At 45.2% G+C, this 562,219-nt stretch overlaps 4 protein-coding genes and 1 non-coding gene across 8 annotated transcripts; 3 read left to right on the top strand and 2 right to left on the bottom strand.

Moving 5' to 3' along the window:
* Window positions 1-42,257: 42,257 nt before the first annotated feature.
* On the top strand, window positions 42,258-381,147 carry ABCA3 (ATP binding cassette subfamily A member 3). 3 transcript variants are annotated; one of them, XM_030211949.1, is made up of 31 exons: window positions 42,258-42,385; window positions 60,962-61,078; window positions 81,906-82,158; window positions 89,611-89,738; window positions 90,003-90,168; window positions 97,609-97,868; window positions 119,609-119,725; window positions 119,869-119,989; window positions 138,258-138,431; window positions 141,532-141,713; window positions 159,230-159,376; window positions 160,721-160,850; window positions 171,618-171,772; window positions 200,924-201,079; window positions 203,388-203,598; window positions 208,470-208,620; window positions 209,082-209,180; window positions 237,195-237,387; window positions 261,123-261,429; window positions 262,063-262,336; window positions 280,501-280,705; window positions 281,091-281,310; window positions 284,656-284,814; window positions 285,583-285,755; window positions 294,935-295,069; window positions 318,917-319,111; window positions 352,376-352,563; window positions 366,351-366,521; window positions 367,251-367,441; window positions 375,663-375,736; window positions 379,989-381,147. In XM_030211949.1, the coding sequence occupies exons 2-31, from the start codon at window positions 61,025-61,027 to the stop codon at window positions 380,118-380,120; spliced, it is 5,121 nt and encodes a 1,706-aa protein (XP_030067809.1). In that variant the 5' UTR covers window positions 42,258-42,385; window positions 60,962-61,024; the 3' UTR covers window positions 380,121-381,147. The 3 variants fall into 3 exon arrangements, with proteins under 3 accessions (XP_030067809.1, XP_030067811.1, XP_030067810.1); XM_030211951.1 differs by lacking the exon at window positions 42,258-42,385 and adding an exon at window positions 57,527-57,548; XM_030211950.1 differs by lacking the exon at window positions 42,258-42,385 and adding an exon at window positions 59,072-59,159.
* Window positions 381,148-422,050: 40,903 nt separating this feature from the next.
* Window positions 422,051-451,158, bottom strand: MCRIP2 (MAPK regulated corepressor interacting protein 2). 2 transcript variants are annotated; one of them, XM_030212292.1, is made up of 5 exons: window positions 450,849-451,158; window positions 450,346-450,436; window positions 429,555-429,682; window positions 428,736-428,837; window positions 422,051-425,909 (listed from the first exon to the last, which is right to left on the bottom strand). In XM_030212292.1, the coding sequence occupies exons 1-5, from the start codon at window positions 450,901-450,903 to the stop codon at window positions 425,839-425,841; spliced, it is 447 nt and encodes a 148-aa protein (XP_030068152.1). In that variant the 5' UTR covers window positions 450,904-451,158; the 3' UTR covers window positions 422,051-425,838. The 2 variants fall into 2 exon arrangements, with proteins under 2 accessions (XP_030068152.1, XP_030068151.1); XM_030212291.1 differs by having other exon boundaries at window positions 429,555-429,685.
* A 14,633-nt stretch (window positions 451,159-465,791) lies between these two features.
* Window positions 465,792-465,862, top strand: TRNAG-CCC. Its single transcript has one exon. It is a non-coding gene; the product is annotated as a tRNA-Gly (tRNA).
* Window positions 465,863-466,215: 353 nt separating this feature from the next.
* On the top strand, window positions 466,216-499,768 carry METTL26 (methyltransferase like 26). The gene is made up of 7 exons (XM_030211208.1): window positions 466,216-466,561; window positions 469,439-469,601; window positions 469,977-470,036; window positions 472,618-472,685; window positions 473,003-473,081; window positions 481,083-481,585; window positions 499,758-499,768. Exons 1-6 carry the CDS (start codon window positions 466,365-466,367, stop codon window positions 481,125-481,127), a joined length of 612 nt encoding a protein of 203 aa, XP_030067068.1. The 5' UTR covers window positions 466,216-466,364; the 3' UTR covers window positions 481,128-481,585; window positions 499,758-499,768.
* WFIKKN1 (WAP, follistatin/kazal, immunoglobulin, kunitz and netrin domain containing 1) lies at window positions 496,829-513,416 on the bottom strand. Its single transcript, XM_030211207.1, has 2 exons — window positions 512,753-513,416; window positions 496,829-499,278 (listed from the first exon to the last, which is right to left on the bottom strand). The coding sequence occupies exons 1-2, from the start codon at window positions 512,942-512,944 to the stop codon at window positions 497,794-497,796; spliced, it is 1,677 nt and encodes a 558-aa protein (XP_030067067.1). The 5' UTR covers window positions 512,945-513,416; the 3' UTR covers window positions 496,829-497,793.
* Window positions 513,417-562,219: the final 48,803 nt, after the last annotated feature.

Genomic DNA, 562,219 nt, shown 5'->3' on the forward strand with positions numbered 1-562,219 from the left:
TCCAAGGAATGAAGAAACAGACATATTTCAAAACAAGTCCATGAAGGGGCCCTTTTACTGAGCTGTGGTAAAAAGTGGCCTGCATTAGTTTTGGCATGTGAAATAGGTACAGGCTGGGCCACTTTTTACCATGCACGTGGCTATTTACTGCCTGAGCCCTTACCGCCACCTATATAGAAGGTAGTAAAGGCTTACACTAGAGAGTTGCACGGGGACAGAAATCCTACCCATCCCCGCCCGTCCCTGCTGGAATCTTACCCATCCCCACCCATCCCCGCTGGAATCTTACCCGTCCCCACCCATCCCCGCAAAAATTAAAACCATCCCAACCCGTCCCCACCCGTCCCCGCAAGAATTTAACCCATCCCCACCCATCCCCGTAAGAATTTAATAGTACATAAAAGAGAGTTCCAGTCAGCTCCCTTTCTGGATTTGAGCCACAGCACTGTAGGCAAGGAAGGAATGGAAGTTGGAACTTGGAACACTCTGGTGCGCACATGTAAGATTTGTCTCTGATTCACTGGCAGTGTGTGCTGAGAGGCCGCCACATGCACGCGCCAGTAGGTCAGGTGACATCTGATTCTCGTGCCTGTGTCAGAGCTGAGGTCTGTGCACCAGCCTGGGAGCAAAGAGGATTAACAGTAACATAGTAAGTGACAGCAAATAGACCTGAACGGTCCATCCACTCTGCCCAATAGTCACACTCATGATCAATTCATCATTAAATCAACGAGTGTGATATTATATACTTGATTATGGTCTTTCTTTTGTGTTTCTGGAACAAAGACCACAGGAGTCTATCTGGCCCCATCCTTATGTTCCAACTGCTGGAGTTGCCATCGAAGCCCACTCCAGCCTATTCATGTTCTCATTTGTGGGACACAGACCGTAAAAGTCTGTCCAGCACTGTCCTTATGTTCCAGCCACTAAAGTTGCTGTCTAAGCCCTTTCCAGTCCATCCTACACCAGATTGCCATGTATGAGACACAGACCATACAAGTCTGCCAGGTATCAGCTCTAGTTCATCACAGCCAGAGTCGCCATCTAAGTGTCACTTGACATATCCACACACTTGCAGCCATTTAAGGTTAGCTTTATATAACTTCCATTTTCTAATTAGAGATCCTCTGTGTTCATCCCACGCCTTTTTGAATTCCGTCATCATTTGTGACTCTACCACCTCCTTAATGGAAGACTTTCCACATTTATGCTGTTAAAGCAAGGAAGAAGAGGAGGAGGAGACAGCACTCAAATCAATTGGTATTCGGTAGATGAGAGGCTGGTGCAGGTGCAGGTGCAGCTTACACTTCCACGGGAAGCCCACAGAACTGATTCCATCCCCGCGGGAACCCCGCAGGAACTGCCTCCGTCCCCGCGGGAACCCCGCAGAACTGCTTCCATCCCCGCGGGAACCCCGCAGGAACTGCCTCCGTCCCTGCGGGAATCCCGCGGGTTCCGCGGTATTCCCGCGGGGACGGAAGCCGTGCAGCTCTCTAGCTTACACACTTAACCCCGCAGTAATTGGGCAGCATGCAGCAATGTGGATGTGCTGCCGATTACCACCGGGAACATCCCCCGTGGTAGAAAATTACTATGCACCAAATTCGAAACTACTGCTGAGCTCCCACACTACCTTGGTGAGATTTGGCGCATGCTACCTGTGCAGTAGCCCTACCCCGCCTTTGTAAAAGGGCCTCAAAATGCATTAATGGGGCCTCAAGCACTACTTTTCTATACTTAAGTAGGTGGTTTTACAAGGGTTGCTATTTAACAATTTGTTTTGCAGCTCTGATATCACACAAATACATATTAAGACACTTTACTAATATAATTCACTTACCAGTATTCACTGAAACGTTTTTCTTATAGCAAAACAGGCATCAATATATATATATATATATATATATATATTACATTTAATGTGAAATATATTTTTAAATTCTGGTTGTCAGACATAGTATCGTTATCATTATCGTGTGTAAAATCTTCTTATATGTATTAGAATAGATACTTGTAACAGTTTCCGAAGGCAAAAAGTAGGCCTAGTGGTTAGAACACCAGCCTGGCATCTAGCAAAGTCTGGTTCAAATGCCACTGCAACTCCTTCTGATTGTGGGTAAGTCACTTAACCCTCCATTGCTTCAGGTACAAACTTAGGGGGTCCTTTTACCAAGCCGTGCTAAAAAGTGGTTGGAGCTGGTGTCAGCATGTGAGTTTTCAATGCACTGCTGCCACTTTAGCCTGGTGGTAAAATTGCCCCCCTCACCATATATTTTTCTAAATGGCCATTGTTGCAGTACATGCTGAGGTTTCCAGTTCAATTTTTGTCTACATATTCTTATTTTTAATTTGTGATCCTTAGGTGTATTTGGTAAGAGTCCGTCAGTGTGACTGTAATGGCAGATGGGGAGGGCAGAGAGGAGAGGGCTTCTTTAATTTCTGCCCTGGGCCCCAGCATGGCTAACAGCAGCCCTGACCCTTGCTGTAGCTCTTGGGAATCCCCAAGCCCTGCTAGCTCAGGACCTCCTCTGAAGGTGGCCAGAACTCCCTTCAAATAGGGGCAGCATCCTTGAGCCACTGACAACTAAGCATGCATGGGGTGCCGGTAACAGAGTTTTATTTATTTTTTATTTATTTATTGCATTTGTACCCCACATTATACCACCTTTTTGCAGGCTCAATGTGGCTTACAGAGTAAGGTTATGATAAAGTCAGTACATGATTTAAATACAGTTGATCATAAGCTGAGGTAAGAGAGGTGATAGATGGGCTGATGTTGGGTAGGTTGTATGAGAAATGTTTTAGGTGTGTTTGGGTGATTTCGGGGATGAATTGTATCATTGAGGGTGGTTATTGTAAGCTTTGTTAAAGAGGTGTGTTTTCAGAGCTTTGCGGAAGCTGGTTAGATTGTTCATGGTTTTCAGGGTTTTGGGTAGCGCATTCCAAAACTGTGTACTTTTGTATGCAAAGGTCGTAGCATAAGCTTGTTTGTACTTCACTCCTTTGCAGCTGGGGAAATTCAGGTTTAGGAATTTGCGGGCCAATCTTTTGGCGTTTCTGGGCGGTAGGTCCACTAGGGTTAGCATATAGAGTGGGGCATCTGCGTGAATGATTTTGTGCACGGTTGTGCAAATCTTGAATTCAATTTGTTCCTTGAGCGGAAGCCAATGCAGTTTCTCTCTTAGGGGCTTCGCGCTTTCATATTTAGGTTTTCCAAAGATGAGCCTGGCTGCCGTGTTTTGGGTTGTCTGGAGTTTTTTAATGGTCTGTTCTTTACAGCCTGCGTACAAGGCGTTGCAGTAGTCCAAGTGGTTTATAGCTAGTGACTGCACTAGGGTGCGAAAGATATTTCTTGGGAAATAAGGTTTAATTCTTTTGAGTTTCCACATCGATTGGAACATTTTTTTCGTTGTGTTCTTCACGTGGGTATCGAGTGTGAGGTTTCGATCAATGGTGACTCCAAGAATTTTCAGGTTTTCTGATATAGGCAGTGTGCAGTAAGGTGTGGTAATAGTGGAGTCATTGTTTTGCATTGTTGCTACTGTCTGCCAAGCTTGGTAAAAGCAAATTCTGGCCATCTTTGATGGAAGTCTTTCGGTGATGGAGCCTTGGGGGTCCTCATCAGCTAAAGTATTTATATTTCTGTGTTGGGAAGTGCCCACCCACTTTAGGCTCAGGCCCACCCAAAATTGTCTGCCTGGCTATGCCACTGATCCCATGTATTTCTGAATTCCCTGACTCCAGCACCTCTTATGGAAGGGTGGTCCAGGATTCTACTATACTCTCTATGAAAAAGTATTTCTTGACATTCCTCCTAAGTCTACCACTCTGCAATATCAATTCATTTCTGCTAGTTCTACATCTCTGGAAGAGGTTTGTATGTATCTTATTGATCTTGGGGAAAATGTACTTGTATCAATAGAAATTCTCTCCGAATGAGTATATATCAGTAATTTTTGTACTTATTAAATTTTTATACTTAAAAAACATTTTTTAGTTATTTAATTGCTTCAATTTCATACATTAAAAGGGGAAGGAAAAGCCTGAACTGACTCCATTAAGGCTAAAAGCCACATATATATTTTGGTCTGGCGTCTTCTAAAATAAAGCTGATAAATGTTGGTTAGCTAATCAAGTTCCTCCAGTTTTGCCATTTCAGGTGCTTTTTTTCATATGGTGTCTCTATTTTGGTGTATGCTGTATCAAATACTGAATATGCTTCAATAGAAAGTGCCTTGCGCTATGGACAAGCAGGGGGCATTACCTCCACAAGATAGGGTGATTTTATACTTGGTGGTGTCCTGTAAAGTGATAGCAACTTTCTGAACATGTGAAGAATTCCCTTATTAGGGCTCTGCTATGGCAGTTCATTATTTTCACTATGCTACCCTAAAGGCACTTGGGATTCTCCCTTAATAAAGAGGTAGGAAATGAAAGCTGACAAAGATACTAAAACTCCTGTCCCATTGGGTATGGAAGTTTAACAAAAAAACAAAAAGATAGGCGTAGTGCCCAAGGGTGCACGGAGCCACAGATAACATGGCGCCGTGCCCCAAGGGGCATGCACGCCGGGGCCGGCAGGGTGCTAGCAGGGGGCGGGCACGTTCCCGCCATCCAAAGGCACCCCGCCGATAGGGGAGGAGAGTAGAAGGGGTTAAAAACCCCTGGGCGAAGCCCAGACGACCTCTTCAGGTGTCCGGGTTTTATGCAAATTGTACCTGTATGTTGTTGTTGCAGCTTTGGCGGGGTACCCAAGCCTGATGGTATAAGCTAAGCAGCTGGGGTAGCTGCGCTTATGGTTGAGCTCCCTTGCTGTGCGGCGGGGAGCTCGGTTTACGATTGGCCAGTCTTGCTATGACGGCGGACTGGGTTTGGATAATGAGCCAGAGGCTGGATCGGCTTGGGTATACCCAGGGTTATGATGTTGTGTATATAAATAAAGCTGCGGCCGAGTTGTGCCATGTTAAATAAATACCATGTGTCGTGTCATTATTGTACGATTATTGTTATATCAAACAACCTATAGGCCCGAGGGGTCTTGGCTGCCTATGTTAAACAATCGGACTCTCCCAGTGAGTGTACAAAAGGTGCCCATTACAGCAGCTGACTACTGACAAGCATGCTGGACACTCTTGCCTCAAGGCAGCACTGAGGTCCCCACCCATAGCAGCAGCATTTTTGTGTTCAGGGAGCTCTCACTTTAGATGAGAAGGATATTACCAGCTCCACAGCTACCTCCTGCTCCTGATGGTACCTCCTCCTTTCATCTCATGCCATCCTTCCAACAGCATAAGAAAACCATTGCCCATAGAACCAGCAAGTATGTGTCACACTTGGGATTCCACAAGAAAGCTTGTTCCAAACTAAACATCTTAAAGAGAGAGACCAACCTTTTCTAATTCTAACTGCTAAGGGACAAAAAAGATCTAGGTAAGGCGAGCAACTGTCTAACCTTCAACCAGCTAGACAGCTTTCACAAGGTTCTAGCTGCCAGCATCTAGCCATCAGAGATCTGTCTACCCTACCATAACTGGGAGGTCATGGCCCTGTTTACTAAGTTGTGCTGTAAGCATGCTAATGCTAGAGACCATACATTCCTGTGGGTGTCTCTAGCATTAGCACAAGCTTTAAAAAAAAGCTAGCGCACCTTAGTAAACATGGCCCTATGTCTTTTATTACACAGTTCAGTTATGCCTATTCAGCAGAGCCAGTGCTACCTCCTTCATAGCAGTCCAGGTCAAGCTGAACCCAATCTTGGATGCCTATGATTGGGAATCCCTCCTAAGTGATCTAATAAAAAACCCTTGCTTAAAAGGCCCTTTATGAGAATAAAATTCATCTTATGTGGCAGCCTTGACTGTGCCTTATGTTCTGGCTAGGTTGCTCGAACATATAGACTGCCCCAATCTGCCTGACCTATCAGATTGACTGTACATTTGTCTCTTAGATTGTAAGCTCCTTGAGCAGGGACTGTCCTTCCATGTTAAATTGTACAGCGCTGCATAACCCTAGTAGCGCTTTAGAAATGTTTAGTAGTAGTATTTTCTAATCATAGGTTAGTAATACCTACTCCTACTAAGGCTAGATTATAATCTGCTTGTGAAAGTACATTCTTTTGGTTAGTTCCAGCACTTTGAAATAAGTTTCCAGTACCATACCATGAAGAATTATCTTATAACTAGTAAAATAAGGCCCATTTCTTTTTTAAAGGAAACGGGCGCTAGCAAGGTTTTCCTCGGAGTGTGTATGTTTCAGAGAGAGTGTGTGTGAGAGTGATTGTGTGAGAGAGTGAATGTGTGAGTGTGTGTGACAGAGTGAGACTGTGTGCGAGTGTGTTTGTGACAGAGATTGAGACTGGGTGCTTGTGTATCTGTGAGTGAGTGTGTGTGTTTCAGAATGACTGTGTGCGAGTGCGTATGTTGGACACAGTGAGTGAGAGACAGAGATTTCCCAGAGATAGTGTGTTTGACAGAGTGAGAGTCTGGTTCCCCCCTTCTCCCTTCCCCCCCCATCCTACTTTTCCCTTCCGTTGGCCCCCCTCCTTTTCCTCCCTCTTCCCCCCTCTCCTGCCTTCCCCCTCCCCCCTCTGGCCCCTACCCTCTCGCAGGGCCCCCACCCCACTTCTCTGGTGTGAGGACCCCCTCCCCACCTCCTTTTCTCTCTGTTAAGCGGTTCTGTCTTCCTTCCTTGACTTCTTCCTCCTCCATGCCTGTGCTATTGAAAGAGATCGGGCAGGCTTTCCCCGTTTACCCCCTTGCTGGGAGGGTAGGTTGTGTTCGGTGATGTCGCTTACCGAGGGGGGCACCGGGATCTCCCTTTAAGTTCTCTATTGGCGCTGCTCTCTGTACCGCCCCGCCCTCGACATCCTAGCGTTTTGAAGTGAGGGCAGAGCTATACTTCCCTCTCGTTTTTTGTTTGGCCTCGCCGCTACTCTGCCATGGCACCCAAAATACCTAGGGGGACTCCAGGATCTCCCTCCAAGTCCTCTATTGGCGCCACTCTCTGTACCGCCCCACCCTCGACGTCATTGCGTTGTGACACGAGGGCTGAGCTACACTTTCCTCTCCGTTTTTTCTTTTTGGACTCGTCGCTACTCCTCCGTCGAGAGTTCAGACCTGTGGTGGCGCTGAGTGCACTTCTGTCTTCCTTCCCTGACTTCTTCCCCCTCCATGCCTGCATTGTTCAAAGAGATCTGGCGCTGTTTGCTGGGGGGGGGGAGGTTCTGAGTATGGACTGGAAATACCGAGGGGGGCACCGGGATCTCCCTCCAAGTCCTCGATCGGCTCCAGGAGGAGCAGCTCCAGTGGGCAGCAGCCATGAGCAGCAGCGCTTCTTCCTCTCCGTTGGCAGCAGTGTGGAGCGATTCCTAGGCAGGTGGAGGAGTAGGGAAACATGCTCCGCGTGTTTCCCTACTCCTGCCCTTGCCTGGGTCACTGTTTGCTGCTGGCTGGGTCGCGGTTTGCCTGGGTCGCTGTTTCATGCTGGCTGGGTCGCGGTTTGTTGGTGGGCATCAGGCTGGAGGCGCAGCCAATCAGTGGCACTTAATGAATGACGTCACTTATCTACTCCACTTTCCTGAGCACCTCTGGCTGGAAACCACGGTTCCAGGCAGCCTCAGAATGTTGGAGGTGAGAATTATTATATAGGAAATGTTTAGAACAGAGGCATAGCTAGGTGGGGTGCAAGGGGGTAGCCGCTCCCTCAAACAGATTTTGAATGAAATGGTGCCTAAGCAGATCAGCCCTTCAGCCTTCCACCAGAGCCTATTTTACAAATCGTCTGTTCACCCTGACATCAAAACCTGGCTATGCTTCTGGTTTAGAATACTTTTAAAGGCTCATCGTTTTACTTGTGCCTTTGGAAACCAGTCTCTGTAATTTCCCCGAGACCAATGGGATCTGCCTACTTGCTATGTCTGTTTTGGTGTTTATGTTCTGAGAAAAGGCAGGATGTTCACTCTATTTGCAGTAGGGTTACCATACGTCCGGATTTCCCCGGACATGTCCTCTTTTTGAGGGCATGTCCGGGGCGTCCGGCGGATTTTGCCCCCGCCCACGTTTGTCCGGATTTCTGGACAAACGTGGGCGCGGGTGCGGGCAGGCGCGTGCGTGCGGTGGGCGTGTGGGTGGGCGATCGGCGCGTGGTCTCCCGTCCCCTCCCCTCCCCTTCCTTACCATGTTCCCTGGTGGTCTAGTGACGTCTTCGGGGCAGGAAAGAGCCCCCTCTTTCCTGCCCGGAGCGCTGCCTCCCCTGTCTATCATCCTTCTTGGTCTGGCTGGGGATTCAAAATGGCCGCCGAGAGTTGAACTCTCGCGAGGCCGCTTCAACTCTCGGTGGCCATTTTGAATCCCCAGCCATACCGAGGAGGATGCAGCAGGCAAGGGCAGGCAGCGCTCCGGGCAGGAAAGAGGGGGCTAGACAGTAAGTGAGGGGGGGGGGGGATGTGATGGGGGGAGGGGACTATGTGACGGGGGGGGGAATAGGGGCGGAACCCGGACCTGAAGGGGGCGTGGCAGGGGCGGGGCATGAGGCGGGGCGGGGTAGGGGGGCGTGACATGTGTCCTCTTTTTCAGAGGACACAAAATGGTAACCCTAATTTGCAGGAATGTACAGTTTGCTCTACTTCAGTGGTTTTCATTAATTTTTAAGTTGGGGCCACTTAGGAGTCTAACGAGCTGAAGTAGAACCACAAAATATCTTCCCATGTGGGGCCACAACACTGCTGATTGGTGTGTGTCAATGACATCCATCTCCACAGCCCACCTTCAAACTTCACTGGGCGGTATCCTCTAGGTTGTGAGCATTTCCAAATGCATTATCTTTTGTCTATTGAGATATGCTTTGTACTTCAAGTATGTGGCTCTTCCTCCCATCCACTTTCCCATTTCTGTCCTGAACCTGGGTAGAGAGCAGAATAGCAGGAAAACAACCCCCCACAAAAAACAATGTGGGGGCACCATTGGCCCCCAGGTCTTGCATTGAAAAACATTGCTTTATTTACTTGAGTTTTCCATATGTTTGAATAAATAATTTGCTTTCTTGTCTCAAACATTTTTTATGCTTTTTGTAAGATACTGTTGTCGTTCTTGCCAGTTTTATATTGTCATTTCACCCATTTTTATGCGGTCGTGCCTACTCATTATGCCATGATTTCCTTTTCAATGTTTACATACCTACATTATGATATACAAAGATTTCTTTTTCAATCTTGTCTATGGCTCATTCTGCAGTTATAATTAAAAATTTGTAATGCTATATTTTGCCACAAGATGTTTTCCTGTCTTTTGTTATGATTTGTACATTTTTATGCCTAGTTCAGACAAGCTTTATAAATATAATGTACTTTTTTTCTTTTAGGATGCTTTATTTCTTATCATGTGACCACTGGATTTATTATTGAAGAATCTGATGATAAAAAAAAAATAAAAAAAGGTGTAAGCATAGTTCTTTTATGTTTCAAAATGTCTTTTTCTATGTTTAAATGTTCTTTGTTGTGTATGTTTTTTATTTTATTATTTTTTAAATATATTTATAGACCCCAGATGAAGGCTTCTTTGTTGAAACTTGACTAAGTCACGTCCTTCTTCAATAAAAGTTTTTAACTGGGGGATCACGTGACTTTATGCTCGGAGGAAGACGCTAGTGAGAGTCTCTCCGAGCCCCTAAACAATTCCCAAATCTTTGCAAAGACTTAATAACAACACCTACCCCAGATTTTAGCAGGGAGCGAGAGCTGAACAGTTGGTGCAGCTGGCGAGTGCTTCGGCGGAGAGATCATCGCGGTGCGAGCAGCGAATAAAGACAAAACGAGAAACAAGGTGGCGGAGGACAAAATGGCGGTGCCTCCAAGCCCAGTGACACCCACGGTTTCTTCCGCATGGATTACGGATATTACCGCGGAGATGTCTACAATAATGGAGAAGATGTTGGAGAGACGCTTGGCCCCGCTAGACTCTAAATTAGAGCGCCTGCACACCCGAATGGAGGACTTTTCAAAAGAATGGGCGGCTTTACAAACCCGAACGGCAGAAGTGGAAGACAGGGTAGCTGTAGTGGAAAACGACCAGAGCACACAAAAAAATAAAATGGTGGAACTGGAGGACCTGGAAAACAGGTCCAGAAGAAACAACCTGAGACTAGTGGGCATGCCGGAGTCGCTGCCGGACAGGAATCTACAGGCCTTTTTGGAAAAATGGCTAGCTAAGAAGCTGTAGATTCCAGAGAGAAAATGCCCCCTGTGCATCGAAAGAGCACACAGGATAGGACTGAGGGCACAGGCACCACAAAGACCAAGAGTGATTATCTTGAGGATTCTCCACTTTGCTCAAAAACAGGATACACTACAAGCAATTAGAGCGGGAAAGACACTTATGAAAATAAAAAAAATATTATGTTTTCAAGACTAATCTGCAGGAGTGGCAGCGCAACGCAGAGCCTTTTCCCCTATTTGCTCAAAACTGTTTGCCCTTAAGATCAAGTTTGCCTTGGTGTACCCGGCTACTCTCAAGGTAACACATGGGGGTTCGACTATATCATATACAGTTGTGGAGAAGGCTCGCAAATTTATGGCACGAGTAGAAGAGGATGAAGGAGAAAGACCAAGGAAGACTTGAGAGACTGATTAGTGGATTCCATAAGGTCAGCGGAGTTGAACTGAGGCTAAGAGAGAGACTTACAGCAAACTTCTTGCTAAGGAGAGAACAGAAAGGGATGATGGCATATAAAAAAAGGACACCGAACAGGTGGAAAACCTTTCAAGAACTCAGGTGATGTAATGGAATTGCAAGTAAAACCCCTTAAGTGGGGAGCAAAGGGATCAAGATGCTGTAGTTTGAAGGGTGCTTGATAAGGTCATGAGTATATAAATATGACTGAAGAAATCGAGGAACTGGAATGGAGGGGGGGGGGGAGTAAGTGATTAAGGTGCTGCGTAACCCTGGTAGTGCTCTAGAAATGTTTAGTAGTAGTGGTAAGGTGTATGCATGTGGGGGTGGTTGAAAGTGTCTAGTAAATTCGGGGTTGTTGGGGGAGCATTTGATGTGATTGTTCCCATGCGGGGAATAGGAAGTTAGGGGAATTTGGGGGTAATGGGGAAGGGAGGATTAGTGACAAGGGGGGGGGGAGGGTAAGGGATGATTGGTATCGAAGACTATCTGGTACTACAAGGTTAATGAGAGTGGTGTTGGCAGGGAGAGAAGTGGGAGCTAGGCTGGACCGGAGGATGGCCGGGACAGAGGCTGGGATGTCCCTTGCCACTACAGATTCAAAAAGCAGAAAAAATGAAGCTGATATATGTTTGGGTGCTATGGTAAATTTAATAACTTGGAATGTGGGGGGGATATCTTTGCCAATTAAAAGATCAAAAATTCTACAGCACATGAATAGGCACAAAGTGGAAGTGGCTATGCTGCAGGAAACACATCTTAATGCAACTGAGCACGCTAAATTAAAAACCTGGTCGGTGGGAGAATGCATCGCCGCAGATGCCCAGGGGAAGAAAGGGGGAGTGGCGATTTTGTTTAAGAAAGGGGTGGCCGAAGAGATAAAGATCATAAAGGCAGATCCTGGGGGGCGATTTATTTTGGTAAAAGCGGTCATTAATAAGCAAACATTCTATATATGTAATATATATGCCTCAAACCAATATGACAAGAAATTTTATAGTAGGCTGATTAGAGCTTGGACATCTGAGGATTATGGACCCTTGGTGGTAGGGGGGGATTTTAATGCAGTGTGGGATCCTGGGATTGACAAATCTATTTCGGGGCCACAGGTTGGATATTATGCTAATAAGGGATTACTTCAGTTAGTCAAGTTGTTAGATCTTGTGGATGCTTGGAGAGAATTACATCCAACAGATAGGGACTATACCCACTTATCACGTGCACACAACATGCAAGCCCGAATAGATTACTTGTTGATAAATAGAAGGGAGTTTAGTAAGGTGCGAAAATCTAATATAGGTCCCTACGCTATATCGGATCATGCCTGGGTGTGGATGGATTGGAAGGTGGGGCAAGCTAGGGAATCAGGTGGACGGTGGCAATTTCCTATTGAGCTGTATAAAGACCCCAGGTTCAGGGAAAGGTTGTTGACTTGTTGGGATTCATATAAGACCATGAATGTAGAGCATGAGAAGAATCCCGTACTGTATTGGGATGCAGCTAAAGCGGTCTTGCGGGGAGAAATAGCGAATGCTACATACCTGTAGAAGGTATTCTCCGAGGACAGCAGGCTGATTGTTCTGACTGATGGGTGACGTCCACGGCACCCCCTCCAATCGGAATCTTCACTAGCAAAGATGTTTGCTAGCCCTCGTGCGCCCATGCGCACCGCGCATGCGCAACCGTCTTCCCGCCCGAACCGGCTCGTGTTCGTCAGTCCCGTATGTAGCAAGACAAAGACAAGGGAAGACACAACTCCAAAGGGGAAGCGGGCGGGTTTGTGAGAACAATCAGCCTGCTGTCCTCAGAGAATACCTTCTACAGGTATGTAGCATTCGCTTTCTCCGAGGACAAGCAGACTGCTTGTTCTCACGACTGGGGTATCCCTAGCCTCCAGGCTCACTCAAAACAACAAACATGGTCAATAGGGCCTCGCAACGGCGAGGACAGAACTGAGATTGACCTAACAACTTACCCAACTAACTGAGAGTGTAGCCTGGAACAGAATAAAAAATGGGCCTAGGGGGGTGGAGTTGGATTCTAAACCCCAAACAGATTCTGAAGCACCGACTGCCCGAACCGACTGTCGCTCGGGTATCCTGCTGCAGGCAGTAATGAGATGTGAATGTGTGGACAGATGACCACGTCGCAGCCTTGCAGATCTCTTCAATAGTGGCTGACTTCAAGTGGGCCACTGACACTGCCATGGCTCTAACATTATGAGCCGTGACATGACCCTCAAGAGCCAGCACAGCCTGGGCATAAGTGAAGGAAATGCAGTCTGCTAGCCAATTTGATAAGATGCGTTTCCCCATAGCCACTCCCCTCCTGTTGGGATCAAAAGAAACAAACATTTGGGCGGACTGTCTGTTGGGCTGTGTCCGCTCCAGATAGAAGGCCAATGCTCTTTTGCAGTCCAATGTGTGCAGCTGATGTTCAGCCGGGCAGGAATGTGGACGGGGAAAGAATGTTGGCAAGACAATTGACTGGTTCAGATGGAACTCCGACACCACCTTCGGCAAGAACTTAGGGTGAGTGCGGAGGACTACTCTATTATGATGAAATTTGGTGTAAGGAGCATGGGCTACCAGGGCCTGAAGCTCACTGACTCTACGAGCTGAAGTTACTGCCACCAAGAAAATGACCTTCCAGGTCAAGTACTTCAGATGGCATGAATTCAGTGGCTCAAAAGGAGGTTTCATCAGCTGGGTGAGAACGACATTGAGATCCCATGACACTGTAGGAGGTTTGATGGGGGGCTTTGACAAAAGCAAACCTCTCATAAAGTGAACAACTAAAGGCTGTCCCAAGATCGGCTTACCTTCCACATGGTAATGGTATGCACTGATTGCGCTAAGGTGAACCCTTACAGAGTTGGTCTTGAGACCAGACTCAGACAAGTGTAGAAGGTAGTCAAGCAGGGTCTGTGTAGGACAAGAGCGAGGATCTAAGGCCTTGCTGTCACACCAGATGGCAAACCTCCTCCATAAAAAGAAGTAACTCCTCTTAGTGGAATCTTTCCTGGAAGCAAGCAAGACACGGGAGACACCCTCCGACAGACCCAAAGAAGCAAAGTCTACGCTCTCAACATCCAGGCCGTGAGAGCCAGAGACTGGAGGTTGGGATGCAGAAGCGCCCCTTCGTTCTGGGCGATGAGACTCGGAAAACACTATAATAATTCGGAATGAGTAGGATCTATAATCAATAATATTTTCGCTATCCTACCTATTATGCAACGTGTTTGAGGGACACTCTGGTAAACAACACAAGAAAGTGGAGAAAAAAAGACCTCAGGTCATTCGGCTACTCCTCATTCTTAAAGGACAAGCCTTTTGTATAATGAGGAGGCCTTATCAGTCATAGGTCTTCAAAAAAAACTCCACTAACTAAATTTCTCAAATATAACCACGTCCCAACAAGCAGATGCATAGGAGACACAATTTTCATATATATTAAAGCTTGGCAAGAGTACTTATCTCAATGTATGAATTCTTGAAAAGTCCAGCCTTATTCAATATGCTCTTGACATTCAAAAGATCCCAACAGGGAAGCCCTGTTTCGCTAAATAATATAGCTGCTTCAGGGGAGTCTTTCAAAATAACCGCAATCCCAAGCCTGTAAAATATCTCCGTCTCCAATCTCACTGGAACAGAAAATGGTCGGAAAACACTCCAATCTCCACGGTTCTTCGGAGGACAACTCCAGAAGAAGAGGGAACCAAATCTGACACGGCCAAAAAGGAGCAATCAGAATCATGGTGCCTCGGTCTTGCTTGAGTTTCAACAAAGTCTTCCCCACCAGAGGTATGGGAGGATAAGCATATAGCAGGCCTTCCCCCCAATCCAGGAGGAAGGCATCCGATGCCAGTCGGCCGTGAGCCTGAAGTCTGGAACAGAACTGAGGGACCTTGTGGTTGGCTCGAGATGCGAAGAGATCTACCAAGGGGGTGCCCCACACCTGGAAGATCCGGCGCACTACTCTGGAGTTGAGCGACCACTCGTGAGGTTGCATAATCCTGCTCAACCTGTCGGCCAGACTGTTGTTTACGCCTGCCAGATATGTGGCTTGGAGAAACATGCCATAATGGCGAGCCCACAGCCACATGCTGACGGCTTCCTGACACAGGGGGCGAGATCCGGTGCCCCCCTGCTTGTTGATGTAATACATGGCAACCTGGTTGTCTGTCTGAATTTGGATAATTTGGTGGGACAGCCGATCTCTGAAAGCCTTCAGAGCGTTCCAGACCACTCGTAACTCCAGGAGATTGATCTGTAGACCTTGTTCCTGGAGGGACCAGCTTCCCTGGGTGTGAAGCCCATTGACATGAGCTCCCCACCCCAGGAGAGACGCATCCGTAGTCAGCACTTTTTGCGGCTGAGGAATTTGGAAAGGGCGTCCCAGAGTCAAATTGGACCAAATCGTCCACAAGTGCAGGGATTCGAGAAAACTCGTGGACAGGTGGATCACGTCCTCTAGATCCCCAGCAGCCTGAAACCACTGGGAAGCTAGGGTCCATTGAGCAGATCGCATGCGAAGACTAGCCATGGCAGTCACGTGGACTGTGGAGGCCATCTGGCTGAGCATTCTCAACATCTGCCGAGCTGTGATCTGCTGGGACGCTCGCACCCGGGAGACGAGGGACAACAGATTGTTGGCCCTTGTCTCCGGAAGATAGGCACGAGCCGTCCGAGAATCCAGCAGAGCTCCTATGAATTCGAGTCTCTGTACTGGGAGAAGATGGGACTTTGGATAATTTATCACAAACCCCAGTAGCTCCAGGAGTCGAATAGTTATCTGCATGGATAAGGGAACACGTGCACTCCAAGCCTGCAGAGCACTGCTGCTACCACAGCCAGGCACTTTGTGAACACCCTGGGTGCGGAGGCGAGCCTAAATGGTAGCACACAGTACTGGAAGTGACGTGTTCCCAGACGGAATCGGAGATACTGTCTGTGAGCTGGCAGTATCGGAATATGCGTGTAAGCATCCTTTAAGTCCAGAGAGCATAGCCAATCTTTTTCCTGAATCATGGGAAGAAGGGTGCCCAGGGAAAGCATCCTGAACTTTTCCTTGACCAGATATTTGTTCAGGGACCTTAGGTCTAGGATGGGACGCATCCCCCCTGTTTTCTTTTCCACAAGGAAGTACCTGGAATAGAATCCCAGCCCCTCTTGCCCCGGTGGCACGGGCTCGACCGCATTGGCGCTGAGAAGGGCGGAGAGTTCCTCTGCAAGTACCTGCTTGTGCTGGAAGCTGAAAGACTGAGCTCCTGGTGGGCAATTTGGAGGCATGGAGGCCAAATTGAGGGCATATCCTTGCCGGACTATTTGAAGAACCCAACGGTCGGAGGTTATAAGAGGCCACCTTTGGTGAAAAACTTTCAACCTCCCCCCGACCGGTAGATCGTCCGGCACGGACACTGTGATATCGGCTATGTTCTGCTGGAGCCAGTCAAAAGCTCGCCCCCTGCTTTTGCTGGGGAGCTGTGGGTCCTTGCTGAGGCGCACGCTGCTGAAGAGAGCGAGCGCGCTGGGGCTTAGCCTGGGCCGCAGGCTGTCGAGAGGGAGGATTGTACCTACCCTTACCAGAAGAGTAGGGAACAGCCCTCTTTCCCCCATAAAAACATCTACCTGATGAGGTAGATGCTGAAGGCTGCAGGTGGAAGAATTTGTCGAAAGCGTTATCCCGCTGGTGGAGCTGTTCTACCACCTGTTCGACTTTTTCCCCAAAAATGTTATCCGCTCGGCAAGGGGAGTCCGCAATCCGCTGCTGGATCCTATTCTCCAGGTCGGAGGCACGCAGCCATGAGAGTCTGTGCATCACCACACCTTGAGCAGCGGCCCTGGACGCAACATCGAAGGTATCAAATACCCCTCTGGCCAGGAATTTCCTACATGCCTTCAGCTGCCTGACCACCTCCTGAAACGGCTTGGCTTGCTCAGAAGGGAGCTTGTCCACTAAGTCCGCCAGCTTCCGCACATTGTTCCCCATATGGATGCTCGTGTAGAGCTGGTATGATTGAATCTTGGCCACGAGCACGGAAGAATGATAGGCCTTCCTCCCAAAGGAGTCTAAGGTTCCGGGGTCTTTGCCCGGGGGCGCCGAAGCATGCTCCCTAGAACTCTTAGCCTTCTTCAGGGCCAGATCCACCACACCAGAGTTGTGAGACAACTGAGTGCGCATCAGCTCTGGGTCCCCATGGATCCGATACTGGGATTCTATCTTCTTGAGAATGTGGGGATTAGTTAGTGGCTTGGTCCAGTTCGCCAGCAATGTCTTTTTTTAGGACATGATGCATGGGTACTGTGGACGCTTCCTTAGGTGGAGAAGGATAGTCCAAGAGTTCAAACATCTCAGCCCTTGGCTCATCCTCCACGACCACTGGGAAGGGGATGGCCGTAGACATCTCCCGGACAAAGGCCGAGAAAGACAGACTCTCGTGAGGAGAAAGCTGCCTTTCAGGGGAGGGAGTGGGGTCAGAAGGAAGGCCATCAGCCTCCTCGTCAGTGAAATATCTGATGTCCTCCTCCGCCTCCCACGAGGCCTCATCATCGGTATCGGACACAAGTTCACGAACCTGTGTCTGAAGCCGCGCCCGTTCCGACTCCGTGGAAACACGGCCACGGTGGGAGCGTTGAGAGGTGGACTCCCTGGCCGGCAGCGGCGAAGCTCCCTCCCCCAACGTCGTCGGGGAGTCCACCTGGGAGGCAGCCGAAGCCAGTGCCGCAAGCGGTAGCGGTACCGGGGACCTCACCCCGGGCAAAGGGCCAGCTGTCGCCTCACTCGACGGCAGCGGTGGCGCAGGCACCCCTGGTACCGGAGGAGAAGGGCGCAACGGCCCAGAGACTCTCGTGCAGAGCGGCTATGGAGAAAGACTGAGAAGCCGGTGCAGGCGTCGAGGTCAGAATCTGTTTTGGGCACGGAGGCGGTACCGGGCTGTCCCGGGTAGAGCGCACCGACACCTCCTGGATGGAGGGTGAGCGGTCCTCCCGGTGCCGATGCCTGCTGGGTGCCGACTCCCTCAGTCACCCAGAGCTCCCGGTACCAAGCGGGAAGGTGACCGGTGACGATGCTTCTTCGACTTCTTCGAGCGAAGCATGTCGCCGGAGCTCCCCAGTACCGATGAGAAGGACGTTGAATCCAGACGTCGCTTCCTCGGGGCCGGGGCCGAAGATGGTCGATCCCGGGGGGGCTGTACCGCAGGAGCCCTCAGGGCAGGAGGAGACCTACCGAAAGGCTCAACGCCTCCAGCAGGGGAATGGACAGCCCTCACCTGCACTCCAGACGAAGCACCACCGTCCGACGACATCAGCACCAGCGGGGGACCCGGTACCACCGACGCCGACGCAATCTTCCGAAGTCTCAGTACAGTCGATGCAGGAGGAATACGCCTCGATGCCGTTGACGCCGATGCACTCCCCGAAGACTTCGGTGCTGCCGACGCCGATGCACTCGACGAATCCCAAGATGCTGTTGCCGTCAAAGCACCGGAGAACAGAACGTTCCACTGGGCTAATCTCGCTACCCGAGTCCTCATCTCCAAAAGAGCACAGAGACTACAGGCCTGCGGGCGGTGCCCAGCCCCCAGACACTGAAGACACGAAGCGTGCCTATCAGTGAGCGAGATTACCCAGGCACACTGGGTGCACTTCTTGAAGCCGCTGGAAGGCTTCGATTACATGGGCGGAAAAATCGCGCCGGCGAAATCAAAATTCGCGATGATGACAATAGGCACCGAAAAAAAAGGGAGAAAAATCCGTACGGGCGGCCAACAAGACCGCTCCCGAAAGCGAAAGGACACTTACGCTAGGGAAAAGCTAGAAATACGGGAAAAAAGGGGAATCCTCTTTTTTTTTTTTTTTTTTTTTTAAACAAACACACAGAAAAAACGTGAAAGATGCGCAAGGTTTTCTGAGGGGCACGAAACAGCGGCAAAACATGACCATCCCGAGCGCGGACAAAAGAAGACTGACGAACATGAGCCGGTTCGGGCAGGAAGACGGTCGCGCATGCGCGGTGCGCATGGGCGCGCGAGGGCTAGCAAACGTCTTTGCTAGTGAAGAAAAGAAAATAAGATGATAATTTTTTGATTAGCTGTCAAAGATAACCTGTTTTGTTTTATGTCTATGTATTATCTTTAAAAGTGGACTAACACGGCTACCACACCACTTTACTTTTTTTTTATTATAAAAGCTCCCATGTCCTGTTATCAGATTTGGTAGTATAGCAGATTGAAACAAATGATAAATGACCAGTGGCATATCTTATCAAATTCACTCTGTAAAGAAGAGACTACACATTTATCCAGTTACAATCTGTAATCTGATTCAGATTACTGCAGTACCATGGATTAAGAAACACTGCCGTAGGTTTTACATTTCTGCAGCCAGAATATTATGTGTTCTGGATCACAACCACACAAATTAAAAAGAGCAGAATGAGACAGGGCCTGCTACCTTTTAATAGGGCTGGTAAGTTTTCAAGAATAGCAATTCCAGTTTGATCTCTACAAAATATGGCCCTTTCCCTGATCACCATAAATTCAGCAACTACGAAGGTATCCCTGGGGTCTAGTCAGGAAGGAGGCACAGGAGCAATTTCCAGTCTCTCCGCCCCGATTGCTCTATTTTCAAAAAAGACATTCCAGACCTTTAAAGTATAGTCATGATGAAGCGCATATGGAAGTCATAAGTACATAAGTATTGCCATACTGGGAAAGACCAAAGTCCATCGAGCCCAGCATCCTGTTTCCAACAGTGGCCAATCCAGGTCACAAATACCCGGCAAGATCCCCAAAATGTACAAAACATTTTATACTGCTTATCCCAGAAATAGTGGATTTTCCCCAAGTCCATTTAATAACGGTCTATGGACTTTTCCTTTAGGAAGCCGGGCAAACCTTTTTTAAACTCCGCTAACCTAACCGCCTTTACCACATTCTCTGGAAACGAATTCCAGAGTTTAATTACACGTTGAGTGAAGAAACATTTTCTCCAATTCGTTTTAAATTTACTACATTGTAGCTTCATCGCATGCCCCCTAGTCCTAGTATTTTTGGAAAGTGTGAACAGATGCTTCACATCTATCTGTTCAACTCCACTCATTATTTTATAGACCTCTATCATATCTCCCCTCAGCCGCCTTTTCTCCAAGCTGAAAAGCCCTAGCCGCTTTAGCCTTTCCTCATAGGGAAGTCGTCCCATCCCCTTTATTATTTTTGTAGCCCTTCTCTGCACCTTTTCTAATTCCTCTATATCTTTTTTGAGATGCGGCAACCAGAATTGAACACAATATTCGAGGTGCGGTCGCAGCATGGAGTGATACAAAGGCATTATAACATCCTCATTTTTGTTTTCCATTCCTTTCCTAATAATACCTAACATTCTATTTGCTTTTGTAGCCGCAGCAGCACACTGAGCAGAAGGTTTCAACGTATCATCAACGACGACACCTAGATCCCTTTCTTGGCCTGTGACTCCTAACGTGGAACCTTGCATGATGTAGCTATGCCTGAATCTGTTCCTGTCCAGGAGCAGCAGCATAGAATCCGGAAGGAGCACAGTATGTTTACCAAATGATGTTGCAATGTAAATATTTTAATCAGCACCTCAGTCCTTGATGCACACGTGATTATGTTTATGCACTGATACCAGCTAAGTGAGATTATATCACAGAGTTTTAGCACACTTTATGGGCAGGAGTGTACTCTAAGAAATGTGCCTGTTTTTTTTTTTTCTTTCCTTAGGTTTAGCAGTAATACAGCGTTTATGTCACTATGGCGAACTTAACTTAAGCGATATGAGAGTTGTAGTATAATTTATGGGCAGGATCAAAGAACCAGGCAAACAAAAAAGAACCAGGCAAACTTCCAATATATTTTGCATCCAAAAAATACTTAAGACTGGAACTTACTTAATTTTTTCGACGCAAAATATATTAGAAGTTTGCCCGATTCTTTTTTCTGGTTTAGCAGCAGCACAGAGTTACAGCAGGAGCAATGCGATCAAATGTCTGTAGGAGATTCCTCTGCAGAATGGTGTTTAAAATATTATAACGACCTTTTATGTACTTGTAATAATAGGAGTGCTAGTCTACTGTTTTATGGAATGTCTATTTTTAGCAGGGTCCATTTCAATAAAGATTGTACCATTGTTCCAGTTTTGGAGGCCCTTTTCTGCTTTTTCTTGCTGATATATTTGTTGCAGTCAGTAACTCCCAGGGAGTTGAACACTGAGAGAGAGTGGGTGTCTTTATTGTGACCGAGTTATGTGATTGGTAGGAAAGATCAGCTGATTTAGTTATAATGATATTGGAGAGATACCTGTGCCATCTTTGCTGAGAAATAAGAGTCAGCAGGAGGTGTCTGCCTAATTGCGAGGTATGAAAGCTTCAGAAAATTGAGGGGAGAGTGGCTTTCTTATAGTCAGAGTGAAGTTTAGAAGGGTTGTTTAAACATGTGTTTATGATTTTGTGCGGTGTTCGCCCTTGAAACAGCGGTTGCGAAACATGAGTCACATCGGACAACATACCCCTGAGCCGACTACTAAGATAAGTGTATAAGAATTTCATTTTACTTTATAAGAAAACATAAATACCAGTGACAACATCGGTGCAGAAGTCTTGATGATATAAAATTCTTTCATTTAGCGGCACATCTGAGGTCTTTATATCTAACACAATAAATGTTTCTGGGAGCTTGACTGTACTTTTGAACAGTGATCTTTAATACAAAGTTTGAGCAAATACAAGTGGCCATTTGAAGCAAGCTTTGGGAACTGTGCATCTCTAGTATCTTGCATTTTAGTTTCTATCTCTGTAATTTAGCTGTACATATAGAGTCTGACTTCTTGAGGTTTATAGTTCTGTTTTTCTAAATTTATTAATTTAAATGTCAGCTTTGGGAAATGTGCATCTCTGATATCTTGTATTTCAGTTTCTATTTCTGTAGTATTGCTGTACATGCAGAGTTTGACTTCTTGAGGTTTCAAGTTCTGCTTTTTTGTTATATCTTTCTGTGGCCCCTTGTTTCATGTTTTTTTTTAGGTATCTGTGTTTTTCACATGTGACCAAGGTGCAGTATTCTGCTAGCACATGGTCTTCAAGGTCCACAACCCAGTTGGATTTTCAAGATTTCCACTATTGGAGATGCCAAGTTACCCAGTTCCAGACTGCAGATTTTGGAATAGTCCTGGTGTTGAACTTATACCCTAAGCAGTGTAGGATTTGTAGTGCCTGATGCTGTCCATTTAAATCAGTGCTGCAGGTCCGGTAATGCACCAGGATGTTGTGGTCAGAAATCCAGGACTGTCCTACAATCTCCTGGAATTGGGCAACTTTGCATCTCTGCACTACACAAGCAAAACAAATTTATAAGTCAGAAGAGCTTAGCTTTCTCTGCTGCAGATCATACATAGGTTCACAAAGCTTGCTCTCCAAAGGGAACTTTAAAACAATACAGGAATGTAAGACCTTTGAAGTCAGGATGATTAAATATTTTGACACCCACCTGACAGGACTTAACAAAGATCTGGGTTTTCTAGCCCATTATAAACCATGGAATTTCACTGCTTTGTCGCCCTCTGATCACCATGCATATCTCCCTGTCCCCCATCCTCTCAGCCCTCTCTGTTTCTCACCTAGCCCACCCCTCCCTCATCCTTTCAGACTGTCACTGAAATACTTTGATGTTTCACTTATATATGCTGTTACTTATCAAAATTTGCTTATTTCTGATCTGACGAAGAAGGGCTACCTTCGAAAGCTAATCAAAAAAATGTATTGTTAGTCCAATAAAAAAGGTATCATCTTATTTTCTTTTGTATGTTTTATTTTATTTTATTCTATTTCTATTGACTGGCTAATGAAAGATATAAAATAGGATAACTTAGCCTGCTTAACCTTACATTTATAATAGTTTACTGCTGTCCTCCATTGCAATCTGTTTTCCTCTAAGCCGTTGTCCATTTTCTTTCAAGTTTCCTACAAAATCATAATTTTCAAAAGCTCTTCATTAAACCAATTTTGCCTCACTTTACCAGGTCACTTCCTCTTAACCAGTGGTGCTATTTCAGCTAAGATTTTTCTGCTGAAATCATTCCAGTTTAGTAATAACAAATCAACGAAACCAAAGAACATAATGGACATAACTTAACTCTTCCTCTATATGATTCCTTAATATATTTGTTTGTTCCACATGAACCCTATTCTACCATAGCATCACTGGGTAACTGTTTATACCGGCATTGGCGAACGCCTCTACGGTACTATTGTAAGCCACATTGAGCCTGTAAATAGGTGGGAAAATGTGGAATACAAATGTAACAAATAAATAAACTTCTTGTTCTAAACCATAAACTATCCTACTCCAGAAAGTATTATCAACTTTACATCTTGTAGTGTAATATATTAGTTGACATGTTGAAAATGTTTTCATTATTTCCATCCATCCTATATAATAAAAAAACACCTCCAACGTTCTGAAGCTGACTCCGTGGCACTGAAACCTTGAAGCATTCGTGCTCTCTCTAACTCCATCTCCTGAAATGACGTCACGCACTTCCGGGTGCGTTACCAGCAGCAGTGCCCAATCACACCTCCAACGGACTAAAAAAACAGCCAAACCCGCGTGCCCGAACTTCAATCAACGAAAGACAACCGGCGTCAACACTGCTGGTAACGCCGGGGTTCTCTCCCTCGCCCATCCCGAGTCGCCACAGGACACCGTCACCTGCCCACAGCCCCCCTCACCCACCCTCCTCCCCAAAGCAGACTCCCGCCTACCTCCCTCTCCTCTCCGACTTCGGACCACCGCCCTCCCCCTCCTCCCTCCCGAGTCGCTGTTAAAGCCCCCCATACTCTCCCCCTCCCATCAAGAATTGCTTCTGGACGTAGAGGACCCCACCCTCTCCCCATGAGTTCCAGGGTCATTGTCCCTCCGTTCATCGCTCCATCCCTTCAAGTTCCAGGCACCCTCCCACCGAATAAAAAAACACATCTTCACTTACATCGTCGGTGTTATGGCGGCCGTCAGCAGCTGAACAAACCGTGCAGGCTTGACCCTTCTCTCTCTCTCTCAACTCTAGTCACACCCTTGTGGAAACAGGACATGAGAGAGAAAAGGGCCCTATTTGGTCCACTGCTGCCGGCTGCCGTAACTCCCCCCCCCCCATCCACACATGCTGACCCCCCCTCCAAGCCCACTGCTACACCCTCTCAGTTCACCACCACCCTCAAAGCCACCCACCACTTCCTCCAACTTTGCTAGCAATGGACATCCCCCAACCACCCCCCCAAAAAACCCAAACCAATTAAAAAACCACACTACAGCACCACACTACAGGCAAAACCCACTCCCCCACCCCCAAAAAACGCTGACCCCCCTCCAAGCCCCCTGCCACAACCTCTCACTTCACCCCCACACCGCACCCCTCGTCATTGTGACACACACACACACAATATCATAAAACCACACACATCCGCCACCAAACGCCCAGTGCACCCACCCCTCTCTCACTTACACCCACACACAAAATCTCTCTGTGAGACACACAGACACACTCTCTCACACACACAAACTAGCACAGTGACACACATGATCTTTCACTCTCACACACAGACACACAACCACCGCCCCCCTCCACCCCAAAACCATGCAAAAAAAAAAAACTCTCACACACATACACTGATGCGGAACATGCAGAGATGCACACTCACTCTCTCTCTCTCTCTCTCTCTCTCTCTCTATATATATATATATGTATCACCCCTGCAACAATAACCACCCTCAAAGCCCCCCCCCGCCACTTCCTCCAACTTTGCCAGCACGAGACAGCCCCCCAAACCCCCTCCCCCTCTTATACCAAAACCCTCTCAGTTCACTAACCACCCCCCCTTTCATTGTGAGACACACACACAGTATCACAAAATCAAAGACACTCGCCCCCATGCTCCCAGTCCACCCACCCTCTCTCACTTACACACACACACAAACTCACTCTGTGACACACACACAAACACTCTCTCACACACAAAATACCTGTGACACACATGAACTTTCACACTCACACACAGACACACAACCACAGCCCCTCCCCCCCAAAACACCGCAAAAAACACTCACACACACATACACTGATGCGGAACAAGGAGACATGTACACTCACTCTCTCCCCCTCTCTCTCTCTCTCTCTCTATATATATATATATATATCACCCCTGCAACAATAACCACCCTCAAAACCAAACCCCCCATCCTCCCACTTTGCCAGCACGGGACATCCCCAAAACACCCCCCCCCCTTAAACCACAACCCTCTCAGTTCTCCACCCGGCCCCCCCCTTTCATTGTGAGACACACACACAATAACACAAAAACACAGACACTCGCCCCCAACCTCCCAGTGCACCCCACCCTCTCTCACTTACACACACACACACTCTCTCTCTCTCTCTCTCTCTCTGTTACACACACACACACAAACTCTCTCTGTTACACACAGACACACTCTCTCTCACACACACAATATAGCTCTGTGACACACATGATCTTTCACTAACATACACAGACACACTACCACCGCTCGCCCCAACCCCCCCCCCCCCAAAAAAAAAAACACATTCACTGATGCGGAACATGGATAGATGCACACTCCAAACCACAACCCTCACAGTTCACCACCCCCGCCCCACCCCCCTTTCATTGTGAGACACACACACAATATCACAAAACCAGACACTCGCCCCCAACCTCCCAGTACACCCCACCCTCTCTCACTTACACACACACAAACTCTCTGTTACACACACAGACACACTCTCTCACACACACAATATAGCTCTGTGACACACATGACCTTTCACTAACACAGACACACAACTACCGCCCCCCCCCCCCCACACAAAAAAACACTCACAAACACATACACTGATGTGGAACATGGATAGTTGCACAGTCCATCTCTCTCTCTATATATATATCATCCCAGCAACAATAACCACCCTCAAAGCTACACAACACTTCATCCCACTTTGCCAGCATGGGACATCCCCCAACCCCCCCCCCTCCCCCACAGAAACAAAAATAAATATTACAAATTTAAACAGCAATTAGGTTATGAATAAAACTGTGCCACAAACTACTTTGTCACTCCCTTTTACTAAATCATTCAAATACAATAACATAACAACCAACACAACAACAACAAAAACAAATTAAAAAATAATAATAATAATACTACACACAACACAAAAATGTAAATTAATCATTACCATGACAACACAATTATCCTAAATATCCCTTTCATAACATTAACTGCAGAAAGCAAATACCTTACTAGCGCCTGTTTCATTGGTCTCAGAAACGGGCCTTTTTTACTAGTTAACATAAAATATAGTATATAATGATCCGACCAACTGACTAAGTCCCAATGTTGTCCTGATACCAAAAAATTATGGAGAGTTAGCTTTAAATGCAAAGAGATCTAACTGATGACCCTTTGAATGTATGACAGTGGATGGGGGTTAATATATTTAATGAGTTCAGAAAGGAATTTACTCTCTTGAACTCAGGATCAGCACTTTGTTCTAAATGTAGATTCAAGTCCCCTAGTATGATAATATTGGCATATTCCATATTAACTGCAGATATAAAAATCCATCAATTTCTCATGAGCAATTTTCCACTTTCCAGCCCGACAAAATAAGATACAGCACAGTGAATCCTCTGAACAGTTATCCTGAATAATACAGGGTAACATCTCTAATATAGATGACATAAAAGCGAGCTTCCTATGAACACTGAGGAATAACTATAGATTAATGCTATGCCCCCTCCTTTCTTTATTTCCCTGGGTTGGTGAATCATCTTATATCCAGGATCATCAGGATCATCAGAAAGTTGTAGCCAGGCCTGGTTTGTCTTCCACTGTCCAGTTCTTAATTGTACTTGCTTTGTTTACTACAGATCTGGCGTTAATATAATAAATCATAAACCGGTATAGGCACTTAAGTTGAACTAACCCCTTATATATGCCCTACTCTGGTCAACTGGCATGTAAAAGAGGCAAGTTTGTAAATCTGTCGTTTTGATTTTTCTGTGTCATTTGGTGATATTACTTCTATTAATTTGGCATAACCAACTGACAGTCAAGTAAAGCATTATGACTGAGATACATGATGTATATTTGGCTGTCGTGAGGTTTAAAATGGTCAGTATCTGCCAACCAAGACCGTAGAAGATATTGCTGTTTTCCAGAAGTAAGATAAACAGAAAACATGCCAACTATCTCAGCTTCGCGGCCATGATAAAGTCACAGAATTATCTCACCACAATAAAAACTTAAAATAAAAGGAACCTACCAGTCTGCAAACCTCAGTCAAGTGCCCACAATAAAATATCTGGTAATATGGTCTTACATAACATTACTAAAACATATTCCAAAAAGAAAATCAGACTTAAAAATTGCACACAAAGTTGCATTTGGAAGCAGTTTCTAGAGTTGGATAGCGAGGCTTCTTTTATCAGGAAAGATTCTTTCAACCAATTTGTTCCAATAAGTGACTCGGTTTCTGAAAAATGCCACCACCTCACAAAGCTACCCCCAAAGTGGCAGGTAGGAAGCGATGGCACAGAGTGGGTGAGTCCAAGCCACGCCGCCGGAGCTGCTGCCGCGCATGGTGAAAGATGGTCAGATAATAGCACTGCTGAAATAAGATGTTACCAACAATCAGGATGAAAAGCACAGTTCAGAGGGATAGTAGACAGTAAAAAGCCTTCCTCAGTCTTGGCACGCTTTACATCCTGAACAAGCAGGAAGTGATGACAGAGTGGGTGGGCCAAGCCACACCACTGGAGAGGTTGCTGTGCACAGTGAAAGATGGTAAGATAATAGCACTGTTTTCTTGAGATGTCTGACACCAGTTACTCCTGGGAACTGGTTTTCATAGTGCAAACACCACAAAGCTCTGAAAAGCACAGAAAAAATTAGGTGCAGACGCCAGAGTCTGCCTCATACGTGACTTTGGTTAAAGAAAAGAGGCGTTCTGAACAAAAAAGAACCAAGTCAGCAATTAACAAACTTAAAAGTACCATGTCCTCTCAGGCAGGTAGGTGCTCTGTCCCAATCCAGCTGGCTACATGTAGCCTGTGTCGGTTACATCAAACTGAGGCTAACTACAAAAGCTTCCTACAAGCTGGTAAAGCTGCATGGTGAGTGGCCATAGCTGGAGAGCCAGCGTGTCCTTGATCAGTCTCCTTACTGTAGTGGTGACAGATGTACCATGTGAACCTGTAACTTGGTAGGAGATTTTCTACAAGTAAGGTTAAACATCCTTTAAACTTCTGTCAAATGTAAAGTCAAATATGGTTCTGTGAAATATATTTCAAACCTCCAATTACCTTTATTAACAGTAAGAAGAAACTTCGAGTGTAGATTTTGCTTAAGATTTGTGTCTGTTGTAAATCTAAATGGTCTTGGAACATAGTACTTTTTATTTGTTTTATTGCCGACATTTCTTTCTTCTCAATTTTCTGTCCTGATCGTCCTCTTAGTGTGGGCTTGATAGATGCTAATTTTTTATTAGATGTATTTCATTTATAATAGTTTGTATCTTTAGCAGTTTCTGTACAAACGTATGCTGTAATATGTAAATTGCATTTAAAAATTAAAAAAACGTTGTCCACCTCTGACTGCGTTGGTATCTGTGGCAGGTATTCATGCACGTTCATCACTTCTTCCCCACCTTTTGCCGGCATATCTGCTGTTCTTGCTCATTGGTCAAGTTCACATTGACCATGAGGGTATCCCTTGAGTGGCGTGGGCCATCATCTACGAGAGGCCAACAATTTTTTTTTTATTGTAGAACTCCAGGGATATCATCTGTCCTAGTCCATCACTTCCATCTTCTACAGTGCATCCTAGTAAAAGAAATGAAGATGAATATTAAATTCAGACAGCAAAAATATAATAGAAATATATCATCAATAAATAGTACTTATAAGCTGCTAATTTTTCTAAAAGGGTTCATTGTGGTGTACAAAACCCCCCCCCCAAAACAAAAACAATTTATCATTCATTACATAGCCATAATATAAAACTTTCAACAGTCATGTGATGCAATGAGCGGTTGAGGACGTGTCCTGGGTCAGTTCTGAGGGTCCCCGCTATTAAATTTCAACTTAACAGAGATTAACTGGGTCCTCTGCTTTCTGCAAAGTCATAAGTTGTCACGATGGTGACTATTTTCCTTGGCTGTGCTCACCTCACCTTCTGGTGGCCAGAACCGGTGGCTGCCATAGACTGTCTTGCTGTCTCCCTACACATTCCAGACTTTCATTCTAGTCCGGTCCAGATATTCTAGCCCTCCAGACTTGGTTGGAAGTCTGGCAGTTAGCCTCACCCTTAGCTGCCTTGAGATTCCTGCAGCTGAGCCTCAGCTGCTGATTGCCTTTATTAGGCACCTGGCCCTTTCAGCAGGGCCTTTGTATTGCCAAGGGTCTCGAGGTAACCGGTGTGCAGTTGCACTCTTGCCTTGTTCTATTCTGTGCTTATTTCTTGGTGCCTGTGTGTACTCTGTTTATTTGTCTGCTAGGTTCTGCTTTCAGGCTAGCTTTATTGCTTGTATGTATGTCTTTCTTAGTGGCTGCTTGGCAGCTTTCAGTCATTGCCCTAGTTCTTGTCTGTCTAGCCTAGCTTTGTGTCCTGTCTAGTCTGTCTTGTTTGGTTCCCTCTTCACCTTGGACTTCTGCCCTACCCTGGTTAGTCAAGCTTGTCTTAAAGTCCTTTACCCTGTATAGTATCCGTTCTTCCTCTGTGGCTGGTTGTCTTCAGCTTCAGTTCCCATCCTGCTTGTGTTTGCCCTGCTTGCTTTCAGTTTCCTTCCAGCCAAACCTGTTTGGAAATCCTGAATCCTGATTCCTATCTTGAACCCTGTTGTGGCCAAGATTGTTTAAGAATCTTTTCTAGTGTGAGTTTCTTGGTGTTCCAGCCTGCTTGCTCCAGTACCAGCTTTCCTCTAAGTCCCAAAACAGTACATTTTATGCTGCTTATCCTAGAAATAAGAAGGATTTTTCCCAAGTCATTTTAATAATGCCTTACAGACTTTTCTTTTAGGAAGCTATCCAAACCTTTTTTAAACCCCACTAATCTAACTGCTTTTACTACATTCTCTGGCAACAAATTCCAGAGTTTAATTACACGTTGAGTGAAGAAACATTTTTTCCAATTTCTAATTCCACTGTCGGGCTTATTTTTGAAAGGGAAGGACGCCCATCTTCCGACACAAATCGGGAGATGGGCATCCTTCTCTGAGTCGCCCAAATCAGCATAATCGAAAGCCGATTTTGGGAGTCCTCAACTGCTTTCCGTCACGGGGACGACCAAAGTTCCCGGGGGCGTGTCAGCAGTGTACCGAAGGCGGGATGGGGCGTGGTTAAGAGATGGGCGTCCTCGGCCGATAATGGAAAAAAGAAGGGCGTCCCTCACAAGCATTTGGTCGACTTTACTTGGTCCCTTTTTTTTCACAACCAAGTCTCAAAAAGGTGCCCGAACTGACCAGATGACCACCGGAGGGAATCGGGGATGACCTCCCCTTACTCCCCCAGTGGTCACCAACCTCCTCCCACCCAAAAAAATAATATGAATAAACATTTTTTCCAGCCTCTATGCCAGACTCAAATGTCATACCCAGCTCCATCACAGCAGTATGCAGGTCCCTGGAGCAGTTTTTAGTGGGTGCAGTACACTTCAGGTGACGGACCCAGGCCCATCCCCCCCCCACACCTGTTACACTTGTGGTGGTAAATGTGAGCCCTCCAAAACCCACCCGAAACCCACATGTAGGTGCTCCCCTTCATCCCTAAGGGCTATGGTAGTGGTGTACAGTTGTGGGGAGTGGGTTTTAGGGGGGGTTTGGGGAGCTCAGCACCCAAGATAAGAGAGCTATGCACCTGGCAGCAATTTGTGAAGTCCGCTACAGTGCCCCCTAGGGTGCCCGGTTGGTGTCCTGGCATGTGAAGGGGACCAGTGCACTACGAATGCTGGCTCCTCCCATGATCAAATGCCTTGGATTTGGTCGTTTTTGAGATGGGTGTCCTCGGTTTCCATTATCGCCAAAAACCGGGAACAACCATCTCTAAGGTCGACCATCTCAACATTTAGGTCGATCATCTCTAAGGTTGACCTAAATGTTGAGAATTGGGTGTCCCCGACCGTATTATCGAAACGAAAGATGGACGTTTATCTTGTTTCGATAATATGGGTTTCCCGCCCCTTCGGCGGAACATCCTTAGGGATGGACGCCCCCGTTCGATTATGCCCCTCTATATCTTTTTTGAGATGCGGTGACCAGAATTGAACACAATATTTGAGGTGTGGTTGCACCATGGAGTGATACACAGGCATTATCCATTCCTTTCCTAATAATACTTAACATTCTATTTGCTTTCTTAGTCGCTGCCGCCGCCACTGCACACTGAGCAGAGGGTTTCAACGTATCATCAATGATTATACCTAAATCCCTTTCCTGGTCGGTGACTCTTAATGTGGAACCTCTAATGAGGGTACATACCTATTTTATAAAATACAATATACAGGTATACAACAGCTCCACCCAAATGCAGACCTCAGAACACCTACAGGCAAACCTCTTAAAAGTATACATGCTCCTGCTGGCATGTGTACCAATGTTCCCTCTAAGGAAAGAGTTGACATGAGCAAAACTTTTTCTTCACAAGCAAAACACTGAAGTTGACGTAAACAAACATTTCCGTTACATTACTTTGTGAGCACTTCTTACAGATACACACACAGATGCGCACACACTCATACATGGACACTCACAGGGAAGTTGAAAGCTTGCAGAGCACGGCTCACAAAATTCTTTCCTCTACTTGTTTGCCTACAGTTTAACTGTGTTTTACTCAGCTACTGGTTGTTTAGCACAGCTTAAAGGGGCATCACTCAAAAAAAAAAAAAAAAACCCAACCAAACAAAAGGACAGTAGCAGCACTTTTGAACACAGCAGGGAAGGACCCCTTCACTGACTACCGGCTGCTTCCCCAGTACCTTTATTACTCATGGCATTATACGCGCTATAGGCATTCCAGGGAATTCTGTCCCCCCCCCCCCCCAAAAAAAAAAAAAAAAAATCAAAACAATGCACAGCAAAATACAACATGTTACACACTTGGCTCTCAGTCAGCACTAGCTCCCCAGTCTAGCATCTTCCTGTCGGCCATGTGAACAGTGATTTTCAGCAGCATTGTAACAAAAATCCTGAGGTCACTGGCATCCATAAAATAAGCCTATGTATAAAAGGGGAACAAATCTTGTACACAGAGTGCTATATCTTATATACCCAATAAAGCTGCACTCTGAAAACTCAAACAATATTCTTAATTTATTGTTACAAAACACCTGTCACCACAGCTTTATTGGATCCATAAAATAAGAACACATTGAGAAAGATGAGGCCATGATACCTATCAGTGTTTTTGTTAGGTTGCCAAGGGCCACTAGGTTTCAGCTCCCTTAGCCTTCAGTTTGCTGTTGTTACCAAACATTAGGTACAGCTAATATGTACCTAATGGTTAGAGCAGCAGGCTGAGAACCAGGGAAACCAGTATTCAAACCCCACTGCTGCTCCTTGAGATCTTTGACAAGTCACTTAGGGGGTCTTTTACAAAGGCACGCTAGCATGATTAGCACACACCAGTGGCGTAGCTACGTGGGGCCTGAGCCCCCGTAGATTTCGTCCTGGACCACCCCTCCCGACAACCCGTCGGCTGGCGGGGATTGGGGTCCCCCGCCAGCAAAAGCGAAGGTAGGTGGCGGCGGGGGAGGGTTCGCGGCAGGAGGGGGGGTCGAGAGGGCAGGAGGTTGTGAAAGGTGGTGGCGGGTCGGCAATGGCGGGGGGGGGGGGGTCAGCAGCGCCGGGGGGGGGGGGGCTAAAATGTGCCCCCTCACCTCGGGCTCTGGACCCCCCTCCCACCGAAGTCTGGCTACGCCTCTGGCACACACTGAATGCTAGAGACGCCCATAGGAATATATGGGTGTCTCTAGCATTTAGCACACCCTTATTTTTAGCGTGCACTAAAAACGCTAATGCACCTTTGTAAAAGGGGCCCTTAATCCTCTATTGCCTCGAGTACAAAACTTAAATTGTAAGCCCTCCAGGGGATAGGAAAATACCTACTGTACCTAAATGTAACTTGCTCTAAGCTATTACTGAGAACGGTGTGAGCTAAATCTAAATCCAAAATCTAGTACTAGGCATAATGTGAAGAAAACAAGTGGGAAAACTGTCTGCAAAATCCAAAGTGGACAGCAAAACAGCAGATTGATGAGATCAAAATCTAACTTTATTCCCCACATAAAAATCATAAATAAATATTTAAAAGCCTGAAGGCCCCCCTCTTTCCAGCATCTGTCCCCTCTCTCCCTTTCCTTCCAGCACCTGTCCCTTCTCTCTGACCTTTCCTTCCAGCGTCTGAGCTCATCCTCACCACTGCTCCTGCTCCAGACCAGCAGAAGCAAAACAAAAACAGACACTGTGAGGCTGCACTGTGCAGATTTGTGGCTACCAGCTCTGCCCTGGAGCAGGAAGAGATGTGGGAGGGACAGGGATGGCAGCCCTGAATATGTACAGTGCAGCCCTGTGGTGACTGTCCTTTGTTTGGGAGGTGGAGCAGGTTCCAGTGCAACTGCTGTGTAGCAGGTGTATAGTTATTTCACAGGTCAGGACTAGAACATGGATTCTACAGAGGTGTGCGACTGCACAGCTTAGAGAAAACATTGATGTGTACTTACACACACACACATACATATATCTATATATATCTATATATCTATATCTATATCTATATCTATATATATATATATATATATATATATATATATATACAGCCATACATTTTTTTTATAAAAGCCATTTCCACATGTAGACTCTGACACACACAGAAAATGCTTTAAGAAATTACATTCAAATTAGTTACAAGGGAAAATCCCATTTTCAAAATTGCAGTAACAGTAAGGAGAAATGTGTTACCTGCTAATTTGATTTCCTTTGATGGGTTGTGCACACCTTCCGGCAGGTGGAGACACAGAACTCTGACTCTAGAGACAGCCAATAAGAGTCCCCGCAAGCTACAGACAGATTCAGAATTATCGTAACAAAGCAGAAAAAGCCCCCTCCGAGGGACACCACCTTGCAGTGGTGGAGGGGCTTCTGTGTTTCAGTGACTCAGAGGGCTATGCTGAAGGGTTACCCATATCAGACCGGCCTCTGAGGAGAAACCAGACAAAGAGTGTCCCAAACTAGGGAGAGTGGAAAGATGGTGACCTGAAGCTCGTACGCTCTGAAGTTCTGTCTCTGTTTACTTGAAATTTCCTCTCTGCAACTGCAGTTACCTTAACTGAGAGGAAGGGGACAATCGGGGGTCAGCCACCAATGGCCAGAGTTTTGTCCCCTGTGCAGCCAGTGTGAGACCGCTGCGTGACAAGCTGCCCACAGATGACTGGGTTGGTGAGTCCTTTGATTAGTGCTGGCGAAGGAGCGTCGATGCTCTTGGACCTGGAAACAACTTCATCGCTCCCGAATCATTTAACCACCATGTCCAAAGGAGTGGAGGAGTGAGTTAGGAGTCCTTGCTGAAACTGAAGTCATTTACAGCTGAACCCGTGCTGGCGGTGCCACTCCTAAACCCGTAAGAGCTATCAGCTTGGAGTTTTTGGCTCCCGTGGAGGTTACATTGAATATTATCTGGAAGGCGCTCCAGGACCTAACGGTGGTAGTAAATAACTTTGCTTCAGGTATAATCTTATTAGTGAGTTATTTATTTATTTATTGCATTTGTATCCCACATTTCCCACCTTTTTGCGGGTTCAGTGTGGCTTACAATTTGATATGAATGATGGAAATACAATTTGTTATAACTTAGTTATGGATTACATTTTGAAGAGTTATGCGAGACAATCAATGTGTTGTTAAGGAATATAAACACTGGAACAAAACCTTGAAACATTGGAAGGAGACAGCGGGAAGCTAGGAGGGCATTATGTATGGTATACATATTTCTGTGAGTAAAGGTATGAGTGAGGTGAGTTACATGGATAACCTAATCGAACCATTTGAGAGAGAAAAATTGATACAGCAAATGAAGTTCTACAGGAGTGGGAAACGGTTAAGATTTTGAAAGTGATAACAGAAATTTGAACAAAATGAATACTATTACAGATGATTAATATTGAGATTGTTGTTTTCCCAGAGTTCCGGGTATGACTCCTAAAGATTTCCTCAGAAACATTTCCTGAAAATTTTGTTATTTTCCTTTGTAATGATTCCTCTTAGTAATATAAATTATTACTTAGTAATATTAATTCAAAAGGAGTGAAGCCTGTGAAACTGGGATTACCTTAATCAGTGGGAATTGGATTAGAGACTCAAGTGTTTGCATTGTTAAATAATTTCTGGTTTTAAAAGAGAAAAAATGAAATTAGGTGTATTATTTCTACTAATATTGGACAATAAGTATGTTTCCAACAAAATAGATTGAATATACACTGTTTTGGGTTTGAAGAAGGCAACCAGACGATCAATGTGGAATAATGATTCTGATAAATAATAACTGGGGATAATCAGGTTAATACCACGTTTTTTCTGTTTACTGTTGTTTAATTGATCTCCTTGTCTTGTTTCACTCTCCCTATTTTGTGGTCTAAGGAAGAGTACAGAATTACCTGATTGAAATAATTCTTGTGTATTACTTTCTCTGTATTTCTGGCAAGTTATTTTATTGTTTGTAAATTCTTATAAATAAAAACAAAAAAAAAAACAAAGCAGAAGAAGAAAAGAGAAAAGGAAGTACATTTTGTGCATCCGTGAACCTGAGCAGCCACCGGCACACACTAACAAAGAAGAGCTTGTCTCTTATAATTAAAGTGCCTTCTGAAAAACAAACATAAGTACTGTACATTTTGTTTTTTTTTTAAACAAGAACAATGCAACAGCAAACATAGAACGCAGCTGAAAACGAAAACCAAACTTTCACATAATGAACCAGCAGATAAGATAAACCACTCGCTCCCAGACCCCGCTGCTGACACACTGCACAGCAGCGGAGTTTCTCTGCCATGGTGGCTAGAGGCACCGGTGCGGCTTTTTTTTTTTTAAACTCCTCGACGCCGGAGCCAGCAAAGATAAAGGACTGGCAAAACTGTTAGGAAAGAAGGAAAGGGAGCTGCCTTGCTCGCTTGCCCTTGCAACAAACATCTGATTGGGGATTATTTTTTTAAGCGGCTGCCTCTCCCTGCCTTTACAGCTCTTCCCCTGAAGAGACTTGAGGCAACAGCAATAATAGTAAGCAGCTCAGATCACTAGAATAAGGAGGATTTGGGGGGGAGGGACCCGGCCACCTGAGTGTGACACCCCCGAGGCTGACAGAGACCCCCAAGGCCTCAGCCTCTACAGTCAGGTAAAGACCCCGGATGCACAGAAAATACCCTTAATGATTAGATACTATACCAGAAAAACTTTGCTTTTTAAAGAAACATCAGATATTAACCATAGAATAAGAAAACAGGAAAACCTACAAATAAAGAGACTGAAGGGATCACCACCTTCCACCTGCTGGAGATTGAGAATACTGAATCTGTCTCTAGCTGGCATTGGCTCTCTCTAGAGTCAGAGTTCTCAGTCTCCACCTGCTGGAAGGTGTACACATTCTCAGCTGGTCCGGAGGGATGCTAAGGAAAATAAATCTACAGGGAATAGAAAGGTCATGTATTTAGCAGTAAGTGTGAGAATGTACCATGCTGCATGTGCAAGTCCATGCATAAACAAGTGCAATACAGGAGTCTAGGAGATGCCCTTTACTGGACACACACAAGGCCTGCGCTAAGGAAGAATCTAGAGCTCTCTCCTTAGAGATTTTCAAGTACAGGTCCTGCGCCTTTCCTCCAGGGAGTTCCCAGACAACCCCAATACAGGGATTCAAAGAAATTAAAGCTGGTGCGGGGCTATGCTCAAAACTAATGGCAGCATTAAAAAGCAGTTAGCGCCTGATTTTCACACACATTGCGTGCAAAATGCTCAAAGGGCTCGAGCACAAGTGTTAACATGTACACTAAACATCACTGCAAATGCATTTAAATGTATGCAAATGAGGTCAATTAGTATTCCTTCCCAATGCACCAAAGGAAATAATGGCCAATAATGCTGAAAATTTACTACCAGGTCAGGGGCAGTGTAGAAGGTCTTGTCAATTTTGCTGCTTCTTTCCCATGAAAGTTTGAGCACTGCTAATGAGAGCCAAGCATGTGCACAAGCCTGGCCAAAACCAAAAGTGAAAGCACATACTGGTGCCTGTTTTTCTGCGCTTAAATATGACCCTTTCAAAAATGTAAAGTGTAAACAATTTTTGAAAGACTCATTTAAAAGCGCAGACAAACAGCGCCAACGTGTGCTTACACTTACAGGTTTGTCTAGGTATGCGCATAAGAGCCACACTTACTGCAAGCCCTTTGTTTGCATGTGCTAGGCACAATCCTCTCCTTGCTTTTGGTTTGTTACTGCCAATTAACCGCACATGTCATTTGCAAAAGATTTACCTTGAGCATCGCTTAGCTATTTTTCTACGCTGTTGCACTATGGCCTTTTGCATTGCAGGCTTTAGCACCAAGCTTTAAGCCTCGGCCTGCTAGTGCAGCAAAAGCCAAACTGGAAGCAGACACTCAACAGCTCACACGCCATACCCTCTCCCTCCGTCTCCATTTGGTATCTTCTCTCCCTATCTCAAACCCAAATCCCTAGCCTCAATACAGCATCTCTCCCTCATTCTCAAACTCCCCATCTCCATATCCCACCTTCCAAATAGAGAGCTGTGCAGGGATACAAATTTCACCCATCCCTGCCTGTCCCCATAAGTAATCTCCTCCATCCCCACCTGTACCCATAACCTTCAGAAGTAGTTATTTCATTTAACTATGTTACTGAAATATATTAGAGGCTCTGGGAGAGACCCATTTACGAAGTAAGCATTTTTCCCAATTAATATTTCCAAATAAACAAAAACCCTTTATTAATTTAGAAATATTAATTGGGAAGAATATGTACTTTGTAAATGGGTCTCTGCCAGAGTCTCTAATGTGTTCTGTAAATGTAAGAGGTCAACCTAATTCGCCCTGAAGAATAATGTTTGCATTACTTTGTTTGAACCACATATTGAATTTGTGTTCACTCTGACTGCATTTTTCACCACATCAAAATATAGGTCTTCATGCAAACAAGGCAGATCATATTTAAAAAGAAAGAAAATTTAAACGAGAAAAGTGGAATAAAAATTAAGTCACTGCATTGTACAACTGCTCAAAGAGAACATACCTGTACCAGAATGAACCACCAAAATTCTAAGGGGGAAATGCATCAAAAAGTATTATAGCCTTAACGCACATTAAGGGAATTAACGCATGACTTATGGGCTTTTAGAATACGTTAAGGCCATAACGCTGCAGTTAGCATGCGCTCCTGCCATCAGGCTAGAACTACAATCTGAGCAGGAACAATAGCTACCGCCAACAGAACCTGACACTGTCTTTGCCTTTATAAATTAATTTTACTATTACTATTTTATAAGTTATTTCTTTCTGTACCACTTTATGTTCATATTCCGAGGTTCCATCCATTTAAATAGCTACACCCATATATTGATAAAGTGGTGAGACTGCCTGTTAGGTTTATTTTAAAGAATGGAAACAGATGTTAAAAAAAATAAAAACAAAAAGAATAAAGTAATACTTTTTTTTGTTTTTAATTGAACTAACAACTCATATAAGTAACAAAAGGTAGACCTTTTATTTAGTTATCTTAAGTTACAGTGGTGGAAATAAGTATTTGATCCCTTGCTGATTTTGTAAGTTTGCCCACTGACAAAGACATGAGCAGCCCATAATTGAAGGGTAGGTTATTGGTAACAGTGAGAGATAGCACATCACAAATTAAATCCGGAAAATCACATTGTGGAAAGTATATGAATTTATTTGCATTCTGCAGAGGGAAATAAGTATTTGATCCCCCACCAACCAGTAAGAGATCTGGCCCCTACAGACCAGGTAGATGCTCCAAATCAACTCGTTACCTGCATGACAGACAGCTGTCGGCAATGGTCACCTGTATGAAAGACACCTGTCCACAGACTCAGTGAATCAGTCAGACTCTAACCTCTACAAAATGGCCAAGAGCAAGGAGCTGTCTAAGGATGTCAGGGACAAGATCATACACCTGCACAAGGCTGGAATGGGCTACAAAACCATCAGTAAGACGCTGGGCGAGAAGGAGACAACTGTTGGTGCCATAGTAAGAAAATGGAAGAAGTACAAAATGACTGTCAATCGACAAAGATCTGGGGCTCCACGCAAAATCTCACCTCGTGGGGTATCCTTGATCATGAGGAAGGTTAGAAATCAGCCTACAACTACAAGGGGGGAACTTGTCAATGATCTCAAGGCAGCTGGGACCACTGTCACCACGAAAACCATTGGTAACACATTACGACATAACGGATTGCAATCCTGCAGTGCCCGCAAGGTCCCCCTGCTCCGGAAGGCACATGTGACGGCCCGTCTGAAGTTTGCCAGTGAACACCTGGATGATGCCGAGAGTGATTGGGAGAAGGTGCTGTGGTCAGATGAGACAAAAATTGAGCTCTTTGGCATGAACTCAACTCGCCGTGTTTGGAGGAAGAGAAATGCTGCCTATGACCCAAAGAACACCGTCCCCACTGTCAAGCATGGAGGTGGAAATGTTATGTTTTGGGGGTGTTTCTCTGCTAAGGGCACAGGACTACTTCACCGCATCAATGGGAGAATGGATGGGGCCATGTACCGTACACTTCTGAGTGACAACCTCCTTCCCTCCGCCAGGGCCTTAAAAATGGGTCGTGGCTGGGTCTTCCAGCACGACAATGACCCAAAACATACAGCCAAGGCAACAAAGGAGTGGCTCAGGAAGAAGCACATTAGGGTCATGGAGTGGCCTAGCCAGTCACCAGACCTTAATCCCATTGAAAACTTATGGAGGGAGCTGAAGCTGCGAGTTGCCAAGCGACAGCCCAGAACTCTTAATGATTTAGAGATGATCTGCAAAGAGGAGTGGACCAAAATTCCTCCTGACATGTGTGCAAACCTCATCATCAACTACAGAAGACGTCTGACCGCTGTGCTTGCCAACAAGGGTTTTGCCACCAAGTATTAGGTCTTGTTTGCCAGAGGGATTAAATACTTATTTCCCTCTGCAGAATGCAAATAAATTCATATACTTTCCACAATGTGATTTTCCGGATTTAATTTGTGATGTGCTATCTCTCACTGTTACCAATAACCTACCCTTCAATTATGGGCTGCTCATGTCTTTGTCAGTGGGCAAACTTACAAAATCAGCAAGGGATCAAATACTTATTTCCACCACTGTATATTCAAAGCAGCTTAATTTCATGCTCTATAACCTATGCTGGGCCCTAGTCTGCCCTTAACTACCCAACCAGCGTGAATTAAAAAAAAAAAAAAAAAAAGAATAAAATAACTCCCGGTACATTATTTAACTCTTACAGCTTTGGTGGTAAACAACACTGTGCAACAACAAGTTCTACCAATCCTCGCTTCAATAATTCAGCCCAGCCGCATTTGCACTCTCTGCCCAAGGACTAACAACCGGTGCGAGGGTCTGACAGCCTCAAGGAGGTTTAATAAACAGGAGTGGAAGTGAGCCTATCTAGTTCACTGTAAGCAAGGAAGACAATTAGGACAGTTTAAGTTTCTCCTTCCCAGCGCAGCCGTCAACCCGTTCACTCAAAACAAAGAAAGCAAACCTATGAGCTGCTGTATCCACATTGTCGGGCTTTCTTTTTTATTGTTGGTCCATCTGTAACAAGTCTAAAACTGTTTCAATTGGATAGGCACAAAGGTGGAGGACAAAAGTTTTTTGTTTTTTTACTTATTGGGCAGCTTTTTAATTTATTTAAAGCTTCCCATATGTAAATATAAATATCATGAAATAACAATTGAATATCACTAACTTAAAAAAAATGATTATAGCTGGTAGAAACAGCACTTTTAAACTCTATTTTGTGCTCAATTTTCTCCACTAAAAACTATACTGTATACAACACAGATGGCCAAATTTCAGTGAGGATACCCTGTTTCCTGATGTGTTCATCTTAAATGTTGTTGTAATCTGCCTTGGGAAGTCTGGTGTTATAAAGATGATGGAATATATTGAAATTAAACGGAAGTAGAATTAAACTCTCGTGTCATTGGGGCACATGGAATTACATCTTCATCTGCTTGTAGAAGTTTACCTTTTAGATACACAAATGGATTATTCTGTTGTTTGAGCATGTTTCAGGGACAAGTGGTTTATAAGTCAAGATTGTCAAACAGATCTCTCATTTGTTGAAACATAACTAAATGGGCTATAAGCCCCTAATGAAGTCCATTGGTTTTCTTATATTTTGTTCTTGTGATGGCTTATACTGTGCCAAAACTGGAAATACAGTGAGACAGAATAATAGAATTCAGTAACATCCAAAACTTATTTTTTATGTTTTAATCATCTTTATTAAAAACAAAACATGTTGGTTGACAAGCTTCATACAGAACAAGAAAAAAAGCCCATCTGTTTCCACTCCCCAAAATAACACAACAGATGTACAGATCAATAGGACTCAAAGCATTTCATAACAAGCATTGCCTCCACTGTATGCATAAGTACATAAGCACCATCATACTGGGAAAAGACCAAGGGTCCATCAAGTCCAGCAATCCTGTCTCTGACAGTGGCCAATCCAGGCTTCAAGAACCTGGCAACCCCCCCCCCCCCCCCCAAAAAAAAAAAAAATAATAATAATGTTCAATGGACTTTTCCCTCAGGAATCTGTCCAAACCCCCTTTAAATTCCGTAAGGCCAGGTTTGTCAATATCCTGACAAACCTGACTACCTCGGGTAACTCCAGGACCAGGTTATCCTGACTACCATAAGAGGCAGACATGGTCATATAATTAACATTATAATTTTGTTTGTATTTGGGTAATAACTGAGAAAATGCTATTAAAAATTATATTACAAAACATGAAGTTGACTTGGTTAACTTTTGCTGTATATCAACCAATAGTAAATAATGGTAATATAAAATGCACTTGATATTGTTTATCACTGCATTCTTCAAAACAGAAGGAGCAAGTTCCCACAAACCATCTTTCTCTTTTGTTCTAGGCACAGGAAAAAAAAAGCCTTCAAATGCTCTCTGGTTTCAAACTAATACATCTCAGTTCCTTCTTTCTCTACGGAAGTGGCATCTGCCTCAACCAGTCACAAAACGTACTTTGTCGAAATAGCGGCTTGTATCTTTTTCTACTATGAAAATGCAGATTCCTCAAGACGCGGCTCATCGTTTTCGGACTATGGCTAGTCCAAAAGCGCATCTTCACAGAGCGTCCCCCATAGATATTTATAAAGCAGTTACACGGGGATTCTTGTTTGTTCTTACGGAGCACAACTACTTTGATGCTGCCTGCCTCGTCAATCGACTCCAGTCCAGTTTCAGATCGGGCATGTGCCGCGCATCCTCTGACGCAACTTCCTGTTTCCGATAAGCGAAGTGGGAGAGGAGAGAGAGTAGTTGTGTGTATAACAACAGAGGACGGGGCAGCGCGCATTATTAGTGGGCGACCTCAGGTATGAGTTTGACTGGGGGGAGGAAAGGAGGATGATTATTATTATTATTGAGGGAGAGGTGCTGTATCGTGGACAAGGTGTGAGTGGAAGCTAGCGGGAGGGAGGGGACACCGGTCTCCGAATGCGTGCGTGTTAGGAGGGGATGCTCGGTGTGTGACTGTGAGTACAGCCGAATGCGTGTGACTTGGTATCTTTGTTACTAGTTGTGCTGTCCTACCATGTTAACGAAAGCTGCTTTTCAAGATCATTTTGCAAGCAGTTGTGATTGTAGTAAGCCAGCCTAACCCAGCAAAGAAATTCGAGACCCTTTCACCTTGCAGATAAAAATCTAGACTAGAGATGAAGTGCTGAAATGATGGGAAGACGCTGTCAGGGAGGGTATAATCGTTATCAAATTCTAAAGTATGAAATAGGGCAGGATATGTAGAAGTAGATGTGCTACTTGAGAGTGGAGGAGTAGCCTAGTGGTTAGTGCAGTGGACTTTGATCCTGGGGAACTGAGTTCGAATTATGAATAAAATTATGCTTTAAAAAATTTATAACAGTATTTGACATTGTCCTAGGCCCTTTTTTGTCTTTAGCCCGGCATCATATCAAAAGTATAGTGTTGAGGACTTTTGACATTTGTGGTAGATGTAGTGCTTGAAATCTTTCGTAGGTTCTCACATTGTTTCCTGTGCTGTTGGATGAGTGTTCAACTTTGTGATAGTGCGCTAACTTATAGAGAAATCTGCTGCTTGGGGTGTTTCCATTACTTTTTAACAAACCTATGAAGAATGCAGGTGCTCATTTTGGTATCTGCAAGACAAAAATATCCTGTGAACAAAGTGGAGGGTGCAGACTTGGAGTGCTTCACTTTTAAAATCTAAAATAAATGCATTCATCTTCAGAGTATGTAGCACTGTAACTCAACGTGTTTTCTTGTCCTGAAAGAGGAAATCTGAATTCTAATCAGGAAGAAATTCATATTCTTATTTTTGATGCAGCAGACAGTGATTTGAGTGGAAAGAGTTGTCTTTGCATTTTACAACATATTCTACACTGAACTTCAGAGTTATAGAATGGTAAATTTATGGATCTGTTGGTGAGCATTCTGTGAATTCAACTGTTTTAGTATAATCACTGCAAAAAAGCATATTAATGAGTATGAACTTGGTATATGAATGTGTGTACCTATATATTATATGATCAAAGTTAGTCCATAATATCAACAGTCATGGCTAAACAAAGCTTTTAATGCTCTTACATAGGTAAACTTGATGAAGTTACAATCCATGTTTTGTGTTCTTGCTTTCAATGCAATAGATCCCTTCCTTTTTGTATATATTCTACATTGGTGGTTCCTAAGCCTGTCGTGGAGGAACCCCAGCCAGTCAAGTTTTCAGGCAATCACAATAAATATACATGAGAGATTTGCATACCAAGGTGGCAGTGTATGTAAATTGATCTCATGAATATTCATTGTGAATAGCCTGAAAACCTGACTGGCTGGGGTTACCCCAAGACAGGTTTGGGAAATTCTGAATATTATCATTGTGAATATTAATATTGATTTTTCTTTTATCTGATATTGACATTTCTTTTCGTTATCATTGTCTTTTTATTTAAAGAAACTGGCCAGTGAATAGATACATTGTTTAGTATATGTGGATTTGTATTGATCTTTGTAGCACAGTTATTTTAACTTTGTCTTACAAACATGTTTTGCATCTGTTTTTACATTCATGCTGTTTTATTTGTTTATTTATTTATGCTTTCTTGTATCCTACTATTATCCAAAAACAAGTTTTGGTTCAAAGTGGCTTACAGTTTACATTTTGGTGGAGTTACAGTAGTGTTGTGCAATGTGGATAGGGCGTCCGTGTGGTTATTCATAGAGTTTTTGAAGAGATAGATTTGAAGAGGAAATGGTAGTGTTAGCTTTTGTGTTCAGTTGTAGAGTTTTGGTGATGTTTATTCATAGTTTTTGAAGAGGTAGATTTGAAAGGAAGGCGAAGATATCTTTGTGATTAGCTGTAGAATTTTTTTGGATAGGTAGGTTTTTATTTCTTTTCTGAATTGGAGGAGATTTGTGATGTGTCTTGTGATTTTTCGGTATTGAGTTCCACTATTTCAAACCTAGGTAGCTAAATCCTGCTGAGTAGATAGTTTTGTAGATGGTGTTTCTGCAGTTGGGTAGATGTAGGAGTGGGTAGTCTTTTGTTTTCTGGGCTGGCATTTCTCGAGGATAGTTCAATCATGTTAAGCATATATCGGGTGCCATTCCGAATAGTATCTTGAAGATTAGGGTACTCGCTTTGAAAAATACTCTTGCCTTGACTGGTAGTCAATGTAGTGTTTCAAGCAGTGGGCTTGCCATGTTTTGGACTGTTTACAGCGATTTTAGTGTGTTTTCCTTGCACCCTATGTATGCTGCATTGCAGTCATCTGGTTGTGGTATATCGTTGATTAGACCAGTATCCGAAAAGATTGTCTAGGAAAATAGTCTCTTATTCTCAGTTTCCATAGTGTTCTGAAGCATTTTTATGTTACTGCTGATATTTGATTTTTATTACATAAGCTGATTCTGTTTTGAATCAGTAGTAACTAAGAGGTATTATGCCATGTCATTTTATAAAACATACAGATTGACAATATTGTAATTGTGGTGTCATTTTTATGGTTTTAGACTCCTGATGCAGGCGCTCGTGTTGAGTCAAGTGAAGATTTTTAATAAAGATTTTGTTGCCTTCTGTCATCTCAGCTGCACTAACCACTAGGCTACTCCTCCACTCCAGTGACTGATTGGATTAGAAACTGATTAACTGGAAGGAGACAGAGGATAGTGGTAAATGCTACTACTACTTAACATTTCTAAAGTGCTACTAGGGTTACGCAGCGCTTTACAATTTAACATAAAAAGGACAGTCCCTGCTCAAAGAGCTTACAATCTAAAGGACAAATGTAGAGTCAGTCAAGTAGGGGCAGTCAAATTGGGGCAGTCTAGATTTCCTGAAAGGTATAAAGGTTAGGTGCTGAAAGCAACATTGAAGAGGTGGGGTTTGAGCAAGGATTTAAAGATGGGTAGGGAGGGGGCTTGGCGTAAGGGCTCAGGAAGCTTATTCCAAGCATAGGGTGAGGCAAGGCAGAATGGGCGGAGCTTGGAGTTGGCGATGGTGGAGAAGGGTACTGAGAGGAGGGATTTGTCCTGTGAGCGGAGGTTTCGGGCGGGAACGTAAGGGGAGATGAGGGTAGAGAGGTAATGAGGGGCTGCAGACTGAGTACATTTGTAGGTGAGAAGGAGAAGCTTGAACTGAATGCGGTATCTGATTGGAAGCCAGTGAAGTGACCTGAGAAGAGGGGTGATATGAGTATATCGGTTCAGGCGGAATATAAGACGTGCAGCAGAGTTCTGAACGGGTTGAAGGGGGGATAGATGGTTAAGTGGGAGGCCAGTGAGGAGTAGGTTGCAATAGTCAAGGTGAGAGGTAATGAGAGCGTGGATGAGAGTTCGGGTGGTGTGCTCAGAGAGGAAAGGGCGAATTTTGCTGATGTTAAAGAGGAAGAAGCGGCAGGTCTTGGCTGTCTGCTGGATATGCACAGAGAAGGAGAGGGAGGAATTGAAGATGATTCCGAGGTTGCGGGCGGATGAGACGGGGAGGATGAGGGTGTTATCAACTGAGATCGAGAGAGGAGGAACAGGAGAAGTGGGTTTTGGTGGAAAGACGATAAGCTCGGTCTTGGCCATGTTCAGTTTCAGGTGGCGGTTGGACATCCATGCAGCAATGTCGGATAAGCAGGCCGATACCTTGGTCTGGGTCTCTGCGGTGATGTCTGGTGTGGAGAGATACAGCTGGGTGTCATCATGTGGTCACATCGAGGAAAAGAATGTTATCAGTGGTGTGCCGCACGTATCAGACCTTGGGCTGGCCCTGTTTAGGGCTGTCTGGTAAGATTTGCCTCTTTGCAGATGATACCAAACTCTGTAATAGGGTAGACACCCCTGATGATCTAGCAAAAGTTGAAGAATGGTCTAGAAATTGACCACTAAGATTCAATGCTAAAAAATGCTGGGTTATGCTCTTGGGCTGCAAAAATTCAATGGAGCAGTATGGCATAGGGAATGAAGTACTTTTAGTGTACGAAAGAAGAACGGGTCTTAAGGGTGATCGTATCTGACAATCTTAAGGTGGCCAAACAGGTAGAAAAGGTGATGGTCAAAGCAAGAAGGATGCTTCGTACATAGGGAGAGGAATGGCTAGCAGGAAAAAGGAGGGGAGCGTGCCTTTGTGTAAGTCCTCTAATGAAGCCCCATTTAGGATACTGTGTGCACTTCTGGAGACCACACCTTCAAAAAGATACAAACAGAATGGAGTCGGTCTGGAAGGTGGCAACTAAATTGGTCAATATATGTACAGTGAAACCTCTGTTTTTGTTGACTTCGGATTTCGTCGGTTTCGGTTGTCTATTTTTTTTTTGTGAAAATTTTGTCTCGGTTTTCGTCAGCTAATCTTGCGTTCTCATGTGTCGTTCTTCTGGGGCGTTGTTTCCGGTTGTGGGATCGCACTGCTGCTGTTTTCGGACCCAAATTTTGTTGTTTTGCCACAATACTGCTGCTGCTGGTTGAGTGCCTGTATCAAAATCCCTGCAGGTATTAGGACCCAAATTTCGTCGTTTTGCCACAATACTGCTGCAAGACCTTCAACTAGAAGTGCAACAGACGGCAGATGAAGTTGCTTCGTATAATGAGGAAGAAACAGTAGAGAATGTGCCTTCTTCAGAGATTAAGGACATCCTCTCCATGTGGAGTAAAGTACAGGTGTTTGTGGAGAAAAATCACCCAGACAAAGCTGTTGCCAGCCGTGTCTGCAACTTGTTTAATGATAATGTCTTGCCCCATTTTAGGCAAATCTTAAAGAGGCGACAGAAACAAACCTCTTTGGACAGGTTTCTTGTGCAGCATGGGTCCACAGACTCTGAAGCTGGTCCTAGTGCCAAAAGAACAAGAAGGGAAGTGACCCCCCCCCCCCCCAGAAGCTGGTCCTAGTGCCAAAAGAACAAGAAGGGAAGTGACCCTTCCAAACAAGGATCCCCCTTCCAAACAATAATCTCTGCTCCTCGCTCTCCATCTTCCATGCACCTAGAAGAGTCTTCAGAAAGGTAAATGCCATGTTAAATGTTCATTTATTGTATACATTAGTCTTTTTTATTTATTTAAAAGAAAAATTGCTTGTTGCCTCGGTTTTTGTCGGTTTCGGTTTTCGTCGATAGTTTTCGGACGAATTATCGACGAAAACCGAGGTTTCACTGTACTATATAATAAGTACATAAGCACCGCCATACCGGGAAAAGACCAAAGGTCCATCAAGCCCAGCATCCTGTCTTCGACAATGACCAATCCAGGCTTCAAGAACCCGGCAACCCCCCCCCCCCCCCCCCAAAAAAAAAAAAAAAAAAAAAAAAACTTAATTCTTAATAATGTTCAATGGACTTTTCCCTTAGGAATCTGTCCAAACCCCCTTAATAATGGTTCAATGGACTTTTCCCTCAGGAATCTGTCCAAACCCCCTTTAAATTCCGTAAGGCCAGCTGCTGTCACTACATTTTCCAGCAACGAGTTCCAGAGTCTAACTACACGATGAGTAAAGAAAAACTTTCTCCTATTTGTTTTAAATCTACCATATTCTAGCTTCATCTTGTCCCCTGGTTTTGTTGTTGTTTGAAAGTGTAAACAAATGCTTCACATCTGTACGCTCTATTCCGCTCATTATCTTGTAGACTTCTATTATATCACCCCTCAGCCGCCTTTTCTCCAAGCTGACGAGCCCTAACTTTCTCAACCTTTCCTCATAGGGAAGTTGTTCCATTCCTTTTATCATTTTTGTCGCCCTTCTCTGCACCTTCTCTAATTCCTTTGTATCTTTTTTGAGATGCGGCGACCAGAATTGGACACAATATTCTAGGTGCGGTCACACCATGGAGCGATACAACGGCATTATAACATCCTCGTGTTTGTTTTCCATCCCTTTCCTAATAATACTCAACATTCTGTGTGCTTTCTTAGCAGCCGCAGCACGCTGAGCAGACGTTTTTAATACCTTATCAACAATGACTTCCAGATCCCTTTCTAGGTCTGGGACTCCTAACACGGAACCTTGCATGACGTAGCTGTAATTCGGGTTCCTTTTACCCACATGCATCAGTTTGCACTTGTCAACATTGAACTTTTTATTTAAATCTATTTTATTGATGGAATAACATCAAATACATCAATTAAATCACAGTGAAACATTTCTTAAACATGTAGTTCCATACATTTTCTCCCCCCCCCCTTCTCTTCCCTCCCCCCAACCCTTCCCTTCCCTATACCCCAACCCCATTCCAATCCCAACGTTATGCAAAAACTCCAACAAGTGCTTACCAATATTAAATCTCTAACCCACTTAATCCTTTATGTAACATAGGTCACCCACATAACAAACACCGCTATGTCATCAAAAAGCTTCCAACAGTGCCCCACTCCTTTGATGTCTTGCTAACGAAGATGCGCAAGGGGCTTTGGCTCTTATAGCCCCCCGTCGCAGTAGGTCACCACTGTGGAGTACATGTTCATTGAACCCTTGTTAATATTTGCCATTAGGATTTACACATATTATGACATTATATACTTGCAACAAATCAAACTCAAAACTTGAACATACCTTTTGACAACACTCCCAATGCCAATTAAACATTATCCCGTACCAGTCAACCTTTTCTTCCCCCCTACCCCTCCCCCCAACTCCCTCCCTCTTACCTATCCCCTTTCCTCTTCACTATAGCACCACTTAATAGCAAGTGAACATGTGATAGACACAGAACATACCCCCCTACAACAACTTGATATCCCAATCTTCTCATGTGGGTACTGTAGCGAACATGACAGTAAGAGTTGAGGCTTCCAACCTCCTCTTCCACTCATCGCACCTTTAACTTCCAGCAATGACAGCTTACCACAAATTCTCAACACATTCGTTCCTATCACATCTCTTCCATGCACCCGATCTAACCTAAAACATTCAATACTTGACTCCGTGCTCTTGGGGATATTTTTTGCAAATAGGCCCCCCAGACTTTCATGAACCGCTGCCGCCTCTTTGGTGAGCTACGAGCGTCCTGCATTTCCCATAACATCAGCTCATGAAGCTTGTTCCTCCAGTACCAATAAGAGGGGCCTTTGTCCATGATCCAATGGTTGAGAATACATTTTTTCCCCAAAATGCAAACTTTGCTAAGAAAAATCTTTTCCTCTAGGGAACCTCTATTCCAAACCCTCACTGAACTGAATAAAACCCGCTCAAAGGACAGGTCCACCTGATATCCAAGGACCCAACTTAGGAACCGGGAGAGAGCCGACCAGAACCCCTGTATCACCCTGCACTGCCACACACCGTGGAGAAACGATGCATTGTCCACTGCACACTTGGGGCATTCACTGGTTTCCACCACACCCGCATACCACGCCTGTTTAGCTGAAAAATATGCCCTATGGATAGTTCTAAAGTGGCATTCCTGTAACTCAGAACTATGCACCACCCTTATACCTCCCTGAAGCGCGGCTAATATAATCCCCTCTATTATTCTACTTCCCGCCTCCTGGCTCCATTTCTCAGCTAATGGTTTAACATCTCTTTTAGATTGTTTCCCTATCAGCACCTTGTGAAACCAGGACACTGATATTTGTCCTGCTGCATCCCCGGCCAGGAGCTCCCTGATACTCATCCCAAACTCTGGTAGTAGGTCTGCGGCAGGAAGGCTATATATATAATGTGATAATTGGTAGTAAGCTAGTTTTGCTAATATTCCTCCAGCACAGAGCCTCTCAAATTCTAAATAAGTCATGACTTTCCCATCTCTCTGTAGGAAATACTCTAAAAGTATCACTCCCTTCTTCTCCAGGTCTCGAAAGACCTTATTTTCCCTCCCAGGCAAAAAATCCCCATTACCCATAATGGGCAGCAGTACACTCTGCTCCGGATTATGCCCTAAAAGTCCCGCTACCTCTCTCCACAAATATCGCAAAGGTTGCAAAAGGCAGCTACGTTTTACCCCTTGCGGGAGATTATTAGATTTTGTGTGCAAGAGGTAATTAAGGTGCCAGGGGCTAAAGTACAGGCGCTCCAATTGTGTATCAGTGTATGTAGCCGTGCCCAAAACCCAATCTCCCAGATGGCGCAGCAGACATGCTTGGTTATATGTGCGCATATCAGGAATCCCCAGTCCCCCACTCACCTGGGTCCCGCCAAGACTATTCCACCTGAGTTTTGGTTTCCGCCCCGCCCAACAAAAACGATTTACCTGTCTCTGGTGGGCTTTTAAATCTTTTTTCCATAACTGTATTGGCAATGTTTGCAACATGTATAGCCACTTCGGGAACACCAGCATACGATACAAATGTATCCTTCCCATCAGTGACAACGGCAAGGAGGTCCACTTGACCAACTGTACCTTTGTGTTCTGCAATAACTGAGGAACATTACAGGCGTACAGCCTTGCTGGATCTATTGTTAATTGGATACCCAGATACGTAAAGGATCCAGTCACCCAGCGCAGCGGGAACTGTTCCCAGTCCGCCCTCCTGACCTCCGGACTCGCCAGAGCCTCAGATTTCATATAATTTAAGTGTAACCCCGAAAATTCTCCATATTCCTTTATGCTTTCCATAAGATATCCCAAGGAACTCTTTGGATTTGTAATTAACACCAACAAATCATCGGCGAATGCCGCAATTTTAAATACCCTATCTCGAATATGTACTCCTTGTATATCTGTATTAGTCCCAATCTCTCGTATCAATGGGTCAAGTGTTAACACGAAAAGGAGTGGAGAGAGAGGGCATCCCTGACGCGTTCCCCGGCCTATAGGAAACCACTCCGACCCTAGACCATTGACCAGGACTCGCGCCCGAGGGTCAGTATATAGTGCCCTAACAGCCTGTAGAAAGAATCCATTCATCTCATACGCCTTAAGTGTTTCGAAAAGGAACCCCCAGTCCACCCTGTCGAAAGCCTTTTCGGCGTCAAAACTAATTAACATTGCTGGTGTTCCTTCCCTCTGCACTTTTTCCAAAGCTAGAATTATTCTTCGCATGTTCTTTGCTATTTTCCTTCCCCTTATAAATCCCACCTGCGGTTCCTCCACCAAAGCAGGGAGATACCTGGCCAACCTATTGGCTAACAATTTAGCCAGAAATTTAGCCTCTGAATTCAAAAGTGATATCGGTCGGTATGATTCTGGGCGATTGGCAGGCTTACCCGGCTTTAATAGCACTGTTATGTGAGCCTGATTCATATGTAATGGCATGGATCCCCGCTGAACTGTTAAATTAAAGACCTCAGTTAGAATCGGGCAAACTTCAGTCTGCAATAGCTTATAAAATTCGTTCCGCATTCCGTCCGGGCCTGGTGTCTTCCCCAAGGGGCTCTGCTTAACTACCCACATCACCTCCTCCACCGTAAAATCTGCATTTAATACCCGGAGTTCTTCATCTTCTAATCTAGGCAGATCTATACCAGTCAGATAAGTCTCGCTAGGCGTGACTAAGTTATCTTGCGGCTGATACAGTTGCTCAAAACATTTCTTGAATACTCCTGAGATTTCACTATCCTGATGTACCATGGCTCCTTGTTCATTTGCCAGCGTGAGCACCTTACGGTAGCCTGCCTTCCTGCCCATCACCCGGGCCAAAAACTTCCCTCCCTTGTTAGCAAACTTATACAGCCGATACTTATAATAGGCCAGGGACCTCTGAACTATACGATGCACTAGCTCATTAAGACTCTGTTGTGCCTCTAACAGCTGAACCCGGAGTCTTTGCGAATGTCCCTCACTATATTGTCACCTCAGCATAGTTACTCTCTTCTCTAATCTAAGTATCTCTTGTTTTCTCACTTTCTGTTTAAAACTTGTGTATGCTATAGTCTCTCCCCTGAGAACCGCCTTAGCAGTCTCCCAGTAGAGCATTGGATCCTCCCTATGATTCTCATTGGTCTTACTGAAGTCTTTCCAACATTGAACCAAGTGGGGAAGAAACTGCCCATCCCGATATAACCAGCTTGGAAATTGCCACACCTTGTCGCCTCTCCTCCCCACATCTAACTGTAATCTCACCATTACCCAGGCATGATCAGAGACCACAACTGGACCGATCCTAGCGGTATCCACCTGTGTGAACAAGTCCTCTGTGACAAATATATAGTCAATTCGAGACCAAGTGGAGTGAGCCCTCGATAGATGGGTATAGTCCCTCTCAAGAGGGTTAAGTGTTCTCCACACGTCCACCACAGCAAATGCCTCTTCTAGCGCCGCTATTCCCCTCCGAGGTCCGGCCAGCTCTCTCCCCGTTGGTTTAGACCTGTCCAGTGCTGGATCTGCTGCCTCATTAAAATCTCCCCCCATTATAATGGGTATCCCTCCCAAACCCTGCAATGTACAAATAAGCTGCGTATAAAATTGTTTTTCGAATGTGTTTGGTGCATAGATATTACAAAGTATAACCGGTTGTCTATCCAACACTACAGATGCCAGCACATATCTCCCTTTGTCATCTCTCACTACCTTGCCAACCTCCACATGTATTCCTTTTCTTACCAATGTGAGCACTCCTCCCTTCCCTCCCACTGCTGGTGACTCAAAAATTTCGCCTACCCACCAACGTTTCAATTTAGTATGTTCTGCCTGTGTTAAGTGTGTCTCCTGCAGAAATGCAATTGACGCCTTTTGATCGTTCAGAGTTTTTAAAATTTTTTGCCTCTTAACTGGTGAATGTATACCCCCCACATTCCAAGTTAAAACCTGTAGTGGAGCCATGTAGTCTCTACATTTCTGTCAATGCCTCCATATAATATTCCTATAATCTCAACGGCGAGGTGTCCCAGCCACCACCTCCCCGGTGCGTCCTTCCATTCTATCACAACTATTTCGTCACACCACTCATCCTTCACATCCTCACAGCGTGCATATTTGTGATCTGTACCCCCCTAATCCCTACCCCCTCTATTTCCCCCTGTATCCAGTCCCCCCCCTCCCCCCCCACCCCCCCTCCCCTCCCCTCCCCCCTATAACTCTTCAGAGTCTTCTTCTTGTCTCGGACTTCTCTCACTCCTGGAAGCCCCTGGCCCATCAGCACCTACTTATTTTTCGGACCCCACCCCTCAGAACGCCACCCAACTCATGGTCAGGTGGCCCTCACAAATCCCAAATCCCCCACAGCCACTGAAACCTCTCTGTGTTCTTACCATCGTAACTGTCCTACCAAGAAAACATTAACAATTAACTTACAACCACAACTTTCAAGTAACCCCCACATTATTCATCACTTCTGGGTCCGTGTCCCCCACCCACAGAGAAACGTAGGAGGGGGCCACCCGACTGTCCAGCAAAGTTCATACCCAGTACTATCTCATGTGTCGGGCTCCTTCATGTCCTTATCTAGGAACTGCTGGGCCTCCTGTGTGGTCTGGAAAGAACGCCACTGGTTCAGATGGTGGATCTTCAAAATGGCTGGATAGAGCAGCATGAATCTGGTCTTCTTAGCAGCCAATGCAGAACAAATGGGGTGAAAACGGCGTCTCTGCTCCTGTACTCCTGCCGAATAGTCTTGAAAGATCTTTACCTGGGATCCCTCATATGTAAGGGAATCTCGCTTCAATCGGTAACCCCGCATGATTTCTTCCTTATGCAGGTAATTGAGCACTTTAATGATAACGATTCTCGGTCTCTGCAGGTTTTGTTGCCAGCGCCCCAACCTGTGGGCTCGTTCAATACACAGCTCTCCGTAACTGTCAGAGAGAGCCAATTCTTTTTTCAACCACTGTTCCAGTAGATGTCCCAGCGATTTTTCCGGAATCTTTTCAGGGATTCCCACGAGTCTCAGGTTACATCTCCGTGCACGGTTTTCCATGTCTTCTATTTTTTCCTGTTGCAGCTTAAGCTGATTCTGGAGTCTGGCAATCTCCTGTGTATTGTGTGAACAACAGTCCTCCGTTGCGGCTATTCGATTTTCCGCCTCTCCCACCCTCCTCTCCGTGTCTGCTGCAGATGATTCCAAATTTTTTAATTGCCCCGCCAGCAGATCAAGTCTTGGGCTGAGGGCCGCACTCACCGCTGCTGTTATTTGTGCCAGCTGTTTATCAGTAAACTCTACCTCCACTGTACTTTTCAAGTCCTCCATTTTATGGTTGGGCCTAAGAGGTGTGGGCTTTTCTTTATCAAACTTCGTCCCCTTGCGAGTAGTCCCAGGCGACATGTGTTTCAAATATTGCTCCATACACAAAGCTCACCAGTTCACATGCGTCCTCCGCACAACTTGCCTCCCGAATTTACTGGACTTTAGTTGTCTAACTTCTGTGGGGACTTAGCTCCTGCTTGTATTCTCAGCGGCCTCGGGGCACTCCGGAGTTCTTCTGGCACTCAGCCCGTACCTTCCGCGGCCTCTCAGGTCTGGAAATGGGGTGGTAGAAACGTTATACCACTCAAGGCTACCGTCTGAAACCTTCACCCCCAGACCGGGGGGGGGGGGGGAGGGGGCAATCAGGAAGTATATACAGCACTATCCTGCCCGAAGCTTGTGCCCACAATATGCCTCAGAGAAGAAGAAAAAAAAAAAAAAAACTTGTGCCTCCCCCAGATTTTCTGCTGCTCTCTATCACTTGCCTGCTCAAGCCCGTCTGAGCCTCGCTTCTACTCCGGGGTTCGCGTTGCGTCTGAGGGGTCTGCTGTGCCTGCTTCTGATCTTCACTTCTCTGCCTCTAGTTTTTAATAGTTCTGACTTCTCCCCTCGCGTACGTCCTTTCTCCCCTGATCACCGCTGGCCTCTGGGTTTCACAGGTTCCGTTTCTCTTCTGCCGCCGCCATCTTGGAAATGCGGGTCGTGAGAAACTCTGCTCGGAGGCTGCCAGCTTCTATGGTGGGGCCGTTCTTAGGTGCTTCCTGGTCTCCGCTACCCTCCGATGTCCCTTAGAGCCATCGGAAGCGGTGCCTGTGCCGTTGGTTTCGGGGCTTCGCTCGAGCGATACGGAGCTCACAGCTCGACGTCCATCTTGCCGCTCGGCTCCACCGGAACGTCAACATTGAACTTTATCTGCCACTTGCACACCCAATCTCCCAGTCTCGCGAGGTCCTCCTGTAATCTTTCACACTCCTCCTGCGACTTGACGACCCTGAATAATTTTGTGTCGTCTGTGAATTTAATTACCTCACTAGTTACTCCCATCTCTGTCATTTATAAAAATGTTAAAAAGCAGCGATCCCAGCACAGACCCCCGCAGGACCCCACTAACTACCCTTCTCCACTGAGAGTACTGACCATTCAGTCCTACTCTCTGCTTCCTCTTTCAACCAGTTCTTAATCCATAGTAGTACCCTACCTCCGATCTCAAGACTCTTCAGTTTCCTCTGGAGTCTTTCATGAGGCACGTTGTCAAACGCCTTTTGAAAATCCAGATACACAATATCCACCGGCTCCCCATTGTTCACATGTTTGTTCACCCCCTCAAAAAAATGCAGTAGATTGGGAGAGAGGAGATATGATGGAGACATTTAAATTATCTCAATGGCATAAATGCAGAGGAGGTGAGTCTATTTCAATTAAAAAAAAAAAACTCTGGCATGAGAGGGCATAAGATGAAGTTATAAGGTTTTAGACTCGGGAGTAATCTAAGGGAATACTTTTTTACGAAAAGAGTGGTGGATGTGTGGAATGACCTTCCAATGGTTGGTGGAGATGAAGACTGTATCTGAATTCAAGAAAACATGGGACAAGCATGTGGAATCTCTTAGGAGTTGAAGAGAGGGTAGATTGTATGGATGCCATCGTGATTCTGTGTTTCTTGAGGAGCAAAAGCTGAATCCAGAAATTGAACTTGAATCTCTCTCATGAGACCCATCACCCAGCCCAATGAACAAAAATATTTTTTAAATATAATTTTGGTCTCCTTCCCACCCTCCCATTAATCCTTAAGACAGTGTTTGGAATTATTAGAAAAAAATAACTTACCCAAGATCACATGGCTTGTTGATGAGGGGCAGAGTTTAAATTGAACCCTGTTTTCCCTGGTTCTCAGCCCATTTTTTTTTCAACTGCTAGGCCACTTCACTCCATCTTTGCCTTAGTTGGATTGCAATCTTGTATAATACTGTAGGCTATATATTCCTTTTACACCTTTCTTCTTTCTGTTTAAACAATATTTAAGTAGAATAACATAAAACACTGTACTTTGCTTTTCTGAGCTGCTTTTGAATCTGCATGTGATCATCAGATGTGGACTTAAGTGACTGATGTTTCTGATACACCCCTCCTCCTGCTTGCTCTGTATGCATCTTAATGTCTGTGTTGGAGGCTTGTGTGCTCAGTCTTATTTTAGTGGAAGAGTGAAAACATTTCAGTAAGGGAATAGATAGTCCTCATGGAAGGATTTTTGTAGTGGGTGCCGAAGTTAGAAAAAATCTTTGGAAAGATTGTGAGTGAGTTGTGAAAGCCCAAAGTGTTGTTCAAGATGGGGTCAGAATGAGAGCACACATAGCTACGAAGGGTGCAGCACACTTGAAGGGTCCTGCTTCTTGGTCCACGCTGAAACAATCCATTTGAAAGGATGTCCACATTTCTTTCCTTGTGAAAGATTCATTGTTTAATGTCAAGCATCTCTTATGAAGTAAATTGCTTAAAGTTTAAGCAGTCTGGCAACGAGTAAAATGTCAATTTTAAAAGGATATTATATATACTCTGTATATGTGGGTAGGTTATAGTGCCGAAGACAATGGGGTGGTTCATGGGGAAAGAATGCTGAGACTCTGTAACATTAAAGTAGTAGAAACATGTGAAACATGCCAGTCAAGGTAATATAATAAACATCTCCAAATCAGCATGTCACTTTCTTAAATGGATCTCTTATGAAGCAGAATGCCTGATGAAGATTACCACCGAAGGAACTGAAACATTGAAGGTTTATGTTTCTTTTTCTCTAGTGGAGTGCCTGGATTATTTCAAATATAGCCTTAAAATGAACAGTTTAAAAAAAAAAAGTTTTAGCATTCATTTGCTCATTAAACAAACTTGATTCTTTGTCAGTCTTTTACTTTTTTGTTTTTCTCCTCCTTAGCTAAGTCATCTGTTGTAATTCAGATAAATAATGGGGCTGCCATGAAGGTGAGAGCCATTTTAAGGTGGTGTTTTGAAACATGTCTGCCTGCATTTATTCTTTGTTTAGTATTGCTGTAAACGTACCATTTTCTCTTACCAGATCTCTCCCCTAGGCTATTGTTCCTTATGAGAACAGGTGATCGGCTTGGAATGTAGATATGTTTATGGTTATAACAGTAATATTTTTGTTATTTTTGTAAAATGATTAGCACCCCCCTTCCCTTCTAAGAACATGATGTAGGTCCCTCATGGGCATATAATGGGTTATCTGATTCTTACATTTCTTTCTTTGATTAGATATAATACTAAACTGGAATTTAGCAGTCCAGGCTCTAGTGTCATAGTTTTTCACTCTGTTTTTCCTTCTCTCACTTTTTTTTTGTTCTTCCTTCTTTTGTTTTCACTTCATCCTTTCTCAGCCTCTTTTGTGCCCATAAGAGAGGCCTAGTGCTTACAGCTGTGGGCTGAGAACTGGGGATCCAGGGTTTGAGTCCTGCTGATGTCACTTCACTCTGCATTGCTTTAAGTACAAACTTGGGGCCCGGTTTACTAAGGCACGCTAGTGTTTTTGTGTGAGGTAAAATTTAGCGTGCACCAAGGCTAGAGACACCCATATATTCCTATGGGTGTCTTAGCGCATGCTAAAAATGCTAGCACACCTATAGCACAGCTCAGTAAACAGGGCCCTTGGACTGTAAGCTCTCTGGGGCAGGAAATACTTATTGTACTGAAAAATAATTTGTTTTGAATTTGGAGTTTGGAAAGGCAAATAATTTAAATCAAAAATCCGAATCCTTACTCTGTCATTTCTCTTTGTTGCTAGTTGCTTTTGTCTCATTTTTCTCTGACCCCAGTCTTTCAAGAGGAAAGAGGAAACCAACTGAATGGACACTCCCACCTCATGAAATACAAAAACAGCTGGAATTCCAAAATCCTCCTGGCTGACCAAATCACCATCAGAAATGTTGTTTTTAATGAAAGGTCGTTAACCCCTCCTTCAGAGTGTTTGAAGTCTGTTTGTGGATCTGCCTTCTGCTCCTTACATTCTTTAAGCTCTGGTTGCCTAAGGGATGTGAAAACTTGTATTTTTTTTTTGAAGGGGGAGAGTAAACAACTTGTGATCAGTACCCACACAAACTCCAGTGCAGCAAGGGAGGAATTTGAGAAATAAGACTTAACTGTGATCTTTGGTTTTCTTGAGGATCTCTTAGTAGAAGTCTAATATTTATAAAGGCATATTGGGAATCCAGGGTGACCTATAGGATCTGTGTGGTTGCAAAAAGCACTCATAGAATGTCTTCAGTTAATTCTTTTGTTGGTTATTAAACAGAATTGCAGTCTGAACAGAAGCCAGTTTTCTTCAGCCTTCTAGAGTTAGGCAATTATGATACTTTAAAAAGTCATGTTTTTGTAAATTGAAGAAAGAATAAGAAACCTGGTATTTGCCCAGTACTACAGGTTTGGGCGGAGCTCTAGAGGAGGTTTCTGAGGATCATTTATTCAGTTTCACAGCACAGAATTAGAGCTCTAGAGCTGAGTGTGTTTACAGCACAGCAAGAAGCAGATTATACCCAGAGGGCAAGTGAGAGAGAACAAAGGAAGATTAACCCGTTTTTGGTCAGTGTTCTAAAATTGTCTAAAAAAATCTAGGTTGAAAAAACATTGAGTAAAATGGGTTAAAGAATGTGGAGAGAGAGAGACTGAATGTAGAGAGGGTAAATGACTTGTTTGAATTCTTGGAGATGGCAGTGTCTTGACTAAGGGCTAGATGCACTAAAATAAACGAGCCAGTTACGTGAGTTTTAAACTGGTTCTAGCCAGTTTAACGTGCAAGTAGTAAACCAGGACATGCACAAAAGGGCCTTGTCCTGTCATGGTAGCAGCTAATGAAAACGGAATGCAGATGAGCAAATTAGTATTATAATGTGTATAATTCGTATTACAATGAGATGCACTACCGTTTTCCGATCCCCTTACCGTGGAAAACCTAACAGGAGGTCTGCACCTCTTGTTGGGGCTGCTGTGAGGGAATCGGAAATGGGGGGAAAAAAAAACATCCAAGTGCTCGTCAGGGACGTCCTAAAGTGCCTAACATGGTCGTTCTTCACTCAAAAACAAAAAAGGACGTCCCTGATGAGCACTTGGACGTTTTTTCCCCCCAGATTTATTTGTGATGGGTGTCCTCAGTGCCCGAAATGACCACCGCCGGAGAGAATCGGGACGTGCGAGGACGTTCAAAACTTCAAATCAAAAAAACTATTTGGATGTCCCTTTCGATTATGCCCCGCCTCCAGGTCTCTCTCGGCCAATCACAGCACGTTTAGCTGTCACAGGTGACAGCCAAACACGCTGTGATTGGCTGAGAGAGACCTGGAGGCGGGGCATAATTGAAAGGGACGTCCAAATAGTGTTTTTGATTTGGACGTCCTCGCACGTCCCGAAGCCGGCGGTGGTCATTTGGGGCACCTCCCAGGAGGGGGGGACAGCAGCACTAGCAGCTCTAAGGTTTGTGGGGGTCAGTGGCACCAGAAGCTCTGGTTAGCAGCAGTAGTGGCAGCAGCGCCCGAAGGAGAGCTCCGCTGAGCCGTCCCGCCTCTCCATGCATCCTGGTGGCAGATCCGCGGCTCGCCACGCTGCACAGGGCTCTCCTGGCCCTTGGTAAATTGTGCTCCAAGACGAAGGTTCTCGACTCCTAACATCCAGTTCTGTTGTTCCTCTCTTCCTTTTTATTCTCTTTGCCCTTTGGCTTTTGAAGTTGCTTTCAGCAGTCCCTCAGCTCAGCAAGGTAGCTCCTAGCAAGCTGCACAGGGCAGGGATGTACAGTAGGATTGGCACAAGTTACTCTCTCCTGCTCCTGTCCCAACTTTAGCTGGGAGGGGAGAGAGACTCTGGGGATCATAGGAGGAAGATCCCTGCACAAGTGTCTGGGGAGTGTGAACAACTTATTCCCTGACATTAACGATAATTTTGGCCTCACAGCTGCTGAGCACCGGGCCCTTCACCACGGCCGCACAGGACCCCATCCCCGCCGCTGCCACCCGAATCTGCCGCTGCCACAACTGTTTTTGGGCTAGTTTTACTGAGCTAAAGGACGTCCTTGGCATGCGCAGAGCAGCCAGCTTATTTGCATGCGATTTCCTTGATGCATGCTCATTTCTTACAGATTCGCTAAGGAATCGATAAGGGAAGGGCTTTAATGATTTTTTTAGTGCATCTACCCCTAAGTCTCTCTCCGCAGCTCTGTGTTCTCACCACTGGCCTGTACTCATAGGCGGAGGGGCTTCCTGTCAGAGGATAGCGTGGAGCTACCTGACTTGCTTGCTACCAGTGAGCTCCAGTGTGAGAACTTGCTAAGTTGAGGAAAAGCATTGTACACTTGTAGCCATGCACTTCACATGTTCTCTGCTCTTTCCTTGCAGTACCTGGAGATGAAGAGATATAGAGTTGCAGCAGTGTGAGAGTGCCCTCTGACCTGTGGAAGGATGGCAGTGTTCAGGCAGTTTGGGCTTCTGCTTTGGAAAAACTACATTTTGCAGGTGTGTGGGTGGCAAAAGAAGATGGAGCAGGGGAGAGAGTATGGTTGGGGTAACACTCTCCAGTCCTTGAGGCATTAACAAGCCTTAACTTAAAGGGATACCAATATATGCAAATCAGTCATAGTATTTAATCATTATAGATAGGGCTACATTTCAAAGCCATTTATATGTATAATTTATGGTTTTATGTACAGAAATGGTCTGTTTAAAAAAATTGCAACATAAAAATAAATGCTCAGTAGTCAAAAAAGTAGAAATAATTCAGTTATCTTCAAGTGAAGGAAGGAAAAAGCCTTAGAGAATCTATGTTCATGTTTGTTTGTTAGCTACATAAGTTGTTTTATTGTTTATTGAGAGTGTTAACTATTTTTAATACTTAATCCATAAATCCATATGCATAAGGGTTTTTTTTTTCTAAGCCAATGATAACGTATGTGACGATTTTAATACAGTGAGATTCTTTGAAATCTTTCCTATTTCTTTTGATTGTTAATGGAGTATTTACTTTTATGTTTGAGTTGAAACTTCACTAGCCGCCTCTTTTTGGTGACTTCAAGGGTGTAATTTTGATAATTGATTTGCGAGTATAGAACATCTCTTTTATGCTAAAGTAGTTGCTTATAAAATTGTTCTGGCATGTTTATTTATTTATTTAACACGGGATGGGCAACCACGGTCCTCAAGGGCCACAGCCCAGTTTTCAAGATTTCCACAATGAATATGCATGAGATCTAGTTGCATACAAAGCAGTATATGCGCATCAATCTCATGCATATTCATTGTGGTAATCTTCAGGGTTGCAGGCTATTGAAGTGATGTACATTCAGAAACAGTATGTATGAAGTGGAGTTTGGATTTATGTGTATACTTTTGGTTTTTCGTGGGGTCTTTTTACCCACGAAAATGGACCTTTTCCCCACATGTAAAGTCTGGCTTACCTGCAGAAAATGGCTCTTATAAAAATTGTGCAGGGGTATATACATGTGAAAGGTAGGCACTCTGCAACCTAGTGTCTGTTTTTACATGATCTAGCTAGCTATATACATATATATATATATTTTTTTTTCCTGAGGGTCACATTTTGGGCAGAACTGAGACAATTTAAATATAACACGAGCAGGTAGAAGCCACTATGTGATGTCAACAAGAACAAAGCAATAGTAGAGCATGCCACAAACCAAAATCAGGGCCCCTTTTACTAAGTGGCGGTAAGCCTAATGCGAGCTTACTGCTCGCTAAACAGGAAGTACCGCCTGGCGGTACTTCCCACCCCTAGCTGTACTGCCGGGTTAGCACGGGAGCTCTTACCGCCACTTCAGTGGGTGGCGGTAAGGGCTCCCCCCCCACCAAAATGGCCGTGTGCCAAGTGCTTTATTTGCCGCACGGCCATTTCCTGCAGGAAAGAGTGCCTTCCCTTTTACCTGCTGCAGTAAAAGGGGTCCTCGGCACGCATGGAAAACACGCACTGATGCCAGCGCAGATCCCTTTTTGCTGCAGCTTGCTAAAAGGGGCTCTCAGCCAAAGGAGTAAGGTAAAAGTCTTTAATGAAAATCACCAAGGACTCGACACAGTGTGTTTGGGCAGAGAGCCGCCTACTTCAGGGGGTCATAATAAAACTACATAAATAAATTGGTCACAATTTAGTATTCAAATACATATTCTTAAAATACAAAAGAACATAACTATAAAGCCATAAATTTAAAAAAGAGTGATATAACAAATAGTGCACTATAAAAAAGGGGTTCAAATGGCTAAAACTAGTATATAAATAAGAATTACATAAAGAACTTGTAAAACATTTAAAAAGACCAAATAAAGGGATCAAATGGCAGTCAATATAAATGCATAAATATAGCTGATTTTGCTTTGTGGCACCCTCTACTATTGCTTTGTTCTTGGTACAGTTTTAATGTATGCATATACTTCATAAAATATGCATACAGTACATCCATATTTATTTGTAATGATACCCAAATGGTCATAACCAATCGAATACATACAGTACCTCCTATCTAATGCAAATATACCATAGACCTCAGCGGTGCCACTTACTGAATATGAATATAAGATCTGAACTTGTAAGATTTATGCATCCACCTCCTTAGGTGTAATTTTTTTTTTTTCCTTTTTACACTGTTCAATTTTGTTAAACTTTTTTTGTTCAATGGTGTCAAACTCTTTAACGATTATATTAATGTTAACTTAGAATACTCATCTCAAGATGAAGCCAATATTAGTCAGTCGGGGGATTATCCAACATAGATTATGTTTCACCCTGGAGCTGTTTCAAGGAACAACCCCTGATTTAAATGGTGCTGGCATTTCTCAGCCCCTCATGCATGTAATTGCTACTTATAATATCTACTTTGCATTTTGTTTCCTGTGTCTCCTCTGATTCTATACCATCAATAACATATGACACCATCCCTCACCCAATCTGGTATGCTTTGTCATTTTGATATAATTTCTATCCTAGTAGCATCCTCTTCCAATGATTGATCACCTTCCACCAGGTTTCATGCCTGATATGTGTAACTCTTCATTTACCGATGGTAATTGGTAGTGCTCTCTATCCTTTTCTAGCATTCATTTTTTCCTCCCCTGGTTTCTTCTGATTCATTCTTTCCTTTCCTATCTTGAATTGTAGTTCCTTTCAAATTATTCTACTATTTTTTAGTTTGTGCACTATTTTGATTACTGTTCTGAAAGAGGGTACAACAAGGGCTTAACAAACATGAGCATATGTTCTAACCCTCCCATCTTATTTTTTAGAATTTTGGCATTTGCATACGGACAGTTTTAAAGAGTATTTTTATTTGTATTTACAACCTGTGTAGCAGTTCATGAAATAATTTAGATTCCATATCATCATGCTGATCAATCCATAGACTGGTGGTTGTGTCCATTTACCAGCAGGTGGAGATAGAGAGCAATCCTTTTGCCTCCCTAAATGTGGTCATGTGCTGCCGGAAACTCCTCAGTATGTTCTCTATCTCAGCAGGTGGTGGTCACACACAGCAGCAGCTCTGGCTAGGTCTCCAAGCCTAATTCTTAGGTTTTGTTGAGTACCTGGGGCTGAGGGCTCTTCTTGAGCAAGTGCAAACCTGGTGGTGCCAGGTCCCTCCTTTTCTCCCTCCTCCCGCTGGCTCCGTTAAAAAAAAAAAAAAAATTTGAACGTCCTTTAAGGGCGTTTATTTCAACGTTTATATCAGCGTTTATGGCAGCTGCTCACTGGGACACCAGTTCGTTACAGCTTGGAGCGAGAAGCAGGTAATTTTTACCTTTTGTAGCGGTCTCCTCGTGGCTTATGGCGTCGGAGGGCGAGGGCACGAAGAATCGCTCCCCGGACTGTGTGTGCGCGTCTAGCGGGGATGCGGGGGTTTCAAAGCCTGAATCGCCTTTTTTGGGCGTCAGTTTGGAGTCCGGTCAGTGTCCCGGTTCTTCCTCCGGTGCGGCGGTTTTTCCCGCCATAAACGCCCATCCCCCGCTGCTGGCCCCCCCCCCCCCCCCCCCCCATTTTGGCCAGCCACTCTGCTCGGACGGCTTCTTCTTGGGCCGCCCTCGAGGTGGGAGACGTTAATGCTATGGTCGCCCTTGATTTGGGCGACGGCAAGAAAGCAGCAAAAGTTAAGTGCCGTTTTTCCCGCGCGGCTCCTTCTCGGAGTTTCGCACCGGACGCCATTTTGGATGCGCAGCATGTTTCTCCCCCGGTCTTGCGAGTTCCGGTTGAGGGTGCGTCTAGGGCTGTGGCCCAGGCTGCAGAAGTGCACAGTCTGGGGGGGGGTTTCTCCCCTGAGTTCATTTTGCTGCTGCATCAGGCTTTTCTTATGGAAAACGCTACCCCTGCACCCCTGTCTGATAAAGGGGTTGAGGCCTCCGGAAGCAAACGCCCTCGGGTGGATTTCCAGGCCCTAGAGGACTCTGTCTCCTCTGATGTAGATGAGGGCAGCGTATCTGAGTTCTCCCAACGGTCCTTTGGGGATTCCTTGGAGGAGACGGATTCCCGCTCGGATGGAGCGGATGACCCCTCTGCAGCGCGGATCTTTTGCTCAGAGGACTTGCCCAACCTGTTAGTGCAGGCCATGAGCATTTTGAAGATTTCCTCTCCGGAGGACGTCTCTTCCTCAGCCTCTGCTGGCTCTGCCATTATGCTGGGGATGAAGCGCCCGCCTAGAACCTTCCACGTGCATTAAGCCATGCAAACCCTGATTTCGGCTCAATGGGATGTCCATGGAATTGGGCTTGGCCTACTTGGCAGACTTGCTGTATGATGTCTTGAGAGCCTCGGCTAAAGGCATGGCTCAGACAGTCTCTGCACGGTGCTGGCTTTGGCTGAAGCATTGGTCTGCTGACCACGCCTCTAAGTCTCGCCTGGCTAAGTTGCCTTTTAAAGGCAAGCTGCTCTTTGGGGTTGAGCTGGACAAGATTGTGACCGATCTCGGCACGTCTAAGGGCAAGAGGTTACCGGAGGTCAGGGCTCGGGCCAGTGGTGCCCGCCCTGGTTCCTCCAAAGGACGGTTTCAGGAAGCCCGTTGGTATCGCCCGGGCAAGTCGGGCTCCTCTGCCCCCTCTTCCTTTAAAAGGAACTTCTCCCCCAAGCAGCATTCCTTTCGCAGAGACCGCCGTCACGGAGGTGCGTCCTCCGGTCCTTCCCCAGGGTCTCGTACCCAATGACGGGGCCCTGGTCCATGGCCCAGAGCAGATTGAGGGACGTCTATCCTCGTTTCTGGGCGAGTGGACCAGGGTAACTTCAGACGCTTGGGTGCTGGAAGTCATCAGAGACAGCTACAAGCTAGAGTTCTGCCGACCCTTAAGAGACGGATTTGTGCACTCTCCCTGCAAGTCTCCGGTCAAAGCTGTGGCAGTGCAGCAGTCTTTGGACAATCTGATCCGCCTGGGTGTGGTCGTTCCGGTGCCAGAAGATCAGCTTGGCAAGGGACGTTACTCCATTTACTTTGTGGTACCAAAGAAAGGAGGTTCTGTACGGCCTATCCTCGACCTCAAAGGGGTCAATCGGGCCTTGAAAGTTCGGCACTTCCGAATGGAGACTCTCCGCTCTGTTATAGCGGCAGTGAAGGCAGGGGAGTTCCTGGCATCCTTGGACATCAAGGAAGCTTACTTGCATATTCCCATCTGGCCTCCTCATCAACGCTTTCTGTGTTTTGCAGTCCTGGGCCGACACTTCCAGTTCAGAGCCCTCCCGTTCGGGTTGGCTACTGCTCCGTGGACCTTCTCCAAAGTAATGGTGGTCATCGCGGCCTTCCTACGCAAGGAAGGAGTACAAGTCCATCCTTATCTGGACGACTGGTTGATCTGAGCCCCCTCTTATGCAGAGTGCGGAAGAGCTTCAGACCGGGTGATTGCTCTTTTGAGCTCCCTGGGGTGGATCATCAACTGGGAGAAAAGCCAGCTGCACCCGACTCAGTCCCTGGAGTATCTGGGAGTTCGTTTCGACACCCAAGTGGGCAGAAAGTTCCTGCCAGACAATCGGATTGTCAAGCTTCAGGCTCAGGTGGACCAGTTCCTAGTAGCCTCTCCTCTTCGGGCTTGGGACTATGTGCAGCTGTTGGGCTCTGACGGCCACGATGGAAGTAGTGCCCTGGGCCAGGGCCCATATGAGACCTCTACAGCACTCTCTGCTGCAGCGATGGACTCCAGTGTCGGAGGATTACGCTGTGCGCCTTCCCTTGGATCCAGCGGTGCGCAAGGCACTGAGCTGTTGGCTGAGGCCAGACAAGCTGTCCGCAGGAATGCCTCTTTTGCCCCCGGAGTGGGTTGTCATCACGACGGACGCCTCTTTGACGGGCTGGGGAGCCCACTGCTTGGGAAGGACAGCGCAGGGGCTCTGGTCTCCTGCAGAGGCAAAGTGGTCTATCAACCTCCTGGAACTCAGAGCCATTCGGTTGGCGCTTTTGGAGTTTCTCCCGGTACTGGCGGCGAAGCCGGTACGGGTCCTGTCGGACAATGCCACGGCTTTGGCCTATGTCAATCGCCAGGGAGGTACCAAGAGCACCCCTCTAGCCAAGGAGGCCATGAATCTATGCCAGTGGGCGGAAGCGAACCTGGAACAGCTGCCGGCGGCCCACATTGCGGGAGTCATGAATGTCAAGGCGGACTTTCTCAGTCGCCATACCTTGGATCCCGGAGAGTGGCAGCTATCTGCTCAGGCGTTCTTGGACATCACGAAGCGCTGGGGCCAGCCGAGCCTAGATCTGATGGCATCATCGGCCAATTGCCGCGCTTTTTCAGCAGAGGACGGGACCCTCGATCTCTGGGAGTAGATGCTCTTCTCCAACAGTGGCCGACACAGGAGCTCCTCTATTTGTTCCCGCCCTGGCCCATGTTGGGCAGGGTGCTAGGCCGGGTGGCAAAGCATCCGGGCCGGGTAATCCTGGTGGGTCCGGACTGGCCCAGACGTCCCTGGTATGCGGGCTTGATCAGGCTCTTAGTGGACGGCCCTCTGCGGCGGGGCCTGATGATGGAGGATCCCTCCCCCTTTGGTCTTACGGCCTGGCTATTGAGCGGCAGCGTCTGAGGAAGAAGGGCTTCTCAGACAAGGTCATCGCCACTATGCTGAGAGCGAGGAAGCGCTCTACTTCTACTGCTTACGCCAGGGTTTGGCGTACCTAGGCATCGTGGTGTGAGGCAGGCTCTCTTTCTCCCTTCACTGCTCCAATTTCTTCAGTGTTGGCGTTCCTGCAAGAAGGTCTGGAGAAAGGCCTGTCGCTCAGTTCCCTCAAAGTCCAGGTGGCGGCTCTGGCTTGCTTCAGGGGTCGCCTGAAGGGTGCTTCCCTGGCCTCGCAGCCTGATGTGGTGCGCTTTCTCAAGGGAGTTAATCACCTACGCCCTCCTCTGTGCTCGGTGGTACCTGTGTGGAATCTCAATCTAGTGCTAAGAGCCTTGCAGAAGCCGCCTTTTGAGCCCTTGTCGAGGGCATCTCTGAAAGACCTGACGTTGAAAGCAGTCTTTTTGGTGGCTATCACTTCAGCCAGACGAGTTTCCGAGCTCCAGGCGCTATCATGTCGGGAGCCCTTCCTGCAGTTCACTGAGGCAGGAGTGTCTTTTCGCACGGTGCCTTCCTTCCTGCCCAAGATTGTTTCTCGTTTCCATGTGAATCAGCAGCTCTGCCTACCCTCCTTTCGTAGGGAGGACTACCCAGAGGAGTACTCTGCTCTCAAATTTCTGGATGTGAGACGAGTCATCATCAGATACTTGGAAGTGACCAATGATTTCTGGAAGTCGGATCATCTGTTTGTGCTGTTCGCAGGTCCTCGTAAGGGTCTGCAGGCATCCAAGCCTACAGTGGCACGATGGGTCAAGGAAAGCCCGTCCATGCCAGAGAACATGGAAGAAGACTGGGTAGGATCACAATCTTTGAAAGTTCCTTCAAAAACATTATCTGAATTGAAAACGATCCTTAATACCCCCACTCCTGTGTTGCCATCCGGGTTAATTAATAGACCTGCCGTAGTGACATATGAGTCACTTTGGGACTTGACTTTTAATTTACATTCTTCTCTACAAACATTAACAGTTCAACATTCTAAGGAGATTAAGGTCCTAACTGAGGCAGTGCTATGGCAGGAGTTAATAAGTACAAAGCAGGTTTCTGAGGTGGAACAAATTGGAGAAAATCTAAAGAAACTTGAATCTTTAAATCAAATTTCCATTAAAGAAAGAAATTATACTCTACGAAGAATAGAATATTTAAAGAATCAATCCAGGAGATTGAATTTACGATTCACTAATTTTCCTAGGTCTCCAATAATTACACCGGTGGAAATGGTTAAAAAATATTTAATTGAGGTTTTGGGAATGTCAAATGACTTACTACCTCCCATAGTGCGAGTACAATATTTTCAAAATAGCATTGATAGGGTTACAATTGCTCAAACACATAGGGGAGAAGGTATGAACTTGACTTCCTTTATTGAATCCTTATTGGAAGTTATCACTCAAAGAACAACAGCATTAGTATCCTTTGCCTTAGAAATGGATCGTAATACAGTCTTGAGACTTTTCTTCAGATATTTAGATTCACTGCTTTTAGGATCCAAGATAAGAATATATCCAGATCTTGCTAGAGAAACACAGAAGAGGCGCAAAGCTTTTTTAGCATTGCGTCAAAGGACTTTGGGTATTGGAGCTAATTTTATGCTCAAATTTCCATGTATATGTCAAATTTTGTTGCAATCAAAAAAATTATCAATTCGTTGAACCTAAACAGAAGATTTCCTGATTTCTAAAGAAGAAGAAAATGTGAATGTGATAGTCAAGTAACAGAACGAACACTGCATAAGATAGCTAGGAGGAAGATAATGGGTCAGCAACACTTCCAGTTTGATTTAATATTTGTTTTGAAGTAATTTTCTTATTTTCTTGGATCGATATTTCTGTAATGTTTAGGACGAAAATGATAAAAGTATATTTCAATTCTTGTTAAAGAATTTTGATTACTGTAAAGTTTATTACAAATTGCAATATTATATTGTTTTGTGCTGTATAATATAATAAAGAAATTAAAAAAAAAAAAAAAGCTTTGGGATTTCCCTGCACTGCAGGGGACTTGCAAACCTTTCTTGGCTTTAGCTTTTCCTCCCCTGTCACACTTTGTGTACTCAGTGAAGCCAGGAATAGCGGGCCCTAATGACCGCCCACTCCTTTTTTCAAGACTAAGGGCAGCATCATTGTACAGCTGAGATCAACCGCTTTGCGCGTCCTGGCTCACCTACCCGTCTCGGGTAGGTCTTCAGGTACAACACTGGCTGTAGACACATTGTATGGTATTCTGCCTCTCATTGGGGGTTTTGGCTCGCAGCTTGCATTGGCAAGCTCGAGGCCGGTACCTCTCTACTTCCTGAGGCTGGGGACAGTTCACAGCATCATTCTGATGTGTCTTTGGTGAATCCACCCTTTCTTTTGATTCTGTTTCCTGAGTGCCAGGTGTTATAGGGTTCGGTTTGACCCTGGTTTTCAGTTTGGTCCTCTCAGTTTGCTCATCAGAGAACTCCTCTGTCAAGCTATGCTTTTCGCTGTTACCACGTCCTCAGGTACCGATTCCGGGGGTATGCCTTTCCTTGCTGGTACTGTTAACTTGAGTTTCTTTCCTTGCATTTACTTTCTGCAACTTGAACTCCGGGGTCTCGCTAGCGGAGTGGGTACCTCGGCGCTTACATTGGAGGGTGTGAAGAAACTATGTTTTAAGCCTGTAAAATGTATTGGATATTTTCCTGCCTTAATTATGTCCTGAAGTGTATTTCTCCTATTTGGCCAGCAGGTGGTGTTTCTTTACTGTAAAGCTGTTACAGGGAACACAAGTAGGAAGCAAGCAGCAGTATACTTTTATAAATCTTGTTGATGGGGCTCTGATTGGCCCAGGAGCTCATTTCCTTTAGAGTGTACTGATTTTGCCTCCAGTCTTAGCCAGGAAGAAAAGAGCGCTTTGCTAAGGCAGAGTAAACTAACAGTTATATATTCTGATCTTCCCAGGTACTTTTCAGAAAGTAAGCAGATATTTAGTGTTATAATTGATCCTTCCTTGTCACTTGCAGCAGATGAATCCAGGAACTAGTGGGTTAAGTCCGCCTACTAGCAGGTGGAAATAGAGATAAACAAACTAAAGGCAGTGATGTCAGACGGCCAGCGCCTTCCTCAGTTAGTATGTCTCTATCTCAGTAGGTGGTGGGCGGCTTTTTCTCCAGCTCCTGGGCCCAAGGCCTCTGAGGGTGTTCCTGGGCTGGTGGCCAGTTTGAGCCGGGGGTGGTGGACTGGTGGTGTCCCCTTTGGCAGCATACGCAGTTGCTGGGCCCCTGCTGCACCTCAAATTCCCTCTGAACAGGCTTTTGCTGTTCCTTTCTTTCCCTGTTTGTTTCTGCCTCCTCAGTAAAAAAAAAAAAAAAAAAAAAGAGAAGCACAGGGAAGTGTGCTTTTGCTGAGAGTAGGTTTGTGTTACTGCTGTCCGAGTCCTGTTTTCTGTTGCCTGCTTGTCTGAGCCTGCCTCGAAGTGGAGTCGGTGAGTTTTTTTTTTCTTCGGCTGAGCTGTCTGTTCCCACGGTTTCCTGGTCCAGGGTAAGTCCTGCTGGGCTCCTGTTCGGGGACGGGCGATGGCAGCGGAGGAGGTAAAACGCTGTTCCCGATGTGGGAAACGGTGTTCGGTGGCAGGCCTTTGTAGCGCGGGGTGCGCTGATTTGGCGGGACTCGCGGAGCGGTGGCCTCCCCCCCCCCCCCCAAGAGCATGCTTTCCCGCCCAGAGCCTGCCGATTCTCGCGCCATTTTGCGATCGGTCGCGGAGCCAGCTCCGGCAGCAGTTTTGGGCAAAGCTTCTTCTCCGCTGGTAGGGGAGTCGGGGGGGGGGGGGGGCATCAGGCACTGTGGGCGATGGTGCAGGTGTGCCATGGCTGCGACCTCCTCCGTTGCGGGGGAGGGGTTTTCGCCAAAGTTTATTTTGCTACTCCATCAGGCGTTTGATTCTCTCAGGGGGTCTGGGGGTAACCAAGAGGTTTTGGGTTTTTTCCCCAGAGGATTTCTCCTCCCTTAAAAAGCCTAGGCTTTCTTTAGAGTCTGAGGAGGGGTCCTGCATACGTTCGCCTGCAGTTTCTTCCGTGGTGGCTCTCTCAGAGCAGACGGGGGTAGAGGACGTGGAGGACCAACTGGAGGACTCTTCCGCCGTGAGGATTTTCCATAAGGAGGAGTTGTCCTCCTTTATTTCTCAGGCGTTGGAAGCCCTGTATATAGAGGACCCTGAGGTTGTGGCTTCTCAGGCGATCAACCCCAAGATGGCTAGTAACAGACGACCTTCTAAGGCCTTTCCAGTACATGAAGCTATTGAAGAGTTGATTTCAGCCCAGTGGGCGGATCCGGATGGGGGGCTGAATGTAGCCAGGGCTATGGCCCGGCTGTATCCGGTTTCAGCGGACCATTTAGAGCAGTTTGCTCTACCTAAGGTGGATGCCCTGGTGATGACGGTCACTAAGAAGACTACTCTACCAGTGGAAGGTGGTGTGGCACTTAAGGATATGCAAGACAGTCGGCTAAAGGCCTTTTTAAAACTTGCCTTTGAGGTGGCCGCTTTGACACTTCAAGCTTCTGTTTGTAGTTCTTATGTGGCTAGAGCTTGTGTCAGTTGGCTACATTCTGTCATGGATTCGATTTCGGAGTCTGATATGCCGGGAACTCCTCAGATGTCACTGATGGATATTGGGCTGGCGTACTTGGCGGATGCCTTGTATGATTTGGTCCGTGCTTCGGCCAAACTCATGGCCTTGACCGTTTCCTCTAGACGTCTTCTGTGGCTCCGTCATTGGGCTGCAGATATGGCCTCTAAGCAACGGCTCATTAAATTGCCTTTCCAAGGGAAATAGCTTTTTGGGGAAGACCTAGAAAAGATTGTTAAAGATTTGGGGGATTCCAAATCTCAGCGTCTTCCAGAGGATAGACCCAAGTCTACTTCCAGGCAGGGAGCCTCGAGGTCGCGTTTCAGAGAGAAGCGACGGTATCGCCTGGGGCGGTCCAACACAGCCTTTCAGCGTCCTCGTTTTGGGCAGCGTTCTTCCTTTCGCAACGAGAAGCATCCGGCTGGACCCCCCTCATCAGGGAGCTCCTTCTCCGGCCTCCTAATGATGGGGCGCAGGTCCACTCGGTAGGAGAGCAGATCGGTGGTTGGCTTTCTCTGTTTCTTCCAGAGTGGGCCAGAATTACTTTGGAACAGTGGGTCCTCGATGTGGTGCTAGAATTGTTCTCCCCTGTCACAGACTTTTTTTCTGGAGTCCCGCTGTGTATTGTGGGCCAAGAGGACAGCGGTTCTGCAGTGTTTGCGAGACCTGCTAAGGATAGGGGCTATCGTGCCTGTTCCTCCTCTCGAAAGGCGCACAGGTCGGTACTCCATCTTCTGTGTGGTTCCAAAGAAGGGAGGGTCTTTTTGGCCTATTCTTGATCTCAGAAAAGTAAACCAGTTTTTTGCGGGTTCGTCACTTCCGCAAGGAGACATTAAGGGCAGTTATTGCTGCTGTTCAACCAGGCGAGTTTATGATGGCTCTCGATTTGAGGGAAGCTTATCTGCACATTCCCATTTGGCAGCCCCATCAGAGATTTCTCAGATTTGCGGTGCTGGGTCAGCACTTCCAGTTTCGGGCCCTTCCTTTCGGAATGGCCACTGCCCCACGCACTTTTTCCATGGTGATGGTGGTGGCATTCCTGTGGAAGGAGGGAATTCGAGTGCATCCATATCTCGAAGACTGACTGATTCGGGCGGCGACGACAGCAGAGGAGAGTCGAGTGGTCACCGACCGAGTGATTGCGGTGTTGCAATCCTTAGGTTGGGTGGTCAATATGGACAAGAGTCATCTGGTTCCTATTCAGTCTGGAGTATCTTGGAGTGCAGTTCGATACGAAGCGGGGGAAGGTGTTTCTCCCTGAGGGGCGAAGGATCAAATTGCTTTCTCAGGTACGGACCTTATTGAGTCATCGTGCTCCCCGAGTGTGGGACTATGTTTAGCTTCTTGGTTCCATGACGGCGACCTTGGAGGTCATTCCATGGGCAAGGGCTCACATGCGGCCTCTTCAGAATTTCCTTTTGAGCAGATGGTCGCCGACGTCGCTGGATTATCAACGACGCCTTCCTTGGTCGAGTCGGGCCAGGGACAGTCTCGCGTGGTGGCTCCGGTCAGCCAACTTGCAGAAGGGTGTTTTCTCTGGCGTCTCCCAGTTGGGTGGTAGTCGTGACGGATGCCAGCCTTGCGGGCTGGGGAGCCCATTGTATTCATCGAGTAGCCCAGGGATCATGGACCCCCCTCTCAAAGCGACTTGGCCGATAAATCGTCTGGAGTTGCGAGCAGTCATGAATGGACTGCGGAGTTTTCAGGACCTTCTGCAGGGGCAGGCGGTTCATGTATTCTCGGACAACACCATGCTGATGGCCTACATCAATCGGCAGGGGGGCACTCACAATCTTCCCTTGGTAATGGAAGTGTCTCGTCTTCTAGTATGGGCGGAAACGCATGTTCAGAGTCTGTCAGCAGCGCACATTGCGGGTCAAGACAGTGTTCAAGCGGATTTTCTCAGCCGGACTCTTTTGGACGTAGCGGAATGGATGCTGTCCTGTCAACATTGGGGAAGACCAGTAATGGATCTCATGGTCATGGCTTGCAATGCGAAAGTTCCCCAGTTCTTCAGCCACAAACGGCAGCCAGGATCCGCAGGATTGGACGCTGTTCTCCAGCCATGGCTGGAACAACAGCTACTGTATGTTTTTCCTCAGTGGCCTCTGATAGGGAGAGTTCTTTGCCGCATAGGGCGGCATCGGGCGCCGGTCGTCCTAGTGGCCCCAGACTGGCCCCGACGGCCGTGCTATGCAGATCTCGTTCGAGCACTCTCAGAGCCACCATTGTGATTTCTGGTGACTCCCGATCTGCTGCATCAAGGGCCAGTTCAGATGGAAAATCCCTCCCACTTTGGTCTTACGGCCTGGCTATTGAGAGGTGGCAGCTGAGGAAGAAGGGATTTTCAGGACCAGTCATTGCCACTCTTTTGGGGGCACGGAAGCAGTCTACTTCAGCAGCGTACGTGCGAGTGTGGAAAGGTTTCTCAGCGTGGTGTGCTTTGCGTGCTAAATCGCCTTTTCGTGTGCACATTCCGGTTATTCTGGAGTTCCTTCAGGATGGACTTCAAAAGGGATTGGCATATAATTCCCTTCGAGTGCAGGTGGCCGCGCTAGCTTGTTTTAGGGGCAAACTGGACGGTTCCTGTTTAGCAGCTCACTCTGCTGTGGTCCGTTTCCTACGCGGGGCTCTTCGGCTTCGGCCTCCTCTGCGGCAGCTGTGCCCAGCGTGGCATTTGAATGTGGTACTGCGAGCCCTCCAGGCCCCACCGTTTGAGCTGTTGAATAGGGTTTCTGAGAAGGATCTAACGCTTAAGACAATGTTTTTGGTGTCCATTGCTTCAGCTAGGAGGATTTCTGAAATTCAGGCTTTGTCTTCCAGAGATCTTTTTTTGCAGTTTTCTGAAGCAGGGGTGTTGATCTGGATGGTGCCGTCGTTTCTACCTAAAGTGGTTTCGGCTTTCCATGTCAATCAGGTGGTTTATCTTCCGTCTTATCGAAGAGAGGATTATCCGGGGGAGTTTGCCTCACTCCGTTTCCTGGACTTGCAGAGAGCCTTGTTTCGGTACTTGCAGATCTCTAATGAGTTTCGACGCTCAGATCATCTCTTTGTGCTCTTGTCGGGATCGAAAAGAGGTTAGGCGGCTTCTAAGGCTTCCATTGCTTGCTGGATTAGGGAAGCCATTGGAGCAGCGTATCTGCTACAAGGGCGGGCGTATTCTACTCGGGCACAGGCGGCTTCTTGGGCGGAGGCCTTATCTCTGGAAGAGATTTGTCGGGCGGCTACTTGGGCGTCCCATCATACTTTTGCGAAGCATTGCAGGCTAGACGTGTCTGCTTTGGAGGATGCGAGTTTTGGGATGGGAGTGTTGTCACGGGGAGCGTCGGCTTTTCCACCCTACTTAAGGAATGCTTTGGTACATTCCACTAGTTCCTGGATTCATCTGCTGCAAGTGACAAGGAAGGTAAAATTATGTCTTACCTGATAATTTTCTTTCCTTTAACGCAGCAGATGAATCCAGGATCCCTCCCTAGTTCAGCCAACGTTTTTTTCATTTTCCGTTCAGTGTGGCTATTTTTTCCTTCCGGGTTCTCTTTTTGCAGAGTACAGACAGATATGGGAACACGAAAAGGATTCTGATTTCTGGATCAAGTTGCAGTTATTTCGAAGTTCTTATTTGGTTCTCTGTTTTTCATAGTGAGGATGGTTTCTGGTTGTTATTGGTTACATATTTTTGACCTTGGCAAATGCTTATGAATGACATACTAACTGAGGAAGGAGCTGGCCGTCTGGCATCACTGCTTTTAGTTTGTTTATCTCTGTCTCCACCTGCTGGTAGGCGGACTTATCTTACTAGTTCCTGGATTCATCTGCTGCATTAAAGGAAAGAAAATTATCAGTAAGACATAATTTTACCATATTTCAGTTACCTGTTATTGTTTGCTGATTTCACTTCTTTTGCTTTATTGTTCAATTTTTAAAGACAATAAACATTCCTTTTCAGTTTATTGCCTCTGCCCTCTCTGGACTGATAAAGAATCCTGGTAGTTTGTGTGTTGGGGGTCTGTGAGTGGTTCCTGGGAACTGTGGGACCACTGGGAATGTGGCTCCAGTAACTGAGAAATCACTGGGGATTTGAGAGCAGGAGAGTTGCCCAGAGGCTGTCGTGACCCAGTCGATAGGAGGAGGGTGCTAGTGTAGAGCTTGAGCAGCAGGTGCAGGCTGACCTGAGCTGTGCTAGGGATAGACCTTCTAAGGGGCCATGGGGTAACCCCAGGCGGGTGGCTAGGCATTTTGTGACAAGGGGATTGGTTCCATGTGTAAGGTTCTGCTGTGTTCAGTGGAATAGTTCTTGGGTGGCTGGTCTTCTCCTGCTGGCCTCAGGTTCTTGGGTGGTTAAGCTCCTTCTTGGCAGCTGTTGAATTAAGCTGTTTTGTACCAGAAAGGGGGCATCCTGTGGGATGTAAGAGCTCGGTATCACCTCCGAGAATCCTTGGCCTCTGTGGCCCAGTCGCCTGTCTTCTATAATGACCATTCCAGGTCCCAGTTGGCGGCAACATGTCGTCCTACTTTTCTTTGGACAGGCAGTGAAGACAGATTTTTTTCTAACAGCTAGGACAGCTAGTAGTCCATTTCTGTGCTTACATTCTTTTTCTTGGTTTTCTCCCATCAGCTGGGCTTACTGGTATAGTACCCTGGCACTTTTGCTGTGTGGCTTCTCTTGCACCTAGCATTTCTTACAGAGCTTTAAGGTTGCAGAATAACTTTTGATCATAGTCGGCTAGGAGTGGGCTTAAATTCAGTGGATGCTGGTTTATGACCAAAACTGCTGGTTCAGGTTCCACCGTGGCTTGTCTTCCTTAGTGCTGTATGATGCATACGCTTTCTGGCTCTTGGCTACACTGGTTTTCTCCTATACGTAGATCTGTCAGCCAGTTCTAGGGCCAAGCCTCACCGTCTTTTCACACTCTCTCAAAGCAGATAGCTCGGGCTTTGCAGCCAGTTCTGATGTCCAATGCCCATGTCAAGTTTGGCACACTCTTTGGGTTAGGGTTTTTTTTGTTGTTTTTTTTTTGTTGTGGATGGATCCAGACCAGTTGATGCCAGGCCTGGAGAATGCAAGTCTCAGAGGCTGAGTAAGACCAAACCTCTCGCTGCCTTTAAATTCCCTCTCTCTCCTCTTTTGTGTCAGGCGGCCTCATGCTCGGGCCTGACACATTCAACGTTCAGGGGTCTCCCATCTCCTGGTGCTCCGCTGTTCTCCCTGTCAGGAAGGATTATTAAGCTTCCAGTATCTTCCATGTCTCCTGGTGATGGAGCTTGGTTTGCTCCTTGGATCTCATGGCGGGACACCTTTCCAGGTTCCTGGAGGGGTTGGACAACATTTTCGTGGCCCGATGGTTTTTGGTCAGCTAAGCAGCAGGAGTTCTCCCATTCCACTGAACATTTCTCTTGGAATCTCCAGGTTTAATTCATCCCCATTTCTGGCTGTTCTAGCCGCTTTGCAAATTCTATTTTAGAGGCTGTCCCGGGTGCAGCTGGGACACAGGAGGTTTTTTCCTATTCATTTGTTATTTCTATGGAAGAAAACTTCTTTACGCCTGGCATTGCTTTTGCACAAGTCGATTGGGTGTTAATAGTTTTCCTTTTCATCAGGGGAACTGTACTTCAGTATAGCAGGAGCTTCTCTACTATTCTTGGATCTTGAGGAACAGGCATTCCTATTCTTCTCTTTTCCATCAGATGATTGCAGGGATTGTGTTCATTGAAGCCGTTCTGAATTGTTGGTAAGGTCTTAGCGTTTTCCCTTTTCTGTGGCCCTGTTTCCAGGTCACGGTAGTGGTAGCAGCCTTCCTTCGCAGAGCTACAGCGCAGGCTGTTGCATACCTGCTGTTAGGCTGATTTGCAACTCCTGTAGTCATGAGAGTCGGCCTGATTCTTCCTAGAGGTAGCTTGTTGCCAAACAATGGTGCATCCAAATCAACACCACAGTCGGCATCAAGGACTCTCAACACCAGTGAGTTGTCCTCCATGTTGTCTATGACGGAGTTCGGTGTTGTCTGCGCAACTTTAAAGAGCCTAGGCTTGGTTCCTTAGCCTGAGGGAATCCTTTTCTTCCTGTTTCTCTTCTCCAAAGCATTGGCATTGGACCTTTTCTACTAGGACCTGGAGTCTGAAGATATGTTACAGTCCTGGGGACACTGGCCTCCTTCTCGGACATTCTTCCTTGGGCCAGATTCCTCATCGGGTCACTTCTGTGGTTCCTTCTCAGCTGTTGGTCAGTATCTCTTGTGGACTCCAGTTAAACTCATCCACAGCTGGTGGTTTTGCCACTGCCTTCCTTGGCCAACTCAGTGGTTCTCCTTTGTCTTTGCAGGTGTCTAGCTGTGCCTAGACAGCTAGAGCATGCCGTTGTAGCAGGCAACAGTTTTTAGACTTCTTCCAGAGCTCCGCCAGTCGTCTCTTCCTGCATTGCCAGACCTGGAATCAAGGGCTGGCACTTTTAGTGTGGTACTTGTATGTCTTGCCTCATGCTTGACTCAGCAGATGTTTTTGGCTGTCCCAGCCAGTCATTTGTTTTACTTTTGCCTCTTGGCAGCCGTTGCGCCATAGCACAGTTGTGGGTTAAGCTCCCTTTTCTGGGAAAGCTGTTTGTGGAGGTCTGGGCAAGTTGGTGGAAGATCTTGGTCACTCAGACTTTTGCTGTCTTTTTTTCGGGATAGATCTGAAGGTCCGCTCCGTTGGGTTCAAGCTAGCCCTCCTTTTATCTATGCCAGGTGTTATTGTCCAGGGCACTTTATTTTTTGTCGCAGATCTGAGTATCTGAGCACGGTTGAGGAAATCCAACATATGGAGTTTATCCTGCTAGGGTGACGGTATGTTCAGGCCCTGCTTTCCACCTCAGATGCTTTCAGCCTTTCGTCGCCATTTTCCTTTGATTCTTTCTGCTGCCTAGTCTCTAGCCATGGGCTTCTACTCTTTTGGAAGTCAATTAGTGCCGTTGATCAGACTTGTAGCTCTCCCTGACCCATGACAGCCAGATGTAACGAGGCTTTTTCAATCAAACCTAACTTGCTTGTGGATAATTCTTCCAGCTGGAGACCGAACTCCGGTTGAGCTGTAGAATTTTTTTTCTGGGTAGTAGCCTATTGGGTTTTCCAGGTGGAAATGGGGCAGGCGGTGACCTGGTCCTCTTGGCTTATCTTCTTCAGACTCTGTCTTTGATTAGCTCTGCTCGATTGGATGCATCTTGTGGTGTTTCGTGCTGTCCTTGGAAGTTTTCAGTTCCCACCCTACTTCAGGACTGCTTTGCTACATCCCACAAATCTCTGGATTCATCTGCTGCTGATGCTAAGGAACAAAAAATTGTCTGTCTTGATCATTTTTTTTTTCCTTTAGTCGCAGCAGATGAATCCAGCTCTAGTCCAACCCTGTTTTTTTGTTGCAGTTTCTGAAGGTTATTTCTGTCATTTGAACTGTGTTATTCATTTTTTTCACTTTCAGATGGACTGTTGTAATTGGTCTACAGGTTTGAAGTTCTTGGATTATCCCATTTTCCTGTGTGGGAAGGAGAAATGTTCTAATTAATTTCCTTCTGCTTTGTAATGAGAAATACTGATCACCAAGGAACATTCCATCCTATAAGACAGTGTTGAATTGCACTATCTCCACCTGCTGGTAGATGGACATAACCCACAAGTCTCTGGATTCATCTGCTGCGACCAAAGAAAAGAAAATTATCAGGTAAGACATAATTTTTCGTTCAGCACAGCTGACTCAAAGTGAAACAGACTCCTCACCGACCATATTCAACCTAATGATGATACCCTTGGCCAAACTACTATCAAATCAAAACCTCAACCCATACATATATGCTGATGATGTAACGATCTACATCCCATTCAAACAAGACCTAAAAGAAATTTCCAATGAAATCAACCAAAGTCTACATACCATGTACTCCTGGGCAGATGCATTTAAGTTGAAACTTAATGCAGAAAAAACCCAATGCCTAATACTCACCTCTCAACACAATACGAACAAATTTACCATCATCAACACACCAAAACTAAATCTACCAATTTCGGAAACCCTAAAAATTCTTGGCGTTACCATTGATCGGCACCTAACACTTGAGAATCGCGCGAAAAACACAACCAAAAAGATGTTCCACTCAATGTGGAAATTAAAAAGAGTAAGACCATTCTTCCCAAGGACCGTCTTCCGTAATCTGGCACAGTCATTAGTACTCAGTCATCTAGACTACTGCAACTCTCTCTATGCTGGCTGCAAAGAGCAAATACTCAAAAAAACTCCAAACAGCCCAGAACACGGCAGCCAGACTCATATTCGGAAAATCAAAATACGAAAGTGCCAAACCCCTATGAGAGAAGCTACACTGGCTCCCACTCAAAGAACGCATCACGTTCAAAGTATGTACCCTAGTTCACAAAATCATCCACGGCGAAGCCCCAGTCTACATGTCAGACCTGATAGACCTACCACCCAGGAATGCTAAAAAATCATCTTGCACATTCCTTAATCTTCATTTCCCCAACTGCAAAGGTCTAAAATACAAATTAATGCACGCATCAACCTTTTCCTATATGAGCACGCAATTCTGGAACGCGCTGCCATGCAACATAAAAGCGATCAATGAAATGAACAACTTCCGCAAACTACTGAAGACCCATCTCTTTGACAAGATATACCACAAAGATCAACACATGTGAAACTCCCCACATATATCCAGAAATATTTAATAATGCCTTCTGTCATATTACTATCATGTATTCCATTACCATGTAACCCAAAATCCTTCTGTAATACCAAATGTCTATTCTCTTCTTATTTCCACTATCCATGATGTATTGTAAGCCGCATTGAGCCTGCAAAGAGGTGGGAAAATGTGGGATACAAATGCAATAAATAAAATAAATACATAAAATAAAATATAACTATGGTATATTTTGCCAATATTTCTTGCCTAGGAATTTCCTTCTGTAGTTTTAGACTTGGATTAGGTTTGGTCGAAGTGGGACTCTTAACATGCTGTGAACTACATGGGATTCCCTTTCCCCTCCCCTCAAATCTTCCAGTTTTAAAGCTTTTTTTTTTTTTTTTTTTTCTATGTAGCTCGGCCATTGCAGTGAATAATCCATTGGCTAGCATCATAAAATATAGCTCCCCCAACCAAACTCCCTCAACAAACACATCTCATATCTGACCATTGGATATTGCCACTGTGCAGTGGCTGGGATTTCTCCCTATCTCCACCCCAGTGGTGTGAACACCACCTTCATAGTATTCCCAACTAGGCCAAAAAAGCTGAACATGGGATTAGGAATTGAACCTTGATGTTCTGAGCCAACAATAATGGCCCTACCATTATTGCTCAAAACTGGAATGTACGTTCAGTTCAAAGAAAAAAAAAAGTGCCAGCAAGAAGCATGAAAAGAATTTAGAAAATGCTATGTACAATGTTTTTGAAAGAGGCTACTCAGCTTGCACAGGCCTGCTGCTCCCTACTATATTAATATGTTAGCCTGCACCAAAAATGTGTAAACTTGAATACAGCACTGGACTTTGTCCAAATGAAATTAGCATAAACACTATCCGTGGATTTATAAAGGTTCTGTACCATAGGCTTCCATTTCAGTAGTACAGTTAGCCTTCACATAGGGGTATACTATACTAGAAAGTGTAATGGATCTTCTTTCTTTCTTCTATAGAAACGACAAATCCTAGTCACCATCATTGAGGTATCCCTGCCTCTGCTGTTTGCAGCCATTCTTATTGCATTGCGTGACAAAGTGCAAGGTGTCGTCCATCCCAATGCCACATATTTCCATACACTGTCTGTCAAGGAGCTGCCTTGGTTTTTCCATTCCTTTCAGTGGGAACTGGCGTATGTACCCTCCAACAGCATAGCAGTAAAGGACATTGCAGAAGCAGTGGAGAAAGCTGTACATGTCAACATAAGAGGTCAGTGTTAGGGTTTTAACTGGCTTTTGGAATACACAGGGAAAAGTGATTTCCAACATGTGGATCTTGGAATTGGGAGCTGGAGGGATCACAAAGCACATTTTGAGTTCTAGTTGCTCTTGTGCCACGTTTGTATGACCCAGGAAAGTCACTTCACTGCCATGTTTATCTCCTCAGCTGTAACTTGTAGACAACATTGGTCTTCCATAGCGTCCCACAGATTAATCCAGAGACTTGTGGGTTATGTCCCTCTATCAGCAGGTGGAGATAGAGAGAGAACTTCAGAGGTTTACTATATATATGTGGTCATGTGCAGTCACCTTAACTTCAGTATTCTCTCTATCTAGCAGGTGGATGATCATATCTGTGCAGCTCTGGATTGATTGGCTCCTGGCCTGGTCCCCTGGGTCTAGTTGAGCTTCTGGGGTCTGAGGTGTCCAGGTCCTGGGACTTGGGTGCACACCTGGTGGTGCCAGGTCCCTCCCTCCCTCCCCCTTCAACCCCTCTTCTCTGCCTGACTGGGTTTGTGGTTCTCACTCTCCTGACTTTAAAAGGAGTTTGAGGTTTCTTTTGCTCCGGCGTCCTCTCCTGCCTTAAAAAAAAAAATAAATAAAAACCATTTGAGCACTGTTAAAAAAAAAAAAAAATCTGTCCGAGATTTGTCCAGCACGGCAAGCTCATGGCGGATTGCAGTACCGGCTGAATGGTGTGAGGACCGACTTGGCATGTGACAGCGATTCCCGAAAGGGTGAGTAGTCATTATCCTATCTGCGCCAGTGGGCAGAGCAAAAGCGGCTCCCAGTGTGGGAGCCACTGGGCTGCTGCAGTTTCCCGTGCTGGAGTTCCACTGTACAGCCCAACTCCGTGGAGCAGTATGCTCCTTTCTTCCCAGCTCATTTTGGTGGGCGCAGGGCACTAGTTTTCTTGGGTGTGCATGCGCGCTTGATGGCTCCATCTTTCTTGCCACTCCACATGGCAATGCTGAAGCCCCAGCGCTCCCCTGGGGCCTGATCTGCTTGCGATTCAGGCAGTTTTATATGTAGGCTTTTCAGAAATGTGACTGGGGAACTGGTGTGGATCACTCCCTGTTTCTTCATATTGGTTATTTAAGGGCTTCTAGGAAAGGAGGCCTGGAGAGGTTTGCAGACTCCTGTGGGAGTCCTCGGGTCTCCCACAGCTTTCCAGGGGCGAGGTCGGAGACCCATTAGTCCCCTGCAGCTGTTCTATGACAGCGAGAGCCTTAAGCTGCAGCTTGGAAAGTACTGACTATCTGAAAGTCTTCTGGTAGAGATGCCTGTGCTTCACTTGGTGATTTTCACTAAGAATATTTCTGGACCCTCATTAATGGAAGGGAGAAAGAGATCAGGATTAGGGATCCTACTGTAGGTTTTTCACTCTTTCCCTCTTCCCCTTTCTCATAGCATGGCAGTACAGTTTGTTTAGTAGTCAGGCTTAGGGCTGTTGACTCCATGTTTATGTGAGAAATGTTACATTTTCAGGCTAGTGCAGGCCAGTGTTGCCAGTTACCCGATCCCCAAACCCGCCCAAAAAGTTCACACCCCGCCCCCACTGTCATCAGCTCCCCCTCGCTGTCATCAACCCCGCCTCCTCTGTTATCAGCCCCGCCTAATACATCATCAAGCCCGCCCAAAATGTCATCAAACCCCGCCCAAAACGTCATTAGCCCCGCCCCCGCGGCCTGAAAAACCGCACAAAAATAGTGGGAAAACCCAAAAAATAGCCCAAAAAACCGTGACCCTCAGCGGACAAAAATTTCCTGCAGCGGGTCGCGGAAAACCGCCCAATTGGGCGGGAAAATCGCCCACCTGGCAACCGTGGTGCAGGCCTCTCAGGTTTCTCTCTGTTTCCATGGTAATCCTGCACCCTCTGTGCTGCCCTGGTGGCGTTTGTTGTGTGTGTACTGTTTACATCAAACTATTGAGGAGGGTGGCTGGCCTTTCAGCCTGAAGGTTACAGGTTTAAGGCTGGTTTTATCCACTGTGGGCTCAGCTAGATTTCCAGTGGGGCATATTTTATTTCATTCTCTCTTATTGCTTGCCTGGCCAAGTAGTTCTTGCATGACTGGAACAGTTATCAGAACTCTACAGTACTAAAGATTGCCCTTCTCTCTCTCTCTTTGCACACTGATACTGGCTACACCTTTGCATACTAGCCTCAGCTCCCCCGGTATCTGCAGCGTACCCGGTACCTCTAATTGCTTCTATGGTATTTTTGGCATCTTTTCATGGTATGGGGTACCTAAATTTCATGAGGAGTGGTCCAGGAGCTACTTCAGGGTAGAGGTAGCTTAATAGTTGTTGCAATCAGCTGAGAGTAAGCACAGAGCTCTAGGGGTACTGCTTCACGACCCACTGCAGCTTGCTGTCTGTAGTGCGCAATGGTGCAACAGCCATATTCTGCTACACCATCTGTCTCTGGTTCTCAGCCGCACTTGTTAGCTCCAATGCGCAGCAGTTATAGTGTACAGTCACACCAGCCAATTCTCGTCTCTATCTGTAAGAAATTAGCGCTGGCTTAGGCATCAGACCACTGATGTGGCTTCCAAGTCACATTTGGCAACCTGCCTTTTGGAAGTAATCTTGGGACTGGAGAAGATCTAGGGCAGTTGGGTAAAGACCTGAGGGACTTCCAAATCTCGGAGATTGCCAGGGGACGAGTTTAAGGATTATTTTTAATCTGCTTGGTTTTGTCGTAGGTTTTGTGGGGCCAGGAAAACCACTTTCAGGGTTTCCACTTCCACTAGAACAAGCCACCTGGCTGCTGGTAGAATGAGCTCTGTTTCAACTCCAGGTCAACCTATGCCTGCTGCATCTTCCAATGATGGAGTCTCAGTTCACTCCTCAGGCAGGACTCCTGCACTGGTTTCAGGAGGAGTGGACCAAGATTACCTCAGCTCAGATGTCTTAGTTTTTCTATTGCACAGTTACAACCTGGACTTCACTACAGATTTTTCTTGGAGTCTACATGCAAGCTCAAACGCTGTCAGGCAGTTCTTGCCACCTTGCCAATGTTTCTTCCTTTAGGCACAGTCGAGTCTGTCCCCAGTTGCAATTGGGGAATGGGAAGTTGTTCCCTTTGCTTTGTAGTTCTAACCAGGGAGCTTCCTTCCAGCTTTGGACATCATAAGCGTCTAGGGTGTTTACGGTTCAGCTTTTCACAATGGGAACCTTGCAGTGTATAATAGTTCTGTCTGGTGGGGAGAGTTTCTAGCCTCCCTGAACCTCAAGGAAACTTACTTTCATATTCCCAGTGCTGCTAGCTGCAGAAGGATAGAAGGATCTTAGCGATTTATGACCATGTCATTCAGCCTTTCCATGTTGCCGAGGACATTTTTGCAAGGTCATGGTGTCAGCTTTCCTTCGTGAGGATGGATTGCAGGTTCAGCCATACCTCGTGACTGCCTGATTTGCGGCTCTCTCTATCAAGAGACTCTGCAAACTTCATCCAAGATACCTACTCGTCTTCAGTCCGTAGGATTGGTAATGTGTCACCAAGAGTCAGTTGTTTCCCTTACAAATCTTGGCTTATCTTGGAGTGCTGTTCCATATAGGCTTGGGAAGTCCTTTCTTTCTTTTGCTCCTCAGCAACAGGTGCCAACCCAAGTCAGGTTTTACTTTCTGTACCAAGTACAGGATATGGGAATAGGTTCAAGTTATGGGCTCAAGGTTCTCTTTTTTGGGCATTCCCCCATGGGCCTGAGTTGTATCAGACCACTTCAGGGGTTCCTTCTCTGCTTTGGTCCCCATTTCTATGGTTCCCTTCAAGCCAACTTAGTCTCAATGGGTGCTTTCAACACAGCTTTCTGCTGATATTTCAGTTCTGTCTTCCTGAAGGTGGCTATCTGCAGCTTGTAGGCTGCTAGGCTGTGCCGTAGCTGGCGGCAACAGATTTCAGATCCCTTCCAGATGGCAGACAGTCAACTGCCTCCTCACTTGCCAGATGTAGTCAAGGCAGGCTTATTTGCTAGTTTTCTTCTATGATTTGTTTTGGGTGTCAAATAAACAGACATTTGTGGCAGTCACAGCCTGCCATTTAATGTGGTTGCGCTGCTGGGTGGTGAATGCAGCTTCTAATGATGGCTTGTTCAGCTCATTTTTCAGGGCAACTATTGTTTGAGGACTCCATGAAGTTGGTGGAAGACCTGGGTGACTTTTAGACTCAGCATCTTCCTGAGGACATGTCTACAAGTTCTTTTCGGTTGGGTCAGGCTCGCCCTTATCTTTACGACACCAGGGCTATCGTCCTGGGCAGCCTAGTTTTCTTTAGCAATCCAGTCCAGGCAGGTTCTCGGAACTCCTGACTTCATCCATTTGAGATCCTCTGGATTTCTACTAGTGACAGGGGCACAGTGCTGTCTTTTCTGCATACGGTGGTTTCTGCCTTCCATCCCTTTCCACCTTTTTCTCTTCCTGCTTCTTCAATGTTTACCATATACTTCTATACTATTTGGAAGTGACCAGCGAGTTCCGTTGGTCAACTCTTTGCTTCTTGCTTTGCTCGGGACCATAGGAAGGTACCATAAGAAGGCTCACCATTTTTAGATTGGCAGATGTGGGCATAGTGGTTTTGATGTCAGGAGGAGCAGACTTTTTGTAGAATAGGCGTCAGTGTGAAGCTGAAGAGCTGTTTCGCATAAGTGACATTTTATTCAAAATCCTTTTAGGGGAGCAGCTGCTCCCCTTGCACCCCACCTAGCTATGTCTCTGCATAGTGGGGCAGTTCCTGGGATGACCCACTGAGCAGAAGTGACTTTCTACATAGCCTTATGCACTGCTAAAGACTGTAGCGGTCTTCTAGTGCTCACCATTTTAAGATTAGCAGATGTAGTGGTGGCAGGATCAGAAGCAGACATATTCAGAACCTGGAGAGCCTTAGGTTTATAGGAAGGTGGCGACTCCTTATGAAACACCCACACTGCAGTAGGATCATCAGATTCCTGACCTGCTGAGCAGAATTGCCTCCCAGCATACCCTCATGTTGTCGTCTGGCTGGTCTCAAGAAAGGGAATCTGGTTTCAAGTGCTGCAGAGGCTGTTGGGTGAGTGAGGCAATTTCTTCAGCTGGCCTCTGTATGGGACAATCTCTTCTGTTGTGGGTGGCAGAGCTTTTTTCCAGAGCGCAGTTGACTTCCTTTTCCGTGTCCTGTCTGGCTTTCGTGGCTGCAGTTTGGCCACTTGGTCCACTGTCCTTCCATTGCCAGCAGTGGCGTAGCTATGTGGGGCCTGAGGGGGCCTGGGTCCCCGTAGATTTGGCCCTGGCCCCCTGCCGACGATTCCCTTGAACCCCCCTCCCGCCACCAACCCTCCCCCGCCGTCGCCGCCCGCCCCGCCGCCGCATCAGATACCTTGTTTGCTGGTGGGGGTCTCCAAATCCCGCCAACCGAAGAGAGTCTTCTTCAGCGCCGGAGTAGCGCCTTCATTCAACGAAGTTCCTGGTGCGATCAGCTGTTTCTGATGCCTTACGTCCTGCACCGTGCATGTAGCCCCGTGCAGGACGTAAGGCATCAGAAACAGCTGATCACACCAGGAACCCTTGTTGAACGAAGGTGCTACTCCGGTGCTGAAGAAGACTCTGTTCGGCTGACGGGGTTCGGGGACCACCGCCAGCAAACAAGGTATCTGATGTGGCGGCGGGGCAGACGGCGATGGCGAGGGAGGGTTGGTGGCGGGAGCGGGGGTTCAAGGGGGCCGTCGGCAGGGGGGGTCCAATGTGGGGGGGGGGGGCGGCTAAACAGTGCCCCCCCCCCACCTCGGGCTCTGGCTTCCCCCTCCCGGCGAGGTCTGGCTACGCCCCTGCTTGCCAAGCTTTGCAGGCTTGGCGTGGCAGTGCTAGGCATTCCAGATTAGACGTGGCAGCGCATGTAACCGCAGCCTGTGGATTATTGCTCCAGTCTGCTGAGGTTGTAGTACCCTGCCCCACTTGAGGACTGCTTTGGTACATCCCACAAGTCTCTGGATTGATCTGTGGGATGCTATGGAAAGTAAAATTAGTTCTTACCTGATAATTTTCTTTCCATTAGTCCCAACAGAGGCCCGCCCTTTGTTGTTCTGGGTTGAGTGTTTTCTTCTAGTTGCCTCAGTTTCATCAGATTCCTTCATTTGATTTTTGGCTACAAAAAAAAAAAAGCAAAACAAATCAAAACATAAAGGAAACCTTCTGTTACCCTCCCACAGGAGCGGTTGAGGAGCTTACATGGGCTTTATGCAGGCAGGAGAGGACTTCTTTTTCCTTCTTCCACTGCTTTGGTATCGACAATACTGAAGTTAAGGTGACTGCACATGACCACATATAGTAAACCTCTGAAGCTCTCTCTATCTCCGCCTGCTGGTAGAGGGACACAACCCACAAGTCTCTGGATTGATCTCTTGGGACTAATGGAAAAAAAATTATCAGCTAAAGCACTAATTTTACCTTCCTTTTGCTGTCACTGCTTTCAGTTGGAAATAACATGTTAAATTTTCCTATTGTACTCTTCTGTACCCAAGACTCCAGCTGGAAGGAAGGGGCTTTAGTATTTGGCTCATTCCCCTTTCCAAACATTCTCCAGGAAGGGAAAATCATGCCTCTAAAGATCAATACATTTCTTATTTGAAATGTTAAAAATCAGCAAGTATCACGGTGCCAGCCTATCACTAATGTCTACGCAGCCTATCAAATCACAGGTTCCCAGTGGAAATATGTATTTCCATAGGGAGGAATCCTCTTGCTCTTCTATTATGTCCCTGGTCACCTTCATGAAATGTCTTACTGTCTTTCAGAACTAATGATCAGGCATAGTAGTGTAGTAACCTAGGTCTTTCAGTTCACACATGATTTTTTTCAATGATTAATAACTTAAATCATATCTGTTTGCTGATGCATTTGGATGTTAAGTATTCCTTTTAGGTAAGGTGAATAATTTTGGCAACTTGGCTCAAAACTAGAGAGCAATTTTCTGTGCTTATTTTGTCCTGTACTCCTTGCTATAGTTGAAGTGTAACTTTTTTGCCTTTCCTTCCACCACTATAGATGTTATTGTAAACCACCATGAAGGCACAGCCATTGGCAATTAATTAAATGTGAATAAACTTGAATTAATGGCTCCCATGCTTTTAGAAGCCTGTGTTGATAGCTTGCTACATTCCTCAGTGTCTTGAAAAATATCACCAGGGCAATCTGGCTCAACAAACTGCTAAAATTTTGTCTTCTTTTTTGTGAGATATCTGTTGCTGCTCTCTGAGAATCTAGTCAGTGGTGTTTTGTCTCACTCCGGTTCTCATCATGTTGTGATCTGAATGTCGTGAAACATCTGGACAGCCTGGCCCATGACGGGATCTTCAGCAGCATTTTTTTGTTATTGATATGCTAAACTTGTGTCTAAAGAGATGACTTTGTTAAACCCTAATTGCGCTGTCACTCTGAGATACTATTGTCTGTGTGTGTTCTTTTGTAGCACGAGGCTTTGCCACGGAAAAGGATTTTGACAATTATATAAAATTCAATAACAATTCAGGCAATGTACTTGCTGCCCTGATTTTCGATCACCAGTTTGGCCACAGCAAAGAGCCCTTACCGCTGCAGGTAAGGAAGTGATCAGATAGCTTTGTAATCTCAGGCAGGCTTATTCAGGGCTTTTGATGGAGTCTAAACCTCTTGCTTGAATGTTCCATCCCATTTCCACAGACACAGAGATTACCATTGTTTTTACAGTCTCCTTGCTGTCCCCTACACATTATATTTGGGTCTCACAACTTTACTCCCCCCACCACCCACATTTATTTCCTCTTCCACCTTCATGCACAGATTACATTTGTTGTGATTCCTTTTTAACTTTTCTTTCCTTAGGTTAAGTACCATCTGCGGTTTAAATATAGTCCTCGAAATTCCCCACAAAGTGAGCAGACAGAACTGAATCTAAACCAGGACCGAGACTGGCACACGCGATTCCTCTTTCCGCTTTTCCAGTTACCAGGTCCCCGTGAGGCTACATTCCCTGATGGAGGAACACCAGGTAAGTAATACTTAGTTACATAGATCTATCTGATGACTTTCTACATAGTGATAACAGGATCAGATAAAGAAAGCTATGCGTATAGTAATGAAGGAATATAATATCCTGTCATCATACAAGGTGTTTATCAGATTCTGTGTTGGGCAGGGTCTAGTTTTTATCCCTCCACCCCATAAGGTGATACCCAAATGCTAGAGGAAGTACAAATACCAATACAATACTTGTATACTGCTAATACAATTGAATTAACGAACAACCAAATATCAATTGATACTGATATTTGGTGGTTTGTTAATTCAGTTGTATAAACATCAAAAGAAAAATTAAACGATCAAATAAAAATGTTTTAATTTTTCTCAGAGGACACGCAGACTTGCATATTCTTACACATGGGTAGACGCTGTTCCGCATTGCCCGGTCCAGCATTTGTAAGTACATAAGTATTGCCACACTGGGACAGACCAAAGGTCCATCAAGCCCAGCATCCTCTTTCCAACAGTGGCCAATCCAGGTCACAAATACCTGGCAAAATCCCAAAAAAGTACAAAACATTTTACGCTGCTTATCCCAGAAATAAGCAGTGGATTTTCCCCAATTCAGTTTAATAATGGTCTATGGACTTTTCCTTTAGGAAGCAGTCAAGACCTTTTATTTAATCCCGCTAAGCTAACCGCCTTTACCACATTCTATTGCAACGAATTCCAGAGTTTAATTACACGTTGAGTGAAGAAAAAATTTCTCTGATTTGTATTCAGATTACTACTTTGTAGCTTCATCGTATGCCTCCTAGTCCTAGTATTTTTGGAAAGAGTAAACAAATGATTCATGTCTACCTGTTCCACGCCACTCATTATTTTATAGACCTCTATCGTATCTCCCCTCAGCCGTCTTTTCTCCAAGCTGAAGAGCTCTAGATGCTTCAGCCTTTCCTCATAGGGAAGTTGTCCCATCCCCTTTATTGTTTTTGTTGCCCTTCTCTGTACCTTTCCTAATTCCACTATCTTTTTTTGAGATGCGGCGACCAGAATTGAACTTGGTATTCAAGGTGCAGTCGCACCATGGACTGATACAAAGGCATTATAACATCCTCATATTTGTTTTCCATTCCTTTCCTAATAATACCTAACATTCTATTTGCTTTCTTAGCCGTCGCAGTAAAAAGAGCTTTGTGAAGTACGAGCCGCGTTCCACTGCTCATGCTCGAGTGCCTTCCTTCCCGCTGTGAGAACATGGTCCTCTCAGATTTGTTTTTTCCACGTGAAGAGAAGCTGATCTTTTTGGTCTCTCTTCACATGCCCGGTAAAAGAACTATTTTTGAGTGCCTTCGGCCTTTCATTTCTCTTTTATTTCAGATTTGTTAAAAAAAAAACAAACCCAAGCCTTATTTTATTAGTATTTTTTTGCCCACATTTAAGTTTCCTTTATTTTCAATGTAGGCTACTTTTAGGCCCTGACTCTGGTCGGATACTCCGCTTTTCATTCCTTCACCCCTTTTTCAGGCACCATCGAGTCATTTGATTTGACCGGCGAGGTCTTCCCCCATCCCTGTCCACAAAGACTTCCAGTGGCATCAAGCGTTGTACCCAGTTCAACTGGACCATCTTGGGAAATGACACCCATTCTTGGTGTCTTCAGTGTCTTGGGCCCAACCATAACCCTGCTAACTGTGTTCTCTGTCTTCATGTGAAGAAGACGACTCAGGTTTCCGGGAAGGCTCAACATTTTTGGAGCCAGGTCCGGTTCCTCGACATGGATGTTGAGTGTCTCATTGGTAAGCATGACTGCTTCAAGACCTCATGACACTGGGAGCAATGAGGCATCGAGTGGGTCTCCACCTGTCTCAAGGCCTTAAGCTGTGCAGGCCCCCTGGAACCGTCCATCATCTGACCCAACCCCGAGGTGACATGAGGATTTGACGTTGTCCTTTTCGTCACAGAGGAGCATGGGTGATGTGTTTCGGGTGAAGGCCAAGAAGCACCATCATTGATCACCCTCGATACGCTGTGCCGGAACAAAGGATTCGGCACCTGATCCTGCTCCTGTATTGGTCCCAGCGGTTCTGCAACTTGTGTCTCAGCCGACGCCCCAGCTTTTCCCGATTTCTGCCCTTAATGAGCGCTCATGCAGTGCTGTGCTTCGGTATCAGGGGGTGCTTGCGTCTGCCACACCTTCCGCTGTGGCTCCGCCTGGCCCTCAGTCTGATGCAGCCTCCGGTGCCACTTGTGGCCCTGGTGTCGACTGGCACCCAGGGCAGTACCCCCTCGATGTCGGTGGAGTAAGCGTTACTGGAGTCGAGGCAGGAGCCAGTCTCTTGATGCTACTCTCGAGGATATGGCTCCTCTGTTTCGAGGCAGGCTAGGTCTTGGACATCCCATAGGGAGATTCTATCCGACACTGAAAGGAGACAATCTCCGCCATAGAGTCTTTCTTTCCCATCTTTTCCCATCTTTCGTGAAGGAAATGGCTGATGCCATTCCATTTCCTTTAGAGGTGGAGGATGAGCCCAGGACCATGATGCCCGAGGTCCTGGACTATACATCTCCTAAAGAGGTTAAGACTCCTTTCCACAAGGTATTCGAGGCAGCCCTCGTCTGGAACTGGGCATCCCCTCTGTCGGGCCCTGTTGTCCCCAAGAAGGTTGACACCCAGTATCAGATCCATGGTGAGCCTGGGTTTGTAAGGCCTCAGTTGCCTCACAACTCCATGGTGGTGGAATCCGCTCTCAAAAGAGCCTGGAGTACTAGGGACTATGCCTTGACTTCCCCAGACAGAGAAATTAGGACCCTGTATTCTTTTGGGAGAAAGATGTGTGAGGCTTCAATGCTGATCTCCCATATTCAGTCATTCTACTACTACTACTACTACTTATCATTTCTGTAGCGCTACTAGACGTACGCAGCGCTGTACACTTGAACATGAAGAGACAGTCCGTGCTCGACAGAGCTTACAATCTAATTAGGACAGACAAACAGGACAAACAAGAGATAAGGGAATATTAAAGTGAGGATGATAAAATAAGAGTTCTGAACAAGTGAACAAGGGTTAGGAGTTAAATGCAGCATCAAAAAGGTGGGATTTTAGCTTAGATTTGAAGACGGTCAGAGATGGAGCTCTTCACAAGCATTTACTTGTGAAACTCGGTACGACAGCTGTCAGACTTAGTTGATGCGCTCCCTCCTGAGCAGGCCGAGCCTTTTCGCCAGTTGGTCAAGCAGCAGAAGGCATGTCCGCAAGTTCTTGGGCAGGGGCACTTAAACGCTTTTGATGTGGCATCCAGGATTTCTGCTCAAAGTATAGCAATGCGCAGACTCTCGTGGCTGCGTTTCTGACTTGGAACGTTCTGTTCAGCAGAGGTTGGCGGATGCCCCTTGCTGGGGGGGTATAATCAAGAAGCACACTGATACTATTTCTCCTCTCTCCTGCCGGATGCCTTCTGCATCCACCTCCTCATCTAGGATGTTTTTTTGGCAGGTCAAGGTGCGCTCCCTACTACTACTCTAGGCGTAGGAACACTCCTTCGGCTCGTCATCCTGCTTAGATTCAACTCCAGTGCGCTTGTTCTCATCAACAGCATGCGCCTAAGGTCCCTGCTGCTTCCCAGTCAGAGCAAGGGATGAGTTTTTGACTGGCTCCAGCAGACCATAGCCGCAGTAAAAGGGTCCATCCCGGACGACTTGCTGGTCTGGGGGAGGTTGAAATTTTTTCACCAAAGGTGGCGTCTCATAACCTTCGACCAGTGGGTTCTTCAAATAGTCTCTGATACACCCTCAGTTGGCTTTCCAAACCCCCAAATTGCCCATCGAGAGCTCATTCATTCAGCTCTCAGCACAGGCAGGTACTTGCAGAGGAACTCTCCACCCTTCTCAAGGCCCATGCGGTCGAACCCGTTCCACCAGGGGAAGAAGGGCAAAGATTCTATTCCAGGTATTTCCTTGTGCAGAAAAAGACAGGGGGATGCGTCCCATCCTAGATCTTAGGGCCCTGAACAAACTTATAGTCCGAGAAAAGTTCAGGATGGTATACCTGGGCACCCTTCTCCCAATGATTCAGAAAAATGATTGGCTATGCTCTCTGGACTTAGAGGATGCATATACTCATATTCCGATACTTCCTGCCCACTGATAATATCTTCGATTTTGACTGGGAACACATCACTTTCAGTACTGTGTGTTGCCTTTTGGCCTTGCTTCACCTCCCAGGGTCTTCACTAAGTGTTTAGCTGTAGTTGCAGCATCGCTAAGCAGACTGGGAGTCCATGTGTTCTCATATCGCGACGACTGGCTGGTAAAGAGCACCTCAGAGGACAGTGCTCAGGCGTTCATGCAGATGACTATTCGGGTGCTGGAACTACTATGGTTTGTTTTAAACTACCCCAAGTCCCATCAACACCCTGTCCAGCAGTTGGAGTTCATAGGAGCCCTGCTCAATACACAGAAGGTTTGAGCTTACCTCCTGGAAGCCAGAGCAGACAATCTTGTTTTGCTGGCATCCAAGGTTCGAGCCTCTCAGCAGGTTACAGCTTGGCAGATGTTGAGATTGCTAGGCCACGTGGCTTCCACAGTATACATTACACCCATGACACGTCTTCACATGAGACCAGCTCAATGGACCCTGGCTTCTCAGTGGTATCAAGCCATGGGAAATGTGGAGGATCTCATCCAAGTGTCCCCAGAGCTTGATCACTCCCTTCAGTGGTAGACAATTTGATCCAATTTGACTCTGGAACTTCCATTCCAAATTCCTCAGCCACAAAAGGTGCTGACGACAGATGCCTCTTTTGTTGGATTAGTGCTTATCATCAACGTGTAGAAGCTAAACCTATCTCTGGACAGCCTTTAGTTATTTGCTTCATGAGAGGTTTGCTTTTGTGAAAGCCCTTTCAAACCTCCACCAATGTCATGGGATCTCAACGGGGGGGGGGGGGGGGGGGGGGGGGGGGGTGCGCCTCGAAACGTTGCTTGGACATGAAGGATGCCATGAATAGAAAAAGTTTTGGAACCACTGAATTAGACTATCAGAATGGTCCAGCCAAAGTAACTTTTATTTTCTTTATTTAGCCTGGTAACACTTGTAGCAACTGTTACTCCTTCCTGAATTTGCGCAGAATTCCGCAGCCGCCAAGAATTCAAACTTTTTGCACAGAATCTGCACTCTGAGGAAAATTGCCTCCTCAAGCCTCAGTGGGGCCCTCCCCAGCCCTCAGTAAAGGCTGGCTAGCTGGCTCCCCCACCACCCCTGAGCCTCAGTGGACCCTCCCCTTGGTACCTGAGCATACACAGGTGGTCTAGTGGCTCTGAACATGAGTTCTAAGCCTAATAAAAAGGGGAGCAGTGAAGTCGGAAATTCATCTATGGATGGACGCATCGCATAGAAAGACCGCTCCTGGTCACCAGACTCTGCCATCGCTGAAAAAGAGGCTTCTCTCAGCTGATGTAAAAAGCCTGGTTGATGTAATGACCAGTGATGTATGTATAGTTTCTTTTCCTGGTCTAGAAACTCCAAGCTTTGCTTGGATGTAGTGACCAGTGATATGATGATTGTTTCTTTTTAACTATAGATAGGTATTGTTTCTTTTCAGTTATATAGCTTAATCATTGTATATCTTAGACAATAATAAACCTCTAATAAAAGTCTCATTTACCTAATATGAATTCTAAAGAATCCACAAAAATTGAGTAGTCTGTGTCAGTGGGTCAGGCTGTAAATCCAGTCAGAACACTAGGTTAATCTTGTCATCTGAAACAAGCTAAGAAGGCAGACCCAAGGCTATGAAAAGACCTGAAGTCGAATTGTAATGGTCCAAGGCAGCAGTGATGATCTAAGTCAGCTGACTGGCCACAATGGCTTCTGGTATTTTTGACAGGAGCAGAATACTAGCCACTGGTCTAAAGTAGGCCCATAAATTAATCTGGCTGAAGTGTTCTGAATTAGTTGAAGTTTTTAAAATAATTTAACAGACATACCTGAATATAGCACATTACAGTAATCAAGAGATGGCAGTATTAACATCTGGACTTAGCATAACTGGTTGATCAAAGTAGGACCTGATCAATCTTAACTGTCGCAATTTAAAGAGGGGACAGCGAGCAAAACCTGTCACTTTTTTCTTGTTTGCTTGAGGTAGGTGTAGAATCTTTGGGAACATATACAACTCCTTTCCTCTTTCTGCTTCCCAGGGGTCTCAGGACTTTTGTTTGCTAGTTGGGAGCATCCTGTCTGCTTTATATTCTAGTGCTGTAAGTACTCTGAGGCAGCCTCCTTTCTGGATAGTTTCTTCATGCCATGAGTCTTGCTGATACCTGCCCAGCCTGAGGAGGATGCATCCTGTACTGCTTTTCATGCTGTCAAGGACAAGGTCTGTCACAAAACGCCTAGCCACCCACCTGGGGTTATCCCATGGCCCCTTAGAGGGTCTATTCTCAACACAGGTCAGGTCCACCTGCACCTGCCGCTTGTGCTCTACACTACCACCCTACTCTCACCAACTAGGTCACAGCCTCCTCTGGACGAGTCTCCCACTCTCAAATTATCCCCCGTGATTTCTAGGTTACTGGGTCCACACTCCCAGTGGTCTCTCAGTTCCCAGAAAGCACTCACAGACCCAACACACAAACCACCAGGATTCCTTATCAGTCCAGACAGGCAGAGTCAATAAACATTTATTGCCTTAAAAATGAACAAAATAGTGCAATTAGCAAGCAATAACAGGTAACTGAAATGTGGATCAATTATAACACTAACTAAACATTTGCATACTTCCTAGAAAAGTACCTGGAAAGATCAGAATATATAACTGTTTGTTTACTGATCCTCAGCAAAGAGATTCTGCTCTCTCTTTTCTCCCGAGCTAAGACTGAAAGCAAAATCAGTATCCTCTAAAGGAAATGAGCTCCTGGGCCATTCAGAGCCCAGCCAACAAGATTTAAAAGTATATTGCTGCTTGCTTCCTGCTTTTGTTAATGAAAAAGAACATTCAGTTCCCTATAACAGCTTTACAGCATAAAAAAAAAAAAAAAAAAAAACACCACCTGCTGGCCAAATAGGATAAATACACTTCAGGACATAATCAAAGCAAGAAAATATCCTTTACATTTTATAGGCTTAAAACACAGTTTTTTCCACACATGCTATTTATGTTTTTGAATTCAGAGTGATCCTGCCTGTATAGTCGGATCCTTCCAGGGCTCTTAGTACTGCAAGGGAAAATAGGATTATGTTGGAGAGAAATTCTAGGGAATTTCATGCACTGAGGACTCCAGAAAACCGTAGATCTTTTTGAAACGCTCATGCTGGAGCAAGTCTGAGATGTTTTATGGAGGATAGTGGTTAAATGATTGAGCCAACTTCCTGAACAACTCTAGATCTGTCATATACTGGCTGTTATTAACTGGCTGCATTCCTGTAATACTTTTGTCCCTCTCCTTCTCTGTTCTACTGCAGGTTATTTCCGAGAAGGTTTCCTTGCAGTGCAACATGCGGTAGATAGAGCCATCATGGAATACCACGCCAACACCTCCACATCAGTACTACTTTCCCAGGTTACTGTGGTCATTCGACGCTTCTCCTACCCAGCGTATGTCGAAGACCTCTTTCTGTTTGCCATCCAGAACCAGCTTCCCCTGCTACTCATATTAAGCTTCACCTATACCTCACTCAATATCGCGCGGGCTGTGGTGCATGAGAAGGAGAAGAAGCTGAAGGTACCATTGCAGAAATGCTGCAAAACTTGGATTTTGAATGTCATGTGTGTGTTTGAATATCTTGGCTTGGACTTATAGAGGACAATTCCATAACAGTGCATCTGGTAGGAGCCTATTCTATAAAGGAATATAGGCGCCTACTTTTCTTTACAGTATACTAGCCTAACGGGTATATATGTGCTAGTATTTAAGATGATGATTTTTTTTGCCATTCACAGAGCTGTTATGTATGTTGGCACCTTAAGTGCTGCAGATATCTAGATAACTTTCAGAATTCTCTGTTATACATGTAAGTTTGAGCTTCATCCATGTGTACATCTGCCTCGTAGTTACGCGCTATATAAGTTATATGGTTATTTACAGTCTAGTGCTTGGTCAAAATTTTGGCAGTCATGTATGTACACATGTACATGTAAATGCCATTCCTTGTCAACAGAGCAAAATAATCCATAAACTTATGGGTTATGCATCTACCAGCAGGTGGAGACAGAGAACAGAAACTGAACTGTGATATAGGACAGAATGCATTTTGGTCAGTCAGTATTCTCTATCTCCAGCAAGTGGTGGACGATCTCCCATCAAGTTTTTTTTTTTTTTTTGGTTACATTTGTACCCCGCACTTTCCCACTCATGGCAGGCTCAATGCGGCTTACATATTGTATACAGGTAATAATTTGTACCTGGGGCAATGGAGGGTTTAAGTGACTTGCCCAGAGTCACAAGGAGCTGCCTGTGCCTGAAGTGGGAATCAAACTCAGTTCCTCAGGACCAATGTCCACCACCCTAACCACTAGGCCACTCCTCCTGGTCTCTTCTTAGAAATTTGGCTCTTGTTCTATTTTGGGGGGATAAGGCTGCTGCTGGTGCCTCCTGGAGTACAATTGGAGGTGTCAGACCCCCCTCCCCTTCCCCACTTCTGCTGCAAGCTTCTCCTTCCTCATTAAACAAAAAAAAAGCGAGAAAGCAAATTCCAGACTCCACAGAGTTTATCTGCTGTGGACAGCTAAACTGTGTAGGAGTTTGAGAAGCACTTAAATCCACTGCTGTGAGAATGTTCCACAGAGAAGTGCTTACCTCCTTTATAGCAAGGCTTTGGAGATGCTAAATATTTCTTCTCTGTGTTCTCAACCTGCCTGTGTCCCTAATTCAATGATGGCTAGTACAAAGAATCCTCCTCAATCATTCCCAGTTCATGAAGCTATGGTTGTATAGGGGACATAATTTCCACCTCTTCTGTGTATGCTTGTATCTGGAGGTTATTTGACTCGTGTTGTTCAGAGAGGGCTACTACTCCCTTTCATTCATCATTGCTTCAGATTTTGGCCTTCCTTCAGGATGGATTTAAGAAAGGCCTAGCCTATAACTTGCTCAGAGTATAAGTGGCTGCGCTATCCAGTTATCGAGGATGTCTAATCAAAACTTAATTGATGGCTCATTCGTGTGATTAAACTTTACATAAGTATTGCCATACTGGGAAAGACCAAAGGTCCATCGAGCCCAGCATCCTGTTTCCAACAGTGGCCAATCCAGGTCACAAATACCCGGCAAGATCCCAAAACTGTACAAAACATTTTATACTGCTTATCCCAGAAATAGTGGATTTTCCCCAAGTTTATTTAATAACGGTCTATGGACTTTTCCTTTAGGAAGCCATCCAAACCTTTTTTAAACTCCGCTAAGCTAGCCACCTTTACCACATTCTCTGGCAACGAATTCCAGAGTTTGTTTCAACATTTTTATTAGGATCAAGCAGACACAGTGCAAACAATGACATCAAATAATAGATATACGTACATAAGCTTATATTTAGTTCGCACCCTCCAATATAAATCATCATCTCAGTAACATTTCTGTATAGTATTCCCCACCCCCCTAAACTCTCCACCCCCCCCCCCCCACCAATCATCTATCCCCCCCCCCCCAAGCCTAATAACTGAACATCTCCATAATAGGGTGCTAAGCACCCCTATTGAACATACGAGAAAAAATATATATATAATTCTCTTTTTCTTTTCCCCTTTTCCCTTCCTTATAGATCGAATTCCAGAGTTTAATTACACGTTGAGTGAAGAAACCTTTTCTCCGATTTGTTTTAAATTTAGTACATTGTAGTTTCATCGCATTCCCCCCTAGTCCTAGTATTTTTGGAAAGCTTCACATCTACCCGTTCAACTCCACTCATTATTTTATAGACCTCTATCATATCTCCCCTCAGCCGCCTTTTCTTCAAGCTGAAGGGCCCTAGCCGCTTTAGCCTTTCCTCATAGGGAAGTCGTCCCATTCCCTTTATCATTTTCGTCGCCCTTCTCTGTATCTTTTCTAATTCCACTATATCTTTTTTGAGATGCGGCGACCAGAATTGAACACAATATTCGAGGTGCGGTCGCACCATGGAGCGATACAAAGGCATTATAACATCCTCTTTTTTTGTTTTCCATTCCTTTCCTAATAATACCTAACATTCTATTTGCTTTCTTAGCCGCAGCAGCAGCACACTGAGCAGAAGGTTTCAACGCATCATCAATGACGACACCTAGATCCCTTTCTTGGTCGGTGACTCCTAACGTGGAACCTTGCATGACGTAGCTATAATTCGGATTCCTCTTTCCCACTTGCCTCACTTTGCACTTACATTAAACGTCATCTGCCATTTAGACGCCCAGTCTCCCAGTCTTGTAAGGTGCTCTTGTAATTTTTCACAATCCTCCCGCGATTTAACGACTTTGAATAACTTTGTGTCATCAGCAAATTTAATTACCTCACTAGTTACTCCCATCTCTAGGTCATTTATATGTTAAAAAGCAGCGGTCCCAGCACAGAGCCCTGGGGAACCCCACTAACTACCCTTCTCTATTGAGAATACTGACCATTTAACCCTACTCTCTGTTTTTTTTAACCAGTTTTTAATCCACAGTAGAACACTACCTCCTATCCCATGACTCTCCAATTTCCTCTGGAGTCTTTCATGAGGTACTTTGTCAAACGCCTTCTGAAAATCCAGATACACAATAGTAGGTGGGAAAACGTGGGATACAAATGCAACAAATAAATAAAAATATCAACCGGCTCCCGTTTAGCCACATGTTTGTTCACCCCTTCAAAGAAATGTAGTAGATTGGTGAGGCAAGATTTCCCTTCACTAAATTCATGTTGACTTTGTCTCATTAATCCATGCTTTTGAATATGCTCTATAATTTTGTTCTTACTAATAGTCTCTACCATTTTGCCTGGCACCGACGTCAGACTCACCGGTCTATAATTTCCAGGATCGCCTCTGGAAAATTTTTTTAAAAATCGGCGTTACATTGGCCACCCTCCAATCTTCCGGTACCACACTCAATTTTAAGGATAAATTACATATTTCTAACAATAGCTCCGCAAGCTCATTTTTCAGTTCTGTCAGTACTCTGGGATGAATACCATCTGGTCCAGGAGATTTGCTACTCTTCAGTTTGTAGAACTGCCCCATTACATGCTCCAGGTTTACAGAGAATTCATTAAGTTTCTCCGACTCAGCTTCAAATACCATTTCCGGCACCGGTATCCCACCCAAATCTTCCTTGGTGAAGACTGAAACAAAGAATTCATTTAATCTCTCTGCTATGGCTTTGTCTTCCCTGATCGCCCCTTTTACTCCTCGGTCATCTAGCGGTCCAACTGATTCTTTTGCCGGCTTCCTATTTTTAATATACCTAAAAAATGTTTTACTATGTGTTTTTGCCTCCAACGCAATCTTTTTTTCAAAGTCCCTCTTAGCTTTCCTTATCGGCGCTTTGCATTTGACTTGACATTCCTTATGCCGTTTCTTATTATTTTCAGTCGGTTCCTTCTTCCATTTTCTGAAGGATTTTCTTTTAGCTCTAATAGCTTCCTTCACCTCACTATGGTTATCAATAGAAATCAAACAAAATAAAACATGGAAAAGAAAATAAGATGATACCTTTTTTATTGGACATAACTTAATACATTTCTTGATTAGCTTTCGAAGGTTGCCCTTCTTCCTCAGATCGGAAATAAGCAAATGTGCTAGCTGACAGTGTATATAAGTGAAAACATTCAAGCATTACTATGACAGTCTGACAGGGTGGGAAGGAAGTATGCATGGGGACATCAAAGCATATCATTGATATTCTAACAGGATGGGTGTGGATAGGTGAGGGGAGGGTGATCAACAGAGACATACAGCTTTATGGTTTATAATGGGCTAGGAACCCCAGATCCTTGTTAAGTCCTTTCTGTTGGGTGTTAAAATATTCAGTCATTCTGACTTCAAAGGTCTTACGTTCTTGTATGGTTTTAAAGTTACCTTTCAGGATTCTCACTGTGAAGTCACTGGTACAGTGTCCTGGTCCTGTAAAATGCTGACCAACAGGCGTGGGAGCCCTACTGGCACCAGTATTGTTCATGTGATGTCTATGTAAATTGAATCTTGTCTTAAGCATCTGGCCTGTTTCTCCAATATAGCATCCTTAGTTACATTTTTTACACTGAATGATATATACCACATTGGAAGATGAGCAAGTGAAAGATCCCTTTATGTTGAATATCTTTCCTTTGTGGATGACTGTGGGGTCCTGTGAAATATTTTGGCATAGTTTGCAACTGGATAAATTACAGGGAAGTGTGCCCTTCTGTTCCTTTTCAGTCTGTGATGTATCAACTTGGATAAATTGGAGGCGCTGCCCTCCTCACAGCAGGTCAGGAGACTGTGGAACACTGACTTCCCAATAAGATAGGCGGTTAACTCGTTTAAATATCTGGGGATTAGGTTGACAATGGACGTGAGTACCTTATATCACAGCAATATTACGCGTCTCGTGGAAGATACTAGAGGACAGCTGGAAGGCTGGAGAGCTCTGCCACTCTCGTTGACAGGGAGGATAAATCTGATGCAGATGGTTCAGTTTCCCTGATGGTTATATGTACTTCAGAGCCTTTCGGTGTGTATGTTAAAAAAAGACCTACGCATAGTAAACAGAATGTGGAGTAGATTCTGTTGAGCAGGGAGAAAGCCCAAAATTCGTTTGGTGGATATGATGGGATCTTGGAAAAAGGGGGGTTTAGGGTTACCAGATTTAAAAACATACAATCAGGCGTGCCTATTGAGACACTTGAGCGACTGGCGGACCTGGTCGACAAGCTCCCTCCGGAGCAGTCCAGGCCTTTTCAGGAGGTGGTCAGGCAGCTGAAGGCGTGCAGAAAGTTCCTGTCCAGGGGTATCTATGACACCTGTGATGTGGCATCCCGAGCTGCGGCCCAAGGTATAGTGATGCGCAGACTCTCCTGGCTGCGTGCCTCTGACCTGGACAACCGCACCCAGCAACGACTGGCGGATGTCCCTTGCCAGGGGGATAACATTTTCGGCGAGAAGGTCGAGCAGTTAGTGGACCAACTACACCAGCGGGAAACCGCTCTCGACAAGCTCTCCCACCGGGCGCCTTCAGCATCCACCTCTGCAGGTGGACGTTTTTTCCGGGCCTGGCAGGCTGCTCCCTACGCCTACAACAAACGTAGGTACACCCAGCTGGCCCGAAGGCCTCCTCAGGCACAGGGACATTCCCAGCGTGCTCGTTCCCGTCAACAGCATGCGCCTAAGCAGCCCCCTGTGCCTCCACAGCAAAAGCCGGGGACGGGCTTTTGACTGGATCCATGGGAACATAGCCGCCATCAAAGTGTCCGTGCCGGACGGCCTGCCGGTCGGAGGGAGGTTGAAAGTTTTTCACCAAAGGTGGCCACTCGTAACCTCCGACCAGTGGGTTCTCCAAATAGTGCGGTGCAGATACACCCTGAATTTGGCCTCCACTCCACCAAATTGCCCTCCGGGAGCTCAATCCTTCAGCTCCCATCACAGGCAGGTACTTGCAGAGGAACTCTCCGCCCTTCTCAGCGCCAATGCGGTCGAGCCCGTGCCACCCGGGCAGGAAGGGCAGGGATTCTATTCCAGGTACTTCCTTGTGGAAAAGAAAACAGGGGGGATGCGCCCCATCCTAGACCTGAGAGGCCTGAACAAATACCTGGTCAAAGAGAAGTTCAGGATGCTTTCCTTGGGCACCCTTTTACCCATGATTCAGAAAGACGATTGGCTATGTTCCCTGGATTTAAAGGACGCTTACACTCACATCCCGACACTGCCAGCTCACAGACAGTATCTCAGATTCCGTCTGGGGACACGGCACTTTCAGTATTGTGTGCTGCCCTTTGGGCTCGCCTCTGCACCACGCGTGTTCACAAAGTATCTCGTGGTGGTGGTGGCATACCTACGCAAGCTGGGAGTGCACGTGTTCCCTTACCTCGACGATTGGCTGGTCAAGAGCACCTCAGAGGCAGGAGCTCTTCGGTCCATGCAGTGCACTATCCACCTTCTGGAGCTGCTGGGGTTTGTGCTAAATTACCCGAAGTCCCATCTCCAGCCAGTCCAATCTCTGGAATTCATAGGAGCGCTGCTGAATTCTCAGATGGCTCAGGCCTTTCTCCCCAAAGCAAGGGCGCAGAACCTTCTATCCCTTGCCTCTCGGACCAGAGCGTCTCAGCAGGTCACAGCTCGGCAGATGTTGAGACTCCTGGGTCATATGGCCTCCACGGTTCATGTGACTCCCATGGCTCGCCGTCACATGAGACCTGCTCAATGGACCCTAGCTTCCCAGTGGTGTCAAGCTACCGGGAATCTAGAAGATGTCATCCGCCTGTCTATCAGTTGCCGCAATTCGCTGCACTGGTGGACCATTCGGACCAATTTGACCCTGGGACGGCCATTCCAAATTCCGCAGCCTATGAAAGTGCTGACGACGGATGCATCTCACCTGGGGTGGGGGGCTCATGTCGATGGACTCCACACCCAGGGGCTGTGGTCCCCTCAGGAACAAGATCTCCAGATCAACCACCTGGAGCTCCGAGCGGTCTGGAACACGCTGAAGGCCTTCAGAGATCGGCTGTCCTACCAAATCATCCAAATTCGGACAGACAATCAGGTTGCAATGTATTACATCAACAAGCAGGGGGGCACCGGATCTCGCCCCCTGTGTCAGGAAGCCGTCGGAATGTGGCGTTGGGCTTGCCAGTTTGGCATGCTTCTCCAAGCCACATACCTGGCAGGCGTAAACAACAGTCTGGCCGACAGACTGAGCAGAGTCATGCAACCGCACGAGTGGTCGCTCCATTCTAGAGTGGTACGCAAGATCTTCCGAGAGTGGGGCACTCCCTCATTGGACCTTTTCGCCTCTCAGACCAACCAGAAGCTGCCTCTGTTCTGTTCCAGACTACAGGCACACGGCAGACTGACGTCGGATGCCTTTCTCCTCCATTGGGGGACCGGCCTCCTGTATGCTTATCCTCCCATACCTTTGGTGGGGAAGACCTTACTGAAGCTCAAGCAAGACCACGGCGCCATGATTCTGATAGCGCCTTTTTGGCCCCGTCAGATCTGGTTCCCTCTACTTCTGGAATTGTCCTCTAAAGAACCGTGGAGATTGGAGTGTTTTCCGACTCTCATTTCGCAGAACGACGGAGCGCTTCTGCACCCCAACCTTCAGTCTCTGGCTCTCACGGCCTGGATGTTGAGGGCGTAGATTTTGCTTCGTTGGGTTTGTCTGAGGGTGTCTCCCGTGTCTTGCTTGCCTCTAGAAAGGATTCCACTAAAAAGAGTTACTTTTTCAAGTGGAGGAGGTTTGTCGTCTGGTGTGAGAGCAAGGCCCTAGAACCTCGTTCTTGTCCTGCACAGAACCTGCTTGAATACCTTCTGCACTTATCAGAGTCTGGTCTCAAGACCAACTCAGTAAGGAATCGCCTTAGTGCGATTAGTGCTTACCATCACCGTGTAGAGGGTAAAGCCATCTCTGGAGAGCCTTTAGTCGTTCGATTCATGAGAGGCTTGCTTTTGTCAAGGCCCCAGTCAAGCCTCCTGCAGTGTCATGGGATCTCAACGTCGTCCTCACCCAGCTGATGAAACCTCCTTTTGAGCCACTAAATTCATGCCATCTGAAGTACTTGACTTGGAAGGTCATTTTCTTGGTGGCAGTTACTTCAGCTCGTAGAGTCCGTGAGCTTCAAGCCCTGGTAGCTGATGCTCCTTATACCAAATTTCATCATAACAGGGTAGTACGCCGCACTCACCCCAAGTTTCTGCCAAAGGTGGTTTCGGAGTTCCATCTTAACCAGTCAATTGTCTTGCCAACATTCTTTCCCAGACCACATACCCGCCCTGCTGAACGTCAGTTGCACACATTGGACTGCAAGCGAGCGTTGGCCTTCTACCTGGAGCAGACACAGCCCCACAGACAGTCCGCCCAATTGTTTATTTCTTTCGACCCCAATAGGAAAGGGGTCGCTGTCGGGAAACGCACCATCTCCAATTGGCTACCAGATTGCATTTCCTTCACATACGCCCAGGCTGGGCTGACTCTTGAGGGTCATGTCATGGCTCATAGTGTTAGAGCCATGGTAGCGTCAGTGGCCCACTTGAAGTCAGCCACTATTGAAGAGATTTGCAAGGCTGCGACGTGGTCATCAGTCCACACATTCACATCACATTACTGCCTCCAGCAGGATACCCGACGCGACAGTCTGTTCGGGCAGTCGGTGCTGCAGAATCTGTTTGGGGTTTGAATCCAACTCCACCCTCCAGGACCCGATTTTATTCTGTTCAGGCTGCACTCTCAGTTAGTTGTTCTTCGTAGGTCAATTTCTGTTATGCCCTCACCGTTGCGAGGTTCAATTGACCTGGGTTCTTGTTTTGAGTGAGCCTGAGAGCTAGGGATACCCCAGTCGTGAGAACAAGCAGCCTGCTTGTCCTCGGAGAAAGCGAATGATACATACCTGTAGCAGGTGTTTTTGAGGACAGCAGGCTGATTGTTCTCACCTACCCTCCCTCCTCCCCTTTGGAGTTGCGTTTTTCCTCATTCCTTTGCTTGTCATTCAACTGAGCGGGAACGGTCGCGCACGGGCGGGAAGACGGCCGCGCATGCTCGGTGGGCATGCCCTGCATGCGGGACCGCCTGCAAAGTTTTCTTCCGGTTGGTGGGGGCTGCCGTGGACGTCAATCCAGTCGTGAGAACAATCAGCCTGCTGTCCTCGGAGAACACCTGCTACAGGTATGTATCACTCGCTTTCTGTGGTGTGTTGAGATCTAAAGTCATGTTGCATTTTATGTAGGATGTTGTGTTATCTTTCTCCACCTGCTGGTAGATGGGCTTAAAGCCCTAAGTTTCTGGATTTATATGCTATGGCTAAAGGAAGGAAAAATGTCTCTGAGGACATGCAGGCTGAAATATTCTCACACATGGGTCTGTGGTCCGCATACAAATGTAGCAAAAACAAAAAGATTTGTCAGAGCCTTCTGGCGCGTGTGCAGCGACACACCACGAATGCGCGGACTGAGTTCCCGCCCGCCTTAGCACATACCTCAGTTTTCTGCGTGAGGAGCGACAGCATTTTCTGTGGCTCCTCTCTTTGCCTGGGAAAGAGCCTTCTCAGTTTAAGTTTCCTTTCTTTTCGATAGTGGCCGTCTTTTAGGCTGCGTGGTCGGGTCTCTCCCTTTTTGTGCCTTTTTTCTCGGCACAGTCGAGCAATTTGATTTCGCCGGTGCATTTTTTCCTTCCATGTCATCGAAGACTCCCAGCAGCTTCAAACATTGTACTCTGTGCAACCGGACCATCTCGGACACAGATACCCATTCCTGATGTATCCAGTGCCTTGGTCCTGACCATAGTCGAGCTCGTTGTGTCCTTTGTCTTCGTTTGAAGAAAAGGACTCAATTGGCTCGAAGCCCAGAGAGAGAAACCTTTTGGGGCTCGGTCCGGTCCTTTGATATTGGCATTGGAACCGAGGTCGGCGGCATCGACATCAAGGGACGCATCGACGTTGGGAGTGGAGGTAGGCATGGCTGCTGAGAGGCCACAGCACGCTGGGAATAGTGAGGCATCGAGCAGATCTTTGCCTCCCTCAAGGTCTCCTGCTGTACAGACCCCTCGGGACTGTCCATCATCAGACCTGATCCTGAGGCGACGTGGGAATTCGACGTCGTCCTTTTCGGCACCGGGGAGCCTCGGTGAGGTGCATCGAACGAAGTCTAAGAAGCACCAACACCTTTTCCCCTCGACACATGGTGCTGAGAGCTCCGGGGTGTCGAGGGATTCGTCACCCGAGAAGTGTCGGCGCTGGGGGGACTGCTCTCCCTCCATACAGGAGGTGCCGACGCGTCAACCTCTCAGCAGTCCAGTTCCTGCTCCTGCGCCTCAGCAGACTCTGCCACAGACTGCTCCACTGGCCCCTCAGCCTTCTCCGATGGCGGCTCTCGACGAGCGCATCTGGGCCCTGCTTCCAGAGCTTCTGGAAGGACTGCTGCCTCAGTCTGCTTCAGTATCTGGGGTGCTTGTGCCTGTCATGTTGTCTGCTGTAGCGGCGCCTGGCCCTCCACCTGTGGTGAGGTCCTCGAGTTCAGTGGCACCGGTATCAACTGCCACCCAGGTCATTTCCCCATCGACTTCGGTGGAGGAAGCGTCACTGCAGTTCATGCAGGCGTCTGCTCCTCAACATCACCATTGGGACCATAGGTCCTCGGCGTTGAGACAGGCTCAGTTTCAGAGGTCCCTGAGGGAAATGCTTTCCGATACTGAGGAGGAGCGCTCGTGGGAGTCAGTGGAAGATCCCAGATACATTTCCTCTGATGAGTCCCGTGGGATTCCCTCTGAACCTTCCCCTCCACCTGAAAGGAGACTGTCTCCTCCTGAGAGTATCTCCTTTTTATCGTTTGTAAGGGAAATGGCTAACGCCATTCCATTCCCTGCAGAAGTGGAGGATGAGCCCAGGACTGAGATGCTCAAGGGCCTGGACTACACCTCTCCACCTAAGGAGGCAGTAATGGCTCCTTATAGAAGAAAGACAGTCCCTGCTCAAAGAGCTTATAATCATAATCATAAGGTAGTCCAGGAAGTCCTTATGCAAAACTGTTCATTCCCTCTGGTCTCATGATGCCCAAGAAGACTGATTCCCAGTATCAGATCCATGGTGAACATGGGTTGATGAGGTCTCAGTTACCCCTTGTGGTGGACTCCGCCCTCAAGAGAGCCAAGAGTACTAGAAAGTATGCCTCGGTGCCCCCAGGCAGAGAGGCTAGGACCTTGGATTCTTTTGGGAGGAAGACGTATCAGGCCGCTATGCTCACTGCCCGTATTTAATCTTAACAGCTCTTCATGAGCATTCACTTGTGGAACTCGGTGAGACAGCTGTCTAGTTTGGTCGATGCCCTCCCTCCGGAGGAGGCCGAACCTTTTCGCCAGGTGGTCAGGTAGCAGAAGGCGTGTTATAAATTCCTGGCCAGTTTGCTTATGACACTTTTGATGTAGTATGTAGAATCTCTGCTCAAGGTATAGTGATGCGCAGACTCTCATGTCTGCGTATCTGTGACCTAGACCATTCGGTCCAGCAGAGGATGGCGGATGTACCTTGCCGGGGGATAACCTTTTTTCGGAGAGAAGGTAAAAGAAAACCCTTGGAGCTGACGCTAGGCCAAATGGCAATACGCGGTACTGAAAGTGCTGCGTTCCCAGCCGAAATCGAAAATACTTCCTGTAAGCCTCTTTCAAGTCCAGAGAGCATAGCCAATCGTTTTTCTGAATCATGAGAAAAAGGGTGCCCAGGGAAACCATCCTGAACTTTTCTCTGACTAGGAATTTGTTCAGGGCCCTAGTTTTAGGTTCATTTCTGTTATGTCCTCGCCGTTACGAGGTCCAATTGATCAATGTTTATTGTTTTGGGTGAGCCTGGATGCTAGGGATACCCCATGTGTGAGAATATTTCAGCCTGCTTGTCCTTGGAGAAAGCGAAGATACTTACCTGTAGCAGGTATTCTCAGAGGACTGCAGACTGATTGTTCTCACAATCCCACCCACCTCCCCTTGGAGTTGTTTATTTGTTTATGCTTTTGGACTTAACTGAGGTATGTGCTTGCGCGGCAGGCGGGAAGTCAGTCCGCACATGAGTGGTATGTCGCACGCCAGAAAGCTCTGGCAAATCTTATTGTTTTTGCTATATTTTTATGCTGATTCCTGGGCCGGCGCGGATCACCGACCCATGTGTGAAAATAATCAGCCTGCTGTCCTCAGAGAATACCTGCTACAGATAAGTATCTTCACTATCAGGTAAGATGTAATTTTTCCTTATTGTAAACATTTATGCAAATAACCCAATTGCTGGTACTTGCCCCTGAGAATTACTGCTATATAATATAGGCAAGAAGGAATATGAGTGCAATTACTTAAGGAGGAAAGACTTCAGAAACTCTGTATTCACTGTATGTAACCGCGAATTACAGACCATCATCAATCTCAAAACCCCGATCAGCTCCCTGAAGGGCAAAATTTGGCGTTGAGGGCAGAGCTCCCGATGAAGCGTTTGGGAAACAGAAGCTTTCTGTCGAGCACACCCTCCAGTCCACGCTATAGCCCAGATAGGTGTTTTTGGTATTTGATAAAAAATAGAATACCATTCTTATTTTTTTTTTTTTTGTTACATTTGTACCCTGCGCTTTCCCACTCATGGCAGGCTCAATGCGGCTTACATGGGGCAATGGAGGGTTAAGTGACTTGCCCAGAGTCACAAGGAGCTGCCTGTGCCTGAAGTGGGAATCGAACTCAGTTCCTCAGTTCCCCAAGACCAGAGTCCACCACCCTAACCACTAGGCCACTCCTCCACTCAAAGTATTGATTCAGTAGCGGAGGTTTTGACTAATGAGGAACCTGTATCATGATCTCTATAGTGAAATGTGCTTGAGATTGATGCCGGTCTGTAATTCACGGTTATATACAGTGAATACAGAGTTTCTGAAGTCTTTCCTCCTTAAGTAATTGCACTCATTATATTCCTTCTTGCCTATATTATATAGCAAACATTTATGCATGTAATCAACACCTATGTTATAGATTTATCCCATAGGGTATTTCATATATGTGGCCTGTTATAAAATTTTGACTGGTATAAAAGTAAGCTTCCATATCATCATGCTGATCAATCCATATACTGGTGGGTTGTGTCCATCTATCAGCAGGTGGAGATAGAGAGCAATTCTTTTGCCTCCCTATATGTGGTCATGTGCTGCCGGAAACTCCTCAATATGTTCTCTATCTCAGCAGGTAGTGGTCACACACAGCAGCAGCTCTGGCTAGGTCTCCAAGCCTAATCTTTAGGTTTTGTTGAGTACCTGGGGTTGAGGGCTCTTCTTGAGCAAGTGCAAATCTGGTGGTGCCAGGTCCCTCCTTTTCTCCCCCCTCCCGCTGGCTCCGTTTAAAAAAAAAAAAAAAAAATTGACGTCCTTTATTTCAACGTTTATATCAGCGTTTATTGTAGCTGCTCACTGGGACACCAGTTCGTTACAGCTCGGAGCGAGAGGCAGGTAATTTTACCTTTTTATAGCGGGCAGGGGGTTCCCCGTTCAGTCTCCACGTGGCTTATGGTGTCGGAGGGCGAGGGCGCGAAGATTCGCTCCCCGGACCGCGTGTGTGCATCTAGCGGGGATGCGGGGGTTTTCAAAGCCTGAATCGCCTTTCTTGGACATCAGTTTGGAGTCCGGTCAGTGTCCCGGTTCTTCCTCCGGTGCGGCGGTTTTTCCCGCCATAAGCGCCCATCCCTCGCTGCTCGCCCACTCCATGTTGGCCGGCCACTCTGCTCGGACGGCTTCTTCTTGGGCCGCCCTCGAGCTGGGAGACGTTAATGCTATGGTCGCCCTTGATTCGGGCGACGGCAAGAAAGCGGCGAAAGTTAAGCGCCATTCTTCCCACGCGGTTCCTCGGAGTTTCGCGCCGGACGCCATTTTGGATGCGCAGCATGTTTCTCCCCCGCTCTTGCGAGCGCCGGTTGAGGGTGCGTCTAGGGCCGTGGCCCAGGCGACAGAAGTGCACAGTCTAGGGGGTTTCTCCCCTGAGTTCTTTTTGCTGCTGCATCAGGCTTTTCTTATGATAAATGCTGCCCTGGCTCCCCCCTCTGATCAAGGGGCTGAGGCCTCCGGAAGCATACGCCCTCGGGTGGACTTCCAGGCCCTAGAGGACTCGGTCTCCTCTGATGTAGATGAGGGCAGCGTATCTGAGTTCTCCCAACGGTCCTTTGGGGATTCCTTGGAGGAGACGGATTCCCGCTCGGATGGAGCGGATGAACCCTCTGCAGCACGGATCTTTCGCTCAGAGGATTTGCCCAACCTGTTAGTGCAGGCCATGAGCATTTTGAAGAGTTCCTCTCCGGAGGACGTCTCTCCCTCAGCCTCTGCCATTATGCGGGGGACTAAGCGCCTGCCTAGAACCTTCCACGTGCATGATTGCACACCTTGATTTCGGCTCAGTGGGATTTCCCAGAAGCGAGCCTTAAAGTGGCTAGGGCTATGTCCCGCCTCTATCCTCTGCCTGAAGGTGAACGGGAGGCCTTTCTTGGGCCTACCGTAGATTCTTTAATCACTGCGGTGACTAAGAAAACGGCGTTGCCAGTGGAAGGTGGCACGGCCCTAAAGGACGCCCAAGACAGGAGTTTGGAGGCGGCTTTAAAGTTGTTCTTCGAGGCGGCTGCTTTAAGTTTACAGGCCTCAATTTGTGACTCCTATGTGGCCAGGGCGTGCCGGACGCTTGCGCAGTGGGCTTCCCCCTCGGATCCTTCCTTGAGGGCTGACTGGCCAGCCCTGGAATCGGGCTTGGCCTACTTGGCAGGGTGGCTGTATGATGTCTTGAGAGCCTCGGCTAAAGGTATGGCTTAGACAGTCTCTGCACGGCGGTGGCTTTGGCTGAAGCATTGGTCTGCTGACCACGCCTCTAAGTCTCGCCTGGCTAAGTTGCCTTTTAAAGGCAAGCTGCTCTTTGGGGTCGAGCTGGACAAAATTGTGACCGATCTCGGCACGTCTAAGGGCAAGAGGTTACCGGAGGTCAGGGCTCGGGCCAATGGTGCCCGCCCCGGTTCCTCCAAAGGACGGTTTCAGGAAGCCCGTCGGTATTGCCCGGGCAAGTCGAGCTCCTCTGCCCTCTCTTCCATCAAAAGGAATTTCTCCCCCAAGCAGCATTCCTTTCTCGTACCCAATGACGGGGCGCTGGTCCATGGCCCAGAGCAGATTGGAGGACGCCTATCCTCGTTTCTGGGCGAGTGGACCAGGGTAACTTCGGATGCTTGAGTGCTGGAAGTCATCGGAGACGGCTACAAGCTAGAGTTCTGCCGACCCTTAAGAATCGGGTTTGTGCACTCTCCCTGCAAGTCTCCGGTCAAGCTGTGGCAGTGCAGCAGACTTTGGACAATCTGATCCGCCTGGATGCGGTCGTTCCAGTGCCAGAAGATCCTCTGGCAAGGGACGTTACTCCATTTCTTTGTGGTACCTAAGAAAGGAGGTTTTGTCCGGCCTATCCTCGACCTCAAGGGGTCAATCGGGCTTTGGAAGTTCGGCACTTCCGAATTGAGACTCTCCGCTCTGTTATAGCGGCAGTACAGGCAGGGAAGTTCCTGGCATCCTTTGACATCAAGGAAGCTTACTTGCATATTCCCATCTAGCCTCCTCATCAACGCTTTCCGCGTTTTGCAGTTCTGAGGACACTCCCAGTTCAGAGCCCTCCCTTTTGGGTTGGCTACTGCTCCGCTTCTCCAAGTTATGGTGGTCATCGCGGCCTTCCTACACAAGAAAGGAGTACAAGTCCATCCTTATCTGGACGACTGGTTGATTCGAGCCCCCTCTTATGCAGAGTGCGGCAGAACTTCAGACCGAGTGATTGCTCTTTTGAGCTCCCTGAGGTGGATCATCAACTGGGAGAAAAGCCAGCTGCGCCCGACTCAGTCCCTGGAGTATCTGGGAGTTCGATTCGACCCCCAAGTGGGCAGAGTGTTCCTGCCAGACAATCGGATTGTCAAGCTTTAGGCTCAGGTGGACAAGTTCCTAGCAGCCTCTTCTCTTCGGGCTCGGGACTATGGGCAGCTGTTGGGCTCTATGACGGCCACGATGGAAGTAGTGCCCTGGGTCAGGGCCCATATGAGACCTATACAGCTCTCTCTGCTGCAGCGATGGACTCCAGCTTCGGAGGTTTACGCTGTGCGCCTTCCCTTGGATCCAGCGGTGCGCAAGGCGCTGAGCTGGTGGCTGAGGCCAGACAAGCCGTCCGCAGGAATGCCTCTTGTGACCCCGGAGTGGGTTTTTCGTCACGGCGGACGCCTCTTTGTGGGGCTGGGGAGCCCACTGCTTGGGAAGGACAGCGCAGGGGCTCTGGTCCCCTGCAGAGACGGAGTGGTCTATCAACCTCCCAGAACTCAGAGCCATTCGGTTGGCGCCTTTGAAATTTCTCCCGGGCCTGGCGCTGAAGCCAGTACGGGTCCTGTCGGACTATGCCACGGCTGTGGCCTATGTCAATCACCGGGGAGGTACCAGGAGTGCCCCTCTAGCCAAGGAGGCCATGTAGCTATGCCTGTGGGCGGAAGCAAACCTGGAACAGCTGTCGGCGGCCCACATTGCGGGAGTCATGAATATTGCTCAGGCGTTCTTGGACATCACGAAGCACTGGGGCCAGCCGAGCCTAGATTTGATGGCATCTTCAGCCAATTGCCAAGTGCCGCGCTTTTTCAGCAGAGGACGGGACCCTCGATCTCTGGGAGTAGATGTTCTTCTCCCACAGTGGCCGACTCAGGAGCTCCTCTTTGTGTTCCTGCCTTGGCCCATGTTGGGCAGGGTGCTAGGCCGGGTGGCAAAGCATCCGGGCCCATAATCCTGGTGAGTCCGGATTGGCCCAGACGTCCCTGGTATGCGGACTTGATCAGGCTCTCAGTGGACGGACCTCTGCAGATGCCAGCGGAGCGGAGCCTGTTGCATCAGGGTCCCGTGGTGATGGAGGATCCCTCCCCCTTTGGTCGTACGGCCTGGCTATTGAGCGGCAGCGTCGGAGCAAGCAGAGCTTCTCAGACAAGGTCATCGCCACTATGCTCAGAGCGAGGAAGCGCTCTACTTCTACTGATTATGCCAGGGTTTGGCTTACCTTTGCATCGTGGTGTGAGGCAGGCTCACTTTCTCCCTTCACTGCTCCAATTTCATCAGTGTTGGCGTTCCTGCAAGAAGGTCTGGAAAAAGGCCTGTCGCTCAGTTCCCTTAAGGTCCAGGTAGCGGCTCTTGCCTGAAGGGTGTTTCCCTGGCATTGCAGCCAGTTGTGGTGCGCTTTCTCAAGAGAGTTATTCACCTGCGCCCTCCTCTGCACGCAGTGGTACCTGCGTGGAATCTCAATCTGGTGCTAAGAGCCTTGCAGAAGCCACCTTGTGAACCCTTGTCGAGGGCATCTCTGAAAGAATTGACGTTGAAAGCAGTCTTTTTGGTGGCTATCGCTTCAGCCAGAAGAGTTTCCGAGCTCCAGGCGCTATCATGTCGAGAGCCCTTTCTGCAGTTCACTGAGGCAGGAGTGTCTATTCGCACAGTGCCTTCCTTCCTGCCCAAGATTGGTCCTCGCTTCCATGTGAATCAGCAGCTCTGTCTACCCTCCTTTCGTAGGGAGGACTACCCAGAGGAGTACTCTGCTCTCAAATATTTAGATGTGAGACGAGTCATCATCAGATACTTGGAAGTGACCAATGATTCCGGAAGTCGGATCATCTGTTTGTGCTGTTCGCAGGTCCTCGTAAGGGTTTGCAGGCTGCCAAGCCTACAGTGGCACGATGGGTCAAGGAACCCATTGCAGCGGCTTATGTGGCCGCAGGGAAGATGCCGCCTATCCAGCTGAAGGCTCACTCCACTAGAAGGCGGCCTCGATGGCAGAGACCGAGTCCGTCTCCTTGGAAGAGATTTGTAGGGCGGCAACTTGGGCATCGGCTCATACCTTCTGCAGACATTACCGCTTGACTGTGGCTACTCGGGCGGAGGCCCGGTTTGGAGCTTCAGTGTTGCGGTCAGGGATTTCTGTGTCCCGCCCTGAGTGAGTACTGCTTCGGTACATCCCACCAGTCTATGGATTGATCAGCATGATGATATGGAAGGTAAAATTATGTATCATACCTGATAATTTTCTTTCCATTAATCATAGGTGATCAATCCATAGCCCCTCCCAGATATCTGTACTGTTTATATTCTGGTTGCATTTCAGGTGCAAGTTTAGTCTTCGGTTCCTGTTCAGGAGGACTTTGTGTTCAAGTTTTTTCAATTGGATTCTTCAGGAGTTGAGACGATTTTGTGTTACAGTGAGCTGCTGCATTCCTCTCCACCCCGTTTTACGGGGCTGGATTGATACCTAAATTCTGCCGGCGCTCCCTCCCGCTTCGTGCGGCTGTAGGGCAGCTTTGTACCCCTCCCGCTTCGGCGTGTTAGGGTCAGTCAGCTCCTCCCGCGGTTGCGGTTGCAGGATAAGCCAGATCTCCCCGCATTGGCGGGTGTGGTGTCCCTCCCCCGCTCCGCGGGGATGAGCTGGACGGATTCCCCTCCCCCACTTGTGTGGGGATGAGCTGGGTTAATTCCCCTCCCCCGTTTCGGCGGTGTTGAGCTGGGCAGAGTGTCCCTTTGTGGGTGTAATTCTCTAAGTGCTGAGTCCTGCGGATGGAGCTTTGATATCGACATACTGAGGAGTTTCCGGCAGCACATGACCACATATAGGGAGGCAAAAGGATTGCTCTCTATCTCCACCTGCTGGTAGATGGACACAACCCACCAGTCTATGGATTGATCAGCTATGATTAATGGAAAGAAAATTATCAGGTATGATACATAATTTTACCATGTTGATACGATGTTGCGTAGCCATGTACAGGAGTGGAGTTTGGGTGACGTGAGCAGAGTTCGCAAGTATTCTTGTAGCTTATAAAATATGTTAATTTATATGTACACTTGAATCTAAGTGCAGACATTTTTGCTAGTATTCTGTAAAGATACATAAGTGCCCATGTGTCTTTATAAAATAGCACCAAAATAGGCACCTGCCTTCCCTCTTGAGCTAGGCACCCCCTTATAAAATTACTCTAATGGGGGTAATTTTATAAACTTTTTTAATGCATAAAAGGGTAACTTGCATAAAAGTATGCATGTTGACAAGAAGGTGATACTTCTATGCAGTCTGTGTGCAGGTGTGTTGTGGAGCGAAGTTTGAATGAAGTTGCAATTTGTATGCAGGTGTCAATATTGGCAAGCCCGGTTGAGTTACAATTTCTGCCAGTTTTGTGTTCTTCTTTGTCTCTTATAGGCACCAGGTAAGAAATTACCAAGGGCTTTTTTTTTCACTTTATGCAAATTTATATAATAATACAAAACAAACATCTTGAGCAGAAATTTTCCAAAACATAGGTACAAATTCAGGAAATCACAACTTCCAAAAAGGAAAACTTAAACCAAAGCAAGTGGGAATCGAAGAAATCCAGGTCCCAGAGAGACAAATTTTGTTAATACGAAAAAGGAACAAACTGCATTTACCAGACAATATATCGATCATCCAAATATTATAATCACTCAACGTGTGATTAAACTCTGGAATTCATTGCCATAGAATGTGGTAAAGGTGATTAGCTTAGCAGAGTTTAAAAAAGATTTGGACAGCTTCCTAAAGGAAAAGTCCATAGACCATTATGAAATTGGACTTGGGGAAAATCCACTATTTCTTGGATAAGCAGTATAAAATGTTTTGTACTTTTTTGGATCTTGCCAGGTATTTGTGACCTGGATTGGCCACGGTTGGAAACAGGATGCTGGGCTTGATGGACCTTTGGTCTGTCCCAGTGTGGCAATACTTATGTACTTATGCACATAAGACTTAGTGGCTGTAACTTATCACTGTTCTGGATTGAATAAAGACACGTAATTGTGATCTTTCAAAGAAGACAAGGGCCTCCCTATTCTAAATTATGCATTTACATGGAGATCGTGTAAAATAAAAACAAAAAACTAGGCCTTTAAGGAGGATACTTCTTGCCTCAAAGCAAGAAATTGTTTCCTCCTTTCTTGGGTCTTTCTAGAAACATCAGGATATATACGCAACTTTCTACCAAGAAATTTTAAAAATAAAACTAAAAATGCATTACCTAGTTTTACCCTAGACAAACCCAAAGGAAACTACCAACGTCAGTCTTTTAGTAACTAGCTCTCAAAAAGATTCTAAGAGACCAGTTTTATCGGGAGAAATTCCAGACAGATCTCCAGGTATTCTTTCTTGCTTAGATGATGAAACATAGTAAATATTGTTCAGAGGAGGGCATAGGAAATTTCAAAGTTTCCCTCAAATATCTAAAAAATAGATCCTTTGGGGTCATAGCCAGGACAGTTTAATAAGAGGGTGCCTAGGTGAACAGTCCAAAATAGTGCCTATTTTAATCACATTTTATAAAGGCAGTATGTGCCTTTTATGAAATAGGTACTCAGAACAAGCACTACTAGCGTGCAAATTACAAAGCTCACATTTACATCTTCTCCAAAGATGCTGTAAATTTGTGCCTGTATAATATGTGTCCAAAGTATTTTATAAAATTCATGCGTACATCACAACTCCTTCTCTAGTCTACACTTATGCATGGTCCATGTAAAAGTATGTGCAGTATTTCAGCAGGCATATGCCTCTTTCTGCTTGTAAAACAGGCTTTACACACAAACAATGCTATATAAAATGACCCCCCCCCCCCCCCAAACAATGTTTGTTTTAAATAAAAAAAAAATCTAGCAGAGTAAGTGTTCTGGAGAAATTGATGCTCTGTTTCGAGGTCAGCAGGAGCCAAGGAGAGCTTGGCATCCAGCTGAGATGCAGCAGCAGATAAGGACAACTTTGGTGTTTTATCTTGGAGTAAGTAATAAGAAAGCTAATTAAGCATTCTAGTTAGATTCAGTGGTGGGCAAGGGAAGCTTAATGCCCTGTACATTATCAGGCTTTGGGTCCTTTTCAGAATCATTGCGAGTACACTTTAAATTACTGAAGGGTTTTATGTAACATTATTTGATTCGCTGTCATCAGTGATAGCTCCCTACATGTCCTCTCTATTAAAATTAAGATCTGCGCCTGAAGGGCCCAGTGGTTGCTGATGTGAAACTTTCCCTTACCTGGGAATGGATGCTAGTGAGCAAAGCTCCACAATTTTATATAATTTGTTTCTGTAATTAATTCAATTCAAACTTTCTTTCATTTTAAAAGAAATTGAAAAGCTTTTTTTTTGTATCAATAAATTTTTATTGAATAATTTTATAAAGAGAAGATACAATAACCTTGTAACATAATGAAGAAAACATGACCTCAACAAAACATCCCCCCCCCCCCAACCACCAACTAGAAAAAACAGGGACGGTCAAGGTTGATTCTTCAATGACCATTGAAAAGAACCATTAAACTCCCTTTGGAAAGCTTTCTTTTCAGTTAAATTACCCTTGACAAAATGATGGCTCAAAATCTATTTTAGTTGAAGAAGCCTGCTTTCCTGTGGTTTAAGGTGTTGAAGTTTTCAGGAATATTTGTGCTTATTCACTAAGGGGCCTTTTTTCTAAAGCTCAGCGTGTTTTAATGGACATTAGCATGCACCAAGTACCACATGGCTCATAGTTAGTTATAGGACACAACATTTAGTGTGTATTAATATCTGTTAGTGCATGCTAAACTTTAGTGAAAGGTTCCCTAAGTTTAATATTGAGAGTTGGGTAAGGGTGGATTTGGATATTTGCTAAATAAGGGTGAGGTTGAAATGGACATTCAAGTCATTATACCATTGCGCAGTAAAAGTAGTAATATAAGAACAGATTTTAAATTAAATTATTAGTTATGAATGTTTCCAGTTTAATCATTTCTTTGGGTCTCTTCCAGGAATATATGCGCATGATGGGGCTCAGCAACTGGTTGCACTGGAGTGCATGGTTCCTAATGTTCTTCCTTTACCTGCTCGTGTCAGTCTTCTTTGTTACCTTGCTATTCTGTGTGCAGGTTGGTACCAACAAGATTGCCATTTTCATCAAAACAGTTTGAGCTTTGACAGAATCTAGAATATATGTTAACAGAGGTAATAAAACTAGAGGCCCAGTGAATTCATACAAATAGCCCTAAACAAACCTGTCTTTGTTTTAAAGATGAGTAAGCAGGGGGCAGTCCTCGCCAACAGTGACCCCTCCCTGGTTTTCGTGTTTCTAACAGTCTTCTCCATCTCCACTATCTTCTTCAGCTTCATGATCAGCACGTTCTTCTCCAGAGGTAAGGCAAAGCACCCCTACACTGTTCCCCCCACAGCACTACCTGCTTCAGATGTTTTCAGAATTCATGGTGGGGGATATTTAGTTTCAATTTGTATCACATCTGTCTTGAGTAAACCTTTGCTCAACATGTTACAGTACATAATTAAACATAATGTATATTTTTAAATCTTACATATAAAAGTAATATCCGGAAAGTCATATTACCCCAACCAGTGCTGAGTAGGATTGAAGTATTGGCAACATGTTGGACTTAAGCTGCATCAGTTTGCACTATGCTTAACACTAAAAGCCCCAAATGTAGGCATAGGTTACAGCATCTGGTACCAAATTATGATGGGTTCTGGAGCGCCGTTGCTACCATGCCACCATCCAGGCCTGTCACTCCTGCCTCCTTTACAGACCAGCTGCAGCAGTAGTAGCAACAGAAACTTATACAAAGCTCATCTCATTTTCAGGACACCTGCAGCAGTAGTAGCAACAGAAACTTATACAAAGCTCTTCTCATTTTCAGACCACCTGCAGCAGTAGTAGCAACAGAAACTTATACAGAGCTCAGCTGAGGGCTGGTGAGCCAACATGCAGTCACTGGCCCTACAGTAACTTGTCCCCCTTTCTACTGTGTTTTCCTATTACCACAGAAACCTGTGCTAGGGCCAGGGTTTCCAGAGCCTCTGACTGTGGTGGCTCACTAGTTCCTGTGCAGATTACTTCTTAGACTGACAAGTGATTTCATTTCTATACTGCCTTTTCCCTCTCTCCTCTGCCCCCCCCCCCCCCCCCCCCCAATATCTGCCAGTGATTTCTGGGACCAGAATCATTCCCTTCTCCCACTGCACCTGCTGATGATGTCTGATATGGACTCCTACCTTCCTAGTACCTATGAGCACACATTTTAAATCTTGCCAAGGGCACTAGACCAACACTTCTTCAGTGCAGTCATCACTTTCATAGGACATGCACATTTTTAGGAGGCATGGAGTGCTTCCAGACTAGGAATTGAAGAAGATGTTCTGGCCTCACTCCCTCTTCCAGAGATGGACTTTTATTTTTGTTATTGTATTATCATTATAGCAACCGTGTAATCACGCTTGTACAGAACCATTCAGTGACATTAATACAAGAAGAAAACACACACTACCAACATAAAGATCTGAAAATCAGGGGGGGAAAGAAAGGGAAAAGCACAACAATCCTTTCAACAAAAGAGAGAGCATGCTGCTTTGCGCTAACATAATTGAGTCTGATGTGAGCGATTTGGAACAGAGCAGCATGGGTCATTAATGACCTGAGAGCATGACAGGGGTTCTTTTCCTCTTCGCTTTTCCCCTTTCTTGCTCATCTTCTTTTCCATCTTTCTGAGAATTGTATGACAGGAAAGGGGAAACAATATGTAGAGTGGAGGGGATGTGTGAATTGAGTGCTAGCAGGGGGCTATAGTGAACTTCTTTAGGAAGGGCCTACAGAGGTGAAGAATGGTGGGCACTGTGTTGATTGGGGTGGGGGGAACAGCATGATGGGGGTGAGACGGGTTTGGGGGAGCAGTTGGAGAAAAAAGGATTGGGAAGGGGGAAACATAGGAGTTTGAAATTTTGTTTGTATTTTTTTTTTTTGTTACATTTGTACCCTGCGCTTTCCCACTCATGGCAGGCTCAATGCGGCTTACATGGGGCAATGGAAGGTTAAGTGACTTGCCCAGAGTCACAAGGAGCTGCCTGTGCCTGAAGTGGGAATCGAACTCAGTTCCTCAGTTCCCCAGGACCAAAGTCCACCACCCTAACCACTAGGCCACTCCTCCACTCCAAGATCATGTCTAGTATGACTGCTAGCTGTTAAATTGTACCTGCTGTACACCACCTTGGATGAATCTCTTTGTAATGATGCAGGAATTACCACTATTGTTAGCAGAATCTGTGGTACTTCAGGAATCAAACACCACACACCAGGATGAGAAAGAAGTCTTCTTTATTTGCCAGCAAACAAAGTAGGACATCCGCGCTAGCCCTCTCTGTGTCCTGTCCTTCTGTGTCTTAGCTCTCGGTGTCCTGTCTTCTCCCGTCTCTAACGTAAGCTGCTTCTGTTCTCATTTATATATTGTCCTAAACCCCTCTAGCCCCCCTTTCTCACCAGATGGTAAAGAATAGATTGATTACCCTGTCTTGAACTAATTATCTCTACACATTTACTCAAAATATCAGTTACATAGGTTTCAGATATTTCCTAAACTGACCTATGACCTGGGGTCTCTCAAACTAGACAATGTGGCATCTATCTCCTGCATTTTATTATTATTAAATTCTCAGATTCCCAGCTAACTTCATACTAACTGGGCTCTGGCATTCATTAAGGGGCCAATCTTGCTTAATGGCACACAGATATGGTTTGTTATTACTTTCAGGAGACCAGTCCTACACTTAGTTATAATCAATCAAGGAGAAGAGTTGACTTTTCCTGACCTCTTTCACCTAGCTAGGACTGCGGATAATTCAAACCAGATGATGACCTCTTAAACTGCAGACAAATCTCACTTGAAAAGTCAGACAATGTAAACACTGAATTGAAAAGATATTCTACATAGAGAAATAGAACTTATTAAGTAAACAGAATAAAACATATTTTAAAATAAGCAGAAATCAGAATTCCTTATAAGACAGAATCTAAATTATCAAGAAATTATTTAAATCTAAACTATCTCCTATTCTCTCTAAACAGCATTCAGCCTAATCTTTTAAAACTGCCTGCTTGCTGATCCCCTCGAGACTGTCCAGTATGCCTTGCTTAGAATGGCATCCAGATGTGGTTTTATTATTATGCCTATGAACTAGCATTAACAATCCATCACTCAAAAAGGGACAAAGAACGTTTTATTTCTCACTGACCTTTCTAACCTCTAGTCTAGCAAAAGCTAGACATTTGAGTAATTAAAACCAGATGGCATTCTACCACTTTACAGGACTGAACCAAAGTTAAACAGAATTAACAAATTAATATGATTTCTCTGTCCAGGCTGCCTCATTCCCCCCTTTGAGACTAAAATCAGCTTATGCAGAGATAAGTCTCACAACTCAAACTCTGGGGACTATAGTGATCCCAACTCCATACATTCCAACAGTCTGTGCTAGTCACAGATTACTCTAATATAATGTTCTCAGTCTTTGAGTTCTTATACCAGTTGGGATAGAACCTCAACTGACAAGGATCAAGCTCTCGAATTCCAGGAAAGCCAGAATCAGGGCAAGAAAGAGTCTCAGTATGAAGCCGAATTCCAGCAGCTCCTGCGGTATGCAGTTGACCCTTCTTTTCAGCTAGTAGATTCTCTGGTTCGGGTCAAGCGCAGCTTCAATGGCTCCGCGGGATCACTTTCTGCTCTCCACTGTTTAGGCTCCGTCTGATCCGTGCTGGGCTCAGTCTGGTCAGCAGACTTGATTCGAGACCAATGGACCCATGGAGTTATCCCTGCGACCTTCACAGCTGTAGGGATAGAAAGCAAAACAGTAAAAGGTCCTTTCCACCGGGGCCCCAAGGGCTGGAGCCTCCAGTCTTTCACCCATACTCTATCCCCTGGCAGGAAGGAATGTACCTGAGCCTGAAAGGGGACAGGGTTTATTTCTCTCACATAAGACTGAAGCTCAGCAATTATCCGGCCCAAGAGGGCTACCTGCTCCTGCACCTGGGCAGACCCTAAAGTCCCTATGTCTCCCTTAATTCCCTGCAAAATGGCTGGAGGCTTCCCATACACAATTTCAAATGGAGAGAGGGCCGTTCCTTTAGTTGGGGTGCATCGGAGGCGGAAGAGGGCTAGTGGCAGTGCCTGTGGCCATTTCAGTTGGGTTTCCTGACAAATCTTTGCTAGGCTATTTTTCAAGGTTCTGTTTGCTCGCTCAACCTGCCCTGAACTCTGGGGACGGTAAGCACAATGCAATTTCCAGGTAATGCGCAATGCGCGGGACAGGGCCTGAAGTGTGGCTTCAACAAAGGCGGGACCATTATCTGAGCCTATGGCAAGGGGCAGTCCATACCTGGGGATGACATCCCTAAGGAGGGCTCGAGCTACTTCTGTGGCTTTCTCAGTGACTGTAGGGTATGCTTCCACCCACCCAGAGTGCAGACCATGACCATGACCAAGAGGTATCGGAGCCTACCGCTCCTGGGCATTTCTGTGAAGTCTATGACTAGGGACTCAAAGGGTGTTAGTCCTCTGGACTGAACTCCTGGTGGAATACGGGGTCCCTGACGAGCATTATTCTGGGCACAGAGAGTACATCGGGCAGAGGCAGTGGCAACCAGACTATCCAATCCTTCCAGGACCACTACTCGACTGAGTAGGCGGGCTAGTGCTGTTTTCCCTAAGTGTGACAGGTCATGAGCTTGAGACACTACAGGCCAAGCTAGGTGGCGTGGCACCAGAACTCTGGTATCAGGGAGATGTAACCAACCATCAGGTCTCCTTACTGCCCCTTCTTGAGCCCATTTCTCTTCCGTTTGGGTGTACATAGGCGTCCATTCTTGCAGTCGAATTTGGAACAGGGGGGTCACAGTACCTGCTGGGGGTCCTCGAGCAGCTTCCTTGGCCACCCGATCAGCATGGCGGTTCCCTCGGGCCACTGGAGTATCTGTCCTTTGGTGTCCCCGGCAGTGAATGACAGCTACCTTTTTAGGGGCCCATACGGCCTCTAGCAACTGAAGTATTTCGGGTCCATACTTAACAGGTTGGCCTGCGGCATTTATGAGTCCCTTTTCCTTATACAAAGCTCCATGAGCGTGTAGAGTTGTGAAGGCATACTTGGAATCAGTATAAATGTTGGTCACCAGTCCTGCTGCTAGCTCCAGAGCTCGTATGAGGGCCACAAGTTCTGCTTTCTGGGCTGAAGTTCCTTGGGGCAGGGCCCTTGCTTCTATCACCTTGTCCACTGTCACCACAGCATAGCCTGCCAATCGCTTGGAGTTCTCCACGTAACTGCTTCCATCTGTGAAATAAATTACATCTGGGTCCCTCCAAGGAACATCTTTAAGATCTGGTCAACTGGAGTACACTTCATCCATGGTTTGGATACAGTCATGATCCGGTGGTCCCTCAGATGCTGGCAAAAGAGTGGCGGGATTGAATGTAGCCACTGTTTCCAGGTGTATCCGTGGATTCTCACATAAGCTGGCTTGGTACTTAACCATGCGGCTATTTGTAAACCAGTGGTTGCCCTTGTACTCCATGAGGGTGAGAACTGCGTGGGGGACTTTGACAACCAGTTCTTGCCCCAAGGTCAACTTGTCAGCTTCCTGGACCAGTAAGGCTGTTGCTGCAATGGCCCTCAGGCAGGCTGGCCATCCTTTAGCCACTCCATCCAGCTGTTTAGACAGGTATGCAACAGGCCTCTGCCAGGATCCCATCATCTGGGTCAGCACACCCAGAGCAACCCCCTGTCGCTCGTGGACATACAGTGAGAAAGGTTTCTCCACATCAGGAAGGCCTAACGCAGGGGCTTGGAGTAGGGCTTTCTTTATAGCGATGAAGGATTGTTGAGCAGTAGGTCCCCATTCAAATGGTTCCTTTTCACCCCCCTTTGTGGCCTGGTAAAGGGGTTTCGCCATCAGTGCAAAATTCGGAATCCAAATTCTGCAGAATCCGGCTGCTCCCAGAAATTCCCTAACTTCCCTTCTGGACTTGGGTTGGGGAATTGCAGCAACCGCTTGCTTCCTACTGACATCCAGTCTCCGACTTCCCTGGGAAATGCAGAAGCCCAGATACTTCACTTCTGACTGACAGAGTTGGGCCTTCGAGCGTGAGACCTTATAGCCCGCATCCAAGAGTAACTCCAGCAATTCTCTGGTAGCCTCGACACACTCTTCCTGGGTCACTGCTGCAATCAGGAGGTCATCTACATACTGGAGTAAAACTCGCCTGGAAGGCTCAGATTTAAAAGTCTTAAGGTCTTGTCCTAGGGCAGTCCCAAAAATGGTGGGGGAGTTCTTGAACCCCTGTGGCAGGCGGGTCCATGTATACTGAAGCTTCCGTCCTGTTACTGGGTTTTCCCATTGAAAGGCGAAAAGCAGTTGACTGGCGGGGGCCACCCGAATACAAAAGAAGGCATCTTTTAGGTCCAGTGTCGTGAAATGGGTAGCTCCAGAAGGTATCAATCCAAGCAGGACATATGGATTAGGCACTACAGGGTGTAATGAAATAGTGGATTTGTTGACCACTCGTAAGTCTTGGACTTGCCGATAGTCCTCAGTCCCTGGCTTCTGGACTGGCAACAGTGGCGTATTCCATGGAGACTGGCAAGGTCGAATAATTCCATGGGATAACAGACGATTCAGATGTGCTTGAATCCCTTCCAGAGCCTTTCGGGGAATTGGGTATTGACGAAGACGGATTGGCCGGGCACTTGGAAGTAAGTCTACATGGACAGGGGGAATATTTCTGGCCAACCCTGGGGGATTAATATCTTCTGCCCATACCCCAGTGACCTGGAAGCTGTCGGCCAGGGGTAGGTCAACTTGGCCATGCGACTGATGCAGCCGCCATTCTTCTTCAAGGGGGCAGCAGAAACTCAATATGCCCTTAGGGCTGGATGTCGGGGGCCGAAAGGAGACCGAAGTCTGGCCATCAGAGTCAAAGGAAATTTGGGCCCTAAGCTTGGACAGCAGGTCCCGACCTCACAAAGGGATTGGACAGTCTGGCATATACAGGAATTCATGAGTGACTGTGTGTGAGCCTAATTGGCATCTACGGGTCGTCAGGAAGGGCCTCCGGTTCTGCACCCCCGTGGCTCCCACCACTCGGACAGTTTTTCCAGACACAGGCGCTAATCGCTCCGTCACAACAGAGTGTTCAGCTCCTGTATCAATCATGAATGGAATTGAGCGGCTCCCTATGGTTAGCTTGACCATGGGTTCCTGGGAGCCCAGTTTGTAGGAACCCGGTCTGGCCTATTCATCCCATTCTGCCGTCTCGGCTATCCCAATGACGTCAGATTCAGAAGGCTCATACCTTCCCTCTCGAACTCGGCCTCGGCTTCCTCGATCTCCTGATCCCCTTCTCGGTCCCTGGCGCTTCTGGGGGCATTCATCTTTCCAGTGCCCTCTTTCCTTGCAGTAGGCGCACTGATCCCTCTCCAATCATGGTCAGGGATTCTCCCCTCGTGGCCGGGATTGATTGAAGAAATCTCGAGGCCGGGCTGGCGGTCTGGGGTCCCACTTCAGCTTCCCATTGGCTGGAGGTCGACCTCGGTTAAGGGTGGAATTAGTGATGGCTGCCGCCAAGAGGTCGGCCTTCTTCTGCATCTTCCGGTCAGCCTCTTGGCGCATCTCCTGATCCCTATTAACGAAAACCTTTGTTGCAATCTCAATTAGCTGGGTGGTATTCATCCCTGCGAATCTCTCCTGACGCTGCAGCTTCTTCCGGATATCTGGCATACTCTGGGCCACCAATGCACTATTCACCATTCTCTGGTTTTCTAGTGCCTCAGGGTCGAATGGGGTGTATGTTCTGTAGGCTTCAATTAGTCGCTCTAAAAAGGCCCCAGGGGATTCAGTTGCCCCTTGGAGAATTTCAGAGACCTTTGCCAGATTAATGGGCCTCTTTATGCCGTTCTTCATACCTTCCAGCAAGTCCCGGCAATAGCCGGACAACAGTTCATAGTGCTGCCCGTTATTTGAATCCCAAGCTGGAGCTGCGCGAGGGAACCGAGCTTTAACCCATTCCTCTGGGTCCTGTGTCCCCTCGGGGACACGCGCTCGCGTGATGGCCTCAGCATTTTGTAAAATCTTCCGCCTCTCCTCAGTTGTGAAGAGGGTCAGGAGGAGCTGTTGACAATCAGTCCAAGTTGGGTTATGGGTGGCCATAATACTAGCCACTAGGTCCACCACTGCCTGAGGCTTTTCAGTATAAGAGGGGTAATGCGTCTTCCAATTCAGGAGCTCGGTGGTTGTGAAGGGTACATACTGGTAGGCCTGTGCCTGTATAACCTGATCCTGATTATTAGGATCTGGTCGAGTGGTGGTTACCTGACGGAGGGGCAGAGCTCTCGAGGAGGTGGGAATGCAACCTGAGGTAGAGCTAGGAGCTACCCCCTTATCATGCTCAAAGGTGATTGCAGCGGGTCTAACCCATTCAGGGGAGGTGTGTTGAACCCCTGAGGGATGGGGAGGGGTACTCATAGGCTGAGAGGTGATCACAGGTGATTCAGTCCATTGAAAGGGATGCTGGGCCCCTGATGAGTGGGAAGGGGTACTATAGGGAGAGGCTGGGCTGTCGGGAGTTGAGGAGTCAGGGAGTGGGGCCCAAAACGGGTCATGGGAGGTTAACATGGAAGGATGTGGCAGAGGAGGGTAGATGCTGGCTGAAAAATCCAACCTAGGATGTGGCGGGGTTTGCACAGAAGGGGAGGAACTATCCGGAGAAGCCTGTGCTGGAGAGGCTTGGGCTGGACGCCGTGGATCTCTGGGGGTGGAGCGGAACCCCAACAATGGGCCATAAGGTGGTGGCTCAAGATCTGAGGGGTCATCAGAGAGTATGGGTTTCTCGGACAGGGTAGGGGCGGAAGCCACCGATTGGATGGTGGGCTTCCTGGGACTCTTTCCCTCCTCCAGTTTAGATTTTCTAATAATCTTTCTTTGAACGCGGCCCAACATGAACTTTACCGGGGATCCCATATAGGTTTTTAACCAAGAGGGAGGGTCAGTGACAAGGCTGTCCCAGGAATCTATATAAGGGAGCTGTTCAAGATATCCTGGTTCTCCTACAACTATGCTGTAAATCTTCCGGATTACTTCAATATCCAAGCTGCCACCAGGGGGCCACCCCACTCCCATAGATGGCCACTCAACTTCACACAAAGTTCTTAGAGTACTTAAGCTTAAAGTCTGTCCATAATCATTAACTAAAAATCCTTTCTTAAAATTCTTAAGCATACAATCTAGGGGAGTACCAGTTTGACTAGACGATGTCCCCCCCATAATGCTTACAGTTACAACACACAGAAAGGAAGGGAAATTTTTTGGAAGTGTGGTAAGCGGTCCACACGTCCCGAGACACAAGGTAGACAAACAACAATCGCTTCCTTCCGTCGCTGGCCAGTTGAACTCAAGTTAACTGGAACCGCAGCTATAAGAAGTCCACACTCATTTAACATTCATGCATCACACACACACTGTACAAAAAATCCCACCCAACAATTTCAGATTGTTCAGATACAGATAAGCTCTGACGGTTTCCCTGCTAGTCCCCACTAGACTAGAAGGTACTAAGGCCTTCGCTGAGAGTTGATCAGACTCCCCTTCCCTCAACTTTTGAGGGGCTGGTTTACAGTTTCCTAGGATTACAATACAGAATACAGAATACATACCCGGTCAGTGTTCCTCAGTCAGTTGGGTGCCAGAAATTGATGCAGGGTCCGGGATCCCACTTCTGACACCAGGAATTGATGCAGGAATTACCACTATTGTTAGCAGAATCTGTGGTACTTCAGGAATCAAACACCACACACCAGGATGAGAAAGAAGTCTTCTTTATTTGCCAGCAAACAAAGTAGGACATCAGCGCTAGCCCTCTCTGTGTCCTGTCCTTCTGTATCTTAGCTCTCGGTGTCCTGTCTTCTCCCGTCTCTAACGTAAGCTGCTTCTGTTCTCATTTATATATTGTCCTAAACCCCTCTAGCCAACCTTTCTCACCAGATGGTAAAGAATAGATTGATTACCCTGTCTTGAACTAATTATCTCTACACATTTACTCAAAATATCAGTTACATAGGTTTCAGATATTTCCTAAACTGACCTATGACCTGGGGCCTCTCAAACTAGACAATGTGGCACCTATCTCCTGCATTTTATTATTATTAAATTCTCAGATTCCCAGCTAACTTCATACTAACTGGGCTCTGGCATTCATTAAGGGGCCAATCTTGCTTAATGGCACACAGACATGGTTTGTTATTACTTTCAGGAGACCAGTCCTACACTTAGTTATAATCAATCAAGGAGAAGAGTTGACTTTTCCTGACCTCTTTCACCTAGCTAGGACTGCGGATAATTCAAACCAGATGATGACCTCTTAAACTGCAGACAAATCTCACTTGAAAAGTCAGACAATGTAAACACTGAATTGAAAAGATATTCTACATGGAGAAATAGAACTTATTAAGTAAACAGAATAAAACATATTTTAAAATAAGCAGAAATCAGAATTCCTTATAAGACAGAATCTAAATTATCAAGAAATTATTTAAATCTAAACTATCTCCTATTCTCTCTAAACAGCATTCAGCCTAATCTTTTAAAACTGCCTGCTTGCTGATCCCCTCGAGACTGTCCAGTATGCCTTGCTTAGAATGGCATCCAGATGTGGTTTTATTATTATGCCTATGAACTAGCATTAACAATCCATCACTCAAAAAGGGACAAAGAAAGTTTTATTTCTCACTGACCTTTCTAACCTCTAGTCTAGCAAAAGCTAGACATTTGAGTAATTAAAACCAGATGGCATTCTACCACTTTACAGGACTGAACCAAAGTTAAACAGAATTAACAAATTAATATGATTTCTCTGTCCAGGCTGCCTCAGTAAAGGCTGTTAATAAATCCCAATCCCATGGTGCTTTCCTTTAATGGAAAATGTCTTAGCTTACCCTTTAAGAGGCAGTCCTTAGGAAAAGAATCACAACATAGGTTCCGCAGCACTATGCTTGGTTCAAGAGACCCATCTATTTCGCTAAATGAGCATCTTCTGTGCTTACATGAATATTCATTGTGTTATTTTGTCTCTGTTGGAAAAGGGCTGGGTGGCAATTATTTTCTGTTTCTCCTAAACCCTTCAAATGATGTTTCATGAGATAATTAGAGTTCCGTTATACAGCCTACCACTATTCCAGAACCTGTGGGATAGTTGTGTCCATCAACCAGCAGGTGGAGAGAACTGAAAACTGAGCTGAAACATATCTCTCGGCATCTAGTCCAGCTCCTCAGTAGTTTCTATTTCCAGCAGGTATATGGACACGCTTTTCAGCCTCTGGTAAAGCATTCTACTCCTGGTCCAGATGATAAGTTAATCCCCAGTTGAGCTTTGTGGGTTGTTTGATTCTGCAGAGTCATATCTGGAAGTCTCTGGTGTCCCGCAAATTTACTCCTTCCCTCTCAAGGGAAAGGAAATTGATATACCTCCTTTCTGTGGTTTTTGCAACTACATTCAAAGTGGTTTACATAGTATATACAGGTACTTATTTGTACCTGGGGCAATGGCAGGTTAAGTGACTTGCCCAGAGTCATAAGGAACTGCAGTGGGAATTGAACTCAGTTCCCCAGGATCAAAGTCCGCTGCACTAGGCTATTCCTCTTTAGCTCTTCCCTTTTTCCAGCATAACAACCTTAAATAAAAATAAAAGGAAATAGGTTTACTGGAGAGCATTGGACAGAATATTAGTCCTGATTCTTTCTCATCTGGGGTAAGACTTCTGGAGACTGTGAGCTTACGGGAAGCAGCCGGCAGTGATAAGTTCAACTAAAATTTGATTCAGAATGGCTTGGAGGGCTGCATGGTAGGGATCCTGATTCACTGCTTGGGGCACGTTGTGCTGCGCATGTGACAGGGTGAATGGCAACTCCCATGGAGGCAGTAAAGTGGTGTTACTGCTGTGGGACCCACCGGCTGGCATCGGGGTGTTGCGGTACGTGCAAGCCAGGAATTCCATGGGATGTGGAGGAAACAGTCGGCAGCACATCTTTGGATTTGGTGCAGCATCTGAATATTACAGGGTCTGCGGGCTCTGCAGCTGGGCCGGAGTGTAGTTTGATGCAGGAAAGCGTGGGAATGGGTGCCATTTTGTGTGATCACGCATGGGTCGCCATTTTACAGCCTTAGGGCCCGACAGCTGCATTGGGATCTTTTTTTTTTTTTCACTGGAGTTTATATTGCTCTTATACCAGGCCTATTTACTGAAGCAGGGACAGTGAGAGTTGCTGCAAAGTACTTCAGTTTCTCACTCAGCTGCCCCTCCAGCTCAAGTTAGCCTCATCTGTCCACTCCTGGAGATCTAATCTCTAGTTCTCCCTCCTTATCTGTTGTGGCCTTGGTCTATTCGGAGGAGCCATCGTTGAAGGAGCCGTTATAGGAGTGAGTGTTCTCTTCTGAGGAGGGGCATAATCTGAAAGCACTGAGGTGGTTTAATAAAGACTAGCTCAGTACTCTTATTTGTGAGGCACTGGCAGTGCTCTCCATTGAGGAGCCTTCTGTTTTGGCATCAGGAGTTCCATCTTTGTCGATCATGAGGGGGCTTAGAGGTCCTTCTAAGGCCTTCCCAATGCATCCAGACATTCAGGACCTGATTACAGCAGAATGGGTCTCACTGGATGTGGGGCTGAGAGTAGGAAGAGCTATGCCTCACCTCTATCTGTTAGTTCCGAGGTGAAAGATAAATTGCAGCTTCCCAGGGTGCACTCCCTGATTACAGTGGTGACTCAGAAAACCACTTTGCTGTTGGAAGGAGGCATTGCCATAAAAGATCTACAGGATAGGAAGCTTGAAGGCTAGCTGAAACAAGCCTTTGAAGTGGCCTCTTTGGGTCTTCAAGCAACAGTGTGCAGCTTGTTCATGGCAAGAGCATGCCTGAAGTGGCATCAGAAGTTGACAACAAAAGATGGACGCCATAACGCCCAGCTGGAAGTGGGGTTGGCCTACTTGGCGGATGATATTTATGACATGGGTTATGGCCTGCAGTATGTCTTTGGCTGTCAAAGCATGTCGGCAACTTTGGTTATGGCTTTGGGCAGCAGATGCAGCACCAGTGTCACATCTAGTTAAACTTCTCTTTCGGGGCAAGTGGCTATTAAGATAAGATCTCAGTAACTTGGTAAAAGAACTGGAGGAAACTAAGCCACAGTGGTTGCTGGAGATTAAACTGAAAGCCTCTGATCATCTGTTTTCAGGGAGCTCTCGATTTCGAGACAGCAGACAGTACCAGCCTGGTCGTCTGCAATATGGTCAGAAGTCCTGTTTTCAGGCGCGCCAATCTTCCTTTAATGCAGACAAGAACCCATTCAGTCAGCTAGAGTTCCCAATGTCACCAGAGCTTTGCAGTGATGAGATGCTGGTTCACTCTTCTCTTCTTCCGGAGAAGTTTGTCAGAAGTTTGAGGAGGAATGGGCCAAAATCACATCGGAACAGTGGGTTCTGGATATTCTTGCAGAAGGTTACAAGTTGGAGTTCTCCTGCCCGGTCACTCCTCTTTTCTTGCAATCTCCTTGTTGAAAGATAACCAAGGCCACTGTAGATTCGTTGCTGGCGCTCTGGGCCATTGTTCCCATTCCCCAGGCTGAACAGGGACAAAGCAGATATCTACTTCATTGTCCCAAAGAAAGAAGGCACCTTTCGTCTGGTCTTAAATCTCAAAAGTCTAAACCTGCTGTCGCTCGAGTTTCCCACTTTCACACAGAGATGCTAAGAGCAGTTGTAGCCTCGTTTCAAGTGGGAGAATTTCTCACTACCCTTGATCTTAAGGAGGCTGCATCGGAGGTTTCTACATTTTGCGGTGCTGGGCCATTGCTTCCAGTTCAGGGCTTTGTCCTTCAGTCTCACTGTGGCTGCAGGAACAGGTTATGGTGATGGTGGTGTCCTTTTGGTTCCAAGGAATCAGAGTTCATCTGTATCTCAACGACTCATTCATTCGTCATCCTATTCAGATAGCATGGTGGCAGTGCAAAGAGTTATCCATCTTCTGCAGTCATTGGGTTGGTAATCAGTTTCAAGAAGAGCAGACTACCATCATAGCAGATGCTGGAGTAGGATCTTCCTCATGGAACACAGGAGGTCAAAGCTGGTTCAACAGATTCTACCTCTCAGTCAAGGCATGGTCAGGGACTACATCCAGGCTCTGGGGTCAGTGATAGAAGTGGTGCCATGGGTAACTGCTCATATATGGCAATTACAGAAATCTCTTCTCAGTTGCTGGTCTGCAGTGTCACAGAAGTATGACCTTCATCTTCTTTAGATGCTGGCTGCCATACAGAGTATGCAGTGGTGGTTGTCGCCCAGGAATATGATAGTCTCAGCTCCCTTTCCAATATCACAATGGGAGATGGTGACAGAGGATGCCAGCAAGTCAGGTTGGGGAGCTCATTACAGGTTCCATCTGGTACAGGGGTCTCAGTGGTTGATAAATCACTTGGAGCTCAGGGCAGTGCAGAATGCCTGACATGATTTTGCTCTTTTTCTGGTGCGGGCCTCTGTCCGACTTTCTCCAAGAATGCGATGGCGGTGGCTTACATCAACAAGCAAGCCAGGACCCGTAGTTTTCTGGTGATGGAGGTGGCCTCCTTCATGATTTGGGCTTAGAAAAAAAATCATCTCTGCTTGTCAGCAGCTTACATTACAAGGTCCTTGAACGTGGAGGCGGATTTTCTCAGCAGGCACTCCTTGGAACTGTCCAGCTAGGGATTTCAGCTAATAGTGGACCAATGGCGTTCTCTTCTTCTGAACGATGGCGACGAAAAGGAATACCAAAATGCCCAAGTTCTTCAGCTGTCAGAAAGAACCAGTATCGATGGGGATTGATTCCCTGCAGCCCTGGCTGGAGACACTCTACTGTATATCTACCCTCCTTGGCCCATAGTAGGCCACGTGTTGGCTGCAGAGGCCATGGTACACGGACCTGATTCGACTGCTGAACAGGGGGGTCCTCTCCATCTTCCGCAGGTACATGGCCTACTAAAGCAAGGTCTGGTGCTCATGGAAGATCCATGTCCTTTTGTCTTAAGGCTTGGACGTTGAAAGAGCTCAGTTGAGACAAAAAGGTTATTCTGATTCGGTCATTGCTACCTTGCTTCAGACTCTGAATCGTTCTATTTTCATGATGTATGCAAGGGTGTGGAGGACGTTTGAGGGCTGATGTTCTGAGCACGAACTTTCTCCCTTCGCGTACATCCTAGCATTTCTCCAGGCAGGTCTTCAGAAAGGATTGGTGTTGGGTTCTCTAAAAGTTGAGGTTGCAGCTCAAGGGCCAACTACAGAAGACATCTCTTGTGGATATCAATCGATTTCTTGCAGGGAGCAGGCTACTTGCGGTCTCCCTTTTGCATGCTTGTCCAGAGTGGAGCCTTAATTTAGTCCTTCTGGCTCTTCTGAAGCCTCCTTCTGAGCCACTCTGAAAGGCCTCCTTGAAAGATCTTACACTAAAAGATAGCGTTCTTGGTGGCTGTTGCATCGGCACTTAGGGTTTTGGACCTTCAGGTTATCTCTTGTCGGGATCCCTTTTGTTTGCTTTTCGGAGGTGGGGGTCTACCTGTGCATGGTTCCTTCCTTTCTTCCAAAAGTGGTATCGGCATTTCATCTCAACCAATCTGTGGAGTGTCCGTCTGTTCGCAGAGAGAACGAAGAGGTTCAATATTCTTTCTTGAAGCTTCTCGATGTGTAGAAGTCACAAATGAGTTTTGGAAATGGGACAGACTGTTAGTGCTTTTTGGTAAACAGAGGCTTGGCCTTTTGGCTTCCAAGTTCACAATTGTTAGATGGCTGAAGGATACTATTGCGTCAGCTTATTTGCTTGGGAGGAAGCAGGCTCCTCAGGCCTTGCATGGTTATTTTACGAGGTGTACGAGGAGACTACTTTACTGTCTCTGGCAGATATTTGCAAGGCGGTGGCCCATGCCACTGCATACCTTTGACAAGCACTACAGGGTGGACATTGCAGCACACTCCAAAGCCGGTTTGGGGCTTCGGTCCTAAGGATGGTGGCGCCAGGATCCCACCCACTCTAGGGATTGGTTTTGAGCACCCCACAGGTTCTGGAATAGTGAGAAGCTACATAGTGGAAGAAGAAATTCAGGTTTTACCTGATAATTTTATTTCCATTAGTCCTTCTCTCTGTTCCAGAGGCCTGCCTGAGGTTTCTGAGATGTTTAGTCAGTGCAAAATAATGGGTCAAGTAACGACTGTCACCTTGCATGGTGCTTCCTGTATATCTCTTGTTCTCTACAAGTTGTCCACAGATGAGAGAAGTCCAGACATATTTGCTGATCTGGTTAATGTTAGGTTAGCAAGTTGTTTAAGATTGTTGCGTTTATTCTAAGTTATTCTGAGTTTTCTTTATCTCTACCTGCTGGTTGATGGACACAACTATATCCCATAGATTTTGAAATAGTGGGAAAGACTAATGGAAAGAAAATTATCAGCTAAGATCTGATTTTTCCATCCTGGGGGGGGGGGGGGGGGAGGATATTTTTAGTCCTATAGCTAGCCTTTGGCTCAGAGATTCTCAATATGGTCTCAATGTACCCCCTATTGTCAATCAAGAGGCTTTTTTTTTTTTTTTAAGATTTGGAGGAAAAGCTTCTGCTTATGGGAGAGAGTAGATATAAATTATTTATGGTGGTGATGGGGATTTTAACATGATGCTAGTGCTGAATATTGACAACTCAGGACACAGGGTATATTGCAGGGCAGATAGGCTTCATCATTTTCTACAATCCTGGGCATGGTGAATTTTGGGAGATTTATGAACCCAACAGCTAGAAAATTGTTCTTTCTACCTCAGTGATAACATTCTGCTGGACCATAAATTAACCATGCAATTTACAGAGGCATTTATAGGGGATTAAGTATGGTTCAGTCACAGCCCAGTTTTGGGTGTTTTGGGATTGGGAATATATTAAGGAAGGGCTACATTTCTGGAAATTGAATGAAACAGTGTTAGATGATAAGTAGGTTCTGAAGAAGCTGGGTTTTACCATTAGAGAATACTTTTGAGTTCAGTGCTCAGGAGGAAGCTCATCCTGGGATCCTAAAGGACAGTTTTAAGGCTATCCTCCAAGATTACCTGGTCCAGCTTGATAGACAAAAAGAGGACTGAGGAGTTAGAGTGTACTGTTTTGGGATCTTTCCTGGTACTTGTGACCTGGATTGGCCACTGTTGTAAACAGGATGCTGGGCTTGATGGACCTTTGGTCTGTCCCAGTATGGCAATACTTATGTAGCTTACACAGGCAGTATTGGATCTAGAAAGGCAAATAGAGACTGTCCCACTTAGGAGAAGCAGTGAGGTTTAGTAACTTAGCAAGGGAAGTTGTGGGCTTTATGGGCAGAAAAGATTAATTTGATCTGAATGTGGCCCCAGTTTATTTCAAAGAGGCTAATCAGGAAGTAGGTTATTGGCTTATCATAAAAAGCAGCAAATCCAAAATACGACCCTACAGATTAGGAGTGCCAGTGAACAAATAACTGCAGATCTACATTAGGTCAGAGAATATGTTTTTTTGGAGTACTCTGTGTTATTTGGGTAGTGTATGCATTTAATATTTATTTTTTTCTTACAGAATTTTAAGCTAAAAAAAATAGACACATCAGTCATGAAAATCATAGTTGCTTTCCCATTTTTTTCTGGAATAAGATGCATGAACTGATTTCTAGGCACATGTATTTGTGTGCATTCTGTTCATTAGTGCAGCTTAAAAATTTTTAGGGGGTCTTTTACTAAAGTGTAGCTTGAGTTATCTGCAGCAGGACCCATTTTATTCCTGTGGGCCCTACTGCAGATAACTCGAGCTAACCTTAGTGTGTGCTACATTGATTTAAAGCACACTAATCATCTTAGTGATTCTTACCTCATAGATGGTGCATGTTAAATAAATGTAGTGCACACTAAAAATTCTCTATTAAAACAAGTGTATGAAACTAACTCAAAAATTTAAGTCCAAAAATCAGGAAATATTTGTGAAAAAATTAAACTTAACCAGATTTTTCTTGTTTATGTACATCCCTATTGACTTCTGTTCCAGAAGCTTCTCAAGGTCAAATGTCAGCAAATGATTCTTTTTTTTTCTTTTAAATCCAATTCATTCTTTAATTTTTTTTGGAGACTGAGGGCAAAATGTTGTGTGTAAAAGTAAATTTATAAATGCAAGCACTGACATGTTGCAGTGGCTGTGGTTATGAGCACAAGAATTTTTTTCTTGAACAGTGACACTGTCAAATCAGCAATCACACAAACCGTCCAAATTTAAAATATTTGTGAAGAGTGCTCAGAAATAACACAGTGCTTCAAAGTGTATATTAAAAACACATATAGCACCCTTATCTTATTGTGATTGCGTTATATGTTGTCAAATATATTTATTTGATGATTTGTAGCTTCCAATTATATTTAGTATTTACTGTCATTCAGCACCAGAAAGTAATTTATCATTGTATATACAGCAGCTAGTGCTGTGAGAGTTTGGAGAATGAATGAGCATAATGTTGTTTTCACACACAGTAAATTGATTTTCTCTCTTTCTCTGGCCTCCCCAACCAGCAAATGTGGCAGCTGCAGCTAGTGGCTTCCTCTACTTTTTCTCCTACATCCCATACTTTTTCATCTCTCCACGCTATGACCTGATGTCACACAGCCAGAAGCTGGCGTCTTGCCTGATCTCAAATGTTGCCATGGCGATGGGGGCACAGCTGATAGGCATGTTTGAGGGTAAAGGTGAGAGAACAGGATGCTGCATTCCACAAAAATACCGAAAGGGTTTTGCTGTGTGGTGGCGCATTATCTGTGAAATGCTGACCTAAATTGCTCTGTTTGGTTTGGGAGATCACTTTTGTAAGATTAGAAGTAGTTTAGTGGCAGGCTAGTAAAATGGCACCAAGCCAGCCACACTTACTTTTTATAATAATCTTCAGTAAAGATAAAGTATCTGAGGACAAAGGGATATAATATGAATTTGAAAACAGGGAGGCTGAAGTGATATAATAGGAAGATATGTTTTTTTATAGAGAAATCTAATAACTTTTAGTGTATGTAACAATTCTTCCTCTTATTTTATTATGAACCGCTTTGATATACATTTGATAAAGCGGTATGTCAAATATGGTATGGTGTGGATGTTTACAGACAACATGTTTGTTGGCAAAGGAATGGAAGGGAAAAAGGAAAGGTCTCTGCAGAAATTCAGACTAAGAAAAAGAAGTGAGGATGACCAAGAGGAGGAATGATGAAAAAACTCAAGCGTTCACCAGAGTTCAAAGATTAATTTTATTGTCTGAAAATACCAGTAAAGAATTCAGGCACTCGCAATGAACTGACGTGGTCGTGTTTCTGTGAATGTTTCTGCATCTTGGGACCAAATATCTTGAAGAGGAGATATAATGAGTGGAATTTTATAAAGGACGTCCAACTTGGAATTATGGATGTCCAAGTCTGTGTACGTCAGATATGGATGTCCATTTCTCATGTATTTTAGGTGGAGAAACAAAGACACTACAATGACAGATCACAAGTGAAAAATGCAAAGTAGGGTATTAGATGGCACTTAAACCACAGGCAAAGAGACAAAAAGTTTCACGTGTAATACAAGGTTTATTGTAGTCAAAAACACTTGTAAGATTCAACATGGTACTATGCATACTTTCTTGTTGTTTGGTTTCATGTTTATCCTTTGTGGTTTGTTCTTGTATGTTTTTACGTACATTCATTCATCTTGTACTCCGAAAGGCTGTATAAAAAGCCAAGTCTTAAGTTGCGATTTAAAGTTTGGGAAGGAGAGATTGCCACAAAGGAAAAGGGGAAGATTGTTCCAGACATGAGGTGAAAGAAAGAAAAATGTGCAATGCCTAGTTGATTCTAAATATGCAAATTTGGGACTTGATCATTAATGGAGCAGAGAACTCTTGCTGGAGAATAAGGAATAGTGAGACAGGAAATTCATCCAACAGTATTCATAATTCATCCAGTGTCAATGAAAAGCGCTGAAACTGTTAACACTTCTTATGGCTGTATAAGATCATTGTCAGTGTCTGAATTCTTTATTTGTATTTTTGGTCAGTCCAATAAACCTTTGAGTCACTGGACTCCTGAGTTGTCGTTCCTCCCTTTGGTCATAACTGCTGCTTTTCCTATGTTGGCAAAGGTTATGGTGATGTGAAAAAAGTTTCTCCCCCATTCTGATTTCCCTTAACATTGCATATATGTCACTCATTTTGTTTCAAGATCAGAAACCATTCAGTAATATTAGACAAAGGGAACCCAAAAAGACATATAAGACAGTTTGTTCCTTAAATAAAGTTATAATTTAAAAAGTTATCCAATACCCATATCACCCATGTGTCAGGCTAGCCACACACCCCCTAAGCTTTAGTACTGAATCAACCAGTTGACCAAATTTAATGGATAATTAGATTCAGCTGATTGAACGTAGCCAAGTTTGTTTGCAGCCAGCCCTGTTGAGTCTAAACCTCACTATATATTGAACCTTACCATAAGAGTTAAGTACTCACCACAAAGTTTCTACAAGAACACTATGCTACAATCAAAGGAAATTCCAGAAGCAATGAGGGAAAAAATGTTGTTGACATATATCAGTCTAGAAAGGGTTACAAAGCTATTTCTGAAGCTCTGTCAGTCCACCAAACCACATTAAGAGCCATTGAGGCATATTTTCAAAGCACTTAGCCTTCCAAAGTTCCATAGGTTTCTATGGAACTTTGGAAGGCTAAGTGCTTTGAAAATATGCCTCTATATCTCCAAATGGAGGAGAGAGTGACTGGCCTACCAAAATTGTGCCAAAGCATAGCAACAGCTCATTTGGGAAGTCACAAAACATACCAGAAGAACATCCAAATAACTTCTAGCCTCAGCTAAGGTCAGTGTTCATGACTCCATAATGAGAAAAAGACTGGTAAAAAATAGGATTCATTGGAGAGTAGCAAGGTAGAAACTGTTTCAATCCAAGAGTAACATAAATGCTCATCTCATACTTGCAAAAAGGTGTCCAAGGTTTATTTAAAACTTTATATCCCAATCATCTAAATGATCCCAAGCCTTTAAAGGTAATGATCTATGAAAACATGAGTCAAAAGTGAACTTTTTGGACAACGTAGGTCCCATTATGTCTGGTGCAAAGCAAATACATCATACTACAGTATGAGCATCATACCAGCAATTAAACATGCTGGTGATAGTGGTGGGGGATGCTTTGCTGCCTTAGGACCCAGAAAACTTGCCATTAAGGAGCCACAAATTCTGCATTGTACCAGAAAATTCTTAAGGAGAACGTCTAGTCATTTGCCCGTAAACTGAAGCTTAATCTTGTTATGCAGTAGGACAGTGATCAAAAACACAAAAGCAAATCTACATCTGGCTGAGATAACGCAAAATTAAAGTTTTGGATGGACCTAGTCACTCTTGACAATAGAGATGCTGTGGGAGGACCTGAAAAAATCAGTTTATACATGAAAACTTATGAATGTATCTGAATTAAAGCAGTTCTACAAAGAAAAGTGGGTTAAGATTCCTTAACAGCAATGTGAGAGACAGATATGAATTGCTGTTAAAGTTGGTGCAACCAGCTATTAAGTTTAGGGGGCAGTTAATTTTTCACATAAGTGATATGGATGTTTGATAACTTTGTGCTTTTAAATAAATGAAGTTATAATTTAAAATCTAACGTATTTACTCAGGTTCATTTTGTCTTATAATACATTTTGTATAAAGATCAGAAACCATTCAGTGAGGCATACATGCAATAATAGGGGACATCAGGTACAAAGTAGATTTCTGCTAATGTCCTCTTGGGTGTTTGTTTCAGGGACTGGTGTACAGTGGGCAGACCTGATGAAGCCTCTGAGTGTGGATGATAACTTCACCATGGCTCACGTTCTTGGAATGCTGCTGCTAGACTCGGTCTTGTATGGCTTGGTGGCATGGTATGTGGAGGCCGTCTTCCCTGGAGAGTACGGAGTGCCACAGCCCTGGTACTTCTTCCTGACGGTGAGTTCGGCTGTCGGACTGTTACACATAATTGAAGTCTTTCTGATTTTTCCAGTACATCCTGATTGCTTCTTCTGATTCTGTACTACTCATCAGTTCTGATACTGCTAAGAATTAGAATTTAGGTGTAAACCTAAATGCTTCCCTGTCTTTCTGAATGAACATCTCATACTCTCCTGTTCCATTTTCTTCCAGCTGTATAATAGCTTCTCCCTGGGGGGGGGGGGGGGGGTATTCTGCACAGTGTAGAATTTCTCTGGTTCAAAATTTACTGGTCTCTGCAGAATTTGTGAAAATAAAAATTGGCTGTTTGAGGAAATGGCAGTGTAGCTGTCTCTTTATGAAGAGCTGGCTTCACAAGTGATAGAGGAAAAGCCATCCAGGTTGGTGCTGTTTTTCTGCACAATGCAACTTAAAGGTTTTTTTGTTTTAGTTTTTTTGTTTAATTTTGAAAGTCATTTGTGCAGGAAGAAGACAGCTGTTCTGAGTGATGAATAGGAAAAATAAAGACAAGGGAACCAGCTGTTGTAGACTGTCAGAATAGAGAGACTGGAAGGATTGGGTTGGACAGGAAGTGACTGCATGTTGTTTGGGGAGAAGGTGCAGGAAGGGATGATGCAGCAGCTGCGGAGCACAAGGTGAGAGGATGTACATAGGAGAGATAAGCTGGAGGGACAAGGGGAGAGAGTGGGTGGGTGCAGATGAACTAAAGGAGGAAAGAGTATAGAGGAAGATGAGCTGGAGGAGGGAGAGCCCCTCCTATCTCATGCTTAGGGCTTCTGGATATTGGGGCCCACGAGGTGCTGCTGACATTTTATAACGAAAACAACAAAGTGGTATGTGGCATGTATTAATAGTTGCAAGAACACTTGTAGCTCATAGCACCTCCCAAAGCTACATGAGTTGCTAAGGTAAAATCATTGAAACCCAGAATCCCTAGTTATGTTGCACTATTGCTTTTTCTTCTGCACCAAAAATCTTCAGAAGTTTGCATCATTCAGTTAATATTTTTTTTAAATTATTTAAATTGCTACTGAAAGACCATGAATATATTGTATCTTTTTATAAATATAGTATGCCAAATTTTAGAGACATTTAACATATGATGCTTGCAAGTTATTTTTATGTTTTATTTATTTATTTATTTTTGCATATAATTCTCATGGGAGTAAATACCTATGAAATTAGGTTCTTGCTTTCCCTTGTTACCATCTCCTTATGTAACAGGAAATCTTTATTAAAGATTGCACAGTACATACAGTCTCAAGGAACTAGACATTATACAAATACTGCAAGAAAATATAACAGAAAATACTTCTTTATTTATAAATGTTTTACCATATTCCAAATTGAAATCCAGCAGAATCCTAGGAAGGGGACTGTTCAGTGCTCAAATCCATTTCTGGAGTTGCATACTACCCATGATGGCAAGAGAGACCATTGTCAGTTACAAAAAGTCCATGTTCCTCAAAGCACCCCCAAATCTGCTTCCAACAAGATTTGTTTTCCTACAAGTGTTAGTCAAGTTCTCCATCTTGTAGCCATCATGGAATTTTACCCTCCAGAGGTTGAAAGAAGGAACACCTGAATTCTTCCAGCACACTGCAAGTGTCAGCTTAGCTGCTTTGAGAAAATATTCAACCAAAATATGTCAATTGGTAAATCCAGGGATATCCTTGTTGAACAGGAAAATGCCAAGATCCCAAGGGACCCCCCAGTCCAGTATACCCAAAATCTGAAATTGAATAGACTTCCTAAAAGAGCATGCCTTAGGGCATGACCACTATATATCTCAAGCTCCTTTTCTGTCCTACTTGGACAGTTGCAACTCTTTACTAGCTGGGTTTTCAGTTTCTTTGCATTTCCACCACCTCTTCCAGAACTGAAACGCCAAGCTGCTTAATCCCCAAAGTGAGATCATCTTTTTCGTTTCTAGCCTTCCTTCAAGGGCTGACAGCTGTCACTGTCTTCAGCTTCAAACTACTGATAGTCCCCTTGAGGTATATTAATGATTTAGCAGTTCCATAACTCTTTGGTCGTCATTTTATTTTCAGTTACAAAACACACAAACTGTAAGAAATTATTGTTTACAATTAAAAAAAAAAAAAAAAAAAAAGTATACAATGAGCCAGTTGTACAAGATACGCAATCTATCTAAACCATACAGATAAAGAAAAAGGGCATGATTGATAATGTTCCCTTAACTTCAGGATTCATTTTTTATTATGTAGAAGGCTCGTTAAGGCTTTCTATATTCAATCTGTTACTTTTTTTTTCTTTTCCTATATTGATTTACCTTTTTCTTGGCCCTTCTGTTGTGGACTAATATTTGATACTCTCTTGATCTATATCAAAAGAGAGAAAAAATATCTAATATAAAACGCACCGTGAACGTTCTAATGAGGACAACGTTCTGAAGTCACTCAAACATTTCTTAGAGTTCGTGGATTCGTGGTGTGAAGCCAGCCAGGCTGCCAGCCGTCTCTGCCCCGCCCTCGCGTCAAACATCATGACGTCCAGGGCAAACGTCATGACGTCGACGGCGCAAAAAAAACAAAAAACAAACGCAGCGTCAGGGAAGGAGGCGGCGCTCCCGACGTCTCTAGCCTTCCCTTCGCTGTGTTCCGCCTTCTTCTGACGTCAGAAGAAGGCGGAACACAACGAAGGGAAGGCTAGAGACGTCGGGAGCGCCACCTCCTTCCCTGACGCTGCGCTGCTGGAACCGCCGCCACGGAGGTAAATTAAAAAAAAAAAAAAAGGGATGTAGGGGGAAGAGAAGAGGGTGGGCAGTTGAACAATGGGAGCAGGAGGGCAGAGGAGAAACGACAGCAAGGATGCGAAGGGGGGGGGAGGGAAGAAGGGGGGGGACATGCTGGGACATGGGAGACAGAAGAGCATGGATGCGAGGGGGGGTCATGGAAGGGAGAGAGGGGAATTGCTGTAAAAAAGGATGAATGGAGGGGGCAGGGGACAGAGAAGCATGGATGGGCATGGATTGAGATGGCAGGGCTCAGGGAGAGAGGGGAATTGCTGGAAAATGATGAATGGAGGGGCCAGGTGACAGAGGAGCATGGATGGGCATGGATTGGAAGGGCAGGACTCAGGGAGAGGGGAATTGCTGGATAGGGATGAATGGAGGGGACAGATGGGCATGGATGGATATGGATTGCAGGGCAGGCCTCAGGGAGAGAGGGCAATTGCTGGATAGGGAAAAATGGAGGGGCCAGGTGACAGAGGAGCATGGATGGGCATGGATTGGAAGGGCAGGACTCAGGGAGAGGGGAATTGCTGGATAGGGATGAATGGAGGGGACAGATGGGCATGGATGGATATGGATTGCAGGGCAGGCCTCAGGGAGAGAGGGCAATTGCTGGATAGGGAAAAATGGAGGGGCCAGGTGACAGAGGAGCATGGATGGGCATGGATTGGAAGGGCAGGACTCAGGGAGAGGGGAATTGCTGGATAGGGATGAATGGAGGGGACAGATGGGCATGGATGGATATGGATTGCAGGGCAGGCCTCAGGCAGAGAGGGGAAATGCTGGATAGGGAAAAATGGAGGGGCCAGGTGACAGAGGAGCATGGATGGGCATGGATTGGAAGGGCAGGACTCAGGGAGAGGGGAATTGCTGGATAGGGATGAATGGAGGGGACAGATGGGCATGGATGGATATGGATTGCAGGGCAGGCCTCAGGCAGAGAGGGGAAATGCTGGATAGGGATGAATGGAGTGGGCAGGTGACAGAGAAACATGGATGGCCATGGATTGGGAGGGCAGGGCTCAGGGAGAGAGGGGAATTGCTGGAAAAGGATGAATGGAGGGGGCAGGGGACAGATGGCCATGGATTGGGAGGGCACGGCTCACACTCTCTCTCTCATATACAGTGTCTTTCTGACTCTCACTCTCACACACTCTGTCTCACACTGTATCACATTCACTCTCTATGTGCCACACAGTCACTCACACACTCGCTTGGTCTCATACACTCACTCTCACAGAGAATCTGTGTCACACACACTCTCTCTCTCGCCTACACACACACACTCTCTCTCACACTGTGTCTCACATACACACTTGCACACACTCTCATTCTCACACACACACTCTCTCACAAACACACTCACACCCAGACTCACTCTCTCTCTCACACACTCACATTTTCACTCTGACTCTCAAAAAGTCACTCTCACATACACTCTCCCAAACATACACACTCCGAGGAAAACCTTGCTAGCGCCCGTTTCATTTGAGTCAGAAACGGGCCTTTTTTACTAGTTTATATATATTTCCTGTTTATTTTAATTATATTTCTGTCATACAAACCACACTGTCCAATAGTTCTCAAATCTACAATAGAAGTATCTAAAAAATAGGAGGAAAAGCCTAATTCTGAAATGTTAGGATGGCTGCTGTAACAGGAAAAATATGTTGCAGCTGAGTGTTTATTGAGCTTATTTTAAAGGATATAGCTGGCTTTCTGTGATAAAAAGATATTTGTTCTGCTTGGGAAACAGGGTGCTCTTCTGCTGTTACTCAGTTTAAGATTCTTCTACGTATTGCCACATTTACTTGGGCAAAAAGTTGGAAAACGGTTTGTAAATGTAACTCTCCTGGAATTTTAGTATGTACATAATGACTGAGTTGAGCAATAGCCTTATTGATGGTCTTAAGGAGTTTCTGAAGCACTACTATATTCAGTTCTCACTGTGAGTCATATTTTGAACTGCACTACAGCTGCAGCCTTTGTGATTCAGAAGACTCCATTGATATTAAGTGGCTGACCAGAGATCTTGGTCTGTCCAGAAACAAATTAGGAGAACCTGCAGTTGCTCTGGAAGATCAAAATCAGGTGAGGCCATACAGTGAGATCTGAGATAGAGGTGGTTTCTCACTGATGATTTTTCTACCATTTCTCCTACCACAGGTTCTCAGGTGTTCATCGAAGACATAACCACTAAAGAGTTTTTTTTTTTTTTTTAAAGTGATTGAATAAGGGCAGAGTTGAATAAGAGTAGACCCACTGTGAAGCTTTTTTGTTTTATGTATGGGGGACTCTTTACTGATAACCAAAAGAGAGTTGTTAATTAGGAAGTGCCAATAGTGATAGACATTTGTGGAATTAAGTTGTACATCTCGTATGGACAGATACTGTAACAGAGTACAGTACTCAGCTGTGGAATATACATTCTCTGAGGACAAGCAGGCTGCTTGTTCTCACTGATGGGTGACGTCCACGGCAGCCCCTCCAATCGGAACTTCTGTAGCAAAGGCCTTTGCTAGTCCTCGCGCGCCGATGCGCACCGCGCATGCGCGGCCGTCTTCCCGCCCGAACCGGCTCGTGTTCGTCAATCTTCTTTTGTCCGCGCTTGGGACGGTCGTGTTTTTGCGCCGGTCGCGCCCCTTAAGTTGACCCTTGCGCGTCTTTTGACTTTTCGCTATTGAAAAAAAAAAAAAAAAAGGGAATTTGGAGAGAGACCTTTTCGGTCTTTTTTTCCCTTCCCGTATTTCCAGTTTTTTGCCCCGTTAAGTTTACTTTCGTTTTCCGGGTAGGCCCCTTTGACGCCTCGGTTCGAGTTTTTTTCTCTCCCTCTTTTTGGTGCCTTTACCGCAATTACGAGTTTTGATTTCGCCGGCGTGATTTTTCCGCCCATGTCATCGAAGTCTCCCAGCGGCTTCAAGAAGTGCGCCCGGGTAATCTCGCTCACTGATAGGCACGCGTCGTGTCTTCAGTGTCTGGGGGCTGGGCACCGCCCGCAGGCCTGTAGTCTTTGCGCCCTTTTACAGAAAAAGGACTCAGGTAGCGAGATTGGCCCAGTGGAACGTGTTGTTCTCGGGCTCTTCGTCAGCAACAGCACTGGGGGTATCGAGTGCATCGACGTCGACAGCGTCAAGACCTCCGACCTCGGCATCGGCGGTATCGGCTGCATCGAGGCATCGACCCTCTGCATTGTCGGTACCGAGACATCGGAAGGCTGCGTTGGCGTCGGTGGTACCGGGACCTCCACTAGTGCTGATGTCGTCGGACGGTGGTGCTTCGACCGGAGTGCAGGTGAGGGCTGTCCATTCCCCTGCTGGTGGCGGTGAGCCTTCGGGTGGGTCTCCCCCTACCCTGAGGGCTCCTGCGGTACAGCCCCCCCGAGACCGACCTTCTTCGGCCTTGTCCCGAGGAAGCGACGGTTGGATTCTACGTCCTCCTCGTCGGTACCAGGAAGTTCCGGTGACATGCTTCGTTTGAAAAAGTCAAAGAAGCATCGACACCAGTCTCCTTCCCGCATCGGTGCCGAGAGCTCTGGGTCGCCGAGGGAGTCGGCACCCAGTAGGCATCGGCACCGGGAGGACCGCTCACCCTCTGTTCAGGAGGTGTCGATGCGCTCCACCTTGGACAGCCCGGAACAGCCTCCGCGCCCGGAACAGACTCTGACTTCGACACCTGCATCGGCTTCTATGTCTTTCTCCACAGCCGCCCTGCACGAGAGTCTCCGGGCCGTCCTTCCAGAGATCCTGGGAGAGCTATTGCGCCCTTTCCCTCCAGTACCGGGGGTGCTTGCGCCACCGGTACCGTCGAGTGAGGCGCCGGCTGGCCCCTTGCCCGGGGTGAGGTCTCCAGCATCGGTGCCGCTTGCGGTACCGACCGAGGTCGCCTCCCAGGAAGGCTCCCCGACGACGTCGGCGGAGGGAGCTTCGCCGGTGCTGGCGAGGGAGTCTATCTCTCGACGCTCACACCGTGGCCGTGTTTCCACGGAGTCGAGTCAGGCACGGCTTCAGACACAGGTTCATGAACTTGTGTCTGATACCGATGGTGAGGCCTCGTGGGAGGAGGAGGAGGACATCAGATATTTCTCTGACGAGGAGTCTGATGGCCTTCCTTCCGATCCCACTCCCTCCCCTGAAAGGCAGCTTTCTCCTCCCGAGAGTCTGTCTTTTGCGGCCTTTGTCCGGGAGATGTCTACGGCCATCCCCTTCCCGGTGGTTGTGGAGGACGAGCCCAGGGCTGAAATGTTTGAGCTCCTGGACTATCCTTCTCCACCTAAGGAAGCATCCACAGTACCCATGCATCATGTCCTCAAAAAGACATTGCTGGCGAACTGGACCAAGCCTCTATCTAATCCCCACATTCCCAAGAAGATCGAGTCCCAGTACCGGATCCATGGGGACCCAGAGCTGATGCGCACTCAGTTGCCTCACGACTCTGGAGTTGTGGATTTGGCCCTAAAGAAGGCTAAGAGTTGTAGGGAGCATGCTTCGGCGCCCCTGGGCAAGGACTCTAGAACCTTAGACTCCTTTGGGAGGAAGGCCTACCATTCTTCTATGCTCGTGGCCAAAATCCAGTCTTACCAGCTCTACACGAGCATACACATGGGGAACAATGTGCGGCAGTTGGCGGGCTTGGTGGACAAGCTCCCTCCTGAGCAAGCCAAGCCATTTCAGGAGGTGGTCAGGCAGCTGAAGGCGTGCAGAAAATTCCTGGCCAGAGGGGTGTATGACACCTTTGATGTTGCGTCCAGGGCCGCTGCTCAAGGTGTGGTGATGCGCAGACTCTCATGGCTGCGTGCCTCCGACCTGGAGAATAGGATCCAGCAGCGGATTGCGGACTCGCCTTGCCGAGCGGACAATATTTTTGGAGAGAAGGTCGAACAGGTGGTAGAGCAGCTCCACCAGTGGGATACCGCTTTCGACAAGTTCTCCCACCGGCAGCCTTCAGCTTCTACCTCCACAGGTAGACGTTTTTATGGGGGAAGGAAGACTGTTCCCTACTCTTCTGGTAAGCGTAGGTACAATCCTCCTTCCCGACAGCCTGCGGCCCAGGCTAAGCCCCAGCGCGCTCGCTCTCGTCAGCAGCGTGCGCCTCAGCAAGGCCCCTTGGCTCCCCAGCAAAAGCAAGGGACGAGCTTTTGACTGGCTCCAGCAGAGCATAGCCGACATCAATGTGTCAGTGCCGGGCGATCTGCCGGTCGGGGGGAGGTTGAAAGTTTTTCACCGGGGGTATGTCAAGATGGTGCCGAGAGCGGAGGTTTGGTGAGCAGCTCCAGCCTAGCCTCGGAAACTTTTTCTTTTTTCCTCATCGAAAATGTCTCACTCGAAGCGGAAAGGGGTCGTCCGGATAGTTCCCACACCTACCGGTACGTCCATGCCGACGAGGCCATGTTTGGAACGCTTTTTCCCTGCTCTCTCTCAAGGAATTAGCGGGCTGGAGTCCATTGCGGGAGGAGCCGGTGAAGCGGCTACCTCGCTGGAAACGGAAACATCTTTATCCCCCCCGCCGAACTCTATGATTCCTCCGTGCCCTGCGCACACAGCGCGTCGAGAGGGAAACCCAACGTATGCCGGAAAGGCTGACGCTGGAGGACCTTGTGGGGCACTGTGGAACTAATAGCTGCAGCGGGGAAAGAACCGGAGGTCAGCCTAGGTCAGATTTGGCTGAAGTTGTTGGACATGGACAAAACCTTGCAGCAGTCCTGTACAGAGGTAAAACCTTTGAATGTTACTGTACAAGAATTGAAGGACTCCATAGAAGTAGTAAAACAAGATTTTTCCTCTAAGATAGAGACTTTACAGAAAGAGATGATTCAAAATACTGAATTTAAAATGGCTGCAATAAAAGATAATATGGAATTAAGAAGAAAAATAGAGCAAATGGAGAACTTTAATAGAAGACTAAATCTTCGTCTACTTAATTTTCCTAAGTTAGTGGGGATTTCCCCATTAGAAATCTTTTCAAGATTTTTGAGAGAAAATTTAAATTTTCCACATGAGGCAATCCCGCCATTAAATAAAATAGATTATATACCTAATAAAAAAGTAGAAGGAGAGAAATCAGTGGATTTAAACAATATTACAGCCATTTTGGAACAATCTTTAGAAGAAGCAACCGAAAGAGCAACTTTGATTGTTTCTTTTGTCTTCCAGCAAGATTGGAACTCAGTAATGAGACTTTATTTCAAAACTACAAATCGTATATTTGGAGGACATAAAATCTGGATTTATCCAGATGTAACAAAGAGTACTCAACAAAAAAGAAAATTGTTTCTCTCTATGAGGTCTAAAATAGCAGAAATAGGAGGTTCCTTCCTTCTTGCATATCCATGTAAATGTGTTGTAAGGTTAAATCAAACAAAATATGTGTTCTTTAATCCTGATCAGCTTAAATCTTTCCTAGACTCAAAACAACAATAGAGACTTTGAAGGAGTAAAATGAGAATGTACGCGGCATCAATTTCTTATTTACAGATCAATGTAATGTAAACTTCACAAATTCCTACCCCCCTTCTTAAATTGAGGTCTAATGAAGCTGAATGACATGTTACTATTGAGGAAAGTAAATTCCTATATATTTAATTTGTTTCTAAAGCTGTATTTCACTTAACAGTTTTTGTATGTCTGTTTAAGTTGTAAAAATTTAATAAATAATTAAAAAAAAAAAAAGCTTGTCACCAAAGGTGGCCTCTCATAACCTCCGACCAGTGGGTTCTCCAAATAGTCCGGCAAGGATACACCCTCAATTTGGTTTCCAAACCTCCAAATTGCCCCCCGGGAGCTCAATCCTACAGCTTCCAGCACAAGCAGGTACTTACAGAGGAACTCTCCGCCCTTCTCAGCGCCAATGCGATCGAGCCCGTGCCATCCGGGCAAGAAGGGCTGGGATTCTATTCCAGGTACTTCCTTGTGGAAAAGAAAACAGGGGGGATGCGTCCCATCCTAGACCTAAGGGCCCTGAACAAATATCTGGTCAAGGAAAAGTTCAGGATGCTTTCCCTGGGCACCCTTCTTCCCATGATTCAGGAAAACGACTGGCTATGCTCTCTGGACTTGAAGGACGCCTACACGCACATCCTGATACTGCCAGCTCACAGACAGTATCTGCGATTTCAGCTGGGCACACGTCACTTCCAGTACTGTGTGCTACCCTTTGGGCTCGCCTCTGCGCCCAGAGTGTTCACGAAGTGCTTGGCTGTAGTAGCAGCGGCGCTTCGCAGGCTGGGAGTGCACGTGTTCCCCTATCTCGACGATTGGCTGGTGAAGAACACATCCGAGGCAGGAGCTCTACAGTCCATGCAGATGACTATTCGCCTCCTGGAGCTACTGGGGTTTGTGATAAATTATCCAAAGTCCCACCTTCTCCCAGTACAGAGACTCGAATTCATAGGAGCTCTGCTGGATTCTCGGACAGCTCGTGCCTATCTCCCAGAGACGAGAGCCAACAACTTGTCCCTCGTCTCGCGGGTGCGAGCGTCCGAGCAGATCACAGCTCGGCAGATGTTGAGATTGCTGGGCCACATGGCCTCCACAGTTCATGTGATTCCCATGGCCCGCCTTCACATGTGATCTGCTCAATGGACCCTAGCTTCCCAGTGGTTTCAGGCTGCTGGGGATCTGGAAGACGTGATCCACCTGTCCACAAGCTTTCTCAAATCCCTGTATTGGTGGACGATTTGGTCCAATTTGACCCTGGGACGTCCGTTCCAAATTCCTGAGCCACAAAAAGTGCTGACTACGGATGCGTCTCTCCTGGGGTGGGGAGCTTATGTCGATGGGCTTCACACCCAAGGAAGCTGGTCCCTCCAGGAACGCGATCTGCAGATCAATCTCCTGGAGTTACGAGTGGTCTGGAACGCTCTGAAGGCTTTCAGAGATCGGTTGTCCCACCAAATTATCCAAATTCAGACAGACAACCAGGTTGCCATGTATTACATCAACAAGCAGGGGGGCACCGGATCTCGCCCCCTGTGTCAGGAAGCCGTCAGCATGTGGCTTTAGGCTCGCCGTCAGGGCATGGTGCTCCAAGCCATATACCTGGCAGCCGTAAACAACAGTCTGGCCGACAGACTGAGCAGGATTATGCAACCTCACGAGTGGTCGCTCAGCTCCCGAGTAGTGCGACAGATCTTCCAGGTGTGGGGCACCCCCTTGGTAGATCTCTTTGCATCTCGAGCCAACCACAAGGTCCCTCAGTTCTGTTCCAGGCTTCAGGCCAACGGCAGACTGGCATCGGATGCCTTCCTCCTGGACTGGGGGGAAGGTCTGCTGTATGCTTATCCTCCCATACCTCTGGTGGGGAAGACTTTGTTGAAACTCAAGCAAGACCGAGGCACCATGATTCTGATTGCTCCCTTTTGGCCGCGTCAGATCTGGTTCCCTCTTCTTCTAGAGTTGTCCTCCGAAGAACCGTGGAGATTGGAGTGTTTTCCGACCCTCATCACACAGGACGAAGGGGCGCTTCTGCATCCCAACCTCCAGTCTCTGGCTCTCACGGCCTGGATGTTGAGAGCGTAGACTTTGCCTCTTTGGGTCTGTCAGAGGGTGTCTCCCGCATCTTGCTTGCTTCCAGGAAAGATTCCACTAAGAGGAGTTACTTCTTTCTATGGAGGAGGTTTGCCGTCTGGTGTGACAGCAAGGCCCTAGATCCTCGCTCTTGTCCTACACAGACCCTGCTTGAATACCTTCTGCCTTTGTCTGAGTCTGGTCTCAAGACCAACTCTGTAAGGGTTCACCTTAGTGCAATCAGTGCATACCATTACCGTGTGGAAGGTAAGCCGATCTCAGGACAGCCTTTAGTTGTTCGCTTCATGAGAGGTTTGCTTTTGTCAAAGCCCCCTGTCAAACCTCCTACAGTGTCATGGGATCTCAATGTCGTTCTCACCCAGCTGATGAAACCTCCTTTTGAGCCACTGAACTCCTGCCATCTGAAGTACTTGACCTGGAAGGTCATTTTCTTGGTGGCAGTTACTTCAGCTCGTAGAGTCAGTGAGCTTCAGGCCCTGGTAGCCCAGGCCCCTTACACCAAATTTCATCATAACAGAGTAGTCCTCCGCACTCACCCTAAGTTCTTGCCAAAGGTTGTGTCGGAGTTCCATCTGAACCAGTCAATTGTCTTGCCAACATTCTTTCCCCATCCTCATTCCTGCCCTGCTGAACGTCAGCTGCACACATTGGACTGCAAAAGAGCATTGGCCTTCTATCTGGAGCGGACACAGCCCAACAGACAGTCTGCCCAATTGTTTGTTTCTTTTGATCCCAACAGGAGGGGAGTGGCTGTGGGGAAACGCACCATATCCAATTGGCTAGCAGATTGCATTTCCTTCACTTACGCCCAGGCTGGGCTGGCTCTTGAGGGTCATGTCACGGCTCATAATGTCAGAGCCATGGCTGCGTCAGTGGCCCACTTGAAGTCAGCCACTATTGAAGAGATCTGCAAAGCTGCGACGTGGTCATCTGTCCACACATTCACATCTCATTACTGCCTGCAGCAGGATACCCGACGCGACAGTCGGTTCGGGCAGTCAGTGCTTCAGAATCTGTTCGGGGTTTAGAATCCAACTCCACCCCCCTAGGCCCATGTTTATTCTGTTCCAGGCAACACTCTGTTAGTTGGATAAATTGTTAGGTCAATCTTAGTTATGTCAATTGACCATGTTTGTTGTTTTGAGTGAGCCTGGGGGCTAGGGATACCCCATCAGTGAGAACAAGCAGCCTGCTTGTCCTCGGAGAAAGCGAATGCTACATACCTGTAGAAGGTATTCTCCGAGGACAGCAGGCTGATTGTTCTCACAAACCCGCCCGCCTCCCCTTTGGAGTTGTGTCTTCCCTGTCTTTGTCTTGCTACATATGGGACTGATGAACACGAGCCGGTTCGGGCGGGAAGACGGCCGCGCGTGCGCGGCGCGCATGGGCATGCGAGGACTTGCAAAGGCCTTTGCTAGAGAAGTTCCGATTGGAGGGGCTGCCGTGGACGTCACCCATCAGTGAGAACAATCAGCCTGCTGTCCTCGGAGAAAACCTTCTACAGGTATGTAGCATTCGCTGTGTCAAGTTGTCCTTAAAGTCGCCCAGTAAAATGATTCCCAACTGTGAGTTCCGTTTTAATTGCTTCTTCAAGCTGAAAACTTGAGAGCAAAAAGTCTTGATAGCTTTTCATTCTAAGATATAATGCATAAGAACATAAGAATAGCCATGGTGGGTCAGACCAATGGTCCATCTAGCCCAGTATCCTGCTTCCAGCAGTGGCCAGTACAGGTCACAAGTACCTGGCAGAAACCCAGTTAGTAGCACCATTCCATGCTACCAACCCCAGGGCAAACAGTGGCTTCCTCCATGTCCATCTCAATAACAGACTATATGAACTTTTCCTCCAGTAACTTGTCCAAACCTTTTTTAAAGCCAGATACACTAACTGCCATTACCACATCCTTCGGCAGTGATTTCCAGAGCTCAACTATTCTGAGTGAAAAAATGTTTCCTCCTATTTATTTTAAAAGAATTCCCATTCAATTTCATTGTGTCTCCTGGGCTTTGTACTTTTTGAAAGAGTGAAAAATTGATTCATCTCCACCCGATCCACACCACTCTGGTGGTGGAATCGGTGCTCAAAAGAGCCAGGCGTTCTAGGGACTATGCTTTGGCACTCCCAGGCAGGGAAGCTTGAACCCTGGATTCTTTTGGGTGGAAGATGTATCGGGCCTCTATGCTAATTTCCTGCATACATTACCAGCTCTGTATGAGCCTTTTCTTGTGGAACTTGGCAACAGATGGCGTGTTGTAAGTTTTTGGCCCATAAGTTTTTGACCCGGGACGCTTATGATACTTTTCATGTCACCTCCAGGATCTCTGCTCAGAGTATAAGGATGTGCAGACTCTCATGGCTGCGTGTCTCTGACTTGGGTCCCACAGTCAAGCAGATATTGGCAGATGCCACATGCCGGGGGATAACTTTTTTTTGGAGAGAAGGTGGAGGAAGTCGCTGACTTCATCAGAAAATATACTGATACCATCGATACTTTCTCCCGCCAGACGCCTTCTGCGCCGTTTTCAACTAGGAGGTTTTCAGGCAAGACGAAACAGGCTCCCTACTACTCTCTCGGGCATAAGTAAACTCCTTCTTGCTAGCCTCAGCAGGCTCCAACCCAGTGTGTTTGTTCTCATGAACAGCATGCATCTGTGGTCCTACTGGCTCCCCAGTCAAAGCAGAGGACAAGTTTTTGACTGGCTTCAGCAGAGTATAGCCTCCATAAAAGGGACTTGTACCGGGCACCCTACGGGTAGGGGCGAGGCTGAGTTTTTTCCAAGAAAAGTGGCCCCTTTTAACCTCCGCCTGATGGGTTCTTCAAATAGTCCGCCTCGGTTATGCCCTGCATTGGCATCAAAGACCACCAAATTTCCCACCGAGAGCATCTCATTACAGCTCTCAGCACAAGCGTGTACTTGCAGAGGAATATTTTGCCCTTCTACAGACCCATGCGGTCAAGCCCATTCCACCAGGGGAAGAGGGGAAGGGATTCTATTCCAGGTACTTCCTTGTGCCAAAGAAAGCAGGGGGGATGTGTCCCATCCTAGACCTAAGGACCCTGAACAAATTCTGGTCAAAGAAAAGTTCAGGATGGTTTTCCTGGGCACCCTTCTCCCACTGATTGAGGCCCAAGATTGGCTATGCTCTCTGGACTTAAAAGGTCGCCTACACTCATATCCTGATGCTTCCAGGCCACAGGAAGTATCTCAGATTTTGTGTGGGGATATGTCACTGCGTGTTGCTGTTTAGCCTTATGTCAGTTCCCAGGGTTTTCACCAAATGTCTAGCAGTAGTCACAACGTTGCTGTGCAGACTGGGCCATGTGTTTCCCTATTTGGATGATTGCTTGGTGAAGAGCGCGTTGAGGGATGTTGCTTAGGAGTCCACATGGAGAACTATTTGGGTGCTAGAGCTCCTAGGGTTCATTTTAAACTACCCCATCTGCTCCCGGTTCAGCAGTTGGAGTTCATTGGATCCCTGCTACATACACAGCAGGCACGGGCTTTTCTACCTGTGCAGAGGATGGATGCTGTAGTTTCACTTGCCACTCAGGCTCGTGCCAGCCAACAGATCACGACTCGGCAGATTTTGAGGGTGTTGGGCTTCCACTTGTATGTCACACCCATGGCGCATCTTCACATTCTTGCCGCCCAGTGGACCCTCACTTCCCAGTGGTCTCGGGCCTCAGGGAACCTGGCGGATGCCATCCAGGTGACACCAGAGTTGGTTCAGTCCCTTCTCTGGTGATCAATTTGATCAAATTTGACCATGGGACTTCCATTCCAAATTCCTCAGCCCCGGAAGTGCCGACAATGGATGCATCCCACTTGGGGTGAAGAAATCACTTGAATGGCTTCACACTGAGGTTGCTTGGTTGGCTCAGGAGACAGAGCTTCACATCAGCCCTCTGGAGCTACAGGTAATCTGGAACACTCTTAAAGGCTTTCAGAGATTTCCTTGTCCAATCAAATTGTACACATTCAAATTGACATCTGAGTTGCAATGTATTACACCAACAAGCAGTGGGCTACCGGATCATACCCTCTGTGTGAGGAGGTCATCCGGATGTGACAATGGACTGTCCGGAACAGGATAGTTCTCACTGCCACATACCTGGCTAGCAAATTCAACAGCCTGGCTAACAGACTGAGCAGGGTTATGCAACCGCATGAGTGGTCCCTCAGCATGGGCATTGCCTTTGAGATCTTCCGAGTGCGGAGCATCTCCTCAGTGGATCTCTTTGCCACACCACTTAATCACAAAGTCCTTCAGTACTGTTTCAGGTTCAGGGCATACAGACTAGCCTCGGATGCTTTCTTCCTCCATTGGGGTAGCGGCCTTCTGTATGCATATCCTTCCATTCCTTTCATGGGGAAGACTTTGCAGGAACTCAAGCAAGACCACGGAACCATGATCCTAATCACTCCTTATTGTCCCAGGCAGATTTGGTTCCCTCGTCTACTGGAGTTATCCTCTGAAGAACCTTGGAAATTGGAGTGTTTTCTGATCCTCATAACACAGAACAAGGGATCTCTTTTACATCCCAACCTCAAGTCCCTGGCCCTCACAGCCTGAATGTTGAGAGCTTAGAATTTGCTTCCTTGAATCTTCCAGGGATGTCCCAAGCTCCTTTCTGGCTTCTAGGAAAGATTCCACTAAGAGGTTATTCTTTCATTTGGAGGGGGTTTGCTGTGTGGTGTGAGGGCAAGGCCTTAGATCCTCTTTCTTGCCTTACACAGACCCTGCTTGAATACCTTCTGCACCTCTCTTGAGTCTGGTCTTAAAACCAACTCTGTAAGGGTCCACCTCAGTACGATTAGTACTTACCATCATCGTGTGGAAGGCAAGCCCATCTCTGGACAACCTCTAGTTGTTCGATTTATACAAAGTTTGATCTTGTCAAAGCCCTCTGTCAAACCTCTGCCTGTGTCATGGGACCTCCAGTGTCGTCCACACCCAGCTGATGAAAGCTCCTTTTGAGACACTTGTTTTTGGTGGGTGTTACTTCAGCTCGCAGGGTGCATGAGCTCCAGGCCTTTAGTAGCGGATCTACCTTATACCAAATTTCATCATAACAGAGTAGTTCTCTGCATGTACCCTAAGTTCCTATGGTTGAGTCAGAGTTTCATCTAAACCAGTCAATCGTTCTTCCAGCATTCTTTCCCAAACCTCATGCCCATCCTGGCGAAAGCGCACTGCACACCTTGGAATTTAAGCGAGCATTTGCCTTTTACTTGGAACTGACTAGGCCCTACAGTCAGTCCACCCAGCTTTTTGTTTCTTATGATCCCAACAGGATTGGAGTCTCCATCATCGGGAAGTGCACAATCTTGGCTGGTGGTTGTATTTCTTTCACTTACGCCCAGGCTGAGCTGACTCTTGAGGATCTACTACCTTGAGTAGGATACCTGACGTAATAGTCTGTTTGAACAGACAGTTCTGCAGAATTTGTTTGGGGTCAAAAATCCAACTCCATCCTCCTTGGCTCTTTTTGTTCTGTTCCAGGCTGCACTCTCACACAATTTCTATATAGTTTCAGGTTAATTCTTGTTTTGACCTCACCGTTGTGAGTTCCAGTTGAACTCTGGTTGTTGTTTTCTGTGCTTTTCAGTGAGCCTGGTACCTAGGAATTCCCACATGTAAGAATATGGCCTGCTTGTACTCTGAGAAAGCAATGATACCCTTCCTCCTCCCCTTGGAGTTGTTTTCCATGCTATTGTACTATACTGTTGGTCCTGCACTCTTGCAGCAGGTGGGTAGGCACTTAGGCGTGGTCGGTGGGGACACTGCGCGTACTTTTAAAGATATTAGCTTTAAAGCACTCCACACTGGGCGAAGTGGATGGCATCACCCACATGTAAAAATGAATGGCCTGCTTTCCTCAGAGAATACCTACTACAGGTAAGTATCTTTGCTTTAAGGAGCCTTTCATTGTCATTCTAAAAGTCAGTCATTTTATTTACTGAAGCTTAAAGTCCATGTTACCCAACTGTAGCACAAGATGGATTAACAAACATAAAATACCAAGTAATTAAAATTGCATAAATACATGTCATACAAGTGTTTAGTAAAAAGCTAAATAGATAAGATGTGGATTCCCCCCTCTTTTTCCCCTAATGCGCATGCCATTGCTTCCTGTATGCATACTGGAGCATTTTCCCAAAGCATAAATATCACTATGCTGAGGAAGAATAGCAGCTATGGATATTGTGACTGTTGCTTTATTCCCCTTCAGCCTTTGTACTGGTGTGGTACCCCGAGAACTGTCTTAGGGAGAGAGAAAGAGGAAGCAGAGGATCCAGAGAAGGCTTTGAAGAGAGAGTTCTTTGAGGAAGAGCCCACAGACCTCGTATCTGGGGTGAAAATCAAGCATCTGTCCAAGGTAAGCATGTCAGATGCACGTTGCTGAAGGCCATCAGCATGTGAAGTTGTTTATAATTTGCTGCACTGTTCTGTCCAGCATACAGATGTAAAATAATGGTGCAGCCCCCCCCCCCCCCCCCCCCAAGGAAACTGTTAGAAGTTGTATTTTAGCATTAAACATGCACACTGTGACTTTGAGTCTCCTCTTTGACATACCAACTGCATTTGCTTGTTTTTTTTTTTTTGGTTGGTTTTAAATCTCACCTTGCTTCATGGCATACATCGCTTCAATAATCGTACCGTATTTCCTCCACATGGGTCCACATTTGTTGACAGTCCACACGAACAATGTGAAGTAATGAGGGGGAAGGATGCCAGTCTAGGACCCTGAATCTGGGTATCTTTTCTATCCAAATGGAATTCTTTTCAAATATTATGTAGAGTAATATTTGATTATGTAAACATTCAGTTTTCTTGATGAACGGTATAACAAATAAATAAATGTGAAACTTGTTTTACATTTGATCTGGAGGGTATGTGACCTGGTAAAATAAGATGCTTTAAAAAATTACCCGTACAGTTTCTTTTGAAACCATGGAGTGGAGTATGAGTGGAGGATTTTCTGAGTGATGAACACTTTAATAGTTCTTGTTAATGTCACAATCAACTGAACTGTCCTTTTAAAGCAAACAAATTGAAAGAATTGCACATTCAGTCCAAGTTAGTCGTATACTTGATCAGCTTAAAAAAAGGTGGTCTTAGAGCAGGCTAAGGTGAAACTGGTTTGTCTGCAGATCTCCCTATGAGCAGTACATAAAAACATCTTTAATGCTCACAGAAAAGCTTTTTAAACATTCCACAAAATATTGTCAAGAACTGTCAATAGGGAACTCACAACTTCATCAGCTATATAGAAATGATTTGTAGTAGTAGTAGTAATTCTGTTATGAGTGTTGTGCAAAAAGCCTTTAAAAACATAGATGTTTTGATGTACTAAGTGAAAAAGACTTACAAGATTTGAAACAGCTGTTTCTGTATTTGTACAGATTTTTTTTTAGGTTAAAAGGATGCATTGTCCCTCTCCCCCCCCACTCCCCCTCGCTCCCCATGCTCCTTTTGAATTGACACCTGAGGATAGAAAAGGGAAAGTTGAGGAGGAGGGAATGGGCCGGGCATCAGTTGCTTTATTGATATTAATTTAATGGCTTTGGACAAAATTGTTCTGGCGAGTCTATAGTTTGTGTTATTAAATTCCTGCTGACATCATGCCAGTCTGCAACTGCTATTACTTCAGCGTACAGAGACAGACTTCAGCGTACAAAACAAACTTCTTTTTCCTTAAATTCCTCTCTTTCACCTGCAGGTATTCAAGATGGGAAAGAAAAGCAAGGAAGCAGTGAGGGACCTGACCCTGAACATGTATGAGGGGCAGATCACAGTGCTTTTAGGGCACAATGGGGCAGGCAAGAGTACCACATTGTCCATGCTTACAGGTATGGGGTGAGTCTGACCACCAGGGCTTAATTTGTGCCGGAGTGGGGTGGAACAGCGTTGTGGCACTTTTTTGTGGCTGGAAGTGACATCACCACCTCATTCTCTATTCCCATCCCACGATCCGATTTTTCCCCCTCCTGTCCCCTCCCCAGCCGGCATCCTGGCATCTTTCCTTGCCTCTTAAAAGGTACTTTTTGTTGCTAGAGGCATCCAGTAGTTAACAGTGATTCAGACACGCTGTTCACGCTGACCGTGGAGCCTTCTATCTGACACAATTCCTGTTTTTGCGGAGCTGGGAATTATCAGAGAGAAGGCTCTGTGGTGGGTATGAACAGCGCGTCTGAATTGCTGTTCGCTGCTGGCTGCTTCTAGCAACAAAGACCATCTTTAAAAGATACACAGGGGAGGGCTGAGAAGCAAGAGGAGATGCCGGATGCCTGCAGGAGAGGGAGAAAGAAATATTGCTGGTCCATGGAGTTAGAGGGAGGAGAAAAAGCTGGACCATGAAGAGTGGGCAGAGAAAAAAATGCTGATCCGGGGGGGAGAGGGAAGAAAAAAAAATGCTGGTCCATGGAGTTGGGGGAGGGGAGAAGGAGAAATGTGGGACCATTGAGGGAGAAAGAGGTAGGAGAAATACTGGGCCATGTATGGGAGAGAAGGAGAATGCTAAACAGGGGAAAGGAAATGCTAGGCTGTGTTATTGCAAGGTTCCGCTTTAGGAGTTACGGACCAAGAAAGGGAATCTGGTAGTCATTGAGCTGAAGATTTCAACGTCCTATCCACAATGTGCTGCGCATAGGCGGTCGGTGGCCCAACTGTTTGGGGAGGCTAAAGGGTGCAGGGTTAGGGGTGGGGCCAGGGGTGGAGCTTAAATCCATAATTGTCTGATAACACGCAGAAAAAATAAATAAATAAAAATAAGTCAAAATTAATACCTTTTATTAAATTTAGATATTAGATATGTATCATATGTCAAAGAATAAAGTGGTTGCTCAAAGCATATTCTAACCACAATTGCTCAACTGCAAAACACGATGCACAACTTTGTGCAAAAACACTCAGAACCTTACTGTACCATAAATATTACACTGAGCAGACCTAATACACCAATATACCACCCATATGGAAAATGCAGATTGTCAACAATATGAAACAAGGGATCATGTCATCACAGTTCTCATGTAGTGCCACAAAACACCCTAATTCATGTTTAATGTGAGATAAAATGCCATAAATAAGTAAATAAATATAAACTTTTAATGTTGAGCACCTGATTCTCAAAGTGGACATATTCCAAACACTATAATGAAAATAAAATGATCTTTTCTACCTTTGTTGTCCGGTGACTTTTTCTGATCATGCTGGCCCAGTATCCGTTCTGCTGCTATCTGTCCTCAGTGCAGGTCAGGAAGTCATCCTCGTTAAATATCTCTATGGCAACCCAGGACACCTCCAGCCAAACCCAGCAGTTCCCAGCAGTAAGGTAAACAAAACCATAAACCAATTTCTACAACTGCTAGAGGGCTTTCACTGCAGCTCCTGCTGTGAGGATGGAGGTAAATCAACAATTTAATCCCCTCAGAGCAGCTGGACTCCACAGCTGATCCATTCTGCTGCAGCAGGGGGGAGGCTTAGCCTCTCCAAGCCTCTTATACCGGGCGCCTATGGTGCTGCGGCGGCTAAGAAGGCGAACAGAATGTTGAGTATTATTAGAAAAGGGATGGAAAACAAAAATGAGGATGTTATAATGCTGTTATATCGCTCCATGGTGCAACTGCACCTGGAGTATTGTGTTCAGTTCTGGTCGCCTCATCTCAAAAAAGATATAAATGAATTGGAGAAGGTGCAGAGAAGGGCGACAAAAATGATAAAAGGGATGGGACGACTACCCTATGAGAAGAGGTTAAGACGGCTAGCACTCTTTAGCCTGGAGAAAAGGCGGCTGAGGGGTGATATGATAGAGGTTTACAAGATAATGAGTGGGGTAGAGCGGACAGATGTGTGAAGCGTTTGTTTACACTTTCTAACAATAATAGAACCAGGGGACACAAGATGAAATTAGAATGTGGTAGGTTTAAAACGAATCGGAGAAAGTTTTTCTTTACTCAGCGCGTAGTTAGATTCTGGAACTCATTGCCGGAGAAGGCAGTGACGGCAGCTGGCCTTGCTGAGTTTAAAGGGGGTCTGGATAGATTCCTGAAGGAAAAGTCCATTGATCATTATTAAATTTTGGGTTTTTGCCAGGTTCTTGGGGCCTGGATTGGTCGCTTTCGGAGACAGAGTGCTGGGCTTGAGGGACTTTTGGTCTTTTCCCAGCGTGGTGGTGCTTATGTGCTAGGCTACAAATGGGGGGAGGGGGTGAGAGAGGGAAGTGGTTTTTTTTAGTGGAGTCTGTTCTTACATGGCCCCCTCTGACAACCTAGTATCAGTGAGGGCTGCAATTATGTGGGAATTATTTCTCTGATATATCTACTTACCATAAGAAATATACAATTTGGAAATATGGGACAAATAGAGTTTCTACCTCCTTACACCCACCCCAGATACAATGGACCAGCCACCTCCGAGATATGAGGTGACAGCAAAGACAGAGGCTGTTTTCCTTCCAAAGGGATAGTCTTTATTCCAATATAGATGATAATAAAGCAATTAGATAAGACAATTAGACTAAACTAATTAGGCAATAAAACAACTAGGCAATAGAACAATTAGACAAAGTAATTGGACAGGGTGATCAGGCAAAGTAATTAGAGTAATTAGGTAAAGTAATTAGGGAATTAGGTAGGGAATTAGGTAAAGCACAACAAATAGAAATATTTGTTGTGAGAGGAGGAGATATCACTGTGATGAAAATGCACTCACTGTGGATGGTCTCTCAGCCTCTGACTAGATACAGCATGACAGTGCCTTATATACAGTGAGTTGAGCATCGATCCCCCTCCCATCCAGTCTACAACTTGCAATGTCAATTACTTTCTGTCCCACCCCACTGTTTACATAGAATGAAACACAGTATCTGGATGTTCTGGAACACAGAACACGATATCTGAATGTTTACAAAACCCAGCATCTTAAAATAAGTCCAAGGTTCTTTTACTGAAGATTGCAGTGCCATTTCGTTACAAGAATTTGCCTAGGGACCCGGGTCTGATCACTGTGCTGACTCAGCACGTCTTCGTTCCCAAACTGTAAATATATTCCCTATCTGAGCCGGCACCAATTCTGCCAGGGGAGGGGGAAGAGCACTCCTTGCTGGGTCAGCATGACCTTGCAACTCTCAGCAGAAAGTCGGCTTTTCAGAAAATACAGTTCTGAGGCATTTTGAGTCTTTTTAGCCATGCAGTTCATGTGGTCAGAAAAGTGCACATCAATTCAGAAGGTGTTTGGCTACAAGAGCAAGGGAGTGAAGAGAGAGGGAAGATGTTAAGCTATAAGGGTGGGGTAGGGTGGAGATAGGGAGCTGAAATGCTGGGCAGTGGAGAGAAGGATAAAGACGAGATGCTGAGCTATTAAAGTGGAGGAAGGGGAGATGCTGACATGATGGAACTATGTGGGAGAAGCCATAGGGGGTTGTCAAGATTAGGATGAGAGAGCTAAAGGCTGAGGCTCAGATGCAGAAAACCTAATGAGCCAGCAACATAGTTTTTATACCAGTTTTAGCCGATTTAGCGAGCAAGGAGTAAAACGAGACATGCACAAACGGGTTCTTTGAGCTCTTTTTGTATCTCGGTAGCAGCTAACAAAAACGGAATGCAATGCTATTATAATAACTACTACTACTACTACTTAGCATTTCTATAGCGCTGCCAGGGTTACGCAGCGCTGTACAAGTTTAAACACGGGGAGGGACAGTCCCTGCTCAAGAGAGCTTACAATCTAACGGTAACAAACTACGTAGTCAGTGTAGGTAACAGGAATGGGGAAGGTGGTTAGGCGCCAAAAGCAAGGGAGAAGAGATGGGCCTTGAGTAAGGACTTGAAGATGGGCAGGGAGGGCGCATGGCGTATGGGCTCAGGAAGTCTGTTCCAGGCATAAGGTGCTGCGAGGCAGAAGGGGCGGAGTCTGGAGTTAGCGGTGGTGGAGAAGGGTACAGATAGGAGTGATTTGTCCTGAGAGCGGAGGTTACGGTGGGAACATACGGGGAGAGGAGGGTAAGCTACTTACTATACAAATGTGCATTCAAGGAGATGCACAGCCGTTTTCTGACCCAATGCACAGACGCAGCCCATAGCTTTACCATGGAAAAGTTAACGGGAGGTCTGAAGCTTTCGATCCTGACAGCACCAGACCGCCCGTTAAATTTGAGTGAGCTTCACACAACAAAATATCAGGGCAGAGGAAAAAGTGTGACAAAAATCCAACTTGAAAGGCTGTAGGGAGCTGGTGAGTCCCTGCGATGGGAGGAAAGGATCCTGCTTCAGCTGTCCAGGGCCAGGCAGAGATGAGGGAGAGCCGCAAGAGGAGTTCCTCTGCTGCCACTGCCCTGTCCTGCCCCCTGTCAGGAAGCAGGGGCAGCAGAGGCGAGAAGAATACCCCGAAGCCCATGAGCGAGAACCCGGGGGCTGGGGGGGGGGCCTGCTGTTCCTGAGGGCTGCAGGTGTTTCAGTTGTCTCCTTCCTCCCGCCTTTTGCGCTGGAAACAGCGGCAGATTGCTTACTCCAGGCTCCCAGCATTAGAGAGAGAGATTCCGTTTATAAATAACAAACTTGTTTTAGTACTATGCAGTATTCCTCTATCCCTGCTCCAGCTAGGCCATCAGGCTGCCAAAACTTTCTAGGGAGAACACTGTTTTATCAAATGTGTAAATGTTTTGAAAAACACTGAGCAGTCCTAGATTTTGTTCATAATCTTACACATTTCTATTACTATTGGTGATATTCTTTAAAATAGTGTTATTAAATGTATGAATTTTCCAAGTATATGTTCATACCAGCTTTCTTTCTTTCTTTTTTTTTTTTTTTAATGATTTAACGATTTTTATTCAGGATCAAACAAATCCAACATCTAACAACTAAACAACAGAGCTAGATAAAAGCAACAAACGGTTACAAAACAGCAATCAAACAGAACAGAGTAATAAGCAAAAACATCATACAGCAAAAAGCTGGATCACGCATGATCCCAGTTTTGTTTTGTGATAAGACTTCCAACCCCTCCTCCCTCATTACCCTAGTTTCCTTCAAATTTAACAGTGTTTGCAAGATCCCCTCCCCCCACAACCCTACTTTAACCCATATCTTAGACACTGAGATGACTCGGTGTCTGGTCTCTTATGACACCAGGCCATCGTTGAAAAGGCTACCTCCAGTATTCCCATTCCGCCCTCCCCTACCCAAGTAGAGAACCCAAAAACAACCCCTAATATAACAGTACTAACTTAATAAATCCTCTGAAACCTGTTCAATACTGCACTTCTTGCTTTGTGGAAGATAGTTTGCAAGTAACAATTCCAGATAGACATGAAAGCCCTCCTTCCCTTTGGGGAGGGAGAAGAGAAAGCAAAGCTCATGTAAATCTGATACAGAAACCTGATCAAAGACATCTCCTTGCAAAAAATCTTGAGTTTTCTGACCCAGCCTCGTATGTATAGCCCTGTGGTCTAAGCTAGTATGATAGTGGTGTATCTGCCGATAAGCAAAATAATCTGTGTGAATTAGAGAGAGAGAGCCTCTGCTGTAAATCCTGAAAAGAATAAAAAAAACCTTCTTCATTGAGAAAATGCTCGATCAAAACAATGCCCATGTCCAACCATATCAGAAACTGTAGGTATTCTAGCCCCTGTAAAAAAATCGGCGTTACCCCTACATGGCAATAAATCACTTACATTCGAGTTCTAATTCCAACCATTTCAAAAGAACCCGCCAAATGCCTCTCAAAGGCTGCAGCAATACATTTGTACAACATGAGCGAGGCAAATTTTTGGTCTGGGCATGCAAAAGGAATTTTAAATGCCAATGTGTAAACAATTCCTTTTCCCATTGCGTAGGAGTAAACTGCTCAGTACCAATCAATCAATCCCTAAGGTATCTCAGAAGACAAGCCTTGTTATAGCACCTAAGTCAAGGTAAACCTAAACCTCCCTGCAGCCAGGAATCGTAAAGATAATCTAGATGAATTTTCGTTTTCTTACCCCCCCACACACACACATTTCCTACGCATCCTATTTAACTGCTGGAGATCTTTCCGCAAAAGGCACAATGGTAAAACTTGCAATACATAGAGACCGCGAGGAAAAACAATCATTTTAAAGAGATTTATCGCGCCCATTAAAGATAAAGGTAAATGACTCCATTTCTCAAACTGAAGCTTGGTATCTTTCAATAGCCTATCAATGTTCAAACAATATATTCACGAAGTTTCCATAGCCAACAGCACCCCTATTTCAGTGGATAACATCTCCGCCAAACCCCACCCTGATCCCCTATCCTTTTTAGCACCTCTGATTTGTTGAGATTTAACTTAAAGCCTGAAAAATCCCCAGGCCCAGCCACTTTTTCTCCAGGCCCACCCAGCCTCTTCTGCTCGCTCTCCCCGTCCGCGTGGTCTGCTCACTTTTACTGCCCTGAAGCACCATTCTCCTTCCAGCACTGGCGATTCCCATAGCCAGCCTTCTGCCAGCGCGCATCGTCGGGGCCTCTTCTCAGATGCTTCCCGCCTACTCTGCAACTTCCTGTGTCCCACCTTTGCGGAAAACAGGAAGTTGCAGAGTAGGCGGGACACACCTGAGAAGAGGCTCCGATGACGCATGCTGGCAGAAGGCTGGCTATGGGAATCGCCGGTGTTGGAAGGAGAACGATGCTTCAGGTCAGTAAAAATGACCAGAACTGACCATTTGCAGGGGGCTGTCGCGGGGGGGGGGGGGGGGGGGGGGGTAGCGAGTGGAGAGGAAATGCAGTGGTGGCGGGCGGATGGAGAGAAAATGCGGTGGTGGTGGCGGGCGGGGGGGGGTGGGGGGTGGTAGCGGGTGGAGAGGAAATGCGAGGCCTGTGTCCACCCAGTCCACCTCCAGGCCCATCTAAAAATTAAACTCTGGCTACTCTACTGTCGACCAGGCTTCGGCAACACGACAATCTGAGCTAGCCGCAGGGACTCAGGCAATCGTCCCTCTCCTATTATAGTATTAAACATGGAAGTCAGTGTGGGTATAACCTCCTCTCACAGCACCTTATAGAATTCTCCTCTATAGCCATCAGGTCCAGGAGCCTTATCAAAAGGTCCCCTTTGTTTAGACCAAGATACCTCCTCCACCACAAAGGGAGCATTTAGTATAACTAAACTGTCTGGATCAACTGTGGAAGATCCAAACCAGAAAGATTCATAGAGCTTTCCATCAGAGGAAGATCAGGGGATGAATACAGTTGGGGATAGTAATCTCTCATAATGCGGTTGATTTTGAACATCCTTATTTTCCTAAACCCCGGTAGAGGAGTATAGAGCATCAGTCTTAAATGGACTCTGATGGGGATGAGCCAAATAGGCTAGCAGTCTACCACTCTTATTTGCATGCTTGTATAGTTGATACTGAAAATAACTGTGTGACTTCTGGATATTATGATGTATTCATTTAGGGTATGTTGCAACTCTAAGAGCTGAGTTTTAACTTGCACATTATGATAGATCCCATAAAGACGTCTCAAGTGTGTAACCTCTCTTTCCAAATGGAGTAGCTCCCTATCTCTAACCTTCTTTTGATGACTGACATAAGCCATAATCTCTTTCCCTTAAGCACTTTCTTGGCAGTATCCCAGTATAGGATAAGATTATCCACATGAGCCGCATTCGTTTCCTTAAATATCTGATATTTCAGTGAGATAAAATCTAGAATTCCATCCCTGTAGAGATAAACAGGAAACTTCCACTGATGGTGCCGTGAAAATGCCCCAGGGAACTAGTCCCTTTCTACTGAGTGCAAAGTGCACCAAACATCCACCAAATCCAGGACCTCACACAGCATTGGAATACCTCGGGATTCATGGCAGGAACCTCCCCCTGTCCCATGAGATCTATCTAATCTTGGATCCCCCACTTCATTGAAATCCCCTTCTACCAGAAAAGGTACCCCATCAAAGCTATGGAAATGATTAAGCTGCTTATAGAAAGTTTTACTGTACATATTTGGTGCATAAACGTTACAAAGAAGCAGTGGTTGGCATTCAGTAGTTACATGTACCAACAAAAATCACCCAACATCGTCATGAATAATTTTATGAGTAACCAGCTGCATCCCTTTCCAAACTAATATAATAACACAGGCCTTTTTGGCCTGAGCCGGGGATTCAAAATAAGAGCCAACCCACCAGTGGCACAGCTTTTGATGCTCCTTAGCATCTAAATGGGTTTCTTGAAGGAAGACGATGGACACCTTCTGTTGGTTTAACACTTGAAGTATTTTCTGACCCTTAATCGGGGAAGAGATACCTCCCACATTCCAGGTCACTATTTTGAAGGGCATTACGTGATAGCATTATTCAAATGATACAAAGAGTTGATATCCATTCTTGAAGGGCGATAGGGGCATCCCAGCCAGTACCCCCACCACCCCATCCATACCATATTGCGGTGCATATACTCCCATTCAACAATCCAGAGTTCCCTGCTTCTAAACTCCCACCCCTCCCAATCCAGACCCCATCTACCCCAACCCTTCCTCCCCTCCCCCCTCCCTCTACCACTCCCCTCTCCTAAAGGGCACCATAAGGTGCACGACGTCCATACCCCTGACTGCAGACCCATTTAAAAAAAAAATAAGATTGAAAAAAAAACTGTCTCCTATTCTCCCCTCCCACCCCCCCCAGCTGAATAGACAACATGAGCAGCAAAGATTCAACCTGCGAGTCTTAAAAAAACAAAAAAACCCATAGAAGCTACATTGAATATGCTCCAAGCCTCAAATCCACAACATGAAGAGTCCCAGACTTGATACTGAAAGTCTCAAAAGTCATTTGGTTGTGCTCAGTCTATCTCGTTCCAGCTGATCCACATAAGTTTGTGCCGCTTCAACAGTATCATCATAATGGAAAGTGCCATTATGATGGATCCACAGCTTAGCCAGATACAGCAAAGTAAAACGTACTTGCAACTTGTTTAAGCGGCCACAAAGCGGGGAGAACTGTTTACACTGAAGAGAGACTTTGGAAGAATAGTCTTGAAAACACAATTTTATGAGTAACCAGCTGGATCCCTATGTCCTTCATTATCTAGGGTTTTGCCACTTCAGAGAGCAGACAATATCTCCATTTTGTGATGATAATGAAGCAATCTAATAATGACTGTCCTGGGGTGTTCCATAACTGATCTTTTGGGGCCCAGCCGATGTGCTTGTTCTGTATGCAGTGGGCCAGTCGTGCTTTGATATTGCAAAAATCTCGGGAATAATGCTCCAATACCGATTCTAGCAATCCAACAAGTCTCAGATTGTTCCTGCGAGATCGGTTTTCCAAGTCATCAACCTTCTCTTCCAAAGAAGCAACCTTTTCTTGAAGGCTCTTGATTAACAATGAAGATTCGTTTCCACCTCTCCAACTCTCTGTCGAATCTCCTGAAGATCTTTAGTGATAGTAGCAAATCGGTGCTCCATGCTATCCAATTTATCAATGATTTGATACAACTGTGTACCCATGGCCTGTTCCACGGTCTGGTGGACCTCTGGAACTATTTCCGACACCCAGGCAATGGAGGGGTCCTTCTGTCCGCCATCTTTGATTCTCCTCCATGATTCCACATGCAGCCATGCGGAACCACTGCTTCCTAAGCAATGCTGATACATCGGCATCACTCCACAATGAGTGTAGCTAATCAGCGCCACCAGGAGGCAGAGAGAGAGGGAAGAAAAAAAAAAGGCTCTCAGCACTGCTCATGGACCATGTTAATATCAGCCCAAGAAGCAGCCCTTGATTATATTCATGTCCAGGCCTGGGGAGCAGCAGTCTGCAGGATATCAGCCAAATATCGTTGCCGATCACTCCCTTGCACTGCCCAAATCATGCCCCAGGGCCCAGCTCAGGATCCGTGCCACTCCTCTCCTTCCCCCCCCCCCCCCCCCACTGCTCTGACACCGCAGCTGCTGCTCTTCCACAGCACCAATTGCTATTGAGCTGTCTCCACACTGCTGCCTCTCTTTGATTCACACCAGTCACCGCTCCTCACCGTTCTCCACCAGCGGATTCCCTGTCTGTTCCACTGCAACTGCTCCAGCGGGAAAAGGCAGGCACACACCACGAAGTACTCCACACGGCACTCTGCAGCTGCATGCAGGTGCGCCCACAATCCCCTCCAACAGAACCGAGCTGAGGAAGATGAGGAGACCCAAAGGAGACTGCGGGAAGGAGCTCTGGGAGACAAATTTGGGGGCCCACGATCAGGGTCGCAGGATCTCATCTTATAGTGGCCATCTTGGCCAGGAACTCCACCGGAAGCACCAGCTTCCTTTTTATCCACAAGTATGAGTACTGTGTGCATAGGAGTAAGTTCACTTCTGGCCTTGGTCCTGGTCCCACCCCCACCCCCAGTCCTCTTCCTTTTTGTCCACAAATTAAGCCCTACTGACCACTATACTTTTCTATGATGAGTATGTAAGGATCCATTTACTGCAACATAGGAAAAGGTGAGAGGTGTTATAAAATGTGCAAAAATTTACTTTTTCCTTAAAGTTTAAAAAATGTAAGCATCAGAATTCATTGCTTTGTAAAATCTAATGTAAGTCTTTCTAGGACTCCATGGATTTATAGAATGATTGATAATTTTTCCTGGTATGATTTTCCCCTCAGGACTATACCCTCCCACAAGTGGGGAGGCATACATCAATGGATACGAGATTGCACGGGAAATGGCGCTAATCCGAAAAAGCTTGGGTTTATGTCCCCAGCACGATGTTCTTTTTGATAACTTGACTGTTGAGGAGCATCTTTCCTTCTTCTCTGTGGTAAGATAAATACCATACATATATCTCATATATGCAGTTTATAGAAAGAAACATATCTGTATGCCCCTTTTCTTTTATTCTGTGGTAAAGACTTTGCTTCCAGTCTGTACTTTGGATAAAATAGGTTGACTTCTCCGAGGACAAGCAGGCTTATCTTTTCTCACAAGAGGGTGACGCCGACCCGGGTTGTCAGGACCAGAACTTATAACTAGTATAAGTAGAGCTTTGTGGCGTGCGAGACATGCTCCACTACACATGCGCGTGTTCCTTCCCGCCCGCCACGAGAACATGGTCTCCTCAGTTCTTTTTGTATCATGGCGAGGAGAGGGCATTTTTCTGCTGTCTCCTCACAACACTCTGTCCTAAAGAGCTTTTTTGTGCCTTTCGGCAATTTTTTTTTTTTTTTTGTCCAGATTGTGTTCCCATTTGTGGAACCCATTTGTTGTCTTTCCCATATATTTTTAGTTTGTTTTGCTTTTTTTTTTTTACAGGCACCATCGCTCATCGCTTTGTTTAATTTAGCCGAGGAAGTTTTTCCTTCCATGTCCACGAAGGTTCCCAGTCGGACGATCTCTGGGAAGGACACCCATTCTTGGTGTTTTTTGTGCCTTGGGTCTAACCATAGCCCCACTAATTGTGTTCTCTGTCTTCACATGAAGAAGAGGACCCAGGTTTTCAGAGAGGTTCAACGAGAGAGTTTTTGGAGCCAAGTTGGTTCCTCGACATCGGCTTTGAGGTCGAATGTCGCAGTTGCATCGAGAATGTCGATAAGAATGGCTGCTGCTGCTAGACCCTTAAATACTGGCAGTGATGAAGCATCGAGTGGGTTTCCACCTGCCTTGAGACCTCCTGCTGTGCAGGGCCCCCAGGACCATCCGTCATCTGACCAAACCTCAAGGTGAGGTATAGATACAATGTTGTCCTCGTCGGCATCGAGAAGCCTTGGTGACTCACTTCAGGTGAAGGCCAAGAAGCATCGTCATCTATCATCCTCTACACATGGTGCCAGTAGCTCTGGGACGTTGAAGCGTCGACGCCGGGACGACCACTCCCTCTCCATACAGGAGGTCCTGATTTGTCGGTCTCCCAGCTGCCTAGACCCAGCTCCAGCATCAAACCCGGCAGTTCTGCAACATGCGCCTCAACCGACACCCCTTCTTTTCCTGGTGTCTGCCCTCAAGGAGCGCATCTGGGCCTTGCTCCCTCAGCTGCTGGATGGCCTAATGCAACAGTGTGCATCGACATCGGGAGTGCTTGCGCCTACCCTGCCTACCGTTGCGGCCCCACTTGGCCCTCGGCCTGCAGTGTGGCCTCCAACACCAATGCCGCAAGCAACTCTAGTGTCAACTGCCACCCAAGCCAGCACTCCCTCGACATTGGTGGAGGAACCTTCGCCAGAGTCGAGGCAAGAATCGACTTCTCGACACCGTTCTCATGGATATGGTTCCTCCACGTCAAAGCAGGTTTGGTCTCGACACTTCCTTCAGGAGGTATTGTCTGACACTGAAGAGGAGTTCTCATGGGATTCAGAGGAAGATCCAAGGTACTTTTCCTCGGATGAGTCCAATAGAATTGCCTCTGAACCCTCCCCTCCACCTGAAAGGAGAAAGTCTCCGGAGAGCCTTTTGCTCCCTTCTTTAGTTAAGGAAATGGCTGATGCTATTCCCTTTCGTTTGGAAGTGGAAGATGAGCCCAGGGCCAAGATCCTCAAGGTCCTAGATTACATGCCTCCTCCTAGGGAGGCTGTGACTGTCCCTTTCCACGAGGTACTCCAGAAAGTCCTCGCTAGGAACTGGGGGTCCCCTTTGTCGGTCCTGCTCATGCCCAAGAAGGTCGATACCCAGTATTGGATCCATTGTGCACCTGGTTTTGATAAGCCTTTGTTTCCTCACAATTCCATGTTGATGGAATCCACTCTCAAAAGAGCCAGGAGTTCCAGGGACTATTCCTTGGCACCCCCGGGGAGACAAGCTAGGACCCTGGATTCTTATGAGAGAAAGATGTACCAGGCTTCAATGCTCATCTCCCAAATACAGTCATACCAGCTGTTCACGAGCATTCACTTGTGAAACTCGGTGCGCAAGTTGTTGGACCTGGCTGAGACGCTCCCTCTGGGGCAAGCCAAGTCACTTCGCCAGTTGGTCAAGCAGCAGAAGGCGTATCGAAAGTTCTTGGCCAGGGGCACTTATGACACTTTTGATATGGCATCTAGGATCTCTGCTTAAAGTATAGCAATGTGCAGACTGTCATGTGCTGTGGAAACGTTTCTTAATGCTTGTGCTACTATCTCATTGGTTAGCTGGGCAAAGGCTGTCCATGTCCTGTCTGCTGAGGATTCCTCTGGGGCATAGTCAAGTTTCTGTGAAGATTTCAAGGGTGTTTTCTTCCCGTGGTAGGCTTTTCATAGTTAGATTATTTTTTCTTCGAAGTATCTGGCCAGTTCATTTGCTGGTGGAGGATCATCATTTGTTGTAGTCAGTGATTCGATGTTTAGTAGGCTGTTTACAAGCATATATAATTTCTGCATGTGTTTAAAATCTGGGTCTACTTGTGCTTTGTAGTACTTCCTTTCTACATGTCTTCTTTAGATTTTGTACCTTTTTAGTGCTTCCCTCCATGCAGTTGTGTTGGGATCATTTTTGGTTTTCTTCCATGCTCATTCTCGTGTTTGGCAGTGAACTTCTAACTGTTTCAGTTCCTCATCGTACCATGGAACAGTTGTGCGTTTTTGTGTGGTTTTGATTTGCAGCGGAGCTATTTCATCTAGTAGAGTAGTGCATATATTCCATTCTGACTGGAATTCTGTAGAGTCTTTTGGTGGTGACCACTGATTTTCATGTATAGAAGACCAGAAGTTATTTGCATCAACCTTGCCTTGTGTTTTGTACGAGGTTTGTGTTTGTGTTGGCCGGGTCCCCTGTTCTTTCCAGTAAAGGGTCATGTAGCGTCTGAAGTGTTCAGACCAAGGGGCTTTTGTCCATCTATAGTTCTGTACTCTGAAGTTTTAGTTTGTAAAGAATCTGTATGGTAGCAGGTGTAGTGCATGACCTTTTACGTGGGTTGTATTCACTGGTGGTTAGTGGAAGTCCCATAGTTGAAGAAATTTGTTGCGTTCTCTGGTGCTGTCTGTGTGCAGATCTTCTAAATGCAGATTAATGTCTCCTATTATCAGCATGTTTGAGTTTGCTACACAAGTGTTTGAAATAAAGTCCATAAAGGTTTCCTGGGGATCTGTAGAAGAGGATGCAGCATAGGTGGTTTTGTAATGATTTGTCTTTTATTCGGAACAAGGCAATTTCCTTTTGTGGTGTTACGGATTAGTACATAAGTACATAAGTAGTGCCATACTGGGAAAGACCAAAGGTCCATCTAGCCCAGCATCCTGTCACCGACAGTGGTCAATCCAGGTCAAGGGCACCTGGCACGCTCCCCAAACGTAAAAACATTCCAGACAAGTTATACCTAAAAATGCGGAATTTTTCCAAGTCCATTTAATAGCGGTCTATGGACTTGTCCTTTAGGAATCTATCTAACCCCTTTTTAAACTCCGTCAAGCTAACCGCCCGTACCACGTTCTCCGGCAACGAATTCCAGAGTCTAATTACACGTTGAGTGAAGAAACATTTTCTCCGATTCGTTTTAAATTTACCACACTGTAGCTTCAACTCATGCCCTCTAGTCCTAGTATTTTTGGATAGCGTGAACAGTCGCTTCACATCCACCCGATCCATTCCACTCATTATTTTATACACTTCTATCATATCTCCCCTCAGCCGTCTCTTCTCCAAGCTGAAAAGCCCTAGCCTTCTCAGCCTCTCTTCATAGGAAAGTCGTCCCATCCCCACTATCATTTTCGTCGCCCTTCGCTGTACCTTTTCCAATTCTACTATATCTTTTTTGAGATACGGAGACCAGTACTGAACACAATACTCCAGGTGCGGTCGCACCATGGAGCGATACAACGGCTATGGTTGTATGCTATGGTTTCTGCTGCAAAAAAGGATCTGTAGATTAAAATAATGCCCCATCCCTTTTTCCTGTTTCTGGTCCAATGCATAATTTTGTAACCTAGAGGGCAGAGATCTGCGATTATATGTATCCATGTTTCATTGAGGAACACTAGTCCGAGATCTTCATCTAGTATCCAGTCTTTTATTATTTCGGTTTTGTTTACTGCTGATCTGGCGTTTGATGTATCCCACTGGTATTGGTAGGTAGGTGTCCTCTGTAAGTGACACTTTGGGAATTTTCTTTAGTTGACATTCATTTAGCTTTCTGGATTTGTTTATTATTTTTGTTGTCTGCTGTGTTTGAGTCGTTGAGTCTCTTTGGTTGCTTGATCAAACTCTGTATGGAAGGTGGCATGCCTAATTGGGTGACTTAGATTGCACAGTATTGGCATTATGTTGTTGTCTTCTTGTGTTACGTCTCTTGTGATGGTTAGAAGTGTAAGGATTGATAGTCATAGAATTGTCATGATAAGCTTTCTGGTATGTGAGGAGGTTGTAGTGATAGCTAGGCCTTGTCAGTTAGGGATACTATGAGTCTGTTGCTGTTGTGTAATTGTCTTTTGTATTGTGGGGACAGCTTGATATATAATGATTGTGAGCTTCTTTTGTTTTAGTGGCATGGTTTTATTTATAGTTGTCGTATGCTTGTCCATTTTGCTTGAAGGAGCAAAAGGGGGACTCGTGGAGGACAAGGCCGTAGCGGAGAGATTGAATTACCTTTTGCTTCAGTCTTTATGGAAGAAGATGTAACAGATCTACCTGTACCAGAAATTGTTTTCAAGGGTAATGATGTGGAGGAACTGAAAGAAATCTCAGTGAACCTGGAAGATGTACTGAACCAAGTTGACAAGTTAGCGTGATAAATCACCTGGACCGGATGGTATACACCCCAGGGTACTGAAAGAACTCAAACATGAAATTTCTAATCTGCTCTTAGTGATCTGTAACCTGTCATTAAAATCGTTTGTGGTACCTGAAGATTAGAGGGGGCCAACATAATGCCAATTTTTTTTTTTTTCAAATGTGTGTTTTATTGGAACAAGAAGCAATATGAACACAAGTTATCGACAACAACTGCATATTGTCAAAAGAAAACATTTCCACCCCAAGTATCCCCCCTAATCACAGTACTGTATGATGAATTAGCCGTTCAATATTTGGCTCCTAGCCAGTGGCATCAATCCCAGAAGGGAGTCCATAATCAGAGATAATTATCACCCTGAGCAGTCCCCAGTGTCTTTGCATTCAAGTGCACTCAGAGTAATTATGGATGCTCTCCAATGCTGGACTGTCGGAGGGGTCGGAGAAAGCCACACTTTTAGGATTGTCTTCTTCCCCACAATGACTGCCCGCTTGAGAAAGTCTTTCATCCCAGCCAGCACTCTTCCTTGCAAATGGAATGAGTCAAATAATAGGAGAGGCTTAGGGGACCAATTTAGGTGCCAAAACTGTGACACATGTCCACAAAGCTGTCTCTAAAATCGGTGCACTGTTGGGCATAGCCAGAACATGGTGCCCAGGTGTGCGCCTGGACCTGTATATTTGGGACAATCATCTACCAGTCTCAATTTTGCACAAAATGCTCTATAAGGCGAGATGTACAGTTGCATGATAAATTTAAATTGCAGTTCCTAATCATCTACACAAATTGTGAATTTATATACGTTTAATAAGCAAGTTTTCAATTGAGTGCCCTGCAGCAAGAGAGCGAAGTCTTGTGACAACTTTGCTGCTATTTTCTCATAATCCAAACAGGGCAGGCTTTCCTTAAGGTGGTCATGATAATATCTGAGAGATATAATCGACTGTGGTTTGGGAGACTTTAGTGGAGACTCTTGGTCTGGATGCCCAGTGGTCAAAGAGGCTCTCAGGAGAGTCGCCATATAATGTTTAAGCTGTAAATAGACAAATTGATCTATTGAAGAAAGCCCGTAGTCAGCTTGCAGTTCAGCAAAAGGATGCAATGCACCACTGTCCTCCACTACATGAAAAATATAGGTAAGGCTAAGGTGCCTCCATCGAAGAAAGGATGGAGAAGTACTTCCCACTGGGAAGGTTAGATTATTATTACTATTATTATTATTACTACATTTGTACCCCGCGCTTTCCTACATAATGCAGGCTCAATGTGGCTTACATAGTAATTTGAAATACAAAGTTAATAGAATTTTAATAAAACAGTAGTAAAACAATGTAAAGTTGGGCTTAGTAGTGTATGATAAGTTGAGCTAGATAATATATTACTAGGATAAAAGAGGGTAGACAGGATAGGATAGTGAAAAGGTTTGTCTTTTTTGATTAGTTGAATAATGTGTAAAGGGCTGGAAAGCAGCAAAAAGGGAGAAACAGATGGGATTTAGGTGAAAACATTTGCTCAGCTATCGCTATACACATCTAAGTGGATCTAAAATAGGGGCAAAAGTAGGTGTTGTGTTTATTAAAGAGGGTGCATGGAGCCAAAAACTAAAATGATGGGGTTCCAAGAGACTCCACTCTGGAGCTGTACTTGAAAAAAATGTAGTGCCCCTAAATCAATCAGTAATGTGTCTCAGGTAGCTAGCCACAGAGAAGAGCTTAACATCCAGGACTCCCAGACCACCCTGAGGATTATATTACGTGTTTGTATCACTAGTGAATCAAATGGTAGTACACATGTCAATCTATCATCTTTATCTTTTTCCTGTGCTGAATACATTAACCAAGACCTATGCGTATTGCTGGCTCTTTTAAAAGCTCTGTTGATAATTTTTATTGGATATCCCCTATGTTGAAACCCTATGTTGTAATGTAGTAGAGTATTACTGTCATTGGGTTTTCTGTATGCTTGTGTGTTGAATTTACCACTTCCATAGGTGATATGTATATCTAGGAACTGTGCTTCTCGACCTCCCACTTTAATTGTAAAGGAGTTGTTCTCATCTACATGGTTTAAATATTCTATAAATTCTTCCAACTTTATCAAGTCCCCCTTCCATATCAATAGAACATCATCTATGTAGCGTTTCCAAACAATAATGAACTGAGTATAACAACTATTATTCACAAAACGCTCCTCAAAAGAGGCCATATAATCAACAAATATTGGCCAATATTGGGAGTTCATCCAGGATTGGTGGCTAATCCTCGTTTTGCATATACCAGGGGCCAAAATATAGGGGAAAGATTAATAAGGAAGCAAACCAGGAGTCTTCAGATAGGGGGTCATAGAAAAAGCAACAAGTGAACTTGCTGTCAATATGCTTTAGAAAGACCTAGGGTAGATATACCTAATCAAACTAAGCAGAAGAAATTTATTTTGAGAGCTAATACAGATTGCAACACAGAGATGGTGATTTATGGAATTTGTTGTCCTTGTGGATTATAATACATTGGGCAAACAAAAAAAAAAAAAATACAGACTGGCCCAGCACCTTAGTAACATTCGCTTATCTAAAGTTGACACCCCTCTAGTAGCACACTGGTTATCTCATAATCATTCATTGGCAGAACTGTGATACATAGTTTTAATTAAGTTTGAGGGAACAGAAGGTGGGAACGTGTTACAGAAAATGCTTAGGAAAGAACAACGAATGATCTATGGATGGCTTACGGTACAGCCCACGGGCCTCAATAAGGAAGTGGACTGGACAGGTATTAGTGCGTATGCAAGTTAGCTATGATGTCATCAGAAAGTGGATAAAAAGCAGTGCGCATGCTCTGGTGTTTAAAGGTTTTCAGCGCCATTGATTCGGACACCTGGTGGAGTCCCACCCTGTTTAAGCAGTTGATACTATGTTATAAGGTATGTAATTTAAAAGTTTGAGAAAAGGTCACTTGATGCCTTGCTGAGAGCGCAGGTGTTAGTGAGAAGAGCTCCCAAAACTCGATCCTCAAAACTTGCCTCCAACCAGTTTTTTTTTTTTTTTGCTAAAACCATTGAAGAACTGGAGGAGCTAAGGAGTCGAGTGTCACAAAATTGGACAAGGCTGATTTTTATGCTCATTGATGGCTTCTAAAGCGCAATGATGTGAGAGAGAAAAACTATAGCACAGCGAATCAAAGATGGCGACCGGGGGAGAGACAGGATCTTCTTCCGTTAGCTCCGCATGTGTGGCAGAGATAGTCACAGAAGTGAAACGAGCTATTGAAACATTGCTGGATAAGAACCTGCAAGCAGTTACGGACAAATTGGATATTGTTGACGGAAGGCTGGAGGCACTGCGAGGTGAATTCTCTACATATTGCCAATGCGTCTAAGACTGGGTACAGTCTGGGATTGGGTACAGTTAACTGCAACAAATTCAAATCTACGGAATAAACTGAAGACACTGGAGGACAAGATCAATGACATTGAGAACCGCTCCAGGAGAGGGAACTTACGACTAGTGGGCCTACCTGAGACCATCATCGAGTCAGAGTTGCGAAGGTTCCTGGAGTCTTGGTTGGCTTCCGAAATGCAGCTGCAATTTCAACGGCGGATCCTGTGCAAGTTGAGAGGCCCACAGGTTAGGACCAAAGAGGGCGGAAGAGTCCAGACCGCGTGTGGTTATCTTTAAAATTCTGAACTATGCCCATAAGGCAGAAATCCCGAGGGCCATTAGAGCTAAAGGCCAGCTAAAATATGAGAACAAATCGGTTTTATACTTCCAAGATTTTTCTGCCAGTGTCAAATCTGAGGCATACATATTCTCCTGTGGGTGCAGAGCTCCATAAACGCCATGTACAATTTGCTTTATTATACTCAGCAGAGCTCCATAAACGCCATGTACAATTTGCTTTATTATACTCAGCAAAGCTCAAAGTCTTTACAGATGGTAAACCACAACTTTTTGAGACACCAGAAGCTGCACAAAGTTTTATGAAGGGCATGAGCTGGGTTGATGAGGCGTTGGAGAGAACAGCAGAGCCCAGGTCCTGAGAGAAAAGAACGTGTAACATGGCGGGAGACATACAGGTCTTGTTCTACGGGCTATTTGCTAGGAGCGAATCTGAATATAATGACTGATAAGTGACTCCTGGTCCCACATTATAAGAATCTGATAGTAAGTTGCTTAATGGTGCCGCATGTGGTTTTTTTTTTTTTTTTGTGTGGATGGGCATGGGGGGTGTGAAAGAACGAATGACGTGTGCTGGGGCTGGACAGATTTGGAGAGCAATGTATATTAATTTCTGGTATTCTCCCTATGTGAAAGTTTCTTAGTGTTTTTCAATGGGTGAATGGAATGGGCGGGATTTGTCCTGTGTACATGATTGCCTTTTGGATCTTAGTTATGTGTATAAGGGCAATCCAGAGGGTTGGGTGAACTGAATGGGTGGGATTTGTCATGTTTTCATGCTTGCCTTTTGGATCTTTGTTATGCGTATAAGGGTGATCTAGAGGGTTGAGGGGGGACACAGGAAGGGAGGGGGGTTCCCAGGAGGGGTGGAATAGTGTGCTTGGAGGATTTGTATAATGAAGCTGTATTTTAAAACATACATGTGTAGGTATCGCTAAGCGATGTCATTGCTGACTTGTAACTGAATACGAAGGATTTTTTTCTTTCATCATTTGGCCTGCTAAGAGTTCTGGTTCAGCGTATTGATGATAATGGAGGAGGAGTTAGGGGTTCGAGAGGAGGGAGGATTCTCACACTGACTTCTCAGGGGCATAGCCAGACCTTGCCAGGTGGGGGGGCACTGTTTAGCCGCCCCCCCCCCCACTTCAACGAAGTTCCGGCGATCAGCTGTTTCGACGCTGGCAGCGTCGCCGGCGTCAAAACAGCTGATCACCGGAACTTCGTTGAAGAAAGGCGCTACTCGAGCGCGGAAGGAAGTCTCTCTTCAAAAAAGGTATCATTTGCGGCGATGGGGCGGGCAGCGACGGCGGGGGAGAGTTGGTGGCGGGAGGGGGGTTGAAGGGGATCGTGGGGCAGGGGGCCAGGGCCAAATCTACGGGGGCCCGGGCCCCCTTAGGCCCCACGTAGCTACGCCACTGGTCCAACTGTTGCTGGACGTAATGGGAGGTTAGGGTTTTTTTGTTTGGGAGAGGGGAATTTTTTTGTAACCGGGAGGGAGGGGGGGCATATTTTTGGAGTGATCTGGTTAATGGAAAGATTTTGGTTCAGGGGGTGTTGGGGTGTGAGGTTTCGGTTGGAGGAGGTTTTCTTTTTTTGATGATGTGGAGGTGCATGCGGTGAGAGCCTTATTAAAAGTAGGTGATTGGGGGACTGCTGGCTGGGACAGCCCTCTGATCGGAATATGCTATTATCTTGGGTTTTTTAATATTTTTTTCTCATTCACTTAGTGATGGTGCTTAAATTGGTCTCTTGGAATGTAAATGGGGTGTCATCACCCATTAAGTGGCAAAAGATTCTACAGGCTTTGAACCGTCAAAGGGAGGACACTGTATTTTCACAAGAGACCCATGTATCCACGGTGTAACACATGAAGTTTCAACGCTGGTGGATGGGTCAAGTAATTGATTCTCTGGCAGTTCACCGTAAGGCCGGTCTCCTGGTCCTTGTTCGGAGGGGGTTGGATGTGACATTTCAACAATCTTGGAAGGATCTGAAGGGCAGATTTTTACTGATTAAGGTTTTGATTAACAAAAAATCTATACTACTTTGTAGTAATTATGGTCCCAATGTATATGAACATAGGGGGGGGTATGAACTATCATTCAGAAAATGGCTAAATTGGCTGATATGCCTATTATTATGGGAGGAGATTTCAACATAGTTAATGACCCCGCATTGGATAAATCTAGAGGCACACTGCAAGATAGAGGAAATCCTTCTAAGGGTATGCCGTTACTTTGCTCCAGTCTGGAGCTTTTGGATGTCTGGCGAACACTATATCCCATGGATCGGGATTATACGCATTTATCAAGAGCACATGGTTCTCAGTCAAGAATTGATTAATGGTTTTTCTCGAAAGAGCTTTTTTCTTCTGTGATAGACGCGAGCATAGGATCATATAGCGTGTCTGATCACACTTCAGTATGGTGTTTCCTGGACTTTGGGGGATCAGGAAGTAAACAATATCAATGATAGTATTGATGAAACCAGGGAGGGACCCAGAGAAACCGTCCTCTTATAGGCCTGTATCACTGTTGAATGTAGAGACCAAATTGTTTGCAAAGATTTTGGCTAATTGTATGGCCCAGATACTTCCTACGTTGATAGCGGAGCCCCAGGTAGGGTTTGTTCGTGGCCGAACAATTACACATAATTTACGTAAGTTATTTATCTCCATGGACTACGTTGAAAAAAATAGCTAACCTTCTCTGCTGGTAAGTTTCATTGCAGAGAAGGCATTCGATTGTGTTCATTGGGGGTTCCTTTTTGCCACTGTGCGACACTATGGGTTTAGGGGCTTTTTCTTGGATGGTGTTAGCGCACTTTACTCAGCTCCAAAAGCACAATACAAGCGAATAAGGTGACATCTTCAACATTTTTTATTTATTTTATTTTATTTATTTATTTTGATTTTGCTCACACCTTTTTCAGTAGTAGCTCAAGGTGAGTTACATTTAGGTACTCTGGATATTTCTCTGTCCCGGGAGGGCTCACAATCTAAGTTTGTACCTGAGGCAATGGAGGGTTAAGTGACTTGCCCAAGATCACAAGGAGTAGCAGTGGGATTTGAACTGGCCACCTCTGGATTGCAAGACCGGTGCTCTAACCACTAGGCTACTCCTCCAGGCCTCGAGGCACCAGACAGGGCTGTCTGCTTTCTCCGCTGCTTTTTGTTTTGTCGTTAGACCCATTGGTTTGGGAAATTTCCACTCAATGTGGAAATTAAAAAGAGTAAGACCATTTTTCCCAAGAACCGTCTTCTGTAATCTGGTACAATCATTAGTACTCAGTCATCTAGACTACTGCAACTCTCTCTACGCTGGCTGCAAGGAGCAAATACTCAAAAAAAACTCCAAACAGCCCAGGACACGGCGGCTAGACTCATATTTGGAAAATCAAAATATGAAAGTGCAAAACCCCTATGAGAGAAACTACACTGGCTCCCACTCAAAGAACGTATCACGTTCAAAATATGTACCCTAGTACATAAAATCATCCATGGCGATGCCCCAGCCTACATGTCAGGCTTGATAGACCTACCACCCAGGAATGCTAAAAAAAATCATCTCGCACATTCCTCAATCTTCATTTCCCCAACTGTAAAGGTCTAAAATACAAATTAATGCATGCATTAACCTTTTCCTATATGAGCACACAATTCTGGAACGCACTGCCACGCAACCTAAAAGCGACCTATGAACTGACCAACTTCTGTAAACTACTAAAGACCCATCTCTTCGACAAGATATACCACAAAGATCAAATCATGTGAAACTCATACATATACCCAGAAATGTTATTAATGCATTCTATTATATTACTCAAAAGACACAAAATTATAAGCTCCAGTATAGGACATACAAAACTTATATCAAATATATTCACACTATCTTCAAGCCACAAAATTTTTTTGAAACTTTATATCTTTCAATGGTCTCATAAGGACTTCCCCAGAACCTCAGTGGTGATGGTCGCTATTAATTTCAATCTATAGCGACCTAAACAACATCAACCTCTTCATTGGTTCTTTTATCAATAACGATCTCTTTTACAGTTATTTTAAACTTATCTTATTTGATCTTGCTTTATTGTCGGACCCAGGGGGATAGCTGCCCGACATGCACGTTTCGCACCAGCATGGGCTGTTTCAAGGACATCCCCCCATAGTCTTAATAGCGTCAGCTCAGCAAAAGTTATTACTATCATGTATTCCATCACCAATCAATCCAACATCCTTCTGTAACACCAAATGTATATTTTCTCATTTCCATTATCCATGATGTTTTGTAAGCCACATTGCACCTGCAAAGAGGTGGGAAAATGTGGGCTACAAGTGCAATAAATAAATAATAGGGAGATCCAGGGGGTCCGAATAGGTACTCATCAGTTTAAACTTTCGGCGTTCGCGGATGATTTACTGGTGCATATCATTGAGCCCCAGGTGTCTCTACCGGCACTGATGGAGAGCTTTGAGGAGTATGGGGATTTCTCGGGGTTTAGGCTGAATCTAGAAAAATCATTAACGCTAACTACGATGAAGTCCGTTTGAGAGACCTGGAGTGGCCCTTTTCACCTGAAGTGGGAATCTAATTCCTTCCAGTACCTAGGGATTCAGTTACACATCAAAACATCTTTGCTTTATAATGCAAACATACCATTATTAGTAGAATATACTAGATCAAGTTTAGCCAAATATGCATTTCCCATTGTCGATCCAGGGGAGAATCCATCTTTTCAATATGGTTTTATTCCCCAAATGGTTGTATACTCTCCCATTGTTATCTGTTAGTGTTGAAACGGGACTTGAATGCATTGCGGAAGCTCTTATCTTGTTTTTGTTGGGCAGAGAGGAAGCCGAAGATGTTTTTTAAGCACCTGATTGGATCACTGAAGTATGGGGGACTGGGTCTTCCCGATCTTAGCCTATATAACTGTGCTTGTCTACTCTGTCATCTTGGGGATTGGGTACTTGGAGAGCGGCATTACACACCCAGGGAATATGAGTCGGCATATTCCTCACCGTGGCATATTAATTCCCTTTTACATTGTGCAGCGGGGGAAGTGCCGCCTAGTTCTTGCTGGAGTGTGATCCTCTGCTCGATGGTATGCTTTTGGACAGGCATCCAGGGGTCTCTGATCAACTCCCTGTTAGGGGAAATTTATGTTTCTCGCCGGGGCAAGATGGGACTAGTTTTCAACGTTGGGCATTGAAAGGGATCATATTGATAAAACATATTATAGATGACAGGGGGAGGATGCTTTCCTGGGATTTGCTACAGCAAAGAGGAATTGTGGAGTCTAAAGATTTTCTGGCATACCGCTAATTACATTATATTGGTTCTTTGGATAGAACCATGTTAGCACCGTTGGTGGGAAGTTCATTGGAGGATTTTTTTGATAAACTCAGAGATGGTGGATTGACGGTTTCTGCCCTCCATAGGGCCTTGCAAAAGGTCATCCCGAAGAGGTCGTTTGAGGATCTTACTCAAAGATGGAGCAGCGATTTGGGGATAACGACGGCCTCTCTTGATTTTCATAAATTGATTAAACATATTTCGGAAATCTCGGTGAGTGTTGAGATTCTAGTGTGTCAATTTCGCACATTACATAGGGCTTACTTTACACAAGAGCAAAAGTTCAAAGCAGGGGGCATAGACACACCTGTGTGTCAAAAATGCCGACAAGATGTTAATTCATTTTCTCCGAGGACAAGCAGGCTGCTTGTTCTCACTGATGGGTGACGTCCACGGCAGCCCCTCCAATCGGAAACTTCACTAGCAAAGTCCTTTGCTAGCCCTCGCGCGCCCGCGCGCACCGCGCATGCGCGGCCGTCTTCCCGCCCGAAACCGGCTCGAGCCGGCCAGTCTTCTTTTGTCCGCACTCGGTACGGTCGTGTTTTCGCCGTGTCGAGCCCCGGAAAGTCGACCTCGCGCGTCCAATTTGTTTTGAACGTGTTTTTTTCCTTCGGGAAAGCTTTGTCCTAGTCGGGAAGTGCTCCGGAAACCCCCCGCCGGGTTTCGTGTAAATCCTCCCCGTACTTCCAGCTTTTTTGCCCCGGTAAGTTTTCTTTCGTCGTCGGGGTAGGCCTCTTTTCGGCCTCGGTCGAGATTTTTTCTCCCTCTAAATTTGGTGCTTCAAATTTCGCCATTTCGGCTTTTGATTTCGCCGGCGTGATTTTTCCGCCCATGACATCGAAGCCTTCCAGCGGCTTCAAGAAGTGCACCCAGTGCGCCCGGGTTATCTCGCTCACTGATCGACACTCGTCGTGTCTTCAGTGTCTGGGGGCCGAGCACCGCCCTCAGAACTGCAGTCTGTGTTCCCTGCTTCAAAGGCGGACTCAGGTAGCGAGACTAGCCCAGTGGAACGTGTTGTTCTCGGGCTCTTCGTCGGCATCGGCACCGGGATCTTCGAGTGCATCGACGTCGTCAGCGTCCAGACCATCTTCCTCGGCCGCCCCTGCATCGAGTGCATCGAGGCATCGGGCCTCTGCATCGGCGCCGAGACATCGGATAGCTGCATCGACGTCGGTGGTACCAGGACCTCGTCTGCTGATGTCGTCGGACGGTGGTGCATCGGGTGGAGTGCAGGTGAGGGCTGTCCATTCCCCTGCTGGTGGCGGTGAGCCCTCGGGTGGGTCTCCGCCTACCCTGAGGGCTCCTGCGGTACAGCCCCCCCGAGATCGACCTTCTTCAGTCTCGGCCCCGAGGAAGCGACGGATGGATTCGACGTCCTCCTCGTCGGTGCCGGGGAGCTCCGGTGACATGCTTCGGAAGAAATCGAAGAAGCATCGACACCGGTCTCCTCCCCATGTCGGCACCGAGAGCTCTGGGTCGCCGAGGGATTCGGCACCCAGCAGGCATCGGCACCGAGAGGACCGCTCACCCTCTGTTCAGGAGGTGTCGATGCGCTCCGCTCTGGACAGCCCGGAACAGCCTCCACGCCCGGAACAGGTACTGACGTCGACGCCTGCATCGACCTCTCAGCCTTTCTCTGCAGCCGCTCTAAACGAGAGCCTCCGGGCCGTTCTCCCAGAGATTCTGGGAGAGCTGTTGCGCCCTACCCCTCCGGTACCGGCGGTGCTTGCGCCACCGGTACCGTCGAGCGTGGCGCCGGCTGGCCCATCGCCCAGGTTGAGGTCCCCGACGTCGGTACCGCGTGCGGTACCGACCGCGGCCACCTCCCAGGAAGGCTCCCCGACTACGTCGGCGGAGGGAGCTTCGCCGATGCGGGCGAGGGAGTCTACCTCTCGACGCCCCCATCGTGGACGGGGTTCCACGGAGTCGAGCAGGGCGAGGTTGCAGACACAGGTCCGTGAACTTGTGTCTGACACCGAGGGTGAGGCCTCGTGGGAGGAAGAGGAAGATCCCAGATATTTCTCTGACGAGGAGTCTGGGGGTCTTCCGTCTGATCCCACTCCCTCTCCTGAGAGACAGCTTTCTCCTCCCGAGAGTCTGTCTTTTGCCTCCTTTGTCCGGGAGATGTCTACGGCCATCCCCTTCCCGGTGGTTGTGGAGGACGAGCCCAGGGCTGAAATGTTTGAGCTCCTGGACTATCCTTCTCCACCTAAGGAAGCGTCCACTGTTCCCTTGCACCATGTCCTGAAGAAGACATTGCTTGCGAACTGGACCAAGCCATTAACTAATCCCCACATTCCCAAGAAGATCGAGTCCCAGTACCGGATCCATGGGGACCCAGAGCTGATGCGCACTCAGTTGCCTCATGACTCTGGAGTTGTGGATTTGGCCCTAAAGAAGGCTAAGAGTTCTAGGGAACATGCTTCGGCGCCCCCGGGCAAGGACGCTAGAACCTTAGACTCCTTTGGGAGGAAGGCCTACCATTCCTCTATGCTCGTGTCCAAGATCCAGTCTTACCAGCTCTACACGAGCATACACATGCGGAATAATGTGCGGCAGTTGGCGGGCTTGGTTGATGCTCTTCCCCCTGAGCAAGCCAAGCCTTTTCAGGAGGTGGTCAGGCAGCTGAAGGCGTGCAGAAAATTCCTGGCCAGAGGAGTTTATGACACTTTTGATGTTGCGTCCAGGGCCGCTGCTCAAGGTGTGGTGATGCGCAGGCTCTCATGGCTGCGTGCCGCCGACCTGGAGAATAGAATCCAGCAGCGGATTACGGACTTGCCTTGCCGTGCGGATAACATTTTTGGCGAAAAAGTCGAGCAGGTGGTAGAGTCTCTCCACCAGCGGGACACCGCATTCGACAAGTTCGCCCGCCGGCAGCCTTCAGCTTCTACCTCTACAGGTAGACGATTTTTCGGGGGAAGGAAGACTGTTCCCTATACTTCTGGCAAGCGTAGGTACAATCCTCCTTCCCGACAGCCTGCGGCCCAGGCTAAGCCCCAGCGCGCTCGCTCTCGTCAGCAGCGTGCGAATCAGCAAGGCCCCGCGGCTCCCCAGCAAAAGCAAGGGGCGAGCTTTTGACTGGCTCCAGCAGAGCATAGCCGACATCCAAGTGTCAGTGCCGGGCGACCTGCCTGTCGGAGGGAGGTTGAAAGCTTTTCACCAAAGGTGGCCTCTTATAACCTCCGATCAGTGGGTTCTCCAAATAGTCCGGCAAGGATACACCCTCAATTTGGCCTCTCAACCTCCAAATTGTCCACCGGGAGCTCAGTCCTACAGCTTCCAGCACAAGCAGGTACTTGCAGAGGAACTCTCCGCCCTTCTCAGCGCCAATGCGGTCGAGCCCGTGCCATCCGGGCAAGAAGGGCTGGGGTTCTATTCCAGGTACTTCCTTGTGGAAAAGAAAACAGGGGGGATGCGTCCCATCCTAGACCTAAGGGCCCTGAACAAATATCTCGTAAAAGAAAAGTTCAGGATGCTTTCCCTGGGCACCCTTCTCCCCATGATTCAGCAAAACGATTGGCTATGCTCTCTGGACTTGAAGGATGCCTACACACACATCCCGATACTGCCAGCTCACAGACAGTATCTGCGATTTCAGCTGGGCGCACGCCACTTCCAGTACTGTGTGCTACCCTTTGGGCTCGCCTCTGCGCCCAGGGTGTTCACAAAGTGCCTAGCTGTGGTAGCAGCGGCGCTTCGCAGGCTGGGGGTGCACGTGTTCCCATATCTCGACGATTGGCTGGTGAAGAACACATCCGAGGCAGGAGCCCTGCAGTCCATGCAGATGACTATTCGCCTCCTGGAGCTACTGGGGTTTGTGATAAATTACCCAAAGTCCCATCTTCTCCCAGTGCAGAAACTCGAATTCATCGGAGCCCTGCTGGATTCTCGGACGGCTCGCGCCTATCTCCCAGAGGCGAGGGCCAACAACTTGTTGTCCCTCGTCTCGCGGGTGCGAGCGTCCCAGCAGATCACAGCTCGGCAGATGTTGAGATTGCTGGGCCACATGGCTTCCACAGTTCATGTGACTCCCATGGCCCGCCTTCACATGAGATCTGCTCAATGGACCCTAGCCTCCCAGTGGTATCAGGCCGCCGGGGGTCTAGAGGACGTGATCCACCTGTCCACGAGTTTTCTCGAATCCCTGTATTGGTGGACGATTTGCTCCAATTTGACTCTGGGACGTCCCTTCCAAATTCCTCAGCCTCAAAAAGTGCTGACCACGGATGCGTCTCTCCTGGGATGGGGAGCTCATGTCGATGGGCTTCACACCCAAGGAAGGTGGTCCCTCCAAGAAAGCGATCTACAGATCAATCTTCTGGAGTTGCGAGCGATCTGGAACGCTCTGAAGGCTTTCAGAGATCGGCTGTCCCACCAAATTATCCAAATTCAGACAGACAATCAGGTTGCCATGTACTATGTCAACAAGCAGGGGGGCACCGGATCTCGCCCCCTGTGTCAGGAAGCCGTCAGCATGTGGCTCTGGGCTCGCCGTCAAGGCATGGTGCTCCAAGCCACATATCTGGCAGGCGTAAACAACAGTCTGGCCGACAGGTTGAGCAGGATTATGCAACCTCACGAGTGGTCGCTCAATTCCCGTGTGGTGCGACAGATCTTCCAGGCGTGGGGCACCCCCCTGGTGGATCTCTTCGCATCTCAAGTGAACCACAAGGTCCCTCAGTTCTGTTCCAGGCTTCAGGCCCACGGCAGACTGGCGCCGGATGCCTTCCTCCTGGATTGGGGGGAAGGTCTGCTGTATGCTTATCCTCCCATTCCTCTGGTGGGGAAGACTTTGTTGAAACTCAAGCAAGACCGAGGCACCATGATTCTGATTGCTCCCTTTTGGCCGCGTCAGATCTGGTTCCCTCTTCTTCTGGAGTTATCCTCCGAAGAACCGTGGAGATTGGAGTGTTTTCCGACCCTCATCACGCAGGACGAAGGGGCTCTGCTGCATCCCAACCTCCAGTCCCTGGCTCTCACGGCCTGGATGTTGAGGGCGTAGACTTTGCCTCTTTGGGTCTGCCAGAGGGTGTCTCCCGCATCTTGCTTGCTTCCAGGAAAGACTCCACTAAGAGAAGTTACTTCTTTCATTGGAGGAGGTTTGCCGTCTGGTGTGACAGCAAGGCCCTAGATCCTCGCTCTTGTCCTACACAGACCCTGCTTGAATACCTTCTCCACTTGTCTGAGTCTGGTCTGAAGACCAACTCCGTAAGGGTTCACCTTAGTGCAATCAGTGCATACCATTACCAAGTGGAAGGTAAGCCGATCTCAGGACAGCCTTTAGTTGTTCGCTTCATGAGAGGTTTGCTTTTGTCAAAGCCCCCTGTCAAGCCTCCTACAGTGTCATGGGATCTCAATGTCGTTCTCACCCAGCTGATGAAACCTCCTTTTGAGCCACTGAATTCCTGCCATCTGAAGTACTTGACCTGGAAGGTCATTTTCTTGGTGGCAGTTACTTCAGCTCGTAGAGTCAGTGAGCTTCAGGCCCTGGTAGCCCAGGCCCCTTACACCAAATTTCATCACAACAGAGTAGTCCTCCGCACTCACCCTAAGTTTCTGCCAAAGGTTGTGTCGGAGTTCCATCTGAACCAGTCAATTGTCTTGCCAACATTCTTTCCCCGTCCTCATTCCTGCCCTGCTGAACGTCAGCTGCACACATTGGACTGCAAGAGAGCATTGGCCTTCTATCTGGAGCGGACACAGCCCCACAGACAGTCCGCCCAATTGTTTGTTTCTTTTGATCCCAACAAGAGGGGAGTGGCTGTAGGGAAACGCACCATATCCAATTGGCTAGCAGATTGCATTTCCTTCACTTACGCCCAGGCTGGGCTGGCTCTTGAGGGTCATGTCACGGCTCATAATGTTAGAGCCATGGCAGCGTCGGTAGCCCACTTGAAGTCAGCCACCATGGAGGAAATTTGCAAAGCTGCGACGTGGTCATCTGTCCACACATTCACATCTCATTACTGCCTGCAGCAGGATACCCGACGTGACAGTCGGTTCGGGCAGTCAGTTCTTCAGAACCTGTTTGGGCTTTAGGATCCAACTCCACCCCCCGAGGGCCCTGTTTGTTCTGTTCCAGGCTACACTCTCAGTTAGTTGGTAAATTTTTTAGGTCAATCTCAGTTATGTCCTCGCCGTTGCGAGGCCCAATTGACCAATGTTGTTGTTTTGAGTGAGCCTGGGGGCTAGGGATACCCCATCAGTGAGAACAAGCAGCCTGCTTGTCCTCGGAGAAAGCGAATGCTACATACCTGTAGAAGGTATTCTCCGAGGACAGCAGGCTGATTGTTCTCACAAACCCGCCCGCCTCCCCTTTGGAGTTGTGTCTTCCCTTGAAGTGTATTGTCTTGCTACATACTGGACTGGCCGGCTCGAGCCGGTTTCGGGCGGGAAGACGGCCGCGCATGCGCGGTGCGCGCATGCGCGGTGCGCGCGAGGGCTAGCAAAGGACTTTGCTAGTGAAGTTTCCGATTGGAGGGGCTGCCGTGGACGTCACCCATCAGTGAGAACAATCAGCCTGCTGTCCTCGGAGAATACCTTCTACAGGTATGTAGCATTCGCTTTTTCATGCCTTTTGGAGCTGCCCAAAAATAGCACAATTCTGGAGAGACATATCAAATTACTAGGGGAAGTTGCTAGATCACGAACTGCCATTTTCTCCGGCAGGCTGGCTGATTGATGAGTTTTTTTCATATTTCCAACCAAACTCAGGTCTTATTAATTCACAAAGCAGGAGCCATGGGCAATTGGGTCATTGTGTGTGCCTGGGTGGGAGAGTAGGCCCCCTCTTATTTGGCTTGGCGAAACCGCATGCACGCATTGATGCTTTTGGAAAGAAGACATGCTGGCTGCTCCCCCAAGCATAAGAAACTATTTTTGTCAGTGTGCACTAAACAAAGAAAAAACACACTCATCCTCTCATCCCTACACAGCGTGGATAACCCCACAATTATCAACACCCCAGATTACACCCTCCCTATCTCAGACAGCCTGAAAATCCTCAGCATTACAGTGGACCGCAACTTAACACTAGAGAGCCAAGTGACATCCACAACAAAGAAAATGTTCCACTCAATGTGGCAACTCAAACGTGTGAAACAGTTCTTCCTGAGGGGAACATTTTGTAACCTGATACAATCAATGGTACTAAGCCATGTAGACTACTGCAATAGAATTTATGCGGGATGCAAAGAACAAACCTTAAAGAAACTTCAGACCGCTCAAAACACGGCAACTAGGCTTATCTTCGGAAAAGTGAGATTTGAAAGCGCAAAACCCCTTCGCGAAAAACTACACTGTCTCCCAATCAAAGAACGCATTGCTTTCAAAATCTGCACTCTGGTTCACAGAATTATCTACGGTGAAGCTCTGGGATACATGACAGACTTGAATGACCTACCAGCTAGAAACACATCCGAATTAACACGAATGTACCTAAATCTGCACTACCCAAGCTGCAAAGAACTCAAATACAAATCAACTTACGTGTCCAGTTTTTCTTACATAAGCACACAACTGTGGAACGCATTACCAAAAGCCTTGAAAACTACGAATGACCACCTAAACTTCTGGAAAACACTAAAAATTAACCTGTTTAAAAAGGCATACCCTACTGATCCAACATAAATGCCTGATCTCTGCAACACAACAAAACTAAAGAACATAATGGACATAACACAACTCTTTCGTTGTACAATCGTGTGCCACATGAACTTCATCTTACCACAACATCACTTTGTATTTGTTTACACCGGAATCTGTAACGCCTCTCCGGTATTATGTAAGCCACATTGAGCCTACAAATAGGTGGGAAAATGTGTGATATAAATGTAACAAATAAATAAATTACATTCAGTCCCTTCCGCACAGGGCCAGGAGCATGATCTTGAACTCTGTTTGAGGGTTCATCCCCTATTCTGTTTTTTCTTTTTTCTTTTGGTGAACTGCTGGACTGCCTCAATCTGGCCGTGTCTTGGTGAATGCAGGGTTGGTTTACGGTCTCGAGCCACATGTGCCTCAACTCTAGATTTATATTTGGTCCTCCATGTATGGGTTTTTTTTGTTTACCTTGGGGGGGGGGGGGGGATCTGATGTTAAATGTGGAAAACTGGATGATGGATTTCCTTTCATACTGTTTTGAAGATATTATATGTACTGTGTTATATTGCTTAGTTCTGTAATGACTGTTGTGGTATTATGTAAATACATCATCAATAAAAATTGTCCCACCCTGTTTAAGCAGTTGATACTATGTTATAAGGTGTGTAATTTAAAAGTTTGAAAAGGGTTTAAGTAGTTAAGAGAGAAAAGAGTAGGTTTTCGTATATTCTAATTGCATATTTTTGTTTAGTTGAGCCCCTGAAGATGCCACGAACGAAACGCATTAGAATGCGTAGGGTTTAACTTGGATTGAACAAGGGAACACCACAGTTTGTTCAATACGCGATGGAAGGAAAGGAGAGTCTACAGCTTGCTTGAGGATATTAAAAATACAGGACTCTTATGAGGAATACAGAGAAATACCACAGAGGAATTAGGACAGAAATATATCATGAAGTTGCTTTAAGACAAGTGGTTTATGGATCAGCGATGATCAGTAATGAACTAATAGAGTTTAATATAAGCACGTGGTTTCAACATGGGGTAGAGACTGAACTTTTCGTAAAAGACGAACTGTTTATCTATGTGTTGTGGATCCATAAAGAGATGAGTAGAGGAGTGGCCTAGTGGTTAGGGTGGTGGACTTTGGTCCTGAGGAACTGAGTTTGATTCCCACTTCAGGCACAGGCAGCTCCTTGTGACCCTGGGCAAGTCACTTAACCCACCATTGCCCCATGTAAGCCACATTGAGCCTACCATGAGTGGGAAAGCGCGGGGTACAAATGTAACAAAAAAAAAAGGCATAAGCTTTACTTGACCCAGAGAAGGGGAAACAATTTTGTTTAGTATTCTAAAGTGGAGAATATCTCTGTATCGTATTACAAATGTTAAGCTGTGACAGGGTGTATAGTAAGAATGGGAATGTATGAATGATGCGATAATAGGATAATAGGAAAACTGAGTAAAATGCAATAGAGCATTTATGTTTATCTGTGATTATGGTGGTTGACTTAGTGGACTTTAAAAAAGAGTTGGACAGCTTCCCGGAGGAAAAGGCCATAGAATGTTATTAAATGGACGTGGGAATAATTCACTATTTCTGGGATGGGCGGGATAAATTGTTTGTTCTTTTGGCGCTGTCAGAGACAGGGTGCTGGGCTCAATGGACCCTTGGTCTGTCCCGGCATGGCGATGCTTATTTACTTATGTACATTTAGAAAACAGTGTTTGGGAGGGGCGTGTAAAGATGGCGGTGTGACCAGACGGTTTGTGAGATGCTGCTACTTGGCTGGAATTAAAGAGTAATCCTTTACTTCTTAAAACTATGCCTCATACCAAACGGAAAGGGACGGTGAGGTTAGTGCTCCCGCCTCATACAGTTCCTCAGCGTTTTCCAGAGCTTTCTGGCTCATTCCGTACTTTGGGGTCCTTTATTGCCCCAGTTTGGTTAGCACGCTTTACTCCTGGCTGGCCTTGCTGTCTTTCAGGGGGCTTCTCTCTCCACCCTCTCCTCTCTCAGGGTGTCCCTTTCGGCTGGGGCTCTCCTTTTTTCTGCTTTTCTGTGCCCTCTCTCTCTCTCTGGTTACAGGAGACCTCCAACCCCTTCCTTCCAGGCCATGCCTTTCTTTGATGGACAGCTAGGGGCTTAAGAAGCCTGTAGACTCCTGGTTTCCTACAGGGTCCATGTGCCAGCATGCTCTACAGCTCCCAGGTACTGGTGCAGGATAAGGCCCCCCCCCCCCCCCCCCCCCCCCACACACACACACACTTTGACAGGATTCCATTCTGGGTTTCCCTCCCCATCCAGAGCTCTAAATCCTTCCTGAAGCTCCTTATCTAAAACTGAACCAAAGGAGGGCCACTCCTAGAGCTGCACGGTCACTTATACACCACAATATATGCATTCAATACATGTACTTTGGAAGAAAATTTGGAAAAGGGAAATTCAGTAGAGACATTTAAATACCTCTGTGGTATAAATGCACAAGAGGTGGGCCTCTTTCAGTTGAAAGGAAGCTCTGGGATGAAGGGTAATAGGTGAAAGGGGATAGACTCAGGAGTAATATCTAAGGAAATATTTCTTTTTTTTTAATTTTATTTATTCATTTTATATTACATTTATGTCCAATACATAAATGGGAAAGAAAAGAGAAAATATCAATTAAAACAAACATTAAGGAAAAATATCAGCTTTGTTAGTCCACATTATTATCCACAATTGGGGGAGGAAATATTTCTTTATGTGAAGGGTGGTGAATGGATGGAATGGAATGGCATCCCAGTGGTTGCACTGGAGACAAGAACTGTGCATGGATGATCTCCGAGAGGGGAAGGGATTGTAGAGTTTAGCAGTTGTTATGAATAGTACATAAGTACATAAGTAATGCCACACTGGGAAAAGACCAAGGGTCCATCGAGCCCAGCATCCTGTCCACGACACCTGGCAAGCTTCCCAAATGTACAAACATTCTATTCATGTTATTCTCGGAATTGTGGATTTTTCCCAAGTCCATTTAGTAGCGGTTTATGGACTTGTCCTTTAGGAAACCGTCTAACCCCCTTTTAAACTCTGCCAAGCTAACCACCTTCACCACGTTCTCCGGCAACGAATTCCAGAGTTTAATAGGCAGACTGGATAGGCTACATGGACTTTATCTGATGTCATTGTGTAATGTGTTTTGTGTGTATTTTTAAAATATGCCTGACAGTTATTGCAGCACTAAACTGGGGGTATATTTGTGCCCTGTTTGGATTATTTGTATAAGTTGCCCAAAGTTGAAACATCAGTTAGGCTTTGTGGTGGCTCTGTTGAAAAGATTACAGGCTTGGTGCCTATGATGCAAAGAACTTTTCAGAGTCAGCAAACATCTGCCTGATACATGTTGAGAATGTTGCTCATAATTTGTTAACATTTCTTATTACTTTCCACATCATATCTTTGTATGAGAGAAGCCCAATAAGGCCCAGCAGAACCGAACCACTGAAAGTGTGCACCATTGTAGTTGATTAGCTCAGAGACTTCCTGTCTTGATGGCTCTCCCATACTAATCTGTCCATTGAATACCCTGCTAAATTATGTTGATAACAGAATACTTCAGCCTGGATTTCACACCTTAGGACCTTGAGTAGTTTCAGGATAATGTTTCCCATCAGTTCCCTAGAATTGTGGACTATACTACATTCTGCAAAGGCTTTCAGAAACTGTTTTGATATAGATAGATAGTCATAGTCTATCTGAATAAATGGGGAGCAACAAATTCTTTCTCCCTGTTTATGTAAATTGTAAAGCTGAAGAATTAGACTGTTCAAACAGGAAGGCATTGCAAGCTCCATACTTGGCAGGAAAAGAGAACAGATTCAGTTGGATCCTAGATCCCCCATGGGTGATTCCTAGATCAGGATGTGGCTAACAATATATTTTTTGAATAGGCAAGACCCAAGAGAGATCTATTTATGACCTTACTAAACAAGATGGTTCCCATTTTCTACTCCAGAAGATCAGAGAGCAGACTAACACTAAACACCTCCTCCCTGCATTTATAAGCAGGTTTCCTTTGTGTTTGAAAGAGACCAAGGGGCTATGATTCTCTTAGCTGCTCTTGGCAAAGACTGATTTTGGTTTTCATTCTTTCAGGAACTGTCCGTAAGAAAACCAATCAGGTAGGGTGTTTCTCTAAATCCTGCTCAAGTAGAACTGAGAAACATCTGTCATATCCTCAACCTCTCTCTCTCCACTGCAACTGTCCCTGGCACCTTCAAGCATGCTGTAGTAACACCACTCCTCAAAAAAACCATCACTTTGACCCTACCTGTCTCTCCAACTACCGCCCAATTTTCCTCCTACACTTCTTCTCCAAGATACTTGAACGCGCCTTGCCAAATCCAAAGGCCACTACTCCATCCTCATCCTCCTAGACCTATCCACCGCTTTTGACACTGTCAATCACAATTTACTTCTTGACACACTGGCCTCATTTGGGTTCCAGGGCTCTGTCCTCTCCTGGTTCTCCTCTTATCTCTCCCACCGTACCTTCAGAGTACATTCTCATGGTTCTTCCTCCACCCCCATCCTGCTCTCTGTTGGAGTTCCTCAGGGATCTGTCCTTGGTCCCCTTCTTTTTTTTCATTCTACACCTCTTCCCTGGGCTCCCTGATCTCATCTCACGGTTTTCAATATCATCTTTAAGCCGACGACACCTAGCTTTATCTCTCCACACCAGACATCACTGCGGAAACCCAGGCCAAGGTATCGGCCTGTTTATCCGATATTGCTGCCTGGATGTCCAACCGCCACCTGAAACTGAACATGGCCAAGACCGAGCTTATTGTCTTCCCACCCAAACCCACTTCTCCTCTCCCTCCACTCTCTATCTCAGTTGATAACACCCTCATCCTCCCCGTCTCATCTGCCCGCAACCTCGGAGTCATCTTCGACTCCTCCCTCTCCTTCTCTGTGCATATCCAGCAGATAGCCAAGACCTGTCGCTTCTTCCTCTATAACATTAGCAAAATTCGCCCTTTCCTCTCCGAGCACACCACCCGAAATCTCATCCACGCTCTCATTACCTCTCACCTTGACTATTGCAACCTACTCCTCACTGGCCTCCCACTTAGCCATCTATCACCCCTTCAGTCCGTTCAGAATTCTGCTGCACGTCTTATCTTCCGCCTGGACCGATATACTCATATCACCCCTCTCCTCAAGTCACTGCACTGGCTTCCGATTAGGTACCGCATGCAGTTCAAGCTTCTCCTACTAACCTACAAATGCACTTGATCTGCAGCCCCTCCCTACCTCTCTAACCTCATCTCCCCCTACGTTCCTACCCGTAACCTCCGCTCTCAAGACAAATCCCTCCTCTCAGTACCCTTCTCCACCACCGCCAACTCCAGGCTCCGCCCTTTCTGCCTCGTCTCACCCCATGCTTGGAATAAACTCCCTGAGCCCATTCGCCAGGCCCCCTCCCTGCCCATCTTCAAATCCTTGCTCAAAGCCCACCTCTTCAATGTCGCCTTCAGCACCTAACCACCATACCTCTATTCAGGAAATCTAGACTGCTCTAACTTGACATTTCGTCCTTTAGATTGTAAGCTCCATTGAGCATGGACTGTCCTTCTTTGTTAAACTGTACAGCACTGCGTAACCCTAGTAGCGCTCTAGAAATGTTAAGTAGTAGTGGTAGTAGTACTTCATTGGATTCTCTTGGGAAGTTTCTCGGATCATTTTGACTTTTGTTTTAACTTTCATAATTCTTAGCGTTTATTTGGTAGCAATTATAATAATTCTTCAGTTATCAATATTTTGGATGTTGTGTATTTCTGTCCCTTAGCCCCCACAGAGAGAGAAAGCACTACAGCCCCAACAGCTGGATTAGGCGCAGCCAGTAAATTACCTTTATTAGCATCTCACAGAGCCAAAAATACAAACAATAGTTCTCTTCCCTGGAGCAGGTTGTCAGTCAGTAATGCGCATCCTGAAAGACAAGGGACTGCTCTGCTAACACCTCCCGGACATCACATATATACTGTTGCAAATTACATTTCTCATAAATCATGTGATTTCCCATAAACTAGAACCATTAGGTAGCCTTATACCATATATGGATTGTTCCTGTATTCTATCAGTCTCTCCTTATGAGAGTTCATGTGCAAAGTCGGTAGCCATTGGCTAGTCGGTTATCTGTTCTGCGTGCACAGTCAAAACAATACCCTTGTGTCCTCTCTCTGTCTCTCTCCACAAATGCAACATACTGGTAGGCTTCACTGTGTCCTCAGTCTCTTAGCAACTGCCAAGGTTACATCCACCTTATATGAAAAACATACTCAGCTGCAAACAAATGTTATGAAGTGTCAGTTCTCAGCTCCTGAGAAAGCAATGATTGTTACACAAGATGCTGAGTTAGTAGGCTAACATGTGAGAACCAAACTGACAGTACAGGCCTTAGGCCTAGCCCTTAGTAACAGGCCAAGCATAGGAAGGCATATACAATATGTCAGCAAGATATACAGCAAAGGATATGATGTCTCTTCTGAATTTGAGCTTTTGGGCATATATTATGAATGACAGTTATTTGAATTGCACTTACAGTGATGTGAAAAAGTCCTCACACTCTTGATTTACCCTATTACTGCGTATATGTCACACAGAATGGTTTCTGATCTTTAAACAAAATGTAATACTATATTATACAAAGGGAACCTGAGTTAACACGTAACAGGTTTAATTTTTTATTTATTTAAAATCCGTGCCATTGAAGGCACAAAGTTATCTAACACCCATATCACCCAAGTGAAAAAGTAACTTCTTCTTTAGGGTTCCTTTTACAAATCCACGGTAGTGAGTACCATCTACCAAATGTGATGAAGCCCAAAGGAATTAAGTGGGCTTTTTCGTATTTGGCGTGCCGCTGATCGCTAGCATGGCTTTATAAAAGGAGCCCTTAGTTAATTAACTGATTGACCAAATTTAGTTGATAACTAGATTCAGATAATGGAACACAGCCAGACTTGATTACAACCAGTAATGTTGATCTCCCATAGGTAATTGTGACTGATGATAATACTGACAGCAGAATAATGCATGTTAAATACAACCAAGGTGTCACTGTGCAGTGTGTGTTCAGAGCTTGTGTAGTATCAACACCTCAACTTCAGGGACAGCACATCTTCCAAGGATTGTAGCATTTGCCAAAATAATTTGTTTCTGAGCAGAAAGTTCCTTACTAGATCGCAGGCCTTTTATTTATTTATTTATTTATGTATGTATGTATTTATTTATTACATTTGAATCCCGCATTTTCCCACCTATTGGTAGGTTCAATGTGGCTTACATAGAACACTGGGCAGGGTATGAGTGGAGCTAACAATTCGAGAGATACAGTAAGTCAGTAGAGGTCTCTGGCGGAGGAGTGGGTTAGTCAGAGACCTTAGGAGATTACAGTTCTGCTTGTCATATCTGAAAAGTTTCTATTGAGTTTTCTGCTGGGCCTTAAGGATGTGGAGGCTGTCATCCCCTGGAACTATGTGCTATGTGTGTGTGTATATATATATATATATATATATATATATATATATATATATATATATAATATTCACCGCCTCCCTTTGTTTTGTATTTGTTTTTTTTACCTTCTCTGTTTCTGTCTCTAGCTGAAAGGTCTCCCACCGTGGAAGTGCCCGGAGGAGATAGAGCGAATCCTACAGATCTTGGATTTGCAGGACAAGTGCTACTCGCTTTCAAAGACATTGTCTGGAGGCATGAAACGCAAGCTCTCCATAGGCATCGCTCTCATTGGAAACTCCAAGGCAAGTGTTTTTTGCACAGTCGGAACATAACCTGTATCTTTTCTGTATAAAGGAGGCAGTGGGTTGTGCAGTTTAAAATCTTCTCTCACCTTAAGTATTCACACAGAACAAACTTAAGTATATGTGACCATCATTGGGAAATGGTGACTAATGTAACTAGAAACAAAAAATGAGGTTTTGAATTTTATTATAGCAAGCAATTTGTAATACAGCTGTTATAGAAGTTCAAACATGTAACGCTTGCAGACTTCTTATGCACCCATGACATGAATAATCGGCCACTCAATGTTTTAGATCTGCTACTTTAGTCACAGGGTCACATAGTAGTGTGTCAGGAAGTTTACATTACTGCAGTTAGTGCTGAACTGTTCTGTGGTGGAGCATTGTATTTGTATTTTGCACTGATGTCCCTCATACTGTATCTGTTTGTTTTGAGTATTGAAGTGAATGACATTTACGTTACTATGCTTCCCTTTCCCCTACGCTACCTGACTTACACTGGAACAGTACAAGTGTGCCCTGCTTCTGTCTGTGCTGCGGTCACAAAGCAGGCCCATCAGTTTTGAGGGATCCTGAGCCCAAAGTGTTAGGGGGGGGCGGGGGACAAAAGTTTGCCCTCACTTGTTCTCCTTGCTCCCCCTCTGCTGCGACCAAATACCTGAGGCTGCTGGGGGGACCCACTCGCAGCTTGGTAGTCAGCAGCACTTTCTATGGGCTGCCACCACTGCACCCCCTCCACACACACGCACGCGCGCTCAGTTTTGTGAAAAGAGAGCAGTGTGGCGGCCCATAAGAAGAGCTGCTGACTCCCCCTTTGGCTGGTGGCGCTTAGGTATCCTCACCAGCCATAACAGCAGACACCTGATTCTGCAATTTTAGGGGTCTTAAACCTAAAGTGGTGGGGGCCCAGCCCTCCCTTCTCTCTGTGGCTATGCCACTGCTGTGCTGTATCTGTTATGTAGGAGAGTACAATCTTTGTAGGTTGGGATACATTTTTATTGCTGAATTAAAATTATTGCAATCCAATAGCTTTTAATACCTAAAGAAGAGACTTATGGGGGATGGAAACCCAGAATCTTCACTTTTTGCCATGGCCAACATGGCTACTAGAAATCTGCTCCTTAATGAACTATAGAACTTCATTTTATTCAGCCCTTTTTTGCTTTTAGCAGTCCTAATTGTCAGATTTTTTTGTTCAGAAGGTGTGAACAATTATTGTTGTTTTGCAGTGGCATTCTTGGGGGGGGGGGGGGGCTGGCACCTGGGGCGGATCGCCGATGCGCCCCCCCCCCCCCCCCGCTGGGTGCACGCCGCTGGGGGGGGGGGGGTTCCGCGCATGCACGCGCGCCTGCCCTCCGTTGTTCCATGCTTCTTCTCTGCCCCGGAACAGGAAGTAACCTGTTCCGGGGCAGAGAAGAAGCATGGAACAACGGAGGACAGGTGCGCGCGGCACCCCCACAGCGGCGTGCACCCGGGGCGGACCACACCCACCGCCCCCCCTAGGAACGCCACTGTTGTTTTGTAATCATGTTATAAACACAAAGTAAATATGAGACAGAAATGCTCTGCTCTCATGAACTTTGTGTTTTGTTAATAATTTTAATCCTCTTAATGAAATCAGTGATTTAGAAAAGTGATTGAATTACAACAAATGGCTTTTGTGTGTGAGAGAATAAAGAAGGAAGAATTCCTTCTTCAAAGGACCCATCCTATTTTAGGTAATTCATTACCAATATTTAGCACACTTTTTTTTTCCAGTTTTAGCCCAGTTTTCTCCTCTTTTCTTGTGTCTGGATGATTGCCAAGCACTTGGTCGATCCTTTCAGCGGCATCACTTGGCAAATAGGAATGGGGCTCCGAAGTCTGTAACAGGCTGTTAATACCCAGGGTCCTAAAAGCTTTATGCTCTAAAACTGGCACGTAACCCTATGTTAATGCTCAATTTGTTTTTCAGTGTGTTTATACAACCACATATAACAATTACAATGGCTTCATCCTGAACAAACAAGATGTATAGAAGCATAATCATAGACAAAAACAGTACACAGTAGTTTTACAGTTTAATTATAATTAATTTTTATCAAATTAATGGAAAATTTTAACATAGATTAGCACACAGACCCCCCCCCCCTAAATTTGAACACTGAGGGAGAGGGTAATAACTACCTGTTCAGTGATGAGTAAAGCTAGGGCTGAAATGTGGAGTTCAGGATTCACACAACAGCTCTAAACGTGAGCTTTGAAGCCCCTGATGACTTCCTGGTATCGATATGGTGCTGTTGGGTGATGCTGTTTTCTATGCCCTCAGGTGGTGATGTTAGATGAGCCAACATCAGGAATGGACCCAGCATCCCGAAGAGCTACATGGGATCTCCTTCAGCAGCAGAAGAGGGGTCGAACCATCCTGCTGACCACTCATTTTATGGATGAGGCTGACCTGCTGGGGGATCGCATTGCCATTATGGCAAAGGGTGAACTACAGTGCTGTGGCTCATCCCTCTTTCTGAAACACAAATATGGTAAGGGTACTTTTTTTTTTTTAATGTTTAAAGAAGTTTATTGCACATAGAACACAACTGACATAAGGTACAGAATGTCAAGCAATGAGTACAACTAAGAGTAACATGGTTTAAACAGGAATAGTTTTAGTGTCAATGAGTATAACAAAATACCAAATATTGTAACGTGATTTTCTTTTGTATATCCCTCTCCCCCTTAAGGTGGGGGTGCACTTTTTAAATTTAAAGAAATAACTGATTTCCTAGTAAATTTAGCGGTCATGAACCATGCTGGATTGATAACATTGGAAGCCAAAGTTTTACATTAAATTATAGAAAAGATACTAATTGGTTAGTGGCAGTATAAAGTTGTTTTACCAATATGCCTCAGCCCTGCATTGGAGGGACCACATCTATACCTCAGAGGATGAATCACTATTCATGTTTCTGCAGCATTGGCCTCCTTGCTAAGAGTGTGAACAAGGATGCCAATTGCTGATTGGTGTTTTTTTTTCTGTGGACAGTAGTGACACTGATGGAGCCAGGAACAGACTTGATCTCCTAAAGCTCAGAAAAAAAAAAACTTTAAAAAGGTTCCTTCTGTGTGCCAACAGCCTCCCATCACAAGCCAGCTTACATCCTTCCTCACCTTGTCTGCCTTACCCAAAGAACGGATTCTCCTGCTGTCCCTCAACTATCAAAAAAGAAGAAACACTCAACAAAAGACCCTTCATTAAGACTCCCAAAAACGTTACTTCCTTCCTTCCTCACCTTATCTGCCTTGCCCAATGGATGGATTTTCCTGCTGTCCCTCAACTACCAACAAAGTAGACAAACTCAACAGAAGACCCGTCATTAAGACTCCTAAAGGCAGTTGATAAGCTTGCATGGTTTCCAGGATGTTGGAGCCAAAGCCAGGTTTTAAACACTGCCCTGGCTTGGGGATAGGGGATGAATGCCACCAGCACCCACAAGATTTATGTCAAGTGCCTTAATCCTGCTCAGCTAAGAGATGCCTGCCCACTCTGCAAAAAGATATCCGTGTGGACCTGTAAGCATCGCAAGCAAACTATAAAAGGATTTGTGGCCGAATAGCCTGCTTAGATTCTGGGGGCCTTAGTTCATCTCCCTCCTCCTGCATTTTTTTTGTTTGTTTTTAAATAATGCGATCATCTATGCCCAAGCAACCTGCCCCAACTCAGCTGGAGACCTCAGCTTGCTCCTGTCTTCCAGCATCCTCTGTACTCTCCTCCCACCTCACTCTTGAGCTCTTCAACCTTAGCACTGCTCCAGTTTGTCAGGGCTTGTACCTTCCTCTCACTGCCAGTCTCCATGATGCCACAGCAGATGAGCAAACTGTGCAACCAACCACAGCACAGGTCAACCCTGCTTAAAGCACCACTGCACATGGGAAATCCCTACTCTGCACAGCCATGCAGACTCTTCAGCCCCAGGCCTCACAGACACCATCATGTCAAAGAAGCTGCAGCATCCAGGAGCTCACAAAGGCATTCCCACAGAAGCAAGCACTCCAGTAGTTCCTCTTATTCAGACCAACCCAGGAAACACAGATCTACATTTTCCAGGCACCACTCCCTTTCCCCAGAGCAAGCCAGAAAATGCAGATCTACATCTTCAAGGCTCCGCTTCTCTTCTTCTTCTAAAAGACAGAGGAGAGTCAGCAGCTACCTGCCTTCCAGTCATCACAGACCAGATGCCCATAGAGAGATGAGATACCTGTGTCTGTTCAAAAGCCTACTGTGAGAGTCTCACAACTCCTTCACCCCTAGATCTCCTAGCTCTCTGGGCATTCCATCTGATTCTACACCTTAGACATCTCTTCCTGTCTCACCAGTTCCTTCAGAAACTAGACACCCAACTATTGTTATCACCCACTGGCATGTCTGACCCACGTAACAAGGTCTTCAGCATCCTCAAGTGTCTGAGCATCCCTGTCTGTGGTAGCAGTGCCCATGTACTAGATATTCAGTGATCATAATGACAGAATCTAGCAAACACCTTTCAAGAATGTCCAGCAGAAAAACTTGAAGTAAAATACCAGGTGCATCCTATCCCCAAGTTGAATTGGTCCTGAAGAGGTCTTAGAGCTCTCACTCTTATTCCAGTGCTCCCCCCCAGAAAAGAACATAAGATCTTAGAGCCATGGAAAAAAATCTTACAAGGTTCCATGCTGAATTCCAGAATAGCTATGCACCAAGTCCAGTTCATTCTATATTATGACTTGCTATTGGAGAAGGCCAAAAGCACTTAGACATCCCTCCCTCTAGAAGCAATAATTTTGTGTCTACCATCTTCCATGACATGTCTACCATCCTCCATCGCAGGTAGACATGTGGCATGTCTGAGGGTCTCGGGACTGTGACGATATCCATGAACACCTAGCCAGCGCTTCCTGCTTAGGTAAGAAACTCTTTGGTCACAAAGTCAAAAAGACTGTCGGTGTTATTAAAGACCGTTGCACCACCCTGCAAACCCTCTTCACTGGTGGCTTAGATCAGTATGAAGACAACAGGCTTCTCAATATCACATCACTTAACACCTGGATTTGAATAGGACCAAACACAGAGTATGATGGAGATGGTGCAGAGCAGCTATGCTTTTGCAGAACTGAACCCCTTCTTGGACCTCATCCCACCGCTTTTCAGATACCTACTCAACCTGTTGGACTCGGGCCATAAGATATCCTCTGAGTTTATGTGAGAACAAACCCATATGTGCTTACCCTATTCATGAGAGAATTCATGAGCCTCCACCTTCTACTTCTGGAGTCCTTTCCCAGCCTGGGACTTCAATGTCATCCTTTGTCAGCTCATGCTACCCTCTTTGAGCTGCTGGGGAGCGCACATATCAAGTTTGTTGCCTTGAAGACCCTCTTCCTTGACACCATAATCTCTGCCAATGTATCATCAAGCTGCAAGCTCCACTATGACTGCACCATCCTTAGGACTTGCTCCAGACCTTTGGCTCAAGGTTGTTTCTGCCTTCCACAGCAATTCCACATGCTACCCCAGAATTACAGTACCCTGTATATTTAGGACTGCACTCGCTCCCTGCACACCTACATTCATAGGACAAAGACTTCCCAGAAGTCCTCTCAGTTCATCATCTCATGCAAGCCCAACAGGCCTGGAGCCCTAATTGCCAAATGCACTCTCACTTTGGAGTTTTTTGATTGCATCCCTTTCTATTACAAACAGATGGGCCTAGAACTGACAGACAAGGTCCATGCGCACCAGCTCCGAGCCATGGCCACCACCTTGGCCAGCCTCCATTCTTCCCCTTTGGACAACACATGCAGTGATGCAACTTTGGTCATTAGATCACACTTTTACCAAGCATGAGTTCCTCAACCACCCTTTGCAGACCACAGACTACTTTGGGCACTGAATCCTGCGGATGATACTCCTTTGGTACCCAACCAGCCCATGTACCTAGTCCCTAGATCGTACAGACAACCACTTACCCCAGTGACTTGTCAATGGCCTTGCTGTAACTCTGTTATCAGGAGATACACTATTCCATTCACCAGTCCTTGCTGTGACCCAAAGAAGCTCTACTGCTAACTCCTATTTAATATTTGTGTCACTATTCTAGTCCCAGTGTTTGCCACGAGTAACATAGAAACATGATGGCAGATAAATGCCAAATGGCCTGTCCAGTCTGCCTATCCTCAGCAACTACTATCTCCTTTCCCTAAGAGATCCTGCATGCCTATCCCATGCTTTTTTAGATTCACACACAGTCCTTGTCTCCACAACCTCCTCCAGGAGGCTATTCTGTGTCCACCACCCTTTCTGTGAAAAAGTATTTTCTTAGATTACTCCTTAGCCTATGACGTCTTAACTTCAACCTATTCCCTCTCATACCAGAGTTTTCCTTCATTTGAAAAAGGCTCACCTCCTGTATCTTAATGCCACAGAGGTATTTAAACATCTCTATCATATCCCCTCTCTCCTGCCTTTCTTCCAGAGTACACATATTGAGGTCTATAAGTCTGTCCCCATATGCTTAATGACAGAGACCACTGACCAGTTTTGTAGCCACCCTCTGGACCGATTCCATCCTGTTTGTTGTTGATTGTACTATTTCATTTACCATATTTCATTAGTGGAAAAGTTTGCTGCTATTCCTCGCATAACCTCAACTCTCTTGAGCCAAATAAAGCTCCCACAGTGTTCTCACAGTACATCTGCCAGTCCTCATTCCTTCTCGTGTTCTTCGTTCATCAGTCTCCCATTCTTTTGCAGCTTTATCCTACCACAAAACTACAGCGTACTGTAAAGAGGGCCTTCACTCACACCAGTGACTCCATACTCCACCCCTTAGCTGGAGAGTCACCTTTGTGTTGTTGACTCGTTCTGTTTATCCATGCAGAGCAGGATACCTCAGCCACACAGACCCACCCACCATCCCTTCTGGAATGAACTGAGCAAGGCTGGGAAATCACTAGTGATGAGGTTGCTAAGCGCATGCATAGAAGGAACTACTTTTTTTTTTTTTTTTAATTCTCAGCTTTGTGAGAGCAAATCCTTTCCTATCTGCATCTGATGCATCGTCATTGTATGGCTGACTTACCATGCTATCTGTGGAGAAGTCCCATTACAGGTAGGTAACCTCACTTTATGCTCACCAAGAACTCCATGCATTGACTAGGCTTCCTTCTGTTCACTAACCACACCTTGTGAATATGCTGCTGACCTACATTGCAGTGTCTCTTAAATAATATATGAGTTCTCCTGTGCGGTTAGGATAATAAGACCTGAAAAGGAAGCAGAGCATACTTAACTGTCCTTTGTAGAGCTGTCTGAAGTAACTCTATTATTTCATTCCTTGTTTCCACTTATGTAAAAAGCAATTTCTGTGTTGCTCAGGGGCTGGCTATCACATGGTAATGGTTAAGAAGCCACACTGCAATGTGGGGGAGATCTCCCAGCTGATTTGCCGCTATGTGCCAAATGCTACTCTGGAGAGCAATGCAGGGGCAGAACTGTCTTTCATACTGCCAAAGGAAAGCACACACAGGTAACTTCTGGAGGATGGAACGTAAACACATGGCTATCTGTTCACAGGCTTTAGAAGATAACTATTTCCTTTAGAGCTACTTTTAGTGCTGCTTTTTGGCCAACCACTAGGTGTGACTTCTGTATTTTGTTGGCCCTCTCCCTATGTCTATGAGTGCTACATCAGTGGCTGTACCACTCACTGAGGTACAACAGTTGGAGCTGGTAAGGAATTGCAGGATTCTCATTGGTTAACAAGGAGCAGCGATCACTTGCTGTAAAATACCTGCTGAGTGACTGCTTTGGTTTATGTTCTCCAGTGGAACTATGACACTATGCTGTAAACTAGAATAGTGCCTGCAGTCAGTCTGTTCCCCAGCAGAGCAGCCCTATTCAGCTATATGTAATAGGGAAACATATTTGAGTCAGCAGCAAAGGAGAGGTTAGTCATTATCATATTTCTTTCTGCCTCATCACTTACAGGTTTGAAGCTCTATTCACAGAACTGGAACAGAAGCAAAAGGAACTGGGCATCTCTAGCTATGGAGCTTCTGTAACCACCATGGAGGAGGTCTTTCTCAGGTCAGTGCTCCCAAATATTTCTCCCCTAAACAGCTTATGCAACAATCCTGTAATTACCATTTTTTAAATATTACATTGTGATGCAATTCCTTTGTATAAAACTCCTTTTTGTTTTTTTTGTTTATAATCATTTAAATTTTTGCAAGTGATAAAACAACTTGCCAGAAATACAGAGAAAGTAATGTATAGGAATTATTTCAGTCAGGTAATTCTATTCTCTTCCTTAGACCACTAAACTCCTTTTTGTTTTTAACATAAAACTAAATACAATTCTTATAGCAGTTAGAATCTCTTGTACAAAGTGTTGTTGCCTGTGTTTTGACTAAATTTAATCAGTGTAGATTTGCTTCTGTGTATTGTAGGCAGCAGAGGGATCGGGCATTTCATCCTCTGACATAGCATTACACGTATGAAGAGATCTACCCTTCTAGTTGTTCTGCCTGTTTGCCTGTCCTATTTAGATTGTAAGCTCTTTGAGCAGGGATTGTCTTTCCATGTATGGTGTACAGCGCTGCGTATGCCTTGTAGCGCTATAAAAGTGATAGTAGTAGTAGTAGTAATCTACAGTTGAAGTTAATGATCCTGTGTCACAAATTGCTTTACATATACACATTATTTCAGCTAAAAGGGTCTACAGGGGATAATTTCAAAGGCATTTACTCCAGGTAGTGTCATCTGACAGAGAATTGCCCTTATACCTAGCTAAGCCTTATGTACATCGTAAAATCTGCAGGTATTTTTGGCCACGAAGAAGAGAAGTGTTCTTTTAAGTGTTTTTGGGTTAAGGGAGTAAAACAATATGAGTAACTTAGAGCATCAGGCTGAGAACCAAGGAAACCAGAGTTCAAATCCCATTAATGCTTCTTGTAATCTTGCTGTTTATATGGCAGCAAACATTAAATAGCATAAAATATGCCTAATAACCTTAAAGGGACTGTATATTAGTTTTTATATAGTCCCTTAGTAACTTTAAAATAATCAACTGAGTAACAGTAGGTCCAGCAACGAGATGGGGACTGTCAAGTCTTTTGCACCAAGTGATACAAGTATGATTATCTGCCGTGGATTGTATTTATAGGTTATATGTGTGCACTCGGTGCTAAGAGCTCTTGGCTTTCAGAGCACAAGCCTGGTCTCTGCAAGCAATGTTTGCAGACTTTGAAGAACTGAGACAGAGGAGGAGGCTTTCAGAGATAGAGTAAAGAAGTCCCCCTTCAGTCTGGTCTATATGCTGCTATGGAGAAGAAAGGTCATCTGAAAGCAGAGCATCATCTTGGTGTGGCAGGAAGTGATCCTGTAGCTAGGACCTGCTCTCTGAGTGATACAGTATCCTCTTACTTTGAGGGACCTGCATCACCATGTGACCAGGAGGATAGAGTTAGGCTAGCCATTGTTGTTAGCAATCAAATCATTAGGCATGTAGATAACTTAAAGGCTGGTGGATATGAGTATGATAAAAGTGATAGAACATCCTCCATTTGAAGAAAAGCTAAAGATGTTAAGGCTGTTCAGCATGGAAGAGGCAGATGAGAGGAAATATGATGGTCAATAAAATCCTGAGTAGAGAGGAATGGGTAGACATGAATTGATAACTCTTTCAAAAAGTATGAAGACAAGGGGACATGCAATGAAGTTACAAAGCAGTACATTAAAAACACATAGGAGAGTCTGGCTCTGCAGACAGATTTTCACTACTACCTTTGGTAGGCATTTGAGATTTGGACTCATTTCTGAGTAGATCTCACTTAGGAGCCTGGACTAAGTGGGGGTGGAGTAACACAGACAGCTGACATTATCAGAAAGGAGGACCTTTGTAAATCGTTTGAACTGTGAAAGGTAGAACTGGGGTTACCTGACAACAAATGGTATAATTTTCTCTGAATGCAGCATTACCTTAGGGTTTTGATCCTTCAGGACTTGACAGGTGATTCCTGGGATGCCGTACAGGAAACTATTTTGTTCCATAGAACAACTAGGGGCCAGTCTCACAGTTTATCAAAAAGTGGTGCAGAGCTTTTTTTTGAACTGGAACCCAGACCAGGTTGCTGACGGACCACTGAACTGATAGATAAGCCACATACTTATGAAGCTGATCTTGGTAAATTGATGAAAATATTAAAAAAGGTTATCAAGATCAGCTGCTCTTCAGGAGCAGCAATACAAGTTTTTGCTGAGGCTATTTGTTTCCCCTCAGCAGGCATTTCTGGGAAAATTCTCAGTAAGGTGAGCATGCCTAAATATAATAAAGTATCTTATATAGAACTAGGACTCCCTCTGTGAACATAAACCGAGGCTAATAGCTAATGCTCCAGACAAAATACTTTATAGTATAAACATTTATTGCAACTGTTACTCAATAGTGAAAGAGTGCCCTCAGAAACAACCACTTATTTAAAGGCAATATAATTTCTTTTGCCCAGGTGGCATAGCACCTCTTTCATCGGGCCACTCTTGTGCATAAATATATATGTATTATGTCCTCAATTATTAGTGCTATAACGAAACATTGTGCTATATCAAAAAAAGTGTACTTATCTTAAAACGTTTTTCAGAATTTTTTAAAGTCCAATCAGTCACTCATTTCAGACTGAATAAAAGGCTTCCCCTGAAAACGCCCGACTCCGCAGGTTTCAAGAATCTTTCTTCAGGGACTCGGGTTAAAGCCGTAAGATGCTTAAATCGCAGCCATTGTCTCACGGCTGCATGTGTAGCGACTTCTGTTAGATGCACTGACACAGTTTATATGGCGCCGTTAATGTGACTCACACCAGACGTAACTCAATTGACATCACTGCAAAATTGAAAATAAACTTCTTAATTGAAATGACCTGCAAGATGGTAATCATGCGCATTCAGATCTGATTAACTTCTAAAATATTCCTAGTGATTGAAGTACATAAACAGCGATGCTTTACTTCAAAAGATGGTAGTATTAAAGTATTAACCACAGGTTCTTTTATTTTATATATATATATATATATATATATGAATATGAATATACATATATATACATATACCTCCGACAGTTCTCAACAGACACTTCGTCTCATATCATAGTGTTCCACTCTATGGTTTCATTTAGTCCTTGAGGACTGATAGTCTTTAACCTATATATCCATTGTTGTTCTCGACGAGTCAACATTGAAACTCTGTCTCCTCCTGCTGATGTCACTGGTATCTGGTCAATGATAAACCATTGTAATTCGGTGAACACGTGATTGAATTGCAAACAGTAGGAAACAAGTGGTGCTGTGAGATGTTTTGTATTCAAGCAGCTCTTGTGTTCCACTAAGCGGGTCTTCATTTTTCTGATGGTATGACCCACATAATGCAGTGAACACAGACACTGAATTATGTAAACAACAAAAGATGATTGACATGTTGTTATATGATCCAAACTATAGGTTTGCTGAGTGCCAGTATGTGTCCATCGATTTATAACCCTCATCTGGGGGCAAAACTGGCACTTGCCACAAGGTTCAAGTCTGCCCTGTGTAATATGCCTACCATTCTGGTCAAGAGTGGTGTGAACCAACTTGTCTTTAAGATTACGGTCACGTGTATACGCTTTACACGGGTGTTGAGCAAATATTGGATGAAAAGACAGTACTTGCCAATGTTTATGGAGCATACTGGCTATTTTTGGAGCCAGAGTAGAAAAGCTAAGAACACATACCATTCTTTCCATTTCTTCTTTAGGTTTGTCTAACAGAAGTAAAGGGCGTTGCACATACCACGCTCTCCAGTATGCTTGACGTATACAAACGTCTGAGTAATCTCTTTCTTTCAGTTTGGATGTTAGAACCATTGCCTGGGATTTAAATTGTTCGTCTATTGTGCATATTCTACGCAGACGTAAAAACTGCCCCACTGGGAGGGACCATTTTAATCTGTGTGGATGGTGACTACTAAAAGATAATAATGTATTACGGCCGGTAGGTTTGTGATAAACCGTAACCTGTAGTTGTCCTTGTGCCTTATACAACCATGTGTCCAAAAAAGAGATGCTTATATTACTTTTATTCATAGTAAATTTCAAATTGGTGTCAATGCCGTTTAGCCATCTCAAGAACAAGTCCAATGCTGCTCTGTAGAGTGCCACATGAAAAATATGTCATCGATAAAGCGATGCCAGTGAGAGATCTTATTGAACCAATTGTTATTGTATAGGTGGCACTCCTCAAAATGGCTAACGTATAGATTCGCTACACTGGGGGCTGCTGCTGAACCCATGACCACGCCCCTAGTCTGAAGGTAGAACTGACGATCAAACATAAAATAGTTGTGTTTTAGAACTAGATGAGCCAAGGATAGTAATAAAGTGGTGGAAATTCTCTCACCCTCCAATCTTGTACTCAAGGTACGTTCCACAATAGACAAGGCTGCCTCTTGGGGGATATTAGAATATAAGGATTCAGTATCCAATGTTACAAGTATCACTTCGGTGGTGGTTATATTCTCAATGTCCATGAGGCATCTCAAAAAGTGGGCCGTGTCTTGTATGTATGATTTTGATTTTTTCACATAAGGTTGTAAAACGTAATCCAAAAATTTGGATAAAGGCTCCAGAATTGTACCTGCCAACGACACTATGGGACGTCCTGGTGGATTGGAGAGGTGCTTGTGAATCTTGGACACTGTATAAAACACTGGCATGCGAGGATGTAGTGATTTCAAAAATCGGGATTCAGCTTTTGTGAGTGCACCCTTGGTTACTGCATCATCCACAATATCTGCGATTAAAACTTGTAGTTGTTGCTTAGGATTTTCAAGTAATAATCGATAATATTGAGTGTCCATAAGTTGACGTCGGACCTCTCCAATGTAACCTTGTTTATCTTGTATAACGATGGAACCACCCTTATCTGCTAGACGTATAATGATATCAGAATCATTGGAAAGTTCTTGTATGGCCAGACGTTCTCTGTTTGAAAAATTAAAGAACCGTTTTTTTCTAGACCATTTCGTTGATTCTGTAACTTCTAACTGTTTCAAATCTCTAAGAACCAAAGCCTTGAAAATGGCTATATGTGTGTCCATAGGACCCGAGGGGATGAAAAATAGATTTGTCCCATGTATTGTTACTGTGTTGGGAAAAACAATTTTCACCTGCAAATTCCGAATGATCCAAGCCAAATCTATGCGGTTGTGAAACGAACTGTGTCTTACTGTGGGTACAAAAGATAAACCATGTTCCAGCGCTCGTAATTGTATAGATGTTAATTGTTTCTTTGAGATGTTGATTACATTTGATTGCACAATTCGCTGGATCTGGTTACTGGACCTGTCCCGCCTAAACAAATCAGGACAGATGGAGTGGTGGAGCATCGGAGGATTCATCAATGCAGGTTGAAAAGTAGTATGAGGAACTGTTCCTGATTGAACGGTAGCAAATGATGGCATTGGCCCCTGCATATTGGTTGTAGACTGTACAACAGAAGTGGGAGCCTGGAATGGCTGCATAGTACTCATTCCTGGCGTGTACCACTGTTGTTGATAAGGGCCATGTTGTTGTTGGTAATATTGTGGACTTTCCCGACTGGCTCTTCTCCTACCGCCACGTTTGCGCGGGCGTCCACCTCTTTCTCTACTTTGTGCTTGAAACTTTTGTCCTCCATCTGAATTATCATCAGAACTAGTAAAACCTTCTGGTATCGTTCTTACTGAGGCACTACAGTACAATGGGCTTATATTCTGTGTCTTACCAAAAAGGTTTAGTTCGATTTACAATTAAAAAAAAAAATTAAGGAAAAGTTCATTCCCAATGAAACCATATTAAAAATGACTATGTATCTTCAAAAACTTCTTAAATAGAAATACCTTCAGTTTTGGGACTGTGAGGGAATAAAAGGGGGAAGGGGATGGTGACATCCCACTCAAAATTTTATACTGTCAGATGGTAGTAAAGGTTAACTTTCTTCTTTTTGTTAAGGATGAAGGTCATCTTTTTTTGAGTAAAGGGAAAGGACACTATGTATGAAAGCTTGCTTGTTGGCAAAGAAATGTATCTTAAAAAATTGGTTGTTATTTGAGCCACCCCAGTTTGACACAATAGAAAAATGAAATGCATCATCTATTGAATCTTGAAAGACTAGATGTTAAGAATTCCATACCTAAAATGTGGTGATTACTCCTAACAGACATGGTCACCTGTTTGAGAAACACTTTCTCACAGGTCACATAGTACACCATTGAATATATAAACAAAGAATTCAGTTCCACAGAAAGGAATGGCATCAGAAAGGGGTGGAAAGTTATGGTAGTGGGATGAGCAGAGAAGAATAAGTACATAAGTATTGCCATACTGGGACAGACCAAAGGGCCGTGAAGCCTAGCATCCTGTTTCCAACAGTGGCCAATCCAGGTCACAAATACCTGGCAAGATCCCAAAAAAGTACAAAACATTTTATACTGCTTATCCCAAAAATAGTGGATTTTCCCCAAGTCCATTTAATAATGGTCTATGGACTTTTCCTTTAGGAAGCCATCCAAACCTTTTTAAACTCCGCTAAGCTAACCGCCTTTACCACATTCTCTGGCAACAAATTCCAGAGTTTAATTACATGTTGAGTGAAGAAAAATTTTCTTCAATTCGTTTTAAATTTACTACATTGTAGCTTCATCGTATGCCCTCTAGTCCTAGTATTTTTGGAAATCGTAAACAGACGCTTTATGTCTACCCGTTCCACTCCACTCATTATTTTATAGACCTCTATCATATGTCCCCTCGGCCACCTTTTCTGCAAGCTGAAGAACCCTAGCCACTTTAGCCTTTCCTCATAGGGAAGTCGTCCTATCCCCTTTATCATTTTCGTCGCCCTTCTCTGTACCTTTTCTAAATCCACTATATCTTTTTCGAGATGCGGCGACCAGAATTGAACACAATATTTGAGGTGCGGTCGCAACATGGAGTGATACAAAGGCATTATAACGTCTTCATTTTTGTTTTCCATTCTTTTCCTAATAATACCTAACATTCTATTTGCTTTCTTAGCCGCAGCAGCACATTAAGCAGAAGGTTTCAACGTATCATCAACGACGACACCTAGATTCCTTTCTTGGTCTGTGACTCCTAACGTGGAACCTTATATGACGTAGCTGTTCCTCTTTCCCACATGCATCACTTTGCACTTGCTCACATTAAACGTCATCTGTCATTTAGACGCCCAGTCTCCCAGTCTTGTAAGGTCCTCTTGTAATTTTTCACAATCTTCCCGCGATTTAACGACTTTGAATAACTTTGTGTCATCAGCAAATTTAATTACCTCACTAGTTACTCCCATCTCTAGGTCATTTATAAATATGTTAAAAAGCAGCGGTCCTAGCACAGACTCCTGTGGAACCCCACTAACTACCCTTCTCCATTGAGAATACTGACCATTGAACCCTACTCTCTGTTTTCTATCTTTTAACCAGTTTTTAATCCACAATAGAACACTACCTCATATCCCATTACTCTCCAATTTCCTCTGGAGTCTTTCACGAAGTACTTTGTCAAACGCCTTTTGAAAATCCAGATGCACCATATCAACCAGCTCACCTTTATCCACATGTTTGTTCACCCCCTTCAAAGAAATGTAGTAGATTGGTGAGGCAAGGTTTCCCTTCACTAAATCTACTTTCCTTGTCATCAAGCAGATGAAGCCATTACGTATGGGTTGTGTCCATCAACCAGCAGGGGGAGATAGAGAGCACTAAATTTTTCACAGTGCCTCATGGCCAGCTGGCTCCACTGCCTCTTCAGTATTTTCTATCTCCCCAAGCAGGGTGGCTGCAGCTTCTTCGAGCTTCATCAAAAATCTACCTGGGGGTGACTCCTGGCTTGCCAGTTGTTAGCCGGGGTGTTAGAGGCTATAGCAGCTTCACTTTGAAGGCACATAGGTCAGCCCTTTCCCTGCCTTACCCATGCCCCTGTGGATGTGGACATATTAGCTTGCTTTTCCCTGTCCTTTCCCACTCAGTGGATGCAGGCACATTGGTTCGCCTTTCCCTGCCTTTTCCACTTATCTGAGCCTCCGGAGTGTTTTTATTTACCTCTTTTTGCCTCTGCTTTCCTCACAGCGTTAAAAAATTAAATAAATAAATAAAGTTGCGTCGCGCTTTAGTGCAGCGATCTTGGAAAAGAGGTTTTTTTTCTTGAGATTCTTCTGCAGGACCGGAGCTGTGATACTTGGTCTAGTGAGGTAAGAGTGTTTTCTGACTCCTCTGGGGTGGGCCCGCGATCGGGACGTTTTTGGCGCGAACCGCCATTTTTGAATTTTACCGCCGTTTTCGGTGATGGCTGCGGAGACTGTAAAGCACTGTTCTAAATGTGGCAAGCGCATATCAGCAGCGGGGCTCTGTAATTCGTGCTGTACAGACAGTAGAGCCGGCCCGAGCATGGCGAGTGGCGATCTTTTGCGCTCTGAGCTGGCAGCGGATGCCACATGGATTTTCCACATGGCGCGGCCTCCGTTGCGACGGAGAGCCCTGAATCCGGGGGGGGGGGGGGGTCCTCTGAGTGAGGCTAATAATAGAGCTGATAGCCCTGGGCAGGATCCGGGCGGTCAGGGAGCGGTTTTCTCCCCTGATTTTGTTTTAATGCTGCAGAGGGCGTACATGCTTAAAAGAGCTTTTCCACAGGGTTCTTTGGACCCTCTGCCTGCCCCCCTGGTGGATCCTGGCCTTTTGGAGTTGGCTTTGCCTGTTTCTTATCCTCCTGATAAACGCAGAAGGGCTAATACCCCTTCTGAGTGTGCCCCCCCCCCCCCCCCCCCCCCCGTGGTCGGGCTATGAGGATTCTGAGGGGTCTGGCAGAACTTCTTGGGTTGAGGAGCCAGAGTTGGGTGCAGAATTGCCACAGGAGCTTGATGATCCGTCTGCGGTGAGGATTTTCCACCGCAAGGAGCTGCCAGCGCTTATTTCAGATGCCTTACATCTGAAGATCCTGGGAGTGGCATAGCCTCCTCTGTTAATCCAAGGATGGCTAGTACCAGAAAGCCTGCTCGAGCCTTTCCTTTGCATGACTCCATCCAAGAGCTTATTTCGTCTCAATGGGCTGACCCTGAGGGACCTTTGAAGGTTGCCAGGGCTATGGGGCAATTATACCCTCTGAGTGAGGAACATTTGGCTCGCTTTGCAATGCCTAAAGTGGATGGAGAACTACCTTCCCTGTCGAAGGAGGTGTTGCCCTGAAGGATATTCAAGACCGCAGGCTTGATTCAGCTCTGAAGCGGTCTTTTGATTTGGCAGGTCTCACTGTTCGGGCGTCTGCATGCAGTTGTTATGCTGCTAGAGCCTGCCTGGCTTGGTTACAGCAGGCAGTGGAACAGCCCGGTGATGGAGCGGAGACCTTATCTGAAGTGGCTCCGCGGATGGAGTCGGCCTTGTCCTTTTTGGCTGACGCCCTTTATGATATGGTCAGAGCTTCGGCTAAACAAATGGCTGTAGCAGTGGCGGCTTGCCGCACTCTTTGGCTACGACATTGGGCGGCGGACATGGCCTCTAAGCAAAGGTTGGTGAAGTTGCCCTTTCAAGGCCTTCTCCTGTTTGGTGAGGAGCTGGAAAACATTGTTAAAGGCCTGGGGGATTCCAAACCTCAGCGCTTGCCCGAAGATAGGCCGAAGCCTTCCTCTAAGGGTCAGGCGGTCCGCTCCTCTTACAGACCTCGCTTCCGTGAAGCTAGAAGGTACCACCCGGGGTGTGCTGCTGGGTTCACTTCGCGTTCCCGCTTTCAGCAGAGAAACTCCTTTTGCTCGGACAAACGTTCCACAGCTGCCGGTTCAAGGCCTGGAGTTCAGGGGCGACCCTCTCAATGATGGTGCGCCGGCCCCCTCCTCGTTTCCTGTCATCGGAGGAAGACTTTCCCTCTTTTTCGAGGAGTGGGCCAAAATCTCCGCAGATCAGTGGGTCTTGGACCTGATAGAGACAGATACTGAATAGAATTCGATGCCCCGGTGAGAGACTTGTTTGTGGAGTCCCGATGCGGTTCTGCCGCCAAACGGGCGGCGGTTGAGGAGACTTTGCACAGTCTGTGCCAGATAGGGGCTGTGACCCCGGTGCCTCTCGCCGAACAAGGTCTAGGCTGCTACTCCATTTACTTTGTGGTGCCACGAAAAGGCAGGTCTTTTTGCCCGATCCTGGACTTAAAAGAGCTAAACAAGTCCTTAAGAGTGTGGCATTTTCACATGGAAACCCTGCGCTCCGTCATTGTGGCGGTACAGCCGGAAGAGTTTCTCACGTCTCTAGACCTGAAAGAAGCTTACTTGCACATACCAATTTGGCTCCCGCACCAGAAGTTTCTGCGGTTTGCGGTGTTGGGAAAACATTTCCAGTTTCGGGCCTTGCCTTTTGGCCTCGCCACAGCTCCAAGGTAATGGTGGTAGTAGCTGCCTTTCTCAGGCGAGAGGGTATCCGGGTTCCCCCGTACCTAGACGACTGGCTCATCAGAGCAGACTCAGAAAAAGAGAGTCATCTCGCTACAGCCAGAGTGGTTTCAGTCCTTCAATCTCTGGGCTGGGTCGTCAATATGGCCAAAAGTTACCTGACCCCCTTGCAATCTCTAGAATATTTGGGGGCCAGGTTCGACACAGCCTCGGGCTATGTGTTTCTTCCCGAGCAAAGGCGGTGCAAGCGTCAGAATCAGGTCCGTCTGCTTCTGAGGATGCCCCGCCCGCGAGCTTGGGACATTGTCCAGCTGTTGGGATTGATGACAGCTACCTTGGAAGTGGTGCCATGGGCGAGAGCGCACCTGAGACCTCTACAGTATTCTCTACTTCAATGATGGTTTCCAGTATCTCAGGATTATCAGTGCAGACTTTCTTGGCTCCCTGCGGCCTGCCTCAGTATGGAGTGGTGGCACTCGGACAGCATGTTGCAGCGGGGAATGCCGCTGGTGCTCCCCGATTGGTGCCTAGTGGTGACAGATGCCAGCCTGAAGGGCTGGGGCGCACATTGCCAGGGGAAGCATGCCCAGGGTCTGTGGACGCCCGACGAGTCGGAGTGGTCTATCAACCGCCTGGAGTTGAAAGCGGTGTTTCTGGCTCTTCTGGCCTTTCAAGTGACCCTGGAAGGATTGGCTGTCCGAGTGATGTCGGACAACACGACAGTAGTGGCCTACATAAATCGACAAGGCGGCACTCAGTGCAGAGCTCTAGCCGCGCAGGCCGAACAAATTTGCCACTGGGCTGAGCTGCATCTACAGTCCCTGTCAGCAGCTCACATTGCAGGTCAGAGCAACGTGCAAGCCGACTATCTAAGCAGGCATCAGATCGATCCAGCGGAGTGGGAACTAGCAGACGATGTATTCCTGCAGATATGTGCCAAATGGGGCAAGCCAGTGATGGATCTTATGGCGACCAGTTCCAATGCCAAAGTCCCGTGCTTCTTCAGCAGACGGAGGGATCCTCGCTCTGCCGGGTTGGATGCCTTGGCTCAACCCTGGCCCCTGGGCTTGCTGTATGTCTTCCCTCCGTGGCCCTTGATAGGGCGAGTGGTCCTGCGGATTCGGCTGCATCCAGGAGAAGTGGTGCTCATCGCCCCAGACTGGCCCAGGAGGCCTTGGTATGCGGACCTCCGACAGATGCTGTTGGAGGCTCCTTTTCCGTTACCTCTGGTTCCGCACCTGTTGTCACAGGGTACGGTGGCCATGGAGGACGCCTGCCACTTTGGTCTTATGGCATGGCGATTGAGAGGGCGCAATTGAGAGATAAAGGCTACTCAAATAAGGTAATTTCCACTCTCCTGCAGGCCCGTAAGCGCTCCACTTCCGTGGCTTATACCAGGATTTGGTGCCAGTTTGAAGTCTGGTGTGTTTCAAGAGCGTTTTCTCCGTTGCGGGCTCCTGTCTCGCCGATTCTGGACTTTTTGCAGGATGGTGTACACAAAGGCTTGGCCTATAATTCCCTGCGGGTGCGAGTGGCAGCATTGGCCTCCCTGCGTGGCAAGGTTGAAGGCGTGTCATTAGCTGCTCATCCAGATGTGGCACGGTTTCTTAGAGGGGTGCTTCGGCTCCGTCCTCCCGTCCGGGCACCTTGTCCAGCTTGGAACCTGGGGTTAGTATTGAAGGCCCTTCAGGGGGCTCCCTTTGAACTACTTCGGTGTGCTTCAGAGAAAGATTTGACACTGAAGGTCGTCTTTTTAGTGGCCATTACCTCGACGAGACGGGTGTTAGAGCTCCAGGCGCTGTCCTGTAGAGACCCTTTTCTGCAATTCTCAGAGTCAGGGGTCACGGTTCGGACCGTGCCTTCCTTCATGCCTAAGGTGGTTTCAGCGTTTCACCTAAACCAGCCTGTTTTTCTTCCCTCCTTTGTTGAGGAGGAGTTTCCAGATTCATTTGAGCAGTTGCACCTTTTGGATGTGCGCAGGACTCTGTTGCAGTATCTGCGAATTACAAATTCTTTCAGGACCTCTGATCATCTTTTTGTGCTGTTTGCAGGTCCTCGCAGAGGGTCTTCAGCGTCTGAAGCCACTATTGCCCGTTGCCTCAAAGAAGCTATCTTTTCAGCATATCTGCTGTCTGGCCGGGCTCCGCCTGAAGCCTTTAAGGCACATTCCACAAGAGCGATTTCCTCTTCCTGGGCAGAAACTGGAGCACTATCTTTTCATGAGATTTGCAGTGCTGCAACATGGGCTTCTAAGCTCTCTTTCGCCCGACATTACAGGCTGGATGTGGCTGCCAGGAGGGATGCGCGTTTTGGAGCACAGGTGCTAGCGCGTGGTATGGCTTATTCCCACCCTATTTAGGGATTGCTTTGTTACATCCCATACGTAATGGCTTCATCTGCTTGATGACAAGGAAGGGAAAATTAGGTTCTTACCATGATAATTTTCTTTCCTTTAGTCATAGCAGATGAAGCCATGAGCCCTCCCTGTATGATTGTCTGTATTGCAGTGATTCTGATTTTAGGTGCTGTTCTTGTTTCCTGAAGTTATATTCCTTCCTTGGGTAGTTGGAAAATAGTTTTCAGGATTCTTGTTACAGTTATAGGAGGATGAGTTCATTCCCTCTAGTTCAGGTTTTGGGAGGATGAGTTTGTTCCCTCCAGGAGGATGCAAGTATTCCCTCCATTTATACAAAGTGGAGGACGAGTTTATTCCCTCCAGGAGGATGAGTTCATTCCCTCCTTTTTTTTAGAGTTTATGCCCTTGTTAAGGGGCCATCGTTCGCTGTGAGGAAAGTTCATGTTATTCCCATTGCGGTTTGCCATACTGCTTTGGAAGCTTCAAATACTGAAGAGGCAGTGGAGCTAGCTGGCCATGAGGCACTGTGAAAAGTTGAGTGCTCTCTATCTCCCCCTGCTGGTTGATGGACACAACCCATACGTAATGGCTTCATCTGCTATGACTAAAGGAAAGAAAATTATCATGGTAAGAACCTAATTTTCCCATTTATCATTTCTATAGCACTACAAGGCATACGCAGGGCTGTACACCAAACAGAAAAAGACAGTCCCTGCTCAAAGAGCTTACAATCTAGATAAGACAGGTAAACAGAACAATTAAGGGTAAGGGAATAATAGGTGAGGTTAAGGACAGGGCAAGTGAGAAGTGGTTAGGAGTCAGAAGACAGGTAAACAGAACAATTAAGGGTAAGGGAATATTAGGTGAGGTTAAGGACAGGGCAAGGGAGACGTGGTTAGGAGTCAAAAGCAGTGGTAAAGAGGTGGACTTTAAGTTTGGACTTGAAAACGGCCAAAGACGGGGCCAGACGCACAGGCTCGGGAAGTCTATTCCAGGGGTGGGGTGCAGCAAGACAAAAGGAACGGAGTCTAGAATTAGCAGTAGAGGAGAAGGGGACGGATAGGAGAGATTTATCTACAGAACGGAGTACACGAGGGAGGCATAGGGAGAGACGAGAGTGGAGAGAGTTCCCGGGGAGCAGCAGAGTGAATACACTTATAGGTCAATAAGAGAAGCTTGAACTGAATACGGAAACAGATAGGGAGCCAGTGAAGTGACTTAAGGAGGGGGCTAACGTGAGCATAGCGACTTTGGCAGAAAATGAGTCACGCAGCAGAGTTTTGGACTGATTGAAGAGGAGAGAGATGGCTAAGAGGGAGGCCGGTGAGAAGCAGGTTACAATAATCAAGACAAGAGGTGATGAGTGTGGATAAGGGTTCTGGTAGAGTGCTCAGAGATGAAGGGATGGATTTTGCTAATGTTATAGAGAAAGAAACGACAGGTTTTGGCAATCTGTTGAATATGAGCAGAAAAGGAGAGAGAGGGAGTCCAAGATTGACCCCAAGGTTACGAACTGATGAGATGGGGAAAATGAGACTGCCATCCACAGGAATAGAGAAAGGGGGGGAGAGGAGAGGTAGGCTTAAGGGGAAAGATGAGAAGCTCAGTTTTGGCCATGTTAAGTTTTAGATGACGTTGGGACATCCAGGCAGCTATGTCAGATAGGCAGGCTGAAACCTTGGACTGGGTGTTGGTTGAGATTTCAGGGGTAGAGAGGTAAATTTGGGAGTTGACTTTGTCTCATTAATCCATGCTTTTGAATGTGCTCTGTAATTTTGTTCTTTATAATAGTCTCTACCATTCTGGCCGGCACCGACATCAGACTCACCGGTCTATAATTTCCCGGATCTCCTCCAGAACCTTTTTTTTTTTTTTAAATCGGCGTTACATTGGCCACCTTTAGGAAGTAATCCCATGTCAGAAAGTCAGCTGACGAGTCAACTGTATCAAACTGGCTATTTTCTCAGGTTACAACAAAAGTGTGTGTGTGTGGGGGGGGGGGTCATGAAATGCCTAGCACCTGCCTGGGGTTATCCTGCAGCCAGCTGAAGGGTCTTTCCAGCACTGCCCAGCCTCGCCTGCACTTGGTCTCGTGCTCTATACTAGCACCCTCCACCCACCTACTGGGTCCCATTTTCCTCTGGGCTAGTCTACCACTCTCAGGTTGTTCCCTGCTGATTTCTAGGACACTGGGGCCACACACCAGGGGTCCTACAGTTCTCAGAAAGCACCCATAGGCCCAAAAACACAAACCAGGGTTCTTAGTCCAGGACAGCAGAGTCCATAAACTAAATAAGGTTTATTGTCATAGAACTTGAACAATGAACAGAAAAAGGTGAAGTCAGCAAGCAATAACAGGTAACTGAATATAGATCAATTATAAAACTATCTAAACATTTGTTTACTATCTGGGTAGTACCTGGGGAGTTCAGGAAATATAGCTGCTCACAGGGCCTTAGTAAAGAGATCTTTGTCTCTCTGCTCCCTGGCTGAGACAGGGAAAATCTAGTACCTTCAGGCTAGCTTTGAAATCCAGGGCCATTCAGAACCCAGGGCATCAATTTTGAAAGTAGCTGCCCAACGGTACTGCAGATTGCCTTTCTATAAGCTGAAACTTGAAGAGAGAGAGTCTTTTTCTGCAACAGCTTTAAAACTCAAAACAAGTGTCATCTGCTGGCCAATTAGGAGAAATACACTTCATGAAATAATACAGTTTTCAGGCTCACAAACCCACTATTTCGTCACGGGGGGGGGGGGGGGGGGGGGGAAGAATAGGAAACTAACAGAATGAACTATCTTAAGTTCATGTTACGATTGATACTAAGACTGAGTTATCTCTTGGCATTGTGATGCAGTTTATTGATTTTTGTTTTTGTTGATGAATGTGAATTAAAAAAAAAACATAGGAGAAAAAGATTTTTCACTCTTAGTACATGGTTATGCTCTGGAATTTAGTGTCAACAGATGAGAAAACAGTTAATATAACTTAAAAAAAGTTTCAACAAGTATCTGGAGGAAAAGTCCTTAAACTACTATTATAATAGACTTGTGGAAAGTCATTGCTTATCCCTGGGAATAAGTAGTTTGGAATCTTGCTATTTTTTGGTATTGTGCCAAGTACTTGTAACCTGGCTTGGCCACTGTTGGAAATAATGTACTGGGCTTGATGGAAATTTGGTCTGACCCAATGTGACAATGCTTCAATATGTAAATACTTATATTCAAGTCACTTAACCCTCCCTTGTCTCAGGTGGACTGTAAGCCGTCTTAGGGTGGGGAAAGTACCTGACATGCCTTGAACCATGGGTAAAAAGACATGAGATAAATCCAATATATATATATATATATATATATATATATATATATATAGTTTTTTTTTAATGTTTATGATTATTTTTCACTACCTCAGTGCCCATACAGCGTGCAAGTGCCCGCATAGGTATAACTACTCAAGACAGTGATTAGGGAGAACCAGTTTAGAATTTAAAAGCCACCTCAAAAAGGTGGATTTTCAGGAATAATCTAAATGGACCATTGTGATGAAAGTGTTTTAAGCCTGTAAAATGTATTGGATATTTTTCTTGTATTGATTATGTCTGGTGTATTTCTCTTGTTTGGCCAGTAGATGGTGCATGTTTGTTCTTAAAACTGTTAAAGAGGACTGACCTCTCATTCTTTTATTTGGTACACACATAGGCGCGCGGTATAAGAGGCTTGGACAGGCTAAGCCTCCCCTGCTGTGCTCTGAGAGGTTTAAATTGTTGATTTACCTCCATCCTCACAGCAGGAGCTGCAGTGAAAGCCCTCTAGCCTTGTGTAACCAGTTGTAGAAATTGGTTTATGTTTTGTTTATCTTACTGCTGGGAGAGCAGGGGGAGGGGGGGGGGGGTTGGCTGGGTTGCCAGGGAGATATTTAAGGAGGATGACTTCCTGACCTGCACTGAGAACAGATAGCAGCAGAATCAGACAACCAGACAACAAAGGTAGAAAAGATCATTTTATTTTCATTATAGTGTTTGGAATATGTCCACTTTGAGAATCAGGTGCTCAACATTAAAAGTTTATATTTATTTACTTATTTATGGCATTTTATCCCACATTAAACATGAATTAGGGTGTTTTGTGGCTCCTCATGAGAATTGTGATGATATGATCCCTTGTTTCATATTGTTGATGGTCTGCATTTACGTATGGGTGGTATATTGGTGTATTAGGTTCTGCCCAGTGTAATATTTATGGTACTGTAAGGTTCTGAGTGTGTTTTTGCACAAAGTTGTGCATAATGTTTTGTAGTTGATCGATTGTGCTTAGAATATGCTTTGAGCAACCACTTTATTCTTTGACATATGATACATATCTAATATCTAAATTTAATAAAAGGTATTGTGACTTTTACTTTTATTTTTTTCTGTGTGTTATCAGACAATTATAGATTTAAGCTCCACCCCTGGCCCCACCCCTAACCCTTTCCCCTTTAGCCTCCCCAAACAGTTGGGCCACCGACCGCCTATGGGCACACAGATAATAGGAAGTGCCTGTAGTGATGTAACCAGTTTTTATTTGAAACTTGACTGTTCTGGACTCTGATTGACCTGGAGTTTTGAAATTACCCAGCAGATGCTGACTATTGTTTCATTTTCAGCCAGGGAGGAAAGAGAGACAGATTTCTTTGCTGAGGCTCAGTGAATTATATGTCCTGATCTTCCCAGGTACCTTTCAGAAAGTATACATATGTTTAGGTAGTGTTATAATTGATCAATATTTCAGTTACCTAGACTACGAGCATTTGTGCTCATTGCTTTTCATATGCATAGTGAGTTTAGGTGGTTTTCTATATTTAGATGACCTTTCCCTCAGAATAAACATAATGGCAGAGGGAAGAGTCATCTAAAATATAGAAAACCACCTAAACTCACTATTCACATGGAAAGCAATGAGCACAAATGCTTGTAGTCCAGGTAAAAAGATTCAAGACTTGCAAGCCTTGATGTTTGAATAAAAGTTGGATATTGTTGCTATTACGGAGACGTGGTTCAATGATTCCCATGAATGGGATGTGACTATACCCGGCTATAATCTTTTTAGGAAGGATAGAGAGGGGTGGAGGAGTGGTACTGTATGTGAGAGACAATATCAGAGCTGCTGAAATGTGGGGAACCTGGGGAAAGAAAGAAGCTTTATGGATCAACCTGGAAAGAGAAGATGAAACCTGTATCCACACGGGGGTTATCTACAGACCTGCACAAACAGAGAAGCTAGACAAGGATTTGATAGAAGATATTCAAAAGATTGGTATGAAAGTGGCGGTGCTACTGTTGGGAGATTTCAACCTGTCTGATGCGGATTGAAACGTTCCGTCTGCAGAATCAGAAAGAAGTAGGGAGATTATGGACGCCTGTCAAAGTGCCTTGCTCAGACAAATGGTGATGGAACCCATGAGGGAAGGGTCGATGCCAGATCTAGTGCTCACGAATGGACGAAGTGTTTCCAATATCCGGGTGGGTGCCCACCTATGTAATAGTGATCATCACACAATATGGTTTGATATAAGAGCAAAGGCGGAGTATGAACGCACAAAACTCAACGTACTGGATTTCAGACGTACTGATTTTGATAAAATGGGGGAATACCTGAAGAAGTAACTGTTGGCATGGGAAGACATAGGAGAAGTGGAAAGTCGGTGGTCAAAGCTAAAGGCTGCTATAAATAAGGCAACTGATCTTTACACAAGGAAAGTAAAGAAAAACAAGGGAAACAGGAAGCTTATATGGTTCTCCTAACAAGTAGCTGAAAAAATAGGAGAAAAGAGGCTTTGTTCAAGAAATGCAAAAGAATGCAACGAGAGGATCACTGAAAAGTCTATCGCATTAAACTCAAAGAAGCGAAGAGGGAAATATGGCTAGCGGAAGAAAAAATGGCTAAAGATGTAGAGAGGTGACAAGACCTTTTTCAGATATATTGGAGAAAGGAGAAAAGATGGAATGGAATTGCAAGACTGAAAGATAATGAGTGGCTATGTGGAGAGTGAGGAGGATAAAGCAAATGTGAAATTACATCTCTTCGGTGTTCACGGAGGAAAATCCTGGTGAAGGACCGCAGTTGGCTGCCGAGGGAATATCTGGAAATTGAGTGGATGCTGCGCTGTTTACGGAAGAAAGAGTTTATAAACAGCTAGATAATCTGAAGGTGGACAAAGCTGTGGGGCCGGATGGGATTCTTCCAAGGATATACTGAGGGAGCTCAGGGAGGTCTTAGTGGGACCTCTTAAAGATTTATTTAATAGATCTGTAGAGATGGGAGAGGTTCCGCGAGATTAGAGACGAGCAGATGTGGTCCCTGTTCACAAAAGTGGAGACAGGGAAGGAGTGAGAAACTACAGACCGGTAAGTCACATCAATGGTAGGAAAAATAATGGAGTCACTGTTGAAAGAAAGAATAGTTAACTTTCTAGAAGCCAACGGGTTAGAAGACCCAAGGCAACAAGGCTTTACCAAAGGAAAATCCTACCAAACGAATCTAATTGACTTCTTTGACTGGGTGAGCTACTTGGATTTCAGCAAAGCCTTCGATATGGTCCCCCACAGAAGACTTGTGAATAAGCTGAAAGGGTTGAACTCAGGACCGAAAGTGGTGAACTGGATAGGAAACTGGTTGACTGACAAGTGGCAGAGGGTGGTGGTAAATGGAATCCGCTCGGAGGAAAGGAAGTTGAGCAGTGGAGTTCCTCAGGGGTTGTGCTGGGGCCTATTCTGTTTAATATATTTGTGGGAGATATTGCTGAAGGGTTGGAAGGAAAGGTTTGCCTTTCTGCGGATGCCACAAAGATAGCCAATAGAGTGGATGCCTTGGAGGGAGTAGAAACAATGAGAAGGGATTTCGAAAAGTTAGAAGAATGTTCGAGGGTCTGCTGGCAGTTAAAATTAATGCCAAGAAGTGCAGAAACCCAAAAGAGAGATACCGAATAGGAGAGGAGAGATTAGTAAGCTCGACTCAGGAGAGAGACCTTGGGGTGTTGGTGTCTGATTATCTAAAGGTGAAGAAACAATGCAATGGCCATGGCCAGAAGGATGCTAGGCTGCATAGAGAAGAAAGGAGGTGTTGATGCCCCTCTATAAGTCGTCGGTGAGGCCCCACTTGGAGTATTGTGTTCAGTTTTGGAGGCCTTATCTTGCTAAAGATGTAAAAAGACTGGAAGCGATGCAAAGAAAAGCTACAAAAATGGTATGGGATTTGCGTTGCAAACTGTAAGAGGAGAGACTTGCCAACCTGAACATCTACACCTTGGGGGAAAGGAGAAACGGGTGACATGATACAGACGTTCAAATATTTGAAAGGTATTAGTCTGCAAATGAACCTTTTCTGGAGATGGGAATGTGGTAGAACTAAAGGACATGAATTGAGGTTGAAGACTCAGGAATAATGTCAGGAAGTATTTTTTCATGGAAAGGGTGACCTCCCATGAGAGGAGGTGGAGATGAAAACGGTAATGGAATTCAAACATGCGTGGAATAAACACAAAGAAATCCTCTTTAGAAAGAATGGATCTACGGAATCTTAGTGGCGATTGGGTGGTGATGCTAGTAATTGGGAAGCTAAACCGGTGCTGGGCAGACTTCTACGGTCTATTACCTGATCATAACTGAATAGCTATGGATGGGCTGAAGTGTAAATTTTAAGGGGCTTCGACGTTAGCTTCAGAACTTTTAATACAAGAACAGTGCTGGGCAGACTTCAACTGTCTGTGCCCTGAGAATAGCAAGGACAAATCAAACTCGGGTATATGTTGGGCTGACTGGATAGACCGTTCAGGTCTTTCTCCGAGGACAAGTAGGCTGCTTGTTCTCACTGATGGGTGACGTCCACGGCAGCCCCTCCAATCGGAACACTTTCTAGCAAAGTCCTTTGCTAGTCCTCGCGCGCCGATGCGCACCGCGCATGCGCGGCCGTCTTCCCGCCCGAACCGGCTCGTGCCGGCCAGTCTTCTTTTGTCCGCGCTCGGTACGGTCGTGTTTCGCCGTTCGCGCCCCAAAGTTGACCTCGCGCGTCGTTCTACGACTTTGTTCTTTAAAAAAAAAAAAAAAAGAAGAAAAAAGGTGTCGGGAGGAGGCCTTTTGGTTTTCTCCCTTCCCGTACTTCGAGTTTTTTGCCCCGGTAAGTTTTCTTTCGTCGTCGGGGTAGGCCCTATTTAGGCCTCGGTCGAAGTTTTTCTTCCCCCTATTTTTGTGGTGCCATTTTCGCCATTTCGAGTTTTGATCTCGCTGGCGCGATTTTTCCGCCCATGACATCGAAGTCTTCCAGCGGCTTCAAGAAGTGCACCCAGTGCACCCGGGTAATCTCGCTCACAGACAGGCACGCGTCGTGTCTTCAGTGTCTGGGGGCTGGGCACCGCCCTCAGGCCTGTAGTCTGTGTTCCCTCTTACAAAAGTGGACTCAGGTAGCGAGGTTAGCCCAGTGGAACATTTTGTTCTCGGGCTCTTCGTCGGCATCGGCACCGGGAGTATCGACTGCCTCGACGTCGTCGGCGCCAGGACCTTCATCCTCGCCCCCGATTGCATCGAGGCATCGGCCCTCTGCATCGGGGCGACATCGGAGGGCTGCGTCGGTGTTGGTGGTATCGAGACCTCCTCGTCTGCTGATGTCATCGGACGGTGGTGCTTCGTCTGGAGTGCAGGTGAGGGCTGTCCATTCCCCTGCTGGTGGCGGTGAGCCTTCGGGTGGGTCTCCCCCTACCCTGAGGGCTCCTGCGGTACAGCCCCCCCGAGACCGACCCTCTTCGGCCTCGGCCCCGAGGAAGAGACGGCTGGATTCTACGTCCTCCTCGTCGGTGCCGGGAAGCTCCGGTGACGTGCTTCGTTCCAAAAAATCGAAGAAGCATCGTCACCGGTCCCCTTCCCGTGTTGGCACCGAGAGCTCTGGGTCGCCGAGGGAGTCGGCACCCAGTAAGCATCGGCACCGAGAGGACCGCTCGCCCTCTGTTCAAGAGGTGTCGATGCGCTCCCCTTTGGACAGCCTGGAACAGCCTCCACGCCCGGAACAGGTTCTGACATCGACTCCTGCATCGGCTTCTATGTCTTTTTCCACAGCCGCTCTGCACGAGAGCCTCCGGGCCGTTCTCCCAGAGATCCTGGGAGAGCTGTTGCGCCCTTCCCCTCCGGTACCGGGGGTGCTTGCGCCACCGGTACCGTCGAGCGAGGCGCCGGCCCATTGTCCGGGGTGAGGTCTCCGACATCGGTGCCGCTTGCGGTACCGACTGCGGTAGCCTCCCAGGAAGGCTTCCCGACTACGTCGGCGGAGGGAGCTTTGCCGGTGCGGGCGAGGGAGTCTACCTCTCAACGCTCCCACCGTGGCCGTGGTTCCACGGAGTCGAGCCGGGCACGGTTGCAGACACAGGTCCGTGAACTTGTGTCTGACACCGATGGTGAGGCCTCGTGGGAAGAGGAAGAAGACATCAGATATTTCTCTGACGAGGAGTCTGAGGGTCTTCCTTCCGATCCCACTCCCTCTCCTGAAAGACAGCTTTCTCCTCCTGAGAGCCTGTCTTTCGTTTCCTTTGTCCGGGAGATGTCTACGGCCATCCCCTTCCCGGTGGTTGTGGAGGACGAGCCCAGGGCTGAAATGTTTGAGCTCCTGGACTATCCTTCTCCACCTAAGGAAGCGTCCACAGTACCCATGCATCATGTCCTCAAAAAGACATTGCTGGCGAACTGGACCAAGCCATTAACTAATCCCCACATTCCCAAGAAGATCGAGTCCCAGTACCGGATCCATGGGGACCCAGAGCTGATGCGCACAGTTGCCTCACGACTCTGGAGTTGTGGATTTGGCCCTAAAGAAGGCCAAGAGTTCTAGAGAACATGCTTCGGCGCCCCCGGGCAAGGACTGTAGAACCTTGGACTCCTTTGGGAGGAAGGCCTACCATTCTTCTATGCTCGTGGCCAAGATTCAGTCCTACCAGCTCTACACGAGCATACACATGCGGAACAATGTGCGGCAGTTGGCGGGCTTGGTGGACACGCTCCCTCCTGAGCAAGCCAAGCCATTTCAGGAGGTGGTCAGGCAGCTGAAGGCGTGCAGAAAATTCCTGGCCAGAGGGGTGTATGACACCTTTGATGTTGCGTCCAGGGCCGCTGCTCAAGGTGTGGTGATGCGCAGACTCTCATGGCTGCGTGCCTCCGACCTGGAGAATAGAATCCAGCAGCGGATTGCGGACTCGCCTTGCTGTGCGGATAATATTTTTGGAGAAAAAGTCGAGCAGGTGGTAGAGCACCTCCACCAGCGGGACACCGCATTCGACAAGTTCTCCCGCCGGCAGCCTTCAGCCTCTACCTCTACAGGTAGAAGATTTTTCGGGGGAAGGAAGACTGTTCCCTACTCTTCTGGCAAGCGTAGGTACAATCCTCCTTCTCGACAGCCTGCGGCCCAGGCTAAGCCCCAGCGCGCTCGCTCTCGTCAGCAGCGTACGCCTCAGCAATGCCCCTCGGCTCCCCAGCAAAAGCAAGGGACGAGCTTTTGACTGGCTCCAGCAGAGCATAGCCGCCATCCAAGTGTCAGTGCCGGGCGACCTGCCAGTCGGAGGGAGGTTGAAAGCTTTTCACCAAAGGTGGCCTCTCATAACCTCCGATCAGTGGGTTCTCCAAATAGTCCGGCAAGGATACACCCTCAATTTGGCCTCAAAACCTCCAAATTGTCCACCGGGAGCTCAGTCTTACAGCTTCCAGCACAAGCAGGTACTTGCAGAGGAACTCTCCGCCCTTCTCAGCGCCAATGCGGTCGAGCCCGTGCCATCCGGGCAAGAAGGGCTGGGACTCTATTCCAGGTACTTCCTTGTGGAAAAGAAAACAGGGGGGATGCGTCCCATCCTAGACCTAAGGGCCCTGAACAAATATCTGGTCAAAGAAAAGTTCAGGATGCTTTCCCTGGGCACCCTTCTCCCCATGATTCAGCAAAACGATTGGCTATGCTCTCTGGACTTGAAGGACGCCTACACGCACATCCCGATACTGCCAGCTCACAGACAGTATCTGCGATTTCAGCTGGGCACACGTCACTTCCAGTACTGTGTGCTACCCTTTGGGCTCGCCTCTGCGCTCAGAGTGTTCACCAAGTGCTTGGCTGTAGTAGCAGCGGCACTTCGCAGACTGGGGGTACACGTGTTCCCATATCTCGACGATTGGCTGGTGAAGAACACATCCGAGGCAGGAGCCCTGCAGTCCATGCAGATGACTATTCGCCTCCTGGAGCTACTGGGGTTTGTGATAAATTACCCAAAGTCCCACCTTCTCCCAGTGCATAAACTCGAATTCATAGGAGCTCTGCTGGATTCTCGGACGGCTCGCACCTATCTCCCAGAGACGAGAGCCAACAACTTGTTGTCCCTCGTCTCGCGGGTACGAGCGTCCCAGCAGATCACAGCTCGGCAGATGTTGAGATTGATGGGCCACATGGCCTCCACAGTTCATGTGACTCCCATGGCCCGCCTTCACATGAGATCTGCTCAATGGACCCTAGCTTCCCAGTGGTTTCAGGCTGCTGGGGATCTAGAAGATGTGATCCACCTGTCCACGAGTTTTCTCGAATCCCTGTATTGGTGGACAATTTGGTCCAATTTGACTCTGGGACGTCCTTTCCAAATTCCTCAGCCACAAAAAGTGCTGACCACGAATGCGTCTCTCCTGGGATGGGGAGCTCATGTCGATGGGCTTCACACCCAAGGAAGCTGGTCCCTCCAGGAACGCGATCTGCAGATCAATCTTCTGGAGTTACGAGCAATCTGGAACGCTCTGAAGGCTTTCAGAGATCGGCTGTCCCATCAAATTATCCAAATTCAGACAGACAACCAGGTTGCCATGTATTACATCAACAAGCAGGGGGGCACCGGATCTCGCCCCCTGTGTCAGGAAGCCGTCAGCATGTGGCTCTGGGCTCGCCGTCACGGCATGGTGCTACAAGCCACATATCTGGCAGGCGTAAACAACAGTCTGGCCGACAGGTTGAGCAGGGTTATGCAACCTCACGAGTGGTCGCTCAATTCCCGTGTAGTGCGACAGATCTTCCAGGTGTGGGGCACCCCCTTGGTAGATCTCTTTGCATCTCGAGCCAACCACAAAGTCCCTCAGTTCTGTTCCAGGCTTCAGGCCCACGGCAGACTGGCATCAGATGCCTTCCTCCTGGACTGGGGGGAGGGTCTGCTGTATGCTTATCCTCCCATACCTCTGGTGGGGAAGACTTTGTTGAAACTCAAGCAAGACCGAGGCACCATGATTCTGATTGCTCCTTTTTGGCCGCGTCAGATCTGGTTCCCTCTTCTTCTGGAGTTGTCCTCCGAAGAACCGTGGAGATTGGAGTGTTTTCCGACCCTCATCACGCAGGATGAAGGGGCGCTTCTGCATCCCAACCTCCGGTCCCTGGCTCTCATGGCCTGGATGTTGAGAGCGTAGACTTTGCCTCTTTGGGTCTGTCAGAGGATGTCTCCCGCATCTTGCTTGCTTCCAGGAAAGATTCCACTAAGAGGAGTTACTTCTTTCTGTGGAGGAGGTTTGCCGTCTGGTGTGACAGCAAGGCCCTAGATCCTCGCTCCTGTCCTACACAGACCCTGCTTGAATACCTTCTGCACTTGTCTGAGTCTGGTCTCAAGACCAACTCTGTAAGGGTTCACCTTAGTGCAATCAGTGCATACCATTACCGTGTGGAAGGTAAGCCGATCTCAGGACAGCCTTTAGTTGTTCGCTTCATGAGAGGTTTGCTTTTGTCAAAGCCCCCTGTCAAGCCTCCTACAGTGTCATGGGATCTCAATGTCGTTCTCACCCAGCTGATGAAACCTCCTTTTGAGCCACTGAATTCCTGCCATCTGAAGTACTTGACCTGGAAGGTCATTTTCTTGGTGGCAGTTACTTCAGCTCGTAGAGTCAGTGAGCTTCAGGCCCTGGTAGCCCAGGCCCCTTACACCAAATTTCATCATAACAGAGTAGTCCTCCGCACTCACCCTAAGTTCCTGCCAAAGGTTGTGTCGGAGTTCCATCTGAACCAGTCAATTGTCTTGCCAACATTCTTTCCCCGTCCTCATTCCTGCCCTGCTGAACGTCAGCTGCACACATTGGACTGCAAGAGAGCATTGGCCTTCTATCTGGAGCGGACACAGCCCAACAGACAGTCCGCCCAATTGTTTGTTTCTTTTGATCCCAACAGGAGGGGAGTGGCTGTGGGAAAACGCACCATATCCAATTGGCTAGCAGATTGCATTTCCTTCACTTACGCCCAGGCTGGGCTGGCTCTTGAGGGTCATGTCACGGCTCACAATGTCAGAGCCATGGCAGCGTCGGTGGCCCACTTGAAGTCAGCCACTATTGAAGAGATTTGCAAAGCTGCGACGTGGTCATCTGTCCACACATTCACATCTCATTACTACCTGCAGCAGGATACCCGACGCGACAGTCGGTTCGGGCAGTCAGTGCTTCAGAATCTGTTCGGGGTTTAGAATCCAACTCCACCCCCCTAGGCCCATGTTTGTTCTGTTCCAGGCTGCACTCTCAGTTAGTTGGTAAATTGTTTAGGTCAATCTCAGTTATGTCCTCGCCGTTGCGAGGCCCAATTGACCATGGTTATTGTTTTGAGTGAGCCTGGGGGCTAGGGATACCCCATCAGTGAGAACAAGCAGCCTGCTTGTCCTCGGAGAAAGCGAATGCTACATACCTGTAGAAGGTATTCTCCGAGGACAGCAGGCTGATTGTTCTCACAAACCCGCCCGCCTCCCCTTTGGAGTTGTGTCTTCCCTTCTCTTTGTCTTGCTACGTATGAGACTGGCCGGCACGAGCCGGTTCGGGCGGGAAGACGGCCGCGCATGCACGGTGCACATCGGCGCGCGAGGACTAGCAAAGGACTTTGCTAGAAAGTGTTCCGATTGGAGGGGCTGCCGTGGACGTCACCCATCAGTGAGAACAATCAGCCTGCTGTCCTCGGAGAATACCTTCTACAGGTATGTAGCATTCGCTTTATCTGTCGTCATCTACTATGCTACCTGCTATTGTTTGCTGATTGCACTTTGTTCCACTGTTCAATTTTTAAGACAATAAACAATATTTAGTTTATTGCCTCTCTGACTGGACTGATAAAGAATCCTGGTGGTTTGTGTGTTGGGTCTGTGAGTGCTTTCTGAGAACTGTGGGACCACTGGGAGTGTGGCTGCAGTAACCTAGAAATCACTGGGGATAATTTGAGAGCGTGAGACTCGCTTGGAGGTGGTTGTGATCCAGTCGGTGGGAGGAGGGTGCTAGTGTAGAGCACAAGCAGCAGGTGCAGGCTGATCTGAGGTGTGCCGGGGATAGTCCCTGTAAGTGGCCATGGGGTAACCCCAGGTGGGTGGCTAAGCGTTTCGTGACAGCCATTTTAACTGAGTCACAAGTTTGAGCCTGCTGAATGTCTGCATGAGGAAACAGGCAGTGGGACTAAGAAGGTATGAGCATTTCAGAAGTTGCATTAGTTATGCTATGAGCTAAGCTACAAATATAAACAAAACCTATAGGCCACCGTGGTCAAAAAGCAATGTATCCCTTCCTAATCTTGAACAGGTAATTGAATTCAGAGTTTGATTTAAATCTTATACCTGTATTTATTGAACAACAATCTCAAATATATGTTTATAGATCAGTTATCAGTTGGGTAGAGCTGAAAAATATTAAGCCTCTTCCCTGGATAGCAATCTGTGTAAGAAAAGCAGGAAATAGGATAGGAGGGCCTCCCACTATGATAGTCTTCCCTCCTTCCTTCATAGACTAATAGAGACAAATGTTAAAGCCAAAGCTAGAATAATTAAATCATACAACATCAACATAACAATTAGAAATTAGTCATTCTAATCTAATAATGAGAGTTGCTATTTCCCTAATCATATATAAGCTAGTTTTAAAGAAGATAACATCAAACAATTAATCAATAGACAAAGCCTAATAGATGAATAATTAGCTCCTTCCCACTAAGACAATGTTTCTTCCTTGATGATATCAAAGATTCCCTCACTTTATTTTGGGATTTCTTTGATTTCTAAAGAACGGATAAAAAGGTAGACCATGGTTTTCCAGAAATTGCTGGTTTGACTTCTACATTTAATTAATAAGTAGTCAGAGGACCACAACGATTGACTACTCTACAGAAGTTGCCATGTGTAAGAAAAGCCTGTTTAATTTTGTTTTTAACTCCTGCTTCACTCATCTGTGCTGGAAGAAGGGTAAGGTAGGAGCATCAGCTTGAACAAAAGGTGTCTGATGTGACCTGTTGTGGCTGCTTTCTTTTTATTTACAGAGTCGGAAAGCTAGTGGACACCAGCATGGACCTGCAGGCAATCCAGCTGCCTGCACTACAATACCAACATGAGCGCAGGTCCAATGACTGGGCAGCTGACGACTGCAGCAGTGTGAGCGCTATCACTGACATGACAGATGATAGTGGGGCACTCATCACAGAGGACTGTTCTAACATCAAGCTCAACGTGGGGGTAAGCATGAACATGACCTGCTGAGCCACATAGAGCAAGGAGATACACACTCCCACAGCCAAGAAATATATCTGCAAGTTGTTGATCAGTCACCCTGCCACATTGTGCGACATGTACTTTGGTATTCCAGAGACCAAACTGAGGGGCCCTTTTATTAAGCTGTGGTAAAAAGTGGCCTGCGCTAGTTTGGAGACATGAAATTAGAGCGTGTTGGGCCATTTTTTACTGCAGCAGGTAAAAAGGCGTTTTTTAAAATGGGGCAGTAAATGGCCGTGCGCTATTTACTTCTTGAGCCCTTGTCGCCACCTATTTACATGGCGGTAAGAACTGACATGCTACTCGTACGGTAATCAGGAAGCACAAGGCAATGTTTATTTTCTACTGCAGGAAACATCATACACCAACTTCAAAATTACTGCTGGGTGCCCGCTCTACCCCGTCGGTTGTGTCGATTTGGCACTTGCTATCCACACGGTAGCTCTACCACAGCTTAGTAAAAGGGCCCCCCAAAGGGGATAAACTAATTACTTAATTGGTGACATTGTGTTACAGCAAGAAAACTACCACATATGGAAAGTATGAGACAGTGTGTTCTTAGTTGGGGGACTGGAGATTGGGAAGTTGTTTTTTTATTACTAGTTTCCCAAATAAAATTGTGATTGCCCTTCCAAAATACAGCCAACCCCTCCACCCTCCTCATTCTAGCTGAGAAACTGTTTTGATACAGGTTTAGAAGGAAGGGTGTCCATTTTCTGATGGTCTAGAGTTATTGTTTGCTTATAGTCACTTCAGAGACTGCAGATCTGACCAGAGGCTCATTAAATTGTCCTGTTGGTCTTTTTACATCTGTAGTTGAGATCACAAAAATGAGAAAAATATTTTTAAACTAGTATAGAAAATATTAAGATTTGAGTTTTAATTGGAAACTCTTTCAAAGATGGGACATAAGCCATGAGAAGTTTTGTTTCCTAGTCCTGGTCTCTTTTGCTTGGGACAGTTAGGTCTGGCAATGCTGTAGAAGTGTCAAAAGTGGATATATGTCTGTACTGATAAAGCCACTATTATCAACATCACACTGCTATTCTAATACAAATAAGGGGAAAGGCCTCAGAGATCCATGGATAATACAGCACCCTTTAAACCAGTCTGTGGTATTTTGATTAAAGCAACACTCATCGGACCTCAATCTATCTTCGGCCAGAAAAAACCCTAAAAAATCACTATTTAACCTTTAATTTTAACAATATTTTTGTTCTATATTTTTGTAAAAATAATTCAGTCCTAATTCAGTCCACCAATTAGCAATCAATCACACCGCATCTATCAAAGGCACAAACCAGATTAATAGATGTTGACAACAGGTCGGGAAAAAAACTGCCCATTCCACTGTGGTGTTTAAACCATCGGGCTGTAGAGTTTTTAATCTATGAAACCAGCATTGTTCTTTTCTAAGTACAGTTTTACAACTCGCCTCATCGTTTGTGGGGCAATAGTTTTTCAATCACCCAACATTTCAAACCATCAAAAACATGCTTGTGATACATATAATGTGCTAGTAAAGGTGCAGACATTCGTTGATGCAGCATACAAGAACAATGTTTACTTAGATGTTTGTTTAGATTCCTAATAGATTTTCCTATATATAACTTCTCACTAGGACATTATAAAGCAAATATCACAAAATCAGAATGAGAAGTTGTGTTTTGTTTGAGTTGAAAACGTTCCCCATTCTGACTGCACTTTGAATATTGTGTTCAAGTCTGGTCACCGCATCTCAAAAAAGATATAGTGGAATTAGAAAAGGTACAGAGAAGGACGACAAACATGATAAAGGGAATGGGACGACTTCCCTATGAGGAAAGGCTAAAGCGGCTAGGGCTCTTCAGCTTGGAGAGAAGATGGCTGAAGGGAAATTTGATAGAGGTCTATAAAATAATGAGTGGAGTGGAACGGGTAGACGTGAATCATTAGTTTACTCTTTCCAAAAATACTAGGACTAAGGGGCATGCAATGAAGCTACAAAGCAGTAAATTTAATACGTATTGGAGAAACCTTTCTTCGCTCAACGTGTAATTAAACTCTGGAATTCATTGCCAGAGATTGTGGTAAAGGCGGTTAGCTTAGCGGGGTTTAAAAAAGGTCTGGACAGCTTCCTAAAGGAAAAGCCCATAGACCATTATTAAATTGACTTGGGGAAAATTCACTGCTTATTTCTGGGATAAGCAGCATAAAATGTACTGAACGTTTTTGGGATCTTGCCAGGTATTTGTGACCTGGATTGGCCACTGTTGGAAACTTTGGTGTGTCCCGGTGTGGCAATACTTACGTAATTATAAAAGCCTGACGTTCCACCATGAGACTACAAACTTTACATGTGCCACATTTCTGATGACCCAATTCTGCTACTGGCACGATGTGCTGCCTTGGAGATACATAGTAACATAGTAAATGACGGCAGATAAAGACCTGTACAGTCCATCCAGTCTTCCCAACAAGATAAACTCATTTTACATGGTATGTGATACTTTATATGTATACCCGAGTAATTCCGTCCCTGCAAAAAATGGTATATCGGATTTACTACACAGAAGATCAAACAACGTATAGCGGAGCATGTCAGCAATTTGCATCTTTTAAAGAAAGAAGCCCCACTAGTAGAGCATTGGATTGCCCAACAACACATGATCTCAGATTTAAAATACCTTGTGTTAAAACAAATAATTACTCCACATGGAGGAGATGTAGCCAAAGTATTGAAACGCAGAGAACAAAGATTCATATTTCATTGGGACACGGTTGCCCCTAAAGGCCTGAACCGTGAAATTGAATGGATACATGCATGATGAAATCTATACGTCACTTCCAATAATAGATTTAAATTGCACGCAAGCACTGGCGTTTTTTCAGTCAGCCCGGGAAGAGCAGGACGGCGCACTCATTTGGTAAGCCTCTAAATTTTGACAAGACATGCTAGAGATTTGATGATTTAAAAGCATATGAATATGTAGTTTTCAAGCACGGTCTTACAATTGTAGGATTACAGCATACTGATGATATAACATCTATCTTTACATCTAGATATCACAATGCAAGCAAGCATTGTCAGTAGTCCTTGCCTAAGTTCCTCTGATGACGCGATGGTGAAACACATGATGTGTTGAGAACGAGAGCGAGAAAATTAGAATGAGAAAATGAGAAGTAATGAACTGCATATTTATAATGATATCTTATAAAAGTCTAATGAAGAAAGCAAGTTTTTAGACACAAGCACGGATCACTGGAGATAGAACGGAGGCACTACAGAAGAGCACCCAACGGGTTCTAGCCACAGACCATACAGCCCCAAGCTTCCCAATTTGCTACTTTTTAGCACGCGACTATTGAAGAAATTGTAAAGTATCAATCAGGTGGTAGGTAAGGCTAAGGTGTGATGATGTTTGGGTTTACATGTTGCTTTTCAGTAGTCCAGCCTCATTAGCAGCACATGTTTTACTGAGTACTTATATATCATTAGACAGATGCTGTCACCTTGTTTCACTGGTTACTCACAGCATATAAAAAAAAGAAAAAAAAGATTATATTAGTATTCAACAACGGTTTCCATTGTATTTATATAAAAGTATAACGCTGAAACCAGGACGTTTTGTTACCCCAGAATTGCTTTAGTAATAAAATTTTAACTGCCAGAGCCTCGACCATTCTTCTAAGGTTTGGAGATCCCTTCTCATCATTTCTACTCCCTCCAAGGTATTCACTCTATTGGCTATTTTCACGTCATCCGCAAAAAGGCAAACCTTTCCTTCCAACCCTTCAGCAATATCTCCCACAAATATGTTAAACAGAATAGGCCCCAGCACCGACCCCTCAGGAACTCCACTGCTCACCTTCCTTTCCTCTGAGCAGATTCCATTTACCACCACCCTCTGCCACCTGTCGGTCAACCAGTTTCTTATCCAGTTCACCACTTTTGGTCCTAAGTTCAACCCTTTCAGCTTATTCACGAGTCTTCTGTGGGGAACCATATCAAAGGCTTTGCTGAAGTCCATTACATCTAGAGCACGTCCCTCATCCAGTTCTTTGGTCACCCAGTCAAAGAAGTCAATAAGATTCGTTTGGCAGGATTTTCCTTTGGTAAAGCCATGTTGCCTCAGGTCTTGTAACCCGTTGGCTTCTAGAAAGTTAACTATCCTTTCTTTTAGCAGTGACTCCATTATTTTTCCTACCACTGATGTGAGACTTACCGGCCTGTAGTTTCCCACTTCTTCCCTGTCTCCACTTTTGTGAAGAGGGACCTCATCCGCTCATCTCCAATCTCGTGGAACCTTTCCCATCTCTAAAGATCTATTAAATAAATCTTTAAGGGGTCCCGCCAGGACCTCTCTGAGCTCCTTCAGTTATCCTGGGATGTATCCCATCTGGCCTCATAGCTTTGTTCACTTTTAGATTCTCCAGCTGTTTATAAACTTTCTTCCGTAAACAGTGCAGTGTCTGCTCCATTCCCAGACACTCCCTCGGCAGCTGACTGCGGTCCTCCAGGATTTTCCTCCGTGAGCACCGAGCACCGAAGAGAAATAATTGTTTAGCACATTCGCTTTATCTTCATCACTCTCCACATAGCCATTCTCATTATCTTTCAGTCTCGCAATTCCATTCCTATCTCTTCTCCTTTCTCCAGTATATCTGAAAAAGGTCTTGTCACCTCTCTCTACATTTTTAGCCATTTTTTTTTTCTTCTCGCGCTTTCGCTAGCCTTATTTCCCTCTTCACTTCTTTGAGTTTAATCCAATATATATGCCCCTCAAAAACGCTATCCTCAAATTTTGTTTTTCAAACACAGGATGGGTTTGAACCACATCCCCAGGGCCGTGCCAATGCAGTAAGCCAGGTAAGCAAGGCAGGGGGGGCGCCTGCCTTCGAGGGGCGCTGCTGCCCTGCGGTCCCTGCCTTCCACTCACTTGCAAAATCTTTTACCTGAAGTTGCGATCGCCCCTGCCCTCCTCCTTTTCATGGCAACCTGGAAGTGAAAGCAACAGCAGTATTCACTGAGGCAGGCAGGCTCTTCAAGTTATTTTAAAGAATGCAACCAAATTGCTATATATGCTGTGGTTTGGGGCTAACTCCTCACTCAGGGTGAGCTTCAGAGCTTGACCAGCATTCAAATTAAAGAGAACCTGAAATTTTAAAAGTGCTAAAAATAAGTTTTAAAAGTATTTGTATTAAATCTAATTGCAGAATTCAGGTGCTGGGAGTCTGTACTTGGTTGTCATATGCTCAGATTTGTTTAAATCATATGCAAATTAGTCCGTTTTGGGAGGTTCTCATTTGCATATTTATGAATAAAAAATTATGGAAGTGTTTACAGCCTTAATGTTAGGGCATGGCTCTGATCAAAAGTGTGAAGTTTGGTCCAAAAACGAAGGGTTTATCTAGTGTTTTTCACTAAAAATTCCCATTACAGTGTCTATATGTTAATCTGCATTCAAATAGAGCTCTCTGATTGGATGATCAGCTTCTGTTAGAAATCTGCCGGGAAGGGAACAGAGTGAGACAGCAACTGACTGTCGGTTTGGCCAAGAGAGACCTGCAGCTGTGAGTTCCTGTGTTTGTTGACTGAAATTATAAAAGACTGCCAGATTATGTGGTAAATGAGAAAATATGAATGAAAAGATTGAAGTGGAGATTGAAGTTTGAGGTTTCTCTAGTGAAAAAGGATCTGAATATTTCAGGATTACTTGAAGTTTATGAAGAATAGAAAAGGGTGAATTTCAGTTTAAGAGTGTTTAAATCCTATAAGCTATATAAAGGCTAGGTAGATTTAAGTGACTGTAAGCAAGGAAACCTTAATATTTGATCTGAAATAAATATTTGATCTGAGATAGTTGATCAGAGACAAATGTTTGATCTGAATTATATCCTTTGGTGCAAAGGAGATTAGAAAAAGAATCTTTGGAAACTAAGAAGACTTTGCTCACATTTTGAATTAGCATTCCTATTTTGAGTTGGAAATCTTTGAAGTGTTATGAAAATACATTTTGCTTTAATGAAATTGCTAAACTTTAGAGTCACAGACTTATCAATGAGGGATACATACAGTACTATTTTTTTCCTGAGGTCCGGCTTACTTGCCTGCTCCTTTCTGTTCCAGCTCTGCTAGACGGAGGGGGGGGGGGGGGGCGCCAACTGATAGTCTGCAGGGGGGCACCAGAGACCCTAGGCACGGCCCTGCACATCCCAGTTTCTCCGCAAAATATTGGCCACTGCCTTCCCCCGCTACAAAATTTTAGAACACAAGTTTCCACATCAGCATCATTGCTTCTTTGATTATTTTCCATTAGCAACAAATGCCTGTGGTTAAACTTTACTCTTGTGTAGGCCTGTTTTACCACTGATCTCGGATAGCCATGCTTGCATAATGTTTCAGCATAACTTTTTGCTTGTTTATAATCTTCAATTTCTGTACAGATTCGTCTAAATCTCAAAAACTGTGAAAACGGTAAACTGTTTTTGAATTTCTGTGGATGACAACTTTCATATTTTAACATGATATTTCTGTCAGTCCGTTTTTATGTACCTTCATAACAAATTTTCCATTATGAATTTTTACTTCAACATCTAAAAAATGGATAAGTTCTTTGAAGTGTTTGTATGTGGGGAAAAATGGCTTTGTTGCATGTATTTAACCATAAGATGAAGTTTTATAAATCTTTGATGTTACTATTCCATAATAGGAAAACATCCTCAATAAATCGTCTCCACATTGCAATATTACTTGCAAAAGGTGAACTACCTAACCATTGTTTTTCAAAATCAATCATAAATAGATTGGCTACTATGGGAGCACAAGTGGCCGCCATCGCCACTCCTGAAACTTGTAAATAATATAAGTCTTCCCCAAACAAAAAATAATTTCCCTTGAATACCAATATGGCTAAAGATGTCAAAAAATCTGTGGGTACTTCTACAGGACAAGCTCTTTCTTCCAAGGTTTCAATAATCACCCGCAATGCTTGATCCTGAGGAACTGACGTGTACAAGGGCCTAATATCAAGGGTAACCATCAGGCATTGCTTGATAAGGTTAGTGTCTACTTTACACAAAAGTTGCAGAAAATGTTTTATATGTTTTAGATATGACTTAGACTGAAATACTTAATTTTTCAAAAAATAAAATCTATAAAAGATAATGGTTCCAAAAGAGACCCCCTACAGGACAATATTGGGCGTTCCTGAGGATGTTGAGTATTTTTTTTTGTATTTTCGGAAGGAGATAGAGGGCTGGTATCACAGTATGCATCAAATTCAAAAAACTCGATTCCAAACCTTGAGAAGTTAGATCTTTTATCAAAATTTGTAATCTGACAGTGGGATCTTCCATCAAGTTTACATATATGTCGGGGGGGGGGGGGGGGGGGGGGGGGGGGGTCACGTGATGGCAGGGACCTGAGCGGACGACTCGAGGCTGCTCTCCTCAGGCTTGATAAAACAGCTTTTTACAGCGGCACTAGCGAATTTAGACCCGCGATAACTGAAGAATAATAAAGAGCAGTACTTACTGACCCGACGTGGAGCAGGAGGAGATCCCCTGGGTGTGGACGCACCGGCATGCCGTCGAAGACTCCGCGGTCACAAAAAAGAAGCGGAGCGAACACTGTGGACAAGATGGCGTCCGGGAAAGAGCAGGCTGCAGATTTCAGTAGTCAAACCCCGCCAGTGATCGCGTTGCAGGAGGTGGCGATCAAGGAGATTATGAAGCACATGGCAGCGGTATTAGATGACAAGCTCTCTACCCTGCATGCCTTTATGGACGAACTCAAAGAGAATCTGGCAATGCAGGGGAACCGCATACAACAGGCAGAGAAACGGATCTCTCAGCAGGAGGACCTCACGACTGGAATGTCTACCCAGCTAATTGCATTGGACAAAAGATGCAAAGTGCTGGAAGACAGAGTTTAAGATCAAGAAAATAGGAGCAGACGCAATAACATCAGGTTGGTGGGGGTTCCAGAAAATGTAAAAGAAAAAGATTTATGGGACTTGGTTGAAACATGGCTACCTAAAAAGCTGGGCCTTGTGGTGGAGGGGCAGCGCCTAAAGGCAGAAAGAGTGCACCGCGTGGGAGTGCTGAAAGAACAACATAGCAGGCCACGCCCGGTAATTGCACGCATTTTTAACTATGCGGACAAGGCCCAGCTGATGGAGAAATATCGCCAGCGCAGGAGTTTGGTCTATAATGGAACCAGCTTACTGATGTTTCAAGATTTTTCCCCTAGAGTGTCGGAGCTCTACCGGCGTCTGTCTCCTTATTGCTCTCAGCTCTTTAATAAGGGAATCAAGTTTTCACTGCAATACCCAGCCCGGGTAAGTGCTGCATGAGGGTCGCGTTTTATTCATGGAAAAACCTGAGGAGCTCCAATCATTCATGGAGCAATTGAAGTGAGGGGCAACTTAAGAAAGCAGTACCACAGTGGACGACCAGTGGGGGATGCAGACCTGGATTACTTGAGAGCTTATTCATGGACATTGAACGTTTGGCCAGAAGGAGGTACTTTCCAGTAGGGAACACTGGCTGCTTGTCGACTGACTACAGCAGTGGAGCGTTGGTGAGAGGAATGCTTACCTTTGGCGCCAGAATCAAGTAGGACTAGTGGACCTTATTGGGAGACTCGAGAACAAGCCCCAGTGATATGTCCGCTTGAAAGGAACAACGTAGTTTGGCCAGCAGATGTTTGGATGCTGTGTACAGCCACTCCTCTTGCAGATCAGACATGTCTTTTAATCTCTCTTCAGTGGCGGACATACGGGACTCCTTCGCAACTGTTCATTGCAATAGTTAAAGGGGCAGCGAACAATCAGTCTATACAGGCCTGTATAAAACACAAGGGGGAGGGGGGGTGTTATGAAGGCTGTGGTGGATGTTTCTGCTAAGGGGGGGATTGAAGTTGTTATAGTTAGCCTGTTTTATGTTAACCTTAGAAGTTGGTGCCTTATATGGGGTGCATCGGGGAGAGGAGCAGCTTTCTTGAACAAGGGTTGTAGCACTGGTTGTTCTAGGGGGGAGGAGGGGGGATAGCGGGGAGGGAGTTGTAAGGAAATGGAAGGGGAGGGAAGGGGAACTTAGGGGGTGCGTTGTTTTGGATCTGAATGTGGGAAGTGAGCAGCCTGATGAGAGTGGTTGTGGGGAAGCAATGCTGTGGGATAGGGCTGGAGGAGGGGAGGGGGAGGGAGGGGAAGATGGGAAGGGAGGGGGTGGGGGGATGCTCCTGGAGAACCGGGAACCCAACCGAAAAAAAAATCCTGGATTTGGCAGAGTGCATTCCATGGGAATAGGAGGGGGGTGGTGAGTTGGGACATCACCCCAAGATACTGTAAGGGCTGCTTGAACCCTAGAGTGATGTTGACTAATGAGTAAACTAAGATTTGGGTCTTTGAATGTTGATGGGATTCATTCATCCGTCAAACGTTCCAAGATTCTGTCTTACTGCGCTAAGATGCACATTGATGTTTTATTTCTGCAGGAGACTCATCTCTCTCAGATTGAACACCAAAAGTTGAAACGGGGATGGGTAGGGGAGGTGGTCTCGTCCTCATACAATAGTAGACAAAGGGGCGTGTTATATTATTCCATAAAAAACTCCATGTAAGCATGCATAAGTTAGTTCAAGACCCGGAGGGCCGCTGTATTTTGTGGCTGGGGGAGGTAGCGGGACAGAAGGTCGCCCTTTGCTCTGTGTATGCACCCAATGTGTATTCTCACTCCTTCTTCTCCAACCTGTTGGCGCAGTTGGTCTCTATCGCTGGATATCAGCTGATATTGGGCGGAGATTTTAATATCACGGCGGACCCCTCGATTGACTGCAAGCCAGCAAAAACTAGAGCATCTGCTTGGGAAGGCAGGGGGGTGCAATTTTTGATGCATGAATTAGGGCTGTTAGATATTTGGAGGGTATTACACCCGGAATCCTATGAATACACTTTTTTCTCACAGGTCCACGGAGTCTACTCCAGACTGGATTACTTGCTTCTGGACCCATCATTTTTATCGAGTGAGAGAAGCAGATATCGTAGATGGAGCTGTCTCGGATCACTGTCTGGTATGGGTTGAGATACACTGGTGTCAGGGGGAGGAGGTGCGACAGTGGCGCATGAACCCAACCCTTTATTTAGATCTTGACTTTAGAGCGTTCCTGTTGCAAAAGTGGGATAACTACCTAAAAGAGAACGACCCTGAGTCGGTGGGCCCCATAACATATTGGGAAGCCGGGAAAGCAGTGATGCGGGGTCATATTCTGGCCTACACAGTGAAAATAAATAGGGAGAGGAATAGACAATTGATCACATTAACTAATCAATTGCAGCAGCTGAGAGGGCAGCATATCCGTACCAGGGAGGAGGGAGTAAGGCGGGAATACTGGGCGGTGAGGAGGCAGATAAATGATATTTTAAATGCCAGGGCAGCTCACGACATTAATATATATAAATATAATCTTTTCCGCTGGGGAAATAAGGCAGGGAAGTTGTTGGCTGCGTTGGTGCGGCAGCGAGGGGCGAAGAAGATTATAAGCAAGATTAGATCGGCCGACCAGAGAGTGGTGACATCGATAGAGGACATACAGGAGGAATTTGTCAAATTTTATAAAGCATTATACAACAAAGGAGAGATAGATAGAGAGCAGAGGGAGTCCTTTTTCCAGGATCTTGCCCTCCCTCAGTTGACGCAGGCACAGCGAGATGTACTAAATGCCCCGGTGGTTGGAACGGAGGTTTGCCAGGCAATTAAGAGATTGAAGCTGGCAAAGGCCCCTGGGCCCGATGGGTTAAGTCCAGAGTGGTACAAAATTTTGGGAGAAAGGTTGTGCCCTCCATTTCAGGAGTTGTGCCATCACTTGTGCACTGCGGGAGGGGATGGTGGTGGAGGACTGACTCATGCACTTATCGTGGTGCTCCCGAAGCTGGGAAGAGACATGGAATTGTTGGGATCGTATCGCCCGATTTCACTCCTGAATCAGGACATAAAGCTCTTTGCGAATATCATGGCGCATAGGCTAGGAGCAGTCTTACGGCATTATTACATACGGATCAAGCAGGCTTTGTGCCGGGGTGATACGCGTCATCCAACGTTCTTAGAGCCTTGTCGGTATTGCAGAAATGGGGGGCCATGCCGGGAGATGCCATTATCACCAGTTTAGACGCGGAGAAAGCCTTTGACAAGATACTGTGGGATTACTTGTTCTGGGTGCTTCCTCAATTTGGCATCATGGGAGAGTTTCTAGGGGGCATACGAGCGTTGTATAGTAACCTTACTGCCCAGATCTTAATTAATAGCACGTTGTCCCAGTCCTTCTCTCTGGAAAGGGGCACAAGGCAGGGGTGCCCGTTGTCGCCAATGCTGTTTGTGCTCTCGCTTGAACCCTTTGCTATTAAAATTCGGCAGTCCAAGGAGATTATAGGAATCAAGATGGGTGTCCAGGAATTTAAAATAAATATGTTTGCGTACGACATGCTCATATATTTGGATAACGCCACCGAGACTGTACCCAGACTAATAATGTTGCTTTTGCAGTTTGGCTCCTTTTCTGGGCTGCGTATAAATTTTGACAAGTCAGAGGCCCTACCGGTATCATCGCCCTGTAAGTGCCAGCAGTTGCATCCTTTTCCCCTTGCATGGTCCACGGGCACTCTGAAATATCTAGGAGTGTACCTACACAGAGACTTGAGAGTGATATACCGCAAAAATGTCCAGGACAAATTGGATAGTCTACGGAAGTTGTGTCATCGGTGGCGCGACCTCCCTCTTTCTTTACTAGGAAGGGCAGCATTGGTTAAAATGGTCATGCTGCCAAAGATATTGTACGCTATACAGATGTTACCTTTATGGATCACGAGGAAGGATGAATCCTACTACAAAGGGTTCATTGGAACCTTTCTATGGGCAGGGCGACGGGCGCGGATAGGTTTTGCCAAACTAACACTGGATAGGGCAAGGGGAGGGATAAATTTGCCAGATTTGCGCTTATACAACGTGGCGGCAATGCTGCGCTGGATTCATGAATTGCATTCGGGGAATTCCAAATTTGCACCGCAGGCTATATGGCAGGATGAGCAGCTTCAGCAGTCGGCATTCAATCTTTTGCAAGGGGGGAGGAGCATGAAAGGGGGTATTGGGTTTTTGCTCCACCCTTTGAGTCGGGCATGGGCTTGGTGGAGAAGGGTATTGAGGGGAGCGATGGGCGCGTCACCCTTCCTTGCAGCAGTTGACAACCCTCAATTTCTGGCAGGACAAGGAGGGTCGCGTTTCAAAATCTGGGCCTGAAATGGATGCCAATATGTGGGGGATTTTACAGCACTGGGGGGCGGGCTTTTCCCTACATTCGAGCAGGCAAGGGTACGATGGAATTTGTCCCAAGCAGATGTTCTGCCCTTTTTACAATGGAGGCATTACTGTGCGTCCCTAACTCCGGTACGGTCCCAAGGGCCGACCTTCTCCCGGTTAGACAAGATATTCTGTCAATTGCCAGAAACGGCCAATAAACTGGCAGTGTGGTATGCGGTGGGGAGGGAACAGAAGGCAGCGCCTTTTTTTGCTGGCTTAGCACGATGGTGGAGTGAACAATTGAGGGAGGAAATTACTATGGGAATGCTGTCCAACTGCTTTCAGGGGGCGTTCAGAATGACCTCCAGTGCAAATCTACAAGAAATGAAGTTTAGGCTGCTTCATGGTGTTTTTATAACGAGGGAGAAGGCTAAACGAATGGGATTATGGGAAGACGACACATGTGCGGTGCAAACATAAAGCGGGGTCCCTTGTTCACACCTTCTTGGAGTGCTCGAAGTTGGGCATCTTCTGGACGGGGGTGCTGGAGACACTGGGGCGCTTGCTGGCAACGCAGGTGGAGTGGTACCATAGGGTGGTGCTGCTGGGAGATGACGGCACTTTGAGAGAGCAGGGGCTATCCCCATCACAAGTACGCTTTGCCTGTGTGGCGCTAATACTGGCGAACTGGGTAATTGAAGCACCCCCAACTGTACAGCAGTGGAGAAGTAAGATGACGCAGATGGCGCACTGGGAGGAGGAACGCACTAAATCCTCCGGCCAGAGGGGTCAAGCATATAGATATAAGTGGCAGCTTTACATGGTTACGAATCCAGGTTCACAAAGTTCTCCGGGATCGGGCGGGGGGTTTGGAGGGGGGACGGGAGTAGCGGGGAAGGGTTGTTACTGTGGGGTGGAGGGGGATAATGATAAAACCGGGTGAATGGAACACTGACTGACTGATTATTGGCACATGCAGGGGCAGCTTAATGGAGAAGTAGGTAACAGCATTTTAAACTGCTTTATGCACACAAAAAAAAACTTTTTGCTAGTATGGTTACCCTTGCTTATTTGCGTTGTAATGTAATGCTGTTGATGTTCTGGAACCTTAATAAAAATTATTTTCAAAAAAAAAAAAGTTTACATATATGTCACGTCTGTGGCCGTGACCACCCTCAGCCTTATCTTCTTTCTGGGGGTCAGCAGCTCTGCTGGCTTCTGTCTGTGTTTGTGTTTGTCTTGTCTCTAGCCTCTGGGCTGATTGCTTCACTAGACCTCACCTGTGTGGGCTATGCCTCTCTAGGGAGCCAGCATCTAAGATGGCTGCCACCGGCTCTGTGCCAGCTTCCAAGATGGCTCCTGCTTGTCTTTCCTGTGGGCTCACTTCCTATGTGTGTCAAGCCTCTCTTTGGGGTCTGTGTACTTCCTGCTTCTGCCCTACTGCTGGTGACTCATCAGTGAGAGCCTTCATAAGGAAGTGCTGTGCTTGCAGTCCTGGCCTTTGCATAAGTGTTATAAGTACATAAGTAATGCCACACTGGGAAAAGACCAAGGGTCCATCGAGCCCAGCATCCTATCCACGACAGCGGCCAATCCAGGCCAAGGGCACCTGGCAAGCTTTCCCTGTGGAAACATTAATAGCAGGAACTCATTACATTCCTAGCGCCCGTTTCATTGCGTTAAGAAACGGGCCTTTTTTTACTAGTATGTATATAATGTGAAAGGCCTTATGTAAACTTACAAAACCCCCGTGAGAGGCATAGCGTAAAGTTACCCCCCCCCCTTATTCTCCGGCAAAACAAACTAAGCAGTTACAGAGATAAGCAAAGAGAAAAGTAGCCCCAAGGTCCTTAGTAGCCTTTTTTCAATGCCAAAAAAGCTTCCCTTCTCTCCTGCTTACTCTTATGTACATCTGGTTAAACCGAAATGCGCTGCCCACAAAACAAATCATCCATATTTCTAAATTATAATCTAATGACCGCATTTAGGTCTTGTTCAAATACAAATGATGCCAATAGAGTAGCTCTTTCAGTTATTTTAGATATGGAATCCTCCAGAATAGTTGAGATGTCGTTAAGATCAGTCTTCTCCACTCGTGGTTGACCCCTTGTAAGTCACCAAATATTGTTTTCAAATCCGGTAGAAAGTAAGCTTTGTTTAAAGGAGGAATAACTTCAGAAGATAGCTTCAAAATTTCCACAGCATACTTTTGAAACACATCCACAGGGTTCATTTGGAAAATTCAGAAAGCGAAGATTTTAATCTTCTATTATAATTTTTAAATTGTTCAAGCTTATTTTGTTCAGAACATTACTTTAACCAAAGAGGCTCTTAGGTCAGGTCAGGTTAGTAAGTGTCTGCTGCACTACTGCTTAGCCTCTCTCTCTGGGTTCCAGCCCAGTTTCTTTCTGTGTCTATGTCTCTGTTGTCCTTCCGTGGGGGGTCTTCCCTGCCACTGTCTGTCTGTGGACTGCGGGTCCTTCCTGGCTTACCCTGTGTTTGGGTTGAAGCCTCTGTTCCTGGCTTACCCTGTGTTTGGGGTGAAGCCTCTGTTCCTGGCTTTCCCTGTGTTTGGGGTGAAGCCTCTGCTCCAGGCTTACCCTGGGTTGGGGTGAAGCCTTTGTCCGGGTTTGTTCTCTGTCTGTATGCGAAGCCTCAGCCTTTGTGGGTTCCCCAGTCAGTGTGTGGAATGGCTGTGGCTTCAGACCCTTGGCCTGTTCTTCCTGGTTACTCTGTTTGCTGTGCTGCCTGCCCAAGACCCTTGGCCTGTTATTCCTGGTTTGCTCTCTTTACCCTGAACCCTGCCTTGCCTAGCCTGTGTGCCTACCCTGCTTGTATATCCTGAGGGTATATCCTGAATCCTGTATCTGTCTGGCTAGTGTGTTTTCCTGGGTGATTATTCCTGTATCCTGTCTCTTCCTAGCTAGAGGGTTTACCCTGTGGATATTCCCGGATCCCCGTTTAATCTAGTGTGTTGCTGCCCTAGTCCTTGCTCCTGCTAGCTTCTGTACGCCTTGTGTTCCTTGGTCTGTCTTCCGGGTCTTGCTAGTGGCTGTGCAGCAGCACACTGTCTGAGTCTAGTTCCGTGCCCTGTCGCCCTCTTGTATCCCAGACCCAGGGTGGGTCCTCTGGATCTTCAGTTCCTGCCTTATCCTGCAAGTCCTGCTGGCCACCTGCACTTCGGAGCTCAACTCCGGAGGAACGGTGGCTAAGTGCAGGTGAAGCTGTTCCTGTTTCGTCTGTTCTAGTTGCCTGCCTTGTACTACTCCAGTTCAGAGTTCCAGTACTGCTCTTCGGGGTATCCAGTTCCAAGGTGGTCTTGCCTGCCGCTCCTCGGCAGTGGCCCAAGGGCTCACGAACTCCAATCCTGCCTCGAGGACATGACAGAATGCCAAGGCCCTCGAGAACGCAACAATATACTTCTGGATCTCCCAATTGTATATCTGCTTCTTGAAGGTAATCACTTTGATTTTATACAATAACTGCTCTCCTTTATCTGCTTTCTTAATAATGATATCTTCATTACCCTGAAGACGTTTCAAAGAATTGCATTCTTCATTGGTCAAATTATCTCTGAAACGTAAATGTGCTTGCTTGACATCTCTGAGAACCAATTTTTTGAAAACTTTAATGATCGGATCCAAAGGACCTGAAGGCATCCAGGTCAACTTGGGCCTAAATCTAGAATAGTCAGAAACACTGTCTTGTTTTCTGAAAAAAATCTTCAATTGTAAGGTTCTGATGAGCCTTTCCATGTCAATGTTGAATTGAAATTCACTAAATCCAAAAGCAGGAACAAATGATAACCCCTTAGCTAACAACGTCATATCAGAACTGGATAAAGCTTGGTTGGATAAATTAATTACCACTGATTTATCATCTGCTGGGACCGTATTTGCGGCCGAGTCCATATGTTGCTGTTCATCCTGCCCCTCCGAGAGTATCAGTACAGACATATATCCATTTTGTTTGACAGTTTTTCTGAGATTATATGTGGATATGAATTCAATTTGGTGAAAAGAATGCTGTAGAAGTAGTATTCACGGGCCCTGCAGGGAGGGAGCTCCAGCCATCACATGCCTACTGATTGGCTATGGCCAGTCTTGTCGGGCTCCAGAAAGAACCACAGTCAATATTTCTTAGCCAGAGTACTGTCACTTCAGTGACTGACCTAAACAAGAAGGGTTAAAAATGGAGAGAAAATTCTTGGTAGTTATGAATTGTGGCGAAACAGGGAATTTGCCTGCTTGTAAATTGTATAGCTATTGTTTGTGATGTGCATTTCCTTTGTTTGGCCAGCAGATGGTGACTGTCATTTGTTTGTAAAGTTGTTACAGAACTGTCAGTTTCTTCTTTCCGCCAAAAGCTGTGAGGTATTTTGTTTTTAGTCGCAGATGAGGGAGTCAGTGGAAAGAGAAGGTTAGACTTCATAACCTGTGAGCAGCTATATTTTGTTTCTGAACTTCCCAGGTACTATTTAGGTAGTAGATAAATGTTTAGATAGTTTTATATTTGATCCATATTCAGTTATCTGTTATTGCCTGTTCTTTTCAACCTGTTTATGTGGTTCACTGTTCTACTCTGACAGTAAACCTGATTAATCTATTGACTGTGCTGCCCTAGACTGACTAAGAATCCTGGTGGTTTATGTTTTGGTCTGTGTGTGCTTTCTGGGAACTGGGGGACCCCTGAGAATGTGGTCCCAGTAACCTAGAAATCACCAAGGAATGACCTGGGGGTGGGAGACTTACCCAGAGGCAGGTGGGACTCAGTCAGTGGGGTAGAGGGTGCCAGTGTAGAGCACAAGCGGTAGGTGCAGGCTGACCTGAGCTGCGCTGGGGACAGACCCTCCAGGTGGCTGCAGGGTTGGCCCCAGGCAGGAGGCTAGGCATTTCGTCACATGAGTGAAGACTTATAGGGGTTAGTTCTATAAGGAACCATTTAGTTTTAGGTGGCAGGAATGTTTGGAAATGGCATTCATGTAACGCACGCAAATGACATCTTCCTTAGTGTCCTCAACTGACCAGTCCAGAACTTTAGGGTTATGCCAATCTACCAGCAGGTGGAGATAGAATTGAAATTTGCCCTGAAGAGCAATGTGCAGCTGCTCCAAATCAGTATTTCTCCTTCTCCAGCAGTTGGAAGATGTTTCCTTGTGTGACTTTTGGATTGTTGACACTTTGCTCCTGGTCCAATATCCCTGGTTTTCATTTGAGGTAGAGGAAAGGCCTCTAAATGATGGTTTTTTATAGGGGATATACCTAATGGTGCTTGATCCCCTCCTTCCCCCAGTCCTCCTTTTGATGGCTTTTTCATCCTGGAAAAAAAGAGAAAGCTTATACACCTTTAAAGAGAAGTGTTTCAAGCTTGAGTCTCTCTTATTAGAAAAGCTTCCTCGGCTGAACCTTGTCTCTATCATGGTACTGCACAAAGGTGGGTTGGAGGTGCCTCCATGCCAGTGAGTATTTAATTAAGTGTTTTGTCTGCTCCAGTCCTGCCTTCAGGTTTTAAGTGGCTTTCTTTATTTTAACCCCTGCTTATTTTTAGACTCTCCTTTGATGGCAGTGCTGCCTAAAGCTGTAAAGCACTGCCTTGTTCAATTTTTCTGTGCAGTAACAACTTCTTTCACAATGGTTGCAGTAAGTTTTTGTAAAGATTTAGCATCCTCCTGAACCACCGTCATCTTGTCCTTTCCAAAGCCTTGGAAAGGTTGTCTGTAGTACTTATGAGAGTAGTAATTTCCTGAGTTGACTTAAAGGCATATTTTCAAAGTACTTAGACTTACAAAGTTATATAGTAACCTTGTAAGTCTTAGAAAATGAGCCTCTTAGCCACTGGAGAGCTTTCCAAATGCTCTCCATTGTCACCATCTCTGGTCTCATCTGCGGAGCAAGAGTCTCAGCAGGAACACTAGTGATCTTCAAGCCTGCTCCTTGAATAGGGATATCTTCCTCAGCCTCCATTTCCTGAGTAGGCCCCTGCTGCATCGCTGATCCATGCAGGTGGAGTGGAGTGTTGGGAGCTGGCAGGCTCTCCTACATCCGTCAAAACAGCAGGACCCCCACCAGCCTCAAATGCGGGGTTCTGGCAGCAAACCACTCAATGGAGTGCTGAATCAGAGAGGAAGTCTTCGCCATCGAGGAATCTGCTTTAACAATCCCCTTATGCTTAGTATTCAGCATAACAATAAAGAAGACAAGTATAACAAAACGGCAGTCAACAGAAAGAATAGACCGAAACCAGGTATATGTCACCATCTTGACACGCCCTGAGTTTCTGAGTTGGTGGAGAGATTTAATGGGACATCAAAGCTTATGCTGAAGACTTGTGGAGTTGGGAGACAGAGAGACATATTTTCAAAGCACTTAGCCTTCCAAAGTTCCATACAAACCTATGGAACTTTGGAAGGCTAAGTGCTTTGAAAATATGCCTAAGAGACTGAGAAAGGTACGTGGCCTACCTACTGTTTGCATATAGAAAAGTACCCCAGGATACTACTGGATTCTCTCTATTCAAGCTGCTTTATGACCGGAGGGTGAGAGGGGCCCTTGACCTAATAAGAGAACATTGGGAAGGGAAGTTTGACACCTCTGACACTCCTGTAATTGAATATGTGGTCAATATGCGGCAGCCTTTAGAAGACCTCATTGGTTTTGTTAGAGATAAATTGCAGGCAGCCCACACTAAACAAAAGACCTGGTATGATTGTAAAGCCCGAAACAGAGTTTTATGAGGGCCAGCAGGTACTTGTTTTAGTCCCTGTTTGTCAGAATAAACTTCAGGTTAACTGAGTGGTACCTTACAAGGTCATACGGCTCCTACATGACAAACTATGTAATCTGTATGGACTCTGAAGACAGAAAGCAGCATACCATTTATGTAAACATGTTAAAGACCTATGCAGATCGCACAGCTGTATGTATCCCCCTCTACTAGGAGATCAGGTATGGCTTCACTATCCTGACACTCCTGTGTCTGGATGTTGAACCCATACCTAATCTCCTAGCAGAGGGGAATATACACAACAAGTTGTAGTGGGAAAGCAATTAACCCCCACCCCAAAACAGCAACTGGAAGCAGTACTGCACACGTATGCTGATGTATTTTCTGCTAAGCCAGAAATGACTCATTTGGTTATTCACAATATAGACACTGGTGACCATAAACCACTGAAGTAAAATGCTTATCAAATATCTGTTATGGTCGAGAAGCAAATGAAGCAGGAGATTGATGAAATGCTAGGCTTGTGTTATAAAAATGTTTCATAGTCCCAGGGTTTCCCCTGTAGTTCTTGTCCCTAAGAAAGTTGGCACAACCCGCTTCTATGTGGATTACAGGAAGCTTTATTAATATACTGTATCTGACACCTATCCAGTGCCCCAGATGGACGAGTTAGACACTTAGCTAGGGCCCAATACCTGACCAAGGTGGACCTTAGAGCGGAGGAGTAGCCTAGTGGTTAGTGCAGTCGACTTTGATCCTGGGGAACTAGGTTCAATTCCCACTGCAGCTCCTTGTGACTCTGGGCAAATCACTTAACCCTCCATTGCCCCAGGTACAAATAAGTACCCGTATATACTATGTAAACCACTTTGAATGTAGTTGCAAAAACCACAGAAAGGTGGTATATCAAGTCCCATTTCCCCTTTCTCTTAGTTGATGGTACTGGCAGATTCCCCTAACAGCTTCTGCTGCTCTGGAGCGATCAGCATTTATTACCCTATTTGACCTTTATGAATTTACTATAATGCTGTTTGGGATGAAAAATGCCCTTGGTACATTCTAGTTCTTGGTCAGTCGTTCTCAGGTGGACTCCAGGAGCATACTAGGGCCTATCTTGATGACATTGCTGTGTACAGTCACACCTAGGATGACCATCTGATCCATTTAAATGATGTGTTGGACCAGATCCAGGAAGCCTGCTTGACCATCAAACCCAGCAAATGTCAGATGGAAATAGCAAAAGTCCAGTATTTAGGACACAGAATGGAAGGTGGACAGTTAAAGAAGCCTGAGCCCACTAAGGTAGAAGCTATACAAAACTGCCCCCCCCCCCAAACCAGAAAGCAAGTACTGGCCTTCCTCAGGACAGCAGGGTATTACAGAAAGTTTGTGCTTCATTATAGCACCATAGCCAAGCCCCTTGACTGACCTGACTAAAAAGAGACTGCCCTGAATCATTTCCTGGCTGTCAGAGTGTGAAACGTCTTTCCAGACGTTAAAGACTGCATTACCTATCGCCCCAGTATTAGCTGCGCTGGACTGCCATCAAAGATTTGTGGTACAGACTTGATGCCTCAACATATGGCATTGGGGCTGTTCTCAGGTGAATAGCAAAAGGAAAGAGTACCCCATTGTGTATCTGAGCCGCAAGCTTCTGGTCAGAGTGATTACACATACCAGTGTTGATAGAGAATGCTTGGCCTTAGTGTAGGCCCTTAAGAAACTACAACCGTATCTGTATGGGTGAGCTTTACTGTCATCACAGATCACAATCCATTGGTCTGGCTTAAGAATCTCAGAAGAGAACAGGAAGCTACTTCGGTGGAGCCTATCCCTACAGATGTATAACTTTACCATACAACACCGGAAGGGCAGTGAGCATGGCAATGCCAATGGACTCTCCAGGAACGAAGAGCCAGGACTGTCCTGACACTAGACTGTTGAGACCCGACCAGCGGTCTGAACAGGCCGCAATCCGGGGTCTCTCTTGAAGGGGGGGGGGGTGGCAAACTGGGAACTTTCATGCTTTGTGATTTGTAATGCTGCCATATGACACTTTTCTTCCCTTCAGTGTATTTCCCTTGATTGGCCAAAAAGTGGTGTCTGACCTCTGCATTATAGCTATAGCAGAGGTCTGTTTTCCTTGTAGCTTACCTTCCCCAAAGAAAAGAGGAAAACCCCTGAGGAGAAAAGTAACCTACAGTGTCATTGACCAAATGTCCCCAGTGCTAATGCTCTGTTCTCTGATTGACCCTGAAGCCAAAAACCTAACCCAGAATGTGCTAGAACTCCCCAGTCTCAGTTGGGAGTGTGGAGAGAGTAGACCTCTGCACTGAGACCCTGTTCAGTTCCTATGAGCAGTTTCTTTTCCTGACCTCCCCAGGTACTACTTGGTAGTAAAGTGTTCAGTTAGATTTAACATTAAATCCTTGCTATTTTACCTGTTCCTGTTTGCTGTTTAAACTTTTACTGTTCACTGTTCTACGTTTTTAAATAATAAACTGTCACAGAATGCCTAGCCACTCACCTGGGGCTAACCCTGAGGCCACTTAGAGGGTATGTACCCAGCATAGCTCAGGTCTGCCTGCACCTGGGCATGTGCTCTACACTAGGGCCCTCCTCCTACCAACTGGGTCCATCTGCCTCTGGGTGAGTCTCCTGCAAGTTATTCCTGGTGATTTCTGTTACTGGGTCCACACTCCCAGTGGTCCCACAGTTCCTAGAAAGCACTCACAGACCCAACATACAAACCACCAGGATTCTTAGTCAATCCAGACAAGCAGAGTCAATAAACTAAAAAAAAAGTTTTATTGTTATAAAAAAATATTGAATAGTGAACTATAAAATCAGATGGAAAATAATAGGTAACTGAATAAGGATCAATTATAAAACTAAACATTTTCTCACTACCTGGATAGTGCCTGGGAAGTACAGGAAATATAGCTTCTCACAGCTTACAGAATATAACTGCTCACAGGGTCTCAGTAAAGAGGTCTTTCTCTCTCTACTTCCAAACTGAAACTGGAGAAAAACTCAGTATTTCCAGACTGCATTTGAGCAACTGGGCCAATCAGAGATCAGAACAACATTTTTTAAAACAATGGAGTAACACAGTCAACAGACCTCTTCTAGAAAAAACATGTGGGCGATGATACTGTAAATTCAAGTTTTATTGCATAAAAGGACTCGACACGGCACCGTGTTTCGACTAGTGTGCCTGCATCAGGAGTCTCATGCACTTGTAGGTAATTGTGAAGTAGCTTGTAAATCTGAACATGAGCTTCTCTAAGGCAGTCTTTAAAAAGACTCTAGAATTTAAAGACAGAGTTCTTTGATACGGAAGGCAGGAAAGCTTTCCTTCCTGCTTTCAGGATACACAAGCTCCTGTCTCAAATTTGTCTCCCGTTATGGCTTCAGAGCCCTGGAACATGGGACTGTGTATGCAAGCTTTGGGGCCAGTGGCCCTAGATGTAGTACCTTCGGTGGGAGCACGTATGAGACCACGCAACTATCTCTGCTGAGCTGTTGGTTTCTCATCTCTCAGGAGTACAATTGTCACCTTCCCTGAACTTCTGAAGTGAAAGGCAACATGAACTGGTGGCTCCAGATTGGCCAAGGAGATTGTGGTATGTGGATCTGTTATGTCTTTAGTTAGATCAACCTCTGTGTCTTCCTCTCTACCCAGTCCAGATGGAAAATCCATGTCCCTTTGGTCTTACAGCTTGGTTCTTGAAAGGTCAAAGTTGAGGAGGAAAGGATATAGTGAGAATGTTGTGATCTTGCTTCAGGCTGCTGCTGCTACTTATTTCTGTAGTTCTACTAGATGTATTCAGCACTGTACACATAAGCAGGTACTTTCTCTGTCCCTAGTGGGCTTGTAATCTAATCTTTTTTTGTACCTAGGGCAGTGGAGGGTTAAGTGACTTGTCCAGGGTCACAAGGATCTATGGTGGGAATTGAACCCGGTTCCCAAGGATTTCAGCTCACAGCAGTAACCATTAGGCTACTCCTCCAGTAGGAAGTGTTCTACTTTGGTGGCATACACTAGGTTTTGGAGAGTTTTTGCAGTGTGGTGTTCTGAAAGGGTTATTTCTCGTTTTCAGTCTTTTTTTTCACTCATACTGATTTGGAGCAGCTACAGAGCCTCTTTAGGGCAGAGCTATGTACTCTGTCTCCATCTCCTGATAGATGAGTATAATATGCATGTTCTGAACTGGTCTATTGGGACTAAAGAAAAGAAAATGAGCATGCAAGTCCTAATTTCTCCTTATAGAAAACCAACTAGAGGCAAAGTATGCGCCTCATTTGATGACACGCATTTTGCCGGTGGGCATACACATGGCAGAGTTTAGACAGAGAGCACAGTATTGTGTAAATTATAAAATACTGAAATTTCCATTCATTCTGGCTGACCATTAGGTTGAAGCTTTACACCAGCTATAGGATTGGAGTTAGTGATCATGACTTAAATATAAGCATGTTTCTGCCACTTCTGCCAGTATTCTTTATAGAATTGATTTCAAATAAGTGCCATAAACCACACCACTAATAGGCGCCTTGTTAAAGATTAACCTTCATTATACTTTTGCCTCAGAAAGGCCCCATTATGGTTGAGTTGGAAGCAAAAGGGAGCAAGAGAAAAGTTACCTTTTTTTTCTTTTTAAATGTTATGTTTTCTGATTCTCCTTATTCTCTCTTTCCAGCTCACTCTTTTTTGCCAACAGTTCTATGCCATGTTTATGAAGCGAGCTGTGTACAGCTGGCGGAACTGGAAGATGATGGTTGCACAGTTCTTGGTGCCACTTATCTTCACAGCGTTTGCACTGATTGTAGCCAAGACATTCCCTGGGCCACAGGATTCTCCAGCACTTCGGCTTAGCTTGGAACCTTATGGCCATACTGTGGTACCCTATTCACTCATGCCCAACACATCTTTACTAGCACAGAGGCTGGCCCAATATTATGTGGACTCGCTTGCGTCACAGAAGGGTACTGAGCAGGAAGTACTGGGTAAGCAGAGAGGTGATGGAGAGCGGCATTTGGAATGTCTGTATAAAATTCAGGGCCGCCACAAGTGGGGGCAGAGGGGGCAAGGTTTCCCGGCCCAGACTTCAAGGGGGGCTCAGCACCGGCATTGCTTACAGAAGCAGGCAGAAGGTTCTGCTCCCTTGTTTTCTCTCTCTCCCTCTCCTGCTCCTCTATGTCAGGACCCAGGTGATTGTGTTAATGTGATAACCTGGGTTCTGTTACACAGGAGCAGGAGAGTGACAGACAGAGGGAGGAGCAGACACAGGAAGGTAAGGGAGTGGAGACAGCGGCCTGAGTGGAGGGGGTGGTGGCCCAGGCCAGGCTCTGTCTCTCGGCGGCCCTGATAAAATGTGTATGCTGCTTTGTGTTAAGTCAGGTAAGACTAGAAAAGATATTGCATGGTTTCATGCACATTTAATTCAAAAAGCAAAACATAAACATTTTGGATTTTTATACTCTAGTTTGCTATACCCGCAGTTCATGGCTTGAGCCACAACAGGAGGCCAGTTTTTTGAGGGGTTTAAAATTTAACACTTAAAAGCATTTTCTTGTAGTTTGCTATTCTAAGAGATTGTCTTGGGGTTTTTTTTTGTTTGTTTGTTTTTTGTTTTTCAGGTGATCTGGAGAACTATTTGATAATGCAGGCCTCTGAGGAGGGAGGAGCCTTTAATGAACACTGTGTTGTTGCTGCATCCTTTGAGGAAATGCAGAACAAAACTATAATCACTGCCCTGTTCAACAATCAAGCATTTCATTCCTCCGCCACTGCGCTCATGCTGGCTGATAATGCCCTTTTCAAACTTGTGGCTGGGCCTAATGCCTCCATCTCTGCCACTAACTACCCTCAGCCACGCAACATGAAAGAGATGGCCAAGGATCAGCTTCTGAAGTAGGTATTTTCTTCATCTCTCTTGCTCTCTCTCTCTCTCTCTTGGCATGTCTACTTTTGTATCTTTCAATACCCAGAGGATGTAAGAGCTCCTGTAAACTTTCTGCTGCCTGCAGTGCCACTCCAGAGCATAAAACTGACACCTGTCACAGGTAGGTCTGCACAAACCTTTATAGCAGTTGTGAGCAGGGCATCTAATTGTTCAAGGGCTCTCAGGAGAACATGTGGTAAGGGTACGTTGCATATAGGTATCAGATCCAGAAAGTAAAACAGAAGATGCCAGAAAATCTGTGGTTAATTCGGTGTTGCTGGCTCTGTTATAGTATTACAAACTTCAGTACTTTTGAAATTATTTTTGTTGTACTCATTAGTTTCAATAGGGACTCGCATAGACCACTCAGGTCTTATAGTATCCACTCGTTTCTAATCATCGCACATTTTTTTCATTATTTATTTATGTATTTAAATATTAAAAGTCCATATGCTTTAGTATTTAAATGGCCACTTAGCTTAGAAATTTCTGGGTCCCGACATGGACCATGTTTCGCTAGGTAGCTGTTTCAAGAGACCCAACTATAACATTTCTTCAATTGTGAGAGGTCCCTGAAAATCAAAAAAATCACAACAAATTCAAATGTTTTTGACAACAAAAATAATTTTATAAGCACTGAAGTTGACAATTCATTTAAGCATTCAGTTAGATGGTATTTGTATGTTGTTATTCTGGTATCCCATGAGCACATTATTGTTCCCCTTGTATGGTAATGGTTTAATCTCTTACAGTATTTACAGTTGGTGGTACAACCATTTGACCCTCCTCATTTCTCTAAAAGGGTCTATTCATAACTGTCACAGGAATTATTCTTTTAAATTATGTAGTGTGTGTGTTTTAAATGTTATGTAGCAATTGTGCCAGGATTCTACGAGTCATTCACCGTAGCTGAAATTTGCAGAGCTGTGCCTCAGCTTTTCCAAATCTAAGTTTAGAGCAACTTAAAATCATGTATACGAGTAATTTCCCTGGCCAAGTGGACTTACAATCTAAAAATCAAACCGCCCAAAACACTGAAGCTTGTCTCATATGTAGATCACCTCATTTCAGCAAAGCAGCACCTCTTATATGATCTACATTGGTTACCCATACAAGATAGAATATCTTTCAAGCTATGTATTTCACTCACCAAATTTTTTTTTTAATTTTTAGAAGTCTTTATTGAACATTATTAATTCTGAACATAGTGTAACTAACACATTCGCAATACAAGTTTGCACATAGCAATGTGCCAGATACATAACAAAGAATACACAGTTAAGTTTGCCATGCATAATCAAATACAGAATATACTTCAACTTTTTAATTGTGTTTTATAGATGACCTCCCATTTCCTACCTATCGACCTCCCCCCCCTCCAGATCCACCTCCCCTAAACCCTCCCCCCCTCCCCCCTTCCCCCAGTGCTGTCTCTGGTCCTTCACACTCGTAAACTACATTCTCTCTTTTTTTTTTTTTTCCTAGTTAACTGCATTTACAAAGAACTGCCATGTTGAGTGCCACTGACTTGTCCGGTGTTTTCGTGCGGCTATGAGCCTTTCCATTTCACACACATACTTTAATTTGTTTTGCCATCTTGTAATTGGGGGGACTGTTTTTTGTTTCCAATGCAACGCTATTGTCACTCTGGCTACTGCTGTCACCTGTCTCAGCAACTGCTGTTTACAAGATGTCAGTCCTCTCACCGGTGCAGAGAAAAGAAACACCTCAGGGACCCAAGGTATCCTACATCCCAGCCAACTCTGGAGCCTATCTTGCACTGCCTTCCAGAATGCCTTAACTTTAAGGCAACGCCACCATATGTGCCCCATGGTTCCCCTTAGGCCGCATCCCCTCCAGCACAGTCCCGTTGTCATCGGGTATATTCGCTGAAGTCGATCCGGGGTAAGATACCACCTATATAAGACCTTTACTGCATTTTCTTTGAGCGGTACACTCACCAAATTTTATATGGCAATGTCACCATGATATATGAATGACCTTATAGAACTACCAATGCATAATATTGCCATATCATCTAGGGAATAACTCACCTTACATTTCCCAGCTTGTAAGAATATAATTTACAAGATGATTTATAGTGCCAGTTTTTCTTATCAAAGCACTAAAACCTGGAACTGTTTACCTAAACCAATCAAACACATTTATGATTACCTATCATTTCGTAGGCATCTGAAAACCCATTTCTTCAATTTAACCTTGCAAAGAACTGATTCCAAATCAAAATAGCTTCAGACCTTATTATCCCCTATAATTATCCTTCTCAGCTAAGTTCCTATTAAAACTTCACCTATCAAAGACCCTTGCCTATCTAATTAAACAACCATTCCTCGTCTAATCTAAATGTTTGTTATTCCTTCCTTACTCCTTCAGTTCCCTATTATGTACATTAATTTTGCCATACTGGGACAGACCAAAGGTCCATCAAGCCCAGCATCCTGTTTCCAACAGTGGCCAATCCAGGTCACAAATACCTGGCAAGATCCGAAAAAAGTACAAATCAATTTATGCTGCTTATCCCAGTAATAAGCAGTGGATTTTCCCCAAGTCCATTTTAATAATGGTCTATGGACTTTCCCTTTAGGAAGCTGTCCAACCCCTTTTTTTTAAACCCTGCTAAGCTAACCGCCTTTACCCCATTCTCTGGCAACGAGTTCCAGGGCTTAATTACACATTGAGTGAAGAACGATTTTCTCCAATTCGTTTTAAATTTACCACTTTGTAGCTTGATTAAATGCCCCCTAGTCCTAGTATTTTTGGAAAGAGTACGCTTCACATCTATCCTTTGCACTCCACTTATTATTTTATAGATCTGTATTATATCTCCCCTCAGCTGTCTTTTCTACAAGCAGAAGAGCCCTAGCCGCTTCATCCTTTCCTGATAGGGAAGTTGTCCCATCCCCTTTATCATTTTTGTCATCGTCCTTTACACCTTTTCTGATTCCACTATATCTTTTTTGAGATGCGGTGACCAGAATTGAACACAATATTCGAGGTGCCCTCGCACCATGGACCAATACAAAGGTATTATAACGTCCTCATTTTTGTTTTCCTTTCCTAATAATACCTAACATTCTATTTGCTTTCATAGCCGCCGCAGCACAAGGAGCAGAAGGTTTCAAAATATCAACAGTGACACCTAGATCCTTTTCTTGGTCGGTGACTCCTAATGAGGAACCTTGCATTACGTAACTATAGTTCGGGTTCCTCTTTCCCATAGGCATCACTTTGCACTTGCTCACATTAAACGTCATCTGCCATTTAGACACCCAGTCTCGTAATGTCCTCTTGTAATGGCAGAAAAACACCTGCACGGTCCATCCAGTCTGCCCAACAAGACAAACATATGTGTATACCTTACCTTGATTTGTACCTGTCTTATTCAGGGCACAAACCGTACAAGTCTGCCCAGCAGTACTTCCCGCCTCCCAACCACCAGTCCCACCTCCCATCACCGGCTCTGGCACAGACCGAATAAGTCTGCCCTCCACTATCCTCGCCTCCCAACCACCAACCCCTCTTCCCCCCACCTGCTCCGCCACCCAATTTCGGTTAAGCTTCTGAAGATCCATTCCTTCTGCACAGGATTCCTTTATGCCTATCCCACGCATGTTTGAATTCCGTTACCGTTTTCCTCTCCACCACCTCCCGCAGGAGGGCATTCCAAGCATCCACCACCCTCTCTGTGAAAAAATACTTCCTGACATCTTTCCTGAGGCTGCCCCCCTTCAACCTCATTTCATGTCCTCTCGTTCTACCACCTTCCCATCTCCGGAAAAGATTTGTTTGCGGATTAATACCTTTCAAATATTTGAACGTCTGTATCATATCACCCCTGTTCCTCCTTTCCTCCAGGGTATACATGTTCAGGTCAGCAAGTCTCTCTTCATACGTCTTGGAACGCAAATCCCGTACCATTCTCGTAGCTTTTCTTTGCACCGCTTCCATTTTTTAAACATCCTTCGCAAGGTACGGCCTCCAAAACTGAACACAATACTCCAGGTGGGGCCTGACCAACGACTTGTACAGGGGCATCAACACTTCCTTTCTTCTGCTGATCACACCTCTCTCTATACAGCCTAGCAACCTTCTCGCTCCGGCCACCGCCTTGTCACACTGTTTCGTCGCCTTCACAATCTTCTCGTGATTTAACAACTTTGAATAACTTTGTGTCGTTAGCAAATTTAATTACCTCACTAGTTACTTCCATCTCTAGATCATTTATAAATATGTTAAAAAGCAGCGATCCCAGCACAGACCCCTGGGGAATCCCACTAACTACCCTTCTCCATTGAGAATACTGACCATTTAACCCTACTCTCTGTTTTCTATCCTTTAACCAGTTTTTAATCCACAATAGGACACTACCTCCTATCCCATGACTCTCCAATTTCCTCTTGAGTCTTTCATGAGGTACTTTGTCAAATGCCTTTTGAAAATCCAGATACACAATATCAACCTGCTCACCTTTATCCACATGTTTGTTCGCCCCTTCAAAGAAATGTAGTAGATAGATGAGGCATGATTTCCCTTCACTAAATCCATGTTGGCTTTGTCTCATAAATCCGTGCTTTTGAATATGCTCTGTAATTTTGTTCTTTATAATAGTCTCTAGCATTTTGGCCGGTACCGAAGTCAGGCTTACCAGTCTATAATTTCCCAGATCTCCTCTGGAACCTTTTTTAAAAATCAGCGTTACATTGGCCACCCTCCAATCTTCCGGGACCACACTTGATTTTAAAGATAAATTACATATTACTAACAATAACAATTCATAACATCACGTTGAAATGAAGTATCTCCTCTGGAACCTTTTTTAAAAATCGGTGTTACTTTGGCCACCCTCCAATCTTCCGGGACCACGCTCGATTTTAAAGATAAATTACATATTCTCCGAGGACAAGCAGGCTGCTTGTTCTCACGACTGGGTGACGTCCGCGGCAGCCCCCACCAACCGGAAGAAGCTTTGCGGGCGATCCGCACGCAGGGCACGCCCACCGCGCATGCGCGGCCGTCTTCCCGCCCGTGCGTGACCGTTCCCGCCAGTCCTTTCTTTTCCGCGCCTGGAGAGAGTCGTGCTACTGCCGCTCTCTCTTCGTCAACCCCGGAAAACCGTCGCGTTTACGCGAATTTTGTTTATTTTTCATTTAGTTTTGATTGCCGCGCGCTCCGAATTTCTTTTCTAAAAAAAAAAAAAAGAGAGAGAGAGCACGCGCTCTATTTTTCCCTCGTTTTCGAGCGGGGGCGTCGCGCTGCGGCCTTGTGGCCACGCGGTCGATTACTTTTTCGAGGTGTGATTACCGCCACCATCGACAACTAACTTCGCCGACGCGATTTTTCTGTCGATGTCCTCGAAGGTCCCGAGTGGATTTAAGAAGTGTGGTCGATGCGGCCGGCCGATCTCGCAGACCGACACCCACGCTTGGTGCCTCCAGTGCCTCGGGCCGGAGCACAATATCAAGTCGTGTTCTCTGTGTCTTGGTCTCCGGAAACGGACTCAGGTTGCGAGGCAAGTTCTGCGGGACCGTCTTTTTGGAACTTGCGCCGGCCCCTCGACGTCGACAGCATCGGTATCGAAGGCCAGTTCTTCGGTACCGGTATCGATGCCCGAGAAATCGACACCGATGGCATCGACCCCAGGAGCACAGGTCCTGTCGGCCCGCCGGTCCTCCGGCGAGGGTAGGGGTGAGAGGCCGCGTGGGCAATCGGCCCCGGTCACTCCCTCGGCCCATGGCCCTCGGGACCGAACCCTGTCTGACCCGGTTCCTCGGGACCGAGGGGGATCGACCTCCTCCTCCTCCATGCCACCTGGCACAGATGACGGGCACCGCAAGAAATCCAAAAAGCACCGTCATCGGTCGCCTTCCATGCATCCGGCTCTCGGTACCGGAGAGGAGTCGACGCCGAAACGTCTGCGTCGAGAGGAAAGGTTCCCCTCGGTAGTGGAGGTACCGACACGTCAGGGTCCCAGCACTTCGGTGCAGTCTCCTGGACCCAAGCAGCTTCCGGCACCGACGCCTCTACCGGCCCCCCCCCCCCCCCCCCGTCTTTCCCGGCAGCAGGCCTGGACGAGTGTCTCCGAGCCATCCTTCCGGGGATCCTGGAAGGGCTGATGCGCCAGGCTGTGCCGGCACCGGGGGTGCTTGCGCCCTCGGCGCCGTTGACTGTGGCGCCGGCGAGCTCTAGCCCGGTGCCGAGGTCGTCGACACCGCCGCCGCTTGCGGCGCCGGTCTCGACCGCCACGTAGGTGGAGTCCCCGTCGACGTCGATAGAGGGAGCTTCGTCCCCGCCGGCGCGGGAGTCCATCGCTCGACGACACCGAGGCCTCGGTGCCTCGACGTCGAGCCGGGCCCGGTTAAGGACTCAGCTACATGAGCTCATGTCCGATACCGAGGAAGAGGCCTCGTGGGGGGAAGAGGAGGACCCCAGATATTTCTCCTCAGAGGAGTCTGTGGGTCTTCCCTCGGACCCCACGCCTTCACCAGAGAGGAAGCTCTCGCCCCCTGAGAGCCTCTCCTTTGCCTCCTTTGTAAGGGACATGTCTATTTGCATTCCCTTCCCCGTGGTCTCTGTGGATGAGCCGAGGGCTGAGATGCTCGAGGTCCTCGACTATCCATCACCACCTAGAGAGTCCTCCATGGTGTCGTTGCACAATGTCCTCAAGGAGACACTGCTTCGGAACTGGATGAGACCACTATCTAATCCCATCATTCCCAAGAAAGCAGAGTCCCATTACAGAATCCACTCGGACCCAGAGTTAATGCGGCCCCAATTGCCCCATGACTCGGCGGTCGTGGATTCTGCTCTCAAGAGGGCATGGAGTTCGAGGGATACCGCCTCGGCGCCCCCGGGGCGGGAGTCTCGCACTCTGGACTCGTTTGGGAGGAAGGCCTACCAATCCTCCATGCTCGTGACCCGTATCCAGTCATACCAGCTCTATACGAGCATCCACATGCGGAACAATTTGAAGCAACTGGCGGACCTGGTCGATAAGCTCCCGCCGGAGCAGTCCAGGCCTTATCAGGAGGTGGTCAGGCAGCTGAAGGCGTGCAGAAAGTTCCTGTCCAGGGGTATCTATGACACCTGTGACGTGGCATCTCGTGCTGCGGCCCAAGGTATAGTGATGCGCAGGCTCTCATGGCTGCGTGCCTCTGACCTGGACAACCGCACCCAGCAGAGACTGGCCGACGTCCCTTGCCGGGGGGATAATATTTTTGGTGAGAAGGTCGAGCAGCTGGTGGACCAACTGCATCAGCGGGAAACCGCCCTCGACAAGCTCTCCCACCGGGCACCTTCAGCATCCACCTCAGCAGGTGGACATTTTTCCCGGGCCCGGCAGGCTGTGCCCTATTCTTTTGCAAAGCGTAGGTACACCCAGCCGGCCCGAAGGCCTCGTCAGGCACAGGGACAGCCCCAGCGCGCTCGTTCTCGTCAACAGCGTGCGCCTAAGCAGCCCCCTGCGCCTCCACAGCAAAAGCCGGGGACGGGCTTTTGACTGGATCCACGGGAACATAGCCGCCCTCAAAGTGTCCGTACCGGACGGTCTGCCGGTCGGGGGGAGGTTAAAATTTTTTCACCAAAGGTGGCCTCTCATAACCTCCAACCAGTGGGTTCTCCAAATAGTGCGGTGCGGATACACCCTGAATTTGGCCTCCCTGCCACCAAATTGTCCTCCGGGAGCTCAATCCTTCAGCTCCCATCACAAGCAGGTACTTGCAGAGGAACTCTCCGCCCTTCTCAGCGCCAATGCGGTCGAGCCCGTACCACCCGGGCAGGAAGGGCAGGGATTCTATTCCAGGTACTTCCTTGTGGAAAAGAAAACAGGGGGGATGCGTCCCATCCTAGACCTGAGAGGCCTGAACAAATTCCTGGTCAAAGAAAAGTTCAGGATGCTTTCCTTGGGCACCCTTCTGCCAATGATTCAGAAAAACGATTGGCTATGTTCCTTGGATTTAAAGGACGCATACACTCACATCCCGATACTGCCAGCTCACAGACAGTATCTCAGATTCCGCCTGGGCGCACGGCACTTTCAGTATTGTGTGCTGCCATTTGGGCTCGCCTCCGCCCCACGAGTGTTTACAAAGTGTCTCGTGGTGGTAGCGGCGTACCTATGCAAGCTGGGAGTGCACGTGTTCCCATATCTCGACGATTGGCTGGTCAAGAGCACCTCGGAGGCAGGAGCCCTCCGGTCTATGCAGTGCACTATTCAACTTCTGGAGCTGCTGGGGTTTGTGATAAATTACCCAAAGTCCCATCTCCAGCCAACCCAGTCTCTGGAATTCATAGGAGCTCTGCTGAATACCCAGACGGCTCAGGCCTTCCTTCCCGAAGCGAGGGCCAACAACCTCCTGTCCCTGGCTTCGCAGACCAGAGCATCTCAGCAGGTCACAGCTCGGCAGATGTTGAGACTTCTGGGTCATATGGCCTCCACAGTTCATGTGACTCCCATGGCTCGTCTTCACATGAGATCTGCTCAATGGACCCTAGCTTCCCAGTGGTTTCAGGCCACCGGGAATCTAGAAGATGTCATCCGCCTCTCCACCAGTTGCCGCACTTCACTGCTCTGGTGGACCATCCGGACCAATTTGACCCTGGGACGTCCATTCCAAATTCCGCAGCCCACGAAAGTGCTGACGACGGATGCATCTCGCCTGGGGTGGGGAGCTCATGTCGATGGGCTTCACACCCAGGGTCTGTGGTCCCTCCAGGAAAAGGATCTGCAGATCAACCTCCTGGAGCTCCGAGCGATCTGGAACGCACTGAAGGCTTTCAGAGATCGGCTGTCCTACCAAATTGTTCAAATTCGGACAGACAATCAGGTTGCAATGTATTACACCAACAAGCAGGGGGGCACCGGATCTCGCCCCTTGTGTCAGGAAGCCGTCGACATGTGGCGTTGGGCTTGCCAGTTCGGCATGCTCCTCCAAGCCACATACCTGGCAGGTGTAAACATAAGTACATAAGTAATGCCATACTGGGAAAAGACCAAGGGTCCATCGAGCCCAGCATCCTGTCCACGACAGCGGCCAATCCAGGCCAAGGGCACCTGGCAAGCTTCCCAAACGTACAAACATACATGTTATTCCTGGAATTTTGGATTTTTCCAAGTCCGTTTAGTAGCGGTTTATGGACTTGTCCTTTAGGAAACCGTCCAACCCCTTTTTAAACTCTGCTAAGCTAACCGCCTTCACCACTTTCTCCGGCAACGAATTCCAGAGTTTAATTACATGTTGGCTGAAGAAAAGTTTTCTCCGATTTGTTTTAAATTTACTACACTGTAGTTTCATCGCATGCCCCCTAGTCCTAGTATTTTTGGAAAGCGTGAACAGACGCTTCACATCCACCTGTTCCACTCCACTCATTAATTTATATACCTCTATCATGTCTCCCCTCAGCCGTCTCTTCTCCAAGCTGTATAGCCCTAGCCTCCTTAGTCTTTCTTCATAGGGAAGTCGTCCCATCCCCGCTATCATTTTAGTCGCCCTTCGCTGCACCTTTTCCAATTCTACTATATCTTTCTTGAGATGCGGCGACCAGAATTGAACACAATACTCAAGGTGCGGTCGCACCATGGAGCGATACAACGGCATTATAACATCCTCACACCTGTTTTCCATACCTTTCCTAATAATACCCAACATTCTATTCGCTTTCTTAGCCGCAGCAGCACACTGAGCAGAAGGTTTCAGTGTGTTATCGACAACGACACCCAGATCCCTTTCTTGGTCCGTAACTCCTAACGTGGAACCTTGCATGACGTAGCTATAATTCGGGTTCTTTTTTCCCACATGCATCACCTTGCACTTTGCTCACATTAAACATCATCTGCCATTTAGCCGCCCAGTCTCCCAGTCTCGTAAGGTCCTCTTGTAATTTTTCACAATCCTGTCGCGATTTAACGACTTTGAATAACTTTGTGTCATCAGCAAATTTAATTACCTCGCTAGTTACTCCCATCTCTAAATCATTTATAAATATATTAAAAAGCAGCGGTCCTAGCACGGACCCCTGAGGAACCCCACTAACTACCCTTCTCTATTGTGAATACTGCCCATTTAACCCCACTCTCTGTTTCCTATCCTTCAACCAGTTTTTAATCCACAATAGGACATTTCCTCCTATCCCATGACCTTCCAATTTCCTCTGTAGCCTTTCATGAGGTACCTTGTCAAACGCCTTTTGAAAATCCAGATACACAATATCAACCGACTCCCCTTTGTCCACATGTTTGTTCACTCCTTCAAAGAATTGAAGTAAATTGGTCAGGCAAGATTTCCCCACACAAAGCCATGCTGACTTGGTCTCAGTAATCCATGTCCTCGGATGTGCTCTGTAATTTTGTTTTTAATAATAGCCTCTACCATTTTCCCAGGCACCGACGTCAGACTCACCGGTCTATAATTTCCCGGATCTCCCCTGGAGCCTTTTTTAAAAATGGGCGTTACATTGGCCACCCTCCAATCTTCCGGTACCACGCTCGATTTTAAGGATAAGTTGCATATCACTAGCAGTAGCTCCGCAAGCTCGTTATTCAGTTCTATCAGTACTCTAGGATGAATACCATCCGGTCCAGGAGATTTGCTACTCTTCAGTTTGCCGAACTGCCCCATTACGTCCTCCAGGTTTACCGTGAAGTCAGTAAGTTTCTCCGACTCGTCCTCTTGAAATACCATTTCTGACACCGGTATCCCACCCAAATCTTCCTCGGTGAAGACCGAAGCAAAGAATTCATTCAGTCTCTCCGCTACGTCTTTGTCTTCCTTGATCGCCCCTTTTACCCCTCGGTCATCCAGCGGCCCAACCGATTCTTTTGCCGGCTTCCTGCTTTTAATATACCAAAAAAAATTTTTACTATGTTTTTTTGCCTCTAATGCTATCTTTTTTTCATACTCCCTCTTGGCCTTCTTAATCTGCGCCTTGCATTTGTTTTGACACTCCTTATGCTGTTTCTTGTTATTTTCAGACGGTTCCTTCTTCCATTTTCTGAAGGCGTTTCTTTTAGCCCTAATAGCTTCCTTCACCTCACTTTTCAACCAGGCCGGGTGTCTTTTGGACTTCCGTCTTTCTTTTCTAATTTGCGGAATATGTATGGCCTGGGCCTCCAGGATGGTATTTTTGAACAGCGTCCAAGCCTGTTGTACAGTTTTTACTCTCTCAGTTGCCCCCCTAAGTTTTTTTTTTACCGTTCTTCTCATTTTAACAACAGTCTGGGCGACAGACTGAGCAGAGTCATGCAACCGCACGAGTGGTCGCTTCATTCCAGAGTGGTACGCAAGATCTTCCGAGAGTGGGGCACCCCCTCGGTGGACCTTTTCGCCTCTCAGACCAACCACAAGCTGCCTCTGTTCTGTTCCAGACTACAGGCACACGGCAGGCTAGCGTCGGATGCCTTTCTCCTCCATTGGGGGACCGGCCTCCTGTATGCTTATCCTCCCATACCTTTGGTGGGGAAGACCTTACTGAAGCTCAAGCAAGACCACGGCACCATGATTCTGATAGCGCCCTTTTGGCCCCGTCAGATCTGGTTCCCTCTTCTTCTGGAGTTGTCCTCAGAAGAACCGTGGAGATTGGAGTGTTTTCCGACTCTCATCTCGCAGAACGACGGAGCGTTGCTGCACCCCAACCTTCAGTCCCTGGCTCTCACGGCCTGGATGTTGAGGGCGTAGACTTCACTGCGTTGGGTCTGTCTGAGGGTGTCTCCCGTGTCTTGCTTGCCTCTAGGAAGGATTCCACTAAAAAGAGTTACTTTTTCAAGTGGAGGAGGTTTGTCGTTTGGTGTGAGAGCAAGGCCCTAGATCCTCGTTCTTGCCCTGCACAGAACCTGCTTGAATACCTTCTGCACTTATCAGAGTCTGGCCTCAAGACCAACTCAGTAAGGAATCACCTTAGTGCAATTAGTGCTTACCATTATCGTGTGGAAGGTAAAGCCATCTCTGGAGAGCCTTTAGTCGTTCGATTCATGAGAGGCTTGCTTTTGTCAAAGCCCCCTATCAAGCCTCCTACAGTGTCATGGGATCTCAACGTCGTCCTCACCCAGCTGATGAAACCTCCTTTTGAGCCACTGAATACCTGCCATCTGAAGTACTTGACCTGGAAGGTCATTTTCTTGGTGGCAGTTACTTCAGCTCGTAGGGTCAGTGAGCTTCAAGCCCTAGTAGCTCATGCTCCATATACCAAATTTCATCACAACAGAGTAGTGCTCCACACCCACCCAAAGTTCCTGCCGAAGGTGGTGTCGGAGTTCCATCTTAACCAGTCAATTGTCTTGCCAACATTCTTCCCCAGGCCGCATACCCGCCCTGCTGAACGTCAGTTGCACACATTGGACTGCAAGAGAGCATTGGCCTTCTACTTGGAGCGGACACAGCCCCACAGACAGTCCGCCCAATTGTTTGTTTCTTTCTACCCTAACAGGCTAGGGGTCGCTGTCGGGAAACGCACCATCTCCAATTGGCTAGCAGATTGCATTTCCTTCACTTACGCCCAGGCTGGGCTGGCTCTTGAGGGTCATATCACGGCTCATAGTGCTAGAGCCATGGCAGCGTCAGTGGCCCACTTGAAGTCAGCCACTATTGAAGAGATTTGCAAGGCTGCGACGTGGTCATCTGTCCACACATTCACATCACATTACTGCCTCCAGCAGGATACCCGACGCGACAGTCGGTTCGGGCAGTCGGTGCTGCAGAATCTGTTTGGGGTGTAAATCCAACTCCACCCTCCAGGACCCGCTTTTATTCTGGTCAGGCTGCACTCTCAGTTAGTTGTTCTTCGTAGGTCAATTTCTGTTGTATTCTCGCCGTTGTGAGGCTCAATTGACCTGGGTTCTTGTTTTGAGTGAGCCTGAGAGCTAGGGATACCCCAGTCGTGAGAACAAGCAGCCTGCTTGTCCTCGGAGAAAGTGAATTATACATACCTGTAGCAGGTGTTCTCCGAGGACAGCAGGCTGATTGTTCTCACCTACCCTCCCTCCTCCCCTTTGGAGTTGCGTTTTTAATTTTTTGCTTGTCATTCAACTGGCGGGAACGGTCACGCACGGGCGGGAAGACGGCCGCGCATGCGCGGTGGGCATGCCCTGCGTGCGGACCGCCCGCAAAGCTTTTTCCGGTTGGTGGGGGCTGCCGCGGACGTCACCCAGTCGTGAGAACAATCAGCCTGCTGTCCTCGGAGAACACCTGCTACAGGTATGTATCATTCACTTTACTAACAATAACAATTCATAATATCACGTTGAAATGAAGTATCTCTTCAAATCATACCTGTTTAAACTAAGAAATCATCACATGATGTACTAAACACCCTGTTATACAGCTTGTTATACAACCTGTTATACTTCAGTTTCGTATAATTATTAATGTTTTTGTGTAAGCCACATTGAATCTGTTACTCTATTTTGGACTAATGTGGGCTAAAAATGTCATAAATAAAATTGTGCTTAAGAAAATAGAGTGATGTGACTTGCCCAAAGTTATAAGGAACATCAGTGGAAGAAGCAGAATTTACTTGTGGGCTGATATAGAAAAGCTTGTGTTGGAAGCACATACAAAGTTTTGCTTCTCGATGTAGTAAGATAATCATATGCAAATTTGATGTGCACAGATTTTGTGCACTACTTAGGGAGAGCACACCAGACACATGCTGAAAAGGTTCTGCTCTAAAGGCAGCTAGTACTGTGCATATGCCCAGCTTAAAAAAAAAAAAGTATCAGCACATATCTGCGTGTAAATATTGGTATCAAAACTTTTGTGCATAAATTTTTACAGTGCTGATACTTATGTACAGAATAACATTCTAGCACATGTGCAGATGCAATTTTTTTCTCCTACCTGTGTGCAGAATCGTCACCTTCCTGATTCTGTCTTAAAAAGTTGTGGTACTATTATGCTTGCAGCGAAAATAGGCATTCAGTCCTCACAGACACTGTTGTAGAAGAATGAGCTAACCCTTTACGCTTCCTCAGACTTGGCGTTTCAAGTTCTGTGTTATGTTGACCTCAGTCTTCTGCACACTAATAGCCTTATTACCACGATTTTAATAGGTTGTGTGCTAGTGTCTAATTCAAGATATTGTGCAGGGTTAGCTTCTGTGCAAAAGTTTATTCAGCATTGTGTGCCCAGAAAATTGTATGCAGATGTCACACTAATCACACACTTCCATCTGTACTAGCTTTCTGTGTCGGCCTTCTGGTTTGCAGCCTGCTGTCTTAACTACTAGCTGCTATGCCACTTTGAATAGTTATCAGCATCAATCTTTGTCTTGATAAGATCTGCATTTGCAGTGTAGGTGGTGGTAGGGCTGGGTAGGAAAACCCCACTAGAACTCTTGGATCAGCAGGAGAATCTAGACACTGTGTTCTCATCATTAAAATTCTCCTCCTTATGGAGAGAAATATATTGTTTGCCTTCATGGGACCAACACTTTGAGGTCTGTTGGAAACTACTTTCTGAAAAGACTTTATTCTTTAAGTTGGCCTTTTGAGAAGGTTTTTTTTTTTTTTTTTTTTTTTAATCTGATGTGATTTTATTTAGCTTTGAGGTGCCCTGTTTTTGATTGAGGCTTCATTTTCACACCTGTTCATGTTTTCAGATCTATTTGTGTTTTCACCATGTGGGTCAGTTTCATTTGAGTGGGAATCAGTTTTTCCTACTTTGGAATTTTATTATTTTGTAGTGTTTATATCCGTAATTCCCATACCTGACCTGGGGGGATTCCAGCCATTCAGGGTTTCAGGATATCCACAATGAATGTGCATGAGATCAATTTGCATACACTTTGTGTTTGGTATGCAGATCCGTCTGATGCATATTCATTATGGATATACTGAAAACCTTAGATAAAAAAGTGGGAAATGGACCAATGACATCAGGACGTTGAGATTGTGTTGGTATATAAACGAGTAAACTTTCTTTACCAACACAGTGTCAACATCCTGAAGTCATTGGTCCACTTCCCACTTTTTTATCTGGACTTTTATCTCGTAGGATTTTGTGTTCATCCACTTCCGTGGAGAGCTCATCCTGACTATACTGAAAACCTGACTGACTGAGGTTCCCCCAGGATGGGTTTGGGAGGTTTATATGTTTTACATTATGCTTTACCATCTTATTTTCAGTAATATTTATGTTTATGATCATTACATTGCATTACAGTATTTTATTCCGCCAGTTCAAGGTGGATTGCAATTTTAAGAGGCTAGAACCAATTTGTCTAGGAATGCCAGTTCTATGAAATCAATAATCGAAAGGTATTAAAACATTGCTTGATCCCCTCCGAAGGGACACCACCTTGTAAGTGGTGGAGGGGCTATCGTGTTTCAATGACTCAGAGGGCTACGCTGAAGGGTTACCCATATTAGACAGGCCTCTGAGAAGAAACCAAAGAGTGTCCCAAACTGGAGGATCCAAGATGGTGTCGAGGGAGGATGTACATTAGTTGAGTTCCCGTTTTACACCAGAATACCTGAAGAAGTAGGCGCACTCCCCAGAGAATGGGGAAGAAGAAAGGCAAAGCCGTGGTGTTGTCCTCCTCGAACACGGCTGGGGTTCCCACCACTTCTCAGTCTACTTTGGAGGGATTCGGGGTCATAACGTTGTGGATATCGGTTCCTGCTTCGGGGAACAGCAAAGCTTTATTGCCGAATCTCAGTGGAGAGGGAGTGACTTTGAGTCCCCCTGTTGGCATGACCTCTCCAAGACCCGGAAACAGTAGCACTTCGCTATGGAGGTCGACAGTGGAAACGCCCGAAGTGGGTTAGGATTTTCACGCGATCCGAGGAGGTCCTGGCGCAGCATTGACTCCGGATAATAAACCAACTGGGGGATTGGAGAGTGAACTCTTCCCCCCGAAGATATCTGGAGCAGTTTCTGTGGAGAAATTGGACCTGGTGAAGCCAAACAATGTCACAATGGACGCACTATGGGAAATGCTGCAGAGTGTGAATAACTCTCTTCTTCAGATGTCAAAACTTTTTTAGGAATAAATATGTGATTATATCTTTGATTTTGGAAATGGTTTCTCTACGAAAATCAGTTAATCTGGTAATCAGTGGTGTAGGAAGGGGGGGGGTGGGGGGCGGTCCGCCCCAGGTGCACGCCGCTGGGGGGTGTCGGCTCCGTGCTGGTGCACTGCCCTCTCTGCCCCGGAACAGGTTACTTCCTGTTCCGGGACAAAGAGAGCAGTGAACCAGCGCGGAGCCGACACACCCCAGCAACGTGCAGTCGGGGCGGATCGGCCCTCCCGCCCATCCCTCGCCGCAGGTAGTCGCTCCGGGGGGGGGGTGCGCAGCGGCGACCCACCCCGGGTGTCAGCTCCCCTCGCTACGGCTCTGCTGGTAATGAAGGACAGTTATGTTTCTTGTAAAAAATTGGAACTTCTGGAGACCCAATTAAGGAAAAATAACTTGAGAAAGATAAATTTTCCTAAAATACCCTATATATAGAGTTATATTATTAGTGACTTCTGCCTTTGATTTAGATAGGAACAATGTTTTGAAATTGCATTTCCGACATATGGCTGATAGGTTTTTTTTTGGGTTCAAATATATTTCCTGACATATCAAGGGAATCGCAGACTAGGAGGTGTGAACTCTTGGCTTTTAAGCCAAGAATCATTGCCCTAGGTGGGACCTTCCTAGAGCGATTCCCTTGTAAGTGTTTTATTTCCTGATTACTTATTTGTTGAACCCAGAAAATTATAAGAGTTTGTGGAGTTAAAAGAACAGATGAAGAACCCTCTGCAGCAACTTCCTTTAAGTTACCACTGTAGTGGCTGCAATTACCGATTAACCTTCCTCCCTCAGAAAATATGAATTGTAAGATTAACCATTCTGTGTTTTTCTTATTTTCTTTGAGATTGTTTTCCTGATCTTGGATCCCCCAATTGTGGACTAACAAAGATGATATTTTTCCTTAATGTTTGTTTTAATTGATATTTTCTCTTTTCTTTCCCATTTATGTATTGGACATAAATGTAATATAAAATGAATAAATAAAATAGTTTAAAAAAAACAAACATTGCTTGATAAACCAGATTTACAGAGCAAATAGGTTTTTAGCTTTTTCCAGAAACCCCAACTCTGAGAGAGCATTTTAGGATTTATAGAAATATAAATTGTCAAATAGTTCATACATTTTTATTTATTATGTTTATTACCTGGATGTGTTCTTTGCTAATCGGTTAGTGCATCGGCATTGTTGCGTGCTAACAAATTAGTGCAGGTTTAGTGTGTGACCCTACTGCCTACAAAATAGGTGGCGGTAGGGGCTTATGTGCTAATTGGAAAATTATCACTTGGCCATTAATAAGAAAAATAGGAAAATCATCCATATAGCCCATCAGTAAAAATGGCCTTAGTGTGCGGAGTGACCCACGTAAAGCTGCACTAAGGCCATTTTTTACTGCTGTTTGGTAACAGGACCCCATAATCATGATAAATACCATTTCCTATATTGTGGAGAATGCTTTGAAAAGTGTATACTAATGTATTTTTTTCATTTCTTAAAATCTGAAAGAAATTGCCATTTCTTTTTTACTATATGATGCGATTCATTTCTGTGTAAAATGGTCCTTTAAAAAAATATTGAGTGTTAATATGCCATTTCTCAGTGTCCTCACCAGCCTAGTCCAGAAACCTGTAGATTATTTCCATCAACCTGCAGATGGATACAGAACAAGTGCTATAAGCTGAACTCTATAAAGGCACCATGCAGCCTTAGCTCCTCAGTATTTCTCTGTCTCCAGCAAATGATGATGGGTGGACTGTGCAGCATCTGGACTGGTATCTGAGGACAGTTCTGGGCCAGTTGGAAAACTAAGCCTTAGCTGAGCAAGAAGTGTTTTGCTTAAGGATTTTAGCTCCAAGTGAAAGAAAAAAAAAAAAGACAAATTCTAGAGTGGAGTATGGTTGGGTGGGAGGGAATTTCTTTGATGGTGCTAGAATGTATAGTTCCATAGGGTCAGTGAAAAATTAGATTTCTAATTTAGTTTAATGAGTTGAGATCTTCAGCATTGTTGTATGTTCTCGTTCAAGGCTTGCCTCACTATTATTGTTCTGTTCTTTTCTATTCTGCTCATGCCCTCTGTCCCTTACAACTCTTCCACATTTCTTTTGCAGGGGTGAAACTGGCTTTGCTATTGCTATTAACCTGCTCTATGGAATGGCATCTTTGGCCAGCACTTTTGCTCTCCTGCTGGTCAGTGAGAGAACCATCAAGTCCAAACATGTGCAGTTCATCAGTGGCGTCTATATCTTCAACTTCTGGTTCTCTACTCTGCTGTGGGATCTCATCAACTTTCTCATCCCCTGTGTTCTGATGCTGGTGAGATGTGGAGATTCTGACAGCATTCCAAGAATAGAATGGGTGGGTGGGGGAGGTGGTAAGCACAAAATGTGTGCTTCTCTGAAGATTAAAGTCAGCATGCAGCATAACCATTTCTAACACAGAGGAAATCAGTAGGGCTATGTGGCACACCTGTGGTACAGGGAAACTGTGGTAAACTCTTTTGCGCTCTCACTTTAATTAAAGTTTAGTTGCTATTGATAATTGCTCACTAAGTGGGATATTCATTGCTGTAGACATCATTAAAGCAATGCCATCCAGTACATAAGTAGCCACCACTGGGATGGAAATGAAGCAAACATTTCCTACACATGCCTACCCTACCTGTATGCTCTCTTTTTCTCTTGGCATTCCTCCTTTCCAGGCAGTATTCCAAGCCTTTGATGTGAAAGCCTTTACCCAGGACAACCACCTCGTAGATGTGATTCTGATCTTCGTAATATATGGTTGGGCCATCATCCCCCTTATGTACCTGCTCAGCTACTTCTTTTCTGTGGCAGCCACAGCGTACACCAGACTCACTATGTTCAACATCCTCTCAGGCACTCTCACCTTCCTGGGTGTCACAATCATGAGCATTCCAGGTGAGAATATACCTTTCTCTTCTCTCCAACATCATAAATCCTGTTGTAGTTCATGAGGCTGTTGAGGTCAAAATTTCAACACAGGCTAGATGAGAGACGGTGAAAAATGACAGAATCCACTTCCCTTCCCAAAATGGATATTGTGAATGAAAGCTCTTGTACTGCTGTGGGGCAGGTTTCAATTTAATTGGAATCCCCCAAAAAGTAAAAGAAATTGCAGGCCCACAACAATATCCATGAAGCCATCATTTACACCACACAAACTAGGAAGAATTATATCACACTAGCAGCAAAGCATTTGGGGTGAAGTGATTTGTGTTCTGAGACTCCTTTTCATCCACCTTCTTTTTCTTCTTCCCCAACCTGACCCCTTGACTCTCCCCAGGTTGACACCAGCACTCAGCGTGGAAACATAGTCTAATGATTAGAACAGCAGTCTGAGAACCAGGAAAGTCAGGATTCAGATTCTGTTAATCTTGCTGACACTCCTTGTGAACTTGGGCAAGTCATTTAGCCCTCCATTGCCTCAGATTTAAAAAAAACAAAACACCTTAGATTGTAAGCCTTCTGGGGCAAGGAATACCCTCCCATACCTCAGGTTTGGCAAGTTGAACAATCAAATCCAGTCTTTCCATTTCATGACCTGCCTGACCTTGAAGTCCTCACTCCCTTTTCCCCAATCTGATCCAAGCATTCCCTTTTCCAGACCAATGTCCGCATTGTCCTTTTCCAACCTCTACTGCTGCATTCCTGCTCTGACCCACTCAGGCAGCTGGTGGTTATTCCCATGTCTGGAAAGCCAGTGGAAACCTCCTTTTCCAGGCTGCAAAGTAGCATCTTCTGTACTAATGAGCCATGGCCTTCAGCCTGCACTGCTGAGACCTTCAGCTGCCCTGGCTGATGTCTAGGCCTCTTTTTGGACATAGATGGAGAACCACTACACAGAAGCCAAGCATTATATGTAAAAATCTCTATTACCAGTAGCATACTATGTTTTAGCAACTAAAATCATGTGTTCCTTATATTTCAGACACCCGTTCTTGACTCTGTTGTTAGGGGTCACTGTCGGCTGCAGATTTTGGAGGCTGCAATTTCCAGATAGCCTCTAGAACCTTCAAAGAGGTGTTCAGTATTGTTCATCTAAAGCAGGATGATCATATCCGGTCTCCTTTCTGGTTTCCATTCCTTTTGAAGTTTTTAATTACTCTTCTTAGTTAGCTGCACCCACCCTTATAGATTTGAATATAGCAACCCTATTCAATTTGTTTGACGTACTGCAGATATTACTAAAAATCTAAGCAGTCTGCAAAATTGAGAAAAAAAATGAGGGAGGGAACAGCGAGTAACACTTCAGGACATACCCAATATATTCACATAATATAAACACAAAAGGGTAGTGGGAGCGGAGGAGATTGCAATTGTGATCAAGGTTAAACAAGGGAGAGGGAAATACAAAAAGGAGGGTGCACAATAAGCTGCCTCTATTCATCATGATCCTCCATATTCTCTGTTCATGGGGAAGAGGGATTTTATCATTTTTTTTGTTTATTTTGACACAATAGTTTTTCCCGTAACACTGAACTTCCAATTCAATTTTAACCAGCCTCTGTAGAGTTAAGGTGCCACTAACCTTCATTTACAACACTCGGGGGATTTTATTTTCCCCCTTATTTTATATCCCTTCAACTTGTCCAGTCATTGCAGTGACAGTCGTCCATCAGGGTTATTTATATACCAGGATACACAAACTCCTAGTATCTCATAGTCATGGACCTTAAATCTGGCCACTGAATACTGTTGTTGTGCAATGACTGCCCCCCCCCCCCCCCCCCCCCCCCCCCCGCTCCCCTCTTTCTCTGTTTCTCTCTAGGGCTGTGAATGCTGTATTTGTAGCACACTAAGCCCTGGCCATCCTGGGGAGCTGAAACCTGACTTAGGACCACTGCACTGTCCCACCCAGTGCGTGTCAGTGAAAATGAGCAGTGCTATAACAGTTTTCGTCCTGCAAGGAGAATAATGAATAAGATCAATAGAGGCAGGATATAACCAAGAAACTGAAAGCTGATATAAGGAGTATGTTGTTTTCTGTAGAAATGACCAGTGGCTATGTTCTGCCATGTCATCAGCCTAAAATCTTTTTTCCCCCCCCCCATTGCTGCTAATGCAGAAGGTGGAATCCCCCTCCCCCCACCCCCATCTCTAACTTCGTACCCTTTATGTTTTATTAGAAAATACCACTACCAGAAATGACAGCTCTGGCTGTGCTCAAAGGTCTGGCAGTACCTCCTTGGTGAATCTATATCTCAGTCCTCCTTTAGTGGTTACTTTTCTCTTTAAAATAATGGGGGGGGGGGGGGGGGGAGCATGTTCTACTGTGTTTGTTTGTTTTTTAACTGTCCAATATACTGATTCTGGTGGTGGTGACAGATTTCTTTGGTGCTTGCTAGAAGAACAGTGATACGCAGGCCAGCATCAGCCCCTTACCACAGATTTCACTGGAGTTTCTGAAAAGTTTGAGTAAAAGTTGTACTTTTAGAGGATAATTTTATAACAGGGTGCCTAGATTAATAGGGCAGGAAGGTGCCTATTTTTTTACCTATGAAGGCACATAAGCCCTTGTGTGTCTTTACAGAAGACTAGCTTAAATTCTGCAGAAAAATCCCTCAGATTGAGAGGACTGAAATTTATGCTTGCTTGTGAGCAGGCCTAAATATTAGTGCATATGTTCATACTTTATAAAATGTGTGTAGCACACTCCTCCCCTGAGTATGCCTATTGTACAAGTACACACTTGCTTTTACCGCATGTACTTGTAGGCATAATGTAATCTTATAAGAAGTCTTTTATGCTCAAAAAAGGTTTATAAAATTACCCTCTCAAAACTTTTCCCTGCCACCTTCTTCTTGTTTTAAGGGAAACAGAGAATCTGGGGGGGGGGGGGGGGACGACTGATTACTTCTGAACTTGACTTTGAAGCTTGTGAAGACCTCTTTCATGTGAACGTTGGATGTTAACCAGCAACAAGCAAAATTTGCAGACATTTTCCCCAAACTCTTTACATAAAAAGTCCGCAGTGGCCACGTTCTGCTTCCTGATATATGACCTGCACCCTTATGTTTCAAAGTTTGTCACAAGAGCATCTAATCTCTTTTTATGGATGGAATGCCAGCACTGTTCATATGTAAAATTAGTGTTCACCTGACTGAAGGGCAGACTCCTTTGAGGTAGAATGTAATTTTTATTCTATGCAACAGATTCTTTCTGCTGTTTGTGAAGTGTTCTTTTCCCTTCTAGAAGCAGGAGAAATTTGTAACTGTCAATGTGTGTCTCATGTCTATTCCACAGAACTGGGTCTTGTGAAACTCGCCCAAACTCTGGATAAAGCCTTCATTCTTCTTCCAAATTACTGCCTGGGCCAATCCTTCAGTTTGTTCTACCAGAACTTTGAATTCATTCAGTTCTGCACTTCCTCCTTTGAGGCGACCTTCATCTGCAAAGCATTCAGTGAGTGCATATGCTTCATCTTTGCTGCTTTCAAGCCAGTGGTGTTGAGGTGGGACACTTCGGTAACTGGTGACTGTCTAACAGACCTCAGTAAGAGCCTCTCAGATACTGTGCTTACTTGATCTGTATATTCTAGATTTGAAGCTCTGCTACTCTGTCAAAATATTTGCAATACACATGACAGTCCATCTCTATATGTCAGATCTGTCGGTCACAGAACTACCTTTCTTCCCCAAGCTTCATGGACTCCCTACATACTGGGGGGATGCAGCCTTTACCCCATAACACTGTATCCAAAGGTTTTGTTGAAAAGGAGTTTTAAGATCTCCAGTTAAGTCTTTTAGTCTTGCCATATAGTACATTTTCTCTTTTGTGAACAGACTTGTTGGCATATTTACTGCTGTATATTAGTGACAGAGAGAACTTGGGTGTATTTTAACCAAACTGACTTTTTGATTGACTAGTTTGAAATTCCTCTTCAGAATCTTACCAAGAAGACTACTGCAGATTCTTAGAGGATTTTGCTGGGTAACAAAAACCTAATTTTTACCATACTAATCTAATTTCGTCTTTTGAGCTCACACATTTACCAATAGAAGGAATATCTGGTAGTATTGCCTGTCAGGAAGCTTGCGGGGTGTTATGAGCCAGGTATCTGCTTTTGTTTTCTCCTGAGCTCAAATTTAACTGTATCCTTTCAAAAATCTCAGCAAACCAAAAATGCAGAATTCTAGTTTCAGTGGTTCATTTTCTCCCCTCTATCCTAAGATATTACTTACCAGCTGAATTACTTTTCCTGGGACTCTCCGGGGATCGGGCAGTACGTCACTTCCATGGCTGTCCAGGGCTTCGTCTTGCTCAAACTACTACTCATCATTGAGAGCAACATTCCTCACAGGCTCCGGAATCTGTGCAGTGGCCTCTGCAGGAGACAGAAACTGGTAAGCCAGAAACATCCTTCTCTAGAGAGAGAGTCAGAAGCCCCTAAGGCAGTGATCTTCACAAATTTTTAAGCTAGGGCCACTTTAAATCTAAATGAGATGGAGAGTCACGATACTGCTGGCCAACATATGTCAATGATGTCCCTCCCATCTAGCCCACCTTCAAACCTTTCATGCCTTGTCTTTCATGCATGTGGCTCTTCCCCCCACCCCACCCCCTTCCACTTCACTCTTTCCTGAGTTTAAAGAGGCAGAGTAGCAGAAGAAACAGAAAGGTAATGGGGCCACCCGTTGCCCTCAGTCCTTGCACTGAAGAACACTGCCCTTAGGAAAAGCTGCCATGGACTTTGTCCTCAGTCACGTGAAGACAAGTAATCTATTAATGTAGAAACAAAGTTTCATAAGCAAAACAACTCTCTCTGTATTAGCTTGCTTTCATGCTAATGATGTCACTGGTGATACGTTATGTCCAGTGGTGTGCTGGTAAATGTTTAACAGGCTCTCTCCCTGGTCCCCCTCTGCTCCCCCCCCAAAAAAATTGCAGAGCTGGCTATGGCCGGGGAGAGAGCCTTGGGGGGGGGGGGGGGCAATGCATTCCTCCAGGAAAAAAAATTAAATGATCCCAGGTTCCAATCTAATTCATGTTTAACGTGCGATAAAATGCCGTAAATAAATATAAACTTTTAATGTTGAGCACCTGATTCTCAAAGTGAACATATTCCAAACACTATAATGAAAATAAAATGATTTTTTTTTCTACCTTTCTTGTCTGGTGACTGTTTTTCTGATCATGCTGGCCCAGTATCCGATTCTGCTGCTATCTGCCCTCTTAACGCCGTTTCCAGGGCTTCCTTTCCATTTCTTTCCTTTCCTCCTTTCTTCTTCATTTCTGGTCCTCAGCTTCTGCCTATTTTCTTCATCCATGTGCAGTTTTTCTCCTCTCTTCCTTTTCCCTCATCTCATCTCCTTCCTCACTCTTCTCTCCCCTCCATCCATGTCCAGCATTTCTTCTCTCTCCCCTCCTCTGCCCTGCCCTGCATGCACCCATGTCCAGCAGTGACCCTCCTCTCCCCTGCCTTGCATGCACCCATGTCCAGCAGTGACCCACCTCTCCCCTGCCCTGCATGCACCCATGTCCAGCAGTGACCCTCCTTTCCCCTGTCCTCCAGGCTCCATCCACCCATGTCCAGCAGTGACCCTCCTCTCCCCTGCCCTATATGCACCCATGTCCAGCAGTGACCCTCCTTTCCCCTGTCCTCCAGGCTCCATCCACCCGTGTCCAGCAGTGACCCTCCTTTCCCCTGTCCTCCAGGCTCCATCCACCCATGTCCAGCAGTGACCTTTCTCTCCCCTGCCCTGCATGCACCCATGTCCAGCAGTGACCCTCCTCTCCCCTGCCCTGCATGCACCCATGTCCAGCAGTGACTCTCCTCTCCCCTGCATGCACCCTTACCCAGCGACCCCCTCCATCCACCCATGCCCAGCAGTGACTCCCTTTTCCCCCGCCACCCCATCCCGAGTTGTTTGGCGAATTCTCCTCCCTCCCTCCCGATCCGGTCCCTCACCGACCGCTTGTTCTTTGAATTCTTCGGGGCAGGCAGTCTTGCCTGCCCGCTTCCAGCGCTGACTGTCCCCCGCTGCTGATTCGCACTTCAAAATGGCCGCCGAGACTCTCGCGAGGCCGCCTCTGGAAGTCTCGGCGGCCATTTTTAAAGCGCGAACCGGCAGCGGGGGACAGTCAGCGCTGGAAGCGGGCAGGCAAGACTGCCTGCCCCGAAAAATTCAAAGAACAAGTGGTCGGTGAGGCGGATCCGGAGGGAGGGAGGAGAGCCAGAGCCGGCTCACTATTTTCAACAACTGGCTCGCAAGCCGGAAGAAAATTTAACAACCGGCTCTTGCGAGCCGGTGCGAGCCCGTTTCATTTTTACTAGTAACTAATAACTGATAACTAATAGCCTGCTCTGGTGACAACTGATTTACCCTCCAATTTAAATCTATCCTCCCCTACCTTAGACACCCTCTCTCTTCCATACACTCCTCAGCCATTTTCCTATCCTACTCTTCTTACACTTAAATTCTCAAATCTATTGTCTGCTAATCATTATGTATTACCTCCTACACATTTGCTCCTTCTACAGCAAACTGCTGTAACACTATTATATTACTACTCTCCAGTTGCCCCTCTACAGTTTACCACAAAATCCTGCCTTCACTAACCAATCAAAATGATTTTCCTAAAATTACTTATAGTCATTCATTCTCTAACTCTTATTCATGCAACCTCTAAAGCCCTACCGTCGGAAATTAATATCGTACCAGTTCTTCATTACCATAGGAGACCAAACAAGCCAATCATTCCTTCAAGAATGGGCCACAATCAGCAAAAACCTTCATTTCCTAACCAACCATCACAAAAAACAACTGCAGTTTCATCTAAAGCAGAAGACAACTATACCACGCATAAAGTAACCAAAATTAAATATCAAAATACTAGACAAATTATAAATATCCAACCATCCTCCCATACTACAGATTCTTACTTACCAGTCTGAATAGGATACATCAATGCCAGATCAGCAGTTATCAAAGCTGAAATCATTACTGACTGGATTAAGTCTGCCAATTTAGACCTACTCTTCATTACAGAAACTTGGATCCGTGATTCTAAAGAGCCCATCATACTTGACCTTTGCCCTCTTAAATACAAGATATCACACTGGCCTAGAAAGGAGAAATCTGGAGGAGGTATAGCACTTATCTTCAGATCCAACTTCATTCTTGAACCCATCTCAGAAAGCCTTACTCCACAACTTGAAATCGCCTCAATAAAACTCCACAACCCTACTCTCTCTGATCACATTACCTGTATTTTATTCTACAGACCCCCTTGTTACTGGACCCATAGCCAATCAACCTTCATGGACTTCATATCCAACTCATGCATTAACAACCCTAATGTAATAGTACTAGGTGACTTAAACCTACATTTGGAGGACTCCAAGTTAACACATACCCAAGATTGTTGGACCTCTTTGACACGTGTGACCTTATTCTACCTCCTCCACAACCCACTCATATCAAGGGTCACTCACTTAATGTTATTTCTTATAAATTCTCTAGTGATCAAAATTTAATTATGTCCAATATTAACTGGTCTCCTACACCCTGGTCCAATCATTACGAAGCATTCCTAACATTACAATGGCATAAAAAGGGCCAACCTAAATTACAAAACCACAAAACAATTCTTACCAGAGGAAGGATTGATAATGATACTTTTTGGAAACTTATCTATGTCAATAATTGGTTAACGCAACCCAATTCTGATCTCTTCCTCACAATATGGGATGAAAGATGCAAAATGATCTTAGATTAAATCGCACCACTACGTCCCAAAAACTTACGCATATGCAACCCTTCACCGTGGTTCAACGATTTATTGAAAAATTTGAAGTCACAAACCAGAAAACTTGAAAAGGCATGGAGCAAATCGAAGGATCACCATAACTTCAATGCATGGAAATAATCACAAAGAAATTACAAATACGCCATCAAACGTGCCAAAAGAGACTATTATTTATTTATTTATTATTTATTTATTTATTGCACTTGTATCCCACATTTTCCCACCTATTTGCAGGTTCAATGTGGCTTACAAAGACCTGTTATGGTATCGCCATACCAGGGTACAGAATTTATTTATTTATTTATTGCATTTGTACCCCACATTATCCCACCTTTTTGCAGGCTCAATGTGGCTTACAGAGTAAGGTTATGATAAAGTCAGTACATGATTTAAATACAGTTGATCATAAGCTGAGGTAAGAGAGGTGATAGATGGGCTGATGTTGGGTAGGTTGTATGAGAAATGTTTTAGGTGTGTTTGGGTGATTTGGGGGATGAATTGTATCATTGAGGGTGGTTATTGTAAGCTTTGTTAAAGAGGTGTGTTTTCAGAGCTTTGGGGAAGCTGGTTAGATTGTTCATGGTTTTCAGGGTTTTGGGTAGCGCATTCCAAAACTGTGTACTTTTGTATGCAAAGGTCGTAGCATAAGCTTGTTTGTACTTCACTCCTTTGCAGCTGGGGAAATTCAGGTTTAGGAATTTGCAGGCCGATCTTTTGGCATTTCTGGGCGGTAGGTCCACTAGGGTTACCATATAGAGTGGGGCATCTGCGTGAATGATTTTGTGCACGGTTGTGCAAATCTTGAATTCAATTCGTTCCTTGAGCGGAAGCCAATGCAGTTTCTCTCTTAGGGGCTTCGCGCTTTCATATTTAGGTTTTCCAAGATGAGCCTGGCTGCCGTGTTTTGGGTTGTCTGGAGTTTTTTAATGGTCTGTTCTTTACAGCCTGTGTACAAGGCGTTGCAGTAGTCCAAGTGGCTTATAACTAGTGACTGCACTAGGGTGCGAGAGATATTTCTTGGGAAATAAGGTTTAATTCTTTTGAGTTTCCACATCGATTGGTGTTAGAAAGAGTCAAGGAAAAACAGGAGAATTTGGTCAAGCAGTAATAGAAGGGTACATTCTGAATAAAGGTGGATAGGTGTTGTATTATAGTTGGTTATGGGTTTTCTTGGTAGGCTTTGTTAAAGAGAGAGGTTTTCAGAGATTTGCGGACGTTACTTCGTTGATCGATTTCAAGTGAGATGGAAGTGTATTCCACAGCTGTGTACTCATATAAGAAAAGCTGGTCGCGTGTGTTAGTTTGTATTTTAGACCTTTACAACTGGGGAAGTGTAGGTTAAGAAAGGTGCGGGAAGATCTTTTAGCATTTCTGGGTGGTAGGTCCATGAGGTCTAGCATGTAGGTCGGAGCATCACCGTGAATGATTCTGTGAACACTAAAAAAAATTACAGTGACTGGTGCAGATATAAAAAAAACAATTTCAAATTATAAAAACTCTCCTAAATACTGATCCAGTAACTTCATCACCTACAAACCGTCCTTCTGCTGACCAATTAGCTAAGTATTTCAACAACAAAATCATTAATCTTCGCAAGTCGATCTCCCAAGTTACTTCTACTGTAGACACCTTTCTTGATGAACTGGACCCTAGCTCAACTGAAGTACCAGCTGACCAGTATTGGACCAACTTCACCCTCCTTACCAATGAAGAAGTCTCCAAAACCATCTCTAAACTCTCCAGGTCTTATTGCCAACTTTTACCCTTGTCCCAACTACCTTCTAAAACGTTCTCCAATGTGTTTCATTGCAGATCTCACCACTCACTTAAATTTCCTACTCCAACGAGGATCCTTCCCACTAGTCATGGTAATATTTTACTAACACCAATATCAAAGAACTCCAAGAAGCCTGCTAACGATATTACCCAATTACCGTCCAATTGCCTCCATCACCCTGATTACAAAACTGATGGAAAGCAGAGTGACTTCGCAGCTTAATGATTATATTCCAAAGTTTTCCATCATACATGAATCATAATCGGTCTTCCATTCGGCCCACAGCACAGAAATGGTCCTTATTACCTAAATATCCAAATTCAAACAGGAAATTGCAATTGGTAACCATATCCTCCTTATGCAATTCGACTTGTCCAGCGCCTTTGACATGGTTGATCATACCATCCTAACTAAACTTTTGGGATAGGTGGCAACATCATTAACTAGATAAAAAGCTCCATCACTACAAGATCCTACCAAGTCAAACATGTCATCTCCATTGCTATCAGAATGCGGAGTGCCACAGGGATCTCCACTTTCTCCGATACTGTTTAACCTTATGATGATCCCTCTGGCCAGATCACTAGCCAAATATGGCCTTAATCCCTTCATTTACGCTGACGATGTCACCATATACATCCCTTTTAAATCCAACATATCTGAAATCTCCGATAAAATAAACACAGGTATGTCCACTCTAACCTCTTGGGCCGATGCTTTCAAGATGAAACTAAATAAAGAGAAAACGCAGTGTTTAGTCCTCTCTTCTTAACACTTTGCTCCTCCCAACTACTCTTAGCACCCCAGAGGTCAAACTCCCCATATCAGACAACTTGAAAATTCTTGGAGTAACAATTGATAGCCATTTATCATTTGAAAACTATGCTAAATTCATCAATAAAAAGATGTTCAACATAATGTAGACTTTGAAACGAGTGAAATCATATTTTCCTTTGAACACCTTCCGGAACCTAGTATAGTCCACTGTACTCACGCAGATTACTGCAACAGTGTTTTTTTAGGTTGTAAATCCCTAATATTGAAGAAACTCCAGACTACCCAGAACATGGCAGCCAGACTTATTTTCGGCAGGTCAAGATTCGATAGCGCAACATCTCTCCGAGAGAAGCTTCGCTGGCTGCCCATCAGAGAAAGAATTAATTTTAAAATCCACACAGTGATTTACAAGATATTACACGGCGAAGCCCTCACCTACATGAATAACCTCATCGACCTCCCAACCAGAAACAGTCTGACGTCTTCCCATACTTACCTCAATCTACACCTTTCCAACTGCAAGGGTATTAAGTACAAATCCTTCTACGCATCCAATTTTTCCTTTCTGGGTAGCCAGCTTTGGAATGCACTACCAAGATCAATCCGAACAATCAACGGCCTTTTGCCCTTCGGAAAAGCATTGAAGACCCATCTCTTCAAGAAAACCCACCCTAATGATTCAACATAACTAAAGACTGCCCACATGATTTTTTCCGACTACTGTTTATACACTGACCATGTTTCCCATTATCCTTATTGCTATCCCATATCTATTTCCTCTCCATTTTCCTTATGCCTACCTACTTATGCTTATTTCCTTTATGACTTTGTAATTCTTCATATTGTTACTATGTAAGCTGCATTGAGCCTGCCATGTGTGGGAAAGCGCAGGGTACAAATGTAATAAAATAAATAAATGAACTTCAACATGCCCAGGCCAAAATTCTTGAAAAATAAGCTATTCGGCATAATGTCATCAGTCTATGTTGAAGTGCAAAAAGTGTTCAATTTATCTTTATAATAATTTTATCTCTTTTCATTAAGAACATTAATTATTGTAAAGATAAATTGAACACTTTTTGCACTTCGGTATGGACTAATGATGACATTATGCCAAATGGTCTATTTGTCAAGTATTTTAGCCTGGACATGTTGAAGTTCGTTCATTTACTATTTATAAAAGGTCTTTATAACTGTAAGAATGTTCCAGTCACCGTAAACGCATTGTGTTTAAAATCTCAGTGCAGAATATAACATCTTGAGAAGATTTGCAGGTTATCTGTTGAAATGACACATGGAGAGCAGTTTTCAGCCATAGTGAATCTGCTTAAAGATAGGTGGATAACTTATCTGTATACCTTCTGTGTATACTTTCAAAGAGATTTGTATATCTTGTCACTGAAAATACATTTATGGATAAGTTACAGCATATTTTTTTATATAACTTTATACTAGCTATTCCTACAGCCAAAATATACAGATAACTTTTATCTGTATAACGGAATATCACCACTACACAGATATGGGCCTGGCCCTTGCATCAAATAGATGGATAACTTTTATCCATATATTCATTTATACAGATACCAGCCAATATTCATCTGACAGGGGTCAGTGGTTTTTTAAATACTAACGCTAACTGTCATCAGCTAAATTAGCCCAGTATTTTCAGGGCAAGACATGTCTGGGCATCAGCACTGAATATCTGGGGCAAATTATGGATGTCCTGGCCGCAGAGCTTATGCGGGTCCCAGCCAATATGTGGGTCCTGACTGAATATTGGTCGGGACCCACATAAATAAATTAAAAAAAAAAAAATAATAACCCAGGTTAGGTGGCTCCTCCCCATTCTAATCTCCCTTTCCTCCCCCCCCCCCCCCACAGGAAATAGAGGGCTGCCCCAGCTCCCACTCCCCTCTGTAGCTCCCCCCCCCCCCCTCTTTTCGGGCCTACTTGGAGACAACCCTGGTGTTCTAGGGGGAAATCGGGCAGGTGCGATGCCCACTTGCTCCTTCCCGGCGCCGGCTGAAGTCCAAAATGGCTACCTCTAGAGGTTGCAGCAGCCATTTTGGACTTCAGGCAGGCGCGAGTGGGTATCGCTTCTGTACGATTTCCCCTAAACCATCAGGGACTTCTTCAATTAGGCCTGGGGGTCATTTATATTTTCTTTGAGGGGTGGGAGGGGGGAATGCAAGGGGGAGCCTGCCAGACACTATTTTAGTTTAACTGGGCACTGGCCAACATTCAGGATGGCACCCAGTTGAACTTGGCGCATTAAGTTAGGACAGCTTTTTTCCCTCTCCTAACTTTATGCACTTAACCTAGCCAGTTAGGAGTCTGAGCTTCGCTGTTAACTGCCTAGGGCAATGCTCCTCCCACTCTGCTCTGGACCCGCCTCTATCCTCACCAGTTAGGGGTTGGCCGTATAGCGCAGTATTCAGCGGCACTGTCTGGTTATATGCTGTTGAATGTTGCCAGTTAGCCCCGACCAAGCAATTTAAATGACCAGGAGCCTCTCCTTGCTGTTTACATCGTTTTGAATATTGGGCTTCTAAATTTTATCCGTCTAAAGACTTTGCATGAGCGGTTTTTGATAATTGACTCTGGTGTTTGTCCCCTGAAAATTACTTTTTTATTGTAACTGTTTGACATATTTGTGTCAACTGCGAAATATGTTGCCTGAAAATGAAATATATAAAATATTTAACATGTATAAGGTTCAGCTAAGAATCACAGTAAACTCTCTGAACAGGACATTTGCTGCCTGATGAGCCTCTAACTATGATTGGGAATTTTAGTGCATTTAAAACATCTATGCATGGTCTGAAGCAAGAAAGTGGACTTAATACTTTATGGCACTGCTCACATTTACTGTTTGGCTTTTGTTTTTCTCTGTGTTACTTGGGATTCACCAGCTCATATGCACTAGCTCCAAGGAAGCTGCGGCTGCATCTTCCTTTAGTTTGCATACTTTTGCTGCTTTACCATAGTTACAAACAAATGTCAGTAATTCTCATTTCACCAGCACTGATGGTATCCCTTTGGTTTCTTTTCCTGAGGGTACTTCTTGCAATAATTTAGAATTGAATATCAACAAGTAAAATTTGAACTAAGCCAATACTTTTAGTGCTGCTATGTAGAAGTGCCTCTTTAATGTGAAATTGAATCATGGTAGTCTTCTAGATTTTCTTTCTAATGACCTAATGGTGGTTCTCCCAGATGCTGGTAAAGAATAGGGAAGTGGTGTTACCAGAGGATCTGGATGTAGCTGACGAGAGAAAGAAAGTTCTAGAGTCTCCTCCAGAGCTGCTGACCTCTTTGAATAGCCCACTGGTCATTAAAGAGCTCACTAAGGTAAGATAACCTTGAATTTTTTAAAATCATTTTTATCTCCAGCCATGTTAGTTCCTCTATTTCAAAAAGCTGGAGTCTCTGATCTCAAGACCCATTATATAAATGATATTCAGGGAAAAGAGAGACAGTGAACACATGGCATAGCACTATTATGCAGTTAAAGAGCTTTCAAAAGAAGTGACTGCATAATCAAAGGGAGAGCAGCTATATTAATGGGTAACCAGGATGATAGGGAGAGCAAATGTATATCTAAAAAACTTGGTGGGGAGTAGGTGGGGCTGGCAGTGGGGAGAATGGCTGTATAGGTAGATAGGGAGTGGGAGGCTGGTGATGGGGAGTTCAGTTCTATAGGAGGAAGTACCAAAATGGCATATTGAGGCTCAAGGGTGAAGGGTAGAAATATGTAGAAGCTGAGAAGGATAAAGCTGAACTACTTAACAATTATTTCTGTTCTGTGTTCACAGAGGAAAGGCTGGGGGCAGGGCCACAGGAAACAATTGCTAATGGGAATGGCTAGCTATTAGACCAGGACAGATTTTCAGTAGACTGTTTGAGAAGAGCTAGCTAAATTAAAAATAGGCAAGGCAGTGGGGACTGATGGGATACATCTGAGGGTGCTCAAAAAACTTGGGGAAGTTTTGGCGGCTCCGTTGTCTGACCTTTTTAATGCTTCCTTAGAGTCTGGAAAGTGGTCCTGGAGGACTGGAGAAGGGCGAATGTGGTCCTTCTGCACAAGAGCAGAAGTAAGGAGGAGGTTGGGAATTATAGACCTGTTAGTCTGACCTCGGTGGTGAGTAAACTAATGGAAATGCTTCTAAAGCGGAGGATTGTGAAGTTTCTAGAATCTAATGGACTGCAGGACCTGAGGCAGCATGGTTTCACTAGAGACATGTCTTGTCAGAAAAATCTGATTGATTTTCTTTGACTGAGTGAGCAAATAGTTGGATATGGGAGGGAAGCTAGATGTGGTGTACTTGGATTTTAGCAAAGCCTTTGACACGGTTCCGCACAAGTGACTGATAAATAAGCTGAGTGCCCTTGGTATGGGTGCTAAAGTGACTGACTGGGTTAAAAGCTGGTTAAGTGGAAGGAAACAGAGGGAAGTGGTAAATGAAGCTTGCTCTGAGGAAAAGGATGTTGTCAGTGGTGTACCTCAGGAATCGGTGCTTGGGCCTGCTCTTTTTAACATCTTTGTGAGTGATATTGCAGAAGGGCTGTCTGGTAAGATTTGTCTCTTTGCAGATGATACCAATTTTGTAATAGGGTGGATACCCTGGAGGGATCTGGTGAAGCTTGAAGAATGGTCCAGTAGTTGGCAACTCAGATTTAATGCTGAAAAATGCAGGATCATACACTTAGGATGCAAAAATCCAAGTGTACGAAAGAAGAGCGAGACTTGGTGGTGATTGTGTCTGATGATCTCAAGGTGGCCAAACAGGTAGAAAAGGCAATAGTCAAAGCCAGAAGAATACTCGGGTGGATTGGAAGAGGAATGGCCAGCAGGAAAAAAGAGGTGATAGTGCCCTTATGTAAGTCTCTGATGAGGCCCCATTTAGAATATTGTGTTCAATTCTGGAGACCGTACTATGAAAAGATATAAACAGGATGGAGTTCCAGAGGGCAGCTACAAAATTGGTCAGTGGTCTCTTTCATAAACCTTATTCGGACAGACTTAAGACTCTCAATATGTATACTTTGAAAGAAAGGCAAGAGAGAGGGGCTGTAGTGTTCATTGAGCCTACAACTAGTGGGAAAATGTGGGGTATAAATGTATTAAATAAATAAATAAATATGATAAGAGACATTTCAAAACCTTTTTGGCATTTTTGTACAGGAGGTGAGCCTCTTTCAAATGAAGGAAAACTTTGGAATGAGAGCAAAGGATGAACTTAAGAGGTTAGGCTCAGGAGTAATCTAAGGAAATACTTTTTCCTGGAAAGGGTGGTGGACGGGGGTGGGGGGGGGGGCAAGATGGCGGCTTTGACAATGCTCCACGAGTAGCTCCGGAGACCTGAGCGGTTCAACCCTTCTCTTCAAGGTTTTTTCTCTTCTGGAAACATTTCTTCTGTGAAATTAGTATGCCGCATACGAAGAGGAAGGGTTTGGTTAGAGCCAAGACCCAACCGGCACTAACTTCGACACCGAACCAGCCAACTCTGGAGACCTACCTCATGCGCTCCTCACTTACAGCGGCAGGAGGTCCCGCTGAATTGCCGGACCAGGAAGAGTCCGAACTCTTGGGACAGGATGTTTCATTGTCCCCTCCACCGCATTACCCTCCGCCACAGCCAGCAGAACCCGACAGCGGGGGTGCTTCTAATTCTCGCAAGAGCGAAGGAAGAAACACACGAGTGGGGCCTGCAGTCGGGGCTCCTGCTGAGGTCCCTTTTTCCCCTGGGACTTTTCATTTAACAATGCAGAACCCATGTAAGGGTTCCACTGCGTTGGTTACCCTTGAGGCGATTTGGGAGATGCTACAGACTGTCCAGGCATCGATGGGCAAGATTGAAGGTTTGGTGAGCAATGTTCAAGATTTAACTGTTTCATTTGCATCAATGAAAGGTGAATTAACTGATAAGATTAACCACCTAACAGCAGAAAATGCAAAATTGAAAGAAATTTCTACTAAGCTGATAAAAGATACAAATGCCATAAACAACAAATTGGAGTACTTTGAGAATTATAACAGGAGGTTAAACCTTCGCTTATTAAATTTTCCCTGTACACCAGTGTACTCTCCATTGGAGATATTTAAGAAATATTTGGTGGAAAATTTGAAATTTTCTTCTGATAATATACCTCCTGTGAACAAAATGTATTACCTACCTACAAAAAAGAATAGTGACATTCAACCACAAGGAGATTTGAATGTTACAGACTTACTAGAATCTTCTATTACATCTACAACGGAGAGAAAATCTTTATTGGTATCTTTCATATTTCAACAAGATTTGGACTTAGTGAGAAAGATGGCCTTAAGAAACTTACAGACTCCTTTCCATGGAGGGAAAATCTGGGTATTCCCAGACGTAACAAAACAAACTCAGGCCAGAAGAAAGGACTTTCTTGCACTGGAACTGATGTCTTGGCATTAGGCGCTGTCTTTAATTTAAACTATCCATGCAAATGTAATATAAAATACTAGTAAAAAAGCCCCGTTTCTGATGCAAATGAAACGGGGGCTAGCAATGTTTTCTTCTGTGTGCATGTGGGAGTGTGTGTGTCCCCTGCCCTGTGGCCTCTCTCCCCTCCCCCCTCTGAGTCCTTCACTGTTACAGAGCCAGCGATTTGATTTCGTGCTCTGCTGTTTTCCTTCACTGACTGTGTTACAGAGAGGGCGGGGCAGACACTCATAGGGAAACCGAATATCTCGCCCCCTTCACACTTCCGGCTGGAGGCTTCATAGAACGTTGGTGTTGCTTTTTATATAGAGAGATTTGGGTGTAAAATATGTTTTCTTTTTTCCCGAGCATTTAAAACAATTTATAGACCATAAAAAGATATTGTAATGCCGGTTTGTGTCATACAGACTGAGCACTTCCGAATGGGTAATTTATAGAATAGGCAAGTATGGAGTATAATTAGCTAAGTCTTTCTTTAAATAATATGTAAAAATCTTATCTTCCAAGTTAATAACGGCTCATGTCCCCCTAATTTGGTGGTCTAATTTAAGTCATTTGTCTTACTTCAAACTATGTTACCTTAAGAATTTCTGACTGTTTTTTTTCTTATTCAAGTAGTAATTGCTTGTAAATTTTTGAAAATTGATAAATAAAAAAAAAATAAAAAAAGGAAAGGGTGGTGGACGCTTGGAGTCGATTCCTGGTGGAGTTGGTGGAGATGAGGACTGTGTCTGAATTTAAGAAAGCATGGGATAGACACATGGGATCTCTTAGGGAAAGGAGAAGATAGTGCTTGCTGTGGATGGGCCATTTGGCCCTTATCTGCTGTCATGTTTCTATGTTTCTTTATAGGGAGCCAGGAAGCCTTTACTCTTTGTTATAGATGGGCAGTGGGGAGAGAAGATAATATACAAGGGAGGAGGAAGTGACGTCAGCGCTGTCGAATGGCTGCCTAACAAGAGAGCTCTGAAGAGCCAGAAGTAAAAGGAGCCTCCAATTCCCCGAAAACGCGGCGAAAATCCCCACCAAGCAGGAATCTAAACACCAGAAGTAATGGCAGCTCGGAAGAAACTAGCTAAATTCAAGTACGCCGCCGAAAACCCTGGAATAGGGAAAAGCGCGGGCGCGAAAGTAGCGTCGCGAAATTTCAAAATGGCGGACGGAGTTTCCGAATCTGACCCGGAGCACGAGGAAATGGTAGATGAAAACTCGGAGACAGATAAAATGGATGTTTCACGCTGGTTCCAAGAGCTTAAAGCGGAAATGGTGAATACAAGAAAAGGGATACAGGCGGCAATAGGAGAGCTGCGGGAGGAATTGAGAGATATGGGGAAACGAGTGGCGGAGACTGAGGAGAGAGTGGACGGTGCAGAGGAGGAGATAAAAGAACTGCAGCAAGCAATAAAAAAAGAAAATCAATGCAGAGAAGCCCTGGAAATGCAACTAGAAGACCTGGAAAACAGGTCTAGACGATGCAATCTGAGATTCAAAGGGGTACCAGAGGTAGAGTCATACAAAGACGCATCCAAAATAATAAGAGCAATCTGTGCAGCTATTATGGATCTGGAGAGTGAAAGTGAGGACTCAACTAATCCGGACAAATATAGAATTGACAGAGCACACCGGACATTAGGGCCACAGAGGGCTGAGGGGCCTAGAGATATAATAGCATGCTTCCATGACTATAACACCAAAGAGGCAGTGTGGCGCAAGGCTCGGGCCATGAAAGAGATTACATGGGAAAATAATAAAATACAAATCTTCCAGGATTTGGCAAAAAAAACCCTGCAAGCACGGAGAGAACTTAAGGACATCACAATGTATTTGCAAAAAGCAGGACTGAGATACCGGTGGCTGTACCCAAGAGGAATTCTGGTAACAGTGGGCACCAAGTCGAGGCGAATCCAGACGGTGGAAGGCGCATGGAAAAGCCTGAGAGACATGGGCTGCACGGACATTCCACAAGATAAAGAAGGAGAACAAAGACGACAACAAAGACAACAGACCCCGGAAAATCAAAGATGGCAGAAAATTGGAAGAGATAAGAAAAACAGATCCCCGGACAAAGCCAGATTTGAGGGAGAAATAAGAGGAAAAGACTGAGAAATTAACCAGAGGTCAACTAAATGGAACTGTGGTAATATACTCTGTGAGAACTATGGTGCTGGTTAATTGTTGCAATATGCTTGGTGTGGGGGAATAGGGAAATGTAAATGGGGGAGGGGGAGGGAACTGATGATGTAAATATATGGGGGCAGCCGTCTGGCACAGATGCACTTCCTCCAGGGTAGCACTGGCCAGAAGAGTCCAGGGCCAAAAACAGGAGCCCACTGGGGGGGCAGGGAAAAGAGGGGGGGAGGGAAGGGAAAGGGGAGGGAGGGGAATTAAGGTAGGATCTTGGAACGTTAACGGTTTGAATAATCCCGGGAAAAGAAGCATAGTTCTTAAAGAACTGAAAAGATTAAAATGGGATGTGATAATGCTTCAGGAAACCCATATACAAAGACGAGATGAGCACTTGATTAGCTATCAAACATTGGGGCAGGGAACTAAGCTGGCGGATCCCAAGGGAGGGAAGACGGGGGGATTGGCAATTTACATTAATGAACAGTTAAGATTTGTACAAGAAGATATATACAAAGGGGAAGATGGGAGAAGCTTAGCAATTAAAGGAAGGGTAGGGAATCACTTGATCACATTTATCAATGTATATGCACCAAATGAGGGACAGGGAACATTTTTCACAAAACTAGGCTTAGGCCTAAGTAAATTTGTAAGGGGACAGATAATTATGGGAGGGGACTACAACATGACTGCCTCTAGACTGGACCATTCACAGGGGAAAGGAGGAGGACCGAGAACACATAGGGGGAAATTTCTTAAATTAATGAAGGATTTAGATCTGGTAGATATATGGAGGATACAACACCCAGGTCAAAAAACATATTCTTTTTATTCTCATGCCCAAAAATCATACTCAAGGATAGATGCGATTTGGGGGAGCAGATCAATATGGGGGGACATGAAAGACTCAGACATAGAAAATATACAGACATCAGACCACGCACCAGTATGGGTACTGGTGGGGAAAATAGAGATAGAGAGAAAGGAAACGATGTGGAGACTAAATGAATCCCTGATAGCTGCGGAGAAAGATTGTCAAGATATACGAATGAAGATAATAGAATACCTCCAAAATAATGACAGGGGAGATGTATCGGAAGGTACCTTATGGGATGCACTAAAAGCTGTAATTAGAGGGCATCTGATAGCAAAAGGCACCTACAAAAAAAAAAAAAGAGAAGCAACAGAATTGACAATTAGGCTAAAATTAACACAATTAGAATCACAACACCAACTACAGGGAGATGCAAAAACGCTCAGAGACCTAATACAATGCAGAGGGGAACTCCGGAAAATACAGATGAGTACGATGGAATTCCATAGAACCCTGATGAAACAAAAATTTTTTGAATTTAGTAACAAAGCGGGGACCATGCTGGCACGCAGTTTAAGACAAAAACAGACAAGGAGCTTAATCACTAAACTAAAAACACAAGGGGACAGATTGGTATATCAAGATAAAGATATTAGGAAAGCCTTTGTGCAATATTACTCTAAATTATACGCGCCAGGGGAAAAAATCCCCAAAGAAGACATACAAAGTCAATTAAGAGATCTAGGACTCCACAAGGTAACGGAGGCTCAGAAATTAGAGCTAGAGAAGTCCATAAAGTTGCAGGAAGTACTAGAGGTAATCAAGGGGCTAAAAGGAGGCAAGGCACCGGGTTTGGATGGATACACGGGGAAATTTTATAAAGTATTTGGAAGGGAATTAGCCCCAATATTGGTGAGAGTTGGAAATGCAAACTTTGGAGGAAATGGGCTACCTAATAGCATGAAAATAGCGGGTATAACAGTATTACCTAAACCAGGAAGGGACCCAACATGTTGTGGATCATATAGACCTATATCATTATTAAATATAGATGTTAAGATACTTGCAAAGGTCATGGCCGACCGCCTAGCCCGTATAATGCCACAACTTATACACCCAGATCAATCTGGTTTTATATTAAATAGAAAGGTTGCTGATAACATCAGACGGACATTGAATATTATTTGGGGGGCGCAAAGAAGAGGAGACTCGCTGACGCTGTTAGCAATAGACGCCGAGAAAGCGTTCGATAGAGTGGAGTGGGAATATCTATGGGAGGTAATGAGGGTAATGGGAATGGGAATACCATTTATAGAATGGATAAAAGGGCTATATGCATCACCGACTGCAAGATTAAAGATTAATGGGGGATACTCTGAAATTTTCCATATCCAGAGGGGTACACGTCAGGGATGCCCGCTATCGCCCCTATTGTTCGCGTTGTCTATTGAACCCCTGGCACAGAGAATTCGAACCATGAAGGAGGTGAGGGGAATAAAACTAGGTGGAAAGGAACATAAAATAGCGTTATTCGCTGATGACATTCTATTTTACGTGGGCCAACCGATGCACACTCTACCTGTCATAGTTAAGGAACTTGAAGTATATGGGAGACAAGCAGGATTTAAAGTAAATTACGACAAATCTGAAATAATGGGAATTACAATAACAGAGGCAGAGTGTAATTATCTGAAGGAAAGGTGCAATTTTAAAATAACGGAACTGGGTTTCCGGTATCTAGGAATAAAAATTCCCAAAGATTTACAGAATCTATATGCTTGGAATTATGAACCCCTGCTTAGTTCAGTGAGGAGGGATTTGAATAGATGGGGGTCAGGATTGCTGTCGTGGTGGGGACGAATAGCAGTAATAAAAATGAATATCCTGCCAAGACTTCTATTTTTGTTTCAGACATTACCCATCCCAGTACCGACCAGAGAGTTGACAAGATTACAATCAGAATTAGGGAAATTTACCTGGGGGAGAAAGCCGGCCAGGTTACCCAAGAGGATAATGTGGGGAAGAGTACAGGAAGGAGGAAGAGAAATGCCAAACATGCAATGGTACTACTGGGCAGGACAAATCACACAAATAGCAGAATGGTGTAAGGTAGACTTGTCACATATAACCACATTAGAACAAGTGTTTGTCAGAGAGGGATATTTGGAGGGTCTTCTGTGGGCCTCCCTTCCTGAACAAAGTTATGGGAAACTGACTCTAAACCCGTTTATAACACATCTACTAACACTTTGGGGTACCTTAAAAAAGAAATTAAGGGGGACACAACAGAGATCCTCATATGCGTGGATCACACAGGAGGAGGGATTCCCAGCGGGGAAAGAATCAAGGGTCTTCTCCACATGGTTTCAGAAGGGTCTGATCAGATTTCGTGACTTAATGGACGGAGGTCGCATAAGGGCATTTGAAGAACTCCAAGAGAAATATGAATTACAAGAGACAGATAAATACGCATACATGCAAGTCCAACACTTTATTATAACAGAAAAATGGATAAAACACCCACCAGTAGATCATGAGAAATTCGAAAATCTATGGGGAGAAATTGATGTGTCAGGCAGGGGAATCTCCAAGGTATATGGGCACCTTCGGGGCCAAATTTTTAGAAAACATGCTTTTATGGAAGCATGGGAAAAAGACATGGGACAGACATTAAGTGAGACCGAATGGAGGAGGGTGTGTACCGAAGTTAAGAAAACATCAGTTTGTGTGCTGATCAAAGAAAATGCATACAAGATACTAAGTAGATGGTACTATACACCAGAAAAAATTAATAAAATATACCCAGGAGCCTCTGCGGAATGCTGGAGGTGTGGGAAAGAGAAAGGTACATTCTACCATATATGGTGGGAATGTAGCCAGATACAAGAGTATTGGAAGGACATTGTGAACGAATTATCAATGGTCTTGGAGATTCCCTTTCCTCATGAACCTAAATGGTGCTTACTAGGGTGGGGAAACCACAGAGGGCAAAAATGGCAACAAAGAGTTAAACGGATAGGGCTAGCAGCAGCGAAAACGGATATAGCACGCCATTGGAAAAGTAAATTGGGGCCCACAAAGACTGATTGGAAAGTTAAATTAAGGGAGCTCATAGAGTTGGATAAATTAACAGACAAAAGAATAGGGAGATACAATTCTGAAGCAAAAGAATGGACACAATTACAAGTACTCTTGAAAGATACGGAATAAGAAGAAGTTGATATAATATCCTGAGGATTAAAAGAAGGGGGGGGGGGAGGGGGAGGTGAGGGAGGGAGAGGGAGGAGGGAGGGGAGGGAGAAAATGTATAAAATATAGAGAAGCATTGTTATATTATTATGAGAAATGGAGTGTTACGTTATGATATAACGCAGTTGTGATATTGTGTTTTCAATAAAATATATAAATTACAAAAAAAAAATATATATACAAGGGAACCCTCACTATGGTAGAGATACATAGATCAGGAACTAAAGTGGAATGGTAATAGTAAATGGAGCAGCTATATAAATGGAGAACAAGGGGAGGAAGCAGATGTACCACCAGCATTGAGGGATAGTGAAGGGAAAAATAGTCCTGGGAAGGTCAGAAGAAAGTATTGAGGAGGAGGAGGGAGAGATGGCATCTTTCTGGTCTTGTGTAATTTTAGAATTGTAGAATAGCTTATGATTGTTCTTGAGAAGTTTAATTCATCCTTTGCCTTGAGCCAGAGGCTACATGTATAAAAGAGCTGATAAAATTCGTGAACCTAATAGGATAGTTTGTACTTTAGCACAGCTTATGCCCAAAACTGAATTAGATCCTAATTTAAACCCTGATAAGAGAGAAAGACAATAGCATTGAATAAAAACTCAGAGAAATGGATAATTTGACTATTCAACAAAAAAACTTCAACAATAAGTATTCTTGTGTGAAAAGTATTGTTCGAGCTCATCTGCAGTTGGCGGTGTTTCGTTTGATTGTTCAGTAGATTGTTCATGAGTTCATATTTTTTTTGTGGTGTTCTGTTCAGGGTTCACATATGTGCTCTAGTGTTCTGCTTAACTTTCTTTATATTGTGTTTGTACATTCTTAGGGTTTTTCTCCATATATTTTTGCTCATTTCTGATTTGTTTTTGGATCATTTTCTTTCTAGTGTTCTACAAAGCTTTTTCATTTCTAGTAACTTGTCATTGAACCAGGAACGTCGTCGTTTGTTGCTTCTTGTTCTCTTTTTGAGTGGTGCTATTTTGTTCAGTGTGTTTTCACATAGTTCATCCCAGTTTCTCATGAAATGGTTGTTATTGGGTGGTATGTTTGTTTGCTCATTCAGTGCTATTGTCCAGAATTTGTGGTTATCCACCTTTCCTCTTGTTGTAGAAGTGTATGATGATTGTGGTTACCGCTCTCTTTCCATTGTAGTGTAAATGTGAGTTTTCTGTGATCTGACCTTAGTACCTTTCCCCAGTTGTGATTTTCTATTATATGGTTGTTATTTGCTGAAAATTTGTGGGCCAGTATTTATTTATTTATTGAGAACATTTATATTCCACATATTCGCAACATAGCAGGCTCTATGTGGCTAACAATATTTAAAGAAATAACATCATTCTAGTGCAAGGTCGGGACAGAGAATAAGGATCAACTTGGGGAGGGGGGGGGAAAAACAACAGGGGAAACAATGAGGGACAGCAGGAAGTTAAGTTACTGTGGAGTAAGTTTTATCACAGAGATAAATCTTGAGGAATTTCTTAAAGTGTGGTAGGTAGTCTCTTTTAATGATGATGGTAGAGCATTCCAGTAACGAGGACTCACAAAGTAAAAACAGGAGGCGAAGAGAAATTTGTATCTTAGATTCCTGCAGTTAGGATAGTGGAGATTGAGATAAGAGCGAGACGGCTTTATGGAATTTCTTGGAGGAAGATCAATCAGGCTGAACATATAAACTGGAGCAACCCCATAAATGATCTTGTGGGTGAGAGCACAGACTTTGAATTGGATACGCTCTTTTATCGGGAGCCAGTGGAGCTTCTCTCTTAGAGGTTTAGCTGCTTCAAACCGAGATTTACCAAATAGTAATCTCACCGCCATGTTTTGCGCCGTCTGGAGTTTCTTAAGGGTGTGTTCTTTGCATCCGGTGTAAATCCCATTGCAGTAGTCAAAATGGCTCAACACTAGAGAGTGGAGTAGAGTCCGGAAAAGGTCAAACAGAAGGAACTGCTTGATACGTTTTAGTGAGCGCATGAAGAGGAACATTCTTTTCGTAATAGCTGATACCTGAAGGTCAAAGGACAGGTGGGAATCCAAAATGACACCATGGAGCTTCAAACTTTCTGCGATAGGGATGGAGAAGTCAAGCGCAGAAATTGTGCCTGGGATAGATTTATTGAACTGGGAGGAGAGAATGATGCATTGGGTTTTTTCCTTATTAATCTTGAACTTGAATGCGCTCACCCAACTGGCCATGATGGCAAAACTGCTCTTTATTGCATCCGAGATTTCAGTTAAAGAAAATCGGAAGGGAATATAGATAGTTACATCATCTGCATATATGAACAGGTGCAGGCCATGGTTGTATAGGGCCGTATCAAGTGGTGACATCATAATGTTAAATAGGGTTGGTGACAGGGGGGAGCCCTGAGGAACTCCACAGTGGGATCTCCAAGGTGGTGAAATAGAGGAATGGACTTTGATCTGATAGGATCGATATGATAGAAATTCTCTAAACCATTCTAAGACATAACTTCCAACACCGAATTCAGATAGTAAGGTAAAAAGGAGGTTGTGGTCCACCATGTCAAATGCGCTGGACATATCAAATTGTAGAAGTAAGATGTTTTTCCCAATTGAAATTTCCTTCCTAAAGTTGGGAAGGAGAGTGACCAGTATTGTCTCGGTACTATGGTGAGACCGGAACCCTGATTGGAAGGCATGGAGAATAGAGAATTTATCCAGATATTCAGTGAGCTGTGAATTGACCAAGCTCTCCATAGACTTGACTAGTAGCAGGATAGTTGCAACAGAAATTATGCCAGGCTTGGTCTTCGAGTCCTTAGGGATTGGCGTAAGGAGAATGCTACCGTGATCGATGGGGAAGCGCCCTTGCTGGAGCATGAAGTTCAGATAGGAGGCATAGTCAGCAATAAAACACTCAGGTGCTGATTGGAGCAGGTAGTTTGGACAGATGTCCAGTTTGCAGTGCGTTTTAGAGAATTTGCAAATGGGTAGGGAGACTTTCTCAGTTGAGACCATGTCAGAGGTAGTCCAAAAGCGGTCAGCTGGACTTTGGCCATATGGAGGAGCGAGGTCAGTGAGAAAGTCATCTATACTAGAGGCGCACAAGGGGAGTGAGTTGCGAAGTGATAGGATTTTTTCCCTAAAATAGTTTGCCAGCTGAATCGCTGACGGCATGCCTGCATTTGGTGAAGTAATCGGGGAAGTGTCAAGGAGAGAGTTCAGTTGCTGGTAGAGCTTTCTAGCATCCTTTATAACTGTTAGAATTCGTTTCTGAAAGAAAGTTCTTTTGACTTGTTTGATTGTGTGTTGGTACTTGCGGTGAGCTTGCTTACAAGCCGTTAATGTGTGGTTACTTTTTGACTTTAACCAAGCTCTTTCCAGCCTTCTAGTTTGGAGTTTAAGTGTTTTCAGGTCTTGAGTGAACCAAGCTTTAGATTTGCGATGGTGCGAAGATTTAAGTTGCAAAGGAGCCAGGTCATCCAAGATGCAGAGACATCTGTTATCCCAATGCGTAAGGAAATCAAAGGAGTCTGCGTTTACTTGCCAGTCGCACATATAAATTTGTTCCCAAAAAGATGCCAGGTCGACTTCCCCTCGTGTATAGTAAGAGGTAGGTTCATCAGGGAGTGGCTGGCTAGTCTTCTGCGAATTGATCGTAAAGCTCAGCTTGTAGTGGTCCATCCAAGGAGCGGCAGACCATTTAGTATTAGCCAGACAAAGGATAATATCATTGAGAAACTTGTAAGTAAGGAGATCAAGGGTGTGGCCCTTTATGTGCGTCGGATGCATATCAGGATATTGAAGATCCAGTAGTTGGAGGAAACTCAGGCACTGACAAGCATTAAGTGATAGTTGATTTTCTAAATGAAGGTTCAGGTTACCCAGGATGAGGACGTTGGAGAAATTGGTGCAGGAGTTGGAGAGAAAGTCCATGAAATGTGTTTGACAGCCCAATTCTTCGGGGCCCTGTAGAACAGAATACAACATAGAGAATCATGAAGAGCTCTGCTGTGAACCTTGACTGAAGCAATTTCCAGCTGGGGCGATATAGATTCAGCTATAGAGTCAACTCTGAGGCCCGAGTGATAAATCAAGGCTAGCCCCCCACCTCTTTTCCTTTGTCTAGGCCAGTGCACAATTTTGAAACCAGGGGGGCAGAGGTCTAGGAGAATTGGGTCTTTAGGGTCATGTATCCACGTTTCAGTGATGAAAAGAAGGTCAAGCTTGTCATTTGTGAGCCAGTCTGAGATAGTTTCAGTCTTGTTGACCACAGACCTAGCATTAGTGTAGCCCACCTTAACGATTTGATATAGGTCCGGTTGGCTCTTGGAGCAGAAGATGTATTTAAGGTAATGATGCTTGGGGGTACTGCTGCGTTGAGAAGTGTGCCGATGAAGAGCACTTGATTGGAGGCCAGGGAGTGTATCTGCAGGGCTACGATTGGAGAGGCTAGATAATTTCCAATTGGATATTAGTACAGGAATGGAACTGCAGTCAGACAGGACTGCAGAGAGTGAGGAACGGATGAGTGTTACAAAATAGAGAATAGAGAGGATATTAGAGGTGAACATGGTAAGGACTGCAGCAGAACAATCCAGAATCCAAAGCTGAGCAAGCGTGACTTGGAGCATGGTGGCAGTGCTATCCTTCAAAGGTGGCATTAACCATTCTATCAGCAATCCGGCCTATGCAGGGCAACAGTCATTTGTCATGCCTTGTATCGAGAGATTACGGATGACGGCAGGAAGGAGAAACTAAGACCAGACAATTAGGGGGAAGGCTTATTGGTGCAGGACTGAACGCTCCTCCTCTTCAAGCCGCAGCTAGCTGGGCCCTCCAACACAGGCACGGCTGACACTGTTCAACAAAAGGCAGGAGAAACTAAGAGGAATAATTTGTTATAGAGAACAGGCTGCTGCATCCAATCAGAAGTGTTTAGCTGATGGGCTGGTCTTGATCCTGCTGAAGCAGAGTGACTGGTGCAGATCCAATCGCCCCTCCCTACTACTACTACTACTACTTAACATTTCTAAAGCGCTACTAGGGTTACGCAGCGCTATACAATTTAACATGGAAGGACAGTCCCTGCTCAAGGAGCTTACAATCTAAAAGACAGGTGTACAATCTAAAGACAATCTAAACAATCTAAAGACAAGTGTAGAGTCCGTCTGATAGGGCATACTATATTTCTCAAAAGGTTAGGTGCTGAAAGCAGCATTGAAGAGGTGAGTTTTAAGCAGAGATTTGAAGATGGGTAGGGAGGGGGCTTGGCGTAGGGGTTGAGGAAGATTGTTCCAGGCATAGGGTGAGGCAAGGCAGAATGAGCGGAGTCTGGAGTTAGCAGTGGTGGAGAAGGGTACAGAAAGGAGGGATTTGTCCTGTGAGCGGAGGTTACGGGTGGGAACATAGGGGGAGATGAGGGTAGTGAGGAGCCTCAGACCGGGTGCATTTGTAGGTAAGGAGGAGAAGCTTGAATTGTATGTGGTAACTGATCGGAAGCCAGTGAAGTGACTTGAGGAGAGGGGTGATATTATATCGGTTCTGGCGGAATATAAGACGTGCGGCAGCGTTCTGAACAGATTGAAGGGGGGATAGATGGCTAAGAGGGAGGCCAGCGAGGAGTAAGTTGCAGTAGTCAAGGCGAGAGGTAATGAGAGCGTGGACGAGAGTTCGTGTGGTGTGCTCAGAAAGGAAAGGGCGAAGTTTGCTGATGTTGAAGAGGAAGAAGCGACAGGTTTTGGCAGTCTGTTGGATATGCGCAGAGAAGGAGGAGTCGAAGATGACTCCGAGGTTGCGGGCAGATGAGACGGGGAGGATGAGGGTGTTGTCAACTGAGATAGAGAGTGGAGGAAGAGGAGAAGTGGGTTTAGGTGGAAAGACGAGGAGCTCGGTTTTGGACATGTTCAGCTTCAGGTGGCGGTTGGACATCCAGGTAGCAATGTCAGATAAGCAGGCCGATACCTTGGCCTGGGTCTCCGCGTTGATGTCTGGTGTAGAGAGATATAGCTGGGTGTCATCAGCATAAAGATGATACTGAAAACCATGAGATGAGATCAGTGAGCCTAGGGAAGAGGTGTAGATTGAGAAGAGAAGGAGTCCAAGGACAGATCCCTGGGGAACAACAGATAGTGGGATGGGAGTGGAGGAAGATCCATGAGAGTGAACCCTGAAGGTGCGGTGGAAGAGATAAGAGGAGAACCAGGAGAGGACAGAACCTTGGAACCCAAAAGAGGACAGTGTGGCAAGAAGTAAATCATGATTGACAGTGTCAAACGCCGCGGATAGATCGAGGAGGATGAGGATGGAATAGTGGCCTCTGGATTTGGCAAGGAGCAGGTCGTTGCAGACTTTAGAGAGTGCTGTTTCTGTCGAGTGTAGAGGGCGAAAACCGGATTGAAGTGGATCGAGGATGGCATGAGAGGAGAGAAAATCAAGGCAGCGACTGTGAACGACGCGCTCAAGTATTTTGGAGAGGAAGGGTAGGAGAGAGATGGGGCGGTAGTTGGAGGGGCAGGTAGGGTCAAGTGATGGTTTTTTTAGGAGAAGTGTGACTACGGCGTGCTTGAAGGTGTCAGGGACAGTTGCAGTGGAGAGAGAGAGGTTAAGGATGCGACAGATGGGAGGGGGTGACAGTTTAGGAGATGGTGTTAAGTAAGTTGGTGGGGATGGGATCGGAGGAACAGGTGGTGCATTTCGAGGAGGAAAGAAGGCAGGAGGTTTCATCCTCGGTGATCTCAGGAAAGGAGGAGAAAGAGGCCATGGTTGGTTGGTTGTTGGATGGGGCTACAGGCTGAAGGAGGAGGTGGTGGCTTGGTAGTGAACTCAAGGTTGATCTTTTGCACCTTGTCGCGGAAGTAATCAGCCAGTGATTGAGGAGAGAGTGAAGGGGGAGTGGGAGCGGGGGGCACTTTGAGGAGGGAGTTAAGGGTGGTGAAGAGACGACGAGGGTTGGAGCTGACCCCCCCCCCCTCTTCAAGATTCAACTGGCCAGGCCTCCTAACCCAGGAACAGCTGACTCCACTCAATATGGGGTCGACGGTCAGCCAGGCACGGATCAGGGCGAGCAGGGCAAACGGCCACCAACAGTCCAAATCCCGGGCTGCAGCGGACCTACATGTCCCTCCACGCTGAAGGAGAAGCCCGCTTCCACAACAGGGCCTCCACGACGTACCCAGGCGTGCAGGGCAATGGTTGCCGCCAGTCCCTCAGGCCCGTCAGGAGCCACCCAACCAAGCGCCGGCAGACAATCCCCATGCTGCAATCCAGCAGATGGAGCCAAGGCACCCCCGACACAACAAACGGGCAGAGCCAGGCAGAAAATCGGCGAAGGTGGTAAGCAAGAATTTGGAAATAAGGACTAACAGTCTGGAGGAACTCTGAGTGCGGCTTGTTAACTCGGCGCCATTTGTATGTCTAATAGGTGGCCTTTTTCATGAGATGAAGTGGCTTGTGCTGTTTTAAAGTCCCATTGGTTCAGGAAGTGTTTGTGTCATGACGTTTTTCTAGGCGTAGGTTAATATCTCCTAGTAGACAGACTTCAGGGAAGTTTGTGCAGATGTTTGATATGAAATCCATTAAGTCGTCTTGAGCGTTAGGCCAACTTCCTGGGGGGGCAGTAGAAAGTATGCACCATAGTTTTCCAGTTAGTGTTGTATCTGTGATTTTTTTTTCTGTCTTTTAACCAGTTTATTTATTTATTGCATTTGTATCCCACATTATCCCACCTATTTGCAGGTGCAATGTGGCTTACATAGTTTTGTTAACATTGTCATTGCAAGGTGACATATACATTTAATGTTGTGCAGAGGTTAGATGAGGGTAAAAGAAGAAGGAGAGGAGTGATTTAGGTAGCTATAGTAGATGAGTTATCTTAATTGAGTGGATTGTCGGGTGGATTATTGTGGCTATTAGTTCTCATTGTATGCCTTGCTGAAGAGATATGTCTTAAGAGATTTGCGAAAGATAGTTGTTTTGCCGATTGTTCTCAGGTCTGTAGGCAGTGCATTCCACACTTGCGTGCCCAAGTACGAGAATGTAGTTGCATGCATCTGCTTGTACTTTAGTCCTTTAAAACTGGGGAAGTGCCGTCGAGAAATTTGCGGGATGATCTTGTGGCGTTTCTTGGAGGCAAGTCTACAAGGTTTAGCATGTAGATTGGGGCGTCTGTGTGAATGATTTTGTGTATAATCATGCAGATCTTGAACGTAATGCGTTCTTTAAGTGGGAGCCAGTGAAGCTTCTCTCTCAAGGGTTTTGCACTTTCATATTTGGTTTTTCCAAATATGAGTCTGGCGGCTGTATTCTGGGCAGTTTGTAGTTTTTTGATAGCCTGTTCTTTGCAGCCCGCGTATAGTGCGTTGCAGTAGTCCAGATGACTTATTACCATGGACTGTACGAGGGTCCGGAAGATGTATCTCGGGAAGAAAGGTTTTACTCTTTTAAGTTTCCACATGGAGTAGAACATCTTTTTCATCGTGTTTTTCACGTGGTCATCGAGAGTGAGGTTTCGATCAATGGTGACTCCAAGAATTTTCAGGTTTTTTGAGACCGGGAGAGAACAGTATGGTGGTGTTATGGTAGAGAAATGTTTTGTGTTATGTTGTGATGTGAGTACAAGGCATTGTGTTTTTTCTGCATTTAGTTTTAGTTGGAATGCATCTGCCCAGGTGTGCATTATTTGGAGGCTTTGGTTGATCTCGTTGGTGATTTCACTTAGATCATGTTTGAACGGGATGTAGATTGTGATGTCATCTGCATATATGTGGGGGTGTAGGTTTTGATTGGCTAGAAGTTTGGCTAAAGGTATCATCATCAGGTTGAATAAGGTTGGCGAGAGGGGGGATCCTTGGGGAACTCCACATTCAAGTGTCCATGGGGGTGATCTATCCGCATTCGTTGTTACTTGGTATGATCTTGTGGTCAGGACTCCTTTGAACCATTTGAGAATTGTGCCTCCTATTCCGAAGTATTCTAGTATATGTAATAGTATTTCATGATTGACCATGTCAAAGGCACTGGACATGTCGAATTGTAGGAGGAGTATGTTGTTACCAGTTGCAATTGTTTGTTTAAATGAGTTCATTTCGGATACTAAAACAGTTTCGGTGCTGTGATTTGATCGAAATCGTGATTGAGAGTCGTGCAAAATTGAGTGTTTATTTAGGTACTCAGTGAGTTGTTTCGTCACTATGCCTTCCATGAGTTTAGTTGTAAGTGGGATAGATGCTACTGGGCGGTAGTTGGTTAGGTCCATTGTGTTTTTCTTAGCATCTTTTGGTAACGGAGTAAGTAGGATGTTTCCCTTATCCGTTGGGAAGAGTCCATTCTGAAGTCTGTAGTTTACGTGGTTCGTGAGGTCTGTTTTGAAATATTTGGGTGCAGATTTTGTTAGATTATTAGGGCAGATGTCTAGTTTGCATTGCGATTTGGCGTATTTACTGAGCCAATGTGAGAGTTCATTTGATGAAATCGTGTCAGAGTTGGTCCATGATCGATCTGCTGGGTATTCCTCGGATTTGGGGTCTAGACATTCAAGGATATTTGCGTAGTCCATTGCATTAGTAGGTATCATGAGTCGGAGCTTTATGATTTTTTTCTTTGAAGTATTTTGCAAGGTCGGTTGCTGCTGGGGTATCTGTGTTGTTGGATGTAGCCATGGTGGTGTTTAGGAGATTATTTACGAGTGTGAAGAGTTGTGTGTATCCTTGTAATTTGGTCCTATTTTGGTTTTGTAATATGTTCTTTTAGTTTGTCTGCTTGTATTTTCTTTGTAGTTGTTTCCAGTTTTTAAGTGTGTTTTCATCTTTTTTTTTTTTTTCTTGCTCCGTGCTCTTTCTAGTCTTCTGACCTGTGTTTTTAGTTCTTTCAGTTCTTCGTTAAACCATGGTAGTGAGTTCCCAAGCCACAACAGAACATAGCCTGCTATCACATGGCTTTTAAATTTTCTCAAGAGTCTCTGATGAGGGACTTTGTCAAAGCTTTCTGAAAATCTAGATACACTTGCTCACTTTTATCCACCTGATTATTCTTGCTTATCTATCTGGAAATTGTTTTACAAGACCATTTCTAAACATTTCATGCTCTTTCTATCCACTGTCAAAGAGACAGTAGAAAAAGTTGAAAACTAAAGTGACTTTATCCAGGAGTAGTCATCCTGCCAAGATAATGCCAACTAGAAAATCTGCAAAGTAAAAAAGAACCCCAACTAAAATCTAAAGGTCCACAGGCTTCACTTTCTGCAGTTGATGTGAGGGTTCATGTTTAGCTGTCAGGAAAAAAAACAATGGGAGTGGTGTTCTTGGAATTAATAGGAATGAATTGCTGCTTTCTAAAAAGATCATTGCTGCTTGCCTAGCTTTCACCAAAGAGCATCTGAAAGACCCCAGTAACATCTGAACAAACGTGTCAGAAACTTAACTTTCAGCCCTACTAATAATGTTTTGTTATACGAAAACCTAAAGCTACCTTTCAAAGTAAGAACCTCATCCTGACTGAGCATGGTGGTATGGGGCTACATCAGGACCTGGATGGCTTACTGTCGTTGATGGAACCATGAATTCTTCTTTGCATCAAAAGATTGTAGAGGAATGTCAGGCCATCTTTCTGTGAGCTGATGCTGAGCCAAAAGTGGGTCATGCAGCAGGACAGCGATCCTAAACGTTCAAAGAAATCTATTACAGATTTGCTGAAGAAGATATTTTATGTTTCAAATTAGCCACATTAGAATCTTGGTCTGAACCCTGTTAAAATGAGCCAACATTCCTCAATACTATTGTGGGAAACTGATCAGCTGTTAAAGGGTATGTTGAAGTTATTTCTGCTGAAGGAGGTGTCACTGATTAACGAAAGGTTTACATACTTTTTCACACAAGGATACTTATTTTTGAATTTTTTTGTTAAATAATAATCAGATTTCCTTTTTCTCCGAGGTATTTGTTTAGTGGAATAACGTTTCTCAGGGTTTAAATTAGTATCTAATCATGTCTAAGAATAAATTGTGCTAAAATAGAGACTCTCCTAGGGGGTTCACAGACTTTTTCTCTCTCTTAAGATCCACAAGTGGCTACCCTTGCATTTAGAAAGTTTTTCCTCATGTTTCCATTATTGTAATTTAAACTGTTTGCTGCTCATCTTTTCACCAGTGGAGATGGAAAATAATTTGTCACCACTTCACTATAACTAACCCTCTGTAGTTGAATGTACTTAGGAAAGTACAGATAATCACAGAACTAGTAATATTCTACCAGAAACAGAAATTCACCTAGCCTTGCAATTCACTGGACCCATGTGTGTAGTGAATGGTCCTACAGAACGCCAAACAGAATTTGTTTCCCACTGGTATTATCCAATGAAGAAATATGCCAATATTGTTATACAGAGAGGCTCAATACTTAGAAAGCACAGAGAGACAGTCTGTCTCTCCAGAGCTGTCGGCTATGTGTCCGCTGTGGTCGCACGCCAAACTCCTTTGTTGTTCTTCAAGTCCGATACCAGACTTCTGTTCATTGTCCTCAGGTGACTGTTTTGGCCCTATCAGATCATGCATTCTTTCCATCCAGCAGACAAAATGCAGGCCTGGAGAACAATGATGTCCATAATTGATTCAGACGCACTCCCTGTTAGTTCTGGCACCGACCAAGGGGCCCACAAGCCTTATCTTATACTTGTCTTGTTACCAACTTCACCCCCAAAGATGAAGTGCAAATGTTCTCAGGAATGCCAGTGTGTCCTTGCTGGTATACAGTGTAGAGATGCAGAAAACATTCAGCCAACCATGACAGTATTGTCCTAAAAAGATGGGTCTGGCCTAGTTACAGTTTGGTTCTATTTGAAGTCTTCCAGATTAAGCAAACTTGCTTCTTTAGCCACTTTTCCTTGAATATATTATCTAGGCCTCTCTTTGTGCCTTCATCTGGACTTTCTTCAGTTGCTGTAAACTCTTCCTCAGTTGTGAGGCCCAGGACAGGTCTTGGTATGCCACCAACAGGCTTATGTATTTAGAATAGTGTATAAGAGTTACTTCCTCTGTCTTACATGTAATGCTCCCATTAAGACACCCCAAGCTTTCATAATATTTCTTTATTGGTCATTGCCTCATTATCCCCCTATACCAGTCCAGATTTGTGGGTGTATGCTCTTTTGCCAACAGATGAAGTCTGAGAATCAATGATGTCCTCATAGAAGCATCCTTTGCAGCCTGTAACAAGTCAGTATTTCTCAGTCCCCAGCAGATGGTAGGTGAGGCATCCTGTGCAGTCTGGGATATGCTCTGGTAGGCCTTGTCTGGGAGAGTTAGTTTGTTGGTAATTGGATCTCTCCTCTTTGGCTTTCAACGAGAGAGAGAGAGACAAAAGGATTTGGAGGTTTGGACTGGCTGGACTGCTCCATATAGCCTGGGGGTGCCAATCCTGGCTGGTCTGAGTCCTCCTTCTTTTCCCCTTCCATTGAAGCTTCTTAGGGGGCTCATGACACTGGACTTTTTATGTCTGAAAGGACCTAGTGACAGGAACTGCAAATGCACTTCTCACACTAAGAATGGCCCATCAGGGGCTAAGAATCCTTGATTTTCATTGTATGATGATTGGGAAGGAATCAACCTCATGGGTGGATCTAGGCGCCCTCTGGGACCCGAATGTCTTCCAGGAAGAGTTGCTAAAGGAAGAGGATGTGCCTGCAGGTGAGAACATTAGTTGTACAAATTTGTCTTAGAGATGAGTTCTCATTAATCACTCAGGTTCTCTAAGTATTGAGGATTTTGGAAGGGATTAAGAAACCATCCAGAGCTTTTCTTATTCATAGGGCAATTAAGGAAATGATAGCAGTGGAGTGGGACACCCATATGGGGGGGCTCAAAGTCACCAGTTCAGTGACTAGGTTGTATCTGATTCTTGTGAAAGAAAAGGAGGTCCTGTATTTCTTGTGCATTGGTGTCCACAGTACCCAAGAAAACAATGATTCCATCCTCATAAGACCATTAAATGGAGGCACTGGTGAACAGGCTTTTGAGGTGGCCTGCTGCAGGCAGCAGTGAGGGCTATGTGGTCTAGGCTTCTGATGGAGCAGTCACTTGAGGATACACAAGACAGCATGGTGGTGGCTGGTGGTTGTCCATCAAAGGGAGTTTCCCACATCACTGACCTTGACAGAGGCCTATCTGCATATTCTCATTCAGGTAGATCACCAGCATTATCTGAGGTTTGCAGGTTGGATGTATAATCTTGTCAGGATGTGGCCTTTGGGGCTAGCATATCAGTGGGTACTGCTTCTGGATTGGTCTAGAGGGATAATGAGAGCCTAGAAATTAGATCTCACCTTCTAATTTTCTTTCCTTTAGTCCCTCCAGTCCAGTCGAGAACTCACCCAGAATTATTGTAAGAAAGCTAGGCATTGAAAAATATCCTTGGTGACTCTACGGGTGCTAGCCACATAATCTCGGTCTTCTGTAGTCTGCAGTAAAATATACATAATTGGAATGTTATTCTTAAATCTAGTCACGTTAGATACTACAACATCAGTGTCTTAGATGGTTTGGGCACCTACAAAGAATGGATGTACAGTGCATCTAAAGGGAAGCCAAGAACTGGAAACCAGAAGGGAAAAGAGGTCCAGGAAGCCCAAGACAGATGTTCTGTCAAAACAATTGAAAAGGACCTCACTGAGCTGGATATCAGCTGGTCAGAAGTAGTTGATGAAAAACAGGACCAGCAAGTGTGGAAGATATATCTCTCAGCTGGCTCAAGAAGATGACATAATTCTTAAATTTCAATTCTTTGTTGTCTGATTCTGTGGGAATTATGTTTATATTTTTTTTTCTTTGCTGTTAAAATACTGACTGGTTAAAGGCTGCATGGGATACTGATGAGGTGATATCATTGGTTCGCAGTCGCTATCTGTGGACAGGAGAGCACATAACATGTTTGGAATGGTCTGGAGGGAGTCAAAGGTAAGAAAATTAGCAGGTAAGATCTAATTTTGTGCATTTTCATGTTGGGGAAGTACTGATAATTTTAAATGCTTACTGTTTGGCATAGGCCTGTCTGGACAGATGGAATTACTGAGATATAATTGTATCGGGCCTGTTATTGACTGTATATGCATATTGATTATGTATATGTATCTGTAACCCACCTTGTTAAAAGTGGGATATACATTCTAAATAAATAATTTCCCCTTGCTGACTCCAATCCGCTTAGGTCTACTGTATAACCTCCTGTGGGTGATGCTATTCCAAAAGGCAAAAGGTTCACAACTTGTTCATCATTAGGAAGGAGTATTGCTGTTACTGAAGAGCAGGGGCCACAAACCAGTGTGGTTTTCATACTAACAAGTATGTATGAGATTCATTTGCATGTAATGGTGTCCATACATGTAAATATATTTCATGCATATTTATGAGGATCTTCTTAACACCAAACAGATTAGTTTGTAGTCCTTCAGGATTTCAGTTTCACATTCCTGATACAAAGCAGTATAATGAGATTCTTTGGTACTTGAGTTAGAGAATCTGTTGCCCTCGGCAAATGCTGTCATATTCTATGTACCTATGTAAAAGAACTTGTTTGTCTTCTTCAGATGTTCAACAGCCGCGAGTCTCTGCTAGCCGTGGATAGGATCTCGCTAGCTGTGAACAAAGGAGAGTGTTTTGGACTTCTTGGCTTCAATGGGGCTGGAAAGACCACCACATTTAAAATGCTGACAGGCGACGAGACCATCACTGCAGGAGATGCTTATGTGGAGGGGCATAGTATTCTCACCAATATCAAAAAGGTATCAAGCGGGCTGTAGCAGATGATTGCACAGGTGTTTGCAGGAGTTGGCAGAAGGAATTGTTGGGGTGGTGAATTGTGCAGACCTTCAGTGTTCATAACTGACCTTTTGACTGCTTTGTTTCAATCTAGTAGGGCACTTAGGCATATCAGAAGCAACCTCCTCCTCCTCCTCCTGGAGGAAAGGGGAGTGCTAGCTACACTGCTACCTCAACTTCTTCCTCTATAAGTTAATATGTATAGTTGTGCCTTTTTATTATATGAAAGTATCACTGTGTGAAACAGTTACAGTCCTACATCCATAAATGGCAAAAAAAAAAAACCCTGTCATACTGTAAATCGAAATTGCTGTATACAAGATGAATTGGCATATGGAGGATAATTTTATATAACAGGTCACCGAGAGGCCAAATGGGTACCTATTTTAAGCCTGTTGCCTAAAGGCACATAGAAATTAAAAAGAAGCACCAAGGACCATTAAAGTATGGGATAGTCAAGAGTCCTTTATTGATAGAACTGACTGGCCGTGTTTTGGCATCAAGAAATGTGCAGGGTTTGAGAGAACACAACTACCAATCATTCCCTAGTGGTGGAATCCGTTTTACAGTGCATTCGCAGTGCCAGATCTCATGTGCTTCTCCTCCAGGCAGAGAAGTGAGAACATTAGATTCTTTTGGCAGAAAATCTTTTCACGCCTCAATGCTAACCAATCGCATCTTGGTTTATCAACTTTTATTGTATTTTTTTTTATATATCTTTTATGTTCTGTTTTTAAGGGTTGCCGATCATATGGGCTTTTAGCTAACTATTTCAAATAGACCGATTCCTACGGGCAAGATGTATGGTTATTAAGTAATTTAGAAGTGTTTTATGCAATTTGTTATATCATCACCTTTGCACTATGTCACATCACTGATTGATCAAATACCATATTTTAGTAATTTATGCACATTATGTTCCCATTTACTTTGCATGTGTCCTTTTGAGTTTTACTTGTTTTTATATTAAGGATTAATCTTTTCTTTCAACTTTTTAAAATTTATATTGTACTTAGAACTTTTATTTATAAACGGTTTTTATTGAACGGCATCATATTAAACAAATCAAGAAAGAACATATTGTTTTCATAAACCATACCAAACAGCCCCTCCTGATCCCCTGTCCCCTACAACGCCCCCCGAATTGTGAAAAAAATTCTCGAAGGGCATGGATTCTTACGACCCTTCAAGACATACTCTAAAAAGTACAGTCATGAAGTACCCCCCACTTTGCAGTAAAGTAGACTGGGCTACAGAAGCAAATGTGGACATCATGATTATCAATCATAATGTATTAGGCCCCAGGGACCCAAAATCTTTAAATATGGGTTCCAAATCAAGATGAAATGTTTCTTACCTTTAGGGGATCCCTGTGCTTCCCTATCCTCCCAAGTCACCAAGAGGTGTTCCTCCAGTGCTAATAAGCCGGTGGCTTAGGTGACGTTCAATATTGTAAGATGCATTTACATGCTACCAAACATAATTTGCAACACATTACTTTTGTGAAAGCCGCAAAAGGCTCTCAGCTTATCAAGTAAGAATTGTGCCATTGTACTGTGCACTCCATCCCCCAAACATCAAACTCGTAAACCACCTGATCGATGCCCAAAAAGTTTGCATTCTAGAACAGTTCCAAAAAAAGAGTGGTAAAAGAGTTGGAAGATTGACCACATTTAGAGCACAGAGGATCTTGAATGCCGCCCATATGGGATAGCTGTAGTTGAGCCATATAGGCCCTATGGACTACCCAATAATAGCATTCTCTCAGTCTTGCATCTGTTGTGAGAGCTGGAATGCTTTTTAGGTTGGACAAAACATCCCATCCACTAAAGGGGCTCCCAAATCAGTTTCCCATCTATGTTTCAATACAGCGAAATCTTTTTGGGGTTACTCTTGGTAAGGGATTTATGAAGCCCCGAAACCGTGACTTCATCGTCCAATGTCTCTTGAAGAAAACCACGGACCCGGTCACCCATGTGCTGGCCTAATAGATCGTTATCCAGGGAGGCAATATAATGTTTCATTTGAGAATAAGCAAACAGATTCCCCCAAGTAACCTCCACTCATGTCTGCAGCTCTTCAAATGGAATTAAATCACCCTCCCCATTTAACAGGTGCTCCAAGAAAAATATACGTTTCTGTTCCCACAGAATAAAAATTGGATTATCTAATCCTGGCTCGAAGTCTACATTACATCTAATGGAGAGCAGATCAGTGATTAGCGGGTTCTCCTTAGATGTCTAACAAGTGCACTCCACACTTCCCTCAGTGGGTGAAGCAAGATGCTCCCTTTAAAATGGCAGGGTAGCTGGTTAGTTTTGTGGTGTAGCAGAGAATAAAAATTGTGTGTGGCATAAAAAGTGTTTTCCAACTTCAGTGGTGTGCGTATCTTGAGTGTGATGAAGCCAGTCCCCTAAGTGATGCAGCAAACACGCCTGGTTGTATACCACTACTACTTACCATTTCTATAGCGCTACTAGATGTACGCAGCGCTGTACACTTGAACATGAAGAGACAGTCCCTGCTCCACAGAGCTTACAATATATAATTTCAGATTGGGAAGTCCTATTCCCCCTTGACCCCAGCCCCCCCCCCCCCCCCCCCAACAAAAAGGATAATTGAATCTTCGGTAAACGATAGGCATCTTTGAGGTCCTTCTGTAAATAAAAATCAGTGGCAAGGTTTGTAAAACATAAAGCCATCTCGGAAAATCACCATTTTCACCAAGCTCACCCTTCCAAGTAACGTCAAAGGAAGATCCTTCCATCTTTCTAGTTGTCGCCTAGTGGCCTCCACAAGAACCAAAACATTGAGATGGTATAATAACAAGACATCTATAGCCAAGTGAATGCCCAGATATTTAAAAGACCAGTCTACCCAACATAAGAGAAAGCTAGAGCCCCAAGTTATTTGTAACTGGACAGATGACAAAGCTTCTGAATTGGCGAGATTTAAACGAAATCCAGCATAATCCCTGTATTCCCAAAATGTTCCTAGTAACGCTGGGAGTGATTCCCACAGGTTTGGAAGGTGTACTAAAAGGTCATCTGAGAATGCCGCCACCTTAACCCTGTGAGGGCCTATTGACACTCCCTGAATAGTAGTGTTGGTCATGATGTCTTAGAGAAGAGGGTCCAATGTCAATACAAAAAGTAGTGGTGAAAAAGGGCAACCCTGTCTCTTCCCAAGCAAAATTAGAAAGTCTGAGGATTCCATACCAATGACCAACATCTTAGCGCGGGGTGCTGATTATAGCGCTTTGACCGACGAGAAGTGTCCTGTAAAACAATATTTGTCTAAAGAGGCAAAGAGAAAATTCCAGTTGACTCAGTCAAAAGCCTTCTCTGTGGTGAAACTGATATACAACGATTATAGGTCTCTCTGCTTATGATATTTTAATGTGGTCAAAATTTTTCTGAGTCTCGATTTTGCCTCATAATTCAAGAGCGAGATAGAGCGATAGGAATCTGGAGCAGCAGGATCTCTCCCAGGTTTAGGAAGCATGATAATTTGTGCGATATTGAGCGATGGGGAAAAGATCACTCAATGTGTAATTAAACTCTGGAATTCTTTGCCAGAGAATGTGGTAAAAACAGTTAACTTAGCGGGGTTTAAAAAAGGTTTGGATAACTTCCTAAAAGAAAAGTCCATAAGCCGTTATTAAGATGGACTTGGGGAAAATCCACTGCTTATTTCTAGGATAAGCAGCATAAAATGTACGGTTTTGGGATCTTGTCAGGTACTTGAAACCTGGATTGGCCACTGTTGGAAACAGGATGCTGGGCTTGACGGACCTTCAGTTTGTTCCAGTATGGCAACGCTTATATTCTTATGTAAGATACAGCGTCTACTATTGCATTAAATAGGTTGGTGAGTGGTGGTATCATTTCATCACCCATGAATTTGTAAAACTCTGCACGAAAGCCATCTGTACCGGGGGTCTTCAGCAGAGAACTTTGTCCAATAGCCAGCATTACTTCATCAATGTTTATGGGCAAGTTTAGAAAGTCCCTATCTGTCTGACAAAGAGAAGGCAAGGTCTAAGTTGTCTAAGTACAAGCTCTTTGTAAGTTCTTCATCTGGTGGGTCATCATAGAGCCGTCGATAGTAAGCATGTAAAATGTGGCAGATAGCTTCATCCATATTAACACTAGCACCCCTATCATCACGCAGAGTCAGAATCTTATGACGACCCCCTTTAACCATAAGTAAGCAATATAATAGCCAACCCATCTTATTGCCATGGCAGTATAACATGCCTGGGACTTAGGAGCTCATTAGTGTAGAAGTGTATTCAACACCACTTGAAGGTCCAACACTCGTTGTTTATGCACTTCCGCATGGGTGTGACCAAAGTGCTGACGCACTATCTAGAGTTGGTAACCCAGCTGCAAAATCTTCCGATCTCGATCACTCTTAACAAAATAAGAGTAACTAAGAATTTCCCTCCATGATACAGCCTTCATCTCCTCCTAGTACACTACAGGATCAGTTGCATGGTCCACATTGAGGACTTATACTCCTTCCAACAATGTAGAAGCTGATTATAAAAAAAACAGGGTCTTTATACAAGTCTAAAGGAAATATCCAACGCCTACCCTGATTACCAGTGGGCCCTGTAGTCCATTCCATCCACACTCATGCGTGATCAGAAATAACATATGGCCCAGTTTCTGCTTTGACTACTGTCCTAAATAGCCACCTAGAAATCAATATGTAATTTATACAGCCCTGTATGAAATGCGTTCAAGACAGATGAGTATAATCCCCTCTCTTGAGGATGGAGCACCAGCCAGACATCTATTAAATCCAATATCTGACCTATGTTGGGCAATCCCTTACTATTATGATAAATGGTGGAAGCCGCAGGAAGGTATTTGTCAAGTTAGGTCCCAGACTGCGTTAAAGTCACCGCCCACTACTAAAGGTATATTATGATGAGGTAAAAGAAGATTAGTCACTTTGTAGTAAAACTTGCAGTTATAATGATTGGGGGGATAAAGGTTACAGATAATAAGTTTCTGATGGCTTGCTCCTGCCTCACTAAGAAAGGTTGATGGAGATAGGCCAAATTTACTCTGCAACCCCTTTCCAAAATAAAATAGCCGCTCCTCCTTTCTTCCCCTGGACCACAGCTGCCACACAGTCTCCCACCCACCAAGTTTTGAGTTTAGGCTGTTCTAGGGCATGAGATGTATCTCTTGTAAAAGATCAATATCGATTTTATGGCGCTGTAAATGTAAAATATTTGTCCATTTAATGGGCAGATTGATCCCCCCACATTCCACGATACTATTTTCACTGTTCTGTTGTATCAGAGAAAGTGTTTGTATAAACAAATCCAGTGTCCATGTCCCAGGAGGATTGTCCCAGCCAGTGACCCCCCCCCCCCCCCCCCCAAGGAGAGACCACGCTAACAAACACATACTCCCAATAAAATTCCACTCATCCACCAATTATCTCCCCTTAACTAAAAACAGTTACATGACGAAGTGAGTCCAGTCCACAAGTCCAAATGTCTTATCCTTCCCATGTCCCAGGTCCCCAGCCCTCCCACCAACCCAAAATCCTGAGTTCCCAGCTTAGGAACCATCACATAAAACATCCCCCCTCATTATTGTTCCCTCTTTGTTGAGGACCAAGCAGAAAAAAAGTAATCAAACCTCTCTACTATACAGCACCTTAAAAAAAGGGAGGCAGGGTGTACTTTTTAAGTAGTCGAACTACCTGCCAAGTACCCCCCCCCCCCCCCCCCAACCAGGCTATATAAATACAGTATGTCATCATTCTGTTTAGTGACTAGACAAGCAAAGAGCTGTTGCCAATAACCACTGTACTTAGGCAATAGGGCATCCAAAATTCCCAAAGAAAAGCACTTCTCAGTATCTCTTAAAGGAAAAGCTGCCAAGGATAGAATCATAAGCCATCCTCTAAGCCCAGGGATTGACCATGCTGTCCACTGAAAAAAGTCCAGCAACAACCGGTGATAAGTCAGTCAGCAGCACATCCCCCAAGTCAAGCAGCCCAACTACAAAGATTGAAAAGGGCCATTTCTGCTCACAAACACAGGTGGTCATATCAAAGTAAAACCGCTCTCCAAAAAAAAAAAAAAAAAGTGTTATATCTACATTCCAAACTTAGCCATCAACAGCTACATACAGTGGTGGAAATAAGTATTTGATCCCTTGCTGATTTTGTAAGTTTGCCCACTGACAAAGACATGAGCAGCCCATAATTGAAGGGTAGGTTATTGGTAACAGTGAGAGATAGCACATCACAAATTAAATCCGGAAAATCACATTGTGGAAAGTATATGAATTTATTTGCATTCTGCAGAGGGAAATAAGTATTTAATCCCTCTGGCAAACAAGACCTAATACTTGGTGGCAAAACCCTTGTTGGCAAGCACAGCGGTCAGACGTCTTCTGTAGTTGATGATGAGGTTTGCACACATGTCAGGAGGAATTTTGGTCCACTCCTCTTTGCAGATCATCTCTAAATCATTAAGAGTTCTGGGCTGTCGCTTGGCAACTCGCAGCTTCAGCTCCCTCCATAAGTTTTCAATGGGATTAAGGTCTGGTGACTGGCTAGGCCACTCCATGACCCTAATGTGCTTCTTCCTGAGCCACTCCTTTGTTGCCTTGGCTGTATGTTTTGGGTCATTGTCGTGCTGGAAGACCCAACCACGACCCATTTTTAAGGCCCTGGCGGAGGGAAGGAGGTTGTCACTCAGAATTGTACGGTACATGGCCCCATCCATTTTCCCATTGATGCGGTGAAGTAGTCCTGTGCCCTTAGCAGAGAAACACCCCCAAAACATAACATTTCCACCTCCATGCTTGACAGTGGGGACGGTGTTCTTTGGGTCATAGGCAGCATTTCTCTTCCTCCAAACACGGCGAGTTGAGTTCATGCCAAAGAGCTCAATTTTTGTCTCATCTGACCACAGCACCTTCTCCCAATCACTCTCGGCATCATCCAGGTGTTCACTGGCAAACTTCAGACGGGCCGTCACATGTGCCTTCCGGAGCAGGGGGACCTTGCGGGCACTGCAGGATTGCAATCCGTTATGTCGTAATGTGTTACCAATGGTTTTCGTGGTGACAGTGGTCCCAGCTGCCTTGAGATCATTGACAAGTTCCCCCCTTGTAGTTGTAGGCTGATTTCTAACCTTCCTCATGATCAAGGATACCCCACGAGGTGAGATTTTGCGTGGAGCCCCAGATCTTTGTCGATTGACAGTCATTTTGTACTTCTTCCATTTTCTTACTATGGCACCAACAGTTGTCTCCTTCTCGCCCAGCGTCTTACTGATGGTTTTGTAGCCCATTCCAGCCTTGTGCAGGTGTATGATCTTGTCCCTGACATCCTTAGACAGCTCCTTGCTCTTGGCCATTTTGTAGAGGTTAGAGTCTGACTGATTCACTGAGTCTGTGGACAGGTGTCTTTCATACAGGTGACCATTGCCGACAGCTGTCTGTCATGCAGGTAACGAGTTGATTTGGAGCATCTACCTGGTCTGTAGGGGCCAGATCTCTTACTGGTTGGTGGGGGATCAAATACTTATTTCCCTCTGCAGAATGCAAATAAATTCATATACTTTCCACAATGTGATTTTCCGGATTTAATTTGTGATGTGCTATCTCTCACTGTTACCAATAACCTACCCTTCAATTATGGGCTGCTCATGTCTTTGTCAGTGGGCAAACTTACAAAATCAGCAAGGGATCAAATACTTATTTCCACCACTGTACCAGTTAAAATGGTGCAAAGTTGAACAAAGAGTGAGTAGACACCACCACATTATTCAGGTTGATGAGGATGTAGACGCTGCCTCTGATCCCTCAATCTGGGTCAGATATTCGCGAGCCTCCTCCACAGTCAAGCACACTGTGTAGCCCCATTATAAATGACCCACAATGTGGCGAGATAACGTGACTGCAAAGTGGACCTTGAGAGAAACAATTTGGAACAAATAGGGGCAAAGGCCTTACGCTGTGCTGCAACTCCAGGAGAGTAATCTTGGAAACATAAAATGTACTTGTTATCATGGATCAGTGTTCTGCCAGATGGCACCATCTGCATAATGGCATGTTTGTGGGCGAAGTTCAGTACCTTCAAAATGACCACTTGGGACCTGGTAGATGTAAGTTTGTTAGGCCCCACTCTGTGAGCACGCTCCACTCTTAAGGAACCATAGCACTCTGGGAGATGAAGTTCTCTGGACAGCCACAATTCCAAAAAGCCAATAAGTTCCTTATCTGCTATAGTTTCAGGGAGACCCATCAGATGAAGGTTGTTTCACCTTGAACATTTCTCAAAAGTCCTTCACCTTACTTTCCAGAGCGGTCACTTATTTCTGAAGCAGGTCCTGGGAGGTCGCCACTGAGGTGACCCGGTCTTCCACCTCGCCCGTTTGAGTTTGAAATCCCATACAATATCTGGTCAGCTTCTCCAGTTGAGTTGGTATATGTTCCAATTTGGAGTCAGTTGAGCTCAGGAGTCTGTCCAACAACTCCGCCAGTACTGAGGTAATTTTTCTTGTTATTTCTGTGACCCATGCTGGAAGACACTGTGGGCCCAGCCGGGCTCGGAGGTGCTAATGTTTTGTCCTTTGCCGCTTTACTGCGGGCTCTCTCCTTATTCTGTGATCATGCCGCCATCTCCAGACATCAAGCAGGTATGTGTGATGCAGGTATTTCTCACCTTCCATTTGAGCTGCTAAAAGGGAGTTCTAGAGGTTCAATTTACTACAAATAAATTGGGAAAATCAAAGGGGGTGGCTGGAGCAGCTCTCGTTAATGGCTTCCTGCAGTAATGGCGTCACGTGATCCCTGTACTTAGAATTTTTAAATTTGTTTATATTGTTGCATTGTGATGAACCAGTGGTTTTTGTGTATTTATGTTCTAGACCCCTGACACAGGCGCTTGATGCCAAAAAAAGGCCCGTGTCGATTCTGTCAATAAAGGACACTTGACTATCCCATGCTGGAATGACCCTTGGTGTTTTTTTGTATTTCTTTTGTTATGTGTACTCTGATCCTCTCTTCTGCTGTTGCCTAAAGACACATAGGCACCAAACCTGCTAAAATGCAGCTGTGTACATTAACACCTGCTCAGGAGCAGAAGTAAATGTACACAGCTGCGGTAGGTGAGTTTTTTATAAACTACATATATACTTCTTGACTCTGATGACATCCCGCCGAAACCCTCCTGGCCATTTAAAGAACGCTCTGTGTCCCAACCACTGATATTCAGTGGTATTTAACTGGGCAGTGCTGTTGAATATTGACACAAAAAATGATAATTTTTCAGCCAGTCCACACAGAGGTTTTATGAGAGCGGAGTTAGGGAGGAAGCAGCAGTTATACAGCTGCTGGCAATATTGCAGTGTTGGTACCACATAACTAAACAGGAGAATTTAGTACTGAATATGGGCCAGAACCCGTATAAAAGTTTCAGCAGCCTTTTCAGTTTCACTTAGCACCGGATATTCAGTGCCAGTGTCCGGATATGGCCCGGCACTGAATATCCTGGGCTAATTTAGCCAGCGACTGTCAGTGTTTAAAAAAAAAAAATACTGAACACCACCAGCTGAATATTGGTAGGAATAGCTTTAAACATCAACTTTCTGACAGTCTTTCTTGAATGTAGTATTTGGTTGTGGACACAAAGCCATTTTGAGAGAGTTATAAGAGAATTCTTAAATGCCTGTATGAGCAGCTAGTTTATATATCACTGAAATGAAACATAGGGGTAATTCAAATCCACATTGCTTTCACCTGTACGTTACCTTTTCATGACTGATGTTGTGATAACCTAGGACATCCTTTGCATTCTTTACGACTTGAGGAAGGAGCCACAGCCTATAAGCAGGTTGGGTTGGGAGTACTTCACAGCAACACTGAAGAAAGCCCATAGCCCTGTGCAAAGGAGGGAGGAAAAGAAAAACAAGCAGACCTGAAAGAGAACAGGGAAAGGAAGGGAGGAATGGTGGTGGTAGGGAAGAAGAGGCAGAAAGAAAGAAAATCAAGGCAAGAGAGGAAATGAAATCTTGGCATTCTTTTTATACATAGAATTTCTGACACTGGAGTTGCTAATGTGTTATCTGTGTAGATAAGTGTCAGCTACAAGGTTAATATCTTGATGTTTCCTTCTTATATATTTGCTGGCACTTGCCTACTGAAAGAGCCTCTGCTCTCCACCTTAGTAACATTAATTCTCTGAGGACAAGCAGTCTTCTACCTTCTCACAAGTGGGTGACGCCGTTCTGCATAGCCCAGTCCGGAATTTTGCCAAAGCTAAAAAGAGAGCTTTGTGAAGCACAAGCGCGAGTACCTTCCCGCACGCTGCGCGAATGCTGTCTCCTCAATTCTCTTTTTTTCCGCATGAGGAGAAGGTGCTGCTGTTTTGTCCTTTCCTCACTCGTCTGGTCTGAGCTATTTTGTGCCATATGGCTGTGTTTTAATTGTTTTCTTTCTGGCTCCTTTTATAGGGCCCCTTTTTACCCTTCATTTAATTTCTTTAAAATCATTTTGCCTGGTTTTAAAGGGGTTTTTTGTTGTTGTTTTTGGGTTTTTTTGTCGTCATTGGGCCATTTGTAGGCCCTGACTTCATTCGGGACTCTTACTTTGTTTTTCTCCATCCCTTGCCCTTTTTTCAGGCACCATCGAGTCATTTGATTTAGCCAGCACAGTTTTCCCGTCCATGTCCACGAAGATTCCCAGTGGCAATCGGACTATCTCGGGAAAAGGCACCAGTTCCTGGTGTCTGCAGTGGCTTGGGCCCAACCATAGGCCTGGTAACTGTATTCTCTGTCTTCGCATGAAGAAGAAGACCCATGTTTCCCGAGAGACTCAACTAGAAAGGTGTTTTGGAGCCAAGTCCGGTCCCTCAACATCACATCAAGGTTGGAGGCGTCTGAATCGATGTTGAGTATCGCACCGGGAGCGTTGGTAAGTATGACTGCTTCAAAACCCTTAAACACTGGGCGCAGTGAGGCGTCAAGTGGGTCTCCACCTGTCTTGAGGCCTCCTGCAGTGCAGGCCCACCGGGACCGTCCCATCGTTGGACCCGACCTCGAGGCAATGTGAGGATTCGATGTTGTCCTCGTTGGCACCAAGGAGCCTTGGTGACATGCTTCGAGTGAAGGCCAAGAAACATTATCATCTGTCACACTCAACTCATGGTGCCGGCAGCTTCGGGGCATCGAATGATTTGGCACCCGAGAACCGTTGGCACCAGGAGGATCATTCCCCCTCCATACAGGAGGTACTGATGCGCCTTTCTCCAAGCAGCCGAGATCCTGCTCTTGCGTCAACCCCAGCGGTTCTGCAACCTGCGCCTCAACCGGCACCCCAGCTTTTCCCGGTGTCTGCCCTCTGAGCGCATCTGGGCCTTGCTCCCAGAGCTGCTGGATGGCCTTATGCAACGGTATGCATCAGTATCGGGGGTGCTTGCACCTACCTTACCTTCCGTTGCGGTCCCAGTATTAGTGTCAATGGCCACCCGTCAGCACTCCCTTGACTTCAGTGGAGGAAGCTTCGCCCAAGTCAAGGCAGGAGTAGACTTCTTGATGCCACTCTCAAGGACATGATTCCTCAGCATCGAGGCAGGTTCAGTATCTGCAATCCCGTAAGGAGATACTGTCCAACATCGAGGAAGAGCGCTTATGGGATTCAGAAGATGTCCCCAGATACTTTTCGTGAGACGAGTCTTATGGGATTCCCTCTGAACCCTCTCCTCCACCTGAAAGGAAACAGTCTCCCCCGGAAAGCCTAACATTTCTATCTTTTGTAAAAGAAATGACTGATGCCATTCCATTTCCTTTAGAAGTGGAGGATGAGCCCAGGGCCAAGATGCTCGAGGTCCTGGACAACACATCTCCTAAGGAGGCTGTGACTGCACCTCTCCACAAGATACTTGATGTCCTCATCAGGAACTGGGAGTCCCCTCTGTCGGTCCCGGTCATGCCCAAGAAGATTGACTCCCAGTATGGGATGCATCTCTCCTGGGATGGGGAGCTCATGTAGATGGGCTTCACACTCAAGGTGCTTGGTCCTCCCAGGAAGCGAATCTTCAGATCAATCTCATGGAACCTCAGGCGATCTGGAGCGCTCAAGGCTTTCAGAGATTGGTTATCTCATCAAGTTGTTCTCATTCAAATAGACGATCAGGTTGCAGTGTATTACACCAACAAGCAAGGGGGCACCACGTCACGCCCTCTGTGTCAGGAGGCCATCCAGGTGTGGCAATGGACTTGCCAACACAGCATGTTCCTTTGAGCCACTTATCTGGCGGGCACAAACAATACCCTGGCCGACAGGCTGAGTAGGGAAATTTATTTATTTATTTGTTACATTTGTATCCCACATTTTCCCATCTATTTGCAGGCTCAATGTGGCTTACATAGTACCGGAGAGGCCTTTGCAGGCTCCGGTGTGAACAAATACAGGCTGATGTGGTCTCTAAATATGGGCATAGCTGGAAAGGTCTTCCAAGCTTGGGGCACCCCCTCAGTGGATCTTTTTGCCACTCAGATCAACCACAAGGTCCCTCAGTTCTGTTCCAGGCTTCATGAGAGATTTGCTTTTGACAAAGCCCCCTGTCCACCAGTGTCATTGGATCTCAACGTCGTTCTCACCCAGCTGATGAAAACTGTTTTTCAGCCACTAAATTCCTGCCATCTGAAGTACTTGACCTGGAAGTTCATTTTCTTTGGTGGCTGTTACTTCAGCTCATAGGGTTAGTGAGCTTCAGACCTTTGTAGTGGATGCACCTTGTACTACGTTTCATCACTACAGATTAGTCCTCCGCACACACCCTAAGTTCCTGCCGATGGTGATGTCAGAGTTCCATCTGAACCAGTCCGATTGTCATGCCAACATTCTTCCCCAACCTCATGCCCTTCCTGGTGAAAACAACTTGCACACCTTGGATTGCAAGAGAGCGTTAGCCTACTACATGAAGTGAGCAAGGTCACACAGACAATCCGCCTAGCTTTTTCTTTTCTTGTGATCCCAACAGGATGAGGGTCGCCATCGTGAAACGCACCATTTCAATTTGGCTAGCAGATTGCATTTCCTTCACATGCCCAGGCGGGGCTGGCCTTGGAGGGTCACGTCACGGCTTATAATGTCAGAGCCATGGCTGGTTTGGTAGCCCACGAGGTCAGCCTCCATTGAAGAAATTTGCATAGTCTTCTGTCCACACATCCACATCTCACTGCTGCCTTGAGCAGGATACCCGATGCAACAGTGGGTTTGGGCAGTCAGTGTTGCTGAATCTGTTTGGGGTCCAGAATCCAACTCCACCCTCTTAAGCCTGTTTTATTCAGTTCCTAGCTACACTCACATTCAGATTGTATATAGTTTCAGGTTAATCTGTGTTGTCCTTGCCGTTGCGAGGCCCAGTTGACCAATGTTTTTGGTGAGTCTGGTGGAATCCATTTGGACTGACATTTTACCATATTTGTTGTTCCTATTTTCAAAAAGAAATGCATGATTTTAAGCTTCCTTTCAAACTTAGAGATCAATCCTTGTCTGTAGTGGATCATAATACTGGTAGGTACAAATTTTAAACCTCTTCAGAGTATGGAGACTTCCGTTTCTGATAACTCTTTATTTGAAAGATTAACTACTGGAATGTTGACTTCCTGTATGATTTGTGGCATTGGTATCCTGTGTTTCAAGTTCTCCCTCTGCCGCATCCTCTCCCCCTTCCTTTGAATTCCATCCTGTGGTACTGATTGTGATCCCTCTCCATTCTGTCCTCTCCATTACATGGTGGGTTGTTGTTCGTTAAGGGTCATAGGTCTTAAAACATAGAAGGAAGATTTAACAACAGCGGAAATATGCTATTTAAAAGAAAGATGGGTATCAAGTGTAACCCCAATATAGCAGCGGAAGGAGTCGACAAGTTGGCTGGGGGAGCGAACAAGGTGACACAAGGGTGATCAGAAGAGGAGGAAAGAGCCATTCATCTAGTGCTTCACGCATTCCCACTAGTGCAAAACAAGGTGGTTTGGATTTTATTAGACAGTTCAACAGCAGTGGCCTTCATCAGTAGCAGTGACACATCAGGAGTCAGCATGCATCTTGAGAGGGCTAAGTTGAGGAAGTGAGGATATTTCAATTGTGTAATAGCAAATCTATAAAGGTCTAGAAAGAAGTCAACTCTGGCAGGTTTTTGAGGTATGGTGATGGGACTGTCATGTTATTCTATTGTAATCATCTTAGCCAAATATTTTGGATATTCTCCAGGATGGCCTAGACAAAGAGCTTGACCCTGGCTTCTGTACAAGTGCACACCGCAGTCATTGCATATTACAAATGTAACCCGAGAGGTTAATAAAATAAATAAAATTACCTGAGTCCCAGAGTTCCATTGTGGCCAGCAGCATAGGTCCTTAGAATTTGCTGAGACCTGAGCTTCTGTTGGCTTGGTAACAGCAGCTGGCAGTTGAGAGAGAGTGAGTTTGGGTCTCAGAGGGAGAGGAAGCGCTGCATTGGTTGTGTGTGAGTGAGAGAGGAGTAATTTGTGTGGAAAAAGAAAGGAAAAATTATTTTAAAGGTAGTTGGGATAATTGAAGGTGGGGAGAAAACTAGGAGAAGTGTCTGTTTTAAGAGGGAAGTGTTTTTGCTGCAATTTATGTGTTTGGTGGGGTTAGTGTGTAAAAGGTATGTGTAAGAGCTTAGTGAAAATTTAATGAATGTGAGAGAGGTTAAGTAGGGGGGCTGAGTAGGTTTAATACATTTTTGGGGGAAATTATACATTGTAAGGGGAAAAGAATTTTTAAAAAAACTGTGTATGTAAGGTGAGAACAGTGAGAGGAATGTTCAGAGCTATGCTGCTGGTGGAATGTTGAAACTGTGCTGCACCACTGAGAGAGACCAAACGCACTGATTAAGAGTAGGGAAGAGAAATCAATAGCATAGGCGCTGGAAAGTAAGGGCCATTTATTTATTTTGATTTTACTTAAATAGAGCCCACAGTTCCGCTGTTGATAGCACTCCTTGTTAAAGATTATTAAAAGAAGAAAGTAGGAAGAGTAAGGTTTTCCTTCCAATTATTTTAATTAAGAGAGAGGTGAAGGAGGAAGACCATAGAAAAAGTGAAGAAAACCGGACAACTCACGAGCGCCAACGCAAGCAAGGCCGGGAAGAGAAAGAAAGAAAATTTCTACAGCTAAGTAACTATATACACTGAACAAGAAACATAATAGGAAAGAAATATACACAAAAATACTTGAAAGAAAATAAAAAAAAGATACTTACCCAAAGTCCATGGCAAAGAAAATTGGCTGAAAACCTGAAAAGAGAGAAAAGCAAAAGCAAAAAATCAAATTCTTGTCAAACTATACTCACGTGAATGATACACAATAACATTTACATCTCCCAAGGAAAAGGTTAAAGAAAGAGACACTTATCTGACAGTGCGCTGAATACAAGTAGATGTTTGATTTATCTGTAGGAAGATAAAAAAGTTATTTTAATAATAAAAAAAAGTATTATATGTTTGGTTATAGAGTTTCAAGCAAAGTTTGATTAACTGTACAAGAGAGTTGAGTTTATGTTCGTTTTAAATGCTTAAGTTATTAAATTAAAACTGTTTAAAACAACATGGGAAACTAAGTTTGTTCTCCTTTATCAGAAAAATCCTGAACTTTAGTTTTAATTCCTCTTCCGTCCTTTGAGGGCGGAAGACGAGGATAGTATCCTGCACTAGTCCCCTAATCCTGAGTGTGTTTTCTGACAGCAGCCACGACTATAACATTGCTGTCCTGAGACCACATCTCTGGGAAATAACCCTGTCTGGTGGGGGGGACTAGTTACACAAGGGCTGGTGTAGGGTTGTCCTTTGGCAGCTTACCCAGACATTGGTCAGTTTTTAAGATGCGTAAAGCATCTGAGGCCACCACCTCCCCCCTCCCCTTCGGAGGACAATGGTGCCTCCATGGGATCTAAATTTTGTCCTCCTTAGTTGGAAAGGCTCCCTTTGAACCTCACAGAGAAGCAGCCTTGAAAGATATCACACTTGTTTTTTTTAATATAAATTTTTATTGATGATAACTTCAAAACACAACCACACCACTTAACAGGTTTACATAGTTCAAATGTCAGGTAAGCTCAACTGTACATAAAATCTCGCTTTACCTATCATCAATCATTTTCATTTTCTCCCATTTCCCCCCTCCCTCTCCTCCCCCCTTTCCCCACCCCTCTCCCTCCCTCCTGCCCTTCTTCACCAGGTGGTTCCATCTTATCATACCTAACCATTCATAACCCTACTACGCGCTAGAGGCGTTAACATGTCCAGAAATGGTAGCCAGCTTTGTAAAAATTTATCTCCCCTTGGGGTTGCTAGATCAGGTATATCCTTCCATTCTAGTGCGCTGAGTGAGATCATATAGGCACGCCAGAGCTGCACCGAGGGTCTCTCCTCTTGTAGCCAAAGTTTAAGTATTGTCTTTTTCCCCATCATCACAGTTCGCCGTATAAATCCTTTGAGGCCCACCTTTGTAGGCCCTCGAGTTGTATATATGTCAAAAAGCAAGCCCGGGTGTCGTTTCCAAGTTGTGGCCCACATCTTTGAGGCTTGTGCACATAACTGTGACCAGAAGGCTAATATAGGTGGACAATGCCAGAACATGTGGCCCAGATGGGCTCCTCCTCCCGTACACCTCGGACAATCGTCCTTTGGCCGCAGGGTGGCCCGAACCGCCCTATGAGGCGAGATATATAGTCGCATAAGAAATTTATATTGCGTTTCCCATGTGTCCACGCTCCTAAATGCTTTACAGCACATCAGGTTTGCAAACTGGCCCCCTTGATGCGGAACCCCAACTCTTTTGACCATTCCTGTGCCAATTTTTGATATTGTACAGTTGGCATTGCTTCTCTTATCTGTGTATGATAATATTTTAGTGGTACTGTTCCCTGTGCCTCCAGATCAGTGGTGTGCTGGAGGGGGCTCTCACGGGCTCGCGAGAGCCGTTTATTAAGTTTTTAAGAATTTTGGGAGCTGGTTGTTAAAGTAGGCCTCCCCATGGCTATTCTAACAACTGACTCCCAAAATGTAGGCTTGGGCCCCCTCCTGAATTCTCTTTTACTTTGCTGGCTGTGATGCTGGCCCCACCAGCCAAGTAATTAGACTGCTGCTGCTCCCTACTCCTTGTTTCTGACTCTGAGCATCAGGCTGGGACTTTTCATGCAAGCGCAAGAAGGTTCCATCATGCTGCTCAGAGCCAGAAACAAGCAGCAGAGAATGGTGGCAGTCCATTTATTGGCTGGTGGGGCTCGCAAAAGTATGCCTAGTGTGCCCACACAAGGGAGGGGAGAGAGAGGCATGTATTCCCCCCCCCCCCCCAAATTTCAGGGCCGGCTATGTCCGGAGAGAGAGCCCGTTGTTAAAAATTTACCAGCACACCCCTGCTCCAGATCAAACAATTCTATTACTTGGTCTCGCACCTTTGAATCAAGGGCAGAACTTGCTAATGACCTCATATAATGTTGTAATTGATTATATGCTAAGAAGTCTCCTTTCTCGAACCCCTGGTGCCTCTGCAGTGTCTCTCTGGTCTGTAAGGTTCCATTCTCCTGCAGAATTTGGAAGAGAAATATAGTACCCGCTGCTCTCCATTTAGTAAATGTACGTGAAAGGTTGCCCGCCAGGAAGTCTACATTACCTCCAATGGGCAGGAGTGGTGTTACATTAGGGTTGAGCTTACACCTTTTACAAACCCACTTCCATGCTTTCCTTATGGGCGCAAATAAGAATTTTGTGTGCTTTGGGGTTTTCACCTTCCCTGGCCCCGAATGTAGCCAACAGCTAAAATGTGTGGTTCCCAGCATTGTGCACTCGGCCCCCGGGTAGGAGAAATGTGAAGTCCCCCTAAACCAGTCAGATATATGGCGCATGCATCCCGCTACTGATATCCATTTGATTTTCAGGGCCCCCAATCCCCCTTTATCTCTGGGTAAGTACGTTTGTGATAATGATACTCGGGCCCGCCTTCCATTCCATACAAATTGTTTAAGTATGCGGCGGAGGTCTATTTCATCTTTGTGGGTGATAAATAGGGACAGCACGAACCACATACGCCCACTTTGGTACTATGATCATGTTATATATTGCCATGCTTCCCCACAGCGATAAAGGCAGCTTTTGCCACATCAACAGCGCTGTCTTTGTGGTCTCCCACAATGGTTCCAAATTGACTTTATGGGTTTGATTTAGCTGCGCTTGTATGTATATTCCCAAGTATTTAATCTTGTCCCCACCCCACTGTAGGGGGAAGTGTCCCACCCATTGAGTTTTTATTATAAGGTTGGTTGGCATGGCTACTGATTTTTGTGTATTTAGTTGGAAACCTGAATGATAGCCAAACTCGTCTACTGCTTCCAGAAGGCCTTGCAATGAGCTTTTTGGGTTTGTTAGGGTAAGCAGTATATCATCTGCAAAGGCCAGTATTTTAGTTGGCAACTGTGGTATGTCAACTCCTGTAATCTCTGGGTTCCTATTCACCGTGCGTAGGAAGGGTTCTAGGTATAGTAGGAAAAGTAGGGAGGGCAGCGGGCACCCCTGTCTCGTGCCCCTCTGCACTGAAAACGCCGGGGACGTTATTTACCACTATACGGGCAGTCGGCCCTGCATAAAGTGAGGATACCGCTTTGTAATACCAGTCCTCCAATCCCACATATTTCAACACCTCAAACAGGTAGCCCCACCATACTCTATCGTACGCTTTTTCTGCATCTAAGCTCACCACAAGTAGTGGGTCTTCACCTGCCTGGTTATGTGCTAGGACCAGTAACGTGCGGCGGACATTGAGCCCTGGATGTCTTCCTCTTACAAATCCCACCTGGTGGTCATCTATCAACAGTGGGAGATACTTTGCGAGTCTGTCTGCTAACAGTCTGGCCAGTATTTTTAGGTCTACATTAAGTAAGGAGATTGGCCGGTACACCCCCGGCGTGTCCAGTGCTTTACCAGGTTTGGGTATTAAAGTTATGAGAGCTTCATTCGCTCTGGCCAGCAAACTTTCCCACTCTACTGCCTCCTTAAAATATTTTACAAGTGGTACGCTCACCCAATGTCTCAGCATTTTATAATATTCCTTGGAAAAGCCATCTGCCCCTGGGCTTGTACCCCCTGACAGTGATTTGATTACGTGCTGCACTTCTTGCGCATTTAGTGGTATGCTAAGCTGTTCGCTCATTTCCCTTGTCAGTTTTGGCAACCCTGAGTCCTCTAAGTAGACTTTAGTCACTGGGCCTACGGATTCTGTCTTCGCCCCAAATACCCCAGTAAAGTAATTCTGAAAGAGTTGCAATATTTCTGATGGTTTATGCTTCCGGGTTCCGTCTGGGGCCTTTAGGGTGTGTAACATAGTAACATAGTAGATGACGACAGAAAAAGACCTGCATGGTCCATCCAGTCTGCCCATGACAAACTCATATGTGTATACCTTACCTTGAATTTGTACCTGTCCTTTTCAGGGCACAGACCATATAAGTCTGCCCAGCAGTATTTCCCGCCTCCCAACCACCAGTCCCGCCTCCCATCACCGGCTCTGTTACAGACCATATAAGTCTGCCCTCCCCTATCCTTGCCTCCCAACCACCACCCCCTCTTCCCCCCAACTGCTCCGCCACCCAATTTCAGCTAAGCTTCTGAGGATCCATTCCTTCTGCACAGGATTCCTCTATGCATATCCCATGCATGTTTGAACTCCGTTACCGTTTTCATCTCCACCACCTCCCGTGGGAGGGCATTCCAAGCGTCCACCACCCTCTCCGTAAAGAAATACTTCCTGACATCTTTCCTGAGTCTGCCCCCCTTCAGTCTCATTTCATGTCCTCTCGTTCTACCGCCTTCCCATCTCCGGAAAAGATTCGTTTGCGGATTAATACCTTTCAAATATTTGAACGTCTGTATCATATCACCCCTGTTCCTCCTTTCCTCCAGGGTGTACATGTTCAGGTCAGCAAGCCTCTCTTCATACGTCTTGGAACGTAAATCCCATACCATCCTCGATGCTTTTCTTTGCACCACTTCCATTTTTTTAACATCCTTCGCAAGATACGGCCTCCAAAACTGAACACAATACTCCAGGTGGGGCCTCACCAACGTCTTATACAGGGGCATTAAAACCTCCTTTCTTCTGCTGGTCACTCCTCTCTCTATACAGCCTAGCAATCTTCTAGCTACTGCCACCGCCTTGTCGCACTGTTTCGTCGCCTTCAGGTCCTCAGATACTATCACCCCAAGATCCCTCTCCCCGTCCGTGCCTATCAGACTCTCCCCGCCTAACACATACGTCTCCCTTGGATTTCTACTCCCTAAGTGCATCACTTTGCATTTCTTCGCATTGAATTTTAATTGCCAAACGTTAGACCATTCTTCTAGCGTCTTCAGATCTTTTTTCATGTTTTCCACACCCTCCGGGGTGTCCACTCTGTTGGAAATCTTGGTATCATCCGCAAAAAGGCAAACTTTACCTTGTAACCCTTCGGCAATGTCACTCACAAATATATTGAACAGAATCGGCCCCAGCACCGATCCCTGAGGCACTCCACTACTCACCTTTCCTTCCTCCGAGCGAACTCCATTCACCACCACCCTCTGGCGTCTGTCCGTCAACCAGTTCCTAATCCAGTTCACCACTTCGGGTCCTATTTTCAGGCCGTCTAGTTTATTTAAGAGCCTCCTGTGGGGAACCGTGTCGAAAGCCTTGCTGAAATCTAAGTAGATGACGTCCATAGCACGTCCTTGATTTAATTCTCCGGTCACCCAGTCAAAGAATTCAATGAGATTCGTTTGGCACGATTTCCCTTTGGTGAAACCATGTTGTCTCGGATCTTGCAACTTATTGGCTTCCAGGAAATTCACTATCCTTTCCTTCAGCATGGCTTCCATTACTTTTCCAATAACCGAAGTGAGGCTTACCGGCCTGTAGTTTCCAGCTTCTTCCCTATCCCCACTTTTGTGAAGAGGGACCACCTCCGCCGTTCTCCAATCCCTCGGAACCTCTCCCGTCTCCAAGGATTTATTAAACAAGTCTTTAAGAGGATCCGCCAGAACCTCTCTGAGCTCCCTCTGTATTCTGGGGTGGATCCCGTCCGGCCCCATGGCTTTGTCCACGTTTAGCTTTCCAAGTTGTTGATACACACTCTCTTCCTTGAACGGCGCTCTATCCACCTCATTTTCAGGTGTACTTTTGCCAGTCTCTCTCGGTCCTTCCCCATTGTTTTCTTCAGTGAAAACAGAACAAAAGTATCTATTTAGCAAATTGGCTTTTTCTTCATCATTTTCCACATAGCGTTTCGTTGTATCTTTTAGTCTCACAATTCCCTTTATAGTCTTTCTCCTTTCACTAATATACCTGAAGAAGTTTTTGTCTCCCCTCCTTACATTTCGAGCCATTTGTTCTTCCGCTTGCGCCTTCGCCAGACGTACCTCTCTCTTGGCTTCTTTCAGTTTCATCCGGTATTCCTCCCCGTGTTCCTCCTCTTGAGATTTTCTATATTTCTGGAACGCTAACTTTTTAATCTTTATTTTCTCAGCCACTTGCTTTGAGAACCATATCGGTTTCCTTTTTCTCCTGCTTTTATTTACTCTCCTTACATAAAGGTCTGTGGCCCTGTTTATTACTTCTTTTAGCCTGGACCACTGTCCTTCCACTTCTCGTATGTCCTCCCAGCCCATCAGCTCCTTCCTCAGGTATTCTCCCATTTTGTTAAAGTCAGCTCGCTTGAAATCGAGGACTTTGAGTTTAGAGTGGCCGCCGTCCACATGAGCCGTTACATCAAAACAAACCGTTTGATGGTCACTGTTTCCAAGGTGCGCAGCTACTCGGACATTTGACACACTATCCCCATTCGTGAGCACCAGATCCAATGTGGCTGCCTCCCTCGTGGGTTCGTTCACCATTTGTCTGAGCAGAGCACTTTGGAAAGCATCCACAATCTCTCTACTTCTTTCCGATTTCGCAGACGGAACCTTCCAATCTACATCCGGCAGATTAAAATCTCCCAACAACAGCACCTCTCTTTTCTTCCCCAACTTTTGAATATCAGCGATCAGATCTTTATCTAGTTCTTCCAATTGTGTCGGGGGTCTATAGACAACACCCACGTGGACCAAGGTTCTATCCTCTCTTTTTAAGGTGATCCATATCGCTTCTTCCTTTCCCCAGTTCCCTGTCATTTCAGTCGCTGGGATATCATTTCTCACATACAGAGCTACTCCTCCACCTGTACTTCCCTCTCTATCCTTCCTAAAAAGATTATAGCCTGGTATGTTTACATCCCATTCATGGGAACCATTGAGCTATGTCTCTGTGACTGCAACTATGTCCAAGTCAGACTCCAAAATCAGGGCTTGAAGGTCAGGAATTTTATTGCTTAGACTGCGAGCATTTGTGGTCATCGCTTTCCATGTACATTTCCTAGTATGTGTTTTGGTTTTAGTGATTTGTGAGGGTGTTTTTCCTTTGGGTACCTTCTCATATTTTTGTTCCCCCTTCCTTGCTTTTTCTTCTTTTTCTGCTTCAGTTTTATTTTCAGGAATATCAGAGTGCTGTAGTGGAGCAAAAGAATTTTGTAGTGGCAACACTTGTGCGGGCGGATGCTTCTGTGTCACATGATGAAGTCTGCCCGAGCCTGCTGTGAACCATCTGTTCTTATGTGGTTTTATTCTTTGAGGCAGTGGTGAGAAGTTATGATTCTGCACAGTCCTATAAGTTGCTTTAATTGCTTCTAATTCTTGCATTACTTTACAGAGCTCTTGTTTTAAAGTAGATAGCTGAAGACAGATAGGACAAGCTTTAAGTCTCCAGATGATTGGCCTTGAAACTAAAGCATCACAATTATTGCAGAGAATAAAAGTCATCCTGATTGGTTGAAATGGGTATGAACAGGTGTACTATGTTGGAGTAATAGCCTGCAAGACTGCCTGTGTATGATTGGGTAAAGTTAATGAGGACTGGTTTGTCTATAAATGAGTGGCAAACCCTGGAGTGGGTGGGTACAAAACAAATGTTTTGTCTGTCCACGTCTTTACCATTTTTGCCAGTAACTTCCCATTCCTATTGCCAAATTTGAAATATTGGAAGCGCCTGTGAAAAAGGTATTTTTTTTGTCCGCTCATGAATCAAGGCGTTTAAGCCTGCTAAATTGGCCATCATTTGGTCATAATGGGCTGCGGAGGGGTTCTGTTGGTGTTTTCGTTTGGATTGCCTGTAGCATCATTCCAGTTGGATGATACCCTGTGCTAACTTTTTATTCCTAGCTGCTACATAACTGATTATTTCACCCCTCATCACTGCTTTTGATGTCTCCCAAAATAGCCCGGGTGGGTCCTGGTGTCTATTATTTGTTTCCATATAGTTCCCCCATTTTTTTTCTAGAAAACTTTGGAAGTCGGGGTCCCCCGCCAAATATGCTGGGAATCTCCAACATCTATACTGTTCTATGGCGGGTCCCATTGCCATGTGCACCCAAATCAGTGTATGATCAGATATTGCCATTGGTCCCACTACTGCCGTATGTACTGCGGGGAACAGGGATGTTGCTAAGAGTATATAGTCGATACGAGACCAAGTCCAGTGTACCTTAGATAAATGGGTCTAATCCCTTTGTGTGGGGTGCAGCAGGCACCAGGGGTCCATGAGATCTAACATTTTGCATAGATAATCTAATCCTTTACCTTTACCCACTGCTCCCCATGCCATAGATAATGACCTGTCCAGTCCAGGGTCTAGTACTTGGTTGAAATCTCCCATGATTATCCAGGGAGCTGAGTTGTAGTTTAGCCCCAGCTTTACTAAGGAGGGAAAGAAATTCGGGTCCCGTATGTTAGGTCCATAAACACCACAGAGATAATATTCTTGACCCAAATAGTTCAAATGAATCAGTATATACCTCCCTGCATTGTCCCTCTCCACTGTGCGTGACACACAAGGGAGGCCCTTCCATTAGGATTGCTGCTACTCCCTTGCTGTCCGCCACCAAAGAGAAGTAACAGGCTCCCACCCATTGCTGCTTCAGTTTCTGGTATTCTGTGTCTGTTAATTTGGTCTCCTGCAGACATGCTATTGTTACTGTGTGTTGTTTTAGAAATGTTAGTATCTTGGTCCGTTTCACCGGGGAGGTTATCCCCGACACGTTCCAAGACGCCAAGCATATTGTGGGAGTCTTAGCTATTGTTCCCTGCGGGGTAACATAAGAGCAGCTGTTCTGGCATTGTCCAGGGCTCTGGGTCTCCGAGCCATGACTCATCACCCTTCCACTGAAATGTCCATTGTTTGCTATTCACATACGTGTTACCCTCTATATACTTGCTTTTCTCCGAGGACAAGCAGGCTGCTTGTTCTCACTGATGGGTGACGTCCACGGCAGCCCCCTCCAATCGGAAACTTCACTAGCAAAGGCCTTTGCTAGTCCTCGCGCGCCGATGCGCACCGCACATGCGCGGCCATCTTCCCGCCCAAACCGGCTCGTGTTCGTCAGTCTTCTTTTGTCCGCGCTCGGGACGGTCATGTTTTCACGCCGTTTCGTGCCCCTCTAGTTGACCTCGCGCGTCTTCGTGTTTCGAAAAAATAAAATATAGTTTTAGAGGAGAACCGTTTTGGTTTTATTCTTCCCTTCCCGTACTTCCAGCTTTTTCCCAGCGTAAGTTTTCTTTCGCTTCGGGACCGGCTTTCTTTGGCCTCGTATGGGTTTTTTTCTCCATATTTTTTGGTGCCTTCCGTCATCATAGCGAATTTTGATTTCGCCGGCGTGATTTTTCCGCCCATGTCATCGAAGTCTTCCAGCGGCTTCAAGAAGTGCACCCAGTGCGCCCGGGTAATCTCGCTCACCGATAGGCACACATCATGTCTTCAGTGCCTCGGGGCTGGGCACCGTCCGCAGGCCTGTAGTCTTTGCGCTCTTTTGAAAAAGTGGACTCAGGTAGCGAGATTAGCCCAGTGGAACGTGTTGTTCTCGGGCTCTTCGTCGACGTCAGCACAGGGCGCACCGAGTACATCGGCATCGACAGCATCCAGACCATCGGTGACGGCATCGGCTGCATCGAAGCGCCGACCTCTTGCATCGTCGGTGCTGAGGCATCGGACAGCTGCATCGACGTCGGTGGTACCGGGACCTCCGCTGCTGCTGATGTCGTCGGACGGTGGTGTTTCATCAGGAGTGCAGGTGAGGGCTGTCCATTCCCCTGCTGGTGGCGGTGAGCCTTCGGGTGGGTCTCCTCCTGCCCTGAGGGCTCCTGCGGTACAGCCCCCCCCCCCCCCCCCCCCGAGATCGACCTTCTTCGGCCTCGGCCCCGAGGAAGCGACGATTGGATTCTACGTCCTCCTCGTCGGTAAAGGGAAGCTCCGGTGACATGCTTCGCTTGAAAAAATCAAAGAAGCATCGACACCGGTCTCCTTCCCGCGTCGGTACCGAGAGCACTGGGTCGCCAAGGGAGTCGGCACCCAGTAGGCATCGGCACCGGGAGGATCGCTCACCCTCTGTTCAGGAGGTGTCGATGCGCTCCACCTTGGACAGCCCGGAACAGACTCTGACCTCGACGCCTGCATCGGCTTCCATGTCTTTCTCCACAGCCGCTCTGCACGAGAGTCTCCGGGCCGTTCTCCCAGAGATCCTGGGAGAGCTGTTGCGCCCTTCCCCTCTGGTACCGGCGGTGCCTGCGCTACCGGTACCGTCGAGTGAGGCGCCGGCTGGCCCCTTCTCCGGGGCGAGGTCTCCGACATCGGTACCGCTTGCGGTACCGGCTGCGGCCGCCTCCCAGGAAGACTCCCCGACGACGTTGGTGGAGGGAGCTTCGCCGGTGTTGGCGAGGGAGTCTACCTCTCGATGCTCCCACCGTGGCCGTGTTTCCACGGAGTCGAGTCAGGCACGGCTTCAGACACAGGTTCGTGAACTTGTGTCTGATACCGATGGTGAGGCCTCGTGGGAGGAGGAGGAGGACATCAGATATTTCTCTGACGAGGAGTCTGATGGCCTTCCTTCGGATCCCACTCCCTCCCCTGAAAGGCAGCTTTCTCCTCCCGAGAGTCTGTCTTTTGCGGCCTTTGTCCGGGAGATGTCTACGGCCATCCCCTTCCCGGTGGTTGTGGAGGATGAGCCCAGGGCTGAAATGTTTGAGCTCTTGAACTATCCTTCTCCACCTAAGGAAGCGTCCACAGTACCCATGCATCATGTCCTAAAAAAGACATTGCTGGCGAACTGGACCAAGCCTCTAAGTAATCCCCACATTCCCAAGAAGATCGAGTCCCAGTACCGGATCCATGGGGACCCAGAGCTGATGCGCACGCAGTTGCCTCACGACTCTGGTGTGGTGGATCTGGCCCTAAAGAAGGCTAAGAGTTCTAGGGAGCATGCTTCGGCGCCCCCGGGCAAAGACTCTAGAACCTTAGACTCCTTTGGGAGGAAGGCCTACCATTCTTCTATGCTCGTGGCCAAGATCCAGTCATACCAGCTCTACACGAGCATCCATATGCGGAACAATGTGCGGCAGTTGGCGGGCTTGGTGGACCAGCTCCCTCCTGAGCAAGCCAAGCCGTTTCAGGAGGTGGTCAGGCAGCTGAAGGCATGCAGAAAATTCCTGGCCAGAGGGGTATATGATACCTTCGATGTTGCATCCAGGGCCGCTGCTCAAGGTGTGGTGATGCGCAGACTCTCATGGCTGCGTGCCTCCGACCTGGAGAATAGGATCCAGCAGCGGATTGCGGACTCCCCTTGCCGTGCGGACAACACTTTTGGAGAGAAAGTCGAACAGGTGGTAGAACAGCTCCGCCAGCGGGATACCGCTTTTGACAAGTTCTCCCGCCGTAAGCCTTCAGCATCTACCTCCTCAGGTAGACGTTTTTATGGGGGAAGGAAGGCTGTTCCCTACTCTTCTGGTAAGCGTAGGTACAATCCTCCTTCCCGACAGCCTGCGGCCCAGGCTAAGCCCCAGCGCGCTCGCTCTCGTCAGCAGCGTGCGCCTCAGCAAGGCCCCACGGCTCCCCAGCAAAAGCAGGGGACGAGCTTTTGACTGGCTCCAGCAGAGCATAGCCGACATCAACGTGTCCGTGCCGGGCGATCTGCCGGTCGGGGGGAGGTTGAAAGTTTTTCACCAAAGGTGGCCTCTTATAACCTCCGACCGTTGGGTTCTCCAAATAGTCCGGCAGGGATACACCCTCAATTTGGCCTCAAAGCCTCCAAATTGCCCACTGGGAGCTCAGTCCTACAGCTTCCAGCACAAGCAGGTACTTGCAGAGGAACTCTCCGCCCTTCTCAGCGCCAATGCGGTCGAGCCCGTGCCATCCGGGCAAGAAGGGCTGGGATTCTATTCCAGGTACTTCCTTGTGGAAAAGAAAACAGGGGAGATGCGTCCCATCCTAGACCTAAGGGCCCTGAATAAATATCTGGTCAAGGAAAGTTCAGGATGCTTTCCCTGGGCACCCTTCTTCCCATGATTCAGGAAAACGATTGGCTATGCTCTCTGGACTTGAAGGACGCCTACACACACATCCCGATATTGCCAGCTCACAGGCAGTATCTGCGATTTCAACTGGGCACACGTCACTTCCAGTACTGTGTGCTATCCTTTGGGCTCGCCTCCGCGCCCAGGGTGTTCACGAAGTGCCTGGCTGTAGTAGCAGCAGCGCTTCGCAGGCTGGGAGTGCATGTGTTCCCTTATCTCGACGATTGGCTGGTGAAGAACACTCCTGGAGCTACTGGGGTTTGTGATAAATTACCCAAAATCCCATCTTCTCCCAGTGCAGAGACTCGAATTCATAGGAGCTCTGCTGGATTCTCGGACTGCTCGTGCCTATCTTCCGGAGACAAGTGCCAACAATCTGCTGTCCCTCGTCTCGCGGGTGCGAGCGTCCCAGCAGATCACAGCTCGGCAGATGTTGAGATTGCTTGGCCACATGGCCTCCACAGTCCATGTGACTCCCATGGCACGCCTTCACATGCGATCTGCTCAATGGACCCTAGCCTCCCAGTGGTTCCAGGCTGCTGGGGATCTAGAGGACGTGATCCACCTGTCCACGAGTTTTCTCAAATCCCTGTATTGGTGGACGATTTGGACCAATTTGACTCTGGGACGCCCCTTCCAAATTCCTCAGCCACAAAAGGTGCTGACTACGGATGCGTCTCTCCTGGGGTGGGGAGCTCATGTCGATGGACTTCACACCCAAGGAAGCTGGTCCCTCCAGGAACGCGATCTGCAGATCAATCTCCTGGAGTTATGAGCGGTCTGGAACGCTCTGAAGGCTTTCAGAGATAGGCTGTCCCACCAAATTATCCAAATTCAGACAGACAACCAGGTTGCCATGTATTACATCAAAAAGCAGGGGGGCACCGGATCTCGCCCCCTGTGTCAGGAAGCTGTCAGCATGTGGCTGTGGGCTCGCCGTTACGGCATGTTGCTCCAAGCCACATATCTGGCAGGCGTAAACAACAGTCTGGCCGACAGGTTGAGCAGGATTATGCAACCTCACGAGTGGTCGCTCAACTCCAGAGTAGTGCGCCAGATCTTCCAGGTGTGGGACACCCCCTTGGTAGATCTCTTTGCATCTCGAGCCAACCACAAGGTCCCTCAGTTCTGTTCCAGACTTCAGGCCCACGGCAGGCTGGCATCGGATGCCTTCCTCCTGGATTGGGGGGATGGCCTGCTGTATGCTTATCCTCCCATACCTCTGGTGGGGAAGACTTTGTTGAAACTCAAGCAAGACCGAGGCACCATGATTCTGATTGCTCCTTTTTGGCCGCGTCAGATCTGGTTCCCTCTCCTTCTGGAGTTGTCCTCCGAAGAACCGTGGAGATTGGAGTGTTTTCCGACCCTCATCACCCAGAACGAGGGGGCGCTTCTGCATCCCAACCTCCAGTCTCTGGCTCTCACGGCCTGGATGTTGAGAGCGTAGACTTTGCCTCCTTGGGTCTGTCGGAGGGTGTCGCCCTGTCTTGCTTGCTTCCAGAAAAAATTCCACTAAGAGGAGTTACTTCTTTTTATGGAGGAGGTTTGCCGTCTGGTGTGACAGCAAGGCCTTAGATCCTCGCTCCTGTCCTACACAGACCCTGCTTGAATACCTTCTGCACTTGTCTGAGTCTGGTCTCAAGACCAACTCTGTAAGGGTTCACCTTAGCGCAATCAGTGCATACCATTATCGTGTGGAAGGTAAGCCGATCTCAGGACAGTCTTTAGTTTTTCGCTTCATGAGAGGTTTGCTTTTGTCAAAACTCCCCATCAAACCTCCTACAGTGTCATGGGATCTCAATGTCGTTCTCACCCAGCTGATGAAACCTCCTTTTGAGCCACTGAACTCCTGCCATCTGAAGTACTTGACCTGGAAGGTCATTTTCTTGGTGGCAGTTACTTCATCTCGTAGAGTCAGTGAGCTGCAAGCCCTGGTATCCCAGGCCCGTTACACCAAATTTCATCACAACAGAGTAGTCCTCCACACTCACCCTAAGTTCTTGCCAAAGGTAGTGTCGGAGTTCCATCTGAACCAGTCAGTTGTCTTGCCAACATTCTTTCCCCTTCCTCATTCCTGCCCTGCTGAACGTCAGCTGCACACATTGGACTGCAAAAGAGCATTGGCCTTCTATCTGGAGCGGACACAGCCCAACAGACAGTCCGCCCAATTGTTTGTTTCTTTTGACCCCAATAGGAGGGGAGTGGCTGTAGGGAAACGCACCATATCCAATTGGCTAGCAGATTGCATTTCCTTCACTTACGCCCAGGCGGGGCTGGCTCTTGAGGGTCATGTCACGGCTCATAATGTTAGAGCCATGGCTGCGTCGGTAGCCCACTTGAAGTCAGCCTCCATTGAAGAAATTTGCAAAGCTGCGACGTGGTCATCTGTCCACACATTCACATCTCATTACTGCCTGCTGCAGGATACCCGACGCGACAGTCGGTTCGGGCAGTCAGTGCTTCAGAATCTGTTCGGGGTTTAGAATCCAACTCCACCCCCCTAGGCCCATTTTTTATTCTGTTCCAGGCTACACTCTCAGTTAGTTGGATAAGTTGTTAGGTCAATCTCAGTTATGTCCTCGCCGTTGCGAGGCCCAATTGACCATGTTTGTTTTGAGTGAGCCTGGGGGCTAGGGATACCCCATCAGTGAGAACAAGCAGCCTGCTTGTCCTCGGAGAAAGCGAATGCTACATACCTGTAGAAGGTATTCTCCGAGGACAGCAGGCTGATTGTTCTCACAAACCCGCCCGCCTCCCCTTTGGAGTTGTGTCTTCCCTTGTCTTTGTCTTGCTACATACGGGACTGACGAACACGAGCCGGTTCGGGCAGGAAGACGGCCGCGCATGCGCATCGTCGCGCGAGGACTAGCAAAGGCCTTTGCTAGTGAAGTTTCTGATTGGAGGGGGCTGCCGTGGACGTCACCCATCAGTGAGAACAATCAGCCTGCTGTCCTCGGAGAATACCTTCTACAGGTATGTAGCATTCGCTTTCCTACCTGGTGAAGAACCTTCCCCCCCCCCAGGCCCGTTCCCCCCTCTCGCCCTCCCCTCCCTTCATCTATTCTCCTTCACTATCCCCCCCCCCCCCCCCCCCGTTCCCATCTATCCCTTCCCCCCTCTCCTTCCCCTTTTACCTTCTCCAATTTGCCACCCATAACTGGCAAACAGGTCTTTGATTATGCACCTGAGGGCTCGCCTCCAACCCGATGTGACATATGTATTCTGGGTAATTACCTCATTCCCCCCTTCAGTATTTTCTCTTGCCTTTGTTTTTTTTGTTTTGTTTTGTTTTCCAACAGTCAATTCCTTGTGTATGCTGTGCACCTTACTTTTTAATATTTTGTCCAGGCTGGTCCCAATCTTCTTTATCTTCTCTTCCTTGGCTCCGCAGTAGTCGTTGCCTGTCCATGATGTTCGTCTTGCAGCCTTTCACCCCAAGGCTGAGTTTATCCACTCCATCGCTGTCTCTGATATTGTAAACGACTTCCATCCATTGCTTGTCTGGATCCTCAGTGTAGCCAGGTATTGTAGTATGAATCTTTGTTGTTTTTCCACCAGTCGTATGCATGCTGGTGTAAATGCTCGTCTCCGTGCCATCAGAGGAGCAGAGTAGTCTTGAAAAAATTTATGTCACTTCCTTCATACTTTGCTTCCTCTTTATTGTTTTTTGTAATGGCGTAGCACTGCTGCTTTCTATGAGTAGCGGTGGAATTTGGCTATAATTATCCTGGGCCTCGTGCCCCGGGGCTGCTTTTGCCCTATCTTATGCGCTCTTTCTAGATGTATTCCACTTCCTTCACCTGCTTCTGGGAATCACGCTTGCAGCCAGGTCTCCAGAGAGGTTTTTATCAGTACTCCAGAAAGCATTTCTGGGAATCTGACGAATCTTAAGTTCTCCCTTCTGGAGCGATTCTCTAGATCATCCAATTTTTGTTGGCACTCCATAGTCAAGTGTTCCAATTTTTCTAAACTTGCTATGTGCTCGTGCTGGATGTCTTCGACCTCCGATACCTGTGTCTCCAGCTTGCCCGCATGCCTAGTTAACTCAGAGGTAAGGGCTGTCAGACCTGTAAGCTGCTTCGATAGTTGACTGAAGCGCAAGTCTAAGGTGCGTACAACCACCTCTGTGAGCTCTGTTACCAGCGATTCTGCTGGTGTGTGGGGTGGGGATGCAGGCGGCGAAGCCGGCGCCATTTTGTTTTCTGCTCCACTGAGTCGGTCCTCTTTCCATTTCGTTAACTTTTGTGGCCGCCAACATTTCCTTATTCACCAGGAATTGTCCATATACTCTTACATTGACAATAAGTTCGTTTTTTCCTCTGATTCTGGCCTGGGGGCGCTTCTGGTATCGAGTTAGAGGCTTCCCTCGGAGCTGGCGATGTAACTCACGTCCGCCTCCGCTCACTGCATCACGTGACCTCTCCGAAAGATATCACACTTAAGATAATGTTCTTAGTGGAGATCTGTTTGATCAGAAGGATCTTGGAATTACAGGCCTTTTCATGTCCAGAACCTTCCTAGTTATGTCAAAGTTAAAATGTAAGGTTCATCTGGTTTCTTTCTTTTTGCTTAAGGTTGTGACCCCTTTCCATGTTAACCAGTAATCCCTCTTCAGTGGGATATGCAGCAGGCCTTGCAGTGTTATTTAAAAAAGAAAGAGGATTTCAGAATTAGTTCTATTCGTAGAGAGTCGGTTTATGGTTTGGTTATAAGTTGTTACTTTGCCCTGGATCTGGTGAGGGGGGTGGAGGAATCGATTTCATTGTTCTGTTACTGAAATGTCAGCTGGTTGTGGACTGCACAAGAACCCTATGTTTGATGGTATTATCAAGCCAGTGGTTCTCGGTTTCCATCTGCTGGCAGGAGAGCATAAACCCACGCATCTGGATTGGTCTTGAGGGACTCAAATAAAGAAAATTAGCAGGTAAGATCTCATTTCTCCTTATTTGGCAGATTAATCTCTAGTGGTGCATCCCTACATACTGCTAGGGGGTCTAGAGCTGCCATTTTACAAGATGGCAGTGGTGAGAGGGAGAGACTGTTGGACACCTCCCTGGACCAGGTAAGTTTAATCGGTCTGGGAGAAGGATGTCCTGCTGCATTGGAATGTCTTTGGTCCAGGCCCTCACAATGCTGGTTGCCTAGGCCAGGAGTGTCTGGATCAGATAATCTCTGAGTGGGGGTAGTAACTCGGCCTATTTGGACCAGCAGCCCTCTGAGGTGAAATGCTGCACTTCCCCACAGATATTCCTGCTGCTCCCGCATAGGATCAGCATGGATTTTTCCACTGGGAGCAATTACCAATTCAGCAGGTTACATGCAATTTGTTTGCCAACCATGCTACCCTTTATCACATTTTTCTTTGCTAAAACCCTTACTACATCAGGGGATTAGCACAAGAAAATCAAAAGTAAAATGTTGTGCTTAGTGTGTACATATTCATTCCCATTACACACACATTTCATGTTTAACTGCATTAGTACAATGGAACATCTGTAATAAATTATGTTTCTTGTTTTTTTGCACTTTCTTTGTATTTATGCTTGTGTATTTCATATGTCTTCCCTTCCTATCTCTTCCTATGTGTGTGTCTGTTTGCCCTCTCCTTCCACCCCCCCCCCCCCTTCCTTTGCATGTGTTTGTCTCCTCAAACCCTCCTTTTTTGTATGCTGGGTGTGATATTCTTTCTTACCTTCCTGGTGTGTACATGGGTGTATCATTCCTTTCCTCACATTGTCTCTTTCTGAAAATGCCAGGTTCAGCAGCGGATTGGGTACTGTCCTCAGTTTGACGCTTTGCTAGATCACATGACTGGCCGTGAGACCCTGAGCATGTATGCACGACTGCGAGGCATTCCTGAGAGGTACTTGGGAAGCTGCGTGGAGAATATGTTGCGGGGTTTGCTCCTGGAATCCTATGCTGACAAGCTAGTCAGGACCTACAGGTGAGACCATAGGGAAACTGCCTACCTGTCAAGCACTTCCCCTTCTTATCAAAACCAGCTTTCCAGTGCACAGCTACTACTTCCCATTTTAAAGGGTAGTAGGACAAGAAGTTGCATACCTAAAACAGGGGTTCTTGCACAGCAGGATAAGTCAGCCACACACTGGTGATTTTGTACAACAGCGCCATGGAAGGATTGGCTCTCCTAGAGCTCAGAAAACCCTAGAAAACTTTTCTGAGGCTGTGCTAGCCATCTTCCATAGTTCATAGTAGTTTGTAGTTCATCTTTATTTGATATGCCATCTGTAAAATTGATTTTATCTAGTCGGTTTATAATAAAAGTAAATGAAAGGAGAACAGAGTAAGAGAGACATAAGGAGGCCTAGGTTACAAAGCTAAATTAATAATGTATAAGAACTAAAATTATGGTTAAGGCACAATAAGGTGGGAACAAGAAACCATAAACACAAGTCATGCCATGGTCTACTGCGAGAGGAGCCAGCAAAGTTAGATAAAAGCAAGTTATTGGAGGGAAATACTAGGGTATAATACGTTTTTAATGCTTTCTTAGATGTCTTTAAGGCATAGGCGCCCGGTATAAGAGGCTTGGGGAGGCTAAGAGGTTTAGGTATCCGGGGGGGGGGGGGGTTTGGGCTGGCGAGTGGCGCCGTGAGTGTCCCCTTCCCTCCCTTTCCATTAATTACTATCTGCCCCGTGCCATCTTTAATTTACCTCCGCTCCGTCCCCAGCGTCGACTCGGCCGCATCATTTCAAAGCCCGCCCTGCTGCCCGTCTCTCTATTCTCCCTTCGCGACGTGATTCGTTCTACAGACAGAGTCCCGCCTTCTGACATCATTTCCTCGAGGGCGGGACTCTGTCTGCAGAACGAATCACGTCGCGAAGGGAGCGAGGGGAGAATAGAGAGACGGGCAGCAGGGCGGGCTTTGAAATGATGCGGCCGAGTCGACGCTGGGGACGGAGCGGAGGTAAATTAAAGATGGCACGGGGCAGATAGTAAGCAAGGGGAGACCCAGGGCGCCGCTGGCCTAGATGGATGGAGGCAGGGGAGAGGAGAATCGGGCTAGGTATGGATGGATGGAGGGGGACAGAAGGGAATTGCTGGATGTGCATGGAGGGCAGGGGAGAGGAGGGTTGCTGGAATGGGTCGATAGAGGGGATGGCAGGGGAGAGAGGAAGGTTGCTGGACATGGGTGGGTGGCTAGAGGGGAGAGGAGGGTTGCTGGACATGGGTGGATGGAGGGGGGGCAGGGGAGAGAGAGGAGGGTTGCTGGACATGGGTGGCTAGAGGGGAGAACAGGGTTGGTGGACATGGATGGATGGAGGACAGGGGAGAGAGGAGGGTTGCTGGACATGCATGGAGGGAAGGGAAGACAGGAAGGAGATGCACATGGATGGAGGGGAAGAGAGAGAGAAAAAATGCTGGGCATGGATGGAGGGGAGGGAAGAGAGAGGACGGAGATGAGGGAAAAGGGAGAAAACCTGCACATCGATGGAGAAAATAGGCAGAAGCTGGATCCACTGGACAGTCAAGTCTACAGAGGACCCAGCTTTTACTTACGGATGTAAGGCAAGAAATGAAGAAGAAAGGCGGAAAGTAAAGAAATAAATGGAAAGGAAGCCCTGGAAACGGAGTTAAGAGGACAGATAGCAGCAGAATTGGATACTTGGCCAGCATGATCAGAAAAACAGTCACCAGACAACAAAGGTAGAAAAGTTCATTTTATTTTCATTATAGTGTTTGGAATATGTTCACTTTGAGAATCAGGTGCTCAACATTAAAAGTTTATATTTATGTACTTATTTCTGGCATTTTATCCCACATTAAACATGAATTAGGGTGTTTTGTGGCTCTACATGAGAATTGTGATATGATCCCTTGTTTCATATTGTTGACGGTCTGCATTTTCCGTATGGGTGGTATAGGTTCTGCCCAGTGTAATATTTATGGTACAGTAAGGTTCTGAGTGTGTTTTTGCACAAAGTTGTGCATAGTGTTTTGCAGTTGAGCGATTGTGGTTAGTATATGCTTTGAGCAACCACTTTATTCTTTGACATATGATACATAACTAATATCTAAATTTAATAAAAGGTATTCATTGTGACTTTTTATTTATTTTTTCTGTGTGTTATCAGACAATTATGGATTTAAGCTCCACCCCTGGCCCCACCCCCTTTAGCCTCCCCAAACAGTTGGGCCACCGACCGCCTATGCTTTAAGGACTTTTCATTATGAATGTCAGTAAGTAATTGATTCAACAAACTGGGGGCCCAAATAATGAAATAGTACCCACCCGTTTCTGCTTAAGTACAACCTCCAGTGTAGGCAGGTTCATCCTAGGGGGGACAGTGAGTGGGTTTATGTGTCCAACATCCTGCTGCCATGGAGAAACCACCCCCACCCTTACAGATAAGCAACTTTTTCTTTTTCCATGGACAAGCTGGATGGGTCAGACAGTTACATACTGGTGACTCACAAGCAGAGGACTGTGAAGGGGTGTTATTTTAGAGAACTATATGTGTAACCTTTACAGCCTGTACAGTGAGCTGTGAAAAGATGAAACTGCACGAGAACAATGGAGATCTCTGTGTAAAAGAGGAAAATGATTGGAGTGCTGCAGGCCATGTGTAACATTGCACCTGCTTTCAGGTGATGTGAACAAGTGCTAAATGACAGAATGGTATTCAGAAAACAAGTAAAACAATGAACTCGGGAAGACCAGGCCAGTTTGCCTAGCATGTCAAGAATGGCCCAGTAGCATAGTTCCTTATAAGCTGCAGCAGCTGTCACATGACTCAACACACACCATTTTTGCACTGTTGCAGCTTGAACTGGCCCTCTCTTTCTCCACCACCTGTCCCAGCTCAGCCAGCAGCAAAAGGAACAAGCAAGCTGTGAGCTAGTTCCAGGTAAATGTCTGGCGGTTGGACCCTGTGTTTGTGCATGACAGAAGGGAGTGCCAAGGTCCTGGCAGAAACTGAAAGAGGGTGGGGAAGGGCTGTTATCTAAGGGCTCTGCTGTCAGTGGCAAGATGTGACATCCCAAGCAGGGGGCAGAAGGGAAACAAAATGCCTGTTTGGGATTGGTTTCACCTGAGCCAGTGTGAAATTGTATTGGTGTGGCAGGGAAATGCCCATTCTTTTTTGAGAAAGTCAGTCAGTTAACAATATGGATGGCTCTGATGTGTAGGCCCTTTGTAGCCATCCAGAAAAAAATGTATTCTGAAAGCCATGCTGGAGTATGACTTGCTATAGCCAGGCAATTTGTGAAATAGAGATTTCCTAACGTACCAGGTTTCTTGGAGTGAAAAAGTTAGGACTCCTTTTCAGTCCAGAGTAGTCTTTCAGCTTGCATTGACATGTGGCTGTATATTGTAGGTTTGAGATCCATAAAGGATCAGAGTAGACAGGGGAGAAAGCGCCATAAGGCAGAGTAAATCCACTGGTGAAAGCGATAGATGGATGAAGGTAAGTGATTAAATGAATCTTAGGCCAGCATTTCATGTGGGTATTCCAGGATTACATGGTTGTCACTGAGCATATATGACAAGAGATACACTAGATTGAAGATCAGTGCTCGCTGGTCCATTTTGTTGAGGTGAGAGCTGTGAAAAACAGCAATTTCAAGGTTGGGATTATTAAACTTCATAACACAGGGTGTATGGATGTAAACAAATCTTTGTGTATCTTGTGGTAGAATGTCTTGTGATGTCTTCAACTATAGCCTTATCAAAAAGATGAGCTACTCAAAGGAGGAGGTGAGCAAAGACTTCCCTTGTTATATGACGAAATAGTCAGATTGGTCCTTCCAGCTTTAGGTTTTAGGTATGGGAACATGGTTGCCAAGGGGCACCAGGAGAGTATATGGATTGTCCTTTGCTGTGGGCCACCTTCATCCAGAGCATTGATGGGATAGAAGAAGGAATTTCATTGGAGCTCCTTGACTAGTGACTAGTTAAGGCATATGGGCTGTCCTCTGTAAGCCTTAAAGGTTCTCATGAAATGGGAACACATCTGTGAAGAGCTTTTGGGTAACCTGGGAATAGGGTGACCATTTGTATCAATTGGATTCCCTGTTTGTTGGTATGGACAATGATACCGGCTGTCCAGGAGTTGAACACAGCAAGAGTGTAGTGTACTGCCTTGAGCTTCAAAATGGCTGATGTGCAATATCCTTTTGCTGAGGTAACCTATTGGTGCTGTTTCTGATATCTTGGGTGTGAAGGAGGCAAGAGAAGCCTTATTGTGTTGTCTCAGGTACACCAGATATAGAAGATACAGGGGGCTAATGGAAGAATCTTACTTTGAATTAATTGTAATGGTCAAATGTTGCATGTTTAGAGGGGTGCAAACTCTATGAGAGAGGTTGTATATGAAGATTTCAAGAGCTTTGGAACTGTGTCTGTCATTATGGAGGTGCTTATAGAGTGTGGCTGATGCAACCAGGTGACTTGCTGCTGTGATATGTTCTGGTAAATGTAGCAGGGCTTGAGCCACAGATAGTGTCGAAACAATCTGAAGGACGAGGAGATGAAAGCATTGGCTTTGTTAAAAGCATGAGAAATCCTGAGGAAGAAGTCCAGTCTATGTGAAATCTTAGTTGAGGAACAAAATCTATCATGATTTTGAGCAGTTTCTGCAATGAACCTGCCAGTGAGGTAGAGGAATACACAGATTCCTGCCACATAGAGAAAAGAGGCTGCTGAGCAGTCTTTGACATTTGATACTAGTAGCATGATCCCAGAAGAGTGAAAAAAAGAAGAGATCTTTCATACTAAGCAAAAGTAGCCAATTGCTGCATTAGAAAGCTCACAAATTCATTTTCAGTGTTATCTTATTGATAAAATCACTGCAAAAGATTGAATGGAGTTGTCCAGATTATTTAGGTATGAGAAGTATCTTCGGGAAGTCTGGTCTTTTATATTCACTAGTAGAAGAGACTGATTTTCAGTGCCAGAGGAAGCTGAGAAAGCATATCAGAACTCTGGAAGTATGTGGAGGTATATGTCATTTTGTTGTATGTAGGTTTTCTGTTGTTGGACAGCATCTTAATTGATACAGTACTAGAGCAGTATTTTTCAATCTGTTTTGGCTGTGACCCCCATGATTACGGCCCAATAAATTGTGTTTCCCCCCCCCCCCCCCCCCCCCCAAGGTGCAGAATAATGCTGCACCTATGGAAAGCCCACCAAATTTGCAACCCCAAACATAATGTTTTGTGACCCCTTTTGGGGTCCCAACCTACAGTTTGGGGAGCTCTGTCCTTTAACAGTCCTGAACTGACAGGGAGTAAACTCATATCAGAGATGGGTAATCTTGGAGATTATAATGAGCATATTTGCAGAGGTTCAAAATTCAGGTAATTTGAACATCTGGAATCAGAGAGCAAGAAAGGCACTGGGGATGGATCAAGAAGAAACTAAAGTGTTAAATAAGAGATAGCCGATTCCTTGACTCTTTGATGATAGAGTTCTTGATTTGGAGGCCACAGATGTATTGTGCTGTTATACAGTTCTAATAAAATACAAAATTTTGAGGGTCATCCAGTGTTCTACCTATGGCTGCTGTGGCTGTTCCAAAGCTGCACAACTTTTTTCCATGTCTTTAGGGGAAAGAATAGTCATATCCTACTGAGCTTCACCTGAATGGGAGTAACAGTATCCCAGGCTTTCTTCAGGAGGCTGTACTGGCACTGTCTCTATTGAAATATAGAAATGTATATGCTGAATCGTAAAATCCCTTTGGACAGTGAAAACCCGTAGTACATAAGAATAGTCATATTGGGTCAGACCAATGGCCCTTCTAGTCCAGTATCCTGTTTCCAACAGTGACCTATCCAGGTCACAAGTATCTGGCAGAAACCCAGATAGTAGCAACATTCCATGCTACCAATCTCAGGGCAAGCAGTGGCTTCCCTATGTCTGTCTCAATTTCAGACTATGGACTCTTCCTTCAGGAACTTGTCCAAACCTTTTTTAAACCCAGATATGCTAACTACTGTTACTATATCTTCCAGCAGAGTTCCAGAGTTTAACTATTCTTTGAGTGAAAAAGTATTTTGTCCTATTTGTTTTAAAAGTATTTCCATGTAGCTTCATTGAGTGTCCCCTTGCATTTGTACTTTCTGAAAGAGTAAAAAAATCAGTTCACTTCTACTCATTCTACACCACTCCGAATTTTGTAGACCTCAGTTACATCTCCCCTCAGCCATCTCTTTTCTAAGCTGAAGAGCACTAACCTTTTAAGCCTTTCCTCATATCAGAGGAGTTCCACCCCCTTTAACATTTTGGTCGCTCTTCTTTGAACCTTTTCAGATTCCGCTATATCTTTTTTAATATAAGGCGACCAGAACTGAATGCAATACTCGGGTAAGGTTGCACCATGGAGCGATACAGAGCCATTATAGTATTCTCAGTCTTATTTACCATCCCTTTGCTAATAATTCCTAGCATCCTGTGGGCTTTTTTGGCCACTGCCACACACTGGGCAGAAGATTTCAGCGTATTATCTTCAACGACACCTAGATCTTTTTCTTGGGTGTTGACCCCCAAGATGTTCCCTGGCATCAGGTAAGTATGATTTGGATAGTTCTTCCAAATGTGCGCCACTTTGCATTTGTCCATGTTAAATTACATCTGCCATTTGGATGCCCAGTCTTCCAGTTTCCTAAGGTTTTCCTGCAATTTTTCACAGTCCGCTTGTGTTTTAACAACCTTGAATAGTTTTTGTCATCTGCACATTGAATCACCTCATTCGTTGCTCCCATTTTCAGATCATTAATAAATATGTTAAATAGCACCGGTCCCAATACAGATCCCTGCGGTGCTCCACTATTCACCCTCCTCCATTGAGAAAAATGGCTATTTAACCCTACCCTCTGTTTTCTATCCAATAACCAATTCATAATCTACAACAGAGCATTGCCTTCTATCACATGACTTTTTAATTTTCTCAGGAGTCTCTCATGAGGAACTTTGTCAAAAGCTTTCTGAAAATCTAGATACACTACATCAACTGGCTCACCTTTATCCACTTGTTTATTCATGCCTTCAAAGAAAAGAAGCAGATTGGTGAGGCAAGACTTCCTTTGGCTGAAAACATGTTGACTCTGTCCCATTAAATGATGTTTATCTATGTTTTCCGTAATTTTATTCTTTATAATAGTTTCCACTATTTTACCCGGCACTGACATCAGGCTTACTGGTGTACAATTTCCCGGATCACCCCGGAACCCTTTTTAAAAATCGGTGTTACATTGTGATTTACTATTCTTTAATTTGTTGAATTAGCTCAGTACGTCTTCCAGATTCACCAAGATTTCTTTCAGTTCTTTCACATCATCACCCTTGAAAACCATTTCTGGTACAGGTAGATCTCTTACATTGTCTTCCATTAAGACCAAAACAAAGAATTCATTCAGTCTCTCCATTATGGCCTTGTCCTCCCTGAGTGCCCCTTTTGCTACTTCATGATCTAACGGTTCCGTGCATTCCCTCGTAATCTTTCTGCTTCTGATGTACTAAAAAAAGTTGTTACTATGAGTTTTTGCCTCTGCGGTAAGTTTCTCTTCATATTTTTTTTTAGCCTTCTTTATCAATTCTTTTCATCTAACGTTGCTTTTTATTTTCTTCATTTAGGTTCTTTTTCCATGCTTTGAAGATTTTTCTTTTGGCTCTAATAGCCTCTTTCACTTCACCTTTTAACCATGCTGGCTGTCGTTTTCTCTTCTTTCCACCTTTGTAAATGCGTGGAATTCATCTGGTCTTGGTTTTCAAGATGGTATTTTTAAACAATGTCCATGCTTGATTTAAAGGCCTAATTTTTGTGGCCGGCCCTTTTATCTTCTTTTTAACCATTTTCCTCACTTTGTCATAGTCGCCCTTTCGAAAATTAAATGCTGCTACAGTAGGTTTCCTTTGTGGCTTCACTCCAGATAGTAGCTCAAACTTGATCATGTTTTAATCACTGTTTCCCAGTGAATCCAACACCATTACCTCTTGTACTTTGCAAGATGGAGCAAGTTTAAAGGCCTCATAGGCCCTTCTCCTTCTTACTTGGGCCTGATGGTTATACTTCCCACATTATATGAAAGATTTTTCTTTGCCCACTCTGCCTAGGCCATATCACAAAATGCAGTGTACTCTAGTCCATCCAGGGTCAGAAGGAAGTATAAAAGCTCCTCTGTAACTCATGGTTCAGCAATTTCTTGGCAGTGTTGTACCTGTATGCAGCAGTTCTCTTGATTTAGTTTGGAGCATCCCAATGGGGTGCCTGGTCTGGCTGATCCCTGTTATGATTCTGCCGGTTTGGCTGAGGGGGAGGGGGGACGTCTCTCCTGATTGGCTGCCAGGGGTTGTGCTGACGTCAGGGGATAGTACTTTAGCCTGCAGCTGAAGAGTTTCTCTGCTTTTGCGTTACTTATTTGGTGGTAACAGGAAAGCCTGATAGGTTTCTCTCAGAACGTGCTCTAGGTTCTGACAGGGATCTGTGTTGATTTAGAGTATTCTTTTCCTTCCCTCTAGGTTAGCTGCTGCTGTGTGTGTGTGTGTGTGCGTGTAGCTCTGTAATCAGGGTCAGCTGCTCGTTTGTTTAGTGGGGGCTGGGCATTGCTCAGCCTCTGGGCTCTGGGCTGAGTGAGAGGTTCTCCTTTGTTTGTTTGTTTTAAAGATTTCTCTTCCCAGTGTCCCCGCCTGCAGGAGGGGAAGCATTCTCTCTGATTGTTTGTTGATTTATGGCACTCTCTCTCTGCTAGCTCTACAAGCTTAACCCTTTGTGTTCTGGGTGCCTCTGTCTACAGTGGGGTTGAGGCAAAGGCTTTCTGCCTTCCTTTTGTGTTTGGTTCCTCTGGCTTCTGCCTGGGGCTCCTACCCGGGTGGGGGGGGTTGCTGTGTTAGTTTCCCTGTCCTGCGCTAGTCCCCTGCGTGGGCGTGGCCCGCTCTGGTCCTTTGTTTCCCCCTCTGCCCTATTGCTGGTGTTCAGCGCGTGTCTGGCCTCTTGGGGCCCTCTGGGTTCTTTCACCCCTCCCTGTGTGTGATTGGGTTCCAGTTCAGCCGTGAGGCTCGCACAAGTGGCTCTGTCTGCGTGGGTTCCGGTTCGGCCGCGAGGCCCGCCTGTATGCCTATTTCCCTTCTTCCTGAGGGACTGTGGGGAGGGGTAGCTTAGGGGGTATTGTGTAGCTGGGGTGTGCGGTGGTGGGTCGGTCTCCCCTTGGCCTGGGTCGGCGCCCTGCTGGCCTCGGCCAGGGCCCAAGGGCTCACGACCAACCCAACGGATTACAATCCCAGAAGCACTGACAGTATGCAGAGACCTCTGTGTTCATCCAGAGTGTAGGAACACAATCTGCTTATTACCGTGGCATTTTTTCTCTCTCTCTGAGAGGGATGAAGGTGTCTCCAGATTTCTATTAAATCCCAACGACCTAAAAAAACTCTGAAAAAGTGCCCGTGTGTCCTGAGCATAACGTGCCCCCCCCCCCTGCCAAGTTGTCCTTGTTGGGATCAAGGGTCAGATTAAAATCCCCTCCCATCAATGGATCACCTTCTAGATGAGTAAGCAGAAATTTGTTCAACTCCTCCCAAAACCCCCCAGGAGACTCATGTGGAGCATAGACATTCACCAACGTGTATAAAGAATCCCCTATCCTTAAGACCAGCAAAATATATCGACCCCCCCCCCCCCCCCGATCCCGAATAACCTTTTTTACCTCCCAGTTACGGGAGGATATGAGAGCCACCATCACACTACAGGTCTTGTTATGCAACCTATTACAAGAAAAGTAAATCTGTGAATATTTGTTTGAAACAGGTATATTCATGGCATGGGAGCAGATGTATGTCTTGAACCAAGGCTACATCTGCCCGCAGGTATATCAACTCTTTAAATATGAGTTGACATTTCTGTGGAGAGTTTGGTCCCCACACATTAAGGGTGACACAATAAATCTGAAGCATAAAATTAACTGTCATTTACTTATATTTCCTAGCACAATTCCAACCCAAGGCCCCGCTGTGCATCTGAAACACCCCCTCCCCAGTATCCCCCACTCTCCCTCCCCCCACCCCAATTCCAATATAGAACTTTGCTCATCCAGCTTAACCAGATGATGCATCCTTGGAGGGAGAAAAGAAAACAAATGTCAACCTGCAACCCCATTATACAATTCTAGTAAGCACCAGAGCAACCATGCGTATTCAGTTATTTCAAATCCTAGATAATATAGAAGTAGTAGACTCTGCGGAAAGAAAAGGTTACATTACTCATTGGTATTTAGGGACCCAACTGGGTAACAGCCATATCTGCGTCTCTGATACTGATCACCATAAATATCAGTGACCACCAACAGCGACCTCAGCCATCTCAAAGAGCTAATGTCCCCTTCCACTTTCCCAGTCATGGTATCCTCTTGTCCTTAAGTGCAGTATCCAAGCGCTGGTGCCCAAGACATTTGATGTGAGGGATTCGTTGCCATTGGGTGTCCCCTTGGGGCCTGAGGATTCCTTAGGTGATGCAGGCCCGCGGTAGTCTCTGCCAAGTCTGGAAAACTCTCCCCTCCTATAGAGACCGCACATGCTGCATCTTGCCCTCATGATAAAACAGCAGAGCATAGGGATGTTTCCATCTATATCAGATATCCTGGGAGCACAAATAATGTGTTAGGGGTCGGAGCTCCATCCTGCACTGTAAAGTGGCCTCCACGAGATCCTGGTAGTTTTCTATTTGATAAGAATTCCAGGCGACACGTTCCTGAGAGCAGGCCTTGTGTAGAACCCGTTCCTTAAGCTTGTAATCACTAAAACAGGCAAATATGGCCTAAGGAGGGGCCCCCATGGTTTTGTGGACTCATTTCAAACTAATCTGCTGCAGGGGCAGCGGCTGCTGAGGTTCACTAAGCAGCATACTGACAATATTCTTCACCACCTTCTCACAGTTGTTATAGGTCGGAGTCTCCGGGATTCCACGAAAGTGTAGATAATAGTAGCGGCTCCGGTTCTCGAGGTCTTCCAATTTATCAAGAATCAATTTGGAGCCTGCCTGAGCTTCCTGAACTTTCTTTTCAACCATGCCCAGAGCTTCCTCGTGTTCATCTAGCCACTGTTCTGCATCCTCTACTCTGTGACCCAGTTCTGTAATTTCACCAGCCTCTAACTCATCGTGGGCTGCTTTAAGGTTTGATTTTAATCTCTCTTAGCCAGGTGTGAATTTCAGGCAACGGATCCTGATCGGACGCATGAGATGGATCATGTAAGGTAAGAAGTTCTACCTGAGGTGGTTGTAATTCTAGAGAACCCATTGTGGATGGGATGGGGCCTGCCTCTGCCATGCGGTTAGCTGCTTTTCTTCCCGTGTAGGCAAACCCAGTAAGGTCTAGCAGTCGGGTTTTTACATTCGTCCAGGAATTGCAGCCGGTTAAAATTAATAATACCCTGATTCTAGGGTGGTTTGCTTCAGATTGTCGTGTGGTTGCTTATTTTAGCTGTGGGATTGCTTGGAGCAATGCCCTCAGGCTGCCATCTCAATCAGTGACGTCACTTCCTCCTTCGGCATTTTATTTCTCAACTTCCTGTTAGTGCTTGAGCGGTGATTAACTCGGGCACTGACAGAAAAGTTGATACTTTCTGAGCAGCAGATTTGCTGTGATTTTAACGTGGCATGAATTTGCATGCTCATTATTTTTAGAATGTCACAGCAATTTTTCTGGCTATGTTTGTGGTAGAGGCTCCCTCTACTGCAACCCTTTGATCATGGGCCCCCAGGGAAACAGTATTTGATTCCCACTGCAGTTCCTTGTGACTCTGGGCAAGTCTCAACTCTCCACTGCTCCAGGTTCAAAAACTTAGATTGTGAGCCCGCTAGAGACAAGAAGGTACCTGCATAAATCAATTTGTCCACGTTAAATTTAATATAATAAATGTAAACTGGTTTACATACCTTGAGCTCTGTCTCCACTCTGTTGCACAGCACCTTCTGAGGTATAATCTCCCCCCCCCCCTCCCCCCCCCCCCCCCCCCCGGGGCAACACACATCCTCCTGCTCTCCCCATGCAATTGTACTATGTAAACGCCACAGAAAGGTGGTGTATCAGGAATCTCAAACGTATGAGGAAATACTGCTTTACTGAGAGGACAGCGGCTTCCTGAAGGTGTGGGGATTTAAACCAAGAGAAATGTGAGCATGTTTGGGATAGATGCAGAGGGCAGTGGTGGGAGCAGTAAATTAAAAAAAAAAAAAGTGGGGAAGAGAAGACCTGAGTGTTGGACCAGTTATGGAAGCATTAGTGCTCAATCACATCAAATAATAGCAGTGAAAAAGGGAAGAGGGCCAGCTTGCTTAGAGCAGTGATACAATTGTGTCAAGCTTCCCTGGAAGAGATGGTAAGGTCAGCCAGCATGAAGCAGCAGGGCTTTTGGTAAATGCTGAGATATAACTGAAGGGGAGGTACCTTCTAGTGTGGGCCTCAAGCTGATTTGGCTGAATTTCCTAGTGAAGAGAAGATGTGATATCCTGCAGGTGGTGAAACTTGTACAACTGATCAGTGAGGGAAAAATCTCTCAGCTATAGTACTACAAAAGCAGGGCAAACATGATAGAGTGGGTGGGTCATTTAGTTTTCATCTGCTGACATCTAGTATGTAAGTATGGAGAATCAGACAAGGATACAGCCACACACATGGGAATGAAAGCAGATGACATGGCATTGCTTTGTAAGAGCTGTATGCAGCTGGTTATGTGATAGAGCTCTTTATTCTGTTTATTGGTACTGCACAGACACAGTAGAACAGTTGAGAAGTACAATGTAGAACAAAACTGAAAATTCCTACCTTGTGCTAGTATACGAAAATAACACACAAATGGGATTGGCAGCCACATATTTTATAGTGTTTGGTGTGCTGGCTAAGTGAATCAGGAGACAAGAGGCAAATGATTCCGAAAGCAGGACACCTTTATTGCTAGCAATGAACAGTACTGAGTTCAGTCTCAGGATACTGCCTCCTGAGCGTCATCTGACATTCGGTCTTATACAAATTAGCGATCATGCGCATAAAACACACCATACGTCACACATGCACATGCGCAATACATTAGTAATTCTGTAGTTCTCACAGAGAAAAGATACGTCAGTTTCATAGCTTTCATAGAAATTGTTACTTTGCAAGAAAATGTAACTTATTGTAGTGTTCCAGCACGTTCACACAATACAGCCTCTATGCATAGATCACGAGACTGCATTGGCAGAGCCCACTGCCTTCCCTACAAACCTGAATTGCTGACTACTACAACTTGTTATCTGGATGCTGGTTAACAAATACATACTACTAGTAAAAGTCCAAACTGCACAGGTTTAGGTCCTAGTCTAGGCTCATTATATGAAAGCTGAGGTTTTGGTACAAAGCAAAGGTGCAAGTGTGAATGCAAAGTCCAACCAGAAAATCCTGTTAGTGCAAAAGTTCACAAAAGTCCAGTAGTTATTCAAAGGCGGAGCATGCCACAGGTAAGGCAGAAGTTCATAAGTGTTAGGCACAAGGTCTGAGGTTGTCTTGGCAGTCCAGCAGTTGCTACATTACAGCCATCCACTCCTACAGTACTGCACAGACACAGTAGAACAGTTGAGAAGTACAATGTAGAACAAAACTGAAAATTCCTACCTTGTGCTAGTATACGAAAATAACACACAAATGGGATTGGCAGCCACATATTTTATAGTGTTTGGTGTGCTGGCTAGGGATGGCCTAAGAGAATATAAGTCTTACACATTGTCTTGTTCCTTCTGCAGTGGTGGCAATAAAAGAAAGCTGAGTGCTGGCATTGCTCTGATTGGAGGTCCCCCGGTGATCTTTCTGGATGAGCCTTCTACTGGCATGGACCCAGTGGCGAGACGTCTGCTCTGGGATGCGGTGACACGGACACAGGAGTGCGGGAAAGCCATTATCATTACCTCTCACAGGTATAACAGCACCACCGCTATTTGCAGTTTAGCGTGTGCTCTGTTTCTTGCTCATATATGATAGTTTGCCTGCTGTATGTTTTGTTGCATTGAAGATTGTGGGTTTTTAACATCCATTTGCAAAAAATGTTTTATAGGCAACTTAAAAAGATAGTTTTAGCTGATGTCCAACTGTACAAGTCTGTGTTGGAACATATCAAGAATAGTGATCTTTATTTCCCTACTCTTCTGAACTATTTCAGTGGAACTGAGTTGTGAACAAGATGTTGAGGGACCTCAGTTTAATAGTCCCTCTAAAAGGTGGCACCTTCAGCAGCACACAGCCCCTTAACATTATACGGAGAGATAGTTTAGAACAATCTCAGGATGAAGTGTCCTCAACATTATGTGGAGATAATGGGTCAGTACTGGCTCAAAGGGAGGAGTACCCCCTAACACTGTTCTGGGATATCGGGCCCATGCTGTATTGTGGAATAGTGTACACCACTAAATCACCAGTAGAGCTTGAAGGATTTTCTTGGATATAATGAGGCCTGACCTCTTTTATCATGTTGGTTGAGGTAAGCTGGTTTCAAGAAACAAGTGAAAAGCAACCTGTTGATGCTGCCAGTTCATCTTGGATCTCCCTAGGCCTTTACAGAAAGGCGGAATGATTGAATAAACTAGCAACCTGTCTTTTATGTACATATTCTCCTTTTATTCTGAAACTATCCCTTTTCACCTGTTCAGCATGGAAGAGTGTGAAGCCTTGTGTACTCGGCTTGCCATCATGGTGAATGGGCAGTTCAAGTGCCTGGGCAGCCCGCAGCACCTCAAGAGCAAGTTTGGAAGTGGTTACACCCTGGTAGTGAAAATCAGTAGTGGTGACACACAGGATGAGCTGCAGGCCTTCAAAGAATTTGTGGAAAGGACCTTTCCAGGTGAGCAGTCTGTCTCATTTACTTTGGTTGACTGACTTAACAGAAAACTAATATGAATACAGCCTTTCCATGTTCTTTTTAAAAGCTGCTATTTTTTCTGCATCAAATCACAGATCTAGTGAGGCTGAAGACTGTCAGAAAGCATCCATTATTCTTTGTCATATTAGTTTAAGACAATAATGAAACTCCACAGACAACTTGCATGTCTGAGAAACTTACTACACTTAGATACTGCAAGCTAATTTTCAAAGGAAAGTATCTTGTCTTCCCTCACCTCACCCCCTCCCCACTCCTCAGTTGGAGTTTCCCCTTTGAAATGCAGGCCAATGAGAGACAGAAACTTTGCACCTGCCTTGAAGTTGATGTAGAGGCATATTTTCAAAGCACTTAGACTTACAAAGTTATATATTGGCTCATTTTCAAAGCACTTAGACTTATAAAATTCCATAGGTTAGTATGTAACTTTGTAAGTCTTTGAAAATACGCCTCATAGTAACCTATGCAATTTTGTAAGTCTGCTTTGAAAATGAGCCCCATAGTGTCTAGATTTTCAAAAAACATTTAACAGAATCCCTTAGGAGAGGCTCCTGAGGATATGAAAAAACCATAAGATAGGAGGCAATATTTTGTTGTGGATTGGAAACTGGTTAAAAGAAAGAAAAACAGAGTAGGGTTAAATGGACACTTCTCTCAGTGGAAGAAGGTGTATAGTAGTATGATCAAATTTGCAGTTGATACAAAATTATTCAGTTATTAAATCACATGTGAACTGAAAGGAATTGCAGGAGGACCTTGGGAGATTAAAAGAGTGGGCACCAAATGGCAGATGAAATTTCATGCGGACATTCTGCGATATCACTCACAAATCTGAGCCAATAACTGATCCCTGTGGAGCACCACTGGTAACATCCCTTTCCTCAGCATGAACTTCACTATCCTTTGTCACCTTCCACTCAGTTTCTCATCCAGTCACTTTGGGTCCCATACCTATGCAGAACCATACCTATCCCATACCTATGCAGAACTATATCAAAGGCCTTGCTAAAATCCAAGTCTACTGAAAATCCTTCAAGATCAAGTAGAGAGATCGTGGATGCTTTACAAAGCGGTTTGCTCAGACAAATGGTGACTGAACCCACGAGGGAGGGAGCGACACTGGATCTGGTGCTCACAAATGGGGATAGCGTGTCAAATATCCGAGTGGGTGCCCACCTGGGCAGCAGTGACCATCAAACGGTTTGGTTTGATATTACAGCTAAAGTGGAGAGCGGCCACTCAAAACTCAAAGTTCTGGATTTCAAGCGTGCTGACTTTAGTAAAATGGGGGAATACCTGAGGAAGGAGATGAGGGGCTGGGAGGAAATACGAGAAGTGGAAGGACAGTGGTCCAGGCTGAAAGAAGCTATAAATAGGGCCACGAACCTTTATGTAAGGAAAGTAAATAAAAGCAAGAGAAAAAGGAAACCGATATGGTTCTCCAAGCAAGTGGCTGAGAAAATAAAGGCTAAAGAGTTGGCGTTCCAGAAATACACAAAAACTAAAGAAAAGGAACACAAGGAGGAATACAGGATGAAACTGAAAGAAACCAAGAGAGAGATACGTCTGGCGAAAGCGGAAGAACAAATGGCTAGAAATGTAAGGAGGGGTGACAAAAATTTCTTCAGGTATATAAGTGAAAGGAGAATGACTAAAAAGGGAATTGTGAGACTAAAAGATACTGCGAACCGCTATGTGGATAATGATGAAGAAAAAGCAAATTTGCTAAATAGATACTTTTCTGTATCTATAGATACTGTTTTCACAGAAGAAAATCTTGGAGAAGGACCGCGATGGACTGCAAAAAGTATAAATGAGATTGAAGTGGATAGAGCACCCTTCACGGAAGAGAGTGTGTATGAACAGCTTGAAAAGCTAAAGGTGGATAAAGCCATGGGACCGGATGGGATCCACCCCAGGATATTGAGGGAGCTCAGAGAGGTTCTGGGGGGTCCTCTTAAAGATTTGTTTAATATATCCTTGCAGACGGGAGAGGTTCCGAGGGATTGGAGAATGGCAGAGGTGGTCCCTCTTCACAAGAGTGGTGATAGGGAAGAAGCTGGAAACTACAGGCCGGTAAGCCTCACTTCGATTATTGGAAAAGTAATGGAAGCGATGCTGAAGGAAAGGATAGTGAATTTCCTGGAAGCCGATAAGTTGCAAGATCCGAGACAACATGGTTTTACCAAAGGGAAATTGTGCCAAACGAATCTCATTGAGTTCTTTGATTGGGTGACAGGAGAATTGAATCAGGGACGAGCTATGGACGTAATCTACTTAGATTTCAGTAAAGCTTTTGACACGGTTCCCCACAGGAGGCTCTTAAATAAACTGGATGGGCTGAAGATAGGACCCGAAGTGGTGAACTGGATTAGGAACTGGTTGACAGACAGAAGCCAGAGGGTGGTGGTGAATGGAATTCGCTCGGAGGAGGGAAAGGTGAGTAGTGGTGTGCCTCAAGAATCGGTGCTGGGACCGATTCTGTTCAATATATTTGTGAGTGACATTGCCGAAGGGTTAGAAGGTAAAGTTTGCCTATTTGCGGATGATACTAAGATCTGTAACAGAGTGGACACCCGGGAGGAAGTGGAAAACATGAAAAAGGGATCTGAGGAAGCTAGAAGAATGGTCTAAGGTTTGGCAATTAAAATTCAATGCGAAGAAATGCAAAGTGATGCACTTAGGGAATAGAAATCCTTGGGAGACGTATGTGTTAGGCGGGGAGAATCTGATAGGTACTGATGGGGAGAGGGATCTTGGGGTGATAGGATCTGAAGGCGACGAAACAGTGTGACAATACGGTGGCCATAGCTAGAAGGTTGTTAGGCTGTATAGAGAGAGGTGTGACCAGCAGAAGAAAGGAGGTGTTGATGCCCCTGTATAAGTCGATAGTGAGGCCCCACCTAGAGTATTGTGTTCAGTTTTGGAGGCCGTACCTTGCGAAGGATGTAAAAAGAATTGAAGCGGTGCAAAGAAAAGCTACGAGAATGGTAAGGGATTTGCGTTACAAGACGTATGAGGAGAGACTTGATGACCTGAACATGTATACTCTGGAAGAAAGGAGAAACAGGGGTGATATGATACAGACGTTCAAATATTTGAAAAGTATTAATCCGCAAACGAACCTTTTCCGGAGGTGCGAAGGCGGTAGAACGAGAGGACATGAAATGAGATTGAAGGGGGGCAGACTCAAGAAAAATGTCAGGAAGTATTTTTTCACGGAGAGAGTAGTGGATGCTTGGAATGCCCTCCCGCGGGAGGTGGTGGAAATGAAAACGGTAACAGAATTCAAACACGCGTGGGATAAACATAAAAGAATCCTGTTCAGAAGGAATGGATCCTAAGGAGCTTAGCTGAGATTGGGTGGCAGAGCCGGTGGCAGGAGGCGGGGATAGTGCTGGGCAGACTTACACGGTCTCTGCCCTGAAAAGGACAGGTACAAATCAAGGTAAGGTATACACAAAAGTAGCACATATGAGTTTACCTTGTTGGGCAGACTGGATGGACCATGCAGGTCTTTTTCTGCCGTCATTTACTATGTTACTATGTTCTGTGATCCTGCTTCCAGCCCTTCATCTGTGAACACAGAACAGAAATATTTGTTAAACTATTCCACTTCATTTTTATCAGCTTCAACATATTCCTTCCCTTCAACCTTGAGCCTCAGAATGCCATTTTTGCATTTCCTCCTATCATTAACATATCTAAAATGTGTGTGTATGTATATATATGTATGTGAATATATATACAATTTTTGTTTCCACCCTCCCCCCCCCCCCCCCCCCCCCCCCCAATATTTTACCGTATTGGTGATTTTTCTCTTCCATTTGCATCTTTGCTTTACCAGCTTCTCTAAATATTGCTGTCCATCTTCTTCTCTCTGTGATCTCTTGTAGTTTACTAAGGCTAACTTCTTTTTCCTTGCCATTTCAGCTGCTACTTTTGAGACCCAAAACAGCCTTCTTTTCCTCTTACTTTTATTTACTGTCCTAACAAAAAGTTTTGCTGCAGTTAAAATAGATCCTTTCAGTTTTTCCTACTGTTTTTCAACCTTCCCCAGATGTTCCCATCCAGCTAACAACTCCTTGATGTATTCCTCCATCTTGACAACGTTAGTTCTTTTTGAACTCTGGAACGTTTGCTTTTGAATAAACCCTCTCTACCTGGCTTAAAATTGAACCACAAAGCAGCAATGCTGAGCCAGTAGCTGATTATTTAAAATCCTTTAATCAAAAACAACTTTATTAACTTTATTTATTTTTATTTATTATGATTTATTTACCACCTTTTTGAAGGAATTAACTCAAGGCAGTGTACAGTAAGATAAATCAAGCGTGAGCAATAGACAGTTACAGCAGTAAAAATATTCAAAAACAATACAAAGCATGGCATGGTATACTATTTACAATGTCAACACAATACGTAATAGAACATTATAATTGATAGCGAAGGATAAAGCAAAGATGGAGGATTTGGGGGGGACACCGGTGCCGGAAAGAATATTTGAAGCGGGGGAGTCGGAGAAACTAAACAAATTCTCTGTAACCTTGGAGGATGTAATGGGTCAGTTCAGCAAGCTGAAGAGTAGTAAATCACCGGGACCTGATGGTATTCATCCCAGAGTATTAATAGAACTAAAAATGAACTTGCGGAGCTACTGTTAGAAATATGCAATCTGTCCCTAAAATCGAGTGTAATACCGGAAGACTGGAGGGTAGCCAATGTTACTCCGATTTTTAAGAAAGGTTCCAGAGGAGATCCGGGAAATTATAGACCGGTGAGTCTGACGTCGGTGCCGGGCAAGATGGTGGAGGCTATTATTAAGAATAAAATTGCAGAGCATATACAAAAACATGGACTGATGAGACAAAGTCAGCACGGATTTAGTGAAGGGAAGTCTTGCCTCACCAATCTAATGCATTTTTTTGAGGGGGTAAGCAAACATGTGGACAATGGGGAGCCGGTTGATATTGTATATCTGGATTTTCAGAAGGCGTTTGACAAAGTGCCGCACGAAAGACTCCTGAAGAAATTGCAGAGTCATGGAATCGGAGGTAGGGTATTATTATGGATTAAGAACTGGTTGAAAGATAGGAAGCAGAGAGTAGGATTGCGTGGCCAGTATTCTCAGTGGAGGAGGGTAGTTAGTGGGGTCCCGCAGGGGTCTGTGCTGGGTCCGTTGCTTTTTAATGTATTTATAAATGACCTAGAGATGGGAATAACTAGTGAGGTAATTAAATTCGCCGATGACACAAAATTATTCAGGGTCGTCAAGTCGCAGGAGGAATGTGAACGATTACAGGAGGACCTTGCGAGACTGGGAGAATGGGCGTGCAAGTGGCAGATGAAGTTCAATGTTGACAAGTGCAAAGTGATGCATGTGGGTAAGAGGAACCCGAATTATAGCTACATCTTGCAAGGTTCCGCGTTAGGAGTTACGGATCAAGAAAGGGATCTGGGTGTCGTCGTCGATGATACGCTGAAACCTTCTGCTCAGTGTGCTGCTGCGGCTAGGAAAGCGAATAGAATGTTGGGTGTTATTAAGAAGGGTATGGAGTCCAGGTGTGCGGATGTTATAATGCCGTTGTATCGCTCCATGGTGCGACCGCACCTGGAGTATTGTGTTCAGTACTGGTCTCCGTATCTCAAAAAAGATATAGTAGAATTGGAAAAGGTACAGCGAAGGGCGACGAAAATGATAGTGGGGATGGGACGACTTTCCTATGAAGAGAGGCTGAGAAGGCTAGGGCTTTTCAGCTTGGAGAAGAGACGGCTGAGGGGAGATATGATAGAAGTGTATAAAATAATGAGTGGAATGGATCGGGTGGATGTGAAGCGACTGTTCACGCTATCCAAAAATACTAGGACTAGAGGGCATGAGTTGAAGCTACAGTGTGGTAAATTTAAAACGAATCGGAGAAAATTTTTCTTCACCCAACGTGTAATTAGACTCTGGAATTCATTGCCGGAGAACGTGGTACGGGCGGTTAGCTTGACGGAGTTTAAAAAGGGGTTAGATAGATTCCTAAAGGACAAGTCCATAGACCGCTATTAAATGGACTGGAAAAATTCCTCATTTTTAGGTATAACTTGTCTGGAATGTTTTTACGTTTGGGGAGCGTGCCAGGTGCCCTTGACCTGGATTGGCCACTGTCGGTGACAGGATGCTGGGCTAGATGGACCTTTGGTCTTTCCCAGTATGGCACTACTTATGTACTTATGTACTTATGTACTTATGTAGCATATAGATAGGTAAGAAAGTAGGAAGAGTTAGAAAGTAAGGTGACTGATTTAAAGAAAGTTGCACATGAGGTCAGAGAAATGTTTAAATATTATCTCAGCTAGGGTAGGAGTGGATAAACATTGTTCTGCTGCAGTATATGCAGCCTGAGTTACTCCTTGTGTGTGTGACTGAGACTAACGAGTTAGTTACTTCTTCCATTAAAGGCCTGGTTGAAGAGGCAAGCTTTCACCTGCTTCCTGAAATAGAGATAGTTTTGTGTTATGCTAGGGGCGGGAGAACCCTACAAGCACAACTTTATAAGTGCTGTAGGCACCTGCCTAGGTGGACTGTCTTTCTAATTTACTGTTTTAAATTTTGCCCCTGATGCAGGCGCTGCGTGCCAAAACATGTTGGGCTGATGGACTAGTATGAAAAGTGTTTCAGGCTCAGTATTTCCACTTGCTATAAGGTTGTTTTTGATTAATTAAAGAATTTTAAATAAACTGTTGGCTCAACATTGCTGTTTTGTGTTTGTGATACAATTGGATTGCAGCATCTGGATGTCTTGTTTATTTGTGCCTTAAAATTGAACCACACCCATCTGGTGATCACTGGATGCCAGATGATCAATGCTCACCCCATTCATAAACACTTAAGTCCAGTATGGCCCCATCCCACTTGGTTTCCATTGCTAACTGCTAGAATAGTTCCCCCTGTAAATAATCCAGGATCTCCCTACTTCTAGATGACTCCACAACAGGTATGCCCTAAATCAACATCTGGCATATTGACGGCATCTGTTAGTAGTACATTCTTTTTCCTAGCTGTATTTTGAATATCTTCAATTGTCTTTGTCCATTTCTTCCATTCCCTCTTTCCAGACTTGAACCACAGTGATGCTTCCTTACCTTGTAAACCCTGCAATTATGTTGCTTTAATGTTTTATATGTTAAAGGTAGCGTCACTCCTCCTATCTATCTTTCTTTCTGCTCTGTCCTTCCTAAAAAGATTATAGCCTGATATAACTGTATCCCAGTCCAGTCATGGTTGTCCATGAACCACATCTCCATGACCACCACTATATCGAAGTCAGCTTGTTCCCATCACAGCCTCTAGATCCAGAACCTTGTTTCTCATATTATAGGCATTAGTTTATATAGCTTTCCAGATGTTGCCCTTTTTCCCCTTTTCTATAGAGAGATTTGTTCTATTTACTTGAGGTCTTTTTAATTAATGTACTGAATTCTTCTTTTGCTTCCGATTTTGACTTTGCATCTGCACCATTGTTTCTCAGATGTGGCCACTATGAATATAAAAGTGAGCTAAAGTTAACAAATTAGTTCAGGAGAAATTGTCAGTGCATTCACTAGGAAGAATTAGGGGCCACGCTTTGAATCTGCAAAAGAATTTGTTGTGAGAACCCCAGATCTTGTGCACTGTGCTTGGCGTGTTTTCAGTCCTTGTATCAAATCACCCACACTTGGAGATGACTAACATTTGCTTACTTTATAGCTCTTTCAGACAGTATGCAGAAAAGAAATTCTTGACAGACCCTATTTATTATATAAGACTAGCTGTCAAGTCCTACCTAAAAAGGAGGGTTAAACTCAGCACTTCCCCAATTGCTTCCTCCCTCTCCAAGCATACATGCTTTTGGACTGCTGCAACACAATCCAGGCCCACTAATGATGACATACTGGATAAAAGTGGTTTATTTATGTCCCCAAGTAATGATTCTCCATTTACAGTAGCCAGAAGAAGGCTCATAACATGCTATCCTCCTACACATGCACACAGGGTGGTAAGTGGAGAAACATCAACTCTAGCAAATGAACTGCCTTTGTATAAAAAGGGATGTCCTAGGCTTTTTTTATGCTGATACATGAAGAATTCTTTCTCAGTGCAGCAGTTTCATCAGGCTTCTGTTATCCAAGGATCAAACCTTTTTGCTTTCTCTTTCAGGCAGCGTGCTGAAATATGAACACCAGGGAATGGTCCATTATCATTTGACCAACAAGTACCTCAGCTGGGCACAGGTAAGGGGAAGGTGGGACACAGGTGATCATGGGGAAGCACAAGTAATTCAAGTTATGATTACCAGACAAGAAAGATAGTAATAGGCGTGTTGGGCATACAGTATATGAGGAATAGAAAAGGCAGCTTGGTATGGATTTTCTACTACCAAATAGTAATTATACAATAATCTACTATAATAAAACTCACCCTCAACGTTCTAAAGACAATGTTCTGAAGTCACTCAGTCACTCCCTGAAGGGTTCGTTAGTTCATGGTGGTGAAGCCACCCCACTGACCATGTCTCTCTGCCCCGCCCTTGCGTCAAATGTGATGACGTCGAGGGCGGAAAAATTACAGTAAACTGAACGAAGGGATCACAGAAACGTTGCCAGGCAACGGTACTCCACATAAGACGCATGACGGACCAATCAGAAAAAAAGCACCCTCAACGTTTTGAAGCGCACAGGACCATCGCTGAACCATTCCCAGGCAACGCTACGCGACGTAAGACGGACCTATCAGAGGAAACTACATGGCAAGAAGGGAGGAGCATTCACCAGCAGAACGGCTCATTATCTGTGCAGCATGGAGAGCAGAGGACCACTGCTAGAATGACAGAAGAATATTCCTGCTGTGGGCATTCACCAGAAGAACGGCTCATTATCTGTGCAGCACGGAGAGCAGAGGACCACCACTAGCTGTGGGTATGTGCGAAAATAGACCGGGGTGGGGGGGATTTTACATACACTATATTTGTGTTCGCTTGACGTGGAGTCGGTGGAGCCAGAGAACAGCATGCCCCTCACCATCTGGGACGTGGGCAGCCAGGACAAGCTGCGGCCCAGCTGGAAGGATTACCTGCGACCCAGCCAGCAGCAAACAGCGACCCAGGCAGGGGGAGGAGTAGGGAAACAAGCGGAGCATGTTTCCCTACTCCTCCCCTGCCTAGGCATCCCTGGAGACTGGCTGCAGAGAGGGAGGGAGGGGGGGCCTGACACCAGAGAGGGGGGGAGGTATCTCTGTCACACACACACACTCTCTCACAGTCAATGTCTTTCTCACTCTCACACACTGTCTCTCACACACTCTGTCTCACACTGTATCACATTCACTCTCTATGTGTCACACAGTCACACACTCTCTTGGTCTCATACACTCAGTCTCACAGAGAGTCTGTGTCTCACACACACTCGCTCTCTCGCACACACTGTACCTGGGTGAAACACACTCTTTCTCTCTCTCTCTCTCACACTCACATAAGCACTTGCACACACTCATTCTCACACACACACTTTCTCTCTCACAGACACACTCGCACCCATACTCTCTCTCACACACACTTGCACATTTCACTCTCTCTCTCACACACAGTCACTCTCACTTACACTCTCTCAAACATACATACTCTGAGGAAAACCTTGCTAGCGCCCGTTTCATTTGTGTCAGAAATGGGCCTTTTTTACTAGTTCTTTAATAAAATATCAAGTGGGTTTGTAGGCTAGTATCCATTGAAGCAAACTGGCAAAAATATTTTGGCCTTAGGAAAATGTAGTTGACTGTAGAATATCCTGCAATAAATAGTGCATAGGGATAGTAAGAATGTTCATGGATGGTGTTCAGTAACATCAATGAAGAGGCACATGCTTGAAAACAGATTATAAGAGAATTACATAGAAGCACAGAAAATGAAGGCAGATAAAAACCAATACAGCCTCTCCAGTTTACCTATCCATACCAACCATTAAGCTCTACAATCCTTTTGTCTCACTTAGAAATCCTCTGTGCATGTCTAGTCTGCATCCACTACCCTTAAAGAAACATTTCCTTAGATTACTCCTGAGTCTGTCCGCTTTCACCTTCATCCTATGCCTCCTCATTCCAGAACTTTCTAACATTTGAAAGATGCTCACCTCTTTTACATTTATACCCGAGATAGAGAATGACATGGGGACAGAGCTCGCGGGGATGTGGATGAACTGTTTCCCCGTGTCATTCTCTAAAAACTTGAGACTAGCCTTAAACAGACTATTCCAACTAGTTTGAACAGCGTCTATAAAATGCTAGTATCAATATGTAAAAACTTAACACATCTTAGACAACTGGCAACTGAATTCAGTGGTAAAAACACTATTTAAATGAAGCACTGTTAAGTGACATAGCTTGTGTCTTGTCTGCCTTTGATGTCTGCTGATCAGACTCTCACCTTCTGCAATGTCCTTCCATCACATGCCCAGTTGCTCAAGCATCCTACTGTTACTGCAACAGATTCCTCCATTGTTGCTGTCATCAAACAGTTTGCCATTTTTAAACTTTTCTTTTCAAAATTTTAAGGGCACGATATTTAAAACAATTTAAATGACCAAGAGAGGCTTTCCATGGCTAACTGGGCATTGAAGTTCCAGGTATAATGCTGGCGGCAGTCAGCAAAATACTGATCACTGCAAGCTGAATATCAGGCCCTCAGTTGTTAATTTTGTTTTTCAAAATTGAGTCATATAAAATCATCATCATTTTCAATTGAATATATATGTATGAGCTGGTGAAGCACTTATCTTTCACATCCAGTAGGACCACCATGTCAACTTATTGCTTCCTCATGGGTCTCACAATGATAATTGTGCTTACAAAATGCTCCTCTTTACTTTAGGAATCTGCATTCAATGACATTCATATGTTGAACAGCATTCAGTAACCATCATTGCAGATTGTTTGGAGGTTTTTCAGATGAATGGATGAAAATGGAGCCTATATGATAAGGCTGTATTTATGTGCCTAGTGTGGGCATCTTAGGTTTTTTCCTCCTAAAATTTGCACTTTTTGATCTCTGAGTCATTCTTAAGTCTATCCCCATATGCTTTTTGATAGACCATTGACCGTTTTAATAGCCACTCTCTTGACCTTCTCCATCCTGTTTCTATGCTTTCGAAGGTATGGTCTCCAGAACTATTCATAGGTATTATCACCTCATTTTTTCTACTGGCTATTCCTTTCTTTTTGCATCCAAGTATCCTAGCTTTTGCTATCACCTTTTCTACCTGTTTGGCCACTTTAAGATCATTAGATATAATCAAACATATAAATGGCAAGTGACCGACTCACCCGCAAATGCGCAGTAGGGAGCATGTCCTGAACGTTCTGCGCATGCGTTTAACCTCCCCTCGCGTGGTGTTAAGATTAACAACAACAAAAACCAATATGAAGCTGGGCGGAGCACCAGCGACGAGCTCAGCAATGTTATCCAATGCACAGAAGCGCAACATCAATGGGCGGAGCCGCTACGGTGAATTAGAGAACTAAAACCAATGGGCAGAGGCGCAATGATCGTGGGCAGAGCAACTGTGGCAACTTGCACTAACATAAGCAATGGGCAGAAGCGCTAACATACAGGGAGGAGCCAAGAATGATGAAAACCAATAGACAGAGGCGCAACGATCATGGGAGGAGCAACAGGGAGGAGCCAAGAATGATGAAAACCAATGGGCAGAGGCGCTAAAATCCAGGGAGGAGCCAAAGCGGAGACCTGAGCGACGAGAAACTAAGGAAGGAGAGAAGAGAACCACGAGTTTGATGAATGTACTGCTATTGCTGAATGTACTGCTGTTGCATTCTGGGCATGTGAGAGAGAGCTGGCAGAAGGAAGTGAATTGCTGGGAGAATAATGGATAGAAGGCTGAGAAAAGAGATGGAGCCTGTACTATACCTGTAAAGGGAGAAAAACACAATCCATGAATAGTCTTCATACAGTAACTATAATGTTAGGTTTAAAGGATAGAGGAGAGTATTTAATAACTAGTTACTTTTGGGTAAACTGAGTTATAGGGAGATAAAGCAACTTGCTACCTAGCACAAAGCCAACAGCCAAGTAGAGGTACAGACTTCCATTGTTATGATGTCTGCAGACTCCTGGTTGTGTGCTTTCATCACCAGACTGTATCCTGTCTACTTTAGGCAACTGCTTGCCATAGACTTTGTTGTAACAGTTGCATATAGTTTTTAGACTATCAGTGTCAGTCATTTTGATGTTGACTTCAAATCATCTCCAATACCCATTGATCTATCTGCTAGGAGTGTAGCTAATTTACTTTAAAGATAGTTTAATTATATCCAAGTTTTTCTAGACAAATGTTTGCTGTGATTTGTAAAGTGAATTTATCCTTTGAGGTTTAATTTAATTCATCTTGTTTTTTTTCACTTTCTTCCATCTTAGCCACATTTATTCATAGCCGTGTGTGCTATGGGTTTCTGACTTGTTTTCTTTTTGTCTAACTGAAGGTGTTCGGGACACTGGAGAAAGCCAAAGATAAGTTCCAAATAGAGGATTACTCCATCAGCCAGATCTCACTGGAGCAAGTCTTCATGAGCTTTGCACATTTCCAGCACTACACTGAGGAGAAAGGGAAATAAGCACCTCGTCCAAAACAGCCCATAGACATAGAAAGAGAAAGACAGTAATTTATATATCAATATGTGAACACGTGTCTTAATGTAGAAATGTAGGGGATAATTCTTTGACAGAGAAGGGAAATTAAACCTTCCAGTCACTTGGATAGTGGTGTGGGGTAGGTAGAAGAGAGCATGCACTTATAAGCATGCAACTGTCCGTCCATTCAGCAAAGAGAAGGAACAACTTAAGTGCTCCAACCCTGATGCCTTTATGTGGAAGTTCTGTTTTCTGTCTCACTAAGGAAGAGAAAATGAATGCAACAGATTATGCAGGAGGCTCAAACATCTGCAAGATCTTCTGGAGCCATCTCTTACAGTGCCAGGAAATCTGTGGATCAGGTGTGCTGTAAGTTTGGAAGGATTGCGGGAATCAGCTTAAGGTGGCTGAATACACTAAGCGTAGTATCAGTTTTAGGTCTCTTGCAAACATACTGTCAACATATTCACAAAAATGGTGATCTGTCAAGTTAAACAGCTGTGTGTGCGTGTATGTGTTGGGGTAGGGGGAGCCTATGAGAGAGATTTGATTTGTGGACATTACTGTTCATTTTAAAGTGCCCTCATTCCTTTCCTATGGTCTTCCCCATTCAAGTGTGGGGGAGCCTTGGGGACATGATAGGAAGTTGCAGTTTTATTAGGGAGGTAAGGAGCAGGTGAAGCTCTACATTGTAGGATGGTCAATATATATATATATATATATATATTTTTTTTTTTTTTTTTTTTTTTTTAAATAGCTAGGGAACATATCTGTTGCATTGTGTTTGTGGTTTCCCCCGCCATTCAAGTCATGGTAGGTTCTGAAGACTTGAATACAACTAAGCTTTTAAAAACTCTTTTGCAGGATTGGGTTAAAGGATACCAAAATAGAGAAGATTGGCCATGTCATAGGAGCATAATCAGTGGACTCATTAAATGCACAATGGGGCTTATTTTCAAAGCACTTAGGGCCTCTTTTAGAAAGCAGCGCTACCGATTCTCGGTGCGGCAAATGAAGACCATTCAATTCCTATGGGCTTCCTCTCATTTGCCGCACGGGAATCGGTAGCATGGCTTTGTAAAACAAGCCCTTAGACTTGCAAAGTTACATAGTAACCTATGGAACTTTGTAAGTCTAAGTGCTTTGAAAATGTGCCTCCATATGTCCTTCAACTCTGAAATATAAGTGTAAATGGAAAAAAAGTTGTTTTTATTACCTTAGCTGCAAGAGTGTTTTCAAAACATTTAAGGGGTAAAATTCAAAAACTACAAACTGCGCTGATCCTTGGCTATCATTAATTTCTCTTACAATAAGCAATCTCAATGAATTGATGCAGATGGGGCACATGACAGTCTTCTCCTGAGTGAAACTAGCCTCCTAAGCTGGCAGTTGGGGTCTTTGGTGTTTTTGAATCGATTGCTCAGCAACCTGAGGCTACATTCCCATCAGTTCTAACATTTCCCAGATAAAATGTTTCCATATCATATAGAACAACCACAAAGTGGAGGAATGTGAACTGCTACGAACAGTGGACCGGAAGAATGGAGAAGCACAGTTAACAGAACTCTTCCAGAAGAAACCTGGGCAATGATAATGTGTCCAATTCAAGTTTTATTGCATAAAAGGACTCGATACAGCACCGTGTTTCGGTTAGTGTGCCTGCATCAAGAGTCTCGTACGTTTGTAGGAAATTGTGGAGTAGCTTGTAATTCTGAACATATGCTTCTCTAAGGCAGTCTTTAAAAAAAGACTCTAGAAGTTAAAGATGCTCTAAATTTAAGGTACGTGCTGTGTCGAGTCCTTTTATGCAATAAAACTTGAATCTGACACATAATCTTCGCCCACGTGTTTTTTCTGGAAGAGTTCTGTTGACTATGCTACTCCATTCTTCTGGTCCTTATCATATAGGTAATGATACTTTCCTGGTGCTGTTCTCTTTCTTGGACTTGTCCCACATGCTGTAAATGGTTTTTCCCCAGTGGAGTCTGTTTCATCATATCAGACCACCTTTTTCATGATGAGAGAACAGCAAAAGACTGATACACCTATACCAAAGATATCATTTTCCTGTGTGCTCATCCTTTGGTGCATTGCTGAGATGAGTGCACAAACCCTGCAGGAGTTCCAGTGCCTATATCTCAGGTTACCTCACCCTCTGTTCCCACACTGTCGTAGGGGCAATCTCATTTTTATCGGGCTCTATGCAAAGATACCCTGAGACATTCCATTTCAAATTGCAGAGTAAATCTTCAGATCTCAGGTCACTTCCCGTTCCGAAGATCTTCACAAATATTTGTCCAGAGAACTTTGATATTCATTCACATAAGCAGATGTTAGGATACTGAATAGGCCTGTCCACATTGTTCATAAAGACAAAGATTAACAGTGCTGTCATTTCTGGAAACCTATTCATCTTTCCTATTGATTTCTCCATTGGGCCATGTTCATAGATCCTTGAGATTACATTGAACCACACATGCAGTCTAGAAGCCATTAACCGATCCTCTACTGGTGATCATATTTGTAATTCACTTTTCTGCACCAATGTGTTATGTGGGCTCAAGGATAAAGCATTTCTGTTGACCCCTGATTTTACAGTCTTCCTCAGTCTGGACCTGCTTTCAGTTGCCTTTTTCAAATTTAACACCTGGATCATGTTGATCTTTTTTTTTTTTCTTTTTCTTTTTTAATGGTATGCCATTAGAGCTAAAATGTCAATACATATGTCCACTAACTTTGAGGGACTGATTTTGTTGACATTTACTCTTTCCTTTACCCCTCTACTCTTTAGCTCAGGCATGTTTGCCTTCAAATTCCTTTTCTTGCTTTTTTGCTTAAATATATCCAGAATCCCTTGATTCAGTCTCTTTTCTGAATCTTTAGTCCTAGCATGTGTTTCATGTTCCAGGGCATGTGTTTTCCTCAGACTGAAGCAAGGTCAAGTTTTCTAAACCTTATTAGTTCAAAGAAAAAATATTGATGCTAACTGTAATTTGCACATTATAAGTGCATCATGCTCAGCCTGTTTGGTGCACTTTGATTTAAACTGTTCAGCTTTTTTTTTTCCTTTGTGAAGCTGTTTGAATTTCCTAGATACCTACCTCTGTTTCCATGGAGGTATATGCATATATGTCCTTATGTTTTCTATCTGCTATACACAACCTGCCTTTACCGTTGTGCTCTATATCTGTCCCAAATATGTTTCTGTTTTGCCACTACTTTTGATGGTAGTCTATTCCAGGAATTTTTTTTAAAAATTTTGTATATAAATAAAATTAGTGCTTTATTGTTGTTAGTTCAATATTGCTCTTTTGTTTGAGACTGTATATTGTGCAGGAAGTTTTCTCTTGTTTTTAGTCTAGCCCAGGCATCCATCACCTTTTTTTTCCCTGTTTGAATATTTTTATTTTAATTCAAAAGCTAAATTACAAAAATCAGGTGAATAAAGTTTACAAAACAATATCAATAACAATCACCCGTTCTTTTTCTCTGCAACTTCAAATCATAACCCTTTATCTTTGAATTTCCTTTTCTGTGGCAAATTTTACCTTTCATTGAAGCCCATCGGATATTTGAAAGTTGCGTTCCTCACCCTTTCTTTCCTCCAGGAAGTATGTTTTGAGTGTCTTAAGCTTCTTTTTGTAGGGTTTATGTTGCAGGCCTTATACCGTTTTTAGTAGCCCATTTGTAAACTGGTTCCATAGAGTTATGCATACAGTTCTCTTAGAACTTTGCAAGCAAAAGATGAAATAAGTGAGAGTAGTTTTGAGTCTGTTGCCAGCAGGGTGGCTACCCAGTTGCCTAGTAACCAGTTCAAAAGCTTCAAGATTCCAACTGTCATATGACCCTTCTGTGAATCCATTGGCTGCTGTTGGGAGAACCCTAATTATAGATAAGTACCGTATTTTTCGGACTATAAGACGCACCGGACCATAAGATGCACCTAGGTTTTAGAGGAGGGAAATAGGAAAAAAAAAATTTTTCCTTTTTCCCTCCTCTAAAACCTAGGTGCTCCGGTGCGTCTTGTCCGAATCCCTCCCTCCGAGTTCGGGATCGCCCTCCCCCCGGCCCTGTCACCACTTCTCCCTACTCACGTCACGTGATCTTCCCTGGTGGTCTAGTGACGTCGGGGCAGGAAAGAGCCCCCTCTTTCCTGCCCAGCGCACTGCTCTCCATCCTCCTGTATGCAGCCTGACGGTCTCGGTGAGATTCAAAATGGCCGCCGAGAATTGAAGTGTCGGCGGCCATTTTGAATCTCGCCGAGACCATCAGGCTGCATACAGGAGGATGGAGAGCAGCGCGCTGGGCAGGAAAGAGGGGGCTCTTTCCTGCCCCGACGTCACTAGACCACCAGGGAAGATCACGTGACGTGAGTAGGGAGAAGTGGTGACAGGGCCGGGGGAGGGCGATCCCGAACTCGGCAGGCGGCCAGCCAGCCAGCCAAATCTACCTTCGGACTATAAGACGCACCCCCCCCCCATTTTCCTCCCAAATTTTTTGGGGAAAAAGTGTGTCTTATAGTCCGAAAAATACGGTAGTTCATTGAATTTTGCAGTCTGGAGTGTAAGCCTAAACCTATAATATGTAACAAAAGGTTAGTCTAGCACTGCCTTAGTTTAAATTTATACTGATGGATTAATTTGGCTTTTTGAGGAGCAGTACTTCAGAAACAACAAAATATATTGGGGAAGGTGAGGAGGCTCAAATGGTTTTTAACAGCAGTTTATATGTTGGCTTACCTTCATGATTGGCATTCACTCCAGCTAATTGTATTTTTCCTGACTTTCGCACAGTTCCATTCCAGCAGCACTTCATCTCCAAAGGGTTAAGGAATTTGTTTGGTTGTCATTCCAAATGTGGAGTATGGTCCCAGATTACTGATTTGGCATGTAAAGTCCTACTGTTTAATTTCAGACTTCCTGTCGTAAATTCCTTAGTAGCACATATTTGCTGTGGTGACAACTAATAGCAAGGTGTTTTTAACATTTCTCATTGGCATTATACAAATGTGCAGAAAAGACAAATTCATAGTGAGAGCATTTCACATATGGTATCAAATGTTTTTATACTATTAGTTTGTTTTCCTTTTTGATACTTTTTTTTGTGACAAATACTCTGGTTTTAATATAGTGAGCAGGACAGTCCCTACTGCTAGGTGGACTAGACATCAGCCTAGGACAGCAGGTTCTGGGGTGGCAGTGCAGGATCAGCTCAGCTGGCAAAGACAGTGGCAGAACAGCTCTTTGAAGCTGCTGCAAGTGATAGGCATTCGAGTTTCAGTGCACATGCTCTGAAGGTTTGCCATGTCCTGCCCCTTCTGGCAAGACATCAAAGGGGCAAGATACACAAGGCTTTGAGTGCACATGCACAGGGTTGCTGAAAGGCCCGCTTATCTCTTCTATGCAGGCTCAGTTCCTGGGGAGGTGGAGGAGCGATGGTGTCTGCAACAATTGCAGGGGAAGGAAAGATGGGGGAGATGCTGGACACCTTGGAGGAGGGAGAGGAAAGGAGAGAGATGCTGGACACCTTGGGGAAGGGAGGGAAGGAGAGATACTGGATACCTTGGGGGGAGGAGGGAGAAAAGACGCTGAACACTTTGGGGGGAGGGAGGGGGAGAATGAGAGAGATGCTTGGATACCTTGGGAGGGAAGCAGAGAGAAGCTGGACACCTGGAGGGAGAGAAGGAGAGAGATGCTGGACACCTTTGAGGGAGGAGGATGGAAGGAGAGGTGCTGGGAATGGAGAAAAAAGGGAGGTGATTGACTATGAATGAGGCAGAGCAAAGGCACATCGCAGGTGGTTCACCTAAGGTATTGGGTACTCTTGAGCCTGCCCTAATAATGAGGAAATAGTTCACCCAGAGAGGTTACAGTGAGTCACCCTCCTCCTGAGCAGTTTTTTCTTGGGATGACATAACGCTCCTGCAAGCAATCATCCTAAAGTGAAACTTTAACATAAAATGGTCTGTCAGTGCCAGATTCCTGAGATACCAAGGATTCCAAGAAAATTCATAAATTTTAGCTTGAAGCTCTCATTTGAGATTATTGGTGATTTGTGATAACTGCCTGTTTATGTAAAATGACTTGTTGAGACCATAGACAGAGCTCTTTTTACAAATGCAGAAGCCCCCAAGTTCCCTTATTAACATTCCAGAGATGTTACTAGATCGAAAGAGGTGTTAACAGATCATTCAAGATTTCCTTGTGCCACCTTCTTCTAGGCATAAATAGCTATTAGATTATACTGTGTTTCTTGTATGGTTTGTTATGCAGCATTGATGATAATGCATAAGCCATTGTGCCTCTCCAGTGCCAGCCAGCAGTCTACTATGAACCATAGTGTTTGAATGTATTTACATTATGTGAGCAGTACAGACATTCCTCTGTTCACCACCTTTGCAAAGGAATTTAGTACGGTGGCAGGCTTTGTACTCTTGTCTTCAGATTTCTGGGCAAAGTTTTCCATCTAGGTTTTCTACAGCTAGTGCTGTTCACATGTCCCTACTAGTCTCCATGGGAGAGTGGGCATCTCAGTGCTACCCTGTTGGATATTCCTCCAGCTGCAGTGTTCCAGTGTTTGGTGAGGTAGCATTGTTATCCTGGAAGGTAGCTGGTTTCCTCCTAAAGGTCCTTGATTCAAGACTAGTTTGGGCATCATGTAATATGCTGTGGTATTCTGCTCTGTGTCACTTGGGGCATATTTTCCTTTTCTTTCCCATATTGCTTTCCATGCAAACAGTTTGTTGCATGGCAGGGATAGCTACCACTTCGCTTCCCTTCTAACAGTTAACTGTGCTGGTGTGCCCCAGCAGCTCTCGTCTCTGACATTGCATTCTTTCACTGGCTAAAGATTTTTGCATTCCAGCTTCGGCCACCATGGTATCGTCGGCACCTCTAGCTGGCTGTCATAGAATCTTTGTTTGGAGAAGATCTAGACCACTTGGTTGAAGACCTAGGGCATTCCAAGCCTCAGCAATTGCAGGAGGACAAGCCTCAGGATTCTTTTACCTCCTCTCAGACAAGCTAACTTGCAGGGTTCCTCCTTCAGCATGGACAGGCCGCCTTTCTTTCTGACTGGAAAAACTCAGATTCAAAACTCCAGGTCTACCAATGCCTTTTGCACCTCCCAGTGATGGGGTCTCCATTCACTCCTTGAGTTTCATAATAGCAGGACTCCTCTCCAGGTTCCATAAGGAGTGAACCAAAAATTGCCTCACGCTAATGTGTCTTAGAAATCCTCAAGCGGAGTTGCACATAGGACTTCCCTCTCTCTATTGCAGATTTTTTCTTGGTCTTTTCATGTAAGCTCTGGCCTAAATGTTAGACTGTTCAGGCTACCTGGCAACGCTTCTTCACTTACACACACTAGAGACTGATCTCATTTGCGTTTCGGAACCGCACAGTTATGCTATGTACCTGAAGTTCCAGAGAAGGGGGGATTCCTTCCCCTGGGTTTGGATTTCACAGGGTCAGCCGTGTGTTAAAGGTTCCACATTTCACAATGAGAACATTGCAGTCTGTCATAGTTTGTCTAGCAGGGAGAGTTTCTAACCTCCTTGGCTCTCAAAAAAAGCATACGTTCGTGCTTCCACAGAAGATTTTTGTGATCTACAATCTTTCAAGAACATTATCAATTTATACCCGTGCCCTTCAGCCTTTCCACATATGATAGTAGTGGCAGCCTTTCTTCCCAAGGATGGATTGCAGGTTCATGCAGACCGCATGGTTGGCTGATTTGTGACTGTTCCTATCAAGAGAGTTGGCAGATTTCCTTCAAGATACCTACTCTTCTTCAGTCCTTTGGATTGGTCTTCAGTTTTGCCAGGAGTCACTTGTTTCCAGCACACATCTTGGAGTATCTGGGAGTGATAGGTTTTGAGAAGACATGTCGTATTGTTGTTCATCAGCAGTAGCTTCACGACCCAGTCTGGTGGTTCTTTTCCTAACAGATCCCAGAGTCTGGGAATCTGTTCAAGTTCTAGGTGCAATAACCTCTATCTTTGACCTTCTGCCATGGGCCATATTCCACATCAGACCACTTCTGCGGTCCCTTCTCAGCTGTTCTTTTCCATCTCTCTTGAACCCTACAAGCCAAACTGCCTCAGTTAGTGGATTCAGCACAGCCTTCCTTTGGCAATTCAGATGCACACTCTCACTGCAGGCAGCTGCCTGCAGCTCATATGCTGTTAGAGCGTGCCTTAGCTAGGTGCACAGAATTTGGGTCCCTTCCAGGTGTCCAATGTCAGCCTTCTACTGAATTGTCTTCTGTGGAGACGGAGCTGGAATAGTTTGTAGATTCCTTGTATGTCTTGATTCGGACGTCGGCCAGGTTGTTGTTTTTCGTGGTCATGGCCCGTTTTTTGCTGTGGCTGCACCACTGGACAGCAGATGCAGCTTCAAACAGCAGCCAGTTTAGCTCCCTTTTAGGGACAAGCTCTTGTTTGGTGAGGACTTAACGATGTTAGTAGAAGCTCTGGGTGCCTCAGACTCTGTGTCTTCCTGGGAACAAGTTTACACATTCTCACCGTTCAGGTCAGGCTTGCCCTAATTTTCACAATTTTAGGTGCTATTGTCCAGGTCGGCCTAGTTTTCATCAGAAATCCATGTATCTACCCAAGCAGGGTTTCGGATTCGGATCTTCAGACTCCATCCTGTCGAGATCCGCCGGATTTCTCCTGAAGGGATGACAGTGTGCACAGGTCCGTCTTTCCTTCCTAAGGTGGTTTCTGCCTTTCATCTCCATCGACCTTTAGTTCTTTCCTATTGCTTGACATTTGCCATGTATTCCTGCACTATTTGGAAGCACCCAACGGGTGCCGTTGAGCAGATCATTTGTTCAGCCTTTGTTCTGGTCCTCAAAAAGGTAATGTGGCTTCCAAAAATTCACGAGTGCTTCCTGGGTCAATGAGGTTACTGCGTCCACATTTTTATTAGTGGGTACTCCACCTTTGGCTGGATTCCAGGCGCCTTCTTCCCAAGCTGTTGCACCTTCCTAGGCAAAGCCCGTCTGTTCTCCCTGGAGGGCATATGTAGGGTGGCGACATAGTCTTCCTTGTATACCTTCTCCAGACACTGCCCTTTGGATGTCTCCGCTCAATGGGGTACATCTTTTGGCGTTTCAGTGCTATCTGTGAGAGCTTCAGGTTTCCACCCTAGTTAAGGACTGGTTTACTACATCCCAAAAATATCTGGAATCATGTGCTGCTGATGCTAAGGAATGAAAAATTATGTCTTACCTGATCATTTTCTTTCCTTTACTCGCAGCAGACAAATCCAGGGGCCCACCCTGTTTTGTTTTTTTTATCCAGCAGCTCCTTTTCAGTTCGTCACTCTGTTGGACTGTGTTGCATTTTTACATTTTAGATGGACTGTTGATATTGATTCTGTGTTTGCAGTTCTTGATTTTATTACTTTTCCCTGTGGGGAAGGAGAAATGTTATAATTCTGTTTTTTTTTTCTGCTTTGTTATGAGAAATACTGACTGACCAATGAGCATTACATCCTATACGACAGCTCAATTCAGCACTGTCTAACCCACAAGTATCTGGATTCATCTGCTGCAACTAAAGGAAAGAAAATGATCAGATAAGACATAATATTTTGTTCCTTATCATCAGCGTCAGTAATTTTGTTCTTTATAATAGCCTCAAACATTTTGCATGGCACCAACATCAGACCCACTATATAGCTTCCCGAATCACCTCTGGTGAACCCTTTTTAAAAATTGGCTTGATTTTAAAGATAAATTGCATATTACAATAGCTCTGCAAGTTCATTTTTTAGTTCTATCAGTACTCTGGGATGTATATCATCCAATCCAGGCAATTTGCTACTCTCTGATTTAGCAAATTTCCTCATTACATCTTCAAGGTTTATTTATTTATTGGGATTTATTAACCGCCTTTATGAAGAGATTCAACCAAGGCGGTGTACAGCAGGTACAGTTTAACATAAAAGTTACAATTTGGTAACAGCATAACAATAGTAAAATAACCAAGAATAAACTAAATACAACAAATGAGTTGAACTTGAAAACAGTAAATTGAAATCTAATAATAGAACTATCATGAAACAGTATCAAAAATATACACACTTAACAGCACTGGAATTCAAATACCAGCGATATAATACAATATTAGCATTTACACCTAATAAGCATTCATTAGAACAGTGTTTCCCAGGTCAGTCCTGGAGTACCCCCTTGCCAGTCAGGTTTTCAGGATATCCACAATGAATATGCATGAACTTAATTTGCATGCACTACCTCCATTATGTGCAAGTCTTTTTCATACATATTCATTGTGGGTATCCTGAAAACCTGACTGGCAAGGGGGGTACTCTAGGACCAACTTGGGAAACTGCATTAGAACATTCAACTAACAGATATGATGCTAAAGAATTTCTACAATACGGCTTACCATGTAACGGGGACCAAGAGCAGATATATGATGGTAAGAAGATGTATGGTACAGTCAGTTGGGATAATTTGATGGTTAGCTAAACTCAAGGCAAGTTCTTTGTATAGTTAAGCAAGAGATAAGGAACTGATCTAAGTTATAGTGTGTGTTGCAAGCTAGTCCAGGTGCAGAATGAGTGTATAGTAAGTCACCCTATGTATTAAAGACTTGGAAGAAGAGCCAGGCTTTCACCTGCTTCCTCAAGTAGAGGTAGTCTCAAGTTACACGTAGCCCCTCTGGGAGTAAATTCCAGATCGTGAGGGCTACTCCTGAGAAGGCTCGCTGACGGGTATCATGTACAATTTCTTTTGATGAGGGTACAGATAGTGATGATACTTGTGAAAACCTTAGAGGTCTCAAAGGTGTGTAAAGGGCTAACTTATTCTTTAAATACTCTGCCCAATTTTATCTGAGGACCTTGAAAATCAAACATAAAGTTTTTAAAATTTAGCCCTGTAAGATATTGGTAGCCAGTGTAGCTTTCGCAAAAAGGGTGTGATGTCACTCAACTTGCAGCCTTCTTTCAGTTGTGCTGCAGCATTCTGAATTAATTTGAGGTGGTACAAACTCTTTGGTTTAGCCAGTGTACAGGGCATTATAGTAGATTAGTTGTGATGTGGAGTGGAGGAGTGGCCTAGTGGTTAGGGTGGTGGACTTTGGTCCTGGGGAACTGAGTTCGATTCCACTTCAGGCACAGGCAGCTCCTTGTGACTCTGGGCAAGTCACTTAACCCTCCAATGCCCCATGTAAGCCGCATTGAGCCTGCCATGAGTGGGAAAGCGCGGGGTACAAATGTAATAAAAAAAAATGTTATGGCATGGACCACTGTGGTCTTTTCAATATATGTAGAGAGGTTTCATAGCTGCCGTAGGTAATGGAGAGAATTTTTGAAGGTTGAATTTGTGGGATCAGAGTGAGTGATGAGTCTAGCAGTATCCCAAGATTCCTGACCTGGGGGAGTTCATACTTCCCCAGGTCAGGGGAAGTTCATACTTCCGAAAAGGTATTTTGAAGTTGGGTATCTGTCCACATGGATTTGGTATCCAAAGAATCTCTGTTTTATTTGGGTTCAGGCAAAGTTTGTTGTTTTTGCCCATTCCTGAGTGGCAAAGTTTGTTGTTTTTGCCCATTCCTGAGTTGCAGTTAGGCAGGCAGATTACTTGAAGCTGTGAGTAGATCTGGTTGCACATCATCAGCATAAACATAGAATTTTGTGTCAGTTAACTGAAGCAGCTCAGCCAGAGGCTTGAGGTAGATACTAAATAAAGTGGGGGAGACAGTATGGATCCCTATGGCACCCCACAGTTCAGTGCCCAAGATAATGATATGCTGTTGCTGAACAGAACTGATAGTTGTCTATCTGACAAATAGGATTTGAACCAAGTAAATACTGAGCCACTGATACCTGTTTCTGCCAGTCTTTTAAGCATGATGATATGATCCATGGTGTCGAAGTCTGCCGAGAAATCGAGCAACACTAGTATCGAGGCAGATCTCCTGTCATGGTTTCTGTCAGATCATCAAGAAGGAACACAATAACTGTCTCTGTTCCGTACCCAGGTATGAAGTCAGATTGACATGGGTCTAGCCAACTACTTTCAATTAGTCGTTGAGTTGAGTACAGACTGTCCGTTCTATAAGTTTTGCCAGTAAATGAAAGAAACTGGTTAGTTTACAAAGATTTGTTCATTTTTCTGACTCGTCAGCATTGAATACCATTTCTGGCACTGGTATCTCTCCCACAACTCGGTGAAGACTGAAGCAAAGAATTAATTTAGTCTGTCTGCTATGGCCTTGTCATCCCTGAGTGCCCCCTTTACCCCTCGATCATCTAGCGGTCCAACTGATTCTTTTACCAGCTTCTTGCTTCTAATATACCTCTCTCTTTGCTTTCATTATCAACGCCTTGCATTTTTCTATTCTCTTCAGTTGGATCCTTCTTCTGGTTTCTGAAGGATGTTCTTTTAGCTCTAATAGCTTCCCTTACCTCGCTTTTTAACCATGCCAGCTGTCGTTTAGCCTTCCTTCTACCTTTTTTTAATACATGGAATAGATTTGGTCTGGGCTTCCAGGATGGTATTTTTGAACAAAATCCATGCCTGATGTAAATTTTTTTACCTTTGCAGCTGTTCCTCGAAGTTTTGTTGTTTTTGTTTTACTTTGTTTTCTTTCTTTTTTACAGTCTCATTTTATCAAAAGTTAAAATGCTAATATATTGGTTTTCCTGTTTGTATTTACTCCAGATGTTATATCAGATCTGATCATGTTCTGATCACTGTTATCAAGTAGTCCCAGCACCATTACCTCCTGCAACAGATCATGCGCTCCACTAAGGACTAGGTCTTGATCTTCTTCCCCTTTTGTTGGTCCTGAACCAGCTGATCCATAAAGCAGTCCTTGATTTTATCAAGGAATTTTAACTCCCTAGCATGCCCTAATGTTACATTTACCCAGTCAATAATGGGGTAATAGAAATCACCCATTATTATTGTGTTCCCCAGTTTGTTAGCCTCCCTAATTTCTGATAACGTTTCTGCATCTGTCTGTTCATCCTGGCCAGGTAGATGGTAGTACACTCCTATCACTATCCTTTTACCTTTTACACATGGAATTTCTATCCTTATGGATTCCATTATGTGTTTTGTGTCCTGCAGAATTTTTAGTTTATTCAATTCAAGGCCCTCCTTGGCATATAATGCTACCCCTCCACTAATTTGGTCCACTCTATCACTGCAATATGATTTGTACCCTGGTATGACAGTGTCCCATTGGTTATCTTCCTTTCACCAGGTCTCAAAGATGCCTATTATATCTAACTCCCCCATCTTGTTTCTTAGGCTTCTGGCATTTGTATACAGACATTTCAAACAATATTTGTTATTCCTGTTTACTGTACAACTTGCTCAGAGTTGACAGTGATAATTTGTAATCTTGAAAATCTGTATGCTCTTCATGGTCTTCTATGGTCTCTATTGTAACCTTGCTATCAGGATACCCTATCTTCCCTATTTTGGTAATATACCTTGTTCTTAACCATGCCCTTTTGAGCGACTGTCAACCTTTCTAGTTTAAAAGCTGCTCTAAGGTTCATGGAGCCTTAGGACACACAGCCTGAAGGTCAGAAGTGGCTATGACAGAATTTAATATTATTTTTTATTAATTGTAAAAGACTTTTGTATCATCTCACCACCCCCCCCCCCCCCCCCCCCCCAATGTTACAATACAATGTTCAAACTACAAAACTACTGCCAAAATCCTGTCCTGGAGGCACCCCAGCCAGTCAGGTTTCTGGAATATCCACAATGAATATTCATGAGAGATTTGCATGCAGCGGAGGCAGTACATGCAAATCTCTCTCATATTTGTTGTGGGTATCCTTTAAACCTGACTGGCTGGGGTGCCTCCAGGACCTGGTTTAGGAACCACTGCCCTAGACCCTTACTAAGAATGCCCTTGCTCCAAGGCATGGTAAAAAATAATTACCATGCTATTGAAACATACAGAACTATGCTCACCCCTCCCTCCCCTGACTTTTATAGTAAATTCCTCCCAGGTAGACCAATTGACTCAATCACGTAAGTAAAGTGGAGTCCCATATTGCATGGCTTTAAATACCAAGACCATGATTTTAAATTTTGCCCATTTCAAAAGTTAGTGCAACTTACATAAAATCAGTCACACACTCTCAAATCTACTACTGTTAGTGACATCAATTATAATTTGGCTATCACTTTGCTTGACTCAGGTCCAGATTCAGTAAATGACACCCATAGCGCAGATTTTAACAGTGCCAATTCTATAAAGGTCACTTAGCACTAAGAAACTTTTATAGAACAGCACTTAACACAATTCCCATGCCCAACTTTGGGCTTGAAGGCTTATCTGCCAAATGCTGGTGTAAATCCTCGTGCCCAACTGCAAAAAGTTTGGTGTAAGTTTGGTATTCTATAACATTATTGTAACTGTGGTGTGAAAATTATTCCGTAAAACATTGTAATTCCTGAAGTTTGTTCAGTGTAGGTCTGTTACCATCTGCAGTAAACTTTGTAGTGTTTTGCAAGATACAAGACTGTAGTAAATAAAAATAAATTCCCCTTCTCGACCATGTCCCCTCTTGAGTTGCACAAGACAATGTAGGCACTCAGTGTTATAGAATAGTGCATAGGCAGATCCCCATGTAAGTCCCAATTAGTGCCAGTTAATGTCAATAATTGATAGTGGCTCGTTAACTAATTAGTTTGCACACGGATCTAGGATCCGCACCCAAATTTGGGTGATCTTTATAGAATCTGGGGATCAGTGTGTAAGGCATTTCCATGAAAACTTGTAGGACTGAAAAATTCAGAGAGTCACAATTGTTGCACATTGCAAACCACCAAAGAAACTTGAGGTGTCAAGGCAAGATTCTCATTCATTTGAACAACCAGATCTCAAGTTTCTCAGATATTTCAATCATCCAACCTTCCAATAAATAAAGACCAAGCATTCAACATCCCCCAATAAACCCTCCTAGACACAATCTCAGGGTCTGTGTTTTTTTTTTTTTATGACGAATACCAAGTGGCTGTCCTCCAATCTACAGATCATCAGCTGTTTTGTTCTAACCTAGCAATACAACCGAGTGAGTGTAATTCACATATATAATAGGCATTTTTGGAGACAAGTGCAGGTCAGTAATAAGTTTCAAGACTCAGTGTAGGGTTTACACTGACAAACCTCGTATCTCTCCCCCCCTCCCCCCCTCCCCCACCTGTTGAGTGGATTTAATACCTGGCAGTTAAGTCACAGAGGAATTTTTGAATTCCTGGTCTCATGGCTAGGAGAGTTTGAGAGAGGCTTGCTATATTTGGATATTAGGCATTACTTTGTAGCTTTTGAGTTTTCCTGTTTAACCCCAGCATTTGTATTGTAGGAAAAGGTGGAGTATCAAGTGAAAGTACGTAAATAATGCCTGTCCCCATCAGTATATTTTTGATTGGTCTATCAGTTTGTACAAAGTTTTTCATTCCTGCCCTAGATTCTGCATTTTACTGCAGAAACATATTTGTGAAATCCACACCAGCAGTGGATATTCTTTTTCTTAATAGTGGGGAAAAAAAACTAATTCCTCGAGAGTCTCACCTGTGTTTTATGGGATTATGCATCTCTCCTCTGCTATATACACTTCGGTGTATATGCTTTTACAATTATTGTACCTGTTAGGGGTTTTTACCTTGTTTTCTTTATGGTCCTTTTTTGGGTCCTGTTAAGTCATTCGCCTGCCACTTTCTGTTGCAAAATTGTAGGCCATCTTCCCTGTAGCTTTGGCCAGCAAAAATTCCCCTTGCAGCTTTCAAGCAAGACTTAGCCTCAAGAGTGTGTGCATCTGCCCCTAAGTACCAGAAGTAGATTTTTATTTGGTAAATCCTAATCACAACCATTATGGTCTCCATCAGCACCATGGCTTAGATGAGAAAAGAGCTGCCTAGGGCCTTCAGCAACAAGGCATTATCAAGTGATTCTTCATAATAACCCTCTCCTTTACAGCAGCAATAGCGTTGACTTTGTCGGTCACAGGTAATGTCCACGATCAACTAGAATAGCGCAGGATCAAAGTCCTGAAGTATGTCTATCTATACCTCTGCAGTAGAAAATTTGTCTGCATGTGTCCATTTTTTGGTGCTAAAAAGTAAGCTGCTGTTGGAATGATCTTCCCTGTGTCATTTCGTGCTTGCATGTACTTTGGGATGTAAGGTCAATGGGCATTTCTTCCACTGGGTTATCTATGCAGAGTGGCAAGTAGACAAAAGTGTGGTACTCTTGGAGTATTTCAACAAGTAATCACTCTGAGTATCTGGCTCCTTTCTTCCCATATTATGCTGTATGTAGGTTGTATCAAGCACCTATCCATTTGCCATTAACTCCTTTGAGGCTGGCTGCACAAGACAGAGAAATCATTGCTTGTAATGTGTGTGTGTACGTGTGTGTGTGTGTGTGTATGTATATATATATATATATATATAATATAATATGTGTATGTGTGTGTGTGTGTATGTAGAGAGAGAGAAAATAAAATAAATTATGCATTGCAAACAGGATTTTCAACTCAGTATGTGATAGGTAAGTCTCTGCCTGCAATGGTCTATGTGGTCTCCCATTCATCTCATTTATATATTTCCAGAGCAAGAAAATTAAATTGGTGTGTGGAGCAATAGGGCTGGAACATGAAAATAATACAGTTGTATTTCTGTATTGTGGATACAAGTATTTATTGACAATAAAGATAGTTATAGCATTGCTCTCAAATAGTATGAGCTGTATCTGAGGCCATTTGAAAGTGGTAAGGATGTGTTCGACCCATTTCCTACAGTTTGCTCAGGGGTTGGAGTCACTGCATCCTGCTACTTCACAGCTGATAATTTTAAGCTTCCCCCACTAATGAGGGTTTTGCTTTGGGGAAAGCTGACAGCTTAGCAATGTAATACTGTAAACTTTGCACGACTACCAAAGATTGATTGGCATAGGGGAGAAATATCAAACACACAATTGTAACATTGCTTTAATTACCTTTTTTGGCTTGGCAGTTTCTTCCTTCTCCTTTGAGCTTCTGTCTCAGTTGAAACTAAGGCTGGGATCAAGGACCATGATGTATTTTCCCTTTTATCCTCTTCCAACACACGTAGTCCAGTTGTTGCAGCATAGTCCTTGATTTTATTTATTTTTTTGGAGGGGGGGGGATAGGTCCAGGCTCCTCCTGGAATCATGGGCCCTAATTTCTTCCAGTAGGTGTCTTGGTTATATGATGACTGGGAGTCCCTCGTCTCAGATGCTGTGAATGCTGTCTCTGTAGTATCCCCCTATCTAACTAACCTAGCCCAGAGGCTGACTCAGAAATTGCACCTAGGTCCTCTGTATAGCAGTTGAAAGTTGCACAGCACTGGGGTCCTAATGTCAGGATTTCAGGTTGGGGGGAGGGGGGTAATAAGTTTCTGGACCAGCCAAGCAGGAAATAGGTGCACTTTTGTTGAGTCCTTCAGGTCATGTCTTCCCTTAGCCTTCATCTCGGTGCTGTATTGTTTGACTAGCGCCATATTCTCATAACATTGGGGACCAATTCTGGTTCCTAACAGAAGCCCATTCCAAAGCACTTCAGGTCTGATACTAATGGTTTAGGGTGGGTTCAAAGGGCTAGAGCAAGAAGTTATGGACCAGAATGTAGTGAGATGTGAGAAACTTTTTAATTTGCTTTTAATATAGAACCAGCCTATCTCTTTGGCCTATCTCTTTGTATCCTGTTCTAGTGTGTGTGTTTACTGTAAGCTGAGGAGCTACCCCACCCATTGCCTGCCTCCAGAATATCTTGACAGCCATAGACCAGGCATATTTCTACTACTGCACATAGCATATATGATAACCATGTAGTACTTATCTTATCATAGGCACTACATATGGTCTAGGATGTCTGGAGGAAGATGAAGAGAGGCTGCTACATACTACTGATAACCTTCCAACCATTGTGCTTGTTTCTAATATGTTTTCTTTTATATGTTTTAGGATGGAATCTGTTACTTTCTAATTTTTCAATGATCAATGCAGATTTTTCAACATTGCACTAAACCATTGATTGTATATATTAAATTAATCAATATTTATGCTCTGGTTCTGAGATTACATATCAAACCTGTTGTGGTATGTGTGCTTTTTATTTTGGGGGGAGGGGGGGTAAACACTTTTCATTTGCCAAAAAAAAAAAAAAAAGCTATCCTGGGGTATTTTTTTTGTGAGTACAGCATGGGATTGCTCAGTAATAACAGAATATGCAGTGGAAGCTTCATCTGTTCGAAAGGGCCAATTCATTATAAAAGTGCCAGTTTTAACAGCCTAGTAAATTAGGGAAATTCTCTTTAAGCTCCAGGAGACTTTAAAAGCATTTCTGTATCCAAAGCACTTCAAAGTATTTAAAGTGAGGGCCTTAGGGGTTCTTAACCAATGGTGTCCATACCCGCAAGGGGTACAGGAAGAGGTCAGATGGGATGTGAGGAAGGGTCTTGAAATCTGAGGCAATTTATTTAAACTTTCTAGACAGTGAAGGCAGTTTCTTGGGATAATTGTGTATTACTGTAATTTTAGCAACAGCGACATATGTAACTGTCCCGTTTTTTAGGGAAGAGGTGCAAGGATTTCATTGATCAGTTAAATGGGTATTCGAACCAAAAAAAGGGTAAGAACCCCTCCCCCCCCAATAGACATATAATAAAGACTCTTTAGTGAATAGGTGATTTCAATGAAGTTTAGAATTTCTCTAAAGAGATCTTGAGTTAAAATAGTGTGATAGCCATGTTAATCCACTTTTAAAGGTAATACGTAAAAAGGTATCATCTTATTTTCTTTTCTCTGTTTTGATTTATTTGTATTTATTACCTCTAAAGAGATCAAATTCTGACAGTCTTCTATTATGACTATGGCTTCCTCTTGCTTCAATCACTTAGGAGCCCTTTTACTAAAGCTTAGCATGTATGTCCTGTTTAATACCCATGGGCCATGTGGCACATAGTGCATCTTTGTCTATTAGCACGCGCTAAGCTTTAGTAAAAGGGCCCCTTAGTTTTTAACATCTTCTGAGGAAGGGGCTGTAAGAGTTTCAAAATTAATTAGCCTTGCTAGTGTTTAATTTCTGCCAAGTAGTTTCTTGTCTTTTTTAAACTAATTATATATATAGTAACTTACATGTTGGGTTCTTGGATTCTGTGATAGAAATGTAGCAAATCCAAATAATGTAAGTAACTATTATTTGGTTTCATTTTAACCAGTGTTCTTTTTAGGGGGCAGTTCTGTAAAGTGGCTCCACAAATGGGGCAATTCTGGAACAGCTTAAAGGCATGTCTAACCCTAAACCATTATGGAATACTAGCACAAGCCCTTTTTAACACACCAAAAGTTAGGTGTGTAAGTTGGTGCGGTGCGCCTAATGGCACCAGTCAACATGCACAACTAATAGTTGCATAATTTGTGCACATTGCTTGGGAAGCATGCCCATGATACACCAATGTTCTGCCCATGGGACCGCTCCCTCTTACAGTTGGACGTTATGTGCACTGTTTATAGAATAACACATAGCACTTATGCATATAATTGACGATTATTGGCACCAATCTCGCATATAAGTGCTAGTATTCTATAAATTTGGTGCACGTATGCAGATGTTAGGATACTGAATAGGCCTAAGAATAGAGACTTATTCACTTTGTTCATAAAGACAAAAGGGTTAACCAAGGTTCCACATCTTAAAATCTGTTGGGAGGGGAGAAAGAGAGAGCAGCTGTTGGGTTAGAAAGGTGGAGGGGATGTTGGAGCCATGTGGGAGAGGCTATGAGGGAGTGGCAAGGAAATGAATGTGATTACAGAGGGTAGAAATATGGTAATGGGGTGTAGATTAAAGATGAACAGGAATGGAAGGCTGGGGAAGGAGTGAGATGGGAAATGGGAGAGCTAGTGGGTGAGAGAAAATTTGTTGGGAGCTGAAAAGTAAAAATGAGAAGGGTGAAAGAGGGAGAAATTTGAGTTGATGGAGAGGCAGAAAAGAAAAAAAAGGGAAAGAGCTAAAATGAAATGATCATTATGTTAGTATAGTGAGAGAATAGGAGAGAGGAGAAAAGACAAATGGACAGCAGCCACTTGAAGGAGAATTAGCAGAGGACACAGGAAAGCAGAAAAAAAAGAAACAGGAACCATCATGATGGAAAAATAAAATGTCCAGACCACAAAGGTAGGAAAAAGACATTTTATTTTGAAAATTTTAAAAGGAATATGTTAGTAACATAGTAGATGATGGCAGATAAAGACCTGTATGGTTCATCCAGTCTGCCCAAGTACATAAACTCATTACATAAAGTTATGAGGTGATACAAGATATATATACTTGATCATGATTTGTCCATGCTATTTTCAGGGCATAGACCGTAGAGGCCTGCCCGGCACTGTTCTTGTTCTAAAACTTCTGAAGTTGTCACCAAAGCCCCTGAAAAGCTCCAGTTCATCCCATACATATCTATCCAACCATGATCAGGGCACAGACAGTAGAAGGATATAATAATTTTGGAATAAGTATTATCTTGACTAATGCTATACGACCTAGGAGAAATAAAGGAAGACGCATCCATTTTTGGTACAGGTGCCCCAACAGTCACATCTGAGACATTATATTTATATAGAACAGCATGGTCTATATAATATCAGATATTTAAGTTTGCCCTTGGCTAAGGCAATCCCCAATGTTTTGTGCCAGGTGACCTCTGCTTTTACTTTAAGAGGAAGGGCCTTGTTTTATTGTAATTGATCTTAAGACCTGTAAAACTGCCAAACTCATCAATGATGGACATAATGCACTGTAGGGTGGTATCAGTTTGATTCATATAGATGAGCATGCAAACATGCTAATACAAAACTCTGCAGATCCCACCCAAATCTCTTCCAGATCATTTGCTGCTCTAATCTTTATTGCTAGGTGCTCAAGGGATAACAGAGCAGTAGGGAAAGTGGGCAACCCTGCGGCATGCCTCTGTAGCTCAAAAGAGAGAGTGAGGTCACAATTCACGAACAAACACATAATAGGGCAAATGAATAGGTCCTTCACCTAATCCACAAAGGCCCCCTGGGGGTTATACCATACCACAAGAGTGTCTGGAATAGGTGAACCCACGATACTATATCCAATGCATTTTCAACATCCAAACTGGCTATCAATATCCCGTCCTCCAGGGACATCCATGACTGCAGCACTACTAATACCTTGAGGAGGTTCATGGATGTGTATTGTCCCAGGATGAACCCCACCTGGTGCTAAAATGCTATCTAGCAGTATTGTCCTGGTTGAGCCTAGTATGGGCCTATATGTACCTCATTAGTCCAGCATCCTCCCAGGTTTGGGTAAAATAACTACATGTGCAGCATGGAGCAAGCCCTGAAAAAAGCACTGTAATGGTGCTCCTGCCCCCACCCTGCAGTATTTTATAGACATCTGGTCCTGGAGATTTAGCAAGTTTGAGGGCTTGGGGCACTTAGCTGCTGCACCTGGTGCTCTGACAACCTTGGGAGTTTTATTTTTCATTCTTCAAGGACAAGCAGGTCCAGTTGTATTCTCACTTCTTGGTGATATCATCCCACAAAGCTCAGTGCTGCCGCTGACTAGCATAAATAGCTTTGAAGAAACTTCTAGCAGCATCCCACCACACATATGTGGGTGCCTTCCTAGCTGATGCATAAGAGCAAGTCCCACAGTCTTCATTTTTCTGCAGAGCAAGGAGGACGCGTCTTCACGGTCTCCCCTTAGCGCTATTGTCTCTGCTATTGCATTGCATTCCTGTGCAGTTATTTTTGCTTTTTCATAATTATTATTTCCTCTAATTTCACTTCTTGTTTATTTCTTTTTAGTTCTTAGTATTTTCGGCTCTTCAGGTTTCCTTTCTTTTTGTGAATTGCTAGGCACGCTTAGGGCAGAGCACTGACCCCGATTTGAACTCTGCACCTTTTTACAGTTCAAAATTGAGGAATTTAATTTGGCCACGATTCTTTTCTTGATGTCCAAGACCCCCAGTGGCTTCAAGAGGTGTGTCCAATATAGTTAAATGATTTCTGTAACGGACTTGCACACATGGTGCATTGGGTGCCTTGGGCCTAACTATGAGAGCCTATCTCTTGTTCTCTCATTTAAAAATGCAGTTGAGGACACAGAGGGCATGGCAGGTCCAGCAGGAGAGACTTTTTGCCTCCTCTGGAAGCATCGACTTTGATGGCTGCCCATACTTCAACTACCACTGGAAGTGTACTGGCATTGAGGAGGTCTCCACCTCCCTCAACATCAGGCATTGATAGTAGTCCCCAGGACCACTGGTCATTAGACCTGACACTGAGGATGCATGTGGGTTCAACAATGTCCTCATTGGCACTGAAGGACTGTGATGTTTAGTGTTGGGGGAAGCCCAAAAGCACAAGCATTGGCCCTCCTCTATGTATGGTGCCGGGAGCGCTGGGACATCCACATCGCCGGTACCCGAGAAGCGCCTGCACTGGAAGGAGAGCGCCCCCTCCTTGGTGGAGGTGCTGGTGTGCCAGTCTCCAGGTAGCTAGGTTCCCCCGTTCAATTTGGCCCCAACTCATTCTCAGGCTGTCTCTGTCCTGGCTCCCTCGTCTTTGCCGATGCCTTCCTTCGATGTGCAGTACCAAGCAATGTTCAGAGAGGAGCTGGCACAGATGCTGCATTTGCATGCCACTCAGGTATCGAGGGCGCTTGCACCAGTTGTGGCTCAGCCTCCAATCCTTTCTGATGCTCCTTCCATGCCTGTGGATCAGTTCTCTATGCTGGCATCCTGACCAGTGTTGACATCAACCCATGTGGTGCCGCTCTCAATATCAGGGGAGGAAGCTTTCCCGGAGTCTGAGCTGTACACCGGTGCTCTTCGGGGTGTGGGCATGGTCCCACTGAGCCAGGGCAGGCACAAACTCAGTCCAATATGAGTATGGTGAGGAGCCTGATTGGAACTTCTCATAGGACTCAGAAGAGGATCCTAATTACTTCTTGGAGTCGTCTTATGGGGTCCCTTCTGATCCCTCCCCACCTTAAGAGACATAGATCTCCATCTGAGGGTCTCTCTTTCACTGGTTATGTGAAGTAGATGGCTTCAGCCATCCCGTTTAAGTTGGAGTCAGAGGAGGAACCCAGGGTAGAAATGTTACCTGTCCTGGATTATGAGTTGCTTCCTAAGGAAGGGGTTATGGTACCATTGCATCCTATCCTTAAAAATTCACTGACGAGATAGGAATTTCCCTTCTCATGCAGGTAGCACTTAACAAGGTGAATATGCAGTATCATTTCCAAAAAGCTCCCGGATTCGTGAGGGCCCAGTTTGCCTAACCACTCTGATAGTTGAAACCATCCTCAAACAAGCTCGTAGTTCCAGAAATCATGCCTTTGCTCCCCCAGTTACAGAGGCCCAGATACTAGATTCATCTAGGAGGAAAGGGTTTTTTTCAGGCCTCGATGCTTATTGTCTGCATCCAGTCCTACCAGCTGTACACAAGCATTTTCTTTAAGTCTCTGCTGTGCAGTACACAGTCTTGTGGATTCTGTCCCTCAGGAGCAGGCAGCTGAGCTTTGCCAGTTGGCTAGTAAGCAGCTGAAGTGCAGAAAGTATCTGGCCATAGGCACTTATGACACTTGATATTGCGTCCAGACATTCCACCATGGGTGTGGGGATGTGCAGACTCTTATGGCTGCATGTCTCTGACCTACAACCAGCAGTTCAGGAGAGATTGGTGGATGTACCTTGCCAAGGGGATATTTTTTGTGGGGACAAGGTGGAGGAGGAGGTCGCTGACCTCATCAAGAAACATACTGATTTATTTATTTCCAACATTTGCTATACTGCTATCGCTGAACACAGATCTAAATGATTTACAGACCTATAAAAAAAAGTCAGAACTACAATATAAGATAGGAAAGCAAACAAGTACAATAGACACACAACCAAGAAATAGATGTATGGGAGAGGTAGGTCAAAAGGGTAAACACAAGGGAGAGGAGAGAGGAAAATAGGGGCAGGGGAGATTTTTGAGTAGGTCTAGGCAACAACCCTCCTACTCTCAAAGGCATAGGTTTCCACCGCCTTCTTGCTTTGCCCAGCAGCCCCAATCTTGGCATTCCCACCCTTGTCAGTCCCATCCACAAAAGCCCCAGTCTGCTCCCCAGTCAAAGCAAGAGACGAGTTCTTGGCTCCAGGAGAGCATACCTACATTTTATTAAACATTTCAGATGATCTTCCGTAGGAGGGAGGCTCAGGTTTTTTCCATCAAAAGTGGCTCCTTATAACCTCGGACTGGTGGGTTCTTCAAATAGTCTGTCTCGGTTATGCACTTCATTGGTGCTAGTGATCACCAAGTCTCCCACCGAGAGCATCATTCATAACTGTCCACACAAGCAGGTACTTGTACAAGAAATCTCCACCCGTCTACAGACCACTGCAGTCAAACTCATGCCACCAGGGAAAAAGGGAAGGAATTCTATTCTAGGTACTTCCTTGTGCCTAAGAAGATGGGGGATTTTGTCCCATCCTAGACCTAAGGACCCTGAAAAAATTCCTGGTCAGAGCAAAGTTCAGGATGATTTCCTTGGGGACAGTGGCGTTCCTAGGGGGGCTGACACCCGGGGTGGATTGCTGATGTGCCCCGCCCCCCCGGGTGCAGCGCGGACCCCCCCCCCCCCCCCGGTGAAAGGACACCCCCCCCGTGAAGGACCCCCCCCCCCCCCGGGTGCACGCGTGCCTGTCCTCCGTTGTTCCATGCTTCTTCTCTGCCCTGGAACAGAAAGTAACCTATTCCGGGGCAGAGAAGCATGGAACAACGGAGGACAGGCACGCGCGGCACCCCCCCCAGCAGTGTGCACCCAGGGAGGACCGCACCTACCGCCCCCCTAGGAATGCCACTGCTTGGGGACCCTACTTCCCACGATTCAGAAAAAAGATTGGCTGCGCTCTCTGGACATGAAGGTTGCTTATACCCATATATCGATTCTTCCCAGTCACAGGAAGTATCTCGGATTCTGAGTATGGAAAAACTGTTATCATTATTGTGTTCTTCCTTTTGGCCTCACGTCAGCTCCCAGGATATTCACCAAATGTCTAGCAGTAGTTGAAGCATTGCTATGCAAACTGGGAGTGTACATGTTTCCTTTTCTTGGATGGTTGGCTGGTCAAGAGCACATCATAGGAAGGGACGAAAGAGTGAATGCAACAAACTATTCAGGTGTTGGATCTGCTATGGTTCATTATAAACTACCCGGTCTCACCTTCTTTCAGGTACATAGGAGCCCTGCTCAATATGGTGCCAAGCTCAGGCTATTCTACCCCAATCAAGGGCAGATGCCTCGCCTCCCACGTCTGAAGCAGCAAGCAGGTCACAGCTCGACAAAGGTTGAGATTGATGGGCCACATGGCCTCTACAGTGCATGTCACTCCTATAGCATGTCTTCATTTGAGAGAGGCCCAGTAGGACCCTAGCTTCCTAATGGTCTCAGGTGGCTGGAAATCTAGTGGATGTCATTGAAGTCCCTTCAGAGCTGGTTCACTCATTTCTCTGGTGGACAATTAGATCAAATTTGATTGTGGGACTACCATTCCAAATTCCGCCGCCTCAGAAGGTATTGACAATGGATGCATCCAACTTGGAATCGGGAGCTCATGTTGGGCTTCACACCCAAGGAACATGATCTGCTCAGGAGACAGATCTGTTTTAAATAAACATAAACATACTGACCTCCTCGAGCTGAGGACCATATAGAACACTCTAAAGGCTGCTGAACAAAATTGTCATCATTCAAACAGACAACCAGATTGCAATGTCAACAAGCAGGGGTGTGCGGGATCCTACCCCTTGTGTCAGGAATCAGTGAGGATGTGGCAGTGGGCCCTCCTTCACGGAATGATACTGCAGGCCACATACCTAGCAGGAAAGGACAACTGCCTGGCTGGCATACTGAGCAGGGTTATGCAACCTCATGAATGGTCTCTCAATATGGGTGTAGTTCGCAAGATCTTCCAACAGTAGGGCACCCCCTCGGTGGATCTTTTTGCCATTCATCTCAACAATAAAGTCCCCCAGTTCTGTTCCAGTTAGCCTTTAAAAAGATAAATGTTTTTTGAGATGTTAAATATATACATACAGTGGGGGAAATAAGTATTTGATCCCTTGCTGATTTTGTAAGTTTGCCCACTGACAAAGACATGAGCAGCCCATAATTGAAGGGTAGGTTATTGGTAACAGTGAGAGATAGCACATCACAAATTAAATCCGGAAAATCACATTGTGGAAAGTATATGAATTTATTTGCATTCTGCAGAGGGAAATAAGTATTTGATCCCCCACCAACCAGTAAGAGATCTGGCCCCTACAGACCAGGTAGATGCTCCAAATCAACTCGTTACCTGCATGACAGACAGCTGTCGGCAATGGTCACCTGTATGAAAGACACCTGTCCACAGACTCAGTGAATCAGTCAGACTCTAACCTCTACAAAATGGCCAAGAGCAAGGAGCTGTCTAAGGATGTCAGGGACAAGATCATACACCTGCACAAGGCTGGAATGGGCTACAAAACCATCAGTAAGACGCTGGGCGAGAAGGAGACAACTGTTGGTGCCATAGTAAGAAAATGGAAGAAGTACAAAATGACTGTCAATCGACAAAGATCTGGGGCTCCACGCAAAATCTCACCTCGTGGGGTATCCTTGATCATGAGGAAGGTTAGAAATCAGCCTACAACTACAAGGGGGGAACTTGTCAATGATCTCAAGGCAGCTGGGACCACTGTCACCACGAAAACCATTGGTAACACATTACGACATAACGGATTGCAATCCTGCAGTGCCCGCAAGGTCCCCCTGCTCCGGAAGGCACATGTGACGGCCCGTCTGAAGTTTGCCAGTGAACACCTGGATGATGCCGAGAGTGATTGGGAGAAGGTGCTGTGGTCAGATGAGACAAAAATTGAGCTCTTTGGCATGAACTCAACTCGCCGTGTTTGGAGGAAGAGAAATGCTGCCTATGACCCAAAGAACCCAAAGAACACACTGTCAAGCATGGAGGTGGAAATGTTATGTTTTGGGGGTGTTTCTCTGCTAAGGGCACAGGACTACTTCACCGCATCAATGGGAGAATGGATGGGGCCATGTACCGTACAATTCTGAGTGACAACCTCCTTCCCTCCGCCAGGGCCTTAAAAATGGGTCGTGGCTGGGTCTTCCAGCACGACAATGACCCAAAACATACAGCCAAGGCAACAAAGGAGTGGCTCAGGAAGAAGCACATTAGGGTCATGGAGTGGCCTAGCCAGTCACCAGACCTTAATCCCATTGAAAACTTATGGAGGGAGCTGAAGCTGCGAGTTGCCAAGCGACAGCCCAGAACTCTTAATGATTTAGAGATGATCTGCAAAGAGGAGTGGACCAAAATTCCTCCTGACATGTGTGCAAACCTCATCATCAACTACAGAAGACGTCTGACCGCTGTGCTTGCCAACAAGGGTTTTGCCACCAAGTATTAGGTCTTGTTTGCCAGAGGGATTAAATACTTATTTCCCTCTGCAGAATGCAAATAAATTCATATACTTTCCACAATGTGATTTTCCGGATTTAATTTGTGATGTGCTATCTCTCACTGTTACCAATAACCTACCCTTCAATTATGGGCTGCTCATGTCTTTGTCAGTGGGCAAACTTACAAAATCAGCAAGGGATCAAATACTTATTTCCCCCACTGTATATACATCAGTACAATCTAGAAGCTGGAAGGTTGGAAGTTTTTTTGCCGATGAAGAACAAATGTGAGATCGTTTTGATCTTCAATAGCTCTTTAAATCAGTTTTGATTTTGAGCTCGTTGAGGCTTTTTCCTTCCTTTCCTACTACTACTATTACTACTATTTAGCATTTCTATAGCGCTACAAGGCATACGCAGCGCTGCACAAACATAGAAGAAAGACAGTCCCTGCTCAAAGAGCTTACAATCTAATAGACAAAAAATAAATAAAGCAAGCAAATCAAATCAATTAATGTGAACTGGAAGGAAGAGAGGAGGGTAGGTGGAGGCGAGTGGTTACGAGTCAAAAGCAATGTTAAAGAGGTGGGCTTTCAGTCTAGATTTAAAGGTGGCCAAGGATGGGGCAAGACGTAGGGGCTCAGGAAGTTTATTCCAGGCGTAGGGTGCAGCGAGACAGAAGGCGCGAAGTCTGGAGTTGGCAATAGTGGAGAAGGGAACAGATAAGAAGGATTTATCCATGGAGCGGAGTGCACGGGAAGGGGTGTAGGGAAGGACGAGTGTGGAGAGATACTGGGGAGCAGCAGAGTGAGTACATTTATAGGTTAGTAGAAGAAGTTTGAACAGGATGCGAAAACGGATAGGGAGCCAGTGAAGGGTCTTGAGGAGAGGGGTAGTATGAGTAAAGCGACCCTGGCGGAAGATGAGACGGGCAGCAGAGTTTTGAACCGACTGAAGAGGGGAGAGGTGACTAAGTGGGAGGCCAGCAAGAAGCAGATTGCAGTAGTCTAAACGAAAGGTGACAAGGGTGTGGATGAGGGTTTTGGTAGAGTGCTCGGAAAGAAAGGGGTGGATTTTACGGATGTTGTAAAGAAAGAAACGACAGGTCTTGGCGATCTGCTGGATATGAGCAGAGAAGGAGAGAGAAGAGTCAAAGATGACCCCAAGGTTTCGAGCTGAGGAGACAGGGAGAATGAGAGAGCCATCAACAGAAATAGAAAACGGGGGGAGTGGGGAGGTGGGTTTGGGGGGGAAAATGAGAAGCTCGGTTTTGGTCATATTTAATTTCAGGTGGCGTTGAGACATCCAGACAGCAATGTCAGACAAGCACGCTGAAACTTTGGTTTGGATGCAAGGTGAGATATCAGGGGTAGAAAGGTAGATTTGGGAGTCATCAGCATAGAGATGGTAGAAAAGCCATGGGATGAGATTAATGAACCAAGGGAAGAAGTGTAGATAGAAAAGAGGAGGGGACCAAGAACAGAACCCTGAGGTACGCCGACAGGCAGAGGGATAGAAGTAGAAGAGGATCCACCAGAGTGAACCCTAAAGGTGCGGAGGGAGAGGTAGGAAGAGAACCAGGAAAGGACAGAGCCCTGGAATCCAAGTGAGGACAGGGTATCGAGAAGTATGCTGTGATTGACAGTGTCAAAAGCAGCAGAAAGATCAAGAAGAATGAGGATGGAATATTGACCTCTGGATTTAGCCAGTAATAGGTCATTGGAGACTTTAGTAAGCACAGTTTCGGTTGAATGGAGAGGGCGAAAACCAGATTGTAGTGGGTCAAGAATAGCATGTGAGGAGAGAACATCAAGGCAGTGGCGGTGAACAGCACGCTCAAGTAATTTTGAGAGAAAAGGAAGTAGGGAGATGGGTCGGTAATTAGAGGGACAAGTAGGGTCGAGTGAAGGCTTCTTAAGGAGAGGTGTGACCACAGCATGTTTAAAGGCAGCAGGGACAGTCGCAGTGGAAAGTGAGAGGTTGAGAATATGACAGATAAAAGGAATAAGAGCAGGAGAGATGGCATTAAGAAGGTGGGTGGGAATGGGATCAGAGGAACAGGTGGTACATTTTGAGGAAGAAAGGAGAAGTGTAGTTTCCTCAATAGTAACTTCAGGAAAGGAGGAAAGGGAATGAGGGGAAGGAGAGAGAGGGGAACGGACTAGTGGAGGGAGAGGTGGTGAGGTAGAGAAAGCAAGGTTTATCTTTTGAACCTTGTTGTGAAAGAATTCAGCAAGGGTCTGAGGAGATAATGAAGGGGGAGTTGGGGGAGGGGGCACCTTGAGGAGAGAGTTCAATGTGGTGAAGAGAAGTTGAGGATTAGAGCCAAGAGAGTTGGTCAGTTGGATATAATAATCCTGTTTGGCACGTAAAAGAGCAGATTGGAAGGAGGTCAGCATGAACTTAAAGTGTAAGAAATCAGCAAGGGCCCGAGATTTCCGCCAGAGGCGTTCGGCGGAGCGGGTACAGGAACGTAGGTAGCGGATATTAAAAGTCAGCCAAGGTTGGGGTTTTGTACGCCTTACAGGGCGGGTCATCAAAGGTGCAAGAGTGTCTAAGGCCGAGGATAGAGTATTGTAATTAAACCAACACCTTTCCCTCATAAGTTTGTTATTTTTCAGTAGTGGACTTTAGACTGAATTTGCAAGAGTGCTGTGTTAACCCACACCATTTTGTAGTACTGTAGTTGTCTTTTTAAATTCCACCATATCTATTTTGAGATGCGGTGACCAGAACTGCATACAATATTCGCAGTGTGGTTGCACCATGGAGCAATACAAAGGCATTATCACATCCTCATTTTTGTTTTCCATTCCTTTTCTAATAATACCTAACATTTGATTTGCATTTTTAGCCACCACCACACACTGAGCAGAGGGTTTCAACGTATCATCAGCGATTACACCTAGATCCCTTTCCAGGTCAATGACTCCTAATATGGAACCTTGCATTATATAGCTATATTTTGGGTTCCTTTTTCCCATATGCATCACTTTGCATTTGTTCACATTAAATGTCATCTGCCATTTGGATGCCAAGTTTCTGTCTCTTTTCTTCTTGTAATTTTTCACAATCCTCTTGCGATTTAACAACTTTGAATACCTTTATGTTGTTGGCAAATTTAATTACCTCACATGCACAATATTGACCATCTCACCTTTATCCACATGTTTATTCATCCCTTCAAAGAAATGTAATAGATTGGTGAGACAAGATTTCCCTTCACTAAATCCATGTTGACTTTGTCTCATTGATCCATGCTAGCTTCATTTTTGTTATATGTTTGAATAATGAGGGACCTGTAACCTCCTAGGTTTGTCCTTAAATGCTCGGGGTAGCTTGTGATGGGGTGAGGAGACTGAGAAATCATTTCCTTGATGTATTTGTTGTAAAGCAGTACCCAGAGGTAGGGCAACGTAGAGATAATAGGGGGGAGGGGTGTCAGAGCAAAGGACTGGCGACTCGTGCTACTGCGTTTATTGATATGGAAGACAGCACCATCAGGCTGTATCCCACAGCACTTTATTTATGAGAGATGCGGGGGTTCACTAGTGCCGGGTAGAGTCAATCTGTTTAGTCTTCTGTTTAGCTACTTCCTGTGATGCCCCTGGCACTGTGGCATACCATTAAGAAAACACCCCAGAAGGTGGGAATGGATAAACTGATACAATGCACAATTCGCCATGGTCAACATGCCGAGAGCCTCCATCAGCTAATGATGGGAAATGTAATTAAGCTCACATAGAGGGACAAGCCGCCTCAAGGTTATATGTTTTTAAAGATGACTTCATTTAAAAGATCTAAGTTTCTAACCTTTCATGCTCAGCTCCTCTTTGGTTATGTGAGATGTTATGGTCTAAGACATCAAACCTTTATTGAGAGTCTGGGTTTTCCTGCTCTTTGGTGTACAAAGAAGGGGAGGCATCAACCTATGCATGCTTGCAGCACTGTTTGCAGGCAGGTAGCAAACTGCACTAGTGAATATCCTGGCATACAATGATATTAAGTTGGGTGATCTGCCAGCACTATAATGTGATCTCTTACTTTACAACACTGGGAATGGAGATGATGTCTATGGCTCAGCTTAGCAAACAATGTCGAGGCAGGAATTTTAACAACTTTGCTTCTGGCCTGGGTTGGGGTGGGCTCTGCTCTGCCCAAGTTAAAAAGAAAAAAGGTCTATATTTAATATTGGTGGGAAGCCCAATAGCCCACCACATGCATGTGGTCTGCTAGAGGAGTGGCAGCAAACAACAACTTCAGCTGCAATGCACTGAGGGCATGGGCAGCTCACAGGAGGCTTCCTCTTGCATGTAGCTGAAGCGCTAATGACAATGCAACTTACTGCAGATGTGCACGGTAATTAGCGCCTAAGACAGGCACCTAATTGGTGATGATCAGAGACAGACAGGGTGGGGCCTGTGCTGAGACTAGGTGGGCCTGAAGTTATACCCCTGCTTCAGAGCCATAGGAAGAGGGGGAGGAAAATTGAGTTCTTCAGCCTCCATGTTACTTGTAATTAAACCAAATTGTAATGAGGTAAAAGTACTTAAAGTTGGTGCAGATAATACTCAGTTACAAGTAAAAGTGCTCAGTCTTATGTACTCAGTAAAAGTACTAAAATGTTTACTTATGTATTGTAAAGTGTTACTTTTACTTGATTACTATACAACACTGAATTCCCCACCTTAGTCACACATAAAACAAACCCTCACCAAGTACAGAACAAGGGATCACACATTAGAAAGACAAAAATTGAACTGGGAACTCCAAGAAGTCAAGCTAGGCAGGTACTACAACATGGCAGTAATTAAAACAGAAATGCATTTCCTCCTGTACTGAACAAAATACAAATACATCAGTGGTGCACCGTGCACATTTCCCAAAGCTAACATATTCCAGTTAATAAATATAAAATAAAATACTTTTTCTACCTTTGTTGTCTGGGCATTTTATTTTTCCAAGCATGTTGGTCCCAGTTTCTCTCTTCTGCTTTCCTGTCTGTTTTCTGCTTGTTTTCCAGTGTGCTGTTCATTTGTCCTTTCTCCACTCTCCTCCTATCTTCCATTTCCTCGCTACATTCATCTCTTACATATTTCCTCTCTTTCTGTATTCTATCTGCCTACTCAAATATTACCCTCTCACTCTTTAGTCCTCCACCTATATTTCACTTACCAACTTTCCATCTCCTCCTCCTCCTCTCACCTCCTAGCTGTCCTGTTTCACTCTTTCCCTGGCCTCCTACTATCTTCTCTTTCACCCACTCCCCCTTACTCCTCCTGTACTCACCATCCTCTTCTTACTTCTCTCCTTGACAACCCCTATGGTCTGTCACACAAGGTTCCTCAATGCCCAGTATCTCCCCGCCCTCTTCCCTCTTACATCAATGTAGCCCAGCCTCTTTTTTCTTTTTCTTCACCCACACATGTAGCTCTTCATATCTCTTTCCTCTCCCCTATATTCTAGCAGCACCCTGACCCATTCCCTTCCTGGTTATGTTCCAACAGCACCCTGTCCCATCTTTTTCTCCTTTGCCACAGCTCCCTGTCCCCCCCTCTCTTCCTCCTCCTTCCTCCTGAAAAAAACTGCAGCTTCATTGTTTTTCAAGGCAGTGGCTCCAAGGGGAGAGTGGTTGCAGGAACCTCAGCCCATCCGTAGGAGAGGCAGCTACACAAACTTCCTCCTCCCATAGTCCAGCATTTCCCCCTGGCTCCAGTCCCCCACCCACATAGTCTGGCATCTCCCCCTCTCTTCCTAGTCCCCTCACCTGTGGTCTGACATTTTTCCTTCCCTGGTGCACCTCATAAGTCCAACATCTCTCCTGTCCCCGTCACCTGCAAATCCAACACCTCACTTCCAGACCCTCCCTCTCAAATCCATTTCCCCTTCCTCAGCCCCCAATGATTCCATTAACTCTCCCTTAGCCTCCATCCCCCACGAGTCCATTACTTCTCCCTCAGCTTCATCCCCATGATTCCACCACCTCTTCCTCAGCCCCATCAGGCTACCAGCACCTATCCGTCACCACCCCCACCCCCCCCTAGTCCAGTACCTCTCCCTTTTCCTCTCTGAGATCATCCCCATCACTGGCCATCCTTCAAACCTCACTACTCTTCCAGCAGTAACACACTGCCTGGCCTACCCGGAGCCTTTTCTCTGCCGTGTCCTGCCCCACTAATTAAACTTCCTGTTTACACATGTGCAGAATCTGGCTCAGAAAAGGCTCTAGGACAGCCAGGTAGCATTTTACTACTAACACTGCTGGAAGCAAAGAAGAGTTGTGAGGTTTGATGGACCTGAAGGAGGATATGAGGTGGGAAGCTGCGAGAGGTGTGCTGGACTCTTGGGTGAGGGGGTGCAGAGGTGGGAGAGATGATGATAATGCTGTTAGCTCTAGGGGAAGAAATAAAACAGATGTGTGCTGGCTCCATATAACAAGCGGTTCTGGCGAGCCAGTGTGAGCGGCTCCAGCACACCACTGGTTAGGAGGAGTCTTCTGATGAAAGTCTGGCTTCTAGTGCCTTGTACCCTTTTATCCCCACCTCTTTAATTCCCTTACCTCTTAGTTGTTCTGTCTGTTTGCCTGTCCTATTTAGATTGTGAGCTCTTTGTGCAGGGACTGTTGTTTCATGTATGGTGTATGCAGCGCTGTACACCAGGAGACAGATCTGTTTTAAATACAGCGCTGTATGCCTTGTAGCGCTATAGAAGTGATAAGTAGTAGTAGTAGTAGTGCTATTTAGCACAGCAGGGGGTAATGTGAAGGTTGTGTCAGTAAAGATTATTCAGGGCAATGTCTCCAAATGGATTAGCTTTGTACATGGCATGATAGTAATAAACCTCCCTACTAAGCCAGGAGATGTGGAATATGATCTCTCTCAAATGTATTGCTAACACTCTGAGTTGGAGTAGTACTTGCATTGTGCGAAAAACTTCCTTCTGGCGTTCATATGATTTATGCAGGTGTGCTTGGAAATTCTTTTTAATCAGGCCTGTGCCACCAAAATCAGTAGGAAATTTTTCAGTTCTAAGAACATTGCTCTCCCTTCTATGACGGGGGACTCTGCTGTTTGTTAATATCTACTTTGTATCTTGAAACAGCTCAGAGTTGCAGTTTTCGCCATTTGAGGTACTGAATAAGACCCACAGGTATCTTATCTGCACTGAGATCCTTAGGTATATGGCTGTCTTATGCCTGAATAGAAAAACAGTAATACCATACCGGCAGGCTGATGCTCGAAGGTTATCGGTAGCATGAAATTCTACCATGAACCTAGCACAGGAAAATGCTGCGGCATGCTCAGAGTAAGGAGCATGCAAATTAATGCTGTTTTAAAACTACAGCATTAATTAGCTGCTCAGTAGTCTTTGTTAACTTTCCTGTCAGTGCCCAAGTGCTGATTTGGTTTGGTACTCACAGGAAAGTTGATGTTTACAAAAAAAAAAAAGCGCATGATGCAGCATGCCATAGTTCCTTACCCCAACCCCTTCCCGCAAGATTTAAAAAAAAACAAAACACCTAGTCGGAGCCCTCCTGAGCTCCCCCCCCCCAACCTAAAAAGATCCCAAGTGGACCCCTCCTAGCCCCCTCACAAAAAAATAACATGTTGGTCCATCGGGCCCACTTGCTTGACACCTCGAACCCCCAGACTCCCCTGGTAAGGCTGGGGCCAGGCCCTACCTCCCCCCCCCCCCCAGCAGTCACCATTGACCCTGTTAGTCTAGTGCAATCCCACCACCTGACCCCTCCACATACCTCTCCTCATAGGAGGCAGGAGTGATGCCTACTCCCTCCTGTCTCTGGATGCAGTCATCTTCAAAACGGTAGCACCCTGCCCTGGCCTGTGCATTCCAAGATGCGATGGGTGGGGTAGAGCACTGCCAATTTGAAGATAATGGCACCCAGAGGGAGGAGGGAATAGACACCCCTCCTACCTCCTATGAAGAGGAGAGGTATATGGAAGAGTGAGATTCCACTAGACTACCAGGGCCAATGGTGGCTAGAGGGGGGTCAGGCCTTGCCCAGCCTGGACTACCAAACTACTTTTTTTCTTTTTAAGCATTGCTGTGGGGTTTTTAGTGACTGCATTTACATGCATTTAAATATGTCTGCGCTGAAACAGATCATTCGGTGGTAGCACTAATCACCTTTATTTTATTTATTGCGTTTGTATCCCGCATTTTCCCATCCATTGTCAGTTCAATGTGGCTTACATGATTCAAGAGTGAAATGGTTACATTTATTGTCAAACATGGTTACAATTTGAATAAAACAATGGGTGATTTTCCCACCCATTGGCAGGTTCAATGTGGCTTACATGATTCAAGAGTGAAATGGTTACATTTGTTGTCGAACATGTTTACAATCTGAATATAACAATGGAAGATTGTGTTGTCGAACATGGTTACAATTTGAATAAAGCACTGAGAGATTGTATAGGATTCATAGCAATTTGAGAAGAGCAGGGTAGAATTTGGGTAGGTTTATGAGTGGGGTATGTGTCTTGATAATGACTGGGTAATGGTATTTAATTTTGTTTCAGATAGGTGTGTTGTGAGTTTGTGATAGGTTAAGAAATGGAGTCTTGTGTCCTTTCTGTCCTTTGTAATGTTCATTGGTGAAGTGATTCGGTATACTTGTTGGTTATGTTGGGAATAATTCTCTGAAATGTGGGCCTTCAGTTGTTTTCTGAAGTTAAGATAGTTGTCGTTGAGTTTGAGGTCTTTTGGTAGTGTGTTCCAGACCTTTGTGCCAATATAGGAGAAGCTGGATGCGTAAGTTGATTTGTATTTGATGCCTTTACATCTTGGGAAGTGGAGGGTTAGGTAAGATCTCGCTGATCTATTTGCGTTCTGGATTGGTAAGTCTATTAGATAGATCATGTAGTTCGGTGATTGCCTGAAAATTATTCTATACACCAAGGAGCAGATTTTGAAGGTAATGCGAGCCTTAATCAGCAGCCAGTGTAGTTTTTGGAGAAGGAATTTGGTGTTTTCGAATTGGGTTTTTCCAAAAATGAGTCTGGCTGCTGTGTTTTGTGTTGTTTTAAATTTTTTTATTATTTGGTCTTTGCATCCAGCGTAGATCCCATTGCAGTAATCCACATGGGCCAGAACCATGGTTTGGATCATGTTGCAGAAGATATCTCTTGGGAAGCATTGCTTAATGCGCTTGAGTTTCCACATTATGTGGAACATTTTCTTTGTGCTGGCCTTGGCCTGGTTTTCTAGAGATAGCTCATGGTCCACTGTGATGCTTAGAATCTTCAGGTTGTTTGAGATTGGGAGAGATGAGCCCAGGGCACTGATGTTAATGAAATGCTCAGGGTTGTGTGGAGATGAGAGTATTATGCAATGTGTTTTTTTTTACTGTTTTAACTTGAAGGCTGATGCCCAGTACTCCATAGAGTTAATGCTGTTTGTGATGTCAGAGGTGATTTCTGATTAGTTGTTTTTGAAAGGGATATAAATTGTGGTATAATCAGCATATATGAAGGGATTGAGACCTTGTCTAGATAGGGACCTGGCTAGTGGTATCATCATTAGGTTGAATAATATGGGTAAAAGTGGTGAGCCTTGAAGAACTCCACATTCTGCCTTCCAGGATGGGGAGATTGCTGAATTTGACTTTACTTGGTATGACCTGGTGGTCAGGAATCCCTTAATCCATTAGCGTATCTTCCCTCCAATTCCTAATTTGTCAAGTATTCTTAGTAGAATTCAGTGATCCACCATGTCAAACATACTCGACATGTCAAACTGGAGTAGTAGGATGCTTCTGCCTATTGAGATTTTGTGTTTGAATTTGGTCAGGAGTGTGAGCAGCACCATTTCAGTGCTATAGTTGGATCTAAAGCCTGATTGAGATTCATGCAAGATGGAGAAGTTATTGATACAATCCGTTAACTGTTTGGTTAATATGAGTTCCATTATCCTAGTCATTAAGGGGATTGATGCACCTGGCCTGGAGATGTCACTGTTTTTTTTCTTGGCGTCTTTTGGGATGGGTATGAGCAGGATGTTTCCCCTATCCCGTGGGAATAGACCTTCATGTAGCAGGAAGTTGAGGTATAATGTAAGCCACATTGAGCCTGCAAATAGGTGGGAAAATGTGGGATACAAATTTAATAAATAAATAAACGATTGGGGGGGGTGTTTTTATATAGTTGGGACATGTGTATAGTGAGCAATGAGCAGAGGAGAATTTTCTAATCGCTTGGGCTACTATCTCTATGGGCAATTGGGTGAAATTTGACCAGGTCTGGTCTGCTGGTGTTTCTTCTGGATAGGGGTCTAGTTTGTCTATGAAGGCTTTGAGGTTGGTATTTTCCTGAGATAGATTTTTTTGTAGGTTGGTGATTTTTTTCTTCAAAATATTAGGCTAATTCATTTGCAAGTGGGGGTTCTTTGTTGATGTTACTGTTTTGGTGTCTAGTAGACTGTTGACTAACTTTGTTTCTTCATGTCCTTATAGTTAGGACCTATTTGTTCTTTATAAAATTTCCTTTTGACCTGTCATATTTTGTATTTGTAGCTCTTTTGTGTTTCTTTCCATGAGATTGTTTGTTCTTTTTTTTGTTTTTTCTCCATGCTCATTCATGTCTTCTACATTGTGTCTTTAGAGGTTTTGGTTCATATGGGTGCTATTTTGTCTAGGATGGTGGTGCATCTTTTGTCCCATTCTTTGAGATATTCTGTGGAGTTGGCTGGTGATGACCATTGATTTCTGTACATGGATTGCCAGAATGATGTAGTGTCGATTATCCCTCTTGTTTTGTATGAGGTTCGACTTTGTGTTTGGCGAGTTTTTATCTTCCACTAGAGGGTCATGCTTAGTCAGTAGTGATCAGACCATGGACTTTCTGACCAATTTTGGTCTAAGGCTTGACCTTTCACATAGGTTGAGTTTACCTGTGGTCTTTGGAATTCCCATAGTTGAAAACATTTGTTGCATTCTCTTGTGCAGTTTGTGTTTTGGTCATCTAGATGAACATTAATGTTACCTATTACTAACACATTTGGGTTTGCAACACATGTGTTTGATATAAAGTCCATAAGGTTTGTATGGTCTTCACTCCAGTTTCCTGGGGGTCTGTAGAGTATGATGCAGCATAGATGGTTATGTAGCTGTTTGTCTTTTAAGTGGATCGAGATGATTTTGAGTTGGGGTGTTATGGATTCAGCAGTGGTTTCAGTTATGAAATGGGAGCGGTAGATTAGTGCGATGCTCCCCTTTTTTCCTTTCTGGTCCAGTGTAGGATTTTATATTCTGGAGGGCAGAGGTCTAGGATTATAGGATCCTCTTTGTTATGTATCCATGGTTTGTTGATGAATATTAGACTGAGGTTTTCTTCCATGATCCAGTCCTTTATGGGTTCTGTTTTGTTCACTGCTGATCTGACATTAATATATCCAACTTGAATTGGTTTGTAGTTTGTGGTTTACTTCTGTTTTTGTGGACTTTTAATAGTTGTTGTTTAGTGGTCTTTTTGGAGTGTCATGGTCCCTTTTTTGTTGATTGCTGTGTTTGGCTCGTGAAGGGATCCTTTCTGTTGTTTGGTTGGCTTTTAATGTGATGGAGGGCAGTGTATCTGGTTGCATGGTGTGGGTTGTATAGTAGAGGTATGATATGTTCATCTTGTGGTACAGCTCCTATTGTATTAGTGTTAATAGGTAGAGGCCTATAAGTAGTTTGAGTATGCTCGTATTGCTAAGTCTAACCAGGGCAAGTGTGGAAGATGACCTGGAACATAATCACTTTCAACTTATTTTTTGGGTCGCTCATTACTGGCCTTATGGTTCAAGGAGGTGTTATGTTGCCGACACTGTTAGATTTGACTTATACAGTCTTAGTTTAGTACAACATCTCAACTCTAAGTTAAAGTCTGGTTTGCAATTCAGAATCAGAGGTTTGGGATAGTAAAATGATTTCCTGAATCACAATTATGAACACGACTTTCCATTTAGTATATAAGTTAGCTGGGTCTCAGTTTAAGTTCAGCAGTTCTAAACTAAATTCTGACATTCAGTGTTGTCAGAAGATGGGGCAACTGATATCAGTATACTGAGGCTTAGTTTGAGCATGACATTAGTTTAAACATAGTAGATCTAAACTGCGTTATGACAGCAATTCAGTTAGATCTAAACATGAACATGACGTTAGTATAAACATAGTAGATCTAAACTGAGTTCTGACTTTCAATGCTACATCAGAGATGTAGGATACCTTGAGTCTCGGTGTAGCCACAGCAATTCAGTTAGATCTAAATATGACATTAGTTTAGTTTAGGCTTAGCAGATCTAAACTGAGTTCTGGATTTCAGTGTTGAATCAGAGATTTAGGATACCCTTTAGCAGTGTGCTGAGTCTTGGAGTAGACACAGCAATTCATGGGCCGATACTCAGAAGCAAACGCAGGTGCTAGAGGCTATAAGCGCCATACTAGCGCCTGTGTTTGCTACCGCCCCATGATCAGAGCCCCCGAGTGTGTGAAACAAACATACTCATGGGCTCTGAATGCAACTTGCATGCAAATGCATTCTAAACAGGGCTCTTAGCACAAGTAGCATGCAAATGCATGCTAAACATATTCCTCCCCAATAATCAGTGAGCAGCGCACCAAACATTGGAGCACTGTCCGCGGCAAACCCTACACCAGTTTGGAGCTGATGTTAGGGTTTGCAGACCATTGGGGAGGAATGGTGAGCCCTGTCCAGCATTCATTTGCATGCTAGCAGGCCCCCCATTCCCCCTACTACAAACCCCCCCACCGAAGCCCCCCCTTAGGAACTCTGACCCCCCAGCCGATACAGGGAGGGTCAGGGGGGCTGGAGGTCTGGCAGGTCACCAGCCCCCTAACTCCCCCCCCACAAAAAAAAAAAAAAGCTCTGGTGGCCCAATGGGCTGTAAATCAACCTCCTCGACCTTGTGGTCTAGCGGCCCTCTTCCCTGCTCCCCTGTACCTTTGTTGGAGGAGGGAGGTACACTCCCTCCTCTTCCAGCAGCCATGCCCAATGCATCCTGGGATGAACTGGGCAGAGCTTCACAGCATACAAGGGTGTTTCTCCCTTATATGGTGTGAAGCCCCACCCAGCACACGTCAGGATGCACTGGGCATGGCAGGGTGCCATTTTCAAGGCAGTGCTGCTGGCAGAGGAGGGAGTGTACCTCCCTCCTCCAACAACGGTATGGGGGGCAAGGAAGAGGGCCACTAGACCACCAGGTTGATTTGTGGCCCACTGGGCTATCAGGCCTTTTTTGGGGAGGACCCACCAGATCTCCAGCCCCCCCCCCTGAACTCCCACCCCAAGGGGGAGTGGAGATCTACTGGACCTCCAGCCCCTGTGTCGTCGGCCTGGGGTGGGGGTTCGGTGGCGGCACTAGGCTACCAGGGCCATGCTGTTTGGGGTCTGATGGTTCCACAGACCTCCAGCCCCTGTGTTTGACAGGTCTGGGCTTTTGACAAACAAGTGCAGACACAATCCTCCCACACTTGACCCTATGATCAGAGATGATAGCATGCATAAATTTGCATGCTATTATCTCTGATCATAGGAGCGGTAAAGCTCTATGCTGTTCCAGCGCTATTTTTAGAGCACGGTTTGGAATAGCGCAGGGCGTTTGATAATCTGGGCATCAATTAGAAGGGTAGGTTTGCTGAATCTCAGTTTGAACACAGCATTACAATTAATAAAGTCAATAACCTTAGAGTCTGGGTCCGCTTCTCAGCCCAATCCACTTTCACTTCTCATCCCGAACAGTGTCAAGGAGCAGCGATCATCCTGAGCAGAGCTGGTCTCTGCAATGATGCTTGATGTGCTCCATTGACTCAGCACAGCCCAAACCTCGATGAGGTCACCTTTAACATTGGTGACAGAGTCAGAGAATCAGCTCAAGAGCCCTTTAGGAAACTATACCCAAAGGTACCCTAGTAAGTTGGTGCTTTTTAGCCATAATTAGTTAATGCAAGCAACTTCAATAGGCAAAGTACTTTTGAAAATATCTTTTCTTTACTACCAGAGGAAGAGATGAATCCGTTACTGGGTGGAGTAAGAAGACTGAAGGGAAGAAGGAGCAATGGAGCAGGGCTTTGGGAGGGTGGATCTGTACTAGCACCAGCAGCGATGACATTATTTATAGCTGATTATATATTTTGCTTGACAAAACAGAAATGCTTGTTCCACTTTTGCTTTAAACATATTGTATCCATATATTATTTTGCTCTGCTTTATGCTTTAAAACAAAAGTACAAAGTTTTGAGTAATTATGAGGAGGCATGATCAGGGCAATCCTTTAAAGGCCTCATGCCAGGTTTTCAGCTGTAAACATTACCTTAAAAATAAGATGATTTTTAAATGGTTGTGTATATTGTGACACCTATGTGAAAGAAGCAGATGGGCTTTAAACACTGCAAGTTTATTACAATATTTGTGCATTTTTGAAAGACATACAGACACCTCTACAACTGCATTCAAGACATTTTATTCCACCTTTACACAGGCAAGGCACAAAGTTTAGATCCAACATAGAACTGCTTTTTCTTAAAAAAATAGATTATATTCTTGGCTTGTACTGATGTCTTACTTCATACACAATAGTTTCAATATAAAAATTGTTTGTCGTAGTAGATCTTTAAAAATATATATATTGGATTTGCAATAGCACCGCCCACCTTCATCACAGAGTGCAGGGACCCCTTTTTGTTTAAGGAGAGTAGACAAATGAAACCTTTTCTAAGAACTGCACCCAGCTACAAGTTTTGTGGAGCAGCTCCGAACACTTCTTTGCCAAAGCCTGAGCAATTGCAAAGATTAAATGTAGTATGCTTCGGGGAAAGGACTGTGAAACTCGGGAGACCTGTCCTATAATCCCTCCTTATTCACACCCTATCCCCCAACAAGCCAGGGTGAGAGAAATTTCCATAATGCCAGGTTCTATGCCTCAAGACGCAGTGCCATGTAGGGTAGTTAAACAGGACTAGATTACTCTTGGAGGATGCCCTGGCTTTAGGGCAAACACTACTGTTATGAAGGAGAGAGAGCACCACATCCAGAACTGAATTAAAGATGAGGGTGGACAGGAACTTCCAGTCTCGGGTAATTCTTTCTTTACTTAAATAGTCATTATGTGAAATAACAATAAATACACTTATGGCTGGCTGAGGACTGGGTTGAGAAGTAGCCTATCGACAATGAATATGCACGGGATAGATTTGCATACCAGTCTCTCTCATGGATAGGCACTGTAGGTATCCTGAAGACCTGACTAGCTGTGTGTGCCCTGAGGACTGGGTTGAGAAGCACTGACCTCTTTATTAAATAGGGACTAAGATAGTGAGTCTGTTGCAGCAGTGGATCTTAGTGGTGGTGTGTACTGAGGTAGGGTGCCTTATCGCTATATTTTCAGGGGTGCTTGGTAGATTCAATTATGGGCTATATTGTACCCAGCACCCTAAGGATCCTTTTTTAGTCCAGCTGAAATAGGATGAGAACTGCCCTGTGGAGGGACCTTGTGTACATGTGGCAGCAACAGGACAGGGGTGGGAGATTTAAAGATTGTACTCCTCCCACTTTTCTTAAAATATTACATAAGCAGCACCATTTCCCTTCTTGCCCTTTAAATTAGTTTTACCATTCAACTATGTACTGACAGGAGTTGAATTATAATTACAGGTGACTAAAAACTTTTTAAACCACCATCCCGCTGATAATGACAAATGGGGAAAAAAGCCTCAAGGTGCTGCAGGATCTAACTCTAATCTCACTAGCAACATGTACTCCCCTTGACCAATTGCTGGTCTTAAGGGGATTCCTACCTCATAATAGGCAAAAAAAAAAAAAAACCCCACTGTAAACATTAATTCAACACAACAGAGCACCTATGCTGCTTCCTGATCATAAAGAATGTCAGTTACAAGAAGGTCTGAAACACTTAACTTCTTGTGTGGTGTTCTGCTCTTGATGATTGCCTCATTCCACTCGTCCTTGGCCAGCATTTCGCTGGAAAAAGCTGTGTCAGGGTCCGTTCAGGAAGATGGGTGCCTCAACTTTTTTTTCTGGCCCCTTCTCATTTTCAGGGGCCAGAAAAAAAGTTGAAGCACCCATCTTCCTGAGAGGACCCTGACCCAGCTTTTTCCAGTGAAATGCTGGCCAACGTCAGCCGCGGACGAGTGGAATGAGGCAATCATCAAGAGCAGAACACCACACAAGAAGTTAAGTGTTTCAGACCTTCTTGTAACTGACATTATTCTTTATGATCAGGAAGCAGCATAGGTGCTCCGTTGTGTTGAATAAATGTTTAAGTACATTGGGGTTTTTTGCCTATGATGAGGTACGAATCCCCTTAAGACCAGCAATTGGTCAAGAGGAGTACGTGTTGCTAGTGCGATCAGAGTTGGATCCTGCAGCACCTTGAGACTTTTTCCCCATTTGTCATTATCAGCGGAATGGTGGTTTAAAAATTTTTTAGCCACGCGAAGTTGTTTTTCTTTCATATAATGGGAAGCATTTAGTGTTGATAACTGTATATATTATAGCTTATCCTACCACCACCTATTAGTTTCTATTTAAATTATAATTAGCCAGCTCCTACCTCATCCTAATAAAAGCATGCTGGCTTTATCTCATCACCTACCATCAGTCCAGTCCTGGAGCTGATAGCTCCCATCCCACTGCCAGGCTGTGTTCTGAGCATTTGGAAACCATCACTGCCAGGTACTTGTCACCTGGATTGGCCACGGTTGGAAGCAGGATAATGGACTAAATGGATCATTGGGTCTAACCCACTATAGCTATTTTTATGTTCTTATTACTGGACAACTGTCTCACAATCTAGGAAAGAGCTGCCTTTCAACTGAGAACTCTGCATAACATTAAAAATAGTTAGCTTTTTGCCACAGATTACACACAACATCCATCCATGTTTCAATCCTCTGAAAGCCGCCAGGGGCAGATGCTATATAACCCCTGCCCTTATGCATTTCAAATATATAGCCTTCTGTACATCTATGTACGCCACATGGCCATATTTGCATTTGAATACAATTTCTTTTCCTTTTAAGGAGGAGAAGAGGGATCCTCTATGGCAGAGTGACAACAGATAGGACAAAGAGTTAAAGGATGTTGGGTTCCCAAAAGTGGACTGAGGTGGTCTGATATGCTCTCCCGCCCCCCCCCCCCCCCCCCCCCCCCCCAATTAAACTATTACAGTTGATGGCAGGGTTGCCAAACTCTGCCAGCTGACATCTCCTACGCGAGTCACACCTGTGCTGAACAAGCAGCACTTAATTCAGCAGGCGCATTTTAGCCAGCATTAGCGACCGAAGCACAGCTGTGGCACTATGCTGCTCATTCAGCATTAGCTAGACTTGTGCAGGAGATCTTCAGCTGATGGGGCTTGGCGTTTGTGGCAGAGAGGGCCAGGCTGACACCCCCCCTCCCCCCGTGTTGTAGTGTCATTTTGCATGATCTTACGCGAGTGGACAGAAGTAATGTTTGTGTTCAGAGAAGAGACTGTCCTACAATAAAACCCACTGATGCAGGGCAGCACTGGACAAACAAAACTGATTTTAGAGACCAAGGACCTTAGAATTGTGTAAGTTAGTACATTCTACAGGACTAGCCAACGAACGATGGCAGCATTCTATGTGCCCCTACTGCCTCATCTTTTAGCAATAGGCAGTGATTATATAGAGAGAGTGAAATAATGTAGTAGAACTCTTCTTTACTAACACTGCATTAATTGTGAGATATGAACCTATGTACCATAAGTGAGCCTTCAGATGGCAATTGTTGAAACAGGGAGGTATACAGCAGTGGCCTCTCTTGACTTGCTCATTATATGCTGCTATGAAGATGGAGGTGCAAAGGAACAGCTGTTGCTATGGTTGTCTTCTTGCATAATTGATGTCCTCCATGTATTGACTTCTGGTTTACAAGAGGCTGTAGGATAGTGATGGCATACTCTTATTGTTGTGCACTTGTTTGTAGCGCTTTGTCCTTGGCTCAGCTGATAAGCAACTGTGTCCCCAGTGCAAATTTTTCAGCACCCCATAATTGATCTTAGGCTCTTCTGCTCCCCAAACTTCTTTATCCAACTTCCTTTGTCTGGTCAGGCTATGGAAGGGCAAAGATGAGGTACTGGGGAGGTAGGGGCTGGTCCACTTTAGACTTCCTTGTTCTTTTTTTTAGGAGCAGTTCTCAATGTTGGCTAGAAACCGCTGGGCCCACCATTCTTCCAGGTCAATGGGAACAAAGTCTATATATAAGATAAAAGAAAACTGCATCTAGTACAACAGAAAAGTATTAGATCTATTCAAGTAAATAAGGAATAACTTCTTCACCAGCAACCTTATCTACTTCCATGTACAAGTACAACCAGCTAAGCCTGGAACGGAAAATGCAGGTTGAGTGTTACTGTTTCCCGAGAGCTGGCTCAGGCTTGGTTTTTCAAAAGCTTTTTCACCCTGAAAAACTACCACCGCTCATGCTAATACTGTTTGTCTAATGTTCATCTTACGCTACTAAACACTGACACCTTTCACACTCATCCACTACTCATACCTACACCAGGCAGCAGTGTAGGTTCAAATTCCAGGATAAAATGTTCAATTTTCAGGCTAGTCTGAGAAGGTTGGCAGAACCTACAAGAATCCAGTTTTTCTCCAGGACCAATACAGACACAACTTTGCTCCTAAGAATCAGGGGCGTAGCTACGGGTGGGCCTGGATGGGCCCGGGCCCAGGCCCACCCAGTCTCAGTGATCCACCAATCAGTTGCCAGCTAGCTGCACACTACTCAGCCGTAGTACTCCAATCGCATTAGTTCAGCCATATGTAGGAAGCAGAGAAGTACCCCTAAGCTAAGCCCTGCAGCTCCAGTGCTATATTTATTTTATTTATTTATTTTTTTTTTTTATTTATCAGTGCTACAGGCCTCCAGCAAGTAAACTATCAACCCTCCTCCTGCCTTGTTTGCTACTGCTCAGGAGTCGGGCATTGGGGGGAGGGATCCACTCTGTATTCTTAGGGCTGCTGTTCTGCGTCTGTTCCCTGCAGCGTTAATTACAGGCAGCTCCTCCAGCCTCTCTACTCAATGTAACTTGTCTGCCCCTGCAGTATGCGTGGTGAGCACAACAATCCTGCATGACTCAGGTGGACTCGAACCTGTGGCAAAGTCAGGTAGTCGGGAGCCCCGCCAGCTAGTGCTGCCTTTATCTTAGCCATGTTGGCTGGCCCCGTCCTGTGTAGCTGGGGATATCCGGGCACTTATATAAAATTCTTGCCCCAGACTCCAGGAGTGTGTCAGTAGCCTCTGTAGTGGCACTGACGTGAAGCCCATTCCCCTGTGGCCAATCTCCAGCACTGCACCTCCACTTGCACACTGATCAAGGTCAGTAGACTTCTCTGGAATTGCTGCACTGGAAACTTCACTGCACTGTGTTCAGGTGGAAAAAAAAAGTTTTGTATTTAATGCTGGTGGATGCTGCAATGTCCAGTTAAAAAAGAAAATGTTTTATATTTCATGCTAGTGGGCTTTTGGGTGAAGGTGGATGATTAGGAAAGGTAGGGGAGATGTCAGACTATGGGGGAGGGAGGGAAGGGTAGGCTGTTGCCAGAATATGAGGGGGAGGGGTAGGGAAGGGCAAGGCTGATGCTGGGCTACAGGACAATTTCTAATTTTTGATCCTTTATTCTGAAATTGGTGAGGGTTTGTCTGTGTTCTGCATGCAACCCAAGGTGAGAGATTCTGCTGGCATGTGGTTTGTGTGGGGATCTATGAGTCTGACTAGTCTGTCTTTTCCAGTGGGACAAGTATTGCTGTTGTGTATATTCACAGTTATTGATATTTGTGTGGTCAAATTTGGTGTTAAGGTTTGCTACATAGGCTCTGAAAAGCTTCTTCATAAGATTTAGTGTTACTTCACGAAGAATCTGACAATGAAAGGATTTTACATTGCTATTACAGAGGTCCTACCAGAATTTTAGTACATTTTTTCTATGGAAAACTGTAAGAGGAAACATCTTAGCTGTGGCCTGTGACAGGTCTGCTGAGTAATTTTAGACTGATGTCCAATTTGCCACTTTTATCTAAAGTGTTAGAAAAGGTGGTTTTAACACAACTGCTTGATTTTGTTGAGAAGCAGGGGGTTCCTTCTGAGTTTCAATCTGGTTTTAGGAAGTTCCATAGTACGGAAACTGTTTTGTTGGACTTTGTTGATGATTGTTGGAAATGGCATATAGGTCTAATAGACCCACGTGCCGCCTTTGATATATTTGGAGGGGCATTTTTGATATGATGTCTAAATCCATCTTTGGATGTTTTGTTGAAAACATCCAAAACTCAATGGAACATAGAGATTTCCGAACCAGAAAAACCTTTTGGTTTGGAGAATGAATATTGCCAGATATTGCCAATGGGAGAGTGCTAGTTATTTCCCACTGAATATTGGCGGTTAGTGCTTAGCAGATTACTTGGTTATATTGCACGATACAACCAGCTATCTGCTAATGTTCAGTGCATTGGTGGCTAAGTTTTATGGGCAAATTAGGCCACCAAAAAGCAGGAATATCTTTGGCCAGTTTAAACTGAATATCGGCATGGCCAGTTATGTTTAAAGTGGCCAAAAATAAACCAGATATTCAGTACCAGTCACCGGCAATGGCCTGACATTAACCCTTTAGTGTTCAATGTTCCCGTAATAAGCCATATGGGAACAGATTGATGGGAACGTTGGACACTAAGGGTTAAATATCCAGCTCAGCTCTGACTGCGGGAGGCAGCTCAGCTAGCTCCTGCGGTCTGAATATTAGGCCATAGTGCCCACCCATATTAACTCTGGGCCCACCCAAAATTGCAGGTCTAGCTATGCCACTGCTAAGAATGCTTCCTTCAACCAGGAAGGATAGGGTTTGTGCAAGTCTATGCTTAAAAAAAAAAAAAAAAAAAAGAGAGAGAGAGACAAGGAAGGAACTTCTCCACTCCGTACTAAATTAAAGTAGGGAGAGAAATTTTTCTAGTTAGTGCTAGGGAAAGGGACACCCAAGTTTGCCAGTGTTAAAGACTATTTGTACCGGACACTTACTCTTCAGGATAGGGTTTGCTGTTTTCTCCACATACTGCACAGGACCATGGCCATTCTTCCCCTGATGACCGTCTGCCAGCTGCTGCTCTACTTCCTGCCAGGCTGTGCGGAAGAGAAAAGAGGATGAGGTAGTATGCGGAGGACAGAGTGTGAAAGGATAAAGAGAGGAGAAGAAGCAGAGGATGATAAAAACAAAATCTTGCAAAAGAGCAGGAAACAGGAAGACATAAAAAGAGAAATACAGTGAAACCTCGGTTTTCATTGACTTCAGTTATCATCTGTTTCGGTTTTCGTTGATTTTTTCAGTGAAAATTTCGTCCCGGATTTCATTGGTTGCCTTGGTTTTCGCTGCTAATTTTGCGAAAACAAAGGGCAACCCATGCGTTCCCCTGCTCATTGGATTTACATTGATTCATATGGAAATAATTGCCTCGGTTTTCGTTGATTGTTTTCAGACAGATTATCAACAAAAATCGAGGTATCACTGTAAATAGTAACTGATAGAAGGGAAATATAAAAAGAAATTGCAAAAACAGAAGGTTTCAGAACAAAACTCTTTGGCTATGGGATGACAAAAGAATGATATGCCAGGAAGATGGGAAAGGAGGCAGTAAAGGTCCAAGATAAGGAAGCAGGAAGTGAATAGCCCCAGAAGCTAGGAGATGGGAAAGCGGCTAGTAGGAACGTTGGGAGAGGGGAAGGGGTGAAGTATATCTTGGCAATGGAGCAGCAGTCTATTGTCCACCTCTTAAAGTAACAGGCCCTATTTGCTTCCTAGGAACAGCAGTGGGTACAACTGGACTCTGCAGAGGCTCTTACCCTCATGGACGAATCGCACGTTTTCCTCATGTGCAAGTGTGTAACTTTCTTCTTTTACAGGCTCAGGTGCAGCTGCTTGGTTCCTTTTCCCATTCACTCTGTTGAAGACTAGCTTTGGGGCAAGGTTACTGCTAGGGAGAAGAAAGCACAATATAATCAGGGTCAATGGATTTCAGAGGGTGAAGACAAATTACATAATCCTGGTTAACAGCATTTGCCAGTGGAAGGTAGATAGTGAAGGGCAGAGCCAGAACAAGCACTGCTAGCTATGCGCTTTTTAAAGTACAAATACCCGTACCTCTTGGCCCTTTCCTTGAAGTTCTGTTTATATTCATTGTGCTGATTTGAACAAGTTTTTGCTCCATTGAGCTACCACCACCACCATCAACTAAAGCTCTCTCTTTCCTTTGCTGTCAAGTTTTTATAAGTAAAATCAATGGAATACACAGTTGTGACAGTAATGCAAGAAAGAAGTAGAAATGTCTTGGTGAAGTCTTTATCAGTGTAGTTACTGGAGAAAACAGTGTCCACCTTCCCCGTTCAGCTTATATGGCTATAGATATAGATTTACTCAAAATGATGGTGTGGCATACTTCCTCCTCCCCCTACTAGCTTGGCAGCCAGAGCAATCATCCCTTTTGACAGCCCTAGTCTTTATGCCACTACATCAGGGATGCAGGAGTTCAGGCCTCAAGTGCTGTAAACAGGTTAGGTTTTCATAAGAACAAAAGAAGCCCTACTGGGTCTGACCAATAGTCCATCTAGCCCAGTATACTGCTTCTAACAGTGGCCAATCCAGGTCACAAGTACCTGGCAGAAAACCAATTAGCAGCAACATTACATGCTACCAATCCCGGTGCAAGCAGTGACTTCCCCCACGTCCATCTCAATAACAGACTATGGACTTTTCCTCCAGGAACTTGGCTGCCACTGCATACTAGACAGATTTCAGTGTATTCTCTACAATAACACATAGATCTTTTTCTTAAGTGCTGACTCCTAAGGTGGTCCCTAGCATCAGGTAACTATGATTTGGATTATTCTTCCCAGTGTGCATCACTTTGTATTTATCCACATTAAATTTCATATGCCATTTGAAGCCCAGTATTTCAGTTTCCTAAGGTTTTCCTGAAAAATTTCCCTACTGTGTTTTGACAACTCTGAAGAGTTGTGTCATCTGCAAATTTAATCACCTGACTAGTCACTGTTTTCCAGATCATTTTTGAATATATTAGAAAGCAGTGGTCCCAGTACAGATCCCTGAAGCACTCCACTATTCATCCTCCTCCAATGAGAAACATGGCCATTTAATGCTACTCATTGTTTTTTGGCCAATAACCAATTCCTAAGCCACAGAAGGACATTGCCTTCTATCCCATGACTTTTTAATTTTCTCAGGAGTCTCTCGTGTGTAACCTTTGTGAAACGTTTTCTGAAAATCTACATACACAACAACCAGCTCACCTTTATCCTCATTGTCTCTCTAATGACCAAGATATATTTGCATGGCTATTACCTCAATTCTATGCAAATTTCTTATGCATATTCATTAGGGAGCTCCTAAAAACTAAACCTGTTTGCAGCACTTTGAGGCCAGAACGCCCGCATTCCTGTCCTACATCATAATAGAATAAGAGGGTAAAATGGCATTTTTTTTCCATGCAATATGCTTTTTTTCCTGTTCTAATGCATTTTAGTGGAGAAGACCTGATAATGAACTAAGTTTCAAAAATATTGTATTCTACTAAAATTATTCCATGGTAAGTGTGTTATGTTACTTTCTAACATTTCACTGGGTAAATGTTTAACAAATGTAGTGAACCGTTAAGTTAAACTATAGCCTCTGTCTTCAGGGTAATGAAATGCTACCGTTCGAAGTGTTAGTACCATCTTTTCTGTGGGCAGGAAGAAAACCTTCCCCTGCTGCAAGAAAGCTGCAGAATCCTGGGATAGGATCCAAGGCGGAGCTGGCACAGCTTCACCAATCAGAACACAGCTTTGGACTGGCCTTACAGCGCACAGATCATGAGCAGTGGCTACAGCTCTGGAGTGGTCAGGAAGGTTTCCAATCTGTTAGCCATTGCTACTAAGGATGTTCATTTGTTTTAAAACTACATTAGAAAAAAAAAAGGCAACAAAACAGGCTTGTTTCCAACTGAAATTTTTGCTTTGTAAGTAGCACAAATAAAAGCAAATCAGCACAAAACTTTTAAGCAAAAACTACACCAAAAACAAAATGCAACCAGTGTGCATACTGTTATATTGTTACTGTATACTAAACAGTTCCACTGTAAGTTACTAATTAATGTTAGCTAAACTTTTAATAACATACTATTAAATGTAAACCACTTAGAACTTGTTGGTAAAGCGGATTAGAAATGCCAAATTAAATTAAAAACTGTTTAACAAGAGAACAATATGGGACCCTGTGGCACAGCTACCAAGTACAGAGAAAACGATGGAAGATGATGACCACACAGCCCATTTTAGAGAGCCCATCCACGGCTCAGGCTTTAGCATCCTTTCCTCTCCCTCAGATATGAGCTTGCTTTCCAGACATGGTGTCTGTTCCTAGCTCAACAATGGCGAAAGATGCTGTGATGGCTACACTCACAGCCCAGTGTGGGGTAATGACAAAGGGAGGATCTCCTCCTTCACTCAACAGTGAATACTAAAGGCCGACTCAAGAATGCAGCAGAAGTAGGTCCTAGAGAAAACCATGGATCATGTCTCTCGGACAAATGGAAATAGCTCATGAAAGTCATGCATTTGATATACTGCCTTGCTGTGGGTTGGGATAAGTTGGCTGGAGGAAAGGCAATAGCGAATGACAAAGAGACAAAGTTTGTCCCCGCCCCATCGCTGTGGGCTCTATCCTCATCTGCAGAAGCCTAGAACACTTATGATTTTATATTTAAATCTTTTTGTTGAAATATAAAAAGGAATATGCTGTGCAACTGATGTTTATAAATCATAAACAGAAAACAATAATAAGCAACTATAATAATTTCTCTCACCACTACCCTCTACCCTTCCAACCCCAACAATAGCTGAATTCTACTACCCCAAGGAATCCTAATCCATCCTATTAAAATGTCCAGGGGTACAAAATACAACCCATTCTGAATGCCCAAGTGGGAGAGAAATATACCCAATGAAGCAGTATTATGATTTTTAAATCTGTAGATGAATAAGTCATCAACAATCTCAAAATTCAGGCTAGCTCTCCTATCTTCCACAGTCCTTCCTGCAATAGAAGATGTCTTCTTAGAAGACTAGTAAAAGAGGCCCGTTTCCAACAGAAAGGAAACAGGTTCTAGCAAGGTTCCAGGGCCCCCTCCCTCCGTCTTCCAGGCCCCCTACCTGCCTCCCTCCGAGTTCCACACCCCCCCCACCTGCCTCTCTCCCTCCCTCTCCGAGTTCCAGGCACCCCTCCCCTTCCCCTCAGAGGCTGTCAGTCCCCGAGGTGGTCCGGGCAGTTTAAGTCCTTCTCTCCCGCACAGAGAGGGATCGGGACAGGACGAAGGGATATGTCAGCCCGGGGAGGCAAGTGAGAGAAGGGCAGTAGTGTGCTGCAGACGCAGTCAGTTGACACCCCCCCCCCCCCCCCCCAGCGGCTTCAGTCCTCTCATCTCCTGAGGGAAAGTTGAGCAGGAGAATCTCTGGAGAGGCACCGGGGGAGGAATCACCCGAAACCAGTAGCTGAGGTGTAGCCCGATAAACTGACAGGACCCAGAAGCCCTGGCCCGGCAAGAGCCCGCCACCGAGCGCGCACGCGCCTGCAACTCCATGGGCACGCGTCGGCTCTGTACCTAGTATCGCCGGCAGAATCACCATGTATTTTTGATGCGGACCAGGTAAAAGGCTTTTTTTTTTTTTTTTAAAGAAATGGCCATGCAGTAAGTGAACCACTTGCCACACAGCCATTTCAGGGGGGGGGGGGGGGGGAGCCCTTACTGCCACCTATTTAGGTGGCAGTAAGGGCTCCCATGCTAACCAAGCAGCGCACAGCACTGCCTGGTTACCGCTGGGTAAGCCTCAGCACTACAAAAATACAAAAGATATTTGTAGTGCCGGAAATAGCGCACGCTGAGCATCGGAACTACTACTGGCCTCCCGCAGTATCCCAGCGGTAGTGCCAGATTGGCGTGGGGCAAGCCCATTGCCAAACGCCAACCCTTTTGTAAAGGGTCTCTTAGGGTTTTATTATAATATGGTCCTTTCAAATTTCACTCGTAGGCATGTGGGGTTTTGCAGAGCTCCCTATTAGCCCTGGGTTCCCCCCCTCCCCAACTTAAGTTATTACATTGATTCAGTTCCTAGGCTTTAGTTCTTATGTCTATCTGTGCGAGTGACTTTTTTTTCCTCAAATTACTACTACTACTATTTAGCATTTCTATAGCGCTACAAGGCGTACGCAGCACTGCACAAACATAGAAGAAAGACAGTCCCTGCTCAAAGAGCTTACAATCTAATAGACAAAAAATAAAGTAAGCAAATCAAATCAAAATTTGAAAACCAAATTCCTTCACAATAATTATTCAGCATAGTTGGTTCTTTATAGGACATCCCAGCCACTCTTCAAAAGATTTCTCCCTTGGAGTTTATTTGAATGATTCATTGCCCTTTAAATCAATACTTTTCTTGGTCTTCACATTTATTTATTTTGCCAGTCATAGGATACATTGTTATTGCTCTGACTTACTTATTCTTAAAATTTTAGTCTAAGCTTTGGTTTTCACAGATTCATTATTGTTAACTCTTTACAATGGCTTGCCTATGGCTTTTCTTAGCGCAGCAGTTCTCACTCAGTGTGCCATGGTCCTGTTCCCAGCCAGTGACCCCAGTTGAAGTTTTCTTCTGTAGCAGTCGTTGGCAGCTTTATTTACTACATTTGTATCCCACCTTTATCCAAGACAGGTAACAGGGTTCACATACATAGATTAAATGTTTGACACATACATAGTCTTAGACAATATTTACATCCAAAAGGTTTTAACTAGTTTACATACATGGCTTTAGACAGAAGTCATATGTGGTTTACTAGGGTAGCATTTGCCATTGGAGGCAAGGAAATGTGATCAGATGAGCGGGTGAAGCTGGTAATTAAGTACAAGATCAAGAAAGAAGTTAAGTGTAAATTAAGAGGGGTTAAACAGAAAGGTCTTCATGAGGCTGAGAAGGCTTTTACAAACACATGCGTTTTTAGAAAACGCTTGAATTGTCAGGTGTCTTCACATGTTCTCAGGTATCCTGGTAGAGTGTTCCACAGGGCCGGGGCAGCGAAGGTGAAGGCTCAGAGTTTTGTCTCAATGTAGTTATACGAGTTTGCCAAAGGTAAACATAGTTGATTGGATGTTGTGGATCTTAGCGCTCGTTTCAGTTGGTATGTTAGCTGGGCATTTCAGAAGTAGACTGGGACTGCCCTAAATCTATGTTGATGTGTCAGCACAAGAATCTTGCATTGCATTCTGTAGGGTACAGGAAATCAATGCAGTGTTTTATTTATTTTTTAGTGTTGGAATGATGGGTTTGGACTTTGAGAATCCCACCATCAATCGTGAGGACCTGTAGAACTTGGATTTGGGAAGCTGGTATGCCTAGAAATAGCGGGTTGCAATAATCAGTTTTTGTCAGTACCAAGCTCTGGACAATCGTTTGAAAGTCAGTCAGTCAGTGTTACCACACCTTTCAACATGCTTAACACGCATAGTAGAAAGACGTCGTGATCATATGGACTATGTGTTTTTGCATTGTCAGATTGGTGTCAGGGGCATTCCCAGAAATTAGGCATGATCTTATAGAATAGGGTCATTTATACGCTCAACTGACATTAGTTGCGCATCAGCATTTATACCAGGTTTCAGCAGGCTTAAGTGCTACACCCAAAGTTAGACATGATATCTGTGCTAAGAAACCAAGGGCGGGCCTGGACCCAGCCACTTTCCCTCCAGGCCCGCCCATCCATGATCCCACATCCCCACCGTTCTGGAGCGCTGAAATTTGAAGCAGCGCTGCGCTCCGCGTGCCTCGCTCGACGACGCCGGTCATAGTCGCGCCGCTGCGCGTCAGATGCGCTTCGCCGAGCTGCCACTTCAGTTCAGCCGGCACAAGAAGAAAAACAAGCGCGGGGTCACGCCGCTGCAGGCATGCGCTGTCGGCTCTGCCTGTCCTCTGCTCCCGGAACGAGAAATTCACGTCAGCGGGGGCAGAGGATGGGAGAGCTGACAGTGCATGACTGAAGGCTGCTGCGGGCGGCCCTGCACTTGTTTTTCTTCTTGTGTTGACACTGCTGCAGAGGGCCAGAGTGAGAGAGGAAACGTGGCTGGTAGGGGAAGGGTGTCCGAGAGAGCAGAGGGGAGAGAAAAAAAAAAGAAGAGGACGCTGGAGAGTACAGAAAGAGAGAGCGAGAGATGGGGAGAGAGGGGGCGTGGAAAAGAGCAGGGGGGAGCAAGAGAGAGAGATGGGGAGAGAACATGGAAAAGAGCAGGGGAGAGAAAGAGGGGAGAGCCAGAGAGAGATGGGACATGGAAAAGAGCAGGGGAGAGCCAGAGAGAGATAGGGAGAGAAAGAGGGGACATGGAAAAGAGCAGGGGAGAGACAGGCTGCTGGGGAGAAGGAAGGGGAACAAGGGGGATACCCTGACTGGTCAGATGGAGAGACAAAGAGGAGAAATGCTGGATGAAAGGAGGGTGAAAGAGGAAAAATGCTAGAAGGAGGGGCAGAAAGAGGGAAGATGCTAGATGGAAGAGGGGTACAGAGAGAGACAGATGGGGGAGAGAAGAAGGGGACATGGAAAATGGCAGGAGAAAGAGAGAGAAGCTGCTGGAGAGAAACTGGGGGAGACCTTAGCTGGTCAAATGGAGAAATGCTGGATGAAAGGAGAGAGAAAGAGGGAAATGCTGGAAGGAGAGAGCAGAAAGAGGGAAGACGCTGGATGGAAGGGTAGGAAGAGAAAGAGGAAAGCCACTGGTAGGATGGTGGGGAGAGAGAGAGGACATGCTGAATGGAAAAGGGTAGAGAGATAACTGTCTAGAAGGAAGGGGAGATAGATGGAGACAATGGATGGAAGGATTGGGAGAGGGTAATAGGTGGAAGGATGGAGAGAGAATGAGGGATGACACTGGATGGAAGGGTAGGAGAGAAAGAGGGAAGATGCTGGATAGAAGGTTAGGGAGAGAAAGATGAGACGCTGGATTCAGAGAGAGGGAGAGACACTGAAAGGATGGGGAGAGAAAGGGGGAGAGGATAGAGTTCATGAAAGACTGCAGAATAAGAGGAAGGGGCATGGGGAGAACAAAAGTGAGGAAAAAATGAAAAGGGATAGATAGATGAAGTAAAAAGAGGGAAATTAAAGAATGATGAAGATCGGATGAAAGTTCCAGAGCGCGGAGCTGCCTGGAATGAATGGCGGCTCCCGCTCAACTGCCTGTCCAGGACTCCAGTCCAGCCCACCACCACCAAGTGCACGCCATGCAGTGCACGTTTTACAGGAGGGTTGCGGAGCGGAGGTGAGGAGCACCTGGAAGGTTCTTCTTCATGATTCGACATTATTTTGAGGCGAGCCCAGCAGCAATAGGAGCCGGTAATAAAAATTTAAATACTTTTTTTTCATCATAATTTTTAACATTGTGTGACGTGTGCTGTGTAATTTTTATTAAATTGAGCTAACTGGGGCCTGCTGCCTGCCTGGGGCTGGTGGTCACTATTAAAATTTATTGTTGAGGAATTTCTGGGTTGGGATGGGCTCCTCATTGCCCTAGGTAATATGGGTGGGTTATATATATATCCACCAGGGACCATTTTCTGGAGGTTTGGGGGGGCTGGAGACCCACTGGATCTCCAGCCCTCCCTGAACCTGGGGGGGGGAGGACCAGAGGTCCGCCGGACCTCCAGCCCCCTGTTGGCAGGTTTGCTTTTGGGGGGGGGGGAATGGGGGCCTGCCAGCATGCAACTGCATGCTGGACAGGGCTCACCATTCCTTCCCAATGATCTGCAAACCCTAACGCCAGTGAGGAGCTGGTGTAGGGTTTGCTGCGGCCAGCGATCCAATTTTTGGCGCACTGGCTACTGAGCATTGGGGAGGAATACCTAATGCCATGTTTAGCATGCATTTGCATGCTAGTTGCGTTCAGAGCCCTCGAGCGCGTTGTTTCACACGCTCAAGGGCTCTAATCATGGGGCGGTAGCAAACGCCAGTGCTAGTATGGTGCTAACAGCCTCTAGTGCCGGTGTTTGCTTTTGATCATGTGCATATAAATAAACAAAACATCAAAAATTATATTTAAATTTGTTTTACAACATTTAAATGTTATGTGCCACTCCACTGGTAGCCAGTGAAGTTGTTTAAAGTACAGGAGTAATATGATCCGTCCTTTTTGTCCCTGAAATCAGCTGAGCAGCAGTGTTTTGTATAAACTGTAAACCTCTGATACTACCCTTGGGCAATCCTTGATATAGCACTACAGAAATCCAACAGATTAGTAATCAAGACATGCATAATGGAGCACAGGTCAGCCAATGATACAAATGGTTTCAGTTTCCTAATTTAATGCAAATAAATAAAAAAAAAACCTTTCCACTATTGAGATACGATTTCTTCATATTAAATTCTGGGTTTAAATTTTTATTTATTTTGTTACATAACAGTGGCGTTCCTAGGGGGGCTGACACCCGGGGCGGATCGCCGATGCGCTCCCCCTCCCCCCCCGGCGAAACGGCGGGCACGGGACTCCCCTCCCCTTACTCTGCTATCCCTGGTGGTCTAGAGGTACCTCTTCGTCTTTGGGGCAGGAAAAAGCCCCGTCTTTCCTGCCCAGAGTGCTGCTGCTAGCTGCCCTGCATACTGTGAGCCCGGCTCTCGGCGTTTCAAAATGGCCACCGAGAGTTGAAGCAGCCTCGCGAGACTTCAACTCTTGGCGGCCATTTTGAAACGCCGAGAGCTGGACTTACCAGTCACCACCACTCAACCGGAACTTTTTTTTTTTTTAGTGTAGTTAAATTCATTGGATAAAAATCTACAATTCAATCTCAAATATGATTGTCAAATTACATTTTTGGATGTCAAAAGGTCATTAAAGTTGATGACTACAGTCTATTCTAAACAAACAGACCAGAATAATTATTTGTATTATTCCAGTTGTCACCCCCCAAAATTGAAAGACTCTTTGCCCATCAGTCAATTTTTATGTATTCACTGCATATGTTCCACTAAAGATTCCTACAGAGAACAGGCTCAAGAAAGAGGATATCCAGCAGGTGTCATCAAAAAGGCTAATTATAGAGCTCTGTATGCTAATCGTGAACTGTTATTACAGCCTAGCTGGAAAGAAACTACAGATAAAGTAGAAAAATTCAAGCCGCAGATGTGTTTATCATCTAAAGTGGCACACATATACCACCACTGGCCTGTTTTGCAGTTTCATCTGATATTTTCCCCTGCACCACGTATAGCTTATTTTAGGGAGGCTCAGGGCCGCTGAGAGACTAGGCCGAGGCAAGGCCACCCCCCCCCCCCCCCGAGGTCGTCATCGTCGCCGCCCCCCCCCCTCCGTCCACCACCGGGCCGGGCCCCCCTGAATTCAAATCATAGCACCTCACCTCGACCTTGCACCGTGTGAAAGAAGCTCAGCAGCGGCAGTCTGCAGATCGCCTCCCTGTGTCCCTCCCTCGTCTGACCTAACTTGCATGAGGGCGGGACACAGGGAGGGAAGGCCCGAAAGGAAGCGATCTGTAGACTGCCGCTGCTGAGCTTCTTTCACACGGAGCAAGGTCGAGGTGAGGTGCTATGATTTGAATTCAGGGGGGGCCCGGCCCAGAGGTGGACGGAGGGGATTGTGGTGCGGGGAATTGTGGTGAGGGGATTGAGGTCCGGGGAATTTTGTCCCCCCTGCCCCCCCCTCTCGGCAGCCCTGGGGAGGCTAATATTAAAAATCGTATCATGCGTATGAACAAAGAAGACAATCAGCGGGATATCAGGGATAGTCACAAACCCTGTGGTAAATGCGGGTTTTGCGACACTACCCCCACCATCAAGGAATGGATACATCCATTTACAAATGGAAGATACTGGTTAAAGATGCATACATGATGTGATTCATTGTTTGTAAAATATATAGTATTTTTTTGTCCATGCCACAAGTTTTACATCAGATGTACTATAAGTAAAATCAAGACCAGATTGGTGGAACATTATAATAGGTTACACACAAGTACTATTACTTCACCTATGATCCAACATTTTTTGGATAAAGATCATAATTTTGATCATATTCGTTGGCATGTTATTGAATAAGTTAATAAAAATCCTCTTGGGGGAGAGGGGCAATAAGAGTATATAAGCTAACTGAACATGAATATGAACATTATATGAATATTGTTTTCCTTGACATGATTATCAGTTTAAAGTCAAACTGGCTTTAAATTTCTGTTTTACTGACGTCATCAAGCATGTACGTTGATGGTGGCATTCTTTGACTGTTAGAGTTGCCAGGGAGTGATCTCCTGTATTAAGTATATATAATCGTGGTGAAGCAAGAAAAAAGTTTAGCCACTAAAGTCATTTATTCTTGGCAGACAGCATATTCACATGAATGATCCTGATGAAGATGCGAAATTGGGCACCTTTGAAGATGCAAAATTTTGGCACCTTTGAGTGGCGTTTTAAGTCTACATTGATATACGAAACTGTTTGGGTTCAGTAGTGACAGTTCTATTTTGAACAAAGATAAGTGATTTTTGATTGTGGATTGATTTAAGTTTTGATTCAAGTCACAGATTAAGTATTTTAAATTGGCATGATTTTTTTATTTCACATGGTTGGACGCTTATTGAACCAACATTGAAATTTGCTAAATATATAGATACCTTTAAAGAGTGGATTGGTTCAGCCCTTTGGGAGGTCCACATATTTCTATTTTTACTAGAGTTCACAGTATTTTGCATAAAACCTCCTTCAGCATCTATGCATGTGTTCCAGACTGATATTTCTAACATTTTAGAAAGGGGTCCTGGAATCTAGCATGCTCTGCGAGGAGGAGGGGTATATAGGAGAAAGTAGGGGGGGGGGGGGGGAAGGAAAGGAAAAAGGGTTGCAATAGTAATATTTGGAGGTGGAAATTGTTTGCAAGATGTTATGTAACTGGCAATAAAACTGACCTCTCGGGGACTGACTGCATGGATTAATGGCTTAGATGCAGAGCAAACATGTCCCCATTGTACAACATAAAAGCATGCCAATTTAAAAAAAAAAAAAAAGCCATGCTAAAATCCTCCCCCAATTCCATCTACTAACCACATTTCAGTGATGCAAAAGCTGTGCAAAACACGATTGGTGATTAAATTAGCAATTAAGATACCTTTATTATACAGGAATGACCAATCAATAATCCTACATCATCAACAGGGCCTGATGGAGCAAAGCCAATATACCAGATCCAAAGATTCCTAACATGCCTTACTCCACCTTCTCATCTCCCGCACAATACAGATATTGAAGAATCACCTTGCATATCCACATAAACAGATTAAAAAGTGAATAAAATCGAACTGTCCCAACCCCACAGGAGCAACCAACATGATAAATTCACCATGTGCCCAGTGTGCACAAAGGGGCACGACCGTTTGTCACACCATTACGGCACAACATAGCATGATGCTGCTGGGTACTGACCAGAGTTAAATACTGGCTGATGATGTCAGAGTGGGTAGAAACCGTAGAATTAAACTGTTACTGGCAGGACAATCCAGGCAATAAGTCTCTTGGCAGTCACTACAGCAGGTCCCTCCTTCTCTATTTCAGCACCTCATACCTTCCCTCTGGTTAGCTCACTGGTTTAAAATATTGGTTGTGAAAATCAAACCAAGCAGCACAAAGACTGCAAAAATGTAGATATTAACGCTGTCACCAAAGCAGACAAATACAGCCAAGCACTTAGAAGGTGGAGAAGAAAAGCCTCAGCATCACCACCCACCAGCCTGAAACAACAAACTATAAGGCGTGGGCCCGGTGCACCATCCTATGGCTCAAAAAAACTCCACTCCTTACTGTGTTGAAGTGTTTCAAAAAAGAAATCTGATAAGGTGACAGACATGTGTATACATGTATAACACAGAATACAGTTCAGTTCAATTCCATTCAATGCACTTCAACAATCCCGGTGAGACAGCACAAAAGCACTTAACTTAGGATTCTTCTATTTTCTCCTGTTCTCATAGTCCTCCGCTGCCAACAACATCACCAGCCAATCAGTTCATTCAAAACAACCCAACAGGGAGTCCCCGTTTCACACAAGCTGCATCAGGGGTTCTGATCCTGTGTCCGATCTGCTATCTTGCAAACCTCAGCAGGTAAATATTGGTTGCCAGCATCATATCTGGTGGTTCACTTTATACCATATGTTCCTATCAAAGCCTTGTGCTCTTCTCATGTACATTAAATTTTATTCCTTTTCTAGCAATACATTTGGATTCCTTATCTTGTACAACTTATAGTCCTCATGCTTGTTTTATGGAATAGTTTTTCGTTACAGCTTAAGATGGAAAAATATTTTTTCCAAATTTAAGAAAAGACTGAAGACCTGATTCTTTGAGTGGGCTTTTAATTTAGATGGAAAAGTTAATATTTTACTTCCAATCCATTAATTTCCATTTTCTATATTTTAATTTTTTTGTATGCCTGCTTTGTCTGTAAATACCTTTGAAGTGTTTATGGACCTCAAAAAGCAGTCATGGTAATAAGTATAATTAAAAACAACTTCAAAAAGGCTTTTACTTTCCTAAATATTTAAGATTTAATATCCTAAATTAGGAATTTATTCAATGCTAATCTATATAAAGGAACAGGAGACTCATTAAGCCTAATTTTGTATAGGGTATCTAGGTCTAAAAAGGTATGTCCAAATTGGGACATACATGAATTATACAAAAGGTTTGCAGAATATGGAACCTTTTATAAAATACATATTTAGTAGCATGTACAGTGGGAACAGACATCTTACAAAAAAAATTTATATATTAGTGTTACTGAGGGCTTTATGAGTATCAGATTATGTCCAAGTGCATGTTCAGAGGAAGCTAATATTGGCAGTAACTTTAGCCATCACTTTTACATGATGGTTCAATCAGTTCAGAGTGGAGGAATAACCTAATGGTTAGTGCAATGGCCTGAGAACTAGGGGAGCCAGGTTCAATTCCCACTGCAGCTCCTTGTGTACCGCTTTGATTGTAACAGAACCCGCCCCCCCCCCCCCCCCATAGCCTAATCCAATATTTGCATTGTAAACTGTCCACTCAAAAGTTATTGTTGAGCTATTTACAATTATGGTTTTCCATCCATACAATTTCTGATCTTTAAGGGGTTGAATTTCTCAAAAAAAAAATTTTTTTTTTTTTTTTTTGGGGGGGGGGGGGGGGGGGGGGGTGCATCCATAGTACACAGGCAAAGCTGCAAAAGATATTAGGTGTCGGGTGCTCCAGAGTTCCAGACACCTAAATTTAAGGGCCTGGTGCCTGACAGAAGAGACATGAGTAAATTCAATCTACTATAATACATTACTACTAATTTCTATAGCGTTACTCAATGTACTCAATGCTATACACTTGAACATGAAGAGCATCTCTAAAGAGCTTACAATCTAATCAGGACAGTGGAGAGGTACTGAGGAGCTGCAGAGTGAATGCACTTGTAAGTAGGGTTACCATATTTGCAATGGGGGGGGGGGGGGGAGAGGCCACATCACCCCATCCCATGTCATGCCCCCACCCCCTGTCACTGTAACCCCCCCCCCCCCCAAGAAAGCCACATTTCCTCTCTCCCATGTTTATCCCCTCCCCAATTTTCCAGACTCCCTCCACCCACTACCCCTCCTCTCCTGTACCTTATTGTAGTGTCCTAGTGGCCTCTTCAGGGCAGGAAAGAGCCCCCCTCTTTCCTGCCTGGTGTGGCTGTAGACCTGTCTTGCTCCTATTCATGCTTCAAAATGGCTACTGAGAGTTCAAGCAGTAACTTTGTAAGACTTCTGCAGAAGTATTGCAAGGCCGCCACTTGAACTCTCAGCAGCCATTTTGAAGCATGAACGGGAGCAAGACAGGACTACAGCTGTACTGGGCAGGAAACAGGGGGCTCTTTCCTACCCTGAAGAGGCCACTAGACCACCAGGGCATGATAATAAGGTAAAGGAGGGGAGGGGGATAGGGCACACCCCTGAGGCCTGCCTGCCTGTCTGCCGCAAGCCCGGACAAACGGGCAGGCTGACAAAACCTGCCTGGATGCCCCATAGTATCCTCAAAAAGAGGGCATATCCAGGTAAAAACAGACAGACACATGGTAACCCTACTTGTAAATCAATAAGAGAAGTTTGACCTGTATGCGGAAACGGATAGGGATCCAATGAAAGAGACTTAAGGAGAGGGCTAATATGAGCATAGTGACATTGGCAGAATACAAGTTGCGCAGTAGAATTTTGAACACATTGAAGAAGACATAGATGGCTTAGTGGGAGAAGCAAGTTGCAGTAGTCTAAGTGAGAGGTGATAAAGTGTGGATAAGGGTTTTTGGTAGTGTGCTCAGAAAGGAAAGGACTAATTTTGTTATTTTAGAGAAAAAAATGGCACATTTTAACAGTCTGTTGGATATGTGCAGAGAAAGTGAGCGGAGTCAAAGATAACCCCATGGTTATGAGCTGATGAGACAGGAAGGTTGAGAATGTCATCCACAAAGAAAGAATGGGGGAAGAGAAGAGGTTGGTTTGGTGGGGGGGGGGGGGGGGGGGGGGGGGGGGGGGGGAGATAATAAGCTCAGTCTTGGTCATGTTTACTTTCAGAAGGCAGCAAGACATCCAGGCAGCGACATTTGCCTGGATTCCTGCTGAAATTTCTGGTGGTGAGAGGTAGATCTGGGAGGCACCAGCATAAAGGTGATACTGAATACCATGAGATGAGATCAGAGCACCAGGGGGAAGCAGTATAGATGGAGAAAAGACGAGGTCCTGAGGTACAGCAATTGATAGTGGGATAGAAGTGGAGGAGGATCCACCAGAGTATACACTAAAAGTGCGATGGGAAATATAAGAAGAAAACCAGGAAAGAACAGAGCCCTGAAATCCAAGTGAGGACAGCGTATCAAGGAGTAGGCAGTGATCAACAGGGTCAAAAGCAGCTGATAAGGATGAGGATAGAATAGAGACCTTTGGATCTGGTCATGAACAGACTATAGTAAGGGCTGTTTCCGTTGAATGAAGAGGGTGAAAGCCAGATTGAAGTGGATCAAGAATAGCTTGAGATGAAAGAAAAATCAAGACTACGGTGAAGAATAGCAAGTTCCAGTATCTTGGGTAGGAAAGGGAGGAGGGAGATGGGGAGATAGTTGGACGGGCAGGTTGAGTCCAATGAAGGTTTTTTGAGGAGTGGTGTAAATACGGTATGTTTGAAGGCATCAGGAACAGTTGCGGTGGAAAGTGAAAGATTTGAGGATATGACACATAAAAGGGATGGCAGTAGGAAAGATAGTGCTAAGTAGATGGGTGAGAACAGGATCAAAGAACAGGTGGCCAGTGAAGGAGGAATGAAAATGTGCAGTTTCCTCTTCAGTGATTTCAGAAAAGGAAGAAAAGGAGGAAGGGGTTGAAGGAGGGTTAAGAGAATGGACTGAGGGAAGGAGAGGTGGAGGTGACTTGGTTGAGAAGTCAAGGTTAATCTTGTGAACCTTATCATGAAAGTACTTAGCCAGAGTCTGGAGAGAAAGTGAAGGGGGAATTGGAGGTGAAGGCAGTTTGAGGTAAGCGTTCAGTGTGGCAAAGAAACGTTGAGGGTTTGTCAACTGGATGTAGTAGTCCTGTTTGGCAAGTGAAAGAGCACACTGGAAGGAGGTCAGCAAGAATTTGAAATATATGAAGTCAGCATGGGCACTGGATTTCAGCCAAAGGAGTCCAGCAGATCAGGCACAGGATTCTAGAGGTCAGCCAAGGATGGGGTTTAGTATGCCTTACAGAACAGGGAATGGGAGGCATGGAAGTATCCAGAGCAGAGGAGAGAATAGTATTATAGGAAGAGACAGCCTCATTGACAGACTTGGATAACATAGTGGCTGACAAGAGGTTTGAAACACTGAAGGACAGAGTCGAAGAGTCAAGAGCCTGAAGATTCCTAAATGTATTGGTGGAGATTGGACAGGACTGTGAGGGGAGAGTGTTTTAAGTGTGAAAGTTATCAGATGACGGAACAGCTGAGGTGCAGAAACTGGACAGTGAGCGGTTGGAGAAGAAAAGTCAAGACAGTGGCCATTCTGGTGAGTAGGGGTAGTCGAGCACAGTTGAAGAATGAAAGAGGATGTTAAAGCGAAAAACTGAGAAGCATAAAAGAGTCATAAGGATCATAAGCACGAATGTTAAAATCCCCCAAGAATGAGGGAAGAAGGTGGTTCAAGAAAGACAGAAAGCCATGAGTCGAAGTACCTTTCTTCCTTTCTCACGGACAGGGGGTCGAAAAATGAGAGCTACTCAGAGACAGAGGAGTGAACAGATGGATGGAGTGGACTTTGAAGGAAGAAAAGCAGCGAGACTGAAATCTAAAAGAGAATAAGAATAGTGGCCTGACATCACTACCGCAGCCAACCGTCAAGAAGTATAGGAGAAAAGGTAACCTCCATGACTCAGGGCCGCAGCTGAAGCACAGTCTTCAGGGCAAAGCCAAGTCTCAGTTAGGGCAAGCAGATGGAGTACGAGAGATAACGAGGTTGTGAATGTAGGATAGTTTGTTGCAAACAGAGCGGGCACTCCACTGAGCACACGAGAAAGGCAGAGAAGAAGGGGTGAAGAGAGGAACAGAAATTAGGTTGGAGACATCAGAATACCCCACAACGACTATGCATAAGATGTATTTCCATGCAAATACATTGTATATTCATAGTGGATATATTTAAAACTTGACTGACTAGGTGTGTCCCAAGGACTGGGTGATGACCCCTGCTCTAAAAGAGCAAATGTGCATTAAATGGCAACTAAAATCTAAAGAAACTTGAGAAATTTTAAAACGATACAACCTTAATCTTTAATTTATGAAAATCTACTAAGCTTTGAAATTATCATTACTTCTTTGCTTTCATAATTCAGATACAGTTCTCATCTTCACCACCTCCACTGGGAGGCATCCACCACACTTTTTGTAGAGAAATATTTACCTATATTACTCCCGAGTCTATCCCCTTTCACTTTTGTTCTACGATCCCTAGGTCCAGAGCTCGCTCTCTCTCTCTCAACTGAAAGAGGCCAGTCACATGTGCATTTCTATCATCGAGGTACTTAAATGTCTTTTTTCCAAAGTATAGATATTGCGATCTTTAATTCTGTCCTTCATATATTTAAATATTTTAAAATGTGTTACTCTATCCCACTGTTCTAGGCGGGGTACAAAAACATCAAACATATAAACGGCAAGTGACCGACTCACCTGCAAATGCGCAGTAGAGTCGGCACGCTGAGAGTGTAGAAGTCCAAGCCCCGCCTCCACCAGCAGTACAGCCCAATAGGGAGGAGGGCTTGGACATGGGCGTGGAAATCGGAGAAGGAGGGAGCAGGGAGGGAAGGAGGGGCGGAACTGAGGGAAACAGACGCTGGGGGGAGGCCATAGGAAAACAAAAAACTAGCCCGTTGTTACGGGCTTATCGGCTAGTACAAAAACACAGGACACCACAAATTGTACAAGAAACAATACAATGTTAAAACAGCTGCTAATAGATAAAAAACAAAAAGCATTACTAATCAAACACCTGTGCAAATAAGAAAAGTCTAAGTACATTCTGAAGTGCAGCAAAGACATAACATTACTTAATTAATTTGGTAGAGTGTTCCAGATCCATGCTCCTTCGACAGCAGTTTGATGAGAAACCAATCTAATCTGTTTACAGGGAAGAATATCCAGCATTGATTTATCATCTGTTCACAAACTGTGCCGAAGTTGGTAAATCTTCAGTGGCCAAGGATAAAAGGGGCATCATTATTCAAGTGCTTTAAAAAATCAACATCAAACCTTTGAATCTAATTTTCCAGTACATTGACAGACAACGTAGCTATTTTAAAAGCAAAAGTTATTTGCTCAAAATAAGAATTCTGGAGAGCAACCTAGCAGCAGCATTTTGGACAAGTTACATGGTATGCAAAGTCAAAGAAAGACCCAAGTACAGAGAATTACAATAGTCTAAGGTGAACTCATTGCTAGTAAGATAGTACAAAAGTTATCAAAAATGATAAAGATTCCTTAGCCTCCTCATGACTCTCAATCTAAAGAAAGTCTTTTTCACTACACTCTTCACTTCGGGTTTAAACAAGAACTTGGAGTCAAGTAAACAAGTCAAGTCTTTCATCAGATTTGGTGTGTTACTAATATTCAGTTGGAATCTTTTGGCTTTCATCCATACTTTCACTATCTGCAAGCATCACCAAAAAAAAAGGTACAGTATTCTCAACACTACCTTTAACAGGAAAAAAAAAAATTGTATTTCATGGGTATAGAGGTGGTATTGCACACCAAACCAAGAGAGATCCCTACAAATAGGAATCAGATACATTTGAAAAAGAACCACAGCAAGGGCAGAGTCTTGTGTCCTCATATAATTTATGACAAAGATCACAGATAATTTTACTAGCCACCCTCTAGACTAGGCTTCTCCAAGGTTAATCTTTGAGGGTTGCAAACAGACTAGGTTTTCAGGATATCCCTAATGAATATGCATGTAATAGGGTATTTGCCCAGCATGTCTCCCCTTCCCTATTTCACCACCCCTTACCTCCCATGGTGCCCAGGATGTCTTCCCTTCCCTTTACCCCCCCCCCCCCCCCGTGGTGCTCAGCATGTCACCTCTTCCTTATTCACCCCCATTCCCTCCCCCCATGGTGCCTGGCTGCCCATCATGTCTACTGTTCCCTATTCACCCCTCCCCTCCCCCCCCCCAAGGTGTCTCACCTTCCCTATTCAAGAAAACAAAAAGCAGAGGAGATATGTATAGCAAAAGCAATGGACACAAAAAGTGAGGACAAGCTGAAGAGGAAATCCAAAACCTTTATTAGTGATAAAATGATGACCCGACACGGCCGTGTTTCAGCCTGATGCAGGCTTTGGTGCCAAAACACGGCCGTGTCGGGTCGTCATTTTATCACTAATAAAGTTTTTTTGGATTTCCTTTTCAACTCGTCTTCACTTTTTGTGTCCATTGCCTTCCCTATTCACCATATAACCCCCCCCCCCCCCCTGTGGTGCCCAGCCTGTCTCCCCTTCCCTATTCAAACCATCCTCTCCCCCCATATTGCCCATCATGTCTCCGCTTCCCTACTCACCCCTCCCCCTTCCCCCCATGGTGCCCAGCATGCCTCTTCCTTTTTCACCCCCTCCCCCCTTGGTGTGCCCATTATGTTTTCCCCTCTTTATTCATTCACCCCCTTCCTTCATGGTGCCAAGCATGTCTCCCCTTCCCTATTCATTCACCCCTTCCCTCTCCTTCATGGTGCCCAGTATGTCTCCCCTATTCACCCCCTCCCCTCCTCCCCATGGTGCGCAGCCTGTCCCCGCTTCCCTATTCACTCCTCCCTTCCTTTCCTCTCCCTCCATGCTGCCCAGTATGTCTCCCCTTCCCCTCATGGTGCCCAGCACATCTCCCCTTCCCTTTTCACCCCTCACTTCCTCTCCCACTGTGGTGCCCAGCATGTCTCCCCTTCCCTATTCACTCCCCCATGCTGCCCAGCTTGTCTCCCCTTCCCTATTCATCCCCCCTCTCCCCATAATGCTCAGCATTTCTCCCCTTCCCTATTCAAACCATAGCCAGCATTTTTCCTCTTCTCTATTCACCCCCCCCCCCCCCGTGGTACTCAGCATTTTTCCCATTCTCCCCCCCCCCCCTTCCTTATTCATTCCTCCTGGTGTCCAGCATTTCTCCGTCCTCTCCCCCCAGGTGTTCTGTGGCTTACCTTCCTTACCACCTCCTCCACAGCACTAACATGTCAGTTAGATTTCCAACACTGGTCACACCCAGTGTGGAACCTTGAACTTCTGTACATGCTCAAAGTCCACCAGGTCCAAATCCTTTTGAAAACAGCTTAGAAGAAACAGGAGTGGAGCCTTGAACATGCACAGATGCTCAAGGCCTTGCACCAGGCAAAACCAGTGTTGGTACTGGCATATCAGTCAGCTTGATGACATTGCAAAGATGGTAAGGACAGGAAGGGAAGGGAAGCCACCAAGTACCGGGGGGGGGGGGGGGGCAAGGATGGGGAGATGTTGAGCATAGATTACTATCACTCTGGCGCTTTCCAAATTGTAGTGCCCTTGAGAGATGCCTAGTCCGCCTAGTGGTCAGGCCGGCCCTGCACAGGTAGTATTTCCCTCCCTCTCTTTTGTTGGTCCCATATGGGGCAGCTGGTGAAACTGAACATTTCAATTCCTCCTCTTTTTTCAGCCTCCTCTCCTCTAGTCCATCTCCACTCAGTGATGTGGCAATAACAACCCTTCCCATTAACCTCTGTACAAGGTCATTGGACAGTAGCTCCTCCTTTGGACTACCATGCTATGTGAACATTGCCAGACCCTTGTCTGAGAGAACCTGTTACACCTCTGTAGCAATTTACACTAACACTGGGGCCAAGAAGGGAGCGGACACCCAGCCAGAAGCACAAGGTCACCAGACCAGACAGAGGCTGCAGGCTTCAGTTAGGCCAGGGTACTGTTGCATTCCTCCCATTGTTGGGTTACAAGAACTGCAAGCCGGGGGGGGGTCCTCCTCCTCCTACTTCCTTTTCCTTCTCACCTTGTAAGGGGCCATGGGGAAGAGACACATGAGCTTTTCGGAGCTTTGCACTTCAGATCACTTAGTTTGCTTTCAATCTGCTGAGTAGGACCTAGAATTACAACACAAAGGCAAACATGTAGAAATACAGAAAGGTGAATATCACATTGAAAAAAATGACTAGTCTGGAAGCATATATTGTCTCATTTTACAGATAATTGATGTCACTTTGTATTCATTTAATCAGTGTTTTGTATCAGGTAAAGAAGAATAAAAACAGGATCTGAACTGTGCTTGTATTCTACATGCTGCATTAATTCTTGCTAAAGCGTCAGGTGTGAGTTTGCAAATAATGTTTTCTGGATAGGGAGGGTGTTTTTAAAGCCGGATCAAAAAAAGAACTAAGGCGTAAAAGCGTCCTTGTCCATATATTACAATGTTTCCTCACAAGCAAATAAAAAAATGTCTGAAATGTTATATGTCTTATTTTTAAGAGACAAGAAAGCAAAGTGAATTTAGATTACCTGTCCTTCTCTGCGTGGCCAGTTTGCTAGGTCCCCGGGTAATGGTGTACATCATGTGCTCTGGAAAGGGCACTCTGAAGTGGGGCAGAGGGGAACACCACAGCAAAGTCTACTTCTGGGACTTCGGCTGGAGATTTTCGTTGGGTTTTTTTAAAGCAAACAACACAGCCAGCTCCCAAAGAAAAAGAACGTCAAATAATTTAAGCAGTCGTGACCCTTAATCAAAGCCTCAGGTTTCTCTGACACGCCACTTACAAAATCACCTCTAGCATGTCTTTAGTATAGCTGCTCGAGCCCTTTAAGAAAAGCATGGTTAGGAATAACACGCCCCCCGAGCTCTTAAAGGGCCAGGCACCGACCCAGGCAGATCAAGTGCAGTTCACGCTTGCGTAGTCTGGTGCTCCCGTGATCTAGTGACAGAAGATTATACAGCTGACTAGACTCGCCCACAAGGGCAGTGTGCATGAGCTTGATAACATGAAAAGGTTGCTTGGAGGACAGCTGGGGTCTGGCCGTTTAAGAGCTGTGAGTTTAGTGAAAGTGTTTTGGTTCAATGATTAGTTAGTAGACTTTGACCCCCCCCCCCTTTACTACTGAGTAGGAGGAGGATTACCCCCATCAGAATGACAACAGGAAAAAGGTTTGCCTAACATTCACCCTAACCCCTGAGTTAGAGGGCAGCCATCCAGTTGTAAGGAATTCCATGCCCAGCCCAGGATTTACAGGGAGAATAGCTTGTAACGTTAAAAAAAAAAAAATCTCCCTGCGGGGGTACAGCATGCTACGTTTTATTACTGTTCTGGTTTAGTCAGTGACGTTGAGAAACACCTGTACAATACTCTGTGCTCTCCAATTTCACTCTGCTCATGATCATGCTGTGAGTACTGGAGAACAGTGTTTTCGCTGAAAAACAACAATGCTACTCTTAATGGTGCTTCTTTGTGGGGATCAAGATTTGTTTACAGTAAATAATTTCCGATATAATTAAAGGTAGTAGTCTTGGAACCTTGAGGCTAGCTAGCTCAGTGATCTTAATTTCCTGCAAAGCAACATGGTTTTACTACTACTACTACTTAACATTTCTAGAGCGCTACTAGGGTTACGCAGCGCTGTACAGTTTAACAAAGAAGGACAGTCCCTGCTAGTGCGGAGGAAAATGCTTTACTGTACTCAAATCCAGAGGAGCCACAATGGCAAGATAAGACTTAACTCTTATTACATAGTACCTTCACAGGGCATATTACAAGGGCTTCCATACTGTGAAATTCGGTGTGGTGAAAACAATGGCATACAGAAATAAATTACCATTGAGCACAGTCGAGTGTCTCCTCAAGCTGGCCAAAACAGCATTCTTTTCAGCGATAAAAAAAAAAAAAAACATTCCCACGTGTTTATCCGTGTAATACAGCTGAAGAATTTGACAACATCGAAGACACGGTAGCAAAGTCCCTTTCCCAAGCATCTTACAATCTAGGTATGAGCTAACACCCCGCCAGACCCTCGAAATTAGACACTGAATTTACCTACCTCGCAGGCAGTATTGGTGTCTGAACCTCTGTCTTAGGAAACCATCCCCTCCCCCGATATTAAAAAGCATCTAATCAGCCGGATCGGCACCTGGCCAGTGAAATGCCACATAATTGGCTATCCGCAAATTTCCAGCAGCCACGAACCACTGAAAATTCGTGGTTAGTGTCCCATAACCGGCTATCCAGCAAATCTTTTCAGCGTGAGTTTGGTTGCCATAACTAGCTTTAATTTTTTTGTGAAATATTAGGTAATGATTCAAGGCACAGCTCCAATAGAAGCTTGGTCCAGGCTGCTGGCATGGTTTAACTAAAAGTCATTCTAGTAATAAGCAGTGAATTTTACTCCATCCCAGAGTCTGCAAGTCAGCATGGATTCAGCCAAGGGAAGTCTTGCCTCACCAATTTGCTTAATGTCTTTGAAGGCATAAATAAACATGTGGCATAATAAACTGAGCTGGTTGAAGTGACATGGAGGAGTGGCCTAGTGGTTAGGGTGGTGGACTTTGGTCCTGGGGAACTGAGTTCAATTCCCATTTCAGGCACAGGCAGCTCCTTGTGACTCTGGGCAAGTCACTTAACGCTCCATGTAAGCCCATGAGTGGGAAAGCGCAGGGTACAAAAATAAAATAAATGTAGTGTATCAAGATTTTCAGAAAGCTTTTGACATAGTTCCTTCCTCATGAGAGACTCTGGAGAAAATTTAAAAGTGATGGGATAGGAGGCAATGTCTTCCTATAGATTAGGAATTGGTTATTGGACAGAAAGGGAAATGCCTTTCTGTGGTATTTTGCAAATACATTCAAAGCGGTTTACATATATACAGGTACTTATTTTGTACCTGGGGCAATGGAGGGTTAAGTGACTTGCCCACAGTCACAGGGAGCTGCAGTGGGAATTGAACCCAGTTCCCCAGAATCAAAGTCCGCTGCACTAACCACGGGTAGGGTTATATGGCTGTTTTTCATCAATGGAGGCCGCATCTCAGAAAAGATATAGTGGAATTAGAATGGTTAAAGCGGTTGGGGAATTAGGTTAAAGCAGTTGGGGCTCTTCAGCTTGGAGAAAAGACAGCTGAGGGGAGATACGATAGAGGTCTATAAAATAATGAGTGGAGTGGAACGGGTAGACGTGAAGCGTCTGTTTACGCTTTCCAAAAATACTAGGACTAGGGGGCATGCAATGAAGCTACAAAGTAGTAAATTTAAAACGAATCGGAGAAAATTTGTCTTCACTCAACATGTAATTAAACTCTGGAATTCATTGCCAGAGAATGTGGTAAAGGCAATTAGCTTAGCAGTTTAAAAAAGGTTTGGGCGGCTTCCTAAAGGACCATTATTAAATTGGACTTGGGGAAAATCCACTATTTCTGGGATAAGCAGCATAAAATGTTTTGTACTTTTTTGGGATCTTGCTGGGTATTTGTGACCTGGATTGGTCACTGTTTGAAACAGGATACTGGGCTTGATGGACCTTTGGTCTGTCCCAGTATGGCAATACTTATGTACTTATGAGGAGGTGAATAGTGGAGTGCTGCAGGGATCTTTACATATTTATAAATGATTTGGAAAACAGAGGGATGAGTGAGGTGATTACATTTGCAGATGACACAAAACTATTCAAAGTTGTCAAAATGCATGCAGATTGTGAAAAATTGCAGGAAGATCTTAGGATACTGGAAGACTGGGAATCCAAATGGCAGATGAAATTTAATGTGGACAAATGCTAAATGATGCACATTGGGAAGAATAATCTGAATCATAGTTACCTGATGCTACGGTCCAGCTTAGGAGTCAGCACAAGAAAAAGATCTAGGTGTCATTGTAGACAATATGCTGAAATCTTCTGCCCAGTATGCGGTGGCTGCCAAAAAAGCAAACAGGATGCTAGGAATTGTTGGGAAAGGAATGCAGAATAAGACCAAGAATATTATAATGCCTCTGTATCGCTCCATGGTGCGACATCACATTGAGTATTGTGTTTGATTCTGCTCGCTGTATCTCAAGAAAGATATAGCGGAATTAGAAAAGGTTCAAAGAAAAACAAACAAAATGATAAAGGGGATGGGACTCCTCCCATATGAGGAAAGGCTAAAGAGGTTAGGGTTCTCCAGCTTGGAAAATAGACAGCTGAGGGGGGAGGGGTGTGATTGAGGTCTAAAAGATCCTGAGTGGTGTAGAACAGGTAGAAGTGACTATTTTTCACTCTTTCAAAAACAGTGAAATTACATGGAAATACTTTTAAAACAAATAGGAGGAAATATTTTTTTCTCTCAATAAATAGTTAAGCTCTGAATACCGCTGCCAGAGGATGTGGTAACAGCAGTTAGCGTATCTGGGTTTAAAAAAGGTTTGGGCAAGTTCCTGGAGGAACAGTCCATATTCTGTTATTGAGATGGGCATGGGGGAAGCCACTGCTTGCCCCAGGATTGGTAGCATGGAATGTTGCTACTCACTGAGTTGTGACCTGGATTGGTCATGAAAGCAGGATACTGGGCTAGATGGACCATTGTTCTGACCCAGTATGGCTATTCTTCTATTTTTCTGTACTAGTTGAGATAACTTTGATGGGTTGTATGCTTGAGATATATTCAGGTCCCACCTAAAACCCCATCCTGTTTAAAGATATTTTTCAATTTTAAACTCTGGCTGTTTTAAACGTTTCAACAACAAATTCCTATGTGGATCTTAGTACTATATACCAAGGCAGTAGAATACCTCTAAAAACATACAGTATGGTATATTCATAGATAATACAGAGTAAAGTCTCTTTTTTTCTCAATTATTTAATAATCAAAAATTAGGAGGAAAAGACCTCATTAGGACCGTAAACCACAGTTTTGGAGCTTATAGCTTCCTGTATGTGTGATTGGTCAAACAAGTCATCATTGGTCTAAAAAAAAACACCTATTCACCGTTGTTGAATAGACCAAAAAAACTTTTATATATAAACGTTAATTCACAATAACTTTCTATCAACAACTGTATAAAATGAAATCGTTACTTAGTTTTGAAAAGCATGGCTCATAAAAGGTTTCAAATGATTGTCAGTTAGTCTTTGTTCTGTAAAATGCTGTCAGCTCATGGGTAGAGGTCCCAACAGGGACCCGTTTCGCATAGGCTTCTTCTGGAGACCCCACCTCTTTTTCAGACGATCTGTGAATCAAATAAATTCAGCATTATAAAAACTATGAAAAAAAAAGACAAGAGAAAAAAGAGACGCTTAGGAAAGTCACCCGCCTTTTAATGCCTGTGCTCTTTACTATCTCTTACATTGAGTACTTTCAAAATGGCGCCTGTGTTTTAAAAGGACGCCATCGAAAAGAATCCAATCACAGGTTACTGACGTCATCAAGGCAAACCACCCAAGTACGAAAACTTAAAACAAAAATGTATATAAAAAAATGAAACAATGTTCACAAAAAGGCAGTCCAGTGAATTACAGTATTCAAACCTTGAGGTTCTAGAGTATTCAATCGATGAATCCACCATTTTCATGTTGAAATAAAGCTCTGTCGCTATCACCTCCATGTGTGTTTTGATTTAAATGCATAATTATCCAGCAACGAAAAGAATCAAAAGAATGTTTTGTGTACAATGTGCCACCAGGGGCGCTCCTATTTTTCTGTTTTTAATGCACAATTTATGTTCACTTAATCTGATTTTGAAACTTCTTGTTGTCTTGCCAATATAAAGCTTATTACAAGGACATTGGAGCACATAGATGACATGTGATGTGCTACACGTAGTAGCTCTACGTAATTGATATGTCTTGCCATTATAGGGATTGGTGAACTGTGCATTCTACAGTCATGCTACAAAAGGAACATTGTATACATTTTTTATGTCCTGGTGTTTGTTCCAATGTGTTGGATTCCATCGGTGGAATGGATCATTCTGTCGCTGGACCACTGACTGTCTTCCCTCATCACATCCCAGTGCTTCTCAACCCAGTCCTAGAGGCACACCTAGTCACACCAGGTTTTCAGGATATCCACAATCAATATGCATGAGATAGATTTGCATGCACTGCCTCCTTGGTATGTAAATCTATCTCATGCATATTCATCGTGGATCTCCTGAAACACTGATGGGACTAGGTATGCCTCAAGGACTGGTTTGAGAAGCACTGGCATATCGTGATTGCACTTTACAAGTCATCTATAGTTCAGAGGTAGCCATGTATAGATCAAATGATATGTCCTTAATAAGGGGATGTCTTCTGTACAGGGGTTGGGTAGGGTATGGCTAATGTGACAGTCTCTCCCTGGTGATTAACTCTTGCTTTGGAGATGATCACCATTTTGAGACTATTGGCTCTCTGACCCCCCTCTTCCTGTTTTCAGAGTACAATAGATTCATTTCAGTGGGAGATGGAAAATGACCCTCATTTCACTTTAAGATGTCCCTCAGTAGGGCCTGCAAGGGCCGGCTGCTCTCTTATCAACAGGGACTCTGTGAGCTTCCATATATCAGTCCCAAGGTTGGGACAGATAAATAACCCAACTATAATCCTGCCAAAAACATTTTCAAGAAAGATCAAACATTGCTGCCAGTTCAGAGGCTACACCAATGATTTTTGCTTCTATATGTGAAGGCAATTTGGAAGGAGGGAGTGGACCTCAGAGGTTAATGAGGTCAGTGGGCATATTTTAGGGACAATGTAACACAGTAAATGAAGTGAAAGCAGATAAAGACCTGAAGGGTTCATCCAGTCAGCCAGAGCCGCACCCACCACTCTGTTCAGGTTACACTGCTCCATGATTGAACACTGGCAATCACAACCAGGGCAGTTGGCAGTTTGTTACAATGCCTATCACAAGAGCTCGACCGATCCCAGGATCTTTGATTTCTGCTGAAACTGAATCTGTGACCAAAATTTGGCAGAAATTGCAACAGTAAATGAAACTCTTCCCCCCACTCCCTTCCCCACACCTGACCAAAAAAGACCCCTCCTCCTGAGCTCACCCCCTTGGTGGCGACCCCTCAATTCCCCCCTCCCTGCGATCTTCCTTTCTTCCCCCATCTCACCCAATCACCCTTAGGCTCTCCCCAGGCCTACCTTAGGAAGCCCTAGTTGCCTCTTTGGGGGCATGCACAAACCCCACTCGTTCCTGCCCCGTGCCGTTGCTCCCAACGCAATGGCTGCTGAGACTTCCTTTAAGAGATCCCGGCAGCCATTTTGAGACTGGAACCAGCATGGACAGGAGCGAGTCTCCTGCCCATGCTGGTTCCAATCATAAAATGGCTTCTGGTACCTCCTTCAGGATGTGGATGTGCTCTGTAAGAAATTGTGGGGTAAATAAAAGCAGTCAAAAACACCACTTCTGCCTAATTTTACTTCAGATCTGGCTACACAGTTGAAGCAAATTCTACCCCTTTTATTTCCTCTACTTCTAGACTATGGGCTTCTTTTACAAAGCGACACACTACCTAAAGTGGTGTGCTGAATGCGAAAATGTCCATTCAATTCCCATAGACTTCTTAACATTGTAAAAGGAGCCCTATATATTATTTCTGTTTAATTGTAATTTTAATATTATAGTACTGGACTGTAAACCACTTAGGTATAAATTCTTTCATAGGTGGTACATAAAAAGAACCTGAGCTTGCTTTTACCAGTACAGTTCAGAGCAGCTTACAGGACATTTAGATTACAATACATTTAAAAGTCAATATAATACAATAAAAATACAATATTACAGTTCAAAGTTACAATTTCATATGTTACAATTCAAGACTTTAGGGGCTGTCTCTTGACTCTGCAACACTCCCTTCTTGTAATTTTAGTGAGTTCTATGAGCACATGGCTTCCTGAATGATCAGATCCCCTCTCCCCTCCCCCCTCGCCCCCCTCTCCTCAGGGTTCCAGGCCCCCATCCCTCTCCTCAGAGTTCCAGCCCCCCCTCCTCAGAGTTCCAGACCCCAATCCCTCCCTCCCTCCCTCCTTCCTCAGAGTTCCAGACCCCCTCCCTCCCTCCCTACTTCCTCAGAGTTCCAGACCCCCTCCCTCCCTCCGAGTACCAGACCCCCCTCTGAGTTCAAGCCCCCCTCCCTCCCTCTGTCTGAGTTCCAGCCCCCCCTCCGACTCGAGTTCCAGCCCGACCTCGTCTCCCACTCCCACAACAGTCCTTTGCCTGCCCCTCGCCTTCCCGCATGACGCCCATAACTTAAGAGTCATCTTACCGGGGTCCCGGCGGCCGCAGTAGTGAAAGGCAAGCACGAGCAGGCTCGGCGAGTTGGCGCTTCAGCCTGCCTTCCCTTCTCATTGCTCTCAGCTCTGCCTCTGGTCCCGCCCTTGCGGAAACAGGAAATGAGGGCGGGACCAGAGGCAAAGCTGAGAGCAATGAGAAGGGAAGGCAGGCTGAAGCGCCAACTCGCCAAGCCTGCTTGCGCTCGCCTTTCAGTACTGCTGCCACCGGGACCCCGGTAAGATGACTTTTAAGTTATGGACGGCATGCAGGAAGGCGAGGGGCAGGTGAAGGACTGTTGTGGGAGTGGGAGAAGAGGTTGGGCAGCGGGCTGGCTCCTGGGGAACTTCCAGTTCTGGTGGGGAATATTGGGAGTGCTCGAGCACCCACAGCACCCATGGAGTCGGCGCCAATGTGTATCAGTCACTTCTTGCTGCAGGCAAAGATCTACTTTTTATAAGGTATGAAGGAGGGACAGTTGCTGGGAGTTTTGACTGGTGGGGCTTGGAGGATCCCTGCCAGCCATATCATAGGTGTGCTGCTACTGGGTGGGCCTCATCTCAAAGTGGGTGGGCCTGGGCCCACCCTTGGCTATGTCACTGGATGGATCAAAAAGAGGACACTGGAGAGAGGAAAGATGACAATTGAAAGCAGAGAAGATGGAGGACTTATTGTGAAGAAGCCCATTCAATTCCCATGGCCTTCTTCGCATTCAGTGCATACTAATTGGTAGCGCTGCTTTGTAAAAGAGGGAGGGGGGTTAGTAAAAAAAAAAAGATGGAAAAAAATTTCAGCTTCTTTCTAAATTACATATAAGTCAAAATTAGATGCATGTTCAAAGGTAAAGAATTCCAGATACTAATTGCACCATAACCAAAAGACCTTTCATTCAACATGGTAAACCATGATATACTACTTAGACTACTAGACTACTTCGGGATCTGTGGAAACATACTTAGCTGGATCAAAGGCTTCCTAACCACGAGAACATATCAAGTGAAATCAAACTCAAAGTTATCATCATCGTGGAAAGCTGACTGCGGAGTACCCCAAGGATCACCATTATCACCGATCCTTCTCAACCTAATGATGACCCCTCTAGCCAAGTCCTTATCCAACCAAGGCCTCAACCCATTCATCTGTGCAGATGATGTCACAATACACATTCCCTACAAACATGATCTGACAGAAATTGTCAACGAAATCAAGCTCAGCTTCAACATCATGGACTCATGGGTAAATGCATTTCAACTAAAACTCAACAAAGAAAAAACACACTGTCTCATCCTCTTCTCCCAATACAGCGCGGATAACTCCACAAGTATCAACACCCCAGACCACACCCTCCCTATCTCAGCCTGAAAATCCTCGGCGTTACATTAGACCGCAACTTAACATTAGAGAGCCAAGTGAAATCCACAACAAAGAAAATGTTCCACGCAATATGGAAACTCAAACGCGTGAAACCATTCTTCCCGAGGGAAATATTTTGCAACCTGATACAATCAATGGTATTAAGTCACGTAGACTACTGCAACAGAATTTATGCAGGATGCAAAGAACAAATCTTAAAGAAGCTTCAGACTGCCCAAAACACAGCAGCCAGGCTGATATTTGGTAAAACACGATTTGAAAGAGCAAAACCCCTCCGTGAAAAACTACACTGGCTCCCAATCAAAGAACGTATTGCCTTCAAAATCTGTGCCATGGTTCACAAAATTCTCTACAGAGAAGCCCAGGATAGATGGCAGACCTCATCGACCGACCAACCAGAAACACATCTAAATCATCACAAATACAAATCAACGCATGCATCCAGCTTTTCCTACATAAGTACACAACTGTGGAATGCACTACCGAAAGCCTTGAAAACAACATACGACCACCTAAATTTCCAGAAATCACTAAAGCCCAACCTGTTTGAAAAGGCATCCCCTACCGATCCAACCTAAAAGCCTGATCTCTGCAACACAAAGTAAAGTATGTAATGGACATAACACAACTCTTCCGTTGACTGCTCCACATGAACGTTTGTTACCACAACACCACTTTGTATTTGTTCACACCAGAGTCTGCGAACGCATCTCCGGCACTATGCAAGCCACATTGAGCCTGCAAATAGGTGGGAAAATGTGGGATACAAATGTAACAAAATAAATAAATTTAAACATCACTCCCTTCATCGATGGAAAAGACAAAATTAAATGATCACTATTTATGCCACCTAAAAGTTGAAACATAAAAGAAAAACCCTCAGGTGCATCACTATTCAAAGTTTTAAAAACCAAACAACAAACTTTATATAAAATACGGGCCTCAACAGGAAGCCAGTGAAGACTCAAAGGGGAGACATGATCAAATCTTGTCCGACAGATATAAGTCAGCAGTTTCCAGATCCCTAGGGGGGGTTGTGAACTTGCCACAGAGGAATTAGGTTCAGTGCACATAGCCAAAGTGGCAGAAGAGCTGCCCAAACATTCCATTCTTTTCCTGTAGGGTGCTTAACCTTGAGCATTCCAACTCACATCAAAGATGTCACAGCTGACAAATCGTTTCTAGCTTGGTTGTTATTGGTGTGTATTACTATTTTATTACTGTGACCAGCCTGCCTGTGCAAATGTGCCAATTAAGTTTTAATTCCAAGAACTGCTATAACGTCAGCACATCCAACCTTACAATATAAAATCATTCAAAGGGAATTTACAGTCAACTATGCTTATTTATTTATCTTAAAAATTTGTATACCACCTAAACCTAGGTGGTTTCCAAAATACACTCATAATATAATCATATAAATATTGCCACACTGGGACATAAAAATAGATTTCTTCATTCTTAAGCCCTGAATACTGAGAAGAACTACCTAAGAAACGTAGAACAGTCAAGACTGCCACAAATAGCTGTGTTTTCAAAAGTTTCTTGAATTGTGTGACATTACCACAAAGCAGGGCCGCCAAGAGACTGGGCCGGGCCCAGGGCAAGGCCGCCGCCCCCCCCCCAAGGTCGCCTCCACCCCCCCCCCTCCATCCGCCACTGGTCCGGGCCCCCTGCATTGAAATCGCAGTGCCTCTCACCTCCGTGAAAGCAGCGCTGCAGGCAGCAGAATGCCTCCCTTCAGCCCTCCTTCCCTCCTTGTGTCTGCCCTCGCGGAAGTTACGTCAGATGAGGGCGGGACACAGGGAGCGACGGAGGGCCGAAGGGAGGCGATCTGCTGCCCTGCTGCCTGCAGTGCTGCTTTCACAGAAGTGAGAGGTGCTACGATTTCAATGCAGGGGGCAGACGGTCGACAACGGAGGGTGGGTGGGACTGCGGCGCCAGGCCCCCCTTGGAGGCCCGGGCCCGGGGAATTTTGTCCCCCCTGCCCCCCTCTCGGCGGCTATGCCACAAAGATGTATATGTCCAACAAACACATTCCATAATACAGTTCCTGCTGATGTACAGGCGGGCATCCTTGTCTCTGCATGATGGAGGAGATTCTCTATATGGCGCCTAAAAAATTGGCACTGAAATCAGTGCCGACTAAGCATATTCTATAATCGGCACCTAGATTTAGGCACCGATTATAGAATACGCTTAGTTGATATTTTGGCGCCTAAATCTTTGAGTATCCATTTACACCAACTAAAACATAGCGTAAATCCCGGCACGTAGATTTAGGTGCACTGGGTCATATTCTATAACTAGGCACCTAAATTTCAGAATGCTCATTTCCCTGCCCCTTTTTGCCTGCAAACGTTAGAAGTTTGTGCATATCATTACGGAATACACTTAGCGAGTTGTGCGCCTAAATTCTAATCAGTGCCAATTAGTGCTCATTATTGCTTGTTAAGTGCTGATATCACTACTACTACTACTTATCATTTCTATAGCGCTACTAGACATACGCAGCGCTGTACACTTGAACATGAAGAGACAGTCCCTGCTCGACGGAGCTTACAATCTAATTAGGACAGACAAACAGGACAAATAAGAGATAAGGGAATATTAAAGTGAGGATGATTATAGGCATGTAGAATTACTGGCTTTGTGTTTGATTGGTTTAAATCTTTGAGTAACAGACAATATGCAATTTGTAATGGCGATCAGAAATCAGAATTGAGAAATCTACATAATGGGGTACCATAGGCTCAGCCTTATTAGCAGTCTTATTTAATATATATTTCAGATCTTAGTGCCAGATATTAAAGAACTTAAATGAATACTATCAAATTTACACAGATGTCCAATTTTAATCTAGTTTTCACCACAGAATAGGCTATGCAATTTAAAAATTAAGATCCATTTTTGGGGAAATTGTAAACTGTGTAAAAGAAAACAAATTGTTACTGAATGTGAATAAGACGGAGATAGTTTTAATTGGTGATATCTTTGATGAAGATATTCTTTCTACTTTAAATCTCAGACCAAATTCTGTCCACCAAACTACCTTGAGTAGGTAAAAAGAACCCATCAGAGTTTATCAAAGGAAAAAATGATAGTCCTTCAAATTGGGATCTAATAGTTTTTATTTTATCTCTAAAGTACTCAGCCAATTGTGGGTAATTTATCAGAATTCTGCACTTGAACTGATTGAGTAACCAGGGGTGTATCTGCATGGGGCCATAGGGGCCTGGGCCCTCGCAGATTTCGCCCTGGACCCCCCCCCCTACCACCGTCAACCCTCCCCCGCTGCCGTTGCTTACTTTTGCTGGCGGGGGACCCCAACCCCCGCCAGCCGAGGTCCGCTTCCACAGAAACTTGAAGAGAAGATCATTGAGGAACCAATGCTGCGAAGGGCAGAACAGCACTTCGGCTGTCGGGGGTTTGGGTCCCCCGTCAGCACAGGTAGTCGACAACGGTGGCGGGGGGGCGGTTTTCGGCGGGAAGGGGGGGGATCGACAGGGTTGCGGAAGGGGGATCCAGGGGGCCGTAACGCGGGGGTGACAGCTGTGCCTGCCTGGCAGACCACCGCTGAGGGAGGCACGGTCCCAGGCACATTCGAACGTTGGAGGTGAGAATTATTATATAGGATTCCATTAGTTGTTGTGTTACCAATCCCTCCATCGTTTTGGTCACTAATGGTATGGAGGCCACTGGTCTGTAGTTTGTGAGATCGCTGATCTTGTTTGTTGTATTCTTGGGGATAGGAGTGAGTATGATTTCGCCTTTATCTTTGGGAATTGTTCATCTGCTAACATATATGTGATATGTTTGGTAGTGCATTCGATGAACCATTCTTTTGGGCTTTTCATCATGTAGTTTGGGCATTTGTCTAGCAGGCATTTTGCATGTAGTTCAGTTCAAAACTTATTTTTTTCAGAAAGCTTTTGGGATGACCGGCTTGTTAGTGCATGAGGGTAACCCGAGAAACTGAAAATGAAAGATTTGATTGTTTCTTGTGCATGTGTTTCTTTTTCTATCCTATAATTTATGGCGTTCTTTTCTATGTTTTATATTTGATTGTAAACCACTCTGATCTTTGTTGACTAGAGTGGTATATCAAGGGTATTAATCTATAAAGGAGAGTAGTTATCAAGGTGCAGTAGGTGTCAGATGTTATTCAACTGTCCCAGGAGCATTGGTCCATTTTGAACCTGGCACTAGTGAGGGCAGTAGAGACAGAGGATCACTCCTGCCCAGATCCCACTAGACCCCAGGGAATCATGAAAGAAGGCCTGGGAGGGGAGGGGTGCCCTATTGGTGAGTGGGGAGGCCTTCCAAGGAGGGGAAGTTACTTCTGAGGGAGCTTCTGGGTGGAGGAGCGGGGATTACATGAGGGGCCTTGAATAGGGGAACCATTTAGGGGGAGGTTGATTTAGGGGTGCTCAGGAGCACCTTGGTTGAACTGTGGCCGGCCCATTTAATTAATTAATTATTTTTTATTTATTGCACTTGTATCCCATATTTTCCCACCTATTTGCAGGCTCAATGCCAGGGTAGAGAATACAATTGGTGTTACAAAGAAGTCAAGGATAACAAGAAGATTTAGTCAATTTGTTATAGAGAGATACATTCTGATTAGAGGTGGATAGGTGTTGTGTTCTAGTTGGTTATGTGTTCTCGTGGTAAGCTTTGTTAAAGAGATAGGTCTTCAGAGATTTGCAGAAGTTGGTTAAGGCATTTGCGGCAGCACTAAGCCACGGCTTTGCAGCCCAATGCTCCCAGGATGATGTTTACTGCAAGCCGTATAATAGATTTTACAAATAAATGATGCATTTATTTTATTTTAATGCATTTTACATTATTTATTTATTTATTTATTTATAAATATCCTGCACTATCTCCATTAAAAGGCAAACATGTATTAAAGCCATAATACAGCTTGATAACTACCCCCCTCAGAGTCAGTTCTGGTACAGGCTAAGGATTACAGCCATACAGACCTAAGGAAAGGTCTGATGCAATTGTGTTAGGCACCCTAGGTAAACCCTAAGTCTTGCACCTTCCAAAATTAACTTTCAGGACTCCCTGTGTCCACCACTGAGCTTCTGATAATCAATCTCAACCAGAGGCACCAAAACACTCTCCCCACATCGTACCTGACCACCCATAGGCCTTACTTGGGCCTACCTTAGTGAAGCCCAGGTGGTCTAGTGGTCTCCTCAGGGACAGGGACGAACTCCACTCATTCCTGTCCCCTGCAGCTGCTCCCGTAAAGTGGTCCTGATTGGTCTAATGGCCTCTTCTGAGGCCCTTTCGTTTGTTCCAAATTTTGTTCCCCCGTCCTTTTAATTTTACTCTGTAAACCGCTTAGATATTCAGTGATTGGTGGTATATCAAATAAAGACAAACTATGAACCTATAAACTATTTGTCCTCAATACGTTATTCATTAACAACCAACATCCCAAAATGATTAATTGGGGGGGGGGGGGGGGGGTGCCAAAAACAATACAAATTACCCTTCTATTGACACAAAAGCAGTTTGTTCAATATTGGGGGTGCTCTGACTGCACACACTGCACCCCATACAGTTGGCTCCTATGAAGTTATTGTTGAAAGCTCTGGGACAGCACAGTAATCACTTGCATAGGGTAGCAAAAAGCTAGCTCCAGCTCTGGCTCGAGTGAGGGCACAATTTTTACTTGGTCATAGGTACAAATTACCATGGTTCTGTTTTATTGGAAAAGCACATATAGGTCACAGTGCTGAAACATAAGGACACTATCAAATAAACATCATTTCCTGTTAGAACACAAATTCTTTTGTCTGATAAAGAAGGGGTCGCTCGAAAACTTGACGTATATCTGCGCCGCTGGTGTAGTGGTATCATGCAAGATTCCCATTCTTGCGACCCGGGTTCGATTCCCGGGCGGCGCACTGCTCTTTTTTTCTCTTGAATTCGTTTCCTTTCTTTTATCAGTATAAAAAGGACAGAAAGTAATTAAATAAGCTGTCGCTATGTTCAAACTCTCTAGCACTTTCGTAAGATAATTAAATATTTCTATTATTTTATTCAATTAAAAAAAAAAACATTTCATACGTTCTTTTGCAGGGCAAGCCAACTTTCTTTTATTTTTGTATGTTCTTAGCTTTCATAAAATCAGAGTGAAGTACACAAACCCACTAACAACACTGAGGAACCGAAACCCAAAATAGGCTGCCCAAGACACACCTCCATTTTAATAATCTCGACCCCAGTCCGCACGTCTTCCGTGCATTGTGGGAACTATAGTCTTTCTTTCCCACGCATCTCTTTATTGTGCGGAATAGGTGGACTACAGCTCCCATTGCCGTCCGGCTCGTCGCTCGGTATTCTATCCAGCCCAGAGTGGGGCTCTCCCTGGCTTGGGGGCTGAGGCGTGCGAGTCTGTGGCGCGCGATGATTGTGGCTGCGGCGGCGGAGCGGAATAAGGACCCTATCCTAAACGTTCTGCGGCAGTACGTGAACCCGCAGGCGCCCGAGGTGCGGCTGCTGGAGGTGGCGTCAGGCTCGGGCCAGCACGCGGTGCACTGCGCCCGGGCGCTGCCCAATTTGCGGTGGTATCCCTCGGATACGGACCCGCAGTGCCGGCAGAGGTGAGAGAGAACCGCCCTGGGACGGGGACAGAGCCTGCGGGGATGGGAATAGAAACCACGGGGACCAACCTTGTCCCCGTGTCATTTTCTACTTTGAAGCCTGATAATGAACTGGACTGTTATTTATGTTTGGTTGATACAGACAACGATATTTAGATTTTTTGGAAAGACAAGTAAACATGCTGGGCACAACTAGCAAAATTTGCTTAGGGGATCCTGTGCATCCTGCTTAGGGTTACCATACTTGCTCCCCCGCCCTGCCTCCTGTCACATACCACCCCATCACCCCCACCCCTAAGGGTGTTCTATTCTCCCCTCCCCTTACCTTACTGTACTGCCCTGGTGGTCTCTCGGTGGCCATTTTGAATTGGCGCCGGGACCGGAGTCTGCAAACAACAGTCTGCAGGCGCTCCGGGCAGGAAAGAAGGGGCTCCTGCCCCGAAGAGGTCACTAGACCACCAGGGCAGTGCAGTAGGGGGAGGGGAGGATAGGACACCACTAGGCCTGCACGCCAGCCTTTTTGTCTGGACAAACGGGTAGACTGGCAAACCCGTCCGGTTGCCCGGCCATGTCCTCAAAAAGAGAACATGTCCAGGTAAAACCGGACATATGGTAACCCTAATCCTGCTACCAGCACATCTTCTAAGAAGACATCTTCTATTGCAGGAAGGACTGTGGAAGACAGGAGAGCTAGACTTCTTATTCATCCACAGATTTAAAAATCTTAACAGTGCTTCGAATGGAATATTTCTTCCTTGTAGGGCATTGAGAATGGGTTGTATTTTGTACCCCTGGACATTTTAACAGGGTGGATTAGGATGGTTATTATAGCTGCTCGCTGTTATTATTGTTTTCTATTTGTAACTTATACACAATAGTTTCACAGCATATTGTTCCTTTTTATACTTTCATAAGAAGATTTAAATATAAAATCATAATTGTTTGAGGCTTCTTCAGGTGAGGACAGAGCCCATAGGGACGGAGCGGGAACAGAACCTGCAGGGACAGAGCGGAGACGGGGACTCCTGGGACGGAAACAGAACCCACGGCACTCTCTAGCCTGGAGCTCCTGAAGCAACCACCAGATGCTACAAGAGTTTTGGGCCCCTTTCAATTATGTTCATGCCCCTAGCCCCTTAGGAGTCAGCTTGTCCAGGGATGGGGTCATTTCCATTGGGTTTAGCACCCCTAATCATTGTAAAAAGTTGTCTCCTATGCCTAGCCGCACCTTTCGTCCTTAAGATTTTGGTTATTAAACTCAGGAGTCATGACCATTCTACCACAGTTGGTCATCATATTGGCAAAAACTGTAGCATGGAGGCCTAGAGCAATTGCCTTGTTTGCACCCACCGTCCCGTCCCCCATACCAGCTCTGTATCACACTTTATAAAATATTAAAATTTGCTGCTCTTTGTTGTCCTCCAGTCCATCCCCCTTTCCATTTTTATGTTTGTGTTTGGTTTAGGCGGTATACAAGTTTTTAAAAAATAAATTGAAAAGCTTTTATTCTAGGCAGCTGCCTAGTGTCGCCAAATAGTTAAGTTGGCCTCCCTAGGAACATAAGATTGACGAGACAACGGTCATATTTAAGTCATACCACCAAGATGTACAGATGCATATCTGTTTCAAAATTGTTTAATAGTTTGCTATACTTGACTGAGCCTAGGAGGGCTTTTGAGTTACTATTAGGTTAAGAGGAACTGAAATAAGATGGAAAGATCATTTTTGCATCTGTTGCCATATTGTTTAAAATGCTGGGAATAATAGTTGTTAACAGCAAACTTTAAAATCCTTATCAAGTAGAACAAAAATAGACTGGAGGAGCATCGTAGAGGAGCCAACGCATTATGTTCAAGTTTTTTTAAATAGGATCTGGAATAAGATGGATGGCTCCTTCATTCCAGTCAATTAGTGTTATTCATTAGTTTGTTTTTAAAAGCAGCTGATCACAGATCCTGTAAATGATTAGTACATGCAGTCAAAACAAAAAACTGTCAGTCCCCAGATCTTATGTAAGGTGGAACTGGTGAGATCTGTAGAATCTGGGGTTTACTGATTTCCCCAGTTGTTAGGATTTCAGCCTTGTGCTGCCCAGATTGGGTTTGTTTGTTTTTTTAAACAAAGGCATGATTTGTTGTAGATTCTTATCGGCTTGGATTTGTTTTGGATGAACCTAATCCTAACTGAGGCCCTAGGTATTATTGAAGGGTTAGTAACATGGAGAAATGTGTGAGCTTTTGTGATATTGATCCTTCAATAATGTGGAATAGTGCATGGGGATCCTGTAACTCTTCAATAATATGAAACGATGCTTCATACTGACCCCAGTAAAATAGAGATGCATGGGCCATATCATACTGACCCTTCAGTAATATGGAGTTGAGTTTTTAAAATCTTTTGAGGACATTGCCCTGAGATTTTATCTTATATTCGATTGTTGAATTCAAATGGTCGTTGTTATCGTACTGATCGTTTCATATTCTGCTTTACTTGAGTGAACAGCCTGAAGTTTGTCTTGTCATGAGAGTTCATTTTTATATCAATCAGTAAAACTTTGGAATTCTTTACCATTAGAAATTTGATCTAATGCCGCCTTATCTTTGGTTTTGTAAAATGTTAAAATATTTAGGAAATATCTTTGCATGAGCCATATCGTACTTGACCCTTTAGTATTGTGGAGTGATGATCCTTCAGTAATATGATGGCCATCTGATACTAGTCCTTCAATAATGTGGAGTAATATATAGACTGTATCATAACTCTTTGATAACATAGAATAATGTGTAGGCTGTAATCTATTATCCCGTTAGTAACTTGGTGTATTGTGGACGATGTGATGCCACTCTTCCCAAAAAGACCTTTTTTTCTCTCTTGCAGTATCTCTGCCTATATATCAACTCTGAAGTTGAAGAATGTGATGGAACCAGTATTCTTGGACTCCTCCCTAGCCTGGGAGACATGGGGAGGATGGCAGCCCAACAGCTTGGACATCATTGTTAACATCAACATGATCCATATCACGGACTATAGCTGCACTGAGGTGAGAAGGCCGAAGGCCAGGGCCTTGGGAGCTGAATTGGGTCTTTGGCATTCACCTGCCTTTTGACCCCAGGGTCATGCTGTTCTCATAATTGTTTTATAATATCAAACATCAGGGAGAGGTCACAGAATGGTTCTCTTGACCCAAATTCCTTTTACTATCACTGTATTTATCTCCTTTCTTAACTAGCAGACTAAAGACAGAAAATGAATAGCCAAGGTCACTCCCAGGGACTTTGGATACTGCTGGGAAGAGCATTTTGAGGGGGCAGGAGGGGAGCTGGGGCAGAGGGTTAAAAGGTTTCCTGTAGCAGTGACAGCTCACAATTCTAATCTGAATATAGATGATGAACAATGCCTCTGCTTTTCTTTCCAGGGATTGTTCCGGGGTGCAGGACAGCTGCTGAAGTCCCAGGGTGTGCTCTTTACATACGGCGTAAGTCCTGGTTAGGGCAGAAGTGAAAGGGTTGCTGAATGGGGGAGGGAGTATAATCAGGAAGTTGATTATAGCTGCTGCCAGTTTGGATGTGGCTGGCAGGGGCTTTGTGGGTACATGGAGGGGGGGGGGGGAAGCATGTGGGCTGTAGCAGTATAGCTGCTGCCAGTTTGGATGTGGCTGGCAGGGGCTTTGTGGGTACATGGAGGGGGGGGGGAAGCATGTGGGCTGTAGCAGAAGGTTCGGATTCAAGTTTGGTCACCTTTGAGTCCCTCAGGAGTGGCCATCATAGTACTTGGTGTTATAGGGTCTCTCACCTGTTCTGCTTCCCCCCGTAATAACCCACTGAATAGCTAAAAGAAGAGCTTATTTCAGCTCCCTAGGGTGAATTGTATTTGTAACACTGTGCACCTATTCCCCAAACTTTGCAAGACCTCAGAAGTTGAATGGGGAGACATAAACTGGGACAGCTAACAGTGTGCTTGGTGGCAGAAATGGAGAGATTCTTAGCAGGAGGAAGGTAGTAATTTTGTCTTTTGTAAAGTTGTGAGAGCCACCTGGCATAGTGTTCCATTCTGGAGACTGAAAAGTTATTGAGAGGATGGAAGCAGTTTAGAAAAGGCAATATAACCCTACAAAGAAAAAGGTACTTACTGGAGGAAAGAAGGAATGAGAACATCATGATTGAAATTTCAGCGATTTGGAAGGCTGTCATAAAGTACAGGAAAGCCATCTATTCCAAGGAGATTCATGGACAAAAGTGTCATGACCTGAAGCTACTGGGAGAAAGACACAAAGAAAACATGAGAAAATAACTTTTGTTGAGAAGATGTTGGATGCTAGAGTTAATGGCAATTAAAATCATGACAACAGAATCCGAGTACCATGGTAAGGACTAGTAGGGAATAATAGAAAAAAAAAAAACTGGAGGTGGCTTGAGCATTTGCTCAGTCTCAGGGAACTCTAGAAGGCTAGACAGGGGGAAAAGTCAAGCCAGTCTTTGGAGGGCAGAGGCACATCTTGGTCAGGTTAGGTTAGGCTTAAAAGTTGTGGTACAATGGCAGAGCAGAAGTTACAGACAGGCTGTGTGGGGGGGAGGAACTGTACTCAGCAAGGGGTTACAGGCTGGCTGGGGGGGGGGGGTTACAGGCAAGCTGGAGGGGGACCTCACTCAGCATGGGTTACAGGCAAGCTGGGGAGGACCTGTATTCAGCAAGGGTTTATAGCCAACTGGGGGGGGGGACCTGTACTCAGCAAGGGGTTACAGGTAAGCTGGGGGGGGGGAGCCTGTACTCAGCAAGGGGTTACAGGCAGGCTGGGTGGGGGGACCTCACTCAGCATGGGTTACAGGCAGGCTGGGGAGGACCTGTATTCAGCAAGGGATTATAGGCAAGCTGGGGGGAGGGACCTTCACTCAGCAGGGGTTACAGGCAAGCTAGTGGGGGGGGGGGGGGAACCTGCGCTCAGCAGGGGTTACAGGCAGGCTGGGGGGGACCTGTACTCACAGGGGTTAAAATCATAACAAAAGTAATAATAACTCCATTGGGGTTTCTAAGAAATGCCAGGTTAATCTGCACTGAGCAACCCTACCTGATACTAAATTTTGAATGTAGGAAAGTTGGAGTTCTTGAGCAGCAGCCTTGCACATTTTTGATGGCACTGTGCAAAGTTGTAGAATGTGGTGGTAAAGCATGAGTTTAGGGTTAAGTTGGTGTTGTAGTAATCAGTGAGTGAAGTGACTATGTGTAACCAGCAGAGGTCAGCACTGCAACAGAATTTGTAGATACAGATTTCAGTGGTGGAAACAGGATTGAGGGTTTAGTAAAAAGTTAGGATGTTGATTTTAAGCACAGAGATTCATATTCGTGTCTACCCAGTGGTGTGCTGGAGCAGGCTTTCACAGGCTCGCAAGCGCCGGTTGTTAAGTTTTTAAGAATTTTGGGAGCCGGTTGTTAAAGTAGGGCCCTCGATGGCTACTTTAACAACTGGCTTCCAAAATGTGGGCTTTGGCCCCCTGCTGAATTATCTTTTACTTTGCTGGTGGGGATGCTGAGCCCTACCAGCCAAGTAAATAGACTACTGCTGCTCCCCGCTCCTTGTTTCCAGCTCTGGGCAGCAGGCTGGGACTTCTCGAGCATGTGAGAGAAGTTCCAGCATGCTGCTCAGAGCAAGACGTTGGGAGTGGTGGCAGTCCATTTATTGGCTGCCAGCAAAGGTATGCCTCGCGTGCCCACACGAAGGGAGGGAGGAGAGAGAGGCAAGTGTTGCTCCCCGGCCACCCCTGGCCCTTCCAACTGCAGAGCTGGCTATGACCGGAGAAAGAGCCTGTTAAAAATTTACCAGCACACCCCTGTGTCTGCCCCTAGTAGTAGAGAACCAAAGAGGAGAAGTGTAGACATGACAGGCTGACAACAACTGGCCTTTCTCTGGGGTTATAGCCAACATTACTGTAAAGAGTCATGAACACTTGTCAGTTAGAAATTGTTTTTCAGCATGGGGAGTAGGAAGTGAGTCTTACTCATTGATCTGGCGCAGTATCTTTAAAAACGTGGCAACTTTTTTCTTCTTTGTGTGTTCACAGCCCTATGCTGTTAATGGACAGCTCACTCCACAGAGCAACGTGGACTTCGATTACAGTTTGAAACGCAGGTGAGGAGACCAATATTAGAAAATAAAACAAAGACCATTTATGCAACTTCTTACAAACATGGAAATGCACTAATGTACTGCAGCTGCGCAGCACCTCTGCTAGCCCAGTACTGAGACTGATCCAAATGATGGTCAGTGTAGCTCACTCCTGACTTGTGGCACACCCTGTAGTTCTAATACTTAGGCCCACACACAGCTCTGCTGATGCATCTTAAGCTTCACTTTCTTCAGTCAGTGATTTTGTGAAAGGAATGAATTCAGACTTAGAGGGGAGGTGGTTTCACTGTCACTAATATGTAGATCTATTTTTTTGGCAGGAATCCGGCTTGGGGGATTCGGGACACAGTGCAGCTGCAGCAGCTCGCAGAGGCCAATGGACTGCGCCTAGAGAGAATGGTATACGTCTGAGTTTAACGCTGCTTCTGCCAACCCACACATCAGTATTTAAAAACAAGAGATAACAATTGGATAAAGCACAAAAGTTGGAGTGACTACCAAGAGTAAAGATTAAGAGTACAAGCAATTAAAATATATTTAGGTGTGGGTTGCTGTGCAGTTGAGGGATTAAGGCCTTGATCTGCCTCCCTAGATAGCCCCAGCTTCAAACCTTTCTGACAGATGAACTGTCAGTTGTGCTAGGGAAGTGCTTTTTATTTCTCTCATGGACACGCACCTAGCCAGTCAGGTCTTCAGGATTACCACAATTAATGTGCATGAGATAAATTTGCATATATTGGAGATGTGTTGTATGCAAATCTCTCATTCTTATACACTAGCCGTTGAGCCAGTTAAAACAGATGAGATTTCCAGCTACCTTCCTTGCCGCTGCTCCCTTCCCCCTCCGTGCCGGGCCCCCTGCACTGACTTGACAGCGCCTCTCACCTCCGTGTGAAAGTGCTGCAGGCAGCAGCAGATTGCTCTGCTGCTGCCTGCAGCGCTTCCACACGGAGGTGAAAGGTGCTGTCAGGTCAGTGCAGGGGGCCCGATACGGAGGGGGGCGGGAGCGGCGGCAGGGATGGGGAGGGGTGGAGGTTGGTGCGCGCGATGTTCGTTTCCAGGCTCCAGCGGCAGCGTCAGACTCCATTTCCCTCTCTGTTCCGTCCTCTGATGTCATCACGTCTTGACGCGAGGGCGGGACATAGAGGGAAGTCTCTACTGCGCATTTGCAGGTGAGTCGGTCACTTGCCATTTATATGTTTGATTTCTCCTGCTCCCTCACTGTCTTTCCTTGCCTGTGAGACTGTCAATGACTGTGCTCACAAGTATATCTCCACTGAAAACTTTTCTAACTTTTCTCCTTCAGATTTTATATAAACATTTTTCTGCAGCTAAAAGGGTTGGGGGTAAGAAGTAATCCTGCTCTGTGATTATTCTTTGATAACTGTTGCTTAGTCAGGTTGGTCAGGCCCTGTTTGGCAGCTTTTAATCTGTATACTGTAGGCATTTTTCCTGATTGCTGTTTATTCTTGAAGACATCTCATCTGCTCATGCAGTACTGCAAGGATGTCTTTGAACCAAGTATAGTAATGAGAATTAGAAGCTTAGTGCAGTTACCTACCTGTTACGGGTGTCCTTCGTGGACAGCAGGATGCGTTAGTCACATGTAGGACTCATCCCTACCGGGGAAGGTGGGGACACAACCTCATACCTAGTCCTAAAGTTATTAAATATAAGAGACATATAACATCATCTTTCTGTTATCTAGCGGTAAGAATTTGGATTTTATTACCAGCTCACATATAAGGATGCTCATTTTCAAAGCACATATGTTTCATAGTAACCTGTGCAACTTTGTAAGTCTATGTGCTTTGAAAATGAGCCTCAAAATCAATTTCACTGTATGTTTAAGAAATCTGTAAAAACTATTCTATTCCAGAAATATGTTGTGGATAGATGATTTTCCAGTTGGTTAGATATTGGATGTAAATTCATGTTATTTTATGGAAATTAGTGTGATTCCTGGTTTACTGTTCCCAGTTTCTCTTAACATAATCTGCTTCAAACTAATTGGTATTAGCAGAATATAAAAGATAAATGTACATATAAGAAATCTCTCTCCTGCTTCTACACCATGTTTTAGAGATCTCCTATTTTCAGAGAGCCCTTTCGGCATCAAGGCATGTCCTTGGCATCAAGAGAAGCTGATGATCAGTGCTGTTTGCACCCTTGGAGTCCCTCTGAGGGCTTGTGTGACGAGGAACCCAGCACTCTGTGGCTTCAAGTCTCTGTAGGCCCTGATGTTGCTGCAGTATGGCATTCTGCTTCTCGGTGCACTGTTGTTGTGGAGCTCTGGGTTGTAGGGCATAGTTGCTCAGTGAGAGCCCAGCAAGGGATGTCTTGGGTGGAGTATTGCCTGTGAGGCAGGTAGGTCAGCATATCCCCGCCGCTTATCAAGGGCTTAGTAGGGGGAGAGGCCAGCAGGAAAGAAATTGTCCTGACATAGTGGCTGACATATTTATTTGGATTTGCTCACACCTTTTTCAGTACTACTACTACTTAACATTTCTAGAGCGCTACTAGGGTTACGCAGCGCTGTACAAATTAATAACAAAGGACGGTCCCTGCTCAGAAGAGCTTACAATCTAAAGGACGAAATGTCAAGTTGGGGTAGTCTCGATTTCCTGAGTAGAGGTGTTGTGATTAGGTGCCGAAGGCGACATTGAAGAGGTGGGCTTTGAGCAATGGTTTGAAGATGGGTAGGGAGGGGGCCTGGCGTATGTGCTCAGGGAGTTTGTTCCAAGCATGGGGTGAGGTGAGGCAGAAAGGGCGGAGCCTAGAGTTGGCGGTGGAGGAGAAGGGTACTGAAAGGAGGGATTTGTCTTGAGAGCGGAGGTTACGGGTAGGGACGTAAGGGGAAATGAGGGTAGAGAGGTAAGGAGGGGCTGCAGATCGAGTGCATTTGTAGGTTAGTAGGAGAAGCTTGAACTGTATGCGGTATCTGATCGGAAGCCAATGAAGTGACTTGAGGAGAGGGGTGATATGAGTATATCGGTCAAGGCGGAAGATAAGACGTGCGGCAGAGTTCTGGATGGACTGAAGGGGGGATAGGTGGCTAAGTGGGAGGCCGGTGAGGAGTAGGTTGCAGTAGTCAAGGTGAGAGGTAATGAGAGAATGGATGAGAGTACGGGTGGTGTGCTCAAAGAGGAAGGGGCGAATTTTACTAATGTTGTAGAGGAAGAAGCGACAGGTCTTGGCTATCTGCTGGATATGCGCAGAGAAGGAGAGGGAGGAGTCGAAGATGACACCGAGGTAGCTCAAGGTGAGTTACATTCAGATACACTGGGTATTTCTCTGTCCCTGAGGGGCTCACAATCAAATTTTGTACCTGAAGCAATGGAGGGTTAAGTGACTTGCCCAAGATCACAAGGAGCAGCAGTGGGATTTGAACGGGCCACCTCTGGATGTCAATACCAGTGCTGTAACCACTAGGCCACTCCTCCACTCTTGCTGCTTGTCCTAGGAGAATACCGTAATGCTCTTGTTTAATTGAAAGTAGTCTTATGCAGTAAAAGGGTATAGATTTTTTGAAAAAAAATGCCATGCTTCTTGAGACACAATATACAATGTAGGATCAGCGAAACTAATTCAGATTTGGGAATAATAAGTGAATCCAGTGTTTTCTTAGTGCAGTTAATTGGCTAATTATGATTAGGTAACATGTAAAATCATTGGGTGTCCTGTCCTATATAAAGTCCAAAAGACTTTGAGTTTGGTTTTAATTAATGGGAATTCATCACGCCATGATGAAAAGGAAATTTTAGGGGATGTACGAAAATAGGCATAGTTTAAGCTTATTTGGCTAGACAGGCTTACAAGTCATTTCTAAAAGATTTGTGGCCCTATCCATCCACTGTCTTACAAACAGTCTTAGAAATGGAAAAAGCTGGAAACCATAATAACTCTATCAAGAGTGCCCATCCAGCCAAGAACACTCCAGAAGCAAATTGGATAACTGTTAACAAGTCATAGAGAGCCCCAGAATAACAGTGTACCCAAGATGTGCAGGCACCTCTCACTGTGGCTGATACAAGGGTTCAGGACAGAAAAGGAGCAGGACTGACGGTAAAGGAAGGATTGCTAAGAATAAGGCACAGCTTTAGAGAATATTGCTGACTGCCTCAAGTTTGCCAAGGAACATCTGGATGACTTCGGAAATAATGTTCTCTGGACAAATAAGTCAAAAAGTGAACTTTTTGGACATAATGATTTTGTGGAGAAAAAAGGGGTAAAGCAGTTGAACAATTTGCAGAACGTTAAGCCCGTGAGTGGATCTATTATGCTGAGACCTCCCCTACCCTGTTATTTCCACTGAAGTGGGGGGGGGGGGGGGGGGGGGGAGGAGAGCTCTTCTGCAGTCTACCATAGTTTCTTTAGGGCCTGATGTACTGTTTTTTTGCATTCCTTGTCCAAGGGAAAAGAAAGCTTGATAAATCAAGCCCTTTAATGCACCTCTGCAGGCCACTGTCAGAATTACACAGCCAGCAGCTCCAATCCGCTTAATCTTGCTTGCACGCTCTCTCTCTTTCTCCCTCCTCCCACCCTGTCATCATCCAGTCTTGCATGCTCTTTCCACAAACCCTGTCTTCACTCAGCCCTGCATGCTCTTTATCACCACCCTGTCGCCACTCAGTCTTGCACGCTCTCTCTTCCCCCTATGTTGACAGTTTTGTGCACACTCTTTCCCCACCATGTCCTCACTCAGTCTTGCATGCGCTCTTTCTCTCTCTCCCCACCCCATTGTCACTCAGGGCCAGATGCAGTAAACTTAACGAGCCAGCAATGTGGTTTTTAAACTGGTTCTAGCGAATTTAGTGCGCAAGTAGTAAACTGGGACATGCATAAAAGGGTTCTTCGAGCCATTTTGCTGTCACGGTAGCAGCTAACAAAAACGGAACGTAAATGAGCTAATTACTATTATAATGTGAATGCGATGCACTACCGTTTCCGACCCCATGCACAAAAGCAGTCCCTACCTTTACCATGGAAATTTTAACGGGAGGTGTGGAACTGCCAGTTCTTATTATCATAAGTAGGAGAAGGGGAGAAACAAGGTAGGGAAGATGGAGCACACAAAAAAAAAAAAGTATACCAGCTTACACGCAGCTTTTTTGCGTGTATGAAAGCCGTGCCATATGTTTCTTTTTCAAATGACATTTTACTGGCAAGAAATTGGGGAGGGGGGGGGGGGGCAGTGCCGAAATGTAACGCATAAAAGTAATGATAACTTACCAAAAATGCAAGGAAGACAAGGGTCCATCAAAGAAGGGAAACGGGTTTGGTTCCACCCCCAGCTGTTCCTGCTGCTTCCTTCTATTGACCGGCTGACATCCTAGGACGCCCATCTCCCTGAAGATGGACTCTCATTGGCTGGCTGCAGTCCCAGCTCCTCCTCCCTGCAGGGCTTTCCTGATTACATCACTTTAGAGCTGTGAACTGATTGGATCCAAACTTCCTGGTGTCCCCCTCCACAGAGCTAAACCAATTGGACAGCATCAGTCTGGGATGTCCCACCCACTCATTACTGGAGGGGGACACCAGAAAGTTCGGATCCAATCAGTTCACAGCTCTAAAGTGATGTAATCAGGAAAGCCCTGCAGGGAGGAGGAGCTGGGACTGCAGCTAGCCAATGAGAGTCCATCTTCAGGGAGATGGGCGTCCTAGGATGTCAGCCAGCCAATAGAAGGAAGCAACAGGAACAGCTGGGGGTGGAACCAAGCCCTGATGCTGCTGATTCCTCACAAAAGAGCGGAGAGCAACAGAGAGGCAGGTATGCCCATCCAAAAAAACCCGCTTTTGTGTTTGCCAAAAAAGAAAGGGTAAATCTACTTCTATCATACACGCAGCTTGTCTGCATGTATGAGAGACGTCTGTAGCATGCGCAGAGCAGCCACACATAGTGATTGACTGTTCTGCGCATGCTCAGCTCACCGACTTGCTTCCCCCATATCGCATCCAAATGAGCTGGGTCGCAAAAGCAACAAGCAGCTCATTTGCATGCGATTTTCTTTGTGAATCCCTCTGTGTTTCTAAATCAGTAAATTTTTTCCGATTTGGAAACGCAGACGGATGCTTGACGGGACCTTTGTGCATCTGGCTCAGTCTCTGTTTTACTTTATTCCTCCCACAACAGTCTTCCTCTTCTGTATCACTATCTCCCTCCTCCCTTAAATCCCATTGCTCTGCCCCTACCCTGAACCCCAGCTAGTGCTCGCCACTCACCCCCCCCCCCCCCCCCGGTCCCTGCCTTTTCAAGCCAGTCAACTGCAACTCAACTTGTAATCTGTGAGGAGATCTCAGTTATGTAGTGCATGCAAGGAGACTTAAGAATAATTCTGAGCTGCAACAGAAGGGAAAATTCTAAATCAAGAATAGAAAGGCCCTCAGCTGGTCACAGAAAAGTGTGGACACCCTTTCAGTCAGTACTTCCTAACACTTCAGACAGAAATAACAGTTTCTAACTTTTGCACCTGCCATATTCACTTTTTAAAAAATTATTCTCAATGTGTTCAAATAGTAATTCAGCATAAAGATGCTGCTATGTGTCACTTGACAACATGCAGAGGACTTGTCAGCCTCTGTTTACTTAGACATTCATTAAAACATATAGTTTGACCAGGTTGATGAAATGTGTGAAACCAACTCTTCATTCTCTGTGCTACTCCTTAGCTTATTGACCTTACTGGGCGTGTCTGGAATTGCAGAAAACTGAGAGGCAGATGCATCAAGCAAACGTTAAAAAATCTAAATCGTTAAAGTCCCTAACGATTTTAAAAAACGAAGAATGCACCAAAACAACAAGTCACACATGCTCGGATCGGTATTGAAAAGTACAATGTATCAAAGAATCACAATACACGTCGGTAATCGGCCCCTAAATCATGCGCAGAGCAGCCAAGCGTTATGTTAGCTGCTCTGTGCATGCCACAAACAGTCAAAACACAAGCACATGGCTCCCAAATAAAAAAAAAAATTAAAAAAGGGTCGGGAGGGGGCTCGTCAGGAGCATCCTGTATGGCCGTCCTTGCCCGCCCTGCCCGAGGTCACCGTCCCCCCCCCCCCCCCGGCTTCCCCTGCATTATAAATTTAAGCAAAACATACCGTTAGCAGCCCCGGCCCCCTTCCCTTCCTCACTACTATGTCTCCCCTCAGCTCCGCCTCCCGACATCCTCCGCCCTGTGCCCCGCCCCCTCTTGGGGGTCATCGCTGCCATTCCCCCCCTCCACCGGGCCCCCCTCCCTCTTACCGGGCCCGTGCAGCGCCTCTCTCCTCTGTCCGAAGGCGCTGCACGGGCAAGAAGAAAAGCTGATGCCTGTCTTCGCACAGCTTCAGTCGCGCGTCTCTCTCCTCCTGGGCCTGTCCCCGTCTGACGTCAGTAACCTACGTAGGTTACTGACGTCAGACGGAGGCAGGCCCAGGAGGAGAGAGACGCGCGACCGAAGCTGTGCGAAGACAGGGTTGAAGGAAGGGCTTCCAGAGGCAGGGGTTTGAAGACTGCCAACATACTGAGGTGGGAATTAGGAGATTACATTTCCAATTGAGTTTAATTTCAGACTTTCTTCTGTTATTGAAATGCGTGGGCTGTTTGCCAGACAGCAGCAGAGAGACATGAAGTCTGACTTCCTAACGCTATCCCAGAGCCTAAAAAAATGAAGACATCTCTTTGTTACCTCTGGATTTCTCTTCCATGGGGACATTTTGAAAGCTTATTTAAGAAATATTTTTGAACTCCTTGGGGCTGGTAGAGGCTTCTGTTTATGGATTGTGCCTTTCAGTTTCCTTTTGACCAATCACAGCGCTTTTAGCTCTGCTAATGCGCTGGGATTGGCTCACAGTTTGTTTGTTTTTTCACTTTACGATTTTTCCTGGCACAGAGCTGTCCTAACGAGAGGTACAGACCTCTCGTTAGATTTCCTGCCTTTTTCCTGCGTAAAGGCAATCGGAAAAGGTTAGTGCATCTCGTTTCAATGGGGTTTGTACACAAATTGCTCATCTGCATTCCGTTTTCGTTAACTGCTAGCTTCCTCGGTAAAAGCCCTATGATGCATGGAACGGATCAAAATTTCCTCGTTGGAGGGTCGTTAAAGGCTAATTAAGCTTTAGTGCATCTGCCTCTGAGTTTCTATAGCTGGTCTTTTTAGATCCCCAGGGCTTGAAAGAGAAATGTTTACATTAAAAGAAGCGATAAAGTTCTTAATGTGATCATTCAGAGTTCTGTGCGTGGGGGGTCTTTTTTTTACAATTTTATTAAACATAAAGTACAGGCATCAAGGAATACGCTTGTCTTTTAAAGTTTTTGTTGTCTCCCCCCCCCCCCCCTCCCCACACACACCTTATCCATATTAAGTCAACAGTGCTACATCAATCTAAAGTTTGTTTGTGTGTGTCTTTTTTTTAAAGGTTGATATGCCAGCTAACAACAAGTGTCTTATCTTCTGCAAGTAATGAATAGCACAGTCTGGAGACCTGAAAACACTACCGTACATTCCTCGTCTCTGCTACTGCAGCCCTGGAACTTGAATCCTCTTTGCCTATCCTTCCTCCTACTACAGCTATACAACTCGGTGGTGGGCTTGCTAAAGCAATGGCGTTTTTTTTTTAATTCCCCCTCCACAGCCATCCTGCATATTCTTTGCATCTAAAGAAATTAAATTAGTTTTCCTCATTCATTATTTCCCCCTTCCCAGAGGACATGCAGGTCCTGCTGCTGGCTGAAGTCATTCTCAAGGCAGCAAGGGTCGCTGGTCCGGGTGTTCCAGAAGACTGGCTGATCCCTGACATAAGGATACTTCTCAACAGGTGTGCTTCCTAGTGTCATCAGAGCAGCCCCACAACCAAGTTTCAAGAGACAGAAGAATGAATAAAAGATGAAAAGGAGACAACAGAGACAGGAGAAAACTGAAGTGTTACGGGGGGGGGGGGGGGGAGTGTTTTTTTCTGTTTAAAATTTTCTATACAATTTTGGCTTATTGCTGCAGAAAGCAATTGCTGTGTGGAAGGGGCACAAGGGTTAGAAATATGGCTTTGGTGTGCATATTTTGAAAGGAGCATTTAAACTTTTATAAAATGTTTTGATGCTTTAGCAGCAAAATTTAGAACCTGTTACCATAAGAATAACAGACTGGTCCAAGTGCAGCTTGAGGGATCTTGTACCAGATACAGCTCTTGCCATGATTGCTTAGAGCTCTGGATTTTCTGTAGCCTGTGCTGACCTTCAATGGGACTAGTGTACAAATTGTCCCTGGGTCGTAGTGGCTTCTCTGTGAACATTCAAGATCTTATCAGTGCTATCACATCTGAAAACAGAGCCTGTATTTATATATTATGGTGAAATACAACTGATTTGTTTTTCTGTAAAAGTTTAACTTGAATTCTGTACTTTATTCTGGGTTTTCCTTTGTTTTCTGTGAGCATTTTATCTGAATCAAAGAGGGCTGCCAGGTGCTACAGATTCTCCCTTTGACAGGGTGGTAGCACCTCTCTAATCGGGACACTCCCTGTTCTGGCTAGATGAGTAAAGGACCAGTAGGACGCTAGAAATGTTGTCATAGTAACGTAGTAGATGATGGCAGATAAAGACCTGTTCGGTCCACCCAATCCCCAACAAAATAAACTCATAATGTATGCATACTTGATTTGTCCTTGCCGTTTTCAGGGCACAGACTGTAAAAGTGTGCCTGGCCCAAGCCTTATTCTCCAACTATTGAAGCTGTCATCGAAGCCCACTCCAGCCCATTCAAATCTCTCCAACCACGATCGGGGCACGGACCGTAGAAATCTTCCAGGCACTGGCCTTCCCTAACTACTGAAGCTGCATCCGCCCAGCCATGATCAGGGCACAGACTGTAGAAGTCTGCCTAGCACTGGCTTTGCTTCTCAGTTACTGTTGTTGCCATCAAATCTCCGCTAAGCTTGTTTGGTTCCATTCATATTATACAGGATACCTTTGTGTTTATCCCACACATTTTAAAATTCTGTTATTGTTTACATCTTCCACGGGAGGACATTCCAGACATCTACCATCCTCTCTAAAAAAGTACTTCCTGATGTTATTCCTGAGTTTCCTTCCCCCCCCCCCCCCCCCCCCCGAAATTTAAATTCATGTCCTCTGAAAAGGTTTGTTTATATATTAATACCTTTCAAATATTTGAATGTCTGTATCATATCGCCCCTGCCTCTCTTTTCCTCCAGGGTATACATCTTCAGGTCATCGTCTTTCCTGATACATCTTGCTAAGCAAACTGCATACCCTTTTCGTTCCTTTTCTCTGAACAGCTTTAAGTCTTTTTACATCCTTAGCAAGATGCAGCCTCCAAAACTGAACACAGTATTCTAAGTGGGGCCTCACCGATGACCTGTACAAGGGCATCAACACCTCCTTTCTTCTGCTGGTTATACCCATTTCTATGCGGCGTACCATCCTTCTGGCTGCGGCCACCGCCTTGTCTTGTCACTTTGAGACTCTCAGACACCATCAGCTCAAGGTCCTTCTCCTGTGCTGTTCTTATCAATCTCTCTTCTATCTGGTACATCTCCTTTGGATATAACTCTGCACTTTTGGCATTAATGTTTTGAAGATATCTTCTCATGGTTTCTACTCCCTCCGGGGTATCCACTCTGTTGGCTATCTTCATGTCATCCACAAAAAGGCAAACTTTTCCTTCTAATCCTTCAGCAATGTCTCTCACAAATATATTAAACAGAATTGGCCCCATGTTCAGATTTTGCAATATCTTTATGCATTTAAGGTAATTTAGGGGCCCTTTTACTAAAGCTCAGCATGTACTAAATTCTAAGAAGCCCATTCTATACCCATGAGCTTCTTAGCGTTTAGCACTTACTAATTCTGTTAGAGTGTAAAAGGGCCCCCTTGTTATATAACAGATGTGTCTTCATACAGACTTATTTTTATGTTTGTCAATTTATGTTTCAATAGTTTTTATTGAAGATATATCACATTGACCAGTCAACAATCTTTGCTCATAGTCATTTGTAACAAGTCTTTCCTGGCAAAACAAAGGAATCACATCATCACATTTTTCCCCCCCCCCTTCCCCCCCCCCCCCCCGCTCCCCCACCAGTTAAATAACAACAAATTATCCACCTTGACATTGTAATTTTTGTTAACATCATTAATTAAATCATCTAACTTCATTTTACAGCAAACTATCTCTTTTCCAGACAGTGGTTCAAGTATCTAAATCTCCCCTTCCCCTTCTTCCTAACAGCATAACTACCCACCCTTCCCCCCTACCCTTCTCTCTGCATTATTAGTTATCTTCCTACTGTGGTCACAGACAACAACTCAATCAAATGTTTAATAAGTAACTTCTAGCCGCTGGGCTCATGGTGTCCCAAAATGGGCTCCACCTTTGTTGAAATTTTTTCCCTTGTTCAGAGTCAAGTGGTGTTGCACCAAGTCTCTCCATCCACACCAAAACCAGCATACGTGTGCGCCATTGTTGTTTCGTTGGGTATCTGTTTGTTAACCATTCAGCCAAAATGGCTTGCTTTCCAGTTACTACAGACCTCCTCACAAATGCTTTGTATCCCTTCCTCGGCGAAGGACCAAGGTCTAGGCCTCCGAACAGCATGGCCGGGTCACACCTCCAGATCTGCCCCCACATACCGGAGACATATGTTGTGATCAATGTCCAAAATTTCTGGATACCTATGCATTATGTTTGTCAATTTAAAAACAATTTTTTTCTAACTGCACTTTCAAATAAATTTATTTTGCTTTATTTCTGAAAAGAAAAGTTTCTGTTGAGGATAAAGGTAACTAATTCTCAGAGATGAATGTTAGGACTGTAGTGAACAACAGGGGTGAGTTCTGGCCAAGCTGTGGCTGGGGATCAGCGAAACTAGCTTCCCCTAGTCTTTTCCCGGATTCACTTTCTCCTCCTCACATGGTTTCTGGAGAGCAGCGGTACCACCACAATGTGAGAGAATGCAGACCTTCATCAGGGCAGCCAGTAGAAGAAAGCAGCTGATAGTAGCACTCGCATTAAGAACAGACATTAGTAGAGCAGAAGGCATTTGACAAATGAACGACTCCTGAGGAAATCAGAAAAAGTCATGGGTTAGGAGATAATGTCCTATTGTGGATTAAGAACTGGTTAAAAGATAAAAAAACAGAGTGTAGAGTTAAATTGTCAATAATGCTCAGTAAAAAAGGATAAATAGTGGGATTCCCCAAGAATTTGTGCTGGGACCGCTGCTTTTTGACATGTTTATAAATGATCTAGAAATGGGGAATGAGTGTGGTAATTAAATTTGCTGATAACTCACAAGAGGATTGTGAAAAATTGCAAGAAAACCTTACGAGACGAGACTGGGCTTCCAAATGGCAGATAATATTTAATGTGAGCTAGTGCAAAGTGATGCATGTAGGAAATAAAAACCCAAGCTATAGCTGCATGATGTAAGGTTCCACATTAGGAATCACCGACCAGGAAAAGAATTTAGGTGTCAATGATATACTGAAACCCTCTGCTCAGTGTGCAGTGGTGGCTAAGAAAGCAAATAGAATGTTAGGAATTATTGGGAAAGGAATGGAGAACAAAAATGATAATGTTATAATGTCTTTGTATCGCTCCAAGGTATAGCCGAACCTCGAATACTGTGTGCAGTTCTGGCCACCGCATCTCAAAAAAGATACAGTGGAATTAGAAATGTAACATACATAGTAGATGATGGCAGAAAAAAGACCTGCACGGTCCATCCAGTCTGCCCAACAAGACAACTCGTGTGCTAGTTTTTGTGTATACCCTACTTTGATTTGTACCTGTGCTCTTCAGGGCACAGACCGTATAAGTCTGCCCAGCACTATCCCTGCCTCCCACCACCGGCTCTGGTACAGAGAAGGACGATGAAAATGATAAAGGAGATGGGACAACGTCCCTATGAGGAAAGTGACAAGACTAAAGCTGCTAGGGCTCTTCAGCTTGGATAAGAGACAGCTGAGGGGAGATATGATAGAGGTCTATAAAATACTGAGTGGAATGGAATGGGTAGATGTGAATTGCTTGTTTACTCTTTCCAAAAATACAAGGACTAAGGGGCATGCAATGAAGCTACTGTGTAGTGAATTTAAAACAAACCAGAGAAAATATTTCTTCAATCAATGTGTAATTAAGTTCTGGAAGTTGTTGCAAGAGGATTTGGTAAAAGCATTTAGTTTAGCAGGGTTTTAAAAAAAGGTTTGCACAAGTTCCTAAAAGAAAAGTCCATAAACCACTGCTAAAATGGAAAAATCCATTGTTTATTCCTGGGATAAACAGCATAAAATCTTTATTTATTTAGATTTTGCTCACACCGTTTTCAGTAGTAGCTCAAGGTGAGTTACATTCAGGTACACTGTTTACTCTTGGGATCATTCTAGGTACTGGTGACTTGGATTGGCCACTGTTAGAAAAGGGATGCTGGGCTTGATGGGCCTTTGGTCTGTTCCAGTATCATGATGCTTATGTACTGTGCGTAGATGTTCTGCAGTACTGTCATAAAAAGCAGGTGCTCAGCAGAGTAGTATTGCATCGACCATTTGTCTAAGTTGTAGTAGAAAATTTAAAGCTATACTAGAAAAAAAAAAAAAAAGAATTCAGCTGGCAGTTAAGAAATAAAATCATTAAAAACCACTTTTTTTGTTCATTGGCAACACCATGCATTGCCATGTGGGCTAATTCCTGACCTTGGCTCTGGAGCAGAGGAGTTAGCGTTCACAGCAGTTCATGGGAAGGGAGTGTCAACTGCATTGCATCAGCAACAGATGCAGCTACCTTCAGAGCAGGCTTATTTGGGCTTCAGAGGGAGCAGCATTCTGTTTCAGGCTTTGGCACAGCATAGCTATAATTGGGGGGGGGGGGGGTACCCACCAAAAGCTCCATCTGAAGCAAAAGGTAAGTAATAATTGTGACCCAGTGGGGTATGTGACATTTATACCACAAGGTATGAGGATATCAACTGCATGATCCTGCAAAATTTCAGTGGACTAATTACGTCTGTAACAAATGGGAAATGTTTATCAATTTTTTTTTTAAAAAGTGATTAATCCCAGAAATCACATACCCCATTTTAGGTACATGTAGGTTTTAGGCTGTAGAACATGGAAATCAAAGCTGGGAAAAAAAAAATTGCATAGTCCCATCCTGCTGACCCTATAATACACAAAACTTTCAAAAATCAAAGTTTCCCCTTGAAACTTTTATAGCCTTTTTGATACCTTTTTGCTCAGCGGGTCACAATTGGAAGCACAGAAATAAGCAGTAAAGCTGCCGTGCCAAAACCAAATTTTTTATGTGCGTTATACAAAAAGTGAGAGCGCCTGTTGTTGAAAATGTCCATGTCTGCACGGGCAGCTACATAGACAGCACCTAGGCTACAAGTACCTGGAAGGATCCCAAGAGTAGCTAAATGACACGCTGCTCATCCCAGGGAAAAGGAGTAGTTTTTCCCCAAATCTACCTTAATAGTAGTTTATGGGCATTTCTTCCAGGAACTTGTCCCAAACCTTTTGTAAACTTGGCTACGCAAACTGATTTTACCACATCCTCTAGTAATGAATTCTAGAACTCAATCATGTGTTGAATGAAAAAACAGTTTCTCTGATTTCTTTTAAATATACTGTTTTATAACTTCATGGTGTATCCTCTGGTATTTGCACTTTATGAAAGCATAAACAGTTACTTAAATGATTGCTACACGATGGTAGGTTCCACCAGAGAAATTATGTAGGCTTTATATTGGACAATATATTGCAATCCTTTGTTCAGTATGCAGCAGTCAAAAAAATATTAGGAACTATTAGGAAAAGAATAGAGAATAAAACAATATCAGAATGCCTCTGTATCTCAAAAAGTGGAATTAGAAAAAAGTACAGAGAAGGGTGACCAAAATGATAAAAGTGGATGGAATGACTTCCTTATGAGGAAAGGCTAACGCGTCTAGGACTCTTCAACTTGGAGAAGAGACAGCCGAGGGGAATTATGATAGAGGCCTATAAAATACTGAGTGGAGCAGAATGGTATGTGTAAACACGTTATTGTTCCCTACATGCATCACTTCACATATGTCCTTAGTAAATTTCATCTGCCACTTGGAAGCCCAGTCTCCCAGTTTTGCAAGGTCTTCCGGCAATTCCTCACAATCCACCTATGAGGCCACAACTTCGAATAATTTTGTGTCTTGCCATTATCTACATGTTTAGTCACATCGTCCAAAAAGTGTAGCAGATTGGTGAGGAAGATATCCCTCCTTGGCTAAATCTGTGTTGACTTTGTCTATTAAACTATGCGTATCTATGGAGTCCTTTTACTAAGCTATGATATAAAGAGGCCTTACCATGCCCTTACATGGGTTTGTTCCCACACACTAAGGCCATTTTTACCACAGCAGTTAAATGGCTGATTTTCCATTTGTTTTCAATTAGTGGCCATGTGCTAATGTTTCCAATAGCGCCTGGGCATTTAAAAATAAATTAGCGCATGTAGGCAGTAAGGGCTTATGTGCTAATCCTGTCCTAATCACAATGATTGATTCACTGCAGACTGCACTTTCAGTGAGAGGGGAAAAGTCTCATAATATCACCATGCTTACGTCCTATATTATTGCTCATCGTCTGGACATCATTAAGCATTCGTGACTTTGTGTAATCAATGACAAAACCCCCTGACCACCTAAATATCAAAATGCAGTGTTGCGAATTGTGTACATCACACGGCTAGCTTTTTTTTATAAACCACCTGCGTTTTTAAGTATCAAAATGTAGTGGTATAAATTGTGTATATCACACGTTGAACTTTTTTTTTAGCTTTTTATAGTTTTTGGTTTCTAGCAATGTCATTTACAATGTTGCTATATTTACTACTACTTATCATTTCTAAAGCACTACTAGACGTACGCAGTGCTGTACACTTGAACATGAAGAGACAGTCCCTGCTCGACAGAGCTTACAATCTAATTAGGATAGACAAACGGGACAAACAAGAGGTAAGGGAATATTAAAGTGAGGATGATAAAATAAGGGTTCTGAACATTTACCAGTAATGCTTAAAGATGTCCAGATGATGAGCAATAATATAGGATGTAAGCATGGTGACATTATGAGACTTTTCCCCTCTCACTGAAAGCGCAGTCTGCAGTGAATCACACAATGGCTGATTTATTCATTGTGATAAAGTTAATTACTTATTGGAAGTTCAAGCCAATTTTCTTTGAATCCTGTCCTAATCAGCACATGGTAATGTAGCTGCACTAACTGATAAGCGTAGAAATGCCCCCTCTGTGATAAAATTAAAAATACTTTTTAGCGCTTGGTTTGCATGTGCTGATCACAAAAACTAGTTCAGGATGCCTGAATGCGTCCTGCGGTAAGCCATTTTAAGTTGCAGTAAATATGTGCGAGCGTTTACCACAGCTTAGTAAAAGGACCCCTATGTATTCAATAATTTTGTTATCTACTACAATAAAACTCACCCTCAACGTTCTGAGGACACTGACATCAGTGAAGCCAAGCTCTGACTTCCTTCAAAAAGGTTCGAAGGTTCGTGGTGGTGAAGCCACCAAAATCGCTCCGGGCCCCACCCTCAAGGGCGGAGCAATGGCAGAACAACGAAGGGGTTGGCAGGGAGGGAGGCAGGGGGGGGGGGAATTGCTCCAGGACCCGCCCTCAAGGGCGGAGCAATGACAGAACAACGAAGGGGTTGGCAGGGAGGGAGGCAGGGAGGTGGGGGGGTGGGAAATCGCTCTGGGCCCCGCCCTCAAGGGCGGAGCAATGGCAGAACAACGAAGGGGTGTGCAGGGAGGGAGGCGGGGGGGAAATCGCTCCGGGCCCCGCCCTCGAGGGCAGAGCAATGGCAGAACAACGAAGGGGTTAGCAGGGAGGGAGGCGGGGGGGGGGGAAATCGCTCCGGGCCCCGCCCTCGAGGGCGAAGCAATGGCAGAACGACGAAGGGGTTGGCAGGGAGGGAGGCGGGGGGTGGGAAATCACCGGGCCCCGCCCTCGAGGGCGGAGCAATGGCAGAACAAAGAAGGGGTTGGCAGGCAGGGAGGGAGGCGGGGGGTGGGAAATCGTTCCGGGCCCCGCCCTTGCGTCAAACATCATGACGTTGGGGACGGAGCAATGGCAGAACAACAAAGGGGTTGGCCAGGGAGGGGGGGGGTTGGCGACGAAAACCTTGCTAGCGCCCGTTTCATATGCTCTGAAACGGGCTTCTTTTACTAGTTTTATAATAATTTCTACAAATATTCTGTCCGCTATGGTGGTGTCCTCCCTGAGTTTTTACCCTGAATCATGTAATGGTCTAACCGACTTCCTTCAACATCTTCTTGCTTTGAATATACCTGAAAGATCTTGTATTATGACTTTTGCTTCTAAGATAAACTTCTTTTCAAAATGTCTTTTTGCACACCTTAGTTGTGCCTTGCATCTAACTTGCCAGTGTTTATGCTGGTTCCTGTTTTCTTCATTTGGATCCATTTTTTGCAAGATGTTATTTTGGCTACGATAGCCTCTTTCACCTCACCTTTTATTCATGCTGGCCTTCCACTTTTTTTAATACATGGATTACATCTGGTCTGAGATTCCAAGATGGTATTTTTAAAACAATGTCCTTGCCTGATGTAAATGCTCAACCTCTGCAGCTGCTTCATTCAGTTTTCTTTTTCTAACCATTTTCCTAATTTTATCAGCCACCTTTTTGAAAGTTAAGTACTATCACAGTAGATTGTCCTCCTGCCTGTTATTAAGTCACATTTGAACCTTTCAAAGTAAAAATGAGCCATATCCATTCTTTTCATTATTTTAGTTGTCACTGATTCATAGCCTCTAGGGCCTAAAGACAGAAGAAAACTCAGTGAAAAAAAATCCACCAAAGTGGAAGAACACCAAGATCCCACGTTACGTCGATAGAAGAAGGGCAGTGGGAAATGGACCAATGACTTCAGAGACTAGGACAACAGACTATTATTGATGATGGTTTATTGTAGTCTACAATAAACTATCGTCAATAATAGTCTGTTGTCCTAGTCTCTGAAGTCATTGGTCCATTTCCCACTGCCCTTCTTCTTCAGAAGAAAACTCAGGCCATGTTCGTACCTACATACATACAAATTAAAGCTGATTCAGGCATTGCTTGTTCTTTTTACTGAAATGTGTACCTCACAACTTAGATGGCCAATATCTCTCATTGTAACAAAGTGGATCTGGTTGTTCTTGGGGGCTTATTTGATCATGTTATGGCTATTATCGCCAAGTGGCTCCAGTACTGTTACATCTTGCATGAAATCCTATGTTCCTCTAAGGATCAGGTCTAAAATTGCTCCCTTTCTTGGTTCCTGAACCAGCTGCTCTGTGAAGAAATATTTTACTTCACCTAGGAGTTATACCTCCCTGGCATATAGTTGGTACTGGAGTAAGTGAAATCACCCATTATTATAATATTGCCAAATTTGTTAGCTTCCCTAATTTTGGTTAACATTTCAACATCTGTTCATTCTGGCCAGGTGGATGATGGTATACCCCTAACACTACATTTTTCCCCTTTATCCATAAATTTTTTATCCAATAAGATTCCACATTGCAATTAATTTCCAACAAAATATTTAATCTCTTTGACTTGGTGCTCGTTAACATATAGCAGCACCTCTCCTACAATTAGATCCACCCTATCATTGCAAAATAATCTGTATCCCTATTAGTTATCCTCCTTCCACCAGGTCTCTGAGATGCCTATGATATCTACCTTTTTCATTTAGGATTTCTTTACAAAGCCACACTAACGATTCCTGTGTGGTAAATGAGAGGAAGCCCATTCAATTCCTATGGGCTTCCTCTCATTTGCCACACGGGAATCGCTAGCGTGACTTTGTAAAAAACGCCCTTAGTGCTTTATACTCTAACTCTCCTATCATATTTTATAGGCTTCTAGCATTTGTATACAGACATTTCAGAGTTTGTTGTAACTACAACCTGCTTAGCAGTCAACAGGGATTATTTGGAATCTTTCAACTTTGTGCTTTACATAAAGTCACATGGGCTATTTTGACCTTTATTGGGAATCTTTCAGGATGCCCTAATTTCCCTGTTTTGATAGGGCGCTTCACAGCTACATCCTTCTGAACCATGTGCACCTAAGTCATTGTCAGTTTTCCCCCATGGTCTAGTTTACAAGTACATGACGGTGTTGCCATTCATTAAAAGGTGCAGTCTGCCCAGATCCATGAATGTGGCAGTGGTAGAATTAGGATTGGAACCCAAGTGTTTTGCTAACTGCTACAAATGTGCTTTCATAAGGGCAACAAATGTTATCTGCTCTCTGTCTGGATCAGTATACAGGCATTATTTACCATTATCATACTAGGCCAAGCTGTCTAGGAAAACAGATTTGATTCTGACACTGGAGGAGCAGGGGCGTATCTGGAATCCGGCGGTAGGGGGAGCCAGAGAGGGGGGGCACATTTTTGCCTCCCTTCCCCCCCCCGCCGCCGCTGCCGCCTCTCTCCACCCCCTCCCCGCCGTCAACCCTCCCCCGTTGCTTACTTTTGCTGGCGGGGGGCCCCAACCCCTGCCAGCCGAGGTCCGACCCGCAATCTCCATATTTCGTCTTCCTCCGTGGCCATGTGCTTCAAGGAAGTAACGCTGCAGTGCTGATTGGTTGAATCCAGTTCGGCGTCTGACGTGGCTGCGACGTCAGACGCCGAACTGGATTCAACCAATCAGCACTGCAGCGTTACTTCCTTGAAGCACATGGCCACGGAGGAAGACGAAATATGGAGATTGCGGGTCGGACCTCGGCTGGCGGGGGTTGGGGCCCCCCGCCAGCAAAAGTAAGCAGCGGGGGAGGGTTGACGGCGGGGAGGGGGGCCAGGGCGAAATCTGCGGGGGCCCAGGCCCCTGTGGCCCCACGCAGATACGCCCCTGTGGAAGAGAAGGACATCCCTTTCTGAAGAATGTTTACCCAGCTCATAATTTATTTGTGCCCTCAGTTTGCAGGACAGAGAATGAACAAAGATTTTCCTGTTTCTGCGAAGAACAAAAGCTGTCTGCAATAGGAACAAAAGAGAGAAACCTTGCAAAAAGAATGCTTTAGGTATTAGAAAATTCACAGGTTGCCTTTTCTGGATTAAGATTTAGGGTCCCTTTTACCAAGTGGCAGTAACAAGTGGCCTGCGGTGACATCGGCGCATGGAATTGCTCCATGCTGAGGCCACCTTTTACCGCAGTGGGTAAAAGGGCATTTTCTTAGGGCAATAAATGGCCGTGTACTACTTAAAAATTGTCACATGAAATTAGAAAAGGTTCAAAGAAGAGCGACCAAAATGATAAAGGGGATGGAACTCCTCTTGTATATTACAAAAAAAAGGCTAGAGAGGTTAGGGGTCTTCAGCATGGAAAAGAGTCAGATGAGGGGAGATATGATTGAGGTCTACAAAATCCTGAGTGGTATAGAACGAGTAGAAGTAAATCGATTTTTTTACTCGTTCCAAATATATGAAACTAGGGGGCACTCGAGGAAGTTACATTACTTTTAAAACAAATAGGAGGAAATATTTTTTCACTCAACGAATAGTTAAGCTCTGGAACTCTTTGCCGGAGGATGTGGTAACAGTGGTTAGCATATCTGGGTTTTAAAAAAGTTTGGACAAATTCCTTGAGGAAAAGTCCATATTGAGACAGACATGGGAGCAACTGCTTGCCCTGGAATTTATAGTATGGAGTGTTGCCATGATTTGGGTTTCTGCCAGATACTTGTGACCTGACTTGGCCACTGTTAGAAAACAGGATACTCTTATGTTCTTATGTACTGCTAGAGCCCTTTCCACTTCTTATTTAGGAAGTGGTGAAGGCTTTGGTAGTACCACCAGGCACACCTACTCCCCACGCACTGGTGCTAGAAAATAAAAACTATTTTCTAGAGGCAGAACCAGAACTACTGCCAGACTGCTAACTCTACCACCCAGTGATAAAAGGAACCCCTAATTTCTTGGGCTAAAAGTGGGTTACATTCAGGTACAATAGCTATTTCTCTGCCCTAAAGGTATTATTTACTAGTCTGTGTTAACATATTAATGCCCATTAGGCACTAAGGAGGGCATTCAATGAATTGTGCAGAGATTTTGATGCTGGAAAACGGCGCACAGCACTGTTCTATAAATGACGCTCTGGATGAGTGCCATTTATAGAATAGCAGAGCCCTACATGCCAAATGTTGGGTGCTGGTATTTACACCAGCTGAAACTTGGTATAAATGCTGTTACCCAACTCTGCTTTGTATTGAAACCTGGCCATGTTGGCAGAGGCTTCATCTTTGAAGAAGCTAAGTAGATTAATTAAATCTCATGTTTCTATGCTTACTTAAAAGTATTCTACAACAATGGATCCATAAAGAATGGGTAGTACTGCATAAGAAAATTTATGAACTGTAGTATATTGACCAAAATGTCTGAAGATCTATTTCTAAATATAAAAAATATATATACAGTGGTGGAAATAAGTATTTGATCCCTTGCTGATTTTGTAAGTTTGCCCACTGACAAAGACATGAGCAGCCCATAATTGAAGGGTAGGTTATTGGTAACAGTGAGAGATAGCACATCACAAATTAAATCCGGAAAATCACATTGTGGAAAGTATATGAATTTATTTGCATTCTGCAGAGGGAAATAAGTATTTAATCCCTCTGGCAAACAAGACCTAATACTTGGTGGCAAAACCCTTGTTGGCAAGCACAGCGGTCAGACGTCTTCTGTAGTTGATGATGAGGTTTGCACACATGTCAGGAGGAATTCTGGTCCACTCCTCTTTGCAGATCATCTCTAAATCATTAAGAGTTCTGGGCTGTCGCTTGGCAACTCGCAGCTTCAGCTCCCTCCATAAGTTTTCAATGGGATTAAGGTCTGGTGACTGGCTAGGCCACTCCATGACCCTAATGTGCTTCTTCCTGAGCCACTCCTTTGTTGCCTTGGCTGTATGTTTTGGGTCATTGTCGTGCTGGAAGACCCAGCCACGACCCATTTTTAAGGCCCTGGCGGAGGGAAGGAGGTTGTCACTCAGAATTGTACGGTACATGGCCCCATCCATTCTCCCATTGATGCGGTGAAGTAGTCCTGTGCCCTTAGCAGAGAAACACCCCCAAAACATAACATTTCCACCTCCATGCTTGACAGTAGGGACGGTGTTCTTTGGGTCATAGGCAGCATTTCTCTTCCTCCAAACACGGCGAGTTGAGTTCATGCCAAAGAGCTCAATTTTTGTCTCATCTGACCACAGCACCTTCTCCCAATCACTCTCGGCATCATCCAGGTGTTCACTGGCAAACTTCAGACGGGCCGTCACATGTGCCTTCCGGAGCAGGGGGACCTTGCGGGCACTGCAGGATTGCAATCCGTTATGTCGTAATGTGTTACCAATGGTTTTCGTGGTGACAGTGGTCCCAGCTGCCTTGAGATCATTGACAAGTTCCCCCCTTGTAGTTGTAGGCTGATTTCTAACCTTCCTCATGATCAAGGATACCCCACGAGGTGAGATTTTGCGTGGAGCCCCAGATCTTTGTCGATTGACAGTCATTTTGTACTTCTTCCATTTTCTTACTATGGCACCAACAGTTGTCTCCTTCTCGCCCAGCGTCTTACTGATGGTTTTGTAGCCCATTCCAGCCTTGTGCAGGTGTATGATCTTGTCCCTGACATCCTTAGACAGCTCCTTGCTCTTGGCCATTTTGTAGAGGTTAGAGTCTGACTGATTCACTGAGTCTGTGGACAGGTGTCTTTCATACAGGTGACCATTGCCGACAGCTGTCTGTCATGCAGGTAACGAGTTGATTTGGAGCATCTACCTGGTCTGTAGGGGCCAGATCTCTTACTGGTTGGTGGGGGATCAAATACTTATTTCCCTCTGCAGAATGCAAATAAATTCATATACTTTCCACAATGTGATTTTCCGGATTTAATTTGTGATGTGCTATCTCTCACTGTTACCAATAACCTACCCTTCAATTATGGGCTGCTCATGTCTTTGTCAGTGGGCAAACTTACAAAATCAGCAAGGGATCAAATACTTATTTCCCCCACTGTATATATATATATATATATATATATATATATAGTTTGAGAAATGATGACAAGTTAATTTACTTTTCTGGGACTTTATATTGTTACCCAACTGAGCATTTTGGCACATAAATGAGGATTCTATAACCCCACATGTAACTTTTAAGAACACTATGGTCACCCCCCTTGGTTTGTGTTCTAGGGGATGTAGGAGCATGGGGTTATAGAATAGGGTGTGGGGAGATGTCGTGCAAATTTCAATCACTGCCAATTAACTGCCATAATTGATTGCTAGTATCATGTGGCTTGTAAGCTAATTAATTTGCTATTCACTCACAAATTTCAGCACCAAAATCTTGATGCCATGTATAGAATCCGGGGGTTAGTAAATAGGCCCCATTGCTTGTGTTAAATAATATGCATTAAATTACATTAACATAGGTTATTAAAGAAGGTCTTAAATATGTACCTGAGGTAGTGGAGGGTGACATGACTTTCCTTAGGTGACAAAGAGGCATGTTTTCAAAGTTTTGAAAATGAGCCCCATAGGATTTGAACCATAGCTTCTCTGGTTTTTAAGTCCACTTCTAATGGCTGGACTGCTCCAATCCTCTAGCTAGGGTCCATCGCAACTGAACTCTTCTGCTTTTCCTTTTTGTATTTTTAAGGTTAACATACTCTTCTATAACTGAATTACCAACATCAATCCCAGACAAAAATTGCGTAAAATTGACCTCAATGTGGTATTTTTTGAAAGGGAAATCTGCAATGATACTTAGGGCCCTGTTTACTAAGCTGTGCTGTAGGCATGCAAATTTTTAGCATGTGCTAAAAGGTTAGCCCGGCTTAGTAAACAGGGCCCTTAGTCTACAGCATACGTGCTGGGACTATACACATAACTCAACACTCACGTTACTGGTTTGCCATAGTAAGGAGTAGAAAATATTTAAAAGGACAGCATTGCCAAAGCAGCTGCTGAGGCCTGGCTGCATATCCTTGTCTCCTTTTAGATCCCTTTAGTGCTGTCCTGTACCACTAGCCAAACCACACCAAGAAAGCCTGCAGAATAAACTTCCAGAACCAATGTGAATCTTGGCTCCAACAATGAATTGCAAATTTTTATTCATAGCCTGAACTTACAACTGTACATGAGAATGAGGCCATAAGTGTGGCAGGATAGAGAGAATGAGTTACTAACAGTAACAACAATTATACAGCCAAGAGCAATGAAAGAAGGGATGGTCCATGAGTATAAGTCATCCTGTTTTGTGGGTCACTGACTCTATGGGGTCTTTTTACTAAGGTGTAGTAAGCACAAGCACAAACGTTTTTGAAGAGAGAGGCAATTTGTTGTTCTACTATACTTGAGTTCGACGATTGTTTGGGAGTTATAAGTATTGGACACTTCTTGGTTATACCACTTTGTGTATCGTTCAAGGTGAACAAATATACAAATCCTTTTTACTCCATTCAAGACTCCTGAGGCAGGCCTGTGGCCAAAACACAGTACTGTGTCGAGTCTACAATAAAGTATACTCTTTTATACACCATCATAGTCTCAACGTCCTGAAGTCATTAGTCCACTTCCCACTTCTTTTTGTGTATCTATAACCCCGTGGGATTTAGTGTTCATCCACTCAGTGGAGAGCCTGCCCCAGTTGTTTCTAATCAGTGCATCTACATTACCACACACTAACTGTTTCGCACAGGTTTAAAACGTGAGCCCTTACCACCTACAAAGGAGTTGTTGGTAAGTGCATGCTCACTATTTTTTTTAATGGCTGTGTCCTAATGGCAAAATTAGCGCGTGGCCATTAATCAAAAAATAGGAAAATCAACCATTTTCTGGCTGTGGTAAAAATTACCTTTCCATGTGGAAAAGACCTGCGTAAGGACACGCTAAGGCCACATTTTATCACAGCTTAGTAAAAGGGCCCCTTAGTGTCACGAGCCAGTTAATAAAAACTCAACCTGTTCTTGTGGACTTTTCCAAGTCAGTGGTTTTAAAGCTTTCTGCTCATGGGATAGATGACAATGTAGATACTCAAATGGAGGTGTAAGTGCTCTAGTCCTGGAATCTATTCAACAATTCACAGGTCTTCTTCTCTACCAACTCATGTATCTTCTTAAGGCGCTTTTCACTAGCTACTCGCACATAACTGGTGGGGTCCAGGATGGCCATGCCATCATTGACCTCCCCCATGATGATGAGAGGTCCATCCTCAGCAGTCATATTTGGGCAAGGGCAGTTCCAATCCATTTCAGTTAAGGTCACTTCCAAGTATTTGATGTTGAAGAACTTCAGTCCCATCTGATCATCCTTCAGGACATCTTCCAGAGCAAAGCGAGCTATGCCAGTGTCTTGGTCTTCAATGATCTCCATGAGCCTGCCAACAATGGCAAAATCACTGCGGCAGAAGCTTAGTACCATCTTACTCCGCAGCTTGCAAGCCTTGCACTGCATTGACTTAGGGAAGGGACAGACATCATCACAGGCCTCTCTGCTCTCAAAGTTGTTCTCGTTACCCTCACAGCCACCGTAGATGAAAGAATGGCATTGCTTTACTAGATGGTTATATGACCAGCGGGGCTCCCAGCTCTTGCATGGCCCCTGCACCACAGGAAGCGTACAGATATTGACAGCATTGTTCATACAGGCTGCTCGGCATGCTTCATATGTCTCAAAGTGGTTCTTGTTGCCATTGCAACCCCCATAGTGGAAGGTCATGCATGCTCCTTTCAGGTGATTGAAAAACCAGCGCACATGCTGGCTTGAACAGTCCTTCATATCTGGTTCTTTCAGGCACTCTTCGGTGGGGAATTCCTTGGAACTTTGGGACTTGGTTTCTCCAGAGTGCTCCCTCTTGATGACAGATAGGGGAAAATCAGCTCGGAGAAGTCCTGCTGAGTTTCTAGCTGTGCAAGTATAGATCCCCGAGTCATCTGGCTGGGTATTATAGATTACAAGCTGACCAATATTGGTGACCACCATGTTACCGTACATCTGGTCAGGTCTCATAATGAAGTTCTCCTGATGGCTGCTTTGCTTTTCCCATGTGATATCCGGTTTGGGGCGCCCACTCACATCACATTGGAAACTGACAGTACCACCCATGTAGACTGACTGATGGAAGGGATTGCTGTAGAGGGCTGGTGGGATTGGAAGAGGAGACATGGGCATTGGATAAGCAGTTGTTTCCAAGGGTACAGGGCTAGTGTTTGGCCAGGTAAAGATAAACTTACAAGGAACTACAGTCAAGCTGATACCTCTGATACAGGCTTCAGCATCCATATAACACTTGTTGTAGTAGGTGAGCCCATCTGAAGCACACGTGAAATTGGGCTCCTTCTCACACCTGTCTTTGCACTTACAGATGGGTTGCCCATCCCAGATGTCACAGTCTGAACCCTGCTGGGTGCACACAAAGCTTTCACAGGTCACGTCCTGTGAGGATGGCAAGGAAGAGACGCTTCCATCTGCATAGCGAGCAGCGACACAGCTCTTGAGTCCACAGACGTTAGTGCAGCACTTTTCAAAGCCTTCACAATCCTGAAAAAGCAGAGAAAGAAATCTGAGTAGTGGCCTTGAGGTACCTGAATTGTATCACTCAGACCCTAAATCTGTAATGTCTCACTATAAGGAATAGGCTGATATGTGCCCGATTAAGAAGATTTGACTCCCATTCCCCATATTGGGTAATGAATCTTCTGTTTATTAATCAATGTTTACAATTTTTTTCTTTCCATAATATCATCCAAAAACTGCATACATGAACGAAAAAGGCTGATCACAGTAATGCCATGCCAGACCAGCTATTTTAAGGGACCCATTGACCTTCAGAAGGGCAACCCACCATGACCCTTCTTGTGGGATGCTAGATTTTGCACACTGATTCTCAGTTTTAGTCATGTAACATAACAAATATGGGGAATGATAGAAGTACACAGAAAAAAATCAGGTTACAGGGACTGACTGGGCTGTTTTCTACTGGTGCATTCTGGGATTTGTAGTCCTCATTACCCCACAAGCATCAAACACTAGAAGTTCATACACACAGTGATATGGCACTGGGGATCCAGATTCAGAGCCCATATCCTAGTTGGACATTCACATGCCACAGGTCAAGTTACCAGATGTCTTCAGACATACAGAGAGGGTAGAAGTAGGTCTGGATCAGGCAGTCCTTGATAACATGGAGCCATCTGATAACCTTAACCACAGGCCCAGAGAGGAAGGAAGGGAAGGCAGCTGCCAGGGCATACACTAAAATCTCTCACTGGCCAATGAAAAGCAATGAGGGCCAATGAGGGTGCCCATCTGACAAGACATCCCTCCAGCCCTGGGGTCAGAAAGTTCATAGGCATGATCTGGGCAGTTCACTTGGACAGGACTGGAGAGCAGCAGGGACCATTGAGGAATTATAAGGGAAATTTCAGAAAAGAAAAAAAAAAGCAAGTCTGAGATGTATATTATGGGTATTATCTAGGCCTAACAAACCACCTTGGTTCAGGCTCTGATATGACATGAAAACTGACAAGGCCCAATTCTGGGTGACAGTGAGCTGAACTCCAGTGTGACTCAAGAACTCATGATCTGTTGGGACACACTGGTGCAAGCAATATGAGGAAGGGGTGGAAGTGCAAAATAGCTGACCACCAAGGTTTAGCAATGTGACGATTAGCAGATGTTCAGGAGAAAGACCGAACCATGTAGTTCCTCGGGAAGATGACTAGGTTTCCAAGAAATGTAACCAACTTATTATTTTAAAGCCTATCATATGTAACCAACTTATTATCATATAGCCAATTACCTGTAACCACAATATTATCATATGTTGCTGAGAGTACCTGTATAAAAGAGACTGTATCAGGAAGCCTGAGTCGAAGTCTCAGATACAGCCAATACTTTTGTATAGCAGTTCTGTACTTCCATGAGAAATTACTTTCTGTTATCTATTACTACTACTAATCATTTCTAAAGCACTACGAGATGTACGCAGTGCTGTACACTTGAACATGAAGAGACAGACCCTGCTCGACAGAGCTTACAATCTAATTAGGACAGACAAACAGGACAAACAAGAGATAAGGAAATATTAAAGTGAGGATGCTAGAATAAGGGTTCTGAACAAGTGAATAAGGGTTAGGAGTTAAAAGCAGCATCAAAAAGGTGGGCTTTTAGCATAGATGTAAAGACGGCCAGAGATGGAGCTTGACATACCGGCTCAGGAAGTCTATTCCAGGCATATGGTGCAGCAAGATAAAAGGAACGGAGTCTGGAGTTAGCAGTGGAGGAGAAGGGTGCAGATAAGAGAGATTTACCCAGTGAACGGAGTTCCCAGGGAGGAATGTAGGGAGAGATGAGAGTGGAGAGGTACAGAGGAGCTGCAGAGTGAATGTACTTATAGGTCAATAAGAGGAGTTTGAACTGTATGCGGAAACGGATAGGAAGCCAGTGAAGTGACTTGAGAAGAGGGCTAATATGAGCATAACGACACTGGTGGAATATTAGTCGTGCAGCAGAATTTTGAACAGATTGAAGAGGAGAGAGATGGCTAAGTGGGAGACCTGTGAGAAGCAAGTTGCAATAGTCTAAGCGAGAGGTGATAAGAGTGTGGATGAGGGTTCTGGTAGTGTGCTCAGAAAGGAAAGGGCAAATTTTGCTGATATTATAGAGAAAGAAACGACAGGTTTTAGCAGTCTGCTGAATATGTGCAGAGAAGGAGAGGAAGGAGTCGAAGATGACCCCAAGGTTATGAGCTGATGAGACAGGAAGGACGAGAGTGTTATCCACAGAAATAGAGAATGGGGGAGGAGGAGAGGTTGGTTTAGGGGGAAAGATAAGAAGCTCAGTCTTGGTCATGTTTAGTTTCAGATGGCACTGAGACATCCAGGCAGCAATGTCAGACAGGCAGGCTGATACTTTGGCCTGGATTTTGGCTGAGATTTCTGGTGTGGAGAGATAAGAAGAAAACCAGGAAAGAACCCTGAAATCCAAGTGAGGACAGCATATCAAGGAATAGGCTGTGATCAACAGTGTCAAAAGCAGCAGATAGATTGAGAAGGATGAGGATAGAATAGAGACCTTTGGATCTGACCAGGAACAGATCATTGGAGACTTTAGCAAGCATTGTTTCAGTTGAATGAAGGGGGCGAAAGCCAGATTGAAGTGGATCAAGAATAGCTTGAGATGAAAGAAAGTGGAGTGGAGTGGCCTAGTGGTTAGGGTGGTGGTCTTTGGTCCTGGGGAACTGAGGAACTGAGTTCAATTCCCACTTCAGGCAAAGGCAGCTCCTTGTGATTCTGGGCAAGTCAATTAACCCTCCATTGCCCCATGTAAGCCGCATTGAGCCTGCCATGAGTGGGAAAGCGTGGGGTACAAATGTAACAAAAAAAAAGGTCATGGCAACGATGATGAACAGCACGTTCAAGTATATTGAATAGGAAAGGGAGGAGGGAGATGAGGCAATAGTTGGAAGAACAGGTAGGGTCCAATTAAGGTTTTTTAAGGAGTGGTGTGACTATGGCATGTTTGAAGGCATCAGGAACAGTCGCAGTGGACAGTGAAAGATTGAGAATATGACAGATAAAAGGGATGACAGTAGGAGACAGAGTGTTAAGTAGATGGGTGGGAATAGGATCAAAGAAACAGGTAGTTAGTTTCGAGGAGGAAAGAAGATGTGTAATTTCCTCTTCAGTGATTTCAGAAAAGGAGGCAGGGGTTGGAGGGTTGAGAGAATGGACTAAGGGAAGGAGAGGTGGAGGTGACCTGGTTGAGAATTCAAGTTTAATCTTGTGAACCTTATCATGAAAGAACTCAGCCAGAGTTTGGGGGGGAAAGTGAAGGGGGGGGGGAGGGTTGGAGGTGAAGGCACTTTGAGGAGAGAGTTCAGTGTGGCAAAGAGACGTTGAGGGTTTGAGCCAAGAGAATATGTCAATTGGATGTAATAGTCCTGTTTGGCTAGTAAAAGAGCAGACTGGAAGAAGGTCAGCAAGAATTTGAAATGTATGAAGTCAGCATGGGCACAGGATTTCAGCCAAAGGCGTTCGGCAGAGCGGGCACAGGAACGTTTGGTACGTTTTACAGAACGGGGAATGGGAGGAACGAGAGTATCCAGAGCAGAGGAGAGAATAGTATTATAGGAAGAGACAGCCTCATTGACAGACTTAGATAACATAGTGGTAGAGAAGAGATTTGAAACACTGGAGGACAGAGTAGAAGGGTCAATAGCCTAAAGATTCCTAAATGTATTGGTTAAGATTGGACGGGACTGGGGAGGAGGGTGTTTAACTGTGAAAGTTATCAGATGATGGTCAGAAAGGGGAAGAATTGAGGCACAGAAACTGGAGAGTGAGCAGTTTGAGAAGAGGATAAGATTAAGACAGTGGCCATTCTGGTGAGTGGGGGCAGTGGAGCACAGTTGAAGATTGAAAGAGGATGTTAAAGCAAGAAACTGAGAAGCATAAGAGTCAGAGGGATCATTAGCATGAATGTTAAAATCCTCAAGAATGAGGAAAGGAGATGAAGGTTCAAGAAAGAAGGAAAGCCAGGCATCAAAGTCAGTAAGAAAGGAAGAAAGGGACTTATCAGGGGGTCGATAAATGACTGCTACTCGGAGAGGCAGAGGAGCAAATAGACGGATGGAGTGGACTTCGAAGGAAGAAAAACAGTGAGACTGAGGTGGAAGAAGAGGTTGAAATCTACAAGAGGGTGAAAGTAGTAGCTCGACACCACCTCCATGGCCAACCGGGCGAGGAGCATGGGAGAAAAGATAACCTCCATAGCATAGCGCCGCGACTGAACCAGAGTCTTCGGGGTAAAGCCAAGTTTCAGTTAGGGCAAGCAGATGGAGAGTACGAGAGATAAAGAGGTCATGGATGTAGGAAAGTTTGGTACAGACAGAGCGGGCATTTCACAGAGTGCAAGAGAAAGGCATGAAAGAAGGGGGGAGGAGAGGAACAGAAATTAGATTGGAGATATCACGGTGTGACCTGCACAAATAGGATGAGAGCTGGTGTGGAGGACCAGGATTGGGATTAATGTCCCCAGTGGAGAGCAGGAGAAGGAGCAAGAGAGTACGGATAAGAGTAGGAGAGGTATGACGACAGCGACGAAGGCGAGATGTACTCAGATAGAAAGGAGATGGATGAATGGAAGGAAGGAAGGAAATGTTGAAGGTTGAGAGCTGAGAAAAAGGAAGAGGAAAAAAGAGATGGTGAGATGATGAATACAGAGGGTGGACAATGTGTTCCTGCAGTGTACAGTGGTTTCAGATCTATTCTTGGTAAGTAATAAAGACAATTGCATTTCATATACCTACGTAGCCTTGGTTTATTTGTTCCCACTATTTGGGGGTGGCTGGTCCATACTAATTTAGGGAGGGATAAATAAACCTAAAAATTCATACTCAGCCTCTCCCAGGGAGATGATGACTCAGTTTTAGGATGAAGACAAAGGGTCAACTCTGGATGTTGAATTTTAATTCCAATTGCATTTTGGTATCTGAAGTTTTATGTTTTCCATTTGTAATTAGTGCTACTATAAATACCACAAAGCATCCATATGGAGAAGGTTATCAGAAAGTCAAAACCAGAACTGCCAAGTTACATAGTTCCAGGAGGGAGATTTCAGGCCAGTTCTGTATTTCTGGCAAGCCTGATATATTATGGAGCAGTGGCGTAGCTACATGGGGCCAGGGCCCCCATAGATTTGGCCCTGGACCCCCCTGCCAATGACCGTCTCGACCCCCCTCCCACCGCCAACCCTCCCCCACCGTCACCGTCGCCTACCTTTGCTGGCGGGGGACCCCAATCCCCGCCAGCCGAGGAGGTCCTCTTCTTCCCGCGAAGGCTTCGTTCTGTTTCTGACGTCCTGCATGTACAACGTGCAGGACGTCAGAAACAGAATGAAGCCTTCGCGGGAAGAAGAGGACCTCCTTGGCTGGCGGGGATTGGGGTCCCCCGCCAGCAAAGGTAGGCGACGGCGGGGGAGGGTTGGCGGCAGGAGGAGGGGTCGAGAGGGTCATCGGCAGGGGTCATCAAAGTTGGCGGTGGCAGCGGGCGGGGGGATTGGCAATCGCAGGGGGGGTCAGCGGCACTGGGGGGGGGGGCTAAAATTTGTCCCCTCACCTCAGGCTCTGCACTCCCCTCCCGCTGAAGTCTGGCTATGCCCCTGTTATGGAGTCTGTGGTGTTGATTTCAATGGGTAGAATCAGGGATTGCAATACTCACTGCTTCGGGAAGTAAGTCCAGAACCAGGACTGACCAAAATGTCTCCCTCCTGTAACTGGGTAACTTGGTAGCTCTGTACAACTGGCTAAAAGTCTCTCTTCCCCAAAGAGCCTCACCCTCACATCACTTTATTGCTGGCCCTGCATAAATTAACTCTAAATATGTCAATTTATTGTCTCCCCCAAGCCTCTTATTTGAAATGCTAGAACTGCTGAAAGTGTACAGTAGCTTTTCCATTATTACATGAGCAGAGATGCCAAGTTACCCAGTTCCAGGCTAGACACTTTGGGACAGTCCTGGATTTCTGAACACCCCATCCTGGTGCATATTGGACTTGCAGGTGTGAGGATGTTATAATGCCGTTGTATCGCTCCATGGTGCGACTGCACCTTGAGTATTATGTTCCATTCTGGTCGCCGCATCTCAAGAAAGATATAGTAGAATTGGAAAAGATGCAGCGAAGGGCGACTAAAATGATAGCGGGGATGGGACGACTTCCCTATGAAGAAAGACTAAGGAGGCTAGGGCTTTTCAGCTTGGAGAAGAGACGGCTGAGGGGAGACATGATAGAGGTATATAAAATAATGAGTGGAGTGGAACAGGTGGATGTGAAGTGTCTGTTCACGCTTTCCAAAAATACTAGGACTAGGGGGCATTCGATGAAACTACAGAGTAGTAAATTTAAAACAAATCGGAGAAAGTTTTTCTTCACCCAACGCATAATTAAATTCTGGAATTCGTTGCCGGAGAACGTGGTGAAGGCAGTTAGCTTGGCAGAGTTTAAAAAGGGGTTAGGCGGTTTCCTAAAGGACAAGTCCATAAACCACTACTAAATGGACTTGGGAAAAATTCACAATTCCAGGAATAACATGTATAGAATATTTGTACATTTGGGAAGCTTGCCAGGTGCACTTGGCCTGGATTGGCCGCTGTCGTGGACAGGATGTTGGGCTCGTTGGACCCTTGGTCTTTTCCCAGTGATTTCAATGGGCAGGATCAGGCACTACAAATCCCACATTGCTTTGGAATGTAAGTTCAAAACCAGAACTGGCCCAAACTCTGCAGCCTGGTAACTTGGCATCTCTGAATGAGGTAATCTCATGGTGCACTCCTACAGTTTTCTCTGTGTGCGTTTCATGTTATATAGTGCTTTTGCAAAATAAAACTGCCTATTTTTAACAAAATCTACCAAGCAGGTGGAGTGTGATTGAAACAGGGTTATCAACTGATTTCATGTCGCAAGAAAGAGGTTAAGCTAGTCCTGGTTTTACCCTGCTATTACTAAATGTATATTTTCTCATATATTTCCACTATTCATGATGTATTGTAAGCCACATTGAGCCTGCAAAGAGGTGGGAAAATGTGGGATACAAATGCAACAAAATAAATAAAATAAATTGTATGCAGGGGTGTAGCCAGACTTTGAGGCGGGAGGGGGCCAGAGCCTGAGGTGGGGGGGCACATTTTGGTCTGCCGCTGCCCCTCCTCCGCCTTGCCACCCCCCCTTCCATTGCCTCACCACTCTGGTCCTCCCCACCCACTGCCGGGGCTGTTAACATATCTTGGCTGCTGGGGGTCCCCAATCCCCGCCAGCTGAAGCACTACCAAGACAAATACCTTGGCTGGTAGGTGTCCCCAACCCCCGCCAGCTGAAGCCTTCATCCAGCGCTGGTCTCCAGCGCCACCATATTGCCTGCGCTGCTCTCTCTTCCCCTCATGTTCGGCACGCTCCTTTTAGTGAAACTGAGCAGGGGTCCAGAGCACATTTGGGGGGCCCAGGCCCCCGTGGCCCGATGTAGCTAAGCCACTGATTGTATGTGGTTCTCATTGAGTTTCCTAAGTCAGTGGTTCTCAACCCAGTCCTCAGGACACATGCAGTCAGTCAGGTTTGCAGGATATCCACAGTGAATATACATGAAATAGATTTGCATACATGCCCTTCATTGTATGCAAATGTACCTCATGCATATTCAGCGTGGATATCTTGAAAACTAGAATGGCTGAGTTTGTCCTAAGAACCAGATTGAGAATCTGTGCCCTGTCAACCTTTTGGACCCTTTTATTAAAGTGCGATAAGCAGTTAATACATGAAATAACATGTGATGTTACCACATAAGTGAAGTAACTGCTATCAAAGTTGAAGTGGGGAAGTCACATATCCCTTCCTTACAGCGGTGCATGGCTGCCACTGTGACACACCTGGTAAAGACTCTGGAGAAAAACAAATGGGAGGTGCAGTATTGGTAGTCTGTCCCTGGCAGAGAAACGTAGGAACTTTCTCTGTGCTGGGTGGATCGGTACGTGCATGTATACATCTTGAGTTTCAGGAACCTAGGCAGTCATTAGTTTGGAGGAGAGGAATGACAGGTCCCAGGAAGTATATCTGGAATTTCTTCTAGCAGATGTATTAGGTTCCAAAGATCCATGATAGGACAAAGGCCCCCTGGCTCTTGGGGGATTAGGAAAAACCATTAATAGAATCTCTAGTTGGTCTCCACAAGAGGAACAGATTCTACCACTTTCAACTGTAGTAGGGAGCAGAAATCAGGTGTTTTTTTTTTGGGGGGGGGGGAGGGGTGGAAGAAGGTAAGGTGGAAATGAGTTCCATAGTTCTGATCCTCCAGGTGGTAGAGAAAATGTGAAGCATCAATATTGAGATAGTCAGAAAGCAAGTGTACCCTTGCTAGATGAAGGAATGGGTTGTTTTTGTTGCTTCCATTCCCTTGGATGTGGTCTTTTTTTGGTAAGTTAGAGTTGTTACTTGGGATAGTTGCTATAGCAGCATGGCAGGGAAAAGGACTTGTGGCATTGTATTCTCTGTGATTTTCCGATGCAAAACATGTGTTCCAGGCCTTCAGAGGTGTTTCTATCATTTCTTTCTCTATAATATCATCAAAATGTGTCCTTTCCTTTCTGAGCACACTACCACAACCTTTATCAACACTCTCATCGCTTCTCGTTTAGACTATTGCAACTTGCTTCTCACAGGTCTCCCACTAAACCATCTCTCTCCCCTTCAATCTGTTCAAAATTCTGCTGCACGACTTATATTCCACATTAGCCCTCTCTTCAAGTCACTTCATTAGCTCCCTATCTGTTTCCACATACAGTTCAAACTCCTCTTATTGACTTACAAGTGCATTCACTCTGCAGCTCCTCAGTACCTCTCCACTCTTATCTTTCCCTACATTCCTCCCTGGGAACTCTGTTCATTGGGTAAATCTCTCTTATCTGCACCCTTCTCCTCCACCACTAACTCCAGACTCCATTCCTTTTATCTTGCTGCACCATACGCCTAGAATATAGACTTCCTGTGTCGGTACATCAAGCTCCAGCTCTGGCCGTCTTCAAATCTAGGCTAAAAGCCCACCTTTTTGATACTGCTTTTAACTCCTAACCCTTACTCACTTGTTCGGTACCCATGTTTTATCATTCCCACCTTAGTAATTCCTCTATCTCTTATTTGTCCTGTTTGTCTGTCCTAATTAGATTGTAAGCGCTGTCAAACAGGGACTGTCTCTTTATGTCCAGTGTACAGTGCTGCGTACGTCTAGTAGCACTATAGAAATGATAAGTAGTAGTAGAGCTTGGAGAGTACTGCAGGGAGTGTCTGCAAGGCATGTCTTTCCCTTAGGCCAGAAACTCTAAGCCACGCCTTGTGTCTCATGGTGATAGCTGTTCTAGCCATGCAAGTGGCAGTATTGGGGGCATCAAAGTTGGAACAGATCAGATGTTTCCCGCATTCAGTCATATCAAGGAATATAGATGACAGTGGTGTCCTTGTGTCCAGAGACAGAGATGTGAGGGCGTTAATAGTTTTCTCTAGCAGGAAGTCATGGTAAAGGAAAAGTTTGAAATAGTGGATGGCAATTCACAAGTTCAGTATGGAGCTTTGGAAGACTTTCTTTCCCGTATCATCATGTGTTTTGTGTTCCTTTCCTGGGCATGCTTTGGAGTGGGAGAATATGTTCTTGGTGCATTCATGGTGGATTTGACCTTGATTGGGATATTTGACAGTCTCTTGGAGGAAAGGGTTTTTGCCATTATTGCTTCCACCAGTTTTAGGATATCTAGGTACTTCAACACACTGAGGACCTTGTTCCTATGATCTGGTACATCCACTGGTGATATGAATAACTGGGTGGCCTGTTGTTGTAGGAATTTGAGGTAGGTCAGGGCTTCCAGAGGAGATGCTGGTTGAGGTAGAGGTGGAGGTGGTGATGGCTCAGATGGGATGCAAGCAATTCAGGGGACTCCAGCTTATGGAAAAGGAGGCAACAGTGGGACCCCTGAGAAAGGCTTCTGGAAGCAGCTCCTTCTCTTTCACTATCTGATGACATGGGCCCATGAGAAGATCAGACAGGAAGAGTAAAGGGACAGTCATGTGGTCTACCATTTTTCTGTTGTGGTCCTTGAACTCAGCTGAGGTATGTGATTCATGGGTGTCCTTGGGCTGGGAAATAGATGTTTCCACCACTGGCAGTGGTAGGTGTTGTACCATGATCTAGGTGAATGGGTCCAGGAGCATGATGAAGGTAGTGGTGGTGGCTGGCATGGAAGGTGGTGCTTAGAGGAGGGGGCATTTTACTCATTTTCAGTGCTTGAGCCACTGCTCAGTGCTGTGATTGTGCTGGTGATGGCCTCTTGACTCGTGCCCTTGCCTGGGACGGTAGGGCTGGCTGACTGCTCATGGTGTGTTGCGTAGGGGTGTGAGCACACTGTCACTCATGCAGTTAATGCGGGTACACTCGCTGCTTCCTCAGGAGCAGGTGTTCACTGTGCTAACTGCAAACAGTCGTAATATGCAGTAAAGAACATTTTAGTGTGGTAACTACAGAGGATGTACTACACACAGTCCAGGCAATTACCACACCGCTTTTGCGCTCATTTTTGCTGTTAAAGGCCAGTAAGTACAAAACCTTTTCGTGAAAAGGCCCCTTGGAGTCAGTAAGAAGGTCACAAAAACTAAGACAGAGCTTCCCCGATCTGTCCTAGGGATCCCACAGCCAGTCAGGTTTTCAGGATATCCACAATGGATCTCTTTCTCATGTCCCTGCTGACCACAAGCATAGATGAAATAAATTTGAATAGATTGAAAACTAAGTACATGCATACTAGCTGTGGGATCCATTCTTGAAAAATAAACAAAGCGACTTTCTTATAGCTTTCTTATAGTGTAAGTTCTCACACACATATTGCACTGCTTATTGATGATATGGTAAAACACTTCTATCACCTCTACATATGACTGCCATCAGGCTGGAGGGGATGCCAACTGTTCCCCTTGATCTACACCTGCTACTTGTAAAGCAGTCCAGACACTAAACAGACACATGTGACGCATCCCTTTACATCATGAGATATTTATCTGATAATCTTAACATGGCTCAAACTCTTGCAATGAAAGTCACATTGGAGAAATTGTAAGTTTAGGCTGCACAAGTCACATCCTGGCAGTAACTTCAGGCTCCCTGGCTTCTCAGCATGCTTAACTAGTCCTAACCTTTTGGACTGGGCTGATCTGGCTCCCTGGAGAGGTTCTTCTCTGGTCCGCACTGGACTTCTATACAATCCCATTAGTACTCAAAAGGTAGGGCCCTACCTCACTGAAGAGACAATGTAATACTCTATGTGATAGAACTGTGCTCTGAGCTTTCAGTGCACAGTTTACTAATGTATTTATAAAATATATTTATGCCTGATGCAGTAAACAGTATTCAAATAATTTGGGCACAAAAAGAGTATACAGACATAGGAAAGCAGACTATCATTATGAAACCTGCATGAGGTGTTAGCTGTAGAAAGATCAATATTTCGCACAAAGGTTGTACCAGAACTTAAAGGAGTATTGCAGCCACATAAAAGACATGGTGTGAATTAGATTATGTGCTTACTAGCCGTTAAGCCCGTTAAAACGGGCGAGATTTCCAGCTACCCTCCTCGCCGCCGCTCCCTCCCCCCTCCGTGCCGGGCCCCCTGCATTGACCTGACAGCGGCTCTCACCTCTGTGTGAAAGCGCTGCAGGCAGCAGCAGATCGCTCTGCTGCTGCCTGCAGCGCTTCCACACGGAGGTGAGAGGCGCTGTCAGGTCAGTGCAGGGGTCCTGATATGGAGAGGGGCGGGAGAGGCGGCGGGGATGGGGGAGAGGGTGGAGGTTGGTGCGCGCAATGTTCGTTTCCAGGCTCCAGCGGCAGCGTCCAACAGTCCGACTCCATTTCCCTCTCTGTTCCGCCCTCTGATGTCATCACGTCTTGATGCGAGGGCGGGACAGAGAGGGAAGTCTCTACTGCGCATTTGCAGGTGAGTCGGTCACTTGCCATTTATATGTTTGATAGGGAACGCAAAATTTTTCCATGCATAAATTTTATTGCAGATAGCAACTGTCAGCGTGATGAGCAGAGGCTAGTAATGAGGGGACTTCCTTGATAAAGCGACCTAGCAAAACACGTGCCATGTCAGATAAGAGAGAGTCCCCATGCTGACCTTGCCTGAAGATATTTTCAACAGCTAAGTTCAATAAGAAATGTTCTAATATAGTTGTCAAAGATATACTATGTAAGATTTTGAAAATAATTAATAACACAGGAAGGAGGAGTTCAAACAACTGGTAAGGATTTAAGCATGTAAGTCTCTTAAGTGATAGGACATCTTATACAGAGCATTTACGTCTGAGGTTTATTGACCAACCTTCTAGGGTGTTGATTACCTGGGCCCTGTTGGGAAGTCTATGAAGTATATTGGACATCCAAGCTTTGTGGCTGGTATTTGCCCAGGTTAAAGGTTACATAGTCAAATTATTTTGGTAAATGTTATTACTGCATGGAGGAGTGAGAGCAACATAGGCTGTACCCACCGCACCCCTCACATTTGGCATACCAGTGCTATTTTAAATAATAAAACGAAGATCCCCTGCCCTTGGTCTCCCTGTTCAGGATACTGCATGCAGGACCTCGTGCTGATGGCTGGAGCCTGGTCCTTTCCTTGCCTCCTCTCCTCTGTCGCATCGCCTTGGTCTCTGTTGCCTGCTCTTTCCCTTTCTTATTCTCTAACTCGTCCAGTAGAGGCAGTAAAGAGAGAGAAAAAAGTTCCCAATAGTTTAGAGTGGCACAAGAAAGAGATCTTAACTAAGACGCCCTTAATTGGCACCTATAAACCTGATAATTTTGGACGCCTGGCGCAAAAAGACTAGGAACGCCTTCATTTTCACTTCAATAGCTCTTTTATCAGCGGATTTTGTACACTGAGTATAAAATAGCAGCAACAGCCTCAGTTTACATCATTATCCAATAATGAGCCTCCTGCTACCTGACCACATCAGTGTAGGCATCTCGAGCATTTTCACTCTTTCTTCAGTAGCTTTGTGTGCAAAAAAATCTCAAGTCTTTTGAGCTGGAAATGCACATTAGCAACAGGCAGCAGAGAGAATACACAAAGCAACTTACTGACCAGACACTTCTATCACAAGGTAGCGAGACTCCAGCAATGAAAGAAAATATATAACAATACCTTGCTGTTTCTTACATCCCAGTGAAAGAGCATGATTTGTAAGTCAAGCTTTCTTGGAGAAGATGGACGAATTCTTCTTCAAACCCCAGCTAAATCTGGTTTCAGTGAACAGACCTTACTTAGATGCAACATAAATCAAGATCTCAACAAACGTATATTACTTGCTTTTTGGGTCTTTATTTTAGGTCCTTGTAATGTCCTGGACTACAAATCCCAGAATGCACAAGAGACATCCAAGCCTGGATCTGTCTGCAAAGGCTGACCCGGCTCCCCGAAGAGGCTCTTACCTGGTCCGCACCACACTCTCTCTCACATGTGCTCTGTGCATCCACCCACAAATTGGGGTTCAGTTGGTTGGGGCACACCCCCAGGTGACTCGTGCGGAGTGGCCACAGGCTGCCCCCCAGGACTGGAAGCCCTAAGAGCAGCAGGGCGAGAAGAGACTGGAGCACGACTGCCGGTCTGGAGCAGCGATCCATGCTGTTGCCCCCAGCCCGTCCTACAGGACTCTCCGATCTCGGGCAAGAGGGCAAGTTGCTGCTTCTCCTGCACGCCTCCTGAACGCCACGATCTGCCCCCAGGTCATCAGCAGAAAGTTTGGGGGTTGGCTCTGCCTCCCCAGCGCTCTCCTACCCATCGGCCGCCGAGTCAGTCTTCACACAAACCATCTCTCCTAGCTCGATTCATGATAGTACTGACCCCCCTGGCCCTTTCGGAGCATTCCGTCAGCAGCCTGGAGCAGGATCCAAACAGACCGCCCTGCACCGGGGTGGGAATCTCTCACGCCCCCAGGCTCCCTCTGCTGGGGAGGGTCAGGCACAGCTGGATGCCAGGAACCCCTGTTCCACTGCTGGCAATACAACACGGTGCTGTCGAACCGATGCAAGTTGCACTGAGGTGGGACAAGCAGCTCCGAGGGGGGATGGGGAGAGGGAGTTATGGGGAGGGATCGGTGCCTGTAACCCGAGTCGCCCACCTCTTCTCTCCCTGATGAGTCGAGTCTGCTTTGTCTGACCTCAGACTCTAACCTCTGTCTGAGCTGCATCGCCCCAGCGAACAGGGTGGGCTGATCAAAGAGAATGCAGGGGAGGAGGGGGGAAAGGACCGGAGAGAATTGAAAAGAAAGAAGCTAAAGAGCCGAGCCTACCCCTCCTCCTGGGGTCAAGAGAGCCATCGGGCTACCGGAGCACAGGAAGTCCAGCCAGAAGGTGCAGAGCACTACCGGTGTGCTGGCTGCATTTGTGAGGTTCACAGCCCTTCCCCCAGCCAGAGGAGCCCACCAGCACGTTGCCTTATGCAGATCACTGACTTTCTTTTAACACAGAGACAAACGTTTCCGGTGGTGGGGGGTCTCTGAGCGTCTCTAATACCAGCCCAAGTATAATCCCACTGCACCTGAACTTGCTTGGGTATATAGTAGCAACGATCACATTCTTGCCAAGCCATCTAAATAGGTTTTCTGCCTCATCCATGACTTGGCTGAAAGTATGACAACTTTTCTTTTTCTAGATAAGAACATAAGATGAGCCCAAAGTTAATCAAGCTCATCTGGTCTGTGATAACATTCTTTAAAACAACCTCCTCTTTCATTGGAATGATTCCTCAGGTTCAGACCAGAGAGAGTGCTGCAGGAGCACAGGTAGAAAGCTATTCCATCTTTTCAAGGTTATACTGTAGTTCCCTTTATTAGAGACTGTACAGAGGGTGCATGGTAGAGAATGACACAGGGACAAAGTTTGTCCCCTGTCCCCCATCCCCATGGGTTCTGTCTTTGTCCCCACCCCATCCCCGCAGGTTCTGTCTCCGTCCCTGCCCCGTCCCCGCAGGCCCTGTTTCTGCCCCCGACCAGTCCCTGCAGGTTCTGTCCCCATGTGCAGAAGCCTTGAACAATTACGATTTTATATTTAAATCTTTTTATTAAAGTATAAAAAGGAACAACATGCTGTGCAACTATACAAATAGAAAACAATAATAACAGAAAGTAGCTATAATAACCCTCTACCCTTCCAACCCCAACAAAATACAACCCGTTCTGTATGCCCTAGAGGGGAGAAATATGCCCTATGAAGCACTGTTATGATTTTTTAATCTGTGGATGAATAAATTATCAACAATCTCAGGAGTCAGTCTAGCTCTCCTGTCTTCCACAGTCCTTCCAGCAATAGAAGATGTCTTCTTAGAAGATGTGCTGGTAGCAGGATGTACAGGATTCCCCGTGCAAATTTTGCTAGCTGTGGCCAGCAAGTTTGCTTCTTTTTCTAAAAAATCAAAATATTGTTGTCTGCATCACTCAAACATAAATAAAAGTCATTAACAGGCTTCAACGTAGAAAATGACGCAGGAACAAAGTTTGTCCCCATGGTTACTGCGGGTCCCCGTGTCATTCTCTAGTGCACAGCTGCTCCCTAAGGAATTTCTTGGCAATAAGGTACAACTGCCACTGCAACCTGTTCTGAGTAGGGCTAGAATGAGTTCAGGAAGGAGTTCGTGGCCATATTAATTTCTATACTGGGCCCTAGGCAAACACATAGTTGTGGGCTCCTTTGGTGGATTGGCATTCACTCCTTCTCTCTCTCGCCCTCCCCCCCCCCCCCCCCCCCCCACAACTCCGTTAATTACCTTTCTTCTTTTCTCCTGCCCTCCCCACCAGTTGACTTCTGAAGTTACATGCAGAAAAGAAGTAGCCTAGTGGTTAGAGCAGCAGACTGAAGACAAGTGTAGTCAGGGTTCAAATTCTGCTTCTCCCACTAGTATTTCTTGTGATCAGGGTCACTTTTACTCTCCATTGCCTCCAATATAAATCTTTGATGGTAAGCTCTTTTTTTTTTTTTTTTTTTAATTATTCAATTGAACATTCCAGAAAAATACAAAATCGGAAAATAAAAACATCAGTACTAATAATAGTTGCCTCATCCAGAATGTTGTTTTTCCCATCCATAACTTTAACAAAAATCAACCCATCTTAATAAACTAAGCAAAGCAAATGGAATCCAAACAAAGGTAATATACTAAACAAGGAAAAAAAAATCCCCACCCATCCAAACCCTTCATAAGCCCACAACACCCAAATAAAGTAAAACAAAGAGAAGGAGAAAATTATAACACAATAATAACAGAGGTATAGTCTAAAACCATCAAACATACCAGCACTCCATGTGATTAATCCATTATAGCAACACCTTCTGATGAAGACACTTCCTGACAGAAAACCCAAAGATCTACTGTTGAATATCAGTGCAACCAGCAAATTCTGTATGAGGTCACCCTCTGCCAAATAACTGGGCCCCACTTTTGTTCAAATACATCTCTCTGACCTCTTAGCAGGGGTGGACTGACCATTCGGGCAACCAGGCCCAGAGGCCCTGCCGCACACTACAGCCCTCCCCAGTACTACCTTTACAGGCGCGCTGCTGGTGATCTGGTGGCCTCTGTGTGTGTGTGTGTGTGTGTGGGGGGGGGGGGGGGGGGGGGGACGACGACGACATGTTCTTTCCTGTCCATTGTGCTGTCGCTTTTCCCCCTGCCCAGCACCACCGCATTTTAAAAATGGCAGCCAAAACTCCCTGTGGAAGTCTTGCGAGACTGTCGAGACCCGTGAAACTACCGCAGGAAGTCTCAGCCGCCATTTTAAAAACATGGTGGCACCGGCAGATGGGGGAATAGCGGCAGCGCAGCGGGCAGGAAAGAACACGCTCCCCCGACCCGCAGAGACAACTAGACCACCAGGGCCCTTCTGGTAGGACCGGGGCAGTGGGGGTATTGGCTGCAGCGGTAGGGGAGGTGACAGGCAGTGGCCAGTTGGGGGGCCCAGAACACTCTCAGTCCACCTTTGCCTCGTAGAGTGGCTGCAATCTTTTCATATTTGCACAATCGCCACTCATTTTGGAAACGGGTTTATTGGTATATTCATCATTCTTCAGGGGTGACTAACTATAAAGAACTGCAATATATAATGATGGTAAGCTCTTTAAGGGGTGCACCATAATTGTATCCAAATGGTCACTGGTCACTCTCTGGCCTCTAATTTAGTGCTTGTGCCCGCCTGCAACCTGCCATACTCACTTCCAGTCCTGCAGCTTGCTTGGAGAGATAAAGTAGTGGAGGGAATGGAGGTCCAGGGAAGATATTGGTTCATGGATTGCAGTGGAACAGGGGAGTAATACATTGTCCATTGCTAGAAGGCACAATTAGTTCCATTTATATTGCTGATTTAAAGGTTTATTTTATTTTATTTATTTACTTACCAACTTTCTATCACACATTATCTACAAAATCTACGTGGGTTACAATCAAATGGACTAAAAACAAACTATAAAACAATAATCACAACTAATTGAATAGAACATTCAAATGAGAAGGAACTTTAACACCATCACAGAAAAACTTGCTGAAACATATGAGCTTTCAGTTGTTTCTGAACTAAGAGCAAAGATGTCATCTGCCTTATTCCCAGAGAGTGGGCCCTGCAATAAAAACATACATGACCTTAGTGAAAAGAGGGAATATCCAGCAAACATTTACCCTGAGAGGTTCTGCTAGTCACTGGTTTCCTTTAATTAAAACCACTAGTTGGCAGGCCCTACTCTGGCTCCATGTTCCCCACATCTGTTAGGAGTTTACTGTTCTCATATGGGAGACTTGGCAGATCTGTGGGCCCTTGCTTGATTCTGGGCTCTAGGCATACATCAAGCTTGCCTATACATTCATCCTGCCATGACTCTACCTCCTGTTCTCTGGCATTAGAACTCTTTAAAAGGAGTTCTGCTTCTCCCTCTTAGACCAGATTAGAGAGGGTCAGCATTAAAAGAGAAAATCCTTGTAACTGCTAACGGAAATAAAGAATGCACCAGACACTGAAACCACATAGTTTGAGTGCAGCCACTAACTCATTGGCCTTACTTAACAAAGATTTGTTCCATAGTCACAGAATGGGACCAAGGCCCAGATGCACAAAGGACCCTGTAAAGAATTGCTCTGTATTTCCACCTCGGTAAAAATCACCTATTTGGAAATACAGAACGATTCCCAAAGCAACTAGCATGCAAATGAGCTACTCACAAAAGCAGTGAGCAACTTGACAAGGGGGAAGCCAGTCTGTCAGCTGAGCATGTGCAGGACAGCTAATCACTAAGCATGGCTGCTGTACCCATGCGCAGAGCGGGGCTTGTATACGGCATTCATACACTCAAAGAAGCTGCATGTATGAAAGCCAGCATAGTTCTTTTTCTTCCTCCAAACTGCTGTGGGCCATCCAATCTACTTCACTGCCACAGTCAGCAATCAAACAATGAAAGGTCGAGATGGATTTGAATCTATAGATTGGTGGGTTTGTTGTTGGGAAGGGTGGTGTTTTTTCTTGTCAATATCTGGTGAAGGGTGGGTGCCAGCATGGCTGCTCCAGCATGTCTTGTTTCCCTCCATGGATCCTTCTCCTCTTGCAGGAGTGGCAGAGGACCTCTGGAGCGGCAGTGGAGTACCTGCTACAATGAAGAACTGTCAGGACCGACACTTCCAGCCCTCCCGTTAAATTTTCCTCAGTAAAGGTAGGGGCTGCTTCTGTGCATTGCTTTGCATGCACATCTGTATAGTGATTAGCTCAATATAATAACTTTGCATACAATTTTCATTAGCTGTTACTGTGACAGGAAAAGAGCTCGTAGAACCCTTCTGTGCATGCTTCGCTGAACTCCATGCTCGCTAACTGGCTAGAACCAGTGTAAAAACCACGTTGCTGGCTCGTTAGGTTTTGTGCATCTGGGCCCAAGTCCTTTCCCAATAAGACCTTATTTGGGAGATGTGTGCAGGGGTGTGTTCGGGACTCATTGACCAGGAAAAAGATCTAGGTGTCATCATTGATGATACATTGAAACTCTCTGCTCAGTGTGTGGTGGTGGCAGCTAAGAAAGCAAATAGAATTACAGAGCATATTCAAAAGCATGGATTAATGAGACAAAGTCAACATGGATTTAGTGAAGGGAAATCTTGCCTCACCAATCTACTACATTTCTTTGAAGAGGTGAACAAACATGTGGCTAAAGGTGAGCCGGTTGATATTGTGTATCTGGATTTTCACAAGGCGTTTGACAAAGTACCTCATGAAAGATTCCAGAGGAAATTGGAGAGTCATGGGATAGGAGGTAGTGTTCTATTGTGGATTAAAAACTGGTTAAAAGATAGAAAACAGAGAGTAGGGTTAAATGGTCAGTATTCTCAATGGAGAAGGGTAGTTAGTGGGGTTCCCCAGGGGTCTGTGCTGGGACCGCTGCTTTTTAACATATTTATAAATGACCTAGAGATGGGAGTAACTAGTGAGGTAATTAAATTTGCTGATGACACAAAGTTATTCAAAGTCGTTAAATCACGGGAGGATTGTGAAAAATTACAAGAGGACCTTATGAGACTGGGAGACTGGGCATCTAAATGGCAGATGACGTTTAATATCAACAAGTGCAAAGTGATGCATGTGGGAAAGAGGAACCCGATTTATAGCTACATCATGCAAGGTTCCACGTTAGGAGTCACCGACCAAGAATGGGATCTAGGTGTCATCGTCGATGATACGTTGAAACCTTCTGCTCAGTGTGCTGCTGCAGCTAAGAAAGCAAATAGAATGTTAGGTATTATTAGGAAAGGAATGGAAAACAAAAATGAAAATGTTATAATGCCTTTGTATCGCTCCATGGTGCGACCGCACCTTGAATATTGTGTTCAATTCTGGTTGCCCCATCTCAAAAAAGATATAGTGGAATTAGAAAAGGTGCAGAGAAGGGCGACGAAAATGATAAAGGGGATGGGACGACTTCCCTATGACGAAAGGCTAAAGCGGCTAGGACTCTTCAGCTTGGAGAAAAGATGGCTGAGGGGAGATAAGATAGAGGTCTATAAAATAATGAGTGGAGTGGAACGGGTAGATGTGAAGCGTCTGTTTACGCTTTTCAAAAATACTAGGACTAGGGGGCATGAGATGAAGTTACATTGTAGTAAATTTAAAACGAATCGGAGATTTTTATTTCTTCACTCAACGTGTAATTAAACTCTGGAATTTGTTGCCAGAGAATGTGGTAAAGGCGGTTAGCTTAGCAGAGTTTTAAAAAGGTTTGGACGGCTTCCTAAAGGAAAAGTCCATAGACCATTATTAAATGGACTTGGGGAAAATCCACTATTTCTGGAATAAGCAGTATAAAATGTTTTGTACTTTTTTGGGATCTTGCCAGGTATTTGTGACCTGGATTGGCTACTGTTGGAAACAGAATGCTGGGCTTGATGGATCTTTGGTCTTTCCCAGTATGGCAATACTTACAGTGGGGGAAATAAGTATTTGATCCCTTGCTGATTTTGTAAGTTTGCCCACTGACAAAGACATGAGCAGCCCATAATTGAAGGGTAGGTTATTGGTAACAGTGAGAGATAGCACATCACAAATTAAATCCGGAAAATCACATTGTGGAAAGTATATGAATTTATTTGCATTCTGCAGAGGGAAATAAGTATTTGATCCCCCACCAACCAGTAAGAGATCTGGCCCCTACAGACCAGGTAGATGCTCCAAATCAACTCGTTACCTGCATGACAGACAGCTGTCGGCAATGGTCACCTGTATGAAAGACACCTGTCCACAGACTCAGTGAATCAGTCAGACTCTAACCTCTACAAAATGGCCAAGAGCAAGGAGCTGTCTAAGGATGTCAGGGACAAGATCATACACCTGCACAAGGCTGGAATGGGCTACAAAACCATCAGTAAGACGCTGGGCGAGAAGGAGACAACTGTTGGTGCCATAGTAAGAAAATGGAAGAAGTACAAAATGACTGTCAATCGACAAAGATCTGGGGCTCCACGCAAAATCTCACCTCGTGGGGTATCCTTGATCATGAGGAAGGTTAGAAATCAGCCTACAACTACAAGGGGGGAACTTGTCAATGATCTCAAGGCAGCTGGGACCACTGTCACCACGAAAACCATTGGTAACACATTACGACATAACGGATTGCAATCCTGCAGTGCCCGCAAGGTCCCCCTGCTCCGGAAGGCACATGTGACGGCCCGTCTGAAGTTTGCCAGTGAACACCTGGATGATGCCGAGAGTGATTGGGAGAAGGTGCTGTGGTCAGATGAGACAAAAATTGAGCTCTTTGGCATGAACTCAACTCGCCGTGTTTGGAGGAAGAGAAATGCTGCCTATGACCCAAAGAACACCGTCCCCACTGTCAAGCATGGAGGTGGAAATGTTATGTTTTGGGGGTGTTTCTCTGCTAAGAGCACAGGACTACTTCACCGCATCAATGGGAGAATGGATGGGGCCATGTACCGTACAATTCTGAGTGACAACCTCCTTCCCTCCGCCAGGGCCTTAAAAATGGGTCGTGGCTGGGTCTTCCAGCACGACAATGACCCAAAACATACAGCCAAGGCAACAAAGGAGTGGCTCAGGAAGAAGCACATTAGGGTCATGGAGTGGCCTAGCCAGTCACCAGACCTTAATCCCATTGAAAACTTATGGAGGGAGCTGAAGCTGCGAGTTGCCAAGCGACAGCCCAGAACTCTTAATGATTTAGAGATGATCTGCAAAGAGGAGTGGACCAAAATTCCTCCTGACATGTGTGCAAACCTCATCATCAACTACAGAAGACGTCTGACCGCTGTGCTTGCCAACAAGGGTTTTGCCACCAAGTATTAGGTCTTGTTTGCCAGAGGGATTAAATACTTATTTCCCTCTGCAGAATGCAAATAAATTCATATACTTTCCACAATGTGATTTTCCGGATTTAATTTGTGATGTGCTATCTCTCACTGTTACCAATAACCTACCCTTCAATTATGGGCTGCTCATGTCTTTGTCAGTGGGCAAACTTACAAAATCAGCAAGGGATCAAATACTTATTTCCCCCACTGTATGTACTTCCCTATGAGGAAAGGCTGAAGTGGCTAGGGCTATTCAGCTTGGAGAAGAGACAGCTGAGGGGAGATATGATAGAGGTCTATAAAATAATGAGTGGAATGGAACGGGTAGACGTGAATCGCTTGTTTACTCTTTTTAAAAATAATAGGATTATGAGGCACACAATGAAGCTACAAAGTAGTAAATTTAAAACGAATCTGAGAAAATATTTCTTCACTCAACGTGTAATTAAACTCTGGAATTCATTGCCAGAGAATGTAGTAAAAGCAGTATTTAACGGGGTTTAAAAAAGTTTTGGATAACTTCCTAAAAGAAAAGTCCAAAAGCCACTATTAAAATGGACTTGGGGAAAATCCATTGCTTATTTCTAGGATAAGCAGCATGAAATGTACTGTTTTGGGATCTTCCCAGGTACTTGTGACTTGGATTGGCCACTGCTGAAAACAGGATGCTGGGCTTGATGGATCTTCGGTCTGTCCCAGTATGGCAATATTTATATAATTATGTACTTAGTGTTGGTGGAGTCACAAACTATACATGTTGATAACGTTCAATAATCTTGTGCATCCATTTTCATACTTGGCATGCGAACTTTTGCATGCAGGTTTGAGAATACTCTCAAAATAAGAGGAAAAACAAAACAAAACCCTGCTCAGGAAAAATAAAGTATATATGAAAAAACCCCGGGATTAATCAATACTAAAAAAACGTAATAAACCTTTTTATATCTAAAAAATACAAAAACAGTTCCTATTTCAAAAACATGCTTGCAGTAAGCTCACAACTCACAAAACAGGGCTAGCTGAACATTTCCACCATATGAAAAAGATTAATGAAAGAACTTGTTGGCTGAGATTGGATAATTAAAGATTTTTGACATTATAAGAAGACGTTTGGTGATATTTTTTAACTTTTTCATTTGGTGCTTTGGGGGGGGGGGGTGAGCTTACTGCTTACATGTTTTTGAAACTGGAACTGTTTTTGTATTTTTTTTTTACATAAAAAGGTTTAAGTTTTTCATATTTGGTTTTAGAATACTGCCAGTGATGCCTGTAAATTAATTGTTAAATTAGGTGCTAATTGGTGTTAAACACTAATTGGTTACAATTGGTATTAATTATAACTCATTATGAAATTATGCATGTAACTGCACTTAGTGGGTATTCTATCATCTTAGCACGTAATTCTTTTAGCGGGCAACTGCTAGGGGGTGGGGACCTGGACAGGTCAGGGGCGTGTCTAGCACTTATGTGCTAAGGTTCTAGAATCCTGCCAGTTACATGAGCATTTACACCAGCCATTGAGCTAGCTAAGTGCTCGCGTTTAGCTAGAATTCTCATTATAGAAGTCACGCTTAGCACACACCAGGCACCAAACTTTATGCAACCTTTTGAGAATTAACCCCTTTAATGTGTGTACATTACTCCTGTTTCTGGGCAGGTGTAAATGTATGACGGTTCATTTTACCTATGATTTCGCAGGTTTTTGAGAGGCTGTTTTGTAAAGACACGTAAACAGCCAGGTGTCTTTATAAAATTGGTGCCTACGTAGACTCCTTACCTAGGCAATCTGTTGTAAAATTACTTTCCATACAAGTTGTAGGGCAAAAGTAGCATGTTAGAGCTTTTTTCCTGTCCAGCAGTTTCCTGCTGCTCCTATGGGTTTTCAGGTCAGCCAGAACTTGTCTCAACTGAGCTAAGGACATTGCATTAATTTGCAGCTTCTGGGATATCCCCCCCCCCCCCTCCTTTTTACATATCTTATACAAAAGGGAAACAAAAGAACACATTATGGCAGGTCATGTCCGTTCAACAGTGGAGACACAGGAGAATGGATTGCACTGAAACTTGATAGTTAAATGCAAATAAGAATCAGAAACTGTCAGCTTTGCTGAGTGAAGCCTAAGCACATGGAACAATGCATTGGCATGTCTGTGAACAGCCAACACCCGCCTACTGTCCTTAGCTCTACCTCAGTTGCAGCTCCAGAGGCCTCAATAGTAGGGACTGCCTCCCATCCCCCCAGGGGCTGTGAATGCTGCCCTCACAGCATTTCCACCCTGGAAACAGAAACCTGGCCCAGTTATTGAGCCCAGGTCTTTTGCCTAGTGCAGAGCCTCTCGACTGCCAGATTAGGTCCATGATTAAGGTTTATACAGACCTGGGTTTACCCTGTTGCATACTGGGACTTGTCTTGTTTTTCTTAGGGCTTGCAATGGGAAAATCAGAACTACAGGTCCCTGCATGCAATGGGGGTAAACCCAGAACAGGATCAACCCTGTCGGGTGAATCTGAATCCAGTTGGCAACCCTAACCATGATTAGTCTGCAGTCTGGATCATAAGTGCACAGATTCCCAAATCTACAGTAATCTTGAAGACAACTGGATTCTTTTCAGGTTATATCTTTTATTGGATCAACATAAGAAATAGCCAAAGATGACGAGGTAATGAATGTTCCATGGGGTCAGCTTAATCATTAGGCAGGCTAGGAGGTTGCCCAGGACAGCAGCTGCTAAAGTGGTGGCAAAGAGACACTAAAGACAAAGCAAAACAACAGATCCTGTCATTGCACAAATTCAAAGAGCCATCAGCATGTATTTTTCCTTGCAAAGAGAGTGGACAGTTTCCAATTTACCAGGTAATTTTGGAAGGTGCCCTCATTGGGAATTTGTCTTTACAGGGAGCATCTCAGTGCAGTCAGGTACTTAGGCATTTTCCTGTCCCTGAATGGTTTACAATCTAAGGGACCCTTTTATTAAAGGGCGTTAAGCCCTTATGCATACATTGACATGAGCATAAAAGTTACTTGAAGCATAGGCAGGAAGAAGATCCTTTGCTCATCCACTGCCTAGCAATGACCATGAGTGCAGAGTTACATGTTTGTGTACTGAACTAAATTACGTCACAGTGGCCTGGGTAGACAGGGCTACTCTCCTCCTATGGAAAGAACAAAGGTGAAATAGTAATGTTCAGTTGCTGGAACCATTTGTTCTCTATGCAGAAGATGATCCATTAGACTTTCTGTGATAGACCCAGAAGCACATGCATTATAATTCTCCCTAACTGAACTCACTGAAGTAGTGATGTACAAATTCCATAACATCTTGCATGATTAAACCAACTGAAGTACAGACTGCAAGCTTGCAGCATTTCTACTATGTGAAAGGATAGACTTGCAGATGTTTTCCTCTGATACAGGCTTTTGTCAAAACATTGGCTGGTTTGGGACATTTGAATGATACGATGTAAGAGGGACAATTAGATCTTTTGACTTCAGATCAACAGTTTCTAGTTTGATGGCAGTATTAGTCACCTGGAAGAATTTTATTTTATTTTTTTGAAGATGACAGCTGACAGTTGCTCAGTGAAGTGACACCTTCATGTTACTGCATTCACACTATTATTTTCTTCTACCTTATCAGAGAGAGAGAGAGTTGAAAAGAAAAAAAAATCTTACAAAATAAGGACAAGGACCAGAGTGAGTCAGACACAATATCAATGGAAAAGAATAAGGTAAAAGGAGATTCTCTTGACCTGTACAAACTGATATGAAGGCATATGAATGATAGCCCATGAGCATGTTGGGGTTACCTTAATCAGTAGATCACTCATATGAAATTGGACTGTTATTCTAAAAGCTGCAGAAAATTACAAACATCTCTTCTTAAAAACTACAGTCACCCTAGACAGTTGAATGGGGTGGCCCCGCTAACTTTTTGCCCCACAGAGCATTAGCAACTAAGGAGTTTGTCGGGGGGGGGGGGAGGGGGATGTCAGGTGACAATGTTAGTTGTTTCTCCAACCTCCAATCAAAAAGATATTCAATTGCCCTGAAAATCACTTAGGTTTGCTGCTCAACAAAACAGGAACACAATCAGTACGGTTCCTTGGGTCCCTTTGGTCTCCCTTAGAATTAGAAACAAATGTAAAATCTTCTGCAGCTATCACAGTCTCTCGCTGGGTATCTATATGCAGAGACCTCTAGTGGCTTTACTAAAGTATTGTACTTTGACCTGTTTATACTCTTGCTGTTTCCAGAACAGGGAAGGGCTCTCCTGACCAGTGAGAAAATGGTTGGAGGAGATTTCTCTTGGAGGAAATTTGGAACTGGTATAAATATCAAGGGCAAAGGGTGTGGCCTCTCTTCGGTTGGCCAAGCCCTCTTGCTATAATGGTGCATGTAACACCCCTGAGGAAGAAGGAGTTGTGGTGAATAAGTCAGTGCACCACTGTTAGTAGAGGCTTGAAGGAATAAGTATCTCTGGAACACTAATGAGCAGGATGGAGCTACTGATCCTGGAAACAGGAGGAGAGGCTACAGAGGATGTCCCTTGGATTTGGGCAAGGAGAGCTAGATGGCATGAAGGCACTGCATATGTGACCACGTCTGTGTACAGACTGGCACTACAAGATATTCTAGGTAAAGAAATTAGAGGAGAGGTTCTCTGTCAGTAAGAGATAGTCCAAACAAAACTAAAGTGATTAATGATTTAGGGGGTAATATTCAGCTGGCAGCAATCAGCCCCAGGGCATCAGCATTGAATATCGGGGACTAAATCCGGGGGACTGGCTGCCGGATCTTATGTGGGTCCCGGCCGATATTCAACTAGGGCCCACATAAGACAATTATGCAGGCCTTGGCTGAATATTGGCCAGGACCTGCCTAACTAGATTTGCAGACTTAAGTCCCCCCGTCCCCTTCCTTCCAACCCCCTCTCCCAGTCTGTGAGACTCAAACCCCTCTTCTCCACCCTGCAATGGGCCCCCAACCCCCCCCCTCGGTCCAGATAGGCCCCTCTTGGCATACCTGATAGCCCTGGTGGTCCTAGTGGGGGTGGGGACAAAGCCCACTCGCTTTCTGCCTTTTGCGACTGCCATTGTAAAATGGCTGCCACAACCTGTCATGGCAGTTGCAGTACTTGTGTACACACATACATGTATACATACATACATATTTAGATGCAACTCATGTCTCTTCAATAGTAGCTCAAGTCAAGTTACATTCAGGTACACTAGGTATGTCCCTGTCTCCAGAGGGTTTAAAAATCCTAGTTTTGTACCAGAGGCAATGGAGGCTGAATGATTTGCTCAAGGTCCCAAGGAGCATAAGTGAGATTTGAACCCTGGTTCTCAGCTCACTGCTATAACCACTAAGCTACTCCATCACATGAAAGTGTTTAATATGTAAAAACGTGGGGTGGGGGAGGCACCTATTCTAGAACAGACCCCAAGCTCCTAGGTTTGATTATAGAATACAAACTTAACATGGTCTTAGCGTACTTACACCAGCCATAGAGCTGCCATATGTGCAGGAACCTAAATGTATCAGGAATTCAGATCTTCCAATACTCTGAAATGTATCTGCAGGACTGGGAGCCCTGGCTATGTTCTGCCCATGAAATACATGCTGTGTAATTTAAGTGGGTGGCTGTAGAATAGCACCCTGCTATCACTTACGAATTTTCAGGATCTTTCTGGAAGAGGTGGTGCTGAGGTGATCATGATGAGTTGAATTATCAAAATCCATGGGGGTGGGGGGCCAAGAGGTCTGAAAGTTGATTGGAGGAGGGCACAATGCCTAAAGGTCATGTAGAGGGCCTGAATGCTTTGCACCAGCCTTGCTCATAGCTCTGTAATGCATCCCCACCCCTCCCACTGCACTGTGGCCAAGAAGAGCAGACAATGGACAGGGAGTAATTTTGGCGCATTGCCTCCCTTGCACCTGCACTGCTCCCACAGCCCTTGGTAGTTTATGAAGGCAGGATTTATGGGATAAAGTGAATATCCAGAAATGATAGAAGGCTGTATGCAATACCTCCATGATGAAAGCAGGATGTAGAGGACTATAAAGAGAGGCCATCACATGATGGCTCCCGGATAAAAAGCAGGATGGAAAAGAATAAAGGGAAGAGATGGACAATGAAGATGAAGCACAGTGGCTAGACTGTGAGAAAAACAGGACAAGAGGGAAAGGTGGTAGGGACTAACATATACATGTGTGTATATGTGATATGTATATGTAAAATATAAAACACACATATACACTGCATGCAAACAGATGCTGTTCATACAACATAATAAATAAGGGCAGAAGAAGACTAGCATGGCCCAGTCAGAAAGGTGGCCAGGGTTGTACCTGCTGCTCCTTCAGGTTACCTCCCCCACCCCTATGTCTTTTTTTTTTTTTTAAGTTTGAAAATCATTTAAGTTTTACTTTGAGTGGAAATGCGTACACTTTTATTTCATCCTTTTGCCACACAGGGATCCTGTTCTTATCCCATAACTTTTTGATTTCTGCCACCACATTCTCATTGGAAACAAAGGAGAAAAAAGGGGGGGGTCCACTTCTTCCACAATAACGCAAGCAAAACAAACACAGGGTGGAAGAAAGCCATGTCCAAGTGACCAACCCAAATACATAAATAAGAGCTCCAAACAAAGTTTATTGGGACCTACATGGTCTGTGTTTCGGCGGAAAAGCTTTCTTTAGGGGTCGATAGATGAGTCCTTTGCTGAATGTCAAAGCGACTTTGAGTGCTTGCAAAGCACGAGTTTGAGGACACTCTTCTGGTCTCAATACACACCAGGGGCGTAGCCAGACTTTGGCAGGAGGGGGGTCCAGAGCCCAGGTGAGGGGGCACATTTTAGCCCCTCTAGCACCGCTGACCCCCCCGCCACCACCAACAACTTTGCCCCCCCCTGCCGATGACCCTCTCGACCCCCATCCCGCCACCAACCCTCCCCCACCGTCATCGCCTACCTTTGCTGGCGAGGGACCCCTATCCCCGCCAGCTGAGCTCCTCTTGCTTCCTGCACACAGCTTCGTTCTGTTTCTGACATCCTGCACGTTGTTTGTTTTGACCACATTCTCATTGCCAGAGAATGTGGTAAAGGCAGTTAGCTTAGCAGGGTTTAAAAAGGTCTAGACGACTTCCTAAAGGAACAGTCCATAGACCATTATTAAATTGACTTGGGGAAAATCCACTGTTTATTTTTTGGGATAAGCAGCATAAAATGTATTGAACTTTTTCAGGATCTTGCCAGGTATTTGTGACCTGTATTGGCCACTGTTGGAAACAGGATGCTGGGCTTGATGGACCTTTGGTCTGTCCCAGTGTGGCAATACTTATGTACTTATATTTTTTTCCCCACAGAAGAACATTCCACAGGCATTCACCACCCCTTCTGTGAAAATATATTTCCTGATATTGCTTTTAAGTTTCCCTCCTTGCAGCTTCCCTTCATGTCAGTGGTGTAGCTATGGGGGACCAAATTGGTTTCATTAAAACGAGTGTGCATGGCACAACTGAGAGCAGGTCAGGCAATGCGAGGCCAGCATGGGACAAACAATTCAGCTGGCGGGGGGTGTGTGACCCCCGCCTGCCAACGTACCATTGTGCAGCGGTGGCGGAGAGCCAAGGCCAAAATGTGCCTCCCCCCACTTTGGACTCTGGCCTCCCTCCCGTCAAGGTCTGGCTATGCCCCTGCTTCACGTCCTCTAGTCCTATAGCTTCTCTATTTTTGGACAAGATTTGCTTGTTCTTTAATACCATTCAAGTATTTAAATGTCTGTATCATATCTCCCTTGTCCCTCCTCTCTCCAGGACACACATTTTAAAATTCTTCAAGTCTGTTCTCAAATGTCTTCTGTTCACTTTCCACTAAAGGGCTTCATACACACAGACAAGACAGTACACAAACCCACACCCACATGCTGTACACAGATCAATAAGTGAGTCTGAAATCACCCCATGTGTGTTTTGGAAGGTCCACTCCTTCCCCACCCCTCAACCATTTTGATGTAGGCACGGTGACCTTGCCTCCATTTAACCTATTTGATTTTCACCAGACTCTGCCCAGACTTTGTTGACTAAACAAGACATCCAGACCCACCATCCTGACCTGCTCTCTGTGTACTACAATCAGAACAGAGCAGCAGCAGCAAAAAAAACAAAAACAAAACAAACAGTACAGATTGTGACAGGTGATGGAAAAGAAGGAATTATCAAAATCTGAACCCTAATCTCTAATCTACTACTTAAATGAGACTTCTGTACTCAGTTGTGAAACCCAGTACAGGTCACTTTATCATCCTGTGCCTCATTTCTAATCCCAGTTCTGCCATTAATGTCTGTGGAACCTTGGACAAGTCATATTTCCCCTCCCTGTACCACAGTTTAATTTAAAAATTTACATTCCGGATTTTCAATTCTCTGGAATGTACAAATCAGTTCTAATCCCATCTCTGCCACTAAGATACTGTACAACTCTGGGCAGATCACCTTTCTTGTGCCTGAATTCCATATGTTCACACTGAAAAGAAAACTTTCACCCAAATTGCTTCATCCTGTAAAGATGCAGGATAAAGGAAGAACCAAAGTCCATTCACAAGGCACACGCCTTTGATTGTAGTTTCCATAAAAAGATCAGAAGTTATAAACTTTTCCACTGCCCGTGTTCTTCATGTGGGCCACACTTTACATGCAGACAGATTTCCATATGGTTGTGACATTGCCATCTGTTACCTCAGTGCAGCCTTTTCTCAACAAAGCCCTGCTGTTTTGATCAGGTCCTATGCACTTGGCTTTCCAGCTACTTGGAAAATAACTGATTAAATATCTGTATAAATGGAACATAAAACACACAGCAGGTGTAAAAGATGAAAGAAACGTTTTTTAGTTAAACCAAGAATCCTCAGAGGCACCAACATGACATCAGGAGGAGAGGTTTATAAGCCACTATCTTGAAATCCAAGGTTGTAATCAAGGCCATTAGAAGGGGTAAGCAAGAAGGACAACTAACCAGGAGGTAACACATTGCCCTTTGAGTCAGTCGGAGTATGCCAGCATGTGAGCTGAAAGGGAAGGAGATGCTGAAAATGACTGCAGTTAGCAGTCCTTGCCCTGGGTGCTGTTTTATCCAAGAAATGCTCCTAATGTAATAATTCCTGATATGCGATCTCTGAATGTACCAGTCTCTGATGAGTCTACTTGGGTGCAAGTAGGGGCATAGCCAGACACCCAATTTTGGGTGGGCCTGGGCCCAAGATGGGTGGGCAGAACTCTGCCCTGTCCCACAAGAGATTTGGTCTCTCCCTCTCTCGCCTGCATGCCATATGGTCTCTCAAACATTCCCCCTCCGCATACCTTTTAAGTAGCAGATTTTCACCAGCAGCGAGCAGCAACTAATACACACCAGTGGCGTAGCTACATGGGGGCCTGGGCCCCCCCAATTTCCTCTGGGCCCCTGGTTTTGCTACCGAGGGTCCCCAACCCCTGCCAGCTGAAGTGTTGTCCAACACTGGTCTCCGGCAGCACCGTGTTGCCTGCCCTGCTCTGGCTTCCTCTCATGTCCAGCATGCTCAATTTCACTAAAAGGAGCATGCAGAATGTGAGGGGAAGACATAGCAGGGCAGACAACGTGGTGGCGCCAGAGACTGGCGCTGGACAATGCTTTAGCTGGTGGGGGTTGCCAGCCAAGGTATTTGCTGCAGCAGTGGCTGCGGAGTGGCAGGACAGCGGGGGGGGGGGGGGGGGGGGGGGGGGGGTTGGCGAGGCGGCAGCAATGGGGTGGCAGACCAAAATGTGCTCTTCCCACCTCGGGCTCTGGCCCCCTCCCACTGTGAGGTCTGGCGACGCCCCTGATACACACTGTTCATTTTGACCCTACAGCCTTTCCTCTGATGCAACTTCCTGTTTCCGCATATGTGGGAATACATCAGAGGGAAGGCTGTGGGGCCAGTGCAAACAGTAAGTATCAGTCGCAGCTCGCTGCAGGCAAAGATCTGCTATTTACAAGGTATGCAGGAGGGACAGTTGTTGGGAGGTTTTGGCTGGTGGGGCTTGGGGATCCCTGCCAGCCACATCATAGGTCTGCTGCTACTGGGTGGGCCTGAGCCCAAAGTGGGTGGGCTGGGGCCCATCCGGGCCCACCCTTGGCAATGCCACTGGGTGCAAGAGGTCTCTGGTGAGTCATTGAAATGCCATTCATGAACTGCCGTGCTTAATCATAATGCAGACTAAGCAGTCACATAGGATGGCAGCTTCTAGGTGGCTGTCAAGAGCACCTGTAACCAAAAGAGGAAATCTCATTGGGTAACTGAATATTACTTTGCTGGGAGTTGTGGAGGGGGCAGGGGCATAGCCAGACAACAGATTTTGGGTGGGCCTAGGCAAGAATTGGGTGGGCACCAAGTGTTCTCCCCCCCCCCCCCCCCCCCAAAAAAAAAAATTATCTCAGCTGGTGGGAAAACACTTCTTTCCACCTTGGCAGCAGGCATGCACTGAAAACTGAGTATGCACAGGTGCCAGTGTTGTGGAAAGTAGCATTTTCATTACCATCAGGGGGAAATCTTCAGCTGGCAGAGCTTGGGATTCCCACCAGGCAGTTACCACTAAACATGTGCTACTGTTGGGTGGGCCTGAGCCATAAATGGGTGGGCCCTGGCCCACCCAAGCCCACCTGTGGCTACACCACTGGGAGGGGGCACTTTCGATAGATCTAAATCCAACTTTGGACATTTTCCACAAAACATTCCAAAACTGAGTAGTGAATATAACCATTTTTGAAACCAGAAAAACATTTATCTTTTTTTTTTTAATGAGCATTTCCTATACGTTGCTGTGCTCAGTGCATCTATCTTTTTGAACCATTTTCTAGAAAAAAAAAAGCATCAAAGTGAAAAACGCTCACAATCACGCCATCAGTATGTAGGAGGAGTCAGCATTCTTAGGAGACTGGCCACACAGACATCCCGACAGATTCACTGGGACACCATAGAGGCACTGCTGTGGACTTCACATAAAAGGTCCCAGGTACACATCTTGCCCGAATGAAGACAGGCTAAACTGTAGGAAGCGTACGACAAAGTACCACCAAGCCTTACTAAAAACTAACGATCCAACTTAAACACTTGAACCCTGCAACATAACGAAACCAAAGCTCGTACTGGACATAACTTAACTTCCTCCTTATGATTCCCCAATGTGTCTGTCACACATGAACTTTTACTCTACTACTATATCACTTTGTATTTGTTCATACCGAAACTGACAATTGCCATTAAGGTACTATGTAAGCCACATTGAACCTGCAAATAGGTGGGGAAATGTGGGATACAAATAAATAAATAATAGCAACCAAAACACAATGTTTCTCTCAATGCATTGCACAGGCTGCCAATTCAACTAAGCAGTTGTTCAGTACAGTAAACAGGCTACTGCAACTCCCACAACAGAACCAGCCTGCCCAGTCTAAATTGAACTGCAATGATTTTGCAGCATACTTTGCCAACAAAATTAAAAGTTTGCAGGCAATCCCACCCAGTCTCCAATCAGTTAACCAGGAGCGCACAAACTCATCCTCTCCTGACAGAGACAGATGGGACACTTTTAACCCATTGTCAGAGGAGAACCTTGACAAAATCCTAAGATACCTTCGACCAACTACCTTCTCCCTCAACCTCTGCCCATCAAAGATAGTGCAGCATACAAGAATAGGCCTCACAGAAGGCGCCACAAAAATTGTGAACTCCTCTCTTTCTAAGGGGCAACTACCAACAGCATTAAAAAGGGCAGTGGTTCACCCTTTGCTTAAGAAAAATAACCTTGACCAGGACAATCTTGAAAGTTACCAGCCAGTATCCAACATCCCATTTCTAGGGAAACTTATAGAACATTCTGTATTCAAGTCAGTGATTGGCTAGAAGAGAGAAACTGGCTAAATCCATGCTAGAATGACTGACAGAAACCGTTATCAATGGAACAGTACTTGCTTGGTTCAGATCCTATCAGACAGGCAACAATCTATAATGTTTGGCAGCAACTCATCACCACCATGGGCAACTGACCTGTGGGGGTACCACAAGGATCGATACTGTCACCTATTCTGTTCAATATCTATCTCAAGTCACTAGCTGAGCTGATTCAGTCAATGGACACTCAATTCTACATTTACGTGGATGATGTGCAGCTACTCATACCCATTGAACCTGACTTACCTACAGCCTTGAATAAACTGATTACCTGTCTAACAGCAATTCAAGAATGGGTTAAATACAACCAACTTTGCCTAAACCCAAGTAAAACTGAGCTTCTCTGGGTCCATAACACAAGTGGATACATACCTGACATCAAATCTCTTTTAGGAAGTACAAACTTCCCCTCAAATCACAAGTCAGGAACCTTGCAATACAGTTAGATTCAACACATAAGTACATTATTTTATAGACATCTATCATATCTCCCCTCAGCCGTCTTTTCTCCAAGCAGACAAGCCCCAGCCACTTTAGGCTTTTGTCATGGGGAAGTCGTCCCATCCCCTTTATCATTTTCGTTGCCCTTCTCTGCACCTTTTCTAATTCCACTATATCTTTTTTGAGATGCGGTGACCAGAATTGAACACATTATTTGAGGTGCGATCGCACCATGGAGCGATACAAAGGCATTATAACGTCCTAATTTTTGTTTTCCATTCCTTTCCTAATAATACCTAACATTATATTTGCTTTCTTAGCCGCCGCAGCACACTGAGCAGAAGGTTTCAACATATCATCGACGACGACACCTAGATCCCTTTCTTGGTCGGTGACTCCTAACGTGGAACCTTGCATGACGTAGCTATAATTCGGGTTCCTCTTTGCCACATGCATCACTTTACACTTGCTTACATTAACTCCAATTCCCCAAATCCAAGCAACCTTTAAGAGCTGCTTCTACTATTTGCGACAGCTACGCTGACCCTCTCCTTACATCGAGAAGGTAAACCTTATCCTGATTGTGCATGCTATGATAATATTGAATGGATTACTGTAATGCACTGTACAACGATCTGACTACAAAGGGTCTGCACCAGCTCAAATTGATTCAGAGTGCTGCAGCTAGACTGATAGAAGGTTGCAAGTGACGTGACCACATCACACCATTTTTGCAAAAACCTCACTGGCTACCAGTACAATACAGGGCTAAATTTAAAACTCTATGTCTGATCTTCAAGGCCCTTAAAGGAAATGGCCCTGAGTACCTGAAGAATAGGATGATCCTCTACACACCGCCAAGGACACTAAGGTCCACTCAAGGCAGTGGTGTATCGAGGGCAGGGTGGTGGGGACGGTCCGCCCCGGGTGCACACTGCTGGAGGGGTGCAGAAAGCAGCCGCGCGGCTGTCGGCTCTGCTGGTTCCCTGCTCCCTCTGCGCCGGAACAGGTTACTTCCTGTTCCGGGGCAGAGGGAGCAGGGAACCAGTGGAACCGACAGCCATGCGGCTGCTCCCAGCAGGTAAGAATGCACCGGGGAAGGGGTGTTGATGCGCCAGGGGGAGGTGTCGTGCTGCACCCAGTGGGGGAGGTGCACAGCAGCGATCCGCCCCGGGTGGCAGCTGACCAAGGATCGCCACCGACTCAAGGACTATCACTAACCACACTCTCTCTAAAAGACATTACACGATTTGATACCTGCAAGTGAGCCTTCTCCAGAGTAGCCCCCATACTCTGGAATGCACTCTCTGAAAGGCTCCGCTTAACACAAGACTATCTCTACTTCAGGAAGCAGGTGAAAGCTTAGTTCTTCAACTAGGCCTTTAATGGAAGAAGTAACTAACTTGTTAGCCTAACTCACATACACAAGGAGTGACACAGGCTGCACATACTGCAGCAGATCATGTTGATCCACTCCTACCCTAGCTGATATATTTAACCATTTCTCTGACCTCATGTGCACTTTCTTTAAATTAGTCACCTTATTTTCTAACTCCTCTTACTCTCTTACCTATCTGTGTTCCATCTTTGCTTATACCCTACACTGTCAATTAAAATGTTCTATTATGTATTGTGTTGACATTGTAAGTTGTATACTATGCCATACTTTATATTGTTATTTGAATATTTTTACTGCTGTAATTGTCTATAGCTCATGTTTGATGTATTCTTACTGAACACTGACTTGAGTAAATTCCTTCAAAAAGGCAGTAAATAAATCCTAATAAATAAGTAAATTAATTTTTTGTAACCATTTCTATGATTTTGGGTTTGTACGCCTTTTCTCTTTTGTCATGCTGCCTCCACCAAAAGCTTTTCTGCAGTCACCCACGGAGATAGCACATTCTCAGAAGGCCCGCCTCCTGTACATTTTTCTTATGTCAGGAGGGTTCTGAACATGCATTACCTCAGTTCCCACTCACACAAAGTCCTGGTACCCTGATGCAAAGTATCAGATTCAGGACAAAGAAATATGATATAGGGTAATATGAAGAGCCGGCGATGAGGTCCATGTGGTGAAACAGAGCATGTTGACTCTTCTATATTACATCCTTGTTCTCTCCTGAAATCACCATCACATGATTTGCAGATGTAAAGGGTAATGGATTTGATATACCACTTTTCTGTAGTACAACCAAAGTGGATTATTCAGGGTTGTTGTTTTTTTTAATTATACACAGGTACTTTTTCCGTCCCTAGAGGGCTCACAATGTAATTTGTTTTTTTTTTGTACCGGATCTGAGTTCAATTCCCACTGCAGCTCCTCGTGACTCTGGGCAAGTCACTTAACCCTCCATTGCCCCTGGTACAAAATAAGTACCTGAATATATGTAAACCGCTTTGAATGTAGTTGCAAAAACCTCAGAAAGGCAGTATATCAAGTCCCATTTCCCTTTCCCTTCTACAATCCTTTGCAAGTAGCTGGACAAGGAGCACACAGTGAAACAGAGACTAGTATTGAAGTCAAGAGAGCAGCTCATATTCATCTCAAAAGTAACACCAGTTTTCACAGTTCATGCAGGGTTGCTTTATGATATTTATATAATGATCAATTTTTAGGACCCTCTTCCGCCTCTTAATCTAGTAATGTACTAAGGATTAGAACAGAGACACCCCAACTGTCCATATGGAATCACTTCTTGGTTTCTTTTTAGTTTAAGATCAATTATACGTTATGTGTAATTGACTGAAGATGGTCCTTGCTTTGCTTTAACTGAGAATGTGTATAATGCCAGATCAAGGAGGACAGGAAGCATGAAACCATTTGGTCCCTGGCCAGACTGGAGAGATTAAATCTTGTTAAAATAAAAAAAGTCATAGTCATATGACTTCAACTGAACAGCCATTGAACTGACCTATTTGTATACCATTGCATAATCACAGGAAATAGATTACATCACTAACAGATTAGGATAAGATTAGCACTAAGGGCAGGAGAGGAGAGATGAACAGAGCAGGGAAGGAGGGAAAGAATAGGGGGTGAGGTAGAGACAGAGAAATACTGACACTGTGTGCTAGAAGTCCAACTTTGGATGTTTTGCTAAAAACATCCAAAATTCAAGTGGTGAATATAGCCATTTTCAAAACAGAAAAACATTTTTTTTTTTCTTGTTGAAAATGGCTATTTGCTAGATGTTTTTGTGCTCTGTGCGTTTGTCTTTTTGGTTCATTAAAAAAAAAAAAAAAAGTCCCAGTGAAAAACACACAAAATCAAGTCATTGGGATGTAGGGGGAGCCAGCATTCTTAGTAGACTGGCCACACAGACATCCCAGGAGAGCAATGGGGCACCCTAGAGGGCCCTGCAGTGGACTTCAAATAAATGCTCCAGGATACACATCTCACTATTGCTTCCCTTATCTTGTCTGCTAAGCCCCCTAAAAACCCACTACCTACAACTGTACACTACTACAATAGCCCTTATGGGTGAAGGGGGCACCTATATGTGGGTACTATGGGTTTCTGGTGAGGTTTGGATGGCAAACAGTTTCCACCACAAGTATAAGAAGCAGGGGGAGGTATGGGCCTGGGTCCACCTGTCTGCAGTGCACTGCAAGCATCACTAGACGACTCCAGAGACCTGCATGCAGCTCTAATGGACCAGAGTATAACATCTGAGGCTGGCAAATAATGATTCCCTCAAGTGGTCTTCTGGTCATTTAGGGCACTTTTTTTTGTGGCCTTATTCCTTAACAAAACAGGTCTATACCAAAACATCTAACTTATAACCTTGGATGTTTTTGGTTTGTTCCATTATGGCGGAAAAACTTCCAAATGTTAAGCTCTGTTGTCTACCTGCTGTACTTTTTTTTTTTTTCCTATAGGTAAGCAAAAAGGCTGGCATAGTAATTACCCTTCTGAGGCAGGGTATATAAAGTGGCACCTGCAAAGGTAGGATGCTTGCTGACCTTGTTGGACTCTGGGACAACACTCAAGCCAGGTTCTCCCTGCAGCCCTATCTCTGCATCCAATAGTAGCCTCACCTACCCTATCACTGGGTGTTGACATCTGTGCTATGATGCTTTCATAGGGAATGTGTGGAAAGCTTTGTGGGAGAAATATAGGAGAGAGCTCAATGATGGGGACAGTGGAATACAATGTTGCTGATGGTTGTATCAGGAAATGGTAGCCTAAGGTAATGTTTGCATATTGCCATATTTTTTTTTACCATCTTCTGGGTTAGTTTATACTAAGAGTGAGAAATCTCAGTTACCTTAAGAGAAGTAGTGTCTGGTCTGGGAATGGAGAGGGGAGGCCTGGATTTGGGAGCTCCTTTTTGTATTTCTTGATAACAGTGATGTTCGAAAAATGTAATCTGAAAACTATATGAAATTCTGAGAGAAGAGGACATTTCTCTGGGTAAATGAACATTATTTTGTTCTGCGCTTTGGTGATTTAAAGATTAGGGTTTATTGATAAAAAGTTTGATTAAAAAAAACCTGAAAGAATTGTTGAAAAATAAATTACCTAAATGGGTTAATAGGAGGGTTTGGTTTGAACTTAAAGAGTTGCATTGGTATTGGATAAGAATTTGCAAATGTTTGAGATTTGTAAAAGTGATACTGCTGAGTTAAGTGTTACTAAATGAAATAATATTTTATCGGATGCTGTAAATGAAGTGGCACCTTTTAAACAACAAAAGGTAGGGAGAAATCATAAAACTCCTTGGTTTAATGATGAATTACACTTTTTAAAGCAAGAATTAAGGAAAGATGAAAGGGAGTGGTTTAGGTTCCCTTCAGGAGGTTCACAAGAAAAGTATTTAAAGAAAATGGTAGAATATAAGGAGAAAACAAATATAGTGAAATGTGCTTTTTTAATGAATCGATTGAAAAATCCTCTTCCAGTACTAAAGAATTGTTCGCTACAGTTTCAAAGTTAACTAAAGGAATAAGAGACCATAAAAGTAGCCATACTGGGTAAGACCAATGGTACATCTAGCCCAGTATCCTGTTTTCCAAACAATGGCCAAGCCAGGTCACAAGTACCTGGCAGAAACCCAATTAGCAGCAACATTCCATGATACCAATCCTGGGGCAAGCAGTATTTTTTAATCTGAATTTCCATTGGGATGTCTTTATTTCTGTTGTGAATCACTCACGTTATATATGATGGGTGATAATGAATTAAGTGGAAAGGAAACAGAATACGTGAAGATGAGTAAGGTGATTGTTCTGTCTATACAGATTTGTCCCTTCACTGTCTCTTGAAAAGAGGGCTGCACAGTTGCTTTACCTAACAACTGAAAAGGAATGGACATGGGGCCAATAGGGTTGTGCATTACAGGAGGCCTGGCACTGAATTAATCAGAGCCTCTTTCAAAGCAATGAGGAACACTGAAAACCAATGTCCAATAGGATCAGAAGGTATGAGGCTGCCATAGAATTCATGTCTGAGAAACCAGACAGTGAGTGTTAAGACAGAGTGTAGGCAGCCAATGAGAAGCGTGTGCTCATGTTAACGTCTCCTCCCTGCAGTAAATATCCATCTAGATCCTCTCCGAAGATCAGAGAAGAGAAACCAGGAGAATCTGCTGGACAATCGCTGTGTGCTGGGGTGTGAGGTCTTCACCTCAGGGAGACATTATAGAGAGGTGGAGGTGGGAGAAACTGGTTGGAGATTGGGTGTATGTAAGACTCTGAAGAGGAAGGGAAAGATCACATCCTCACCTGGGAAAGAATACTGGGCAGTGCGGCTGTTGCATGATGATACTCAGCCCTCACCTCCCCCCTGAGACCCTGAACAGTGGGAAATTTCCTGGACTGAGTCAGGAAAGATCTAATTTTACAGTAGAGATAATCTCTTTACCTTAATGGACATCTTCACAGAGAAACTCCAATCTTTCATCTCTACTTATTGACTCTGAGAATCTGCATAGTGACAGCCTAGGAATGAGCCAGATCCTCTAGATTTCCTTAAATCCCTGGAGGATCCTGTTTTACCTATGCATGAACTTGGCTTGTGCAGTGCCCTGGCAGAGTGAGGATCTTGAACTGCTCTGGCTTGTGCGCTCTCCCAGCCAGCTTTGACATATGCTGCATTGCACTCATCTTCCCCAGACAGACCAGGTAGAGTATGTGGATGAATGTGTGTAGTTAGGATTTTGAAAATGATGAATGAACATTAAAAGGTCATTTATAATTCTTGTATAGGGGACGTTTGGGGAGGGCAGGGTTGGGAGGGGGAACTGAAATTGAAAATAATAAAAGGTAAGTCCATATTGGTAAGGTTTATTGGTTGTGCTTTTATACAAACTGAGTATTAGTAACTTTATATACTGTACTGGATGTTGAAGACTGAGTAAAAAATACTTTACCATAATAGGTTATTTATCTGGAAAAATAACAGATGAAAACCTTTTTCAAATGTTTAAGTGCAAAATTTTAAAGTGAAAAGAATGAGTCTATCACATATCATGCTTTTAATTATCATTTGGCATATATATTGTTTAGAATAACCCAGAAGTGCATGGGTAAGACACATTTTTTAACTCAAATTGGTCAGATCCAGGAGCTTAGGAAGAGACCTCTGGTCTGGATGTGATTTTTAATTTAAAAACAAAAATTGACCCCACTCAGTCTATTAGATTGGCTGAGATGACTGGGTTGATTGAGATGACTGACTGGACTGGGATGACTGGAAATGATTCAAGCAGAAGGTGATGGTGGCTTGCCATGCACCCTGAGACTTCTGCTTGGAAAGGGAAATTAAGTGAATTTGAAACAAAGATTTAAACATGCCACATACAGTGGGGGAAATAAGTATTTGATCCCTTGCTGATTTTGTAAGTTTGCCCACTGACAAAGACATGAGCAGCCCATAATTGAAGGGTAGGTTATTGGTAACAGTGAGAGATAGCACATCACAAATTAAATCCGGAAAATCACATTGTGGAAAGTATATGAATTTATTTGCATTCTGCAGAGGGAAATAAGTATTTGATCCCTCTGGCAAACAAGACCTAATACTTGGTGGCAAAACCCTTGTTGGCAAGCACAGCGGTCAGACGTCTTCTGTAGTTGATGATGAGGTTTGCACACATGTCAGGAGGAATTTTGGTCCACTCCTCTTTGCAGATCATCTCTAAATCATTAAGAGTTCTGGGCTGTCGCTTGGCAACTCGCAGCTTCAGCTCCCTCCATAAGTTTTCAATGGGATTAAGGTCTGGTGACTGGCTAGGCCACTCCATGACCCTAATGTGCTTCTTCCTGAGCCACTCCTTTGTTGCCTTGGCTGTATGTTTTGGGTCATTGTCGTGCTGGAAGACCCAGCCACGACCCATTTTTAAGGCCCTGGCGGAGGGAAGGAGGTTGTCACTCAGAATTGTACGGTACATGGCCCCATCCATTCTCCCATTGATGCGGTGAAGTAGTCCTGTGCCCTTAGCAGAGAAACACCCCCAAAACATAACATTTCCACCTCCATGCTTGACAGTGGGGACGGTGTTCTTTGGGTCATAGGCAGCATTTCTCTTCCTCCAAACACGGCGAGTTGAGTTCATGCCAAAGAGCTCAATTTTTGTCTCATCTGACCACAGCACCTTCTCCCAATCACTCTCGGCATCATCCAGGTGTTCACTGGCAAACTTCAGACGGGCCGTCACATGTGCCTTCCGGAGCAGGGGGACCTTGCGGGCACTGCAGGATTGCAATCCGTTATGTCGTAATGTGTTACCAATGGTTTTCGTGGTGACAGTGGTCCCAGCTGCCTTGAGATCATTGACAAGTTCCCCCCTTGTAGTTGTAGGCTGATTTCTAACCTTCCTCATGATCAAGGATACCCCACGAGGTGAGATTTTGCGTGGAGCCCCAGATCTTTGTCGATTGACAGTCATTTTGTACTTCTTCCATTTTCTTACTATGGCACCAACAGTTGTCTCCTTCTCGCCCAGCGTCTTACTGATGGTTTTGTAGCCCATTCCAGCCTTGTGCAGGTGTATGATCTTGTCCCTGACATCCTTAGACAGCTCCTTGCTCTTGGCCATTTTGTAGAGGTTAGAGTCTGACTGATTCACTGAGTCTGTGGACAGGTGTCTTTCATACAGGTGACCATTGCCGACAGCTGTCTGTCATGCAGGTAACGAGTTGATTTGGAGCATCTACCTGGTCTGTAGGGGCCAGATCTCTTACTGGTTGGTGGGGGATCAAATACTTATTTCCCTCTGCAGAATGCAAATAAATTCATATACTTTCCACAATGTGATTTTCCGGATTTAATTTGTGATGTGCTATCTCTCACTGTTACCAATAACCTACCCTTCAATTATGGGCTGCTCATGTCTTTGTCAGTGGGCAAACTTACAAAATCAGCAAGGGATCAAATACTTATTTCCCCCACTGTATATATATGTGAAAAGAATTCCTCAATAAAGTTATACAAAAGTACAGACTGGGAAAAGGCTATATGAGAATTTTTTTTGAGTAGCCTTTGGACCACTATGGGGATCCATCATTGAAACCAGAAACAGTTTGGCTCCATCAAGACAATGCCTTGATCAAAATGTCCCTCAAAGTCAATAGCCATCAGTTAAGAAAACTGCTAAGATAGATCACTATGAGGGGAATAATCGAATGGCACCGGCCATCTATATGGCCGGCCATCTTCGGGGCCGGCTCCACAAAGGGGCGGTGCCAACCATATTATCGAAAAAGATGGCCGGCCATCTTTTCTTTCGATAATACGGTTGGGGTCAGCCGGGTTTACAGATAGCCGGCTTAAAACAAAGTGGAAAAAAAATCAAAGTACTCATCAGGGATGGCTTTTTCAGTAGTACCAGTGGGATTTAAACCGCCACCGGCGCTCTAACCACTTGGCCACAGCTCCACTTACTTGGATGACCCTCCCTTTTGATTATGCCCCTTCAGGTCTCTCTCAGCCAATCACAGCGCATTTAGCTGAGAGAGACCCCTGTCTGTGATTGGCTGAGAGAGACCTGAAGGGGCATAATCAAAAGGGAGGGACATCCAAGTAAGTGGAGCTGTGGCCAAGTAGTTAGCGCACTGCTCTTGTAATCCAGAGGTGGCTGGTTTAAATCCCACTGGTACTACTGAAAAAGCCAAGCAAAAAAGTAGTTTTGATTTAGGACAAGCACTTCAAATTTTTTTTTGGGTGGGAGGGGATTGGTGACCACTGGGGGAGTAAAGGGAGGTCATCCCAGATTCCCTCTGGTGGTCATTTGGGGCTCCTTTTTGAAGCTTGGTCATGAAAAAAAAAGGGACCAAGTAAAGCTGGCGAAATGCTCGTCAAGCCTGGCTTTATCAGGCAAAGCCAGCCATCTCGTGAGCATGCCCCCATCCCGCCTTCACTACCCTACCACATGCCCCCTTGATATTTCACTGGCTCTGCGACGGAAAGCAGTTGAAGCCGGCCAAAATTGGCTTTCGATTATACCGATTTGGCCGGTTTCAGGAGATCGCCGGGGATCAACCGATTTGTGTCGGAAAGATCGCCGGCGATCTCTTTCGAAACTAAGCCTGTATGAGGCCTAAGATTACTTCAAAGAACTAGTAAGCTGTCTGGCTGACACCATGACTGTTTAACAATTTCAAGATTATTTCACAAACATAGGTTGTGGTGATGCACATATGAAGGTGCCTTTTTGGTTTCAATGTGTAGCATTAAAGAAAAAAAAAAGCACATCGACCTACTAACATCATTGCCATAGTAAGGCAAGGTGGTAGCATTATATTGTGGAGATGTTTTGCAACTTCAAGAACAGGGAGGCTTGTGAAGACTGAGATGGATGGTGCAAAGAACAGGCAGATCCTGGAGGAAAGCGTTCCAGTCTGCCACAGACTGGGCACTGGGGAGAAGTCACCTTTCAGCAGGACAGTGATCCTACGCAAAAAATGTCTCAGGATGAAGAAAATGAAAGTCCTTGAGTGGCACAGTCAAAGCCCAGACCTGAATGTAATAGAAATTCTGTGGCAAAATTTGAAAGCTGCAATCCACTGATGGTAAACAACCAATCTGAAAGAGCTCAAGTTACATGTATTCTGCAAAAAAAAAAAAAGTGCACCATCCCACTATGAGAAGTTGGTAGACAATTTACCCTAAATAATTCATGGCTGTTATTGCTGCAGAAGGAGCTTCCACTAAGTATTGAGTCAAAGGGTGTGAACACTTATACAATTATTTACTGTTATTTATACAATCAATTGCTTTTTTTTATGGGCGCTATGTCTTCAAATGAGATAGCTTTGTGTATACCATAACAGTAATGAACCTCACTCCTAGACCAGGGTAAATGGAGTATGATCTCAGTCTCTCAAATTTATTGCTAAGGCTCACTGTATTATTTGCATCATGCCAAAGAGCTTCCTTCTGGAGTTCATAAGACATGATGTATAGGCAACCTATGTGGTGTGCTTAAATTCTTTTTAGTTAAGCCTGTGGCTTCCTTTACAATAGGAAATATTATATTTTTCTGCCACATTTTTTCATCTGTTTTTTTGTATTTAAGAATCTTCTCCTATGCCACCCAATTCACAGAATAATTGCTTGGAACCAGCTCCTTCATAATCAGTGCCATTCTGGTGTCTTTCTCCTTTACCACAGTCTGATTTACTTGCATCCAACTTTTTATCAGTCAGAATGGGAATGTCCCAGCCAGGTGATCATAACCTCTTCATGCTACATAATTCTCTTAGGGGTCCTTTTACTAAGGTGTGCCGAAAAATGGCCCGTGCTTGGGTAGTTGCATGTATTGGATGCACGCAGGTCCATTTTTCAGCACGCCTGCAAACAAGGCCTTTTTTTTGGCCAAAAATGGACATGCAGCAAAATAAAAATAGGCGCGCGTTCATTTTGGGTTTGGACCTTACCGCCACCCATTGACCTAGTGGTAAAGTCTCATGCGTTAACTGGGCGGTAGTAGTCTATGCACGTACAATGCTGATTACTGCCCAGTTGGCGCGCTTAGTGGACATGCATAAAAAATTAAATTACTGCCCAGGCCATGTGGTAGCCAGGCAGTAGTTCAAAATTGGCACGCGGACGCACATACGTGGCTTAGTAAAAGGGGCCCTTAGGGTCATGATCCTAGCACTTTTCTGGTACAGCAATGTTATTGTTTACAATTTTTTCCAATGGCTGATAAGTGCCACTTTTTCTTTCTACCATCAGAACTTGGCAGCTAACTATGAGCAACCAGTTCATACTTACAAAATCTACATATTTCTGTTTTACCAGTTTTTTCTGTATTTGATATGAACCATATTGCCTGCAATCCATTGTTCTAGGCTGCAGTTATCACGCTTTCATCCTTAGTTTTCAGTATACCTCTTCTTAAGCATTAATATATCTGGTTTTTGATTAACATATGGTTCCTGAAATAACACTTTGTATTTCCCACTCTATTTGTGCATTTGACATATGCTTTCCTTGTTTACTGATCTAATTTTTTAAATAAAAAAATTTAACTTTTGAAAAAACTGTTGCTAACTTTTCTGTATGAATAGCTGGATTCTTACTCATTCCTTCTGCTTGTCAGCATGCTTGTCCAAGTTAAATGATGGAGACACTCTGGATGTTTACTTTCATCCTTTCACACTTCTTGTGCATTTGGGTTGATGTTAAGTAGGCTTGGAGACCTATGATAATAGATTTTATACTGTATATTTATTTCTATAAGGCCCATTCCTCCTTCAACTCTAGGAATGTATAGCCTTTGTAGACACTGATTCTTATAGATGACCTTGTGAGCATGGCAGAGTTTTCTTATTCATATATCCACTTTATCAAGAGATGTAAGAGGCTAGTCTACAATTCCAAATGGGTATGACATTGTGGAGATTGCCAGCTGCTTAATAGCTTGTATCTTATTCCATGATGTTGAAGCACTTTTTGATATCAATTTTATTCTGTAATAGTCTTTATTGATCTTCTCCGTAATCATGTTGGATTGTCACTCCTTTCTCTATACACCTTCCTATTAAGTTCTTTTTGAGGGGCATGTTTGAAAGAACATCCAACAGTTGGACTTCTTTTTTGTTAACATTATGAGCAAGATGTCCCATCTCTCAGCCATTTTGAAACAAGAAAAATGTTGGGATTTGCTATTCAAAAATACACAAGGACATGCTTGTGCTGAAAACATCCAAAATGAACAGCTACTTTCCAAAATGACATCCCAAATATGAATGCCAAAAAAAGGAGGCACAAAAATGGGTCTGGCTTCATTCGTACAAAAATGGAAACACGGATGTTCCTACAGTGGTCAGTGTAGTGGACTTTAAGCAATGGGACCCAGGTACAAATTGCACCTTAACTGTTATGTTGCTGTGAGTCCTCCAGGAATAGATAAAAACTTACTGTACCTAAAGGAACACAACTACAATAGCCATCACACTTTCAGGTGTCTTATAAATTCAGGTGTGGTAGGTATTTCTATTATGCTACAGGAGTGCTTGTAGATTTGTACAGAAATAAGAGTTAAAGTAATAGTTACATCTGGGCCCCCATTGTTAAAAATCCACTGTGCTACTAGGTTACACCTTACACTTGCTAGCTGCGCTAGTAGGAATGGCCATAATACCTGAAGCTATCATAGAGCCTGATATCCACTGTCACTTTCACTCCTTAGAGGGGTGGGTGGGGTTCAGTATCCATTGGGAGATTAAGAAGGGGTCATGCCTTTATCCCTACAGTAGTCAGCTGTTCAATCAAGAGCACAATTTTGTAACTTTGAAATGATTGAAACAGGTCTACGTAAAATTTTTATTTTATTTTTGCTTTGGACATCTTTCTGTTCCATTATAACTGAAAGACATCCTAACCCCAGACAATGCATCCTGGGATATACCAGGCAGGGTCAGTCTGCATATATGACTCTGCCCAACTGCCAAATAAGGGGATAAATCCCTTATATGGCAGATTAATACAACCTAGTGCATCCCAGGATAGACCACATGGGGCTGAGAGCCACCATTTGTCAAAGATGGCATTGCTCCTGCCTCTTTTAGCTATGGGGTTCAGGGGTTACTAGACACCAGGGAAGGTTTTTTTTTTGTCTGATTGTTTTTTTTTAAGTCAAGTTGGCTGAGAAGTGGATGGGAGGAAGAAGTACCACTAAACACCAGAGCTTTTCAAAGTCAGTGGAAGGGAAGGAGCCAGTCATGTCAGGGAGGGGTGGGGGTGTTGTTAGACACTAGGGAAGTGTTTATTTAAGGGGAGTGTGGTTGGGGCAAGATGATCCAGAAAGGAAGGGGGAAGAAAATGAGCCAATGCAGACCACTGGCACCAGATTTTTAAAAATGTTTGAAATGTCTCTTTTTCCTATCAGTGCCTGAGCCAAATTACCACTCAGGTGCTGATAGGTAAGGTGATAGTTTGCAATGAGTTATGGAGTAATGTGGTAGTAATTTGTATGATTATTACTTACAGCATACCATAATATTTTTGTAGTAGAACTGGCTGGCTCTACTGCACATGTTTCTGCATTGGTTTAAGAGATAGCAGAGTAGTACAAGGAACCATTAGGCTACAGTTAACTGGAAAGAAGATCAGTGAAAAATTACAGGAGGCTGGCTGCAGTGTTGTAGCAGACATGATACTACTTCTATGATGGACCTCCAAGAACTATTGTTACAGTTGGGTGAAAAGTACAGAATGATAGAAAATAGTAGGAAAATCAGGAAATTCTTACTAGGTAAACAGAGAATTAAGAGTACCTTAGCTTTCACATATTAAACACATGAAGCAGACTGATAAAATTAATGCAATAAACACTTTTTGCCTTTCAAAAAAGAGTAAGAGGAAGACAGCATGTGTACATGTAAAATGCCTGCTAGGAAGAAGGGGAAAACCATCTTTAAAAGTTGAGTCTTATTTAATAAAGGTGTTCCAGCTGAATACTGAACTAATCTTTGAATGGAAGTGAAGACAAGACCGAAGGCTTTTTCTATGATATATTCTTTAAGCTATTTTTAAAAAACTCAACATTTAAAGGTTTGACCTTATTACACAGAAATAGGGATAAGGAAATCAGAATTTGATGTCCTCCCTTCAAAAACCAAGTGAGATCATTTTGCTGCTTGTCAGAGATTTGTAGCTAGCAGTTAGTCTAGATTCTACACTTTCAATGGAAGCCCATAGTGAGGGTTGTCTGCCAGGTCGCTGACCCAGAACCTTTTCTGAACTTGCTTCCTTTTCCCATTGCAGAGGGAGTGGAAGGGTAAACTCCCTGCTGGCCCTGCCCTGGTACTTTTGGAGGCTCAGCCTGCAGCTATGGCAACGTGTGCAGTTTTTCAGCTTCATCAAATACACAGGCTCAGATGTTTTCTGGGTAACTATTTAGCAGAAGATATTCTTAATATCACATAAGATTAATTACAATGCCTTGTTGAATACAGTCCCTGTAAAACGTGTACTATAATGCCAATCAGTTCAAAATGCAATTGTAAGACTGCTCACAAATTCAAAATTCTACGATCACCTCTCTCTAGTCTTGAAACGTTTTAGTTCTTTGTAATTAAAAGCACTCATGCTGGCTTTTAACACACTAAAGCTTATTGGACCAAGATTCTTGAAAGAGTGGCTAGAACAATATGTACAGAAGACTGCTCTTAGATCATCTGATGAAGGCCTGAGAGTTTTCTATTAAAAAAAAATCAGATCAACGGAACTTGCAAATATACATTTATGGGTTGTCAGTTCCTAAAGAAGCAGAGTTGATAGACAACACTCTCTACTTTAAGCATTTGGTGAAATTACAACTTTTTTTTAATCAGGCATTTAGGGGGAGATTCTATAATTGTGCCTAAAAAAACTGCTAGATGGGTTGTGAATACAAATAAACATACTTCAAATTGTATATGAATGCCAGAAGTCAGAAAAGAATTAGATACCTTGTAACCCCTATTACTATGTAAGCCACATTGAACCTACCTCGAGTGGGAAAGCGCGGGATACAAGTGTAACAAATAAATATGCTTAGTTGATATTTCAACATGTATTATGTGCACCCATTTACACCAAGGAAAACATGGCGTAAATCCCAGCATGTAGATTTAGGTGCACCGGGCCACATTCTATTATCTAGGCTCATAAATTTCAGAACACCCACAAAACACCCCTTTCCCCACCCATAACCACGTCCCTTTTTGCATGCACGCGTTAGAAGTCTGGTGATTATTACAGAATACACTTAGTGAACTGTGCGCCTAAATTCTAATCAGTACCAATTAGTGCTCATTATTGCTTAAGTGCTGTTATCAGTGCTCATTAGCATGTTAAATTACACGCAGTTATAGAATCCACACTGATTTCAGCATGGATCTCTAGGCACGCTGTATAGAATCTGGGGGTTGATGGCTGATTTTTAGTTTTAGTGAACTTGAGCTTTACCTTTTGAAATTCAATTTATTTAGTAGTAAAGTATATTACAAAAAGATTTATTGTACATAATAGGTGTCAGAACATAGTATCAAAAATTGTACAATTTTATACTCATCCCAAAACGGTTTTTAAGCTGTGGCCTCTTATCCTTTTTGTATTTTTCAAGCTTTTAGTCTGACCCTGAAACTGTCATTTCCTTGCATTTTAATCTAGTCATTTTCTGTGATAATATTCTATTATATGTGATTTACTATGAGTATTTTTTTGTGTAAAGTTTGTACTGGGCCTTGAGCTAGGGGAAGGCATGTTTAAATACATCAAATGTATATGCAATTATTTTTCAAGATTTGTAGGCAATGTCTGGATACATTGTATTATGCAGACTTCCATGTGCTTTCTTGCAGAATGTGCCTTCTGGCCTAGTGAACTGGGGACTTTACCAGTCACTTTTTGGTTATACTTGTCCAAGATGGAGATGGTGAAAAGAAAGCTGTAAAATTTAGAACTGGTACACAAGCCCATTAGAAGCTGGGCTTCTGCCTCACTCTCACGCCCCTGTCAAAAAGATCAAAAACCAAGGATAAAGGGGGCTTCCCATTAGAAAAAAAGGCCTTTGTAAGTCCACCAGGGGCTTGCAAAAGAGGCCCCACAGACTAAAGACAGTTCCAGTGGCCCTTTTAATGACCTGAGCATAACAAAGAAAAAAATAAATAAAAGCCATTTTTGCAGGGTGATCTGAGAAGAGTCTCTTACTGGCTGTGGGAAGTTCCACAGATAAGAACTGATTTTTTTTTTCTGGGAGTCTTCTTCCACTTCGAGTTCACTTAGAAGCTTACCTCTGTTGGCCAGTGATCCATAAAGCCTCCATTCATAAAGACCTGAGATTCCCCCCCTCTCCTTTTTTTTAAACCCCCCTGCTAACTCAGTCCAGTCCCTTGCCAGGGTATACAAACCACAGCTCCCTCAAATCTGCCCCAGGTGTCATAACTGAGCAATGACTGAAGTGCCTCCAAGTCATCCCCACAGCCTGTCAGCTCAGGGAACACAAGATCAGATCCAAGAAATGAATTGATCTCTTTCACATAACAGTATGCATCACTGAGCCAGCAAGAGATGATTTTATTCACTGCAAGAAAATGTCAGACAACTGAATGCAAGTTAATCACTCAGTTCGGACAACTGAATGCAAGTTAATCGCTCAGTTCCTGGAGTAGGGATATGTACATAATAATCCACTGCATCAGATGGATTTCCTAAATCAGGGGCTGATGCAGTAAACTATCTTCCACGTTTCTTAAGATGATTCTTCCATCCAAATGCCTGAAGACTACACAAATTAGTTCACAAAAATAAATCTTGGGTTACAACCTTTAGCTGTAGGGTACTACAAGCTATTCAACATGCCACATCCAGGTTGGTCATAGGGGCATCAAGTATTACATCTGTATTAAAACATCTGCATTGGTTTCTGGTGGAATTTCAAGTGTGGTAGAAAGGTTTGTCTTCGAGTAATCATGCATGGTACTCAACTGCCCCTTGGTGCTATATCAACCAGGGATCAGAAGCATGGATGAGCCTGTCTAATGATAGTGTGGTTGCAACAGGATATACTGAAACTCATGCTACATCCTTTTTGGGAACTGGTTCACTTTTATAGAATACACTGCCAGGAATACTGGGATTATGTCAAAGTACAGCACAATTTAAGATACATTCAGTGGGCAGCAATAGCAGAGATGTGTGATTGTGGAGGTTCTGTTGTTTGGTAGCATGGTCCTTTGATAATTTATTGTATATGCTCTATTGACTCTACCTATAATTCCCAATGCAAGAGATTAGCACAGCAGGCTAACGAGTTCTGGCAATGTTCTTCATGCCAGCATACTAGAAAAAGCTGCACACTGGGCAGAACAGTACTCATGGTATGTCAAATACCACAGCTTCTGTTGCTAATATTATAATCATATCCCTTTACGCCAAAAGCAATGACTGCAGTTGCCCTAGAACACCTCCAGAGTAATGATTACATGTAGGGGACTGCCCAAGTACAGATGATCTGGCATAGGCTTCACTTTGCCAGGAAAAAGATGCCAAGAGATTAGTCTAGACAGCAGCTGCATACTGACGGGACTACACATATTCCTGTAATCCTTACTGCCACTGTTCTTGATTGTACATTGCCAAGGAAACTGGTAACCCTGAATGCCAACTGGTGAAGCACTGGCACCTAAGGTGTGACTAGCCTCCTGCTAATCTAACTGGAGGAACCTTAGCCGAGATTGGGTGACAGAGCCGATGGGGGGAGGCAGGGATGGTGGTTGGGAGGCGGGGCTAGTGCTGGGCAAGACTTCTACGGTCTGTGCCCTGAAAATGGCAGATACAAATCAAGGTAAGGTAATACACAAAAAGTAGCACATATGAGTTTATCTTGTTGGGCAGACTGGATGGACCATGCAGGTCTTTTTCTGCCGTCATTTACTATGTTACTATGAACCCAAAGGTCAGGGCAAGGCCCATAATTTTGCAGTACTATTGCATCACAGAACTAATCAGCAATATTTCATAAGTACTTCACCTTACAATAAGATGACATACCATGTCTCTTCTTCATTAGACATGTTAATGGACCATACTCAAATGCAATTATTTTTGACTCCAAATGTAATAATCTCAAAAAGAGAGAGACACTTGTAAAGTTCAAAAATATATGAACTCTATGTCCAAAAACTAGGGCCTTTTTATTGAATGGCCATAGGCAAGAACCATCTCAAAGAATTGTAAAATTGTGTGTGTGATATAAAACCTCTCAGTGAGTCACCTACACTTCCCCCAGAGTTTTTCGTAACTCTGCAATGACGAGCCTCAACAAGACAATTTGCTTATACTGGTGACGGTTCCACACATCGAAGTTTCATATTGTGGAAAGTCTATAGTGCACTGATTTTTTTTAAGTGTCCAGATTCTGACCCATAACTATTTAAAACTGAATGCCCAAACGTGCTATAATCAACAATAATGCCCCTTCATATACCAGTTCAAATATTAATGAACTCATAACACCAGGTATCTGTGATCTGGATTGGCCACTGTTGGAAACAGGATGCTGGGCTTGATGGACCTTTGGTCTTTCCCAGTATGGCAATACTTATGTACTTATGTAACTCAATTCTACTTTTCTTGAAACAAAAAATGCCCAGTAGACTCTCTTAAATTGTGGTCCGATGAAGAACCCCAATTCAAAACTTTCTCAGGAGCTGTTACTTTCAAGTAGCTGGTCTACTCGCTTCATATTAATCCATGACAAACATGCATTAAAGATTTTCCACCATATAAAACCTCAATATGTGTGGAACAGTCACCGGTATAAGCAAACTGTGCCGTTTAGGCTGGTCATTGCTGAGTTACAAAAATCTTCGTGGGAAGCATAGGTGACTCACCGAGAGATAGTGAAGATACTTACTTGTAGCAGGTATTCTTCAAGGACAGCAGGTGTTATATTCTCACAAGTGGGTGACGTCAATCTATATCACTTGGCCAAGCTTTTGACATAGCTAAAAAAAGAGCTTTGTGGAGCACGAGCTGCACGCCTTCCCGCCTGTTGCACGAACACGGTCTCCTCAGTTTAATACTATAGCAAAAAAATAAAAGTAAAACGAACAAAGGAGACAACTCCAAGGGGAGCTGCTGTTCTCGGAGAATACCTGCTACAGGTAAAGTGAATGCTACATACCTGTAGAAGGTATTCTCCGAGGACAGCAGGCTGATTGTTCTCACTGATGGGTGACGTCCACGGCAGCCCCTCCAATCGGAATCTTCACTAGCAAAAGCCTTTGCTAGTCCTCGCGCGCTGATGCGCACCGCGCATGCGCGGCAGTCTTCCCGCCCGAAACCGGCTCGTGCCGGCCAGTCTCATATGTAGCAAGACAAAGAGAAGGGAATACACAACTCCAAAGGGGAGGCGGGCGGGTTTCTGAGAACAATCAGCCTGCTGTCCTCGAAGAATACCTTCTACAGGTATGTAGCATTCGCTTTCTCCGAGGACAAGCAGGCTGCTTGTTCTCACTGATGGGGTATCCCTAGCCCCCAGGCTCACTCAAAACAACAAACATGGTCAATTGGGCCTCGCAACGGCGAGGACATAACTGAGATTGACCTAACAATTATCCAACTAACTGAGAGTGTAGCCTGGAACAGAAAAAATATGGGCCTAGGGGGGTGGAGTTGGATTCTAAACCCCGAACAGATTCTGAAGCACTGACTGCCCGAACCGACTGTCGCGTCGGGTATCCTGCTGCAGGCAGTAATGAGATGTGAATGTGTGGACAGATGACCACGTCACAGCTTTGCAAATCTCTTCAATAGTGGCTGACTTCAAGTGGGCTACCGACGCTGCCATGGCTCTAACATTATGAGCCGTGACATGACCCTCAAGAGCCAGCCCAGCCTGGGCGTAAGTGAAGGAAATGCAATCTGCTAGCCAATTGGATATGGTGCGTTTCCCCACAGCCACTCCCCTCCTGTTGGGATCAAAAGAAACAAACAATTGGACGGACTGTCTGTTGGGCTGTGTCCGCTCCAGATAGAAGGCCAATGCTCTCTTGCAGTCCAATGTGTGCAGCTGACGTTCAGCAGGGCAGGAATGAGGATGGGGAAAGAATGTTGGCAAGACAATTGACTGGTTCAGATGGAACTCCGACACAACCTTTGGCAAGAACTTAGGGTGAGTGCGGAGGACTACTCTGTTATGATGAAATTTGGTGTAAGGAGCCTGGGCTACCAGGGCCTGAAGCTCACTGACTCTACGAGCTGAAGTAACTGCCACCAAGAAAATGACCTTCCAGGTCAAGTACTTCAGATGGCAGGAGTTCAGTGGCTCAAAAGGAGGTTTCATCAGCTGGGTGAGAACGACATTGAGATCCCATGACACTGTAGGAGGCTTGAAAGGGGGCTTTGACAAAAGCAAACCTCTCATGAAGCGAACAACTAAAGGCTGTCCTGAGATTGGCTTACCTTCCACACGGTAATGGTATGCACTGATTGCACTAAGGTGAACCCTTACAGAGTTGGTCTTGAGACCAGACTCAGACAAGTGCAAAAGATATTCAAGCAGGGTCTGTGTAGGACAAGAGCGAGGATCTAGGGCCTTGCTGTCACACCAGACGGCAAACCTCCTCCATAGAAAGAAGTAACTCCTCTTAGTGGAATCTTTCCTGGAAGCAAGCAAGATGCGGGAGACACCCTCTGACAGACCCAAAGAGGCAAAGTCTACGCTCTCAACATCCAGGCCGTGAGAGTCAGAGACTGGAGGTTGGGATGCAGAAGCGCCCCTTCGTCCTGTGTGATGAGGGTCGGAAAACACTCCAATCTCCACGGTTCTTCGGAGGATAACTCCAGAAGAAGAGGGAACCAGATCTGACGCGGCCAAAAAGGAGCAATCAGGATCATGGTGCCTCGTTCTTGCTTGAGTTTCAACAAAGTCTTCCCCACCAGAGGTATGGGAGGATAAGCATACAGCAGACCTTTCCCCCAATCTAGGAGGAAGGCATCCGATACCAGTCTGCCGTGGGCCTGAAGCCTGGAACAGAACTGAGGGACCTTGTGGTTGGCTCGAGATGCAAAGAGATCCACCAAGGGGGTGCCCCACACCTGGAAAATCTGTCGCACTACACGGGACTTGAGCGACCACTCGTGAGGTTGCATAATCCTGCTCAACCTGTCGGCCAGACTGTTGTTTATGCCTGCCAGATATGTGGCTTGGAGCACCATGCCGTGACGGCGAGCCCAGAGCCACATGCTGACGGCTTCCTGACACAGGGGGCGAGATCCCGTGCCCCCCTGCTTGTTGATGTAATACATGGCAACCTGGTTGTCTGTCTGAATTTGGATAATTTGATGGGACAGCCGATCTCGGAAAGCCTTCAGAGCGTTCCAGACCGCTCGTAACTCCAGGAGATTGATCTGCAGATCGCGTTCCTGGAGGGACCAGCTTCCCTGGGTGTGAAGCCCATCGACATGAGCTCCCCACCCCAGGAGAGACGCATCCATAGTCAGCACTTTTTGTGGCTGAGGAATTTGGAACGGACGTCCCAGAGTCAAATTGGACCGAATCGTCCACCAATACAGGGATTTGAGAAAACTCGTGGACAGGTGGATCACGTCTTCTAGATCCCCAGCAGCCTGAAACCACTGGGAAGCTAGGGTCCATTGAGCAGATCTCATGCGAAGGCGGGCCATGGGAGTCACATGGACTGTGGAGGCCATGTGGCCCAGCAATCTGAACATCTGCCGAGCTGTGATCTGCTGGGACGCTCGCACCCCTGAGACGAGGGACAACAAGTTGTTGGCTCTCGCCTCCGGGAGATAGGCACGAGCTGTCCGGGAATCCAGCAGAGCTCCTATGAATTCTAGTCTCTGCACTGGGAGAAGATGGGACTTTGGATAATTTATCACAATCCCCAGTAGTTCCAGGAGTCAAATAGTCATCTGCATGGACTGTAGAGCTCCTGCCTCGGATGTGTTCTTCACCAGCCAATCGTCGAGATATGGGAACACGTGCACCTCCAGCCTGCGAAGTGCCGCTGCTACTACAGCCAAGCACTTCGTGAACACTCTGGGCGCAGAGGCGAGCCCAAAGGGAGCACACAGTACTGGAAGTGACGTGTGCCCAGCTGAAATCGCAGATACTGTCTGTGAGCTGGCAGTATCGGGATGTGCGTGTAGGCATCCTTCAAGTCCAGAGAGCATAGCCAATCGTTTTCCTGAATCATGGGGAGAAGGGTGCCCAGGGAAAGCATCCTGAACTTTTCTTTGACCAGATATTTGTTCAGGGCCCTTAGGTCTAGGATGGGACGCATCCCCCCTGTTTTCTTTTCCACAAGGAAGTACCTGGAATAGAATCCCGGCCCTTCTTGCCCGGATGGCACGGGCTCGGCCGCATTGGCGCTGAGAAGGGCGGAGAGTTCCTCTGCAAGTACCTGCTTGTGCTGGAAGCTGTAAGACTGAGCTCCCGGTGGACAATTTGGAGGCCAAATTGAGGGTGTATCCTTGCCGGACTATTTGGAGAACCCACTGATCGGAGGTTATGAGAGGCCACCTTTGGTGAAAAACTTTCAACCTCCCTCCGACTGGCAGGTCGCCCGGCACTGACACTTGGATGTCGGCTATGCTCTGCTGGAGCCAGTCAAAAGCTCGTCCCTTGCTTTTGCTGGGGAGCCGAGGGGCCTTGCTGAGGCGCATGCTGCTGACGAGAGCGCGCGCGCTGGGGTTTAGCCTGGGCCGCAGGCTGTCGAGAAGGAGGATTGTACCTACGCTTACCAGAAGAGTAGGGAACAGTCCTCCTTCCCCCCAAAAATCGTCTACCTGTAGAGGTAGAAGCTGAAGGTTGCCGGCGGGAGAACTTGTCGAAAGCGGTATCCCGCTGGTGGAGCTGCTCTACCACCTGCTCGACTTTTTCTCCAAAAATGTTATCCGCATGGCAAGGCGAGTCCGCAATCCGCTGCTGGAGCCTATTCTCCAGGTCGGAGGCACGCAGCCATGAGAGTCTGCGCATCACCACACCTTGAGCAGCGGCCCTGGATGCAACATCAAAGGTGTCATACACCCCTCTGGCCAGGAATTTTCTGCACGCCTTCAGCTGCCTGACCACCTCCTGAAATGGCTTGGCTTGCTCAGGGGGGAGCTTGTCCACCAAGCCCGCCAACTGCCGCACATTGTTCCGCATGTGTATGCTCGTGTAGAGCTGGTAAGACTGAATTTTGGCCACGAGCATAGAGGAATGGTAGGCCTTCCTCCCAAAGGAGTCTAAGGTTCTAGAGTCCTTGCCCGGGGGCGCCGAAGCATGCTCCCTAGAACTCTTAGCCTTCTTTAGGGCCAAATCCACAACTCCAGAGTCGGGAGGCAACTGAGTGCGCATCAGCTCTGGGTCCCCATGGATCCGGTACTGGGACTCGATCTTCTTGGGAATGTGGGGATTACTTAGTGGCTTGGTCCAGTTCGCCAGCAATGTCTTTTTGAGGACATGATGCATGGGTACTGTGGACGCTTCCTTAGGTGGAGAAGGATAGTCCAGGAGCTCAAACATTTCAGCCCTGGGCTCGTCCTCCACAACCACCGGGAAGGGGATGGCCGTAGACATCTCCCGGACAAAGGAAGCGAAAGACAGACTCTCGGGAGGAGAAAGCTGCCTTTCAGGAGAGGGAGTGGGATCAGAAGGAAGGCCATCAGACTCCTCGTCAGAGAAATATCTGATGTCTTCCTCCTCCTCCCACGAGGCCTCACCATCGGTATCAGACACAAGTTCGCGGACCTGTGTCTGAAGCCGTGCCCGGCTCGACTCCGTGGAACCACGGCCACGGTGGGAGCGTCGAGAGGTAGACTCCCTCGCCCGCACCGGCGAAGCTCCCTCCGCCGACGTCGGGGAGCCTTCCTGGGAGGCTACCGCAGTCGGTACCGCAAGCGGCACCGACGTCGGAGACCTCACCCAGGGCAAGGGGCCAGCCGGCGCCTCACTCGACGGTACCGGTGGCGCAAGCACCCCCGGTACCGGAGGGGAAGGGCGCAACAGCTCTCCCAGGATCTCTGGGAGAATGGCCCGGAGACTCTCGTGCAGAGCGGCTGTGGAGAAAGACATGGAAGCCGATGCAGGTGTCGATGTCAGAGTCTGTTCCGGGCGTGGAGGCTGTTCCGGGCTGTCCATAGTGGAGCGCATCGACACCTCTTGAACAGAGGGTGAGCGGTCCTCTCGGTGCCGATGCCTACTGGGTGCCAACTCCCTCGGCGACCCAGAGCTCTCGGTGCCGACACGGGAAGGGGACTGGTGTCGATGCTTCTTCGACTTCTTGGGACGAAGCATGTCACCGGAGCTTCCTGGCACCGACGAGGAGGACGTAGAATCCAACCGTTGCTTCCTCGGGGCCGAGGCCGAAGAAGGTCGGTCTCGGGGGGGGGGGGGGGGGGCTGTACCGCAGGAGCCCTCAGGGTAGGGGGAGACCCACCCGAAGGCTCACCGCCACCAGCAGGGGAATGGACAGCCCTCACCTGCACTCCAGACGAAGCACCACCATCCGACGACATCAGCAGACGAGGAGGTCCCGGTACCACCGATGCCGACGCAGCCTTCCGATGTCTCAGCAGAGGGTCGATGCCTCGATGCACTCGATGCAATCGCGGCCCAGGATGAAGGTCTGGACGCTGGCGACGTCGATGCACTCGATACTCCCGGTGCCGATGTCGACGAAGAGCCCGAGAACAAAACGTTCCACTGGGCCAATCTCGCTACCTGAGTCTGCTTTTGTAAAAGAGAGCACAGACTACAGGCCTGCGGGCGGTGCCCAGCCCCCAGACACTGAAGACACGACGCGTGTCTATCAGTGAGCGAGATTACCCGGGCGCACTGGGTGCACTTCTTGAAGCCGCTGGGAGACTTCGATGTCATGGGCGGAAAAATCGCGCCGGCGAGATCAAAACTCGTAATGGCGAAGATGGCACCACAAAAAGGGGGGAAGAAAAACTTCGAACCGAGGCCAAGGGGCCTACCCCGACGACGAAAGAAAACTTAACGGGGCAAAGTCTAGAAATAGAGGAAGGGGAACAGACCGAAAAGGTCTCCTTCCGAATGGGTTTTTTTTTTTTTCCGTAGCGAAGTCCAAAAAAGACGCGCGAGGTCGACTTTCGGGGCGCGAATGGCGTAAACACGACAGTACCGAGCGCGGACAAAAGAAGACTGGCCGGCACAAGCCGGTTTCGGGCAAGAAGACGACCGCGCATGCACGGTGCGCATCGGCGCGCGAGGACTAGCAAAGGCTTTTGCTAGTGAAGATTCCGATTGGAGGGGCTGCCGTGGACGTCACCCACCAGTGAGAACAAGCAGCCTGCTTGTCCTCGGAGAAGCATCTTTGCTTTCTCCGAGGACAAGCAGGCTTCTATATTCTCTCAAGTGGGGAATCCCTAGCATCCAGGCTCACCAAAAACAACAAATATTGGTCAATTGAGCCTCACAATGGCGAGGACATAACACAGATTAACCTGAAACTATACACAATCTGAATGAGAGTGCAGCCTGGAACAGAATAAAACGGGCCTAGGAGGGTGGAGCTGGATTCTAGAACCCGTGAACACTGTCTGCCCAAACAGACTGTCAAGTCAGGTATCCTGCTCACAGTAGTATGATGTGAATGTGTGGACTGAAGACCATGTCACAGCCTTGCAAATTTCTTCAACAGAGGCTGACCTCAAGAGGGCTATCAACATGGCCATGGCTCAGACATTATGAGCCGTGACATGACCCTCCAAGTACAGCCCAGCCTGGGCATAAGTGAAGGAAATTCAATCTGCCAACCAAATTGAAATGATGTGTTTCCCGATGGCGACTCCCATTCTGTTGGGATCAAAAGAAACAAAAAGCTTGGCGGACTGTCTGTGGGGCCTTGTCCGCTCCATGTAGTAGGCCAATGCTCTCTTGCAATCCACAGTGTGCAAGCTGCATTCTCCAGGATGGGCATGAGGTCGGGGAAAGAATGTTGGCAAGACAATTGACTGGTTCAGATGGAATCTGACACCACTTTCGGAAGGAACTTAGGTTGCGTGCAGAGGACTACTCTGTTGTGATGAAACTTAGTATAAGGTGCATCCATTACTAAGGCCTGAAGCTCACTGACCCTATGAGCTGAAGTAACAGCCACCAAGAAAATGACCTTCCAGCTCAAGTACTTCAGATGGCAGGAATTCAGTGGCTCAAAAGGAGCTTTCATCAGCTGGGTGAGAACAATGTTGAGATCCCATGACACTGGTGGAGGTTTGACAGAGGGGGCTTTGACAAAAGCAAACTTCTCATGAAGTGAACAACTAAAGGCTGTCCAGAGATAGGCTTACTCTCTACACAGCGATGAAAAGCACTAAGGTGAACTCTTAAGGAGCTGGTCTTGAGACGAGACTCTGACAAGTGTAGAAGGTATTCAAGCAGGGTCTGTATAGGGCAAGTAAGAGGATCTAGGGCCTTGCTCTCGCACCAGACGGCAAACCTCCTCCATTTAAAAGAGTAACACCTCTTGGTGGAATGTTTTCTGGAAGCCAGCAAAACTTGGAAGACACCCTCCGAAAGACCCAAGGAAGCGAATTCTAGGCTCTCAACATCCAAGCTGTACAAGCCAGAGAATGGAGGTTGGGATGTAGGAGTGACCCCTTGTTCTGTGTGATCAGGGTTGGAAAACACTCCAATCTCCACGGTTCCTTGGAGGATAATTCCAGAAGAGGAGGGAACCATATCTGCAGCGGCCAGTACTGCGTGATCAGAATCATGGGTCTGTGGTCTTGCTTGAGTTTCAACAAAGTTTTCCCACTAGAGGTATTGAAGGATACGCATACAGAAGACCTGTCCCCCAACTGAGGAGGAATGCATCTGACACTAGTCTGTCGTGGGCCTGAAACCTGGAACAGAACTAAGGGACCTTGTGACTGATCTGAGTGACAAAAAGATTCACCGAGGGGAAGCATCATGCTTGGAAGATCTTGCAGGCTATGCCCATATTGAGAGATCACTCATGAGGTTGTACTGTCCTGCTCAGTCTGTTGGCCAGGATATTTTTTTCGCCCGCCAGATAAGTGGCGCAAAGGAACATGCCATGTCGGCGAGCCCAATCCCACATCTGGACGGCCTCCTGACACAGAGGGCATGATCTGGTGCCCCCCTGCTTGTTGGTGTAATACATTGCAACCTGATTGTCTGTTTGGATGAGAGCAATATGGTGAGATAGCCTATGTCTGAAAGTCTTTAAAGCGTTCCAGATTACCCGAAGCTCCGGGAGACTGATCTGAAGATTCATTTCCTGGGAGGATCAAGCAACTCGAGTGTGAAGTCCATCTACATGAGCTTCCTCATCCCAAGAAAGATGCAGCCATTGTCAGCACTTTTTGTGGCTGAGGAACTTGGCCAGAGACGAACTGGATCGAATTGTCCACCACTGAAGAGAGTGTACAAGCTCTGGAGACACTTGGATGACATCTTCTAGACTCCCCGTGGCTTGGTACCACTGAGAAGTCAGGGTCCATTGAGATGATTTCATGTGACCACGTGTCATGGATGTAATGTACACTGTGGAAAACATGTGGCCCAACAATCTCAACATCTGCTGAGCTGTGACCAGCTGAGAGGCACAAACCTTGGATGCAAGCGCGAGACAAGATTGTCCACTCTGATCTCTTGGAGGTAGGCTCAAACTCTGTGTATGTCGAGCAGGGTGCCTATGAACTCAAATCGCTGGACAGGGTGGAGATGGGACTTGGGGTAGTTTAAAGCAAACCCTAGTAGCTCGAGCACCCGGACAGTCATCCGCATAGACTCCTGAGCACCCTCTTCCAAGGTGCTCTTTACCAGTCAATCGATGAGATACGGGAACAAATGGACTCCCAGGTCTGCATAGCGATACTGCAACTACCGCTAGACATTTGGTGAAGACCCTGGGAGCTGACGCAAGGCCAAAAGGCAACACAAGGTTTTGAAAGTAATGTGTTCCCCGCCGAAATCAAAGATACTTCCGGTGGGCTGGAAGTATCGGGATGTGAGTATATGCAGCCTTTAAGTCCAAAGAGCATAGCCAATCGTTTTTCTGAATCAATGGGAGAAGGGTGCCCAAGATACTGTAGACACCAAGAATGGATGTCCTTCTCAGTGACTGTTCGATTGCACCGGGTACAGCGCTTGAAGCCACTGGGAATCTTCATTGACATGGATGGAAAAACTTTGTCGGCTACATTAAACATCGCAATGGTGCCTGAAAAAGGGGCAAGGCATGGTAAAAAAAGAAAAGGAAAAGTCCCTGCCGAAGTCAGGGCCTAAAAGCAGCTCGCTGTTGATGGAAAAAAACAATAAAACTTAATACCGGGCAAAACAATTCTAAGTAAAATAAAGGAAAGAGAAAACGGTTCCTTAAAGAGGATCTCAATTATAAAGATGAAAAAATAGCTGGAAGGCACAAAAAAAATAGCTAAGACCGAGCGAATGAGGAGAGGGCAAGAAAAACACCTTCTCTTCATGTGGGAAAAGAAGAACTGAGGAGACCGCGTTCATGCAACAGGTAGGAAGGTGCTTGCGCTCCACAAAGCTCTTTTTTTTTAGCTATGGCAAAAGCCGGACCGGGTGACGCCGATCTGCATCACCCACTTGTAAGAATATAGAAGGCTGCGTGTCCTGAGATAATTTATTTCACACAAACCTTTTTACAATTCTTTGAAATAGTTCTTGTCCATGGCCATTCAATAAGGTGGTCCTAGTT

Source organism: Microcaecilia unicolor, chromosome 8 (assembly GCF_901765095.1).
Source record: "Microcaecilia unicolor chromosome 8, aMicUni1.1, whole genome shotgun sequence".
Taxonomy (NCBI): Eukaryota; Metazoa; Chordata; class Amphibia; order Gymnophiona; family Siphonopidae; genus Microcaecilia; species Microcaecilia unicolor.

Excerpts from the sequence above, each read along its gene's own strand:
- MCRIP2 (XM_030212291.1), bottom strand. The coding sequence starts at position 450,903 with ATGATGTACACCATTACCCGGGGACCTAGCAAACTGGCCACGCAGAGA. Across the intron at positions 450,437-450,848 it reads GGCCACGCAGAGAAGGACAG|GTCCTACTCAGCAGATTGAA; the intron begins GTAATCTAAATT and ends TTGTAATTCTAG. Across the intron at positions 425,910-428,735 it reads AGCAAACCCTATCCTGAAGA|ACTTTGTTCCCATTGACCTG; the intron begins GTAAGTGTCCGG and ends TCTTATATATAG.
- ABCA3 (XM_030211949.1), top strand. The coding sequence starts at position 61,025 with ATGGCAGTGTTCAGGCAGTTTGGGCTTCTGCTTTGGAAAAACTACATT. Across the intron at positions 203,599-208,469 it reads CTTTCTGAAACACAAATATG|GGGCTGGCTATCACATGGTA; the intron begins GTAAGGGTACTT and ends TGTGTTGCTCAG. Across the intron at positions 352,564-366,350 it reads AAGCTAGTCAGGACCTACAG|TGGTGGCAATAAAAGAAAGC; the intron begins GTGAGACCATAG and ends TTCCTTCTGCAG.
- METTL26 (XM_030211208.1), top strand. The coding sequence starts at position 466,365 with ATGATTGTGGCTGCGGCGGCGGAGCGGAATAAGGACCCTATCCTAAAC. Across the intron at positions 469,602-469,976 it reads CGGACTATAGCTGCACTGAG|GGATTGTTCCGGGGTGCAGG; the intron begins GTGAGAAGGCCG and ends TTTTCTTTCCAG. Across the intron at positions 470,037-472,617 it reads GTGTGCTCTTTACATACGGC|CCCTATGCTGTTAATGGACA; the intron begins GTAAGTCCTGGT and ends GTGTGTTCACAG.
- WFIKKN1 (XM_030211207.1), bottom strand. The coding sequence starts at position 512,944 with ATGGATCGCTGCTCCAGACCGGCAGTCGTGCTCCAGTCTCTTCTCGCC. Across the intron at positions 499,279-512,752 it reads GAGAGTGTGGTGCGGACCAG|GATTGTGAAGGCTTTGAAAA; the intron begins GTAAGAGCCTCT and ends CTGCTTTTTCAG.